Source organism: Budorcas taxicolor, chromosome 20 (genome assembly GCF_023091745.1).
Source record: "Budorcas taxicolor isolate Tak-1 chromosome 20, Takin1.1, whole genome shotgun sequence".
Lineage (NCBI taxonomy): Eukaryota > Metazoa > Chordata > Mammalia > Artiodactyla > Bovidae > Budorcas > Budorcas taxicolor.
The window spans coordinates 44,760,247-45,305,013 of NC_068929.1; the positions used below are offsets into that span (position 1 = coordinate 44,760,247).

The 544,767-nt window shown below is 44.0% G+C and overlaps 3 protein-coding genes across 3 annotated transcripts; 1 reads left to right on the plus strand and 2 right to left on the minus strand.

The window, feature by feature from the left end:
* The first annotated feature begins 4,100 nt into the window (after positions 1–4,100).
* On the plus strand, positions 4,101–49,801 carry GOLPH3 (golgi phosphoprotein 3). The gene is made up of 4 exons (XM_052659094.1): positions 4,101–4,621; positions 33,597–33,728; positions 36,689–36,803; positions 47,899–49,801. Exons 1-4 carry the CDS (start codon positions 4,397–4,399, stop codon positions 48,321–48,323), a joined length of 897 nt encoding a protein of 298 aa, XP_052515054.1. The 5' UTR covers positions 4,101–4,396; the 3' UTR covers positions 48,324–49,801.
* A 15,419-nt stretch (positions 49,802–65,220) lies between these two features.
* PDZD2 (PDZ domain containing 2) lies at positions 65,221–331,342 on the minus strand. Its single transcript, XM_052659129.1, has 24 exons — positions 330,867–331,342; positions 167,920–168,418; positions 157,368–157,510; positions 154,376–154,508; positions 148,896–149,045; positions 121,014–121,125; positions 112,150–112,295; positions 108,339–108,458; positions 107,256–107,370; positions 104,252–104,325; positions 103,886–104,108; positions 102,978–103,095; positions 101,213–101,345; positions 96,081–96,162; positions 94,579–94,613; positions 93,251–93,401; positions 91,195–92,000; positions 86,421–86,565; positions 79,364–83,330; positions 78,427–78,544; positions 75,098–75,199; positions 73,796–74,066; positions 71,939–72,073; positions 65,221–65,753 (listed from the first exon to the last, which is right to left on the minus strand). The coding sequence occupies exons 1-24, from the start codon at positions 331,340–331,342 to the stop codon at positions 65,572–65,574; spliced, it is 8,436 nt and encodes a 2,811-aa protein (XP_052515089.1). The 3' UTR covers positions 65,221–65,571.
* Positions 331,343–512,153: 180,811 nt separating this feature from the next.
* LOC128066023 (Golgi phosphoprotein 3-like) lies at positions 512,154–513,053 on the minus strand. The gene is made up of 2 exons (XM_052659103.1): positions 513,040–513,053; positions 512,154–512,577 (listed from the first exon to the last, which is right to left on the minus strand). The coding sequence occupies exons 1-2, from the start codon at positions 513,051–513,053 to the stop codon at positions 512,154–512,156; spliced, it is 438 nt and encodes a 145-aa protein (XP_052515063.1).
* Between the last annotated feature and the right edge of the window lie 31,714 nt (positions 513,054–544,767).

Below are 544,767 nucleotides of genomic sequence, written 5' to 3' on the forward strand. Positions count from 1 at the left end.
GGGCCATGTTACAATTGTGCCTTTGATAGATGGGAGCATGGGAAGGAGCACAAATTCTCCATGTATGTTCCTTTTATCCATTTTTAGTTTTGAAATATGTGAGTTTATTATCACTTATGTGAGTTTATTATCACTTACTCAAAAATAAAATTCTAGGAGACTTCTCTGGTGGTCCAGTGGTTAAGGATCTGCTCTGCAGTGAAGGGGACACAGGTTCAATCCCTTGTTGGGGAACTAAGACCCCAGTGCCGAGGAGCAACTACACCCAAGCACCTCAACTACTGAGCCCACTCGCCTAAACTAGAGTCCATGTGCCGCAACAAAGCATTCTGTGTGACACAAAGAAGATCCCATGTAAATAATTTAAAAAAATTTTGTATCTTTGAAACTTTGCATATGTGTCTTTGGACCTGCTTGTCTCTTATGAAAAGACCACTTCCTGTACTGTAAAATCATTGCATCATTCTGAGGTTTTGGTTAAGAACATGGACTCTGGAGGCAGGCTGTGGATTTTGGGTAAGATACTTTATCTCTTTGTGCCTTTTCTGTAAAATAAGGCTAATTATAGCACATAGGATGTTGTGAGAACTGGGTTAACATATTAGTATCACTCAGATACTGCTGCTTGATAACACAAAATCTTAGTCACAATAACAAGCATTTATTTCACCAAGCATCAGGCTTGCAATTTGCCAGATGTGCTTGGTTGGGCTGATTACTTAACTTCTCCAAGCTTCAGTTTCTTTGCAAAAAAGATGGGTTTGTTACTTTGGGATTCCCAGAAGACAGGACCCAAGACAAAGGCTTTTGTGCTGCTGTTTTGTTACGGAGTCCATCTTCCAGGAATGGGGTACACAGGACAGAGGCATTGAGGCTTAAAGTTGGGGAGCCATATGTAGAATGTGTTGTTGAGCTTGCTGTAGCTTAATATCACTGAGAAGTTGTATAAACGATCTAAAAACAATCCATTAGGGAAGAGAAAGGACAGCATTTATCCACCAGCTTGAACTGCTAACTCCTGAACATTTGGAGGTGACCCACGTGCACATTAAGTGTGGGACCAACAAGCTGCACTGCAGGAAGCAGTTGAAGTCCATGCCTAACAGCAGCAGGACCTAATCTTCACCATTCTGGTGCGGGGTTTCAGGAAAGCATGCCTGGCACATTTCCAGCAGTCAATAAATAAATGGTCCTTGTTATTAGGAATATATATTTTGGTCCCCAAATATAATTTATTCCTCTTCCTTCATTTTTTCTTTCTTTCCTTTCCTCCCTTTTTCTTTGTATAGAGACAAGGTGATTTTGAAGTCTACTTTGTAGAAAATAAATAAGGGAAAAATGCTAGGAAAACTCTTTAAAAAAAAAAGAGCAATGATGTTATTACGTAAAGTCTGAATAATTTCAGAAGTATGATACTGTTGCATGAATAGACAATGAGCATATATTTTTGTGGACAAAATACATGTAGCTATTCACTGTATTTAGTATAGTATTGTTTCCAATAGCAAAGGACTGGAAACAGCCTAAATGTCCATCAATAGGGGTGTGACCAAAAAAATTATGGTATGTTTATACAATAGAATATGAAGCAACTGAAAGTAATCACAAACAATCTCTTAAGTACTGACGTATTTGTGTGTATATGCCCAAGAATTGTAGTACCTGTGTGTGTGTAAGTTGCTCAGTTGTTTCTGACTCTTTGAGACCCCATAGACTAGTCCACCAGGCTCCTCTGTCCATGGAATTCTCCAGCAAGAATATTGGAGTGGGCTGCCATTCCCTTCTCCAGGGGATCTTCCTGACCGAGGACTTAAACCTTGATCTCCTGCATTGCAGGCAGATTCTTTATCATCTGAGCCACCAGGGAAGCTCTTAGTACCTATACTGCATAACAAATTATTCCAAACTTGGTAGCTGAAAACAACAAATATTTATTATTTCACTGTCTTTGAAGCCACCAGGAATGGCTTCAAATGGAGAAGGAAATGGCAACCCACTCCAGTGTTCTTGCCTGGAGAATCCCAGGGATTGGGGAGCCTGGTGGGCTGCCGTCTCTGGGGTCGCACAGAGTCGGACACAACTGAAGTGACTTAGCAGGAATGGCTTAGCCTGGTGATAGAGGTTCAGAATCTTTAATGAGGTTGCAATTAACACATTGGTCTTCCCTGATGGCTCAGCGGTAAAGAATCTGCCTGTAACGCAGGAGCTACAGGAGACTTGGGTTCAATTCCTGGGTAGGAAAGATACCCTGGAGAAGGGAATGGCAACCCACTCCAGTATTCTTGTCTGGAGACTCCTTGGCAGCTATAGTCCATAGTGCCACAGAGTCAGCCACTACTGAAGCGATTTAGCACACATTCAGGGGATTCACTTCCAAGACGACTCACTCACACGGCTGTTGGGCAGGAGGCCTCAGTTCCTTCGCAACTAGGCCTCTTCATAAGGCTGCTTGAATGTCTTCATGACAGGGCAGCTGGCCTCCCTCAGATTTGAGAGAGAGGAAAGAACAAGGGAGAAGTTGCAAACACTATTGTGCTAATCTAAGAAGTCACACAAAGTCCTCCCTGCCACATTCAATTCCTTTGAAGAGAGTCACTAAGTCTGGCCCACACTCAAGGGGTGGGGAATTAGGTTTCCCCTAATCTGCTAAGGTATTTGAAAATCACCAAGGGAAGAGGGGAACAACTGGGTGAACAGGGTCAGGGCTAGAAGGAAGATTTTTACTGTATCTATCTTTATACTCTTTAAACTATGTATTTGACTATATTAATCAACTATATTTCTTTTAAAAAGCAACATTTTAAACTATTTGTGAAAGAACTGGGGGGGGGGGGGGGAAGGGGGAGGGAAAAAAACAGTTGAACAGGATGCCAATGAAAGAAATTGGTTGAACTGAAATCGACCTTTGCCCAAAAAGAGAGGAAAAAGGAAGCGAACATTGTGCTCATCCTGCCTTCTCCCCACCCTAGATTTAGTTTCCCATTTTCCGAGGCAGGGGGTGGTAGTGGTGGTGAAGGCCAGCATGAGTTCTGGATAAAGGGTTTGTGGAAGGAAAATAACTCTGTAGCCAAAATGTTCCATGCTACGGTTTTGCCGTGGGCGTTTATGTCTTATTACAGCTTCAGTCCAGTTACATTCCTCCTATCTAAATCATTCTGAAGCCACAGCCTGTGGTCACTCCTGACTTTAAATAATATCAGATGGCATACAATGCCAATTCTGGATAATGTTTTATGTGTGAGTTCCACTCGTCTGGCCTTCCAACGCCCTCCCTTCAGGTTTGACATCTGTTCTTTAACAGAACGTGCACAGTCAAGCACGCCAAGAGGATTTAACCTAGTAATTAAACTGAAAGATTTAATGTGTACAAAGACGTGGCGTGAAACGCAACAGGTTTATTGTCTCTATAAAAAGCTCGTTAAGGTTGACTGTACTGACCTGTGCAGTGCTAACTGTACTCACTGCGCCCTGATCGGCAGGAGGGACAAAGTTTTACAAACCAAACTATTCAATTTGTTCTAACCTCTCTCTTCGTACCGTAATACACCCAGAAAAACTAAAAGTCCGTTTTCAGGCTATTTAAACGCAGCTGCTCCTTCTGAAGGGTCTGGGAATGTGGGCAGAGAGCGCGTTCTCTCCACGCTCCATCGGTAGTGAGCAAAGTCCTTCCAGTGTTTCACCGGGACACCGGACTCCAAGCCCAGCCTCGCCCGAGGCCTACTCCGAGGACAGTGCTGTGGGCGCAGCTCCAGACGGATCAGGGTTCGCCCTCGCGAGGCCAAAGCTGCCCCGATTCGTTGAGGCCTTTCCAATGTCTACTTTCAGCCCCGGCTCCTTAGGGGACACAGGGGAAGGCGGGCGGAGGAAGGACACGTCACGGGAAGGGGGGCGCGGGCCGGGCGATGAAGGCACTCCAAGGAAACGGCGAGGGCCGGGGGAGTCCCAGGGGCCGGGGAAGGGGGTTCCCAGACCGCAGACCCTTGCCCCCGCCCACTCCCCGGCCCCCCGGTCCTGCCCGCCGCTTCCGGCGCCCTCCGGGCCCGCCCCGCGCCGTCCGTGCCACATCCTCCAGTGACGTCAGCCGGCGCCGCCATATTGGAAAGGCGCCGCCGCCGCCGCTTCTTCCTCAGCGGCTTCCTCCTTTACCGCCTCCGTCTTGCTGCAGCTGCCTCACGCCGCGGCCACAGAAAGGATAGAGCCCCTCGTCCGCCCCACCGACGCCGGGCCCACCTGCTCCCGCTCCGCCCGTCTCCTCATGACTGCATCCGGCCCCGCTGCCGACGGACGTCTCCCCAGTGCCCGGTCCTAACACGGAAGCGCGGGTCGGGGGCCGCGGAGGGAGGAAGAGGGAGACCCGGCCGGTCCTGCGTCCCTCTCGGCCCGGCGCGGCGGAGCCATGACCTCGCTGACCCAGCGCAGCTCCGGGCTGGTGCAGCGGCGTACCGAGGCCTCCCGCAACGCCGCCGACAAGGAGCGGGCGGCGGGCGGCGGCGGCGGCAACGACGAGGACGACGCGCAGAGCCGTCGCGACGAGCAGGACGACGACGACAAGGGCGACTCCAAGGAAACGCGGCTGACCCTGATGGAGGAAGTGCTCCTGCTGGGCCTCAAGGACCGAGAGGTGCGGGCAGGGCGGGGGCGGCCGGTGCAGGGTCTGGGCGCCACGCGGGAGCCCGGCTACTGGCTCCGCGCGTCTGCTCTCCGAGCTCCCGAGCTCCGCGCGCGGGAGCGCCCAGCTCACCCTCTCGCACTGATTGTTTGGATTTCCCTTTCTGGTTTCTCAATCACTCCTTTCATTTTGACTCCGCGGCGGGTCTGTTGCGTTCTCGCTTTACCTCCCGCCTGTTTAACTCGGGTAAACCTCAGGGTACAATTCCCGCGGAGTGCACGTTAGCGTGAAACAACTGGAACCACCAGCGCCCTGAACCCATAGGTTCTGCAGGTTTTAGGACCTGGGAGGGGTCCACTGATCTGCTTTCTGGGGACTAACAAAAAAGAACAGCAACTTAAGGTGTATTGTTTGGAAATTTTGAAAAATTTCCGTGAAATGGTAGTGGAAGCAAAAGTTTTATTTTTACTGTTAAAGTCCAAGAAAATTCTCATGAAACCTCCTGCAAATTGACTTTCTAGGTAAACATGCTTTGGGTGAGACATTGTTTTTATAATTTTATCATTTCCTCAGTTTTACTGTTCTCAAAAAAAAGTCTTGCAGTCTCAAAGGAGGGACTTCTTCGTGGGGGTGCTTGAAATGCTAGGTTTGTGACTTGATGAGAGGCCTCAGCGTTTCGATAGGTATGTGTGTTCTCACTTTGAAACAATTATTTTCACGCTTATACCTTGTGAAAATATTCACACATAGAGGAGTTGGGAAAAATGCTACGGTGGACACCTACATACTCACCTAGGTTCTGTAATTAACATTTTGCTGTATTTGCTTTATCATGTGTGTATCTGCAAAGCTGATTATTTTTAGAGACCTGCCGAGGGTCAGACGAGTGGATATTGTATAAATCATTTATAGCGAAGGGTCCCAGAAGCTTGTTATATATGGAAACTACAGACAGCACATTTTGAGAGTCAGATACAAGAATATCTAAGTTTTTTTGTTTTTCAGTAGTTTTCCCAATTCAGAGATGGGCAAAAAAATAAAATTCATGTTAAGACAACTTCGTCATCTTTCTCCACAACTTATCAGATTTAGGTGAGTTTTATATGGATTGTTTGTGGACTCCTGATATTTAGTAATCTAATGAGTTAAAGTTTATCTTGATGGAAATGTCTGGAGTATTTGTGTTATCTAGATTTCCAGTTTGCTCAGGTCTTTCTGATGATCACTTGATGTTCCTCTGGCCATTTAAGGGACTCAATATCTCTTTTAGTTCCTGAGTTATGATGCAACCAGGCTGTATATGAAATTTACTTTTTCTTTTTGGAAAAACAAACTAGAGGTATAGTGTCCTAGACCTGTGATTTTAGAAAGTATTCTTACAAAAGGTTTTTTCAGCTTTAAAGTTCAGAATCTTGGTAATAAATGTTTTATTTTTTTCCTCTGGGACAAAAGTAACATTGTATCTTTTTCCTCTGTGACAAAAGTAACTGTAAAAAATACTGAAAAGCAAAATGAAGAAAACAAGTCTCATCCATATTCCTCAGTGAATATCTAGTTTGTAAGTTTTGAGACTTCTCTATGTGGATATATTCTTTGTGTAAAACTAAAACTTAACAGCTAAACCAAAACTTGCTTTTGGACTTCTGAGTCACTGTAAATGAGAAATTAGAGTGAGAAAGTACCTTTTTAGTTTTTTTAAGTATGTGTTACTCTGAATGAGGCAGCCCACTCCAGTATTCTTGTCTGGGGAATTCCATGGACAGAGAAGCCTGGCGGGTTACAGTACATGAGGGCCTAGGAGTCCGACACTACTGAGAGATGTTTAAGCTGAAGCATGTTAACATGCTGTTTTCCCTTGATTGGTTTTCATGAAGATAATCTAAAGAATTTATTTGTTGCAACTTAATAGTGCTTAGAAAATTTGAAATTCTTCGGTGACAGGTAATTGAGGCCATATGTTGTGTTTGTGTCAGGAGTCACTATATGCTGCCATGTCATGGCCAAGGTCCAGATGCTAATTCTGATCATTTCAACCACAGAGGCAAGGAAACTTTCTTCCCTTTAGCAGGCAAGTTCATGGAATTGTGGTGGTGGGCGAGGTTGGGACTTTGCATTGCTTTAGAGTTAGGTTTTGGGGATTAACCTGTGTTTCCCGCTAGCCCTGGCAACTTGTGCATTTGTATCTTTGTCTTTAGGAGATTCCCCCCCTCCCTTTCTCCCCTTCACCCCTCCTGTCTTCTGCTTGTGCCATTCTTTTTAGGGACAGGAGTTACTCTCAAGTAGGCTCTAGGCATTTATGGTTATTAATACTAGGTTTTAATTTATTAAATTTAATATTAACAAATTCTAAATTTTAGCTGTAACATAGAGCTCACTGCTTTAACTTTATTATTTCAGTCGCTCAGTCGTGTCCGACTCTTTGCGACCCCATGAATCGCAGCACGCCAGGCCTCCCTGTCCATCACCAACTCCTGGAGTTCACTCAGACTCGTGTCCATCTAGTTGGTGATGCCATCCAGCCATCTCTTCCTCTGTCAGCCCCTTTTCCTCCTGCCCCCAGTCCCTCCCAGCATCAGAGTCTTTTCCAGTGAGTCAACTCTTCACATGAGGTGGCCAGAGTACTGCAGTTTCAGCTTTAGCATCATTCCTTCCAAAGAAATCCCAGGGCTGATCTCCTTCAGAATGGACTGGTTGGATCTCCCTGCAGTCCAAGGGACTCTCAAGAGTCTTCTCCAACACCACAGTTCAGAAGCATCAATTCTTCGGCACTCAGACTTCTTCACAGTCCAACTCTCACATCCATACATGACCACAGGAAAAACCATAGCCTTGACTTAGCCTGGGTACTTTTAAGATACTCAAAAGCTAAATTCAGAGGTTATGTTTGTCATTAATAATGGATACACTTTATATATTTGTGAACTAACCTTAGATAGATAATAGTTGTTCAGTCCTTTCTGACTCATTGTGACCCCATGGACTGTAACCTCTGTCCAGGATTCTCTGGGCAAAAATACTGGAGTGAGTAGCCATTCCCTTCTCCAGGGGATCTTCCCAACCCAGTAATCAAACTTGGGTCTTCCGCATTGCAGGCAGATTCTTTACCATCTGAGGCACCAGGGAAGCCCTAGAGCTAACCTTACTTGAAATCAAAACAAGGAAAATTTTAAAGAAATTGTGAGAGGTAAAATTAGCTTGATTTTAGTTTTTTTAAATAATGCTGAGACTAATGGCTTGTGAAAAATACTTTTTGTTGAATAATAAACCTACAGAAAAGTGCATGTGAGTGTGAAGAATTTTCGCAAACTGAACACACCTGTTGAACCAACGCCTTAATCAAGAAACAACCTGAGCAGCTCTCCAGAAGCCCCACTTGATTTCCTTTCCAGTCACTGCCTGGTCCTCAAGGTTGCTTGAGTGGTCCCACCACTTGCTTGACTTGAGAACTCAGCATAGAGTTTCCCCCTTTTTTGTACTTTCATCTGTATCTTTTGTAAAGCAAGTTTGTGACTTGCTTGTTTGAGGTTGTCATTTGTTCATTCTCATTTTATTATCAATTTAACTTTTAGCACATTTACAATCTACAGTATTAAAAAAAAATTGTTTAACTCATATCCTGAATCTAGTATTCTCCTCGCCTGTTTACTGAACAGAAGGCTCAGCGTGCCTGCCAGTGAGCAGATGGTCTGGCTTCAGATTGTCTATTAGGGATAACTCTGAAGTTATTGTGAATTTCATTTCAGATTTTTTTCACCAATGATTTTCCTTTCTGTCTTATTAAAATACAGATGCCTGGGCCCCTCTGCGGGTTCGATGCTTAAAGTAGGCAGAGGACATAGGTATTGAAGTAAATAATGAGGAGCCCACAACAAAGATGGCAGATATGTTTAAACTTAAATTCAGGTTCCAAATAATCAGCAGGATTTCTGCCATCTCTCCTGTGTTTAAGAGGAAGAGACAGCAAACAAGCTAGGTGTGTCCCCCTCCCAACTATTTGATTTTTCCGTAGATGCCTCCTATAGTCATTGTTTTCTGAATGCCTCATTGAGAATTAAGTGAAATGACTGGTGTCATATGCTTTTTAAATATCTTCATTCATGGAACATCTTAGTGCCCTAAAGTTGGATTTGATTATGTTAAATGACCAGGTATAATTTAGAGTGGAATGTGGAATAGCAGAGTGGAAAGATGTGGTGTAGTCTTGATCTGAGGTATATCCTTAGCTTTCCATGTTATTCAAATGCTCTGAGCCTCAGAACTCTCTAAAATGGAGACACAGACCTCTCCTGTAGTTTTAATGACTGTTGTGAACATTTCTTGTTTTACCCTTCACGTTGTCTCTCAAGGTTTTATTTTGCCTGTAGGGTATTTCCCATTGTATACATCTCCAGGATGCCCTATTGAAGCATGCATCCCTTCCCTTTTGTAGTGTAGTCTGACCTAGACTTGTCCAACCAGATGTTTTCTCCTTGGACTTTGGATCTTGAGAGCAGAACCTGAGGCTATGGGGATTTTTGAGGACCTGTCAGTTGATGCATTGGAGAAGGAATGGCAACCCACTCCAGTGTTCTTGCCTGGAGAATCCCAGGGACGGGGGAGCCTGGAGGGCTGCCGTCTCTGGGGCGCACAGAATCGGACGCGACTGAAGCGACTTAGCAGTCGCAGTGGAGCGTCAGTGTGTGGGTCATATTGTTCTCTGACTTGGTTGTTTTACATTCCTCTCCCTAGCCCTGTGGTGCTTGTCTTTTCCATCCTGATTTCCCAGGCGTCTTTCAAGTTTGTAAGCTTTAAGAACTTTCCAGTCAAGTCCCTCTTTAAAGATTGCCAGAGTCAGTTTTTGTTGTTTTGAATGCTTGCAGGTAAGAACTTTAATGTGCTAATTTAACTCTGTATCTTGAAAAATAAGTAGGTGCTTGAACTGGATAATACACACTTAGGGTAAAATAGTTAAGTTTAACTAAAATGATAGAACTGACTTTTGTGTGACTTTTAAATTAGCTCTAAAGAATGATCTAAAAGTGTTCCATTTTTGGAGTTTCCCAAGGTTTCTACTTTGAAGTACAGTACTTACTATGATGGATAACTTAAAAAAAAATTCTCCTTCCTGTACATGCAGTAATACACATATCTGCATATCAAATCTGTTAATGAGAAATTCAGTACTCAGTATTAAAAGATGTGTTAAGATTTTAGTAATTTAAAGTATAATAAAGACTTCTAGGTTTTCGGATTTTGTTAGTCCTTTAATAAAAATAATGTGCTGTTCATATTTTTGTATGATTTGAGGGGTCTTTTTTTTTTTCAGGTGCATTTAAGAGTACACACGTATGAAATAAAAGAGTACACACTAGATATAAAGTTAGTTTTTGGAGTTCATTGAACCACTTGATTGTATCTTTTACATAAGATTTTGTATTAGTGAAATTACTTTTCTTCAGGGTTCTCTCACAGTGTGGCCAAAATATTCACTGATTCATTTTATATGTCATACTGACATTTGATATTTATTCATTTTAAACCATCTGAGCATTCCTGTATGGATCATTTGCGATTATCTTTTAGAATTACACCTTGAAGTTATTTTGATCAAATATTTAGGCATACTTTTTGACATTTAAAGAGATAACCTATTACAGTCATTGTCCGCTTATATGTAAATCTCAAAAGATTGTAAAATGCATTGAACTTGTCCAGTTATGTTGTGTTAAACTTGGCCCAACACTGCTTTATGTCCAAGCAAACTTTCTGCTTTGTATCGGCATAATTTTTCTATTAATCAGAGTAAATTGTGTCACACAGAGTTGCTGTAGTCTTTGTTTAGGGGGTTTTATTTTCATGGGAGTGTGCTTTTGAAGCCGCTCAAAGAGATGGCTTGTCCTCCCCGTTTCTTCCATTTAATAAGAGTTGTGACAAGTAACAAAGGCGAGAACCCGACTTCATTTTGAAATTGATGCCATAGCTTTAGGTTTCTCTGATCAAAGCTTGAAAGACTGCAGCCTGTTTCAGTAGTAGTGTACAGTATTATAACCTAGTGAATCTTGAGGTTTTAAATTAGATATTGAAGATATATATATATAGGTAGTAGGGCATTATTTTATTCATATTATCTTGTCTTACTAGTTATTTGGTAAACCTCTGATCTGCAAGAAGACAATTAATATTAAAGTACATTATTGCCAGAAAGAATACTTCAGGTAAATATAGTCTTAAGCTAAAAAAGTTAAATTTTAAATGAAAAAAAAAAAACCTTTATTTTTATTTAAACAATAAATTGTATTATGTTTACATACTTTTTTAATAGAGAAATTCTTAAATTGGAGTCAAAGGATGGAGTTTAGAAATTCTGTGAATATTCTGTAGTTGTATGTATTGTGTGTGTATATTTTTCTAGAGAAAGGAAACATAGCTTTTGTGAGGTACTCAAAACATTTAGTGAAGCAGAAGCTTAAAAATTATCAAATAGAGAAACTGTTTCTTTGTTTTAAATTTTTGGTTTGGCTGTGTTTTGTCGTCTTTTTTTCCTCTTGAAAATTGACTACAGAACATTTCAGGTTTCAGGGTTGTGGTCAGTTGGATTTTCAGTTGAAATAGGAAGCCAGCATTTCTGTAGCTTGGTCATCTTGCTAGATGACATTTGCAAATTGTGTAACTAGCGCATACAGAGTTCTAATACCTTCCGTGTGTTCATCAGATGTTTATTGAGCTAAGCCTTTGATGAGGTGCAAATATTAGGAAGAAGGTCTCTGTCTTCAAGCCCTTTTCATTTCAGTTCTCTGAGTCAAAACTCTTACAGTAAACTAAAAAACAAAATTGTGTTTCTGTCACAGAATTTTTCCATGGTGAATATCTCAGCCTGGCATATAGCTCCCACACAGTAAATATTTACTATACTTAGTAAAGCATGTATTTTCATTGAGGGTCATGTCACCCTAAGGGAGAGAAAATTGGTTCTGGGGATGGTGATGAAAAATTCTTGCTCCTTTTATGTATAAAGCATAGATACACATACAGTATATAAACCGATCAGGTGGTGCTAGTGGTAAAGAATCCGCCTGTCAGGGCAGGAGACTCAGGAGATGTGGATTTGATCCCTGGGTCCGGAAGATTCCCTGGAGAAGGAAATGGTAACCTACTCTAGTAATCTTGCCTGGAAAATTCTGTGGACAGAGCCGCCTGTCTACGGTCTGTGGGCCTGAAAGAATTGGACGTGACTGAGTACATACAGTGTGCCATCTTACCCAGATTTTATGGGAGAGGATGTGGTTAGAGGAAACAGTCTTGGAGAAAGCTCCTTTAGGGAGCAGAAATGGGAAAAAGAAGTTGAGAAATACCGAAATAAATTATTATTGAAAATACTGAGTTCGTGCTTAGCTGAGGTTTATATCTTTTCCTCTGATACGAATTTTTATTGTAATAGAATTTGACTAGTAGTTTGCTAGTAGGAGGAATAATTTTAGTATATTGAACTGCAGGGAGTTGTAAGTTAAATTTTAAGAACAAAATTATCCTTGTTGGTTGATAATTTGTAGGTAGTCTTTGTTCGCCACTCTCTACCCTCTGCCCTTTGGAGAAACTCGAATTAAAGGACTGCATTTAAATTGCTGACGGTTATTTTTACTCTGGTTTCATTTTCTAGTTCTGGTTTTTTAAATGCAACTGTTAAACAGTTTTATATCATGTTAACAAAATAAACTCAGAAATAGCATTTTAAGAATTTAGCTTAAATTTCAGTTCAGTCACTGAATTGAGCTGCTCATTTAATTTTTTTGTCTGTACACTGTTATAATGGAAACAGATTTAGTTCAGTCCAACTATTGAACATCTATGTGCCAGTGTCTTTGCTGGTGGTGAAGTTCCAAGGAAAATTCTCTTACCTTAAGGAGCATCCAGTCTATATAGAAGACTAATTTGTAAGTGGTTCCAATAAAATAAGTTATTGACTTAAATAGAAATATGTGTTAAGGGCAATAGTGGATTCCTTGGATCAGGAATCAGAAGATTGCCATATTTCTTGACTTCTAGCCTTGCTCTTGACTAGTTAGAAGGGTTAAGGTAACTGCTTGGAATTCTTATACCTCAGTTTTACCCCCTGAGCACAGTGAGCCTGCCTTTGTGGGCTGTCCCATAACTTGTGAATTGTAGGGCTCCAGTGCAAGTGCTTTTGAAAACTGCAAGGTGTTGAACAAATGCAAATGGGTCTTGCCTTGAGAAGTGAATTAAGAGTTATAGTGATCTTGACAAGTACTTAATACTTAAACTGTTTTTGTTATTTCTTAACCTTTTTGTGCTTTGCTGGGCTTAAGTGAGCCTTTCCATCAAGTGCGATTACTTATCTGTGCTTGCTTATCTATGTGTTTGTCCTGAACCTACAATCTGGTTTATTTTTTTGATAATCGCTGGCATGCTGTGCTGGAAAATCTGGACACCTGAACTACCATTTCTTACTTTCAGGCCAAGTCCAGAGTCTTTCTTGAACAATTCTCATAAGAAATGGCTGACTCTTCAGAGGCATCAGAAGCCTCCAAACCTCTAAAATGATAATATGACTCTAGTGACAAGTGAAGTGGGCTGATCCTTCTCTCACCCCTGAATGCCCTCTGCTTCTTTGGGGCTCTTGCTCTTTTAACTCTTGTTTCTTTTTCCTGCGTCCATCCGTCTCCTCCAGTAACAACCACGCACTGGCATTTCAAGCTTTGTCATAGTTATTTTACCCATGCCTTTGTGGGTGGTTTCTGATTATAAACTTTGTTATTAGAAACTCTGCCTTCAGTAGAATTGGTATTGGAGGCCTAGGATTGGTGGTTTGGTTTTATTTTTAAATTTATTTTTCATTGGAAGATAATTGCTTTACAATACTGTGTTGGTTTCTGTCATACATGAGCATGAATCAGCCATAGGTATATACATGAGCCGACTCTTTGGAAAAGACCCTGATGCTGGGAAAGGTTGAGCACGGAAGAGGAAGGGGGTGATAGAGGATGAGATGGTTGGATGGCATCATCAACTCAATGGACACGAGTTTGAGCAAGCTCCAGGAGATAGTGAAGGACAAGGAAGCCTGGTACGCTGCAAGTTGTAGCTCCTACTCCATCCCACCTCCTTAGGCTGTCACTGGGTTTGTGTTTTTTAATATAGTTTCTTTAATTGTTTGGTGGGGGAGTGGCTTTTCTCTTACCTCCAGATTGCTTCACTCACATTTTGGAGGATGCCTTTGCCTCGTCCGTGGAACAGTGGCAGCCTTTGTCTGTTCCTCCTATGATGATTTCTTTAAAAATCATCTCAATGGCTGGTAAGAAAGGGGCATTCTTTTGAAGAGAGGAGGTCGTCATGTTGGGTTCTTGTCTCGATTTAATGAGGAAAGGAAAAGGAACTCTGTTATCACTGGTGGAATGGGAAGCAGTCCTCAGTGTTGTTGGGACTAGGGTAAGTGAAGAAGACCCGAATTGGGTATGTCACCAAAGAGGAGTGTTGGAGATGGAAGGGAGCATTTTAGGAAGATAAGTTTTGAGCAGAATTTTAAATGAGATGTGGCATGTAATTTCATAGGAAACCAGCATTCTAGACAGAATGTTATGACAGGATATATATGTGAAAGTAAATAAATGGGATATTACTCAGCTATTAAAAAGAATGCATTTGAGTCAGTTCTAATGAGGTGGATTAAGCTGGAGCCTATTATACTGAGTGAAGTAAGTCAGAAAGGAAAACACCAATACAGCATATTAATGCATATATATGGAATTTAGAAAGATGGTAACGATGACCCTATATGTGAGACAGCAAAAGAGACACAGGTGTAAAGAACAGACTTTTGGACTCTGTGGGAGAAGGTGAGGATTTGAGAGAATAGCACTGAAACATGTATATTATCATATGTGAAACGGATCGCCAATCCAGGTTCAATGCATGAGACAGGGTGCTCAGGGCTGGTGCACTGGGATGACCCTGAGGAAGGGATGGGGAGGGAGGTGGGAAGGAGGTTCAGGATGGGGGACATGTACACCCATGGCTGTTTCATGTCAGTGTATGGCAAAACCACTACAATATTGTAAAGTAATTCAGTTCAGTTCAGTGGCTCAGTCATGTCCGACTCTTTGCGACCCCATGAATCGCAGCACGCCAGGCTTCCTTGTCCATCACCAACTCCCGGAGTTTATTCAAACTCATGTCCATCCAGTTGGTGATGCCATCCAGCCGTCTCATCCTCTGTCATCCCCTTCTCCTCCTGCCCCCAATCCCTCCCAGCATCAGAGTCTTTTCCAGTGAGTCAACTCTTCGCATGAGGTGGCCAAAGTATTGGAGTTTCAGCTTTAGCATCAGTCCTTCCAATGAACACCCAGGACTGATCTCCTGGGTGGAATGTAATTAGCCCCCAATTAAAATAAATAAATAAATTAAAAATAAATAAATGGGGAAGTTATCCTTCTAGAAATGTTATTTTAAAGCTGAAGAATAAAGTCTGCGTTGTCTAATAATAAAAGATAAGATATGAGGGAGATTATGTGTGGAATAGGGAAAATGAAAAAACTCTACCTTGAGGCCTTTAAACAGATGGTGGAGATGATAGTGGAGACAGTTGTTGCTTGTAAAGATAGCAGTAATGATGTAAACTGGATTTTTAGAAAGACATTTAAGTGAGGAAAGAATTGGTAGATGGAAAAGTTGGAGGCAGGAAGATTTGTAATAGGCTTGAAGTTACTAGAATTTGTGAAATTAGTTGCTTGGGTGTTGGATGAAGAGGGAATGAGACAGATCAGAAAGATAATTATTAAGGAAGAATTATTTGAATTTAATTACCATTAACGCTTTGAGAAAAGGTGATTGGTTCTTTTACAAGTCTGTGCTCATTGTTGAAAAAGATTGAGAAAATATAGATTACAAAAAAGAAAAATAAAATCCATAATTCAGCTTCTGTTCCTTCAACAGACGTTTGTGGAGTGTCGACTATACAGAAGGTATTGTGCTAAAGGAGGTCGATACATACACAGATGGGCATATACCTGTGTGTGAATGAACGTGTGCAAATTAAACACTGGTAGTTCCTGTGAAAAGACACTGTATGGGAATGGATGTTGAGGGGACAGCCTACGGAAGAACTTGACATGAGACTCAATGACATGAGACATGACATGAGACTCAATGAATAGCTGCCAAATCCAGTGAAGACAGACGAGTATGTTTCAAGGTCGTGAGGTGTTGAAGAGCTTGGTTTGGTTTGAGGAACTGAAAGGTGGTTGAAGGCAGGAGTGGAGTGATGGGGAGAAAGACCTGAGATGATGATAGAATGCTGCAACATAGAGGCCTTACAAATCAAATCAGGTTAAGGACTTGGTGTATTACACTGCGTGTGGTTGGGAAGCCACTGAAGGTATTGGGGAGTGGTATACCCAGTATTTGTGTTATCAGTAAAAAAATTCTGTATGGGGAAAGGACAGACACAGAACTTTTGGGGCTTCCTTGGTGGTTCAGACAGTAAAGAGTCTGCCTGCAATGTGGGGCACTCAGGTTTGATCCCTGGGTTCGGGAAGATTCCCTGGAGAAGGAAATGGCAACCCACTCCACTCTTCTTGCCTGGGAAATCCCATGAACAGAGATGACTGAACAACTAATACTTTCATACCCGCTCTTTATGTTATCAATAAAAAAAAAAAGTTCTGTGTGGACAAAGGATCGCACAGAGACAAGTAGTGGAAGTTGGGCAGTAATATTTTGGTGTTACATTATTTTTCCAGTCCTATTTGCAATGAGTTTGCCTATGTTTATTTAAAACTTAAAAAGAAAAAAAAAAAGAAAAAACCTTCCAGTACTGGATTGTAACCTCTTTTCTCTTTTTTAACCCCTGTTTTCTTAATAATGCACAGTGACCACCTTCCCATGTTAGTAAATAAGGACTTTTCCAATGAGAAATAAAATGCCCTATTATTTGCTGTGACTGCATGATAGAGCATACTATTTGATGTACCATATTTAATAGGAGTGTATTAGAAGTATGGTCGTGCTGTGGACCTTCATTCTTTAATTATTTTTCTCCAGTAGCCTGGACATCACATTATTACTTTTTTAGGCCTTTGTGTTTGTGGCAGATTCTTCTGTATAGAATCTCCTCCTTTTCTTTACCTGGCAGCCGTTTCTCACCCATCTCTTGACGCCCAGCCAAAGCTCTTTACCTGATTTCCAGGGCACGTTCGTTGCGCTCGTATCCCTTTTTCCTATCGTTGTGTACGCCTAGCAGAGCGTCTAGGGTGTTGTAGGTATATATGCACGTGTGATAGTCTGCTGGGGCTGCCATAACAAAATACCACAGAATTGGTTTAAACAATAAAAATTCCTTTTCTCACCATCCGAAAGGTTGGATGCTTGTGTGATTGGGTTCTGGTGAGGCTCCTCTCGCTGTGTTTCAGGACAGAGAGAGACAGCAAAATCTCTACTGTCTTCTCCTAAGAGCACTAATCTCATCACGGGGCCCCACCCCCATGATCTCTTCTCAACCTAATTATCTCCCAGAGGCTTTGTTTCCAAATACTGTCACATGAGTTAGGCTTTCATTTTATTCATATCAGTATTACAATATTTATCATATTGAATTATGATTTTTTTTCATTTTGTGCCTTATAAATATCTTGGTCATCTCTGTTACCTCTGCTTAGCAATGTCTTGGTACTCAATAGGTGTTTATTTAATTAAATTGTATTTTTCTTATTTTAAGAAAATAGAATTGTGCAGAGGCCAGCATCTAATAAGTAGTGTTATGGTGACTTGATAGAAAACTTAAATGCTTTTATTATTCTATATGCTTTCCAAAATTTCAACTTAAAATACTGACAGTGTAACATGGTGGTCAAAGAACAGTATCTAGCCAGAGCACTGTAGCTGGAGGTTTAACTGCTGCTAACCAGATTATACATCTCAATTTACCTAAACTTCAAATTTTTCAATGTAAAATAATGCTTTATTCAGTCATTGTAAGACAAAGTGATAATTTACATATATGAAAACAGCTTTGCAAAACTGTTTACTATCCAAAACCTTCATGATTCCTAGAAAAGATTATGGAATTATGGTTAAATCTTATTAATAAGATGCTGTTAAATATACTTTTTAAAACATTGCTAGGGAATTTCCTGGCAGTCCATCGGTTAGCAGTCCACACTCTCATGGCTAAGGGCCCAGGTTCAGTCTAGTCAGAGAACTAAAATCTCACAAGTTGCATGGCATGGCCAAAAAAGAAAAACACCTTTGCTAGTCAAAAGTATGTACATTTTTGCCAGAAATCGTTTACAAAATTCATTTTCTTGAGAGAAGGTCAGTTTCTGCTTACACTTTGTGTTCTCTGAAGTGAAATAAATGATGGCATCCATGGAAAGAAAAGTGAGTACTTCAACATCTCATTTTCATGGAAGCTGAAAGCAAACACTTGTAGATTACACATTAGACAGATAGGACTTGGAAGACAAGACAGAATGATGGAGCTAGGAGAACAGTTTCAGTTCCAACTTTGCCACTCAATAACTGGCAAGTCCCTTAATTCTCTTGAGCCTCAGTTTCATTGTCTTATGAAAATGGAGGAATAAATCCTACATAATTTGGTCTTGTAAGGACTAGACATGGTGCACATTGGGCTTTCCTGATGGCTCAAACTGTAAAGAATCTGTCTGCAATGCAGGAGACCTGCGTTCGATCCCTGGGTGGAGAAGGTCCCCTGGAGTAGGAAATGGCAACCCACTCCAGTGTTCTTGCCTGGAGAGTCCCATGGACAGAGGAGCCTGGTGGACCAAAGTCTATGGTGTCACAAAGAGTTGAACACGACTGAGTGACTAAATAGCAGCAGGAGCATGCTGCTACTGCTGCTAAGTCGCTTCAGTCTTGTCCGACCTTGTCAGACCCCAGAGACGGCAGCCCACCAGGCTCCGCTATCCCTGGGATTCTCCAGGCAAGAACACTGGAGTGGGTTGCCATTTCCTTCTCCAGTGCAGGAAAGTGAAAAGTAAAAGAAGTCTCTCAGTCGTGTCTGACTCTTTGCAACTCCATGGACTGCAGCCTACCAGGCTCCTCCGTCCATGGGATTTTCCAGGCAAGAGTACTGGAGTGGGGTGCCATTGCCTTCTCCAGGCAGCACCACGGTGCATTGCAAATGCTTAGCCCAATTTTAAACTACAACTGTCTGCGCGTTGGAAGAATAAAGGATTTGGGGAGGCTATGTTCCAAATGTTAATAGAAGTTACCTGTGAGGGTGTGGGTGATGGATGGAAGGGAAGGGAAGAGGTAGGGACTTTCCCCTCATGTACTGCTGTTTGAAAATTTTTTTCAAGCAAGTGAGAAGGGCTGAGATGTCTCAAGAACAGTGTGTAAATCACAAATGAAAAGACCACTTAGCAAGACAGTACACTTAAGAGATAGGTAGAAGAGTAACCTTTGAAAGCTTAGGCTAAACAGGAGCTGCAGAGGAAAACAGGAGAGTGGAAATCAGGGGAGGAGGAGGGAGTGTCAACAATATTAGCTTTTGTGGGCTGTTTCTCAAGAGAACTGTATTTCATTACATGGGTTGGGAAGTGGTAGGGACTTTTTTTTTTTTTTCCCATTATCAAGGGGTTTGGGGTGAATGGGAAGAAGATAGGGCCATTTTGGTGCTTGACTGTCTCTCTTGATGGACAAACCTGAGGACATTTGAGTGTCACTTAGGAAGGTGCTGCCACATAAGGCAGAGCTTTAAGCTGTTTTAGGAGGGCAGGAGTTGTGAGCAAATACACTTCTTGAGGTGGGAGAGAATGGGTAGAAGGGTTAGCCTTAGGCAGTTTTGCTATCATAACCAGAAAAAAGGAGTGTGGACTATGAAGTTGAGTTTGTTGATTATGGTTCATTGCTGGAAGGTGAGGTTGTTCCTGTCTGATGGTATTTACTTCCTATGGTGTTATCTGCTGAAAATGAGCTGGGTTGAGATTTGAGGGAAATGGCAACCCAGTCCAGTGCTCTGGTCTGGAAAATCCCATGGATGGAGAAGCCTGGCAGGCCACAGTCCATGGTGTTGTAAAGAGTCGGACACGACTGAGCCACTTCACATTCTTTCACATTTTGAGATTTGAGGGGAATGTAGGTTTGAAGCAGCTGCTCTGTGTAAGAGCTGTGACCAGGGAAACATAGAAAGATTTGCCAGGATGGGTTTAATTTAAATCGAGATGGCAAGTTTTCTTTCTTGCAGTTCAGAAGCACAGGCACAGAAGAAGAAAGCGGACAGTTGGATCATTCCATTGGAGTTTTGGTAGGTGAATGCAATGGAAGAAAAATAGTTGTGAATGGAACTATCAGTTTAGAAATTACCAGGAGTGTATTTGAAGTGGTATGCTTGGGACTTAATTTCCTTATACATAGAACAGTACTTGGTACAGAATAGTGCCCAGTAAATGACTGTTGGAATGGCTAGAGATGAGCATAAGAATGGAGAGGACTGATGTGAAGAACGGAGGAAAGCCCAGAATTGGGATCTGCACAAAACTGACGATGAATCATACATAGATAGAATTCATTACTTGGATTGGGTTCTTTTTTTTTTTTTTTTAATATTTATTTATTTATTTGGCTGCACTGGGTCTTAATCGTGGCACATGGGATCTTTAGCTATGGCATGTGGGTTCTAGTTCCCTGACCAGGGATTGAACTCAGGTCCCCTGCATTAGGAACACAGAGTCTTAGCCACTGGACCACCAGGGTAGTTCCTGGATTGGGTTCTAACAGAGTGGTTCTTGGGTTGAGACTGGTGTCCCCATTCCTAGGGAATTGATTGGTCTGTAGCCTGGAGGTAGTGGTAGAATTCAGAGTACAACGCTTGGGTGGGAAAAGTATTTTTAATGACCTTTAAATGAAACTCACCCACTACAGTTACAAACATGAGGCAAGCTGAAGTAGTACTAGTGACATCTGTGAGTTTGTCACCAGTAGAAACCGGAGATACTTTCATATCTTACTACTTTCATTTAGACACATTCCATTATTGTCTGCTCATCGCTGTGTTGAAATTACACTTGGACTACGGTTTGTTGTTTGATGTACTAATAAAGAAGTACATATATTATCACAAATTTGTTTATTTTTAATACTTTCAGTTTTATCTCCTTTGTAATCCTGTGCATTTTATTTTATGCACTTAAAAGGCAGGATAGGGACTTCCCTGGTGGTCCAGTAGTTAAGAAGCTGCCGGCCTGTGTAGAGGACACAGGTTCAGTCTCTGGACTGGGACTCTGGGAAGATCCCTCACGCACAGGGCGACCAAGCCCCTGCATCTCAGGGCCTGTGCTCCACAAAAGAGAACCCGCCACAGGGAAAACCCCATGCGCGACAACGAAGAGTAGCCCATTTGCCCAACCAGAAAAAGGCTGTGCACAGCAGCGAAGACCCAGCACAGCCCCAAGTAAGTACATACATCATTGTTGTTGTTTTTTAATGCCAGGATAAATAACAATAGTCCCTCAGTGTCCAAGGGACATTGGTTCCAGGACCCTACATCGCAGGGGTTACCAAAATGCTCGGATGATCTAGTCCCTTATTTAAAATGCTATAGTTTTTGCATTTAACCTACACACATCCTCCTGTATCATCTGAGTCATCTCTGTTACTTATAATACTTGGTGCAATGTAAATGCTATATAAATAGTTGTAAATACAGTGTAAATAGGGGCAAATTCAAGTTTTGCTTTTTGGAGCTTTATTTTCTATCTGTGGTGTTTTGGATCCTTGGACACAGAGGGCTGACTAAATTTTCTCTTTTGAGGGTTAAGTTTTAGAATAAGGAGTTAGTATTTTAGTGACTTTCAGTGAGGTGTGGGCTTTCTGTTTTTTTAAACTGTGACTTGTGGGTTTTTTTTTAATCATTGTGTTTCAATCACTTATATTTGTTTTAAAGGGAGCATTTAGAAATTTGTATTTGTTTCTCTGCACTGAATCTGTTAGCTGCGGCACACATGGCTCTTTTAGTCTTCAAGCTCTTGGTTGAGTTATGTGGGATCTAGTTCCCTGACCAGGGGTCAGATCCTGAGCCCCTGCATTGGGAGTGTGGGGTTCTCGCCATTGGACTGATAAGGAAATCCGAGTCACCTGTATAAATTGGTCCTGAATATTCATTGGAAGGACTGATGTTGAAGCTGAAACTCCAATACTTTGGCCTCCTGATGCCAAGAGCTGACTCATTTGAAAAGACCCTGATGCTGGGGAAAGATTGAGGGCAGGAGGAGAAGGGGACAACAGAGCATGAGATGGTTGGATGGCATCACCAACTTGATGGACATGAGTTTGAGTGAACTCCAGGAGTTGGTGATGGACAGGGAGGCCTGGCGTGCTACAGTCCCTGGGATCACAAACAGTTGGAGACTACTGAGCGACTGAACTGAACTGTACTCTTTTTATGTTAGTTTTATGTTTAAAGTTGTCGCACCTTTGGCTAACGGGAATTCATTTCCTTTGGCTGTGGTGTTCTTTTGGTATCACTTATTAACCTTTGATAACTTCTTGCTTTCTGGTCAACATCAAAATGCCTGAGACTCGTCTTCTAAGTACATATCCTGTTTCAGACTTGAGATAGTCTTCAAGGAATCCTTGTTTTTTTTAAGTGGGGAATGAACCACAGTCTGGGTACTGGGTGTCCTCAGTGTTATTGGGATGGCCTTGCCTCTAAGACTTTTCAGTACACAGACATAGATTGTATTTTCTTTAGGGGATAGAGCTAGCATTTGGGGGGAGGGAAGAATCACTTCACATGGTTTTTTATTCAAACTTAACATGGATTTTTATTTCACTTATTGAATTTTATACCTATGTCTTTTCTCTTAATTAAAGTTCTTGGTTCCCCAAAATATTATTTTTATTAGATAAATAAAATAATAATTTATTGGATAAATAAAATAATAATGTCAGTATTACTACAAATTGTTGAATTCAGCCTCAAATTTCTTTGCAATACTTTACTAGGATGTACAGTTAAAATACTGTATTCTAAAGGCAGTTGAAATAGTTAATATTTCTTTGTGGTTGCATCACTAATTTTTGTGCAGTTAGATTAGCTCATTTGTTTTCCTTCTTTAAAAATGTTTTTTCTGTTTTGAATATGTATAACTGTATCACAAGTTAGGAGTCTTTACTTCCATCATCCTTTCTACTTCATTCCTTCTTCCTCCTGTTGGTCATTTTGAAAACTTAGTTTGGAGTTTGTTTTTCCAGTGTTTTTATAGCAAAATTAAACATACTAGTTCTTGCCCCTCTCCCCCATATACAAAAGATAGCCTACTAGAGTGAAAAAGTTGGCTTAAAGCTCAACATTCAGAAAACTGAGATCATGGCAACCGGTCCCATCACTTCGTGGCAAATAGACGGGGAAACAGTGGAAACTGTGTCAGACTTTATTTTTTTGGGCTTCAAAATCACTGCAGATGGTGATTGCAGCCATGAAATTAAAAGACGCTTACTCCTTGGAGGGAAAGTTATGGCCAACCTAGATAGCGTATTAAAAAGCAGAGACATTACTTTGCCAACAAAGGTCCGTCTGGTCAAGGCTATGGTTTTTCCAGTGGTCGTGTATGGATGTGAAAGTTGGACTGTGAAGAAAGCTGAGCACCAAAGAATTGATGCTTTTGAACTGTGGTGCTGGAGAAGACTGTTGTGAGTCCCTTGGACTTTAGGGAGATCCAACCAGTCCATTCTAAAGGAGATCAATCCTGGGTGTTCATTGGAAGGACTGATGCTAAGGCTGAAACTCCAATACTTTGGCCACCTGATGCGAAGAGTTGACGCATTGGAAAAGACTCTGATGCTGGGAGGGATTGGGGGCAGGATGAGAAGGGCCAACAGAAGATGAGATGGCTGGATGGCATCACGGACTCGATGGACGTGAGTCTGAGTGAACTACTTTTGCATTCCAGTCCCCTATAATGAAAAGGACATCTTTTTTGGGTGTTAGTTCTAAAAGGTCTTATAGGTCTTAATAGAACCATTCAGCTTCTTCAGCGTTACTGGTTGGGGCATAGACTTGGATTACTGTGATATTTAGTGGTTTGCCTTGGAAACAACAGAGATCTTTCTGTCGTTTTTGAGATTGCATCCAAGTACTGCATTTCGGACTCTTTTGTTGACCAGGATGGCTACTCCATTTCTTCATTTTTTCCTTAGTCTTCTTTAAAGTAATACTCATTTAGTTCCAGCAAAATACAAAAACTTTGTTCCAGTATATCTTCATTTACCCCTTTCCTTTGTTCATTATTGTCAGAAATATTACAAGTTCACATAACTCAGTACTGTTTTATACTTACTATTTTATGCAATCTTTTGCTTTTAAGTGAGTTTTTAAAGGCAAAAATAGAAAATACATAGTCTTTCATGTTCATTTACCTTTGTATCTATCTTTTCTTTATATGGATTTGAAACTGCCTGATATTAATTTACTTAAAATCAGCAGGAGTTCTTTTAGTATTGCTTATAAGGCATATCTGCTAGCAACAAATCCAGCCTTTGTTTACCTGTAAATGTCTCTTTCATCTTCAGCTTTGAAGGGTGTTTTGCTGGGTATAGATTCTTGGTTGATAGTGTGTTTCTTTCAGTACTTTGAATATGTTATCCTAATGCCTTTTGGTTTCCAGTATTTCTAGTGAGAGGTTATCTGGTAATTGTTCCCTTAAATGGGATAAGTTGTTTTTTTCTTGTTGCTTTCCCAGTATATAATATCTACTCTTTGTTTAATGTCAGCAGTTTGACTGTGATATATCTGGGTATGATGCTCTGGATCTTCGATGAATATTTTTCACCATATTTGGGGACGTTTTTCAGTTGTTTTTTCTACTTTCTCCTGTTTTTGAGATTCTTGTCACCACTGGGAGGCTTGCTTGAACACTGCTCTCTGAAGTGAAAGTGAAGTGCAAGTCACTCAGTCATGTCTGACTCTTTGCGACCCCATGGACTATACAGTCCATGGAATTCTCCAGGCCAGAATACTGGAGTGGGTAGCCTTTCCCTTCTTAAAGAGATCCTCCCAACCCAGGTCTCCTGCATTACAGGCAAATTCTTTACCAGCTGAGCCACAAGGGAAGCCCACTGAGGCTTTTCCTGTTTTCTACATTACTTTCCGTCTTGTTCTTTAAATTCAAATTCAAGTTCATTGACTCTTTCTCATCTCGTCTCTACTGTTGAGCTCCTCCAGTAAACTTTTCACTATAGTCATAGTGTGTGTGTGTGTGTGTGTGTGTGTGTGTGTGTGTGTGTGAGACATATACACACTGCTACATTTACTTGTTTTTGGCTATGCTGGGTCTTCATTGCTGCCTGCCGGCTTTGTCTAGTTGCAGAGACTGAGGGCTGCTCTCTAGTTGTGGTGTGTAGGTTTCTCACTGTGCATGTGGTGGCTTCCCTTGCTGTGGAGCTTGGGCTCTAGGCACACAGCTTCTTTAACTGCAGCACTTGGGCTTAGTTGCGAGTCGCTGGCCCTAGGGCACGTGGGCTTCAGTAGTTGTGCCACAGGAGCTCATTAGCTGTGGCTCGCAGGCTATGGAATCTTCCTGGACCAAAGGATCAAACCTGTGTCCCCTGCACTGGCAGGTGGATTCTTATCCGCCATGCCACCAGAGAAGTCCCAGTCATACTTTTTTCCTTTGGACAGGAAAAAAAAAAGACCTTTATTCCCCTGTTTTCAAACAGTTGGTTGCTAGTATAACGTTTATGAGTTTTGGCAGATATATCATAGTTTCCCAATTACTTTCAGATAGCAACACAACTTGTATTATGCATTAACCAGGAAAACAAGACATTTTAACCTTTTCCCAAGTACATCAATGAATCCATCCATACTTCTTTCTTTCCAGCAATTTCTACACATGTTGATTAATTTTTCTTCCTCTTTTCACCTCTCCAGTTATTTTTGGATCTACCGTCCATATAGGAATTTATTTAGTAATAGAGAAGGATGACAGTGATCTCTTTTATTCCTGGACTTCAGTTAGATCATTTCCTTAGGAGATCCTTCACTTTAGAACTAGCTGAACATGTTTTACTTCAAGAATACAAAAGAAACCTAAAATAAACTTTTTTCAGTGAAGTATATAAAATAGGCATTAGCTCTTTTTTTTTTAATTTAAAGAATTCCTGGAAATAAAAGGTTGAAAAAGAAAACAGTGGAAAAAATAAGAGTAATTATATTTTATGGTTCATTCAGTGATACTTTTTAACTAAAGAATTTCATTCTCTTAACTGAGGTCAGTATTTGATGAATCATTATTTTTATTAATGAGTCATTGTCATTTTTCCCACTAATTCTTTAAATATGGTTTCCTTTAGTTCTTTACTCATTATTTGATAGAGTGTCCTTCAGTTTGGATTTGATGTATAAGTAAATTACTAATGTGTCTCTGTGTGTTTGTGTATTTTCTATCTTTTAAGGTTAATGATGTTAGGATTTCATTTGCTTCTAGTTGGAATGTGGCACTTGATAATCACAAGCCCTAATTTGCCGTCTGACAGATAGGTTCGTTTTGTTGATGGGAGTGCTGTTTGTTTCCAGTAAGCCGCTACCCTTGCCACAATCACACTTACTGGTGTTCAACTAAAGGTTGACAACTAAAGGTTACATTTATGTAAATTGCTACCCTTGCCACAATCACACTTACTGGTGTTCAGCTAAAGGTTGACAACTAAAGGTTACATTTATGTAAATTTGAATTCCTTGGCCATGCATAATATTTTTTTAGCCTGTGATGAATCTTTTAGTTATAGTTTCTATACACAAACTTTTTCAGATACCACCGATTTACTATTTCATTAAATTCCTTTTGGCATTACTGAAAGTTAGCTGCTTGCAAGAACAGAAATCTCTGCAAGTAACCTAAGGAAAGGAGATACAGGTCAGTCTCATGGAAATAAGGTTTAGAGATACAACCCGAAGATATACTTCTGTTGTTAGGATGCTTTTCTCTGTGTGTCTGTGTGTATGTCTGGGTCTGCCTTACATTGCATGTTCTCTCATTTCTGCATCTCTCTCTTCTGTTCCTTTCTGTTTATCGTCATTCTCTGGTTGCATTTGTGAAGAAGGGCCAGTGACTTCTGAATCCACATAACCGGTTACATCTCTGTTGTCCATGCTCACCTAAATGGTGCAGCCTCTGTGTGCCAAGTTCAGATTCCCGGGAGGAGAACTTTAATGTACCCATCCTGGTCCAGTTAGATTTGGCAGAATAGTCATCCCTTTCTGTAAAATCTGTAGAGGGCACGTTTTCTAAAAGGTGGATGTGAGCCAAGAGTGGTCTCAATAGTACAACCTTCGGAGTGAGTTTGGTGCGTGCATGCTCAGTCGCTTCAGTCATGTCTGACTTTGTGACGCTGTGGCCTGTAGCCCACCAGGCTCCTACGTCCATGCGTTTCTTCAGGCAGGAATACTGGAGTGGGTTGCCTTGCCCTCCAAGGGATCCTTCCGATGCAGGGATTGAACCGTTGTCTCTTGTCTCCTGCATTGGCAGGCAGGTCTTTACTGCTAGTGCCACCTATAGTAAATCCCAAATGTTTTTGGAAACCTGATATTGTCTTTTGCTGAGGAAAGTCTGTGTAGAAAGCCATTTCTGAAACAGTGATCACAACAGAATTAAACATTATATACAGGTATGTTGTTATTAGTCATTTCATTTGGAAATAACTTTGTGCATAAAAACAGAAACATGCTCATAAAATATGAAAACTGTTGTGTGTACCTTGTCCATATATTAACAATGGCCAGTCTTAAACAATAAAAGGCTCCTGGTTAAATATTCTGGAACTCAAAAGTTGAATGATGAGAATTCAGTGTTAGCATATTTAGGGGCCCAGTGAACATTTCCTTTTGAAATCCTCCCAAGTGGAGCCACTTGAGAAGAAAAAGGGAATCAGGCAAATAAAGATCCAAGTTAATTTTATCTCATCGCTGAGAAAAAGTTGTGTTGGAGGTTGTTACTTAGCTCTGCAGTAATGTCAGATTACTGCATGTATTCTCTGTATATATTCTCTGTCCCCTACGTTTAGATCTTGGAACTGCCCACTGAAGGAAGGATTGTGTCTGCAGAGCTTGTCCCTGGTGTTATTGCCTCATTCGTTCCTGCGCCTTCATTCTTTCTGTTCTGCTCCTTGCTTCTGAGTGGCATACCATATGATAAAGGTCATATATCCCACTTAAAGTTACAAGGTTCTCGTGAGGTCTGCCTAAAGATTGGCCATTTGTCTGAGTCCTGGATACTGAGTGATACCAAAAACGTAAGATTGACGGGAGCACTCTGTAGTCAATTTAGCTGGCATTCTATTGGGAACGTCTCCACCTACCTGGTTATCATTAGTTGTTATTATTAAATTTTGGTAAAAGGCAAGTAGAGGTGCTTTGAATTAGCCTCCAGGGTCTTCTGATTGTCTGCATCTTGTATTCTAGTCTTGATTTTGTTGAAGACTTAGGCTTCCCTGTCTGCCTTCAGTGCAGGAGACCCGGGTTCGATCCTTGAGTTGGAAAGATCCCCTGGAGGAGAAAATGGCAACCCACACCAGTATTCTTGCCTGGAGAATTCCATGGACAGAGGAGCCTGGCAGGCTACAGTCCATGGGGTTGCAAAGAGTTGGACATGACTGAGCGACTAACACACTTGTGAGCTGCACATGGTATGACTTTCAAATGTGCCTGATTTGATTTTCTAGCATTTTAGCTCCCCAGGACAGCCATATTAGGGTCGTTCTGGGACCATCTGTTCTTGAATGTTTCACCTTGTTTTGGCCCTGTGCCTAATGAAATCCTGTTTCTCTGGATTCTTGTGGGGGTAGTGTATGATCCACTGCTACTTGGCATATCTCTGCCTCTTCCATTCTTATATTTTAGAAATAGCTGATTCTGATCCTAATCTTAAACTTCTGGGCCCCAAATAGTTGTGTTTTTTTTTGTGGTTCTCTAACCTCCGCTAGGACCCAGAAGTTGTCTTCTGCAGTGAGTAGGGGACATCCGCAAGATCCTGTGGCTGCTGGTATTCCTCATGGAGTGCTGCTGCTTTGTCACTAAGCTGATTGCCTGGCCAGTGGTTCTCCCTTCATGTGGCCCTGAACTTTGAGTGCTAGTACCCTATTTTTGGATTAAGCTAGGGTAGTCAAAGCTGTGGTTTTTTCAGGAGTCATGTATGGATGTGAGAGTTGGACTATAAAGAAAGCTGAGTGCTGAAAAATTGATGCTTTAGAATTGTGTTGGAGAAGACTCTCGCGAGTCCTTTGGACTGCAAGGAGATCCAGCCAGTCCATCCTAAAGGAAATCAGTCCTGAATATTCATTGGAAGGACTGATGCTGAAGCTGAAACTCCACAATCTTTTGGCCACCTGATGTGAAGAACTGACTCATTTGAAAAGATCCTGTGCTGGGAAAGACTGAAGGCAGGAGGAGAAGGGGACGACAGAGGATGACATGGTTGGATGGCATCACTGACTCAGTGGACATGGGTTTGAGTGGACTCCGGCAGTTGATGATGGACAGGGAGGCCTGGAGTGCTGCGGTTCATGGGGTTGCAAAGAGTTGGACATGACTGAGCAACTGAACTGAACTGCCCTTTTGACAGATATGGTATAAGATTTTTACTAGGGCAAAAACACATTCATGCCCTGAATATATAACCATCCTGTTTAGACCACAGGTCCTTGTAATTGTTTCAGGAGTAGTGTTTTCTCTGAGGACAAATCCCCGGGGTGGTGTGGTGTTACCTGCTCTGATGAAGTCTTTCGCGCTGAGAAATCAGGTAGATTGGTGGTCTGCCTAGATTTGGATGTTCAGTCAGCCAGTCTTGTACCAAGTTTTAAGGCTCCCAGTAACTGACAAGTTAGACACTGGTTCTTCATCCCACTGCTGTGCACCTGTGAGGCCTGTGCCCCATGTCTGTCCTCTCTTCCATGGGTTTAGGTTAACTCGGTAGCTGTAATACTGTATTTCTTTCAAGATACCATCTATTTTAAAATGCATCCCAATACCAGAGATACACCTTCTCCCCCCTCAGTTTTATTGAGAAATAATTGACATACATCACTGTATAAATTTAAGGTGTACAGCGTCGTGGTTTAATTTACATATGCAGGCATACCTTATTTTATTGTGCTTTGCTTTACTGTGCTTCACAGATACCATATGTTTTACAAATTAAAGGTGTTTTAAAATTAGCAATAAGGAATTTTAAAACTAAGGTATATACATTTTCTTTTCTTTTTCTTTTGGTTATAACTATAGTGTAGTGTATATATTAACTTTCATGTGCACTGGGAAACCATAGCATTTGTGTGACTCACTTCTTGTGATAACTGGCTTTGTTCCTGTGGTCTGGAAACAATTCTGTGATATCTCTGATATTTACCAAACCGAGGTAGGCCTGTATGGTGAAATGATTACCACAGTAAGTTTAGTTAGCTTCCATCATCATATAGAGATACTAAACTTATGTTTGGAGATCAGTAAAATGTAGTTGTATGGTTAGCACTAGAGATTAAAAGATGGAAGTGCTCTTTAGCACTTGGCAGGGTCTAAGCTGGTGCCCCAGCTTCAGTAGTTTTGCTTGTATGTGTAAAAGTGACATGGATTCACTCCAGAATCTTGCTGGCCTAGGTCATGACCAAATTCACTTGGCTCTTTCCAGTGTACTGCTTTCCTTCTAAAATACTTAATTCTCAAGGATGGCATTGCCACCATCTTATCCAGTAATATCATAAAATATTTTTGTTCAGCTCTGGGCTTCCCTCATGGCTCAGCAGTAAAAAATCTGCCTGCCAACGCAGGAGACGCGGGTTCGATCCCTGGGTCAAGAAGATCCCCTGAAGGAGGGAATGGCTGCCCACTTTGGTATTCTTGCCTGGAGAATCCCATGAACAGAGCCTGGCGGGGCTAGAGTCCGTAGGGTTGCAGAAGAGTTACACGTGACTTGGCGACTAAACGACGACTCCCCTCTTCTCTCCTGCTTCCAGCAACTTGCTTGATTCCTGATCGTACTTTTATGACGTGGATTTTGCCAGGCGTCGTCAGCCTGCTTGGTATGGTTTGGTGGCTTCACTGATCTTTGGAATATTGTATGTGAGTCCTGGAAGCTTCGCTGCAGAACTGTCCATGTGCATTTGTCTGTTTTCCCACGTGAAGTCAATTCTTTTTAAGTATGTGTCTTTAATGTTAATGCCCCAAAGCCATTCACTACATGTAAATCTTCAAAGTCTTGTTAAATACTCCATGTTGCTAACTTCTCTGGGTATACCTTTATTCTCAGGGCAGTTGAGGTTGAGGTGTATTTTGTTGTCTGCTAGAGAAGGCAGTGGCAACCCACTCCAGTACTCTTGCCTGGAAAATCCCATGGACAGAAGAGCCTGCTAGGCTGCAGTCCATGGGGTCGCTAAGAGTAGGGCAGAGCGACTTCACTTTCACTTTTCACTTTCATGCATTGGAGAAGGAAATGGCAACCCACTCTAGTGGAGAATCCTAGGGAAGGCGGAACCTGGTGGGCTGCCATCTATGAGGTCTCACGGAGTCGGGCATGACTGAAGCGACTTAGCAGCAGCAGCAGCAGGAAATGTAAGATTCTCCCCTCTCCCTCTTTTCTGAGGTGAAATTGATCATTCTTTTAATTTTTATTGTTTATTGTTTTTAGCTGCATTGGGTCTTCGTTGGCTTCCTGCAGGCTTAGTTGCCCTGGAGGCATGGGATCTTAGTTCCCGACCAGCCATTGAATGCACACCCTCTGCATTGGAAGGCAGACTCTTAAACACTGGACTGCCAGGGAAGTCCCCAAGTTTCTAATAAGTACTGTTCATCAGAAATTTCCAGGCTGCAGAGACAGGGCATGGTCCTGTATTTCATCCATCACTGTCTTATGAGGTGTACTCTATTGTTTATAGTTTGTAGAGGCTCACCTGGGAACTCCCATCTGTATGTCCAGGCCAGTTGAAGCCAGATAGCTACAACTTTGATTTCATGTGAATCCATTTCTGGGCTTCCTAGAGCTTTAATTGTATTGGATGGATACACAAGCCATGGATTTTACCTGACATCTGTAAGTTATTGGTCTTATTAACTACTTAGCTAATCTCTGCTGCTGCTGCTGCTAAGTCTCTTCAGTTGTGTCCGACGCTGTGCGACCCCATAGACGGAAGCCCACCAGGCTCCCCCATCCCTGGGATTCTTCAGGCAAGAAGACTGGAGTGGGTTGCCGTTTCCTTCTCCAATGCATGAAAGTGAAAAGTGAAAGCTAATCTCTAGTGATCTTAATTTAACCAGACCCCTAAAACTAAGTTTAAAAGAATCCCCTCAAATCTAAACAGTATCTGCTTTCCCTGCCTCACATTTAAATCTGCTTCTTTATTTTTTAATATAAATTTAAAAAATATTATTTTATTTATAAAGTACTTGGTAGTTTTGGGTCTTCATTGCTGCATGGGCTTTCTCTAGTTGTGATGAGCTGGGGCTACTCATCTTTGTGGTGTGTGGGCCTCTTACTGTGGCTTTTCTTGTGGCCCACAGGCTCTTGGCATGTGGGCTTTAGTTGCCTGTGGCATGTGAAATCTTCCTGGACCAGGGATCAAACCTGTGTCCCCTGCATTGGAAGGCAGATTCTTACCCACTATACCACCAGGGAAGTCCGGCTTCTTTATTTTTAAACAAATTGAAAAAAAAAAAAAATCACACACACACTTATTTGGCTGCATTGGGTCTTAGTTTTGGCATGTATGCTTTAGTTCCCTGACCAAGGATTGAATCTGGGCTTCTGCCTTGGGAGTGTGGCGTGTTATCCACTGGACCACCAGCAAAGTCCCATAAACCTGCTTCTTAATGTTGATCTCCTTGTGGCTCCCTTAGTCTAAACTCTAATTTTCTCAAAGCCTTCATTCTCAGAAGGGTAGCTTCATCATTTAAGTTCCTGTGTCAAAAGTGAAGTCCTGTGGACCATGGTAGTCAGTCATCGTCTTAAATACAAGCTGCCCACTGTGGCCTGGCAGAGCACCAAGACTGACCCCAAGAGAGCACCAGAGCCCTGAGTCTAGGCCCTCCTTTCTTTAGAGGATGCTTTGACCTGTTTTCCCGCCCACCAAAATCGTATGTTACCTTATCCTGAGTCTTAAACAGGACTAGTGACAGCTGCTGATTTCTCTTCAGAGTTGAGTACTCACTGAAGCCTGCCAGGCTCCTCTCTGTCCTTGGAATTCTCCAGGCAAGAATGCTGGAGTGGGTTACCATTTCCTCCTCCAGGGAATCTTCCCAACACAGATCGAACCCACATCTCTTGGGTCTCCTGCATTGGCAGGCGATTCTTTATCACTAGCGCCACGTGGGAAGTCGAGTAACTTTAGTAGTTGGCAACTCTTCATGGCTTTGTAATTTGGACAGACCCAGTTGTTAGCTCTCAGAGTGCCTGTTTTCACTTGAGTGTTCCCAAATCCCTAGATATCTATCAGTCTCATTTTGTCCAGCCTTTTTATCCACCTCGGTTATTGCCCTTAAATTTCACCTGGGGTTGTGTGTTGGGAGGTGCTGGAATCTGATTGCTTTGCAGTTTGTTATTCAGAGTACTAGGCATGGCCCCATGCCTAAGTTTTCTGATATATTCATCCAAATTTAACCTTGTGTTTTTATCCTAAACAGCATTGAACGATGTTCTAATTCTGCATGAGGCCGCATTGGACTAGATTATTTTTCCTGAGCTTCTTCATTTGCCCATGTTATAAACCACTGTGATCTCAGGTTAACTGAATGGGTGAACCCTGAAGTCTGAAAGGGCCTAATTAGCACATAACTTAGTGACTTCCAAAGTTACGTGTAAGAAAGTGGTGAAAAGACAGTAAGTTCTTGAAAATCCTAGTTTAATAATGTATAGCACTTGTATTTTTTCAGTATTTTGATTTTAATTAGAGAAAGATATGAAAGGTAAAAGGCACGAGAAATAGCTTTGGCTAAAAAATACTTATTTTCTTGAAATAAGTAAATTAACTCCTTTGTTTTCTCTTTTTAAAATAGGGTTACACATCGTTTTGGAATGACTGTATATCATCTGGATTACGTGGCTGTATGTTGATTGAATTAGCGTTGAGAGGAAGGTTACAGCTAGAGGCTTGTGGAATGAGACGTAAAAGTCTATTAACAAGGAAGGTAAGAGGGGACCTATATAACATAGCCTTTTTGAAGAGTTTGTGCTGCCTAAAGATGAAGAATGTTTCTACTAACAGTTTTCTATTTTATTGAAGTATAGTTGATTTACACTATGCTGATTCTTGCTATATAATGAAGTAATTAGTTATGTGTATACATACATTCTTTTTTTTTTAAGTTTCAAGTTAAGTTTCATTGAGGACCTTACTGTAGCTCAGGAGACAGCCTCTTGGATAGGTCTGAGGAACTGGTCCTGTGCATTCTTTTTTATATTCTTTTCCATTGTGGCTTATCACAGGATATTGAATAAGTTTGCTGTATTATACAGTAGAACCATGTTGTTTTACTAAGAGCTTTCAGAAGTTGAAGTTGATTTTAAAGTTAAATCTTTATTGAATCATGATTCCATATCTTTTTTTTGCATCTTTGATTTTTTGGTTCTTTGTACATAATGACTAATGTGATTCATTGTTAGGATCATCAGCCGTTGCATCCTGCATATTCAGTAAGACTCCCAAACTCTATTTGCTATTCCTGAAAACCATGATTTGGAAGACTTGACAGAAGTGATACTGTGCAAATTAACTATCCGTAGGCTATTGATCTTTTTGCCAGAATACAAATACTTTTCAGATCTCCTCTCCATTGTTAAAGTCTGTGTTAATACAGGTGTTGACTAGTTTCTAGAATTTTTAACTTTCATTTCAGTCTAAAATATTTAAGGCCATTTCTCTTCGTCTGTCATTGATTCTTGGGGGATGTAGGGTGTTTCAAAACTGTTTTTTTCATAATGCATTGTATGATGTGAATCCAAAATGCTTTAGGGTGAAAACTGAACATTTTTTGATTGATGTACTAGATAGAATAATAATGCTATGGGAAAGAATATATTTTTGAAAATTATATACACAGTAGACATGGTATAGCAGAAAATATTCCTCATGGAATATTAAATTTAGTCATTTAAAGTAGAGTCAAATGAACTGGCATGAGATTAGTTTTGAAATTACTGTTTTAGATATTTGTCATAAAGCAGAATATAATTTTTATTTCCGTTTTGCTGTGCAACCATATATTTATGGGGAACAAAAACCTTAGGAATTTTTAATTATCAGTGAAATATATACATTAAGTACTAGTAGTAATAGAAAGTACAAGTAATGTTACATTAATATTATGGATCCCTGACCTAAGAAAAAATAGCCAGCTATACCCGGTTTATTATAATCCTGACACTTGTCTCAAAATGATGGGCATGCGGTGTGTTGAGGCCAGATGGCAGTCGATTTTGGGAGTTAATGGAAAGTAAGAAGTGGTGGCATGACCACAGCATATAGACATACAACTTTTTATCCCAGGGCTTTTTATTTTTTCTTATTCTGACACCCTACTATAAGCATGGCCCAGAATAGCACTTTCCAGTCAAACCCTCTATGATAATGAAAGTGTTCTATATCTGCTTTGTCCAGTATGGTGGCCACCAGCCACATGTCTGTGAACTAGACACTTGGAATGTGGATCATGCAAATAGACATGCTGTAAATAAAAACACAATGGCTGTTTGAAGACTTACTATGGAGAAATAAGAATGTGAAATATCTCAATTACATGTCAATATTTTGGCTATGGTGGGTTAATTCAAATATATTAAAATTAATTGTACTTATTTTTCTTCTTAAATAGAACAACTAAAAAATTTAAAAATAGATTTGTGGCTTGTATTTCTAATGATATTTCCATTGGGTCATGTTGTCTCCGAAGTAGATACTGTATTTTCTTTAACCTTTTATAGTTCATTATTGACCAGAGACATATTAATACATTAGTCTTTTGTACATGAATGTTATTGATGAGAAATGTTTCAGTATTCACTTACACAACAAATTGCTTGCCACAGGGATCAGTTTCTGCCGAAATCCCCGTCAGTAATGTGCTAAGATTGATCAAAGAGGAAGGGACATGGTGCCAACGACAAGTATTCAGAAAGACTCCCATTTTAAAAATAATATTGTTAAATTTCATAATATTTTAATAGCTAACAAAGTATCAATGATATAAAAGTTAAGCTTTGATATTACAGAATTTCAGCTAGAGATTTGTTTAGCCAAGAGTGTTATGGAAGGCTTTAAAAACTCTAAAGCAGTGTAGTGTTTTCTTCTGTCATCCCCTACTTCTGGATTTTTCTACTCTTTTGCACCACACGGCACGTGGGGTCTTAGTTTCCTGACCACGGGCGGAACCCACATCCCCTGCATTGGAAGCACAGAGTCTTAACTGCTGGACCACTAGGGAAGTCCCTTGGATTGTTCTGTTCTTCAAGTGGATTCTATATCCATCTTAACTTAATGTTTTGTAGTATTTAAAATTTTTATGTAATCAAACCTATTGGTATTTTCAGGGTTTCTGCTGGTTGTCACAGTTTTGAGAAAACTTGCTCATTCTCTCAATTATATTTCATATTTAAATCTATCTTTTATTACAGTGTAAACTCTGAGGAGCCAAGTCTTCCTTTTTACCTCTAATTTGTTAGCCACTTGTTTTAGTAATGTCTGTTGGAAAATTAATTGCTCCAGTAATGTGAAATGTCACCTTTATTATATACCGAATTCTGATATGTAATTGAGTCTGTTTCTGTAATTAATAAATGTTTGAAAAATAAATTTCTGTATCAGATAGCCCAAGGTTTAGCAGTGAAGGGAATTGCAATGAGTATAACCTCTTCTACCATTTTGCTTTACTCATTAAGGCACATTTTTGTTTATGTTATATTTTCATTTATGATTGTGGCTAATCTGGTTAGGTTAAATATAGGATTTCCTTAATATGGAATTAATTGAAAATCTGAACTTTGATAACTGCATGAACACTTGGAGATTTAAGCATGGTGAAATGTTTACATAATTTTTTTTTAATCTAAAGAGATCAAATAGATCATGTGATTCTTACTCATTACATTGTAGGTGATTTGTAAGTCAGATGCTCCAACAGGGGATGTTCTTCTTGATGAAGCTCTGAAGCACGTTAAGGAGACTCAGCCTCCAGAAACGGTCCAGAACTGGATTGAATTACTTAGCGGTAAGCTTCTGTGTATAAGCTGAAAACTGAATTCTTGGAAAGATTTTTGTAAAAATTTAAATACTTTTGAAAGGAACTTGGACAAAATAGCCACAAATTTGTTTAGTGGTAGACAAATCCCATGGACGGAGGAGCCTGGTAGGCTACAGTCCATAGGGTCGCTAAGAGTTGAACACGACTGAGCAACTTCACTTTCACTTTTCACTTTGATGCATTGGAGAAGGAAATGGCAACCCACTCCAGTGTTCTTGCCTGAAGAATCCTAGGGACAGAGGAGCCTGTTGGGCTGCCATCTATGGGCTCGCACAGAGTTGGACACGACTGAAGTGACTTAGCAGCAGCAGCAGCAGACAAACTTGAAAGCAAATTAGTCACTAAATGAGGAATACTGTGGTTTTTAAGATTTCGTCACCTTTAATGAGATAGCAGGTGTGACTGAGATTATGTATACTTCCTTAGAGCTCCTGTCATTCTTTGTCAAAATTATTTCATGCTACCTTATTCTGGATAGGCTAGGTTAAGCTGTGGAAACAAACAACCCTAAAACCTCAGTGGCTTAAAACAGAAGCTCATTTCTCACTCATGCTGTACATCAGTCGCAGACAACTTCATTCTCACTTTGGCAGCCAGGCAGATGGAGCTGCCACCATCTGGAGTATTGTCAGTCACTAGTGTAAAGAGAAGAAAAGTATCAGGATCACCTGGGCTCTTAAATTTCTGCTCAGAAAAGATGTGTGGGTCACGCTGCATTGGTCAGAGCAAGTCACATGGCCTCCCCTAACTTTAAGGAGACAGGACGTACAGCCATATGAAGGAACAGCTACCTGTTGATAGCACTGATGACTACATTTACTTTAAAGTTGCTTGTTTATTTGTCTAACCTACTAGATAGTGAACTCCTTGACTATAGGACCTGAGTTATCTTGCTCTTCCTCTCTACTGTTATATAAAACATAGTTTCTGTATATATTTATGCTCATTTCATGTCCAAATATATTACTATTTAGAGTACCTTTCAAAAACATTTGGATGTTATCAGAGATTAGTAATTAACATCATGTTATTTTTCTCACTTATCAATGGAATTTCTACAGTAATAGTTGTATTATGAAGATGTTCTTGTATCAGTAAAAGATTGAGTTTTGCATGTTTTTTGAAACATAAATATACATATTCCAAACCTAGCAAATAGAGCAATAAATGAGTACTTTATACTTATGGCAGAGTTCATTCTTCCTTTATGGTAAAGAACATAAATTTTCACAAGGTTGTCTTGGTAATTTTGAGAGGTTATTTTGGCCCACACTCTGGTAGATCTGTTGATAAATTTTCTTTTTACCTCATTGAGTAAGAGAAACTTTAATGTGACCCTTTTTCCTTCTTTGTGCTTGTGATGTTGGTGTTGTGTTCAATTCCAATTTTTTTTATTGTAGGAAATCTTAAATTAAAATTACTTTACCCATTTGATCAAAGTTTGTTAAAACTAGGTGCTTACTCAGCACGTACCAGGACTGTGTCACAGTGCTCAGAACACTGTCAGCCCTCTTTGCGTGAGCCTTCCACCTGTTTGGCAAACTGTAGCCATTGACAGAGGCTCAGTGAGGGTATGAATATTAACTCTACCTGTTAAAAATCAGCAAATGTGATTTTTTAGATGGAAATAGAAGTGTTAATAACTTCTAACTGTCCCCTGACAGATTATTTCTGCGTTCTCTGGAGATCACTGGCCTAAGCAGTCTTTGTGTCCTGCTTATATTGTACTGCCATTGCTGGACCATTACTATGTATAGTGTGCAAATTAGAATTTGTAATTAGATTCTCAACTGACCAAAAAGAGCGTTTCTTAAAGTTGTCATTAGCTTTTTTGGGAAGTAAGAGTGCTAAAGTTCTTTTTATGGTATATAGTGGGTCTTGCCTTAAATCAGTGTTTTTGATATTCACTTTGGTGCAACTTAACCCTGTGAAGGTGTTTCCAGACTCTCCCTCCATCAACGAGCTCTTTATCTTACACTGTATGTGCTAACATCACATGGGGATATGGTTTGATAGTATATCTTAGATCACCAGATTTCCTTTGATAGTTTATATGCTTGTTATGTGCACATGCTATGTAGGGAGTATGACTTGCAAAGAGTTGAATCTTACCATTTAAGGTGACTATATACTTCTTAAACTTTATATGTGAATGTAATGTTTTATGCATGTAGCTTATCCAGTACTCAATTTATATGATAATTGAACATGGTTTTCAACTTGAGCTGGTATACATTGTTCTTATCTGATTAAGGAGTGAAAGGAGGGCAGAAGTCTATAACTTTTTCTCAAAAGTAGTAGATATAATTATGACTTTATGAAACAGTGCCCATTTAAGTCAGGAACTGGTGTAAACCAGAAGGCTGATACTTAGAAAGTGCCTTTAAAAATTTTTTTTGAACAGCATCCTGTGAAGTTTAGTATGGCTGTTAATGCCAAAATACTATTACCTGTAGTACTTTGGTTGCATATTCCTGATGTAAATAAGAATGATTAGTAATTTTAGCATAAAAGAAAGAAATCTGCAGTGGGAGAAAGGGAAAAAGCACATTTCTTTTAAATTAAGAAAATACCTTCTTCCCACCTAGTTAAAGTACTGATAGTGATTGCTAATTTTTTAAAATAAAAAATTGTATCCAACCTAACAACATTTTAACCATTTTTAAGTGTTCAGTTCTGTGGGTTAGCTTGTTGATGTAAAACTTTTTAGTAGCTTCAAGATAATAAGTGGTATCAAATACCAGTTATTGCAGCAGTACTGACGTAAGTACTATAAAACATAAAATGAAGTGCTACTATACTAAGTCTTAAAATCCATTTGGGCAACAATTGTATATTTCTAATAACAGATTAGAGTTTAACGGTATGATGTTCTTTGAATGCATTCAGTGCAGTTCAGTCACTCAGTCATGTCCAACTCTTTGTGACCCAATGAACTGCAGCACACCAGGCCTCCCTGTCCATCACCAACTCCCAGAGTTTACTCAGACTCATTTCCATTAGGTCAGTGATGCCATCCAACCATCTTATCCTCTGTTGTCCCCTTGTCCTCCTGCCCTCAATCTTTCCCAGTATCAGGGTCTTTTCAGGTGAGTCAGCTCTTCGCATCAGGTGGCCAAAGTATTGGAGTTTCAGCTTCAACATTAGTCCTTCCAATGAACACTCAGGACTGGTCTCCTTTAGGATGGACTGGTTGGATCTCCTTGCAGTCCAAGGGACTCTCGAGTCTTCTCCAACACCACAGTTCAAAAGCATCAATTCTTCGGCGCTCAGCTTGCTTTATAGTCCAGCTCTCACATCCGTACATGACCACTGGAAAAACCATAGCCTAGACTAGATGGACCTTTGTTGGCAAAGAAATGTCTCTGCTTTTGAATATTCTGTCTAGGTTGGTCATAACTTTACATCCAAAGAGTGAGCGTCTTTTAATTTCATGGCTGCAATCACCATCTGCAGTGATTTTGGAGCCCCCCAAAATAAAGTCTGACATTGTTTCCATTGTTTCCCCATCTATTTGCCATGAAGTGACGGGACCACATGCTGATCTTAGTTTTTTTAATGTTGAGCTTTAAGCCAGCTTTTTCACTGTCCTCTTTCACTTTCATCAAGAGACTGTTTAGTTCTTCTTCACTTCCTGCCATAAGTGCATTACCCCCAGAGAAAACAAATCATTGGGAGCTTCAGTAGCTGGAGAAAGTGGGACTTGATTTGGGCCTTTGAAGGTCAAAAATGAGACAGAAGAAAGTGTTCCTGTTCAGAAGGATAAGAAGAGGGCCTGGTAAAAATTGGTGGGCCTGTCCTTGCACAGCTAAGTCTGTTCTTGTTTCTGGGTTTTCAGAACCATGTATTGTACTGTATTGTTGAGTGATACGTATGCCTAGAGAGTCAGATTGTGTGTAAAGAAAAAAGAATGATTAACCTATGTTGGTCTGATGGTTTACCTCTGAGATGGAGAAGATAAAAGAAAAGCATGTAAAGTCCTGATGTATAATAGGAATGACTTGTAATTTCAGCATAAAGAAAGGAGTCTGGAGTAAAGCTTTCTTCTTTACCTGGGGTGGGAGGCTGAACATCCAGTGATTCATCTTACTATTATTTGTGGTGTGTGTACTGTTGTTCATTCATTCAGTTGTGTCTGAGTCTTTGAAGCCCCATGAACTGTAGCACACCAGGCTTTCCTGTCCTTTACTATATTCTGGAGTTTGCTCAAACTCATGTGCATTGATTCAGTGATGCCATCCAACCATCTCATCCTCTGTTGTCCCCTTCTCCTCTTGCCCTCAATCTTTCCTAGCATCAGGGTCTTTTCAAATGAAATGGCTTTTTGCATCAGGTGGCCAAAGTATTGGAGCTTCAGCATCAGTCCTTCCAATGAATATTCAGGACTGATTTCCTTTAGAATTGACTGGTTTGATCTCCTGGCAGTCCAAGGGACTCTTCAAGAGTCTTCCCCAGCACCACAGTTCAAAATCATCAATTCTTTGGTGCTCAGCAGTGTATATATGTATGCCTGTTAAAACTACCAATTTTCATATATTACTTATTACTTGTTAATAAAAAAATTAATGTATATATTGGAGGCAAAGACTAAGAAGTTTATTTAAAGACTACCATTTTGAGAATAGTTTGTTTGCTTTCTGAAGTCTTAAACATGTAATTGATCATTTTGGTCACAAGATGTCACTGGAGTGCCAAATTTATGAACACAGCTGCTTTTTTTGATAATATGATGTCAAGAAAGATGGAAGTTTTTTATAGTGAAATTATTTAGGTGCCTGCCAGTGTGTCTTTTTCACTGAAGTAATTGTTGGGCAGTGGGATATAAGTAACGTTAAGAACTGAGTAAACTTCTCAGTTTCCTTCTTTTAAAAAAAATGAGCTATAAATGTATACGTTTAAAATATGGTTATATAACTTAAAGTCTTTTCACATAGTAAATAATTTAGGGTGAATGACAATACAAATCATAGTAACATCTTTTAATCTAGAATTTTGAATAGTATTCATTCATTGGGGGTTTGTTGCAGTGTATTTAAAAGACATTGAACATCTGCCTAAAATGAAGCAGCTAAATCTTTAGTAGATAGTGTAGGTTAAACCTTTGGGCTTCCCTGGTGGCTCAGACTGTAAAGAATCCACTTGCAATGCGGGAGACCTGGGTTCAATCCCAGAGTTGGGAAGATCCCCTAGGAGGAGGGCATGGCAACCCACTCCAGTATTCTTGCTTGGAGAACTCCCACGGACAGAGGAGCCTGGTGGGCCACAGCCCGTGGGGTCACACGACTGAGCACACACAGCGTACTAAACCTCTGCTGTATCTTCTCTTCACTATCCAGCTCGCCTCCTCTCATGCCAGTTTGTACTGTTGTCTTAAATATGCTAATGTCAGAGGTAACTTCATTCTTTGTATTTAGCTTAATTTAGTTATTTGAAAATAAAAGGCAGAATTGTAAATCAACTAAAACAAAAATTAAAAAATAAAGTTGAACAAAAGGCCCAGTAGAATAAAAGATAGCAATGTCAGGGTGCCAAGACACTTTGACCACTCAGTTGTTTTATTGTACCTTTTTTGGAGTACTCAAAGTAGTGTTAAGCAACATTTACATGTTACCTATACTCGTTCAGCTTTGTGCTTATGGAATTTCATTTAAAAAATATATCTGAGGAGATCTGAACAACATTTTTGTTGGAGTGAACACACAAGATTTGCTCTTTTCTTGGGAATTGCTTCAAAAGATGATGTCTGAGTCTTTTTTTTTTTTTTTTTTTTGGTCACTTCCTCTGAGGCAGAAATGATTGCCGGTGAGAAGGTTCAGTCATAAATGGAACACATTATTTTGGGCTCTTCTCTTTTTTAGTAGCAACACTAAACTAAGCTAACATATTTTAGATTTGAGAAACCTGTCACATGAACTTTGTAAGCACTACTTGTTCTGTTGGTTGCAATGTGAGAGTTAATTGTGGATATGATGTGGATAAACTTTTTTAGCATGACTTCTGTACCATAGACAGTATGTTATAAACAGCTAATACCCATTTATTTCCAAAGAGAGGGAAAAAGTCACTGTATACTAGCATTGGAGGGATTCTTTTTTTTAGGTCTGCAAAGAAAAAATCTGTGAGAGTCTCAGAATAATCTTAAAAATCTCCCCCATCCCCCATTATTTGAGAATAGATGGCCAAGATGTTATCTGAGACCTCGACTACCCTCCTGATTGACTAGTGAGTTGCCAGGGAATAGTACTTCTTTGATAACTGACAGATTATTATTATAAGTATAGTTAATTAACCTTAGATTTGAACTATAATTTTTTATGGGCTTTTGTAAATTTGGCTGTTGATTATTTTATGTTTATTAAATTTCCAAAAGTCATGTAAGAGTGTCAGAAGACACAGCCTAGCCAAGTCTTGTCTAGTGTCTTAGGCTGCCTGCCGCCTGCCAGTGACATTAGGAAAAAAAATGAAACACAAACTCTGATGAAAGGTAGAGCAGGCAAGCATTTATTGGGGAGATAGTGGGTTGGTACAACAGTGGGAAAAAAATGAATGCCATGACTAGCCTTGAAAGGTTGTGTGCCCTTTAACATCAAACTCAGGATATTTCTTATTCCTTTGGGCTCTTGGTTCATATTGTTTTTATGGCCTTATTTACATCTTATTCTAGCCAGTACTGTTATGTTATGAATCTTTTTCCCTTCACTTGATTTAAAATTTCTAGAGTTAGAAGTATGTCTTACTAATACTGCATTCTCAGTACCTCATATGATTTTTTAGACCATTATTAATAGGATAAATTCTTGCTGCCAAAGTGCTGATTCTTGCACACGGGTAAATAATAGCTAACGTTTATTGAGAACACACCTTGTACCAGTCTCTATTCTAAGAACTCGATATATCTTTAACTTAATCTTCATAATAACCCTTATGAGCTGGAAAGAGTTGTTTTTGTTGCTTTACATAGCGGATACAGAGGAATAGAGAAGTTTTGCCCAGGGTTGCACAGTGAGGAAATGACCAAACTGGAATTTAGACCCAAGTAGTCTGGCTCCAGAACTTGCTCTTACACCCTTTTTACTGTGCTATAGTGCTTTCTCAAGTTGCTGTTCATGGTTTCTCTTTTTTGTTTTTGTTAATGATTTTTTAACATTAAATGTAGGTGTGGGCTAATTTAATACCAAAAATTGAAAACAAGTAGAATTTCATTTATTACTGAGTTATATTTTTCTTTTGCACTAAGTTTTAAGATCTAATAAGGCCTCAGATATATTTCAGCTCCTTTCATTTTTTGAAGTTATCAAGAAAATTGAATGCAGTGATTATTTTATTTTTTGTGGAAGCTGATTTGCCATGGTTTTTTATTTGAAAAGTTTGTTTTCTCTCTGTATATATTTCTGTGTGGCCAAGCTTTGTGATCCTAGTTTCCCAATCAGAGACTGAATCTGCATCCCTTGCAGTGGAAGTATGGAGTGTTAACCACTGGTCCACCAGGGAACTAACTCCCTGGTTTACTGTTTCTATTGATTCCCCCCCACCCCTTAGTTTTGGGTCACAAAACTGCTTCTTTACAAGACTAGTAATTTTTATTAGGTGCTGGACACTGTGACTGCCATGTTGTTGTGTGCTGAATTTTGTTTGTCTTTAAAGACCGTTGAAATTTGTTTTGCTAGGCAGTTACTTGTGGATCAGTTTGTTGTAAGCTTTGTTAGGCTGGGTCTGGAATAGCCTTTACTGAAGGCCTAGTTTAGCCGTAATAGGAAGATGTGAGCCTTTTGTAATTCTTTCTAAATGTCCTGGTATTCAGTGAGACCTTCCCACTTAAGCCAGTTGGGACTCAGATTTTTTCTAGCCCTCTGTGAACTCTTGGTATTGTTCACACTACAGCTTTATGGTAGTGCCCCTGGCCCCCCCAACACCCCCACCTTATTTTTACCCTCTGTGGACTTTGTCATCTTAACCCATGTGCCGCCTTTTTTCATCATACCTAAGTGAAAATACCATGTGGATTTCCAGAGCTCTTACTTTGCATAGTCTTCTCTTTCCTAGGACTTCTTTGCATATTGCAGTTGCCTAGCTTCCTCCAACTGGGATCTCTGCCTTTTTAACAGTGTTACTCCTTTGCTCTGCTTGAGATCTTCTGCTCTACTTCCTGAGATGTGCCTTTAGGTGATAGGCTTGGGCAGTAGTAGGCTCAGTTAGGTTTCTCTCAAAAGGTAAAAAGGTAAGTCCGAGACTGATTACTTAGTCATAGCTCCATTTTCTTTAGTGTTAAGTATGGCAAAATGACTTTGAACACTAGTATGGAGCTTTCTGTGATGATGGAAATGTTCTCTTTCTGTGCTTTCCATTCAGTAGCCTCTTGCCCCACTTGGCTAATGAGTACTTGAAGCTGGCTAATAGCACTTGAAAGTGGCTAGGGCAGATGAGGAACAGTTGTTTTCCCTCCTTATTTATTTGGCTGTATGGCTTGCAGGATATTAGCTCTCCAATCAGGGATCAAACCTGGGCCCCCTGCAGTGGAAGCATGGAGTCCTAACCTTTGGACCACAAGGGAATTCTGAATTTTTAAATTAAATATAATAGCTGTGTATACTGGGGTGGCCAAAAGATTCATTCTTTTTTTTCTCTATAAGCTGGCTCTAGTAGCTCTTAGTTGCCTTTAACTTCATTTGAAACAGTTTTGTTAGATTGTATTATGACAGCTGTCATATCAGTGAACACTTAAAAACTTATCAAAATTGAATTTTTGTCTAGCCATTTAATAGTGAAGATGAAAGAAAAAAGCAACATTTTTGGCATGTTATGTTTTATTATTTCAAGAAAGGGTAAAAACTGAAATGCAAAAAAAAAAAGGTTTGTGCGGTGTTTGGAGAAGATGCTGAGACTGAATGTGTCAGAAGTGGTTTGCAAAGGTCCGTCCTAGAAATTTTTGCTGGGTGATGCTCCATGGTCAGGTGGCCAGTTGAAGTTGATAGAGATCAAATCAAGACATCAATTGAGAACAGTCAGTGTTATTCCACATGGCACATAGCCAACATACCCAGAGTATCCAAATCAATTTGTACCTGCTTGGTTATGTTAATTGTTTTGATGTTTGGGTTCCACATAAGTTAAGTGAAAAAAACTTCTTGACCGTTTCCTTGCATGCAATTCTCTACTGAAATGTAAGGAAAACATTCTGCTTTTAAAATAAATTGTCGTGGGTCATGAGAGGTAGATGTGGTACAGTAATGTGAAGCAGAAGATCAAGGGCAAGTGACATGAACTACCACTAACCACACCAAGGCTGGTCTTCTCCAAAGAAAGTGATGTTGTGTGTATGGTGGAGTTGGAAGGGAGGTCTCTGTTATGAGCTCCTTCTGGAAAACCAAAGGATTCATTCCAACAAGTACTGTTCCCAGTTAGACCAGTAACTGAAAGCAGCACTCGACGAAAAGCACCTGGAATTAGTCAACAGAAAACGTGTAGTCTTCCGTCAGGATAACAGCGTGTTTCTTTGATGACCAGCCAGAAACTGTCACAGCTTGGCCGACAAGTTCTGACTTGTCCGCCATATTCCCCAGACAGTGCACCTTCAGATTTCCATTTATTTCGGTCTTTACAGAATTTTTTTAATGGAAAAAATTTCATTTCCCTGGAAGACTGTAAGAGGGACCTGGAACAGTTCTTTGCTCTAAAAGATAAATTTGGAAAGATGCAATTATGACGTTGCCTGAAAAATGGCAAACAGTAGTGGAACAAAATGGTGAATATGTTGTTCAGTAAAGTTCTTAGTAAAAATGAAAATGTGAAAAACATGTCCTTTATTTTCACTTAAACCAAAGGAACTTTTTGGGCAACCCGGTAGTTAATGACTGCTGTAGTAGACAGTAATACAGTGTTTTTTCTCAATATTACGAAATTTCAGTCTTACAGCTTTTGTATATAATAGTAAGTGCCTATGGTTGATCTCTACCGTGTCCCAATTTAGAAGCTTACTATAGTATTTTTTTCAAATTACCCAAATAGTTAAATGTTCATTGGAGATTCATTTGAAAACTACAGAAAATACAAGAAAGAAAATTTGTTACATATAATCCCAAAGATAATCAAGATTATCTTATTGTATTTCCTTCTGGTCTTCTATACAGAAAAAAAATTGTTTCAGTGAAAAATATTTGATTTTTAGTGTTTCTGTCTTGAAAGGGAATGTGCATAGATAGCAAGATTGAAATGATAAAAATGATTTGTCCATCTGTAATTAGTTGTATATTATTTGTCATCAAAGAATAACATTTGCCTAACAAGCTTTCATGGAAGAAGGCAATGGCAGACACACACACCCCCCAACCCCCCACCCCTCCCCCGCCCCGCTTCAGTACTCTTGCCTGGAAAATCCCATGGATGGAGGAGCCTGGTAGGCTGCAGTCCAGGGGGTCGCTGAGAGTCAGACACGACTGATCGACTTCACTTTCACTTTCAGTTTCATGCATTGGAGAAGGAAATGGCAACCCACTCCAGTGTTCTTGCCTGGAGAATCCCAGGGACGGGGCAGCCTAATGGGCTGCCGTCTATGGGGTCGCAGAGTCAGACAGGACTGAAGCGACTTAGCAGCAGCAGCAACAAGCTTTCATAGCTTTATAGGGCAGGTATATGTAGCAGCTTCAGGGATGACATATTCATCAGGAAACTTTTTAACTCTTGTCTCTGTTTGTTGCAGATTGATGTTTAATAGGAAAGAAAGTTCATAGTTTGCTATTGGCTGCGTTTTGACAATAGCTAGAGAGAAGGCAAACCTAATGTAATATTTGGCTTATTTCCACATTAGGGGAACTGGTTAGGAGACTGCTTTCAGTTCGGTCTTTTGAGTAACTGTTTTACCTGAAAATCATTTGCCAGGTGCTTAGAAACCAAAGGCCTTGGCCCTCAAGGGTTCATGGTTTAGTTAACAAGAAAACAACTGGATTTTCTACTGTTTCTCTGGAGGAAAAAATGTCAGATGTTACTGTGCATTTTAATAATACAGAATTTAATAAAATTAGCAACTAATACCTATCCTTTCTAACTTCTGGAATTTTTTGTTTAGGTGAGACATGGAATCCATTAAAATTGCATTATCAGTTAAGAAACGTGCGGGAACGATTAGCTAAAAACCTGGTAGAAAAGGGCGTACTGACAACAGAGAAACAGAACTTCCTCCTCTTTGACATGACGACGCACCCCCTCACCAACAACAGCATTAAGCAGCGCCTCATCAAGAAGGTGCAGGAAGCCGTTCTCGACAAGTGGGTGAACGACCCTCACCGCATGGACAAGCGCCTGCTGGCCCTCCTCTACCTGGCCCACGCCTCAGACGTCCTGGAGAACGCGTTTGCGCCCCTGCTGGACGAGCAGTATGATGTAGCCACCAAGCGGGTGCGGCAGCTCCTGGACTTGGACCCGGAGGTGGAGTGTCTGAAGGCCGGGACCAACGAGGTGCTGTGGGCGGTGGTGGCCGCCTTCACCAAGTGACCCTGCCCAGAACCACGGGTCCCCCTGCTCTCGCGGGAACCAGTCCTTTTTCGTCTATGGACTTCTGGGTTTCTGCAGTTTGTACTTCCACACTGTAATTGGCTTTTGTTTCCTGAAATGGTGGGTGGCTTATTCTTTTGTGTATGTATGCAGGATTCTGCTGGTACGAGAGGCCTTCCTCTTTCTGTTTTGAAAAAAGTTTGACTGCCATATTGGCATTCCATTCCTTGTTGCCATCCTCACTGTTCCCTGTTGCGGGTTTCTGGTGTGCTTTGACTTTCAAAGTACCACCGGTCTCCTCGCCTGCACATCTTTTGGATTACCTCAGGCTGAGTTTTTCCCGTATGTGCGTGTCCATCTAATGTTCTGCCTGCAATTCAGACAGAAGTCACAAAATGGCCTTTAACTCACCAAAGGTAAATATCTGTATCTATTGGGACATTTTATACATAGACCTCAGTTGAGATGTATACTTAGCAAATTATTTTTAAATTGAAATACACAGTAAGTAATATAAAGTGCCCCTTGATTTTGCCTCCCATGTAAATCTATTGTATTATTACACTTGTTATAATTTTAACTATTAAGTCATAAAGGTCCAGTTGTCTCACACAGCCAGTTTGGGATGAGCTGCATTCCAGTTATGCTGTATATAGTTTGAAGTATATATAAATTGTTCCTTCTTCTGGCCACCCCTGCCCATCTTAGTATTTTGCAGGATTTAATTGGTTGTACACCTGGTGCCCCTTACTTGCTACAGTCATTATAATTTGGTGGCAAAATAGACCTCTCATCATTAAGGAGAGAAAAGATGTATGGCTCAGTTGGTCCCAACATTTTTTGAGCTGTGCCATTCATGGTACTCTTTGCCTATGTATCTCCTTTTTGGATTTTTTTTTTTTTGGTCTTCTTTTTATCATTTCTATAGAGAAGAGGCTTGTGACCAGTACTAATCTCGAGTACAGTTTTATCTTTTTCTGTCCACAGGTAAATTAATGTCTGCTCTTCAATATCTACTCACACTTTCTTGGGGGAAAACAATCAAATGTCAGTACTAGCAGATGTTGCATGTAAATTGTTAGCAAGTAATGACTACAACTCAGATGATTAAGAATTTTGTAACAGAAAGCTCTGCTGCGTTTTAATTTTTATATACAATTATGATAATTAGCACATTCTAAGATTATAAACCTTTGCTTTTTAAAGTTTATTTTTACTATTTCTTTATCACTGTTTATTGGATCACCATTGGTTTCATAATGTAAATAGTATATATTGAACAAATTAAATGTCAAATTTTTTATTACCATAGTTCATGTTACTAGTGGGGCTTTCAGGTGTTTAGAGGTTTTTTTGGTTAACCTTCAATGCAAAAGTACTAGATGGTGTATAACTCTAGAGTTGAGTTTTAAGGGATTCCCTAATATGTATACTATCTTTTTATCTGAAGTAATAAATAAACTATGATCTTGAAAGTGCCTGAATCAGAGCAAGCATGTTATTTGTATTTTTGTATTCTGATTTTAGTGGTCTTAGTGTTCTTTCTGATGAAGTTTTACTTAGCCTTAGTGTAGCGTGGCAGTATTTCTACAAAGGGGTTGGAAAACTTTTTCTCATTGGTTCAGATAGTAAATATTGATATTTTAGGCTTTGTGAGCTATACACAGTGTTGCAGCTACTCAACTCTGTTTGAGTGAAAGTTGCTGTTGACAGTACAGATAAATGGGTGAGGGTGTAGTCCGGTAAAACTTCATTTACAAAAACAGGCAGCTGGCCATGAGCAATGGTTTACCAATCCCTATTTTAATTCATGAAAAAAGTCAGATTTTTCTGTCCATTAAAATAACCTCTTTTACCTCCAAATGATATTGGTGGTGATTAAGTATAGAAAGTATTTATTGTTTCTTCCCATAAAATGGAAACTTACACCATGTCCTAGAATTTCTTTTTAGGTGAACATTTACTGCTTTTCTCCTGAAAAGATTTTAGAAGTGAGGTACTGGATGTTTCTGAGATATTCTTGACTTCCACAGCAGCATCTGTATTCTCAAGCAAGGAGGAAAGGGCCTCACCCGTACTTCCATCAGTGTTTGTTTCAGAGCAGAGTGCCCCTCAGCTCTGCCTGTGTGTGACCACAACTTCAGTATTTGTGTCTCCAGAGGAGAGGGTGTCATCTAGAACTCAGTTCTTCTACAGAAGGCTGCTGCTTCCAGCTCTCTGTAAGCAGGATCGGTGCGACTCCAGGGATGACGTTCTGTGTGGAAGGTGCAGTGTGTCCACAAGTTTACGCCACTTGTTAAAAAGCCTTCAGATCCAAGAATCAGGCAGAGAGTTTTAATATAATAAAACTTAAATACAGACCTATTGTGCAAAGAATGCTGCGTTTTGACTTCTTCACATTATTTATTTACTGAGTGTTCCGTATAATAACCTGGTCTAGAACAGTGCTGTAACAAAAAGGAGAAAGGAAACTTAATGCATGCTCTATGCCTACTGAGGGATTTTATATCTTGTTTTGACCTCCCCAAACTGTAGTAACTGTCTTCATTTAATGAAGAGCAGGCTTGGAGAGGAGGGGTTGCCCAGTCTCACATTATCTGGTAAGTGTTTGAGCTTTTTAATCCTGAAATAATTGAAAACATAATTGCATTCAACTATAATTTTTCCTTTCTTGTTTTGGGACTGGAAGGGGGCTTCTTTCTCTAACAGAAACAAAATGAGAATAGTGGGCATGTAGGAAGATCTCATGGTGGCACAAAAGACAGTGATAAATGGATATCCCTACTTTATTCTGATATCCTGGTATAACTTACATAGGTTAATCTTTTGGGGATGAAAAAGTTGACTGTATATTCTCAGAAGAAAGCATCATCATCAATGTCAGTTGGCCTAGAAAGCCCTGGCCTGCTGAATGAACCAGGATTGGCTTGTGACCTCTGATGCATTCTGCTACTCAGTTCTTCCCATTATTTGTGAACAGTAGGACAAACCTTTGAATTTGGCCACCACCTGAAGGAAAGCGAGAGCGGCTGGTGTGCAGTTCATTGGCAACATAGGACCAGTGAGTGATGACGTCCAGCCTGATGATGACAAGGACCCATGACTGCCATGCACGGCTACTCTTGGCCCAGGAACGTGGAAGCTACCATTCATAAGTCTATGTGAGATATTTACTTTTACGAAGTTTAATCCCAATTCAGTGGCCTCCATCTTAAATATGAACATGTAGGCTGTCAGATAACATTGTTCCATTTTGTTTTCATCTAGAACAAGATGACTGAAAGCTGCAGGTAATTTCCAATTCATCGCAGCCCACTGGGTCCCAGAGTGATATCACTGGCTCTTGTAAGTTCTGTGCAAATGTCACATAGTCTTTAATAGCATCAAGTAGGGGTAATAATGTTTATCACCTTGCAGGCTACTCTTGTAAAGTTAAATTGATATCCACGCTTCCTCAGCCCAGTGTTAGAATTAGGTAGGCATTCACTCCTGTAGAGCAGCTGCGTGCTATGATTCCCACTAGCATCATATACTGGTGTGCAATTTACTTTTTGCACTTACATTATAGAGAACTTTAAGAATAAGCACACATCTTTCTTTTTAGTCATTTTTGGCTTCATGTATAACTTCTCCCATTAATGGATATTTGGATTATTCTCATATTTACTGTTATAAGCAGTATTGTAAACATATATTTTTGTACATATTTTTATATTTTATTTCCATGGGAGGAATTAACAGACGTGAGTTTGCTCGAAAATGTAAAAGATAAAGTTAAATTTTCTAAGATCTTTGTTAATTCCCACTTGAAGTAATGTGAATGCTGGTTTCCCTACACCCTAGCTAATGCTGTAGAGGGTATCATCAATCCTGGTCTTTGCCAAGGTAATAGTAGAGGAGAATGATCAAATTATTTTTAATTGTTGAAGGGTTGATTATTATTTACAACCTTTATTGGTAATTTGTGTTCTTTTCCTGTGAGTTACCTGTTCATGTTGTTTGTTTTTATAATTTAGGATATTGATCTTTTTACATATTGGTTCAGCAGATTCACAGGATTTTCCATGTATTATGGATATTAACCCCCTGTTTCTGTGATGTATTATTTTCCCCAGTGTTTGGAGTTGCTATATATGGTAAGTTTTTTTTTTTTCTTAACCATTTAGTAAAGTGTAAGGTGCAGTGCTCAAGTATGGAATCTGTGGAGACTTTAATTATCATTCTAAAGAGATTAGCATGGTATTAGGTTTGGGGATATATATACATATATGACTTCCCTTGTGGCTCAGATAGTAAAGCATCTGCCTGCAGTGCAGGAGACACGGGTTCAATTCTGGGTCGAGAGATCCCCTGGAGAAGGAAGTGGCAACCCACTCCAGTATTCTGGCCTGGAAGATTCCATGGACTGAGAAGACTGGTAGGCTACAGTCCATGGGGTCACAAAGAGTCAGACGTGACTGAGTGACTTCACTTCATCTCACTTCATGTATATATATTTCAGGAAAATTTGGACTGTGTGCTAAGTTGCTTCAGTTGTGTCCAGCTTTTTGTGACCCCATGCTTCAGTTGTGTCCAGCTTTTTGTGACCCCATAGACTGCAGCCCGTTAGGCTCCTCTGTGCATGGGATCCTCCAGACGAGAATACTGGAGTGGGCTTCCATGCCCTCCTCCAGGGGACCTTCCTGATGCAGGGGTTGAACCTGTGTCTCTTGTGTCTCCTGCATTGGCAGGCGGCTTCCTTAGCACTAGTGCCACCTGGGAGGTATTAAATGAAACCAATATAAAAATTACAGAAATACGTAATGTATGAGTATATGTATAGGTAAACATTTAATTTCATGATTAAGTTATATATGAAAAATGTCATAAACAAATGTATAGGCTAATGGATTATTTTAAGGCAGTGTGTTTGCAACCATCCCTGTAGCCAGGAGATAGAACCTTGCCAGCTCTCCAGAAGCTGTTCAAGGCTTCCTCTCAATTACAGCCTCCCTGACCCCTAGCACTTCATAGAACCATTCACCTTCAGCTTCTTCAGCGTTACTGGTTGGGACATAGACTTGGATTACTGTGATACTGAATGGTTTGCCTTGGAAATGAACATAGATCATTCTGTCATTTTTGAGATTGCACCCAGGTACTACATTTTGGACTCTTGTTGACTATGAGGGCTACTCCATTTCTTCTAAGGAATTCTTGCCCACAGTAGTGATATAGTGAAGTTGCTCAGCTGTGTCTGACTCTTTGCGACCTCATGGACTGTAGCCTACCAGGCTCCTCTGTCCATGGGATTTTCCAGGCAATAGTCCTGGAGTGGATTGCCATTTCCTTCTCCAGGGGATCTTCCCAACCCAGGGATCAAACCCAGGTCTCCCACATTATAGACAGACGCTTTACCGTCTGAGCCACCAGATATAATGGTCATCTGAATTAAATTCACCCATTCCAGGCAATTTTAGTTCACTGATTCCTAAAATGTCAATGTTCACTCTTGCCATCTCCTATTTGACCACTTCTAATTTACTCTTTTACTCTCGCAAAGAGTTGGACGTGACTGAGCGACTAAACTGAACTGAACTGAATTTACCTTGATTCATGGACCTAACATTCCAGGTTCCTATCCAGTGTTGTTCTTTATACATTGGACTTTACTCCCATCACCAGTCACATCCACAACTGGGCATTTTCGTTTTGGCTCCGCCTCTGCATTCTTTCTGGAGTTATTTTTCCAGTCTTCTCCAGTAGCATGTTGAGCACCTCCTGACCTGGGGAGTTCACCTTTCAGTGTCCTTTCTTTTTGCCTTTTCATACTATTGATGGGGTTCTCAAGGCAAGAATACTGAAGGGGTTGGCCATTCCCTTTTGCAGTGGACCACGTTTTGATAGCAAATTTGGAAACGGTCAGTTTTCATTCCAATCCCAAAGAAGGGCAATGCCAAAGAATATTCAGACTACCACACAATTGCACTCATCTCACACACTAGCAAAGTAATGCTGAAAATTCTCCAAGTGAGGCTTCACAGTATGTGACCCGTGAACTTCTGTATGTTCAGGCTGGTTTTAGAAAACACAGAGGAACCAGAGATCAAATTGCCAACATCTGTTGGATCGTTGAAAATGCAAGACAGTTCCAAAAAAACATCTACTTCTGCCTTATTAATTATGCCAAAACCTTTGACTGTGTAGATAACAACAAACTGTGGGAAATTCTTCAAGAGATGGGAATACCAGACCACCTTAGAAATCTGTATGCAGGTCAAGAAGCAACAGATCTAGACATGGAACAATAGACTGATTTCGAATCGGGAAAGGAGTACGTCAAGGATGTGTATTGTCACCCTGTTTATTTAACTTAAATGCAGAGTACAACATGAGGAATGCTGGGCTGGATGAAGTACAGGCTGGATTCAAGATTGCGGGAGAAATATCAATAACAGATATGCAGATGACACCACATTTACGGCAGAAAGTGAAGAGGAACTAAAGAGCCTCTTGATGAAAGAGGACAGTGAAAAAGCTGGCTTAAAACTCAACATTCAAAAAACAAAGATCATGGCATCTGGTCCCATCACTTCATGGCAAATAGATGGGGAAACAATGGAAACAGTGAGACCTTCCTTATTTACTTGGGCTCCAAAATCACTGCAGAGGGTGACTGCAGCCATGAAATTAAAAGATGCTTACTCCTTGGAAGGAAAGTTATGACCAACCTAGACAGCATATTAAAAAGCAGAGACATTACTTTGCCAACAAAGGTCCATCTAGTCAAGGCTATGGTTTTTTCAATGGTCATGTATGGATGTGAGAGTTGGACTATATAAAGCAAGCTGAGTGCCGAAGAATTGATGCTTTTGAACTGTGGTGTTGGAGAAGACTCTTGTGATGGCATCACCGACACAATGGACATGGGTTTGGGTGGACTCTGGGAGTTGGTGATGGACAGGGAGGCCTGGCGTGCTGTGGTTCATGGGGTCGCAAAGAGTCGGACATGACTGAGCAACTGAACTGAACTCCTTGGAAGGAAAGTTACGACCAACCTAGGGAGCATATTAAAAAGCAGAGACACTACTTTGCTGACAAAGGTCCGTCTAGTCAAAGATACGGTTTTTCCAGTAGTCATGTATGGATGTGAGAGTTGGACTATAAAGAAAACTGAGCGCCGAAGAATTGATGCCTTTGAGCTGTGGTCTTGGAAAAGACTCTTGAGAGTCCCTTGGACTTCAAGGAGATCAAACTAGTCAATCATAAAGGAAATTAGTCCTGAACATTCATTGGAAGGACTGGTGCTGAAGCTGAAAGTCCAGTACTTTGGCCACCTGATGGGAAGAACTGACTAATTGGAAAAGACCCTGATGCTGGGAAAGACTGAAGGCAGGAGGAGAAGGGGATGACAGGATGAGATGGTTGGATGGCATGACCAACTCAATGGATATGAGTTTGAGGGATCTCTGGGAGTTGGTAATGGACAGGGAGGCCTGGCTTGCTGCAGTCCATGGGGTCGCAAAGAGTTGGACACGACTGAGCAACTAAACTAACTCCAAGAGTATTCTCTACCCCAGACCAGCATGCATCATCTAATAATTTTGTCCTGTTTCAGTTTTCATTTTATGTGTCCTTTTTAGTTTCTCTCAATTCTATAGGTTCTTTCCTCTCTTATTTTTTCCTTTGTGGAATATTTGTTGATGAAATTGGATCCCTTGTTCTTGTGTTTGGATTTTGCTGATTGTATCCATAGTGTATAATTTGATGTGTTATATTGACTTCTGTACTTCCCTAGGATTAGGCCTTATGTCTGAGGCTCTATCGGATTCCGGCTGTTTTGTGTAGGCACCTGTTTCAGTGGTGGTGGTGTGTCCTTTTCAACAGGAAGCACATGATACCTCTCTCTGTGGAAAGCAACCTTGCTGTTCAGTTCTTAGACCCTGTGATTTATGCAACCATGGGGTTACATATGGAAGTACTTTAATTGTTATCGTTCGTTTATTAGCTAGAATAATATTTCTATAAAGAGAAACTTCATCTTTCCTAGAGTAGTGTTTAGTACAGTTCATGAAGGAAAAGTAAGAGAATTTCTACATTTTATTTACCAATTTTCAGAATAATTTGTTCCAAAGCAATCTCCAAAAGGTTTTCTTGAAGAATTAGTTTTAAGTATCCCAAATATGGAGATAAACAAGCTTTTATCATCATCATTTTCCTTGATGAGAAGTATTGTAGGATTCTTGATATGGAAAAGTAGAGCTGTAGCTTTAGGATGGAAGATAGAAAACCCTTGTAGCTCTAAATTCATCAAATGATGCTTTTGAACTGTGGTATTGGAGAAGACTCTTGAGAGTCCCTTAGACTGCAGGGAGATCCAACCAGTCCATTCTAAAGATCAATCCTGGGTGTTCACTGGAATGACTGATGTTGAAGCTGATACTCCAATACTTTTGCCAGCTGATGCAAAGAGCTGACTCACTTGAAAAGACCCTGATCCTGGGAAAGATTGAGGGCAAGAGGAGAAGGGGATGACAGAGGATGAGATGGTTGGATGGCATCACCGACTCAATGGACATGGGTTTGGGTGGACTCTGGGATTTGGTGATGGACAGGGAGGCCTGGCGTACTTCAGTTCATGGGGTCGCAAAGAGACAGACTGAGCAACTGAACTGAACTGAATTTTCAATCACAAAATACCAGTGTAAACTTGCGGGCAACTTTACGTTTTCCTTTTTTATTGTGGTAAAATACCCGTAGCATAAAATGTACCATTTCAGTCATACTTAAGTGTACAGTTCAGTGCCTCCACGTTTTGTAGTTATGCTGTATCTGTTTTGTAAGAACAGTGTCATTATATACACTAATCCCTCCCTTTTAACTCTAAAGTCTTCAAGTAAATACATACTTAATGCTCACCACCATTCCTTATATCGTCTATCCAGTCATCTTGCTTGTCTTGCCCATTTGTTAGTAGTTTCTTCTGGAAGGGCTTGTGAGAATAGTATACTCTGGGTTTTTGTATGCTAATGACAGTTTTTCTGTAGCCTTTTATTTGAAAGTCACTTTGTTTGGATAAAATGGTTGAGTCACATTTTTTTTTTTTTAGTATCGTAAGTATGTTCTTTTTGGCACAAAGCATCATTGTCAGTGTCTGGTTATAACATGATTTTCTTTTTCTCTCATGAATGCCTTGTTCTTTTTGCCTAGAGCCCACAGGATTTTTTCCCCTTGATATTTTGCTGGTAATATTAGTACAGTATGTTTTAGTGTTGGTTATTCTGGATCAGTATTTGCAAGTACATGGCGTGTTCTTTCAATACATAGTGTCAAATCTTGTTTTAATCTCAATTTCAGGAAACTTAAAGTTTTAGTAATTGTTTTATTCCCTTGTTTAGGCTTTCTTCTTTGGAGATTGCTACTTTTTTCTGGGTCCTTTTGCTGGTTTTTTTTTTTTCTAATTTCTATTTTTATTTTTTGGCTGAGTAACACATGGGATCTTAGTTCCCTGATGAGGGATCAAACCTGCGCTCCCTGCGTTGGAAGCACAGAGTCTTAACCACCAGACCACCAGGGAAATCCCTGCTTGGGTTCTTTATTACTTAACCTTTAAATGTTTCACCCTTTTAATCTTCTGTTTCTCTTAAGACATCTTATTTATTCACTGTGAATGATTGTTCTGATCTTTTCTGAAATTAATTTTTTCCCGTTTTAATAACCAGTTTCTGAATTTTTCTAATTTCTGTTGATATCTTTCATTCATGTTTTGTGTCATTTCCGTGATGTATTAACTCATTTTGAGATATTTTTCATTGGTTCCCTAGGTATGTCTTTCTGGTGTGCCTTTGTTTAGCTGTAGGGATTATATTTGCTCCTAATGCTTTTTCTTTTCTTATGATAACTTTTTATGGGATTTGACCTAGATTATTTTCTATTACCCATTTTTATATGATTTTACTGTCCCTATTTTAAAGGGGAGATGCAGGACAGCACAGCTTTTCTGTGTTTTGTCTAGACTTCCTTCTGTTTTCAACTTAAACACAGCAGCTTGCTTTCTGAGATCTGGTTCTGCTACTCTACCCTCCTTTGCCTGGACCTTCTTTTTCCTCTATATTCTTTTTCTATTCAATTTTGATTCTGTTCCCAGTAGTTTCTCCTCAGTGTGGGGCATTGGCTAATCATTTTTTTAAATTGTAGTTTAATTAACTTATTTGCATAGCACATGGGATCTTTAGTTGCATCATACAAACTGTTAGTTGCCATATGTGGGGTCTAGTTTCCTTGCCGGGGTTCAAAACGAGGCTCCCTGTGTTGGGAGTGTGGAGTCTTAGCCACTGGACCACCAGGGACATCCCAGGCTGATCAGTTTTGAAAGTGAAAAAACTAGTCAAGTTTCAGGGGCCATTATCCAACTGGTCCTCTGAGGGTAAGGGTGCGGGGCTGGGGTGTGTAGCTTGGGACTATCACATGTCCTGTTCTTTCTTTGCACATGGTCTTTATTCCAGTGGTTTGGCTGTCTTTGGAAGAGGAGACTATTTTAATTATAGTAGCTTTCTGATGGTGATGTAATAGGGCTAGTGCCCAAGTTATTATGCTTTTTTATTTTTAAATTAAAAGATAACTGCTTTACATAATTTTGTTTTCTGTCAAACCCCAGCATGAATCAGCCATAGGTATACGTTTGTCTCCTCCCTCTTGAACCTCCCTCTCATCTCTCCCTGTCCCACTCCCTAGGTTGGTACAGAGCCCCTGTTTGAGTTCCCTGAGACACACAGCAAATTCCCATTGGCTGTCTATTTTACATATGGTAATTTAAGTTTCCATGTTGCTCTCTCCATACATCCCACCCTCTCCTCCTCCCTCCCACCCCCATGTCCATAAGGCTGTTCTCTATGTCTGTTTCTCCATTGCTGCCCTGCAAATAGTTCCTTGGTAACACCTTTCTAGATTTCATGTATATGTGTTAACAATATTTATCTTTCTCTTTCTGACTGACTTCATTCTGTATAATAGGCTCTAGGCTCATCCACCTCATTAGAGCTGACTCACATGTGTTCCTTTTTATGACTGATATTCCACTGTGTGTATATACCACTGCTGCTTTATCCATTCATCTGTTGATGGACATCTAGGTTGCTTCCATGTTCTAGCTATTGTAAATAGTGCTGCAGTGAACATTGGAATACATGTGTCATTTTCAATTTTGGTTTCCTCAGGGTATATGCCTCGGGGTGGGGTTGCTAGGTCATATGGTGGTTTTATTCCTAGTTTTTTAAGGAATCTCCATACCGTCTTCTATAGTGGCTGTATCAGTTTAAATTTCCACCAAAAGTGCAATCCACACCCTCTCCAGCATTTATTGTTTGTAGACTTTTTGATGGCCATTCTGACTGGTGTGAGGTGATATCTCGTTAGTTTTGATTTGCATTTTTCTAGTAATGAGCGATACTGAGCATCTTTTCATGTTTGTTAGCCATCTGTATGTTTTCTTTGGAGAAATGTCTGTTTAGGTCTTTCCCCACTTTTTGATTGGGTTGTTTGTTTTTCTGGTATTGAGTTGTATGAGCTGCTTGTATATTTTGAATATTAATCCTTTGTCAATTGTTTCATTTGCTATTTGTCATGTTTTGTTGGATGATTTTTGTAGCCAATTTTGCTGAATTCTAATAGTTTTTAAATTGATGTGTTTGTGCTGACATGTACTGAGATATATCTATGCAAACTGTGTATTTTTGTTCCTACTATTTATACCTCTTAAAAAACTGTCTAATTGTATTGGCTTGTATCTCTAGAATGTTGTTAGTAGTATAGTGTTAGTTGCTCAGTCGTGTTCAACTCTTTGTGACTCCATGGACAGTAGCCCACCAGGTTCCTCTGACCTTGGAATTTTCCAGGCAAGAATACTGAAGTGCGTTGGCATGCCCTTCTCCAGGGGATCTTCCCAACCCAGGGATTGAACCCAGGTCTCCCACATTGCAGGCAAATTCTCTACCATTTGAGCTACTTGGGGAGCCCTAGAATGTTGTTATTCAATAATAACAACAGTGAACATCTTTTTGTGTGTATTCCTGACTCTAATGGGAATGATTCTGGAGTTTTCCATTAAGAGTTTGAAGCAGACTTTAAAAAAAAATGTCTTTCAAAAGATTTGTGTGTGTCCTACTGATATAAGAACTGTTTATGTGTATTAATTTCTTAATTTTAAATCATTCATGCATTCCTGAATTAACATCACTAAAATTTGGTATTTATTATATTACTATATAACTAGATTCTATTGGCTAACATTTATAAATTTTTTGGTCCATTTTCATTGTATTCTAAGCATTTTTCAAGTTAAATTCACCTTTAGTGTCACTGACTTATATTTCTATAAGTTGATTTGATGCTTCTTGTATGACTCTGGGTTTGTGAAGGTGCTCTGAGTTTGGTGCTTAGTTCTGCCGGATCCCATTTGATCTTCTTCTCTTTTTTGGTCTTGTGCTTCTTAGTAGCCTCATTCTCTTTGAGTGAATTGAGAATATAAAACAGTTTGTGTTTATAATTTTCTTCTGACTCCCAAGGTAATCCTCCAGATTACATTCTTTAATCTGCCTATTGCATACTGTTTTAACACCCTCCCTCCAACTTTCCTGGTTCTTTCATAAGAGGCTGTTTAATGGAGGAGGCAGGGTTCTATTGAAGCCTGACATTTGGTCAGTAGTTGGGTATTTCAGCGCTCTGTGTTTAAGCATCATTCAGTTCCTCCCTTAGGATGAGAAAGTTGGACACCAGCTGATTTTAATCTTCATTCAGATCTACCTCAGCTGCTTTGAGGGGATCAAGAGGAAGGGTGTGGCCTTTATGGGCTTGGGTTGAGCAGAGGCTGAGTGGATCAGTTGAGCCCTTTCCTTGCAGGAACCTGTGTGGTAGGGGCTCCCCTGAGAGCAGACCATTCCTCCCGTTACTCCTGTGACCCGCTGAGGCTCACGGGGTGCCTGGGAAAATCAAAATGAGACTCAACGTCTTCAACCTCTCCTTCCCTGCCATTCTGCAGAGTGGAAATGGCTTCAATTCTGGGTGCTTCCTGACCTTTCTGGGGCTCACCATCTATCCCCTTTCTTCAAGTTAAAGGCTTTGTTGACATTCTTTACATTCTTCAGAACTCTCATTTCATACCTTCTCTCTCCTCTTCAGAGAGTTGTACCCCGTTTCATTGTCATTTTGGTCTCCCTTTATTGTGCATGGTATGTAGCCTTCGACTTTCATAGAATGGGTTTGTGGCTATTTCTATATTTTATTAAAACTCTCCCCCAGGAAAAAGCTCTAACCAAGTGTAGCAGTGGACTGAGCCAATCAGAATCTTTCTTTTGGAGGATCTATGGAAAATTGGACAGGCAGCAGGGAGCCTGTACCTCCACAGTTCTGTGATACAGAGTGGGGCCAAAATGATTACAAAATAGCATTCATCCGTTTCTAAATGAATGGTGTGAAGACTTGAGGATACAGCTGCCAGCTGGTGGGGGAAGGAGAAGTCGGTCTGCACCCAGCAGTGGAGCCCGACCAGTGGGGGCACTGCGTGAGGACCCATGACCCCCGAGTTCGTCCCATCGCTGAGTCCAGGTCATATGCTGAGGCCAGGTCATATGCTGAGTCCTATTCTGGGATTTCCATGAGATACCATCTTGCCTGCTTCCTTGGGCTACTCTAATTTGGTGTCTGCATCTGAAAACCAAAAGAGCCTAAAATAAAGTAGATGCTTTTAATTTCACTCTATAAAGATCCTAGATCACCCAAGTATTTCCAGGGAGCAGGTAGAAAATGGGTAGGGTTTTTAGGAAAAATGAATAATGTAGTCATTATGAAGGAGAGAAAACACTGACAAGGAAAAACAACTGCAAATAGCATCCAGTTGAGGCTGGAAACCCTGAATTTGCAGCATCATCATACTGTTGAGTTGTGAGATTTTTCTCTAGGAATTGACATGTAGGCACCAAGAAGCTGGCTGGTTGAAAGGATCCTGGATCAACCTGAGTGAAGGCGCTGTGTGCCTAATGAGCTGGATGGAGACTGTTGTGTTCTACCATAGGGTCTAGTCCAAACAGAGAAGGAATGCAGGGCAGAGTGGTTTCTGAAGGTGAAAAAATTTACAGTTGTTTAGGGATTAGGGGCCTCCCAGGTGGCGCTTCCCTGCCTGGTGGCTCACTGATAAAGAATGTCTGCAATGCAGGAGACCTGGGTTTGATCCCTGGGTTAGGAAGATCCCCTGGAGGAGGGCGTGGCAATGCACTCCAGTATTCTTACCTGGAGAATCCCATGGACAGAGGAGCCTGGCGGGCTACAGTCCATAGGGTCACAAAGAGTTGGTCACAACTGAAGTGACTTAGCATGCATGCTAGGGAATAGAGACCTGTTGAAATTGAAGCAGCAGTACGCTCCAGGAGGTTGTAAAGGTGTGAGCTGTGTGATTTATAAATTTCAGAGGTGGAATGGATTTGAGTTTGTGTCATATCCTAGGTGTGACCATGGAAGAAGAGGGATTTGACTTCTTTTGCCTGTTCCTCTTACCCATTCAGGTCATCAGTATTTATCTTCATGTGGTAAAATGTTATTCTATAGATGCAGAACTAAAAACACAAACAAGTAGTAAACAGTGTTTATTTTCTTAAAATTACTTTAAAAAGGTTGTTTATAGAGATGTGGATTTACATAACTTGGCGACAACATTTTAAAAATGTACAGGCTATTTTGTTTTATTGCACTTACTCTTTCATAATATATAAGGCATTTTATTTTACATAAATAAAGGATAATGTATAATATCATACAACAGGTATGGTGCCAATTAAGTCAACCCTAAAATTAAATGAACTGTGTGTGGGAGGATAGAAATGAAACCCAACTTACTTCAACCTTCACGGTATATCCTTGCAACTACGATATACACATTATAACAAAATTACCATCATAGCTTATTGGATGACTGACTGACCAGCTAAAAAAACCAAAACAATGGAAGTTTTAGTAGGACAATACCATTAGTGTTCACGTCAGGAAGTGTGGGAATTTATTAGACTAATTAGAAATACAAGTCATGCCTTGGACACTGACAACAAGTAAATATCTTTCTATCTTAGGGTCAAAGTTTAGCTTTTGCTTCCTCAAATTCTAATTGTCGAATTCCAAGGGAAGCCTTCTGGCGAGGTCCACTAGAAATAGCTGATGACTTGAATATGGTTCAGTGAACCAGAGGGCTACCCTCACACTTTTTAGTTATAAGGGTTAGGAACTCTTCGAAGGAGAGACTGTATTGTTGCTTCAGAAGCTCCTGTCTCATGGACTGTGCATTTCTATGTAGGCACAGCTAGAAGAGTAGAGACAAAAAATTTTCAGCGTGTACTTCAAATCATCTCTCATTTAGGCAAGAAAGCAGAAGCCACAAAACTGACCCCAGAGACTTAAAAACAATCTAGCATGCACCTTGCACTGACTTCCTATAGTATCCTACCTGGAACTGCAGTAGTGAAAAGTAGAAGCTAAATTAATCAGGTCTTTAGCAAACTCGTGAACTACATGCCCTTTTGTATAACCTGTTTAAAAATGAGGAATCCGGGCTCACACCAGCCACATAACTCAATCCCATCTGAGAACCTCCCTGGGCCAGCGCCACAGAGGTTTACTGGGATCAGTCACTCAGAAATAGGTTAATTAAAGAACTCACCCACAGAAAACCTTTGCATCACCATGGATGCAGGTATGCAGCTTCACCCGTATTCTCAGCACTCAGCTGGTTTGTGCCACCTGAGCATGTGGCCTGTGACCACTCAATTCTGCTCCTTTACCTTGAAAGACTGACTCACCCTCGTTCTCCATCTTCTGATTACATTTTAGTAAACGAAGCTGATGAGGGTCTGGATCGTTAAGAAAACGTACAGTAGGAGGAGAGGCCGGCCCTTTTGGTGACCAGGAACAGCAACATTGAATGGAAACAGTTACTACAAAGAAGCTGGTGCTTCAGAAGGAAGAGCAGCTGGAATGAGTGTCACAAGCAAGCGTGAGTCACAACTGTGTTCTGCTGAGAAACATTTTTGGCGAAAGAGAATTTGCAAAACAGGAAAACAAAAAGAGCAAAAACTTCAGTCACTGCAGAGCTATGTCATTACACTCAGGTCAAGGTCAGGAAAATTGATCCAATGGTTAGAAATGTTACATTTCTTAAGCTTATTGAGAAAGGGGGAAAAAAGTAAAAAAAAAAAAAGTCCTCTAAAAGGATTATTTTAAGCTCCTCTACTTGGATTACAATCCAAGGATACTAAAAAGATAATTGATTTCTAAAAATTTAACTTAAATTAGTGGTTGGAGAGTACATAAAATATAAAAATGGAAACTCAGTGACAATGGTATTTTTGCCTGTTCTTTCATTGACCAGTCTTGAATTTCAGCATTTATTCAAGACAAGTTGCAAACTGGATGTAAGGTGCTTTCAGAGCTGGAACTTTCTGCTCATTCTAAGCAGCTAAGTTCATGGCTATTTAGTACAGTTTATCCAAACTGCATTCCTGTAAAATTGCCTTATGACGTACACTTTAGATCATGATCAATACTTCATGGTGATCAGTAACCACCGATTAAACTATGCAGCCATACGTTGCACATTATACTCACTAAAAATACCACTTTCTGTATTTTGCTTTTTCATTTTTGGATAATTCCTGAGCCAACCTAGCCATTAGGTCATAACTGATTCTGTTTGTTCAAGGGTCATGTTTTTCTTTTCAGGATAACAGACCCTTAGCTCCTTCCACTGAATGTGCCTAAAAGCATTCTGTCATTTACTTACAAAATTATATAAAACTAGTCCTTTTAGTTGTGACAGTTGTGTTGCCCTCAGACTTTGTTAGTTAGGTCACTAATTGCCAGGACTGATTATGTTGGGAGAGGTGGGAGGAAGGATTTGGAGGTCTCACTGAATGTTTCAAGTAAAGAAGGGCATGCCACATCTTGTGTCCCCATCAGGAAACATGGCAGACAGGAGGGGACAGGCACTGGGACGAAGTGGGCCCTCCCAGCCTAAGTGATCCAGGCAGAAGGCTTAGGAGCTCAGCTCCATGGCTGCTGCTTCATGCGTGAGCAAAAGCGCTGGGGAGTTTGGCAGTCTTGCCCGCACCAGTGCTTCTCTGTTGTTTCAGGAACCCACTGTTTAGAGAAGTCATTCTGATTTGCCGAAGAAAGAAATTGAGAAAAGGAGATTCCAGGTTAAAAAAAAAAGTAACAAGCACTGTTAGTGTCACTACCAGTGCTTGCTGCATGACGAATTCCTGTGCTTTCTAATTACTAACTGCACAGGTCCCTCTGGGACAGCCTTCATGATATTCCAGGCATCGAAATGCATCAGCCCCACTAGAGATTTCCCGTTAATGGCAAGAATTTCATCTCCAGCTTCTATTGTTCCTGCTTGCTCAGCTGCACCACCTGTGAGAATAAATACAGAATGATAGCTGGGAACTTTCATAATATCTAGAATAATTTCCAAGTAAACTAAAAACTTTAGCGAGAAAAATCTCTAAACCATGTGCTGCCTTTAATCTTAGGAGAAGGAAATTTTTCTTAAGACACACAAAGCATATACTCAGAAAAAGAAATGTGACCACATAAATTCAAGTCTGTAACCCCTCTTCCCCTAAACATAATCAACTGACTAGGGGAAGATATTTTCATTGTATTTAGTCAACAAATAGAATGGGGGTTACTCTTCAGCTGGGCTAAAGATCTCCAGATCAATAATCAACCCATCAAAAATCCAAATGACCAATAAAAAACAAGTTCAGCTTTTACTTGTTAATAGATATTGGCTGATATATCCAACATGCTGAGAATTAATGAGAATTATATACTCATCAGTGACCCACAAAGATACATTTTACTTAACAAAGCTTAACATATTTCTCCATGAAGCTCTGTGTATGTTATGGCAAGTTGATGAACTTTGGAAAAGACAGGGCTGGCATCCCCTTCTATATACTCTTGCACATTAACATTTGAAACAATCATATTAAAGAAGAAATGCACAGAAGAAAGGACATTGAAAGAGAAAAATACCTAAGTTTGAAAAGAATTTTCTCAAATGTTTAATTGGATCTCAAAATACTGAGCAGATCTTTTTGTCAATCATTGTTATTATCTGAGATAGTTGATTATAAAGACTGACAAAATAATAAAAATATAGCTGGAAGAAAGGAAGTTCAAACGCAACCCACTCGAGAACAAAACACTTTATGTTGTTAATGACAGACAGATACTGTTATCAGAAAAGAGTTGAGTCCTCACCGATGCCAGGCCTACAAAGAACAAGGAGACTGAGTTAGTCCTAATCATTGCTTTCTCAAGATACACATTTTTGGAAGTCTTAAAGCACTGATGTCTAACAGACCTAATTAACACGGTGTTAGCATATTTCCTGTTCTAGGAATATTAACTAAAGGCCCCAGGCAGGTTCTGGGTGTTCATCTGAGTCTAAGGATATGGGGATTCCAACCAATCAAAACAGGAGTCTGTGAGTTAGGGGCTGTAGGCAGTCACACTGGTTTGGTCTCAAGTCTGTGACTTCAAGCAGGTTAAGGTTTCTTAAAATTTCATTTTTCTCATCTGCAAAATGGTGTTTACCTATCTTGTTCCCTCACTAGGTTTTTACACAGATCTAATGAGACGAAGCAGATGAAGTCCTTGAACCACTCAGTGCTGTGCACACCAGAGGTTGTGCCAGCTTCTGGACTTCTTATACACGAGACAGAAGTAAACCTTCTTGTTTAAACCATTGTTGTCTTGGGTTTTATGCTTTTTTCCCAAAAACGTCTTGCATAGTTTTTGTGTAGCACACTTTGAGGTTCCTTTCAGTTGTTCCTGCACATCGGTGGCTTACAGTACTGAACGCACATCTAGCTGTTTCTCTCGTTCAGCGCGGCTTTTGAGCTGGTCTCCGTTAATGGATGTAGATCCTACTTGCTTCTTGAATCGCTGCATAGTTTTCCTTTTTAATGGATGTAATGTATTTTACTCATCATTTTGCTACAGATAGAAATTTAAACTGTTTCATAGCTTCCAATTTAGCAAGCACTGCCAAATTCTTCCCCAGAGAGAGGTACCATTATATATACTTTTGCAAGAAAGTATGAGTATTCTCCTTTCCCTACATCTTGCCAACACATCATATTATGAGATTTCTTATTTATGGCCAACCTGATTTTAAAAAGATGATTCCTAGTAGTTATAATTTTCACCCAATAACTAATATTAGTTTGAGTATCCTTCCCTCTTATTTGTTGACCATTTAGATTTTAACTTTTGTCTATTTTCTGTTCATTTCATTTACCCAGATTTTCCCTTTATTTTTTATGTCTCATTGAATTATAGTTATATATTCTGGAATTAGCCTTTTGTTGATGTAAATACATTGCAAATATCTTCTAGTTGCTTAGATTTTTATGAAACTTTTTGCCATTTAGAAGTTAAACATTTTATATATGTATATAATATATATATGTGTAATATAAATTATACACTTTTATGGTGTGTTTTTGTATGATATTTATGTAATCCTCTCTATTAGGATTTTAAAACAATGGTTATTGTTGATATACAGGAAATTCTGTTGCTTTTTTGTATGTTGATTGTGAATTCTGCAATCTTGGTGAACTGTTTATATTGGCTTGACATTTGATTCTCTTAGCTTTTTTCCAGTGAGGAAGGAAGAACATATAATTTGCCAATAATGACAAACTACATTCCTGTATTTCCAGTCTTCATGCCTCTGATCCTGTCTTATTGTGTTACTGATATTCTTAGTAAAATGATGAAAAGAGAAACATTTTCAAAGCAGCCCAAATATAGCAAAAAAATTTTTTTGCCAAGTGCTAAAAAATTTTTTTGTAAAGCAGCCCAGACGGTAATAGTGATGATGTTCTACTTTGATGGCTGCTGCTTCACACAAGAGATTACAAGTAATTATTTACTGATGTTTTTCATCAATAAAATCCCTGACCTTCAAGAGAGCTTTTGGGAAATGTAATATTTAATTCATTTATTATTCAAAGAATTTTTTTGTATTAGATTGATATAAGAAATTGAATATTGCTGTATTGCTTTTAGTGTCTGGGCTGAAAGGCATAGGAAACCCAGATAAACAGAAAATCTGTATCCATTAAATTTTTTATTTTTATTTTTTATTTTACAAGTTCATAAAATTTTAATTTTGAAAGGTTAAATTGGAAATTTTCTTTTTCTTTTTTTTTTTAAATTTTAAAATGTTTAATTCTTACATGTGTTCCCAAACATGAACCCCTCTCCCACCTCCCGCCCCATAACATCTCTGTGGGTCATCCCCATGCACCAGCCCCAAGCATGCTGTATCCTGCATCAGACATAGACTGGCGATTCAATTCTTACATGATAGTATACATGATAGAATGCCATTCTCCCAAATCATCCCACCCTCTCCCTCTCCCTCTGAGTCCAAAAGTCCATTATACACAGCTGTGTCTTTTTTCCTGTCTTGCATACAGGGTCGTCATTGCCATCTTTCTAAATTCCATATATATGTGTTAGTATACTGTATTGGTGTTTTTCTTTCTGGCTTACTTCACTCTGTATAATCGGCTCCAGTTTCATCCATCTCATCAGAACTGAATCAAATGAATTCTTTTTAACGGCTGAGTAATACTCCATTGTGTATATGTACCACAGCTTTCTTATCCATTCATCTGCTGATGGACATCTAGGTTGTTTCCATGTCCTGGCTATTATAAACAGTGCTGCGATGAACATTGGGGTACATGTGTCTCTTTCAATTCTGGTTTCCTCGGTGTGTATGCCCAGCAGTGGGATTGCTGGGTCATAAGGTAGTTCTATTTGCAATTTTTTAAGGAATCTCCACACTGTTCTCCATAGTGGCTGTACTAGTTTGCATTCCCACCAACAGTGTAGGAGGGTTCCCTTTTCTCCACACCCTCTCCAGCATTTATTGCTTGCAGATTTTTGGATTGCAGCCATTCTGACTGGTGTGAAGTGGTACCTCATTGTGGTTTTGATTTGCATTTCTCTAATAATGAGTGATGTTGAGCATCTTTTCATGTGTTTGTTAGCCATCCGTATGTCTTCTTTGGAGAAACGTCTATTTAGTTCTTTGGCCCATTTTTTGATTGGGTCGTTTATTTTTCTGGAACATTAAATTTTTAAGTAAAATAAAGGTAAGAAAAAATCTTTGGGTAGAGTGCTAAGCCTGAACAAAGAAACTAGCTTTACCGGTCTCCAGAAAGATTCAAGAGGAGGGAGCAATATAATATTCAGAAATCTTTGACTGCCTTTTCCCAGGAATAAATCTACAGGCTTGTACACAAGAGCACTGGCAAGGCTTGTCTGTGGAACAGGTGCATCTTTCCCTTTTTCTCTGTCCACTTACAGAGTGTTCATGGATTTCTAGCCTGATGCTAGACAGAGGCCAGGAAGATACCGGGACATCGTCTTTGCTCTGCGAGGAGATCTCAGGGGCACTCATCTTTCCCGGGGCTGCTTTTCCACTCTGGTGCTGCAGATGCTGTGAAATTCCTGGGCCTGGCCTCCCGGTCTCCACCTGGGTGCTGCTTTATCTGGCCCCTGGTCTTTTGGCTCACAGGCCAAAAACACCTTATTGAGGGGTGAGCTTCTTGGCTGGCAGAAGCTTCATGTCCTGTGACTGATCACAGTTACTCTTCACTGTGCGTGTCCTAAACATCCCCATCTTGCTGTTTTAGGCTCAGTCCATTCATTATTCCATCATCTTCCTCTTCATTGGTGCTGCCTGTCTGATTGTAGTGAGCCAGCTGCAAATTTGCTGTGTGCTTTTTTTAGGTTTTCTTATGCCTGAATACTCCTATTGTTTTTCAACAGTCATGACTTCTCTGAATATTTCTTTTGCTTTATCTGGCATTCCTCATTCTCCCTTATCGCTCAATACCCTTTTGTAATTTTTATCTCTTTATTCCATTGTGCTGCAGTTTTTAAGGTTTCTTCCTTGATTTTCATAAATTCTCTCCTTAAGGATTTAGTATATTTTTAATTCTGTTCATTAATTTAAATACTTTCTTTGAATACTTAAATACTTTCAGACTTTGTTTCTGCTAATGGGTTTTTGTGGGTGTTTTAATGTATCTGCCTGCTTCTTTTGAATACCCTCCTGTCTTTTCATGGATAATATTTTTCTCCCTCAGTTTTTTTATGGACTTTGCTGTTCATCGTGTCTGTTGATGATTTCCTCATGTACTCTGTATCCTTTTGTTTACAGCTCTTGCTTAGGAGCGCTCTTGAGAGTCAAACTCACGTTTTCCTGAACTTGGCTCTCTGTGACCCACTGCTGCCAAGTTAACAGGTGCAGTGTTGCCCCTTTTCCTGGTGCTGAGCGTCTAGACACCACACGGCAGAGGCTCGGCTCCTGGTCTGTGCCTGTCCTCTGCTTGCCCCAGGGACCGTGAGCAAACAGCCTGTTTCCGGCCACCACTGTTTACAGTTGGACTTCCCTGGTGGCTCAGATGGTAAAAGCGTCTGTCTACAGTGCGGGAGACCTGGGTTCAATCCCTGGGTCGGGAAGATCTGCTGGAGAAGGAAATGGCAATCCACTCCAGTGCTACTGCCTGGAAAATCCCCATGGACAGAGGAGCCTGATTGATAGGTTACAGTCCATGGGGTAGCAAAGAGTTGAACACGACTGAGCAACTTCACTTCAGACTTCAAGAAAGTAAGATGGGAGCAGTAGATATTGTCAGAATCACTGGTAAAGATGAAATTTCTTCATGACTTGAATAATTCATTTTGTGATCATGGGCAGTCCCAAGAATCTCTTTTGATTCCTGAGCTGAATAAGTATATTAACAATATCAATATAAATATATATTATATATATGAAATCAGTATTGTAATATAAAATATTTCATATATAAATAGCATATGTGGGTATATATAAACAAATCATTAGTATAATTATATTATTAATATAACTGCTCAGCTCTGGGACCTAGAGAGAGAATTTTGAGAACTGTCCAAGATCATAAAATACACTGAGTTCATGAAGAGACCTCCTGGCCCCAACTATTTCAGTGATATCTACTGGCTCACATATTACCTTCTTGAAATCCAGCATTTGCAATTTTAAATGAATATGACCTTGACGAATGTTAAGTACCCCTGACCGGCAATTCTGATGGCATCACTTAGCTTGCTGTATTCACGTCCATACAGCTAATGGTAAGTAAGAACACGGAGACAGGAACATGGAGTCAGGGATACAGCCTTGAGGCTGGAGGCACAGACACTGGAGCAGACAGCCTGGGTTCAAGCTGGGTTTGGCCACTTATATCGGTGTGACCTTAGGTGTCTGTGTAACTCCCTGGTGACTCAGTTTCTTCTTTTGTAAAACAGGGATGATAACAGTACCCATGCTATATAACTGTCATGTGGATGAGCAACACGTGTGAAATGCTTGCGACAGAGCTGATGCAGTAAACCCTGGATGTCAGCATTAAAAACATGGTAAAATTTTTAAAACAAACTTGATTTCCAGATGGAAAGCACTGACATGCACATAGAGAAAATAGGCACTGGGCCGAGGACTGGGGTTTCTGGGAGATTACCTTTGTACACTCTTTTAACAAGCAGGGGCCCATCTCCAGACATGGATGACTTCCCTCCATCCAGACTCAGGCCCAGCCCAGCCGAGGTCTTCAGCACTTCAACACACAGAGCCTCGTGCACAGCCGTGCTTCTCCCTGTAGCAAAAGCATGTGTCTGCAAAGCTGATGACAGTGATCTGAGGGCCTGCCTGTCCAGGGCCCCCCAGCGTGTTCCCCGAGCACTCTCAAGTCCTGTCCACCAATGTTAAGGTTGGTCTCCCCACACCTGGAGCTGTGTTCCTGCCAACCCCACCCCTCTGCTCGCCTAAGCACCTTCTGCAAGCACAGACAAGGCACTGCTGCCCAGGCAGAAATCCCTACACTCAGTGCACATCTCAGGGTAGACTGAAGTCACGCTTCGGGAATCAGATTTGATTTCCTGCCAGCCTTGGCGGCTGAACATCACAGTCTGGTTCTGACAACCTGTGATACCCAAATGCCAGGCCTCAAGTGAGACGTGGCGCTTCCGTCCTCCTCCTGTGAGGGGTACCCCTGCTTCTGGTTGTCTATATCACACACTAGCTGTCTTCATTGCTATCTCCTGGCTCCACTATGGGGAGAGTGTTTCCGTGGTGATGCCTACTCCATAGCAAAAGCCTGTGCCTACTTTGTGTGCTAGTTTGGAGAGGCCTGGCTGAACTCTATCTTGGGGGTCTGAATACAGATTGTAAATTTGCCTTTTATTTCCCTTCAGTACTGTACCAGTGAAGGATATCTTGAGTTGAGTGGAAAGGGCACTTAATAGCTTGGGGGGCAGGGGAAGGACCACAGACAGATTAAACTGTCCACTTGGGGTTGAGACCAGCAGCATCGCCACCTTTGAATATAACGGCCATTCCTGTGGTTTAAAGGCCACTCCACATGGTCTGAAAGAAACTTCCTCACAGTGGGAGGGGCACCGTTTTCAATAGGTCATTTTGCTTTCAGTTAAACAGGAAAATGAGCCCATACTGGAATCACCTGGGAACCTTGAAAAGATACTGAGCCCCCATCCCTCACCCCACCCTTACTCTCAGAGTTTGACTTAATTGACCTGGGGATTTCCTGGGCATCAGGATTTTTAAAAGCTTCCTTGGCACCTCTAACATTAAGTCCAAGTGGGCTGTAGTCAGTGCTTGATAAGGCATAATCACCTTATCATGGGTAAAGCATATCAGATCTGGTAGAGCCCTGGGCAGGGGGATCTTGAAGAATAGGAATACAAAGAAATAAATTTATGCCTTGAACGTGTGTGTAGTTTGGTAACTCTGTTAAAGCTGGTTCAAGGCCAGATGCCCTGAAGCTGCTATAGGAATACTTAATGATTACAAATTTCAGGACAGCCTTCTGTATCTGAGTTCCTGAGTCTTACAAACTCTGAAAGCTGTTAGGACTGAGTGCCCGGTGGTTTCCTTTGACAGCTTAAGTTTCCAGAATTCCACTGAAAATACACCAAATAAGGAATTCCCTGGTGGTCCAGTAGTTAAGTGAGTGCTTTCACTGCCAGAGCCGGGGTTCAATCCCTGGTCAGAGAACTAAGATCTCACAAGCCATGTGGCCAGAAAGAGAAAAAGGACACCAAACAGCTGAGACAGTGCAAGGGCAAAGGTTAAGCATGACAAGATCTGCTAAGTAAGGTATTTGCTTGTACTGGGAAGGGCTTCGGTTTTCTAGAATAAGAGCAAGACAATGGAGCAGAGGGAAGACTACGAACGCGCCCGCACTGTGGAGGCATCTGGACAGGAAGAGTTTCTTTCTTGTTCAGAGGAATCAGTGCCGTTCTCACCAAAACCATCACAAATAGCTCAGGCCACCGCAGTTGCTGAACTTGTTTCTTACCTGTTCCAGGCTCCAGGGGGCTGGTCTTTCTGGACACCAAGCCCTTCCCGTTGGCTGTGGGAGGCTCCTGCCGGCTGGAGGGCCTGGGCTGATCACTCCCTTTCTTGATGACCAGGAGGACCTCTTTGTGCAGCTGTGCCTGGTGCAGAGCCTTCAGCACGTCCCCGTGGGCTAAGCCAGCCAGTGAGGCACCGTTGAGGGACAGCAGGAAATCCCCTCGGCTCACAGTCCCTACCTGAGAAGCCGCCCCCTGAGAAAACACCCTGTGGACCTGCGACAAGGGGAGGACAGAGCCAAATTCACTTATGACGTCCAGAAAAAGCAAAAGCACCAAGCTGTAGTAAAATAAGTTTCTGATGGCAAGTTTTCCATGCGATACCAACACTCGGTTTACCAAAAACGTTCCATGTGAGAAACAGGATTAATAAGAGCAGCAGCAGCACCTCAGTGCAGTTTCATTCTTGCTAGCGTCTAAAATCGGAGAAGGCAATGGCAACCCACTCCAGTACTCTTGCCTGAAAAATCCCATGGATGAAGGAGCCTGGTAGGCTGCAGTCCATGTCCGTGGGGTCGCTAAGAGTCGGGCACAACTGAGCGACTTCACTTTCACTTTTCACTTTCATGCATTGGAGAAGGAAATGGCGACCCACTCCAGTGTTCTTGCCTGGAGAATCCCAGGGACGGCGGAGCCTGGTGGGCTGCCGTCTGTGGGGTTGCACAGAGTCGGACACAACTGAAGCGACTCAGCAGTAGCATCTAAAATGGGCCTTGGTGCTCCATGTGTGTGCCCAATCACTTTAGTCATGTCCAACTCTTTGCAACCCTATGGACTGGCTCCTCTGTCCATGGGATTCTCAAGGCAAGAATACTGGTGCTCCATGGGGCAATAAAAGATGAACAGGACTGGGTCTCGCCCAAGGAAGCTGACCTCCCTAATGGTTTCAGAGGCTTCTTGAGTGATGTAAAATTTTAATCTTGAGAAAACAGATTTAAAAGCAAATGCAAGTTTTGGTTCATTAGTTCTAAGGTCCATCTTAAACCAATAAAAGGTTTAAGTGAATATGAGGATGTAGACAACTGTTTATATGCAGCAGCGTCTTAGGTCACTCGCTGTTAAAAGTGCCTGTGTTTGTCAACGAGAACATTACATACCACTTTCCCCACTTTGTTTTGAAGGGGGGTGGGCGGGGGGGGGCGGTGTCCTGTCACCATTCTTTGAATCGACTGCCATGAATTCTGTGCTGATTAAGTTCTCAGGCTGCTGCAGGACTGACCCGACAGCATCTCGACACTGTCACTTACCACAATTGCTTTTGGCTGCACATCTGTCCCTCCTGCCACACTGAATCCCAGACCTGAGCCTTCTTTTTTATTCAAGACTATGAAGCAAATATCTTCTTTGTTCTGGTGAAAAGAAACAGAAACCAATATATTTCCTGTGCCGGAGTAAGGAAGTTTTGAACACATCCTCCCCACAGTACTGCGGAGCTTGTCGCTGCCAACGCTGGTGGTTACGTGTTTCCACACAGTATTGGGAGTGGAGGGCCCGTTTCAAATACCCTGCATTCTTCCTGGGTGGTGCTTATGCAGAGTTTCAAGGGTCCATCTTATAGCTCTAGGACCACTGGGAAGGTCATATGAACCAGGATGGGCGCAGGGACACGGGACACTTAGAAGCCATTCTCAACACCAGATGGTGTGTTCCCAAATCTGATCATAGCACATAATTCAATCATGCAAGGATTTCTTTAGTTTTCTCAGTCTACAATTGAGCAAAGCCCATGTTGTCAGTAGCAGAAGTATAGGTGCCAAGACAGGATAAGAGCACATTGAGGATAAGAGCACATTGAAGCCATAAGTTTTACACCCCCTCAACCCCACCATATTCAGCTCATTGGATTTTAGGTAGAATGAATGAATTGGCAGTTAAAAAACACAAAGTATTTTGAAAAAAATGGAAAAAAAAAACCAAAGTATTTTATATATAAAACTGTCAACTCACTGGGACTAGAACATTCTTAGTAACTGAGTCCTCGGGTTAAATAGCAGAAGACATTCCTGTGTTTTAAGCATCAATTGAAAGGTACCTTGCAATAAAGATTTTAAAATTATCTGGGCTAATTATTCTGAATTTTGACTTCCTTCGACTTTCTTTGCCCCCATGCTAGATATGATTCAGCATCATTTTAAAGAGCTGCGTTGCTAGGTTTCCCTTGAAGTAATTGATTTATAATCCATCAATTCAAGGTGTTCTCAAGCTCAGCAACAGAAAAAGAATCTAACCAGGCTGGCTGCAACAGAGAAAGTGAAAATGTTGAAAGAGAAGACCACCTCTTTGTTTTGCTGGGCAAAGAAACCAATGTTTAAAAACACAGGGTTTAGTATGAGTTCTAAAGAGTAATCCCAAGCATTTTTACACCACTCTAAAGAGGTTCATTCAAACCTAAGCTGACACTAGAATATCCAGCAGAACTTTGGGGGGCTGGGATGTCTACTTCATGGTCAAGTTTCAAGCGTATATACACTCAGATGCTGGTCAGTGGAGAGGAGTGATGATCAGGGTTTCTCACAAAAACAGGAACATGTGGTCTGGGAAATGATCTCTGTGCTGCTTCTGGGAAATGGGATGGTGAACTAGAAATACTGCTCAGATATTTAAATACCTTATTGGAGCAAAGATTTAAGAATGAGACTCTTCTGCATTCTGGGATATATCACCAAAATTTTAATTTATTCTAATTTTTTCTTGCTCTAGTTGTGTTTGTACAAGTGTGCTAGAGACCGACTGCTAGGCTAAGTGTTGCCTCTCCAAAAAGGTTAGCACAGCATCAGCGAAGCTAGATGGTCCTCAAGAGCTCTCCAAGATCTGCACGTGTTGAAGTGTCAAGATCAGAGCTGTTTCCTGACTCAGTCTCTCACAGCGCACAACACCTGCGGATCATACTCATTGGGAAAAAAGCAAGGTAGTAAACTTCTGAAGATGGCAGAGAAAGCACGTTTCTACTCAAAGCTCCTCTCCAAAATTAACTGAAGACAATAAGAAAAAAGGCAAAAGAAAGCCGCATTCTGATCAAAGTCGGAATAATCTTCAACAGCTGCTGGTGGTGAATATGGAACCAGGGTGAGGAGGTGAGGGAGGCTGGGAGATGACCACAGGGTGGCGTTCAGCACGCTGTCCACACCAGAGTCGCTGCTGTGTTTGTGGTCCCTGACAATGTGCCTCTCAAGTGTGTGAGCTTGGTTGAGGCTTTTTGGTTTTCCCCTCGTATCTAACATGTCTGGAGCAAAAAGCCTGGCAAAGTATGAACCCACTGAGCCACCTTGATGCAAAATCCAAGAGTAAGGCTTTCATCATTTGTAACAAGTTGACGAAAGAAGGGAGCAGATGGAACAGTCCCTCTTCCTGAAAGTAAAAAATGCCCTGTGTCTCAAGATGTTTCCTAACCGCACAGACCAAACCAGGGACAGAGAAGCCAAAGGGAGTAGAAGCTGAAAGGGACTGATCTCTATTCCTCCCCATCTCCTCTCCATTCTGGTTCATTCCATGTTAGATGCCAACGTCACATCTGGGTACCCTTTTGGGTAATGTTAGAATTTCTGGAATGGTGCTCTCAGGTGGTATCAGTGACCAGGTATATTACCACTCAAGAAAAATTGTTCATATTTGCTTTTCCTCTGGATAAAAAATATTCATTTATTTGGGTTCAAATCTTAGTGAATCCTTCTGAGAAATTAACATGCTTCAGAGAAGTATTCTAAATATGAACCCATGGTTTCTTTTGTTATTGTTTACTGTCACATCCAATTTATTGACGGACTTGACTTGTAATGACTAATCCTTTTCTTTGTTTGGGGCCAGGGTGGGAGTGTGTTAGTCACTAAGTTGGGTCCAACTCTTCGTGACGCTATGGACTGTAGCCCACCAGGCTTCTGTGTCCATGGAATTCTCTGGGCAAGAATACTGCAGTAAGTTGCCATTCCCTTCTCCAGAGGATCTTCCAGACCCAGGGATCAAACCCAGGTCTCCCGCACTGCAGGCAAATTCTTTACCATCTGAGCCACCAGGGAAGCCCCAGCGTAGGGCTACACAGCTGTTAACTCTCGTTTCCCCAGCAGGTGGCTCCCTTGACAGGCAGTTATATCCACTTAGGTGGACAGAGGTACTCATGGACATTCCCCCACCGTTCCAACGTGCCTAGTCCTGTTGGAAGTGCTTGCTGCAGACAAACTCCAGGTGTGGGGGTGGGTGGGGAAGATGGTAACTAGTTGCTCCTGGGAGATTAAAACACCAATCTGGCACTGAAAAATTAAACACAAGTGAGCTTCTGAAACAAGCTGCAGGCTATGGAGACAGATCAGACTGAGCTGCTGAACTTGCCACACGGGACTTGGGAGAAGGGCTCTCCCGGGTCCTCTAAAGCCTGTGGCACACGCCTGAGCACCGAGGTGGCAGCAGTCCCATCTTCCTGTGTTTTCTGTAGTGTTTTTTTTTTCTTACCCCCAGACTCTAAACTTTTTATTTTGTACTGAGGGATCGTCGATTAGTAATGTTGTGGTTTCAAGTGAATAGCAAAGGGACTCAGTCCTGCGCACACAGGGATGCACCTCCCCATTTTCTCTCTTTCACTCACCTCTGATTGTGCTTTCGCTTCCTGAATGAGAGAGAGGACCGTAGACCTGGACCCCACTGACGACAGAATGGACTGCAGTCTTTGCTGGTCCCCTGCTGAGACCAGGAGCTGCTGCAGACTAAAGAACACAGACGTATTGGAAGAATGTTCAAGGAAAAAACCTCGCCACTGTGCTGGGGTGCATTAAGAATGATCTCTTTTCTACCGCATTGCAGGTTATTTTCTGGTTTTCATGCTCTCTTTTGGTCAGAACTCCATTTGAACCTGAAGAAGCTCAAACGCTCAACAGGAATTTCATTCACTGCCAACAGCAGTGGGAATTCCTATGGATTCTAGGATCCCTCCAAGATGTTAGGGGACCAGTGCTGACCTTGAACAGAAACTTTCAGACATATTAAATATTCTGTAGGCTCCAGTGAAATATTTTTAACCAGAAGTTTCCTGTTTGACTTCAGTCACTTTCAAAGGTTCTAATCCTCCCCCGATGGTCCCGTTTCCTTATCCTACCATCTCTCTCTCTCGCTCTCTCTCTCTCTCTCTCTCTCTCGCTCTCTCTCTCTCTCGCTCGCTCTCTCTCGCTCTGTGTTTTTGCAAAGTGCCCTGTCCTACAAAAGCCTCTCTTTAGAGCAACATTTTGGGAAACACTTTTCCCTGCAGGCACTTTGTTTTTCCAGTATTTAAAAAAAATTGGCTGGAATAGAAAAAGGATGTTAGTGGGATTTATTCAGTGTAATCTGAATAAAGTCTGTCATTGAGCAATTGTGTGTTGTTTCAATGTTAACTTCTGACAAATGCACCGTGGTTATGAAAGATGTTAACTTGAGCAGCTAGGTGAGATGTAGATGGGAAGTTTGCACTATTTTTGCAACTTTTCCAAAAGTCTAGAACTAATCCATTAAAAAAAAAATTACATAAAAGGGGAAGAGTGGACACTTACTTAACTGACCAACTTCTTCCGGAAGGCAGATCCTGGGTGGTCTCACCCACATCATGGGTTAAACTGGATGCTCTGGGGTCAGTGGCTTTGGGATAGGCCCTTTCTGCCCCATCCCTGGGGCATGAAAGGGCAGTGGACCCAGTGAGGCCCCCAGCAGGGGAGCCAAGTGACCTCCGGGGGACGATTTCCAGCTCGGTTTTGAAGAGCACAGCGGGTGGCCCCGCCGAGAAGTCCTCGCTGCAGAGCTTGTCCAAGTCGGGCATGCTCAGGGCTCTCAGCTCCTGGAGCTTCGAGCGGGACAGAGGTGAGGCCTGCGTGTGACGCACCGAGGACTTGTTCCTCTTGGCGGGAGAGGCGGGGGTTGCAGTTGGGGCAGGGATGCCCGAAGGACCAGGTGGTCTCTTGGGGTCTGAGTCAGTGCCCTTGCTACGGGCATCTGCTGGGGTCTGCCGGGAGATGGCCAGTGTCATGCTGGACGGGGACTTGGTCATCGGGGGGACGACGGTGGCGGCTTCACCTTGGCTTTCGCTGCAGGAACTCAGGCTGCGTCTCAGTGACCTCACCGTTGGGTCACTGAAGTGGCCAAGGGTCCCAGAAACCACGCTGCCGGACGACCGCCTCCCAATGGGAGGCTTGGAGCTCACTGACAAGGAGGAGGAGGCCCCGGCCTTGGCTGCGGGCCGGTCAGAGTGGGCTAGGTTCTCGAAAGACTTGATCCTCTGCTTCACAGAAAAAAAGGAGGTGGATTCATGGGGCCAGTTCTGTGGGGAGTAGTGATGTCTCCTGGTGACTGTGACTCTGTCTGTGAGCTGGCAGCTGGTTTCCTGGGTGGACAGGACATCTGCTTCGTCTGTTGTTGGAAGGTTCCCTGAAGTCTCCAGCAGGGGCTTTACACTGTATACACCCTGCCCGTTAGCCAGGCTGAGAATGGCGCCTCTGGACACCTTGGCCTCGAGGAGGCCCCCGCTGGTGCCAGGGATCTGGGCGTCCCGAGGGGCACGCCCTGGGCTCTGTGGGGCATGGCCCTCCCTGCCGAAAAGACTGGAGAACTGGGCTGGCATGGAGTAGGTCCTGGTCGCTGGCCTTGGCGTGAAGTAGGGATGATCGTCCAGCACTGGGCCCACTGGTGGGCCGTTCCTGGGCACCCCCAGGGCGTCGGCCATCTGGCCGGGATCGGCCTTTCTAGCCAGCAGCTGTGGGGAGGAAGAGGAGGAGAGTCTTGCCAGGCTGATGGATCGCTGCTGCGCTTCCAGCTCCACCTGGGAGACCCGGGTTGGGAGTGAGGACGGGTGGTTTGGGGAGGACTCCCCTGGCTGGAGACAGAGCCCAACCTCACTCTCCTCCTGATGGCTACTCTGGGACAAGAGCCCACCCTGTGTGTCCCCTTCAGCTGGCATGTCACCACATGTGCTCTTTGGCATCCTTTCAGAAGGGATCTCAATGATTTTCAGCTGCTTGGTTCTTTCAGGAGGCCCACCAGCAATTATTTTGCTTCTTTTGTCACCAGTCACCCCGGGCAGGGCTGCTTCTGCTGCGGAGTCTGTTTGGCTGGACGCAGACCGCTCACCCTGCCCAGGAGTGGGGACCTCCCGCTTGCTGGCCACCATGGATGTGCCACTCCTCGGTGCTGTGGGACTTGCTGGCCCCGGGGATGCCAGGGGAACCCTGCTCTCTGGACCACACTTGGGAGGGCTGGGGGCAGCCAGGCAGCCTCGGTTGGGTTCTGCAGGCACTGCCGGGTGGAGCCTACCGCACGCACCTTGCTCAGGAAGGGTCTTGGGGGTGGTCACGGGCGAAACAAACATCCTGATGCTCGAGTCGGATGCTGAGGGCTTCAGGGAGCCCGGGGTCCCAGGGGGCACCTTGCCTTCCACACTCTGGGGAGGCTGGGGGGCAGCTGCGGCAGTCGTGTCTGGTTCCTCGTGGCCGGCTGTGTGGCACCGGTGCGAGGCCACCTTGGAAAGCATCTTGTGGGAGGCCTGGGGCGAGACGAGGGCTTTCTTGTGCTCTGAGCTACCTGACTTCCCCGCGTGAACAGCCGGGGCCTCGGAGCTGACTTTGCCTTTGCTTCTGATGCTCAATCTCTTCAGCTTAGGACCAGCTTTGGGTTTCTGACAGTTACTCAAAAGGGTTTCCACAGAATTCTTCCCAGGCAAGTCTTTATTCTCCAGGTCCAGCCGAGGAGGGGGGCTATCTGGCACAGGCACCCGCTTCTTGTGGCTGAAGCTCGGCACCTGGGCCTTGGGGTCGGGGCTTCCGGCCAGCAGCGTGGACTGTTCCGTTTCAGTTTTGCTCTGTGGATGTGTCCCGTGGTTGTTCTTATTTATCTCTTTAAACCAGGCCATGAGGGGCCGCCGGGAGATGGCTTTTGGCTTTGGCAGCAAGTCCTCTGGGCCTTGACCTCTGGAGATGTGCAGGTTTCCCAGAGCTGAGTCTCCGTTCTTGGGGACACACGCCCTGAAGGAGGCTTGGTTTTCAGCAGTGTGAACATCTGTTTCTTGTTTCTCAGCTGGCGTCTTGTCATCCAAACGGTTACACTCCAAACCATTCACCATGTTAGGAGAACCGAGGGTGCCTGGGGAGCTGGGGACAGGCCTGGTACCCGGAGGAGGCTGGGTGGCTTCCCCAGAGTCCTCTTCACTCGGGGACTTGTGGTCTTGGGAGACCCTTGCATCCTCAGGTGGCTCTGCCTCCTGAGAGCTCACGTCTGACAGAGGAGGAGGTGGCTGCGGAGGGGTGGAGGTGCCTGGCACAAAGCGGGCTGTGTGGCTCGCTTCTGCCCCCACCTGGCTCAGGGCTCCGTCCTTTGGTGGCAGGGCTGTGGAGAGGGCAGGGCAGGCAGCCACCCGGGCAGGAGCAAGGGCAGTGGCTAAGGGTCGATCGGGGGAGCCATCCGTGGAACAGATTTCCACTTGCTCCTCCTCGGACTCCGTCGTGTCTCCCTTGTGAGAAGGCTCAGGAGGACGAGGACGAGGAGGGGACCAGCTGTCCCGGGTGGGAGCTCGCGGGGCTTCAGTGAGCGACTCGGGGTCCGAGGACGAGTCCTCCACGTCCCCGTACATGGACGAGAGGGACACAGATGGCTCGGTGCTGTCGCCCAGGCCCGACAGTGAGGTGCTGTCTTCATGGAGACTGCTGAGATTCCTAGAGTAGTTGCTCAGAAAGCTTTTGTTCACAGTAAAATGTCTGTCGGGATTGATGGAATCCAAAACCGAAGGCTGGCCGGCCCACTGAGGGGGAGGGGCTGGACCAGCCGCCCCGGGCCTCCTTGGGGCAGGGCTCGGACTCCCTGAGGCTGGCTGTGGCCCCTGGGCAGCCTGCTCTCTGCTCAGCTGGTCCCCTTTCCCGAGGGAGGGAAGTCTTGCTCCGGAGGCATCTGGTTCCACCAGGAGCCTGTCGATGTCCGTCACCGGGCAGCGCCCGTTCCCTCCGAGACAGCCGGGCCCCAAGGGACCCCCACATGCCTCCTGGGCCTTGTCACTTGGCAATGGCAGGGCCGGGCCAGCCTGCAGGGGACTGGCAGACCCCGAGTCTGTTCCCTGGGGCAGAGCCGACCCCCGGCAGTTTCCAGGGACAAGGACCACTGAGGTTTGCAGAGCCTTGGCATGGTGACCCGGAACCCCCTCTTGGCTCTCCTCCCCGGACGTGAGGTCTCGTGGCAGCCCAGCACCAGTCAGAGGTGCCCCCTCAGCCGTGGGTCCTGCTCCCCTGGGGGTCGTTGCCTTCCAGGCGGCGCAGGGCAAGCTGGCGTTGGGAGCTGCTCTCATCTCATGGAGGTCAGGACAAACCGTTGCCATTGTCCCTGGGGATGTGCTGTCCTCAGACTTGGGGATCCTGGGAGACTCTGGCCCTCCAGGGTCCTCAGGTCGCCTCGCTGGTCCTGTGTCCATTGAGGTCTGGTTGGGGTCAGGGTGAGCTGCCCCCTTCTGCCCTGGGGAAGGGAGAGGGTCTGGGGAGCCATCTGGTCCTGGGTGGAGAATTAAAAAAAAAAAGTTGGAGTGGTGGGGGAGACACAGGGTGAAAGGTAAGAAAACAGAAAACTTCAATGAAAACAAGAGAAAACTGTAAACAGTCTCAATTTTTTGGTCTGTTTTAGAAAGACATCCCACAGCTTAAACGTAGGCCTGTTTTTGTCTCTAAAATTATAGAGTGCTCACATCGAATAAATACCACCGTGCTTTAGAGGCTCTAAAATAACTCAGCATGGACGGCAGGAGGACCTCTGCCTCTGCCCTTTCTGGTTATTTATAAGGACAAGGGGACACCAGAAATCGTGCACTTGGGTTTCTGTACACCATCCACCCTCTGATGGCAAAAGCCACAGGAGTCAGTGGGCTGTTCTATTTGATTCCTTAGCTTGGGTTGATTCTGCAGTCAACTCAGTCCCCCGCAGATTACATGGGGGTTTAGCCTTGTGCCTTGGATTAGGAGTCACAGAGTAAAGTGAAAGAGTCCCAGCAGGGAACTTGAGGGACTGACTGCTCAGTGCAGGAGAGGAGGCTGATTCAGGCAGACACATGGAATGCTCCAGACATATGGAAGCCTGCCCTGTCCTCCAGCGTGTCCTGACCAGGGTCAGGGGTGTGGGAGACTGAGGAGGTCAGATTATCCCAGGAATCGGAGACAGAGGGCTGTTGGACTTGAGTGGGATTCTGGGGGCACATCTGGAACAGAAGCCAAGGAAGAGGAGAAAGGCAAGGAAGAAAAGGGAATCAAAGCAGAGAAGCCAGAGAGAGCATGAACTCTCCGAGGCACAGGGACAGATGCCGCCTGCCTGGAAGTGAAGTCCCTCCACGTGCTGGGTCTGGAGAGCCACTCTGTCCTGGAGGCGGCTCCTCAAAAAGCCTGCACATGCGTGGGTTAGTCTGTCCACTTCTGGCACATGGCATCTTACAATAGGTGGGGGAATAGGCAGAAAAAAGAACATTAGATTTGCATTTCCTTATGAACCCTGGGTCTGAGGGTAGAGCAAAAACCTCAGTCACAATGAAAGTTTTTGCCTTGAGAGAGGTTATAGTCACTCTGCATTGCCCATGCAAGTCACCTTAACTGCATACGCCTTTCCCCGTGAAGTTCCTAGATCAGTAATTAAGAAGTAGCACTTGGCGCCGGAGAAGGCAATGGCACCCCACTCCAGTACTCTTGCCTGGAGAATCCCATGGACAGAGGAGACTGATGGGCTGCAGTCCCTGGGGTCGCTAAGAGTCAGACACGACTGAGCGACTTCACTTTGACTTTTCACTTTCATGCATTGAAGAAGGAAATGGCAACCCAGTCCAGTGTTCTTGCCTGGAGAATCCCAGGGACAGGGGAGCCTGGTGGGCTGCCATCTCTGGGGTCGCACAGAGTCGGACATGACTGAAGTGACTTAGCAGCAGCACCTGGCGCTGTGCTAAGAGCTTCTTGTGCACTTCATTTCCTTCCTAACACTGTGACCGTCTGCACTGGAATGGTGGGGAAGTGAGGCACAGAGTGGTAAGCAGCATATGCAGGGTCAGAGAGTTCATGGCCAGGGGTCCCCCCCAGGATGTGGACTCCACAGCTCACGCAGTTACCTAAACCCTGACCACATGGCCTCTGCAGAGACCACTTGACAATAAGACCGGTTCATCAGGATACCCACGGAGACCCGATATAACCTCCTTTCCTCTGCTCAATTTTCTTTTTTTAAACTTTTTATTTTGAATTGGAGTACAGCCAATTAACAATGTTGTAATGGTTTCAGGTGGACAGCAAAGGGACTCAGCCATACACATACATGGATCCATTCTCCCCCAAACTCCCCTCCCATCCAGGTTGCCACATAACATTGGGCACAGTTCCCTGTGCTATACAGTAGGACTGTGTTGCTTATCCATTTTAAATATGGCAGTCAGTGTGTACCTGTCCATCCCATACTCCCTAACTATCTCTTTTCCCTGTCCTTCCCTCCAGCAACCGTAATCTGCTGAATCTTTTGAACTCCCTTCAGTATGACTTTCCCATTTCTGCTGGTGCCAACTAGGAGGCTTCCCTGGTGGCTCAGATGATAAAGAATCTGTCTGCAATACAGGAGACCCGAGTTTGATTCCTAGGTCAGGATGATCCCCTAGAGAAGGGAATGGCAACCCACTCCAGTATTTTCGCTTGGGAAATCCCATGGAGAGGAGCCTGGCGGGCTACGGTCCGTGGGTTCGCAGAGCTGGACACGACTGAGTGACTAAGCACGCACAGATGCTGGTGCCAGCTACAGGGAAAAGCAACAATGACACAAAAGGAAGGGATGTGTGCCTGTTTTTCAGATTGATTCATTCGCTGAGCAAACCCTAAAATTTTGTTAGCGATTTGGCTTTTGTGCAAAGTGTGTAATGCAAAAAGGTTTTACTGATGGAGATTAAATTACATGGAAGCAGTCCATGATGTCACCTTTCAAAATATTCCTTCACTTGGAAAGCCCCCAAACGCCCAACAATGGAGAGCATACCAGCTCAATTATGGTGCCTTATGGGGGAGAAGGACCAGCAGCCTTTACAACTGATGTCATGGGTGTAGACGAACATGGAGGGCCTGGTGCAGCTTCCTAACCAGGGTAGGTTACAGGTGCGCTGATAACCTGACTTAGGGTTAGTGCTGAGGACGGCCTACCGGGGCCAGCACCAGTCAAACAGGCCTGGAATCATTTTGCTGACCTCTCCAGGCTCCTCAGCTATTCTATAGATGCAATACATAAGAATTATTAATTCTTTACTTCCCAGTGGAGGTTTTTCCTGCCATTTTTCAGTACATTTGGTTTCACATAAACAGAGTGTTGAGTTTCTGAAGGGCAGGATATTCTTGTTTCATATTGTTCCTCATTCACTAAGGTACATGTCACAAAATGAGCAAAGGCTGGAGACTGGCTGAAGACAGAAACCCATGAACTCAGCCCCAGTGATCTAGTGAAGTTGTTAAATGCAGGTAGCTTTTATCACTAGCCTATGAAGATCTCTCTCCCTCGAAATTTTCCCCATATAACATTTTTATTAGTTAACTTCTACTCTCCCACCCTAAAGCTTAGTAAGTGATAGAATAATCTTACCTGTCCCGGGTTGCTGCCCCTGCTTGGATGTCACTTCAGGTGGGTTCTCTGTAGGGTGGCTGGCATCCAGGTGGGGCAGGGCACCACCTGGTCCACAGTCAGTGGGGACTTGTCCATCTCCGACGGACAGCTTGTCCAGAGATTCCTGGCACAAGGACAACTGTGAGTCACTGTTAAAGGCTTTCAGGGTTTTCTGCATCCTAATACATCACATACAGAGGAGAGCTGGTTTGGGAAAATTCAAGGAGCCCTGGACCAGAAGCCACAAGACCCAGATTCTGGATTTAAGGTCCAACTAGAAATTTCATGGCCTTGTCACTCTTCCTAAGCTTTAAATTTAAGATGTGGGTGATTAGTAGTAGTGGTGCTGTTAGTCGCTCAGCTGTGTCTGACTCTTCGCGACCCCATGGACTGCAGCCCACCAGGCTCCTCCGTCCATGGGATTCTCCAGGCAAGAACACTGGAGTGGGGTGCCATTTCCTTCTCCAATGCATGAACGTGAAAAGTGAAAGTGAAGTCGCTCAGTCCTGTCCGACTCTTCGCAACCCCACGGACTGCAGCCTTCCAGGCTCCTCCATCCATGGGATTTTCCAGGCAAGAGTACTCGAGTGGGGTGCCATTGCCTTCTCTCCCGGGGTGATTAGGAAAAGGCAAATGAAAACCACAATGAGAGAGCATCTCAACCCCCTCAGGATGGCTTCAATCAAGAAGACTGAAATAACAGAAATAACGAGTGTTGCGGGGCTTGCGTGGTGGCTCAGTGGTAAAGAATCCACTTACCAACACAGAAGACATGGGTATGACCCCTGGTCCGGGAAGATCCCACAGGCCACACAGCAACTGAGCCCACGTGCCACAACTACTGAGCCTGCGCTCCAGAGCCCGTGAGCACTAACTACTGAGCCTGCGCTCCAGAGCCCGCGAGCGCTAACTAACTACTGAGCCTGTGCTCCAGAGCCCGCGAGCGCTAACTACTGAGCCTACACGCTGCAGCTACTGAGCCTGCCTGCCCTGGAGCCCACGCTCCTCAAGAAGAGGAGACACCACAAGGAGAAGCCTGCACACTGCAACCAGAGAAAGCCAGGTGCAGCAAAAGACCCACCATAGCCAAAAAGTGAAATAAATGAACAAATCTTAAAAAAAAAAAAAAAAAAAAAAACCAGCATGCAGCATACAAAAGGCTATACAGAGGTAAGGCATTATTGTTACACTATGCATTGATGTTCCAGAACAAAACCAGCTCATTTTGGCAGCCATGGAGAGGATGACTCTGAATAAATAAAGTTAGCATTTAACATTTTAAAAGTGTACTTTAGCCACCCGTCAATTACTTCCTTTCTTCTAATACCTACTATGAAAGTTTTCTCTAAAATAGCCTTGCTAAAATGTTAAATCAGATTTATTTGATATTTACCCTCTGAGTGAAGGAGTCATAAAGTGGCCGAAAGGTGGCAGCAGAGGAAAGAGGTGAAACAGACTGTCAACAACAAAAAAATCATTTAGTAAAATGTCAGTTATCTGCTGAGCGAACTCAACAGTGTTCAACTCAGTGAAGTTACTAATAAGGCATAAGTGTGATATGAAAACAGTAGAAGAATCTGAGACTCAACAGAGGTAGTGACTGTCCAGCACTGTGAATGCAGCAAGTGCCACTCGACTGCACACTGTAAAACGCTTCGTTGTTCAGTCGCTAAGTCATGTCCAGCTCTTCGCGACCCCATGGACTGCAGCATGCCAGACTTCCACCAGGAGCCTGTCGATGTCCGTCACTGGACACGTTAGTATAGGAAAGCTATACTAACTTTATGTGAAGTGCATTTCATCTCAATTTCAAAAAGTACTAATTAAAAATTAAAAGACAATCGATTTTCCAAAATAAAAAGTCTCATTTTTTAAAGTTTCCAATTTAAAGGGTAAATACATTATAGGCAATGCATTCAATTTTCCTTCCCACATAGTATAAATAAAATTTGGGAATGAGAAATTTTACAAGGAAAACTGAACTTCCTTACAAAAATTTTAAAAGGTGCTCAAAGTTCTTACTGAGAATACTAATTCACAATTATAAGACATTTTATTTTAATAGATATAAATTATTATAAAAAAGATACTTGAGTAAAATCCATGATTTGGCTTTATATACTTATTTAACTTGTATGCAGAGTGCATCATGAGAAATGCTGGGCTGGAAGAAGCACAAGCTGGAATCAAGATTGCTGGGAGAAATATCAATAACCTCAGATATGCAGATGACACCACCCTTATGGCAGAAAGTGAAGAGGAACTCAAAAGCCTCTTGATGAAAGTGAAAGAGGAGAGTGAAAAAGTTGGCTTAAAGCTCAACATTCAGAAAACGAAGATCATGGCATCTGGTCCCATCACTCCATGGGAAATAGATGGGGAAACAGTGGAAACAGTGTCAGACTTTATTTTTTTGGGCTCCAAAATCACTGCAGATGGTGATTGCAGCCATGAAATTAAAAGACGTGTACTCCTTGGAAGAAAAGTTATGACCAACCAAGACAGCATATTCAAAAGCAGAGACATTACCTTGCCAACAAAGGTCCGTCTAGTCAAGGCTATGGTTTTTCCAGTGGTCATGTATGGATGTGAGAGTTGGACTGTGAAGAAAGCTGAGTGCCGAAGAATTGATGCTTTTGAACTGTGGTGTTGGAGAAGACTCTTGAGAGTCCCTTGGACTGCAAGGAGATCCAACGAGTCCATCCTAAAGGAGACCAGTCCTGGGTGTTCATTGGAAGGACTGATGCTAAGGCTGAAACTCTAATACTTTCGCCACCTGATGTGAAGAGCTGACTCATTGGAAAAGACTCTGATGCTGGGAGGGATTGGGGGCAGGAGGAAGAGGGGACGACAGAGGATGAGATGGCTGGATGGCATCACCGACTCGATGGACATGAGTTTGAGTGAACTCCAGGAGTTGGTGATGGACAGGGAGGCCTGGCGTGCTGCGATTCATGGGGTTGCAAAGAGTCGGACAATACTGAGTGACTGAACTGAACTGCGTTATTCAAAATTTGTAATACCCTTAAAAGGAAGAGGTTTACCCTTTAGCTGAACATGACATTTTAAACTACATTTACTAGTTGGAGGTAATAATAATTTTTAGAAGGAAAAAAAAAGGCGTATGTTTCTACTTTTTCTATAAGCTTAAAAACAAACCCTTCTGCCGAGATTAGTTTTTATGACTTTGTATGTTCTGCTTCTCTTTACATGTATTATACGTTTTACAAATCACTTGAAAACACATCTTTATAAATACAGGCATAAAAATTGCACTTCACAGATACTGCACGTTTTACAGGTTGACGGTCTGTGACAACCCTGCACTGAACGGGTATGTTGGTGCCATTTTTCGAACAGCATTTGTTCACTTCCATCATATTTTGTGTCTCTCATATTTTGCTGTTTCTCACAATATCTTACATTTTTTCACTGTTACATTTGTTATGGTGATCTGTGATCTTTGATGTTACTGTTGCAAAAAGATTTATATTTCAACTGAAGGCTCAGATAGTTAACAATTTTTAATAATAAAATATTTTTGAATTAAGGTATGTACATTATTTTTAGAGGCATAATGCTATTGCACAATTAATAGACTCCAGTATCGTGTAAACGTAACTTTTATATGCACTGGGAAGCCAAACACTTGACTGACGTTATTGCGACATCCGCTTGATTGCAGTGCTCTGGAACCGAACCTGCATTATCTCAGAGGCATGCCTGGACAGCCTTATAAGGCATCTCAGATTCTCCGCTCTGAGTGAAAGTATTTATGCTGAAGAGACTAAATAATGTTTGTTTCTCTTACCCTCTCCTTGCTAAAGTGGAGGTATATTAAATTTTTTTTTAAAAATGGGCAGTTTGATATTCTGGTCCATTCTAACATACTGGTAAACAAGTAGAAACATCAACAATATTAACTTGCATTTACTGTGGTACATTATACATTTCTCAGTGAATTCATGTCCATTACTTCATGTGATACAACAAGGGTAGGAGTAGCTATACATCATCACTGTGGAAAGTCTGAAAAAATAAGGATCAAGCAGAACCTTGACTGCCAGACATAAGCACTGTTAACCTGTATTTGATGGTCACCCTGACTGTGAGATGATCAGGGAAGACGGCAACATCCCTATTTTACAGTCCAGACAACTGTTGTTCAGAAAGATCAGTAACTTGGCAAGTTACTGCCTAAGTGACCACCAACTAGTCAGTGGAGAAGCTGGTCCCAGACCCAGGGGTTTCCTGCATCTGCCTCGCACTGCCTTTCCATCATCAACCAGAGGCCCCATGTATGGGAAGAGAGGGATTATATCTTTCGGCCGCATGATCTCATGACTCAACACTGAGGCACCTCCCCCCACCAATCTGGTGATATATTACTAGGCTCCCAAGCACTTAGTATGTCGAAATGAATGACTCTATTGAAAGATGATTCTCCAATCGTTATCCTTTATTTCAGGCAGATTTCCTTATGCTTTAGAGCAGTGGTCCCCAACTTTTTTGGCACCGGGGACCAGTTTTGTGGAAGATAAGTTTTCCACAGACTGGTATGGGGGTGGGTGTGGTTTCAGGATGATTCAAAAGGATGACATTTATTGTGTACTTTATTGCTGTTATTATTACATCAGATTATCAGGCACATCAGGCATTGGATCCTGGAGGTTGGGGACCCCTGCTTTATAGCATGCTCCGTACTCATTCATACAAGACTCACTGGATCCCAAGTAACTAAGAAATCAGTTACCTTCTCCACAGTTCCTCCTGGCCGATAACCAGTCACGGTCACTTGGTTGGAACTATCCTGGACTTTCAAGTCCGCACCGCATGGGTCACTGGCTCCATCGGTCAGCTGTGCTGCCTCTGTGCTGCTAGGCCTGGCCTCAGCCTCAGGCCTCTTGCGGTGTGGGCTGACCCTGGTCACGGGCTTGTGCCTGGACCCCAGGCTGTCAATCTGCTGGAGGGAACTGGAGCTGTCTGTGCTTGCTGGACCCTGGGTGCCTGTCCCAGCTCTGCACTCCAGTTTGGGCGAGCTCCTCGATCCTGACAGTTCCTTCCTCCCTGAGCAGCCAGGGCTACCCTTGGGGGCCTCTGATGGGACCAGCAGGCTGGGTGCATGGGAAAGGGGGTCCCGCACGCCTCCTGGGAGGCTCTCCTGGAAGTCCAGCGAGCTGCCGAGGAGAGGCACCGAGGAGGCCTTGCTGACCAGTGTTTTCTTGGGGTGTTCCTCTCGGTTGATACCTGTGACCTTGGAAGAGGCTGTTGAAACACGTGTAGAGTCGTCCTCTGTCAGCGGCCTGCTGGGACCTGAGAGGGTCCCTGGGAGGGAAATACAGTCGCCTTCGCCATCAAACTCTTCCTCATCGCTGGCGTCGTCATCAGAGCAGCCCACCCTCCTCTGGCGGAGGAGGGGGTTCCGGAGGACCTCTGGGCTCCCAGGAAGACTGGCTTGCCTGGCAATTGTCACCTGCTTGTGGAAGAGCCCAGAGGCCCGTTGGCTTCCGAGAGACACAAGGCTGTTGGCCCTGGCTTTTCCTGGCTCCTTGTGAGCTGCTGGAGTTGGAAGAAGAAAAGACAAGTGAAACAGCTTTCGATCTGGTGTGGTCTTTTAATCTAACCCCCCCGAGCATTTCCACGTTCACAGATGCCAGGTACACCTTCCGGCCACTGGTCACTAGGCATAAACGACAGTTTCTTGGGATCTGCTTACAGTGAGAGCCAACTTTCTTCTCTCCTCTGCCTACTGTTTTTTCATTTTTTTTTTTTAAACTTAACCTCTGGATTGTTCAACTTACACATGTGTGCTGCCTAGAGACAGAAGTGTGTAACTTGTCAACATCCATGATATCTAACACGTTACTGGGTTCAACCTAAATGCTGCTCCAAATACTCCCCAGGGAAGGATGCCCTGGGATCAACAAGTCCCGCACACCTGGGCCTTCTTATCACCTGAGGTCCTTCCTTCACAGGCAGGAGGGAGGCGGGCTTGATTAATGGGTGCGTGAGCTCCGAGAGCGTGGTGAGCTGAAGCCTAAGACTACATATCATTTATAAACTGCAACCTGGGAAGGGAAGGAAGGCGTGGGAGCTCTGCAAACTCTTCGCATCTCGTTAAACATAGTGAAAAATTACACGTGCTTCCGCCTTAGAGCGTTTCTATCAGAGCCTGGAGGAAGCACGTGGTCTGCTCCAAACGAGCTAGACAGGTTCTTGTCTGCCTCGTCTGAGACAGGGGATTTTCTTATTCAGACATTAGAAATGAGCAAAAGGAAACCACACTGGTGGGAGTGAGGAGTCAATGCAGTTCACATCAGGTCATTATTTCAGATTATGCTGAGAAAATAATCAATGAGGTCTTTTTCTTAAAAAAAGTAAAACCCATATGGTAACATCTGTCTCATACATTCTAAATCATTCACTCGCTGCCTTCTAAAAAGAATTAAGTTTAGGGTCTAGTGAAGAATTTGGTTAGGATTCCCCTGAAACATAAGGCCATCAGGTTATCAGCCACAATTCAATGCCACAAATTCCAAGACTACACTGTGTAAATAGCATCCCAACATGGGGACAGTTTAGCTTTCCACACTTGGGGTACAGACTGTGCACCCAGCCTGTTGACTGCAGGAGTGGGGAGGCCGGTCACTAGGAGTGCATTGCCTTTCCCAAGTTCAAACTCTGCCCTTTGTCAGGGTAGAAAGGTGGCTCCTACTCAACCATGGGTGTGGGCTCCAGTTCTCTTTCTGTACCCCAGCACCGTGATGTGTAAACCAACGCATCATGGAGTCAGAAGAGTCAGGGCTTACGGGATGTGCCAGGGGGCTCCGCGGAGCTGCTGCTGCCGCCGCTCCCTGGAGGGTCCTCGTCTTCAGAGCCGGCCACCATGAAGTCAGACAGTGGGCCTGGGGCATCGTGAGCAAAGTACTGGGAGAGTTCAGATTCAGAAATCAGGGAGTCCTGTTGAAGAAGGCAGTGCTAGATGAGGAAGATGCTCCAGCGTGGTTTATTTTAAATAGTAATTGTGTCCCATCTTCCCGAAAGCACTTTGTTCTCATCTGCGGTCACTCAAAACAGCTGTGATAGTAAACGCCCACCTCCATTTACTTTAGGATCACTAAATTAAACAATGAATGAATTAAAAGGCAACTGCTGCCAGACAATGTTTTTAAGAAATACGTTTTTGGCTGCGATCAGAAAAACCACAGCAGCAATGCATCAGCTATCCCAGGAAGAAGACTGGGGGAGGAGATAGGAGGAGGAATGGAATTCCAAGCCACTGGTTCAGCCTACTGATGAAACAACAAAACAGGCGAGTTTGACTCTTGTTCTCTAATCTACTGGGTTTTCGAAACAGCCAGCTAAGAAAGATTCCTTAAAGTTGCAGATGCCCTCCCCAAACTGGCCCAGACCCCTTTATTTAAAAAAAGGGGGGGGGGCAGTTATTTTTCAAACTGTAGCTCAGTTCTTTTATTTTGTTGTTCTGTTCTTTTCCTGGATGAATATTTAATAAAAGAAACTGACATTTATACACTTGTTCTCAAATGGACATTTTTGCTGTTTGCTGTGTAAAATGGCCAAGATGACTCATGGGCAGAAGTACAGGTTGGACGCTATGGTTTGATTTATGAGCTCCAGAACAAAGGTCTGTCTAGTCAAAGCTCTGGTTTTTCCAGTAGTCATGTACAGATGTGAGAGCTGGACTATAAAGAAAACTGAGTGCCAAAGAATTGGCTTTTGAATTGTAGTGTTGGAGAAGACTCTTGAGAGTCCTTTGGACAGCAAGGAGATCCAATCAGTCCATCCTAAAGGAGATCAGTCCTGGGTGTTCACTGGAAGGACTGATGCTGAAGCTTAAACTCCAATACTCTGGCCACCTGATGCGAAGAACTGACTTATTTGAAAAGACCCTGATGCTGGGAAAGATTGAAGGAGAAGGGGATGACAGAGGATGAGATGGTTGGATGGCATCACTGACTCAATGGACATGAGTTTGAGTAGGCTCCAGGAGTTGGTGATAGACAGGGAAGCCTGGCATGCTGCAGTCTATGGGGCTGCAAAGAGTTGGACACAACTGAGCGACTGAACTGAACTGAACCAGTACAGCAAGGCAGCAAAGTGCCTTTTCTTGACTCACCTTTTTTGCAAAAGAAGGACTCTTCAAGGGGGTACCTGTTGGGGAAAAGTTTACCATACTGTAAAAACAATGAAGCTCAAATCCTTACAAATAGGCTCACCTTCTTAACAGGAAAAGAAGGAGCCAGACATATTAAACAAAACCCTCTCTGCTCAATAGGCACGGAGGGACCACATGTGTGGGAATGGACGTGCATGCAGTCTATTGGGTACCCATCCCACCTCCCAAGATTCTTCTCAAGCTTCAAGCCCTCATATGCTACTGACTCCATGGTGATCCTATTAATAGTTGGAAGTAACTTCCTCTGCATTTCAGAAGTATTTTATACTGCCCATATACCAATTTCCATATGCATAATATAATTTAATTACAAGTGGATGCCTGTTCTCTTCTTCTTCGACTATTTACCTATCACTGATCGGGCCCTGCAGGGCTTAGCACTAGGATCTAGGAAGTGTTCAGTGACATTTGATAAATGGATTGAAGGATGAATGAAGAAAGGAACAGCACTCAAAAAACTCATGAAAGAAAGAGGGAGAGGGCTGAATATCTATCTTAGTTTTTAGTTGAAGGACAAAAAGACTCAGCATGGAGATTTTAAATTATATTCCATGAGCAAAAAGATTTTGAGTTTAAGGATCATAGCTTAGTAAAATCTTTTATAAATGACTGAGTGAATATATTGGGATTATGAGAGGACAGCCTTCAGGCAGTTCAGGAGAATGAGTGAGTTGAATAAAGAGTCCATTATGGCTGTGCCCACTTTCAATATATTAATTATGGATGCAAATAATTAGGGTACTTCTTGGTTGCCAAAAAACCGTATGCCTTCCTTTTCCTTTGACAACCAGTAACTCATGTCTCAGTTTCCTCCTGACATCAGTCTTAATATCAGTAATATCTCGAGTTCAGACACATCAGCAGAGTCCCTTGAGGTTCCCACTCTACAGGAAACATTACTTTTCCAACTTGGTGCTAAGTTTCATGTTTTAAATTCATGCGAAATTCTTACTAGGGCAATCCTCCTATGACTGAACTTTCCACTTAAGAAGGAGGAAAATCATGATTTTTGTAGCCTGTTACCTTTCAGTTGAAACTTTTAATTCATATAAAGAAACTCCAGGTTTTTGGCTGGATTGTACCTGGTGCCTACCAAAACAACTGGTAATTTAGTAGCGTTTCATTTCTACTTGGAATGAAGTAGAATTCATGTTCTACTTAACATGAATTGTACATAAACACCTGAAATGCTAACTCATTTTTGCAAATTATCTTAAAGCAGTAGAAAAAGCGTGCATGGCTGGAACTTTAATACAGCACGTTAAATAACTGTAGAAATCAAAAGCAGCCGCTATGGGAAAGCATGGAATCTCTTTGACAGCTACTTCTGCCAAACCCGGTAATTACCAAGACTCCAATAATACTGCGCAGGGGAGTGCCCCCGGGGGGAACGTAATGAGAGACTCTTCTGAATGTTGAATGAAGATGTGCAGTTACAGTACCTAAGCCAGGAGAGGAACTGGCCTCTTTGCTCTCCTGATAAGTGCTGCGTGCTATCACTTCATCCATTTCCTGCTCGGAAACCTGATTGTCAGCAGAAAGCACAAATTAGATGGTTTTATTTATTTATTTTTCCCCAATAAAAGTAGCTAGGACCAGAGTCAGAGGCTGGAGCTCAGATAAAGAGGAAAATTGCAAGACCAAAGACTATGACCACCCTTTGAAGCAATAAACCAGGGCATATGCGTAGTTATTATATCCATTAACAGCTGGGTTAATGGACTGCTTCAAACACTGGATTCAAACCCAGACCTTCAGCTGATACCCAAGCTCATAAAGCAAACATTCATTGCTGGTTACCAACAACATGGCTGACTTGTGCCTCTCTCTAGAACACTCACGTCTCATTCTCTTTTTTCCTAAGCTTAAACAATTTCAAACTTACATAAAATTTGCAAGAATAGCACCAGGATAGTATACTCTTCAACTATACTCACTTTTTTTTTTTTCAACATTCCACATTCACACTTGTACTTTATCTTCTCACACACACACAACTTTTTACTAAACCATTTGGGAGTTAGTTCCAGACATCATGACCCTTCACCTGTAAATAATTTAGTAAGTATCTCCCGAAAACAAGGACATTCTCTTAAATAATCTTGGTACTATTATCAAGTTCAGCAAATTTAACATTGATAAAAATGATGGTCGAATTTCACATCCCTAGGACTATTCTTCAGAAATGCTTCTCAAAGTGTGTCTTGAGGCTGGAAATAATTCACAGAAAGTTTGATGCCAGCCTGGGATGAGATAAGCGTTTTCCCTGAGAATGCAAATCAGTACTCAGCTGCTTTCATCAACATCTCGCGAGGTTTAAATGTCAAATGAAGTAAATAGTGTGCACAGTGATGTGACCGATTTATATTCCGGAGCAAGCTCCTTATCTGCGATGGGCCTTAGCGGCCCGTCACCAACTTCTCTGCCCAGTCATGCTTTAGAGAAAAGGTTTTTTGGGGGGAGGGGTGTGTATCAGGCAACCTAGAATTCAAAATCCTGTACTCATGTCTATTTATTCTCCTTTATATGTCTATTTATAATCCAAAATAATTCTGAGCCTTTGATAGTCTGAAAGACACTAGGCCAATCCAAACCATCAGTTACAAGCTGTCCAATAGTTCCTTCATGCTTAGATTTAGGTGATGCCTTTGGGGGCAGAAAAACTACAGAATTATAAAAACTGTTTCTTTTTCGGTATATCACAGGATCAGCGTATTTCGTAACTGATGATAACTCTGACCACTTGTTTAGGGTTTCACCAGATTTCTCCACAGGATTTGTTGTGTTGTTGCCATTAATGAGTAATCTGGCAGGAGACAGTTTGAGACTGTTTTATCCTGCTTCCCAATATATTTCCACTCAATGGTTTTAGCATCATTCATATTCTTGCTGAATCAGTTATTATAATGAAGTTTTCAAAAATAGTGAATTTATAATTCTCTTTTCCTGCCATATTTTTTGGTGGCATGGTAAACTCATGGATTCCTCCATGCCCCCCTCCCACTCCACCAACAGTTGTTATCCATAACTGTAATTATTCATGGAAGATTTTTATTTTTTTAATTTTTCTTAATTTTTTTTTTTGACTGTGCCACATGGCATGTGGGATCTTAGTTCCCCAACCAGGGACTGAACCTATACCTTCTGCAGTGGAAGCACGGAGTCTTAACCAATGGACCGCCAGCGAAGTCCTTCATGGGAAGGTTTTTAAAAAGCCTGATACGTGATAAACTATGAGATATTTAAAAAGCAACTACAGGACTTGTATAGTTTTTTTTAAAAGGTAAGAATATTTTAAATGTAGGACAGTAATTATGTGTATTAAAATAACATTTATAAAAAATAATATTTGGATAAGCACAGCAATCTGCCTTAAGTAAATGAACATTTCTATACAGGATTCAGCATTATACTTTAACCTAACACATCAACCATCAACACGTCAGGGACTTTGTGTAATAATTTCTAATCGTCTTCACAGGAAATAAAACGTGTACACACTTGCATGCAGACAAACATGCATGCTCCCACACATATCTTCATAAACCAAAAAGTAATTCTGTATAAATGAGCCATTAAAAATGGCTGCAGACTTTTCTTGACCTTAGACTTTGAATATTTGCAATTATTTTTGAGTGGGAGAAAAATGGTTGGGGTTTAAAACAAGTGAAAGATTTCCTGGATAACTCTAATCATGCTGAAAGCCCCAGTATCAATTAATAATGGACATCTATTACTTTCTTCTACTTAACGTCAGCTAGAATCTGCCACACGGGCAGGTCCAAATCTTAGCTTGTCTAAACCTGGAGGGTTTGAATATTCCAATTGGGCGGCCACTGCTTCAGTCATTATGAGAAACAGAAGAGAAGAAAATCCTCGTGGTATTTCTCTTGGAACAGCATGAAAACTAAGAAGCACATACATTTAGTATCAAAATGTACCATTGGCATGAGATGTTGGGATAAGTGGTGCAAAAATACATTAAACGTAAAATGGAATCTTGACCAAAAGGAAAATATAGTATGATGTTACAACTAAGAACACGATGTTTACCTAGGAGGAAACATGAAATCCAGTCAAACAAATACCGAAATTTGGTTTCTTCTCTATCTCCAGCACCATCCTGACGACCATTTTACCACGGCTAGAAACATGAGTCAACTCATATATTCCACGGAATCATAGACCACCAGTAGACCAGGACTGTTTTGCTTTGCGCTGGAATGCCATTTCGATGTTTGATTGTATTGGCAAATTAGGCAGATGCTTTGGGGTAAGATTAGGCTGACCAACAAATCATGACTTGTGTGAGGTTGGAATGGATTTTGAAGTCAGAGATGCCTTGAAGCCAACAGACTGCAAACCATGGAGAACTTAATTTTCTCTAATGTTGCTGAGGGATGGGCTGGGTCAGCAGCCACGGCTTGCTGGACTGCTTCCTAAGGTGAGAGCAGTGTGGCCACGAGGGTGGTGGAATCCAAGGGAGAACCCTGGAGGGAGGAGTTGAGACTGTGAGTCAAAGCAGGGTTAAAAGTGTCCCAGAGAGGTGCATGGGGATGACCCACAGAGATGTTATGGGGAGGGAGGTGGGAGGGGGGTTCATGTTTGGGAACACATGTAAGAATTAAAGATTTTAAAATGAAAAAAAAAAAAAATGAAAAAAAAAAAAAAGTGTCCCAGAGAGAGCTCAGGGGACGGCAGGGGGACACAGTAGAGCAGATTGCCAGGCAAAGGCAGGACTACAGAACAGAAGGGAGAAACGGAGAAAAAATAGGAAAAGGTGGAAGCGGGACTTGATTTTCTATAAATGATATTTATTCAAGTAGCTTTTATGTAAGACAATTTTAAGAATGCTTGTAGGAGTTTCCTGGGTGGTCCAGTGGTTGGGACCTCACCTTCTGGTGTTGGGGAAGGGGTGTGTGTGTAGGTTGGATCCCTGGTCGGGGTGCTAAGATTCCACATGCCTCTGGGCCGAGAAAACAGAAGCAATATTGTAACTACTTCAGTAAGACTTAAAAAAAAAAAAATGCTTGAAAACAGGAGAAAACAACCAGGGAGTGGGGGTGGGGGAAGTAGCGGGGCTGAGTTTGAATCAGCAATCAAGGTCCAAGGAGCTTGACTGACAGCTCTGTCCCAAATCAAGGCACAGAGTCACACCTTTGCAGTGGTTATTTGTATAGGGGAAACCGGACGGTCAGGGCTTCCCAGGTGGCGCTAGTGGTAAAGGACCTGCCGCCAACGCAAGAGATCAAAGAGACATGGGTTTGATCCTTGGGTTGGGAAGGTCCCCTGAAGGAGTGCACAGCAACCCACTCTAATGTTCTTGCATGGAGAATCTCATGGACAGAGGAGCCTGGTGGGCTACAATCCATGGGGTTGCAAAGAGTCAGACATGGCTCAAGTGACTCAGCATGCACAGCATGCAACTGGACGAATAACAAGCGAACACTGCTGAGACAGTGAAAATGACCCCCTAAAATTACCGCACTGAAGAAATCTCAGAAGCGCCACATGGGAGAACCTGCCAGGTCTCCTGGTACAAACTTCTTACTTGTAAACTAGCATAAGAGTCCATCCAGTATAGCAGCCTGGGACCATTCAGGACGTAAGCAAATAACTCTACAAATAATACAAAGTGGACAGTAGCCACATGTCAGGCATGGGAAGAGTTGATGGTCTAAATGGGCATTCTGAGTTGTTGAAAGGTCAGATTTTAAAGGGGTGAGAAAAACAGATTACCATGTTGGAGACAAGCTGATTTTAAGAATTTTACCTGGAGTACTCAAAAACAACTAAAAACAGCTTTCAAAATGGGTTGAGTTGAACTTGCCAAAGTGTCCTGTGGTTAGCTTAAAAAATTAAAAGCAGTCGTCTAAGTAGAAGAGATACAACCAAGTAAACAGCATGCATGCATGCTAAGTCACTTTAGTCATGTCCAACTCTGCAACTCCACAGACTGAAGCCCACCAGGCTCCTCTGTCCTTGAGATTTCCCAGGCAAGGATACTGGGGTTGGTTGCCATTACCTTCTCCAAAGTAAACAGCAGAGGTCCCCAATACACGGGCTATGATTATCTGCAAGTTAGTGTGGCGGAACAGTGTGATACTGATGCTGGAAGAAAATTAGTGGGCTCTTAAGCATTAATCACACAAGTATTTGGCTCAGGTCAAGGATGGCCTAGACAGAGCATCAACTTCAATACTTTCTGATTTTCTGGATGCAGAAACCTGAAAAGGCTAAGTATCTCACCAGAGATCGAACAGCCAGCGGGGGTTACTCAGAACTCTACCTTCCATACTTAGCACTCCCACCTTCCACTAACTTTAAATTCACCAATAATACCGTCAACATTTTCTAATAAAATGTTCTGAGTGTGAAGATGAAGTCCAGATCAATAATTCATTTCCCAAGTGTTATCAGTTACCTTGGTCACTGGGTGGCCACAGGCTGATTCCCATCCCCAGCTGGGTGAATGGTCTTATCAAAGCCTCTGCATGGTCATAGGAACACGTGTGCCATTGCTACTGGACAAACAGCTGTCTTCCCATACTTAGGACAGTGTGAGATACTTCACCTTTGGATTAGGGTGCCGGCCGATGACCAGGCGAACGGGTCCTGGGGGGCATTTGCTCAAGATGGAGTGGACTTTGCTTAAAGCAGCATGGCGGACATTGACAGAGTTCACTTCCAGGATTTGATCTCCGCGGCTAGGGAGGACAACATGATCAACTCTCTGCGGTAACAGTTTTTCACAAGACTTCCTTCTGGGAGTGGTTTATATAATACGAAATCTTTTCTGAATACTTTTAAGAAGCAAATGATATCCTTGCATCTTTGCATATGTATAAAAAGGCAAAACCCTCATAAACACATTAGGTTTTAAACTGACAAAGACCATTATGGGTATCTACCTGCATTTTCAGAAGTAGTAAAGTTGATAATAAGTAAATTGATAATAAAGACAACAATGAAGGTTACTATTACTCCAACATGTATTGTAGGCCAAGGACTATAAAAAGAAATTTATGCAACAATGCTTTGACTAGGTATTATTATTCCTGTTATGTAGATAAGGCCACGGGCTCAGAGAGGTCACCCAGATGTCACACACTGCTGAACTCAGGTTTGCCTACCTTTTGCTCATCAAGTGATAGTCCCTCGACCACCACCAGTTTCTTTTTCCCTACCATATTGAAATGATTATTGTAATATAATTTAAGAAGGAAATATCTGAAGCTCAAAGGTTACCCAATAATTTGTAAAAACGTTTCAGATTTGAACAAATGAGAAATTGGGGACAAGATGCCCATTTTGACTTGAAATTATAGAGAGAGAACTCAGTATGAGAAAACAAAGAGTCTTTATGTGGGGTTTGAAGAATGGTCATTTGGCAGGCTCCAGACATATGGAACCATTCAAGAAAGAAACATCATCTTGGGATGTCATTAAAGGATTTTTTTCCTTGGGTTCTAAAAGTATATTTTCTTTAATGTACTTTGGATGATTTGCTCAATTTTTTTTGATATGGAAATTCACTCTGATGATTAACTAAAAACATAATATAATCTATTAACAGGGCCTCAAAATGGCAACCTCAAGGAATGTCATTTTGATAATTCCTCAACTGCTCAAGGACTTAAAAACTTAGAGGGGAGAAAGATGATACTGTTTGCACAGAGTGCTTCATAAAATACGTGTACATTCTTGTGAAGTTTAGGTGGGCACAGACCCACTGCAATTACTATATAATAGGACACCGAAACCTCTCTTGTATAAACAGAATACCCAAGCTACAACTCAACTAGCCGAACTGAGAAATCAGACACGCAGTGATTTCAGACAGTAAGCATCTAGACATCACGTCTCAAAAAGGAATGGAACAACAGGAAAGGTTCAGGAGATTGTACTTAATAATAAAGGCCTCCTGTTCAAGGGCATGATCTTAGGACTCTCTTGTATCCAGTGATTCTGAACCATTTTGAATAGTTCCCAGCAGCTTATACAAATCCTATATAAATGCATATGAAAGTGAAAGAAAATATTTGGCTAATTATAGGTATCTACATAGACTTGTATTGTGTCAAGTTTCTGAAACTGAACTTCTGAGTCCAAACAGAACAGAACTGGTAGGGAAAGCCAAGATCTGGAATTCTTGAACCAAATTTCATTTATCTTTTCATCTTTGGAGATGCTTTTGATTGTAATTCTAGCTACATGACCGCAAAATAATATAAACATTTAGAATTTCACAAGGGAATGTAACAGGGCAGGTATCTTATGTATGTATTCATATATTCACAAACCCACCAGAACTCTAAACTCTCAGGTTTACAACCAACCTCAGATTGCTCTCCATCTTGGCCACTGATCCTGGGGCAAGGCTGTGAATGTAGATGCCTGGAGGGCTGTTTTCTAAGGCCAAGCAGCAGGCACCGATGCCTAAGCCAACTCTGGGCTCTGTGGGAGGCATCATCGAAAGAAAACAAAATCAAAAGAAAGAAAGAAAAGGAGTATCAATAATTTGAAACTGCATTAATGCATACTTTGACCAATAACCACTTATTTTTAGACAAGACTTAGGATATAAATTTTACTTTTCTTTGTCAATGTGAGCCACGTTCTTTTAATGAAATGAGTCTATAGCAGAACCAGGGGCTAACTATGGACTGTGAATTATTTGATGCTCCATTCTCTTCTTAGTCTGAAGGATCTCCTTGAATCTGTTTTTGGAAATAGGCAGAGTCCCAATAACATTTTCTATTCTGGATATACAACTTCAGGCTTTCTTTTGCCTTCCATTGATTTCTAGGTTGTTCAGTTGTTCATCATATTTCTACCACTGGAGGCAAAGATTAAAAGAAGTAGGATTTGGTGTTACCAAGGAGTTTTAGTTACTGGTGTTAGCTATATTCTTAACTATATTGTTTCTTCTTGAAAATGTTATCTTAGCCTTAGATTTCAGCTAGTCAGTGATGTTTTTAACATGAGTCTCTGACACACAGTGATTCATCCAGAGAGAGCTTTAAAAAACTGTGCTACGGGGAACTTTTCTTCACTTTAGTGAAGTGACTAAGATCTCTCCTTTTGATCCTACTGCCCATTTAGAGAATGCCATATGTTGTTGGTAGCAGAATGTTCCAAAGAAGCAATTCATGGAAAAAGACATATAAAAAAAAAATGAACCTAAGAACAGATTACAAATTATGATTTGAGAGAATGTAACGAAATGAGGACAAGCTGGTATCACCTTTGTTGAGGGTTACTTCCATGACGATTCTGTCCTTGGGTCCGGGGGCCTTCCGACCCAGGGATGAACTGCCTTCATCACTGCCCACCGCTGAGGTTCCCCCGCTGGCATTGAAGTTTGGGGAGCTTGATCTGCTCATGTGTGTGGGTGTGGAGCAGGGTGTGAGACTTGGGCTCAGTAACTTGGTGCGTACCGTTAAGACAAACAATCCACTCCGGATTTGCTGAGAAAACAGGAAGAAGGGCTAAAACATTCAGGGTGTCCTTTTATCAAATGATGGGAAAAAAAAAATCACCAAACCCAAACCAGAATGAAATAAAGAACAACAAAGATTATGATAAAGGAGGTCCATAAGAATGTTCTTACCTTAAAGGTATGAATGGCTTCTTGAAATGTCAAGCCCTTGATTGGTATTCCATTTACATCTAGGATTTCATCCCCTAGTGACCAAATTTGAGAATTACATTAACATCAAGCTTTAGTTTACTGGAATCTAACTGCTTGCTGCTGCTGCTGCTACTGCTAAGTCACTTCAGTCGTGTCCGACTCTGTGTGACCCCATAGACGGCAGCCCACCAGGCTCCCCCGTCCCTGGGATTCTCCAGGCAAGAACACTGGAGTGGGTTGCCATTTCCTTCTCCAAAGCATGAAAGTGAAAAGTGAAAGTGAAGTCGCTCAGTCGTGTCTGACTCTTGGCCACCCCATGGACTGCAGCCCACCAGGCTCCTCCATCCATGGGATTTTCCAGGCAAGAGTACTGGAGTGGGGTGCCATCACCTTCTCCAATCTAACTGCTTGGTCAGTATTAAATAAAATACCACAAAGTCCCTGATTTACAACTCTTTAAGATGAATTTTATTGTTCCAATCTACTCTCATTAGCTTAGCTCCAAGGAATGTCACAAAATGGGGCAATAAATGGCATTGCATGTTGTTCTGCAGTAATTCTTTATTTTCACCTTTAATTAAAACAACTGTGGGAAGCATCAAGATCTTACTCCCCTGCCACTACCAAGTCTGATAATACATGTTTTACATTTAGAAATCAAACTACAAAGACTGAATTCCTACCATTTTCTTACAGTCTTTGGTTTACAACTTAAACCCACTGGTGGTGAAGCACAGACACCCATAACATGTGCGAAGCCAAGCCTATATTTTCAGAAAGACATGGTGTGTGAAAAGTGGCTTCAATGATTGAGACAAGGAAACACATGAGATATTCTTCAGGAATGGCAGCCTCACATCTACGTGCAGCCCCACAGTCGAGATGCTTGGTTTTAATGCTGTTCAAGGTTCTCAGTCAGTAAGCTGGCAAGTTATTATACACTTCTATCTAAGAGATTGTTGTAAAGTAATATCAAATTTCTTTCTCTCTCTCTTGCTCTCATTCTCTTTCTCTCTCAAACTATCCTGAACTCATCTTCAACTCCAAGAAGGCACAGTCAGGTCATTTTTCAAGTTGTTGATAGTGTCTGCTGGGAACCTAATAGAGCTTGGACATTCTCCTGACTTAAAGCTGGTTTCTGTCTTTGGACTCCTGTGTCATGGTCCATTTTTTGGAGTAACAGTTCATCAGAAACACCACAAAGGTGCACAAGCTGAACCTTGCACAGCAGTATGGTGCAGGAGCAGACCTCCCTTATAACAAAGTGCAAAGCAGCCTATGACCACAGCTTTTCACCTCTCACGGACAGCTGATCCCAGGAGCGCATGGGGTATTCCATTAAAGGAACCCCGTACACAGGTTTAAAAAGGCAAGCAGTACTGAACCCATGTGTTATGTGCCTTTTCTGTAAATGCAATTACAGATGTTGCAAAACAAGTGAGATAATCTGTTTAAAAATCACCTGGCATAACCAAGACTCAACTAGGTGAGGTTTTTGGTTTGTTTTCGCCTGGGAAAAAGGCAGAAACATTAAAATGATCGCTCATACTCTTGAAAATCTTTAAAGATTACTTAAAAGACAGATCAATTCAACAGGTTGAAAATCCATTCTGATGACCTCTATTTATTGTAAGTGAATACATACAAAAATACAGTATTTAGGAGAAGCAAGTGCTATTAACCTCTCCTATCGATTTTTTTCCTGCCATTTTGCCCCATTCTACTAGCACTGCAGGATGAATTTCAATCAAGTGAACACATGGCATATCCATTATAAAAATGCTCCGCTAGAATTGTACATTGTTGGGAAATGAGACACAAACACCACCTGGGAGTTAACCCTTCCTCTGAGAAAGAAAGAAATATTCTGCCATTAAAATATGAAGCCTGGTCATGGCTTATCATTAGGACACAGACTTCTGGGATTGCTCTGCCTACAAAAAAGGAGATTCCAATTTATTCTTATCAGTTTAAAAGAAATAAGCTGGTTAAACACAATATAATTGGACCAACTAAACTGAACGGTCACAGCATTTTTGAAGGTAACTAGTAATAGTATGATTCAATCATTCCATGCAGGAAGTATATTAATAAGAAGGAGAAAAAAATCAGGATTCACAAACAAGTTCTGGGGATCTAAGGTACAGATTGGTGCATATAGTTAATGAGACTGGATTATATACTTGAAAATTGCTAAGAAAGATGCTAAATGTTCTCATCACATGCACACATACTAGGTCAATACGTGAGGTGATGGAGGTATAAAATATCAGGATTCACCAACAAGTTCTGGGGATCTATGGTATAACAGCATGGTGCCTATAGTTAACGAGACTGTGTTATATACTTGAAAATAGTTAAGAAGATGTTAAATGTTTTCAGCACATGCACACACACTAGGTCAATATGTGAGGTGATGGAGGTATTCATTAACATTGTTTGGCAATCATTTTGCAATACATAAGTGTATAAAATTATCATGTTGTACACCTTCAATGCACACAGTTATCAATTATATCTCAATAAACCTAGGAGCAAAAAGTGTTTGTCTAGTATGTTTAGGTGTGTCAAAAATGGCAGGTGCTATGGGGTTGGTGGCAGATGTTTATGTACTCTAGCCCCAAGCAAGAATGGACTGTAAACGCTCAGGAATTTTCAAGGCAATTTCAAAGATCAAGGGGATAAGACAGACATTTAAAAATCCAAACAAAGATATCAAGCCACTTCTCACATAATGTCTCATGTAATCCTCACAACAGTTCTTCAAGGTAGGTATTCATATCCCAAGTTTACAACAGAAGAAAGTGAAGCTTAGGTTATTCGAATTGTCCAAGGTCCTGAGTAAGTACTGGATTCAGCCCAAGTCTATCCAACTACCAAGCCCAGAGCCACACCCACTCAGGCATTTGCTTCACATCTTGCCAGGGGGCAGACTCTCCTAGGATCAGAGCTCACCGAGGACCACCAGAAGGTTCCCTCCTACCTTCTTTAAGTCTTCCATCCTCTGCAGCCGATCCATTTGGGAAAATGGTCTTGACAAAAATCCCCATCTGTCCTCGAATGCAGTCTCGACCTCCAGCAATGCTAAAGCCAAGGCCCTGGACGCAGAGAATATGGGGGTCCAGGTTGTCAGCGCACTTCTTCACTGAGGGCACCCCCAATGTAGTATTTAACTCAGAGTTGAGCTAAAGTGAAAGTGTTAGACCCTCAGTTGTGTCTGACTCTTTGCAACCCCATGGACTGTAGCCCGGAATTCTGTCCATGGAATTCTCCAGGCAAGAATACTGGAGTGGGTTGCCATGCCCTTCAGAGGGTCTTTCTGACTCAAGGATCAAACCTGGGTCTCCTGCATTGCAGTTGGATTCTCTACCATCTGAGCCATGACGGAAGCCCGTGGAGCTGAGTTAGTAGCTGCAAATTTATATGTTCCCCTCACTATGACCCTCCTCAGACCCACTTGCATTATGCCAGCCATGCATTTTATTAAAGGGTGAAAAGTTTCAGGTAAACATATGAAATTGCTGACATTTGACAATCTTTTGATCTCTAAAGATGTCAGTTTCACATAGATCAATTAATAGTTCATAGCTGTGAAGGTGCCATATCTGTTTTATTCTTTTACTTTTGTATAATATCAAATGGATATCAAAATGGCTATTTTGATATTTGTGTAACAAATTACTTGTCATTATTCCTCTTATGATAATGGAAATGCCATGAAATTCATTCAAAAGGATAACAAGGGGGTATTCCTTGAAGCGGCAGGATCTGATTTTCTTTCTGTAGTGGTACAAGCTGGGGCATTTACCCCACCCTTGATGGTGCCCTAGCTGCCGGGTGATGATGCCTGAAATCAAAAGGGCAAAATGGGTTTGATGATGTCGCCTGCAGGCCATGGGAAAGGATGCCAGGGTATCCACTCAAATCTACCCAAAAGCCACTCACTTGATTCTTCTTTATACCTTTACCCTTATTTTATGTAAAAACAACACTAAAAAGGAATCATTTACAAAATATATACTAGCATTTCCCTAGAGAGCAAAACAATGCACACGAAGGAGCTCACCTTGCCCTTTTCTTTGTACAGCCCAATGATGGAGATGACTGACGGCCGAATGAGTCTCCAGGGAGATTCCACCTGAGTTGTGCTTAGTGAGCGAGTGGACTTCTTCACAATGTGGTATTCCTAAAAGTCAGCACATGAGGTCAGAGATCATCTCACTTATCCTGCTGTGGTCCCTGGTATAAAAACATACTCAGATTTGGGAAACCTCAGTTGTCTTTTACGTTAGATGGCCATTGGCCTGTGGTCCATACCTGGCCCAGTGGGTTAAATAAAGCTAATTATAAAGCGCATTGGAGGAATAGCCCCAACTGTGATGGACTGCCACGTCTTCTTTTCCCCACATAAGCAGCCTAGGCTGCACCTTCCTCGAGCCTACTCCACACATCCTACTGTTTGCTTCCTGGAGTGGAGTTAGGGACTGGAAAGCAAGTGGCCTTGGAGATGGAGAATGAGCGTCCTCCGGTCAGGTACTCCACTGGAAGTCACCCCTGCCCCCATTCCAAGTTCACAATCATGGTTAGCAAGTAGCTCATCATTTCAAGCTCAATTCACTCACTCAGAACTCAGCAAGCTTTTGTTTCTTATAAAACCCAAACCACAAACCCAGACAACTGTTATTCCGTATAAAAAATTCCCTCTGAGAGACTGCAGCAGCTTCAGCTCTGATCCCTCACATTTGGAAAATAAAATACTTTTCCACAAGCCACACTTTCCCTTTCTGGCACGCAGCAGCTCAAAATCTTGATCTCGTTTCCCTTTCCATCACCCACCAAGTCCACGTGTGTAAGCAGTGTGGATCATTCATAATAAGAACAAGAGAGTAAATGAATCTATTGCTAAAGCACTGTGACAACCTAGCTCCTTGGTGTTCTTTTTAGAATAATACATTTCTTAAATGACATAGATATTCTAGCATAAACAACAAAATCATTTCATGTTTAATATGAGAAAAAAGACACTAGAAAATAGTTTTTATCCTTAATCAGCATATTCTACATTCAAAGGTAGAAATGAGATCTGCTAATGATATTTTCGTAGTCCTGGCAGCTTAGAACAACTATATCTTGCAGTTTTACATAATATCTGTCAGCTATGTTGGCCTCCCAGCCTCTGATTCATTAAAAAAAAAAAAATGATGTTGGCTTGGCAAGGTTACCACCCTTTTACTGAAACTATTATGGATATACTTTGGGCACCTGATGTGAAGAGGCGACTCATTGTAAAGACCCTGTTGCTGGGAAAGACTGAGGGCAGGAGGAGAAGGGGACGACAGAGGATGAGATGGTTGGATAGCATTGCTGACTTGATGGACATGAGTCTGAGCAAACTCTGGGAGTTGGTGATGGACAGGAAAGCCTGGAGTGATGCAGTCTGTGGGGTCACAAAAAGCTGGACACGACCGAGCAACTGAACTACAACAATTACGGAAATAGCCAGGCGTAGCCCTCGAATACAGAGGTTCATGTGCAGACTCACAAGGGAACTCTTTCTCTGATCAACAACCTCCAGCAGGGCCTTATTCCATCTGCCCTTCAGGGATCAGAGGCCAGCAGGCTTCACTCTTCTCCTGAAGAGTTTTAGGGGTCTCACTGCACTTTTAGACTTCTGTCATCCCATTTGGCAGCCATGAGCCACCTGTGGCCATCTATATTTAAATTAAGATATATGAAAATTAAAAACGTATTCCTCAGTCTCTCTAGCCACTTTTCCTGTGCTTAAAAGGCACATGTGGCTACCATATTGGGTAGTATAGACATAAAACATTTCCATCACTGCAGAAAGCTTTACTGGATAGCTCTAATCTAGACAATACTTTTTAGTGGAGGGATGGTAGGAGAGAGAAAGAGAAAGAGAGGAGGAGAGAGGAAGGGGCTTCCCTATGGCTCAGCAGTAAAGAATCCACTGCCCATGCAGGAGATGTGGGTCTGATCCCTAGGTCAGAAGATCCCCTGGAGCAGGGAATGGCAACCACTTCAATATTCTTGCCTGGGAAATCCCATGGACAGAGGAACAGGGTGGGCTACAGTCTGTGAGGTCATAAAAGAGTAGGATGTAACTTAACGACTAAACGACAACAACACACCTTAAAAACTAATCAACAAAAGTGGAAGGCAGGAAGGAAAGAAAGAAAGGCAAATCCTGGGAGAAAAAGAAAAAGGCAGAAAAAAAGAGGACAGAAGAGAAAGAACAACTTGAAGAGGGAAAAATAGCTTCTTCTTTAAAATCTTGCATTAGCTTGTGTTTCTTGGTTCCTAGAAGTCTGTTCTTTTGTTGTTGTTCAGTTGCCAGGTCGTGTTCAACTCTTCACGACCCAGTGGGCTGCAGCACACCAAGCTTCCCTGTCCCTCCCTATCTCCTGGAGTTTGGAAATAGATAGTTTCCGGCTATAAGTACAGTCAGGTTTCCTCATGAGTCAGTTAAGAAATCAGCACCTTAATGCTGGACATCCTTGGCCAGGACAACGGTAGACCTGCTCTCATTTTCCGCACTAACCAAAACAGTCTGACAGCGTGGCTCTCCGACGGCTTCTTGATCTCCCCGTTGATCCAACTGGATCATGCTGCCCAGGACACACACTTGTCTCCAGACATGGGTTTTAACCAGGCCTCTGGCAACCCACTCCAATATTCTTGCCTGGAGAATCCCATGGATGGAGGAGCCTGGTGGGCTACAGTCTACGGGGTTGCAAAGAGTCGGACACGACTGAGCGACTTCACATGCAAGTTTTCTGCTCTGCTTTTTCTCATTGCCCCAACTCCAGTTGCCCTTGGTAGATTCAGCACAAGACAGCCTAATCAGCAGTGGCCTCTGAAACATGGGCACTTTCTAATTGTATTCAGGTCAGGCCAAACTCCCTGCACAGTGATTCTGGTGTATCGCTTGGAACTGCTCAACCTCTTTGGGATTTAGCTACCCTATCCGTAAAAATGTGAGACACCCAAAGCAAGAGCCCAACCCAGATGACCTGAGCTAGGTCTTCTAGAACTCTAATACCTGAGTCTCCATGCACTTAAGGGTATCACAGCTGTCACTCCCTCCTCCCATCTCTGCTTCACTGAGGCCCGGGGACCGGATGCCAGTGACTCCTCTGTGCTCTGGCTGATGGTGCCAGGACTGGAAGAACACTCCACAAGTTCCCAGAGACTGAGCCTGCTTCTGACTTGGTTATGAGATGTCTACAAGGTGTTGGCTGGGTTGAGGATGACGAAGTTGAGGGGAGCCCCTGTGCAGGGTTGCAGAGTCCCGCGCTCTGATGGAATATGAACATCCCCACCCACCTCAGCCCCCTCTGCAGTCTCTTCTGACCTTGGCTGTTGGAGCCGTTACTGTATGAGAGGTAGGATCCAGGCACACACCACAGCCACCCCCCGCCACGTGTCCACACCCACCTACCCACCAGGCTCTGCCGACACACCCACTGAACAAGAGACGGTGGCTCACCACAGACCGTGAGGCGCCATTGTCTCCTGGCAACAGAAGTGGCTCTCGGCTCCAAAACACACAGTGGAAGAGAATTGAGATTTTGAGATCCAACAAGGGATTTTTTTTCCCCCCTTCTCTTCTATTTCCAAATATTAAGCTGACTTCTCTCTAGCCTCCCTAGATAGACCTTACTGACTATACTATATCTCTTGTCCTAAATACTTCTGGCCCTCATACACAAACAGGTCTTTAGACCATGAAGCTCCTGCTGGCCTCTGAGAGAATTACAGAAAACCTGGAGACACAGGGTTTAAAACATGCTCTTCTGCCCCTAGCCAAGTAGCTGTGACTGGATAAGAAAGTCAGGGGCTCCACAGTGCCGTACTACCTGTGATGTGCCCGTCGAGTCCAGGAGCTGGGGAAGGGAATGCTTCCGGCCATCTCGGGAGACCTCTAACATCCTGGCCCGGGGGTCACCATGTCGCACCATCAGTTCATTATATTCTTCAACAGACTCTAGACGGTGTACACCACCTTGAAAAAACAGGGAAAACATGACGAGATATAGAATGAAGAGAATCTTATGAGCATGTATAGGTATAAACTTGTTGCATTTACACCCACGTTCATGGTTGCTCAGATGGCCTGGTGGCCAATACTTTCAAAGCATCTGGCTCATCATGTTCTCTTGTCAAGTTCTGCATGAGCTTGGTGAGTGTTGAGGTCATAATGCCAGACCCTGAAGAAAGTGCTAGTTTTTGAAGTGACCAGTTTGGATATATGGTCAGTTTGTATATATTTAATCCAACTAAGACGTAGCTGTGGTTGATAAGGCAATAAACAATGGTGAGAATGCTATCAGTGGATGGCTTTTTAGTGATGGAGGAATATCACTTTGTGATTGGTAGTAGACGCTTGGGGTAGATGCTTTTTTTCATGTATAGCAATGGACATTTAAACAAACTTTTAGTTAAAGGATAACTTACAGAAAAGTGCACGAATCATTAAGTGTACATACCATTCCATGAAATTTCACAAAAGAAACCTATCAGTAACCAACATCCAGACTAAGACATAGACTATCACCAGGTCTCCAAATCCCCTTTTGTGCCACTAAACACTGCTCACTTCAAACATCATAGATTGTTGTTGTTTAGCTGCTAAGTAATGTCCGACTCTTGGCTACCCCATGAACTATAGCCCACCAGGCTCCTCTGTCTATGGGATTTCCCAGGCAAGAATACTGGAGTGGGTTGCCATTTCCTTCTCCAGGGGGTCTTTCTGACCCAGGATCAGACCTGCGAGCTCCTGCTTGGCAGGTGGATTCTTCATCACTGAGCCACCTGGGAGGTCCAACATCACAGATTATTTTTGCTTATTTGATATAAATGAACACATACAACATGTTCATTTTGAATCTGGCTCCTTATTCTCAGTATGTGTGAAATTCCATCGTGTTGTTGCATGCCAATAGATTGTTCACCCCACTTTTGCACACTATTTCATCATATAAACATACCATGATTTATCTATCCATTCTATTGCTAATGGACATTTGATTTGTTTCCAGTTTCAGACCTAGAATAAGGGTCAGAAAACATTTTTCTGTAAAGGCCAGATAGTAAATGTTTTAGGGTCCCAGCACACATTCTTTCACTTTTTTTAGATGCACTGAAAATGTAGAAAGCATTTCTATCTGTGGGCCATACTAATACAGTGGTGGGTGGTAGTCTGGTGACCCTGATCTAGAATATACTGTTGGACATTATGTGCATGCTGTATCTGTTGGATCTATCTAGAACGCATGTGGCTGGGTTACAGGCATGCATTCCCTTTCACCAAGTGGGATCACCAGGGTGCATTATGGCTTCTTCCTCCACACACTTGTTACACTTATTAGTGTCAGTCTTTCTAATTTTAGCCACTCTGCTGGAGTGGATAATAATGGTATTTCACTGTGGTTTCTAATTCATGTTTCACTAAGGACTAATGGAGATCAAACTAAAGGAGATGAAACCAGTCAATCCTAAAAGAAATCAGTCCTAAATATTCATCAGAAGGACTGATGTTGAAGCTGAAGCTCCAATACTTTGGCCACCTGATGTGAAGAGCCAACTCATTAGAAAAGACCCTGATGCTGGGAAAGATCAAAGGCAGGAGAAGGGGACAACAGAAGATTAGATGGTTGGGTGGCATCACTGACTCAATGGATGTAAGTTTGAGCAAGCTCTGGGAGATGGTGATGGACAGGAAAGCCTGGTGTGCTGCAGTCTTTGGGATCACAAAGAGTTGGACACGACTGAGTGATTGAACAACAAAGGACTAATGAGACTGAGCTTTTTTTCAAATATTCATTGATAGTTTTTCTTTTTTAAGGTTGTAAACTGTAAGGCTGTTCAAGTCTTTTGCTCTTTTATCCCCTTTTCCTTTTTCAACTGGACTACTAGAAAACTTTATGTTTTTTTTCTTTGCTCATTCTTTTATTGGGTTTTTCTCTGTTCATTTACAGGACTTTTATTTTTTATTAGTAATATATTTTGGATATGAGTCCTCTGTGGAATCTATGTATTACAAATATCTTTTCTGACTTTCATTCTTTCGATGGTATTTTTTGATAAACAAATGTTCATAATTTTAATGTAGAACAACATATCATATTTTCCCTTTATGGTTGGCACTCCTGTATCTTTTTTAAGGGACTTCCTTGGTAGCTCCTGCAATGCAGGAGACCCCAGGTCGATCAATGAATTGGTAACACTCCCTGGAGAAGGGAACAGCTACCCACTTCAGTATTCTGGCCTGGAGAATTCCAGGGACTGTATAGTCCATGGGGTCACAAAGAGTCAAACACGACAGAACAACTGTCACATCCTGTTTAAGAAATCATTAATGATTTTTAAAGACATCTTTATAATACATAGTTTAGTCACTAAGTCGTGCCATCTCTTTGTGACCCTGTGGACTGCAATACATCAGGCTTCCCTGTCCTTCACTATCTCTTGGAGTTTGCTCAAATTTATGTCCACTGAGTCACTGGCTGAGTCATGACTATCTATCCATCTCATCCTCTGCTGCTCTCTTTTCCTTCTGCTTTCAATCTTTCCTAACACCAGGGTCTTTTCCAGTGAGTTGGCTCTTCACATCAGGTGGCCAAAGTGTTGGAGCTTCAGCATCAGTCCTTCCAATGAATACTTTGGGTTGATTTCCTTTAGGATTGGTTTGATCTCCTTGCAGTCCAAGGGACTCTCAAGAGTCTTCTCCAACACAACAGTTCAAAAGCATCAATTCTTCAGCACTCAAGCCTTCTTCACGGTCCAGCTCTCACATCCATACATGACCACTGGAAAAACCATAGCTTTGACTAGACGGACCTTTGTCAGCAAAGTGATGTCTTTGCTTTTTAATATGCTGTCAGAAGGCAATGGCACCCCACTCCAGTACTCTTGCCTGGAAACCCCTGTGGACGGAGGAGCCTGGTCCAGGGCTGCAGTCCATGGGGTCGTGAAGAGTCAGAGACAACGGAGCGACTTCACTTTCACTTTTCACTTTCATGCATTGGGGAAGGAAATGGCAACCCACTCCAGTGTTCTTGCCTGGAGAATCCCAGGGACGGGGGAGCCTGGTGGGCTGCCGTCTATGGGGTCGCACAGAGTCGGACACGACTGAAGTGACTTAGCAGCAGCAGATTTGTCACAGCTTTCCTTCCAGGGAGCAAGTATCTTTCAATTTCATGGCTGTAGTCACCATCAGCAGTGATTTTGGAGCCCAAGAGAATAAATAAAATCTGTTAACTGCTTCTACTTTTTCCCCACCTATTTGCCATGAAGTGATGGGATGGGATGCCATGATCTTTGTTTTTTGAATGTTGAGTTTTAAGCCAGCTTTTCTAGTCTCCTCTTTCACCCTCACAAAGGACTCTTTAGTTCCTCTTCACTTTCTACCATTAGAGTGGTGTCATCTGCATATTTGAGGTTGTTGATATTTCTCCTGGCAATCTTGACTCCAGCTTGTGATTCATCCAGCCCAGCATTTCTCATGATGTACTCTGCATAGGAGTTAAATAAGCAGGGTGACAATACACAGGCTTGTTGTACTCCTTTCCCAATTTGGAACCAGTCAGTTGTTCCATGTCTGGTTCTAACTGCAGCTTCTTGATCCTGTACACAGGTGTCTCAGGAGGCAGGTAAGTTCATCTGGTATTCCCATCTCTTTGAGAATTTTTCCACAATTTGTTGTGATCCACACAGTCAAAGGCTTTAGCATAGTCAGTAAAGCAGAAGTTTATATTGTATACTATTTTAAAACAGGAAAGCTTAAGGGACTTTAGGAGAAGGCAATGGCACCCCACTCCAGTACTCTTGCCTGGAAAATCCCACGGACGGAGGAGCCTGGTTGGCTCAGTCCATGGGGTCGCTGAGGGTCGGACACGACTAAGCGACTTCACTTTCATGCATTGGAGAAGGAAATGGCAACCTACTCCAGTGTTCTTGCCTGGAGAATCCCAGGGACGGGGGAGCCTGGTGGGCTGCCGTCTATGGGGTCGCACAGAGTCGGACACGACTGAAGTGACTTAGCAGCAAGGGACTTTATCTAAAAATTTTTATTCATTTTAAATTGAAGTATATTTTTATGTATGATATGAATTATACATGTATAATACAGTGTTTAACAATCATTAAAGATTATATTCCATTCATAGTTATTATAAAATATAGACTACATCCCCTGTATTATATAATATATCCTACATATAAAACTATGTAGCTTACTTTGTACATAATAGCTTGTACCTCTTAATCCCCTACTCCCCCTCTCCCCTTCCCTCATCCTTCTCCCCAATGGTAATCACTAGTTTGTTTTCTATATCTCTGAGTCTGCTTCTTTTTTTGCTATATTCATTAGTTTGTTGTATTTTTTTAGCGTCTACATATAAGTGGTATCATATAGTACTTTCTTTGTCTGTCTGACTGCCTTTACTTAGCTTACTACCCTCCAAGTCCCTCCATGCTGCTGCAAATGGCATCATTTCACACCTTTTTTATGGTGGAGTAATATTCCATATATACACACACAAACACACCACAGCTTCCTTATCCATTCAGCTGTTGATGAACATGCAAGTTGCTCCCATATCTTGCAATTGTAAGTAATGCTGTTGTGAATACTGGGGTGCATGTATCTTTTTGAATTAGTGTATTTAGTGTTTGTTTTGATACTACTTTTCCAGAAATGGAACTGGTGGGTCATATGATAGTTCTATTTTTAGTTTTTTGAGAAACAGCCATACTGTTTCCATTGTGGCTTTCCATTGTGTGTTTTCCATTGTGGCTATGTCAGTTGACATTCCTACCAACAGTGTATCAGAGTTTAAAGACTTTAATCTTAAATGATGGATCAATTATATTGAATATAGTTATAATCACATTACAATGTTTACATTATGCACCAATATATGTGTATATCCATGTATATGTATGTATATAACTTTATACACATATAGATTCTTTGAAATGTCAAATTCTTCTATTCAATATTTTAGTTGATGACTTAAAATTTTAATTTACCTAAAAATTTCTCAGAAGTTTATCATGAAATAAAATGATTCTGTACTCTTTTAAAAATAATATATTGATGAGTTTTTAACAATGATGAAAAGTTAGAATGGTGCTGATACAGTTATATTATAATAGACATCACTAAAGGCCTGGTTTTTCAAAAGCTACATATTAACTTTGTGATACAAATTTCAGGTTTTCAAACATCTGAAATTCCTTTGCAATCAAAAGAAAAATTTTCATTTAAAAAGATCACAGACCTAAGGCATTAACATGGATAAATCAAAAAATACCAAAGTTAAAAGGGAACCCTACTGGCAAAAAAAGGAGGTATGAAGTAAAGAAAACTCTGGTTAGAATATCAGGAAAAATGTTCCATGAAATCACTTCAGTCATTTTGGAGCCAGACGGGCCAAAATCTTAGTGGAAATGGTTGGAACCTCTTTAGAGAACCTCCTTAATAATTCATGACTTAATAACTCATGGCCAGATTAATCTATCTTGGCATGCTTACTCATATGAACAAGATTTATTAGAAGAAAATTCCTTTTGAGCTGACAGGGAAGCACTTGCCATCAACAGAAGAGAAACCACATACGGTAGTGTCTGTAGATAATATACCGATATGTGAATACCAGAGTGACTCGCTTACGAAAATATGAAATAAATATCCAAGTTTACAGGACCCAGAAATTAGGAAGTGATCACATTAAAATCTCCTGTATTCAAATGTCTTTAGACTGAACATATTTCAAAGCACTGAATGAAGAACCAATTCCTTAAGCCTCTTTAACGTGCCTCCAAATTACTTTTCCAGTCTTATCTCCCACTACCCTGCTCGGTGAATTCATTGCTCCAGCCTGCGAATTCTCAGAGGAGAGCATGTGCCCTCCGCCCACATCCGTCCCCAAACTGGGGAGCATATAAATATCACTGAAGTTTCCCCCAAGTTTGCCTGCACCATCACCTCCCATGCCAAGAATCTCCTCCCCCCTAATCTTTCTGCTGCACTGAATCATGGTTGTGGCGGGATTATTGTATCTTTCAGACAGCTGAGGCAGAAAAACAGTTGCCAAAAACTTCTCTAACCCATTTTTTTCCCTCATTGTCCCAAAATACTTCTCCTGCATTTTGTCCCAAGTCTAGACCCTGGTTTTCCTCCTCTTGTGTTCTGCCCAGTTCTGCCAGTATACCGGCTTTCCTTCATCCTGCCCACCCTGGATGCCTCCCCCGGGCACCACAACTCAGAGAGACCTCAGTCTTCACAATGTTCGTGCATACTTCATCATGACCTGCAACTTGAGAATCTTCCTGTCTGAACCCATTCAAGCATCTCCCCCCCTTGAGATGGAATGAGAACAATGATGTGAAAATGACAACGATGAATGTGATATTAACCATGTCAGTGAGGACAGAGGCAGCTACCACGTGGTGACGGCCTACCGCAGCCACATTTTGGAACGGCAGTGCCATATGCCTTCTCTCTACTGGATCTCTCAACAAGGCTGACTTAGAAGGCACTCACATCGACGTGCACAATACATGTAGATTATAACCCTCATCTTATTGGTGAAAAAGTTGAGACCCAGAGAAATCACCTGTTCCAGGTCACACAGCCAGCAATGGCAGAGCTGGGAACTGAACACAGCTCTTCCTGACTCCACACATGTGCTCCTTCTACTCTATTTCCTTGTTATGGCCTTGTGAGTCTGGGGAAAATACAGGAAGAGAAGGCAGCATGCCTTTGTGGCAAACAATAGCCAGTTCTGGATTTAGTACTCAGTTCAGTGTCATGCATGGTTTAAATCAATAGTACGAACGTGGAAAGTCATGGATCTGAAAGGTCATCAGCTAGGATCCCCTCCCCACACCATAAACCCCCAGTCTGGGGAATAGGATTCTCTCCATGATCCTCAGGAAGCTGAGAGGTGGTAGAAGAACTCTGGAGGGCAGACCGAATGAGCAACCTTTGGGATCCCCTTAATTTCTCTGGTCACATCCATAAAATGAGGAATGTGACTACACTGGTTTCAAAGGTCACTGTATTTCCCTAGAACTCTGTGAGCCTTCCCTGGGAACTGTTTATAAGGCACTGATCAGAGAGCTGACCTAAAGACCTTCTCCCCTGCCCAAATGCACAGGATTTGAATGTATTCCTCTCAGGTGATCCTCGGGGCTGAAGGGGAGCTGAAAGGGGGCTGAAGACCATCAGCCTAACCTTTCTCTTTGGTCTTATTAGCCTCTGGTCCTTACACTTTTTGTTGCAAACCAATACCCTAACAGTCATATATGACATTACCTAATTATTCTGACTTATAAATACAAAGCTACTCATTTTTTTACTCAGGTTTTCTTGTTTTTAAATGGATGTGTATTATCCTAAATTTGCCACCTTACCTGAGAATAACAGAGGCGGAGGCAATGTGGGCTGGAGATGCTCTTGGTTGGCAGTCATAGACACCACCCTGTCCCTCCACTGATGTGGGCAACAGAAAGATGACACTGACTTACTGGGGGGATGGTAACACACCAGGCTTTGTGCGAGGTGCCTTTATATGTGCTTTTGTTTTGTTTTTATCTGTTCAACCTTTTAAAGTCGGGACTATCTTCTCCTGTCTTAGGTGAGAGAGGAAGTTTACAGAGGTTCAATAACCAGCCTAAGGTCACAAGGTAACTCAAGAGCTGATGGGTAAACTTGATTCTGCCAAGCTTCCAAACTCTTGCTTTTCCTGTTAGATCGGATGTCCTTCACAGGTGGGTAGCCAAGGGGTGATTTCTCCATCAGACCAGCAGACACAGTGCTGAGGGCCCAAGATAATCATAGGGGCCCACAAAAATGTTTTAATTTCTTTTAAATTCAGGAGGAAAAAAGAATGAACATAAGAGTAACTAATAGATGATAATGAATCGAGCTTGTACCTTTATATCAATGCATCCATAAAATATAATTTTTTTTCCTCTTGTTTTGTAGAAAAAGCTTGTCAAGGTGAAAGTGCCTCAGACATTGTCTCAAAAGTCACAATGTATCCCCATATACAGCCTCTGACTTTCTCTTTCAGGGCCTAGGCCAGCTGCTAGGAAGATGTGCCCAGGAAACATCAGATCTCTTTGTTACAAAAGCTACAACTACGTCCCACTGGCCCCTCCATTTAGTTGAGATGCACATTTGATACTTTAAAAAAAAAAAAAACCAGTTCTTTGCCCCAGGTTCTGGTGGACCAGCGGTTTGGGGAATAGGTATGTTGGCTGGAAAGACAGGCCATCAGGAATATTCCACAGAGAAAGGGTCACCTGAAGTAAACGAACCAAACACAACAGGAAATTTACATTTAAGCAGAGACAGAGATGTTGACATTCCCTTCATTATGACTCAAATGAAAATACTCATGTGGGCAGCCAGGCTGAAGGCAGTTACGCCTGGGGCACGCACCATCAAACACAAAACAATCTGGAAGTTTTATGGAAAAAAGATGGTTAGATAGCATCACCGCCTCAATGGACATGAATTTGAGCAAACTCCAGGAGATGGTGGAGGACAGAGGAGCCTGGTGGGCTCCAGTCCATGGGGTTGCAAAGAGTCAGACATGATTTAGTGACTGAACAACAAAAGAAAAAAAGGGCTCAGCATGCTAATAACCTTATCTTCCCACTCCTGAGGCCAGAAGCTCCCAATCAGGCAGGCAAAGAATCCACTTACCTGACAGGCGACTCTTGAGCTTCATCTTACTGCTGCCTTGTTTGGGACTTTCCAAGTTCCCCTTGGATTCCTCGGGGCCGCATGCATCGTGGGGCTCCTCTGTTCCAGGCATCTGAAATGCAGAGAGCGCAGAGTTGACGGGAGAGGCCAGCCCATGGTCACTTATGCCATTTCCTTCAAGATCTTCACCTCAAGGCTCAAAGAGCAGCAGTACAGGTGTCACATGAGAAAAAAAGTTCATGGGATCAAAGCACAGACCTTCAGATAATCTGGAACCACAAAGCCTCATGCTGACAAGTTCCTCCTGAGCACGAATCTCACCACACAGGATAGAACCAGTTCAGTTCAGTTGCTCAGCCATGTCTGACTCTTTGTGACCCCATGGACTGCAGCACACCAGGCTTCCTTGTCCATCACCAACTCCTGGAGCTTGCCCAAACTCACGTCCATTGAGTCAGTGATGCCATCCAACCATCTCATCCTCTGTCGTCCCCTTCTCCTCCTGCCTTCAATCTTTCCCAGCATCAGGGTCTTTTCTAAAGAGTCAGTTCTTCTCATCAGGTGGCCAAAGTATTGGAGTTTCAGCTTTAGCATCAGTCCTTCCAATGACTATTCAGGACTGATTTTCTTTAGGATGGACTGGCTGGATCTCCTTGCAGTCCAAGGGACTCTCAAGAGTCTTCTCCAAGACCACAATTCAAAAGCATCAGTTCTCCGGCGCTCAGCCTTCTTTATGGTCCAACTCTCACATCCATACATGACTACTGGAAAAACCATAGTTTTGGCTAGACGAAACTTTGTTGACGATGTTTCAAACTGGAAAGGGTCCCTGGGGTCATTTTGTTTCTTGAGAAGGAACATGAGTTTGAATGGACTCAGGGAGATAGTGAAGGACAGGGAAGCCTGGGGCACTGCAGTCTATGGGGTCACAAAGAGTCAAACGTGACTTAGCGACAATAACAACAGGTCAACAGGATACTCCATGCACCATATTCCTGTTAGAAACAAACGACAAGCCCAAAGGGCTGTGGCTTCTGCTAAGCCCCACCAAGACTTCATACCTAAAGGACCTTCTTTTCTGCCTATAAAACCTTCCATTTCGTACAGAGGGTCTTTCTACTTTCTAGACAGGATGCTGCCTGATAAAAGAATTGCTGAATAAAGCCAATTAGATCTTCAAATTTACTCAGTTGAATTTTTTTTTAACACTCCTTAGTACTGATTAAATACCTTCCAGAATCAAGCAGCACTTAGGATACATAGAAATCTCTTCATAATCAGCCCACATGTCTGTAAATTGTAAATCCACATTACCAGACACCCAGAGGTGAAGAAGAAAGGATGGCACTAAGACCCCTTAGCCAGGCATCCGAGAAAAGCCCAGCATGCTATGAAAAGCTATACTTATTAGAGAGGAAAAGCAGAGTTGAGAGTATTTATAAAAACATCTGGAGGGTAAATTTACATGTACAAAACTTAGGAGACACACCAAACAAATGAGGCTTGTCATTTGAAATTGTATTTTCCTTTAAGGTTCTGGAGAAAAAAAGTCAAATTAATTCAAAGAGATAAGATTTACACTAAGAAACATATATGTACTTAAAAAAAAAATAGATGATATCCTTTACCACTCAGCAGTCATTGGAAAGCCATGTAATTATAAGGTTAAAAAAAAACCCTGAATTGTAACAGGTAATAAAAAATATACAGAGTATATAAAATTCAGCTTATGAAAATATATAAAGTAAGCAGTAAGGCAACTGTTTATATCTAAATCTAACCTGTTATATTAAAAATTTGGACGACTCCCCCCTCCCCCACAAATTCAAGTATCTTTTGGGATTAGAAAGAAGAAAAGAAAGATTCTGAGAAATGAGGAGATGTAGGCAAATTGGGGAAGAGGCGTTGGGAAAACAAATTAATCTTGATACATAAAACAAAGATAAATTTGGTGAATTCCTATTACAGTGTCAGAGACTGGCAGGTCTCCAGGTTTAAATTATGAAGTCAAGGCAGGAAAAGAGTCCTGAGGGTGAGTTTAGAGATTCTCTAGAGGGACACCTTTCCTAACACCAAATTGGGATATTAATCCCCACACAGTGCAGAAGAAGCCTTGTGGAGACATGCCAGGGTCTGGTAGGGGTGGTGGTGGGGGGGTGCGGTGGGGGAGAGGAGACATGCAAATAGGAATAATCCAGAGAGAAGCCTCAGGGCCTCTCCTTTGCCTGGCCTAAGAACTTTATGTAAACAATCTGTCTGCAGACTGTTAACAGCAGTTACTGGAGAGAGAGTAAAATTCCCAGTTCATTCTGCTTATACCACATGACCTAGGCTCCCAGCTATAGGACCTCCTCAATTAGCTGGGTATTACCTCCTCTGGTGCCCATTACATGGGTGGCTTATGACACAGTGGCCAAGTCTCAGACCATCAGAAAGGCTGACAGAGAGGCTCACGCCAAGGGAGGAACACAATCCCAGCCTACAGTTCCTAGACCTACGGGGTTCCCTCCTTCCATCCTCCCCTCCTGTTTTCTGGCGCAGCCCCAGGTGTGCACACAGTCAGAGACATTCTGGAGATGACAGATGCACTCCCAGAAGGAAAGCAGCCTGCTCGAGGCGCCCCAGCTCCTTACAGACAGGGCTGCACAGTCACTCTCTCTCTGGATTTCCAGCTTCGCGTACTACCAGGGTACTTCCCGCCTCCAACTGGAGATGCTTTTCCGCTAAGTTAGGACTTTGAATGATCAATATCATATCATATAGTTCATTCGCCTCAGTTTTTTTTTCCATTTAATGTTCACAGCGAATGTGTCTCAAGGTAGATAATATTATCTCCATTCGACAGATGAGAAAATAAACTGAGACCCGCCCCCCCCAACAAAGGAACACCCTTTTGTTTACAACATATACTTGGGATCTGAGCTTTTCCCTGGTGGCTCCGTGGTAAACAATCTGCCTGCCAATGCAGGAGACATGGGTTCGATCCCTGGATCGGGAAGATCCTCTGGAGAAGGAGATGGCAACCCACTCTGGTATTCTTGCCTGGGAAATCCCATGGACAGAGAAGCCTGGTGTCAAAAAGAGTTCATGGTGTCAGAAAAGAGTCAGATGCAACTTAGTGACTAAACAACAACAAGACTTGGACTCTAGGACAGATTACATGTGAAGAGTATACAAAATGAATAGTGTGGAGTTTTATAAGAGCTTTTTTTTAACATGTACCATGCCGAGTCTGAAGTCTTTATGATGCACACACGCACACTGTAAACTCTTCTTGATTTCTAGAACCTGATGAAGGTGGTTTAGCAGAAAGAACCACAGCCTTAAGAAACAGTATTTCTTTTTTTCAATCCTGAAATGCACCAAAGAATGAAATAAGATTTGGTTTCTATGATCTATAAAATATCAAAAGACTGTACTAGAGATATCTTACACTTAAGATGGTATATGTTACATAATTACCGAAAGTCTAGAGCTAAAAGTCAAAATCAATTAGGATGGACCCAGAGATATCGCAAAAGGTGGCAAAGGGCACAGTGATGAGCTCAAGGCAGAAGTGAAATCTTATTTCAGAACCCCTGGACTGTGTAAGAAAAATATTCCGAATTTAAATGGAACCATTTCCTCTTGTAACAAAAAACTGGTCTGCCATGGTTTTAGGAGGCTTGTAACTCAATGAACAGGAAGTAGGTTGCTTAGATACATTAGTTCCAGGTTATTTCAGGAAGTAGCAACATACAAAGTGCAGTTGGGCTACAATGAGCTTCTCTCCAGTCTTATGACTATTGTCTGAAAATGTCCACACTCTAAGGTTTGCTGTACTCTCTTTTTCCCTCAGACACGCAGAACAAATCAAACTGTTCCAGAAATGATGTCATCTTAGTTGTTCTAAAATGAAATGTGCAAAAAGTTCTCCTGGAAGGCCTGTGATTCAGAGAAACAGTTGATATAATCTATTATTCATTAGCCATTTCTAATTCATGTGTCATATAACAATGCCATTATATTAATGGAATGTAGTATAATTTGCCAATTTCCAGGTTACAGCCTCTCTGCTGGCACAGTTTCCCACACCTATAATCTATGAGATTCTGTCTCAGTGACGAAGACTCTCTAGCGCCTGGTTTTAAAAGCAAGGTGATAGGGTAGCATGTTTAAGAATCTAGCTGCCTGGGCTTATGTCTTGGTTGCACCATTTAGCAGCAACCTAGGTACATTAGTCAACCTCTTTGAGCTCTAATGCTGTCATTTGAAAAATAGGACTTGATATAAGACTTAAATGATACTAGCCTTCTGATTGGAGAAGGAAATGGCCACCACTGTAGTATTCTTGCCCGGAGAATCCCATGGACAGAGGATCCTGGCGGGCTACAGTCCATGGGGTCCCAAAGAGTCGGACACGATTGAAATAAGTGAGCATGCACGCATGCAGGCTTCTGATTAAAGATGGTAGATTTCCCTCATACAGCCACACTAAAATGGTGATGAAGACTTTTTTAAAATGAAAGATATTTCTCTGGGGCTGGAGAAAGCCCCAGAACAGCTCAGTTTGTACACAGACCATTCACGAAGGTTCAGGAGACAGACGAGCTCTGGAAGTGGAAATGAAAGCAAGGCTGAAGTTCTGGTGTAAGAAACATGCCAAAGAGTTGGAAGTGATAACACAGGTAAGGAGTGGCTCTGATTTTGAGGGTGAGTCCCAGGGGTCTAGAAAAACTTTAGCGAATTCATAAAAGCCCAGGTTATGGAAGTGGAATAGAATATGGGCCTCTCTAATTCACCACTGCCCTGGTCCAAACAGAACCAACTTCCAAAGGAGGCACAGGACGAAGCTAGAATCTCCCCATGCCTCCCAGCTCCCAGGCTTACTCCAGAGATGCAGAAGGGAGGCTCCCAGCTACACCCAAGTCGCCCATCCCTCAAAGAATGTGGGAGAGCTGTTATCATCAGGTTGCTCTCTGTTCAGGATATTTGTTATTGTTCAGTCCTGTCCGACTCTTTGTGACCCCATGGACTGCAGCTCACCAGGCTTCCCTGTCCTTCACTACCTCCTGGAGTTTGCTCGAAGTCATGTCTGTTGAGTTGGTGACGATATCTAACCATCTCATCCTCTGTCTCCCCTTCTCCTGACCTCAATCTCTCCCAGCATCAGGGTCTTTTCCAATGAGTCGTCTCCTTACATCAGATGGTCAAAGTACTAGAGCTTCAGCATTCAGAATATAGGTATTTTAATTAGCAATTGTATAAACCTTTGTTCTACTCTCCATATGAACTACAGGCACAGGAAATGTGTATAAAGTATAAGGAGGTTTACATGTACCGTAGGTAGTGACACATATCATGCCCGTATTAAGCAAGCACTGATGTTGGAGACAGTTCTCTGATTCTGTAAAGTAGCAGCGATATTATTTATTTCTAAAGGGTTAAAATTACCTCGTTAATTATCTTACAAAGTTACTACCAGGATTAAATAAGAATGTGCTTGAGGATACTAGCAGAGTACCTAATTGTCTATCATAGGGGTATAGTGAAAGTTTAGTTGAAATAAACAAACAAACAAACAAAAACCAACCCTCAAGCTTTCTCCCCACCAGATCTCAGGATGCTCCTGGCTTTGATGATTACATTGACAGGTGGTAACCAGAGATCAAACTGCCAACATCCACTGGATCATGGAAAAAGCAAGAGTGTTTCAGAAAAACATCTATTTCTGCTTTATTGACTATGCCAAAGCCTTTGACTGTGTGGATCACAATAAACTGTGGACAATTCTGAAAGAGATGGGAATACCAGACCACCTGACCTGCCTCTTGAGAAACCTATATGCAGGTCAGGAAGCAACAGTTAGAACTGGACATGGAACAACAGACTGGTTCCAAATAGGAAAAGGAGTACGTCAAAGCTGTATATTGTCACCCTCCTTATTTAACTTCTGTGCAGAGTACATCATGAGAAACGCTGGGCTGGAAGAAGCACAAGCTGGAATCAAGATTGCTGGGAGAAATATCAATAACCTCAGATATGCAGATGACACTACCCTTATGGCAGAAAGTGAAGAGGAACTCAAAAGCCTCTTGATGAAAGTGAAAGAGGAGAGTGAAAAAGTTGGCTTAAAGCTCAACATTCAGAAAACGAAGATCATGGCATCTGGTCCCATCACTTCATGGCAAATAGATGGGGAAACAGTGGAAACAGTGTCAGACTTTATTTTGGGGGGCTCCAAAATCACTGCAGATGGTGATTGCAGCCATGAAATTAAAAGACGCTTACTCCTTGGAAGGAAAGTTATGACCAACCTAGATAGCATATTCAAAAGCAAAGACATTACTTTGCCAACAAAGGTCCGTCTAGTCAAGGCTATGGTTTTTCTAGTGGTCATGTATGGATGTGAGAGCTGGACTGTGAAGAAAGCTGAGCACCGAAGAATTGATGCTTTTGAACTGTGGTGTTGGAGAAGACTCTTGAGAGTCCCTTGGACTGCAAGGAGATCCAACCAGTCCATTCTAAAGGAGATCAGTCCTCGGTGTTCATTGGAAGGACTGATGTTGAAGCTGAAACTCCAATACTTTGGCCACCTGATGCGAAGAACTGACTCATTGGAAAAGACCCTGATGCTGGGAGGGACTGGGGGCAGAAGGAGAAGGGGACGACAGAGGATAAGATGGCTGGATGGTATCACTGACTCGATGGACATGAGTTTGAGTGAACTCCAGGAGTTGGTGATGGACAGGGAGGCCTGGCATGCTGCAATTCATGGGGTCGTAAAGAGTCGGACATGATTGAGGGACTGAACTGAACTAAACCTGTTAGTGGTAACCACCTACCAATGCAGGGGACATAAGAGATGAGTATTTGATCCCTGGGTTGGGAAGATCCCCTTGAGAAGGAAATGGCCACCCACTGCAGTATTCTTGCTTGGAGAATCTCATGGACAGAGGAGCCTGGTGGGCTATGGTCCACAGCGTTGCAAAGAGTCAGACATGACTGAAGAGACTGAGCACGCACATAGCAAGATTATACCACTAGAGTGCGGAGATACACATTTCAACTTCATGTCTACAGGAAGGTAAGGACTTCCCTGGTGGTCCAGTGGTTAAGACTCTGAGCTGCCAATGCAGGGGGTATGGGTTTGATCCCTGGTCAGGGAACTAAGACCCCACAGGCCATGTGGTATGACCAAAAAGTGAAAAAAGAAAAGAAAGGTAGCAGATTTAATTGGTGAATAAAAAAAAAAAAAAAAAGGAGCACCAAAAGGGAACATGCCACCTTACTCATCTCAAGATGAAAGAAAATTTCCATAAAGTGACTGCAAACCTAACAGTTGAGGAGGTAGTTTTCAAGGCATGTGCCTGGAGCACTTAGTTTTAAAAAAATCAGGTTTGCAAAGGACACCATGGAGGATTTGAAAACACACTCTGGTCTAACAATCAGAATAAGAGCGGTGGAAGAGAGAATAAAGGGTACAAAACGATTAACAAAAGGAAGAGAGCTAACTCAAAGAAAAAGAGAGATCTTAGTGACAGACTGGACAGAGGGAAGGGGAGAGGAGACTGTGAAGTCAAGGGCAGCAGATGAATAAGGAAGAGAGAATGCCAGCTCCTGACCACTAGGCTGCAAGTGGGCATCACAAGAGTGAGAGACACTGGTACTTCTTAGTGTAGAGGGGATGCCTGGGACCTAAGGAAACCCAACCAAGGGAGGGAGGCAAAACCACAGAGAACAGGATGCAACGACTCCCTTTGGGGATCCCAGGCCCGGAAAACAGTGAGAGATGTGATTTATGACCTGCAGATGAAGCGCTAGAGCAATACGACTTGAACAGCTATTCCAAGAGAGATCAGAGTATGTCTGGACAGATTCAAAGGTGAGGGGTGAAGAAGACCAGGAATAGTTAAAAAAAAAAAAAAAAAAAAAAAAAAACCCTGGGTAAATTTTAAAGGGACAAAGATTTTGTTTTTGGACCCCGACAATAGTGGCCTGGAAAATAAATGAAATCAGGACAATAAACAAGCAAACAGGCATGCCAAAGGGGAGGCAGGCAGGATGGTAGTAAGCCAGAACTTGACGTTGGTCATTTCCTGGGTGGGATTAGCCACCTCAGAGGTGGTGGTGGTCAGGATGCACTAGAACAATGCATACTTTAGTCAACGGAAGCCTCACTGATTCCATCGCTTTCACAATGATGGGCCGCGTACGACAGAACCTACAATAGTATTTTAGAAAAAAATCCAAGTCAGAAGGCAAAGGAGAGGTTAAAAAGGCACACAGATCAGCAAGCAGGGCCATGAAAGAAGAAAGGCGTCTTTGATAGAAAGAAGAAAGGTTAAACAGAAACTTAAGTGAGTCCTTCCTAAAGGAGGGGAATGTGACCCACTGGAGGCGTATCTAATTACTGCCTGGCCCCCAAACAGAGTAGAAGGCACTGTTGCTCGACCCCTGGAATATTCAAAACTTGAGGAAACAGAAATCTCAAGCAGCAGGTGGAAGAGGTATTAGCCTTTATCAGCTCACGAGGACAGAAGCCTCAGGATCACTGATAGCAGGTCTGGTTCATGCATCTGCAGAGTTTTTCCAGCTGAGTAAGTTGGGGAGAAGAGATACACTTTCTGCAGGCTAAGCACTTTGATGCCAAAAGGCAGTGGAGATGGAAAAGGGAACCCAGGACTGAAAATACTGGCTCCTGAGAACTGGGAGCTCTGCCAGAGACACAGTTCACATACCCAGTGCACTATATTAGGGAGACCTACGCGTTCATCTCAAGGTGTAAATGCAGATCAAGAAGCTTTGGAATTTAAAAGAAAGGCACTTTAAATAGGACCAGGTTGATTTTTCCCCACTCAGATTGAGAGGTAGATTCCTGCCTGTGGGTTTAAGTTCATGGTCAAAGACTCCAAACAGCTGCTATAGACTGATTGGCATCTTTTTAAGAAAAGCCAAGAATATTTTACTTGCTATTACTGAGTCTGTGCTATAGCCCTGGGAGACAGTTCTCCATGGTCTCTCCCATTTCTCTGTGGCTCGTGAACAGATTACCTGCCTCCTGAGAAATCTGTATGCTAGTCAAGAAGCAACAGTCAGAACCGGTCATGGAAGTACAGACTGGTTCCAAATTGGAAAGGAGTACAACAAGGCTGTATGTTGACACCCTGCTTATTTAACTTATATACAGAGTACATGATGTGAAATGCCAGGCTGAATGAAGCACAAACTGGAATCAAGATTGCTGGGAGAAATATCAATAACCTCAGATATGCAGATGACGCCATCCTTATGGCAGAAAGTGAAGAGGAACTAAAGAGCCTCTTGATGAAAGTGAAAGAGAAGGACAGTGAAAAAGTTGGCTTCAAACTCAACATTCAAAAAATGAAGATCATGGCATGCGGTCCCACCACTTCATGGCAAATAGATGGGGAAACAACGAAAACCTTGACAGACTTTATTTTCTTGGGCTCCAAAATCACTGCAGATGGTGACTGCCACCATGAAATTAAAAGATGCTTGCTCCTTGGAAAACAAGCTATGATCAACCTAGACAGCATATTAAAAAGCAGAGACATTACTCTGCCAAGAAAGGTCTGTCTAGTCAAAGCTATGGTTTTTTCAGTAGTCATGTATGGATGTGGGAGTTAGACCATAAAGAAAGCTGAGTGCCAAAGAATTGATGCTTTTGAACTGTGGTGTTGGAGAAGACTCTTGAGAGTCCCTTGAACTGCAAGGAGATCAAGCCAGTCAATCCTCAAGGAAATCAACCCTGAATATTCATTGGAAGGACTGATGCTAAAGCTGCAATACTTTGGCCACCTGATGCGAAGAACTGACTCATTGGAAAAGACCCTGATGCTGGGTAAGACTGAAGGCAGGAGGAGAAGGGGACGATAGAGGATGAGACAGTCGGATGGCATCACCAACGCAATGGACATGAGTATAAGCAAGCTCCGGGGATTGGTGGTGCACTGGGAAGCCTGGTGTGCTGCAGTCCATGGGGTCACAAAGAGTCGGATACGACTTAGCCAATGAATAGCAACAACAACTGGTCCATTTACTCTTTGTTCATTTACATTTCACTAAAAAATAGAGTACACAAGAGACATGCTGTTGAACATATTCAACTTTCTTGGAGCTGACAGAGCCATATTTGTTCCAGTGGAAAACAGCCCAGTCTGCACATGCTGAACAGAACCATCTCTGTCCTCACCACACAAGCTTCAAGAATCTCATTTTTGGGGACTTTCCAGGTGGTCCAGTGGTTAAAACTCCATGCTGCAATGCAGGAGGCACAGGTTCAATCCCTGGATGGGGAACAAAGATCCCATATGCCATTCCGTATGGCCAAAAAAAAAAAAAAAAAGACTCATTTTTTTAAGGTGGAACAAAATGAGAAACTGGAGTGATCAAAGGGGGTCATTAAGTACTTTGTTTTTTTAACTCAAAAGGTCAAGTAAGTTTAAGTTTGGATGTTAATTATTTTAGATTTTAACAACTTTGGATTATGACTTGCAAGAGCTCTTAATTTATTGGTATTTTAATTATTTGAATATCATTATTATGTTGACATTTTATCTCATTGTAGAACCTCTGAAAAGTGGCACTGGATGACGTGGCTAGAAATAATTTTGGATGAGAAAGAGCGTCAAGAATGAGTTTTATCTTCTGGCAAATTTTAGTCTTCTGGAGGTGGGGGGCGAACCATCACTACCCATGAGACTGGCCCCCTGGGTCCAAACTAAAAGTCGAGGACTTCAGAAATGTCCTATAACTGCTGTCCAAAGCATTTACAAGGTCTCCTGAACACACTGTGACTAACACAATGCTTAACTTCTAAGTGTCATTTGTGTTTCTCAGCTAACTCTTGAAGCCTTACAAACAAAGCATGAAAAGTACAGCTTTCATCTCCAACTATTTACACTGAGCAAGTACATGTGATTCCAGGGAAAACTGCAGGAGGAACTGGTTGCACCCAGTTCATGCCATGTTTTTACTGTCCCCAACACTTGAAAAAAAATAATAATCTGCAGATGTGACAGAAGACGCCCAAGCTCCAAATCCCTGGGAGGCTGTATTGGCTCATCTCCTGGGTCAGTATCTACAGACAGGGAATCGTGGTGATTTCTCTTTCATGCCTCAGTCACACTAAGCTTATTTTTAGGCTGCCAGAGGAAGCTCATTTTCCAAATCTCTGGGGCAGATGTTTGAGTGACCAAAGGAGAACCAGATGGCCGTCAGAGAGGCCAGTGCTGGGAATGAATAACCATTCAGAAAAAAAAAAGGAATCGGAACAACAATAAATCAGCCAAAAGGAGCAAGGAGCCTGCGAGCTGACTGCCGAAATTAAAACACAAATCTCCCGCTTCACTAGGCTCGCTGCTTTCCAACAAAGAGACTGACTCAGGACTGAAGAGGAAAACAGTAAAATTGGAATACAGAGCTGCCCCCCCACTCCCACCCCCATGCTCTGGTCTATGCGGAGGAGTGTCAGATGCAGCTGGGGGAGAAACAGCAGCTGATGTAAACCGAGGCGTTCAGGCTGCGGCTCCGCAAATGAAATAATATTGTCCTTGTTCTATCTGAGTCCATTTCCCGTTTCCTCCCATTTATCATCCTCAAACAATGTGAACGGGCTTAACATGCTTCATTGGTGATTACTTGGGTGATTCTTATGCACATAAATTAAGTCGATCTCGAGGTCCTTTTAGAAAGGTGAGGCAAAGAAATCACCCTTAAGGGCACAGAAATGTCATCAGTCATTGGCCCCTCCCGTGGTGGGTTTGTCTGTGTCACTTTCCCAAGGAGAGGACAGTGTCTTCCAGGAACTCTCAGTTCATCAGAAATAGACGCGGATGCAAGAAGGAGAATCTGCACATGTCCCTCCTTGGTATCGGTTTCAAATTGGGCAAGGCGGATCCAGACATTCTCTACAAAGCAGGGAGCCCTCACTCTCTCCGTGTCCCCATGACCTACTGAGAATACTGGGGTCTGCAGCTCTTCTTTGGGTTTGTGGGCTGGAGAATGAGGGCAGACCCCTGGATCATTTCTCACCAGGAGCTGCCCTCAGACACATCTCTAGGAGCTGCAGAATACCTTATCCTCAATCCCACAATACTAAAATTGAAGTTGTGTGTGTGTATGTAGGAAAACCTCAAGAGACACAAAAAGTAGATGGGGAAGAGCTATCAAAAAAGAAAGGCCTAAGAAGTAAACAGGAAGACTGGCAGGAAAGAAAATCAGAGATGAACTGTCCGAAGTGCCCTAATGCAACTGCTGAGTCAAATCCAATTCAGCAGTAACAGTAAACACGCCAGAGTTCTCCAACGCCTTGTTTCTGTGCACACATTTTAGAGGAAGTCTTACATGATCCTATGGCTTATTGTCATAGAAAAAGCCTGTTTTAACTGGACATGCCCTTTAGGCAAGTTTTAGATAAACAGTAACTGGTCGTGCTGGGGACACTGCGCTGAGGTTTTGGTCTGCTGTCAAGGTCCAGGCAGCATCCTAAGGTCTTCTGCTGCGTCTTCCAGTTGAATGCGAGCTGTACTCCGAGGTTCTTATCCTCCAGAAGTGGCACTGAGTTTATGCTGATTCGATGAGGTATGTTTCTAAGGGCATGTATTTCTTGAAGAATGGGACTGGCAAGCTGAGACAGATTCTATGGAGCCCACATGGGGAGCAGTAACAGGAGAGGCGGTCCTGAGCTCACACACCATCTCCCATAGCTGGGGTCGGCTCCCATAGCTGTGGTCGGCGAGCTGCTGCTCGGGGGCCAGATCTGACCCCACACCTGTTTTTGTAAAGTTTTATTGGAACACAGTCATACCCATTAGTTTGCTTATTGCCTACTGTGGCTTTTGTACCACAAAGGCCGAGGTGAATGGCTGCAATGGGAATGGTTTGGCCAGCAAAGCCTCAGATATTTATGATGTGGTTTTTACAACTGCTGATCGCTCATCTATAGGAATAACTCATACCCTACCCCTATCCACTGCCCCACTTTCATCCCTATCTGAAGTCACTGGGAACAAATTGGAGAATTTTTTGAAAACAACTTTATGAGCTGAAGAGAGAGTACTGACAAGCAGAGGCATTTTAAGGAAGCTGCTACTGGAGCCTAGGCTAACTGGTCTACTATGGTATTTTCTAAAACATCTTTGTCATCCATGCTTTTATGGTTTTATCTTTAAATTTTGTTTTAGGACTTCCCTGGTAGTTCAGCGGTTAAGAATTCGCCTGCCAATTCAGGGGACATATGTTCGATCCTTGGTCTGGGATGATTTCACATACTGCAGAGCAACTAAGCTTGTGAGCTGCAGCTACTGAGCCTGTGTGCCCTAGGGCCTGTGATCCGCAACAAGAGAGGCCACCACGATGAGAAGCCCATGTACTGCAGCTAGAGAGTCGCCCCTGCTTGCCGCACCTAGAGAAAGCCTGCACGCGGCAGTGCGGGCCCGGCACAGCCAAAGATAAATGAATGAAATACATTTTCCACGAATTTCACTTTAAAATTATTCTGATAAGAAACTTTATCTGAAGTAACAAAAATTCTCTTTTCAAAATGCACATACTTTGCAAGTGTCACTGGGCCACAAATTGAACTGGTTTGATCATATTACATTGTTAACATTTTTGATATCATTTTGGGTAAGAGCACGTATCACTCCTTGGGAACTAGATGGAGAAACAGTGGAAACAGTGTCAGACTTTATTTTTTTGGGGCTCCAAAATCACTGCAGATTGGGACTGCAGCCATGAAATGAAAAGACGCTTACTCCTTGGAAGGAAAGTTATGACCAACCTAGATAGCATATTCAAAACCAGAGACATTACTTTGCCGACTAAGGTCCGCCTAGTCAAGGCTATGGTTTTCCCAGTGGTCATGTATGGATGTGAGAGTTGGACTGTGAAGAAGGCTGAGCGCCGAAGAATTGATGCTTTTGAACTGTGGTGTTGGAGAAGACTCTTGAGAGTCCCTTGGACGGCAAGGAGATCCAACCAGTCCATTCTGAAGGAGATCAGCTCTGGGATTTCTTTGGAAGGAATGATGCTAAAGCTGAAACTCCAGTACTTTGGCCACCTCATGCGAAGAGTTGACTCATTGGAAAAGACTCTGATGCTGGGAGGGATTGGGGCCAGGAGGAGAAGGGGACGACAGAGGATGAGATGGCTGGATGGCATCACTGACTCGATGGACATGAATCTGAGTGAACTCCGGGAGATGGTGATGGACAGGGAGGCCTGGCGTGCTGCGATTCATGGGGTCGCAAAGAATCAGACACGACTGAGTGACTAAACTGAACTGAACTGAACTGAAGAGCACGTATTGCTTACTTACTGATTTACAAGAAATGGGAAGGGTTTTGTTCTTGTTTTGGTCTCTGTTGGTGATGGCGGTGGGAAAAGGGGTGAAAATGGCCTGGAGAAGAAAAGAGGAGAGGCTTCTTGGAAGGGTGCAACCTGTTAGGGGACAGAGAAAACAGTGGGTACCTCAGTGTGGGGTTTAGAATAGAAATGGGGACACTGGGCTCCAGGAAACCTGGCAAGACAGGGTCCGGCCAGGGAGGACAAGCAGATGACAAAAGGCTGGGAAGTTCAAAGGCAAACAAAATCAGGACTTCCCTCCTCGTGGTCCAGTGGTTAAGAATCTGCCTTCCAATGCAGGGAATGTGGGTTCAATCCCTGGTTGGGGAACTAAGATCCTACATGCCAAGGGGAAACTAAGCCCACACACCTCAACTAGAGAAGCCCTTGTGTGCTACAATTGGAGAAAGCCTGCACGCCTTAACTACTGAGATCAGGTGCTCTAGAGTCTGTACTCCGCGACAAGAGAGGCCACATGCTGCAATAAGGAGCCTGTGCACCGCAGCGACACTGCAGTGAAAACCCAGCACAACCAAAACAACAACAACAATCTGAAAGGTAAACAAAATCTCACTCCAAATACTGTTTAGGACCACTCCTGCTTTCAGGGAAAGGAAAAAAAAAAGGAGAGGGGGAAGGAAACTCCCTTCTTGTTGGTAACCAAGGAGCTTTGCCTGCAGAGCCCAGCGCTGTCTGCTGGCTGGCCTTGCTACCTTCCTCCACTGACCAGTCACTGCTTCCTGCCTTTCATCGTCGTGGCCACGACCCCTTCAGTCCAGGCTCTGCTGATGTCTCTGTGGAGCTATAGCAAAGACCTCTGCCTCCATCTGCCTTGCTTCAGACCAACTCCTCCTCTATCTCACTGCCCGAGAACCCCAAAACAAAAACTCTAACCCTAGCACTCAACTTTAAAACCATCAATGAGAATATAACTTGTAAAATGAGTCATAGCTTTTTAGTGTGGAACTAAAAGCATGGGCTGAACATTTGCACTTAACTGATGAACTGTTGATCCCTGAACAAGCTTTAAAATCTCCTATTTATGGACCACTGTACATGTCATTTTTCCACTCCAGGATGTCACCCACGCCTGTGGGTGTTCCTGTGAAAATCCTATGGAGTTTGCCAAATATCACCCCATCCACTGAGCCTTCCCCAACCTCTGGATGGAATGGGACATTCTTCTTCTAGGTCAGTATTGCATATGGCTCCTAAAGATTTATTACACAGAGGTGGTGAATATAAATAGAAATAGAAATAACTAAAATACATTATGGGATATATGTAACAAATACTGGGAGAGAGGAAGACTGACGGCTACCTCTTGGTATTCCCCAAAACACCCAGCACAGCACTCAGCATGTAGGTGGTAATGTCAAGCTGGCTACAGGCCAGTGCTGGCTGGTCCTATGACAGGGATGCCTGTGAGCCCACATTATCAACTTCTGAGGTTGTGTGTGGTGTCAGTGGGAAGACTCTTAGGAAGAATTAGTGATGTCTGCTCTAGGAGCTGAAGAGGGGGTTTGTGGAACCAGGCAGGCTATGTATCTGCCACAGCTAGTTTAAAAGATAATTCCACCAATATTTATTATTTGTGTTTCTGGGGGAAATAAATTTGAATATCAGCTTTACCAACACATTTTAGAAAACACCTCCCCCTTTATAAAGCAGGAGGTGTTTTCTGATTTTTAAGTTCCAGAATGTGAGAAACAGACAAATGAACTGGCAATCAGAGAAAGCACAGATGACAGGACACTAGAGGGATTAGGAAAGTCTCTGAGGAAGGAGGGCTGCAGAATCTCAATGGTCAAGAGTAAAAGGAAGCATATCTCAAGGGAAGGAGTAGAGGAAGAAGCAGAAAGGAGGGGCTTTTTTTTTTTTTTTTTTTCCTGCAAACACCATTCATGGAGCTACATCAGTACTTACATAAAAAGCTAGGCAAGCAAAAGCAAGCAAACAGCAAACAAAAAGCCAGGCAAGCAAACATGGTAACAATAGGGGGTGGGTGGGGAGAATTCTATTCATTTTAAATAGCTCTGCTTCTTTGAGAAATTTCTGCCCTGGATTCCAGAGAAGAACTTCTGATCTCTCATATTTTGCTTTGTATTTATTTCCAGGCTTTGTACTATCATGTTTCATACGATGTGATGAAAAAATGGGAAAAAAAAAAAAACCAGTTCTAAATCTTCCACTTCTCATAAAGTCTTTAAGTCAGATGTGTTTTCTTTCTAGCATACAATGCATATTTGTCCAATTTATCTATGTCAAAGCGATTTTCCTGCAAAAGACCCAGCACGGTAACTGGAATTGAAACTAAGTAGAGATATTTCGCTTCTCTTAAGAGAGTGAGAATCTGTGTATCAGCAGCATTTCCATGTAAAATCTCAAAAGGCACATACATCTCACAGATTTCTGTTACCTTAAAGGCTCAGCAAAGCTCATAAACAAGTAAGATGTATTATCTAAGATATATGGTACACAAATAGGTCACATCATCCTGTTTTTCCCCCCCGTGTAATTGCCATCATTTTGTCTATTTCAGTTTCATTTCTCAACTGCCACTTTCCTTCAATCTTAATATGTTCTACTTTACATTTTAATGTGCAGACCACAGATTTAAACTCCCAGTGGACATACAAAACTAAATTACTAAGAATGATATTTCTAAGAGGAAAATTCATAATGAGGGACAGTGCTAAAGTACCATTTTGGAATACCTTAACAAGTACCCAAAAACTGGAACCAACTTACCCAAAATGATAAAGTCACTTCCTGACCCCTACAGTGTTATTTTCATAAAAGAAATTAGTTTTAGGGCAAAGAAACTTTATTACATGCTCTAGTAATCCATATTTTATTTCCACTGAAATTTGAAGGAATTTTTCAAATCCAAAGACAATAATAAAGTGGACTGCATACTAAGGGGATTTCGTTAATGTATATTTCATACGGCTCCACGCTGTGATGTCAACCTTTATATACAGATTGTGTAGCCATCAGGCCCTCCCAACATAGATTCATAAATTATAACTCTATGCTACTATACTAATGTATACATACACTTTAAAACACATAACAATCTAAAAAGAGATAAAACCTATACAACTTCTTCCCACACTCCAGTGGGACCATCTGGCTCCTCCCTCCAGCTCCTGCCAACCCTGCCCTTCAACTACTCTGGAGACCCTTTCACTATGAAGCTGCAGAGAAATAGATAGGTAGAGCGAAATCGTGTCTGACTCTTGCGATCCTAACAACTGTAGCCCGCCAGGCTCCTCTGTCCATGGGATTCTCCAGGCAAGAATACTGGAGTAGGTTGCCATTTCCTTTTCTAGGGGAACTTCCCAACCCAGGAACTGAACCCAGGTCTCCTGCATTGCAGGTAGATGCTTAACCGACTGAGCTACGTGGGAAGCCCCAAAGCTAGTCAAAGTCAATCAGTTGTGTCTGACTCTTTGTGACACCATGGACTATACAGTCCATGGAATTCTCTAGGCCAGAATACTAGAGTGGGTAGCCTTTCCCTTCTCCAGGGGATCTTCCCAACCCAGGGGTTGAACCCATGTCTCCTGCATTGCAGGTGGATTCTTTACCTGCCGAGCCACAAGGGAAGCCAGGTTGAGGCTGTGGACTACACTATTTGCTTGCTTTTTTTTTTTTTTTTGGCTGCATCTTGAGATATGCGGAATTTCCCTGATCGGGGATCAAACCCACGCCCCCTGCATTGGAAGCATGGAGTCTTAACCACTAGATTACTGGGGAAGTCCAATATTTGCTTTTCTATACAGATCACTTGGGCTGTTTACTTCCTTGAGAACTGCAAATTGCTTAGATGAAAATACAGCACAAAGCCAGGTAACAAGTTGGAACAGGCCCCAGAAAATGTGCCATGGGAATAAGCCTAACTCAAACTTCAGCAGTTTTCTGGGTAATGCATCCAGGCCAAGCAATTATTCTTATTTCCACTCCCCCCACCTATTCAGATAATCACTTCATCTCTTTAAGTAGGAAACCAAACCAAACAAAAACCACCCCTGAATTAAAATCTTATTTTCTTAGACCAGCGATCCTTGCAGCCTTGTCTGTCTCATGTTGCTCTGGAGATTCCAAAGACCACAGTGAGCTTCACACTGCCTTTTGAACATGGAGTGGCCTAAGCCACCTAAAGTGTTGCTTAAGGGAGATCTAGGTGCACTGAGATCTGCTCCTTAGGGAAGTCTAGGGCTCTGAGGGGAAGGAGAGGGTCTGTTTACAGCTTGGGACAGTGGAGAGAAAAATACACAACTCGGGGGAATTATGGATCAGAAGGAGTTCCTGCCTGCTTGGGGCTGGTCATGGGAACAATCCAGCTCCTGCAATAACCACACCAGTCTACATCCCAGGAACCGGTGTCTGCAAAGGCGCCAAGAGCCAAGATGCACAGGCCAAGGCTCTGTTCACAAAGGATCCAGTGTGCGCTCAGGGATCTGTGCTTCCAAGTCTTCCACAAGCAGCACAACCACCACAGCTTCTTTCTCTGCATCTCAAACTGCAGGAAGGACGGAGGCAGCAGGGAACCTCAAAGCTCCTCTTATCTCAAGGCCAGGCACAGATCGGTACCTGGGCCTCATCCAGCCCCCAGCCAGGAGCTTCTTAGGAGCCCTGCCACGTTGGGGCATGCCTGAAAATTGCTATATGCCCAACAAAGGTGCTGAAGTTCCATATCAGTTTGGCCACCTGATATGAAGAGCCAACTCACTTGAAAAGACCCTGATTCCGGGAAAGACTGAGGGCAGGAGAAAAGGGGGCAACAGAAGATAAGATGGTTGGATGGCCATCACTGACTCAATGGACATGAGTTTGAGGAAACTCTGGGAAATACTGAAGGACAGGGAAGCCTGGTGTGCTGCAGTCTATGAGGTCATAAAGAGCAGACACGACTGAGCAACTGAACAGTAATAACAACAAAGGTGTGCAGCCACACTGGCTGCTTTCTACAAAGGTTTGCTTTTCAAAATCTGGGTAAGCATCAGAATCACCTGGGAAGCTTCTGAAAACAGACCCCACTCAGATCTGCCAAACAGGCTTTCCACGGTGGGACCTGGGGACAGATCAGCCTAAACTGCACCCTCCCTGTGCATTTTAACATCCACTCGAGCACGGAGATCCCTGAGTACATTTATGCTACACACAGCTCTTCCCTTCCTGCATTTGTGAAGTGCGTTCACCTTTTTGGGCCTTTCTGCTTTTCCCTCGTTGCTGCCTTGGCTGTAACATGACGTGTCCAGTGGGACAGCTTCGCTCCCAGCAGAGCTCAGCGGTCTTCTCTCTCACCATGAATTTCTAGCCTATAAAACACCAAGTACGGAGCAGCCACCCCCAAGGATCCTGGCGGCTCTGACACTTTACATGACTGTGTTCCAGAAGCTGCATTTTTGAGTTCCGTGCTTTCTTCCCTGGGGCCTTTCTGGCTAGTCTTTCCACTGGCATTCCACCACTTTACCCACTCCCTGGGGACAGGCGATCTTTTATGGTGGTTGGTTTGTTTAAAGTTCCCTTTTCTAAATTCTCTTGCTAGCTGCTAGCAGCCTTCCAAGCTTAACCAAACAGAAAATGAGAAATCTACTCAGTTGTTAGGGCTTCCCTGGTGGATCAGCTGGTAAAGAATCTGCCTGCAAAGCGGGAGACATGGGTTCAACCCCTGAGTTGGGAAGATTCCCTGGAGAAGGGAATGGCTACCCACTCCAGCATTCTGGCCTGGAGAATTCCGTGGACTCTATAGTCCATGGGCTCGCAAAGAGTCGGACATGACTGAGTGACTTTCACATACACTCTCAGTTGTTAATGAGGTGGTTCCAGAGATATCCTACTTTAAGGAAAGGGACATTGTTCTCCCAATGCTATACGTGGAAAAAAACAATTTCTGTATCACTGATATTTGTGTCCCAGATGGAAACTCCCATAAGGGAGAGAGGCAGACACAAACAGTAAATGCCTACTAGGTACCAAGTCTATTTAAAATTCACGGTGTGCTGGGCAGGACGGGCAAGCCAACAGAAGGTAACCAAGTCTTATGGTGAGGAGTATGTAGCAGCATTAAGGAAGGAGAGAGGGGAACAACCACCCACCAGTCTGCCCACCTGTCCAAATACCCATCCGTAATACGAACTGAGTCAACTGTGAATAAACCTGACATGAGCCCTATTCCGTGGATCCTCCACTCATGGGAGAGAATGGTATTAAACGAGCAGTCTCATGCATACATACGTCTTTCCATCTGCGATAAGGGTCATGAAGGAAAATATAGCATGTATTACAGGCATGAAGGACATGTGCATCCAGGAAAACTTCCTGGAGGAGGCGAGTCCTGAAGTTAGATAAGTAGACAGTGGCAGCCTAAGGAGAAGGCGAGAAGGAGACGTTCCTGACCCAGGGGCACACAGAGGACTTCTCTGAGCAGTGGCTGCTACTGCTCTGTGCTCAAGGGACGTGAGACTCAGCACCAGAGCCCACTGCTGACCATCTGAGCAGCCTGTCTAAAAACCCTTCATCTCAAGGCTTTAGCAAAAAACAGTTGCTCCCCTTACAAAAAGCTCAGGGACATGGCTGATTCCTATTGGTGTGTGGCAGAAGTCAACACAGTATAGCAATTATCCTTCAATTAAAAGTAAATAAATTTTAGAAAAAGGTACCCTCCCCCCCCCAAAAAAAAGCTCAAGGAGCCCTGAGCCAGTGTCTCTTGGCATTAATAGTTTCACTCTGTGAAGACCTGTATTTTCAGGCAGACCCTGGCTCCTCCCTGCTGTAATACTAATCGCAAGCTTACACACACTGCTCACTGTCCCTTGCATTAGCCTCCAAGTTTGATTCCCCAGAATGGTCTAGCTCAGGCCCCAAACATCAGGCAGCCCCACTTTCTGACTCCAACAGGAGTGGCACTCTCACACACTTCAGTGAGAGCCCTCAGCGCCCAGGGAAACACTCAAGAGCCAATTTATCAATCACTCAATGCAAATAAAACCCAACAGCGCCTCTCCTTTTTCTCCATATATAGATTAATATATTAATTATTATATTTATATATATATATAGCCCCCCCTCCTCCCCAAGGATGCTGCTTTTTCCAAAAGGCTGTGATTCAGTTTTTCACACCTCAGGGCTAAGCCATCAACAAACAAAGAATTAAACACCCACATCAGACTTACAGAACGGTAAGATCCACTTTGGTTCGTCTTTCCTTTTGAGAGACGAACTCCTTTATTCCTTCTTCAACCTTAATAAACCCAAAGGTTCTCCAAGATTTTCCAAACCGGGGATTCCAAAAATGTTAGAACTGATTCCCATCATGCCAAAGGAAGCCGGATACAGGTCTGCTGATTGATGTGCTAAACAAATCTTCCTAGCAGAGCTCTGACAATTGCAGATTTGGCAGCAACAATCATTACTTCCATTTTCATTTTTGTTTGTTTTTGTTAAAAATATAAAAAGGGTATGACAGGTTCCTAATCACTTAAAAGGAGGTATCACTCATTCCACACACTGTTATGTTAAAACCCTTTTTCTACTCTTCATTTTAAAAATAGCCACTCTCTCAGAAGGCCAGATACATATTTTTCCTTAAAAATCTTATTTTAAAAAAGATGAACTGGATGCAAACTATTATATATAGAATGGACAAAAAACAAATTTCTACTGTAAAGCACAAGAAACTATATTCAATATCCTGTGATAAACCATAATGGAAAAGAATATGAAAAATATATGTATAACTGACTTTTGCTGTAAAGCAGAAATTAATACAACATTGTAAATCAACTATGTGAAAGTGTTAGTCACTCAGTCATGTCTGACTCTTTGCGATCCCATGGACTGTAGCGCTCCAGGTTCCTCTGTGCATGGGATTCCCCAGGCAAGAATATTGGAGTGGGTTGCCATGCCCTCCTCTAGGAATGAGGTATACCTGACTTCGAAAGTTTATAAATTTAAATATTTTCTTCCTCCTCTCAAAGAGACTGGGCTTCCCTGGTCGCTCAGAAGGTAAAGAATCTGCCCACAATGTGGGAGACCTGGGTTCGACCCCTGGGATGGGAAGATCCCCTGGGATGGGAAGACCCCCAAAGACACATATAGCAACAAATAATTAGAAAACAGCAGATGCTAAATGGCAGGGGAATGGAGAGTAGCAGGTTTGGGAGTGTGCCAGGGAGGGTTGTATGTGTGCACATGTGTTGTGTTGTGTGTGTGTGTGTGTTGAGGTCTGCCAGGAGCACAGACAGAAGGAAAGGAAGCACAGGCGGGCTGGATCTGATGGCTTCACGTTAAGCAGTTGTGATTTTTAAGTCAGCGTGACTGAGACACCTTGAAGGACTTTAAAGAGAGTGACATGGTCAGCCTCTCATTTAAAAATTGCCATTGTCAGGCAGAAGACAAAGTGGAGAAGGCAGACTTGAGAACGAATGACCGACTGGGTGGATCAGGACCACAGTTAGTACCGGGGAGGGGACTAAACTTGGCTATCTCTGAGATCAACCTGGCGGTTTTTAAGATCAGATGTGGTGGAGGGAGGGGAGGGAGAACCCCCTCAATAAAGTCAGACCCCACTGAGATGGTGACAAGTATGCAAATGACTGTGGGATTTCACTGTCCCATCCCAGTTCTCTTTTTGCTGCCTTTACTCCTCACACTTGATACTCACCATATGGTTCTATTCTAAGCATGCATATGGCTCTATTCTAAGCATGGCTAGAGCTTTTTGAAGGGAAAATCTCATGGCTGTTTATTGCAGCCATGAAAAATAGATCACACGGGTGCTCAGGGCAGACCCTGAGCGTTTGTATTACATTTGCTCCATTTAAGTGCTTGGGGCATCCATGACTTAGAGGTGCAGGAAGATTCAAAGTCAGAGTCGAACTTGGCAGCAGGTTTCATCATTATCATCAGGGAAGTAAAAGGCTTTGTGACTTAGTTGATTAAAACAGTACCAAGTTTCTTTCATCTAAGTGGTTCACCTGGTGTTTAAAGATCATAAAACAAAGAGTCTTGGATTATAAACATAAAACTAAAAAATAGTTATTTCCTCCCCCTTCCCCGCCCCTCAGGAGCTCAGCACCTTGAGAAAGCCCAGCAGGAGATTCTGGGCAGACTGTGAAGTTGGGAAAATGTCATGTGCTTGCTTCCTGGCCCTGCAGGAGGCTGTCTCATACCCAGGTCATCTGGCTTGAAACCAGAGCTCAAGGGAGTGGCTGACAGATGGTGGGCGTTCAGGCAAGGATGACAAGCCAGGGAAGAAGGCTGGTGTCGCTTCTCTGTGATGTTTTGTGAGGGGTGTGGATGGAAGGTGAGGTGAGGTGAGGGTTGTCTGGAGCACAGAGAAGGCAGAACTAACAGTCAAGGAAGGTCAGTGCCGGTTTCTCCACCGACGATAAGGGGTTTGAGATTTGCATGTGCAAGTTGGAGGTGACATGATGGAGAAAGCTGCACCCAGAAGTACAGCTCTGAAATACGTGTACTTGCGGGGGACTACTTCTCAGTCATCTGTTTCTTCTTAAAAAGCAGCCTAAAGTTTCCCAAATAAAGTGTGTTAAGAGAGAACACATTGAAAGTCCTTTGGCAAAACTGCAGTAACAAGCATACACAACAAATATATACAACAAGATGTGATTAATTTGTAAACTTTTAAGATAATGTTATTGGCAATGACAGGCCCCAGGCACTGCTAGAAATGTAAACTAGCATAACCTCTCTGGAGAAAACTTTTAACTACGCAATTCTGCTGCTACAAGCCATTGCAGCAAGTAAGAAAATGAGAAATGTGCAGAGGGCTACATGGACAATCATGTTCCATGAAGAATTCTTTATGATTTTAAAAATAAAATACACATGTGATAGATGTAAATGGAATTTTTGGTAGAAAATTAGTAAAATAAATTATGGCATATCCATGTTATAAAATATTAGCCATTATAAATCATGTTTTAGGGGAGATGTTTATGATTATATCATTAAGACCATAGCAAGCTTCATAAGTTGTTAATATAACGTCAATTAAAAATATATATGTGTTTGAGAAAAAAATCAACTTGAAAAGCATAGCAAAATGTTAAATCCTACTATCTTTCACTAGTACGATTGTGGGTGATTTGTATTTTATTTGTGAGGTTTTCTTGGGGACGGGGGGACCAAAAACCACTTATATAGCAGAAACATTACACTTGAAATTAGAACAACTCATTTAACTCATAATTTAAATTATGAGTTATATTTATACATATATATTACATAAATTGTTATTTAGTTGCTAAGTCGTGACTCTTTTGTAACCCCGTGGACTGTAGCCCATCAGGCTCCTCTGTCCAAAGGATTATTTCAGCAAGAATACTGGAGTGGGTTGCCATTTCCATGTCCAGGGGATCTTCCTGACCCAGAGATCGAACCTGCATCTCTTGCTTGGCAGGCAGATTCTTTACTACTGAGCCACCAGGGAAGTCTATATTACATAAATACATTTATAAAAAGCACTATAATTTATAAAGCTACAATAAGTCTAAGTTATAATTTAAATAAATGTATATAACATGTAATACATTTAATACATGTCATGGCTAATGTTTAGAGCAGTATTTAGTGTAAAAAAATTTTTAGACAAATAATGCCTTGGATTTTTCGGCAAGAGATTATGAATTATGAAATTTTAAAACGTGATTATAACCTCTCCGCAGACTGCTGGGCCACATACTTGCCCTGGCCCTTGTCAGAGGAGGTGTGGGTGTGCAGCAGACTTTTCCTCTCTTTACATCCTGAGCTTACTCGACTCTCCACTGAGAGCTGGCTGAGTTGAGCAGGGCGGTGGGATCGAGCCCTCCAGACTGTGGGCACGTGAGGGGGAAAGCCGTGGGCTGGAGAGCCATGCCTGGTTAGGAAGGTGGGACTGGCAGAGTCAGGCTGGAGTTGAACAGTTTACTGGCTGGACTGCCACACACTCTATCCCTTCTGTGTGGAGGGTGACTGCTGTGCCAGCAGGGAATGGACAGTGCTGGGGGCGTGGGGAGGAGGTCACAAGGAGGATGGGCAGGCTCAGAAAGATCTTGGCCTTGAAGGGTGGGCAGACAATAGCGGGAGAAGAGACACAAGATAGTCAGACAGTTCCAGGCTTATCCAGAGAGCCATCTGTCTCTGTAAGTCACCCCTGTAGGGGCTGAAATGTTGATATCAGCCCTTTGAGGCTGCTAGGATATGGTCAGCTACGAACCAGGGGCATAACCATAATGTCTGTGGTGGATAAACCTAGTTAGATTTTGTTGTCATTTTTTCATTAGTTTTAAATGAATGCTTGTCCTGTTGTTTGTTTTTAAATGTATTAAGTTATTTATAACCCAGCACCAGATGTACTGGCTAAATTCTAGGGATTCACTGGGAACCCAAACCAGACATCATGTTCCCACATTGCATGGAGTTCACAGTTAGATGGGAGAAACAGATTTTAATCAAATAAGCACAAATCTAAATGTGACAAGTAGTTCACGGGAAAGCCACATGGTCCTGGTGTGAGAGCTAAGAGATTTAATATAGATAGGATATATTCTGGAGGGTTTCCCAGGTGGTGCAGTGGTAAAGAAATCTACCTGCCAATGCATAAGAAGTAAGAGATATGGGTTTGATCCCTGGGTCAGGGAGGAGAGAAGGAAATGGCAGCCCACTCCAGTATTCTTCCTTGGAGAATCCCAGGGACAGAGGAGCCTGGCGGGCTATAGTCCACGGGGTCACAAAGAGTTGGACATGACTGAGCGACTCACTCTCTCTCACACACACACACATACACACACACCCCTTCTTCAAGATGTTTTCCTTTGTTTACTGGAAAGTTGTCTTAAAGTACTGATTTTGTTAGAACAAAATTTACTGCCATCTTCCAGAAAACTGTGCTCATAAACACAAAAGCCTGTGATATTTATGATGTAGGTGGCGTTCCTTTAGATGTGGTTACCTTTGTGCAGTCCACAATCTGCACAACCAGCGTTTAGTGGCCCTGGAACTCTAGTGATAAAAAGGAAAAGGAAAAAGTAACTTTTTCTTTCTTAAATTATCATATTATAAATAGTTGTATAGATGTGAGAGTTGAACCATAAAAAAGGCTGAGTGCTGAAGAACTGATGCTTTCAAACTGTGGTGCTGGGGAAGACTCTTGAGAGTCCCTTGGACTGCAAGGAGATCCAACCAGTCAATCCTAAAGAAAATCAATTCTGAATATTGATTGGAAAGACTGATAATAAACTGAAGCTCCAATACTTTGGCCACCTGATGTGAAGAGCCAACTCCCTGGAAAAGACTCTGATGCCGGGAAAGACAAGAGTCAGGAGAAGAAGGGGACAACCGAGGATGAGATGGTTGAATGGCATCACTGACTCAATGGACATGAAGTGAAGTGAAAGTTGCTCAGTTGTGTCCAACCCTTGGTGACTGTATAGTCCATGGAATTCCCTAGGCCAGAATACTAGAATACTGGAGTGGGTGGCCATTCCCTTCTCCAGGGATTTTCCCAACCCAGGGATCAAACCCAGGTCTCCTGCACTGCAAGCAGACTATCAGCTGAGCCACCAGGGAAGCCCAATGGACATGCGGCTGAGCAAACTCCGGGAGATGGCGAAGGACAGGGAAACCTGGTGTTCTGTAGTCCATGGGGTTGCAGAGAGTCAGACACAACTGAGTTACTAAGCAACAACAACAATTATATAAATGAGAGAAGAGATACATTTTGTGTTGCTGTCTTCTAAGGCTTAATTACAGACGAGACTAACTTCCCAACACTTACCATGCTGCCTAGGCTCAGTGCTACTGGGAAGGAGTAAGAGATCCAAATGGCAGAAAGGCGGGACCCTCCCTGGGCCTGGATGGATGGGGAACAACTAAGAAGGTTTTCTATTAAATATGAGCTATCTGTAAGATGTGGGGAACAAAGAGGAGACCACAGAGCTGCGCTGCAACCACAGTTAACCACAGCCCTCCCGCCTCTGCCAGACCACATGGCGGGGGCGGGGGCAGCACACGAGGGCATGAAGGGCCACAGGCTGTGTGAGGAAGAGCCACGAGCCAAGCGCAAAGCCCTCATTTCATTAAAACTGGGAGATACATCCATGCAAGTTTGCCTGAATGGGTTCTGTGTTGCTTTAACATTCCACTTGCAGCCAGACATCGCTCCGTCTAAGCTCAACTTCACAAGCAATAATTTTCAAACACTGTATCAAGAAATAACGATAAAATCCTTGGTATATTATTAGACACCCGGAAGTTGGTACATGCACTGAACTCAGCACCAATCGCTCTCTTATTTCCAGGGGTATGGCGCCGATTGTTTTTTCTTAAACGAAAAGTATTACCTTCATAGATTTTTCTGGATGATTCTAACAAGAAAAAAATAAAAAGATGCACTGTGGTTCTCTCCCATCCTGGTCTGGACCATAATGTCTATCTCAAGCTTTTATCTCTGGCCCTGGTACCCATGTCTTCTGCAGAACATCATCCCAGCAGAGCATCCTGGCAGAGCGCAGGCGCACTTACTGCTCTCTGGATGGAAGATGAGCCGGTGCCTTCGTCCTCGTCTGGCTCCTGATCTTCGTTGTCAGTCCAAGAGGAAACGTCCTCTGTGGAGCTGGTCAGGTCAGGCAGACTCTTAGACGTCAGCCTCAGGAGGTCCTCGGCAGAGTTCTCCTGCGGGGAAACAATGAGAGGCCCGCGAATTACTCTGTGATATCAAGGTCAAGGAAACAGAGCAGAGTCAACGGTGGGTGGCCACGTGTTCCCAGTCCAAGGACTACATGGAGTATATGTTCGCATTTCCAGGTGTGCGCAGTGAATGTACATGTCAGGGGTACAGAGCCAATTTAAACCTTGAGGTTTTTTTTCCCCTTGATGAATCAGTGTTTCTTAGGTGAATGTTTCTATGAGTAATCTAAGCTCCCTGAACTTAGGATCCTTTGATTCCCCCCCACCCCACCCCTCATTGTCGTATTACTTTCAGGATGTAGTTTAAACTCCCTCATTGGCAGGCCAACGTCAGAGATTTGGCCTCTGTCCAGCTCTCCAAACTCATCTGCCTCCATTCTCCCCTCTAAGCCTCCTTTCCATTCAAGGCACCCTGACTTTCAAACATGCCAGGCTCTCTCCAGCCATGCTTCCTCTTTCACCAGCAGCTCCCCTGCCTAGACCACTCTTCTTCCCAAGGCTAAGACCTCTTTGGGCAAAGCTTGAGCATCCTCCTTTGCCTTCCTGGAGTCCCACATTTCTCCTCTCCTCTACCATTTACTGCCTCACTTTGGGTATGTACCTTATTCATCTATCTCCCTTTTTGTCTGAGAGTTCCCCAAACCATGTCTACTCAGCGCTGTGTCGCCAGGTCGAGCTCAGAGCTCGAACATCCACTATATTCTCCTCTCGCTCACTGCTCATCTCACAAGCCCCTGTTGGTTAGAAAGATTAGATCATTTACTGAATCGCAATGAGAGTGGAGACTGATAATGTCTGCCATGAAAGCAGTCCTTGAACAACTTTTAAAGGACAACAGAAATATATGGAATCACATTCTATTAAGATTAGACTCCAAAGGGGGCTTCATCAACACAGCCCTTCCTTCCTAGACACAGATAAAGTCAGAATGGGTGTGCGGTGCAGGCGAGATCCATGAGGCCACGTGACAATCCCAAGGACAAATGAGGCATGCACGGGAGCTGAGAGCTCTCCTGGGGAAGGACATGGCACGCGAGGCCAGGGGCCATGGCTGCAGGGCTGATCTGAGGCCAGAATGAAACAGCAACGTGCCCTCTCCTCTTGCTGCCCCACCAGCAATTTCTACCAGGAAGGAAACATGTGGAAAGTTTTGATCATCATATTCCTTGGGGGATGACAGAAGATAGAACAACAAAGAATACCCAGCTTATATAAGGGACACTACAAACTACCAGTGAGTTGGCCCCTGGTGACAGTGACGTTTGTCCCTAGTTTGATGCGGATTCCACTCCTTCAGGGTACCTGAACCTCATTCATCTTAGATCAGTAATTTGTGACTACCATACTTTCAGACCTTGCCCAAGGAAAGGAAAGAGTTATTTGTGAGAAAGTGAGCTGAATCCTCTTCTGTGATGTCAATTCTGCTCAACTACTAATAGCAGGAAGCTTAAAAGAGTGAAAGTTCCAACTATTGAGTAAATTTCACAACAGCCACAAGATAGAATAGGCACTGTCATTAAAAATGCTGATCTAGAAATACATTTCCTGATGTGGAAAGCGCTCTTTTAGTGGGTTACTTAGTGAAAAAGCAGGTTAAAAATAATATGTAAGAACCGTATTAATAACAGACGTAACAATAATCTGGATACAATATGAAAACCATAAAGACACATTTTTGCAACTGCTCACTGTGACCAACTACATTGTTTAGAGATCTTTATTGTTCATTTAATCTTCCTAACATCCCATGAAGCAGTTATTGATTCTCACTGCACAAGTGAGATTTTGAAAGAAGCACCAACTTGCTCAAGATACACAGTTTTTAAAGGGCTGTGCTGGCCCCTGAATCCTGGTAGGACTGCCTCCAGGTACACCCTGTCTCCTTGTGTTTGATTCCATTTGAAAGGAAACATGTTCTGTCTGGAAGGAAACACCGGTTAGTGGATGGTACCATTGGCGATATTAGACATTTTACCATGTTTTTCTTCTCTATACATTTTTTCTGGGTTTTCTACATTAGATACAATGAATACATATTTGTTGTTAATAAAACCCAAGAGTGAAACAAAAAAGAGACAGTGCACAAGAGAAATTCGTGTTGCTATGCATGTACTTCCAGGAATATCAAGATGAACTAGGACATTCTGAGTTTATTCATTCACCAAAAACTTTCTAAGCTCCTCTCTTATACGCAAACGACATACTGTGCATAAACACGAGACATCCTTTCCAGAAGACAGTAACTGTTATATTTCTAAAACAATGCCTGTTAAGTTTTGTGACAAGGTGATGCTTATCGGCATAAGCATATAATTTAGATTTTTAAATTATTCCTTATATGTGACAAGTCAAAAGTTTTTTATTCTTTTCTCTCTGAATATAAAGGCAGAACTGAAGTCTATAGATGACTTGTTTTTTGGGATAAAGAAGAGGAACAGAAGTCAAGCAGCGCCTAATGATCAGGTGCTTTTTCTCCATGGATGAGCACCTTGGATGGAGCAGAGTAAGTTCAGGAGCAAACAGCTGGCAGCTGTGCAGCAGTGTATATTGCTTAGTTGTAGGTGAAGCAAATGGGGAGGAGGAGAAAGCTCTGAGGACTGGTCAGCTTTAGGGCCGTAGCTCTGGATAGATGGCCAAGAACCAACAGACTGAAAACCAGAATGGACTCCTGTTCCTCAGCTCTGGACGCTGCTCAGCTCTACAAAAGCCTCAGCAAGCATCCCAAAGTGTCACAGCCTCTGGTAGGAACATATGACCTTGTTCTAACACCACGGGCTCTGGATTCCTTTATATCTTATGCGACTAAGGGGCAGCATGAAACTCTGACGGCCAGCGGACCCAGGATGAAAGCTGCTTCTGCCACCCACCGCCTGTATGATCCCTGGACAGATTACCTTATCGCTTAGATTCTAATCTCATCTGAATAAAAAGAACTAATAGCTCTCTCATGGGATTCACTTTAAGAATTAAACGAGATAGTAGGTATAAAGCACCTGGCACCCAGTGGTACCAAGTACATGTTAGTGTCTTTCTTCCTTTAAGTTGATGAGTGATGTCTGTTTTCAAAAATCTCACGTGTGCCCCTTAATTACCAGTTTTACCCATGAGGGGTCGTTTTTTGTTTTTGTATTTTGTGTCGTTTATGTAATAATGACTGGCATAGAAGAGATTTCTTTCCCACTTTCCAAACTAGCAGGAGAAAGAAGTCAGTCCAGAAATAAAGGTTTGGTGCACGTGCTTTAATGCCTGTGCAGAGACCTCTGCATGGTTAAGCTGTAAGCTTGGGGAGGTGGGGTGCGTGTGTGTAAGAACCAATAATGCTTTTCAAATTCCCACCACATCTGGTCAAATGAGGAATTTGTTTCAGCCCTTCCCTCCTTGTGGGATCCCCCAGGCTGACCGAGAGCATCCCTGGCTTTGCTCCTGCCCCATCCCTAGGGAGAGGATGCCCACGGCATCTCTGGGAGGTGAAGATGGGGTGTATGAATGGAGGTCTCAATTCCTGCCTCCAGGGCTTCAGCATCAGCTCTTCCTGCCAAGTCTTTGCCAAGCTCAGAATTCTAGTTGGAAGCAGGATTGGGGGTACATGGTATAAAGGAGAAAGTGAAAGTTGCTCAGTCGTGTCTGACTCTTTGTGACTCCATGGACTATACAGTTCATGGAATTCTCCAGGCTAGAATAGTGGAGGGGGTAGCTGTTCCCTTCCCCAGGGGATCTTCCTAACCCAGGAATCAAACCCAGGTCTCCTGCGTTGCAGGTGGATTCTTTACCAGTTGAGCCACCAGCGAAGCATAAAGGGGGAAAGTAGATTTTTCAGATGACTCAAAATACTCACCTATTTATTAAACCCAGGAGGTGCTAGTGGTAAGGAACCTGCCTGCCAACGCAGGAGACACAAGAGACACAGTTGGAAAGATCCCCTGGAGGAGCAAACGGCAACCCACTTCAGTATTCTTGCCTGAGAAATCTCATAGACAGGGGAGCCTGGCAGGCTACAGTCCATGGGGTCGTAGAGTCAGACATGATTGAGCACACAAAATCTAAGAAGGAAAATAAATAAAAACCTGTGCATGCAGGGTTCAAAAGTAACATCAAGGATAATTGGGGGAAATCAGCCATCCTGGTGAGAGCTATTGCTGGGAAGGGTTAAGGACGGAGTGGCTCACACCAGTGCTCCCCTGAATTGGATCCAGGATGAACTGGAACGAAGCCCCGTGGCTCCGCTGCACTAGCCCCCAAGTCCTGAGGGCTCTCCCCTGGGCTCATGGATGTCACTATCTCATCAGACAATGGAGCAGAACCCAGACAGCCCTGTTCGTCCCCTTGTCCCGCAGCCGCGGTATCCCACTGCCTCTCTGCGGTGCTTTAAGGCTGGTGAGACCTGGGGAGAGAGCAGATGGGGGTCCCAGACCTCAGCATTAGTTTCACATGCTCTGACGGGTGGGGATGAAAGGAGCCCCAGCCTGAGGCCTCATGAAGAAGAGGTGGCATCCAGACAGAGGGCATGGCCAGACTTGGCGCCATAGCAAGAGTCAGGGTCCCGGCACTCTCAGCTGCATCAAGGTCCCCTTGAAAGCTCTGTCTCGCTGGGTCATTTGTAAAACTGAGGAGGATGGGAGGAGACGTAGCTGGAAGCAAGGTTCACAAGGCTTCCTCCAGCACGGATGTTCTGTGCTGCCAGGGGTCAGAGCCCGGGCCTGCAGCCTGCCCGTGCTGCCCCAACCTCCTTCCTGCAGGTCCTGGAAGATGCGCATCTCCAGAGGCACGTCACCTCCCTCTCGCTCCTGCTTCCACATCTCCTCCTTGGTTTCCCCTTGGGCCAGTTGCTACTCTCTCTATCCTGTCTTTTCTCCCATTCATCCCTTTTCCTTAGTCCTTTTGTTGCTTTTTAGTCCCCTAGATAAACCTATCGTGAAAGTTGCTCAGTCGTGTCCAACTCTTTGCATCCTAGTCCATGGAATTCTCCAGGCCAGAGTGCTCGAGTGGGTAGCTGTTCCCTTCTCCAGGGGATCTTCCCAACCCAGGGATCGAACCCAGGTCTCCTGCATTGCAGGTCGATTCTTTACCAGCTGAACTACCAGAGAAGCCCAGATATACCTATAAAGACTCTTAAAGGATGGCAAGATGATTAAAAGCCCTTAAGCTCAGGGCCCCTTGTGGGCTTGCACTGCAGAATCATGGCTATTTGCCTGGCCCAAGCAAAGGCGAGTACGCATGTGTTAGGGGGCGGGGGTGAGGGGGTTCACGGGGAGGGCTCCCGACCAAATCTACCACTGCCATTCAAAATATTTTAAAAAACAAACAAATCCACCTACCTTGCTGGCCACCACCAGCTGAACCACACCAGTGGCTGAGCGAAGAATGGCCACAGCTTCCTCGTGGGACAGCCCGACTAGTAAGTGACCATTGATTACCAGCAGCTCATCTCCTAAGGACAGTCTGCCATCCCTGAGGAAATGGAGACGGGAAAAAAAAAAAATCCCTCATCAAGATGTTCTAGGCTCGAGAAGGGCCATCTTCCTGGAGCTGGGGAGGGTTGTCAGAAGGGGACAGTCCAAAATGCGCTATAGAGGGGTACGGAAGATGGGGATGGCTGGGGTGGGACTGTTTATCCTTCCGTCAGGGTCTAGATGCCCAGTGAGCAGAGCTAGGAGCTTCACGATTTCAGATGGTCCCTTAGTTACAGGCACGATCATAAGTTACCACCATATCCTACATCAATGTCAGTGAACCTCCCATCCAGGTGGAGACATGATGGAGAGGAACTGAGACCCCAAAGCTTTAGGATACTTAAGTCTTTCTTTTCTCCGTCCTACCTGCCATCCTGCCCTTGTGACTGAGTCATCAGCTGAGTCTCTGAGCTGAGCCCCAGAAGAACGAAGGTATCCGAAGCTCACCGGGAATCCTTCCCTAACACACGCCCCTCTCTCCCCCCAGGTGACACACTGTTGCCCGGATTTCCTCTGTGGCACCTGAGACCCTGCACCTCATGTGTCTGTAACCCCCCCGCCCAAGAGTCACAGGGCCTCGAGGGTCAAGTCTCAAACTGCCTCCTTCCTCCTTGTGTCTCTGCCGCCAAGCTCCATAAGCAGACGGATGAACAGAAAAATGAACAAAGAAACTGCCCAAGTTACTGCTATTGCAGGGAACAGACCTGGTGTACATCACAGGCATGCAAGAGTGTTCTCTTTGTTTCCTTTAAATTAAGGGAAGGACTTGGAGCTTCCTTCCTACTGGGCTGGAAGGAGGTCCAGACACCATGGGGTCTGCCTGCCATAGGGGGTCAACAGTTCTCTGGGTGCCAACTGAGCCTCCAATGGACTGGTCTCCCATGATCCCAAAGCAGCCAGAGGCTCTTCATCCCCACTGCTAAATATGAGATGGGAAATTGGGTGAAGTTGAGAGTCCCAGAGCCCAGGTCCTACCATCCCCTCTGGAGGCTTTGCATCAACATCCAGGATTCAAGGGTGGCACTCACGCTTGTCTCTCACACAGATTCACCCCAGTGTTTTTGTCTCCAGTCTATAGACTCTCTCCTCCTTGCTTTCTGTCACTGAATTAACCAACTTCCCTCTCCTCCTCTCCCTCATCATTTTCTCTGTCTTCTAGGGCATGTATCGTTATCTTTTCTATGAATTTAGGCTTTAACAGAAGACAGGAGGCATGAGAGATTGCTGACAATCTCTGCTTTCTGTCCTACAAAAATCCCTAAAGCAGAGAAATGCTAAGAATCCCAGTAGATGCTTGGGATGGAAAGAGAAGAGAAAGAGGGAAACCATGGTGAATAAGCACACCGGAACCTCAAGGAGGCATGAGGGCAAGCTCTCTGAAGGAGAGGCATTCAGGAATACTGGGGAACACAGTGGCTGAACCAGTGTCCTTGGGTTTACTTATCCACACCACCATCAAGCCATCCACGTCTCTGTTCCTCTTATTTTCCTCTTTGATCCCATCTTTCTCCGCTCCAGTTATTAACTAGAATGCCCCACACGTGAACTAAACACCCAGACACATACACACATACAGGCTAGGGGTGTAAGAAAATGGTGAGACCCATTAAAAAATGGCTCACTTGAAAAATAGATAAGAACAGTTCTACTTAAGCTCAGCTCTGGGCACAGGAATTTCCTAATTGCCAACTTTCCAAAGACCTAGGAGTAATGGGGATTATGGCTATCTGATGAGAATTCTTTAAAGCATCTATACTTTGGGAAGTGTGATGATGCTCGTATGGATATGAACTACCTAAGGTCTTAAACCTTCAGTAATTACCGCCACCCAGGTAAGTGACACCTGCAGTTAAACTCTTCTCTACTCAGGCTAACAGGATCATACTTTCTAGTTATGGGACCGATGAGCATTGAACACCTTGATAATCTGTGCACTGGTCTTCTCCTTGGTATTCTATTCTTCAGACCAAATACTTCAAGCTCCTTCAACTTCGCCTAATAAGATATGTTTTTGAGAGCCCCCAAGGTCTTGGGCAGGGCATTATTGCTCTGGTTTGCCATTTCCCTCTTAGCATCAGGGTACCTGGGCTGAATACTAATTCCAGACTGGAATCACCTCCCTCATTAGTGAAATTCCACCTTTACCCACTTATTCTATACGGATGGGCATCCAACACCCTATGGTGCTTTGCAAATAGTAGATGCCCTATGTATACAGGAGCACACCTTCCATCTGGGGATGGCTACCTCCCTCTGACTCAATATGGACTTCTTCTTGACGTGCTCTGCCTAAGCACCACCCATCTCCCTACTTCAGATGACTGTTTAGGTTAAAAGAGTAGCTTTGGAGTGTGAATGGTTTTCAGGTCACAAGGAGAAAACTCACATTTATTTTTTTCCCTCCACATCTGCACGACCAAGACACACGTGTTTACACGTGTATCAGATCTTGACAGCCATGACGTGGCAGGTGAACTGTGGTCATGTTTGAACCCCATCACTTCTCCGAGTTGTCAGCCACAGTGACGATGTGAAGGGTGCGGTGTTCCACCACGTGGTGCGCTCTGGATAAGGAACCACGTGTCACCGGCATCCCCAGACTCAGGATAACATCCACTTGACACTCAAACTGGACTAGAAAGGAATCTAATCCCTCCTTCGTGCAGTGGCCCCACCCAGTAGCCACTTCCTGTGCTCAGAAGGGTGTTTAATTAGAACCGCTTGTGCCTGATCTCCTGCCGTGCTCCAGCACCTTCCTTGTAAGCTGTAATCACCAGGCCTTTGACTATCCCCCTAGCACCCAGGGGCAGGGGAGGGGAGGACCAGAAGCAGAGAAAGGGGAGAGTTGTCCAGTCACCTGTGAGCGGCACCGCCTTCCTTCACTTGGGTGACAACGATAGCGTGAGGTGAGCGCTTTGATCCTCGGCCTCCACTAACCTGAATTCCCAGCCCATCCGATTCTTTAAGTAGCTCCATCTTCCATATCCGGCCAACTTCCTCCTTGGAAGAAAAAGTGAGTACACTGTGAAGCATCTGGACAGACATGCACCATTGTCACAGGAGGGGCAGCTGGAGGTCTGGCCGAGTCCCATCACTTGTTGACAGACACTGCAGAGGACCACCGGTGGGAAAATGCTACGGGTTGGACCAAAGTCTCGAGCAGTCAGCGCTGCCCGATCCAGTGCGCTATGACGGCAGGAGTGTCCTGTGTCTGCATCATCTAACGGGGAGCCGCCAGCCACAGGTGGCTGTCAAATGCCTGAAATGAGGCTGCTGGCAACGGAGACACTGAATGTTTCATTTCAATTAAATTGAATGAGCCACCTGGGGCCAGTGGAGATGACTTCGGACAGCACGGCCAAGGTGATGTGTGAATTCCCTGACCAGGATCCTGTTAAGTAAAGCTCTTCCGCCTGAAACCCAGATACCACTGTGTGAGTTAACACTGGCTGTATCTGGGTTCCGTTTATTTACGACACCTACTAATGAATAAAGGGAGATGAAAGGAAGACAGAGCCAGGAGCCATCAACTAGTGTGAGCCAAGCTCTATCACTTAGTATTTATGAAAATCAATTGAGGCCTCAAAGCCTCAGTTTCCCTGCCTTTAAAGTGGGGATGATTATTAAAAGTTCCAAGTCTGGTGTTAGGACTAAATGAGACAGGAAGCAGGCAGCAATGCTCCTGACATCTAGTAGATACATAATAAATGTTAATCGGTAACCATATGTGACTCACACACGCATAAATGTTAAAAACATCATATTGAATTGAATCTTAAAACTTCCTGACAACATGTGAATGAGATCTTGGAGAAATCAAAATAGGAAATTCCTCGGTGAATTTGTTATCAACTTCTACACACATTAGTCAATACGCTCTTTAAAAACATTAAAAAATGCTACAGCGATAAAAATCTATCCTTTTTATTTTACTTATTTTTTGGCTGTGTGAGGTCTTAGTTCCCCAACCAGGGACTGAACCCACACCCCCAGCATTGGATGCATGGAGTCTTAACCACGGGACTGCCAGGAATTTCCCAAAATCAATCATTTTTTAAAACTAACTGAGGTCCGTAGGGCTTCCCTGGTGGCTCAGTGGTAAAGAATCTGCCTGCCATGCAGGAGACTTGCAGGAGATGTGGGTTCGATCCCTGGGTCAGGAAGATCCCCTGGAGAAGGAAATGGCAACCCACTCCAGTATTCTTGCCTGGAGAACCCCACGGACAGAGGAGCCTGGCGGGCTACAGTCCACGGGGTCACAAAAGTGTTGGACGTGACTGAATGACTAGACAACAAAGAAAAGGTCTCTAAGTCCTCTGAACCGCTTGGGTTCATTCTCCTTTTGACTCTGTATTCCATTCCACAGACACAAACGTACATCCACTGCAAAACACTGGAGTTTCCTCAGACACTTGGCTATTCAGAGAAATGAAAGCAAAAGCTTTCAAAGTGGTTTATCTGGGAGTTTGACTTTAGGCTCATCCCAAAGTCCTTTTTAGCTCTAGGTATATAGGTAGGGGTCCCAATGCATTCCTCAATTTATAAAGTAAAAATCATCTGCTTTCTCCATTCACCACGAAAGTCCAATGGAACTGCTAAGGCCCAATACAAACCCATCACCTCCCTCAAAATAGGCAACCTGCCCACTCAAGCTGTTTGCAAAAGAGAAAAAATGTGAGGCATTTAGAAAATCTGAAGTGCATACTGTCAGAAACTAAACCGAAGCTTTATGCAACAGTAAAAAGAAAAAAACAACAACAAAAAAAACAGATGTGGAATGGTCACTGATGTGCAGCAACAGGAATGTCTAGGGAAAATTATTAGCAAACAGAGACTTGTTGGGTCCTATTCTTTTCCAAGCCCAGGGCTGCTCATGGGGTCCCCACAATTCCAGCAACACGCGGTGATGCCAGCTGTCTCCTCCATCCACTGACCACAGGCCCATGAAGCCTGTCTGGCCAAACGTAACTTCAGAAGTCACTGGCTTACCACAGTAGTTCATGAACTTGTCAACAAGCCCTACATCATCCCATCATCTCACTCTGGACTCCCTGGGTTTTGGTTTGTTGCCTCTGACCTCTGGAACACCTTTCCTTCCCATTCAGGAACAGCCTTCCTGCCTTCAGAGTCTCTTATAGCTTCACTGCTTCCAAGAAGCCATCCTTCAGAATTGCCACGAGACAGCAACTTTCAGTAAGTGCGACCGTATGCCCGGTGGAGAACCAAAGAGAACACATGCAGGGCTGTGCTGATTAGCTGTTGTTTTGGTGAGCTGAGCATCCGGCATTCACGCACAGGCCAGTGCTGTGGCTGCCTCCCTGGGCCTCACAGAGCAGGTAGGAAATAAGCACAGGTGGTGGCCTGACTTTTTTTTTCCCCCTTGGAAGATATCCCATGGCTCCTGGTGTCCTGAAGATGTGGGGTAGTGTTCCTCTCTCCCCCAGTACAGAAAAGCTGTGGAACTCTTTCTCAAGAACAACAGGGACCATTATTAGAGCCCAGATACAAGAAAATCCCTTTAGTTTTAGCCCAGATTAGTAGAAACCTATCCATCCCTATGACTAATTGCACCATCATGTTCTCCCATCCTACTCTCCTTTGGCTAAACAGAAATGTTAGGTATGGTTCACAGAGGACGTGGCAATACTAGATACAGTTCTAATTCTTAAATGCTTTTAGAAATAGGACTTGTGACAAGAAACATGCAGAACTATGATCAGGGGGAAAGGATGGCCTAAATGTTTACCCTGACAGAGGAGTTAAACACAGTGTTCATGGAGAACACCCACAAACCCACTCCAAACCCCTGGCCCAAGCTGCACACAACTAGTTAAAAACAAAATAAACCCACATATCTAATGTAAATGGCTTAAGAGGGGGACTTCCCTGAAGGTCCAGTGGTTATGGTTTCATCTTCAAATGAGGGAGATGTGGGTTTGATTCCTGGTCAGGGAGCTAAGATCCAAGATGCCTCTTGGCCAAAACACCAAAGCATAAAACTGAAGCAATATTGTAACAAATTCAATAAAGATTTTAAGAATGGTCCACAGCCACAGGAGGCAGGAATATACAGTGGAGAAAAGATAGCCTCTTCAATAAGTGGTGCTGGGAAAACTGAGCAGCTACATATAAAAGAATGAAAATAGAACACCTCCTAACACCATACACAAAAATGAACTCAGATGGATTAAAGACATAAATGTAAGGCCAGAAAACTCTTAAAGGAAAACATAGGCAGTATACTCCTTGACATAAATCACAGCAAGATTCTCTATGACCCACCTCTTGGAGCAATGGAAATAAAAACAAAAATAAACAAGTGGGACCTAATTAAACTTAAAAGCTTTTGCACAGCAAAGGAAACTATAAACAAGATGAAAAGACAGTCCCTCGAATGGGGGAAAATAACTGCAAATGAAACAATCGACAAAGGCTTAATCTCCAGAACACACAAGCAGCTCAGGTAGCTCAATACTAGAAAAACAAACAACCCAATCAAAAAGTGGGAGGAAGACCTAAACAGACTTTTCTCCAAAGAGACATACAGTTGGCCAACAACAACGAGAAAAGATACTCAACATCACTCGTTATTAGAGAAATGCAAATCAAAACTACAATGAGTTAGCCATTCACACCAGTTAGAACGGCCATCATCAAAAAATCTATAAACAATGTGTTGGAGAGGGTGGGGAGAAAAAGGGAATCTTCTTGCACAGTTGGTGGGAATGCAAATTGATACAGCCACTGTGGAGAACAGTATGGAGATTCCTTGAAAAAAACTAGGAATAATAAAACTACCATATGACCCAGTAATCCTGCTACTGGGCATATACTCTCAGAAAACCACAAATGAAAAAGACACATGTACTCCAATGTTAACAGCAGCACTATTTACAACAGCTAGGACATAGAAGCAACCCACATGTCTACTGGCAGACAAATGGAAAAAGAAGTTGTGGTACATATATACAATGGAGTATTACTCAGTCATAAAAAGAAACACATTTGAGTCAGCTCTAGTGAGGTGAATGAACCTAGAGCCTGTTATACAGAGTGAAGAAAGTCAGAAAGAGAAAAACAAATTTCATATATTAACGCATATATACGGAATCTAGAAAAATGGTACTGATGAACCTATTTGCAGGGCAGGAATAGAGATGCAGACATAAACACAGACTTTGGCCACATGGAGGAGGGGGCGGGTGGGACGAGTAGAGGGAGTAGCCACGTATGTACTGTCATGTGTAAACTAGCAGCCAGTGGGAAGCTGCTGCACGGGCAGAGAGCTCAACCTAGTGCTCTGTGGCAACCAAGGGGGCTGGGAAGGCGGGGGCATGGGGAGGAGGTTCAGGAGGGAGGGGACATATGTGTACTTGTGGCTCATTTGCATTGTTCTATGATGGAGGCCAACACAATATTGTAAAGCAATTACAATAAATTAATTAAAAATTTAAAATAAAAAGAATGGTCCCCATCAAAAAAATCTGAAGAAGCTTCAGAGGGCAGAGAGAAACAGATCTCCTTTTATCCAATAAAGATCTTCTCACTTTTATCCAATAAGAGGATTCCCCTGCTATAACAGACAGTAGGAACTAAAAGGGGAGAATTCAAAGAAAATGATGCACGTTTCCTCACCATGGAATTCCTTGATCATCCAATGAAGGGGTTCCGAGGAACACAAAGGAAGTCAGAAGCAGGAAGCGGCAGATGCTATCAGTCTTAACTGTGCAACTGTCGCATTAAATCTAGCTGCCTACAGATGAAAGCAGTGTTCAGTTAAAAATAAAATCAGTGTCTAAAGTTTATTAGTCTAAAGCTGGAACTAGCCAAAACCCAACAGGCCAACTTAAATACAATAATATCAAGTGTATTTCCAGCGGTCTTCTTACAGTTCCACTTAGGTATCTTCTACACACACCAGTGGAGTCTCTTCTCTTCCTGACTTTGTCATCTCAACGGGAACAGCAATATCATCGACTCAAGCTTCAGAGGATATGCAAACCAAAAACCCAAGGACTGTCTTTGATTTATCCTTCTATTCCCTATACTTAAACCATAAGTGAGATCCGAAGGCTCTGTTTGCAAAACAGATCCATATCCATCTCACCTCTGTTCCTCTTCTCTGCCACCACCCTCATCAGTCACCAGCGTTTTTAGCTTGGGTTACCATAGTCTCCGATCTGGTCTCCATTTTTAAGTTTTACCTCTCACAAGCCACTATTCTCCATTACACATTTAGGATAAACTTTAAAGAAAAACATCATGATGCATTTAACTTAAACCTTCTGACAGCTCCCCACCAGATATAAAATAAGGTCCACACTCTTTGCAATGGTAAACATGAACTTTTGTAATCTCGTCTCTTTCACATCACCTCCTAGTACTCTCCCTGTTACTCACTATGCTACGGTCTCTGCTACCAGAATATTCTATCATTCCTGTCTTATGGCACCTTCAGATGTTAGTTTCTCACCAGAAACATTCTGCCCCCAGATTCTGCAGGGCTGCTCTCCTCCTGACACTCAGTCTTCAGCTGAAACATGACCTCTTTAATAAGGTCTTCGCTGACATCCAATATCAACTGGCCTCCCGCCCATGTCACTGCTGGGACATCTTTTACTTGACTCTGTTTTATTTCATTTATTGTACTTGTGGTCAGCATCTAACACTCTGGTTTTATCTATTTATTGCTTGTGGCCCCTTATATGTGATAAAGGCCACAAGATAGGAACCTTGTCTCTCGTTTACCAGTGGATTTTCCAGCAGCTAGAAAAGTGCCTAGCACATCACAATACTGCATAAATGTCACTGAATGAACAAACAGAGAATGTTTGGGGAATCTTAGGGGTCTTCAAAGTTATCGAGACTGACATTAAGAAGTTCGCCAAGATGGGAGACCTGCACGTTTGCCAATGTTCAGAGTGTGAACACAGACCCAGCTGTAGAGATGACGGAGTTCTGAAGCAGACCCTGTCTAGACAGATGGCTTGGGCTTTTGCTTCCTTCTACGCTGGCTGAAAGGGCAGTGAGACTTTGTCAGTCTGTTGAGAAAAAGCCAAACCACGCAAAATTGGATGCTATGGACGTCTGTATTAATGTTGGAGTGCTACCCTTTCCTATAAACCACCAATTACTGTGTGAGCTCACACATGCGTCTCTCCACGAAGGCAAACAGAGGGATTTATTTACCAAAAACAGGGGTAGTATATTAAAGGGAATTGCCGCAGCAGCATTTAAATGACCTCATCTGCTGGAACCCAAAATAAAATGTTACAACAGCATCTTTGCCCCAAATGTGAGAAGACACATCATCCAACCAGAATTTCACTGCAGCAAATGCTCTGGCTTCAACTGAAAACTTATTTTTGAGATTGTTTGCTTATCCCTTCTTACTTAGAATGATTAGTAAGAAATGAAGAAACGTGATCATGTCAGAGTTGAAATTCCACCGTCAACAGACCAAAAATCTCAGCTTGGAGGTAAGAAAACAAGCTCAGAGAAAGGACATGGCAGCCTGAAGGCCACAGAGCTGGGGATGGAAGAACCAGGGCTGGAACTTGGTGTCCCATCAAGGCTCTCCTGTGCCTTCATTATAAGTGTCTCCGAAGCACCTACAGGTGCAATGCACTGAACTGGGGCAGAGATGGCAAAGGCTCAGAGGCAAGAGCGAGCATGGCATTTTGAAAACACGAATTCAGCCCAAATCAGGGAGAAAGAGAGCAGTGAGAATCAGGTGATGAAGGGCCTTCCTTATGTGCTATGTCAGGCTGAGGTGTTCAGGGATTACCCTCAAGGCAAGTGGACCACCAAATGGTTTCAGCCACAGTGTGCATGGAAAGATGTGCTCTCTAGAAAAGTCCCTCTGATGCAACGGGACAGTTGACGATGGGATGAAAGCGGGAGCAGTGTAGACTACTGTGACCACAGGTGGGAAATGACAGCAGCCTGGCCCTGAAGTAAAGCTGCAGGATGGGGCACGCAGCAGTGGAGAGCGCGGACATCCCCAAGGGAGCAGGAGCAGCCCGGATTCAGGGACTGACTGGACTTGCTGTAAGGGAGACGGCAGTTGTTGTCACTAAGTCGTGTCCAACTCTTTGTGACCCTATGGACAATGGCCCACCAGGCTCCTCTGTCTAAGGGATTTCCCAGGCAAGAAACTGGAGTGGGTTCCATTTTCTTCTTTGAGAGAAGGCAGCATTCCAGCTAACTCCACAATGCCAACTGTCCCAATCTGGCTGGGTGACGGCATTTCCCAGAATATGGAATTGCCAGTGAAAAACCAGGAAAGTTCTGCATAATCCAGGGCAAGTGGTCACTAGCTGAATCTCAGGTTTCTGGCTCAGGCAGCTCTGTGGATGCTAAGACCTGAAATGTCAGAATGGGCTTGGTGGTGCGGGAAAGCCATTCATCCAGTTTCCAGCATGATGTGAAATATCAGAGATGGAGACATCCTGAGGATGGCTGTTAAAAAGCTGAGGGCTCCAAAGAGAGGTGAAGGTGGATGTGAACTTAGAGACATTGCCATGTGAAGTATGTATGTTCACCCCATGACGGTGGGGTCCTCCTAGAAGAGGACCATTCTCCCGCTGCCTCTGCCAGATGCAAACGTCAGGGACCACCCAGGAGATGTCCTCCGTGTTGACTCTCCTCCTGAGTTTCACACACTTTCCTGCAGATTTGGAGCTCTGGCAGCCTTTTTGAGGTCTCTGCTGAACCACTTACAGGAAAGAGGTCTGGCACGGCACAGGGTGGATTTTTGGGTACCAGGCTAAGACTGCAAACGGATGCACAGACACACAAGCCAGCTGTGAATAAGCTCTCCTGACTGACAAATGGTAGAATTTTTTTCATTGTTATGTGACCAAGTTTGGTTGCATTCATTCTTACCATGCAGCATTACAAAAATGCACACTGTGTACATGTCACCTTGGGTGAGTAATGAGCTTCACTAGACAAGAGAGTAAGGAAGTCTGAATTCATTTCTAAAATTGCTTAGCTATATCCTAAGAGATTCCTGGGCTTTCGAAGCTGGGCCCAACTTTTGTATTTTTAAAAATTCATCTGGTTGCAGGTGTATCATTCTGTGTTAATATTTTATAGAAACAAGCCATACTTTAAAAGGAGATATTTGTGGAAATATTTCCTATAGGTCCATTAAGGGAGAATAGAAATGTAAAAACAAAGTCTGAGGATTTATTTTCCTGTAAGAAATAACAGTCTATGAAAAAGAAGTAGCTGACAAATAAAAATGGTCTGAATGATCATGAGCCTTGTCTGTAATTTATTAAGTCTCTGTAGATATATTAAATCATTAATAAAGCAGAAACGGAACAACGCCGACATGTCTAATTTCCCATTATTCAAATAGAGTGGAATTTTCCCCCAAAGGTGAGGTAAATAGCTAATTTTTTTTCTGGAAATTCCATTTTAGCATGACCTTGGGCTCATCCTGAAATAAAAATACACATCTAGCCATCCCAAGAACCTAAGCAGTCTTCTGTTAAGGTCTACTGGTCCCAGTTTGGGTGCCACCAAAATGAGGAGGGAAGCTGTGAAGATCCACTTCTTGTCAACACGATCAATCCCAGGCAAACACATCTAATGAAGATACTTCTGGGGTTGCAAAAGGTACTGAAATATTCATGCCTGAGAAGATGTGGGGCCAATTCTGACTTTTTCAAGACCAAATGTACAACCCGAGGTCAATAATCAGTCTGCAGATTTAGAACAGTTATGGAGAATTCCAGACAGCAAGTTTCTTCTTTTAATATAGGCATGGGGCTTCAAAAAAAAAAAAAAAAAAAGTTCCAAGACAATAGATGAAGATTTGCTTTTTTTCACCTTTCATTTGTATTTTCTGGAACATTTGATGTTGAGTGCAAAAACCAGGCAAAGGAATTCTGGTATGTGCAGTCTTAAGAGAGTCTAATCCAGAAATCTAATTTTAGGTTACTGCTTTTAATTAGGATGAGCAAAGGATGGTACTCTCTTAAAAGTTTGGTGTGGTACTTTTTTCTTTGAAAATCATTCCATTATCCCCACTTTGTCCTAGGCCAAAGGACTTCTTTGGACTGTATATGAGATTCCACCCTAAACTTCTGGTACCTTAAACCTTCAAACTGAACCAATATTGCCCAACTTGTTTTTTTCACTTTAGGCTTTCTGCATATTCACAATCTGATCATCAGAAGAAAAAAATCATATCAAGATATAGTATTCATTGATAAGGAACATACTATAACATTTCTAGTGCCCTTAATTTGGGAGAGAGGTGTACATTATAATCTTTTTATTGTTTTTAATCCTTCTGGGGGAGAGGGGCATAAAATTGGTAGAAAATCATTATTAGAAACTTTTTTTTTCTTCTGGTTTGTACATTTCATCTACAAATACACCTTCTCTGTGTAAGGTTTTATGAAGGTCACCCAGATCTCCAAATGAAGGAACACGGTTAGTCCCTTAAGACAGGTGTTATTTTGATTCTTCTCAACTTATTATGCAGGCAGGCTACAGCTGCAGAAATATTCATGAGCTAGCCTTACTAGAAATTACATTCCCTCCTACGGCACCATTTTCCAGACTGCAAAGCCGAACTTGATACTTCCTTTGTGCCCATTCTCCATCTTTCTAACTTCCTTTCATCCTTAGAGGGCATCTCCTGAGTCAGAAAAGAAACCAATCAGGGACCATCTCACTAGTTACTGCTTTGTTTAGGAACCAAGAGGCACACCTGGCTGAGAGGGTTCTTGGAATGAGCACATTGACCCTACAGAAGGTAACTTAGCAAGAGGGTATTCGTTGTAACAGGGGAGACCATTTGAGGCTAGAAGTGTGTCTACTACCATTCAGAACAGACCACACCATTCAGAACGACCATCACAGCTGGATACCACAGTTTCAGAGATTTCTATGAAGTTTCCAGACTTCACTGGAATTTAGCAATATAGTAGCACAATCCCCTGAAAATGTCACTTGTTTTGATGTGTTAAAAATAAAAGCAGACGCTTCCCTGCAGGTTGGACATCCTTCCTGTGTAATACTGAGGCTTGGATATTTATGCTATCAGCAGCCACCAGGAATTCTTGGCCCTGCAGTGGCAATTCCACTGGTGACAACAGTGATAAATAATGATACAGTTCAAGTACTTTATCTAGGCCTCATATGACTCAAATTATACCACAGAAGGCTTGAATTTTCCACTGAGGATCACTTGACTAGCTCTTTATTTAAGTGGGATAAAATAACTTGGATTTTTTTGTTGTTATTATCATGTCCTCTGATCATTCATCTTAATATATCTTTCGGTATCCAAATGCAAGGTCATCTCAGGTGTATTTTCTAAAGCGTAAACACAACTGCAAACAATATTTCATGGAAAATTCAGCTTCTACCATCAAAGCAAACCTTACCCGTGCCAGGCAGTCGCTGGATTGGAAGTCCGTCTTCCCAGATTTTGAGAAGCGGCGTTTGTCATTGCTTGTGGGCAGAGGGGCGTCTGTCTTTGGAATTCTAGGCTCTGTCCCTCTGTCCAATTCTGACCTATCTAGATGGGATCCAGCCACCTCCTTGAGCAAATCCGGGCCATTTTCTAGCTCAAAAGCATGACCGTTTCCCAGTTGAGGGTCTAGGCCATTGTCCAGCTCCGACACGGGGTTGTGGTCCAACTCACAGCCAGTAATGCTCTTGGATTCTTCAGCAGCTTTGTGGGTAGAAGGCCTGACAATGACCCCAAACTTTCTTGCTCTCTTCCCCTTTTTCACTGTTTGGTCCCCCAGCTCCAAGGTAGGCGTCTCTCCTGGTTCGGAGCTGTTGCTACCGTTGCCGTTGTAAGAATGGACTTGGTGCTTGAAGCGGCGTAGCATGATCAGGTAGATGAAGCCGCCATTCCAGCACTGCTCAGCCAAGTAACTGCAAGGGAAAGAGAGGGGCCGGTTAGAACCCTCCAAACATCCTCCGCGAACAAGGCAGTGGGTCCACGCATCCATGGCCCACACGGAACCCATGTGACTCAAAGCCTGGCAGTGATCGAGGCACTAAGCTTCTTAAACAGGCTCCACGCTCCATTCAATCTATTGAATTGCTGATGCTAGAAATAACCCCCAAAGAAACCAAGAAACCATCATGAACTGAACATGTTTCATGGAAGTCCCCTATGAAGATACTCAGAGAAGGATTTTTCTATTAACAGGGCCAATCCTAATGTACTGTTGTTGTTTTTTTTAATTATTCTTCATTTTGCTCAACAAATTGTTGAATCAGAATGATGTCAGCCTCCCATTCATATTGTTCTGATGGGACAACACTGCCAGTGTCGAGGGAAATGTAAAAATCAGACTGGGGGGAATGTATAGTTCTGCCCTTGGGATCAAAAAATCAACTGCATGACACAAACTATTATATACAGAACATAAAAGCAACAAGGTCCTACCGTATAGCATAGGGAATGATAGTGAATATCCTATGATAAACCATAATGGAAAAGAGTGTGAAGAATATATATATAATAACCGAGTCACTTTGATGTATAGCAGAAATCAACACAATATTGTAAATCAACTATACTCCAATAAAATAAAAAAAGCCAGACTGGAGAGTCAAACTGAGGAAAAAAAAAAAAAAACCCAGCACAAGAGGAACTCTGCCTCACATGAGTTAAGGTGAAAAAAAAGATCCTGAGTTGGGCAGGGTGGAGGGACTGTATTAAGATTCAGCCAACAGAGCAGCACCAGCCAATGTGTGTGGCATGAAATGAGGACCAGGTTCATTTCTTGGTACTGGTTCCAGTTTGGCTGTTCATAGAACATGCGAAGTCTCACTTTCAGTCTGGGCATCACATGAAGAGGAATACTAATAAAGTGGAAAGCACGCAGACACAGGGCAACCAGGATGAACATGGCTGCTGGAAACCATGGCAACCAGGAATGGTGGGAGGAAGGAGGGGTGTTAAGCTTGAGGAAGACAAGGCTCAATGGTTTTCACATGTATCTGAGGACCGTCAAACATTTACGAGCAGGAAATCATATGAGCTAATGCATGTGAAGCCTGATATACGATGACTCTTCCAAATCTTAGAGAATAACAGTAAAACATCAAGTGAGATGAGTACTTAGCAGCATCCAGGACCAGATCATTGAAGTTTCACTAAAGAAAACACTTGCTCAAAGTCAGGAAGCCAGGCTGGGCTGGATCCCCCACTCATGCCACCAAAGATAAGGCAGCACAAACCCTAGATGAACCCAGGGAATGCCTTCAACCACTGGAATCTTGCCACATTCTACACATCACTGGCTCCCAAGCAAAGAATGTCAACAACCAAATCCTTAACGAGTCAGACCGGCTTCCCTTCTTCATGCCCCACAAAGAGAATGCCTGGGGCTATGGTGCCTACATTTTCAATTAGTAGAAAACAGAGAAATTTTCCAGTATACCAAACCAGCCTCTCTCCTTCTGTGTCTAAATACCAGACCTGAAAGCTGTGGCAGTCAGTGTGTGAGAAAAGGACCAGGTCATAAGGAGAGATGACCAGCCATGTTTGAAATGTAGTTAAGTTCTGAGCCAAAGGCATATACTGCCCGTACATAAAGGTCAGGGTATTGCAACGACAGTGACTGTCTAACCAAAGAAGAGAACAATTCTGAATTTTTGCCTTGAAGTAAAATGAACAAGAGAGAAGAGTCCTCAAGTATGAGCCAAAGCGAGTAAAACACTTTCTTTGATTCTGGGCTGTAAACCATGGCAATGAACTTACACATAAAAATGAGGTAGATATAAGATCCTATACAGACCCCAAGTTGTTCCATGAAACACAGTGAGATGAAAGGTATTTCTAGGCATTTCTAGATGAAACACGTTTCTAGACCTTTCTAGGGTCTAGAAAATGAACCCTGGTTCCAGTACCATTTTTCTACAATGTTTAGATTTCATTTTTTGAATTGTATACTTTTTTTCATACTGGATAAAATCTCTGAAGGGTATAAAATCATAAGAGTAATTAGCAGGCTATAAGGGTTTCCTTTGAGCAAACCACTACTGTTAATCCAATATATATGTTCAGATATTATGAAAAAACCAGATGGGGTAGTAAAAACAGGACCAGGTTGAGAGTTAGACACCCAAGTTTTCATTATAGCTTTGGCCCAACCATGTAAAACAATGCTAATTATGCCAAATTTTCATTGACAGATGAATGGAGAGACAAAATATGGTAACTCTGTACAGTGGAATACTGTTCAGAAATCAAAAGGAATGAAGTTCATGCTACAACATGGGGAAAGCTTGAAGCATTATGCTAACTGAAAGATGCCAGGTCACAAAGGGATATGTATCATTCCATTATTGGACATTTCCAGAATAGGGAGATCCCATTGAGATAGAAAGCAGATCGGTGGTTCCCAGGAGCTGGGGGTTAGGAAAGAAAGAATTGAGACTGACCACTAATAGGTACAGGTTTTTTGTAGGGAGGTGATGAAAATGTTCTAGAATTAGACAGTGGTGATAACTGCACAATATGGTGAATATAACCACTAAATTGTACATTTTAAAATGCTGAATTTTATGTCGTGTGAATTACATCTCAATTTTTAAAAAAAACTAATAGCAAATATAATATCAGCCAAGTTTTGAATTTTTTCTTTGAGTGAACACTCTTTAAGAACTCTCAGAAGAAGAAATCAAGGCTCAAAAATATTAACTAACTTGCCCAAGTTCGCACAACTGCCAACTGGTAGACCCAGGTCTGTCTGCTTCCCAACCATGCACATCCTCTGTGTAGTTCTGCTTCTTAAATCAGTACCATTCCTGGGCTTCAGCTCCCTCATCTGCAAAGTGAAGGTGTTAAAATGGATCATCTCTAAGTTGCTTTCATGTTCTAACTGTGACTGCTGGATTCCTGGGAAGAGTTCCAGGAGTAGGAGAGCAAGCTAGCCCAGTGTCAAGTATAAAACAAAAATCTAGAAAAACAGAAAACAGTCCCTTTACATCCAAGTCCTAGGCCTCCAGGACATTTACCCTCAACGTGAAAAAGATTTCACTGGGAGAGGCAATTTCTATCAAATTGCTTTTGAGACTCTACTTTTTGTATTACAACTCTGAACAACTTGATGGATTATCCACAGAGACCTTCTACTCAGTACCAAGGCTGGTCCACTGATTCAGAGTATAAGATTTTGAATATCTTTCCTATCCCTGCTCTCATAGGCACTCCAGGAACCATAGACTTTTCCAAGGCTGATACTTTATCCCTTGTGCAGGATCCACATTTGGCAGAATTTCAAAGCAAGAGGAGTTTATCCTTAGTTTGGCACCATCTCCCAGTCCTTTCGTGGCTTCCTAACAATAAATAAGACCCTGACACCTTCAGGGAACTATGTGACAGGTTACTTTATTCCTTCCTGGACACTGCATCTTCTAAGGTCATCCTGAAGGCGAACTGTAATGCATGAATTATGGACACTGTAGCAAGTTAGTGAAAAAAGAGACTCTTAGGCAGTGGGCAATTTTCTTACAATTCTCTGAATCACCTTAAAGGTAATGCCACCGCATCCCCTCTCCATCAAGTATTCAAATGACTTGCCTAACTTTTCTGGCACCTGCCTGGCTAATTCATACTTCCAAATCCCCTTCTGTTCCGCAGAATTTTTACCCACCATTAGAATCTGTAAACTTCAAAGTCAACATTAGAGGAACCAGACACAAAATACAATCACATGACTTAGGAAAATAGAAGGTCTCCTCGTCATTAACAACAGGTAAAATTAGTCTTCTACCATATGGTAGCTTCTCCATACCATATGATTATTTTTTGACTTATTCCAAAAATCTGTCCTCTGGTATGTAAAATTATTCATTCAATTCACTTAAAATTTATTTTCTTTTGACCATCCCAGGCTGGCCTTAGGACAAAGAGAAAAGGCCAGAAATGAGGGACTGAGTTCTAGCCTAGAACTTGTCTGACTAGATCCCTTCCTCTCCCTTCCCCTCAAAAAGTGCTTTATCCAAATGAAACTTTGAGTACCTCTTTTGTTTCTTAATGCTGTCGTAATTTTAAAGTCTGGGCTCTGCAGGACTGGGAGCCTGAGAAGTGGCTGGCAGGTGAGACTAGATGCTTGGAGGAGCTCAAGAGATAAAGCTTCCTGGAGTTTGAAGATCAAGATGGATATGGGGCAGGAGATAAGAGGGGCAAAGACAGGTGAGATGCTGGAAGGCCAAAGACACCCATCGTTAACTCATGCCCTGATTCTATCAAAAGAAGGCCAGAGGAAGCTGTACAGTTTTGATATTTGAAACTGTTTTGCCAAAGCTCTTGGAATCTACGATCTCCAGGTGCCCCTGGAAATCATCTTGGGCCTCCAGCCACTGATCACTGATGTCTGGTACATAGTGTAAGACTATAGAAGTCTGACGCCAGGCTGAACTGAGGGTGCACATGTGCGTGGAACTCAGAGGAACTTGGATCTTCATCGCAGGGCCCTGGCCTGTACTACAATGGTCTGTATAACTCAAAGAACACATAAAAGGATTCTGGAACTTTTCACCAAACCACATATTCTTGCTTCATCTGAGTATGTCAGGTCTGCAGTACAGAAAGCAGGAGACTAAACACTGACTACAAGGAGATGTTTATAGACAAGTTATTAGGGTCTGAGATTTCTACAGTGAAAATAGCTGCAAAGATCACCCTGTCTAACACACAGGACCAACCTCTTACCTCTCACCTAAGGAGTAACAGGAGGCTGGAAAGCTGGCTGTGGTCCTTTGAAAACCTGCTAAGCCTAATTATTCCAAAGGGCTGTCTGAGGTTATAAATCTGCAGGTTCCCAGAGAACAATGGGCTGAGAGGAAGTGTTAAATACAGAGATTGATTTCCCAGTGAAGTCTTGGCTAGGAAGCAGAGGGAGGCAAGTTTGGACAGCTCTCCAAGAGGGGAAGGGAAGATGAGAAACATCACTTCCTGGAGTCAGTTAGGAACCAGGGTCCCTATGGGCATTCTTTCTCGGGTGTAGCCCTCCAACTACCTTGAGTTTGGGGCACGCTTTTCCCAGATTCCACAGCCCTTCCTAGAAAGAGCTGAACTTTCTTTGGGGGACCCTGAAGGCAGAATTTGGGGTCTGAATATCACGCTGAGAAAAGATACGGATCCCTTTGATGCACTCCCAAGGCCCTTTCTGGAAAGAACTCAACGTGCTTCCTTGCTAGTTCACGGAGGGGAAAGGGAGCTCTGAGCAGATGGAGGAAGATGGGATTGGGCACCAAAACAGAGCTGAAAATAGAACAGGGTCTGGGCTTAGCGTAAAAGTAACCAGAACACTGTATTCCAACTGCTGGGTGGCGGAGCTAACTGGGGAAGCCAAGTTTTACTCATTCTCACCTTCTCTCTTCAGCACAAATGCCTGGCTTCAGTGCCTCTCCCCTTCTCTCTCTTATCTGAAGAATATGCATAAATGAACATGTTTTCTTCATGATAAAATGTGTGATTATTATTATTAATTTAAATTATTAATTACATTTTTTATTTATTTATGCCTCTCTGCACAGCATGTGGGATCCTGGTTCCCCGACCAGGGATCAAACCTGTGCCCCCTGATTTGGAATTGCAGTGTCTTAACCACTGGACCACCTGAGAAGTCCTTGTTTATAAGTTTTTTTTATCATAAAACTTGGATTGGCAAACACAGGTTGAAAGTGAAGAATCAGAATAGATACTTCACAATAATTTTTTTTTCTGACCTATGTACAATATTAGTCATTCAAACCCAAACCAAATTATCAGTTGCCAAACCTGTAACCACCACAGCAGAGGAGCGAAATTTAAGCCATAGCATCTACCTATGAGGGCAGAGGTCCACGGTGCTCTAGGGGAACCAGGATGTGGGGAAGAGGGGCAAGTATGCTGATCCTCTGGCTACTGCCCTTTCTGTGAAGGATAAACTGTCTTTCATTCCTGATCCAGGACTCTCCTATCTTCTGCCGGCAGCACCCAGGAAACTGTGGCAGGCTAACTGGTCAGATAAAATCATAATTCTTGACGTGTAGCAGAAGAATATGCCGACTCAGTTCATAATTGATCTTGTTCCCCAATCTTATCCAAGGAGCTCAGTGATATGAGTCGTCACACCAGTGACTAAGAAATTAAAATCAATATGCACCTCACATCAAAACAATATTGAGAATAAGTCTTTCAGGTAGAATCAAACAGAGGTGGTATTATGCTAAGAGGAGTCATAAAGAAAGCGGGTGTTCGAGCCTTCGAGTTCACAAATACTGATTAAAGTCAGTGTATCAAGGATTTCCTCCTCGGTCTAGTGGTTAAGACTTTGCTTTCCAGTGAGGAGGGGTAGGGGTTCAATCCCTGGTTAGGGAACTAAGATTCCATATTCCTTGCAACTAAAATGCCAAAACATAAAACAGAAGCAATATTGTAACAAATTCAATAAGGACTTTAAAAATGGTCCACATAAAAAAAAAAAAAACACCTTGAATACTCAATTAAAAAGCAGCTAAATCATATGATCCCTGAAAAAAAATTTTTTTCAATTCCCACGGAAGAAGGTATCATTGATTTTTCGTATTTATTTTGAAAATTCACATCTCAAACTAACAAGACTGATTTAAATTCACCACCGTCACAGCAGAGTGTCTCTACACCAGGACACACCCCACACTTTCTACACCAATACAGCTTCCACAGGAAAGACCTAGAAGCGTGGTCTTTGCATTCATGTTGTAGTAAGTTTACATGAAGTTTCAGCTTTCCTCCAAGGTTTTCTTATACTTCATTTTCTGCATGAATCAATAAAAGCAATTTTGAAAGCATTCATACACTTTTGGGAACCAGGAATTCAGAAGCTAAGTAGAAAACATGTGATCAACAATAAGAACTGACCTTATAAAACATACTGCAGAGAAACTGCCCCACAAAACAGACCCTCCAGGCTTCTATTTGCAAATGACTGCATTTCTTTATTCAATTACTATGAGTGAATCAGAGTTTCTTATGACTATATGAGATCAACGTGCAGTCTATACAAAATCAAATTAGAAATCCAGCCACACAGCTTTGCTAACTCATCCTGATGATGTTGGTCACATTTTCCCTGGTGGGGGCGGGGCAGGGAGGGCATGCAGGTGAAGTCAGACTTTGCTGTACATGAATGAGTCAATTTCACCTCATGAGGGAACTGATGAGCTCAGACAGCACACATGGGAACTCCTTTCACTTCTTTTTCCCTCATGACATACACTACTTTTGTGCATTACTACTTGCGCATTACAAATCTATTCATTCATTCACTCATTTAACCAACAGTTATTGAACACCTACTGTATGCCAGGCACTGGTTTAGGCACTTGGTGGGGGTATAGCAGTGAAAAAACTGACGTCCATCTTTGTGGAGCTCACAGTTTAGCAGAGGCAAAGACAAACAACAGACCTATTTAAATAATCATCCAAATAAATATTGAGTAGTATGTTAGAAGGTGATTCATGCTATGGAAAACAGAACATATTGAACAGGATAAAGAGGACTGAGCATGCCAGGAGCTGAATGAGGTGGACTGAAATTTTAAATGCACTGAGCAAACACTTGAAGAAGATGAAAGAGTTGGCCCTGCAGCTGCCTGGGAGAAGAACGTTCCAGACAGAGGGAAGAGCCAGTGTAAAAGGGGTAAACTGGAAATGTGCCTGGTGCATGTGAGAACAGTGAGGAGTGGGCAAGGAGGAGAGCAACGGGGGACTAGGTCGGGGAGATACCAGGGGAGATACCAGTTTCTGCAACACTTGTTGTAAAGACTTTTGTACAGAATGGGGAGTGGGGGCTTCCCAAATGGCTCAGTGGTAAAGAATCCGCCTGCCAATGCAGGAGACACGGGTTCGATCCCATATCTGGGACGATCTGGAGCAACTAAGCCTGTGTGCCACAACTACTGAGCTTGTGCCATAGAGCCCAGGAACCACAAGGAATGAAGCCAAGGGCCCTAGAGCCCGTGCTCTACAGCAAGAGAAGCCCCAGCAATAGGAAGCCTGTGCACTCAACTGGAGAAAAGCACCACACAGTAACAGAGACCCGGCCAAGCCAAAAACAAAAAAATAAATTACATTTAAAAACAACAAAAAAGAAAGAGCTAGTTCTTAAAAAAATGAGAAGCAGTTCAGCTCTGAGCAGAGGAATCATGTGATATGTACTCTGTTTTAAAACGAAGGCTTTGTTCCTGTGTTGAGAATAGACTACCGGCAGAGCAAGGGTAGGAGACCAGATATTCAGAGAAGCTGGCTCAGTGCGGAGTAACAGTAGGAGTGGTTCGAAGTGGTCAAAATCAAGATCAGTTTTGAAGGTAGAGTCAGCAGTCTTTGCTTTTGGATCTGATACAGGGTGTGAGAGGAAGACAGAAGTCAAGGATGGTGTCTAACTGTTTGGCTTGAGCAACCAGAGGCATGGAGCTGTCACCACCTGAGGCTGGTAGAGTAGCTTTCTGTGGGTTGGGGCCATCTGACCTATTCTGATGCCCAGGTCTATTCTGGAGTTACATTCTGAATATGTTGTTTGAGAGGCTGTGTGGCTGCTGGGTGGGTGGCTGGACATCTGAATCTTGATACTGGAGCAGAGGACTGAATTGGAAACAAAAAAATTGGGAGGCACAAAGTACCAATGATATTTAAAGTCTCCTGAAGATAAACTCCTTTAGGTGGACTTTCTGAGGCCAGAGTTCTTACTGAATCAAAAGCACACTGCAATGTTTTGTATGTACTTCCAATCTTGCCTCTGGCAAGGGGTATAACAAGTTAATCCCTTAATTTAAGACACTAGAAGCTCTCAGAAAACCATCTGTCACTCTTTGTATTCTCTACCAGTCTGCCAGTCAAGAGCTACCTCATGTCCTAATTTGCAAATCAGTAATGGCAAGGGAATTCATTGGAAGGACTGATGCTGAAGCTCCAGTACTTTGGTCACCTGATGCAAAGAGTTGACTCTTATTGGAAATTAGACCCTGATGCTGGGCAAGATTGAAGGCAAAAGCAGAAGAGGGCAGCAGAGGATGAGATGGTTAGACAGCATCACTGACTCAAAAGACATGAGTTTGAGCAAACTCCAGGAGACAGTGAAGGACAGGGAAGCCTTGTGCTGCAGTCCATGGGGTTGCAGAGTCGGACATGACTTAGGGACTGAACAACAATAACAAAAATGACTAGTGAGGTCAAAATCCTTAGTAATCCTCCAATTTCTTTGAAAATTGTCTATTGGCTGGATGACATCACCGACTCGATGGACATGAGTTTGGGTGAACTCCAGGAGTTGGTGATGGACAGGAGGGCCTGGCGTGCTGCAATTCATGGCGTCGCAAAGAGTTGGACACGACTGAAGCGACTTAGCAGCAGCAGCAGCAACACACACAAATGACTGGTCAATGAAAAAAACCCCTTCTATTAAAAAAAAAAAAGACTTCTTTTGGATAAATAACTTCATTGAGGCATATTTTATATCTCCTACAATTCATCCATTTCAAATGTACAATTCAATGATTTTTAGGAAATTTATCAAGCTATGCAACCACCAACATAAATCAGTTTCAGAACATTTTCATCACCCTAGTAAGATTCCTTATGCCCTTTCACAGTTAATGCCATTCCCAGCCCAGCCAGCACTTTTTCTATCTGTAGATCTGCCCCTTCTGCATGTTTCATATAAATGGAATCATACATGGTCTCTTGTGTCTTGCTTCTTAAAAGCAACTCCTTTTCGATCGATCCTCAGTCATCAGAACGTATCCCCTTCTGCGACTTCTGCATTTACACCCTACAAAGTCTTGACTCACGCAAACATGCTCTTTTGAGAACATCTTTCTCACTTTCCTTCGGATCATGCCCAGTTATCCAATTATTTCAGCATCTCACCCGTCCTTTCCCTTCACATTATTCTGGGGAATAACCACCTTTCCTTCCAGTTTGGGCTATAACGCGTCTGGTAGCCTCTCCTCCCTTCAGAGTTCCTCCCACGACTGCACTGAAGTGAAGGCGGCATTCTTTCCCATTTGGTCTCCTAGATTTTCCTTACTTTTCCAACATCATAAACTATGTTTTGAAAGGAAATAATTTCTCATTAACACTAACTAGGCGTAGAGTCCAAACACCATGCTAATGTAATACGTATCATATGCTAATATAGTCATGTTACTCTGCATTTCATTCTTTTCATTTTTATTTCGAAACTTCATTGCATTTTTAATTTTCTCCATGTTATTGTTTTTCCAGGACAGATTACCAGGGACTAATGAACCCAAAGTCTCTTTGGTACTTCTTTTGCCTGTATTGATGCTAAGGTCTTTCTTCTGCCCTGCTCCCTGGCCAGTCAGAGACACACACTTTATATCAAAGAGCTCTCTGCTATGACTTGCCCCTGAGAGCTGAAGATAGATCAGCTCTGAGAAACAGAAAATCCAAAGTGGCTCACTCCCTGTGACTCAGGTCTTAACCAGAGATCCAGCTCCCCAGCCCTGCCCATGGCAATTCCTGCGCTTCCGCACAGAACAGAGTTGCCCTTGGCCTTGCATTCGAAGAGGCTGCTATTAATGCTCAAGGGTAACTGAAGCCAGACTCACATCCCAAAGATGATGCTCATTTATCTTCTAGACTCAGAACCACCAAGTCCTGAAAAAATGCGCCAACGATGACCCAGGGATTGACTTCTGTACTGACGCTGCCACATCTCCGTGTCCCTCCAGAGTGAAAGGTGCTGGAGGCTAAGAGAATTAGTGACACACACTCTCCCTTTCTGTCCCTCTTCCCACGAACCAGCCACGACTGAGTTCACAAGCAGCCAGTAATCCTCAAGCCCGCACAGTGCACCATTCAAAAGACACCACCCTCTTCGCTTCCCCAGAGGTGGCGGTAAAAAAAGGGAGACTCTTGTGGGTCCCTGCATTTCCTGAAAGCACCCGCCACTGCTCACACACCAGTTCAAACACTGATGAAATGTCTGTGCCCTCCACTTCCCTCCCCTTTCAGGCGGATCCAGCTGCATCTTGAAACAATTTCCCCAGTTTGTCTCAATCCTTCCAGGGTCCGTTCCATTGGCTTGGCCAGAGCCTGCCCCCACCTCATGCCAAGCCTGGTTTCACTTATGTCAAAACAACTTCCATCAAAATCGTGGGCTTCTTTTTTCAAATTTCTTTCACTGTTTTGAAGTCAGCAGAGAAAAGATACTTAAATTGCAAAATAACTACCTCGATTAATGTGTTCTGGCTAATGCTAGGCGCCGTTCTTTTCTCGAATCTCTCCTGCATAGTTTGCTGAAGGTTTTTTAAAATTGGATTTTGGGGTTTTCTTTCTTCTCTAAGGATCTCTGGCAGGCATGGTAGGGCTGAACAGGTTTCATAATTTACAAAGGTTTGCATAGACTGACTTTCTAAGTTTGGCAACATTCTTTTCCAAGCAAAGGGTGCTCCTTAAAAGCTGGATTTGTTGGATATTTTCCCTGTAATTCATCCATCTGCATGATCCTCTAGGCCTCTTCTTAGTCTAGAGGATTTCAATTACAAGAAAGCCAAATCAATAAAGTTCTGTCCTAGAAAAAGAGATAAGCCAAGTCCTTAGAGATGTGGACAGAACAATTTTAACATCTGGGCTTCCAATCAGTATAACTCTTCATGTGTCTGCTGACCAGTTCTGACTGTGGCATCACTGACATTTGTGGCCTCTGGCTAATTATGCTCAAAAAAAATGCATAGGCATTTTGTATTATCTATGGAGATTTTTAAAATAACTGCAAACTAAGCATTAAAGAAACCATATATTATTGGATACACGAGCATAAACATTGATATGAAAATGCAAAGCTTGCTTATAATGGTATGTTTCTATTAGAAGTGCCAGAAACTAATACAAATTATAATAGACAAGGGGGATGGGTACCAGTAGTGATTAAGTGTAGCTATATGCTGTGTATTGAGTTAATTGTACACACACGTCACCTTGATCTGTCTTTTAGAGATGAGAAAATAGGCTCAGAGAGATTAACTTGCCCAAGGTCACCAAACTGATATAGGTGGAACTAGGATTTAAATCTAGAGCCAGACATCCTGGAATGTGAAGTCAGGTGGGCCTTAGAAAGCATCACTATGAACAAAGCTAGTGGAGGTGATGGAATTCCAGTTGAGCTGTTTCAAATCCTAAAAGATGATGCTGTGAAAGTGCTGCACTCAATATGCCAGCAAATTTGGAAAACTCAGCAGTGGCCACAAGACTGGAAAAGGTCAATTTTCATTCCAATCCCAAAGAAAGGCAATGCCAAAGAATGCTCAAACTATCGCACAATTGCACTCATCTCACATGCTAGCAAAGTAATGCTCAAAATTCTCCAAGCCAGGCTTTAGTAATATGTGAACCGTGAACTTCCTGATGTTTAAGCTGGTTTTAGAAAAGGCAGAGGAACCAGAGATCAAATTGCCAACATCCGCTGGATCATCGAAAAAGCAAGAGAGTTCCAGAAAAACATCTATTTCTGCTTTATTGACTATGCCAAAGCCTTTGACTGTGTGGATCACAATAAACTGTGGACAATTCTGAAAGAGATGGGAATACCAGACCACCTGATCTGCCTCTTGAGAAACCTACATGCAGGTCAGGAAGCAACAGTTAGAACTGGACATGGAACAACAGACTGGTTCCAAATAGGGAAAGGAGTATGTCAAGCCTGTATATTGTCACCCTGCTTATTTAACTTCTATGCAGAGTACATCATGAGAAACGCTGGGCTGGAAGAAGCACAAGCTGGAATCAAGAATGCCGGGAGAAATATCAATCACCTCAGATATGCAGATGACACCACCCTTATGGCAGAAAGTGAAGAGGAACTCAAAAGCCTCTTGATGAAAGTGAAAGAGGAGAGTGAAAAAGTTGGCTTAAAACTCAACATTCAGAAAACGAAGATCATGGCATCCAGTCCCATCCCTTCATGGGAAAAAAATGGGGAAACAGTGCAAACAGTGTCAGACTTTATTTTTTTGGGGCTCAAAAATCACTGCAGATGGTGATTGCAGCCATGAAATTAAAAGACGCTTACTCCTTGGAAGAAAAGTTATGACCAACCTAGACAGCATATTCAAAAGCAGAGACATTACTTTGCCGACTAAGTCCGTCTAGTCAAGGCTATGGTTTTTCCAGTGGTCATGTATGGATGTGAGAGTTGGACTGTGAAGAAAGCTGAGCACTGAAGAATTGATGCGTTTGAACTGTGGTGTTGGAGAAGACTCTTGAGAGTCCTTTGGACTGCAAGGAGATCCAACCAGTCCATTCTGAAGGAGATCAACCCTGGGATTTCTTTGGAAGGAATGATGCTAAAGCTGAAACTCCAGTACTTTGGCCACCTCATGCAAAGAGTTGATTCATTGGAAAAGGCTCTGATGCTGGGAGGGATTGGGGGCAGGAGGAAGAGGGGCTGACAGAGGAAGATGGCTGGATGGCATCACTGACTCGATGGACGTGAATCTGAGTGAACTCTGGGAGATGGTGATGGACAGGGAGGCCTAGCGTTCTGCTATTCATGGGGTCGCAAAGAGTCGGACATGACTGAGTGACTGAACTGAATTGGAGGATTTAAATTTCAATTTGATTGCAAACAAATCCAGGCCATGACCTTGGGATTTACCATGTGCCCCATCCTAATGTTGTTCATTATGACCAGCTTTGTTGTTGGTGTTGTTCAGTCATGTTAGACTCTTCACAACCACATGAACTGCAGCATTCCAGGCTTCCATGTCCTTCACTCTCTCCCAGAGTTTGCTCAAACTCATGTCCATCGAGTCGATGATGCTATCCAACCATCTCATCCTCTGTCATACCCTTCTCTTCCTGCTTTCAATCTTTCCCAGCATCAGGGTCTTTTCCATGAGTCGGCTCTTCCCATCAGGTGGCCAAAGTATTGGAGTTTCAGCTTCAGCATCAGTCCTTGCAATGAATATTCAGGACTGATTTCCTTTAGGATGAATTGGTTTGATCTCCTTGCAGTCCAAGGGACTCTCAAGAGTCTTCTCCAACACCACACTTCAAAAGCATCAATTCTTCGGTGCTCAACCTTCTTTATGGTCCAACTCTCACATCCATACATGACTACTGGAAAAAACCACAGCTTTGACTAGATGGACCTTTGTCGGCAAAGTAATGTTTCTGCTTTTTAATAGGGTTTCCAGGTTGGTCATAACTTTTCTTTCAAGGAGCAAGCATCTTTTAATTTCATGGCTGCAGTCACTGTCCACAGTGATTCTGGAGCCCAGGAAATAATCTGTGACTATTTCCACTTTTTCTCCATCTATTTGCCACAAAGTGATGGGACCAGATGCCATGATCTTTGTTTTTTGAATGTTAGGCTTTAAGCCAGATTTTTCACTGTCCTCTTTTACCATCACAACCAGGTTTAGAAAAAGAAAAAAGGGCAGCAACCTCTATCTGCCAAAGAGGCTTCTCCCCATGTAAATATCATAAGGGATTCCACTTCAGTGGTCTGTTCACACCCAAAATAAGTCCCAGGCCCAGAAGAAAAGGGCCTTGGGGAAAACAAGAGGTATTTTCAGACAGGCTCAGAAGGCAAGTGAGTGCTTGGGAGGGATGAGGTGCTTTCTCCAGGTGAGTGGAAGAGGCCAACTGCCCTCACCTATCTCTCCACCATGATCTTGAGACAGTCCCCGAGAAAGTTCTGGAGAAGCAGAGGCAACATTTCCTTAGCTTGCCCAGAAGCAGAGGCCTGGGTGTCCAGCATAGCCAAGGTCCAAAATAATGGCTAGCATAGGCTATGCCTCCAAGGTTGGCCCCTGGCTCGGGGCATCCTGGACCACAGCCACCTCGCCTGGTTCCTGGCACCTGCTATGGCACCTCCACTCCAGACCAGTGCCTCTCAAGCAGACTGTACCCTGGATACCTCTCTCTTAACGATGAGCCGCCCCTCCGATGGCAGGCAGTCTGCACCCACCTTCTGGCTGTAAACAAGAGGGGTTTTAATACCACATGCATTGTTCCTGTGGATTTTTGTGGAAGATAATGTGCTGTAAGGTGAGGCTGGGAGGGAAGGGGAAGGGCAGGCAAATCCCTGAGCTGAAAGGCTGCTCGGATGTCTCTTCAAGGAAGGACTCGCTGTCCAGAGGGTTAGGAGTGCCTTATTAGCTCATGACCTCCAGCTGTGAGCTTCATCAAGGTCATGCTCAACTCTCGGGTCAAGATCATGCTCTTCTCGGGGTGGTTTGTGGCCAACAGCAAGCCAGATGGGGAGACATGGCCTGGCTGTTTCCACCTCCTGTGTCTCCTCTGATGAGCAAGCTTGACTCCAGAGCTCCCTGTGGGGCTGCCCGCCTCTGTCAGGACAGCAGCACGGTTGGTCCATGCCAGCTCCCCCTGCCCACACCTGCTCCCTCCCTATTCCTTCCACAGATGTTTCCCCAACAGACATCTTACACTCTTAGCTCCAACTCAGCATCTGCTTCCTAGAGAACCCATGTGAGGGAGGGTGATATGATGAGAAGAACAATATGATATGATGAGAAGAACAAAATATTTCCCCAAAAGGAGAGGATGGGAAATGAGCGTAGCCGAAAAAGGCCTGTCACGAATGGGGAGAACTCGGCTCATCTGAGCAGAGGAACAGCCAGCAGAGCATTCTTGAGAAGTCAAGTTGGATGAACGGCATTCACAAAGATTCCCTTTAAATCTGTTGGCTGGTAAAAGGAAAAGCCAACAGCAAAGAGCTCGTTTGGGGTGAGGCTCTCTTTACTCATCTCTAAACAGCGTCACCAGAATTCACCCCAATATCGGAGTCAGATCACACTTGGTTCAGGTGTCAGCACTGCCGTGTGGGCCCTTGGGCAGGACACTGGGCCTCACAGGTGAATCCCTCGGACTCATTGAGCTATGGGGTGGTTGGGAGGATTAAATGGGAGCCAGCCGGTTTCTGGCCTGGCACAAAGTACACGTCAATAAATGTCAGTTCATCACGCTCTCAGAAATTCGCTAGGTAATCACAGGTCAACCAGTTCAGCCTGTCAGTGGCCAGTGTCCTGGAGAGAATCCCCAGAAGGTGAACTCACAGAGGGGAGCTGTCAGAGCCGATTCTAGAGTCAGAATGGGGCAAAGAGAACCACAGTCAACTTGGGGTGAAAAGGAGTCCTTGGAAAAACCAAATTCACAAAGACAGACAGAGAGAAAGGGACTCCAAACTAAAGATCTGAAAGAGGGCACTTCCCTGGTGGTGTAGTGGTTAAGAATCCGCTTTCCAATGCAGGGGACATGGGTGTGATATCGGGTCAGGGAACCAAGACCCCACATGCTGTGGGGCAACTAAACCCATACGCTAGACCTACAGAGCCCACACACTCTGGAGCCCTTGAGACACAGCTAGAGAGAAGCCCTTGCCCCACAGTGAAAGAGCCCGTATGTCGCAACAGAGAACCAACGCAGCCAAAAAATTACTCAATTAAAAAAAAGACAGATCTGAGAGAGTAGGGCAAATATGCTTTAGATGCCAAGCCTCACTGACCCCTGACACAGAGGCGCTTTGAGGGTCTCGGGGATCTAAGTCATCCCAGCGAGAAGGATGCGTACGTATGTGTGGGTGCGTGCATGTGTGGCTGTGGGAGAAATCAGGCTCTGTAGACCATCAGCACAGCAGGCCATACTGTCTGCCAGGAGAGGAGACAGATGCCTTTCAAAACGCGGACAGTGGTGGCCTCTTGTTTTGCTTTCTTGTCCATCTGGCCAGGGTCAGGCTCCCAACTCCCAGAGCAGTTGCAAGCCTTCTGGCCTGAACTGAACCCTGAGGGTGTTTCCAAAGGTCCTGGAATTGCCTCAGGATTCAGGGTGGAGTCTGGGAGGCTGCCCATCCCAACCAAGCTGTGAGCTGACCCCTGAATATTTTGTAAACTGCGCGGGCGGCTCTCAGTGATACCAACAACTGCCACAAATAGTCAGATGCACGTGCGAGGAGTGACCTCCTCTTCCAGCACCTCATCCCCCTAACCCACCTTTCCAACATCTGTCACAGGTATCTAGACAACACCCTTCCCTCTGGTTCAGAGGCCTCCTATAAAAGGGCCTGCTTCATTCTTCTGAGTCAGGAGTTTCAAAAGCCCAGCTATTTTAATATTAAATAGTTCAACACACGCCAGTGCCATGAGACAGTCAACATTATGTTTTTTTAAATGTCAAGAGAGGGACTCTCTGCAGACACACGATTTCAACTCTAGGGGCAAAACAGCCCAGCATGAACAGCCAGCTCTGCCTTAGTATGAGGTGAAGCAGGTGTGGGCATTTGAGTCACACGCATGTTTTAGAATCTTAGGAACTCACTTCGTTACCAAGTGTTCTCAACAGGAAAGAGCTGGCAGACCGCAGGCACCAGACTTGGAGCCCGCCTACTTAGAACAAAGGGAAAACATCCAAAAACAAAATCAGAGCCATGGACTTGCCTGGAAAAATCAACACCCCCCAAAGGTATTTCTCGACTTGCACACCAAGAAAAGCACGATTCGGAAGAATCTGGAAGGGAGGAGAAACAAAGCATTGACCAGAGCACCTTCTTGAACTTTTGCGGGGGGTGGGGAAACAAATGAGAGTTTTCCACTGCGACACTGTTCCCTTTAGACTCCCAAACATTTCTCAAAGACAAAGAGGCATCCTAAGTGTCCTAGTTCCCCACGTGCTATGCTTAGTCGCTTAGTAGCAACCGACTATTTGCAGCCCCGTGGACTGTAGCCTGCCAGGCTCCTCTGTCCACGGGGATTCTCCAGGCAAGAATACTGGAGTGGGTTGCCATGTCCTCCTCCAGGGGATGTTCCTGACCCAGGGACTGAACCCAGGTCTCCCAAACTGCAGGTGGATTCTTTAGCTAGGAAGCCCATGAAACACTGGAGTGGGTAGCCTATCCCTTCTCCAGGGGATCTTCCTAACTGAGGAATCGAACCAGGGTCTTCTGCATGGCAGGAGGATTCTTTACCAGATGATCTACCAGGGAGGCCCCCTAGCTCCCCCCATGCTGGGGAGCAAATAGACAGGAGCTTTTATGAGGGCGGCAGCAGCCCCAGGTGAGAGGGCAGGGCACCCAATTCACCAGACACTTAGAGGGCTTCACGCGGGTTCTGGGAAAGACCCAGGAGGACATGGGGCCGACAAGGACAATGGATCACTCCTTAACTAGGGGGTTTTTCTGCTCCAGTTAACACTTTGCATCCTGAGTTCTCTTCAAAAATTTCCTCCTAAAAGACTTACTTCAGTCTTTTAAAATTAGTTGTTATGGCCTCAAGAGCATCAAGATGAGATTTATTTAATTACCTTCCCTGCTCAACTTCCTCCAAGGGCTTACATATTGGCACCACCTGTTCTCAAAAGAGCCACCCTTCAAGCAAAAGGAGGTGATTCCAGGTCGGACTTAAAGAAAAGTTAACTTTGACAAAGGAGATCTGTGGAAAATAGGAATATTGTTGTTTCTTAAACAACTGAGGGCTTCCCAGGCGCTCAGTGGTAAAGACTACTCCTGCCAATGCAGGAGACCTGGGTTTGGTCTCTGGGTCAAAAGATCCTCTGGAGTAGGAAGTGGCAACCCACTCCAGTATTCATACCTGGAGAATTCCATGGACAGAGGAGCCTGGCGGGCTCCAGTTCACGGGGTTACAAAGAGTCGGACACAACTGAGCACAGACGCACAGAACTAAGAAGCAAGGTTCTCTAAATTACCATGCACGAAGTTTACAGGGTCCAGTTTCATTTGAAACATCTTCAAAGTATATAAATGTGTGACTAAATCCAAAAGGACCTCTTCTCGGGCTCTTTTAAACGGCTGGAGTTCCAGATTGAAGAGTCTACAAAGAAGAAAAGATTTTTTTTTTCCCCTAAAGTTTAGATGTCCTAATTCTCACTCTTCCTCAGGTGGAGGCGAAGGATAGAAGGAAAAAGAGAAAAAGAGCAACTGAAAGGAGGAACAAATAAGAAAAGTGAGTTTTCAGTTTTCATTCTTTTCTTAAATCCCAATAGGATCGATGAATGGAGCTGTATTTTAAAGGCCCTGCCCCAGATTTCACAACACAAAGACTCTCTCAGACAAATCCCAATCCAGCTTCTTGGGAGGCTGTGGGGGCTCAAGAGAGAAAACACACAACTCCTCCCCAGCCCCTACCCCAAAGGGGAGGTCCCTGGGAGGCACTCCACAGCAGAACCAGAAGGGAGTCAGTCTGGTGCCAAGAACAGATTTTCTATGAAAATTAAGGAAATGATAGATGAGAATCTGGTTCAAGAACTGAGGACAGGCATCAGGCTCAGGGCTGACAAAGCAGGGAATAAGCAGTTGATTCCTGCCCTCAGCTTTCACAGTCCATCTGTAACTAATATTTTTCATCATTAATTATTTTGGTAATTAATTTTAAAAATTAATGCATCAATTATATAGTTAATGACAAATTATATTATTGAAACCATTTTATAGAACATGAAATAGTAATATATAAAATATTGAATTTATTCAATGTGAAAGTAAATGTTTAATAAAAACAATGTTAATAAATAAAATCATAAAAGTTATGTTTATGTCCTACACATTTAAATATAATCTTAAGTATATGAAGACTCTTCCACCAGAAGCACAGGTTACTTCAGAAGCTTCTGCAAGAGAGACTGACCTGCTCTGGGGGTGGGTGTCCACAGGCAAGTTTCCTCAGGAAGTACCAAGGGTCTAAGGTCCAGCAAAAGTTAGCTACACTGGGAGTTGGCCACAGCATGAGGCCTGGAGGGATGGGAGAGGGCAAGACACTCCAGGCAGAGAGGTTAAGACCGTGTTTAGGGTCCTGGGCCAGGAATCTGACTGTGAACTCCAGTTGTGCCTCAAGCTGGACATGAAGTCACAGCAAGGCTCTGGGTTGAACAGCGTCCCCCCCCCCCCCCCCCCCCCGCCCCAACCCCCGCCCAAAATTCAAGTCTACGTACTTTCAGAGTGTGGCCTTATTTGGTAACAGGTTTTTGCAGATAAAATCAGTTAAGTTTCCAGATAAGAAACTTTGCTGCTGAAGGTGGAGGAGATCTATACAGCCAGCAAAAATAAGACTGGGAGCTGACTGTGGCTCAGATCATGAACTCCTTATTGCAAAATTCAGACTGAAATTGAAAGCAGGGAAAACCATTAGGCCATTCCAGTATGACCTAAATCAAATCCCTTGCAATTACACAGTGGAAGTGACAAACAGATTCAAGGGATTAGATCTAATACCTGAAGAACTATGGACAGAGGTTTGTAACACTGTACAGGAGGCAGTGATCAAAACCATCCCCAAGAAAGAGAGATGCAAAAAGGCAAAATGGTTATCTGAGGAGGTTTTACAAACAGCTGAGAAAAGAAGAGGATCTAAAGATATAAGCATCTGAATGCAGAGTTCCAAAGAATAGCAAGGAGAGATAAGAAAGCCTTCCTAAGTGAACAATGCAAAGAAATAGAGGAAACCAATAGAAAGGGAAAGACTAGAGATCTCTTCAAGAAAATTAGAGATACCAAGGGAACATTTCATACAAAGGGCACAATAAAGGACAGAAATGGTATGGACCTATCAGAAGCAGAAGATATTCAGAAGAGGTGGCAAGAATACACAGAATTATACAGAAAAGATCTTAATGACATGGATAACCACGATGGTGTGATCACTTACCTAGAGCCAGACATCCCGGAATGCAAAGTCAAGGAGGCCTTAGGAAGCATCACTATGAACAAAGCTAGTGGGAGGTGATGGAATTCCAGCTCAGCTATTTCAAATCCTAAAAGATGATGCTGTGAAAGTGCTGTACTCAATATGCCAGCAAATGTTGAAAATTCAGCAGTGGCCATAGGACTGGAAAAGGTCAGTTTTTATTCCAATCCCAAAGAAGGGCAATGCCAAAGAATGTTCAAACTACTGCAGAATTGCAGTCATTCCACATGTTAACAAGGTAATGTTCAGAATTCATCAAGCTCAGCTTCAACAGTATGTGAATCAAAAACTTTCAGATGTACAAGCTGGATTTAGAAAAGGCAGAGGAACCAGAGATTAAATTGCCAATATCCGTTGGATCATAGAAAGAGCAAGAGAATTCCAGAAACACATCTACTTCTGCTTCATTGACTATGCAGAAGTCTTTAAATGTGTGGATCACAGAAAACTGTGAAAAATTCTTCAAGAGATGGGAATTCCAGACCACCTTACCTGCCTCCTGACTGAATGCAGGTCAAGAAGCAACAGTTAGAACCGGTCATGGAACAACAGACCTGCTCCAAATTGGAAAAGGAGTACGTCAAGGCTGTATATTGTTACCCTGCTTACTTAATTTATAAGCAGACTACATCATGTGAATTGCTGGGCTGGATGAAGCTCAAGCTGGAATCAAGAATGCCAGAAGAAATATCAATAACCTCAGATATGCAGATGACATCACCCTTCTGGCAGAAAGTGAAGAGGAACTGAAGAGCCTCTTGATGAAGGTGAAGGAGGACAGTGAAAAAGCTGGCTTAAAATAACATTCAAAAAACAAAGATCACGGCATCCAATCCCATCACTTCGTGGCAAGCAGGTGGGGAAACAAGGACAGACTTTATTTTCTTGGGTTCCAAAATCACTGTGGATGGTGACTGCAGCCATGAAATTAAAAGACACTTGTTTCTTATAAGAAAAGCTATGACAAACCTGGACAGTGTATTAAAAAGCAGAGCCGACAAAGGTCCGTCTAGTCAAAGCTATGGTTTTTCCAGTAGTCATGTATGGATGTGAGAGTTGACCATAAAGAAGGCTGAGCGCTGAAGAACTGATGCTTTCGAATTGCGGTGCTAGAGAAGACTCTTGAGAGTCCCTTGGACTTCAAGGAAATCAAACCAGTCCATCCTAAAGGAATTCAATTCTCAATATTCATTGGAAGGACTGATGCTGAAGCTGAAGCTCCAATACTTTGGCCACCTGATGCAAAGAGCTGATTCATTGGAATAGACCCTGATGCTGGGTAAGATTGAAGGCAGGAGAAGGGGACAACAGAGGATGAGATGGTTGGACGGCATCACCCACTCAGTGGACATGAGTTTCAGCAAACTCCAGGAGCTGGTGATGGACAGGGAAACCTGGCATGCTGCACGCAGTCCATGGGGTTGCAAAGAGTCGAACATGACTGAGCGACTGAACCACCACCAGATACGAACATACTGATTTAGAATGAATCCTAAATTCAGTAAGAGTGTCCTTATAAGAGTCAGAAAGGAACCAGGAGAGACCCAGAGAAGGGGATGTGAGGGTGGAGCCTGGAGGGAGGGGTCTGCAAGGCAAGAGATGCTGGGGTTAGCTGGTAGCTGAGGGAGAGGCAGGGGATACTTTCCCCCTCAGAGCCCCCGGAAGTAACCAGCTATGCTGACCACTTGATTTCAAACTGCTAGCCTTCACAACTGTGAGAAAACAGATTCCTGCTTGAAGTCTTGGAATCTGTGGTGCTTTGTTATGTAGTCCTGAGAACAAATGTAGCCTCCTCCCCTCCTTTTAGCTTTGCCAAGAGGTTCTGACTTGGACTTCTTTTGTAATGAGAGGCAATCTTGTAAAACCTCTAAAATCTGCTTAAGATAGTTTTTATCATGATTTGCACAGCATGACAAAAGAAATGTTCACATATTGAAGTATGGGGAAGTCATTCATTCTGGCTCACATGTGAGTTGACCTGAATTTTATGCTAACAGCCTTCCTGTTTGTGGCCTATCAAGTATACATTATACATTGGCTTTAATTATTGAAGAAAAGTGAGCACTGGCCAGAAGGAAACAATGTCTGTGCAAAAATAAAGGTTAAATGCCTCCCTTCCTGAGACACCAATGCTGGTACTCTTCAATGATAAGACTCTCTTCCCAGGTGCCAAGGCCATACCAGCTCACTCTGTATGTGTCATTTCTTTGAATTCATAAGAACAAAGATGATTTACTGATTCAAATTTAAATAATATACATCATTTTAAAATATTTAAATATAGAGAGGAATTACCTCTGTGATAACTATGACATCAAGAATAGAAAACAAGACAAAGCAAAACAAAACCAAGTCCTGCCATTTAAGTCCTTGGATGTTTAGAATTTTTGCATTTGAACTGTATTAAATATTTTGGGTTTTTTTTTTCAAGTTATGATGTTTGGCATCTAGATGACAGCAAGAAAGAAATTTCCAGCTGCAACTGTAATCACATCTCTTCAAACAACACGTCACAGGGGTGAATAGTCTTTAATAAACAGCAGCTACCTCGGATAGAACAAGAGACAGCTCTTATGCAGGAATTTTGACCATATGAAATGTAACCTAAAGATCCAGCGAACATCTTCTTAAAGAGAATCATTACTATTACATTCCTTGTGAATTTGACTCACCATTGTCCCCTTATCCTTGCCATTCATGATTCATTAAAGGCACAAAGACAAAATAATTTAGGACCATACAGTGGAAAAAAACACTATGGTGGCTAGAGCAAGTCATTTGTGAGATGAACTGGTTATCTCAGTCATAAGAACAACTGATTATTTTCCTATTCAGTACCTGCTTTGAGATTCTGAAACCATCTTAGAGAGAGGAATGATTAAATGATTTTTTAAAAATTTTCTGATTTTCAATCATGCATTTCAAATTGACTCCAGGACCACCTTTAATAGCATCAACTTCAGGAACGCCTCTGCAAACTCCAGGTAGATTCCCTGTCACAGGTTTGTGACGTTCGACCCCCTTGCCTAAGGGTGGGATCTTGTGGCACAGTGAGCATCAGAGAGCTTGAACCACAGGTTGTTGATCTGCCTCTGGGTCAGAGCCAACAGGAATTACCTGCGTTGTCATTTCAGCCTCTCTCCTCACTCGACACAATTCAGAGTCTTTAGAAACAAACCAACCCAATAAAGATGTCAATGTGTATTATCACGCTTCACTCAGATTTCTAAAGGACCCCAAACTTTGGAATGGGCTCATTTCCTCTTTGTCCTTTCTCCTACGGCATCTGACAGGTGATCAGAGCAGACGTTTTAAGTTGCTAGCCACTCCTCCATTTTCCTAAAGCACAGAAGGGACTGCCATCTTGTTAGCGAAGCATGGACAGACGTGTTACACAACAGAATCAAAGACTGCAGTCATTTGCATGGCTCAGGCCTCACCCAAAAGTTCTTGTGAAGGGCGGAGTCTCTGTTCATACTTGCTTTAAGACATGCCTACATTTCTAATGGGTGCCTTCATCTAACAAGGCCGTTTTCTCTTCCATATACAAACAAAGTTTGGATTTGCCGCTCACAGCTATATATTTAGTAGAGAATAGGGGGAAAGATCCAGAGAACAGTGTTAAGCAGTGCATCAAGGGAAGGATAAAAGACCCCTCCCAACTGCTGTGTTGCACATTAGACAGGAAAGTTCAGCACCCTCACTGCTCCTATTAATACCACCTTATTTTGGTGTAAGTCTTTCCATCTTAGGAAAGTCACTATTAGCAGTAGTATCATCTTCTCTATCTGCCCATTCCAGACTTGTGAGGTGGGTAATGAAAGGGAGGTGGCCACCAGTCTATAAGCTCAGGGACAGAGATGATGGAGCTGCACAGAGCCCATTTGGTCTCCTGGTGCAGAGCTCCTTCCTTGCCCTGTGCAGAGTGACCAGAGAGGGTAATGCTGTTTTAGGAGCTAGCTAGACCCTGGCCAGAAGATCTGCCAGAATTCTCCCTGAGCGGCAGAAAGGGTGTGATGTTCTCAGGGGAGTGGGCTGGGTTAGCCCCAGCAGCCTATTGGTCAGAAAGGAGGTTTTGGAGCCTGGAAAACCTAGGTTCTGTCACTTATAGTTGTGTGACTTGAGAGCAAATTGTTTTCATTTTTGCCTCAACTTCATCTGAAATGGGTTGCAATGATAAGTAAGTGACATTTAGAGGCAAAGCATGAGCCCACAATCCCAGTACTTGAAAAATGTTCACAGTGATGACATTCAGTCTACTGGGCCACCTATGGAGAGACGTCAATTAATGACACGTGTAAGTCCCCACTGGTGAAGGGAAGGCATGAAAAACCTACACACACGTGTTTTCAGTTGTGTCCGATTCTTTACAACCCCATGGACTGTAGCCTGCCACGTTCCTCTGACCATGGGATACTCCAGGCAAGAATACTGAAATGGGCTGCCAAGCCCTCCTCCAGGGGATCTTCCTGACTCAGGGATCAAACCTGTGTCTCTTATGTCTCCTGCACTGGCAGGTGGGTTCTTTACCACAGGTGCCACCTGGGAAGTCCAGAAACCCACATGGCAAAGATGAAAATGCTGGGCAACTGGACACCAGTCTCAGGGCCCTGGCCCATGTGATCGGGGAAAGTTGATTCCACTGTCACCTCAGGAGAAGCTGTCTACCTCCCAAGTAAATCAACTTTCTAACCTGGCATTCTACAGCATCACATGTGAGTCACCCCAATCTCAGAGCCTGGCCCCAGCAAGGAGGAGGTCTGTTTCCAGTGTGGACGGGAGAGAAGTTTGGGGGAGAATGGATACATGTGTACATGTGGCTGAGTCCTTCTTCTGTCCACGTGAGAGGATCACAACACCGTTAATCAACTAGACTCTGACATAAAAAGTATAAGATAAAAAACAAAAAGAGGACTGTTTCAACAGAGCAAGAGGGCAGGGGAAGTTTTCAGAAACATCTAACACTGTTGGGCTCCTTGTTCCATCTCTTTCAAACCCCTAAAGAGGCATGTCCTCTCTGGAAGTTCCACAGGGCACAGATCCTGGCTATCCGCCAATGTCCGGCCCTGGGCTGATTACACTCAAATTGGCACTTGATGATAAAATGTTTTATGAGTGCTCCAGGGGTTTTTACTTGTGTGTCTTGTCAGTCATATCAATTACCTCTGAAACATCAATAACCTCAGATATGCGGACGACACCACCCTTATAGCAGGAAGCGAAGAGGAACTAAAGAGCCTCTTGATGAAAGTGCAAGAGGAGAGTGAAAAAGCTGGCTTAAAACTCAACATTCAGAAAACTAAGATCATGGCATCCGGTCCCATCACTTTATGGCAAATAGATGGGGAAACAATGGAAACAATGACAGACTTTATTTTCTTGGTCTCCAAAATCACTGCAGATGGTGACTGTAGCCATGAAATTAAAAGACACTTGCTCCTTGGAAGAAAAGCTATGATCAACCTAGACAGCATATTAAAAAAGCTGAGACATTACCTTGCTGACAAAGTTCCATCTAGTCAAAGCTATGGTTTTTCCAGTGGTCATGTATGCATGTGAGAGTTGGACCATGAAGAAGGCTGAGAGCTGAAGAACTGATACTTTTGAACTGTGGTGTTGGAGAAGACTCTTGAGAATCCTTTGGACTGCAAGATCAACCCAGTCTATTCTGAAGGAAATCAACCCTGAGTATTCATTGGAAGAACTGATGCTGAAGCTCCAATACTTCAGCCACCTGATGTGAAGAGCTGATTCACTGGAAAAGACCCTGATGCTGGGAAAGATTGAAGGCAGGAGGAGAAAGGGACAACATAGGACAAGATGATTGGAAGGTGTCACTGACTCAATGGATGTGAGTTTGAGCAAGCTCTGGGAGATGGTTAAGTACAGGGAAGCCAGGTGTGCTATAGTCCATGGGATTGCAAAGAGTCAGACATGACTGAGTGACTGAACAACCTGTCAATCAGAAAGACTGTATACCTTGAAGTGGGTGAATGGCCCTTTTGCAACCTCTTGTCCCTGCCTCCCCAAGCCCTCCTCCAGAATATTCCTAGGCACCCTCTAAGTCAACAGTCACAGTGCATTTAAGAGAACTGAATCCTTTATCCTTTGCATTAAGCAGTAATGAGGAATGGTAGAGAAATGCATTCAGAATATCATCAACAACAACAAGGCAATAATTTTCAAGACATTGGGAATTTTACAAAAATACATCTAGACATGGTGCTACATTTTCTGAATGTGAATCACTGTTAAGTGAAGAAAGGGGTTTAAAAATAGTAATGAGTGAGTGAGTGAGTGAAGTCGCTCAGTCGTGTCCAACTCTTTGCGGCCCCGTGGACTGTAGCCCACCAGGCTCCTCCGTCCATGGGATTCTCCAGGCAAGAATACTGGAATGAGTTGCCATTTCCTTCTCCAGGGGAATCTTCCCGACCCAGGGATCGAACCCAGGTCTCCTGCATTGCAGGCAGACGCTTTAACCTCTGAGCCACCAGGGAAGCCCAAAAATAGTAATAGCTGCTATAATTTATATGCATATTTGCTGTGGTCCACAGACTATGGTGAGTACACTGAGAAAATTACACAACTCATGAATACATTCATGAAAGAAAAAACTCATATGGTGAAGTATACAGAATAAAACGTGAAAATCACTCCTTCGTATCACCCCAAACACCATTCCTGTAACTTTCAACTTTTATCTTACAGTCATTCTCATCCATAAGTGTTATGGATTGTAACCCATAAGACTTTGAACTCTAGAGTTTCTAAGTCTTACTTAGGGGGCTTCAACACCTTAGCTAATATTCTCCTATTTTCTTCTAATACCATTTAAAGATTGCATTTTTATGTTTATCTCTAGCTCATTTGGAATTTATTTCAAGTGGGACTCTTCTCTAAAAAGTTTTGGCTTTCAATGAAATTCACCAAACAGATTGCCTTTTATCCTCCAGTTTTGAAATGTCTCCTTTTCATGCACCAACTTCCCTGACACAGATGGGTGTATTTGGGATTCTCTGCCCTGCTCCACTGGTCCGTCCGTCAGAGCCTGTGCCATTCTGTTTGAATTACCAGAGCTTCGAAGTATAGCTCGCTGTCTGATGAGAAAGAACACACCTCTTCTTATTGTTCTTATTTTCCCCAAAATTTCTTACCTTTCCACTCACTTGCTCCCTTTTCAGATGAATTTTAGTTCATCAGCTTAGGTTCCCCAAAATCATCATTTTCAGATTTTGATGGAAACTACATGTATTTACAGATAAGATAGGAAGACTGTATCCTTAAAAGACTGTCTGTAGAGCCCATTCACCAGGTACAAGAACTGTGGTTATAAATACATAACCCAAACAACTGTTCTTTCGTTGAAGATATGACGAGTTAAGGTCACCCCCATTACAAAGCAAATGGCTAATTCACGCAGTCAGCCCTAGCGGTCAGCTCGGAATCTTTAGAGCAAATCTCCAGGCTGTAATCAACATCCCACAAGTTTTCAATTGAGGTTATGAAATCCAAGAAGGTTTTATTTAAAAGTTATTTTTACCAAATCATAACTCAAAGGTAGACAGAGGTTACAAATTCAGACATTCCCATCACATAATTACATCAAATCACCCTCTCTCTTCTCCTTTCTAACCTGAATTTCAGACTGCAGTGTTTATGATACAACTATATATCTCTTGGCATAGATATCTCAGAATTATTACCATAGATATTTAGTGGAACAAGTCCAATTTTAAACTGAAAACAGTACTTTAAAAGATTTAAAAATTCTGGCATCCCTGTTTATGTAATAATTACAATTCAATAAAAAGGCTATGATATTAAAACAGTGACAGATTTCCTTTAGAGATGCCTGACCAGATTTTTTTCCTTAAAAAGAAAAAACAATAAACAGAAGGGTTTAAACTTGTTTTAAAGTGTAATAAGAGATAGAAACAAGATCTGTATTCAAAATAGACAAAAATCTAGTGCTGATGCTTGCGGGCAAAGAAAAAGAAAACATACATACTCTGTCTAAATACTCTTCATATTTTTTCAACATTTCAGGAAATACTATAAAGAGAATGATCTAGCGTGACTGAAGTGTAGAGATCACACGTGAGAGTAACAGTTTCTCCAACTGATAGACGGTGTTTGGCTGAGAAGAGAGAAGAAATCTCTTTTTCATAAGAAGTGGCACAGACCTCCATCTGATGTAACAGCAGATTCAAAGAATGAGTGGGTAAACGAACCACGGCTCATCTGTATAATGGAATACTACTCAGCAAGGAAAAAGAAGGGACTGTGGATACATGTAACAACATGGATGAATCTCAAAGGTATTATGCCAACTGAAAGAAGCAAGACTTAAGTAACTACGTACTATATGATTCCACTTATATGAAATTCTGGAAAAGACACAACAACAGAATGTATCAGTGGTTTCCAAAAGCTGGGGTAAGGAGAGGATTTTACTACAAAGGGGTGCTTTTTAGCATGATGGAGTGGTTCTCCATCTTAAGTATGGAAGTAATTCATATGAACAACTAGAAATATCTTCCTTTAGTTCCTTTCTTGTTAGCATTATGTCTCAATTTTATTCTTTAAATAGAGTCCATTTAATCCTTTCTTTTGAGATTGGGGAAATTTTCTTACTCTAAAGAGTGCTAGCAAATTATACTTCAGTAAACTTATTATCAAGAGTATTTTTGCAAACCAAACCCTGTCTTCCCACATCATCTTCCATTTATCAAAGCACATCAGCTATTTATTTGCTTATAAAGAAAGGACTGACTTAATGGAAGTGTACAAAACTCCATCTTCCTTCCTTGTTTATGCTCTTCATTTTTCCAGTCATCTGGACATTCTCTATAGTGAATCAAGTTAACCACAGTAAATGCTGGATCTAGGCTCTTGGGTTGCAATCTGATCCCATGAGACATTTGAAACAAGTCTCACATAGTTTCAGCCCAAACCAATGTGTTTTCAGAAACAGTCAACTGAATTTCAGGACACAACCAACTAAAGGGCACTGCAGCAGCTGACTGCGTTAAGAGTAGCATACCGCCCACATCAAAGGAAGGGATAATCCTGTTCTGGATAAGACTGCAGGTAGAAAGATTGATTCAGTTCAGCCATAAAAAATTTTAGTGGCAATATGATAAGCAGCTAAAGAGACTAAGGGTATTACCCTGGAGAAGACGATAAGGGTGGGGGGCAGTGGTTAGGAGGGAAATAATGGCTTTACACACAAATACATAAATGTCATACAAAGGGGTAGACATCTTCAGGGTGGCCCACTTCTAGGATAAGTACTAATGAAAAGAAGATAAGAAGTGGAAGATATTTGACTCTATGAGACAAAGAATTTTCAAACACTCCAGGCTAACCCTTGATGCGGCAGTGCTTTCTGAAGGAGGAAGATCACTAAGGATATGGCAGGCGAGGTTTCAGGTTTGGTGGGAGGCTGGGTGGAAGGTTTACACAAACAGAAGTGACCAACAATGAGTCCATCACACTGAACTTGGTGGTCAATAAGCTATGTCACACCCAAGGGAGGATGGGGCATCTGGGAAAGATGTCAAAGGGGAGCAAAGGCAGGAAAACGGAAGATGTGGACATGTGAAAAGACGGTGGAAAAAGAGGAGACCAGCGGAAACGCATTCCCCACTGGTGGTGGGGAAGATGAACCTTTGCCTGGCTATCGAGCATCCAATCATTCTTTGGATTCCGGACAATTTCCTATTACACGGGAGGTGGTGGAGGAGGGACATTTACTGTCTGTCTTCACTCCCAGACACCAGTTCACCAGTCTTCGTACTGGAGGCTCTTGCCTGACTCTGGAACAGATGAGATGGTTGGATGGCATCACCAACTCTATGGACATGAATCTGAGTAAGCTCCAGGAGTTGGTGATGGACAGGGAAGCCTGGTGCGCTGCAGTCCATGGGGTCGCAGAGTCAGACACAACCGAGTGACTGAACTGACCGATTGACTGATGAAGACACAGGGATAGATAAAGGCTAGTCGTGGGAGGCTAGTGATGGTGGTGGCGGCAGTGTGAGGCCCTAAACATTCTATTCCTGTGCCATGACCTTGGATCTGTCTGTTCTTGCTCCTCTTTTGAGCCCAGACCTTAATTAGCACTTCCCTCGGTTCCTATGTTACCCAGTATTTTCTCACTAAATTTCACTTCCATTTAAGTGAGACAGAATTGGTTTCTATCTCTTACAACTTCAAAACCCTAACCAATAGGATCACATGGACTGGGTGGGGAAGGGGGGTTCTAAGAGCTCGTTTATATTATCTTTATGCCATACATGAAACTACACAGCTCCTAATATTGCTTGCGTTTGGAGAACTTAAAAAAAAAAAAGAAAAAAAATCAGGTTCCCTAACTCTACCTTGACCCTCTACCCCTAACTGCCTCCAAGATTCTGAAATACTAAATCAGGGCCAAGGGGTAGGAGGAGGAGGAGGAGGGGATGGAAGAAGGCAGGAGCACATTTTTCCCCCCTCAGGTTTTCTGGACAGTTCTAATGCAGACTCTTAGCAAGCTGGCATTTGGGTTTCCAAGCAAATGAGAATGACTTGAACCATTTAACACAATTTGTCTGTATTACTAAAGACTTCTAAAATCCTCTTTTCAGACCAGATCTGAGCAGCTTATATGTATGTACAGGCTGAATCTCACCTCTGGCTCTTCTCATTCGCACACAGCTCCCACACTCCAGTATTCTGGCCTGGAGGACTCCATGGACTGTATGGTCCATCGGGTCGCAAAGAGTGGGACACGACTGAGCGACTTGCACTTTCACTTTGCTCACACTAACCCTCCTGCGCATCTACAGTGTACGCATGCCTCAGGGAGTGCATTTCTCATTCTCCCTGCCTACAGAGATCCTATTTAAGGTGCTATTTAAGGTCCTCTCCCATGAACTCTTTCCCAGACACTCCAACCTAGGACTTTTCCATAGAATCTTACTATCTCAGAGCTACAAGGGTCCCCCGGGGAGCACAGGCCAGCTATGTCATGCCATTACAGCAATACTCTTTGCCTCGGAAGTCGTTTCTTACACTTTACTTCAATTTTCATTGTACTTCCACCATGTCCACAGTCCATAAGTTTCCTTTAAGCAACTCCTATAGAGACATATTTGGTGCTTAATATCATTGAGGTTGACTACCACAGACTGATTCCCTCATTCTCAAGCAGTGCTTGCTATTTCTTAGGGAGAAAAAAATGAAGCTTTATCCATTTTAAGCTTATCTCTCTGTTGGAACAGTTGCAGAAACTTTTCACAGATATTAGAATCTGTCTGGTTCTGCATCTAGTCTGGAACGCAAGGTTGAAAACTCTGCCATTCTCAAGATGAAAAATCTTGAGGCATTTTCACCACCCAGAGCAGCAGGAGAAGCATGAAAGACAGTCCCTGCCTTCAAGCAGATGGAAAAACATCCTGTGACATGCACCCACTCGCTCACCTAAACGGTTCCTGGCTCTGAAGCACAGCTGGAAAGTGGCCATTAAAAGGCAGAGGGTGTGAAATGATTCACTAATGGGTCATTAGAGCAGCTTTAATCAGGAAGTTCAGAAGTGATGTATTTCTGTGAGAGTCTTGATTGTCCTCCCCTCTCCTCCAAGCAACCCTTCCATTGGGTTATAATAGAATCAAGTATTTCTTCCATCTATAGTGATTCTATTTGGGCCACTCAGCAGAAACAAAGTCTTTGGGGGTAGTATAATAATATCGGTAATGATGAGATGTTATGGTTACATAGTGCTTCGTACCTTTCTTCCCCAAAGCCCTTCAAATACATCGTTTTGTTTGACTTCACAATAGCTGTGTAAGGGAGGCAGTTAGAATGATATGATACTCATTTTATAGATGGGGAAGTTGAGGCATTGAAGGATGAAGTGTCCCAACAAAGAGCTGGGGTTCCTGGCATTCCGGGGGCCTCAATCTGTCAGCTGAGGACACTCACATTTTAGTGCTGGGACTAGGGGACAAGGTTTGGGTTCAATGTGGTCCTCACCCTGTGTACATGGGCATTTGCTTATTGTTGCTCTACTCTGACAAACCCAGAAACAAGGCCCCCAAGGCTGAGAAGAATGGGTCTTGTCAGGAAGCACGGAGCTTGTACTGGGCATGGTCTTCAGACATTAAGCTAGATGAGACTCCTGATGCAGTCAGCCAGTTCATCCACGAAGCCTCAGTTTCCTCTCCTTGAAAATGAGGGCTCCGGGTCTGAGATAATGGGTCAACAGCAGGGGTTTTCAAATTTGGCTGACTATAAGAATAAGCCTTTTATCTGAAGAAGAGGGGGGGAAAAAAGAGACCATTTTATATGATGACAAATGTTTACTAGGTGGATGATTTGAGCGAAAAAGAAAAGTATAAACAAGAAGGGAAAAAGCTTTTCAATCACCATGGCCCACTGGTGACAGGATCACAAAGACACAGAAGCATCCTGAAACAGGTGGCCGCCCATCTGAGGGATTCTCTGTTCCTACGGGATGTTTTACAAGGATAACTCTAGACGCTCATCCAGAACTGGGGGTTGGGGCCTGGCAATCTGTAATTTATGAAAATACCTCTTGGTTTGGGAATCAGGGGCATCCATGCTCTCTGTCCCCGAGAGCACAAATAGCAAGAAAGAGTTAAAAGAAAACAAAAAGTAAGGAAGAGCAGTAATATGACGAGTCCCCCTCTGATGGCCATGCACCTGCAGAAGTCCTACCTGCTCCCTCCATGCACACCTCCCCCTCAGAGAAGATCTGCACATGGGTGGGTGGGAAGGGAAGGACACCCAGGAAACATCTCGATCTGGTCCAGGAGGGCAGAGGGGTCACGGCCGAAGCAGAGCGCCTGCTGGGTCACCACAGAGCGGGGGCAAAAGCTGGGAACAGGGACAGGGCCGGGGAGGGGAGGTCTTCAGGGAATCTGGTCAAGGTGAGCCCAAAGACTGGGGGAATCAGAGTGTGAATATCTGGTCTTATACGTGAGAGACACCAAGGAGTCAAGGTCCCTAGAACACCCCTCGAGACATATTTCATATGAAGTCCTCATTTTCAACTACTTGTCTCAGAGGAAGATAGTACTAAGATGGCAGAAAGAAGCAAACAAGTGGCAACATATTCGGTCACTGGAAGGATCCTTCCTTCACTAGGAATTAACTTGGTTTTTGGATGCCAGTCCCCTGAGAGTTTGATTAGCAGGAGTCAGTCCCCAGGTATCTGATAGCCTCTGGTATATGAACAAAATTGGATTTCTGCACCTCTGCAGCCGCCCTGGGCTTCGCGGGTAGCTGAGCTTGTAAAGAATCTGCCTGCAATGCAGGGGACCCTGGTTCGATTCCTGGGTTGGGAAGTTCCCCTGGAGATGTGATAGGCTACCCACTCCAGTATTCTTGGGCTTCCTTGGTGGCTCAGATGGCAAAGAATCCACCTGAAATGTAGGAGACCAGGGTTTGATCCTGGGTTGGGAAGATTCCCTGGAGGAGGGCATGGCAACCCACTCTTAACATTCTTGCCTGGAGAATTCCCATGGACAGAGGAGCCTGGTGGGATACAGTCCATGGAGTTGCGAAGAGTCAGACACGACTGAGCAACTAAGCACAACACAGCAGCTGCCCGGTGAAGCCACCACCCGGACGCAACACATAAGTGGCTTGAGGGAGGCTGGCAGCAAATCTTCAGGAGGTGATGGGTCAGAACAGGCCTGGGGCGGGGGTGGGGTTCTGGGGTTAAAGACAGCCGCTCAGGCCGCGAAGGCTCAATGACACTCCCCCCTCAAACTCTCCACCAAAGGACCTTTCTCCAATTCGCGAATGTCTTACAAGCATCTCACAAAGATATACAACTTGCATCATCTAATTACACAGTTAATAAATCACCCTTGGGGAGAGAAGAAAGCCATACAGTGTTCCTTGGAACACAGCACACAGCCACCATGCACGCACGGGGATGGATGGTAATCTGCCCCCTGCCCTCTCCATGCCAAGCGGGGCCCAGGCCACAGGCAGGCATCACCTGGTGTGCATGGGACCTAGGAGACCCACAGATGACCCCTCATAGGGCCACAGCTTCTGCAGCGCCCCGCTTCCCAGAGACACAGATCTCCCCTATACCCCTCCCCTGAGCTGTCTCCGCTTCACTTCACAGCCTGGCAGTTACTCTGGGCTCCCAGAAGACCCAATATAGGACACTTGGAAGCTGAAGTTTGTCCTTTGAGATTCTCCCCCTTTTCCTCTCCTGGGGCACCTCCTCCCACAACCAAGTGTTAAATAGTTAAGCTACTGCCTGCGACTAAGATGGAGTGAAATAATTAAAGGTGAGTTTGGAAAATGCAGGTTTTTCTTTGGATTACTGTGGGCCTCTGCCTTGCTACCCAGGTGGCACAGTGGTAAAGAATCCCCCTGCCAATGCAGGAGATGCAGTAGACACAGATTTGATCCCTGGGTTGGGAAGATCCCCTGGAGTAGGAAATGGCAACCCACTTCAGTATTCATGCCTGGAAAATTCCATGGACAGAGGAGCCTGGCAGGCTACAGTCTGTTGGGTCACAGAGTCAGACATTACCAAGCACACATGTGCATGCGCACACACACTCTCTCTCTCTCTGAATTTGAGAAATGCAGACATCACAGGCCCCAACCCAGGCTACTGCATGTGTGCATGCATGCTCAGTTGCTTCAGTCGTGTCTGACTCTTTCCAACACTATGAACTGTAGCCCACCCGGCGCCTTTGTCCATGGGATTCTCCAGGCAAGAATACTGGAGTGGGTTGCCATGCTCTTCTCCATGGAATCTTTGACACCCAGGGATCAAACCCGCATCTCCTGAATTTCAGGACCTACTGCATAAAAATCTGCATTTCATCAAGACCCCAGGTGAGTTATAGGTTAGAACATACCCTACAGTCCTGGGTTAATATTTTTTTCCTGGTAAATGAAGATCTAAATAAAGATCAAATGGTTACTTTAAGACAGCTTTTTTCCCTTTTCTTTCTTTCTTTCTTTCTTTTTAAAAAATATTTTTGAACCATGGGCCTCTGTCTGGTGAAGTCTCAAAATGATATTTTTAAATACATAAAATACCTAGGGTTACAAAGAAAACCAACTATGTTGAAATACAACAGCCTAAATATTTTAAAATGTATACTATCAAACTCATGTGCTTTTTTATTAAGAGGTTAGGGGTATCTATTAACAAATTAATTAACTGATTTTCAAAGTAGTAGTGAGTGAGTGATATCAAAAGATACCCACCCACAAATAATGTGTACCATTTCTACCGGTGACAAAGACATGAGGACTGCAAATACTACTGTGCTTTACTGCCTGCATCCTTTATTGAGGGAAAACACGACGTCTGAACTAGAGTTTAATGACAACAAGCATTTAACTTTCTTCCCTTCCAGGCTTACTGTCCCCTGCTCCCCCTGAAATCTATTCATAGAATCTAGGTTACTGAGGAAAGGACCTTACACAAAAGCAGTATAGAGAGATGTGCCCCGTGTCTGTGTTTCTGTTTGTCTGATCTTAGCTGGAGCACACACAGGTCAATCACTTCCTTCTCTCATAGCTACTGCATTTGCCTTCTGCCTTCTGTGAGCTGGCTTCCCCACAAGTTCCCACCGCAGAGCGAAACACTTCAATGTTTAATAAGTACTTCTGATCAAATCCCTTAAGTTGGGATCTAAATATTTCTGAAAGAGACATGCCGGGCTCCACTGTGAATACCATTACACAGAGCCCCTAAAATAATCCCATTTTGTAGGAAGCTGCCTTCTTCATCTGCGTAGATACTTCCATACAAATGTGGATTTAATATAGGTTACAGATACTGAGTTCTGAAACATCTCCCCTGCTCTGCCAGGGAGCCCAGGGCAGCTCCCCGTCTTCTGGATCACGAGCACCTTTTCAGAGGAGTTTTCTTGCCAAGAATAAGCAACACTTCCCACAGCCATGTCAACTGTGGTTCTCAAAATAAGATCCATTTTCAGAAAAAGCCAACATCGATTTGTCTCTGAATTTCGAAATTGTGCATCTAAGTTGGCCACACCGCTCCATGGGCTATTTTCCCCTCATGCTAACCAAAATGCCGTGAAAGCAAAACGGGACCTCATGCAGCAGCCTTGGGGAGATCATTTGACACTTGGTTTGAACTCTCACAGAAAAGCTGCCACTATACAACGAGGCATTTCTCTAACAAAAATAGCTCGTGTGAGTGTCTGAACCACAATGCTTACAAAAGAGAAGACAGACCTACACATTTGAGACACAGTCTTACATAAAGATTTATGCTCAGAAACAGCTGTGTTTCCAGGTTCATGTGATCACCATGAATTAACTTTTAACTCTGACTTGCAACCCTTCACACACACACAGTCACTCATACTTAGCCTTTCTTTAATAGGTTTGCTCAGGGCTTCCCTGGTGGTAAAGAATCTGCCTGCCAAGCAGGAGACGTGCGTTTGATCCCCAGGTCAGGAAGATCTCCTGGAAAAGGAAATGGCAACCTACACCAGTATCCTTGCCTGGGAAATCCCATGGACAGAGGAGTCTGGCGAGCTAGGCTCCACGGGGTCACGAAGAGTTGGGCACGACTGAGTGACTACACAACAGGTTTGCTCATCTGAAAAAAGATGGCTAAGCCTTGCATTTTGAATGTCCCAATATGAGTTAGTTGCATCATCCTAATCTAGTTTCCCACCCATCCTGATTCAGGAGCTCATAATCAAAAATAAGTAATGGAAGAAAAGAAAATAGTACAGAAGCAGAGGAAACCTCACAGATTAGAGTCAATCTGTGGATAGTAAGAGTCTATCATTGTAAATCATATCAGGATAAAATTGATTAAAAAAAATCAGTACTGTATCATTCACTGTCACGTAGCTTAGAAAGGTTCGACATCTCAGCTTGGAGACTGCTTAGGTTTGGGAGTAACCTGGAGGCTGCTGCTGGAGTAGATGAACTCATAGTTAAAAAAGATTAAAACTGATAATAGATCCTCTCTCCATTCTGAAATCCCAATGACAACAAATGTAATTAATTAAGCCACAGAAATGACTCATGTTTCTCCCAGTGAGAGTTTAAAATGACTCCACTCACTTTTAAGATGAGGTTGTTAAATTGTTGTTACCATAAGAAACTCATTAAGAATGTGTAGTTAGCCACAGGCACAGAACACCTAATGCCTCAGCATTTTGCAAACGGCAAGATTTCTGCCACACAAAATTTGGCCGGGCCACCAGGACCCCAGCGAAATCCTCACGCACTGAGACGTCCCCAGGTCCATTTCTCAGTTTCAGGTTTCCATTCTCTTTTTAACATTCTTTGACTCACTTGAGGGAGAAACCGAAGCCAAGCAAGTTCGAGCCTGTAAAAAGGATTGTGCAAAAGACTCAGCTTTACAAACCCAAACTGCACCCTTTATTTCTGCCACCTTCTTCCCTGCAGTGCTCAGAAGTAATTTTCTGTTTCCCCCTCCAGGTCTTTATTGCACCCCTGCCAAAACTGTCTTGCATCTGCTACAATAAAATACCTGTGATGCTTTTCAAAGCCAGCAGCTTCCTGCCAACAGTCAACCCTCTACCCCACAGGCAGCTGTCTGAGAACTTCAGGCAAAGTGTTGCAAGCTGAAGGTGACGGAATTTGGCAAGTCCAAGGTGGGATTCCTTGGAAGACAGACCTTCCTCTTACTGATTGAACTGGCCAGCAGGAGAAAATAGGATTCTTTTGCCACAGGGGCAGCAACGGGAGTAGAAGGCAAGACGAAAGGGTTGCTGCGCCATCCAGAGCACCATGATAAATCCTGAGATTCATAACATTTATAAGGTCAAGTATGGTGCCTGTGAATTCCTTCCCTTTTCCCCCGGCATGGGTGCTTCCATTCATGTTCTGCTTTAGGTACGATTCTAAATTGTTCCTTGTAGGACTACTATATATATGTGTGTGTGTGTGTATATATATATATATATATATATTTTTTTTTTTTTTTTTTTGGTAGGGGGAGAGAAGACAGCTGGTAAGAATGTTTAAGTTTTTGTTAAACGGGGAAGGCTTGACATAACAAACTGTATAAAACAGGAGGCGATCTATCTACCATTCAATCCTGCACTTGCTGGATTAAGGAGTCTCACTGAAACAGGGGGGCGGGGGGTGCTTTGCACCAAACTTATTCCCAAGGGCCACTATCACCTTTCCTTAGACTTGCTCTATTCTGTCAATTTTTAACATGGTTTCCATCTTTAAATTTGGGAAGAAAAACTGCAGAAGCTAGAAAGGCAAAGACAGTCCAAGAATGTCTTGTATTAAGACTGCATGATAGGTCCCAAACCTCAAAACTACCAAAAATCTAAACAAGCGGGTGAGCTCTTTTACCAAAGGTGTTACTTTGGATCCTTCTAAGTGCAGAGTTCTTCTGGTGCATGTAAGAGAGAGCTGTATTGCTTCTTCTGGAGAAGGAAATGGCAACTCACTCCAGAATTCTTGCCTGTAAAATCCCATGGACAGAAGAGCCGGGTGGGCTACAGTCCATGGTGTCAGAAGAGTCAGACACAACTAAGCAACTAAACCACCACCACTGCTTCTTCAGAAAGAGATTAAAAAAATGGGGAGAATCTAGCATCCAGGGTCACTGATGGGGCCTGACTCACTGCACAGGGACCTCATATCTGGAGTGAGACTGAGCCCAGGCCCTGCCCCACTTGAGGCCATCTGTAGAGCCGTGGTGTGGCTGCACACCCATGCACACCTGGATGGAACAAATCGAGGGCCCTGGGTCAGACACGCCCACAGGGAGAGGCACACTCAGCCCGCTCCTCTGCTGAACGGGGCCATGGAGAAGAGGCAGAGAGGCTGTCGGGACCTTCAGGGTGGAAGACAGTTTATGCTACACTTCCTAGACATCACTGCAGGGAACGTATAGAAATCAGGTTTGGAACTGAGAGGGTGCCTTGCCTACAGAAGTTCTTAAGGAGTTCTTCAAGTGTTGTTTAGTCACTAAGTTGTGTCTGGTTTTTTTTGTGACTCCACGGACTGTAGCCCTCCAGGCTCCTCTGTCCATGGGATTTCTCAGGCAAGAATACTGGAGTGGGTTGCCCTTTCCTACTCCAGGGGCTCTTTCCGATCTAGGGATCGAACCTGGAACTCTTGCACTGGAGGTAGACTCTTTACCACTAAGCCACCAGGGAAGCCCTTTTAACTTGTATGTGAATGCAAAGCCACACAAAGCGATCCCTGACAGCCACTGAGATGTGAATTTGACTCCCTCCCACTGACATGATCATTAGTTCTCTAACTCAGAATCATAACTTCTATTTGCTTAGCTGTTCCTCCCCGTTAGGTCTACACACTTTTGCACACATATGTACACATCTAGCTTGGTCTTTTATTCCATTCACCATCAGGACAAAGCTTATGAGCTGAGGTCAGATTCTGGCTCTGTCCAGAGAGCCAAAGGGAGCAGTCAATGGGCCAAGGTTGAGCCAAAGCACTTTGTCCTCCCAACATGCTATAAAAGAGGGGGCTAACTAAGGGCTGCTCATAGCTTGTGCTACACTTCAGCTTCTGATCAGACTTTGTCTGTCTCTTGAGGGGCCAGTTTGCTGCTGGGGTCGGAAGTGAAAAGGTCCCTCTTACTGCCTCTAGTCTCTGAGCTGCATACCATTAACTCATGCAGATGCCTTCTGAGAAACCAAAGCTGACCCTTCACCCTCAGAGCCTGCTTCACTGAGTCTGGCCACACAGACCATGCCGTCAAGGGCCAATGTGATCAATTCCCTCAGGTGTTGTGATTCCTGATTAACTGCCCTTCGCTTGGAGAGCCCAGGCCTCCGTTTGGTTGGCTTCCAGTTGAGTTTCAGCAGTTACGCAAATCAGATTTCTGACTGTGTCTGAAATTCTGGTGCATACAGGAATAGCAGGTTGCTTAATCTCTAAATTCAGAGCCAACCCCCTTTCTAAATACAGACAAAGGTACAGCCTGGCTCCCGTGGTAGGTTAAAGGACCCACCCTCACCCGCTCTGACAACCTGACTTATCAAGTGTATTGCCGCCATCTTGGTTTCTAGGTTTCAACTCCCATGAGGCACCGTATGTACACATTTTCATCCTTCTCTACTTGTTTTCATTCTGTAAAACTCAGCCCTACCCCTATTCTTCTCTACTGACAGCATCAAATTTCCAAATACAGGAGGCTAGATGACTGCAATGTCCTGGAGGAAAAAAAAAAATTATACCAGCCTTTGTGTTTTTCTTCTTAAACTACAATCTTCTTGTGAAAAACTTTCCTTTGTTCCTGCAATCCACAGTAAGCTACTTACAAAAGTCAGCTACACATCCAGGCCTGCACTTTTGACACAAGTTAAAACATGAGCAAGGTCACTAGATTTTCCTCTTATTAGAAATGACATTAATAATGAAATCCCATGCTGGGTCAATGAGAATCTCATGTTCAGGGGTCAGCTTAGCTGGCTGAAAGTAAGCGTTTTTATAGCCAATAAGGAAACACTTCTAAATATGAGAAAACATGATATTCACTTATTTATTTTACATAAAACATCTTTTTCTTCCCCTCAAAGTGACACCACCAAACAACTCAGATTGTACCTGTCTGGCCCAGCAATCAAGTCTGCAAAAGCGGGGAAAGGAAATGAATCATTTTTGAGTGAGATAGCAGGGTTCTGGTTCCCGCCTCAGGTTCTTTCAGTGGCATGTCTGCCCACGTGGTGGGTCTCGTGGGTACCTACATCAGCGGGTTCCCCAGTGAGGGGAGAGGGTGGAAATCCAACTGCAGACATAGTTTGCCTGACATTTCTTTCCTAATGTTTGGATCCTGCAGAAAATCTTCAACTTCCTGGCTCCTGAATCTCCCCTTTTGGAGGCAGTCATACCATCTAACACAGACTGAGACAGTAAAATCAGTTTCCAAAATGAACAGCTCATCTGAACTGCCAAAGATGTAATAAGCTGATCAACCCACTGGTCACACTGATCCTGAGTGATGCCAACTGAGGTTGGCAAACATCTCCCTCGTTGGAAAAGACCCTGATGCTGGGAAAGATTGAGGGCAGGAGGAGAAGGGGACAACAGAGGATGAAATGGATGGAGGGCATCACAGACTCAATGGACATGAGTTTGAGCAAGCTGTGGGAGATGGTGAAGGACAGGGAAGCCTGGAGTGCTGCAGTCCATGGGGTCGCGAAGAGCCAGTTGACTCAGCAACTGAACAACAGTCAACAGTCCATATTTTAGGCTTTGAAGGCCATATCTGTCTCAGTCCTGTATTTTTTATCTCTTGTATTTTTACTTCATCCTGTATTTTTTATGTTCTGTTTCCTTGAAAATAGAAACCACATTCTTAGCTCTGGAGCCATTCAAAAGCAGGCTGGAGAAGGCTGGATTTGGCCCACAGGCCACAGTGTACTGCTCTGATTGCTTCCAGAATGGACCCTGGGAAGGAGTCTGCCTGCTTGCCTGACTTGTCTTCAGTTCACTTGCTCAGTCGTGCCCAACTCTTTGTGAACCCATGAATCCCAGCACGCCAGGCTTCCCTCTCCATCACCAACTCCAAGAGTTCACTCAGACTCACGTCCATCGAGTCCATGATGCCATCCAGCCATCTCATCCTCTGTCGTCCCTTTCTCCTCCTGCCCCCAATCCCTCCTAGCATCAGAGTCTTTTCCAATGAGTCAACTCTTCGCATGAGGCGGCCGAAGTACTGTAGTTTCAGCTTTAGCATCATTCCTTCCAAAGAAATCCCAGGGCTGATCTCCTTCAGAATGGACTGGTTGGATCTCCTTGCAGTCCAAGGGACTCTCAAGAGTCTTCTCCAACATCACAGTTCAAAAGCATCAATTCTTTGGCGCTCAGCCTTCTTCACAGTCCAACTCTCACATCCATACATGACCACAGGAAAAATCATAGCCTTGACTAGACGGACCTTAGTCGGCAAAGTAATGTCTCTGCTTTTGAATGTGCTATCTAGGTTGGTCATAACTTTCCTTCCAAGGAGTAAGCGTCTTTTAATTTCATGGCTGCAGTCACCATCTGCAGTGATTTTGGAGCCCAAAAAAATAAAGTCTGACACTGGTTCCACTGTTTCCCCATCTATTTGCCATGAAATGATGGGACTAGATGCCATGATCTTCGTTTTCTGAATGTTGAGTTTTAAGCCAACTTTTAAACTCTCTTCTTTCACTTTCATCAAGAGACTCTTTAGTTCTTCTCTTTCTGCTGTAAGTGTGGTGTCATCTGCATATCTGAGGTTATTGATATTTCTCCCAGCAATCTTGATTCCAGCTTGTGCTTCTTCCAGCCCAGTGTTTCTCATGATGTACTCTGCATATAAGTTAAATAAGCAGGGTGACAATATACAGCCTTGATGTACTCCTTTCCCTATTTGGAACCAGTCTGTTGTTCCATGTCCAGTTCTTAACCTGCATATAGATTTGCTTCCTTGTTGCTTCTTGACCTGCATACAGATTTCTCAAGAGGCAGGTCAGGTGGTCTGGTATTCCTATCTCTCTCAGAATTTTCCACAGTTTATTGTGATCCACACAGTCAAAGGCTTTGGCATAGTCAATAAAGCAGAAATAGATGTTTTTCTGGAACTCTCTTGCTTTTTCCATGATCCAGAGGATGTTGGCAATTTGATCTCTGGTTCCTCTGCCTTTTCTAAAACCAGTTTGAACATCAGGAAGTTCACGGTTCACGTATTGCTGAAGTCTGGCTTGGAGAATTTTGAGCATTACTTTACTAGCGTGTGAGATGAGTTCAATTGTGCAGTAGTTTGAGCGTTCCTTGGCATTGCCTTTCTTTGGGATTGGAATGAAAACTGACCTTTTCCAGTCCTGTGGCCACTGCTGACTTTTCCAAATTTGCTGGCAAATAGCACCTGGGACAGACTGGTGTGAAGGACGGGGAACTAATGGGACTCATCCAAAGGTAGATGGTAGCAAGAGTAGGTGGAGGTGGAGAGGTCCTCTGGTCCTAAAGACCACAGGAGTGCCACTCCCCCACCCATAAATAGGTCTAGTTATGGAAGGCTGAAAAGTCAGAGATAAGGTTTGGGCTTGCCTTGACTAAGCACAGCCATCTCCCAGCCCTCCAGGCCTAAAATGCAAAGCCACAAGGCTTGGCCACCACAGCTTGAAGACAACAGTCAGCCAGTGAGTGGTTACCAAAGCAGCGCTCACATTTGCCTTCCCAGTCACGCCCCTGCAGCTAGCAGGGCATTCTCGAAAACTCTGAGGGTGTTGAACTTATTTGGCTGGAGTACAGTTCTCTGCCTAATTCTGACACTCCTGTCATGCTGACCACACATGCCACTTCCGACCTACCCCAGCTCAATTTCATGACACTCTGACCACTTTATTGTGGGGAAAATCTAGGTCCAATTATCCAGGCACCAACCAGAAGCAAAGCCTGGAAACGGTTCAGAAGCCCAGGCTTGTGATGGCCTTTTTTTTCTGTTCTACTTCCTTATCACAAGCCCCAATGATGGAAAGGATGCTCTGAGATTCAGCTACAACCGCAGGAGCCACAAATCAGTGCTTAAATTATCCCTGCATGTGGCTGCCACCCTTGGCCCTCCCTGTTTATTTTCTGCTCCCGAGTATGAACACGGCACAGTGATAATTTCCAGCCCTCTCCCCGATCACATCACCCCCTCCCCCATCACTGCTGTCCCCATACAAATATTCAGGATCCACAGTTTCCTCTCACCATTCTTTCCAATTCCCTGATTGAGAAGCAGAAGCAGCCCGCCTTAATGGAGAAAACATTAGTGCATTCAGGCTTCGCTCTGGACCCCAGTCAATTTCTGGACATTTCACAGCTGTTATACATCCACCTCCTTTCTTACAAAAGCTAGTAAAAACTAGCAAGCACCTTGTTAGTGCTGAAATATGAAAACACAGCAACCATCAAGCCGGCAAATCAGTTTCTGGTTGGCTATCTTTAAAGTATTTGATCTAAAACAGTGTCTGTGGCTCGTTGATTCTCCGTCAATTTTTAAATCACTTTTAACTTAAATGCTATATGATTTAGGGGGGTGATTTTTTTTTAGGCAGCCCCTACAACATAGCTGTCACTTGTTCATCAAACTAGTAACTGAGGAAATCTCTGGCTTGGGCATCATTCAGGCTCCAAGCCTGTTTCTTATGTCAATATTATCTTCTCATTTCTCATACACTTAAAAAAAAACAACAACAAAGAAACCTTGGAAGATATGTAAGTTGTGTTCAGGGAGAAAATGAGACTCTCTTGGCCGCTCAGGTCTCACTCGCCGCCTACCTGCTTCAGGAACTATCAGGTGAGCGTTCTCCGCTGTCTTTCACAGCCGTTGACACAGGACAGACTCCAAAGTGTGGTTCGCTTCATTTCCCTCTTCCATTCAGTTCTTTAAAGTCCTGGGTTATTAACTATCAACGAACATGAGAACCCTGCCAGTGCATGCTCCGACTTCCTGCCAAGTCCCCATACTCTGCGGAGCTCAGGAGTATGAGCTTGCTCTTTCTGTGTCTCTCTCCCCTCCCTCCTCCTCTCAGCTTCACCTCCTGAGTGCGACGGCCCCACCCACAGCACTCAGATCATTTTTCATTTATGAGTGCATCCTGCTAAACTGCGTTTGCAAGAGGACAAACCAACCCTTGCCCTGCCAGCATCATGGAACCAGGATGCTGGAACCAGGCTTTGGTTTTCTGGGACTATGGGGGCATTCAATCCTGGTGGAGGTTACCCGCGCCTTCCTTCTGGAGGTTGTCTGCGGATCAGTTCTTCCACCAGCAAAGGACGCACATCTTGGTGATGGAGTTAAAATGGCTTTGTTCAATGTACACCACCGCCACTCACTGAGGAGGGTATACAATTTCAGGCCTAAGACAACCAGAAATACACCGAGATGTGTATTTCACGTGCTCCCCAAGTGTGAAGCCACCATAAGGGGTCAAGAAGCTTTCCACTCAGTCACCTAAGGGTTCACAACAAACAACGTATTTTACTTTGCATTTTCTTTCTTTGTTAAAAATTATTTATTTTTAATTGGAGAATAAGGGCTTTACAATATTGCGTTGGTTTCTGCCATATATCAACACGAATCGGCTATAGGTATACGCATGCCCCTCCCTCATGAACCTCCCTCCCACCTCCCACCCCATCTCACCCCTCTAGGTTGTCATGGAGCATCAGATGTAAGCTCCCTGCATCATACAGAAAATTTCCACCAGCTCTCTAATTTTCAGTGCTACTCTCTCAATTCTTCCCACCTTCTCCTTCCCTCCCTGTGTCTACAAGTCTACTTTGCATGGGCTTCCCTTATAGCTCAGCTGGTAAAGAATCTGCCTGCAATGCAGGAGACCTGGGTTCGATCCCTGGGTTGGGAAGATCCCCTGGAGAAGGGAAAGGCTAGCCACTCCAGTATTCTGGCCTAGAGAATTCCATGGACTCTATAGTCGGACACAACTGAGAGACTTTCATTTTCACTTGCTCCTTCCCTCCCTGTGTCTACAAGTCTACTTTGCATTTTCTATCAAAGGGCCAGTTCTTATGTATTCAAATGGGAATAAAAATCAAAACTTTAAATAATTTTCCCATCATGACCTCAAGACTACAATTTTCCTAACCCAACAGTACTTCCTTCTTCTACCCCAGGACACCACCAGCAAAACCAGAGATTATCAACCAGCCCTAGAGATTGAATTTTATAGAAACAATTGGATTTTACTAAGGAAACAGAATTAAAAGAAACCAGGTTTCCATGCATAAATCAGGACTTCCACTATGTGTAAAATTCACCTTATTCTGCAACTAGAGCAAAAGAGTCTTTCATGATCCATCAACCAAAGACAGAGTTCTCTAAAACCCTACAGTCATCATGGCAGGTATGAAAATTCACAAACTGTTTAAATGGGAATAATGTTACCAAAATGCCGACCATTCTTTAGAAGCCAGGCTTGTCGGCAATAAAAGAGCAAATGTTGTCTGCTTGTTGCAATCCCTGTCCGGTCATGTGTCTAGAAAACCCAGGAGGACTGCTGAGTTTTAGGATAATTTGATTTTAATCTATTCATTCTTTTTAGAGTTTTATCCACTATGGATTTCCCGCACAAGGAACCCCAGACTGTCATGCTGCTGCTTCTGCTGCTGCTAAGTCGCTTCAGTCGTGTCCGACTCTGTGTGACCCCATAGACGGCAGCCCACCAGGCTCCCCCGTCCCTGGGATTCTCCAGGCAAGAACACTGGAGTGGGTTGCCATTTCCTTCTCCAGCGCATGAAAGTGAAAAGTGAAAGTGAAGTCGCTCAGTTGTGCCCAACTCTTAGCAACCCCATGGACTGCAGCCTACCAGGCTCCTTCATCCATGGGATTTTCTAGGCAAGAGTACTGGGGTGGGGTGCCACTGACTGTCATGAGCTTGTCCCAAATACCATAGGAGGAAGTTCTTCATTCTTCAAAATTGTTTTTTAAGTGTTTCATATATTTTAAAAAATGATGACTGACTGTCCCAGACAGTCTGGTTTTGTTTGTTGCTTTGTTTTGTTGTTTTTTTATAATAAGATGGTTAAAAATGTCTCCTAGAAAGAAAATGCTATATATTTCTGCACACACTCCAGTCAGCTTCCAGTCTTCCGAACACCTTAATACCACATCCACGGGGAAAAAAATAAGCCATCTGCCTTTTACAGGTGAGAAAAAGAAAAGTAAGATAAAAAGTCACGGATGTATACATGATGTTTCACTGGCGGGGCAGAGAAAACTGACAGGAGGATTAGTGCCATGTCTCCAAACCCAAACAGGGAATCTAGGACCAGTCTGAATTTTCACATGCAGTCCAGGGGCCAGAGAGTTGACCATCCAGGTGACCACTTGGGACTTACCTTCCTCGTTCAAGGCAAGTAGACATGCTCTGAGTTTAGCTGAGGAGAATAAAATCTGTTCTTTAAAAAAATGTTTTTAAAGAAGTGGGGGGAAGAAAGGACATTAAAATTTTCTTGGCCTGTGACCAAGCTACAGTCTTAACAAAAGGTAAATTTTGCTCATAGAGTATTCTCTTCAGTATTAGTTTGTGACATGTGCCAAAAATCTATGGTGGAACCAGTCATTCCACCTTTCTTTTGTCCTATTTTCTCAGCAAGTATGGATAATATACCATGCAATTTTGCTTTACAGGGAAATGCTACTACATTTACTCATAAAATGAGCCATGTAGCATGTACTAGAATGCAGCAAGTACACAAGCCATTAGAAACATCCAGCCATCCAAAATTTCAGGGCAGATGAGTTTTTGGTCAAACTGTCCATGTTAAGAGTCTGGAGCTCAGGAATTCTCTGGTGGGCCAGTGGTTAGGTCCACTGCTGAGGACCTGTGTTCAATCTCTGATTGGGGATCTAAGATTCCACAAGCCTCAAAGCATAGCCAAATGAAATAAAACAATCAACTTCTGATGTCTATTAAAGAAAAAAAAAGCATTAAAAAAAGAAGAATCCGGAGCCCTGCTTCCATCTCACCCACCATGGTTCCTGGGCTTAGAAGACCACTATGCCCTCCCCTTTTATGACCGGGGAGGAGCCCCATCGATTATTTAGTTGTACTTTCTCATTGGTGGGGATGTGGAGAAAGAGGACCCGAGAGTCAAGGGAACTAGCCAAGGTCAGGGCACATTAGCGGAAATACTCAGACTAAACACAGATCTTTTGGATTCAAACTCTAGGACAGAGCTGGCTGGACAAAAACGACAGACATGGGCTCAGCGATGGCTGTCCAGCTGGTAACAAAGTCCATCATGACGGGACACACTCTCCCATGAGCCAAAGCAGAAGAGTCACAAATGAAGTATCAGAAGTGATCCCCCAGCAGAGAAAAGGATCCACAGTACCACAAAAGCCTGTGGACACTTCTGGGTACATACCCCACAGAATCGGAAGCAAGACACAGAGGGCTATTTGGACAATCACATTCATAGCAAACGCGCCTAAAAGGTGGAAGCAGCCCAAGGGTTCAATGATGAATGAACAGGGAAAAAAAAAAGTGTTACATACATAGAACAGAATATTATCGAGCTTTAAAAAGGATGGAAACTCCGATATACAACAGAGATGAACGAGGAGGACACTATGCTCAGTGAAATAGACCAGTCACAAAAAGACAGATATTATGAAATACCGAGAGAAGTCAGATTCACCCAGACAGAAGGCAAAATGGTGGCCCAGGGATGGCGGAGAGGGGAGAATGGGCAGTTACTGTTTAATGGGCAGTTTCAGTTGCAAAATGAAAGATGTTCTGGAGATGACGGGGATTTACACAACAATATGAATATACCTTATACCACAGAACTATACACTGAAAAATGGCTAACACTTTTCCATTAAAACTTTATAATTTAGCCCAGATTTATATCACATAAATTTTATGTCCCTTGGCATCTGCAGGTGACCAGTTCCAGGACTCACCATAGATACCAAAATCCACATACACTCAGGTTGGCCACACTTACCCAGGTTGGCCCTCATATCCATGGATTTTGCATCCACAGATTCAACCAACCTCTGATCATAAACCTAAGTAGTGTATGTATCAAAAGAACCTCACATAACTGGACCCACGTGGTTCAAACCCACATTGTTCAAGTATCAACTGTATTTTGAAAAAGCCGGCGGAATTTGAATTTTCTTTACAATTTCCCATTGGTCAGTCCTAAGGCTATCAGGCCTCATATTATTGAAGCCACAGAGTAAAAGGCTACCACTTGCCAAAATTCATAAATGACTTGCAAACACAGAAAGCCCTGAAGTTTCCTTCTCTTTTTCCCATCCCCCAGTCAAAAATAGTTCACAGAGAATTATGAAAGCCAACAGGTACTCAGTTTGTCTCCATGACCTGTGATGGGAGATGATAAGTGATGCTGATGGGAACACCCTGCCACTTGTGCAAGCAGGGACAGCTGTGACCTGGCAACTCAGAGAAGCAGTTCCCTTCCAACTTCCATCATCAACGCGGAGGTTTCACAAACACCCTTGAGAAAGTCAAGCTCTGTGCAGCCATAACCCTTTCGTCTCCTCCACAAAGCCCTCTTAAGAGCTCACATACCCTTTCACCTCACTCCACTTCGGCAGCATATACAGATGCCATCATGCTTTTTTTTCAGTCCTTAATTATATACAGAACTAATTTTAAGCTGTTAAATGTGTCTAACGAGACCCTACATTGCTGGTGGACAGAGCTTCCGAGCCCTCTGACTTCTCAGCCTTCATCCTTGACCTCTCTCCTCCCTCCTGGAGGGCCAGGGTAGCTGAAGAAGCACCAGCATTTCTCTCTTTTCCTCTTCCCTGGGCTTATCCCTTCTACACCTATGACAATAACAACCAAGGAAGAGCTGCCTACTCCTCAACCTCCATCTCTGTTCAGAGTTTCAGACCCAGATCTCTGCCTGCCTCCTGCCCAGCTCCAACGAGATGTCTTTCAGGCATCTCAAACTCAGCAGGGCCTGAAATAAAACCCATCATGTTCTCTGTCACCTGGTTCCTTCTCGTATACTTCCTCTTTTCATTAATGTCAATCCCCACTCACTCAAGAACTCTTGAGAGGGTCTTGAACAGCAAGGAGATCAAGCCAGTCAATCTGTTAGGGGAAACACCCTGATTGAAACCACCCAACCTGGCCAGGCATCATAGTAACTATTTGCAAGAGTTGTTTCAGGACAGGAGGTCCTGGTAAGGAACAGGGAACTAATAAGCCTCCACCAACCAGAAGAGTTCGGGAAAGGTGGAAGGGAGACACCACCTGTCCGACCACCTCCCAGAATCCTTCTCTCTGGCATCCATCTTGGCTGAACAAGGCGTGCACCACCAGGAAGGACTCTGAGTCAGAACGATTGGCTAAGGACAACCCAGAAACTAATCCTATCACTATAAAACCTGAGACTGCAAGCCACGTGACAGAGCTGTTCTCCTGGGTTCCCTTACCCTACTGCTCTCCACCTGGGGTGCCCTTTCCCAATAAAATCTCTTGCTTTGTCAGCAAATGTGTCTCCTCGGACAATTCATTTCCAATTATTAGACAAGAGCCCAGTTTCGGGCTCTGGAAGGGGTTCCCCTTCCTGCCACAAATCCTCAAGGAAATCAACCCTGTATATTCATTAGAAGGAGTAACGCTGAAGCTCCAATACTCTGGCCACCTGATTCAAAGAGCTGACTCACTGGAAAAGACTCTGATGCTGGGCAAGATTGCAGGCAAAAGGAAAAGGGGGTGGCAGATGATGAGATGGTTAGATAACATCATTGACTCAGTGGATATGAGTCTCAGCAAACTTTGGAAGATGGTGAAGGACACGGAAGTCTGGCGTGCTGCAGTCCATGGGGTTGCAAAGAGTCGGATACGACTTAGTGACTGAACATCTGCAAAAGTCACTCAAGCACAGATGAATCACTGTCAACTCCTCTCACATTTGGTGGTGAGATCCTCTACCTCTTAAATCTTTTCCCTGTGCCTGGCTTTTACCTGGCTTTGACTCCAACTACTCTCCCTTCTTCAGTTGTTGATCCCTTCAATCTAATGTAATCTTATGTATTTACCATTGGATGCGCACTGAGACATCCAATGATAAACATATAAGAGCGGCTTGATAATTCCTCATTGTTCTAATAAATTCTCATCCCAAAGAATAAAGCCATTCTTGATCTCCCTCCAATGACTACATCAGGAAACATGTTAGCTGCTGCTCTTTTTCGTGTATCTATGTTTGCACATAAACCAGTGCCTTTCCCATACAGGGAGGAGGAGGGGTTGTTACTGGCATCTAGTGGGTAGAGGCCAGAGTTGCTGCCAAACACCCAACGATGCATTAGACACTCCTCTTCAACAAACAACAAATCATACAGGTTCTTAAAGCCTTATATTATACTGTTCATTGTTATGATGATGGCTTCCCATTCTAGGGACTGCAAGCACAAAAGTTGTCAGGGTGCATTAAACTGAAAGAGAAAAGCAGGTTAGGCAAAAGGTGTGTCCTTCCTAAAGCATTCAGATTCAAAATTCCAAAAACTCTGAGCTGAATCCTGCAGCAAAGGGGTGGGTTCACAGCTTCTCAGAAGCTTCTGAGCAGGGGTGGGGGATGTTCACCTTGCTGGCACTAGTTTCCTTATAACTACTGGATCAATGTTTATTGAAAAGTTCCCTCTTATATTTCCCTTCAAAACCTGGCATGCTCCCAGGTTCCAGTAAACAAATGGAAAAACAGGACAAAACTCTCAACTCATATCCTTAACACAGTTTCACTGTCCTTTTGAATTTTCCCCTCAAGGATTCTTTCTTCATAATCTTTCTAATAACTTTAGCTTAAAAAAAAAACTACTCTAGAAAGTATCAGTTTGAGGAGATATCCTATGAAGGAGGACTCCATTGTCAAATAAGTTATAGAAATTTATATACCAGCTCTCCTTCTAACTGGTGTGTCCAAATCTTATGTTATCTACCAGTTCTCATTCTTGTCTTTTTATAACATAGCTTACTCATCAATAACAGGTGCTTTAAGGACTTTTTGAAAAACTTTCAGACCTTCTCCTTGGCCCTCCTTCGGTATAGGACATTTTTTTGGTTTAATCTTTCCTTTGTGTGCAGAAAAGTGGTAACTCCCCCTAACTCAGTCCCCATCCTTCAGGGGCTGGGACCCTTTTCTCTTTCTCAGAGCTGGTCTCGACATCTAAGTGAACATGGGTACGCTGAAATTGCCCAGTGTTCTTTAGGAGTGAACTGCCCTGTGTAAGGATGGATCAATGCCAAGGGAGTTCACATTGGGATAAGAAACTGTAATGGAACAGGAAGTGCACAGGTGGGGAACAGGAAGTGCAAGGTGGGGAACAGGAAGTGCAAGGTGGGGAACAGGAAGTACACGGATGAGTCCCAGGACCTGGTTCCTGGACAAGGACAGCTGTCTCTTAGGGCTACTGGTCATCTCAGGTCAACTTTTCAGAATCAAGGCCCATTAATGAGGATTAGGTCAGTCCATGAAAAAAAATAGGCATGTTTCTTCTGGACATAGATGGAGAAAAGGACCAATCACTTCAGGGCAAAGAAAACCTAACTTCAGAGGAGCAGAAAGCCTTTATGACTTACATAAATGACCAATTCCCCCAGAGAAACAGAGAAGGTGATGGCATCCCACTCCAGTACTCTTGCCTGGAAAATCCCATGGATGGAGGAGCCTGGTAGGCTCCAGTCCATGGGGTTGTGAAGAGTCGGACACGACTGAGTGACGTCACTTTCACTTTTCACTTTTATGCATTGGAGAAGGAAATGGCAACCCACTCCAGTGTTCTTGCCTGGAGAATCCCAGGGATGGAGGAGCCTGGTGGGCTGCCGTCTATGGGGTCGCACAGAGTCGGACATGACTGAAGCGACTTAGCAGCAGCAGGAGAAGCCCAGAGAAATCTGGAACAGTACATGCGCTCACATCAAGGCATTTACACCTTCCTGGACTCTAGTGACCTGCCAGCCAGAGGTCTTGGTTACCAGTTGAATCCAGCCCCATCACAACTTGAACGCACTCCTGTGAATCCTGCCCCAACTTGAGGACTCCCTGGACCAGATCATGGAAGTCTGTGGTTACTCACACTCAGAGGGGCAGAGGGAACAACGTACTTCTTAGCCAATGTCACGGCCACCTGCAGCTGGAGATCTCTAACTCTTCTCCAGGCCCTGGCATCTCTAAGAAATCAATTTCAGGAGCATCCCTGCAGACAGTTCCCCAAAGCTTCAGTATATGGTCTTATTAGTGTCTATGAGATTAACTCTTAAAACCAGAATCAAACAGTAATTAAGAAGAGCCTACTGGAACTTCCCTGGTGGTCCTGTGGTTAAGAATCCGCTTGCCAAAGCAGGGGACGTGGGTTTGATCCCTGCTCCAGTAAGATCTCACAAATCATGGGTCAACTAAGCCCACGTACTACAATTACTGAGGCCCTAGAGACCAAGCTTCACAAGAGAAGCCACCATAGTAAGAAGCCCATGCACTACTACAGAGTAGCCCCCCACTCAAAAGCCCGAGCACAGCAACAAAGACCCAGTACAGTCAAATGTAAGTAAATAGATAAAACAAATGAATAAAGGGCCTCCTCTAAGCATTTGGGGCAGAAGAGACTCTGTCTAGATGAAAAGGTTCCCATCGGGGTGAGCAAGCATGCTAAATGGGAAATGATGGATAAAGGTAATGAGGATCAGGAATTCCAAGGGAGGAGTCATCATGGACTGGCACAAGCAGGACAAACTTTCCTGAGGATGTGGGTCTTAAGTAAAGGCTGCTTCTTGGTTTTGATGTTTTTCCCACCATTTCACACTCCCCCCTTCACAGAGGAGAAGAAAGTGGGCTATTCCTCATGCTTGCCGCACCTGGAGGCAATTGTGTTCCAGCCCAACCCACCTAACCTGGCACCATCACAGGGAACACAGCATGCCAGATGCCAGGCTTATTAAACAGGCCCGCTGGAATGGACTGCTGCCAGCCGGGTTCAGGATCACACTGCTGCCCACATCGGCTTGGAGCCCATGACAAAGTCAACAGTCACAACTTCATTAAGACTCTACACAAGGAAACAAATATGGTGGGCTTGGAATCTCCCACTCTTGATATTTTATTTTGACTACACTGCTATTGTCCAGTAGTCGAAGTAGCCACTCATTTGGTTCTCAGAAACTGAAGGCGGGGTGGATGTTGTTGTTTAGTCGCATTGCTGTATCAGACTCTTCTGTGACTCCATAGACTGTAGCCCACCAGACTCCTCTGTTTATAGGATTTCCCAGGCAAGAATACCAGAGTGGGTTGTCGTTTCCTTCTCCAGAGGATCTTCCTGACCCAGGGATCAAATCCAAGTCTCCTGCATTGGCAGGAGGATTCTTCACCACTGAGCTACCAGGAGAGCCTGTGTCATAGATGGTTAGATACTCCATAATGACTCTGCTGAGCGAGTTCAGTTCAGTTCAGTCACTCAGTCATGTCCGACTCTTTGCGACCCCATGAATCGCAGCACGCCAGGCCTCTCTGTCCATCACCATCTCCCGGAGTTCACTCAGACTCATGTCCATCGAGTCCCTGATGCCATCCAGCCATCTCATCCTTGGTCGTCCCCTTCTCCTCCTGCCCACAATCTCTCCCAGCATCAGAGTCTTTTCCAATGAGTCAACTCTTCGCATGAGGTGGCCAAAGTACTGGAGCTTCAGCATCATTCCTTCCAAAGAAATCCCAGGACTGATCTCCTTCAGAATGGACTGGTTGGATCTCCTTGCAGTCCAGGGGACTCTCAAGAGTCTTCTCCAACATCACAGTTCAAAAGCATCAATTCTTCGGCGCTCAGCCCTCTTCACAGTCCAACTCTCACATCCATACATGACCACAGGAAAAACCATAGACTTGACTAGGCGGACCTTAGTCGGCAAAGTAATGTCTCTGCTTTTGAATATACTATCTAGGTTGGTCATAACTTTCCTTCCAAGGAGTAAGCGTCTTTTAATTTCATGGCTGCAGTCACCATCTGCAGTGATTCTGGAGCCCCAAAAAAATAAAGTCTGACACTGTTTCCACTGTTTCCCCATCTATTTCCCATGAAGTGATGGGACCAGATGCCATGATCTTCGTTTTCTAAATGTTGAGCTTTAAGCCAACTTTTTCACTCTCCTCTTTCACTTTCATCACATCCTAAATGCACACAGACTGCAGGAGTATATATATACACATTCTAGAAGGCTCAGAAGCAGGAGGCTGAGTTCTGGGTGGTTCCCAACATCTGGAGAATAAGCTTAGCATCTTGCCAAGGTGCTAAGCAGTCAAGGGAAGCTGCTGAGCTATGCTTCTTCAGAGTGTACACCCAATGCACGCCCCACACCTGCGACCAGGCTGCAAGTGCATTTCAGAAGGGCTGGTGTAATCTGTGTGAGCTGGAAATCCGTTTTTTTAAAAGTAGTTTCTGTGACAGCCAATTCCTTCCCTCCCTGTCTATCTTTTCTTCTGTAAGCTTGTAAGCTTAACAGCGGCAATGGAATTCCCCAAATTCCCCACAGTGCTCAGAGTTCTAAAGGTTTACTGCACCCTTCTGTTATTTCTAGATCTCAAAATAATTCCTCTTCACAAAAATACACAGTCCCCTAAGCTTACCAAGTCTACGTTAGGATGAAAAATTATTAACTTTCCTACTCAAGTGGGAAGGGTGGAGTGAAAGCCTTGGAGGAAGAAATCTATCAAAACCCACTAAATGCTCAATGACATGTTTGGGCTCAGCTGTATTTTGAAAGTATTTCTCATCTTTACCAGGAAGACTCTTTCTTTTAGAATCACGTCTGGTTCTGAGGCAGTAGGAACTTGACTTCCCCAATCTCAGCTTTCAGAGCGCTAGTGAGGAAGCTGGGTCACGTATGGAAATTTCTTTCTATGAGCCTGCAAACAATCACTTATTTGTTTCCCCCCCACAAGAAGAATTTCTCTAAATAATTGGAGGAGATTTCCCATGGGAATCAAGCAATGGTGACTTCCAGGTCTCAAACTTATCTAAAAGAGTTTAAAAACAAAAGACACAAGAATGTGCCTTGCAAGCCTATAACAATGCAAATTCTGGCAATCAGAACAGCGGCCAAAGCATGTAACTTCTAGTACCTCTGTGGAGGGTGGCCACGGGGTAAAGTCTCTTTAGTTTGTATTTGCTCCACTAGGAATGTGTGGGCCTCCTAGTATGGACCAACTGAAATTTAATTGTAAGACCTATGAAAAAAGTTTGCATAGGGCCTTCATAATCTAGGGTTTCTCTGGTGGCTCAGATGGTAAAGAATCTGCCTGCAATGTGGGAGACCCAGGTTTGATCCCTGGGTCAGAAAGATCCCCTGGAGAAGGGAATGGCTACCCATGCCAGTATTCTTGCCTGGAAAATCCCATGGACAGAGGAGCCTGGCATGCTACAGTCCATAGGGTCGCAAAGAGTCAGACACAACTGAGTGACTCACACTTTCATAATCTAAACAGCAAAGATAATACCAGACTCCAAAAGATACCAACTCAGTTTAAAAGCATAAAATATTACTTTAGCTACAACTGTTTATGCAGTTAGCACTGATTTCAGAATGCCATCGACAGAGAACCATGCAAAGAAATAGAGGGAAACAATAGAATGGGAAAGACTAGAGATCTCTTCAAGAAAATTAGAGATACCAAGGGAACATTTCATGCAAAGATGGGCTTGATAAAGGACAGAAATAGTATGGACCTAACAGAAGCAGAAGATATTAAGAAGAGGTGGCAAGAATACACAGAAGAACTATACAAAAAAGATCTTAATGACCCGGATAACCATGACGGTGTGATCACTCACCTAGAAGTCGACAGTTAGGGCCTTAGGAAGCATCACTACGAACAAAGCTAGTGGAGATAATGGAATTCCAGTTGAGCTATTTCAAATCCTGAAAGATGATGCTGTGAAAGTGCTGCACTCAATATGCCAGCAAACTTTGAAACTCAGCAGTGACCACAGGACTGGAAAATGTCAGTTATCATTCCAACGCTAAAGAAGTGTAATGCCAAAGAATGTTCAAACTACAACACAATTGCACTCATTTCACATGCTAGCAAAGTAATGCTTAAAATCCTTCAAGCTAGGCTTCAACAGTACGTGAACTGAGAACTTCCAGATGTTCAAGCTGGATTTAGAAAGGGCAGAGGAACCAGAGATCAAATTGCCAACATCCGTTGGAGCACAGAAAAAGCTATAGCATTCTAGGAAAACATCTACTTCTGGTTCACTGACTATGCTGATGCCTTTGACTGTATGGATCACAACAAACTGTGAAAAACTCTTCAAGAGATGGGAATACCAGACCACCTTACCTCACTCCTAAGAAACCTGTATGCAGGTAGAGAAATAACAGTTAGAACCAGACATGGAACGGACTTGCTCCAAATTGGGAAAGGAGTACATCAAGGCTGTATATTGTCACCCTGCTTGTTTAACTTATATGTAGAGTACATCATGTGAAATCCTGGGCTGGATGAAGCACAACCTGGAATCAAGATTGCCAGAAGAAATATTAATAACCTCAGATATGCAGATGACACCACCCTTATAGAAGAAAGCTAAGAGGAACTAAAGAGCCTCTCAATGAAAGTGAAAGTAGAGAGTGAAAAAGTTGGCTTAAAATCAACATTCAAAAAATGATGATCAGGGCATCCGGTCCCATCACTTCATGGCAAATAGATGGGGAAACTTTGGAAATAGTGACACACTTTATCTTCTTGGGCTCCAAAATCACTGTGGATGGTGACTGCAGCCATGAAGTTAAAAGACACTTGCTCCTTGGAAGAAAAGCTATAACAAACCTAGACAACATATTAAAAAGCAGAACACTACTTTTTTGACAAAGGTCTATCTAGTCAAAGCTATGGTTTTTCCAGTAGTCATGGATGGATATGAGAGTTGACCATAAAGAAGACTGAACACCGAAGAATTGATGCTTTTGAACTGTGGTGTTGCAGAAGACTCTTCAGAATCGCTTGGATTGAAAAAAGATCAAACCAGTCAATCCTAAAGGAAACCAACCCTGAATATTCACTGGATGGACTGATACTGAAGCACAATACTTTGGCCACCTGATGCAAAAGCCAACTCATTAGAAAAGACCCTGAAGCTGGGAAAGACTGAAGGAAGGAGGAGAAAGGGACGACAGAGGACAAGATGGTTGGATGGCATCACTGACTCAGTGGAGATGAGTTTGAGCAAACTCTGGGAGGAGGACAGGGAAGCCTGGTGTGCTGCAGTCCATGGGGTCTCAAGAGTCAGACACGACTTAGCGACTGAACAACGACAGAGAGCTAGATGCTTAACGGAGCAGGCTGATAGCCCAGAGTACAGAATGGAATATGCAAGAGTTTAAGAACTTCCCTAAATCACTGATTGGGGGAGAGTGAGGATTCAAATTTCCACCTAAATCAGGTCTATTTACACATTAATTGTTCTTTCCTCTCAGGCATCAGGCTCTTGTTATTCAGCTGCTAAGGGGTGTCCAACTCTTTGTGACCCCATGAACTGCAGCATGCCAGGCTTCGCTGTCCTTCACCATCTCCTGGAATTTGCTCAAATTCATGCTTAAAGAGAGAGATGGTAACGTTTTAGATCACCCAGCATTCAAGAAACCGTGGTTATAGTAATGCTTGTATAAAACCTATTCACTCCACTCCTATTTCTTCATATTTACGTTTCTGGCTTATTTAGATCACTAACCAAATTATACATGGCTTGTCCTCATTCCACAAGTTCCTGGCTTAATTGAAAGTGACAAAGGGGACTCCGGGAAGGAAAGCAGAGTGCTCAGGGAAGGGCGGTGTTAAAAGACCCAGAAGTCAGAGCTGTGCATCCCCCAGAGGGGCTGCCAGCTCCAATCAGGCCACTGCTGACGTGATAAGAGGAGGAAAGAGGGAACCACATGCTGCCCGAGGTTTTCCCTAAAAAGCCACACAGAAACACCGACACGGAATTCTATTGAAAACCATCCTGGGCGTTCTCTGGGTAGCTCCTCATGTCACCAATGAGATCAGGGCTCCCCCTTGGAAGGGAATTATACTTTCCTTCTCAGAAGCACTTTTATTTTCCAAATTATTTCCTATCAGGTTAAGGATGAGCCAGGTCTTAATCCGTTTTTTACTGATGAAGAAATGGAAGAAAAAACAAATGTAAAGACCAAGGTGACCCCAGAAATCAAAGGAGAAGCCTGAAGCGGCACTGTTAGGTATGCTGTTCAAAGTGACAGGTTATGTCTGAGAGACTCAAGAACCCGCGGGGAGCATGGTGCATCTTTGTCCTTTCCAGGGCTTACTATCAGAAGTCCTTGGGGAGACTTCTGAAACATCCAGAATGATGCCCCTGAATGGTTTCCAGATGACTCCATGACTGAACTTTTCAGTTCCAGAAGCTCTGTGTCCTCACCCTAGCTGCTTCCACCTAGAGAGGCGACACTGGCTGCTGAATATGCCAGTAACCAGTTACCCAGCTCCAAACCTCTCCCTTCAGCCTCATGGGCACCTCCACTCTGAGCTCCTAGAAATTCCTTTCAGAACTTCTCTTTTCTCTCCATGAATCCTCCAGTAGAAAAGAACCCCAATTTTTTTTTTTGGCTGCACCACTCAGCACACATTAGTTCCTAATTCCCCAATCAACCACTGAACCCGTGCCCCTGCAGCGGAAGCATGGCATCCCAACCACTGGACTCCAGGGAAGGCCCAGGGTGATCCTGTTCTTGATTTCCTTCCTGGTTCTCTTTGGCCATTGGTTTATAATAGTCTGTACCTGGCAGGTGTCAAATGACATAAACGTTCTAATCCTATGACTCCCCGTTTCTCTGGATCCAGTGCAAACTCCTGACTAATGGCCACTGAGCCCTTCTGCTGGCTGACCCCATCTTCCCTCTAGAATCCCTGGTTTCTTTTATCCTTCCCAGCAGGGGGCTGTGTCCCCACCCTCAGCCAACGGGTAGTGTCTGTCTTTGCCAAGCTTTTACTTCGATCTCTCCCATGTTGGCGAACATTGCTATTGAGTTTATAAAGAGTTCTGCACAAAGTGGACCTCCCATTGTGACCATCAGCACAAGGACCCTCCATAAACACTGACTGATATTGATCGGAGGCACATACCTCTGTCCTGTTTCACACTCAGCTAAACCGCCCCTTCCCTCCTGGGGCTCCTGCCCTTCTCCAGGCATCCAGACATTGAGTTGTATCTCCAGCCAAACAAAATCTTCTCACCCAAGGACAGCTGGGTGGGTGGCTTCTGCACCTGCAGCACTCTGCAGACGACAAAGCCTCCAAAGAATTGGCATCAACGAACACCTGGGGATCCTTGAAGAAAACAGCTGAACACGTGCCGGTCACAGCCTAGCAAAAGTGACACTCAAATCAGGACAAGCTCGTTCTAAAAACAGATGCACCTGAATGAGAAAGGGGGAAGGTGTCAGAAGGCGCAGGAACCCACACTTAGCTCACAGGGCTCACTTGCTGGGCTGGGACAGCCAGTGCCTGGGGTGTGAAGCAGCACAAAGGTGGCCCAGGTGTGTTTGTTCACCTCTTGCTCAAAGGCAATCAGGAACCGGTGGGAGTTGAAATCAGGCCTCTGTACCTGACTGAGGGCTCAGAGAGGCGCCCTCCCATCCCACACAACTGCAACGGGGTGGAGAGGCCAACCCCTGGGTCCAGCCAACAGTCTCTGAATGACGCCAGGGAGATGTGCCCACTTCAGGCAGGGTAACCACAGCTGCCAACACAGACACCAAGGTCCCAGAATGGACTGAAGGTTTTTTACTTTGCACATACACGCAGAAAATGTCCGGGAAAACACATGGAGTAAAAAAGCCAGTCTCCAAAAACCCAAAGAGTTGTTTTCCTTCCAAGGATAACTCTTTAGATGTCATGAGCACTTTTGTGAACAACAGGAGCATATGGTGGTCCATACCTTCTCCCTACAAGCCCCTCAACACGTGCACGTGGAGATGTCTCCAGCCCTCGCCACGTGGTGGTTTAGCCACTAAGTCGTGTCCGACTCTTGCGACCCCATGGACTGTAGCCCGCCAGGCTCCTCTGTCCATGAGATTCTCCAGGCAAGAATACTGGAGTGGGTTGCCATGCTCTCCCTCCAGGGGATCTTCCTGACCCAGGGATCCCCAGGTCTCCTGCATTGCAGGCAGATTCTTTACTGTCTGAGCCACCAGGGACCAATCTCCAATCAACTCTTCCTCAAAACAAGAGGTTCTGAATAAAGGATTACTGAACAAAGCCCTGGTTCAAAGGTGCACTATAAAAAGGAAAATTTCTCTGCTGACTGAGTAGAAAACAGGACCGTGCTCAGAGAAGGCCAAGTGTTCCTGAACCTGTCTGCATACTGCTGGTCCTTTGATTTGTTTTTTCAAAACCATGTCTGAGAATAATATTTGTTTCTACTGAAGATGAGTGTTGAAACAAAGAAAAATGAAAAATCAGTTAACACACACACACCCCAGCACACGCACATGCACACACACACACACACACAGATACCTCAGTACACAGAGAGATCAGAACTCTCACATCCTCAGCTGCCAGTCTGTGACACTCGGGCCTGTACAGGGATCAAATGATGTGCTCATAAGCCTTCAGGGTGTTTCTGTCAAACCCAGCAATGCCATCTCTTGGGGAAAGATTTGAGTAAGTTCGCCTGCCTTTAGGCTGAAATGTCTGAATACAAGACTCAGAGGATGATGGTTCACTTGGCTGAGAGCCCAGAGTATGAGCAGCAAGGAACAGAGGAGACCCTCAGCCTCAGGGTTCCCTGCCTCTGCGGGGAACACCAGCTGACACAGCTCTGTGGCTGGTGACCTGGCTAACTAGGTGGGGGGCGAGCAACAAGCAAAATCTAAGGAGACACGAGGCTGAAGCTGGTCTAGAAAGGGCCCAATAGAGTAGGCTCATGGTTATCCTTTCTCATGGCATGAACTCGACAGCTGCAATCTAAGAAAATCTGGCAATTTCAAAGGGAAAGAAATTTTTCCAGGGGCTTTGCTGGTAGCTCCATGGAAGAGGATCTGCCTGCCAATGCAGGGGACGTGGGTTCGATCCCTGGTCTGAGAAGATGCCACATGCTGTGGAACAACAAGGCCCGTGCACCAGAACTACTGAGCCCACGTGCCCTGCAACAAGAGAAGCCACCGCAATGAGAAGCCCGTGCACTGCAACTACAGAGCAGCCCCCATTTGCTGCAACTAGGGAAAAGCTGAGCAGCAGCAAAGACCCACATAGCCCCAGATAAAAATAAATCAAATTATCAAGAGAAAATCTTCCAACTAGAGCGTAAGCAATAGGCGGGTAGGTGCCGTCTCTTCCCAATATTCCTTTCCATCTCTTCACAGTTCTGGAAACATCCAACTTACTTTGTTGAGAAAGTAAAGGTATCCAGCAAAGGCCCCCCTAGCGCTTTTCAAAAAACTTTGCCTCTCTCCCAACAACCAAGCACATTTTCACCACTTGAGGCTTTCTGTGTGCCCTACATTTTGCTCCAGTCAACCTCTGTATATGCTAATCCCCACCAGGCTCCCTGTAAATATTTTATGCTGCCCCCACCTCCCTTACAAGCACTTGTCAGAATTACTGAGGCTGCTAGACTGGATTCGGGTTTGCTTCACCAGCTTTCTATGTCAAGAAGGGGCACTGTACACAGTGCAGGGCTTGATGTCAACTGAGCTTCCAGCTGGAACAAAACCAACCTCTGATTTACTGCCTCAGTTTCTTCCTCTAAGGAAATGGGGTTAGCCATGGCACCAGGTGCCATCGAGTTACACTCACGTTGACCTCCATCCTCCAAAAGCTTCAGTTTCCCCTGAGACAATAGCATCCATTTATAAAATCTTCCTTTTCAAAATGAGATCAAACCAGCCAATCCTAAAGGAGATCGACCCTAAATAATTCATCGAAGGACTGATGAAGCTGAAGCTCCAATACTCTGGCCACCTGATGCGAAGAGCCAACTCTCTGGAAAAGACCCTGATGCTGGGGAAGACTGAAGGCAGGAGGAGAAGGGGACGACAGAGGATGAGATGGTTGGATGGCATCACCGACTCAATGGACGTGAGTCTGAGAAAACTCCGGGATATAGTGAAGGACAGGAAAACCTGCTGTGTGTAGTCCATGCAGTTGCAAAGCGACTGAACAACAACACAACAATGGTGATCATTTTTAAAAGATCAAATCACTATGTGGTGTACCAGGAACTAACACAGTGTTGTGGGTTAATTATACTTCAAACAAACAAACTCATGGAGAAAGAGAAGAGATTTGCGGTTATCAGAAGTGGGGACTAGGTGGAAGGCGAAGGTGATAAAGGTACAAAGGTACAAAGGTGGAAGGATGAAGGTGATAAAAAGGTACAAACTTCTATCTATAAGATAAATAAGTCCTAGGGGTGTAATGCTGGAGAAGGCAATGGCACCCCACTCCAGTACTCTCGCCTGGAAAATCCCACGGGCAGAGGAGCCTGGTGGGCTGCAGTCCATGGGGTCGCTAAGATTTGGGCACGACTGAGAGACTTCACTTTCACTTTTCACTTTCCTGCACTGGAGAAGGAAATGGCAACCCACTCCAGTGTTCTTGCCTAGAGAATCCCAGGGACGGGGGAGCCTAGTGGGCTGCCATCTATGGGGTTGCATAGAGTCGGACACGACTGAAGTGACTTAGCAGCAGGGGTGTAATGTACAAGATGACTAAAATAATCAACACTGCTGTATGTTAAAAATGAAAGTTGTTATGTGAATAAATCACAGGGAAAAGAATTCTTGATTGGAAAAAAATAAAATTCAAAGAAACACACACATGCCCCCCAAATAGGATTCCTGTGTTAGGAACAGAATTTTTAGTGTCAATCACTGGGAATTAGTGAATTTTTGTCATTCAGTTCAGTTCAGTTCAGTCTCTCAGTCGTGTCCAACTCTTTACGACTCCATGAATCACAGCACGCCAGGCCTCCCTGTCCAACACCAACTCCCGGAGTTCACTCAGACTCACGTCCATCGAGTCAGTGATGCCATCCAGCCATCTCATCCTCTGTCGTCCCCTTCTCCTCCTGCCCCCGTCCCTCCCAGCATCAAAGTCTTTTCCAATGAGTCAACTCCTCGCATGAGGTGGCCAGAGTACTGGAGTTTCAGCTTTAGCATCATTCCTTCCAAAGAAATCCCAGGGCTGATCTCCTTCAGAATGGACTGGTTGGATCTCCCTGAAGTCCAAGGGACTCTCAAGAGTCTTCTCCAACACCACAGTTCAAAAGCATCAATTCTTCAGCGCTCAGCCTTCTTCACAGTCCAACTCTCACATCCATACGTGACTACTGGAAAAACCATAGCCTTGACTAGATGGACCTTAGTCGGCAAAGTAATGTCTCTGCTTTTGAATATGCTATCTAGGTTGGTCATAACTTTTCTTCCAAGGAGTAAGCGTCTTTTAATTTCATGGCTGCAGTCACCATCTGCAGTGATTCTAGAGCCCCAAAAATAAAGTCTGACACTGTTTCCACTGTTTCCCCATCTATTTCCCATGAAGTGATGGGACCAGATGCCATGATCTTCGTTTTCTGAATGTTGAGCTTTAAGCCAACTTTTTCGCTCTCTTCTTTCACTTTCATCAAGAGGCTTTTGAGTTCCTCTTCACTTTCTGCCATAAGGGTGGTGTCATCTGCAAATCTGAGGTTACTGATATTTCTCCCAGCAATCTTGATTCCAGCTTGTGTTTCTTCCAGTCCAGCGTTTCCCATGATGTACCCTGCATATAAGTTAAATAAGCAGGGTGACAATATACAGCCTTGACGTACTCCTTTTCCTATTTGGAACCAGTCTGTTGTTCCATGTCCAGTTCTAACTGTTGCTTCCTGACCTGCCTATAGGTTTCTCAAGTGGCAGGTCAGGTGGTCTGGTATTGCCATCTCTTTCAGAATTTTCCACAGTTGATTGTGATCCACACAGTCAAAGGCTTTGGCATAGTCAATAAAGCAGAAATAGATGTTTTTCTGGAACTCTTTTGCTTTTTCCATGATCCAGTGGATGTTGGCAATTTGATCTCTGGTTCCTCTACCTTTTCTAAAACCAGCTTGAACGTCAGGGAGTTCACGGTTCATGTATTGCTGAAGCCTGGCTTGGAGAATTTTGAGCATTACTTTACTAGCATGTGAGATGAGTGCAATTGTGTGGTAGTTTAAACATTCTTTGGCTTTGCCTTTCTTTGGGATTGGAATGAAAACTGACCTTTTCCAGTCCTGTGGCCACTGCTGAGTTTTCCAAATTTGCTGGCATATTGAGTGCAGCACTTTCACAGCATCATCTTTCAGGATTTCAAACAGCTCAATTGGAATTCCATCACCTTCACTAGCTTTGTTCATAGTGATGCTTTCTAAGGCCCACCTGACTTCACATTCCAGGATGTCTGGCTCTAGGTGAGTGATCACACCATCGTGATTTTCCGGGTCGTGAACATCTTTTTTGTACAGTTCTTCTTTAGTGATTCTAATTTGGTTTAAGAAAAAAATTTTTTTTTGATGTGGCCCCTTTTTAAACTCTTCATTGAATTTATTACAATACTGCTTCTGTTTTTTGTGTTTGGTTGTTTGGCTGCAAGGCATGGGGTGGGATCTTCACTCCCTCACCAGGGATCGAACCTGTACTCCCTGCACTGGAAGGTGAAGTCTTAATCACTGGACTGCAGGGGTTAACAGTCAGCCAGCCACCTGTTGCTCTGGCTTAGCCATGAGAAAGTCACCATGGGAAAAGAATAAAAGCAAAATATAGCAATACAGAGTAACCCAAATAAGTAAAAGTACATCGGGTTGATCAGTTGGGGTTGTCATGCCCTGCTAAGCTAAGGAAAAACATAGTGTGGACTTTGGAACACTGGATCAGTGCAAGTTTACAATACTGCTTGTGCACACACTAAGATGTTTTCCAAAGGCATATGCGGGTCTATGACCTCCAGCTAGGTGATAGCCCTTGTACAAAAAAAATAACAAAGATAGTTTAAAGTAATCAATAAAATGGGAGACGTGACTGGGGACACAGGAGGCTGACTTCACCATAGCACAACAGATACCTTCTGCTTGCCAAGACACTAAATAAAATTGATGCGGCTCCAAGGAACAGGGTTCTTGACCCAAGAAAGATGCTGACACTTCTCTCACTTGTTCCTTCTGTCATCACAGTGGGACCCAAAGACGAGAGCCCTGGCTGAAGAGAGGGCCTCTGGGCGCAGAAGCACCCCTTCGCTAGCCCACCCTCCGTGCCGTCTCCACCTAGCACACCCGACACCCGAGGAAAGGCTTCTGTTATTAAAACATAACTTGGGAAAATACAGCTGTGCTGGATGGTGGAGTTGAATAGTTTACCCAACTCACTGTTGGCTGTACCAGCTACAGCTGGAGGAGAGCAAGGCAAGCAGGACCCAGCACTCAGGGAGCAAAGAAGTGTTGCTCTGTACCCACAGAGGCACCAGGTACTAAGGACAAATGCTCCCGATCTGGTCCTGGTAGAGTGCAGTCAAGACTGGAGCTTAGGAAAAGGAGAGGTCATGTGTGGCAGACATGGAAACTGGCTCACCAACCCCCACTGAGCAGAAAATTGGAAAAACCATATTTCTCAGAATCCCCTGCAGCCAGAGTGCAGGTATGGGAACTCATTCTCACCAACTGGACCTGGAGGCAGAAGTGGGCAGGGCTCACCTATTGCAAACCAGCCTGGCAGTGACAGCTGGGGAAGACAGCATGGTGCTTGAGGTCTCTCCTGAAGCCCTGGGCCCAAGCAGGGAGCCGTGCTTTTCCTGCTAGAACAGTCCTGCCATGTGGTCTGGCTCTCTTCCTGGTTCCACAACATCCAAGCTTGACACTTGGTCCCTCCCAGAAATTCTGTGAACCACCTAACTGCTGCTGCTGCTGCTAAGTTGCTTCAGTCGTGTCCGACTCTGTGTGACCCCACAGACGGCAGCCCACCAGGCTCCCCCATCCCTGGGATTCTACCTAACTAACATCCTTTAATTCATCCCCTTCTGCTTAAACTAGCTACAGGAATTTTTGTTGTTTGCAGCCAAAAGCCCTGCCAGGCTCAGAAAGGGAGAAAGCGGAGAACCCAGAGGAAGCTGCAAGGATGGTGGAAGCTGGCTGGCACGGGCCCGTGGTGCCCACCTGTGCCAAGTCTCAGGCCTCAAAGCCCAGTGCTATGCACCCAGCGACACCATGGGAGCCATCCACAGCACGTGAGCCACATAGCTGGCTGGATACCGGGTGAAATATCCAGCCCACTGGTAAGAATGGCCATCATCAAAAGGTCGACAAATAACAAAACATTGGAGGGGGTGTGGAGAAAAGGAAGCCCTCCTACACTGTTGTGAGAATGTAAACTGGCAAAGTCAATATGGGGAAAACAGTATGGTGGTTCCTCAGAAAACCAAAAATAGAGTTGCCAATATATGGTCCAGCACCCCACCTCTGGGAATACCCGGATATAACTATAATTCAAAAAGATACATGCACCCCCATAGGGGAAGGAGTACATCAAGGCTGTATATTGTCACCCTGCTTGTTTAAGTTATATGCGGAGTACATCATGCGAAATGCTGGGCTTGATAAAGCACAACCTGGAATCAAGACTGCCCGGAGAAAAATCAATATCCTCAGATATGCAGATGACACCACCCTTATGGCAGAAAGTGAAGAAGAACTAAAGAGCCTCTTGATGAAGGTGAAACAGAAGAGTGAAAAAGCTGGTTTTAAAACTCAGCATTCAAAAAACTAAGATCATAGCATCAGGTCCCATCACTTCGTGGCAAATAGATGGGGAAGTAATGGAAACTGTGACAGACTTTATTTTGGGGGGCTCCCAAATCACTGCAGATGGTGATTGCAGCCATGAAATCAAAAGATGCTTGCTCCTTGAAAGAAAAGCTATGACCAACCAAGACAGCATATTAAAAAGCAGAGACATTACTTTGCCGACAAAGGTCTGTCTAGTCAAAGCTATGGTTTTTCCACTTGTCATGTATGGATGTCAGAGCTGACCATAAAGAAGTCTGAGTGCCAAAGAATTGATGCTTTTGAACTGTAGTGTTGCAGAAGACTCTTGAGAATCCCTTGGACTGCAAGGAGATCAACCCAGTCAATCCTAAAGGAAATCAATCCTGAATATTCATCAGAAGGACTGATGTTGAAGCTCCAACACTTTGGCCACATGATGCAAAGAGCCAACTCATTAGAAAAGGCCCTGATGCTGGCTTGGAAAGATTGAAGGCAGGAGGAGAAGGGGACAACAGAGGTCAAGATATTGGATGGCATCACAGACTCAATGAGTTTGAGCATACTCCAGAAAAAGGTAAAGGACAGGGAAGCCTGGCATCCTGCAGTCCACAGGGTTGCAAAGAGTCGGACATGACCAAGTGGCTGAACATTTTGTTCACGTGTATACAATGGAATACTACTCAGCCATAAAAATGAAATAATGCCATTTGCGGCAATATAGATGTAACTAGAGATAAGCATACTAAGTGAAGTCAGTCAAAAAGAGAAAGACAAATACTGTATGATATCACTTATATGTGGAATCTAAAATATGGCACAAATGAACCTACCTACAAAACAGAAACAGATCCATAGATATGGAGAACAGACTTGCGGTTGACAAAGGGGAGGGGAGGGGGAGAGGGATGGACTGGGAGCTTGGGGTTGGTAAATGCAAACTATTATATACAGAATGGATACACAGCAAGGTCCTACTATACAGCTCAAGGAAGTCTATTCAGTTTACTGTGATAAACCATAATGGAAAAGAATATTTTTTAAAAATGTGTGATATATGTGTGTATAACCAAGTCATTTTGCTGTACAGCAGAAATTGACACAACACTACAAATCAACTATATCACAATAAAAAATAAATAGTAAAAAAAAAATCCCTCTCTCTCAAGTAATGAAGATGGAAGTGAAGGTGATGAACTCTGAAAAACTGACTTAGATAACATAAAACGTGGCTCTGCTTTATAAACTATATGAGTAAGAAAAGGAATGTTCAAAATTAGAATATCATTTAAGCTTTAAGTGGGATTTTACATGTGTGAATTAATAAGTAGATATTAGAGATAAATGACTATTACATGTATCTTGCTATATTATTAGTATACTGAATGGTACTAAAGATATACTATTTCATTTGTATTTAAGATTATGTATATTTATGTTAGCCAAAACCTTTTTTTTTTTTTTTCACAGATCTATCGAGATTATATTCTACTATATACAGTAAGAGCTTCCCTGGTAGCTCAGCTGGCAAAGAATTTGCCTGCAATGCCAGAGACCCTGGTTTGATCCGAGTCGGGAAGATGTCCTGGAGAAGGGTTAGGCTACCCCTCCAGTATTCATGGGCTTCCTTGCTGGCTCAGATGGTAAAGAATCGGCCAGCAATGCAAGAGACCTGGGTTCAGTCCCTAGACTGGGAAGATCCCCTGGAGGAGGGCATGGCAACCCACTCCAGTTTTCTTGGCTGGAGAATCCCCATGACAGGAGCCTGGTGGGCCACAGTCATAACTGAGTGACTGAGCACAGCACAGCATAGACAGTAAAAGAAAATGTGCTCGTTTCCCTTCCAATCAGCACAGAAAATATGAGCAAATATTAAGAGTATCTTAACCGTATGTCCCTGCTCCCTTAAGTTAGTGCTCTTATCATCCCATTCTTGCTTTTTGCTTAGTTTCAAACAGCAATAAGCAGCATCAAAGCATCATTAAAGCTGGACGAAGATGTAGAATATTTTCAGGATTCTTAAATGTATACAATCTTCAAGACAAATAAGGATGTTATACAATTGTTTATTTTACCTGATATCTTCATTCTGCCTTATTTTCTTGGGTGTGGGGTGGGTCTAATAGAACCCAACAAAAATAAGATCTACGTTCATAAAACATGGAGCGTGAAACACAGAACATACAGTATTTCACAAGGTCTTCGCTCACCTCTACTTTAGGGGAACTGGAGGATGAATCCAGCTCGATATTTCATACCATGCAGCTTCAGTGGTCCGCCTGAAGGAAATGCACACTAACCTTGGCAGGCCTGTCAGCTGCAGCTGTGTCACGTCCATAGCATACAACGCAGAACCCAGCACCAAGAAGCAAGGCTTGAAACGCTAAGACGTGACCATCATTGAACAGTCAAACAAAGACTGCCGTCTATTCCAACAAAATAAACCCTTTCTGCTGATCCTTATCCCACTTCTCTTTGTATCTGATTATCAAATCGTGCTAACCAACTATTCTACCCATAATTGGGTAATTTGTACAGCGGTCCAAGTTCGGACATCATTTAAATACGATTCTTATTGGATATCTGACTATCCAAATATTGAAAACTGTAACCATTCTGTTTAAGATAATTGGAAGCAGCTTCTTAATGAATAGATTTCTCAAGTTGCTGATAAAAACCAAACTATTTAGACATGAGTAACACATAGGAGTAACAAATAGCTCTGAAGAGAAGAGAGGCGAAAAGCAAAGGAGAAAAGGAAAGATATAGGCATCTAAATGCAGAGTTCCAAAGAATAGCAAGAAGAGATAAGAAAGCCTTCTTCAGTGATCAATACAAAGAACTAGAGGAAAACAACAGAATGGGAAAGACTAGAGATCTCTTCAAGAAAATCAGAGATACCAAGGGAACATTTCATGCAAAGATGGGCTTGATAAAGGACAGAAATGGTATGGACCTAACAGAAGCAGAAGATATTAAGAAGAGGTGGCAAGAATACATGGAAGAACTGTACAAAAAAGATCTTCACGACCCAGATAATCATGATGATGTGATCACTAATCTAGAACCAGACATCTTGGAATGTGAAGTGAAGTGGGCCTTAGAAAGCATCACTATGAACAAAGCTAGTGGAGGTGATGGAATTCCAGTTGAGCTGTTTCAAATCCTGAAAGATGATGCTGTGAAAGTGCTGCACTCAATATGCCAGCAATTTGGAAAACTCAGCAGTGGCCACAGGACTGGAAAAGATCAGTTTTCATTCCAATCCCAAAGAAAGGCAATGGCAAAGAATGTTCAAACTACCACACAATTGCACTCATCTCACATGCTAGTAAAGTAATGCTCAAAATTCTCCAAGCCAGGCTTCAGCAATACATGAACCGTGAACTCCCTGACGTTCAAGCTGGTTTTAGAAAAGGCAGAGGAAACAGAGATCAAATTGCCAACATCCACTGGATCATCGAAAAAGCAAGAGAGTTCCAGAAAAACATCTATTTCTGCTTTATTGACTATGCCAAAGCCTTTGACTGTGTGGATCACAATAAACTGTGGAAAATTCTGAAAGAGATGGGAATACCAGACCACCTAACCTGCCTCTTGAGAAATCTGTATGCAGGTCAGGAAGCAACAGTTAGAACTGGACATGGAACAACAGACTGGTTCCAAATAGGAAAAGGAGTATGTCAAGGCTGTATATTGTCACCCTGCTTATTCACCTTATATGCAGAGTACATCATGAGAAACGCTGGACTGGAAGAAACACAAGCTGGAATCAAGATTGCTGGGAGAAATATCAGTAACCTCAGATTTGCAGATGACACCACCCTTATGGCAGAAAGTGAAGAGGAACTAAAAAGCCTCTTGATGAAAGTGAAAGAAGAGAGCGAAAAAGTTGGCTTAAAGCTCAACATTCAGAAAATGAAGATCATGGCATCTGGTCCCATCACTTCCTGGGAAATAGATGGGGAAACAGTGGAAACAGTGTCAGACTTTATTTTTGGGGGCTCCAAAATCACTGCAGATGGTGATTGGAGCCATGAAATTAAAAGACGCTTACTCCTTGGAAGAAAAGTTATGACCAACCTAGACAGCATATTCAAAAGCAGAGACATTACTTTGCCGACTAAGGTCCGTCTAGTCAAGGCTATGGTTTTTCCAGTAGTCACGTATGGATGTGAGAGTTGGACTGTGAAGAAGGCTGAGCGCCGAAGAATTGATGCTTTTGAACTGTGGTGTTGGAGAAGACTCTTGAGAGTCCCTTGGACGGCAAGGAGATCCAACCAGTCCATTCTGAAGGAGATCAGCCCTGGGATTTCTTAGGAAGGAATGATGTTAAAGCTGAAACTCCAGTACTCTGGCCACCTCATGAGAAGAGTTGACTCACTGGAAAAGACTCTGAAGCTGGGAGGGATTGGGGGCAGGAGGAGAAGGGGCTGACAGAGGATGAGATGGCTGGATGGCATCACGGACTCGATGGACGTGAGTCTGAGTGAACTCCGGGAGATGGTGATGAACTGGGAGGCCTGGTGTGCTGCGATTCATGGGGTCGCAAAGAGTCGGATACGACTGAGTGACTGAACTGAACTGAACACACAGGATATTTTTCTTGTGTGGAATTTAAGTTAAAATTACCTCAATTTCACTCTTAGCAACATACACACTTAAAATCCAAGAACAGTCACTGAAGTTAGCTCAAGAATTGAGGAAGGGGGGAAAGCTGATACAGTGCAGTGGTATATCACAGCACCATACAGAGAAAAGAGGATGACAGCAGATAACAAGAGCAAAACCTCCCCTCCACTTCCAAACTCCAATGCTGCTGCTAAGTTGCTTCAGTCGTGTCAGACTCTGTGTGACCCCATAGACGGCAGCCCACCGGGCTCCCCCGTCCCTGGGATTCTCCAGGGAAGAACACTGGAGTAGGGTGCCACTTCCTTCTCCAATGCATGAAAGTGAAAAGTGAAAGTGAAGTCGCTTGGTTGAGCCCGACTCTTAGCGACCCCATGGACTGCAGCCCACCAGGCTCCTCCATCCATGGGATTTTCCAGGCAAGAGTGCTGGAGTGGGTTGCCATTGCGTTCTCCCAGTAACAAAAGCTAACTTCTCGCAGATGGCCCACACCCTCCAGACTCTGAATGGGCTGTTCCAAGCCTTTCAAGTCATCTGAGATGTTCTGAAACAGAGCTGCCCCAAACCAGCATCACCAGAAGGCACTCGATAGTTGAATAAAGCTGTTCTTCCTCTGGGAAGTTCTCACAAGGGGGTATAAGTCTGTCTTACAAAGACATGTGTCTGAGAATAATATGCAGGGTGCCAGCATGGGTTATATTTAAATGGTACTTAACAGGGAGAACTATTTGGTTGGAAAATGCAAACATCTTCAGTTGTAGGATTAACCGAACTCAATCCCAAAGGAGAAAAATATAAGCCACAAGCATAGAGGAAGATTCCATTATCCGTCTTAGTTAGAAGAGGAAGGAAAGCAATCTCAGCATCTTTGGGGTTTAGGTAGAGAAGGCAAGATACTATCAAACCTCAAACTTAAGCTAGAACACCTGCAAGGCAGTAGCGAGGTCTGTTTTGCATTCCTTCATCCATTAAGAAAGAAGAGACGGTGATGGGACATAGTCCCTCAGGTAAAAGCAGATCACCTGTATAATTTCATAGGCTAATTTAAAAGACAAGCAGCAACATTTAGTATGTGCTGCTTCTTTTCTGATATTTATTCTAACCTCAGCTTTACCCAGGGTAATTCAGTGTAATTACAACCAGAATCCTTTATCTGTATCTTTTTGATAACACTCATCATCTACTACCTGGAGTTAAAACCCTTTAGGCTCAAGTTCCGTGTCTGGGCTACTAGGTAGTGACAACAGCAGTATTTATTGCTTTCTTCAAACAATATATTGGCACATTTACAAATACTGATTCATTTAAAAGGCCCGAGTTACAAGGATCTATTGATACTACATTTCCTTGATGTTGACTAGTTTTGCCCACAGTAAGCACTCAATAAATGTCTGTCAACTGAATGACTGGTGACTAAATCAACTTTTCCTTGATTTTTAACATTAGCATTAATAGCTGATGTCATTAAGTTAACCTTCACCAACTTGCGACATGTAGAAAGTTAAAATGTAGTAAGCTCTTATTAATATCTAAGAAATGGGATAACAATGTTGAATAAGTATCTCATATACAAAAATAAACTCAAAATGGATTAAAGACCTAAATGTAAGACTGGAAACCACAAAACCCCTGGAGGAAAACAGGCAGAAAACTCTTTGACATAAATTGTAGCAACATGTTTTTTGGATCTATCTTCTAAAGCAAAGGAAATAAAAGCAAAAATTAACAAATGGAACTTAACAAAACTTAAAAGCATCGGCACAGCAAAGGAGACCACCAACAAAATGAAAAGATAACCTACAGAATGGGAGAAAATATTTGCAAATCATGTGACTAATAAGGGGTTAACATCCAAAATATATGAACAGCTCATACAACTCAACATCAAAAAGACAGAAAACCTGATTTTGAAGTGGACAGAAACAATTTAAAAAGACACATGTACCCCAGTGTTCACTACAACACAATTTACAGTACCCAGGACCTGGAAGCAACTTAGATGTCCATCGACAGATGAATGGGTAAAGAAGATACGGTACATATATACAATGTAATGAAGTAAAGTGAAGTCGCTCAGTCGTGTCCGACTCTTTGCGACCCCGTGGACTGTAGCCTATCAGGCTCCTCCGTCCATGGGATTTTCCAGGCAACAGTGCTGGAGTGGATTGCCATTTCCTTCTCCAGGGGACTTTCCCGACCCAGGAATCGAACCCGGGTCTCCAGCATTGCGGGCAGACGCTTTACTGTGGGAGCCATCGGAAGCCCATATAATATCAGCCATAAAAATGAATGAGTTAGTTGCAGTGAGGTGGATACACGTAGAGCCTGTTAAACAAAGGGAAGTCAGAAGGAGATAAACAAATATCATATATTAATGCAAATGTATGGAATCTAGAAAAATAGTGCTGATGAACCTATTTACAGAGAAGAAATAGAGACACAGACATAGAGAACGCACTTGTGAACACAGCAGGGGATGGAGAGGCCAGGACACATTGAGAAACTGCCATGTGTAAAACAGGTAAGTAGCAGGAAGCCCATCCGGGCACTCGGTGATGACCTGGAAGGGTGGGGTGGGGGGTGGGAAGGAGGCCTCAAGAAGGAGGGGATACATAAATATCATTATGACTGATTCCACTGAGGTATGACAGCCAACCACAACACTGTAAAGTAATTATCCTCCAATAAAAGAACAAATAAAAATGGGTAGAAGATCTGAACAGACATTTTTCTGCAGAGGACATTCAGGTGGCCAACAGGCCCATGAAACAATGCTCAACATTGCTAGTCATCAGGGAAAAGCAAATCAACACCACAGTAAGAGCACAGCACACCTATCAGAACGGCTATTATCAAAAAGAACACGAACAACAAATGTCAGCAAGGATGTAGGTTAAAAAGAACCCTTGTACACTGTTGGTGGGTATGTAAATTGGTGCAGTCACTGTGGAAAACAGGATGGAGGATTTCCAAAAACTAAAAATACAACCTGGAAAATCCCATGAGCAGAGGAGCCTGGTAGGCTGATGTCCATGGGGTTGCTGAGAGTTGGACATGACTGAGCGACTTCACTTTCACGCACTGGAGAAGGAAATGGCAACCCACTCCAGTGTTCTTGCCTGGAGAATCTCAGGGACAGGGGAGCCTGGTGGGCTGCCGTCTATGGGGTCACATAGAGTCGGACAACTACCATTCAGTATAGTTCAGATGATCAGTCGTGTCCGACTCTCCGCGACCCCATGAATTGCAGCACGCCAGGCCTCTCTGTCCATCACCATCTCCCGGAGTTCACTCAGACTCACGTCCATCGAGTCAGTGATGCCATCCAGCCATCTCATCCTCTGTCGGCCCCTTCTCCTCCTGCCCTCAATCCCTCCCAGCTTCAGAGTCTTTTTCAATGAGTCAACTCTTCTCATGAGGTGGCCAAAGTACTGCAGTTTCAGCTTTAGCATCATTCCTTCCTAAGAAATCCCAGGGCTGATCCCCTTCAGAATGGACTGGTTGGATCTCCTTGCAGTCCAAGGGACTCTCAAGAGTCTTCTCCAACACCACAGTTCAAAAGCATCAATTCTTCGGCACTCAGCTTTCTTCACAGTCCAACTCTCACATCCATACATGACCACAAGAAAAACCATAGCCTTGACTAGACAGCCCTTAGTCGGCAAAGTAATGTCTCTGCTTTTGAATATGCTATCTAGGTTGGTCATAACTTTTCTTCCAAGGAGTAAGCGTCTTTTAATTTCATGGCTGCAGTCACCATCTGCAGTGATTCTAGAGCCCCCCAAAATAAAGTCTGACACTGTTTGCACTGTTTCCCCATCTATTTCCCATGAAGTGATGGGACCAGATGCCATGATCTTCGTTTTCTGAATGTTGAGCTTTAAGCCAACTTTTTCGCTCTCTTCTTTCACTTTCATCAAAAGGCTTTTTAGCTCCTCTGCACTTTCTGCCATAAGGGTGGTGTCATCTGCATATCTGAGGTTATTGATATTTCTCCCAGTAATCTTGATTCCAGCTTGTGTTTCTTCCAGTCCAACGTTTCTCATGATGTACTCTGCATAGAAGTTAAATAAGCAGGGTGACAATATACAGCCTTGATGCACTTCTTTTCCTATTTGGAACCAGTCTGTTGTTCCATGTCCAGTTCTAACTGTTGCTTCCTGACCTGCATACAGATTTGTCAGGAGGCAGGTCAGGTGGTCTGGTATTCTCATCTCTTTCAGAATTTTCCACAGTTTATTGTGATCCACACAGTCAAAGGCTTTGGCATAGTCAATAAAGCAGAAATAGATGTTTTTCTGGAACTCTCTTGCTTTTTCGATGATCCAGCGGATGTTGGCAATTTGATCAACTACCATATGATCCCTCAATCCCACTAGTGGGATTCCACACCAATTCAAAAGGATACACGAACCTTAATGTTCACAGCCACATTATAACTGCCAAGACACAGAAACAACTTAAGCGTCCATCAACAGATGAGTGGATAAAGAAGATATGGTGTGTGCTGCTGCTGCTCCTAAGTCACCTCAGTCGTGTCCGACTCTGTGCGACCCCATAGACTGCAGCCCACAAGGCTCCTCCATCCCTGGGCTTCTCCAGGCAAGAACACTACTCAGTCATAAAACGACGGAAAATTTGCTATTTGCAACAACATGGATGAACCTGGAGGGAGGGTATTATGCTAAGTGAAGTAAGTCAGACATAGACAAAGACTATCTCACTTATATGTGGAATGTAAAATACAACAAATTACTGAACACAACAAAAGAAACAGACTCACAGATATACAGAACAAATTAGTGGTTACCAGTGGACAGAGGTGGGGGAAGGGGCAATACGGAGTAGAGGACTGAGGCACAAACTATTATGTATCAAATAATCTACAAGGACACATTGTACGACATAGGGAATGCAGTCAGTATTTTATAGCAACTATAAATGGATATAACCTTTAAAAGAATGTTCAAACTACCGCACATTTGCACTCATCTCACATGCTAGTAAAGTAATGCTCAAAATTCTCCAAGCCAGGCTTCAGCAATACATGAACCGTGAACTCCCTGACGTTCAAGCTGGTTTTAGAAAAGGCAGAGGAAACAGAGATCAAATTGCCAACATCCACTGGATCATCGAAAAAGCAAGAGAGTTCCAGAAAAACATTTATTTCTACTTTATTGACTATGCCAAAGCCTTTGACTGTGTGGATCACAATAAACTGTGGAAAATTCTGAAAGAGATGAGAATACCAGACCACCTGACCTGCCTCCTGACAAATCTGTATGAGGTCAGGAAGCAACAGTTAGAACTGGACATGGAACAACAGACTGGTTCCAAATAGGGAAAGGAGTACGTCAAGACTGTATATTGTCACCCTGCCTATTTAACTTCTATGCAGAGTACATCATGAGAAACGTTGGACTGGAAGAAACACAAGCTGGAATCAAGATTGCTGGGAGAAATATCAATAACCTCAGATATGCAGATGATACCACCCTTATGGCAGAAAGTGAAGAGGAACTCAAAAGCCTCTTGATGAAAGTGAAAGAAGAGAGCGAAAAAGTTGGCCTAAAGCTCAACATTCAGAAAACGAAGATCATGGCATCTGGTCCCATCACTTCATGGGAAATAGATGGGGAAACAGTGCAAACAGTGTCAGACTTTAGTTTTTTGGGCTCTAGAATCACTGCAGATGGTGACTGCAGCCATGAAATTAAAAGACGCTTACTCCTTGGAAGAAAGTTATGACCAACCTAGACAGCATATTCAAAAGCAGAGACATTACTTTGCCGACTAAGGTCCGTCTAGTCAAGGCTATGATTTTTCCTGTGGTCATGTATGGATGTGAGAGTTGGACTGTGAAGAAGGATGAGGCTGAAGAATTGATGCTTTTGAACTGTGGTGTTGGAGAAGACTCTTGAGAGTCCCTTGGACTTCAGGGAGATCCAACCAGTCCATTCTGAAGGAGATCAAACCTGGGATTTCTTTGGCGGGAATGATGCTAAAGCTGAAACTGCAGTACTTTGGCCACGTCATGCGAAGAGTTGACTCATTGGAAAAGACTCTGATGCTGGGAGGGATTGGGGGCAGGAGGAGAAGGGGCCGACAGAGGATGAGATGGCTGGATGGTATCACTGACTCGATGGACGTGAGTGTGAGTGAACTCCAGGAGATGGTGATGGACAGGGAGGCCTGGTGTGCTGTGATTCATGGGGTCGCAAAGAGTCGGACATGACTGAGCGACTGAACTGAACTGAGCTGAACCTTTAAAACTATGAATCACTATAATGTTAACCTGTAACATATACTTGTACCTCAACGATATCCAATTTTAAAAAATCTTATGATAAAGACTTATCAGTTATTATTTTGTTGCATTTTTCCAACTTGTTTTTAATTTGTATTTTCACTCATTAAAGCAGACACTCATTAAACAGACACAATGAAATAAATACATTGCTTTGAAATATTCAAAAACATATTCTTCACTAATTTGGAAGATTTTGCCTTTCTGAGTTATTCTCTTTTTATCCCTAATTTACATAATAATACTTTTGTTTTTGAATTGTAAGTGTTTTTCTGAAGACAAGTCCCCCTATCAGATACATGATTTGCAAATATTTCCTCCTATCCTTTTGAACAAACGATGCTAGAGTAACTGGAAATTCACACACAAGGGAATGAAGCTGGACCCCCTCCTTACACCATACACAAAAATTCACAAAGATGGATCACAGACCTAAATATAAGAGCTAAAAATACATTATAACCCCCCCTAACAACTCAATAATAAACAGATAACCCAAATGAAAAATAGGCTAAGGATTTGAGAAAATATACAAATGGACATGAAAAGATGCTCATCATTAGTCATGAGGGAAAAGCAAACCAAAACCATAATGAGATACAACTTCACACCCACTAGGATGGTGGTAGTTAAAAAAAAGAAAAGACAGAAAATAACAAATGTTGGTGAGGATGTGAAGAAACTGGGACCCTTCTGTATTGCTGGTGGGAAAGTAAAATAGTATAGCCACTTTGGAAAAGTTTAGCAGTCATTCAAAATGTTAAACATGGAATTATATGACCATAAGACCCAGCAATTCTACTCCTAAGTATATACCCAAGAGAAATGAAAACATATGTCCACACAATGACTTATGAATGTTCACAGCAGCATTATTCAAATAGCCCCAGAGTGGAAACCACCCAATTATCCATCAACAGATAAACAGATAAAAGGTGGTGTATATCCACAAGCTGGACTATTAGTTACAAAAAGAGATGATGCACTGATGAACGCAACAGCACAGACCAGTCTTGAAAACATTATCCTAAGTGAAGGCAGCCAGTCCTAAGAGGCCACATATTGTATGATTCCATTTACATGAAATAGCCAGAATAGAAAATTTATAAGAATAGAAAGGAAATTAGTGGTTGCCAGTGGCCAGGGAGACGGGGCAAATGGGGAGTGAGTGCTAATGGGTACAGGGTTTCTCTGGGGGACAAGAATGTTCTAAATTAGATAGTGGTGATGCTCACACAACTCTGAGTACACTAAAGACCATTTAATTGCACACTTTGAATGGGTGAACAGTATGTGTATTTAAAAAACAAACCCCCTTGGGAGGACAGATGTGGGCATGCAGATTCCCTACCACTCTGTCCCTCACTAAGGCAGGAGGAGAAGGGGACAACAGAGGATGAGATGGCTGGATGGCATCACTGACTCGATGGACGTGAGTCTGAACTCCGGGAGTTGGTGATGGACAGGGAGGCCTGGCGTGCTGCGATTCATGGGGTCGCAAAGCGTCGGACATGACTGAGTGACTGAACTGAACTGAAGGCACTTTAGATAGACTGAGATAAGTGTTAACTTCTCAAATTTTAAACGGGCCAAATTAATAGCACCTAAAACTACTCTAGTTAACAAAGTCACCCATTCTTTATCTTCTCTATGGTTTTATAAACTTTTAAAAGATTGAAAGAGTTAATTTATCGATACAATGTTGTATTAGTTTCAGTGGACAGCAAAGTGATTGTTACACATACATATACATAAGTATTCTTTTTCAGATCCTTTTTTCACTATAGGTTGTTATAAGATATTGGGTATAGTTTCCTGTGCTATACAATAGGTCCTATTTTATACACAGTAGTGTGTATCACAGAGTCGGACACGACTGAAGTGACTTAGCAGCAGCAGCAGCAGCAGCAGCAGTGTGTATCTGTTAATGCCACACTCCTAATTTATCTCTCTCCCTCCCTGCTCCATTATCCCCTTTGGTAACCATAAGTTTGTTTACTCTCTCTGAGAGTCTATTTCTGTTTTGTAAATAAGTGCATCTGAATCATTTTTTTAGATTCCCCATGTAAGTGATATCATAAGATATCTGTCTTTCTCTGTCTGAAAGTCACCTGTTCTTACAGCAGTTAACCTAAATCCACATTTAATTACTCGGCAACAGAAAGTTCTTAGTAAGGTCAGCTCTTGCCTCCAACTCCCCAACCCCTCTTCTAAACTGGCTTGTGCTTGGGCAAAAAAAAAAAAAAAGAACATTATCAAACTATTTTAAAAACAAGAATGGTGGGCATTTGTCCAGGAAAATTTATGAAGACATGTATCAGTAGAAAATTAATTAGTAAGTTTTCTAAGCATGCTTGCTGGTTTTTTTCCTCCTCCTCAACCCCACATCCCCACACAAACCTTGGGGCCCAGCAAAAACAAGGACATTCAGTTTATTCTCAGAGATAGGGGGTCCACATAAGTATGTTTATTGTGTAGATAAAGAAAGAAAACTTCAGGGCTGTAAAACTAGCTGTTGCTCAATGTCATAAGAGAGATGGCTTCAGGGCTCCTGAAAGCTTACGTGTTCCTCTACCTAAGCAATAACTGAACAGCATTTTGAACATGAAACACCTGTTAGAATTATGGTCTCCAGTCTCCCTGTTTCTTCCTCTTGCTTCCTCAGGCCAAGGCAGACAGATGCCCCACAACGGGAACAAAGTGGAGAGTGTTAAAGGCTGGCTGGGCTTGTAGCGTTCATAACCACTACCTCATCTCCCCTTCCCTGAGAGAACAGACCCGACCTCAGCCAGCCTGGAACTGACCCTCCTTCCAGGCCCCAAGCCCTTTGCCAGTCGCCTCCAGGTAAGGGAGGAAACTTGACTTCCATCAGCAACAACCGGTGAGCTCTTTACAGTTCTATTCACCTGTAGATGTCTTTCTATAATATGAAGTGAATTCATAAATCAGTCAGCATCACATGTGAGCAGGAGTATTTCCTGACTGCTCAGTGTCAACAAGGATCTCAGAAGGCTGGTACACCAGTGGAGTCTATCCTTGTTCCCACCCTACCCCACCCCAGAATCTTAGCTGAGCGGGGCCACCAGAGGGGAAAATGGGAGGACACACAGCCGTCCTTCCCACTCACTCACTCTCTGCCATTCTGGAACTACTGGCAAACCATGGTTCATTACATCACTTACTGTGTGCTTCATGCCAATGGCTATACCTGCATCCTTTCATTTAAACCCAGCAACAAATCTGAGTGGGAGGCTTAAGTTATTACTCTCAGTTTATATATTAACCCACTTGGTGGAGCTAAATAACTCACCCAAGGCTACCCAGCCAGGATGTGGTAGAACATGATGAGATTCAGGACCTTGAAGCCAGTGTTAATCACAGAAGATGGGAGGTGCTGATCTTGACAATGGGCGGTCAGTAGAAACTGGCTTACCAGGACAATTCTAGAAGTCTGTAGAAAAGCTCCATCTATCTAAGTGCATGTGTGCATACATGCTAAGTTACTCCAGTCATGTCCGACCCTTTGTGACCCTATGGACATGGGCTGCCATGCCCTCCTCCAGGGGATCTTCCCAACCCACAGATTGAACCCGCGTCTCTTCCATCTCCTGCATTGGTACATGGGTTTTTGACCACTAGCACCACCTGGGAAGCTCTGCCTGTCTCTAGGACTGACCCCAAAAAGCCATCCCACATGAGCTGGTTAGAGAGTTCCCACACATTGGAAGGGAACTTCAACATGGAGTGAGGAAGGTCTTGGCTGGGAGAGAGCTGGCTCAGCAAGTCTCAATGTCCACGTAGCATGGAAGATGAGGCCTCAGCTTGAAGGGACCCCGGGGTAGAGCAGCCCCTCTGGAAGACTTTTTGCATCAAAGCAGTGAAGCCCCTGCCTTCACTGAACAGCTTTGACAGGAGTGGCCTGGAGGTGTCAGCATTTTATTGGCTCCATTAGTTGAACTTTGTTCTTAGAAACTGGCTGGAGGAGCCTTTTCTGCTCCTCTTATCCTAGGGCTTCACTGCCAAGGATTTGCAGTCCTAAACCCTTACTTTATACCTGTATCTCCACACTTTTATCTTGGATCATGTACTATGTGCAATTACCTACTGAACTGATAGAAACAGGTAGTCTATGCAAGCAGCCAAAGGAAAAACAACAGGATCTGAAGTTAACCAATTTCAAGTTCTATCAGACTATACTTGGGGGGGACAGGGAGGGTACAATTTTAGTTCTTCACTAAATAAAATGCCTGTAACGCAGTCAACTCCAGGGAGGGAACAAAAGTCTCCACCCTCTGAGAGTTAAGACAAAAGACAGACACGTGAAATTATCATGATGCAAAATGAAAGATGACAGCATTAGAACGTTTTATATGCTTCTCTTGATACTTAACTAGACTGTGATCTGTCCATAGTTGGGGGCTTCATGCATATTCCTTCCTCATCTGCCCTAACCCCACAAAAAAGAAACCTCTTTCACACCAACAGAAGGCTGCTCCATAATGCTGTGGGGAGATGAGGAGTCCTGAGGTCAGCGATAATTGGGATCTCCCAGGCAACTTCAGTCGATGCTTCTTCTGAACACACACCAGTCTTGCTGACATCTGAACATCAGACAGCGCATAGGAGCCAACAGTGGTGCGAACCACACTTCGAAGGCTGAGAAGTAAAAGTGACCATACTGAGAGCCTGGGCACATACCATGGAGCCGCCCACAGATTCTTTAAAGGCAGGAACCTGGCTTTTAAGTTGTGATAAGCAACCCTGAGGCTCACTTTCCCAGAAGTATCTTCCGGGGCCCTCATGTATGCCAAAAAATCACAATATTATAAAGCAAGAATCCTCCACTTAAAATAAATTAATTAATTAAAAAATTTCAGTGGGAGCTATTCCACTGGTTTAGGTGTTATTTTAAAAAAAAAAAAGAAGGTGGGGGAGAGGGGCTTCCCAGGTGGCATTAGCGGTAAAGAACCCACCTGCCAATGCAGGAGACTTAAGGGATGCAGGTTCAATCCCCAGATCGGGAAGATCCCCTGGAGAAGCAGAATGGCAACCCATTCCAGTATTCTTGCCTGAAGAATTCCATGGACAAAGAAGCCTGGCAGACTACAGTCCATAGGGTCGCCCAGAGTCAGACATGACTGAAGAGACTTAGCACATTTAAAAATATACGTATGTTTCTGCAGGAGAGAAAATACTTAATTCTTCTGTCTTTACACACGGTAATGTATACGTTGATTTTAAAGAAATTCAGCCTAAGGAAAAAAATCTTACTGGACGTCTCACCATACATCCATATGACATTCTTCTGAGTATTACTAACTTACAAACATGAAATCTTAATTGCTAAATCTTTCCGGTTGTAAACGTTATCGCAAAAGAGCTTTTTTCTTAGTCATTGGCAAAATACTTTTTAAAAGGTTATTGTAATGAACAATTTGGAAAATTCTCATGCATCTCTAAAGATTCAAAAATCTCTGTTTGAAAATCATGGCTTGAATCCATTATATCTGGCCCTCAGAAAAGGTCTTGACATGTAGCAGGTGTTCGATAAACTTTCTCTGAGTAGATAGGTTTTATATGAGTAGAGACAGGAGTTGGACAAAGTCTGCTGCTGGAGTGAGCAAGTCTAGGCGAGCACCAAGCTGGGACTGTGGGCAGCTGGGTTTAAGAAAGAACCACAGAGAACATCAAACAGGAATCCGATGAGGTATTAAGTCACCTCGGATGGGCTACCTGCTCATGGTTACCACCAGGCAACTGGCTGATGTGGACAACAAACCCCTGCCTTGGCCCATGGATGCCACAGCGTGCACATATGCACTGTGCCCAGCAGCGCAGGTGCTTTTTTACCATCCAGTCACCGCACAGAGAGAGAGCTAGAGGCAAACCTTGCCGCATGGGAAACAGCAGGATTTGAAGCTTGGCAGTTCTGGATGCTGTCATTTACTGGGTCTGTGTCCTTGGGCGCATCTCTTAAATTTCAACTTAGAGTCTCCTCATTAGTAAAATGGAGCAAATAGCTACATCACAGCATCGCACGATGAATTACACGGGAGCATGTCTGTAAAAGGCCCTGGCACAGGGTTGGTGGATAATAAAGCTAGTTGCCTGACAGGGGCAGGAGGCCACAGTCTGTTATCCATGGTGATGAAGAAAGGAAAATCTCAGAATGGGAAAGAGGCCTAAGGCAGGAACACAGGTCCCTTGGGAGGGGCTGCAGCAGCCAGGAAGTGAGGTGAGGAAAGGCAGCGCTGCCTTCTCAAGGGAGCTGTGTTTGTTTTGTGGTTGATTGAAAAAAAAGAGGAAGGGGATTTATCACACATTCATGTCAGTTTCCAGGCAGCATTTAAAGTCATTCCGCTGGCTCAAGTTGAGAAGATTCTCTCTCCAACAAATCCCAACATCCCTGCAGAAGACACATACATTGCTGAGCCAAAAGTGACCTGGCAACAGATGAGAAGAGAATGCAAGGTACAAGCATCTGTGCTACCAGTGAAGTGGACCAAGAACGAGGAGGTGATGACGTAAGAAGCTCCCGAAAGCCTCTCCAGCTTTTGAGTTACCCTTTGGTTTGCCTTCTGGAATATTTTCCTCATCTGTCATCAAGGATTCATTGAACCGAGGATAGAGCCATACTCAGAACATTGTCTCTCAATCCTTCAGGTCATACCAGCTCATCCCAAACTTAATTTCATGCTAGGATAAAACCAGAATAAAACGAAATCAGGATACACTACAATTATAACTATGCTATTATAAGGATGCATGTAGACAGGGGTCTGGAAGAGCTGAGAAAAGCGAAAGAGTCGACATGTATTGAGTGGTACAATTAAGAAGGACCTTCCTTTTTAACAATTATTTTTAAATTATTATGGTCTTATTAATGCAATATGTAAAAGCTGAGAAGGAAAAAACATTAAGTCAGGAACAACCTAACTTCATCCATGCCACTTAGCCTATGGCAGCAGGTTTGACTGACATCACCGTTGAGGTCACACACCTCGTCACACACCCCATGGTGCCTGGCTTTCCACCCACTCAAGAGCAGGTTGGATGCGGCTGCAGCCTGCCAAGTCCTGACCTCTGGGGACTGAAAGGCACAAGACTCAATTTCTTTTGGTCAAAACTTTCCTGCAAATTTCACCCACATGCAGCACCCTTATAATGCTCCATGCTGATCTCAAACTAGACCTAGGACTTTTGGGGTCTATATAACTTCGTGCTAACAAACACCTAAACAAGTCTGGAATTTTTAGTAGCTCTGCGGTACACAGACACACCCATATCCCTACTGAGGAACTTTAGCAGTCCCCAGTATAGGGCTAATAGGATGAGAACCTGCACACAGCCTGACTTATACCTTCAGACATAACTGATCACTTTACATTTACTCCACTGGAAAATCACCTGCATCCATTAAAATTCACTACCCAGGACTTCCCCAGTGGTCCAGTGGTTGGGAATTCACTTGCCAATGCAGGGGACATGCGTTTGATCCCTGGTCCGGGAAGATTCCATATGCTGAGAAGCAACAGAGCCTGCGCACCACAGCTACTGAGCCTGCACTTTAGCCCCGAGAGCCACAGCTATCAAAGCCCACGTGCCTAGAGCCTGTGCTCTACAACAAGAGAAGCCATCACGATGAGCAACCCACGTGCTGCAACTCAAGAAAGCCTGTGCACAGCAACGAAGACTCAGCACGGCCAAAAAGAAATAAATTACAAAAATTCATTACCCACGTATTTCACTTAAGAGTTTTTTTTTTTTTTTTTAAACACAAAGCACAGTCAATGTTGGACCAGATGGTAATCTGGGTATAAGATGATCTCAGAGATGACTCTTGGAATCTACTGTCTTTACCCATATGTGACTCAGCCAAAGCCTATACAAATAACCCCAAAAAGGACAAGTCACAAGGGTCCTCCTGCTCAACAGATGCAGATTCAATAGTCCCAAGGCTCATTTGCCTCTGCTCCATTCTAGAAAATTCCCTAGCCTCTCCATTGCTTTCTCCCACTCCCATGCTTTGCTCACACCCATTTCGGTACTCATGGCGTAGTATTACATTTGTTTATACGTTTTTCTCCCTGCCAGACTGTGAGTTCCTTGTAAGGAGTAACTAGGTCTTTACTGTGAGACCAAACTCAAGCCCACGCCTGGAACACAGCGGATGCTCCATCTGCCCTGTTCTCCTTGTTTACACACCCTGGTTTACACGATTCCAGCATGATTATCAGTGCCCCATCACAGAAGTGCACTGGTGTGTATGATAAATCCTATGACGACCCTGTCAATAAACAGTAGATGAATGCTAGCTGTTGGTTTCATGCAATGTGTGTGCCTGTTTTCAGAGTCATCTCCCCACCATCTATGCAGTTATTACAAGTAGCTGGGCAGGCAGGTGGGTGAGTGCGTCAAGGGGGAGGAAATGAGTAGACTGACTCTGAGAAGCAGGTAATCCAGAAATTCATTTTATTAAGGATATGAAAGCATGATGTGCAGCTTTGTCACAGCCAATTTCCTTTCTAAGTATCTAGACAGACCCTTGGCAATACTTAAAGGGTTTTGTTTATCTGAGCACACTGGCACAGTGTGAGCCGGGGTGAGGCTGGTTATGGCTCAAATAGGCTGGTGGCGGTAGGGAAAGTCACACTGTCATTGAATCCACACCATGATTACTGAGAGTCAGTGGTATTGGCAAGTGTTCACTGTTCCAACCCAGACGTCACTGCGCTGTGGCCCAGCCTCCCGCCTGTGAAGACGACCCCTGTCGACAGGTGCCTTCTTAGAAACAGGAGAATCCCCAAGCTTTTCTTTCAGTCCTCAAGGATGAGGTGAAGTAGCAAGAACCAGGGAAGGCGAAGATGAGGCTGGAGCCAATTAACGGACTCCGAGTTGAGGGTCCTGGTTTACACAGCAGCATGGGGTATGTTAGTTAATCAGGCTGCCAGAAGCCCTGATAAAATCAGGATTATCCAAGTGTGTGCCGTTTGTCCTGGGGTCTGGCCTCTTTACAGCGCATTAGGAGCAGGAAACTAGAACCACAGGTCTCCATGGGTCCCTCCCCATTTGTAATCACTACGGGCAGGTCCATGCAAAGGAGGTCAGAAGAGAGCAGAGCCACCCGACCTGTCTGGCCCATTTCCTCTGGTTCCAGAGAAACCCCTCCTCGGGTTTAAGGGCCCAGAGGGGCTTCCCAACTCTCCCTGTTCATTAAGCCAGTTTGATTTTAAAGGAGAAGATTAAGTACACATCCCACAGCCAAGATTCCAGATGTTAAGCAAGCCTTCCTTTTGTGGTTGGGGTCCCCTGCTAAGAAGTGCTTCTAATTAACATCTAACGCTGGGCTCCCAGGGGCTGTCAGAGGTGGGAGTCCAGGCACAAGGGCCCTGGCTCTAGTCCCAGTTTAGTTGTTTTTATTAGTCCAAGATCTGAGCCCCCTCATTTGGCTCGTCTGAGTCTCAATTTCTTCATTTCTTTCCTATGGGAGTAGACTATGTACCAAATGTCTGCCCTGTGCAAGCAGGCTCTGAAGGTCAAAGGCGATCACCTTAAGAGTTCTTCAGAAGAAAAGCAGGAAAGCCCCCTCAGAACTGCCCTGTTTAGCGTGATACATATGCAAACTTCAATTAGGGACTTCCCTGGTGAGCCAGCGGTTAAGAATCAGCCTCACGTTGCAGGGGGATATGGGTTCAATCCCTGGTCAGAGAACTAAGATCCCACATGCTGTGGGACAGCTAAGCCCACAAACTGAAACAAAGGAGGCCCACGAGCCACAACGAAGACCCCAAATAATTAAAAAACAGATAAACAAACGTGAGCTAGTTAAAATGCAAAATTCAATTCATGGGTCACACTACCCACATTCCAAGGGCTCAAGAGCCACACGTGGCTGGTGGCTACCCTATGGGCCATCTCAGATGGAGAACACTGCCATTGCCTGGACGGTTCCATGGGATAGCCCTGCTCTCAAGCCTCTTGGAGTTCTCACCATAAAACTGTTAAGATCACTGCAGCCCTGTCAAACGCTCAGAAAGACACAAGTCCACGTGTATTTGAATGCCTACAAAGAGAGAAGCCCTTTATTCCGACACAGTAGGGCCACAACTGGGCTCTTTTCCAAGTTCTTCAAAGAAAGCTGTGGAGTTTTTCTTCCCAACACATAAAACAGGCGCTGGCCAAAGGAGGGGCTTTTCTCCCACAGCTTCCCTGCCGGTTCCAGTCAGATCACCCTTTCAGACCTCATCTATTCTTTACACTCCTACTTTTTCAGAAAACACATTTTTTTCAAACATCCTCTTGACAGGACCGTTAGCTCTGTGCAAATCCAGGGACCGTGGGGACCCAGCCCCTTCATTCCCACCTGCTGGACCGGCCCTTCCACTGGCACCAGAAGATGGCCAACTTGAACTGCATAACAAAACAAAGGATACAATACTCCCTGGGGCCAAGTGTTAAAAGCATTCCAAAGGAAAATGGCCCCAAACAGAAGCTCCTCCCCTCCAATCTGTTCCTCATCAGCCAAGGATTTATTGGCTCTTGCAGTAAATTAATCAATTGCCAAGAGAAAGTAAAACCGTGGCTCCAATGTAAATACTTGTTGGTAACAATCCTTCAACATGACACTTTGGATTTCAAGTGGCTGGGTGGCCTTCCAAACGCCTCATTAAATGGCAACTTTATAGCATTAAGAGGAAAAAGCTCTGGGATTTTCCTTACAAATGTATAAATCAATCTCTTCAAAGACAAACAAAAGAACAATTCACAAAATGTGTGTGATTGGGAGACACAAGGAGGAGGGCCCAGTGGACTGAGGAAGGACAAACTGAGAAACAGAGGTTGGCTGAGCGTTTTGCCCTGTCTTGGAGTGTGAGGGCACCTTGACTCTGGACATTTCTGCTCTGCCCAACATTTGTTCAGCCATTGTCAAAGGAGACCCCCCTCTCAAACAGTAAGCTCCTAGGCCTGTGTGCCAGCGTCTGTGTGTGTGTTCCATACTTACCGTGTCTTTGTTCATCTTCCTATCCTTCATAGTATTTACCATCAAGATTTTCAAGTTGCTGGCAATTAAAATCAGCCAAGCTAATTGATTTCACTCAAGAAATGACTCAGTGTTAAGAAAAGATATATCATCAACAATTGACAACTGACAACCCTGTGTACGAGCTACCATGGTAGTGCTTGGAAAAAATACTGACCTTTTGCCCCTAAAATAATTTAACATGTTTTATAGAGTGTAAACCAGCAAATTAAGTTTAACCCACAAGGAGACTGCAACCTTGAAAACCCAGCTCTCTTGCTGAGAAAAGTTGCATGGGCATCATCTGTTCATCCAAGTCCCACTGCTCTAAATGGACCGGAGCAGCTTCACCCCTGAACCCAGGCTTGGAAAACAGATTTGTTACCCTGGGTGGTGCCCCAAACCCCAGTATGTGTGCGAGGTTCACCCCACTCCCTCTGCCTTCCAGCTAAGTGGTCCTTCAACGCTATGGCCTGAGAAGGCCAGTGCATTATATTTTTCCTTTACATAAAGCCCTTAAAAAAAAATAAAACTGATGGCTGAAACCCAAAGAAGAGAAAGCCCTGAAACCGATCACATGTGGCAATCTTGACTGTGTCCTCCTAACTGGCAGCTCTCTGTATAACTGTACTCAACACTGCCAGATTCCTATGGAAAATCAGCCCCACGAGAACAATGGACAACTGGTAATAGGCGCAGTGAGACAAGGGAAGCCAACTCTGCAGAACTCAGGAACGGTTCTTTTCAGCTATTAATGTGGCTCCGATCGGAAAAGCTGCCATATCAGTGGTCTTCCTACAACCTCAAGACTAGTCCTCCATCTCAAAAAGCAACATGAAGCAAAATCAAGTGTGCAGATTAGCAATAAATGTTGGAAGAGTCCCAACGTGGTCCTTCTACCAACACCCCAGGTCCCTCTGCTGGGGAGAAATGTTTCCAGATTCAAATCTGTCCCAAGCATTTCTGAGAGTCGTTCATTCTCCTAATACAATTCCTATTCTGTCATTGCCTTGTGCCCAGCACATACATCACTGTGCATGTGATCTGCTTCAGACTACTTAGAATCTAGCAAGTCCATTCTCAAAACATCTGCCATTCTGGACTTGCCCTGGCGGTTCCAGGTTCAATCCCTGGTGAATGAACTAGATCCTGCATACTGCAACTAAGAGTTTGCATAGTGCAACTAAGACTTGGCACAGCCAAATAATAATAAAAAACAAACAGAAAATTGCAACAAAAAATTCACCCTTCAATGAACACACAGGATTTCCAGAATGTATCAGAGTGGTCTGTATACAGAAATTCAAAGTAAGAATGGGTCCCACGTGTGTGCGCCCACGTATGTTAGTCACTCAGTCGTGTCTGACTCTTTGCAACTCCACGGACTGTAGCCCGCCAGGCTCCTCTGTCCATCGACATTCTCCAGGCAAGAATCCTGAAGTGGGTAGCCATTCCCTTCTCCAGGGGATCTTCTCAAGCCAGGGATTGAATCAGAATCTTTTGCATTGCAGGCAGATTCTTTACTGTCTGAGACACCAGGGAAGCCCTAAGAATGAGTCCAGCACAAATCAAAAGGACTAGACACAGAAGAGACGTGCCCGTGAAAGCACTCACAGGGTGACAGCCAGGTCTGAAGTCTGTCTTATGCCAGCAGGCACGCACGAGGCCTTGACAGACTCTACTTGACGCATTAGTCCCTCTGGGCTTGGTGCGTGGGCGCCCCTCGGTCCTAACACAAGAACTGAATTACACCCTAGGCTCGAAGGGCCAGGGACGCAGCAGAGGTCCCGGGACACGGCCCAGGGCCGACACTTCACAGCGTGGTTCACAGAAGCGGCTTCCTGCAGTGAGTGTGCTGGTCTCTGGCCAACCCACAGTTCTCAGAAGGGTGGAAGGGCAGAGGGAGGAATTCCTCCAGCTGGCAGATTCTCAAGGCGGGAGGAGAGAGGAAGGGAGTGGGGGCAAGGAGAGGAAGAAGGAGTGGCGGGGAAGGAAGAGGCCCTCGAGAGGCATATCCACAGCTCCATCTGCGATGGCAGATCAAACCAAGCCCAACTCCGAGCCCCCGCTGCCCTCTTAAGAGTCCCCTGAGCACAATGACACGCCCTCAACACTCCTGTTGTTAGCTGCTTGAAGTGTGCATTCCTTCTGTATGTTACTCTGACTGTAGAGATAAGCCTTAATCGCCTCCTTAATTCCACTCTTCCCCTGCAAAATAAACATTGTTTTCCGTTTTTCATCTTGACCTTCTAGATGCTGCATTCACATACTGCTATATTCATATAGAGGGAAAAATATCACTTTATACTGTCCTTTTCTCTCTACTGAGCAATACATCTTAGAGATCATTCCATCCACAGGAACAGACCTACTTCATTCTCTGAAATTGCCACACAGTATTCTACGAAGTGGACTTACCATATTTTATTCATTCATTCTTCCACCGATGTTTCATTTTTCCAACAGTTCTGGAGTGGATATACAATCAGATGCAAGTGTTTCACTGGAACACAATTCTAGAAATAATGTCACTGGGTCGAAGGACTTGTGTGACTTTTAATGGACGCTGACAAGATCCCGCCACAGGTCTCCCAGTATCCGCCTTCACTCACAGGATGTGGATACTCCTTTCCCTAACTCCACCCTCATTTGATTCTATCATCCTTTTCACTTTTGCCTGAGAAGGAAATGGCAACCCACTCCAGTACTCTTGCCTGGAAAAATCCCATGGACACAGTCCACAGGGTTGCAAAGAGTTGGACACAACTGAGCAAGAACTTACTAAACTTAACCTTAACCCTTGTTTTGTCCAGACTGGATGGTGGGCAGTATTGGGGTGGGAGTGGGGGGGCGGAAATCCCACCGCTTTAATTTGCATTTCTTTGAGAGATCAAACATTTTGTCTTATGTTTATTGGTCGTTTGCATTTTCTTTTTTGTGAGTTACCATTTCATAAACTCTGCCCATTTTTCTTTTGGGTCATTTGCTTCTTTTTCTTCATGAATTTATAGATTTTTAAATATTCTATTAATCCATTGACTGTTCTGTTTTGTACAACTCTCTCAGTCTTTTAAAAACTTTGCTCATGGCATTTTCCCACAAATAAGGTGGTTTTCCATAAACAAAACAATGGCTTCCACCTGGATGACAGGGAGTTTGGGGGAGAATGGATACATGCATATGAATGGCTTGAGTCCCTTTATCGTCCACCTGAAACTATCAGAACATTGTTAATCGGCTATATGCCAACACAAAATAAAAAGCTTAATTAAAAATGCACACAAAAATCATATTTTTAAAAGAAACAATGGCTTCTAAACTGTTTACACTGCAATAGAATCCTTGCTCCAGTCCAGGGGAATCCCCGAAAGCAGACAGGCAACAGAACTGCTCTGGCTGTGGCTGAACTGGACTCCTATGGTCCCGCCAGCTCCTCCATCCTGATTCCGAGGTTCTGAGGGATGCTTCCGAGAACAGAGTTGGAAACTACAAGTTCAGTCCAATTCCCTCATGCAACAGATGAAGAAATCCAGGATAAGAGGCACTGGAGGGACAAGTGCAAGGCTTCCTAACCAAAACAGGACCAGAACTGAGGTCTTCATTCTGTTTCTCTGAACCCAGCACAGTCTTTTAAATTATAGAAGGTAAGTTAATTCCAATGTGACCTGACAACAAAACTAGCTCTTTGGTATCTGATTCATGTACTTTTCTCCCAGCCCAGAAAAAGAGTGTCAAATGCCAATAAAATAAACAGATATTTCTACTCAAAAACAGATTAAAAAAAAAACTTACCACTGCTTTCTAGTTACGTATTTTTATGTTCACTTCCTGTCTCTATCCACAAGAACAAAAGCTAAATGAAAACAGGGAATCCTTGTCTGTCTGTCTCAAAGATCCAGAACTGGGCCTGTCAAATTATAAGCCTCAACAAACATTTACCTCCCAAACTATTCTCTAAGATAAAAACAAGCAGAAAATGATCCAATTTTTAAAATTTCAACTGCATTTATCAATGCAAACCTCTAAGAGAATAGTTACCCATTAGCAGGTGGCCTACAGAGTGGGATGCAGGAAGGAACCTCAAGGTCTCAATAATCAAATGGAATAATTGAGAGCAGTGCCATTGGAAACACACGCCCACCCTTTTCCTCCTTCCCCTTAATTCTTTGGACTTCTGGTTGGTATGTTTGTGTTTTCTAAATGTCAGGCACTTGAAGGTCCCTTTGTAAAAATTTCTCCAGAGATGAAGGCATTTTGAGTCAGCTGAGTTCCACTCTGAAGTCTTTTTTCTCACCTGCTAAGTGCTAACTACCAACTGTGGGAACTCAGGGAGATTCAGCATCTGTGGGACCCAAGTCAGGTCTCTGCTCTGTAAAGTGGATGCAACTATAGGCCCTGCGTGTTGCAGGTTTTCAGCGGCTTGGTGTTGGTGCACCTCTGTTGCTTAGCTTAATGCCACACACATGCAGTCACTGGAGTTTATCAGCTAAGGTGTTCTGCAGAGGAGTCAACTTTTAGGATGGGTGTTTGTATGCCCAGATGAGTAGACAGGGTTTGACTAGCTGTTCGGTCACTAAGGCCTGTCCAACTGTTTGCAACCCCACTGAGTTCAGCATGCCAGGCTCCTCTGTCCTCCCAGAGGAGGAGTATCTCCCAGAGTTTGCTCAAATTCATGTCCCTTGAGTAGGTGATGCTCTCTAACCATTTCGTCCTGTGCCGCCCTCTTCTCCTTTTGCCTTCCCTCTTTCTCAGAATTTGGACTAAACACTTTTAAATACGAGGACATGAGATGAGATGAGCCAGCGTTATTAAAAATTCATTCCTAAGAGAACAGCACATTTACAGAGCAAGTCGAATCCAGTCATCATGGTGAATATCAGACGGAGGTCGTAGAACTCCGAGACCAACTGCAGAGGGAAAGGATGATGGAGAGTCTTCAGTTAAATGCTAGCCTGCTGGTTAGAGATCCCAGTCCCAAACCACAGCCAGCAGGCCACCTCCCACCTCTGTGTCTGTGGTTGTAGGAGCTCGTGTTTACTCGGATTGGCTGCAGGGGCATTCACAGCTTCCATTTGCTCCCCTGCAATCACCAAGAATGTGTTCTGGCCCAGGCCCACCCCTCCAGGGAACAATAACCATTTCATACATTGGCATTTAGTTACAGAGCTATGAATGCCCTATAGCCAATCAAAACAGGGTCCTAACAGATCAGACTTTGATCTTTGCAAATGAGGATATGGGCTAAAGCCACTCTGGAAAAGCTAAAAAGCGCTAATGTTCTGTTCATGGAATTTTTAAAATGCTTGCTTCCCATCCACTATTACAGATGGTTCCTGAAGCAGTGATGGTGGGTATCGTAGAACAGAATGTGGACACACAGGCAATTTGTGTGTCCCAGAATTCTGACACATTCGATAATATGTAAATAATAACAGAAATCATAATGAGCTGGTCGGATGGCATCATCAACTCAATGGACATGAGTCTGCACAAACTCTGGGAGGCAGTGAAGGACAGGGAGGCCTGGCGTGCTGTGGTCCATGCGGTCGTGAAGAGCTGGATACAACGGAGCAATTGAACAACAACAGTAACAGAAAAATCTGCATCTTCAGATTGCCCAAAGCACGACAAACCCTCACAGATTTAATACAAAATGCCCAGCATTACTCTGGTCTTTTAAAATCAGGCACTGCTGGAGGAAGTGTGAGCAGTCTCAGAAGCCCATTTTTAGCAGAATTGAAATCAGATCCAGGGCTTGAATCACACACAGAGCAGTCTGGCCACTAAAGGCACCTTTCTCTTCATCTCAGGAAAAAAAAAATTTTTTTTTTCTTCTTTATTTAACAAAGATACTGAAGATAAAGAGAAATGTTAAGCAGAAAAGCATTTAAAAATCTGCTTTGAAAAGAAAAGAATCCCCAATCCTTACAGCTCTCTGAGTATTTGCCTAGGCTAGAAGAAAAGGGGAAGAGATGACAATTGAAATGGGGTATGAAACACTCACAGGTCAACAAAACAAGCCTGCCTCTCATAGAAATCAATCTGACTTTTCTTAAGAACACTGGAAGGTCTTCCTCTCCTGCTAAGAAGAGACCCAGAAAAAAGCTTTCAGAACAACTGGAGTTGCTCTCAATTCCAGCCTCATTCTCTAAAGACACACAGCGTTAAGAACAATGCGCTAGGTCACACATGAGGAGAAACTTCAATTTTTAACACCAACCTGAGCACTTTGCAACAGGGCTTAGAGTACAAATGTGTGGTCACCCTCAGTGCATGACTGCATGGACCTCGTGGTCCAACTACCACCTGCCTTCCTCAATGCATCGTGCCCCATCTATGCAGTCACAGGCAGCCAAGGGTGGGGTGTGCCAGGGTAGATACTTGAACACAGGATCCAGTCATTTTCTACCAAAATCCAGCATAAGCTAAGGTTACTTAAGAGGTCCAGAAACCTTAGAACAAGATGTGCCATTCAAAGTCTTGAAATTATCTTGTGTTCTTCTGAGGGCCAGAAAAAAAGAACAAGGCTTCAAAGCAACATTCTAGCAAGCCAGGACAGGCTTCCCTGGTGGCTCAGACAGTAAAGAATCCACCTGTAAGGCACGAGACCCAGGTTTGATCCCTGGGTCGGGAAGATTCCCTGGAGAAGGGAATGGCAACCCACTTCAATATTCTTGCCTACAGAATTCCATGGACAGAGGTGCCTGGTGGGCTCTAATACCTACCCCATGGGGTTGCAAAGAGTTGGACATGACTGCATGACTAACACTTTCACTTTCAGGATGGTTGATGGAGACCCTGAGAAAGTATGGAGCTCTTTGTTCAGGACCAAGGCATGGGCCAGAGAGCACCTCCAGCGACTAGAGAAGGTGTCCAGAGATGCTTGCCCAGGCACCCGGACTCATTACCACCTGAGCAGTCTGAACACGTGAGGTTCTGGGGTCTTGTAGATCTTATGAATCACAGTGATGGTATTTTCTCCTGTATCTCAAAAATTAAAACCACTTCCAATCTCTGGATTCCAGTCTAGCCTGCTATCAGGACAGGAGCGCTAGAGCCCTAGATGACATCCTCATTAACAAAAACAGACCTTTCAGCATGGTGTGTAAAGCAAATTTCATGAAGCCACGTGCCTTTTGATCTGCATTATCATCCTAGGCATCATCTTACTAGAAGCGATATGATTATAAAGCACATAGCACTTCAAAACACACGATGAAAGAGAAAAGGTCAACTTTCTGATAAAGTACTTAGTAAGTCTGAACTAATAACAACCCTATGCTACATATCAGATTCCAAAACACCTAAAGTCAGAAAACCAGTAAGGGGACATCCCCCCGTGGCCCAGTGACTGGGAGGGACTCCACGCTCCCAGCTGAGGGGGCCCAGGTTCGAGCCCTGGTCAGGGAACTTAAGCCCACATGCCGCAATTAAGAGTTCAAATGCTGTAACTAAAAGAACCAGCATGCCTCAACAAAGATCAAAGATCCTGTGTGCCGCAACTAAGACCCGGCACAGCCAAATAAATAAAAATAAATACGTTTTAAAAACCATAGTAAGGATATCTCATAGTAATAGTTAACAGTTATTGAAAGCTTAAACTGGGTCAGCAACACGTCATAATTCACTGAAACCTCATAACCTCCATGACTATATATTACTACTACCTCCATTAATTATTTATTTACTCATTGCTGTTACATCCATTTTAAAGAAATCTGAGGCACAGATAACATCCAAGGATGTTCAGATGTGATCAAAACAGCTTTAAATAACTGTTGGAAGTCTGGTATCAGAATTCAATGGTCTGAAAAGCTGCATACACTGTACATTGAAGTATTGTAAGAACTGAATTTGAAGCCATACCTGAAAAACTGTTTTTCACCTTTATGTCCCCTGGCTCATAGCCCAAACCCAGAGTCAAGGCTCTCTGCACTACATTATACTCAGGGAGCTCTGTGTCATTGTAATTATAACAGTAGTAAGGACCTGCAGTCAGTTTTTCTTTTTTTTTTTAAGAGTTATCAAGACCAACCTTCAAACAATCAAAATTGATAGGAGGATGCTGCAAGATTGCTGGAAACAAAAATCCACATCCAAAGATCAATAGCATTCCTTTATACCAGCAGTAACCAGGATATAAAAAGAGGAAAAAATTGGCTTCCATGGCAAGCCAAACTATAAAGCAGATAGGCATAAATCTGAAAAGCAACCTTAGTAAGAATTTTTAAAACTTCATTAAAAGATACAAAGGAAGATTTAGATTAACAGAGGAACTAAACTTTTACTTGAGAGAAAGACAACATTTTCAAGATGTCAATATTACCCAATTAATTTCATTGAAATTCCAAAATTATCTCAACAAGAATTTTAAGAAACTTGAAAAACAGTTTAATAATTATATGGGAAAGTATAGGAGTAAGAGCTTCTCAGGTGGTGCTAATGGTGAAGAACGCATCTGCCAATACAGGAGACATAAGAGACATGGGTTCGATCCCTGGGTGGGGAAGATCCCCTGGAGGAGAGCATGGCTACCCACTCCAGTATTCTTACCTGGAGAATCCCTATGGACAGAAGAGCCTGGCAGGCTACAGTCCATGAGGTCGCACAGAGTCAGATACAACTCAAGGGACTTAGCACACATGCATAAGAATAAGAATTTCAAAAAATACAAAGTGGGTAAACTATATTATCAGATATTTAACACATTAGAAAACTACAGTAATTAAGACAGTGTGGTATTGATGCAGGAATACACAAATGATCAGAATGGAATAAAGAGTCCTGAGACCAGGGTACATATTTTTAAGGACTGTATGATATACATGGGGTAAGAGCAAGCTAATCACTGTACTCCATCTGCAATCCAGTTGAAATTTATTTTTAACCCATCTTCAATTTGTTTTTCTCTTTAGAGTGAGGTAAAGATCCAAGTATATATTTTCCACATGAAAGCCAAAAAAATTAAAAAAAAAAACACCTAGATATGGAAATTACTGGAAAGAAATATAGGAGAGGCAGAGAATTGTCTCAAAAGAGGAAAGTCAGTTGAAAGATATGACTCCATCAACACAGACTGAACTCCCGCACTGCAGGTGGATTCTTTACCAGCTGAGCCACAAAAGAAGCCCAAGAATACTGGAGTGGGTAGCCTATCCCTTCTCCAGTGGATCTTCCCGACCCAGGAATTTCAACGGGGTCTCCTGCATTGCAGGGAGATACTTTACCAACTGAGCTATCAGGGAAGCATTAACACAGCCAGATCTCAAAAAAGAAAAAAAAGAGTACAGAAAGCAAGACGCAATATGATACCACTTATGGAAATTAAAATACAGATAAGGATGCATGGGTGTATCTATAAATATAGTTATTTAAAAATCTAAAAGCTAGCCTGGAAGGAGAGGCACCGAAACACAAGGTTGGGGGGGTGGGATTTAAGTTACAACTAATTTTTTGTCTAAGAAAAATCGTTAAAAGTAAATCAGTTCAGTTCAGTCGCTCAGTCGTGTCTGACTCTTTGCGACCCCATGAATCGCAGCACGCCAGGCCTCCCTGTCCATCACCAACTCCCGGAGTTCACTCAGACTCACGTCCATTGAGTCAGTGATGCCATCCAGCCATCTCATCCTCAGTCGTCCCCTTCTCCTCCTGCCCCCAATCCCTCCCAGCATCAGAGTCTTTTCCAATGAGTCAACTCTTCGCATGACGTGGCCAAAGTACTGGAGTTTCAATTTAGCATCATTCCTTCCAAAGAAATCCCAGGGTTGATCTCCTTGCAGTCCAAGGGACTCTCAAGAGTCTTCTCCAACACCACAGTTCAAAAGCATCAATTCTTCAGCGCTCAGCCTTCTTCACAGTACAACTCTCACATGCATACATGACTACTGGAAAAACCATAGCCTTGACTAGATGGACCTTAGTGGGCAAAGTAATGTCTCTTCTTTTGAATATACTATCTAGGTTGGTCATAACTTTTCTTCCAAGGAGTAAGCGTCTTTTAATTTCATGGCTGCAGTCAACACCTGCAGTGATTTTGGAGCCCAAAAAAATAAAGTCTGACACTGTTTCCACTGTTTCCCCATCTATTTCCCATGAAGTGATGGGACCAGATGCCATGATCTTCGTTTTCTGAATGTTGAGCTTTAAGCCAACTTTTTCACTCTCCTCTTCCACTTTCATCAAGAGGCTTTTTAGTTCCTCTTCACTTTCTGCCATAAGGGTGGTGTCATCTGCATATCTGAGGTTATTGATATTTCACCTGGCAATCTTGATTCCAGCTTGTGTTTCTTCCAGTCCAGCGTTTCTCATGATGTACTCTGCATATAAGTTAAATAGGCAGGGTGACAATATACAGCCTTGACGTACTCCTTTTCCTATTTGGAACCAGTCTGTTGTTCCATGTCCAGTTCTAACTGTTGCTTCCTGACCTGCATATAGGTTTCTCAAGAGGCAGGTCAGGTGGTCTGGTATTCCCATCTCTTTCAGAATTTTCCACAGTTTATTGTGATCCACACAGTCAAAGGCTTTGGCATAGTCAAGAAAGCAGAAATAGATATGTTTCTGGAACTCTCTTGCTTTTTTGATGATCCAGTGGATGTTGGCAATTTGATCTCTGGTTCCTCTGTTTCTAAAACCAGCTTGAACATCAGGGAGTTCATGGTTTATGTATTGCTGAAGCCTGGCTTGGAGAATTTTGAGCATTACTTTACTAGCATGTGAGATGAGTGCAATTGTGTGGTAGTTTGAGCATTCTTTGGCATTGCCTTTCTTTGGAATTGGAATGAAAACTGATCTTTTCCAGTCCTGTGGCCGCTGCTGAGTTTTCCAAATTTGCTGGCACATTGAGTGCAGCACTTTCACAGCATCATCTTTCAGGATTTGAAACAGCTCAACTGGAATTCTATCACCTCCACTAGTTTTGTTCGTAGTGATGCTTTCTAAGGCCCACTTGACTTCACATTCCAAGATGTCTGGCTCTAGATTAGTGATCACATCATCATGATTATCTGGGTCGTGAAGATCTTTTTTGTACAGTTCTTCCATGTATTCTTGCCACCTCTTCTTAATATCTTCTGCTTCTGTTAGGTCCATACCATTTCTGTCCTTTATCGAGCCCATCTTTGCATGAAATGTTCTCTTGGTATCTCTAATTTTCTTGAAGAGATCTCTAGTCTTTCCCATTCTGTTCTTATCCTCTATTTCTTTGCACTGATCACTGTAGAAGGCTTTCTTATTTCTTCTTGCTATTCTTTGGAACTCTGCATTCAGATGCTTATATCTTTCCTTTTCTCCTTTGCTTTTCGCCTCTCTTCTTTTCACAGCTATTTGTAAGGCCTCCCCAGACAGCCATTTTGCTTTTTTGCATTTCTTTTCCGTGGGGATGGTCTTGATCCCTGTCTCCTATACAATGTCATGAACCTCATTCCATAGTTCATCAGGCACTCTATCTATCAGATCTAGGCCCTTAAATCTATTTCTCACTTCCACTGTATAATCATAAGGGATTTGATTTAGGCGATACCTGAATGGTCTAGCGGTTTTCCCTACTTTCTTCAATTTGAGTCTGAATTTGGTAATAAGGAGTTCGTGATCTAAGCCACAGTCAGCTCCTGGTCTTCTTTTTGTTGACTGTATAGAGCTTCTCCATCTTTGCCTGCATAGAATATAATCAATCTGATTTCAGTGTGGACCATCTGGTGATGTCCATGCGTGGAGTCTTCTCTTGTGTTGTTGGAAGAGGGTGTTTGCTATGACCAGTGTGTTCTCTTGGCAAAACTCTATTAGTCTTTGCCCTGCTTCATTCCACATTCCAAGGCCAAATTTGCCTGTTACTCCAGGTGTTTCCTGACTTCCTACTTTTGCATTCCAGTCCCCTATAATGAAGAGGACATCTTTTTTGGGTGTTAGTTCTAAAGGTCTTGTAGGTCTTCATAAAACTGTTCAACTTCAGTTTCTTCAGCGTTACTGGTTGGGGCATAGACTTGGATTACTGTGATATTGAATGGTTTGCCTTGGAAACGAACAGAGATCATTCTGTCATTTTTGAGATTGCATCCAAGTACTGCATTTTGGACTCTTTTGTTGACCATGATGGCTACTCCATTTCTTCTGAGGGATTCCTGCCCGCAGTAGTAGATATAATGGTCATCTGAGTTAAATTCACCCATTCCAGTCCCTTTTAGTTCGCTGATTCCTAGAATGTCGACGTTCACCCTTGCTATCTCGTTTGACCCAATTTGCCTTGATTCATGGACCTGACATTCCAGGTTCCTATGCAATATTGCTCTTTACAGCATCGGATCTTGCTTCTATCACCAGTCACACCCACAACTGGGTATTGTTTTTGTTTTGGCTCCATCCCTTCATTCTTTCTGGAGTTATTTTTCCACTGATCTCCAGTAGCATATTGGGCACCTAATGACCTGGGGAGTTCCTCTTTTGGTATCCTATCATTTTGCCTTTTCATACTGTTCATGGGGTTCTCAAGGCAAGAATACTGAAGTGGCTTGCCATTCCCTTCTCCAGTGGACCACATTCTGTCAGACCTCTCCACCATGACCTGCCCGTCTTGGGTGGCCCCACAGGCAAGGCTAAAAGTAAAGTATGTCAGGGGCTTCCCAGTGCTTCCCTGGTGGTCCAGTGGTTAAGAATCTGCCTTGCAGTGTAGGGGACACTGGTTCAATTCCTGGTCTGGGAGGATCCCATGTCATGAAGTGGCCGGGCCCATGTACCAGAATTACTGAAGCCCGAATGCCCCACAGCCTGAGCTCCACAGCAAGAGAAACCACTTATATGGGAAGCCCATGCACCACAACTAGAGAATGACCCCTCTCTCTCCAACTAGAGAAAGCCCGAGTGCAACGGCAAAGACCCAGCACAGCCAATAAATAAATAAGCATTAAAAAAAAAAAAAGCAAATATGGCAAAACACTATGGCAATTAAATCTGAGCAGTGGGAATATGGATGTTTTTGCCAGATTAAAGATACAGAAAATGACAAGATAAGTTCTTCAAGGAAGAATTCTCAAATGTTAAATCTAGACCTTTGTTAACATATCAACACGAAGTAGTTTCTTGATTATCTATAGTCTTATTCTTCAAAACACAGAATAAAAATAGGGCAGACAAATAAATCCACTTATCAATCCCAACTGTGATGCTTAATTTTATGTGTCGACTTGGCTGGGCTATGTTGACCAGATGTTTGGTCAAACACTAGATGTTGCTGCGAGGGTATTTTTTTGTGTGTGATTAAATACTAAATCATACCTAAAATTTGAATTACATTTAAATATTTAAATCAGTGGACTTCTCATGAAGATTACTCATACTGGGGTGGAGACTGGCCATCCAGTCAGTTGAAGACAGTAAGAGGCTGAGGTTTCCCAGAAAAGGACTGTCCTCAAGACTGAGACACAAACTCTGCCTAAACTTGCACCCTGCTGGCTCATCTTCCAGTGTTTTGACTTGCCAACCCCCACATGTGCATGCACCAAATCCTTCTCTTCCTCTCTCTGAACATGTGTATTTCCTCTGTACTCTGTTTCTCTGGAGAATGCTGACTAATACCAACACTGCAAGTTTTGGGGGCAGCCATGGTTTCTCATGACATGTCTTATACAGAATGAGAGTTGGACCAGAAAGAAGGCTGAGTGCCAAAGAATTGATGCTTTTGAACTGTGGTGTTGGAGAAGACTATTGAGAGTCCCTTGGACTGCAAGGAGATCAAACCAGTCAGTCCTAAAGGAAATCAACCCTGAATATTCATTGGAAGGACAGGTGCTAAAGCTGAAGCTCCAGTACTGTGGCCACCTGATGCGAAGAGCTGGCTAACTGGAAAAGACCCTGATGCTGGGAATAATTGAAGGCAGGAGAAGGGGATGACAGAGGATGAGATGGTTGGATGGCATCACTGACTCAATGGACATGAGTTTGAGCAAACTCTAGGAGTTGATGATGGACATGGAAGCTGGGCGTGCTGTAGTCCATGGGGTCACAAAGAGTCAGACATGACTGAGCGACTAATAACAACAAAATGGTTTCTGAACTGAAATGGTCCACAGTTTCTATAATATTCAAAAGGGTAGAAAGTCATGCTTTAGGGGTGACAGGGAATAATGACAGGCCAGTTCAGATGGCCATCTTGGGATTAAATACATCTTGGGTATGTTTTCTAGAAACATAGATCTCACAAGAAGATAAAGGTCTTCAGTAAGATGGCTTGTTGCTGGAGCTGTGGTTTTCCGAAACATCCCCATTGGCCTGTGATTACTTGTTGGCCAGGCACTCCTGGGGAGGACACGTGTCCATACTCTTACATGAAGGAAGAAGAGGGGTCAGAGGAGTGAGGTCTGGCCTTCCTGTACCTGTGATATTTCCTGAGAATTCTCCTTGTTTGTTTCACCAAAAACACAGGTTGACAGACTGCCCAAGACTGACCGTTCTCTGCAGACTTCTTCTCCATGGACGGACCTCTGCTCACACCATGATTAATAGGGTCAAGGGCTCTAGCTTCATACACAGTCCACACTCCTCATAATCTTCTCAGACACCATGTATGCCTGGATGTAAGGGTACGTTGCTATTGTTTAGTTGCTAAGTTTTGTCCGACTCTTTTGAGACCCCATAGTCTATAGTCCACGAGGCTCCTCAGTCCATGGGACTTCCCATGCAAGAACACTGGAGTGGGTTGCCATTTCCTTCTCCAGGGGATCTTCCCAGCTTAGGGATCGAACCCACATCTCCTGCATTGGCAGGCAGATTCTCTACTGCTGACCCACCAGCATAGTCCGGATATAAGGCTATAAGAAGCCCTAAATATACCCTTTTGCTCAGTTTAGATCTCTTACTGATTTTAGATAAAATACATTTGAGCCATTTAGTGTTCTGGGTTTTTGATCCTTTTATTTATTTTGGTTTGGCACCTGCAAACCAAGAAAGTTCAAGTAAGAAACAAGAATGGACTTACTGAAGCAATAATTCAAGGTGACAACAATATATGTTATTAAAATGACTTCTTGACATCAATTTGCATATCCTATAGAGTTAGAGGAGAACAGAGCCATCTCAGTGGAATCATGAGGCGAGCCCAAATATAAGCAATCCCTTGCTGTCCCAGGTGGCGGAGTGGCAAAGAGCTCGCCTGGCAGTGCAGTAGATCTAAGACATGGGCTCCATCCCTAAGTTGGGAAGATCCCCTGGAGGAGGCTATGGCAACCCACTCCAGTGTTCTTGCCTGCAGAATTCCATGGACAGAAATGCCTGGTGGGCTACAGTCCGTAGTGTCGCAGAGTTGGACACGACTGAAGTGACTTAGCACACACACACCACTGTCCCAATCAGAAGATAGCTGAAAAAATTCAAGGGTTAGATAATGTTAGATTTTTGGTTAGATAAATGTAAATGATAGACTATCTCATTAGATGCAAAATTATATCTAAGATACTAAAAAGTAATGTTTAAAACATTTGTATAAACAATGTGAGATATTAATATAGCAATAAACATACTTATATGTGTAAAAATACCACACACACAAATACTATGTAAACAGAATAAGCTAACACTAATTTAGAAATATTTCTGGTTTCTTCCACTTCTGACTCTCACACATCACGAAAACATGTATTCAATCTTCAGTGGTCTTTTTACACCCAAGCCTGTGATTACAGCTACTTTTTTGAGTTCTCCAAACCATATCCCCTTCACTTTCATGTCAGTTATTTGGATAATGTTCTTGACTTGTTCCATATTTAAATGATCTTTAAAAGTCTTGTTTACAAAGAAATCCAACACTTGTCACTGTGAGGTCAGATGCCCAGGAATATTACTAGAGTTTTTTTTTAACCTTTCTTTATGATTTCCTTGGTTGACCTCTATAAAGCATCCAAAATCAGCACTGATGAAGGTTATTTGAGGCTAATGTGTATTCCCTAAATAACACTTTGATGTTCAAAATAAAATAATTGTGAGATCTTTCCATGAGCATGAGAGAAGCTGTAAAGACTTAAATATAAATCTCCTCATTTCTGATAAGCTTTTTTTTTGGGGGGGGGGGTAGATCCAGGGACCATGCTTTATATTTGACTTGGGCTCAATGAGGTAAATCCTATAGCTTCATTTCCCTCACTGCCCCCCATCTGCGTTTCTTCCTCCGCAGAGCACCCATGGTAGCAAGGTACAGAGTTACATCTGGACTTTTTCAGGTAGAGCTGGGGACTTCAGGGGGATCCAAAAGGCTGAGTCTAGAAGACCCAGAAACATGTATCTCTTCCACAGGACAGATGGGTCCTGCCGAGCCAGGCTGGGAGGCCACTGGTTTTCTGTTCTGTCTTCTTTTAAAAATAATTTTTGCAATTGCAGTGTGAAGCCTTTAAGAGTGGCAAGAGAGGGACTTCCCTGGTGGTCCAGTGGCTAAGACTCCATGCTCTATGCCCGGTTCCAATCCCTGGGCAGGGAATTAGATTCCACATGCCGCAAATAAGAGTTCGCATGCCTCTGTGGGCTCCCCTGATGGCTCAGCGAGTAAAGAATACACCTGCAATGCAGGAGACACAGGTTCAACCCCTGGGTCGGGAAGAGCTGCTGGAGGAGGAAATGGCAACCCACTCTAGTATTCTATCTGGGAAATCCCATGGACAGAGGAGCCTGGCAGGCTAAGTCCATGGGGTTGCAAAGAGTTGGACATGACTGACAGACTAAGCACGCATGTCACCACTAAAGATCCCTCGTACCACAGCTAAGATCCGGCTTAACAAATAAATAAAATAAACATTAAAAAAAAAAAGTGGCAGGAGAGTAATCTGCAACCGGGAGATGCCTGGGCAGCTCTGTGGTCCCGACTCCTCCCAGACACCCCTTGAAGCTTCTGAAGCAGGTGAGACCCTTAGAGGCCCCAGCAGCAAGACACTAAGCTCAGCTCTAGCACTGCCAGTGGAGAAGGCAATGGCACTCCACTCCAGAACTCCTGCCTGGAAAATCCCATAGACGGAGGAGCCTGGTGGGCTGCAGTCCATGGGGTCGCGAACAGTCAGACACAACTGAGCGACTTCTCTTTCACTTTTCACTTTCATGCACTGGAGAAGGAAATGGCAACCCACTGCAGTGTTCTTGCCTGGAGAATCCCAGGGACGGGGGAGCCTGCCGGGCTGCCGTCTACGGGGTCGCACAGAGTCAGACACGACTGAAGTGACGCAGCAGCACTGCCAAAGGCAAAGGGAGCCAGGGAAGTCTGCATGTAAGAGAATTCTCTGGAACATTCTGAAGAAAGGCCTAAATACCTTGGGAGCATAAGTGGGCCCCCACAGGTTACCTATTTTGGTGACTGGAGTGGAAGGAACAAGGGGCAATGCTGCAAGCTGTACAAGGTGTTGGTGCAGCCCTTGAATTTCAGTTCAAAGGGGATGCGTGAAGGAAGAGGGAAAAAAAAAAAGAGGATAACAATGATAAATCTATATCGACAGTGTGATACTGTGACTTAGAGTAAAAAGTATTTAGTCTTTGCCCACCGTTCCTGGCACAGCACTCCTAAAATCCTTGAAATTCAATACGTGAGAGTCATAGGGGAATCTTAAATATTCTATTCAGTCCTGGAAATAGTTCCACAGCAATCAAAGTAAAATGAATATCGTTTTAACGAGTCTCTTCCTTCTTTAAAAACTGGTTATTTATTCAGCTGCATCTTTGCGGCTGTGGGCTTTTGTCTAGCTGCAGCAAGCAGAGGCTACTCTCTGGTTGTGGTGCATGGGATCCTCATGGCAGTGGCTTCTCTTGTTGTCGAGCCCGGGCTCAGCAGTTGTGACCTACAGGCTTAGTGGCCCTGTAGCTTATGGGATCTTCCCAGATCAGTGATCAAACCCACGTCTCCTTTATTGACAGGAGGATTCTTAACCACTGAGCCAGCAGGGAAGCTCCCCGCAAGTCCCTTTCAATCATATCTGAGCTGATGATAATGTGGTGACTTCTGCAAAGTCCTTAAGGATGGATGCTGGTTGCAGGGGTGGGGGTGTGTGGCAGGCATGATTAGAAGGTTGGAACTGTTCATCCCACCCCACCCTCCCTTGACCTCTGCGGAAGGCAGAGGCATTGGAAACTGAGTTCAATCATCAATGGCCAATGAGTTCATCAATTGTGCCTATGTAATGAAGCCTCCCCCCAAAAAACCCAAATGGATGGGTTCACAGAGCTTCCAGGTTGAACACCGGGAGACGCCATGCCCTCTCCCCAAATCTTGCATGCGCACTATGCATCTCCCCACGTTGTGTCCTTTTTATAACAAACCAGTAATCCAGCAAGTAAACTGTTTCTTGAGCTCCATGAGATGCTCTAGCAAATTAATCAAACTTGATTAATTAACCCTATTAATTAATAGGAGTGGTTGTGGAAACCTATTTACAGTCAGTTGGTGAGAAATGCAGGTGAAACTTGGACTTCTGACTGCCCGCTGGAACGTGGGTAGTGGGGGGCGGGGGACAGTCTTAGTGGACTGAGCCCTTAGCTTGTGAGATCTGGTGCCACCTCCAGGGAGACAGCATCAGAAGGGCACTGAGCTGGAGGACACCCAGCTGGTGGTCCCCCACCACACACACACACACAGCTGGTGACCCAGAAGGGAAGAAGTGTTCAGAGACTACTCTGTATAACGTAGCTGAAAGCAGCAGAGCTTTTCTTCACAAGGAGGACAGAGTAACAAAGAGGAAACCCTGGAGGTAGGAACTCAGGGTTCGCTGGAGAGAGTGTTGCTGGAATTTGGCTGATTCAGAAAAGCTACCTCCAGGGCAGCTGACCAAGCCTAGATTCTCCCCAGTAGACTTGGACAGGTTTATCCCAAAGTAATACATTGGAAGGACTGAAGCTCCAATACTCTGGCCACCTGATGCGAAGAGCCAGCTCACTGGAAAAGACACTGATGCTGGGAAACGCTGGAGCAGAGGGTGACAGAGGACGAAATGGCTGGATGGTATAACTGACTCAATGGACATGAGTTTGAGCAAACTCTGGGAGATGATGAAAGACAGAGAAGCCTGGTGTGCTGCAGTCCCTGGGGTTGCAAAGAGTTGAAAATGAGTCAACCACAACAGCAATACATTGACCCAGCACTTTCAGAAGTTTGCAACAAGAACGATAGGGATTTGTCTCCTTCTCCTTGGTTTTTCTCAATTCAGAAAACTGACCTTTAACCCAAGCCTAGTTTTATAACTGAGGAAACAACTCAGGGAAGTTGAGAGATAACAGTTGACAAAGCACATCCTGAAAGGAGAAGCAACAAACCCAGCTCCAGGGGCCTGGGAGCTAACTGCATGAAGGGCTTTCACATGCCCGGCACGGAGATGAACTCTTTCTGTACATTACCTTGATCCTTATCACCAACCTAGGAGGGATCAACATACACTATCCCCACTTTAGTTTCTCTGAGAAAACCAAGGCAGAGAAACCAACGCTCCACAGAGTTATTTGGCAAGAATGCGGACCAGCTGGGTTTAGAACGGCATTCCTCCTCTGACAAGGTGTATCTGTAGAGTCAGAACTGAGAAGGTGATATAGCACCTCATCCTGCTTATGTACTTCTGGGGATGTCATGGAGCTGTGAGCCTCAGTTTTCACATCTACAAAATGGGCATGACGATGACACAGCTTTCTGGAAGTCAAATCTTTTGCGTTAAAGCTGCCAGGACAAAGCCTGACAAGCAGCAGGCACGATCCCCTGCATCTCTTTTCCTCGTCTCCCTGAACCTAAGTCTTACAGGGGAGGTATAGCAATTCATCAGCCTCCAGCTGATTAGCATATGGGAGAAAATGTAACACACAGGGAAAGAAACACTAACTACTGACATTCATCTTATCACATGCAGACCTAGACCAATCTACTTTGTTTCTGTTCATGAAAGAAAAGGGTTCTTCTTACCCATCTTAAACCGACTCTAAGTGTGATTTAGTGGAGCCAAAGATTTCTTATTTTATAGGGAACACCTTATCCTCTGGTCCTTGTGCTAGCCATCATCACAGGAGTAGCGCCCATCAGCAAACGCCCTCTGCAAGCAGTTGAGCCTGACTTGGAGATCTCATCTCCCACAGATGAGGCCTGGGACTCTGGCTCCAATAACCACAAAACTTATAACTCACTCGCCCAACCCAACCCCAGCACCTCGCACGCCCGCATAAAATGCTGCTCCCAAGCTTAAAGTTGGTGAAGGGAGATGGCCAAGAGTGGCTGTGGGTTGGCCCAAGTAAGTATTCCCCCAGCTGTCTACACGTGGGGCCAAGGTTGGAGCCTGGGTTAGAATCCACCGTCTGCATCCTATTAGGCCCTTTTATGAGCTCAGAGCGTGACTATCTGGTTTGCATTTGCAACACAGAGGGAAGCAATAAGGGACAGCAGAGAGGCTTTTTAAGGGGCACCTCGTGGAAGTTTTACCAAACAGCACCTACGAGTGACCAGGCAGACTGACCTGGAGAGGGCTGGTTGAATGAAACCCTGGGAAGAGAGTCAAGAGCACCAAGTTCTGGCATCGTCCATACCATCTGTGCCCCAGAACAAGGGGCACTGAACCACTCAGCCTGAGCGTCACCTATAAAGGATGAAATGAGTAAGATATACTCCGAGATTCCTTTTAGTTTGAAAATTCTGTAATTTCAGCTCTTGATGAACTCCCCTTTGAGAAACATTATGAACTCTGAAAATGCATTAATGCGAATGCCTAGCATAATGAGTTGCCTATTGGTCCCTGGTCATTGTTCACTTTATGAAAAAATGAGCCAGTGCTGATCAAGATAAACCTAAAGGGTATTTAACAACAACAACAGTCACAGATATATTATACCCATATACATACCATATGGGGCTTCCCAGGTGGCACTAGTGGTAAAGAACTTGACTGCCAATGCAGGAGTAAGAGACGAAGGTTTGATCCCTGGGTCAGAAAGATCCTCTGGACTGGGAAATGGCAACCCACTCCAGTATTCTTGCCTGGAAAATCTCATGGACAGAAGAGCCTAGGAGGCTATACAGTCTATAGGACTGCAGAGTCGAACACAAGTGAGCAAACAGATGCACACAAATATACTACGTACCTACATGCACACCTGTATGTACATTACCTTACTTCAAGAGTTGCCAACTGTTGTTACCACTCTATGTACTAGACATTATAGGGAGAAGGCAGGATAACAGTCCCCTGCTCCTCACCATCTAATAGAAAAGACAGAAGAGGCACAAGAAGAAGATGACAGCTCTTGGACAGGACAGGATGTGATTCAAATTCAGATGTGCTCAAGTAAATGCAACCGGTATTTCAGAGCCAGAAATGACAATCATGATTTTCTATGAGAAAGACGTGACCATATGGATGATGTCAGTCGGGGTTCCCAGCAGAAAACCGAAGAGACACTCAAAAGGGTTCAACTCGAGAAAGTTATATACAGGGGATATTTGCAGGAGGATGAAGCACCTAGAAGCTGGCAATAGCTGGGAAACTATTAGCACCTACAGGTCTGAGGGGCAAGGGGAGGAAATAGTGTGAGCTGGGGTCATGAGCCCGAGCTGTCCATAAGAGTTCAGAAGAAATAAGCCGTTGTTAGGACCTTGGCAAGGCTGAGGGGAGAGCCGTGAGGAGGATAAATACCCCAATACTCTTTCCTCCTGCCTTTTGATCCCCTGCCTGTACCTGTTGCCTGAACCCAACCAGAAACAGGATAATGGAGCCTCGATGTTGTCGTTCTGGACACTTGGTCCAAAGGAAGGGAGAAAATGACCTGAGGGTGGAGAGAGAACATGCGCACACACACACATATGCCCACATGCACAGATGCTGGAGATGTATTCAAAGTGAAAGTGAACATGTTAGTCGCTCAGTCGCGACCGACTCTCTGCGACCCCATGGACTGTAGCCTGCAGGCTCCTCTGTCTATGGGGAGTCTCCAGGCAAGAATACTGGAGTGGGTTGCCATGCCCTTCTGTAGAGGATCTTCCTGACCCAGGGATTAAACCTGAGTCTCCTGCACTGCAGTCGGATTCTTTACCAACTGAGCCACCACTTGTCCCAAATACATCTCTAACGTAAAAAAAGAAAAAAGTCCAGAAAAAAAAGATTTATCCTACCAAAAGATCTCACATAAGATTAATCTAATTTTTAAAATCTTTTTTAGCCATGCCACCGGACAAAGCAACGGCAACCCACTCCAGTACTCTTGCCTGGAAAATCCCATGGATGGAGGAGCCTGGTAGACTGCAGTCCATGGGGTTGCGAAGAGTCAGACACGACTGAGTGACTTCACTTTCACTTTTCACTTTCCTGCCCTGGAGAAGGAAATGGCAACCCACCCCAGTGTTCTGGCCTGGAGAATCCCAGGGATGACGGAGCCTGGTGGGCTGCCGTCTATGGGGTTGCACAGAGTCGGACACAACTGAAGCGACTTAGCAGCAGCAGCAGCAGCCGCCATGCCACATGGCATGTGGGACCTTAGTTCCCTGACCAGGGATCGAACCTGCACCCCTGCATTGGCAGTGCCAAGTCTCAACCACTAGACCCCCAGGGCAGTCCCCTAATCTAAATTTAAACAAAGTCTTCCAACAAACCTCAAGTAAATGTGTACAAACAGAAACTTTTTAAACTGCAAATAGTTTCTACAAAATGCTCATATTGACACGTGATTTGTTTACTTTTGTTTACAAGGAAGTTAAGGCATCCACTGGCCAGACAAAATTGTTTAAATTTTCCTTAACCCTCTACCCTCACCCACCCCCAATTTCCAAAGATAAAGTCCCAAGTTTGCACACGAACACATTTTTCCATTTATATTTTCTATCAGTTGGCAATTAAAACAAGAATCCCAGAGGTCAGCCAAAAGTCTTAAAAAACAAATGAAAGAGTCAGATACATTATCTCTGGATTCAAAAGCGCAAAACGACATGTTATGAGAAACCACCTGGAAAACGGCACTTGGCAGGCACCATTTCAGAGATCCGCAGTTCAAACGTCAACTCCCTGCCAACTAATACTTAACCTTTACCAGAGACCCTCGGAGAAAGTTCTGGAAGTGTGGAGTACTGAAGTCTCTGTAACGCCATCTGCTTTTGTACAGAGTTCCAGTGACGGTAACGGGAACCTGGCGCTGGGGTGAGGATCAGGATTGCTCCTCAGGGTGGCAGAGGGTGGGGAGAGTGATGTGCGCAGGGCTGGCAGAGGAAGAGAAGGGTTAAAAGATGTCTCATGGTCACTCCCCAATTAGGGACCACATGTCTGAGATTTCTCAGGACAAACTCAATCTCAGATACCCTAGACCATACTACTTACATGTCCAATCCTGGGGAAACAAGTCACACAAATCATGGTGCTTTAACTTGATGGGGAAATATGCTGCTATTAAAATTAATGAGTCAGTAATGACATGAAAAATCCTTGCATTTATTCACTCACAGTAACAGCTGAATCCCTATTGTATACTACAGATGGTGTAAGGGTGTTCCGGCTGTAATGATGAATTATATAGCATGAAGCATACATGTTATATAGCACAGAACTAGACTGCCAACGTCTGAATCTCTGCTTCACTCCTGAAAAGCTGGACAACCTCGAGCAGTTTCCCTAAAATACTGTGTGCCTCACGTCATCTCCACTGTAAAACAGGAATAATAATGGTACCCTCTCCATAGGATCATTGTGAGGTTAAGTTCATAGCGTAAAGCTTGTAATAGTGCCTGGCACAATATGAAGTGCCCATCCTTACAGTCTTGGTTTGGTGAGGGATGCAAACAGGAACACGATGGTATAATGCTAAGGGCAATCAAAGCCTTCCCTTCGGGCTAACATTGAACTGGGAATGGAAGAGATCAGGAGGGCCTCCCGTTCACAAAGACAGGAGAGTCACTGCACGAGTCAGACTGGAGAAAACTGGAACAGTCCGTCTGCTTTTTCCTGCATTCCACTGAGCACTTCCGGAGTTTATTTCATCTTACAAGCTTCCCCAAGACTGGGATGCACAAAAGACAAAGGGTGGAAGACAGAGGAAATGATACCAAGTGTGCAAACAGGCCTGCCAGTCCCAACCACTGCAGGGGTGAGTGGTAACAGGCGCTTGGCTTCTCACAGGCTCCAGTACGTGGGGTGTCCTCGTGACCTTGAGATTTTAAGAACAGTCTTCATCTCTGTGACAGCCCCCAAAAGTTCTCTGGCTGGGATTGGGTAGCAATCTCCAAAGCAAAGGAATCCTCTTTTCCCCTCCAACTGTCTCATTGGTTATTCTTTCCTTTGAAGTTGGAAGAGAGAATAAAATTACTTTCATCTGCCTGGAAATCACCAGAGTAGAGAAGAATCCTCCCTGGAATCAGAATGAGGAATCAGGCAGCTCAGATCTTCCGTAAGGTGAGCCCAGGGTGTGCTTAACTCCTTTTGGAAATGAGGCGGCGTGTAGATCAACATCCACCTGTGTTAGCTTGGCAGCAAATGATACCAAACCCCGATTCCAAATGGCCTGAACAAGGAGGAAATTCATCATCTCACAGGATGGGAAGTGTGGAGAAATACGGTGCTTCTTGAGGACACTCAGGGATCTGCTCTCTCCTAAGGCTGGTGGCAAGATGCCTACAGTAGTTCTAGGCAGCAATGTGCCAAGAAAGCAAAGGGTTCGATTGTTTTGTGTCTTTTTTTTTTTTTTTTTTTTGGTAATGAGCACACATCCTGCAAGAAGCTCCACAAGAGACATTCCTTCGCACCTCATTGCCCAAACCTGGATCACATACTCTTTCCTTTACGCATCTCTGGGGTGTGGGATGGGGGTACCATCCCACAGATGAAGTGAACGGATCATCTCACATAACGGATGCTACCAGGTCCATGTGACCACTGAGCCTGCAATAGGCTTCTGGCCAGGACCAAAGGAAGAAATGAACATGAATGTATTTCAGGAGTTAGCATGCTCTACGGTTATTCTCACAGATAGAATTCTGGTAAGCCACAGCATCCCATTCAGAAATGCTTCAGCCTTATGCTCCACACATAAGAAGAATCACTGACCTGATGGAGAAGATGCTAATATACCTGGTATAAATGCCCAAGAACCACTCTATCCAGGGTCTGGACATCTTTAATGATCACTGCTGAGCTGACAGTACATCGTGGCCTGTTAGTATTCTGTCCCAAGGGGGCACCCGCAGCAGAGGGGTGTAAAAACAGAACTGAGAGAAGGGAGAGTTACTTGCCAGTAAACCGTGATAGACTGAAATGAGAGAAAAGTTTAAACTGGGCGGGGCAGGACAGGTTTGCTAAACTCTTAAAGATAAAAAGAAGAAACAATGTAACAAAATTTTGGAAGCTGTAAAGTGGTCTAACCCATGGTAACTGACAGCAGACACCTAGCGCACCAGGATGGGAAGCCTGGAAGCAGAGCTCTAGCGTCTCTGGAATTTGGGGTACCAGGTACTGGGGCCCCAAAGCAGGAGAGCTGGCTGTGAGTCTGTGCCAGAAGCTGTCAGACCCTGGGTCTCCCCTCTCAGCCCTGGCTCCAAAGTGACTGCCTGCATTCTGCAACCTATTTGCTCTGCTGAATCAGAGCAACTGTGGACTCAGAGACACTTCAATGTAGCTGAGAGAAGGGGTGCGCTTAGAAACAGGGAAATGGGAGAAGGTTCCATACCAAATGCTGGTTTCCTGGTCTGCATCTGAGTCTGGCTCATAGAACGCAGCAGCCGCCAATTCCCCTCGGCATCGAGATTTCTCTTCAGTTTCCTTTGAGGGAAAGACCTTCCACCCACAAGTGGGAATCCTCCAATAAAATCCCTTGGCAGGATAATCCTACAGCTGGCTGCACATGTGACTCACCTGCAGCGCTCTTTGTAATCACTACTACCTGAGCCCTAGCAAGACCCAACATCATTCAAATACTTGGGCAACTTAAATGGAAAGTTTACTGTGTGCCAGGAATTGTTCCAGGTTCTAAAACACTGTTCTAGGTGTTCCTTCTTGGTAAGGTGGAACTGATCCTGGGTGTCAGCTCCATCCAAGCATGCAGACCTTCCAGTTAACTTCTCAGCAGTCAGTTCCAGGATCCTCAGACATCTGAGCAAAGCCTTTAACATGCAACAGATTCCAAAACAAAAACTAAGAGGAAAACAAAAAGCACAGGGAGCAGAGGGCCACTTCAAAGAAACTGCCACTGTGATCCTTGATAAGAGCTGAGGGTTGAAAACGCTTTTCATCTATGAAGCGAGAACAGGAGGTCACAAAAAGAAAATGTGAGATTTTTAAAGAGCTCTTGGAAATAAGAAATTTGATGACAGACATGGGAATTCAATACATTGGTTGGAAGATAAAATGAGGACATATCCCAGGAAATAGAACTTTAAAAAAGGAGAAAACATAGGGAAAAAGTAAGAAAATTAGAGATTCAGTGTATGAGGGCCCCATTTCAACTTAATATGTGTTCCAGAAGAGGACAGAAATCAGTTTTTTTAATATTCCATAAAACAGTTCAGAACTCAAGGACATGATTTTCAGATTGAGAAGGTCCACTGAAAGCCAAGTAAATTGATGGGAAAAAAAAAAAAAGACACAGCAAGGTGTACTGAATGAGATTTCATTACAGAGGGAAAGGACATTACAAAGACAAGAAAATCTTTCAGAGAAGGGGAAATGATTCTATCCAAAGCATCAGGAGTTAGAATGACAGACATCTCAATGGCAATACTGAACCTGGAAGAACAAAGCGTTCCAAATTCAGAACAGACTTCCAACACAGAGTTCATACCCCTAGTAAACTATTAATCTAACTTCGAAGATCTCAAAAAACTTATTTCCCAGGCAGTCTTTCTCAGAACTACTAGAAGATGTTATCAGCAAGAGAGCAAAAGCGAAGAAGGAAGACACCGGTCTAAAAAACAAGGGATGTCACATGAAGAGCAAATGAATCCCTGCTGTGATAAGGAATTCCAGGATGACAGCTGTGCCTCTGGCCCTCGGCGCAACTCCACAGTGAAGGAGACCAGAAGGCTGGGATGAACCAGGTGGAACGGGACACGCCTACTATTCAGAAACATGGGCAAAGTTGAAGCTCTTGTCTCTGGGGCACAGAAGCTGAGGTTGGTGAGGGATGGGTCAAATAACTGCTGTTTCTATGTATAATCCTTCTAGAAATATATGGCTTTACAATCATGTCTATGAATAGCTTTGATAAGGAAAGAAAGGAAGCTCAGGCAATGAATTAGATTCCAGAACGAAAACCTAGGCAGAGATCAGGAGAACCTGCTTCTCTAAGCAGCAAAGGTTATTTGGTGAAACCTGTGAGAGAGAGAGAAAGAAGAGTTGATGCTAAAGGCAGCAAAGGCTGAGCACCTGGCAAGCAAGTGTGACAAGAACTTGAGGGCCCAGCAAATAGGCAGGAAAGGGGTCCCTCTTCCCCTTCAAGGAAACATTTCCTGAGTGTGACCTGCCCGAGTTATTGAGATTAGTAGGAATATGGGATTAAAGGGAGCTGTGCAGGCCAAGCATGTGGTTGGGCAATGTACAGAATAAAGAAGGCAAGCAGAAAGGCGGTTTGGGGACACCCTGCTGCTCTTCAGACAGGCTGTCTTCCTTCTCCCATGGGTTATCTCCTCAGACAAGCAGGCTCAGCTGCACCAGCTCACAGAGCTCAAGGCTGAAAGGGCATGGGCAAGCCTGAAACCCTGGGTCCACACTGGTTTCCCCATCAGTTTACCTGGTACATCCTATTTCTGTTTCTTCTCTGTGTAGCAGTCTCTGAGGACTTTTTTTTAGAGTCTGGCACAGGCCTGGTTTCCTAAAGCCCACCTACCTATGGATCCCAGAGGCAGTACAGGAGGGACCATGGGTTTGACCAGCAGCCCTGAAAGCAATTAACTGTAGGTGGGCCTTGTTAACTTTGTTAACACCTCAGTAAAAGAAGAGTGCTGTGGCCTTCTACAGGTTAGTGAGATTAACCGCTAGATTAGCATATGGTGGTAGGGAAAATCCCTTGGGGGCTTTCCATGTGCCTCAGTGGTAAAAGAATCCGCCTGCCAGTGTAGACGCGGGTTCGATCCCTGGGCCAGGAAGATCCCCTGGAGTAGGAAATGGCAACCTGCTCCAGTATTCCTGCCTGGAAAATTCTATGGACAGAGGAGCCTGGTGGGCTACAGTCCATGGGGTCAAAAGAGTCAACACAACTGAGTGAAAAAGCACAAAGGCAGATCCCCTTGTGCCTTTTCAATTCATCTGCAAAGTTAATGTACAGTTGCAAAACAGTATAGGAATGCAAAGGTTAAAGGCTGAAAGTACTGTATTTTATGTGTATTTAAAGATACTTCTCCATGAGAGTTTATGCCATCCCCCTTATGATATAAAACTTAGCCTGACCTATTTTTATGAGAAGCATTTACTATTTACATTCACAGAAATCTTTTCTTCCCAGAAGTGGTTCCCAGAGTGACAGCTATAGTTCCCTCCTCTTTACCAGCCCCATCTCATCAGACAAAATTTGACTTAATTTTCACTCCTAGTGTTTACAAACTGCTTACAAGAGAGTTGCAACACGACAGAAAATGTCATTCTCTTTCCCCAAAGCCCTCATCTTTAAAACCTTTGATTTGTGAATGCGACAATCGAAACATTTTGTGAATTAGGGGTGGGGGAGCTGTCCAAGCAGGCTGTTTAGTAGTTCAGGGCGAAGATCTGTCCCCAAAGGCGATTATAAGCACTTGAGGGATCATAAACAGTTCCTGCTGGCAGGAGAGGCAGCTATGCTGTACCCAGACTGATTCCCTGCTGGCCGTAGCGAGAAGCACGGGGATGAGGGCAGCGTTAACACATGCCTGGTTGCTGGACACCCTCTCTCCCTTCCTGGACTTCAACAGCATTGCTTTTCCGCGGTGACTATCAGGACCTTGGCTCTGGAGACCCCCGGACTTGTCCCTCGTTCCCCACAACCCCGCCGCTCACACACACACACACATACACACACTCAGGGCGCCTCCTTCCGTCTAGTAATTGACAAACCAGTTCCTCGTCCGGTACTCCTCCCAAGGAGCACAAACCATCCGTAAACACGCAAATCCCCCAAATCAAAAACAAGACACCCAAGGGGTCTGCGAGATGAGCGCCGCGGGCGTTCGTCGGCGGCGGGTGTTTCTCGGAGGAGGCTGGGGCTCAATGTCCACACCCCCGCAGGCAGCCTCAGTCGGCACCCCAAAGCCGGATCGGATGGGGGACGCCTGAGGTTTTTGTCTGCTAAAGCAGATTCCTACCTGCAGTTCTGAAGTCACCTTCGGGGGGCGGGGGGTCTCCTCTCGACGTCTTCGGCGGAGGCTCGGTCGGGAGCAGCCGGCCCGGGGTAATCCTCGCTCCCGGGCGGGGCTCGCACGCCCCGGGGCCGAGCCGGAGCCTAATCACCTGCTGGGCGCGGGCGGGGCGGGGCGGGGCGGGGCCGCTCAGCGCGCGCCCCGCCCGGGAGGCCGGCCCCCTGCGCGCCCCCCGACGGCCCTTCCGGAGCACGGTTCCCGTGGGGAGCCCCGAGCGCCCCGCTCCGAGCGCGGCAGGTCTGCGGGAGGACGCCCCCTCCGCAAGCCCGGCTTGGGAGGTTTTGAAAAAGACTGTAATGGAATCCCGGCTCGCCGCGTCACTCCCCTGGCTCACTTGTCAAAACTCCACGGCATTCCAGAATCCCTTCCCCGGTCACTCCCCCCACCCCCACCCCCTTCGCAGTCGGAAAAGGAAACCGCACCGGGGAGATTTCGGGGAGTTTGGGGTTTCTGATGCAGACACCTTTTGTTTATGTCAACTTGCTCCGGAGCTTCCAGCGGTAACTGGGAGCAAGTCTGAGGAGAAAAACGCCCCACCCAGATAACCCTCGCCCGGTCAAAAGTTCTCCCTCCAGCCGCCGCGAGGAGCTCCAGCTCCCCGACATCAATTCATTTCATAACCGCTCCGTTTCATAATCGGCGGCAGCATGGGTCCTTACTGGGGGTGGGGTGGGGTGAGGGGGAGCCCCACACCAGAATCAACAACCATCGCACTGGGCAAGCTAGCAGGCAACTTTCCAGAAAGCTGCAGTGAGATTCTTTCTGCTGGAGAAACCAAATTTACCACCACTGAATTACAATCGCCGGCGACTGCACGACTGAAGCATTTCCTTTATACCTTCTCGGGCTCCCGCGCCCCTCCCGCCTTCTGCGGGGTTCAGTCAACGAGACATCCCCGAGAGAGGCATGAATGGGCTCGGGCCGTGCAGACGTCTCTCCAGCTGCAAACTGATGAGGAAGCCCGACCCACGAGGCTGAATTGTTTGCCTCACACCCACTGAGGGCTTCCTGTCTTAAATTAATAGGAATACAAATAAGACAGGAAAACAGTGTTTGCTTTTCTTAGAGCAAGGGTGAGGGCCTGCGGAAGGGGGTGGGGTCGCCCCACATTTCATTGCGTGAAGAGGTTGCTTTTCAAAACTTCAATTGTGTTCTATTCCTTTTCCCCACTTGGAACACTTGTTGAAAACGAAAAGCATCGCTGTGCCAAACCTCAAACCATCAAGGAACTTCTGCTCAAAATACGTTTTCACCTGGCTTGGGAAGGGATCCAGGCTGGAGCTCCCAGGAGGAACGACAGATCTGGGGACCTCCTGTGGTTGAAAGGCACAAATCTCCCTACAGCCTGAAGCTGCGTGCCACACAGGCACACACACTCGACCCCACCCCATGGGGTTCATGCCAGAATCTTGCCCCCAGTCCGGCTCCCCACCCCTGTGTCTCTAAGCTATGGTTCACTTCCTGGGTGTCCCGCAGTTCTTCAGTGGGCAAATCTGGTAGAATTCAAAGCAATTAATTAAAAAGGAGCAGGCAAAAGAAAGCTTCAGTTCTCAGTATCATTATTGCCACTGGAAAGGGTAATGAGAGCCTGGGAGGGGCCAACCCATGTCCAGGCTCTCCTGGACATCTGCCCACTCTTGGAAGCAGCCCACGGAGCACATGGTAAGTACTGATCATAATCATCAGCCCTGAAATCACCCCCAGTTGCTTCCTTCAGGTTGGCACAACAGCAAACCCAGAGACATGCCTCCTTTGGAAATACTGGAAAGAAACAAGACCCCAGGATAAAGGATATCTCAAGGAGGGATGGGCATTGCAACCAACAATGATAATGGACATTAAGAGAACAGTACATCTGCCCAGTAAGAACAAGCTTTCGCAAGGCAGTCCTCAAAATATTGCAATTCCTGGGTCAAAGCAAGTTAGGCTGATGATTTTAGGTAAAGCCAAGTGTATCAAAAGTCTCTAACAGAAAGTGACTGCCTTACAATATATTCTAAGGGTTCCAGTGAATGTTAGCTCCTCCCCACTGCCCTTTCCCTTTCTTCTGCCAGGAGGTGGTAGTCCTGGTGGATTCATTAGTATACTTGTATGTGGCATCTCCATATCTGATAAATTTTATGGGAATTAGGTTCAAATTGAATAATCTTCTAATAATAATTTCAGAAGGGCTCCCTTTCTTCCTTCTGATTGCTTTCTCCACTTCCAGTTTTCTTCTAACTCTCTCGACTCCTTCCATCTGGTATGTAATTTATGATGTGCAAATCAATGCTGTTTAAAGGAAATCCATGATTTTAAGCATAATGCAAATAAATATTCCCTCTTCCCCCACCAACTCTGTGCCTAAGCTCAGTTTAGGGTATGTATGTGCTGAGAATTAAAATTTGACCACATCTGTACAATATCTTAATTTCAGGAAAGCTTTTGAATGCATATGACATTCTCATCAGCAAGCCAGAAAGATAGGATCTGGTGTGTCTTTTCCTCACTGGGTTTCACGACAGACTGGAAAAGAGATCAATGGCTCAGTAAACAAAAGGGTGCTTAAAGCATGGCCTCCAATTTTACCCTAGCTCTGCTTTAAATAATACTTAAAATTGCTTTGAGCACACCCAGAGTCTACAAATAATATTAATTGCAGTGGGAATTACTGATATGCTAGGAGAATCCAAATTGGCTTCAACACATGAAGGAAATGTTTCATGAAAAAGTTTCAAGTGCAGCGTGACGGCTGATTACAAAAGTAGTATCCTGAGGGGTGATGATCAAATGACAGGCATAAAAGGGGCTTAATATCTAGATTGGAAAAAAACTGACAAAGATGTGAGGATCACAGCAGATCGTGTTATTTGAAAGGAATCTGTGTGTTGTACTGATAAGAAATAAGCAATACAACAGCGGGGTGAATTCGCTTGGTGGGAGTCTGACATGAAAGGAAAGTATATCCCCATGTCTCCCTCCCCCATGATAAAGAATTTGGCAGCAGACAGACCCTTAATAGGATGGTAGGTCCAGTCTGAGGCCCCTTATTTTAAGGGCAAAGTGGAGACACTGGAAAGGGTCCAGAGGAAAACCAAAATGATTAAAGAGAGAGAAAATAGAACCTATGAGGGAAGGTTAAAGGATTTGGAGTTGTTTAGTCTAGAGTGAAAAAGTGCCTAAAGGCAAACTTAACAGTCTTCCCCTCCCATTTGAAAGGTTATTATAGAGAGGACACCGACCAGCTGTTGTTCATCTCTACAGAAGACAGAAGAGGTAAGACTCAAAATGCAACATTCAAATGTGGGTCAGAGGCACAGAGGACATGCTTGATGCTAATGGTAACTGACTTGACATTGACCTCACTGTGCAGTCTTCACCCCTCAGACTCCATCCTAGAGATAGGCCTCCATGTTTCGGCAGAAGCCAGGCTGGAGAACTCCTTTCCTTTCCTTCTAGGGCTGCAGTAGTTCTCATCACCCCATTAATGTGGGGGGCAGTGGTCCTAAGATCCATGTTCCCTAAGTCAGAAACAGGGTGCTCTGAGAATTCAATTTTCTCTTCAAACATATTCGCACATCTCATCAGACCTTTGTTTATTGGGTCAGTTCAGTTCAGTCACTCAGTCGTGTCCGACTCTTTGCAACCCCAAGGACTGCAGCATGCCAGGCTTCCCTGTCAATCACCAACTCCCAGAGCCTACTCAAACTCATGTCCATTGAGTTGATGATGCCATCCAACCATCTCATCCTCTGTCGTCCCCTTCTCCTCCTGCTTTCAATCTTTCCCAGCATCAGGGTCTTTTCCAATGAGTCAGTTCGTCACATCAGGTGGCCAAAGTATTGGAGTTTCAGCTTCAGCATCAGTCCTTCTAATGAATATTCAGGACTGATTTCCTTTAGGATGGACTGGTTGGATCTCCTTGCTCTTCAAGGGACTCTCAATGAGTGTTCTCCAACACCACAGTTCAGAAGCATCAATTCTTTGGCACTCAGCTTTCTTTATAGTCCAACTCTCACATCCGTACATGACTACTGGAAAAACCATAGCCTTGACTAGACAGACCTTTGTTGACAAAGTAATGTCTCACTTTTTATAGGCTGTGTAGGTTGGTCATAACTTTTCTTCCAAGGAGCAAGTGTCTTTTTTAATTTCATGGTGGCAGCCACCATCTGCTGTGATTTTGGAGCCCCCAAAAAATCTGTCACTGTTTCCCTACCTATTTGCCATGAAGTGATGGGACCAGAAGCCATAATCTTAATTTCCTGAATGTTGAGGGGTGGCTCATTGGTCTAGGGGTATGATTCTCACTTTGGGTGCGAGAGGTCCTGGATTGAAAGCCCAGATGAGTCCAAGTTATCCTTTCTGGTTTATTGGGTGGGTATCTCTAAAAATACGCTCAACTTCTGACACTGGTAAGCATATTTTATAGATGCAGTCCTCTATATTGTTTCTCTATATAGGACATCATTGTTGTTTTTGTTTGGTCACTAAGCCATGTCTGACTCTTTGCAACCCCCATGGACTGTAACCCACCAGGCTCCTCTGTCCATGAGATTCTCTAGGCAAGAATACTGGAGCGGTTGCCATTTCCTTTTCCAGAGGATCTTCCCGACTGGAGGGATCAAACCCGAGTCTCCTGCATTAACAGGTGCATTCTTTACCACTGAATCACCAGAGAAGCCCCAGGACAGCATTCCTTTTTGTTTAATGAGCACGCAAATATTAGTTGATGATAATGATAATAATAGCTATGAATTAAACTCATCCTACAATTATGTTGGGCATTGTCCTAGCTACTTTATGTAGGTTGCCTATTTCCTTAATTTTTTCAGTATCCCTGTGAAGTAGATATAATTATGGGCTTTATTCTAACACAAGGAAACTGAGTTAAGTAACAGTTAAGTAACACAATGAAGTTAAGTAACACAGCTGGTAAATGTTGGAGTCCCAATTCAAGCCTATTTAATCTGACTCAAAAGGGTAAGCTTAACCACTACACTACTGCCTCTCGTTGATTAGTTTTAGCTCTTGGGAGGGAGGAAACATTGCAAAAGGAAGCATTTATTCTTGTTGGTGCAAACTGATTAAAAACTAAGTCTTCCACACGTTTACATAGCCTGGGAAACATAGCTGTTTTTTTCCCAGCATAGAGGAAGGACTGACTTTGCCTTCTGATCAGAAGCATGCTTTGTTGTCTTCCACAAAGCTAAAAATCTAATAAAAATCTATCTATATTTTATTAGTAAGAAACACCTAGCTATTCATCTATAGTCTAATTTTGCTCATAGTAGGTGTTTCATGACTGTTAAATGAACGAATACAAATGCATTATGACTTTAATGCTTTAAAGCAAATTGAGCTGAATTGTGTTTCTCCAGCATGCTGGTGATCAAAGCTCTGGTGGGTAATTTCTATGGGCCTCTTATCAGATGTTCCCTAAGAGTCTTAAAATCCAACTGTTTCCTTTAATTCAGTGTCCATGAGAAAGGCATATGTATGGGTTACATTTTCCCAGCATCAACTACTTTTAGATCAAGAATAGATTTTTAGTGGGGTTTACTGAGTGCTGTTGTATATCAGCAATAGATGATTCATAAGTGAAACAGACATCAAAATGATTTTTAGAAAAGCAAACGAACCACACACAAACAAAAAATTAAAAGCCTTGATTTAAACTACAGCAAAGGACAGATATTTTCCCATTAGGACAATTTATCCTGAATTTATAAACAGAGAGGGGCATAATTACCCAAGTGTTTGTGAACAGATCTAAACCTTATGTAGCTATAAAAAGCTGGAGAGGGGAAGAAAGAGGAAATTCCCAAGAGAAGATCCCCAACCACATCCAGGGCCATCAGATCTCCATAAAATACAAAGCCCAGCAGTGGTACCAAGTGGAACACAAGAAGAAACCTCAGGATTTTAACACAAGCCACAGAAATAACTTTGAATTGTCTTAAAACTAAACAGTGACAATTCTATCCAATAAACTTTCAGCCAACACATGGGCAGAGGGGTGACTTACTGGTGTTCCAGATGTAGTTAATAGAAACATGATGCCTAGAATAAAAAAGGTACTCAGTAAATGATGACTGAATGGATGGATGAGTGAATGAATGTCTGAACAGATGCCCAAGCTGCCTCTTTCTCCTCGTGAATGAAAGATGTTGGAAAGATGTCTTAGATGCTTCAAACCCAAAGCCCCCACAAAGATGTTGAGTCATTTGAACAGGTCCTTCAGGAACAGCTCTAGAGCCAGACACTGGTTTCTGGTCCAAAGATAACCAATTTATGATTTTGCGTGAACACTTGAAGGGGGATTGCAATACCTGTGGAACATCTTTGCAGCCCTTAATTCAAAATTCCTGTTATTTACCATGTAGATTCTAAATTATTTGAAGTCCAACAGAATCAAATATTAAGTAGTCAGCATCTATTGAGCACTTACTGGATGTTGGGTCTTGTTTCTAATCCCTTTACATATTAACTTGTTAAATTCTTGTTATAATCTTAAGAATGTGTGCTAAGTCACTTCAGTTGTGTCAGACTCTGCGACCCTATGAAATATAGCTCCCCAGATTCTTCTGTCCATGGGATTTTCCAAGCAAGAATACTGGAGTGGGTGCCATGCCCTCCCCCCAGGGGCTTAAGAATATGTACTATTATTATCAACCCATCCAAAACAAAACTGAGCCAAAAGATTACCTAATTAGTTCATGGGTCACACAATTAGTAAGCAGAAGAGCGGGAACTCAGATTCCAGCTGGAACCAGCACCTGCTCTTAATTGCTGTCTGATGCTACCTGTCCAAATCTTAACTCTTGTCACTGCTCAACAAAAAAAATCACTATCCAAATTGAAATATTTACCCATAAATATTCAAAGAGCATTCTAATCTCTGCAGGATGCGATCCTTGACTTTCCTAATGCACCTCTCTCTTGCGTGCTCACATCACTTATTCTGTGATGAATACTACTGTGACTTGACTCATAGCACATCTCTCCAACTATTGGGTTGGCCAAAAAGTTCGTTCAAATTTTTTTGTACCATCTTATGGAAATACCCAAGCAAATCCAATAGATCTTCAGTTTCTTGGAGTCAGGACTGTGTGTTGCATGGCAGTCTGGGGATATAGAAGAATAGGGGAGATCTAGAACTAAAGTCCAAATCTCATAGTTATTACCCATGGGACTCTAGGTAATCATGTAACTCTTCCTATTCTCATATTCAAAGTATAATCCTTAAGGGCTTGCTGAAAAGGGGAGATTAAATGAGACAACGTATATGAAGGATACAATATGGGATGATGCCTGATATTGTAAGATAGTGATTTTCAATCACCAGCTATTTTGACCCCCAAGGGACATTTGGCCATGTATGGAAATATTTTTGATAGTCACAAGTGTGTGTGTGTGGTGGTGGTGGGGGGGGGGGGTCGCTATGGGCATCTAGTGGATAGAGACTAGCAATACTGCTAAACATCCTAAAAGCAAGGGGCAGGCCCCCACAATAAAGGGTTATCCATCCAAAATATCAGTAGCAAGAGTGCCAAGGTTGAGACACTCTGCTGCAAGCTATTAAAAATGTATCAAAAATAAAGGTTTCCATTATCTTCCCTGTCCTTGTTTTTCATACTGTCCTTATTGGAGATATTCAGTAAATCTTTGTTGAGTAAACCTTTGGATAAATGGGTAAGTGAATATAGGATACTTCTAAGATACTTCACTGAAAACACTTGAGAGTGTGGTCTTTTCATGGCAGAGGTTTTGGTTGGAGAAGGAAATGGCAACCCACTCCTGTATTCTTGGCTGGAGAATCCCCATGGACAGAGGAGCCTGGCGGGCTACAGCTCATGGGGTCACAAGAGTTGGACACGACTTAGCAACTAAACCACCACAATTAACCTGGAACCAGAACCTTCAAATATCCATGCTCAAAGAAAGGAATTCTGAAATAGACTCAGTATAATACTGGAGTCTGAGCCCAATGAAAGTGATGTTAAATTTCATCCTAGGAGAGCTGGAGAACTAAGACAAAGGCCAGCTCCTTCTCACCGGTGGCTTCCCCAGTGACTTAGCTATTAATCTACAAATGCTCCTTCATCTAATTCTATTCTCCATCCTAAAGATACAGTATAACAGCCAGAAGACTGTGGAAGAATTTATTCAGCTCTCTACCCTAGTCAATCACCCACCCCTGCAACAATCATACACTACCTAGAGCCCAATCAAGTGAACTTTCATCCAGAACATGGATTGAAAAACACAATGGAAGCAAAAAGGACATGTGGTCATTACTTGAAACTTTCAGCAGGTTCAGTGAGATTGGTTGCAAGAACTGGAAACCCAAGAATAAAAGCCTACATTCTGGGATACAGCATAAATCACATTAACACAAACCGGAAATCCAAAAGATTCTTCTATCTCCCATCCTGCAGACTGAGTGGCAACATCTACTTCTTAAGTTTTTAAGAATTCTTCATCTTTTACAGTCAGAATCCATGAATGATTTTTTGTGTGGCTGTATATGAGACAATCTAAAACTTAACTTGCATTTCTAGTCATCTTTAAGCTCAAGTACCTGAACTAAATTACCTGCCTGGAACTATAAGAGCAAGATAGGTTCTTTCTTGCCTTGGGTGCCTGAACATATCTAAGCTGGGGTTGTCCTTTGCACTCTAACCACCTTCTGGATTCACCTTTAACCAATTCCTATTCACCTCTCCAGACATCACCTGCTGGGTTCCCACCCTGAGCCTCCCCTGGAATACACTGGACGCCATCTTTGCAGCTTCAATAGCATCTCACTGCCCATTCACTTGTCTGATTACCCTTATAGACTGTGGCCTTGTTTACTGTCTTATTCCCAGAGCCTAGCACTGTGTCTGGCACATATAGGTGCCCAACAAATAGTTGTTGAATGAATGAGTAGAAAATATTCATTCTTAAAATTACTTGTTGAGTGCCTACTATGAATCAGATATTGTTTTAGGCACTGGGAAAACCGCTATTACTATCTTAGTACTAACAACAACAACAGTAAAAATTATTGTAGCTAATGTTTATTGGGCATTTATTATATACCAGGGATCATGCCAAGATTTTCTCTGTATTCTCTTTTAATCCTCCCCCTCATACCCACATGCAGTCCATGGGGTCGCTAAGAGTCAGACACGACTGCGCGACTTCACTTTCACGTTTCACTTTCATGCACTGGCGAAGGAAATGGCAACCCACTCCAGTGTCCTGGCCTGGAGAATCCCAGGGATGGGGGAGCCTGGTGGGCTGCCATCTATGGGGTCGCACAGAGTCGGACACGACTGAAGCGACTTAGCAGCAGCATACCCACATGGCAGATACTATTATTATGCCCACTGTACAAATGAAAAAAGATGCCAAGCCACTCCTAGAGACCTTAATGTGAAAAAAATCTTTGACGTTTAAGTTCCTCCTGGTTTATTTACGTGGGCTTAATTCACATCAACTAAGAAAAGCTAACCTGTGAATTCACTCCGGAGTTTTGTTGATGTCTGTCCCTTGCCTGGAAAGTTCCATTCTTTATATCATCTGAGATTTATTTTAAAATATTTTGATATAGGCTATCAAGTGATGACAATAGTAATCTACACTCCAGAGGCCATGAGCTGACGTTTGAAGGGTACTTATCAGAGCTCACCCAGCAGCACGCATCTGAAATATCACTACCTAAATTTGCAGCGGAAGGTTCTGCAGTTTCTGAAATGGAGGTTAGAAATACGGTTTTCCATCTGTGGAATGAGATAAGTTGGTTAGAAAGGTTCGCACAGACACCTCTGTCCTTGCCTGCTGGGCTGGAAGAATGCAGGGGGTACTGCTTCATCGATGAGACTCCATGCGTGTGGGGTCCCCCCAGTTAATGGAGGATTCTGTCACTGGGTCTGATGATAAAGTCAGGTGATTCTAAAGTCAGAGGACTACTGCAGGCCCTTCAGAGTGAGCCTGCTACAAGGGGCCCATTGGAGCACCTACAGGGACAGCAGGACAGATGCTGCCAAACTTAATACAAGCAGGCAGTGGGACTACTTCCACACTTCCTTGCCAACACCCGCTCTACCTGCGGCAGGAGGCAAGGACTTGCTCCCATGGTAACCTGCCACCTGGCCCTGATGATCAGCCTTTCCTGATCATCAGAGGCTACTGATGTTTAACAAGAGAATCTGAAGATGCTGAGCAGCCAATTGCCTCAGGCAACACACACTTCCCTACCTTGGTCTCTTGGAGAAAACCAGTTGATCTTCCAACACTAATCTTCCAAAGCAAGGGACACAGATTTGATCCCTGGTCTGGGAGGATCCCACATGCCAAGGAACAATAAGCCCGGGTGCCACAACCACTGAGCCCGTGCGCCCTAGGGCCTGTGCGTGCATCAAGAGAAGCCACTGCGATCAGAAGCCTGCGCAGTGCTGTGAAGAGTAGACCCCACTCACCGCAACTAGAGAAAGCCTGAGTGCAGCAACAAAGACCTGGTCGGGCCAATAAATAAATCATTAAAAACAAACAAACAACTACTGCTGTCTTGATAACTGGCTGTCTTGATAACTCATCTCCCCTTAGGAATGCTGAGGAATCCCCAAGTTGCCTGCACGTGGCAGAGATCCTTTTGATAGACCCCCAATCACCTAAGATAATCTGGACAAGTCTCTTCCTAAACCTGAAAAAGTCTAATTCAGCAAACAACGTTACTTTAGGATGTGACTTATTGAGCAAAGGGCCACACTAGGTGCTGAGAGAACATGAGCAGCAGGGGCCATGGGCCCGGTGAGCTTAGAGATGGCCAGAGGACAAGTAAAGCAACAGGTGGGGACTTCCTGGTGGTCCAGTGGTTAAGAATCTGCCTTCCAATGCAGGGCACGCGGGTTCAATCCTGATTGAGGAACTAAGCCTGCATACTGCGATAAAGATACAGCGCAGCCAAAATTTTTTAAAAAAGAAAAGCAACAGGCATTAGTTACAGTGAAGTGTGGAGTAACTGCTAAGTCCATCAGGGACACCTAATTAGACCTGGAAGGTCAGGGAAAGCTTCCAGAAGACGTGACTGGAAGCTGAGCCCTGAGGATGAGCAGGCATTAGCACAATGAAGAAAAGACTCCAGAAGAGGAAGTGCCAAGTGCAGAAGTCCAGAGCGCAGACAGGGGCTCTTGTGCTCTGAGGACGCAAAGAGTTCAACATGGCTGCAAGTAGGGTTGGCTGGAGGCAGAGTGAAAGTGAAAGAGTTAGTAGCTCAGTCCTGTGGGACTCTTTGCAACACCATGGACTGTAGCCCCTCAGGCTCCTCTGTCTGTGGGATTTTCCAGGCAAGAATACTGGAGTGGGTAGCCATTCCCTTCACCAAGGGATCTTCCCAAAAAAACCTAGGTCTCCTGCATTGGCAGGCAGATTCTTTACCACTGAACCACCAGAGAAGTCCAGGGCAGGCAGAGTGAGGAGAAAGTGGGCTTTGTGAGGCAGTAGCTTGGGCTTCATTCTTAAAAGGCTTTTAGAGGAGGAATGCATGAACAGATTTCCATGTCAGAGTGATCACACTGGCTCCACGGAGGCCAGCGGATTGGAGGCATGGAGACGGGTGAGGAGTCCAGGCAAGACAAGATGGCGCTTGGCCTCTGGAGTCTCTGTAGGCCCACACTTCCCCTGTATCTCAGATAAAACTCCAGCCTGGCTCTGTTTACAGCTCTCTGCTGCTGCTAGATTGTCAGTCCCTTGAGGGCAGAAACTGGAATTTACTCATCTCTGGAGCCTTAGTGCTCCCAGGTGATAAAGCTCTCAGTAAAGGGTTGGTGGTGCTTGTTGAAGGACAGAATTCCTTAATTGCAAAAATGATTTCCCTGGATTCCTCATCACCAGACCCCTCCCACCACCCCCTCTCTTCCATGGCTGCCTGCACAAATCCCCTCAGCAACTACTGTACTTCTTTTACATTTGGTCACTCCAAGGTGTAGGCTGACACTCACTTTACTTCTTCAAGCATAGACTTTGATTTTTCCGTCTTCACAGCCTTCAGAACATCTTACGCTGCCCTCTTCTCTCACGACAGCCTAGCTCATCCCGCCACTCCATCCAGTCAAGACTTCACACAAGCTGGGCTTACAGTGCCCCTCCCCTACCATCTTGAAAATTTCCCAGGGGTAAGCTCACTTATGTGGAGCAGCTACTCCCTTCCATATGATTTCCTAAATCCATCTCATTATTTAAGTATAAAAATAAAACAGTCCCACCCTCTGCAAGAAGCATTCATGAACTTCGGCTAACCTGGTAGAGAATTCCACCCAGCCTTAATCCCATTGGAGAAGGCAATGGCACCCCACTCCAGTACTCTTGCCTGGAAAATCCCATGGGCGGAGGAGCCTGGTAGGCTGCAGTCCATGGGGTGGCGAAGAGTCGGACACGACTGAGCGACTTCACTTCACTTTAATCCCATTAATGTGTATTCCTGTCAACTGCATATGATTTGATGTTTTCCCTTCAAGGACATAACAGCAAGTCCTTGTGTCTACCTCCCTTGCCTGTACCGTCAAGCTCCTTCTCCGTGTTCCCCTTGCCCTGATCCCTGGACCAGCCAAAGTTCTCTGGACTTGTTCCAGGCCACAGGGGTCTTCTATTTTGACCTGTTTGCAAGAACTCGGGCTTGACCAGGACAGAGTCAGAAGCGGAACACCCACTGTAGCCACTGCCCACCTCCAGGCCTGGACCATACCTCACCCTGGCCCGTTGGCTTCCCAGCAGTGAGCACTGTGTTACCCAGAAGGGCTTCTTTAGACCCTCTGTGTGTGTGCTCAGTCCCTCAGGTGTGTTCAGCTCTTTACAACCCCATGGAATATAGCCCACCAGGTTACTTTGGCCATGAGATTTTCCAGGCAAGAATCCTAGAGTGGGTTGCCATTACCTACTCTGGGAGATATTCCCGCCCCATTGAACCTGAGTCTTCTGTGTCTCCTGCATTGGCAGGTGGGTTCTTTACCACTGTGCCACCTGGGAAGCCCATAGATGCTCTAGTGGAATCAAAATGGGTAGTATCCTAGAGATATTCCCTCTCCCTGGATGCCTTCATCTACTTGGGGCTGGTGCCCTTCCTTCTACAGGTTTGTGCTAATGTCACCAGACACAACACAGGAGACCCAGTAAAATTAGAATTTTAGGTGAAAAATGGGTACTTCTTTAGTAATTATTCCCAAATATTGTATGGAATTTTTAATTCCATAAATACAATTTTAATTTTAATTTGACAACTTAGTTTGTACTTGCTACTCAGTTTTTAGAAAAATCGTATCTACTCTTAACAGGCAAATAATTATGCAGAAAACAAAACACATATACATTATTAAAACTTGGAACTCTTGAAAATATCCTTTATGTTCTCTGTTTCTCATTCTCATGGATATCTCTAATAAGGACAGGTTTGCAAACATCTTTGTAGTTCACTTGAAGTCCCTTGTCTCTGCCCAACCTTCCTCGCTCAGTTTATAATTCTCTTCCCATGATCACTCTTTGCATCATTAAGTTCAGCCATTTTGACCCTTCTTCCGTTCCCAAGCAATTACCATTCAATCGAGGGCTTCACCTTGACTTGCTCTGTCTTATGATGACAAATCAAAACATCTCCTCTTTACAAGTCAGTGAACCACATTAAGGAAACACTGAAGGGCTAGTAAGTAGTTCCCTAAGTCTTACAAATTGACCTCAAGGATCAGATTCCTCTTCCTAACTGTCCCATGCTCTCTAACTCTGGGAAATCCATCCAGCAAAGCAACTCCAGGACCCCAATCCTAGTTCTGGTCTGGTCTACCATTGCTCTCCATTAGCCAGAGACATTCCTAGTTGGGAAAAGCAAGGTATCAGATGAACAAACTGGATTCCTCCCAGAGTCCCAGGGGACATCTTAATCGTGTTGTTTACGAAGCCATGATGTTTATTAAATGGTGCCGCAAAAAGGGCCCATTTAGCATTACTCCAGGAGTGGAGAGTTTAACCCATTCATAAATGTATGTCTAGGGGAAAGGACATGAAGAGGAGCTATACCTTTGCAATTAGTTTCCAGTTTGCACAGAGAGTAACTGGGATTGTGAAAGACTGTGGATAAAACTCAGAGAGGGAACCAGAGTAGTATTCAAGATCTGAGGAGAACATTGGGGTACATGTTTCTTTCTGAATTGTGGTTTTTCCCTGGGTAGATGTCCAGGGGTGGGATTGCTGGGTCATGTCATAGTTCTATTTTTAATTTTTTTAAAGGACTGTCCATACTGTTCTCCATAGTGGCAGTACCAATATACATTCCCATCAACAGTGCAAGAGGATTCCCTTTTCTCCACACCCTCTCCAGCATTTAACATTTGTAGATTTTTTTTTGTGATACACTAGTACATGTAAAATAGATAGATAGTGGGAAGCTGCTGTATAGCGCAGGGAGCTCAGCTCTGTGCTCTGTGCTGACCTAGAGGGATGGGAGGGAGGTTCAGGAGGGAGGGGATATATGTATGTATACAGCTGATTCACTTCATTGTACAGCAGAAATTAACACAAAGTTGTATAGGAATTATATGCCAATTAAAAAATAAAAATAAATCTTAAAAGAATATGATGAGACCTGGATGGTCCCCAGGTGGGCTGGTTAGGAAGGAAGGATATTAGTGAGATCAAGAAAGATTTATTAATATATCAAAGGGAAAAAACATTTTGAATTACCAGAAGATCATCACCAAAGAGAGCCATGTGAGAGAGGCAGATGATGTCATTGCTATTTACAATTTCCATCATATTACTAGGATTCTGATCAGTTTCCTCTATCACTTCATCCTCATGAGAAAGGCCAGATAGATAATTATTATACCCTCTTCAACTCCAAAGGAGAAGAAAGTGATGAAAAGGATTTAGGAACTTCAAGGGACACAGGTTTCCTGACTTCTGGTCCAGAGTGCCTTCCACGATGAGCAGATAGTTGTCACTATGTTAGAACCAGCTCGGCCCTGGCCAGGAAGTTGCTTTCAGACTTATTTCAGTACTTCTGGAAGGATGTGCTGGGATTTCAGAGGCTGTGTCATAGTGAGCAGCCTAGGAAGAGAAACGGACCTGGGTTTGGACCCCGTCTCTTCTTTGCCAGCCTGGACTCTCTCATCTATGTTTGGGTATAATGATAGTCATGGAGAAGAGGAGCTGTGAGCAATCACTGAGCTGACATGTGTGGAGTGCTGGCACAGAGCTGCAGCAAGCACAGACATTATTATTAACAGTGACTTTACCTGTCGGTTCAGGAATCTAACCCGTGTTCACATCTATGCAAATCTTCACTAAGGTAAAGAGGTAATTGATGAGAACTGGTAGCTTTTCAGAGCTACCGAAAGGCTGGTGGTGTTGCATGTTTTCTGAAGTGACAAGAGAAAGTTACAAGCTAACGATGGCTCCCATCTGTTGACTGCTCATGGTGTCAGACACTGTCATAAGCCCTCTACATGCACATCCTCATTTACTCTCCTATCACCCTAGAAACCAGGAATTGTTCTTTACCTCAGTTTGTAGTTAGGGAAACTTTGGCTTAGTGGGGTTAAAAAATTGTCCATTGTTATGCATTTCATAAGTGATAGGATCAGGAGTCATTAAGTTTATGCTCTTAAATAGACACAAGCAAACCAACCAAATCATTCTTTGTAGGGGTGTGTGCGTGCGTGCGTGCATGTGTGCATTGGTGCTCATGCTTTCAGAAGAAAACACCTCAAGTATTAGCAGTATATACCTCCAGGTAGTAGGATTACAGGTGGTCACTTTCTTCTTTTTGCCTTGATGAACTGTGTATGCACTGTTCTTATCATTTAAAATATTTCATTCTGTATAAAACAGGTGCACAGGGAACTCTGCTTAATGCACTGTGGTGACCTGAATGGGAAGGAAGTCCAAAAGGGATGGGATACAAGCCTATGTGTGGCTGATTCATTTTGCTGTACAGGGGAAACTAACACAACGTTATAAAGCAACTGTACTCCAATAAAAATTTTAAAAATAAATATTTTTCATTTGGACAAATATAAACTTTGCAAATCAAAACACGGCTTCAAAAATATAATGAAAATGACTACACTTTGGACATGTATTGGGGGAGGAAAGCTCTAAATAGGCACGGCATTTTCAGGAACCATTGTAATTAAACTTACAAGGTTTTTTTTTTTTTTCCAGTCAAAGAAAAGTATAAAGAAAGTGAAAGTTGCTCAGTCGTGTCTGACTCTCCAACCCCATGGACTATACAGTCCATGAATTCTCCAGGCCAGAATACTGGAGTGGGTAGCCTTTCCTTTCTCCAGGGGATCTTCGCAATCCAGGGATCCAACCTGGGTCTCCCGCATTGCAGATGGATTCTTTACCAGCTGAGCCATCAGGGAAGCCCAAGAATACTGGAGTAAGTAGCCTATCCCTTCTCCAGCACATCTTCCCAACCCAGGAATCGAACCAAGGTTTCCTGCATTGCAGGCAGATTCTTTACTAACTGAGCTATCAGTCAAAGAAGCCTTCAGAATAAAACAAACTTCTTGAAAATAAAAATTACGTTCCTCTTTGCCACCTAAAAGCTCAGATTCCATAAGTCCTGGCTTTTGGGCAGAAGATCTGAGTTCTAAATCTTAAATCTCTTTATGATCTGAGCATCAACAATAATCCAAAGATTTTTCAATTATTTACTCTAGAACACCATCAATGAGTTCTTAAGTCTGTTTTGCTTTACTACGTTTTCTCTTTGGATGACGATTTATAACTTATGAGCAAACCCCTTTTCTTCTCTAGTCATTACTAAGGATAAAATGATGAAAGATCCCCAAAGCAAACATTCATCTTTCTGTTTGCTCTGAACTCTGAAGTCTTCTTCCAGAGAACTGCAATGATAAATTAAGACTCTGTACCCCTTGAAAACAGAGCTAGTCCTCAAGGATGACCTCAGTGGGAGAGGAAAGGAATTAAAAGCAAATTGAAGGAACTCAAACATCATGACCTTTTCCTGTTTTCCTGCTGTTGGCAATAGTGCAGGAGATGTGAGAGCTGGTCCGCCAATCCTCTAGAGCTGGGGCCCAGGCCTGGGTGAGAGATCCTGGGGGGCGAGGGGGTCCCCCAGGTCATGTGATCGTGTGACCTGGAGGGAAATATTTCATCTAGTGGGCTTATGCTTTTCCATCTTCAAAAGGAGTGTTTCAGACCAATGCAGCATCGAGAATGCACAACAAAGACATGGTGAGAATGGATTTTGAGGGGAGGGTCCAGGGATATGAATTCTGTTTGAAAACTCATTAGAGATCGTTATTACAATATTTATTATATAGATTTTTATTGGGGGGAATTAACTAAAATATACCTTTTCTCTTCTTTCAAAAGTGAATTAATTTACATAATTTATTTTAATAATCCTGGATAGACTGGACATCTTTTTCTAAATGGAATTCCTAGAGGTGATCAGAAAATCCTTTGCCCATCCTTCTTTTGTCATTAGAGCACTATCATGGTGGGAGAGAGAAAGGAGGATTTTAGATTGAGTTGTGTAAATTTGCAAAAATCATGTTTGTTTTGTTTTTATAAAAACATTACTATTTGTTTATGGAGAAAAGACTGAAACAAGCTTCCACAAATACCACCAGGATGCTATTTTTTGTAAGGATACATTTCAGTCTATTCTAAAACATGTAAGTCAGATTGGTAAATTGGGAATACCAATATAGAACGCCTTTTTGCATGCACAGCAAATTAAAAAAGCACATAACATATAATGCTTCTATCTATTTTCAGGTGGACAATTATGGAAATTCCAAATCTGGGTCCCCTGGGGTTTAAGACTACATTCTCAATCACTGATGCTACTGCCACAAATAATGGGACTGATTCAGGTTACACAAACCTGAGACTTTCATTTTAAGAAGCAATATTTATCTTATTCAACAAACATATAGTGAGCTTTCATTATGTCTTAGGTGTTGAGCTAATCAGAGATACCTACCCAACCCAAACCATGAAGCTCTGGCTTTTTTTCAGTGCTGTTGATGAAACACTAAATATCAGATTTAAAAATCACTGAAGAAGATGAGCTGTCTGTAAGTTCCCTAGATGAACTTCACCCCTACGTCAGTAAGGCAAGATCCTTGGGCTAAAAGATAAACTTTTAAAACCATTAAATAGAGCAGCACAGAGAAGAAAAAAGAACTTGCAGTGGTCTCTTGCTATAACAACTAATTGCATCGGTGATGCCCACACAGCAATGTCCACCATCCTACTGTGCTTCCTCTGGCCTGTGTACACTGGACAGACTCCAGCCTAGAAACGATTTGAATTGTCTTGCTCTAAATCATAGCACGGAGAGTGTACTTTCTTTGTCTCAAAAGCAACTGAGACCTGACTGGGCTATCAGAGTTATGAAATACCCACAGATAGCTCTGAAGAGCAAAGATTCCTGGAGAGTTGAGGTATTTTTGTTTTTGTTTTTGTTTTAAATCACTGCTTACTTAAGACAACTAGTAACAGAATGAAGTAAATCTCATAAAGATCTACTTCCCAGTCACTGAACTATTATTTTTCTCCACAAGCTGAGGTCATCCATCAGTTTTTAGGCTTGAAATGTCAAAAAAAAAAAAAAAAAATCAGGAATGAGCAAAATGTTCTGAGGAGCCGCCATGCAGATATCACCAAGTCACAGCTTACAGTCATTTCTCTGCCTTCTATTGCAGGGTCGAAAAATTTTTAAAGGATGTCCATAAATTCAAGAAATTGTTCTGCCACTTCATCTTTGATGCCTTGTTGTTATGAAATCAGCCTTGTTAGACTCCAGGAACCCCTTTTAAGCTCAAGCTTTGACTCAAGAGGTGTATTAGTTAAAAACAGAGAATATAAGCATGTCCTATTCCACATCTTCAGACTTGGCAACCAGTGACTAGCAACAGAGGAGGGGATACAGTTGCTTGAACTCAGTGGCCCCCAACCTTTTTGGCACCAGAGACCAATTTCATGGAAAATAGTTTTTCCACAGATGAGGCAGGGTCACGGCGGGTGATGGTTTTGGGATGATTCAAACAGATTACATTTATTGTGCACTTTATTTCTATTATTATTAATACCATGAGCTCCCCCTCAGATCATCAGGCATTAGATTTCAGAGGTTGGGGACCCCTGCTCTAACTGGTCACATTCTTCTCCAGACCTGGAGACCCCAGAAGAGGAGTCAACAGATAGAAGGAGTTTTTTTCAGGCGTTTCCTCCTCCTAGAATCAAAATCTGGCTTAGCTTCTGGTGCTTTTTGTTCCCGAAGTTACTTCATATTAAAAGGAATTTATCATCCAGGAAAATGTCCTATAAATGTCCAACATGGCATCAAATTCTGCATCAGAGGCAGGGGAGGTAGACACCCCAAAAACCTTTCCTCCTTGGGGCAGCCCTCCTCTCTGGGCAAGGTTGCAGCCAGCCAGCTAACCTGGCTTCCTCTGCCCCATGGTGCTCAGCTGGCATCAGGCACCCACTGACAGGCTCAGGGGATGACTCATGCATCCCTGCCGTGGCCACAGCCCCCACCAGGTGAGGCTGTGTGCAGTCCAGCCTCATGGCTCTTCTGCCCGCTTCCACATCAGCTCTTCCTGGCTGCCATCCATTTGGAGGTTTGTTAAGCTTCTCAGGTGATGTTGGTGAAGCAACAACATTCTAGTTTGGTGCTACCCTCAAGGTCTAAGTTGAGGTGTTCATCAGATTGTCTTAGCACACACCGCAATGACACCCTTCAGGAGAAAAGAAAGCAAGCCCTGTCGCTACAGTCTTCGCAGGAGACTCTAGAGGGCCCAGGAAATTGGAACGAATCCACATTTCTCCGTGCACCTTTGTTTCTAGGGGTCACTTGCAAGTTATTGTCAACAAGGGTCTTAACCTTTCAACGAGTTCTGGGAGGAAACCAAGTCAGTTGACCCTTGAATGACACAGGTTTGAACTGCGAGGGTCCGTGTACACATGGGTGTTTTTCTATAGTAAGTACTGCAGGACTGGGGCTTCCCAGGTAGCGCCAGTGGTAAAGAGCCTGCCTGCCAATGCCAGTGCAGGAGATGTAAGAGGCACAGGTTTGATCCCTTGGTTGGGAAGATCCCCTAGAGAAGGGAATGGCAACCCACTCCAGTTTCTTGCCTGGAAAAGTCAATGGACAGGCTACAGTCCATAGGGTCACAAAGAGTCAGACATGACTGATGCAACTTAGTCCACACGCACTCCCGTACTAGCGGGTTGATCCCTGATTGGCTGAATCCATGGGATGCAGAACTGTGGATACAGGAGAACAGCGTACAGATTTCCTACTGCTCAGAGGGTTGATACCCCTAACTTCTGCACCGTTTAAGGGTCACCTGTACTCACCACACTTTGTTTATCCATTCATCTGTCAGTACGTGAGTTGTTTCCACCTTTTGGCTGTTATAAATAATGCTGTGACAAACAGTGACGTGCAAATATCTGTCAAATCCTCCTTTCAATTCTTTGGGTATATACCTAGAAATGGAGTTTGCCAGTTTATGTGCTAATTACGTTTACACTTTTTAACGAACCATCATACTGCTTTGCATTTTTTATTTTACTCACAACTCACAGTAAAGAGTTAAAGAGAAGATACGAAACAATATATAAGTATATATTAGTTTGGACTCTGGAAATTTTGGCCTTTGTTCTCTAAAGCACTCTTGTCTTCTGCTATGGTGAACAATTCCTTATAAAGACAGAATTGTATTTTAATCGTTTTTATTAGTTATCGCAAGTCCTTTATCTTCGTCCAACTTTTTCACTCAGTTTACAAGTTTTCCCAGCCTTGGTTATTCTTTGTATCAAGTTCAACCACCTTGACCCCTCTTCGCTTCCCAAGCAATTACTCTTAAACATCAAATCACTGTGATTTACTGCATCTTGTTTTATCCTTCATCAGAAACTCTCATTTTCTGCTGGCTAATGATCCATGATCAGGAAAAACACCTAAAGGGGGCTGGGTCCCCACCACCTCATAAATTGGTCAGGAAAAGAAAAAAAAAATCTGCATGGAAGGATAAATTTCCTAAAAGCCTCTGAGAAACTGCTCCTCTACTTTACAAATCAGAAAGTTTAAACATTGTGCAAAATTCCCAGGAAAACCCATCTAACTTTATCTGAAGTGATTCCAGCTTTCTATATTTATGTGGGTGATCAAGTGTGTCTATAAAGTCTTGGGAAAAGGGATAGAGGAGAATTACAACCAACACTCCAAGGGGAGGATGGTTGTGTTGATAGAAGAATTTTGGGAGGCAGAAGGAACTTGACAGAGATAAGTGGGTGTTCTAAGTAGACTAATTTTTAAAAATTGAAAAATCAAGTTTAACAAGTAAAATAAGGATGCCATTAGATGAAATGTGTTAAGGGAGTGGTTGAGGAATGCACAATTACAGTCAAACAGTTGGAAAAAACCATTATGGTGCTGGAGAGGAAAGTTATCCTATGGTGATTAATGGATTAACTTCCATTTTAGTTTGGTTAAGGAGGTGGCGAGGTGTTAGTAACTGGTTAAGGGTCTGAGAGGGCTCTGTAGTACTGGTAAAGTTCTGGTGCTTGATTTGGGTGATGACTAATATAAAAATTCACCAGCTGATCACTTAGGATTTGGGCCTTTCTCTTTATGTATATTATACTTAAAATTTTTTGGAGAAAGCATTTCTGGAATGATAGAATAAGGACCTCCAGAAATACATTTTTCCATAAAAATAAGACCACCAGAAAAAATTATGAAAAGCAACTTTTTCAGAACTCTGGAAATTAAAGGGTTGAAGCAGTCTGTTGTTGTTCAGCTACCAAGTCGTGGCTGACTCTTTGTGACCCCATGTACTGCAGCACACTTGGCTTCTCTGTCCTTCACCATCTCCTGGAGTTTGCTCAAATTCATGTCCATTGAGTTGGCAATGCTATCTAACCACTGAAGCAGTCTAAGAAGCACTTATTCAAGAAAAATGGCTGGATCTTGGAAAACACAGTGAGCTTTGTGACATTTTAACTTACACTTTTCCCTCTTTCTCCCCAGCCCCCAAAACCTTGAAAACCAACAGCCTCACAATTATGGTAGCTGTGCAAACAAACAGCCTGGTAGCCCTGGGTCAGGGCAAGTTTGGAGGTTTGCCAAAGCTCTGTCCCCAGAGAACTGTCAGTATTGAACAGTCTGATAGCTCTCTGAAAAGCTCCATTTCCAGAACTTAACTTTGATTTGATTCAGAGCTGACTCCCCAAGAAGTCAACTTAGCCCTACCCCTAGGTCATTTGTTGAAAAGAATCAGTGACAATTATTTAACATCTGTAGCTTCCTGAGAAAATATTTGCAAATCATATATTTGATGATAAAAGATTTATATCTAGAATATATAAAGAACTCTTACACTTTAACAACAACAAATAAAGGTAACTGATCCAATTTGAAAAACGAGCAAAGGATTTCAACAGACATTTCCCCAAAGATACACAAATGACCAAAAGCACATGAAAAGGTGCTCAACATCATTAAGTCATCAGGGAACGCAAATCAAACTCACAGTGAAATACCATTTCACACCCATGAGAATGGCTGTAATAATAAAGGTAGACAATAGCAAGTGTTGATGAGAATGTGGAGCAATTAGGACCTTCATGCGCTGCTGGTGGGCAAGTAAAATGGTATACCCTTTCGAAACACAGCATGGCAGTTCTTCCAAAAGTTACGCATACAGCTTCCATATGCCCGTCAATTCAATTTCTAGGCACACACCCAAAAGTACTGAAAACAAATGTCCAGACAAAAACTTGTACACCAGTGTTTGTGGTAGCATTATTTGTAATAGTCTAAAGTGGAAATGATCCAGGTGTCCATCAACTGATGGTCAAACAGATGTGGTACATGGAACACTATTTGGAACTATAAAGGAATGAAGTGCTGAAACATGCTACTACATAGACGAACATTAAAAGCATTATGCAAGTGAGAGAAGCCAGGCACAAAAGACCACATGCTGAAATATCCAGAAAAGGCAAATCCATGGAGACAACAAGTAGATTAGTGTCACCAGGGGCTAGGAGAAGGGAGAAATGGGGAATGACTGGTAATGGGTATGGAGCTTCTTTTTGGAAGGATAAAAATGTCTTAAAAGTAGATATTGGTGATATTCAACTCTGTGAACATATAAAACCACTCAATTATACACTTGAAAAGGATAAATTTTATATGTAAATTGTACTTTAATAAAACTGTTATAAAGCAACAAAGTTTACTTTAATAATTCCTTAATATCATTATAATCATATTATCCCTATACCAGGGGTAAAGCAGTTTTCTAAAGCATGGATGCGAGTTCCCATAAAATCAGGGACATGGATTGTATGGGGCTTCCCAGGTGCCACTAATGGTAAACAACCTGCCTACCAATGCAGGAAATGTAAGAAATGTGGGTTCGAACCCTGGGTTGGGAAGATCCTCTGGAGGAGGGCGTGGCAACCCACTCCGGTATTCTTGTCTGGAGGATCCTGGACAGAGGAGCCTGGCAGGCTATAGTCCATAGGGTTGCAGAGAGTCAACACAACTAAAGCAACTTAGCACGCACGCACGGATGTCTTGTACACCAATATTTCCTCAATACATATAACCAGGGCTAAAATATAGTAGGTGGTCAATAAATCTCCTTATATGAATAAAACAGTGGAGAGATTAAGAAACTGTTTAGAACCAGATTTCCCAACTTTTAATTCTTCCTTTCTGATTCTTCCTTCCACAGTATAGAGGTGTGGTAGACAGTGATATAATGAATAAGGAATTTGAGGTGACCTGGCCAGGATGTCAGGTACACTTCTTACTGGGAAATGGATATGCTGTTTATATAAGATGGAGGTGCTCTCTTTGGAGATAGAGATACTATCTGGGGGAGGGGCAGTGATTGGAAGAGCATCCCAGCCAAAAAAATCTCAGGTGTTGGAGGCAGGTAAACCTGGGCTCGGTTCCAGGCTTTGTTCCTTAGCAGGGATGTTTGCTCAATCTTTCTCAGCCTAAATTTCCTCATCTGTAAAATGCAGATGATAACACACTGTTGCGTTGTTGTAAGAATTAAGTGAGAAGAGTATGTGTAATGCGTATGGCTCATATGTAACATTTAATAAATATTTTCATTGACACTGTTAACATCTAATGACCAAGCAGGTTTTTTCAAATACCTTATTAAAAAATGGAGATGGACCAGTACTTGTTTTCATCTCTTTCAGAAGGGCCCTAACAAGGTGGAGAAAAAAAATGAACTCTTCACCACGGCTCTTGTTCCCCAGCAGCCATCAGCCTGGCTTGAAACCAACACAGTTATCTCGAGTTATCTGGGTTGGTGAGGGGTGTGTAGTCAAAGATATGAAATAGGGACTGTCTTACCCTTAAGAGAGAAAAGGTACACAGGCAATTTATACACATGTCAACCAGTTACTCCTCCCTCCCCCCATTTTATGATGGTATCATGTTTAATTTTTTTTATTAAAAAGAAATATTTAATACATGGCCATAAAAATGCAAACTATATCCAGGTACACAGAGGAGAGCCAACTGAATCTGAATTGGTTCCTATCAGAAGCTGTTACCTCATTAAAATAAAAAAGCTTCATTTTGCTTGATACAGGATAATAATATACCTGTAGAAATACTAGAGAATATTCTATAATGCTGGGAAGACTTGTGACTGCTTAAGGTTTACATTATGTAAAGCCAAAAGCACAATGGCTGGCACATGGGAGGTCCTCAGGAAATGGTCACTATTACTTCCAATGCCCTCTCCCAGACACTCTCGGTGTGGATGTGCTATGAAATAAACAATGGAATAGTGCCCTCCAGAGGCCACTGGGATTCAACTCTGCTGACAGCTGAAAGTCTGGAAGGACTCAGTCATGTCCGACTCTTCGCGACCCCATGGACTGCAGCCTACCAGGCTCCTCCGTCCATGGGATTTCCCAGGCAAGAGTACTGGAGTGGGGTGCCATTGCCTTCTCCAGGAAAGACCAAAGAGCAACTCAGTTTTGTGAGGACAAGGAAATCGAGTGCAAACAAGTCCAGTTAGGCGCCGTGGGAACTGGTGCATGGGAACCACAAGTCCCCAAGACCCGAGAAGCTCCTGTCGCATCCCTCTCTCCCTGGGGACACTCTCAGCCCTGCCCATTTCTGCATGTCCACTCCGTGTGGCTCTAAAGGGACCCACTTCCTCTTGATGTCTGCCCTTCTGTGACTTCAGGCATGTGGCTCTGGCTTTCCTTGAACAGGATTCTGGTCCCGACTCCTTTTGACCTTTCAGCTCATCTCAAAGAGTGAAGCAGCTTGGTCTCTCATTGGCTTGACTCCAAACTCCCAGGAGACCAAACTAATGACCAGTCTAGAGGCGGATTGTCAGTTGCTACTGGAAGTAGGGGTCTGTGTGTGTGTGTGTGTGTGTGTGTGTGTGTGTGTGTGTAGACAGAACCAGGGTCACTTGGTAGAAAATAGAATTAGCACATACCGAATATACACAATTCTGAGAGGCACTTTAAAGAGGCTACTTTTCTCATAACAATGAGCTAATATTTATAGTTTACCATGCACTATGTACCCTACAAGGAACTTTATAAGCATCATCTCATTTAGTCTCCAATTAAATAATTAAATCTCATTTGAGCTTCAATACTTTGGCTACCTGATGTGAAGAGCCAACTCATTGGAAAAGACCCTGATACTGGGAAAGATTGAGGGCAGGAGGAGAAGGGGGTGACAGAGGATGAGACGGTTGGATGGCATCACTGACTCAATGGACATGAGTTTGAGCAAACTCTCGGAGATGGTGAAGGACATGGAAGCCTGGTGTGCTGCAGTCCATATGGTCACAAAGGGTTAGACACGACTTAGTGACTTACCAACAGTAACATTTAATCGCATGACCTTGTTGTGAATTGTGATCGTGTTATCATCTCCCACCTTCAGAAGTAACTGCTGGTAACAATGGTTGTATATCTTTCAGTAATTTATTTGATGCATTTTATTCCCATTTTAAACATGAGGGAACTGAGGCTTAGAGAGAGAGTGTATTATCTGATTAGGAGTGTCAGCATTTTATACATGTGAAATTCGTAAATGACCTAGGAATGATTAAGTACTAAACTGTGTGTTGCCACTGTATTAGTTTTCATTGCTGTGTAACAAATGCCCCACAGATGTAGAGGCTTTGGAGCTACCCCCATAAGCTTGCAGTCCTGCAGGTCAAAGGTATAGTACCGCATGAAGGTGCTCTTTTCTTGCTGTTTCATGAGACTGACCTAGGTTCTAGCTGGCGCTGCCGACAATCTCACCTGGGGCTCAGGGACCTCTTCTGAGCTCATCGGTTGTTGGCAGAGTCTAGTTCTTTGCACTTTTAGGACAGAGGTCCCCACTGTCCTCCTAGTCATCAATCACGACTGCTCTCAGGTCCTAGAGGTTGCACCCTTCCACGGCCAGTTCACACCATGGATATCTGCTTTCCTTCAGGTCAGCTGGAGCATGTCTCCCTGGCTGCCCCTTCTGCCACCAGCCAGAGAACACTCTGCTTTTCAAGGGCTTGTATGATTGGGTCAGGCCCACCCAAATAATCTCCCCCTCTTAAGGTTGACTCTTTATGACATACCTTATCATGGGAGTAAAATTCATCCAGTTCACAGTCCTGGGGGATGTGAGGATGTGTATAAGGTGGGAGTGTGTGGAATCCTGGGGGCCATCTTAGAATCCTGCCTATTACCACCAGGAAAATAGATATTGGGTGTGCAGGTCAGAACTGTTCCCAGGACGGGGAGAAGGAAGTGGGAGGGGGATTGGCCTGGGCCTTGAAGGATGGGCCATACTAGAAAAGACAGTATTCTCCTGAGATGGCCTTAGAAACTCAAAACCATGACTCAAGAAAATTTGGGAAAATTAATGGGTAATAATTTCAAACAATATTAGGAAAAGCTTCAGCACTGAGATGGAGGAGGAAGCCAGTACTACTAGACATTACAACATGATCAAAATACTATGTGATAAGCATAAAAATAGACGTACGGATGAGAACAAAAATAGAATGTCCAGAAATAGAAATGTATGTATGTGTGTATGTGTGTCTATCACAATAAATCAAGCCTCACAACTTAAGAAAATTAATTCCTACTAAATGATGTTTGGATAATTACACAGCAATTTAGAAGAGAGACATAAAATTTCCACTATACATCAAAACAAATGTCAGCTAAATTAAATTTTAAATTATCAAGATAAATTTAAAATACAGTTGTGAAAACTGATAGAAGAGAGTTTCAGGTCTTTGAGAAGGCAGCAACATCCTAAGATTAAAGAAGTGAAAAGATGATTATAGGAGAAAAAACTCAAACTCATCCATAGAAACAGTTAAAATTTCTATATAGTAATAACAACTAAAAGATTTATTAAAAGATTAAGGGGAATTTTAACTGCAAAGGGATTAAGAAGATTAAGATCTTTATATCCAAATACATGTTCCAGTGCTGAAGTTTGGGACTCCAACAGATAGTAGACAAAAGATATGACTAAATGATTTACAAAACAGGTAAAATAAAATAGGAAAAAAAAAACCTAAGGGGAAACAGCCAAATTCTCTGGTCAAATAAATAAATGCAAATTAAAATTAAATAATACAATAAATAATAAAATAAAATAATAAAAATGATTTAATTAACTTCATTAATTTCTGTTAAGTATAATTAAATCATAATACCCAATCCTGAATGATCCTGGTACACTGCACTCACACATTTTTGGTGAGAGTATAATTTGGAAAAGCTATTTGTGAAAAGCAATTTGCCAGAATGTCCTTTGACATAGTACCTTCACTTCAGGGAATCTGTCCTGGGAGGAGGATTCAAAAGGAAAAGTCCTGGTCACAAGCATTTTAAATACAGTGTTACACATAAATATTGAAAAAATGGGAATGACAGAAAGAGCATGCTTACCTAAATTATCGCTAATGACTATGCTTATGAAGACTATTAATTTAGGTGGGTTGAGTCTGAAAATATTATGTGAAGAAAGATAATACAGACTTCTGTACATAGTATAATTCAATATTTTAAAAGTATTCCTATAGTATTGGTGAAACTGTGAAAAACTACACTTGTACATACTGTCAGTGGGGATACAATTTAGAGTAATATCTTGGGCAAAACAATTTGCAGTGATTAAAAAATTTTAATGAGATTTCTTTGAGGATTCCACATCTAGGAATTCATCCTTCACTTAACTGTACATTACAGTACACAGAGACTTGTGAATATAAGATTTACTGCAGAATTGTTGACATAGCAAAGACTGCACAATGAAAATGCCCATTAATTGGTGACCAATTAAACAAATCATATTAGAACCCTTTGGTAGAACATTATACAGCTGTTAAAAAGGAGAAAGAAACTATGTTCTTCCTATCTCTAAAATAGGTTTTCAAATTAAAAAAAAAAAAATTAAGATGCAGAACAGCAGGGATAGTGTGCCCCTGTTTGTGCAAAACAGAAATAACACAGAGAACTTGGAAATGTTTAGAGAAGTCTTGGAAAAATACTCCTAAACTGGTAACAGAGTAGGGCCCTGGGCTATAGCTAGAAACTAGAGAGAGGGGTCTGAATTGAGGATAAATTTCAGTCACTGTCCTTCTATTCTACTTGAATGTTTTGCCATGTACAAGCATGACTCACCAATGGGAAAATAAGGTAGTCTGAAAAATATATATTGCTGATGAACATAGATGAGATAGAAATAGACAAATCTGTTGAGTTAGGGTGGTAGGGCTACATTCGCATGGTCACAGATTAAATATTAACATAGAAAAATTAAATCAGTTGAGAATTATAGTAGAATTGCAAGTCATTCTTTTCTTTGAAAAGCCACTTCAATGTTATTTTAGTGTTGCCACTGAAATAAACAATGACTAATGTGGGGAGAGGGACTGGGAGCCTGAAACATTAACTAATAGCTTTATAAATATGCTGCTCTGGAATGAATAAAAGGAAAAATAATCAGACAAAGAGAGCTTGCAAAATGGTCCAGGGAGCAGGCAGTTAGCAAGAGGAGGGAGAGCAGCAGGGCCAGGGTATCTGTGCTTGGTGGGGCGGCTGAGCAGGACACCCCATGGTCGGAACTCAGGGGCCACCAGGACAGCAAGTGTGGAGGGACCGGAAAGGTTTAGGTTCATGCCTGCAGAGCCCAAGGAAGCCAGCTCTCTGGAGAGCCAGTCAAGGAGGACTGCTGGGCACTGGACTGATGGGAAACATTTAGATCCCACACATCTCAAATGAGACGTTTCTGTAGCGGCTAGGGCCAACCTTTATATTGTGAGATGACAACTCTAGAATTGTTAACTTTTATGCTCAGAAAAATGTAAAAAAGATACAAGCATGCACCCCGTGTGTGCGTGTGCAGGCACGTGTGTGTGCTCAGTCACTAAGTCATGTCTGACTCTTTGCAACGCCATGAACTGTATGGACAATAGCCCGCCAGTATCCTCTGTCCATACTCGAGTGGGTCGCCATTTCCTTTTCCAGGGGAATCTTCCTAACCCCAGGGATCAAATCCATGTTTCCCGAGTTGGCAGGCAGATTCTTTATCTCTGAGCCACTTTGAGAAGCCCATACATACATAGGGTTGGCCAAAAAGTATGGAAAACCCAAACACACTTTTCAGCCAACCCAATATATACATATACATATGTTTATTTATTAAACATGTACACATACTAGTACATATACACATTATAAAACATACATGTAAAAGCTAAAATTTTAAAATATATACTTAATATGAAGTGCTTAATACTTTAAAATCTTTTTCACCTTTACTAAAATAAATTATACACAGTGAATATTACTTTTAGTTAAAGCTATATAGTTAAATATACTCCAAGGGCTTCAAAAACTTGGCTTAACATTTTGGAATGTGATAATTCACAAGTACGACTTTAAGTTCAAAATAAATGGATGTTGGTTTTAAAGTCTGCCATAGCTGAAGCTACCTCTCAAGGACAGGGAGACCCAAATGGAAACAGCACATTAGCGGTAGCACGCAATAAAAAGTATTTTTCATTTTGCAGCCCTATCTACCACTTTTGCAAAGGTTTTAGTTAAAATTTTGTGTTAATTTTCAACTTGGAGTTTTCTCTGCCAAGTTATTGGGAGGTACTGTTTTTTTAAAATAATTTTTAACATAAGTTTTGTAAAACTCTATGGAAGATTTAAAAAATAGAAAATTTTGTTCTCAAGATTTCAAATATGTGCCTATGAAACTTTTTGTTGGCATATATAACATTTTGGCAAAAAAAGTAATAAGCATGGAAACATTTCCAAAAATCCATTTTGAAAATGCTCTTTCTATAGCATGAATTTCTTTCAAGTAGTAGTTAGTGCTTTGTTTTATTTTTAATTGGAGTATAATTGCTTTACAATGTTGTATTAGTTTCTGCTGTACAAGGAAGTGAATCAGCTGTAAGTATACATATATACCCTCCCTCTTGAACCTCCCTCCTACCCCACTCCCCATCCCACCCCCCTGCCCAGGTCAAGAAAGAACTGAGCTGAGCTCCCTCTGCTATACAGCAGCTTCCCACTAGCTCTCTATTTCACACATGGTAGTGACGCCCTCCAGGGTTCTTGCCTGGAGAATCCCAAGGACGTGGGAGCCTGGTGGGCTGCTGTCTTTGGGGTCGCACAGTGTCGGACACGACTGCAGCGACTTAGCAGCGGCAGCAGTGTATATATGTCAATCCTACTCTCCCAATTCATCTCATATTCCCCTTCCCCGCCGTGTCCCCATGCCAGTTTTCTATGTCTGTGTCTCTACTCCTGCCCTACAAACAGGTTCATTTGTACCATCTTTCTAGGTACCATACATATATGTTAATATACCATATTTGCTTTTCTCTTACTTCACTCACTATGACAGGCTCTAGGTCCATCCATATCACTACAAATGACCCAATTTCATTCCTTTTTATGGCTGAGTAATATTCCATTGTATATATATACCACACCTTCTCTGTCCATTCATCTGTCGATGGACATTTGGGTTGCTTCCAAATACTTCCTTGTTCATTCTTTCAATATCATCTTTACCTTGGAAAGACAGATTATGTGTGTGTGTACTTGCAGAAATAGCCTCCAGGAAGCATGCCATTGAAAACTACTTGTTCATAGATAAAGTGGGCAAATACGAAACAACTGTCTTTTTTGTAGAAGGAAAATACTGCACAGCCATCTTGAAAGCTGAAATACTCTAAATGCTTTGCCTCAAGATAAACATCAGACCTCTACAGAGTAAAACACTTCCACGGTCATTCCCCATCTTAGTACAGAGAAGAATAACAATTCCACTACTTTTAAAAGTCTTCTTTTTACAAAATTAACCAAACTGATGACATTCTTTAGCATTTTTGGCACTTCTGACTTTAGCTTCTTTGCTGTCTCAACTTTCCTAGGACCAATGCAGTGAATCACTTTCATGTTCTGGCCTATTTTTATAACCTTACCCTGAATTTAAAATTTGAATCAAAGCAGCTGTTACCTTATATAATTTCTCCACAAAGCATTATTTTAACTAAAGAAGTCATTGCCTTTTGAAAATATATCTTTTCTGGTACCTCTTTTCTTTAGTGACTCACGAATAAGTAGGTGTCCTATCACATTACGGAAGCAGAACTAAGCAAATACCCTTATTTGGAACATGTGAGAATCAGCGATGCTTTATTTCCAGCCGCACAGCGAACTGCCACAAGGCAAACTGTTTCTTTAAAACTTCAGCAAGGTTTCTGTGCACCTTCCAGCAAAATTTGCTGACAAAATTGGGCATTTTATGGTACAGCTATATTGTTTTCCATATATTATTTTAGCTGTTTAAAAAACTGCATCAGTAAGAATGAATGTTTTCCTCATGGTGTGTGACTTTTTGCCGTAAGCAATTAAGTAAAAAGAAATTTCAAAGAGGCTCTTAAAATATTCAGTTTAGTAAAATTCTGGACTAGATTTAGCACTGCATAGTTTTTAACATTGCTAAAACATTTAACATTATTTGTATTCATGTGGTTGATATTTAGATTTTAAATATCTTGCTAATTATCATGGCCTTATACCATCACTAGGGATTATCTCAAGACACAATCTATGCTTATGGTGAGGTTTTGCTTTAATAACAGAGCCTGGAAATTTGTATTTCACATAGCCTTTCAAAAGCTTCGACCTTTACTTTTTTTGTCTGATTTCTTGTCAATATGAATAGACTGTCATTGGTTTAACTTAAAATGTGGTTGAGCACATATCAGCAGTAAAGCAAGGGTCAACCCAGCCATTTTCTTATGGTTTGCTTGTACCTGCATTGATTATTTTTAATCTTCTTTTTTAGCCCCTCAAGAATTTTAGTTTATCTGTTCATTTGGTAAAGTTAATTTAAATCCAACAAAATACGTACTTTAATTCATAAGCCTACTTCTCTGAGTGAGCCTACATAAACTACAGATCCTTGAAATGAGTTAAAAGTGAATTAATCAATGAGCAGGCCTTTGTGGGTCACAATCTCTTCCCTCAGGATATGTCACATAACACACAGGACATGGGACCCTCCTAGAGTCTGACATACAGATTAAGGATACCAATGTCAACTCATATCTAAAATATTAGCCAAGCTCAATTTCTTATTTTTTTTTAAGATAAAAATATGTCCTGAGAGGTTAATATCTTTTCCCCTTCCCCCATGGATCTTCTCATCCCACCTGGATGACGAACTTTCTAGAGCAAGAACCAGTTCCAGTGACTACCACTGATGCCCTCTTTGCCTATTCTGCTAGGTCAGACAGGGACCTCCCAGCAATGCACATGCAGACTAAATAAAACCTTTGAGTCAGGGGAAACCCTCCAGACTTGCCGTGCAGTTTTACAGAGACCTGTACTTAATGGAGCTTGAGTTTTTAAAGACACTTACTTCCTCTTCCCCTGATAATAGTTCAGACCTCCTTCAGGGACATTTGTGAAAGTATATCTGTGTCCCCAAAGGTCAAAAGTTTCATAATAAATCCCAGCCCCATTTAAATGGACTAGCCTTCAAGTCCAGCTTAAGGGCACAGCAAACACACACTTCAGCTTGGGAAAAAGCCTAGCCCACCATCTCCCTCTGCCATCCCCCAGACCTGGAAAGGCTAAATTTAAGCCCAAGAGATGTTATAAATGATAGAATCATTCTTTTTCTGGTGGGATAAGCCAGCTAATTAGACTATCGCTGATACCCCAGCCTCCAGCTGTCTGTGACCCAGAGGTACAAAAGACCCAGATACTCACACCTTTGGGTGTTGCTCTGTCCATTTCAACATTGGAAAGCCCCATCATCCAAAATGCCACTGACAGTGACATCTCCACATCATTTATTTTAAATAGCATAACAACTCACACTCTCAAAATCTTTGGAGAAAGACAAAGAAGAATCTCACGAAGATATCTACGTAGCTTTTGAAAACCCATGTTTTGTGCTGTGGGCTTAGTCACTTGGTTGTGTCTGACTCTTTGCAACCTCATGGACAGTAGCTCACCAGGCTCCTCTGTCCTTGGGGCTTCTCCAGGCAACAATACTGGAGTGAGTTGCCATGCCCTCCTCCAGGGGATCTTCCCGATGCAGAGATCGAACCCAGGTCTCCTGCATTGCAGGCCGATTCTTTACTATCTGAGCCAGCAGGGAAGCCCAAGAATACTGGAGTCCTATCCCTTCTCCAGGGCATCTTTCCAACCCAGGAATTGAGCCAGGGTCTCCTGCATTGCAGGCAGATTCTTTACCAGCCAAATTACCAGGGGAGCCCCATGTTTTATCATAAATTGCAAAAAACATACACTGCACATACACACACATATGTGTCCTGATAATATCAGATTTTATTGTCCCCTACAAGCAGGCAGCAACCACTAGGTGGACCCCAAAACACAGGGATTCAAGTCTTTGAACCTCTGGGTTTGGCAAACAGGTTAATTAGGGACATCTAAGCCAGGCCATGTGGTCATCTGTCTCCATTCCAGAAGACTAAAGAGGGACAAGGACTGAAACAGGTGCTGAAGCTTGGACAATCACCTTTAGAAAAAAAAAAAAAAACCTCTTCAGGGCATCTGGTGCTCAAAATGAAAGAATAAAAATATTTATCACTCATTTAATATCTGGACCTAAAATGAAGTAGGAGTCAAAATTCTTGAAAATGGCCCCAGAGTGTCCAGAGAGAGAAGGATATGAAGTCAGGCTGGTAGCACTATGATCACACTGAGATGCTCCCAGCATTTCTTTCTCTTTCTGGTTTACAGTTACAACGATTCTCAAAAGTACAGCTAAGAGTTTCAAAGCGAGTGTCTCAAGTAGAATACTTGGGTTTTCCATCTCCCATGGTTGAAATCAGTCCCCCAGTAGCAGCTCTGATGGGCTACCAAGAGAAGCAGGTTACTGGGCTGAAGTTAAAGAGCATCTCTGAATGGAGCTCTGCAACCTCTTTAAATCATAGAAAGTGGCTGTTTTAATGTAATCTCTCCCCTCATAAGAACAGACCCAGGGAGGGGATATATATATATATATATAAAATTATGACTGATAGATATTAATCAGTATAATTATATAAATACATATTATTTTAATATATATTATATAACCATATAAATATTATATAATATACATATAAAATTATACATAAATATATAAATAACATATTTATATGCATATTATATATATATTTATTCACATTGTAGTGTGGCAGAGACCACTACAACATTGTAAAGCAATTACCCTTCAATTAAAAAAAAAAAAAGAACAAACCAACCTTGAAAATATGCTCTGTAAGTGGCCCTGGAGTTACCTACAGGCTGTGACTGAGGGTGCACAAGGACGCTAGGCTTCTGAAGGAATCCACCCCATTGGCTTTGCCTGCTACTCACCCTCCCCTGAGGCTTTCTGATTCCAGACTTGAGTTGGGCTGGGGACGGACAGCTTCCCCCCACCATCTGTCACCAAGAGCTAAGCACGAATAGGTTTATCAGGTCAGCTACTTGTCTACTTGTAGGGGACAAGGGCTCTGAGTGTAGTGGGGAGGGGTTGCCCCGGGGGGAGCCAGGATGGGGCACCCCTTGGGGGCATCACGAGGAGACCGGGCACCCGGAGGAGGGGAATGGTGCTTGAGTCACCTTCTACTTAGGGATGGCTCAGATGTTCCCATTCTAGCAGAGAGCTCTGTAGGCTGGAGACATCCTCACGGCGCAGCTGAGAAACCCTCACAGCCTAATAATAAGCTTGACTGAAGCTCCTTAGTGGCGTGCTTGATTTCGACCACAAGGTGGCAGGCAATGGCAGAGGACGGTCCACAGCCTTGCCCAGAAAGCGTGTGGAAGACCTGAGGGAAAGCTCAGTCCGATGGCCATCGCTTACACACAGATGAAGCTGCTAAGAGTTAAACTCTTGTTGAGAAGGAAGGTTCTAGATGTAACTACAATCCGTTTAGAGAATGGATGTAGAAATATGCAGGAAAATGTGATTTTCAATTTGTATCTTACAACCAACAGTAAAGTGCAAAAAAAAAAAAAAAAAAGAAATCTAATTTCCTTGGTTACTATAGTGTTGAATAAAAAGTTCTAGAATTTGAGTCAGAGGCCCTGAATTCTGGTCCTTGCTCTTGACCCCAGGAAACCTCCTCCCAGAACCTTAGTTTCCTGCTCGGTACAATGAGAAAATAGGACTTGGATGAGATCTGGGCTGCCTTCCAGAAAGTATGACATGAAATGAAACAGCACGTGGGGGAAGCAGGCAGAGAAGAATGAAGTGGGCATGGATGTAAGGCCCTTGCAACGCTCCATTGACGCCGCATCCTTGGGGAATGGGCTGTTCCACTTGATGAAGTTTCCAGATAATTGAATTTTAAATGCTGAAACTTGTTTTCCTTTTAACCTTCCGTAATGGAAATCTCTCAGAAGTGTATTACACGCTTCTCTGGCTCCTTAAATGGCAAGCTGAATGTAATGTAACCTTTCCTGAATGTTCTAGGTCATCAGGATGACTCCCTCTTCCTATAAATACAGTCTCCAATAGAGTACTGGGTGCCTATGGGCATATTCAGATAGGCAGGAGGACCCTTGTGTGTAATGGCCCCAGAGACTACATTATAAAGCTATAATTGGCAATTCTTCCTTCTTGCAGTCTCCTACATCACTACCTGCAGTCATTTCTCCAAGTAACACCTTCTAGCAGCCTCCTGACACTCTGTTTAAAATCTGCTATAACCTAGAGAGAACTCGGGGTTGCCATGGGTAACCAGAGTCTGAGCTTGTAACAACACTAAATTTAATTTTACACACAATTTAAAGGCAGTGGTACTGAGCTGAAGGTTACCTCTGGCCAGGGCTGACATCCAGCTAGTCAGCCCAGGAGTAATTCTCCTGTCTCAGTTGGCCAATGGCCCTAAGCTCCCTGGGTGCTCCTGCCAGCCCAGTACCCTGGCCCCTCTCCGTGGACCATGTATGTATCTCACACCTTAGTAGCGCAAAGGTGCAGTCTGGCCCTGAGGGGCTCCAGGACCCTCTCCTGCAGGCACCAGCATCGTTTCCTACAGGCTGATACCCACACCATTACAGGTCACTCAGAGTTTGAATATTACCCTGATTTCCGGGTTGAAGATTACTCTTTTTTCCTGCTGCGCAAACTCCTAGAGTTTTAGGCTCTTCTCTGCCCTTTAAGGGCTTCCCTGGTGACTGAGAGGGTAAAGAATCCATCTGCAATGCCAGAGACCTGGGTTCGATCCCTGGGTTGGGAAGATCCCCTGGAGGAGGGCATGCAACCCGCTCCAGTATTCTTGCCTGGAGAATCCCCATGGACAGAGGAGCCTGGGGGGCTACAGTCCATGGGGGCGTTGCACAGAGTCAGACACAACCGAGCAACTAAGCACGCACACGGATGCTGCCCTTCAAACTCAAAGGCCTTTTCTTAGTTCAGGCTGTGCCCTGGGTTCAGGTCGCCTGAGGCCAACCAGGAAGAATGTGAAAAGCTACCTTTGACTGGACATCGACATGTGCCAGAGGCCTATTCAGGACATCAAGTAAATCTTATCTCACCCACTAAACGACCCCGCTGGGGACAGCATCAGCCTTGCGTGGCTGAGGTCATTCGCCCACACGGCCAGCACGCGGGTCTAGAAGCCAGATCCGCCTCGCCCAGGCCCATGTGTTCTCTGCACTGTGCTGCCCTGCTCATATTCACTCATGTACCAAACAGTCCAGTTGAGTTTGATACCCTGAAAAAATACATTTTCAGTGGAACATGGGCCCTTCTACTTTTCAGAAAAGGCTACTTGTTTTTGTTTTGGTGTGTGGGTTGTATTTTAATTAATTCCACATCTTGTTACCAATTTGGAACAATCTGTCCTCAGGGAACAGATTTGGTTTACTTATAGAAAGCTAGGGGAGGGAGGGATGGTGGAGGGGAGGGACTGGGGTTACAAAGTATTCCTTGTAGGAAATAATGTAAAAAAATCTTCCCAGTTCTCCCTTCACCAAAAAGATATAAATAGAACATTCCAGAAAACCTCATCTTCCCCAGAGTAGGTATGATAGACTTGCAAACAAAAGCTTTCCTCCATGTGTTTAGCAGCCGTGCCTGCAAGACACGGCATGTGACAGCACCCACTACTGGTACCCCTCCCCACCTCAGAAAGTTCTCAAGAAGTTCACTCCACCGTGAATCAAAAGAATGAGGGGTTCCCAGAGCTACTCAGGGAGCCTGGAAGCAAACTGCAGACCTTGGGAGTGTCAGTCAGGGAGAGAGCAGAATGGGGTCTGAGGTTTGGGGATAAGTTTGGGATGCTCTCAGGTTGAGCTCTGAAAATGGTTCTAGGGGTGCAGATGGGTGTCAGACCCATGGCCGTGAATCCTCTGCTCTTCCTGCAGGGATGATCTTTCCAAACTAACCCTAAGCTAATTTTTAAAATAAGCCAACCGTGAGCTCATCTTCTACATTTCGCACCTGCTCCTCCCACACTTAACCCACACACGATTTTCAGAGTGTCCTCTTCCAAAAACAACCACAGTGCTCTAAAGTTTCCAGAGTGACCTTGTCAGGGAGGAAATTGTTTGAATAACTGACCAGCCATAGGTGACAGGGTCAAAATATCACGTGTGTTAGTTTGCTAGAGCTGTCACAGAAAAGCACCACAAACCAAGTAGCCGAAGCAACAGAAATTTGTCTTTTAGCTCTGGCACTAAAAGTCCAAGATCAAGGTGTTGGCAGAGCTACACTCCCTCTGAGTACGGGAGAAATATCTGTTCCAGATCCCTCTCTTGTTGTTGTTCAGTCGCTAAGTACTGTCCAACTCTTTATGACCCCACAGACCCTATAGAACTTCTTAACTTCTGGTAGATCCTTGTCTTGTGGCAGCCTGACCCCAGCCTTCACATGACATTCTCCTTGTGTGCATGTCTGTGTCCCCAGATCTGCCTTTTATATAAGGATGCTGGTCATACTGGACCAGGGGACCCTATTCCCATAGGGCCTCATCTTCACTAAATACATCTGCAGCAACCCTACTTCCAAATAAAGCCACATTCTCAGGTACTGGGTGGAGAGGAGGATAGGTGAACTCGCAAAAGGTGAATCCGGAGGGGCATGACACATAATTCAACCCATAACATCATCTAAGGGATTTTTGAATTCAACATCAAATTCAAGAGAAGGGGCAGAATGGCTTGCCCCCAAAGTGTGCCTCTTATTATAATTCCAAGTGATATTCCAACTTGTCATGTTGGTGGGGGGATAGGGAAATTAGCCTGTTGACACCTGAAATCTGTTGCTTACAAGTAATGGTGAATATACAGTCACTGAGGGGGCTGTCTGCAGAGGGGGAGAGAGGTACACTGGGGTTTCTGCAGAACCAAATTCCCACTCACCACTTTTTTAGGACAAAACCTACATAGGTATGTGGGGAAATCTGGTGCTGAAGCAAACAGTTAAGTTACAAAGAGTGAAAAAGGGTATCTTGAGAACATTCAAAACACTTTCAGCTCCTTGACACTTAATCTCAAAGTGCTTCTAGTCCTCAAGTTCAGGTTAGATGTAAGTTTGCCAAAGGAAGTTTATATGAAAATTGAGCTCCTTACATAAGAGATGGCAGGGGAGAACAGGGGGTGGCTTCTGTTTTCCTTGTCTATTTGGGTAAGTGAAAGCCTTAGCATTTGTTCTTGTCACTTACCACCCTTTTGTCTATGATTATGTCGAGGAGGTACTTTGTGAAGCTGTAAACCATCCATGAAATTGAGCACCAGACGGCATGACAAGGACCCGAGATTTGAGGTGGTATAGGACAGGGCTCAAGAGCACAGACTGTGCCAGCGGCTAGGCTGACGTTCAGGCTGTGGTGGCGGCTAGGCTCAAGTTCACAGTTGGTTCTGCCTCTTTCTCAGGTGACCTTGTGTAAGCTGAATGCCCTCTCTGTGGTAAAGGTTCTCATTTAAAGCTGTCCCTTACAGAGTTGGACTCCTGTTCATGCTCAGCCAATTCAGACCCTTTGCAAGCCTATGAACTGTAGCCCGCCAGGCTCCTCTGTCCATGGAATTCTCCAGGCAAGAATATTAGAGTGGGTTGCCATTTCCTTCTCCAAGTGATCTTCCTAACCCAGGGACCAAACCCTGGTCTCCTGCATTGCAGGCAGATTCTTTACCATCTGAGCCACCAGGTAAGCCCTTACATAGAGTTGTAGTAGATATTAAATGACAGTGGCAGTAGAGAGTCCCTAGAGCCATAACTCTTCAATAAATGGTTTTTGTTATAATTCATGCTAGTAAAGTAATGCTCAAAATTATCCAAACCAGGCTTCAGCAATACGTGAACCGTGAACTTACAGATGTTCAAGCTGGTTTTAGAAAAGGCAGAGGAACCAGAGATCAAATTGCCAACATCTGCTGGATCATAAAAAAAGCAAGAGAGTTTCAGAAAAACACCTATTTCTGCTTTATTGACTATGCCAAAGCCTTTGACTGTGTGGATCCCAATAAACTGTGGAAAATTCTGAAAGACATGGGAATACCAGACCACCTGACCTGCCTCTTGAGAAACCTATATATATGCAGGTCAGGAAGCAACAGTTAGAATTGGACATGGAACAACAGACTGGTTCCAAATAGGAAAAGGAGTACGTCAAGGCTGTATATTGTCACCCTGCTTATTTAACTTCTATGCGGAGTACATCATGAGAAACGCTGGGCTGGAAGAAACACAAGCTGGAATCAAGATTGCTGGGAGAAATATCAATAACCTCAGATATGCAGATGACACCACCCTTATGGCAGAAAGTGAAGAGGAACTCAAAAGCCTCTTGATGAAAGTGAAAGAGAAGAGTGAAAAAGTGGGCTTAAAGCTCAACATTCAGAAAACAAAGATCATGGCATCCGGTCCCATCACTTCATGGGAAATAAGGGAAACAGTGTCAGACTTTATTTTTTGGGGCTCCAAAATCACTGCAGATGTTGACTGCAGCCATGAAATTAAAAGACGCTAACTCCTTGGAAGAAAAGTTATGACCAACCTAGATAGCATATTCAAAAGCAGAGACATTACTTTGCCAACAAAGGTCCATCTAGTCAAGGCTATGGTTTTTCCAGTGGTCATGTATGGATGTGAGAGTTGGACTGTGAAGAAAGCTGAGCACCGAAGAATTGATGCTTTTGAACTGTGGTGTTGGAGAAGACTCCTGAGAGTCCCTTGGACTGCAAGGAGATCCAACCAGTCCATTCTAAAAGAGATCAGCCCTGGGTGTTCTTTGGAAGGAATGATGCTAAAGCTGAAGCACCAGTACTTTGGCCACCTCATGCAAAGAGTTGACTCATTGGAAAAGACTTTGATGCTGGGAGGGATTGGGGGCAGGAGGAGAAGGGGCCGACAGAGGATGAGATGGCTGGATGGCATCACTAACATGATAGACATGAGTCTGAGTGAACTCTTGGAGTTGGTGATGGACAGGGAGGCCTGGCGTGCTGTGATTCAAGGGGTCGCAAAGAGTCGGACACGACTGAGCGACTGAACTGAACGGAACTGATGCCAGAGAACAAAGGAGGCAATCCTGAAAAATCAACCCAGTCTTTTTCTCTCCTGTCTTGTGAATGTCCTGGTTGTTCTGGGCACTGGGAGGCCAGGACTCCAGGAACCCTTGTCTCATTGCCTGATTCCCTTTTATAATGTCTTGAAGACCAAGCAGAGGGTTTTGGCCTTCTCTTTCTTCCACGCCTATACTTGAGGACCATCTTTCACCTAGCCCTTCATCACCTGGCCTACACAAAACAGCCCCTTAGAGAAGGGAATTTCAGAGCCGTGACTATTGCCTAGTGAGAAAGTTTTGTTTGGAGGATTTACTCCCTTAGCCATGGAAAATATTCAGAGCCCAGTAGTACACTGGCTGTTCCCTTAGTTACTTTATTCTTGATGCTCTGGCATTTCGAGACTTGATCCTGGAGAGACTGCCCCTCCTATCCATCAGGGGCAGCTAATTCCTAGAGCTAGCAAACAACTCTCTTGAGGAGTGCGCCTGTGATATCAATAATACTAACCAACCAGTCCAGAGCCCAGATCCCAACTGTCTATTTTAACCAACTCTCACATATCATGCCTGGAGAAGAAATGGCAACCCACTCCAGTATTCTTTCCTAGAGAATCCCATGGACAGAAGAGCCAGGCAGGCTACAGTCCACGTGGTCGCAAGAGTCAGACGCAACTTAGCAACTAAACCACCATCAGCACCACCACATATCAAGTCTCTATTCCCCTGTCTAAATTAGCCGGGGTCAGGTACTGGACAACTGGAGACAGCTCAGAGCTGGCTGAAATTACTAAAGCTGTCCTCTCCTAAGGTTCCTCAGTGTGCCTACCGTGTCTCACCCAGCCTCTCCCTGGAAACCCCTAATAAAGGCTTTGGGCCCTGTTCTCCCCTCCCACCCTCAGCCTCCTACCAGGGCTGGTGCCTCCCCCTGTGGCTCTGCACACAGTGGTGCGCCTCCTGCCTCTAGGCACCTGGGGTATAAACTCCTTCCTTCGTGACAGTTGTTCCTCTGTCTGCATGTCTTACCATACTTGACTAAAAAAATACTGGGTGCATCTTAGAACACCCACAGGCCTGTTTCCTATTTCACGAGTCTGAGCAAACTCTGGGAGACAGTGGAGGACAGGGAAGCCTGGCGAGCTGCAGTCCATGGGGTTGCAAAGAGTCGGACATGACTGGGCGACTGAACAGCAACAAAGAGTGTCATTGTATACCTGAGGCGTCCGGCCACACCAGATAGTTTATGCTAATAATGTGATCTCTGGTGGGGGCCTCAGACCATGTACTATTAGTTTGATTTAGGAGAGGACAACTGGAAGCTTGCTCCTGGTCTCTCCTGGATTCTTTGTGCCTTTGTTGATTTTAATCTGATTGCTTTCATTGTAATAAAACTATAACCATGAGTATAATAGCTTTTCTGAGTTCTGTGAGTTCTCCTAGTGAATCACAGAAGCTGAAGGTGGTCTTGGGGACCATAATTCACTCAAGAAACAACAAAACTGTCCAACCATAACTTACTGCCATGGTAAGTGGCCACATGTGTAGAAAACAGAAACAAGTTCATTGAGATGAGATCCAAGGGGATCTTCCCAGGACAAGGAAACGGCAGGGTGGTAGTCTAAAGACATTTCTCAGCATCTCAAGAGCCTTCTGAATTGTGAGTTGGTGGCAAAGGTCATAGGGACAGGCAGATGGAAACATACCCAGGACCCAATCTATGGCCTTCCGGTTGGAAGTAAGATGCTGGGTTGAGTAGAAAAGAGGGTCTAACTCAATGTAACATTTCTCATCCTCTTATCATGTGCTATTTCTTTTCTTTCTTACCCCAAGTTTTGAAAAAAAAGGGAAAACTCTGAGCCTGAGTCTTCTAAGAGAGAATGAAGCAAAACAGACACATAAATACCACAAAATCTCAAGAGTGTGCAGTTTCCCTTCATAGGATAAATGCTGTTGGCTTCTCACCACAGGAGGACCCGCAGCCCTCAGCATCAGGAATAAGTGAGCCACAAGGGTCCCACATCCACCCCCCACTGCTGGCTGGTGCTCCCCCACTCACCTGGCCCCACTGACATCAACTCCGACCATCAGCTGCCCGTTCAGCGAGAGGATCTCGTCCCGCAGGCGCACCTTCCCACTCTTCCCGGCCGGGCTGTTCTTCCTCAGCTCCGTCACCCAGATGCAGCCCACATCGAGCACAGGACCCTGGTGGGTTTTTCTCTTCTTGCCCCCTCTGCGCTTTTCCCCATAGTCCCCAAACACAGGGATGTTCCCAAAACTGAGGCCCACAGTCTCCGCGTCCTCCAGCTCCTTGGTGAGGTACACCGTGCAGATCTCCATCCCAGGGGGGCTGCGGTCAGGGTGGATGGAGCTCTCATCCACAGCGAAGTTCAGCCTGATGTACTCCTGCAGTTTCTGGATGGCTGCCTGGCAGAGGCGCTGCTCTGGGCCATCCCCGCCCTCCCGTAGGCTGTTCTGCAGCCACTGGTAGAGGAGGGGCAGGTGCAGCCCGGCATTGTCCTGGGTGATGGGCATGGTGCTCACTCCCAGGTGCCAGCATCACGAAAGGACCTGCTCCTGAGGGCCAGGCCCCACGGGGCCCCAAGTCCCTCGGGAACGTGGGCTGTTGTCTGCTCGGCCTGCGTTCATGTTCAGGCTGGCAGACAAGCCTGAGGAACTCCTCCTCCAGTCCAGGCTGTTTGCTTTGGCAAGAGGAGGACGGTTCACAATCAGAGCAACAGGGAAACAATCACTGGGCCCGGAGCGTCAATGAGGAAAGGAAGGAAGTGTCCGACCAGTCCCTGCTTGGTTCATTTCACAGTCGGGCTCGTGCAGAGGACCTGGAAATGAGGTGTTCCTCCAGCGGTGACAGGGTGACCTCTCCTGGATTCGTTCACACCTGGGAGGGGAAAAAACAAAAACTCCTGTTACGACAGTGAGCCGTCTCAGATCAAACACATGGCAGGAGAGCATTGCAGAAGAAGGGTGCTTGCTTTTTGAGTCAGGGACCTAGTGCCCCTCCTCAACCCATTGCTGTGTTCCCTCCACCCTGTGTGAACATGCACACATACACTGATACAGAAATACATGCACACACTCTCATACAGAGATGCGCAGATGCACACGGATGCACAGATGCATGGTTGTGCACATGCACAAACGCACTCATGTAGAGATGCACACACAGAGACACACTCATACAGAGGTGCACAGACACACACAAATACACAGAGGCACACACAGAAACACAGGTACACACAGATGTACACACAGATGCACACACACACTGTCATTCAGAGGTGCAGAGACACATAGAGATACACGAGTGCACACAGAGGGACACATAGAAACAGATGCACACAGACAGACAGATGTACGCACAGATGCACACATGCAGACACACACAGATAGGCAGATGCATGGATGCGCACACACACCCTTCCCTCAGACAAGAACACTCTGAAACGCTGACCTTCCCTGGGACATGTCCCTGATCAGTAAGGAAATGAGATAACTTTTGCCAGGACAAGTCCCATCAAACTCACATCCACCCCAGAGGCTGTGTGACAAGACTCCCCGGAAGACTGTAGAGGGGTGCTGGACATATTGAAGAGCTCTCATTCCTAGGAATTTCAGATCTATGTTCATTTGCCTTGATGGGCCCAAGTGCATGCACAGGTGGTCTCTCCGTTCCAGAGCTCTGCTCGACAGTACGACCAAGAGGAAGAGCCAGTCAATACCACAGGGAGACGCGACTCTCCCCTAGACCACTGTGAGTCCTAGGCTTAGCTGGGGTCCTGGCTTCGTCATGTACAGTCAGACAGAATCGTGTCTCTTTACAGCCTCCAGCTTTTAGTCTCTTGTCTTCTTTTTCTTTGGCAAACTGTTGAAAGCAACCTATGTGAGGCCAACCCCAAAGCTGTCTCCTGCAGAGAGATGTTTCTCCAGGTTTCTGGGTGAGCAGCCCTGACCACTCCTTGGTTTGTCCTGGGTATGTGGCTCACTCAGTGACAGACTCCCCAGGTTGCACATGGCTACTGCAGGCTCCTGTGCGAGGGTGGGCAGTGATATCCCCTCTTCCCTCCCCTCCCCCTGCCCAAACATGCAGAGTGCCCAGCGCACAATCCATCCCTCCAAGTGGAAGGTTAATTGAACTCCCTGGCCAATTCTCCTTCTCCAAAGAGATTTTCACCTCCATCCTCTGTAAACACAGAAAAATGACCCCTTTCAGGCTCTTCTTAGAACTTCACTTTCAGCTAGAGAAAGTCAATATAAACTGTGCCATCTAAGATGGAAAACATTCTCAAGCCTTCTCAGGAAGTGATTTAACAAGGAATAATAACAAATGGGAGAGGTGTCAGAAGCCATGTCAAGAATAAATGACCTTATTCCTCAGGAACCGTAAAGAAATTTCTAGTAGAGTAGGCTGTGAGTTTCCAGAGAACTGGAGTGCCAGCTATTAACTGGTTCCTTATAAATCAAAGGCTTAGTAAATATCATCTACATAATCATGCACCTATTAAAAAGAAAGGCAAGATCAAAGAAAAGATAATCCATACACGGGCAAAAACCAATTTCTTTGGCCCAAATAAGTAACACCTCTCACTGAGCAGTAACTCCACACAGACATATTAAAGTCTTATGAATAAATCAAAACATTTTCCATCAGGCTGAACAACTCTTAGGAGTCTCTCTTTCCTCATCTGTAAAATGAGAAAGTTGAGTTAAATTGTTTCTAAGGCTTCTCATACTCCACAGAGAGGTTCTCAAGTACAGTGACAATGTCTGGTTCATCAATACACTCCCCACCTCAGCATAGTGTCTGTCACCTTGTAGACTCTCAATAATTTAAAATTTTTTTTAAAAGATTCTTTAAAATTAAAATTTTAAAGATTCAAGGTGTTAGTCACAGTTCAGATGGTTCCATACATGTGAAAACAAGAGTTAAACATATTGGGTTAGATGTTCATTTGGAAAATAAGTGATTGAAGAGACCCAAACTTAAGAGCAATAGAGAATTTTCCCCCTCAATGTCAGACCATATTTATGCAACATGCATTTACAGCTTCCTTTGTGGCTCAATTAGTAAAGAATCTACCTTCTCAGGAAGATAGCCTTGAGAAGAGAATGGCTACCCTCTCCAGGATTCTTGCTTGGGAAATCCCATTGACAGAGGAGCCTGGCAGGCTACAGTCTATGTGGTTGCAAAACGTTGGATGTGACTGAGCAATGAATACTTTCACTTCTTTTCCACTTTTTTCAACATGTATCTAACATATGAACATATACTGAGAAACAGACCTTGAACTTGGCACTGGGAATATATTGTCAAAAGGTAAATTCCCTGTCCTATAGGCATTCATAGTCTAGTGGGAGATGTATAAATAAATGAAAACTTGCCATGAAATTAAAAGACGCTTGCTCCTTGGAAGAAAAGCAAAATCTATACAGCATATTAGAAAGCAGAGACATCACTTTGCTGACAAAGGTCTTTATAGTCAAAGCTATGGTTTTTCCAGTAGTCATGTATGGATGTGAGAGTTGGACCATAAAAAAGGCTGAGTGCTGAAGAATTGATGCCTTCGAACTGTTTTGCTGGAGAAGACTCTTGAGAGTCCCTTGGACTGCAAGGACATCAAACCAGTTCATCCTAAAGGAGATCAGTCCTGGGTGTTCATTGGAAGGACTGATGTTGAACCTGAAACTCCAATACTTTGGCCACCTGATGTGAAGAGCTGACTCATTGGAAAAGACCCTGACGCTGGGAAAGATTGAAGGCGGGAGGAGAAGGGGCAACAGAGGATGAGATGGTTGGATGGCATCACCCATTCAATGGATGTGAGTTTAAGCAAACTCTGGGAGATAGTGAAGGACAAGGAAACCGGAAGTGCTGCAGTCCACGGGGTCGCGAAAAGTTGGACACAACTTAGCAACTGAACAACAACATTGATCTTTGTAATATATTATATTTGACCATTTTAACAACTTAAGAGAAAAAAACCTTTTTTTCCTGCTCTTTGTAACTCCTAAGTTGTTAATTAGTACATTGGCAGTAAATACAGTTGATTGGCTTGGATTGGATCATTTGTCCATCATGAGTCCATCCATCAGTTATGGCCAAGAAGGTGTGGTCACAAGGTATCAACATGGCTGCTGGGAGTCCACTCTCTGGACAGTGGAGTTTTCAGAAAAGGAAAAATGATTTCAAATGTACAGACACCGTCAAGAGACTTAGTTAATCTTATTGAAGTTATTCACAAACTATATAACCTTTCAATTCTGTACCTAAAACTTGGAATTTACCAGTAATCTTTCTAGCTCCCCATTTGATCAACTCCTTTTGTGGTTTTTCTACAAATAAAGGGCATAGAGGCATTCCCATCCAATGCAACAGTCTGAGAGGACTCAGGGCATATGCAAAGACACACGCTCTTACAACGCTACTGGGAGAAATGTGGGATGTTCACAATATCCCATGAAACAATCCAGCGAACAGAACGCTGACCCAGAGAAGACACAGAAGTCTGCCAATCATTACAAATACCAATATCCCTCCATGAGTGACATGTGTCAAGGTCTAAAAGCTCATCTTGAAGATGGACCCATTTTAAGAGGGAGTAGAGTTTGTGGACTTGGAGAGCCACTGCAACAGCGCAGTTCCCTTTTATCTACCGTGCTTAATTCTCCAATTAGTTTCCCATCTCAAGCAAATAGCTGTGATAATTTAAATTAATTTTGAGTAACTTGAAGCTGACAGCCTTAACGTTCCAAATAAATGCTTCTGTCCCTGAGTTAATTTATTGATATGGTGTTAGAATCGACCACTGTTCCTGGATCTCTGTTGAGCTGAGCCATGTATTCTCAGCAGGGTGATATCATCCACAAAATTTAGAGATTATAATGGTTAATGCCTCTTTCTGCTGCGATCCTCAATCCCACCTGACAGTTATTTCGTAGCATTTAATTGTGTGTATTAGAACTGAAATTAAATTAAAATTTTCTCCAGGGTGAGAGGAGGGGGCTAACAATGAAAAAAAAAAAAAAAAACCAACCCTGAACTGAGTGAAACCAATCATCTGCCCAAAGTCAAGGCTAAATCCTGAACCTAGGCGGGAATGTGAAGAGGTCTCCTGGCTTATCCAGATCTTGCCTCAAAATCTGATTCACACTGGGCTGTCCTGTACCAACACTCTCTTCCAACTGTCCTGGCTTCTAAACGTTCTCCTGTTCTGACCTCTGCTAAGTTCAAATTCCTCCACCTCCATCTAGTCTCCCTTCCTACCAGACTGGGTTCCTCTTTTGACTCTTAGAAAATACTCACATTTTAAAAGAAAACCAAAGTGGATTAAATATTGACTACTGGCTTATTCAACAGAGGTTCAGTGAGTGCCCATCATGTGCTGAGCCCAGAACAAAAGAGACGACATTCCCACCGAGCCTCAAGAAGCTCGTGTTCTGAGGAAGGCGCATCGGTAACCATGGAATGGGGTAAGGTCACACGGTGATTAGCACTGTGAAGAGAATTACAGCAGTGTCAGAGGGCCCGGAGGAATGGGTACGGGAGGGGACTAGGAAAGGACCCTGGGGAAGAGACCTGAATGAAGTGAGAGGTGGAGGCGCGAGAATATCTGTGGGAAGGCTGTTTCTGCTGAGGGAACCCCAAGTGCAAAGACCCTGAGGTCAGAGCGGGGAGAGAAAGGACTGTTGGCTACAAGGAAAGGGGGGAAAAGGGTCCTCGGTGCTGGCTGCTTCCTCCCTGTCTTGTTCATTCTCCCACAACCACCTTACAAAATAAGGGCATCCATTCTACCAACACGGGCTACTGACTAACATTTTCTGAGCATAACCATGTATCAGACACTGTTCTAAATGAGCCCTTTCCAGTGATTCTGTTATTTAATTTCCCCAACATTACTGCAGGGAGGTATTGTTAGTTTGCAGTTTTTAAAGGCTCAGAAAAAAGAACAGAAACAGAGAGGCTAATTAAATGCCTGAGCTCTCACATTAAGTAACAAAGCCAGGACTAGAACCCCGCCTTGTGGGCCAGGGCCTTGCTCCTCTCTACATCAGCACCTCCCTGCCTGCTCCTGACAACCTTGCCCTTTTGCACTTGCACCTTGCCCTTTTGCACTTGCACCGGACTTTTGCACTTGCACCCTGCCTGGGGATCTCTTCCCCGCCACCATCGCACCTCCTAAGATCCACAAGCAGGTAAAGTCAGAAGCTGTGGCTGTCTACCTGATGACCCTTCTCTCTTTCTTCCTGTATGTTCCTGGGTGTGGTGATGTATCCATCTACCCAGCCTCTCTTGGAGGAGATACAAAGAGCTCCACAACAGTGTTCTGGCCAATGAGATGAAAGTGGAAATCCTGGGTGGGGTTCACAGTGGCATTCCTTAAGAGCAGAAGTGGAAGGAAAAAATAACCCCCTATGCTGTTTAATCAGGGCTTCTCTGGTGGCTAAGTGGTAGAGAATCCACCTGCCAATGCAGGAGATGTGGGTTCGATCCCTGGGTTGGAAAGACGGGTTGGAGAAGGAAATGGTAACCCACCCCAGTATTTTTGCCTGGGAAATCCCACAGACAGAGAAGCCTGGCAAGCTATAGCCCACGGGCTCACAAAGAGTTGGATAGGACTTAGATACTTAACAACAACAACATGTTGTTTAATCACTATTATTTGGATTTTTCAAAATCCAACAAATTAACTGAATAAAACTCCAAACGAATGTACAGTGTGGTACCTAAAAGTGGGGAAACTGAAAGCAACAGAAGCTGGGACTTCCCTGGTGGGCCAGTGGTTAAGACTCTGGGCTTCCACTGCAAGAAGCGTGGGTTCAATCCTTGGTCGGGGAACTAAGATCCTGCATGCTGGGTGGTGTGGCCAAAAGATAGAGAGATAGATAAATAAGTAAAATTAAAGTAACAGAACCTAAAATGTGGAAGTAGATAAGTAAGCGAAGGAGGGAGGCAGACGCCAAGACTTGGATACTGTGGGCTGAAAAGGTGCCCCTCGCTGTTCTATGAAGTATTTGGTCCATCTGGCAGCTGCTATGCAGTGGAAAGTCACAGATTTGTTGACTAAAGCTGTGGTGTTAAGAAGTTGGTAGGAAAAATTTAAAATATTGGTGGTGCTTTTTCCATCCTAGCAAAGTCCTGAGTTCTTCAACTCAGCTGGCAAGTGAGATGGGAAGAAATACCGCTCTTTTAAGAAGGCATGCTCAACATTCAGCCTGCAATCTGCTGCCTGAGAGGCCTGCACTTGGACCCTGGCAGGGGGCAGACAGTCTGCTTGATTAGAAAGGGGTGGGTGGTACCCCATCAGACAGAGGTTGTAAGGCTGCTGCCAAGGGTGTGATCACCCACTGGAGGTCACTGTTTCAGCAATGACCAGCAGCATACATTATGTAGGAGACATTAAGTGTCACATGGGCAGAACTCATAAACGAGAAACTAAAGAAAACAAGTCATCAGGAGTTGGCCAGAAAAGCCTACTAATCTTGGAGGGAACTCTATTGTCAAAGGACCCCAATCTGATTTGCAGCCATTCTAATCCATAAGAAGTAGACTTGATGATGTGTATAGCCCTGGAGAAGGTGTCCTCCCTGTGCCCACCCCAGAAGTGGTCTTGGAAGACAATGAATGATGAATAACTCCTAGAGAGAGGCAAGGGTCATGGAGGGCAAGGAACAGGAGTTCTTGCCACTGGAACAAGGCATTGTCACTGCTAAGAACAGTGACTGCTCTGTTTTCCATACCTCCTTTTAGAAAGCAAATTTTTTATTGTAGCTATTTTATATCTCCCCAGTACTGTAGGTTAGATGTTTCACCACTCAGTTGCAAGGAGTTGTATCCAGAACTGATGGAGTGGACCCTGCTGCTGCTGCTGCTGCTAAGTCGCTTCAGTCGTGTCCGATTCTGTGTGACCCCATAGATGGCAGCCCACTAGGCTCCTCTCTCCCTGGGATTCTCCAGGCAAGAACACTGGAGTGGGTTGCCATTTCCTTCTCCAATGCATGAAAGTGAAAAGTGAAAGTACAGTCAGTCGTGCCCGACTCTTAGCAACCCCATGGACTGCAGCCTATACCCCCCCAGAAACCCAGGGTTCTAATCTTGCCAACTATATGAGGCTTCAGAGCTTTCTCTCTTGATAATAGAGACTCTATGTCACATACAGAAAGAAGGGTATATCTGAGGTGCCAAAGGAGAGGAGTGAGGCTATTTGCCTACACAATATTCTTTCTCTTCTCTTTCTCTGTAACAGAAATCCATCTGTGTTTGTAAGACAAGTACCCAACCAAAACACTGTAGTTTTTAGTGTTCCTTCAGAGAGGTGTAGCCATAACTATATAGTCCTGGCCCACGAAGTTGTTGAGTGCGTCTGTCAAAGAGGTTTACTTTTTTATGAGAGTTCTTTTCCCTTTTTCAAACTTAAAATGCACTTTTGATGACTGGAGCTTTAGCAGCCATCCTATGACCAACTATAAGACTTCCTTGAGCAGCTGGTACCAATCCTAGATTGAAAGAAAAATGGGCTGCTATCTTGTTTAAGCCCTATTAATTAGACATTCCATTATAGGTAAACAAAATCCCTAATGAATGAATTAATTCACTCTTCACTCTCAGATTCAATGACCAGAAATAATCCTGAGTGTTTAAACATCAGCCCTGCTACTTTGTCAACAGCAGCTGTGATTAAGTTCCTACCTTGATTTGGGGCACCTGTCACCACCATCAACAACAACAAACAGGGCGTGTTTCTGTCTGTTAAAGAGCTAAAAGCACATATGATCACCACTCTGCAGCCCAGGTGTTACACACAAGCCTATAGCTGATGAGAAACATTATAAACACAAATGACTGTGACACTTTTAGGTCGGCTTATGTTTTGGGAGACCAGGATATTGGCTAATTTTTAATTATCTACATGACTGACTCTTCAGTTCAGTTCAGTTCAGTTCAGTTGCTCAGTTGTGTCTGACTCTTTACGACCCCACGGACTGCAGCACGCCAGGCTTCCTGTCCATCACCAACTTCTGGAGTTTCTCAAACTCACATCCATTGAGTCGGTGATGCCATTCAACCATCTCATCCTCTGTCGTCCCCTTCTCCTCCCGCCCTCAATCTTTCCCAGCATCAGGGTCTTTTCAAATGAGTCAGTTCTTCACATCAGGTGGCCAAAGTATTGGAGTTTCAGCTTCAACATCAGTCCTTCCAGTGAACACTCAGGATTGATCGCCTTTAGGATGGACTGGTTAGATCTCCTTGTGGTCCAAGGGACTCTCAAAAGTCTTCTCCAACACCACAGTTCAAAAGCATCAATTCTTCAGCGCTCAGCTTTCTTTATACTCCAACTCTCACATCCATACATGACTACTAGAAAAACCATAGCCTTGACTAGACGGACCTTTGTTGGCAAATTAATGTCTCCGCTTTTTAATATGTTATCTAGGTTGGTTAAAACTTTCCTTCCAAGGAGTAAGCATCTTTTAATTTCATGGCTGCAGTCACCATCTGCAGTGATTTTGGAGCCCCCCAAAATAAAGTCTGACACTGTTTCCATTGTTTCCCCATCTATTTGCCATGAAGTGACGGGACCACATGCCATGATCATAGTTTTCTGAATGTTGAACTTTAAGCCCACTTTTTCACTCTCCTCTTTCACTTTCATCAAGAGGCTCTTTAGTTCTTCATTTTCTGCCATAAGGGTGGTATCATCTGCATATCTGAGGTTATTGACAATTTTCCTGGCAATCTTGATTCCAGCTTGTGCTTCATCCAGTCCAGCATTTCTCATGATTTACTCTGCATATAAGTTACATAAACAGGGTGACAATATACAGCCTTGATGTACTCCTTTTCCTATTTGGAACCAGTCTGTTGTTCCATGTCCAGTTCTAATTGTTGCTTCCTGACCTGCATACAGAGTCTCAAGAGGCAGGTCAGGTGGTCTGGTATTCCCATCTCTTTCAGAATTTTCCACAGTTTATTGGGATCCACACAGTCAAAGGCTTTGGCATAGGCAATAAAGCAGAAAAAGATGTTTTTCTGGAACTCTCTTGCTTTTTCGATGATCCAGCGGATGTTGGCAATTTGATCTCTGGTATCTCTGCCAGTTCTAAAACCAGCTTGAACATCTGCAAGTTCATTGTTCATGTATTGTTGAAGCCTGGCTTGGATAATTTTGAGCATTACTAGTGTGCAAGATGAGTGCAATTGTGCAGTAGTTTGAGCATTCTTTGGCATTGCCTTTCTTTGGAATTGGAATGAAAACTGACCTTTTCCAGTCCTGTGGCCACTGCTGAGTTCTCCAAATTTGCTGGCATATTGAGTGCAGCACTTTCACAGCATCATCTCTCAGGATTTGAAATAACTCAACTGGAATTCCATCATCTCCACTAGCTTTGTGTGTAGTGATGCCTCCTAAAGCCTACTTGATGTCTGGCTCTAGTGATCACACCATTATGATTATCTGGGTCATGAAGATCTTTTTTTGTACAGTTCTTCTGTGTATTCTTGCCACCCCTTCTTAATATCTTCTGCTTCTGTTAGGTCCATACCATTTCTGTCCTTTATTGAGCCCATCTTTGCATGAAATGTTCTCTTGGTATCTCTAATTTTCTTGAAGAGATCTCTAGTCTTTCCCATTCTATTGTTTTCCTCTATTTCTTTCCACTGATCACTGAGGAAGACTTTCTTATCTCTTCTTGCTATTCTTTGGAACTCTGCATTCAAATGGGTATATCTTTCCTTTTCTCCTTTGCTTTTCGCTTCTCTTCTTATCACAGCTATTTGTAAGGCCTCCTCAGACAGCCATTTTGCTTTTTTGCACTTCTTTTTCTTGGGGATGGTCTTGATCCTGTCTCCTGAGCAATGTCATGAACCTCCGTCCATAGTTCATCAGGCTCTCTGTCTATCAGATCTAGTCCCTTAAATCTATTTCTCACTTCCACTGTATAATCATTAGGGATTTGATTTAGGTCATACCTGAATAGTCTAGTGGTTTTCCCTAATTTCTTCAATTTAAGTCTGAATTTGGCAATAAGGAGTTCATGATCTGAGCCACAGTCAGCATCTGGTCTTGTTTTTGCTGACTCTATAGAGCTTCTCCATTTGGCTGCAAAGAATATAAACAATCTGATTTCAGTGTTGGCCATCTGGTGATGTCCATGTGTAGGGTCTTCTCTTGTGTTGTTGGAAGAGGGTGTTTGCTATGACCAGTGCGTCCTCTTGGCAAAACTCTATTAGCCTTTGCCCTGCTTCATTCTGTACTCCAAGGCCAAATCTCCCTGTTACTCCAGGTGTTTCTTGACTTCCTACTTTTGCATTCCAGTCCCTTATAATGAAAAGGACATCTTTTGGGGCCTTTAGACTGTAGACTAACTGAATGGCTGTGTATGAGACAGAACAAGAATCTGAGCCACTCTTTGTTTTCATGCAACAAGGGTTGATTATGCCATGCCAGGGAAGAGACGATGACCAGCCCTGTGGCAGCTGTGATCTGCTGGAGAAAGATCGCTGAAGACAGTGTGTGAAGGGCCATGAAGTAGCACATTAGGGGACACATAACGGATTCTGTGGAAAGTGGAGCTTTCCAAGGTCTATGCTACAGTTTTAGGGGATGAGAGAGGTGTTCTTGTTGCAGGTGAGAGCCAATTCTGACTCCATGAGAGATCGGTTTCTTTGACTTTAACCTTTGTTTTTCATTGCTTTTGTCATTATAATCACTCATAATGACCTGCCCCAGGGAATCCTGTCCCTCTGCCTAAAGAAGTTTAAAGTTAAGGCAACACTTCCTGAGGTTGGCCATTCCAGGAGATATTTGCAAGATAATATCTTTACTTGCTCAACTCCTCCCTCTCTCTGCCCTATAAAAGAACCTGGCTTCCAGACCCCTGACAAGATGGTTATTTTGAGACATCAGTCTGCCATCTTCTCTGTCATTGTATTCCATATTCCATGCCTCAACACTTTGCGAAAGTTGCTCAGTCATGTGTCTGACTCTTTGCGACCACAAGGACTATACAGTCCATGGAATTCTCCAGGCCAGAGTACTGGAGTGGGTAGCCATTCCCTTCTCCAAGGGATCTTCCCAAACCAGGGATCGAACCCAGGTCTCTCACATTGCAGGCAGATTCTTTACCAGCTGAGCCACCAGGGAAGCCCAAGCTTAACAACTTGTCTCTTGGTTAACTGGCCTGTTGTGTGGTGAGCAGACCAAGCTTGAACTGGGTAACATTCTCATATGATTATAGAATCATATAGAAGGGCTCTCATGTCCAGCCCTGTTAGACATGAGAGGAATGAACATCAAGACAGGACCACAATCCTTCAGTTTCTGGGTCTAATGACCTCCAAAGAGTAGGATAAAAGAAAAAAAGAATGAATGAAAAAGAATGACCTGGCAGCTAGTTTGAGAATCTAGTACTTGAAGATGTCGTATGTCCTAACTCATGGACTATTTGTCCAAACTTTTTAAAAATTCATGAAACGTAATGAATCTTGTCTCTTAAGATGAGTATAGAAAACAATAGACCAAAATGAATATTATAAATTATTTCTGCTTTCTACGTACTTCTAAAATGTATCTCTTGTGGCTTCGCGTAGTGAAACAAGTTTGTACATTTGCGGTTTAAGATTGTTTACTCAGAATGTCAGGATTTGGGCAGTTCTGGATTAATTATATATTTAGAATGTAGGCATCTAAATTCTGAAAGAGCACAATGATGGGGGAAAAGGGCATTTATTCGGCGAGGTACATATTTTTGAAATTGAATGCCAAAGTCTTGGTTCTCTGTGCACCACTGCCAAACAGAAATACAGGAACAGAATTATGGAGAAGGAAAGAGTGGCTTTATTTCTTTGCCAGGCAAAAGGGGAACACAGTAGGTGAGAACCTCAAGACCTGTGCCCACCACCCTCCTAGTAAATAGGGAGAGGTTATATAGTCAGGCTTCCCAGGTGGCAGAAGAGAAAAGAATCAGCCTGCCAGTGCAGGAGACGCAATAGACACAGGTTCGATTCCTGGGTCAGGAGGATCCCCTGGAGTATGAAATGGCACCTCACTCCAGTATTCTTGCCTGGATAATTCCATGGGCAGAGGAGCCTGCCAGGCTACAGTCCATGTGGCTGCAAAAAGTCAGACAGGACTGAACCACTGAGTCAGGGAGGGGAATGTGATAAGGATCAAGGCAGTAAAAGTCCTGCATTCTTTCTTCTGCAAAGTTTCAAAAAGGTAGGGTTCCTGACAAGATCAGGGTGTCTTCAGGGTCTCAGTGGGCTTCCCTAGTGGTTCAGCAGTAAGGAATCTGCCTGCCAGGCAGGAGATGTGGGTTTGATTCTTGGGCTGAGATCTCCTGGAGAAGGACATGGCAACCCTCTCCAGTATTCTTGCCTGGGAAATCCCATGGACAGAGGAGTCTGGAGGGCCACAGTCCATGGGGTGGAAAAAGAGTTGAACACAACTTAATGACTAAACAACAACAAAAACAGGACCTCGGGGGATCTGGTCTCCTAATCTTGATAAGCCTCTCTGGTCCCTTCAGTCTTGCCTCAGGTGGTTTCATGGCTGCTCCTCCCTTGATTAGTAACTGTTCTGCTCTTTGGAACTCAGAGAAGGTCATGGAGGCTGGAGTCTTACTACAAGAAATGGCAGACAAAACGGCCTTCATGCCCAGGAGTCCTACAGGCCCCTGCTTGGCATCAAAATGGCAATTCAATACTTTGAAACAGTTGCTATGTATCAAGTGTAATGAATGAACTGAGACCTTTGTGTTGGGAGCAAGACTATCCTGTGGTTACTGCTCATTTTAATATGCCTGTCCTGTCCTCTTTGCATGTATTGGGCAGCCATGATGCCACCAATATGCAGGTGACAGGCCTTTAGATCATGTCACTGTCATCTACAAATTGGCACTTACCAAGGGCATCGCCAAAGACTGAACAACAAAGGCATGTGCCATCTGCCTCTGGGAAACGGAACCCCCTGCTGCTGTAGCTGTTGACTTTCAACAACCTGGAGCGAGTTCAGGGTGCAGTGAGGCACTCTGTGCTCCAGGGAATTTGGTGGGACAGGGCTTTAAATAGTTGTATGTTTTTAGGAACAGATGTTATGATCTCAATCCTTGCATCTCCTCATATCTAGTTCAGTTCAGTCGCTCAGTTGTGTCCAACTCTTTTTGACCCCATGGACTGCAGCACACCAGGCCTCCCTGTCCATCACCCACTCCAAGAGTTTACTCACGTCCATTGAGTCAGTGATACCATCTAACCATCTCATCCTCTGTTGTCCCCTTCTCCTCTTGCCTTCAATCTTTCCCAGCATCAGGGTCTTTTCAAATGAGTCAGCTCTTCGTATCAGGTGGCCAAAGTATTGGAGTTTCAGCTTCAACATCAGTCCTTCCAATGAACACTCAGGATTGATTTCCTTTAGGATGGACTGGTTGGATCTCCTTGCAGTCCAAGGACTCTCAAGAGTCTTCTCCAACACCACCATTCAAAAGCATCAATTCTTCGGTGCTCAGCTTTGTTTATAGTCCAATTCTCACATCCATACATGACTACTGGAAAAACCATAGCCTTGACTAGATGGACCTTTGTTGGCAAAGTAATGCCTGTGCTTTTTAATATGCTGTCTAGTTTGGGCATAACTTTTCTTCCAAGGAGCAAGCGTCTTTTAATTTCATGGCTGCAAAAACCATCTGTAGTGATTTTGGAGCCCCTCAAAATAAAGTCTGCCACTGTTTCTACTGTTTCCCCATCTATTGCCATGAAGTTATAGGACCAGATGCCATGATTTTTGTTTTCTGAATGTTGAGCTTTAAGCCAACTTTTTCACTCTCCTCTTTCACTTTCATCAAGAGGCTCTTTAGTTCTTCTTCACTTTCTGCCATAAGGGTGGTGTCATCTGCATATCCGAGGTTATTGATATTTCTCCTGGCAATCTTGATTCCAGCTTGTGCTTTGTTAGGCAGGGTGGTCGGCTCAATGAGGTGCATAACAGCGCCAGGGACCTGAGTCATGTTTCCTGTTTTCTTGAAGAACATTCCTTAAGCAAATAAGGAAAATTTTCTATATGCGATAGCATAAGGAAGGCGTTGCATGAGCTCTTTCTGCCTGTCCAATCAGGTATCGCCAAGTACCCTGTAACTGAGACAAAGAACTGACTGTATATAAACCGCCATACTGCTTTGTTCGAGGCTCTCGTCTGATTCCGCTGCGTCGGATGAGGCTTGAGCCCTAGCGCGCTAGAAATAAAAATTCCCTTCTTGCCTTTGCATTACCACGGTGGACTTGTTCACTCTCTCGGTTGGTTTGGAGATACGGGCTCGGTGCATAACAGCTTCATCCAGTCCAGCTTTCTCATGATGTACTCTGCATATATCTAGAGAAGCACCAGATCCCTTCATGGTGACATCAGATCCTCATGACTAACAACCGACCTTTTGTAAAGTGAGTGCTTCACGGTATTGAACTCCCTCTTCACCAAAACCGTATATACTGACCTCCCCCTACTGCAGCTGGGGAGGAGCAGTCTCTCAGAGCTATCTGAGGTGCTGCCTCCTGGACTGCAGTTCTTATTTTTCCCCAAATAAAACTTAAGTTGCAACTCTCAAGTTGTACATCGTTTTTTAGTCGACACCACGAACATATAGCATGCATATAATTCCTCAAGTTCACTGGACTTATTCTTTTTTAATGAGTAGTTACTTTACAGTTGTTTCATTCAGAACAACTGTACTTTTTTAGATGTTTCTAGTGTTTAGACTTTTGGGTAAATAATCTTACTATATTTAAATGTTTAGCAACCAATTGCATAGAATCTGACCTCACTGTTAATTAAAAACAACTTAAGTATTTTCTAACAGCCAGTGATACACTCTCCCGTTGTTGTTCAATTGCCCAGTTGTGTCCGACTCTTTGCAACCCTGTGGACTGCCCACACACCAGGCCTCCTGTCCTTCACCATCTCCTGAAGTTTGCCCAAGTTCATGTCCATTGCATTGGTGATGCCATTCAGCCATCTCATCCTCTGATGCCTTCTTCTCCTTCTGCCCTCAGTCTTTCCCGTTGGCTAACTGTAGGTCCCCAGGAAAGTCTTTTAGCATCGTTGGGGCTCAGTTTCCTTATCTGTTAAATGAGGCAGTTCTATTAAGTTTCCTTCCAGTTCCAGCAGCTTGTTGGACATTGGAGCTGAGTTAGCAAGTTGGATGGAGTTGCTATTCTCATTAAGAAGCATGTATACAACACATGGAAGTTTTAAACTGCAGAAAAGATAGGCCAAATTGCTTTATCAGATTTTGAGTGTTTGCCAAGACAAAGGGAGGAGCGGGGTGGTGTTGGGGGGCTGGGTGGTTTACATTCACGTGCTTGTAACCACAGTTTAGTTCTTATGGAAGATAAGAAGAAATACAGCCTACTGAATAAAAGCTCCCTGGAGCAGCAGAAAGAACCAACAATCAGGAAGAGGAAGGAATTTGCCTGGGATGGGTGGGTGTGGGGCATGAGGGCCATGGAACAAGAGGAAATCCGGTGTTTCCATTGAGGACCCACAGACTTTCCAATTTGGCAAAAGCCTAAGTTGTGCACAGACTGGCCTCCACTCCCTCTCCTCCCAGACTGCTTGCAGGAGTCCAGGCTGGATGGCCTGGTGCAAGGACAGTATCCTCAGAGGAAACGAAGAGATCACAGAGCACAAAGGTTCATCCCCTGTGCCTCTCTGAGAAGCAGCCCCTTTTCCCAGGCTTCACTGTGGGAAAGGTTCAGACAATGGTCATGAGAAGGCAAGTCAACATCCATGGAGTGACAGGAAAGGAATCCTCATTTGACCTCTTGCAGGCAGAACACTAGAATTAAGGGAAGATTGTGAAGGCGTGTGATACACCAGTCCCTGGGCTCGCAATGAACCCCAAGGCTGCTTGTGCACCATCCTGGCCTTTAAAGGGCAGTGAAACCAAGCAGGACCCTGTGGGACCCTCCAGCATACAAAAGCTTTTCTGTGTCCCCAATTCTTCTTTGTAGGAAAAAGGCATCAGCCTCCTAGGCCTTCCCTGAGTTTCAGAGGGCAGATTCAAACAGTTAATAATTTGAACAATAGAGTCACAGGACTCAGAGTTCCTCCTGAAGGAACATCCATAGCAATCTGATATAAATCTCTGAGTTCTTCTACAGGAACTAGGGTCCCACCCAGAGGGAGGATGGGAACTTCAGGCTGAGCACAAGTCTGGACCCCAGACTGGTTGGAACCAGAAGGTTGATGATTTAGATTCCTAGAGCACCACCCAGTTACCTCCCCACCAACCAATCAGAGGAAGGTCATACGCCCCATAGCCTTTGAACTCTTTTGAGCATGAGTCACCTATTCTCCTTGCTTGGCCCTACAATAAACCTTTCCTGCTCCAAACTCTGTTCCTGTGTGTTAGGCACACGAACTTGGGTTCAACAACAGTGGATTTGTTTTTAGAATTGCCCCAGGTCTTTGCTCAAAACCAGTGAATCCCCATCTTTAGCAGGAGTTAACATAAATCTTTATAATCTTCTTGCCTGGAGAATCCCAGGGACGGTGGAGCCTGGTGGGCTGCCATCTACGGGGTCGCACAGAGTTGGACACGACTGGGGTGACTTAGCAGCAGCAGCAAGGGCTTCCCTGGTGGCTCAGATGGTAAAGACTCTGCCTGCAATGCGGGAAATCCAGGTTCGATCCCTGGGTTGGGAAGATCCCCTGGAGAAGGGAATGGCAACCCATCCTAGTATCCTTGCCTAGAGAATTCCATGGACAGAGGAGCCTGGCGAGTTACAGTTCATGGGGTCGCAAAGAGTCGGACATGACTGAATGCCTAGTACACACAACATAAATCTTTAAGTTAAAGGGCCCAGGGATAAGAAAGGAAGATACCAACCAAAAAACCAGATGGCACCAGCTGGGACAAAGATGGTGACCAATCTGACCTCCAACAGACCTTGAGTCTCATCATACATTAACCTTACTATATTAGCAAGTGAAATTGAGTGTTTCCTGTCATGTCAGTAAACAAGGATGTCAGAGCCATCAGTGAATTTCTGAGCCCTGAGAGTGCCCCAAAAGGAGAACAATGCCTGTGATCCAGCAGCTGTCCTTTGCAGCCACTCTAAAGATATGAAAAGCCAAGAAGCAGGATGCTGGCCCCAGATAGCTGAGATGCATATGAAAGGAATGATTTCAGTAAGCCCAGACACTTGCGTCTTCCCATATATAGAACAGTGCTAAATTCCTTAATTTGAGATATCTAGCTTTCCTTAATTAACAATAATCTTAGATGTGAACATCATCTGAAGACTACTTGCCTCCTTTACTGCAAACTTTTATCTAACCTGATCCTTCCCCAGCCCCAGAACCCACCCCTCACCATGGAACACCTCCCTCCAACAGTTCTCTCAGGATCACTTGAGAAGCTATCTTCGGGGCTTGAGGTCTTAAAAATTTCCACCAAACAAAAGACAACTTTCATTTTCTATGTTGTGACTCTCTTTTAAGTCAACAGGCATATTAAATGGTCATTAAGGATCAGAAAAAAATAGTAAGAGGGTGGCACTCCACTACCTTGAGAAAGCCCTACCCCTTCCCTGGTTAGACTAGTGTTTATGCCTCACCACCATCAGCCTCACTCCTCTGCCTTTTGTCTTCATTCTTTAAAATTAAATCTCTCTCACCACATGGATGAAAGGTTGATCTGTGAACTTAGTCCCCCTTCTCCATTCCTTAGCCGCTGAATAACACTTGTGCTGTGTGGATCTCAGCTTCAGTTTCGTTATTCGGCTGCTTGAACCAGGATGGGAAAAGAGCCCTCTACCGGGCAGGGAAGAGAGCCTCAGCCAGGCTAGGGCCTGAGCAGGGTCCAGAGGACTTAATTCCATAACAGGAGAAAAGTGAAGTAGAGAGAAAGTAAGACCAAAGTTTGTAGAAATGGAAAGGAAACAAGCCAGAAGTCAACAAATCATCAGACTCTACTCTGGGCATGATGGCCTTGGGGAGAAGCCTGGGGAAACGAAGAGGTGGGACCCACTGTCTAAGATCCTGCTGATGCTGTGTCTGTGCTAATGTCCAGGGGCATGTGCACAGTGAAGAGGTGTGGCTGGGGAAAGCCCCCTGTAGGCCAGGGAGACACCACAAGGTGAGCCTGATCTTGGTCAACCTCCCACCATCCATTTCTTTAGGCTCCAAGGCTCAGAAACATGAATTCTGTCAGCACATTGAAAGATACGGACATACAGTTCCCAGCAAGGATGCTCATCTATTAACTTTCAGTTGGAAATATAGTTATTAAGTAGGCAGGATGTTTGCAACAACCTGATCAATGCCTGTTTGAGGCAGAGAGGAAGGCAAACTTCAGAACAAGGGGAACTAGGTGAGCATAGGAAGGCTCTCCTGCCAAGGCACTCTTTCCTGCTCCCACCTGAGCTTAGACAAGGAAACTGCCCACAGAGCCAAGACTGTCCTCCCCAACATCTGAAAAGGTATCACCCACATCTGGCTCCTGGAGGGTGTTTCCCCTACTCTCTACACTAATTACAGCCCTTCGATTTACACTCTTTTCTCCCAACCACAGAGTGGCTTCCCAGGTGGCTCAGTGGTAAAAAATCAGCCTGCCAAGCAGGAGACATGCATTTCATTCCTGTGTTAGGAAGATTCCCTGGAGAAGAAAATGACAAACAACTCCAGTATTCTTGCCCAGGAAATCCCATGGACACAGGAGCCTGGCAGGCTACAGTCCATGGGGTTGCAAAAGAGTCAGATACGGCTTAGCAACTAAACTCCTAACCACCCACCACAATATCAGTATGGTATGATTTCTGTTTTTTTAATTATGAGCAAAATAATATTTTAGTCCATCCTCCCCAAGATTCCTGTGATTCTGTATGTTTTTATGGACAATTTCCTAACTTGGGTATTCCTGAGGCTGGCTATTCAACCGTGTATGATGCAATTTACTAGTTTAATTCTCAACATAGAAACTTGTCTTCTTTATTTCTAAGGTAAGGGTTGCAGGACAAGGGTCTCACTGTTGCCCCCAGGAACCAAGGAAACCTTCCAGATTTAACCAAACTACAGGGGGGTCATGAAGCAGGCCCTCCACAGCAGTTTTGATCTGCCCAGACTGGTGCATGGGAGAGCTTGGGCGAAGTGAGGGCAGGAGGGATGGAACCAAAATCACAAGGAAAAAACCAGGGGAATCAGTGTTCTCCTCATTGCCTTGACCCAGAGCCCTGCCGAGGAGCCTTATGCTGCTGAGATTCCAGACGGCTTGAGCATTTCCCAGAGCCTGAGGCTCAGTGGCAGCATCCCTGCTACACAGATGGGGGAGCAGCTTGAGAGGGGACCTGCGATTCAGTCAGCAGGCAGAGAGCTAGGTGTCCATGACGTCACCCAGCAGACTTTCACTTGGGATTGGAAGCAGGATTTCAGCCATCAGGCGGAGCCTCTCACCAGAAAAGTTGGAACCAAAAACTCCTTTGTGATTCTCTGCATTGGAGGAAATGTGGGCACTGGGGCACATCCATTTGGGAGACCTGTAGATGGCTGGGTCCATTACGGGTTTAATGTTTCAGGACAGTAATCTAGTCTCCCCACAGCTAAGCCTGCAGAGATACATGCTGTGGGAAAGATGCTCTGAGGTACCCTGCTGAAGTGGGGAATTATCAAGATTAGCAAAACGGCCATTACCTGCCACCCACCACGTTCCACTGAAGCACTTCTAACACGCCTTAAGCATCCTGGTCCTTCCCTCTGCAAAGCTGAGTATGTGCCAAGTCAGACTCTAAAGGAATCCTGTGAAAATTACTGAGGACCTGTTCTCAACTTGAAATCGCAAGTCTCTTTGCCTGAGGAGGTGATTAAAAACTCGGCCCACCTCCCCGTGCACACACTCTTGCCCCCTGCCTGGCCAGCCCCCTGCCGTGGGCTCCGCTCTCTCCTGCTCTATCTTGTCTCATTCCTGTTCTCTGCTCTCCAAGTCTCTCTCCAATTCGCCTCACCCCCAAGTTCTTTCCCAGGACTCTCACGATCAGAAAAGAAATGGAAAGAAAGATGCCTGTGCTCCTGAGGTTCTCAGGTTCTACAAGACAAACAAGATTAAGCCAGTGAGGATTCCTCAGGGATGAATCATTCATTCATTCACTTGTACTTTTAACAAATATTTATTGACTGTAATAAACAAAGGGACTCCTCACCTACAGAAACTTAAAATCTGAAGTAGTCTTCCATAGCTGGGTCCAGTGTCAGAATCACTGGAGGCCATGGTATTTTTCAGATATCTGCATTTTTAACAAGTGAAAGTCGCTCAGTCATGACCGACTCTTTGCAACCCCATGGACTATGCAGTCCATGGAATTCTCCAGGTCAGAATACTGGAGTGGGTAACTGTTTCCTTCTCCAGGGGATCTTCCCTGTCCAGGGATTGAACCAAGGTTTCCCACATTGTAGGCAGATTCTTCACCAGCTGAGCCATGAGAGAAGCCCACGAATACTGGAGTGGGTAGCCTATCCCTTCTCCAGGAGATCTTCCCGACCCAGAAATCGAACCAGGGTCTCCCGCGTTGCAGGCGGATTCTTTACCAACTGAGCTATCAGGGAGGCCTTTAACAAGCCTTTCATGGAAGCCCCCTCATTTCATTTTTAACAAGTGTTTCAGGTAATTCTGAGGTTACAGGGCTTTGAAACTATTTGTTGAGTAGAACAAGAGGTGCCACTACACTGTGACTCAGAATGGAGACCATGGGAAGAAAGTCAACCCCATCTAGATGTTTCAGGAGCCCCCTCATTTCTTATCTATGTAGGGCTGCTAGATTTAGCAAATAAGAATATATAGTATGCCCTGAAAGGATGCTAGCATTACTAGTTATTAGAGAAATGCAAATCAAAACTACAGTGAGGTATCGCCTCACACCAGTCAGAACGGCCATTATTAAAAAGTCTACAAATAACAAACACTGGAGATGGTGTGGAGAAAAGGGACTCCTCCTACATTGTTGGTGGGAATGTAAATTAGTGCAGCTACTACAGAGAACAGTATGGAAGTTTCTTAAAAAATGAAAAGTCTAGTCACCATATGATCCAACAATCCCACTTCTGGGATCTCCTTGCAGTCCAAGGGACTCTCAAGAGTCTTCTCCAACACCACAATTCAAAAGCATCAATTCTTTGGTACTCTGCTTTCTTTATAGTCCAACTCTCACATCCATACATGACTACTGGAAAAAAACATAGCTTTGACCATATGGACCTTTGTTGGCAAAGTAATATCTCTGCTTTTTCATATGCTGTCTAGGTTTGTCATAGCTTTTCTTCCAAGGAGTGAGTGTCTTTTAATGTCATGGCTGCAGTCACCATCTGCAGTGATTTTGGAGCCCAAGAAAATAAATTCTGTCACTGTTTCCATCGTTACCCCATATATTTGCCATGAAGTGATGGGACCAGATCTTAGTTCTTTGAATGTTGAGTTTGAAGCCAGCTTTTTCACTCTCCTCTTTTACTTTCATCAAGAGGCTGTTTAGTTCTTCTCTACTTTCTGCCATAAGGGTGGTGTCATCTGCACATCTGAGGTTACTGGTATTTCTCCAGGCAATCTTGATTCCAGCTTGTGCTTCATCCAGCCCAGCATTTCTCATGATGTACTCTGCATATAAGTTAAATAAGCAGGGTGACAATATACAGCCTTGACGCACTCCTTTCCCAATTTGGAACCAGTCTGTTGTTCCATGTCCAGTTCTAGTATTGCTTCTTAACCTGCACACAGATTTCTCAGGAGGCAGGTAAGGTGCTCTGGTACTCGATCTCTTGAAGAATTTTCCGCAGTTTGTGGTGATCCACACAGTCAAAGGCTTTGGCGTAGTCAATAAAGCAGAAGTAGGTGTTTTCTGGAATTCTCTTGCTTTTTCTATGATCCAACAGATGTTGGCAATTTGATCTCTGGTTCCTCTGCCTTTTCTAAATCCAGCTTGAACATCTGTAAGTTCTCAGGTCATGTACTGTTGAAGCCTGGCTTGGAGAATTTTGAGCATTACTTTACTAGCGTGTGAGATGAGTGCAATTGTGTGGTAGTGTGAACATTCTTTGGCATTGCCTTTCTTTGGTATTGGCCAAGTATGTAGTACATCTTAATATATGGTTAGATAGCATCACTGACTCGACAGGCATGAATTTCAGCGAACTCTGGGAGACAGTGAAGGGCAGGGAAGGCTGATGTGCTGCAGCCTGTGCGGTCTCAAAGAGTCGGACATGACTTAGTGACTCAACAAGAAAAATGCAATATTTGGGACATATTGATACTAAAATTTGTACTCATTGTTTATCTGATTTTCAGGTTTAACTAGACATTCTGTATTTTACATGGCAAACCTATACCTACCCCATCTCAAAGTGAAGATCTTAGAGCCTTTGACCTGCGTGCCTTCTCTGCCCTCTGTGAATCAGTCCTACCCAGCATCTCTGCTCCTGCCTCAACAGGCCTTTCACTTCCTTCTGGATGAAAACATCACCTATGGGCCAGGGCCACACACACTAGGCAGGCAGAATGAATGAATCAGCCCCGAACCACAATTCATTACCCTACTCAGGAAAACTTCTCTTCCCAGCTCCCTGTCACCTCACCCTCTGGTCTCATATGCCCAACCTGTTACTCCCAGCCCAGATGTCTTCCTTGAAAGCCCCTGCTTGCCTGGACTCTGTAAATACTGGTCCTGTCTAGCCAGCTGACCTCTTTTCCCATATAGTACAACTGTGCTGTAAGGATGAAAGAAGACAGGAAAAAAAAATTTTGATGTAAACACAAGAAATACTCAACTTGTGATTGTCAAACCATGGTCTTATGACCACAATCTTGGGTAGATTTACAAGCATGACTGCTCTGATTTTATCAGTTCATTTATTTTCCTAGGTTAGACTTTATTTGAATGCATTAACTAAAAAACTGAAAGTCACTAGACTATACAGTTGGCAACCAACCCTGTGGCTTGTTTTGACTTGGAGTCGACTGTCTACCCAGCATCCATTCCTTCTTTTTCACTCCCTAACAGAATTCTGATTTTGCTCCGGGATTCATCCATAAAGTAGGTACCTCAGCTCTAAAGACGGATGTAACTGATCACTGGTGACACCCTCTCCTGGCCAGCAATGGTTTCAGGACTGGGCAGGTGACCCAATACCGTCATTGAGTCATGAGGTGAAACCTTCCAGGGGTCTTCTAGAAAACGTCACCTAACTCCTAAGACAAAGTGCCAAGAAGTGCTGGTCCCTCTTCTTCCTCTGGATACCATCAGGACTGGGTTGGATGGCTAGACTGATGCTGCCATCTTGATATTAGCCTGAAATGAAGCTTGATGCTGAGGAAGGCAGAGTGAGAGCGACTACAGAGTTGGGACCTTGAAGACACTGTGGACACTAGAGAACCACTGAATATCCTTCCTCTTGAAGCTGGTTTGGATAGGATCTTTACTACTTGGGTATGCACTTGCAGTTTCTATTAAAAGGGAATGTCGAAGGCAGACATTTAAAATTCTGAGATTCACAGCAATAAATGCGGATCCACCTGTCCCGACTTCCATCCGAAGGGCAGACATTTGCTCATCCTTATTTCTCTATGGATATTGCCCACAGTAGGAGTGGAATTGATTAGTTTCCCCTTTTCTATGAGTTTGAATAAAAATAGCTCTAGTTTAATGTTTGTTGATGAACTGTTGAAAATAAGTTTACTTCTCCCTCAGGTGAAACCTCCATATTTAAGCATCTTCAGATACACAAGAAACAGCACGTGATGTCTGAACTAACATACATTTTTCTCTGGAGCACAGGCAGAGGCCAGAGTCCCTCAGGCATCTTTCAGGTACTGAATCCCACAGCTCATGGCCAGAGCTCTGGGCCAATTATATCACACTCTACGCTTAACGCCCTTGACGTTTCCTGCCCCCTTCACCTCCTCTGAGCGTTGAGTTAGCCCCCTGGCTTGGGGCTCCCACTTTGTAAACTCTATCCATGCTGCCTTCTCCTGTTTCAAGCATTTCCATAAACCTATACATCAGGTTTTCAGAAGAGGGCTGACTCTGGGCTGTTGACTCTGAAAATGTGAGTTTGCGTCTCAGGGATTCCAAAATAGTACAGTAAAGCCACTAGAAACTAATGATATCTTAAATCCGCCAGCAATGACACAGCTAAAGAAGTGACTGGCTCCAAACCAGGGGCTCTTATTTGAATATGGTTAAGACATAGACACAGTAAAGGAGGAAAAGAAAATACAATATTGGATTAATCATGGACACTAATAAAAACCAACACATGAAACTGGCAAGGGGATAAAAACAGACATACCAAAGCGAGGCCAATTCATTCCATAAATATTTACTGAGTGCCTACTACCCTGTGCCAGGCATGACCGTGAGTTGCTAAAAATACAAACTAAGTTCTGTTTCTGCCCTCAAGAGATTCCCAGTTTTCCTAGGGACAGACACATAAATAATTTAAGATAAAATCTTAAAGAATGAAAGAATTCACAAAGTGGGAAATAGGGGAGGCAGAAGTCATATACACAAGCCAATTCATATGGAATTCTCAGAGTAAACATGCAGGCTTTGTATTCAGGCAAAAAAATGGTGGCATAGAGAGAGTGGGGGCTGGTGGGTGAGGCTGATTATGTTTGACCTTCCCTCCTGTTCCAAGGAATTTGACCTTCCACACATAGCCAGTGGATTTTGGTTGTTTGGGGGGTGAGTGGGGGGCTATATATATAATTATTTAAGCAAGGAAAGGAGATCACCAAATTTGTGATTTCATTCTAGAGAAGTATCAATATGCAAAAATGTTCACTAAAATATGTGAAGAAGAAGTTACAAAGTAGTTTTGAATATTTTCATTCCCAAACAATCTCTTTGAGGGATATGCACAAAAATGATAACTGTTTTTACCTCAAGGAAGTTAAGTCCATGAGTGGTTTTTCACCTTTGACCATCTGCATTTTTTAAAATTCTTGTGAACATATATTACATTGATGATTTAAAAAATGTGTGTGTGTGTTTAGAGATCTGGATGGCATTTTTATAGACTGAGACTAGCCATCAGGAAGGCCTGTTACAAGACTGTCCTCATGGTTCAGGTGTGATAATATGAACATCTGGATCAAGGCAGTGGGGATCAGGTGTGGGTAGCTTCTTGGGCCAGAGGCAGAGTTGCCCAGTCTAGGTGACCACTTGGTATCAGGTTGGTGGGGAAAGGGGTAGAGGAGTCAGAGATGACCCAAGGAATTGGACAGACCTGGGGCTAGAAGAAGTCAGGGTTCGACCTCTTCCCTCATTGACTCAATGGACATGAGTTTGAGCAAACTCCAGGAGATAGTGAAGGACAGGGAAGCCTGGCGTGCTGCAGTCTGTGGGGTCATAAACTGTGCAACATGACTTAACAACTGAACAACAACAAATATTCACACTCCAGAGGTGGAGGCCAAGGCTATGCCTTCCCTTTGTAGAACTGCAGCAATGGACTCCTCCTGGCCCAGGGCCCACTTACAACACCCTACTGCCCACACCTATCCAGTCTTACCTGCAAACTCCCTGTCTGAACTCACCAGGCCTGCCTAGGAGAGCCAGGTTTATTGTCAGAAGCTCACAAAGCTCAGCCTCTTCGAAGGCAATTAAAACTCCAGTGTGGGAGAGGTTTGGCACCAACTACTTTTTCCACTTAGCTGACTTTTACCATAGATGTAATAGTCCACCAGCTCAATGTGCAGCCAAGTGGGAGATGGAAACACACTCACACTCTGCTGCTGTGTGAGTGCAGCCCTCCACTCCCTCTGCCCCTTGCAATTTCCCAAAGCTCCCATTCAACAAGAAAAACATGGACCCGATTAGTGGGTTTGATGTGGGCCAAACAGTTGCAGCCCATTTTCATCTGACAGACAGGAGGAGCACCAATTTCCATCCAAAAAAGAAAGAAAGAAAAAAAAAATGACTGACAAGTCTAGAGCTGAGCTGCTGGGCCGAGAAGGATTGCAAAGGAGAAAATTGCCTCCATTAAGTCAAATCCGTTCTGGGAGAATGGGCTGCAGAATCAGTTCCAGGTCACCATTTGGATGATCACATTAATCCTTTTTTTTTTTTTTTTCCCAACTACATTTCTATTCCTGCCACCTAATAAAGTTGGGGTCCACTCCCCACTCACATAAGGATCACCAGAACACGAGAAATAGGCAAATTCTAACTATAGGCACAATTTACAACTAGTGGCATAGAAAGTGATCCAGCTCTAAATTCCAAAAAGGAAACAGTACTGTTTCAAAAAATAGGTAATTTGATAAAGACAACTTTCGATTGTTTAAGCATAGGACTTTTGCCCTATATTGTGAGCGAGGCAAGACTAATTAGAAAACAAAATTTGGTCAGTGGTGTGCTCTTGCTGGTCCCCAAAAGCTGAATGGTAAATTATCAGGAATTTTGCAAGCTGGTTGACATCACATTGGTAGTTGGAAATCAGCTATGGTGGAAGCATTTACACTACGGAAATTGGCAAATGCCCCAGTTGTGATGACCTCTCCTCTAGGCACTCATAAAACATTTACCAGTACAGAACTATGATCCTCTTTTCATTTAAAGGTCTATTTATATACTCATTGGGGTGTGTGTGTGTATGTAAAAAGCCACAAAGTAAAATAGCTAAGATATTAACTGTATTAATCCCAGGTGATGTGACTAACAAGTTCTTTTATCTTCCTTTACTTTATATTTTTCCTACAGTGAACATGTATTCTTCATATAATAACCAACCTTCTGGCAAACGGAGCAGTTCCTTTCCCTTCAGAGCTCACTGACTCACCCCTTTCCTCTCCTTCCTTCTCTTTAAATTTCCTCCTTCTCCGACCTCCTAGGTTTTTATTGCCTGTGTAGGGTGCTGCTGAAATCCCAAACTACTCCCCTACTCCCAGGCAGGCAGAATGCCAAGTAAGGAGGCCAGGCAAGTGGGCGTTGGGCTCCAGGTGCTGGAGCCCAAACTCAGCCATGGTTGAGGGGGCGGGGGTACTGGCTTCTGCCCTGGGCACAAAGCTGGTACTGGTGATTCATTCAACAAGAGAGCAGTGACCAGCTGGGGAGATCAGCAGTGTCGGCCCAGGTGACCCCATGCTCTGTAGATGGGACCACACCACCACTCCAGATATTCATATCTCCTTGCTATGTTTGGGTGTTCTTTCAGTTTATCAGACATCAACCCAGGCACAGAAAGCCCAAGTGATTTGCCCAAAGTCACTCAGCCCGGAACAGAGCTGGGACAACAGTCCAGGTATTAATATTGAAGTTCGGGTTTTCTCCCTTGATTATATCAAGTACGTCAGAAGACTCTGAATTTCTGGCTGTATAGATTTTTGTTTTTTTAAGTAAAAGGAATTTTGTGAATATATAGTCTAAGGGATTTTATTTTTTACCAACTGTGTAGTTTGAATGAAACTTGAACTCCTGTTTCAGCAAAGAGTAAAGAAGTCTAAGACAGACTTTTTGGGTAAAGGAAAGGGGCTACTGACCCCTGACCCCAGCGAGACTTGGTTTTGGAACTTGAACTTGGTCTCTGTAGGAAGGTAAGATACTACCATATTTCGTCCTCCTTTCTAATATTCCTTGTTTGAGAGACTTTTGAGTGTGGGGTAAATGCTGGTATTATTGCTGGTGTTGCCTCTCCACCACTTTCACTTTCTAATCCCACAGACTGGGAATCTCAACATCCACCTGCTGCCTCCAAACCCCCCACCTCCAACAAGGTTAGAAGGTTTGGTGCACAGAGGGCTCCCTAACACTCCGTGGGGTCTCTTCAAGCAGACAGAGGACAATGTGTATGTCCACAGTGCCTTCCAGGTCTGGTCGAGGGCCTCTTGGCTCTGACTACCCAGCTGGCCTGCAGAAACTTCTGGTTGGCCTGTGATTGGCAGACAGACCAGGCCCTGTGAAGAGGACTCCTTCCAAAATCAGGAGGGGGCTGCCCTGCAGGCAAAAGTATCTAGAAACCCATGAGCAGCTTTAGAAGAAAGGCAGTGATGATTTCAGTCTTGTTGACCAACCTGTGGGCTAGAAAGGATTTAAAAAATTTATCCAGTACTTTTTAATGTGGTCCCTGGGAGGTGAAGGAATCACCATGATATTTAAGACAGGGGCCATGTAGTTAGGGCTCTGGTACCCAGTCCTGCTCCCCTCAGTGCCAACTGGAGCATACCCACTTTTTTTGATGTATATAGGGTTTTCACTTTCATGCATTGGAGAAGGAAATGGCAACCCACTCCAGTGTTCTTGCTTGGAGAATCCCAGGGACGGAAGAGCCTGGCGGGCTGCCGTCTCTGGGGTCGCACAGAGTCGGACATGACTGAAGTGACTTAGCAGTAGCAGCAGCAGGGTTTTCTTAAGGACTTCCCTATAGCTCAAGTGGTAAAGAATCTGCCTGCAATGTAGGAGACCAGGGTTCAATCCCTGGGTTGGGAAGATCCTCTGGAGAAGGGAATGGCAACCCACTCCAAGTGTTCTTGTCTAGAGAGTCCCATGGACAGAGAGCCTGGTGGGCTATAGGCCATGCGGTTGCAAAGAGTCAGACACAACTGAGCAACTAATACACACACACAGGGTCTTCTTATCAAAATTTTCTTTATAGAAAGGGTTACAGTGCATGAAACACAGTAAGTTTGAAAGTTAACTCCTCTAATACAACCACATTGTTAAAGAGGTTGAAGGAACTAAGGCCCAGTGAGACAAAGTTCAGGCAGAAATGAGTGGAAGAGTCAGGTCTTTCCATTCTACCCATAGCCACTCTTGCTTCAACCATCCTTTGATTTGGCAGGCTGTTGACCTTGGCTTCACGAAGCACTCATGTCTTTCTGGTTACCACAGCCCTCGCTCTTGCCGGTGAGGAAATGATCTAATCGTTTTCAGTTTTGGACCTGGCTCCACTACCTGCACTCGCCTCCTTGTTGACTTCGATTTCCTGTTGGTGGACCCTGGCCAATCCAACAGCAGACCTGCCAGACTCGGACCTCCACATCCTCTGCCTCTCCACACAGTGCAAATCTACATCAACTTTGGTGGTCCTGGGAACTGCCAAAACACCTCCATTGACCTGGAAGGGAATAGATGGTAATCAACTCGGGGCCCTATACCTAGTCTGCCCTGACTCAGTAAGCTTAGGGATGACACGATAGCTATACAGACATGATAAACATCAAAACATACTGCAGCATCCACCCACAGACTGAGACCCCCCACCAAGAATTCTGAAAGAGTTACATGAATAATAAAAAAGTCACAGATAATCCCTATATCACTCTCTGTTTCCTCTTTGTCAAATACACAGGAGCAGAACTTCATCTACCGTCACAGAGAGTCTCAATTTATGAACAACAAATACTTTAAACTCAAAGGTTATTCCCAAGCAGTCTCATTAAATCATGCCTGTTTGTCACAACCAAAGAATTCTTCCTTTGCAAATTGCATCACTGCAGTGTCTCCTTTAACAGCAAGCTCCTCTAATGATTCAACCATGCCCTCTTCTTTACACACACAAAAAGAAACCATGCCAAATTTTCAAGGCCACAACTCCTGCAAAAAATGAGGTACCAAAAATGAAAACAGTAGGCAAAAGAAAGTGAAAATACAGAAGACAAGACCCAGAACCGAGGCCACTGACAGCATATTTGCCTTTGTTTTCTAATCCTGAGAATCGAAGAAAGCTGCAGCTGCAGCAGAGAAACTGGCTGGGTTTGATACTTTGGACATAAAGCATTCCTCAGAATGCAAGTGTGTAGAGCTCTCTGACCCACTGAGTTTGGCTCACATCAGATGATTCTGGGGTGGCCACTGCTATGAGTGCCTCTCTCAAGGAATCTGACCCAGTCCAAGGAATTCCAGAGCCCTAAAGATCAGGGCAGTCTCTGCGCCTTTGGAGTAGCCAAGCCCCGTTTACAATTTCTAACCCCATTGACGGACAACTGCAGTCAGTGAACTAGAAATGGCGAGTGCCTCCTGGGTTGTCTGAGACTGAAATCACTCAGGATGAATCCCCCAGCCCCAGACAAGTCCCCCAAACACTGCCTTCCCATTCAAATGGCAGCTGCCAATGAATCTTTCCGAGGCACACACAAGGGATACACTAGTTGGCTCCATCCATTCCCCGTGGCTCACACATCTCACGGAGCCAGGTTTGGACATGCTTTCTTCCATTTTTGGGGAGACTCAAGCATGTGGGCATGGTGTCAGACCCCGGGGACTCTGACACCGTCGCTTGGTCTTAAGAAGCTGTGATAAAACTAAATGATCTGATACTTCTTCTTCATCCTCTTTTTCCTTCCACAAACAGAACAGGCTCCAAATGTGACCTACTTTTTCTTTCTTTGTGATTATGCAAAACTCACAAAGCTTTTCCTTGAGCCTGACTAATATTTTCAGTGACATGCTTTTCATCTTTTGGAAAAGAGGAGTCCACGTCAGCCTGCCAGAGCACAGAAGTCTTGGTGAAATGACTGAAGAGGTCAGATGTGTTACAAGGACTTCACTGGGGGACCCGTAAGAGACTTCACAGAGCACAAGGGCGGAAAAAAACACAACAAAATCCAGATCCAGTTTCCTGAAAGGCATTAGTATTTTGTCTGCAAGTTTTCATCAGCAGGAATCAGGAATATTGATGAGCTAAGTGACTCCAAAGTTCCTCACCACAGCCCGCGTCCTGTAACTGTGGACTCTGGCCCCACTGGAGCCTTGCCACACTCCCCAGACCCCTTAGGCACATCCCAAGCTCTGCATTTTGCATTAAAAATGGACCTCTCCCAACTTCTCAGGGAATCAGAACGCAACAGGGTTTTAAAATATCAGGAGGAACAATTAAAAAATAAAAGCCAAGCACCTAGCTTGGGTAGAAACCTGGCTCTATTAGTCAAAACTAACTTGATACTGATTTTTTGGCCCTATTTTTAAACTCCGAGGCTGTGCACTTCTTAATGTCTGATCAGCTATCCTTTTCTGATCTTGAAATTCGGAATTACAATGGCTAGTTGGAAAACATTTGCTTGGTGACTTTAGAAATGTCACCATTGGTCCAAAATCTGCCCCTAGGATTCTGATCCAAAGCTTCCCTTTTATCCTCAGTGAGGTGAAACAGAGCCTGATAAATGTTTACGGGACAAATTGCTTGAAATAGAAACAGATTTGCAGCCTCGGGAGTCAACTGTGTTTGCTTCCATCCAGGTTAGTTCAGCTTCATGCCACATCCAGGCTGCCTGGTCAGCACTGACTCAAACACAAGCCACTCAAGTCTGAGGGGTCTGGAAAATCACCGTGTCAGGGAGGGACTCACCAGCCACATCTGCCCTCAGCCATGTGAGGACCCAGATTTCAAACTCATTGAACATTGCATCCCGTGTAGATTTAAGTCCATCTCCACTACTGTGAAACAGTTCACATTCATTCATTCTGAAAGCATTTACTGAGCACCTCTGGGGCAGTGCTGTGCTCAGCCAATACAAAGATGAACAAAACAGGCACTGTCCCCCTCTTTAGGGAGTTTGTGACGTGAAGATCAGGATTGCAAGTGTTACATGAGGGAAAGAAGAGAGCGCTATTGGTTCTCAGCCTCTAGCTCTCCCTACCGGTGGTGCTGTTAATGGGTCAGTAGTGTCTGACTTTTTGCGGTCCCATGGACTGTAGCCCACCAGGCTTTTCCATCCATGGATTTCTCCAGGCAAGAATACTAGAATGGGGAACCATTCCTTTTTCCAGAGGATCTTCCGGACCCAGGGACTGAACCTGGGACTCCTGAATTGCAGGTAGATTCTTTACTGTCTGAGCCACCAAGGAAGCCCTCCCTACCTGTGGGCCCCTGTCCAGCCTACTATCTGTCCCTGCTCAGCACCATCAGTAATTCTCCATGCACCTGTTACATTTGGCAAGAAAGATTGGAGAGCAGCTCAGCAGCGTACCTGTAGACTCGGCATCCATTGACCCCCATCATTGCTTTCAGTTCTAACCACTGAGCCTTATCTATCTATTGCTAGTTCTCATTGTAGCATCTGAAAGGCCTCCCTGCCTCTTGCCATGATGGCTGGAGTGTGTTGCAAGCTGCCTGCCAGCCTGTCTTTCACTGCATTCCACCAGCCTTTGGAGACCCTGGTGCAGCTGTTTGCCTGAACCACAGCCAGCCATTACTAGATCCCTGTGATATGAAACCCTGCTCACCTCACCTAGTAAACAGAGACTAACTCCAGGACCTGGTTCCGTGCAGCTAGTACCAGCTATTCTCTTGCCGTTGGCTGAGTCAAGCCTCTAGGAGCAGTGAGAACTCAGAGGGAAGTGCTGATCATACAGGTAAAAAAAGCCAAGGCTGGTAAGGAAATCACTGTTCCAAAGGAGTGGATCTGGTTGCTCCCAGCATATTACTCTGCCTTCAAATATGTCACCAAAAAATATTTGGCAGGGGATTTCTCTACCCAAAATGGGACAAAGGGAAAAATGGCTGAATAACAGTTGGCATAAGGGACCTGGATAAATCCTCTCAAAAAGTATGGGTTAAGAACAAACCAGGGAACAAGATAGGAGCCATGACTTCAGGCTCAAAGGAGATCATGCATGGAAAAGCAAGTGCCCACAGGAGAACCCCGAACCTGCAGGCAGGCTCTACACAGCCACACTGCCCGGCTCTGCACTGACTGGCTGGCAGTGTGGCCACAGGCATTTATTTCATCTCTTTGGGCCTCTGTCCTCATCATTAAAACTGAAGATGATAAGGCCATTTGAAACCTTAAAGTAGTCATCCTCTGACTTCAAGCGGGTGGATGGACCTTTTATTAAAACATAGTCAAAATGGGTCAATATCTTGAAAAAAAAAAATCACATGGGAGAGAAACAAATACAAGACAGAGAGTCACCTAGTTTTGGAAAATCAGCTGAGACAAAGAAAGGTTTGAACTGAGGAACAGGTACAGAGCAGCCAGACATGTTCTACTTAATAACAGTTACAAGAGCCACCAGACTCAGGAGGGTTCCATTATCAGACACATTTGAGAGCTGCTGTCTGCTCCACGCTCTTCTTAGAGGCATCGTTCTTACTGAAGGCTCTGAGCAGTCTGGTACTATGGACTCCAGTTTAAGGCTTAAACCAGAGCTGTTAAAGCTTAGTTGACCGTGGGATTCTTTTTTATATTTATTTATTGGCATCATTCAGAAGGCATCCCACCGCCATCAAGTGATTTTTTTGGCTTCCCTGGTGGCTCAGATGGTAAAGAATCTGCCTATAATATGGGAGACTCAGGTTTGATCCCTCGGTTGGGACGACCCTTGGAGATGGGAATGGCAACCCACTCCAGTATTCCTTCCTGGAGAATCCCCTGGACAGAGGAGCCTGGCGGGCTACACAGTCCACAGAGTCATAAAGAGTCGGATACAATTGAAATGACTTAGCACACAGGCATTATTCCGAAGTGGACATCCAAGTTTCAGGTTGTGGAATATAGTACTATAAAGGTGTTTTTGTTTTTTTCCCCCCTCTAAACATAAAGAAGCAAAAACCAACCAGGCATAATCTTAATTTACCATTTGGAAGCCTGAGCAACAGCTCACAGCTGGATACACATTCAAGGTCATAGCTGGCCTCGGCCTTCTCTTCCTTACTCACTGACCCTTGGGTCACTGAAAAGATACAGTCCAGCTGGGCGAAGCGGTGACCTCAGTCTTCACCAGCCATTTCTTATGGGGCCTCAGGACACACAGGATGCTGTCAGCAAACCAACCAACACAGAACTAAATCATGGTGATGTCTTCCTGCCTCGGGGACGTGCCTCTGCCTGCTCGGAGACTGCTCAGGGACAGTTAATTGCTTTTCAGCTCAGGCTACACAGCTTTCTCACATCCAGTATTCCCCAGGGTCATATTTTCTCAGGCTGCATTTTTCAGAGAATAGGGCAGTAGGAAGAGGAAAAAGGAGTGAGGGTGAGCAGTGGTGGGCAGGAAGCTGCTTTTAACTTCATTGTGACTTAAATTACCATCTTCTAAATCCTTCACTTAAAACAATAATTAAAAAAAAACACCTCTTTTCTCAATTTTAGCTTTTGGGTGTAAGGTTGAAGTTTTAAGCTCCAAACAAGAGGGCAGTATGGCCACTAATTCTCTAGGCAGGAGAACAAGCATCTTCCATGGAGGGTAGGAGGAGCTTCCTCTCCGGGAGCTGATATGACGGTGGACAGAAGTGTTGAAGGGGTGGACAGCAGGTGGGCCACCTGGAACTCTGGGACGCGTCTCCTTAATGCTTCTGTCTTCCGTACTCCAGAGTCATACCGTCTCCCTTTCACATTTTGCTTTTCAGTTGCTAAATCATGTCCAACTCTTTGCAGTCCCATAGACTGCAGCACGCCAAGCTTCCCTGCTCTTCACTATCTTATGAAATTTGCTCAGACTCATGACCATTGAGTTGGTAATGCCATCCAAGCATCTCATCCTCTGTCACCTCCTTCTCCTCCTGCTCTCAATCTTTCCCAGCATCAAGATCTTTTTCTAAGGAGTCGGTTTTTCGCATCAGGTGGCCAAAGGAATAGAGCTTCAGCTTCAGCATCAGTCCTTCCAATGAATATTCAAGGTTGATTTCCTTTAGGATGGACTTTAGGATTTCCTTTAGGATGGTTTGATCTCCTTGCTGTCCAAGGGACTCTCAAGAGTCTTCTCCAACACCATAATTCAAAAGCATCACTTGTTCGGCGTTCAGCCTTCTTTAGGGTCCAACTCTCACATTCATACATGACTACTGGAAAAACCATAGCTTTGACTAGATGGACCTTTGTCGGCAAAGCAATGTCTCTGCTTTTTTAATATGCTGTCTAGGTTTGTCATAGCTTTTCTTCCAAGGAACAAGCATCTTTCAATTTCATGTGAGGCCTCTACTATGACCCATTATGCATTGATCTTTTATTTTATTATCAGAGGGATGCCTCTTTTCCTTTATTTTCAAATGCTTTGAAGATTTATTACGTCTAGTTGGCCACTTTCAACCTGCACTCACATGACCGGCCTCAATGCAGCTGGTTTTGTGCCTACCTACCTGAGTTGCAGGCACCTCTTGAACTGTTTTGTAGATTTTTTACAAAGGGAATTGGTCCATGTACAGTTCATGAGTGGGTATCTCCCTAGGGCAAAGAGAGTCTGAGGCTTCCTATTCTGCCATCTTGCTGACATCACTTCCTCTCATCGCTCAGTTTCCATGTTCCTAATTTCACATTATATCTAAGAGCACACATGTCATTAAAATTCATTTGACTTATTTTCCAGAGTAGTTCTTCCCCTCTAAGTTATTTCCCTCCAGTGTGGCTTGTGAACCTCACTCTCTCTTTGTAGAGGTGGTTATTGTTAAGAATCACGAGGTTCTTTTTTTTTTTTTTTGTCTGCCCTAAACAGCTGATAAGTGCAGAGCGCCATACCTGCAGTGAATGATAGACTGCATCCTGGGGACTGGCCAGGAAGACTAGGAACTGCTTTCCTTAGGAAGCAGTTCAGGTTGACAGTCCAGTACCACAGGGTCAGTGGGGGCTGTAACCCTTGCCATGAGGTGCTCTATGGGCAGGAGCTGATGCTGTTAAGTTTCCCCCTGGTACTAAGAAGTACTGAGGCCTATTCTCAGAGCCTCTCAGCTTCCCAGAACACAGATAATGACATCTCAGTCACTGCCTTCACAAACCAGTAACTCTTATTCAAACAAAAAAGATGTTTCTGATTTCTCATAACTCCCTAAGTGCTTAAAAAAAAAATCACATTCTTAATTACCCGCTCTACTGAGCTCCACCTTGATTTCACATCAAATTATTCCCAGTTTGCTCATTGCTGTGGGCAAGTGTGTGGCACAGGGGTGGGGGCAGGAGAGGAGGCTGAAAAATGCCTATAAATGTCAGGCCAAGTTTAAACACTCCAAATGGGAAAGACACTAGAGATAGCTGACTGGATTATCTCTCACATTCAGCCCTCCATTTACAGTCACCGCCCTCCCCAATCCTGATTTATTTAATGCTTCCATCTAATGAGCTTTGATTTGTGGCCAACCATTGTACTCAGCCAGCTGTCCTGAAAACAACCCTGACACATGGCTTCTATCAAAGTTGTTGTGTGACTGTGAACTGGTTCAAACGTGGAGTAGTCACCTTAAAGGGAGGGAAAGGCCAATGCTGGCACAGACATGCTGGTAGATTTGGAAGGTAAGTCAGGCATTAGAGGGAGTCGCTGAGCAGAAAGGTGGATACCATGAAGGTGCTGAAGTTGTGACTCAAGCTTGGGCAGCTGAACAGGTGGCATTTGGCCAAGGCTAGTTCTCTCCATTGATCACCACTGTGGTTGTAGTCAGACCAACATCACAGAGAGCTGGGTCTTGAAGACGACTGGAGGTTGCCTCACTGGGTCAGCCCCTAGCCCTCGAAGAAGCACCTGGCTGTGAAACTCTTACAACAAGAATTAGTCTTGGTCAAACACATGTGGGTGAGGATGTGGAGAAACCAGAACCCTCATACACTGCTGAGGGGCAAGTAAGCTGGTGCAGCTTCTGTATAAAAGTTTGGCAATTTCTTGAGAATATAAACATAGAATTACCATTTGTATTCTGAGGTATATACCCTCAAAGAACTGAAAATGGGCATTAAATAGAACTTGTACATGGATGTTGATGGCAGCACTGTTTACAATAGCCAGCAGGTGGAAACAGCTTAGATGTCCATCAACTGAAGACCGAACAAACAAAATGTGCTATGTCCATACAGTGGAATATTACTCAACAATTAAAAGGAATGATACATGTTACAACATGGATAAACCTTGAATACATTATGCTAAGTGAAAGAAGGTGGTTACAAAAGACCATGTCTTGTATAATATGATTTCATTGATATGAAATATCCGAAGAGACAAATCCATGGATACAGAGAGCAGATTAGTGGTTGCCAGGAGTTAGGGAGGGACTGCTTAATGGAAATGAGGTTTCCTTTTGGGATAATGAAAAAGCTCTGGCACTAGACAGCAGCGATGACCACACAACACTGTGAATGTACTTAATGTCAGTTTAAAATGGTTAAGCAGTCACTTTTATGCTTTGTGTATTTTACCAGATGCACACATAAAAGAACTACTCTTGGTCGATTATGCGCCTGCCCTACCCTCAGCTTTTGTTCTGTGCTTGCTGGCGCTCACCTCTGACTTTGCCCTTGGCCGATGCTTCTTGGACTCCCTGTGCATCTCAGTCTAGATATTGTGCCAGTGACTTCCTAGTGTCGGATCCTCGGTCTGGCCCCAACCTCCACTTGCTAACGCGGGGCCTTCAGCTCCTGTCTTACCCCAATATACAACCAAGAGAATGTGGTTACCGCTTCAGTCTGCTAAACAGTACTGCTGCTCAATCAGTCTGGTATTTACACAAAAATAGAAGTAGAGTCTATTCTATTATTCTGCTCAAAACATAATCCTCAAGCCCCATGACAGATATCCAGAAGCTCTGTCTGAATATTAATTGGCCATGGAGCCTCAATATATTGGCTCACAAATTCTCAGTAATTTTTTTGGTGTCACAAAAATTTCTGAATGAGTTGACTTTTCTCGACCATCTCCAGAAAGTGAGAAACTGCCTATTAAGCCAGTGTGTATGAATCGGTAGACTGTTAATATTCAAATGAACTTTCTCCTGTAACATTTAACCAATTGGCATGAGATGCAGGCAGCGAACACGTAGTCTTCAAGGCATTGTGTCTATGGAATCCCATTATACGCTTGTTTACAATCCAGATGTCCAGATGCCCAGAGATTCTGGCTCAGGAAATCTCCATAAGGTCTCTTTGGCTCTTACACCTGATCCTTGAACGTCTGCTTCAAACTCTCCCACAGTAAATATCAACTTGGCCACAAACTTACCCTCCATCTTTCCCAGAGCTATAGACTCCCTAGGTAGAGGTCAGATGGGAGAAGGTACCAGGCATAGCCCTGAGCCCTAAGCTCTCTTCTTTTCCTCTCTGAGACCTCTTGTGCAAACTTCAGCATCACATTTCCAGCCATCTTCTGGACATCTCTAATGGGATGCTCTGACGAATCTGGACTTAGACATGCCTCCCTCTCTTCCCCACAAGCATATCAACGTTCTAATTATTCAGATTCTGGGTGTTGTCTTCACTTTCGCCTTCTCTTTTACTTCCCCACACCTATTTCTTTCCTTTAGAACGTTTCTCAGACTCCTTTTTCTGGACTCTCACTGCTACCGCCCATTTGGAAGAATCTGACTTCCTCCTCTCCACCCTGCAGCCTGTCATCGGGCTAACAACCAGACTGCTAACATACTGCTGCTGTTGTCATTTCTCCATTTTGCTGGCTTCTCCTTGTGGTAGCTTCCCCATGTTATCTTCGTAAATTAAGAATCTACAACGTCACATTTAAATTTTCCATCCTGGCATTCAAGACTCCTGACAAGTTGGCCCCATCTTATCACCCGACAGCTCCTACACAGCACCACCCTGTCACCCCACCCCTCTGCTGCTCACACCACCAACAGAGTCAACACATTCCCAGCCCACAGCTTCTGCTCCACCGCTGGCTTCTGAAATGCCCTTCCTCCCTCCTCTGCTGGGTCATTTATTCAACAACTGTTATTGCAACCACTGTGTGCTGGAGACTAAGTGCTTAGGACACCTAGATGGACAAAAGAATGATCTCTTGGGATCCCTTGGGACATTCACATTCAGTTGCTCTATCCTTATCTTCCCCACCCTATTCTTTGACATCTAGTTCCGCTTTCTCCCAAATGTCTTCTTGATAAACCTGGGCATGTCCCATTTTTCCCCGATTTTTACTGTTCATACTACTTATTGTTGGCATCCTATGACTCAGTTCACCAGGATATATTGCCTTACATTGCTCTCTGATTATTCCTCTAAGCTTGTTTCATGGAAACTGCCGAAGTTGGTTCACACCTTCAACTGTGTTTGGTTCACTATTGTTCAAGCACTTAGCATGCTGCTTGCACATTCCCTAAGAATCACTCCCAGTGCATGATGGATGCTCAGTAAATATACGTTTTAATGCAACTGTGCCTGAGTTCAACATAAGAGCCACCGCTTCAGTGGCACTTCATCCATTAAGGGCAACCCTCCTCTACTTCAGCTCTGCTTTCTTAAGGAGATGAAATATTGGCCAAGAAATACCCTCTCGACTCTTCCCTCCTGCTTCACCTAGAGCAAGGCGCCCTCAAGCCTCTCCTGGCAGAAGCCCGAAAGTGCAGGGCCTTCCCAGGTGACTCAGTGGTAAAGAATCAGCCTGCCAATCAGGAGACCTGAGTCTGATTCCTGGGTTGGGAAGATCCCCTGGAGAAGGGAATGGCAACCCACTCCAGTATTCTTGCCAAGGGAAATCCATGGACAGAGAAGCCTGGTGGGCTACAGTCCATGGGGTCAAAAAGAGTCAGACACGACTGAGCAACTAAACAACGGGTTTGGACGAGGCTGTAAACCATATCTCCTCTTGGAAATTCAGGATGCATTTACTTATCTTTGATCATGTTTTTTGTTTTTAGGCATCAGAATGAATAACAAAGATGTGGCCCCTGCTGTCCCCCAACTTAACCTATTAATACTTCTGGGAAGCCCTTCAGTAAAGAGATTTTGGGTTTGTTCACTTGTGTTCTCCCAAACCTTATTCACTAGAAGCACCTACAACATCCTATGGACCACACGCTGGGGCTTCAGGTGAGAGGGCTAGCCAATCCGGCTAAACCAGATTTTGGGGTGAAAGAGCAAAGAACCGATTTTTAAATTTCATATTAGGAAGCTTTGCTCCCCAGGAAGCCTCCTCAAGGCGCCTGGTGAGTGTGCACCAACAGCTGTTCAAATGCATCCCTGTTAAAACACAGTGTGGTTGTTAGTAGGGTAGTCCCAGCGCACTTAGTAGCTAGTCACGCTGTTCCCTCCCAGGCACCCAGAAATAACAATGGGGATGACAGGGTAAGAAGGTGGGGGAGTGGGTGGGCACAGACAAAGGGAGGTGGGAGCTGGTGACTAGAAGTTCTGGCTGTGGGGGCTCGAGGATGGTGGGTTTTATGCCTTGCTAATGGGGTTAGAATTGGGGCTAAGCAAATGGCTCAGAGAGGGTGAGAACCTGCTGGAAACAGAGGAGGAGCGGGGAAGACAGTCACGCGGGACCAGGAACAGACTGTAATGGGGGAACCCATGGGGAGCGAGGGGAGGTGGAGCCTGCTTGGGAAGAGCAGAGTTCTTGCTCTGACACTTTATTACTCTAGCAGTTTTGTAAAGATTTCTTTTTTTTTTTTTTTTATATGGGTCATTTTATTTTTTTGTCTTTACTGGATTTGTTACAATATTGCTTCTGGTTTATCTTTTTGGGATTTTGGCCCTAAGGCACTTGGATCTTAGCTCCCCGACCAGGGATCAAATCCACACCCTTGGAAGGTGCAGTCTTAACCACTGGACCACAAGGGAAGTCCGTCAAGCATTTTGTTTTTAAGGCAGAGACCATACACTTTCCATATGTTAGGAGGAAATGGGTAAATGCTGAAATGGACACACTTATCTCCCTGGAATACCCTCTCTGCCCTTCTGCCTTAGGAGAGAGAAGATGGGTAAGAGGATGGGAGTGGAGGGAAGGAGGGAGGGAGGGAAGGAGAGAAGGGAGAAGGAGAGCAGGGAGGAAAACTTTACCAAAAAACATTTTTGGAAGACTCAAAATTAGAGATTTCCCAGTTGAAGATGACACATGACCATGGGATTGTATCACGCAGACCTGTCCAGGGCCCATGTATGAGAAGGCATAGCCTCCCAGTGGCCATCACCTTCCCATCATGTTCCCTGTCCCCAGCCCAGGCCACCCTTAGGCAAGTTGCACCTCCAGACCAGAGCCGGATCCCCAGCTCCACCATCCCCTACCTCTACTGTCTGAGCTCTGGGGCTCGAGGGGTTGCCCTACCCCGCCTCTGCCTCCCCCGGAAGCACCCCAAGTCTTGCCTTCCCCACTGTGGCCCACGCAGTTGAAGGCAGGTTGCCTTCCAAGGTGCTTTGAATTGTTCACTGACTGAACGAGATTTGTTGAGCTCGCTAAGTGTCACGCTCAGAGAAGATAATGAAATATAAGTACCTTCAGTTCCAGGCCCTCAGGAAGTTTAGACTCCACTGCAAGTGAGAACAGGTGAGGCAATGGCACCCCACTCCAGTATTCTTGCCTGGAAAATCCCATGGGCAGAGGAGCCTGGTGGGCTGCAGTCCATGGGGTCTCTGAGAGTTGGACACAACTCAGTGACTTCACTTTCACGCACTGGAGAAAGAAATGGCAACCCACTCCAATGTTCTTGCCTGGAGAATCCCAGGGACAGCGGAGCCTGGTGGGCTGCTGTCTATGGGGTCGCACAGGGTAGGACACGACTGACGCGACTTAGCAGCAGCAGCAGGTGAGAAAAGGAGGAGGCAACTCCCAGGTGAGATGCCTGAGAACCCAGGGGGGCTTGTGGACAGAGCTGCCACCAGACAGGCCAACAAGATGCACCAAACAGAGGAGCCCCCTGGGCTGGGCAGTGACCGCTGCAAGCAGAAGGGACCTGACATGTGGGATGAATTAGGGAGACAGGCAGGAGCTGGAATGAGCAATGCAATAAAAACAAGAGTTAATTCACCTTCAGAATCCAGAACACTCCACAGGGCATGAGGTTGGGCTGATGGGCCCTGGCTGACCCCTTCTGATGTAGGGCTCCCAGAAAAACCACGGGCCCGCATGACTGGTGCATCCTCAGGTTGGGGTGAGGAGGAAAGAGACAGAGTCAGGACTGATCTCGTGCACATTCAGGACACGGAAACTCTGATGCTTTGGTTGAACCGACAGCAACACCACCCTGACCATTCTGTTTCATGTTGAGACTTTTTCCTAAGAAGGTGCTGAGTGTCATGTCAGCCAATAGGCAGTCCTAGCCCCTGGGAACTGCTATTAGCATAGTCTTAATACACTGGAACCTGCTGACCCCTGTTGCCCCTGATTTGACATAAAAGTCTAGAAGGCATACAGTGCTGCTTTTATTTTGTTTTTTCATATTTGCTTAATTAACTGGGTTACTCATCACACTGAGGGTTCTTCCAAGGGACACTGTGTATTTTTTCCTTGGCCACCCAGCTCCATGGACTTGTACAGAGTCCCCACTCCCATCCATATTGTGTGTAAGGTCACCACAGGGACAGCCAGGACCCAAGCCCACGAGTGGGTGCAGAGCATGGCCCTCTCACTGTGGACTTGGGGTCTGGGAATCATTTACAAGGAGCTCTCTGCAGGGGGCAGCACTGAGCGGTCAGGAGCATCAGGACGGTGTCCAGGCAGAGACCAGCCCTGTGAGCCACCTGGCTGTCATCTCAAAGTCCACCTGGATTCCTCTCCTGTTCTGATCTTTAGGCCTTGTTGGCTCCGTGGGCTGCCCAACATCCTCTCAATAAATACTTTTCCTGCTTTAAGCATCTGGAGGAAACCCGTTCCTCCACCAAGCACTTGGATGTCCCACCGCTGACCTGGCGGCAGCCCCTTGGCGTGCCCAGGACCCCACGGGGGCCAATAGCATGGCCGGTCAGTGCTGGTATGAGGTTTTCTCCAGCTTTCTCCCTTCCTTTTATCTAATTGCCCACCAAATACTAAGGGGATATGATAATGGGTAAACGAAATGGCTGTTGCCTTCAGGGAGATTACAGCCTTTCCGTAGCTGGCCTTTAGAAAAACTCTGAAAGTTTCTCAACCCTCATCTTAACCTTGAGCCTCACTCCCAAAGGTCTCTGATGTCAACGGTAAGCATGTGACCTTGAGCTCCGCACGGGCACACGCAGACACACGCCAGGTCCCAGAGGCACCCTGCCGCCTCTCCCTACAGTGCTTCACCTGAACTCATCTTCTTTTACTGCTTTGCCTTTCCCCATCAGAACTAACCTTTTCCTGTCCCCTTCCCGAAGAGCCCTGGGGCCATCTGAAGGTCTAAATTACAGACATTAACACCTTAGTGGTCAGCAATTTAATAGTCATTTTAAGAAATCTAAAGTCAAGAGTCTTCTGTACCTAATCTGTAGACCTCAAAATATGGACCCTGTTTGTCAGAACTGGAATCAATGTGGGCAGCTGTTTACACCACATCCAGCTTTTCAGAGCAGTGAGCAAATGACCTTGTAGTCCAGCCTGCTATGCCCAACCGTCCCCTCCCTTCACTGCACAGCCAGCCAGGCTATCTTCACCAGCTGCTAAAATCTGCCACTCAGAAGCTGTTATTCCGTCTCACAGAGAGACTGGCAAATTGTTCCTGGAAACAGGGGGCGGGGGCGTGGTTTCCCTTCCACTGAATCTATTATTCATATTAGGTTTGGTCGTTTTTAAGAATGTTTACTTTGAAAGAACAAAGCCTGTTAACTTCGGTTGTCCATTTTCATCTATAAAAAATACAACACACCACCTAAAGATTAAGGAAAATAACAGAAAGTCATATAGACGGCTAAAGTCTACTGATGCATGAACTTGGAGCCTCCAGGAGCATTTGCTGTTGTTGTTCAGTTGCTGTTGTTTCCGACCCCATGGACTGCAGCACGCCAGGCTACTCTGTCTTTCACCGTCTTCCAGAGTTTGCTCAAACTCATGTCCATCAAGTCAGTGATGCCATCCAACCATCTCATTCTCTGTCACCCCTTCTCCTGCCCTCAATCTTTTCCAGCATCAGGGTCTTTTCCAAGGAGTCAGCTTTTCACATCAAGGGCCAAAGTACTGGCGCATAACGTGCTCAAAAGAGGGGAGAAGGTGGCAGAATATAGCTGTCTGATCAGCTTTTTGCAGGTGATATTTGGACAAAATAGGGTATTCTACATGTACTACCTTCAAATTCTGCTAGGACCACTTCCTCCAAAACGCTGGAGCAAACAGCCACCGCAGAGTCCCAAGCCCAGAGAAATTTCTTCAGGGCTCATGTTTCCATTTTTACCCCCTCCATTCTTCCCAGCTTATAATTTGCTCTTGTCTACAACAAAAAACTAGAAATAGTAGTGGACGCCAAGGCAGTTCAGACCCCCAAACAAATGAGGAGCTGCTTGTCATTGATGGTGAACTAGACCACAAGTTCTGAACGTCTGCGGTTTGTCCATAGGGTGGATCCTGGGAAACCTCCAAAGGGCGGTCATCAGCTGGCCACGGGGACTGCTACCCTGTCATTGACCGCGCTGCCTGTAATTTACAAGCAGGACGCTCCACATCACACAGCCCCAGCATCCTTCTCTGTGCTTTTTATAACACAAATGCCGAGTTTTCGCTGAACCAGCCCTTACTCATCCAAGCCTCAGTTAGTCTGTTGTATAACATATGTAGATTGGTATTTTTATCGACTTCTGAAATACACCAAATGTTGTTCAAGGAGGAGTTTGGCGTCATTTCACAGAAACGCTTAAGTCCTCCATTACAAGCACTGGAAAAGGACTTTGGTGGTCATGTAATTTAATCTACTCATCTGTCCGACGCTTCAGAAATGAGGCTAGGAGAGCTGAGTATTTGCAGATCACTCTAACAAGAGTCATAATCAGAGTCCTGGCTCTCTGATTTCTGAACCAGAGGTCTTTTCACTTGGAGAGACCAAAATATAACATTTAATCTTTTAAAGGCATGCTTCATCGGCCATGGCAAAAGAAAATGGAAAAAAGTTACTTAAAACACAGGAAGAAGCTAGAAGCCAGATGATAACCAATTAAGTTAATATACCTTCTCAATTAAACCCTCTGCACAGAAGCCAAACTGTGGAATTTGCATTCCTCTGCTCATCTTCCAAAAGAATTGCTAATGTGCTGTGGAGTGACCCAAAGGTGAAGAAAGAGAGGAAAAAGGCAACAAAGAGCCTTGAAAGTCCAGCCTCGGACCCCTATGCCCAGGGCACAGAGAAATGCCCGTCGACTTGCCTCTCCTCCAGTGACCCACAGCTATAGCAGGCATTGGGCCTCCTCACCCCTGTGGTCCACAGCAGGACGGGGTGGGGTACATAGCAGGACTCAGGTCCCTAACAGCTGTCTCCTTCTGAGGAAAGAGAGCAGAGCGATTGATGAGGGACTGGTTTCCAAGGGCTGCCAGCAGAAGCTGAAAGGCACTACATTAAGCCCGACATCATTATTATTAAACCTACAATTTAAAACCAATTATGCTTTGCAGAAGACTGCAGCCTCCATTTAAACCACTCCTGGAGGAAAATAAAAAGCCCGTTATACAGAGTTCAAGGCAAGCTATAGAAGCGCTTATGTCACACGAAGCTGGGACTTGGGCACAAATTAATAATTGTAACCCTGGGGTTCCCACTCAGATGGAGGCAGGACAATGGAAAGCAAATGCTAAGGAATAAAAATGAGATGCAAACATCCTCTTTTTTTAATGGAAAACAGCTAGATCTCTTTGCAATTTCAAGATAAATTTACCTATTTGCCTGAGTGGAGAAAAGTCTGACATAAAAGTCAGAGATCCTAAGCTGGTAGCCAGGCCCTCCCAATAGTGTTGGTTGGTTTAAAAAAAAAAAAGAAAGAAAGAAAACCCCAAGGCAGGGTGTGGGGGAATCATTTGCTAGACATCTAGGAATCAGGGTTTTCCATGCAAAAATTCTGAATTTGAAGCTTTGCTTGTGAATCAGGTTATCCAGGAACACTGTGGCAATGACTGTCTAGAGCCAAGGCTTGGTTGTTGTCAACTTGAGATGGATGGATGGATCAGCACACACCCTCTTGTTCATCCCAGTCTCCACCACTCCCTATTGCTTCCCAAGAGAGACCCTGTATCTATTGCCTCTTATCATCTTTTAAAGGGTGACAAAGAAAGTGAAATCTTCCTTACAATGACATCTTTATCAAAAATGTTCTTGTACTAGTCTCACTTCATTTATTTATAGTCTCCATATGACATATCTAAGACATTCTATTGCTTGATTCCTGACCCAGATCTTCTTTAGGAAATAAATATCCTGCAGTTGCTGAAAGTGAATCATAAAGGAAGTCGATTTCAATTTGAATAATATTTACCAAGTGCCGCTGGGTTCAGGAGACTGCACTGGGCCCTGGGGGAGGGATTCAAAGAGAATTAGGGCCCATCATTTCACTGTGGGCATTCCAGCTCAAAAACCCTGGAGAAGATGATGTCATAAGAAAGGTATAAACCACCGTGGGGTTCAGAGGCAGCAGAAACCACATCTGGCTGGGAAAAGCTACATGGAAGAAATAGCACTTGGAATGGGCTTTGAGGAAGGGATGGCGTTTTGACAAGTGAACAAGGAAAGCAAGAGAGAGAGCTGCTTAAGAGGGAACAAGGTGAGCATTTGCAAAGGCAGAGAAATACCCGCATATACCCAGAACAAGGAGGAACACTCCCCCAACAATGTATAAACTTGGAAAGAGAGGGGTTGGGCTGTTGAACTTCTGGGTTCTGTTCCCACCTCCTCCCCCAGCCCAGCTCCTGCAGAGGCGGCATCTTAACTCCCTGATGACAATTGAGTGATGCAGAGGGGCAACCCTCACAGAAGTCTTCAGTAGTGAGAACACCCAAACCAACCCCAGGGTGCTGAAGCCATGGAATGGGGTTAGGGCTCAAGGTCACCAATCAGCAGCTCCAACTGCTCCTGGATTCATATAATGCACCTGGGACACCGGTCCTGCCAAGGGGCTGCTCCACATGTAGCATGGTCCTCATCAAAGGAAAAATGGACAAACAGGAAATTAACATATTAATTTAGCATCATCCTTCCACCAAGCTGTTGATGTAAAAACTCTTGGAATTGAGGCTTGACTTCCCATCCTATCCCAGCTATGCTCAGAACCCAAAATCTCTACCTTTAAAATACCCTGAGTCCAAAGTCTTCTCATTATCTGTACTGATGTCACTTCAGTCCAAGTGCCCAAGCCCTAGACCTCTGCAAGAGTGTTCCACTGGTCTCCCTACTTCTGCCCTAACCCCACACACTCCATCCTCTATGCTGGAGGAAAGGCAGTTTGATCATGTTACTGTTCTATGCAACACACTGAACAACATCCAATCATACTCAGGATAAAATCTGAAGTCCTCACAGTGGCTTTCACAGAGCTGCATAACTTGATTCCTAACTATCTCTTCTCATCAGTCGTCCCACCCTCTTCACTCCAGCCACGATCATTCGGGCAGATACTGAGTCCCTAGTAAGTACCCAGCAACCCTCTAGGCGCTAGAAACACACCAGGAACAGTGACCCACTTGTTCTTTCTTGAATCCAGCAAAAATGCTCCTGCCCCAGGCCCTCAGCATTGCTGTTCTCTCTGAATCAGGCTATCCAGGAACCCTGTGGCGATGACTGTCTAGAGCCAAGGCTTGGTTGTTGCCAACTTGAGATGGATGGAAACAATCTCTGCCTTAGATCCACACGGATCCCCACCTCATACTTCTCACTCGGCCTTTCACAAATACCCTACCTAGAATGGCGCCCCTAATTATCTAGCCCCTCACCCTTCTTTCATTGCTTTCTAGCACCTGTCATTAGCAGAACTAACTTTATTTGTACATATATTTTGCACCATGCTTAGTGTGTCTACTCCACTAGAGTGAGGGCAAGGTCTTTATCTGTTTTGCCCACTGCAGCATCCCTCAGATCTAAAGAAATATTGTTACATCACAGCTGCTCATTAACTACTTACTGAGTGACTGAAATAAGGGCTAATCTGTAGGGCCCACAGCAGCCAGTGACAGTGAAAGTATTAGTCGCTCAGTCGTGGACGACTGTTTGTGACCCAACAGACTGGGGCCCACCACGCTCCTCTGTCCATGGAATTGTCCGGGCAAAAGTACTGGAGTGGGTTGCCAGTAGTAGTCAGAAAAGAAGGAAGCAAGGGTGAGCCCCAAAGTGAAGGCAAGGCTTGAAGGATGAGCTGGGCTCCAAAGGCCACCTGTTATGAAGAAGATAAAGGCAAACAGGAGCAAAGACTTTTTCAAGTGGGGAAAACCATGACCCAAAGTGTGGAAGTGGGATGCGGCATGGAAGAGGCTGGAGACGGCAAGCTGGCCCACGTGACCCTAAAAGTCAGCTCCTGGAGGACTCTTAGCTGATGATGGATAGGAAGGGCAGGATCAGTTGCTTTTAAAAGCACCTGCTTGGTCAGGTCTTCATCTCCAGAAATCCTGATTCAGCAGGCCTGGGAATGGCCCAGGAATCGGTATGTCTAGCAGGTTTGATAAACCTCTATGGAGAAGACTGTGATCCCAGAGATAAACACCATCAGAGCAGGATGCCATTTTTCTACAGAACACTCATCTCCTTATGCCCTCGATGAGTCTCTCCTGGAAGGGGGAGCCAGGGGCACCGCAGTGGGGAAAAAAGGAGTCTTGGGCCTGGGGACAGACTACAGGGAAACCAGGGACACTTAGTGGAGGGTGGGGAATGCGAGCACTGAGGAGATGAAGACACTGGACCCACACTTTCTCCTTCTTTACTCATGAATCAGCTGGGCTCGATGGAGACAGATGTCTACCCTAGATCTACAGCCAAGTTAATTACTTAACCTTTCTGAGCTTTGTTTGCTCATTCACTCACCTATCTGACACATGGAAAAAATAAAAAACTAACCAAAATTGAGTGCTGAAGAACTGTTGCTTTTGAACAGTGGTGTTGGATAAGACTCTTGAGAGTCCCTTGGACTGCAAGGAGATCCAACCAGTCCATTCTAAAGGAAATCAGTCCTGAATATTCACTGGAAGGACTGAGGCTGAAGCTGAAACCAATACTTTGGCCACCTGACATGAAGAACTGACTCGTTGCAAAAGACCCTGATGCTGGGAAACACAGCAGGAGGAGAAAGGGATGACAGAGGATGAGATGGTTGGATGGCATCACTGACTCAATGGACATGAGTTTGAGCAAGCTCCAGGAGCTGGTGATGGACAGGGAGGCCTGGTGTGCTGCAGTCTATGGGGTTGCAGAGTCAGACACGACTGAGTGACTAAACTGAACCAAAACCTGCAAGCCTACTATGTGCTTCTGATCTAAGCCAAGACATGTACAGCTCAAGCATCATTCCTGCCCTTGGTTCCATTAGGAGACAGATAAGCAAGGAAGTGACTTCAAAACAGTAAACCCTACCTCACAGAGTTGTTGTAAGTATTTAAGAGGTAAGTATAAATTAAGGGTCAACAAAATCACTTTGATCCACTTGCTTGCTTAGAGCTGCCTCTAATTTTAATAGGTTGACAAGGGACTGGTGCATTCCAAGACCAAGGTTGAAAGTGAAAGTGTTAGTCACTCGGTCGTGTCCAACTCTTTTCGACCCCATGGACTGTAGCTCACCAGGCTCCTCTGTCCATGGGATTCTCCAGGCAAGAATGCTGGAGTAGATTGCCATGCCCTCCTTCAGGGGATCTTCCCGACCCAGGGATTGAACCCAGGTATCCTACATTGCAGGTAGATTCTTTACTGTCTGAGCCACAAGGGAAGCCCAAGACCAAGGTTATCCTGTTATTCCAGGTCTGGGAACCACTGTCCCAGAGGCAGTGCTAGAGAGACATACAGACCAGGACAGTCAACCCACACCAGACGTTCCCAGGCGCAGTGAGCCCAGCCCCCTGGGACTGCAAGGCACAGATAACCTACCACCTTCTCTGAATCTTTGGTTTCAAGCTTCACCCCAACCAAGTGTGTGCTCAGAGCTGCTGATGAGCAGCAAAACGGAGAGATTCAAATTTCATCTTCTTTTAATTCTCCCACCCACCCCTTGCCAAAAATGCCTACATGCAGAGAACAGCCTACGAGGAAAGATGGCCAGAAGGCGGGTGGCAGGAGAGAAACATCACAGATTCCACTGCCAGGGGGAGTCAGGGAGACCCGCAGCCTCCGCAGACCAGGAGCGAGGGAAAGCTCCAGGAGCCCTGCTCCATCTGGGCCTCATTTGGCTTCTGAGCAGGTGTGGTGTTATATCTTACGATTATGTGTTATGTTTTGGAAAGGAGCGGGGGGACCATTTCTACAGCAGTGTGATGGGGACTTCCCTGGCAGTCTAGTGGTTAAGAATTCACCTGCCAATACAGGAGACGTGGGAGGAGAGGTGGGCTACAGTCCATGGGGTCGCAAAGAGTTGGACACGACCGAGCATAGCACAGCACAGGGCACTAAGATCCCACAAGCTGTGGGGAAACGAGAGAAGCCTCCGAGCTCTACAACCTGAGCACCACAACCACACAAGCCTGCACATGGCAATGAGAAGTCTTTGTGCTGCGGCGCAGAGCCTGCACAACAGCAGAGACCCAGTGTGATGGTCACTGATCTGACCCACCTGCCCACCTACAGGAAAAGGAGAGGAGTGCAGAGAGGAAGAGGGACATGCCCACAGTCACCCCAACCATTTGTGAGCAAGTCAGGTCTAGAATCCAAGTCTTCCGACTCCAACACTGTCATCTCACACTGGGAACTAAACTAACCACCACCTTCAATACCAAATATACTGGCTAAGCACATTATTTGCCCAATCAAAATATCTTCATGCTCAATCTGGGACATGAAGCTAACACTCCTAAGCAAGACCCATAACTTACCAGGAAAATGGCCAACCAGACATTTCCAGCAGGAAATCTCTGCAGTCAACTTCCCATTGTATCACTTCGGTGCCACATAGCCTGAGTTTATTCATGGTAACCTAAAGAATGGGGACCTTTCTTGGGAATAAATGTATATCCAGAGTTTTAACAAAGGAAAAAAAATATATAACGTCCCTAGGGAATTCCAGCTCTGTCACGCTCAGTACCCAGAGCTCCGCCGTCATTGCTGCTCAGCTTGCAGGCTACGGGGTGAGTGCAGTGCTCCATGGGAGAGCATGGTGGCCAGCCCAGCTCAGGTGTAGGCTTGTGGGATGGGGTTTCTGGAAAGCTAGGCCTCTGAGGTCAGGCTGTAGGGCTATTCATACCACAGGGAGTAGGAAGGCACAACCCTGCCATTTGGAGAAACATAGCGAGTAGATAGATTTGATGTCTCTGCCATTGGGAGAAGTGGATGCCATGACTTGAGACCCGCCAGTATTGGCAGAAAAGTCCCCAAGCCACAGAGCTCTCACTGGGAGCCCCTCTGCATAGTGTGTTGAGGACAAAAGGAGGTGGGTGCATGGGTCACTCTCTGTCAAGTCTTTGGGACTTGAGACAGACACACCCCAATCAGAGGGCTCCCTGGAAATAGGGCATAGAGCATAGCGGAAAGGGGGGGTGCTTCCCAGGTGGCACTAGTGGTAAGGAGTCCACCTGCCAATGCAGGAGACCTGGGTTCAGTCCCTGGGTCGGGAAGATCCCTTGGAGGAGGGCATGGCAACCCACCCCAGCATTCTTGCCTAGAGAATCCCATGGACAGAGGAGTCTAGTGGCCTACAGTCCACGGGGTAGCAAAGAACTGGGCATGACTTAGAGACTCAGCACAGTGGGAGATCCTGCCCAGGCAGCCCCTGAAATGCAGGCGGAGGATGTACAGGCAGGAACAGCTTTCATGAAGACGGCAATGGACAAAATGTCATAGGCTCATGTTTACTCTTGTTGTCTTGGGATAACAGCACCCCTTTTCACTTTTAGAAGTATCCTAATTTGATAAAAAAGCATATGGGCACCCTAGTCAAAGAGCCATTTATGACAGACAGACTTTTCCAAGGGTGATTATTTAAAATTCCATTTTTGAGCACCATCTCATAATCTATGCCAAGGATGACAGACAGCCGGCACACCAGACCCCTTCCCACACCCCTCCCCATGACAGACATTGCTAATGGATCCCAGCTCTTCTTCCTTCTGATGCTAGACATAGCCATAGAATCTTCTCAGAACAATCCTCCTGATGGCCAAGGAAATGAATTGACTCCTGAGTTGATCCTGCTTTGCCTTTGCTGATCCATACCTCATCGGTTCAGGAAGCCACTCATGAGGGCTTCTACTTCCTGAGGCCATGAAGACACAGCCGCAAAAGCCTTGCCCTCGCTGTACATAGGCATTTGTCTTGGCCAAAGCCAAGGCTATTCTTTGATTTTGCAGGGAGGGGAGGTGGATTGGCAGTGACTCTTGCCCAGGATGCCAGGAATCCAACCAATAAAGTCTGACTTCCAAGCAGATCAAACCCACTAGGGCCCCACAGCTCTATTTACAGCCCTATATGTGGTTGCTTATGTTGCTCTGAAGCACAGCCCCTGCAGCCTCCCGTGGCTTCATGGATTAAGTTTCCCTAGTTTTGTTTTGTTTTTTGTTTATCTTCCTAGAGTTGGGCTATGGTAAAAGGCACAATTCAGACAAATTCTGCTAAAATTTCCCATACTGTTTCCTAGTACAGACCATTTAGTTCTTGGTATTTGAAAAAAAAAATTCATTTGCATGGTTGAGGAAACACCTCACTAAAAAAGTATACAATGAGCATTACTCTGAAAGTGCAAACTTTTGCTAAGGACATGAGGACATAAGTATAGACCTTACAAATCTGACCTTACAAAGACCTCTTTTCCTCCTAACACAGGAAGGCTGAGAGGCTAATGGCACACTCTTCTAAGAACGGAGAAGACTCTAATGTGTGTGGAAGTGTGGCTAGGTGGGTCGTAAATGGCCACAGTGAAAGGGCCAGTGAAGGTGGTTTTGGCTGTAGGTCCAGAGAGGCCTGGAAAAAGATGTCTCAGGTGGTGTATGAGTGTTTCCTGGAGAAGGGGGACTTCTAAGATGCGCTTTAGTTTATATATATGTATAATTGCATTTATTTTGTTATGGCTGTGCGGGGGCTTTGCTGCTGGGCGGGCTGTCCTCTAGTTGCGGTGTGTGGACTTCTCGCTGCAGTGGCTTCTCTTGTTGGAGAGCGTGGGCTTTAGGCGCACAGGCTCAGTACTTGTGGTACACTGGCTTAGTTGTTCCACAGCATGTGGGATCTTCCCAGATCAAGGATCAAACCCACGTGTCCTGCATCGGCAGGCATTTCCTTCACCACTGAGCCAGCAGGGAAGCCCAGATCTGTTTCATTTTTTCAGCAAATATTTACTGAGTACCTACAGTGTATCTGATACTATTCTAGATACTGAGAATAAACCAAAAAATAAAACAGGCAGATAAAAGTCACTTTCTCCCTCTGTTGATCTCTAGCTCTTACTATACCACCCCCCAAAGTATTAATAGCACTTTTATTTGGATGGTGGGATAATTGGTGTATATTTCCATTTTTGGTCTATCTATATTTTCTGATTTTTCTATGACAAATATGAATTACTTTATAAGAAATTCTAATATAAGAAATACTACTTGAAAATTAAATAGGAACAAGAAAACACTGAGCATGAGCCCCAGAAAGATGCAAGACAAGGGGCATCCGAGAGACACTTGGGATCTGTTCACTCGAGTGATGAAGGTGGGGACAAGGGGAAACTGGGACCTCGCACAGCCTCAGCTTGCAGACTTGGGGCTGCACCAGCAGGGGATGGAGCCAGGAGCAGAAATGCTACACGCTAACGCAGGGTTTCTCATCCTACTAGGAACAGAATTTTTTAGCACTACTAAGGCTATGGTTTTTCCAGTGGTCATGTATGGATGTGAGAGTTGGTCTGTGAAGAAAGCTGAGCACCGAAGAATTGATGCTTTGAACTGTGGTGTTGGAGAAGACTCTTGAGAGTCCCTTGGACTGCAAGGAGATCCAACCAGTCCATTCTAAAGGAGATCAGCCCTGGGATTTCTTTGGAAGGAATGATGCTAAAGCTGAAACTCCAGTACTTTGGCCACCTCATGCGAAGAGTTGACTCATTGGAAAAGACTCTGATGCTGGGAGGGATTAGGGGCAGGAGGAGAAGGGGGCGACAGAGGATGAGATGGCTGGATGGCATCACGGACTCAGTGAACGTGAATCTGAGTGAACTCCGGGAGTTGGTGATGGACAGGGAGGCCTGGCGTGCTGCGATTCATGGGGTCGCAAAGAGTCAGACATGACTGAGCAACTGAACTGAACTGAAGCTTTTTAGTAAAGTTCCTTAAAGCCCCCGGAAATCATTTGAATAAAACCCGAGCCTCAATAATTATACATACACCAAAAGAGGACAAAAAGAACACTGTTTTTACAATACGTCTTTCCTGTCCAAAGTACAAAGCGGAAAAAATCTTTCTTTTCTTTTTATTTTTCCTTCAGAATTAGCATCAAGATACCAAACACTGGCAAAGAGAATAAATGTCAAAAGAAAAAGGATTTTATGACTCATTCAAATAATATCAATATCAAAGGTACTCTTGAAGTAAGTCATTTTCTTCCCTTTTTTTATTTTTAAGGTGAATGAAGACCTTCTCTTGGACACCAACTGTGACAGAAAGGACTTTTTTTTTTTTTGCCTAATAAGGGAGTGGCTGACCTTCTCCTGATCCCTTTCTGTTAGTGGCCAGTAAACATGAATGAGGCAAGCCCTGCCCTGGTTTTGAAAGAAACTGAACTAACAACTCTGCCCAAATCTCAAGGAATGGATATAATCTTCAGTACATGCATGTGATTTGGAAAAGGAAACCACTTTAGAGCAGGGTGAAGTGAACCAACAAGCCCTCAACAGGACCCCGCTTTACAGTTCAGTTGTGGCAAGAAAAATTCCACCTATGGATTCCTCAGGAAGGAACCACCTCAGAAAGCTCCAGACACGCCCAGTCCTACGGGCTTCGGAGGCCAGCCCTGTATTATATTAAATCTGTATAATGCTGCTACCATGTTAGTAAGAAGTTGCTTGTGCTTGGGGTTATAAAATAGGCAAAATTAAAGCAAAACAATTAAAAGACCAGGACAGAAAAACTACACACTTGATGTCACCTGAGCCACTTACTTGAGCTGGAAATACTGATTGCATGTCTCACCCTCCAGTCCCTCAGCATGCAGTCATCGGGACAGCAAACTACGTGTCAGGTCCACCCGGTTGTTCTGCTTCTTCCTTGGGAAGGAAGGAAGGATCAGAAAGAAAGGAAGCTTCCCCCATTGCTTCAGTACCCGAGACACCAGTCTCTGGCTGAGTCCAGCAGAGAATGTGCCTGTTAGGAGTGGTTGCTGGGGATGGATGAAGGGACAGGTAATGTCGCTATAATGAAAGACTCGTGCTGTAAAAACCTGTACGGATGCCACTGGGCCTGCCTTCAGAAGAGCCATTTACACCTCCTTCTAGCACCTACTTCAGCTGTTCATTCCATGAGTGATTTACTATCTGTAAAATGTTAGGTATTGTGCAGGATATTGGAACAGAAAAAAACGACAGAGTTCATACTCTAGTTGAAAAGAAAAGACAGACAGCAATGAGAAGAATATAATCAAGTATGAAAACATGTTATACAGACTCACAAGAGGTCAAGATCGATGGACCGAGGGCAAACTCACCAAGGGGAAAAGAATTCTCATGTTTTTCAAATAACATCCTCTGCAGGGGAAAACTGACTGGCTAGCCTGAAAGAATATTTGGAAGACTTTCTAAATTGGCTTCCCTCCAGGCTCAGCAGTAAAGAATTCTCCTGCGATACAAGAGCCCCAGGGTTGATTGCTGGGTCGGGAAGGTCCCCTGGAGGAGGGAATGGCAACCCACTCCAGTATTCTTGCCTGGAGAATCCCATGGACAGAGGAGCCTGGTGGGTTCTATAGTCCACAGGGCCACAAGAGTTGGACACAACTTAGCGACTAAACTGTGACCTCCACTAAATTTGTATATTAACATAAAGCAAAGAAATTACCAGACAGAGATGTAGGCAGATAGATAGATAACAATAAAGTAATAGAAAAAGTATCATTTGATTCACAGCTTCTAGCAGAAGCTGATAAGTCAAATGCCTTCAGAGGTCATACAGGTAAATCTGATCAAACACCTGTGTTCCGAGTATTTCACACCCATCTTTTCCCTTAGGCCTTGCTGCAATCCTCTTGGAAGAGACAAATATTATCCCACTTCAATTAAGAAACAGAGAGAGGGTCTGGCAAGTTACGGTTCTGCAAGTTTATGAGTTTGGCTAAATTTAGTCACACAATCTGCATATGGTAATGCAGACTCAGGGAGAAAGTTCTGTCTTCAAGGCGCCAGCCTCCATCACCACTCCCCTCTCTCACCATGGAGCTGTGGTGGCAAATGCTGGGCCTGGTGCATGCTGAGGCCTGGACCCCTGTGACAGTGAACAGCCGCTACTGAGCTCTAGCCGATGGGTGCCTGCCAGAAAGCCGGGACCCAGAGGAGTAAACAAACACAAACAAACTCACACAAAATTGTGAGATCTCTTGATTTTAAAATATTGACAATGAATTTGATCCTTAAAGGATGAAAAATAAGCACTCCGCAAACCCAACAAAACCATCTGCCACGAGGTTCAGCCCACATCCCTGCAGTGGGCAACCTCTGCTCTCCATTGTGCCCAGGCTCATCTCACGTACGTGGTGTCACTTTTCACATTAACCTTGTGAAGGAATTATTATTATCTCTGATGGGAAATCCCCGAAGGCTCAGGGAGGGTAGATGGCTTTCCTGCAGATGCACCTGTTCTCAAGCAGAAGGCCTGGAGACTCAACATCCAGACCCTTGGCAAGCAAAGCCGGGCCCCCCTGAGCTCTGTCACGCTGGTCAGAGCTGCCACCCTGCAGCCTGCTGGGGGGAGCTGTCTTTTGATTTACAGGCTGTTCCCTTTTCCCTATGAAAATGTAACTGTCACAGGCAAGGTCATGGATTGAAGTATTTACTGGTCAATGAACATTGCATTTAATACATACATATTTGAGGGCTTCCCTGGTGCTCTAGTGGTAAGAATTCGCCTGCCAATGGAGGGGACACGGGTTTGATCCCTGGTCTGAGGAGATCTCACGTGCCACAGAGCAACTAAGCTCACGCACCATAACTACTAAAGCCTGCTCGCCTGAGAAGCCACTGTAATGAGCAGTCCACTCACCACAACTAGAGAAAGCCCTAGTGAAGCAATGGAGACCCAGTGCAGGCAAAAATAAATAAACAAACAGATCTTTAAGACAGTAGGAGAATAGGCCTTGGGTGGTGGCATCCTGAGCAACAGCAAACGCCATGAAAGCACATGTACAGGCGTCTCTCTGCTTCGTAGTCCCAGCGAGAACTGGCACTGGGGCATCTCTTCTCTCCCAGGAGACTAGGCCATGACAGAAACCTGGAGTAGCTGATGGTTTTCCCCAGACTCTCAGCTAGCAAGGGGGGGATATCTGGGGGAGGACTCCAGTATTCTGACTGCAGGTTCAGCTTTCTCTTTTATTTTACCTGCGGCCACCCTCTTGTTTAGCACAACAGACTGAGCTCAGAGCTGTCCTGATTTTGCAGGTCTCCACTGGAAATCACTATTGAGCTATGGATGCCTACGTACAAGACCCCAAGAAAATTCTCAGAGTTTTCCTTAAAAAAATAAATTCTGCCTGTTAACTGAATCAATTTTCATTACAAACAAAATGGAGAAAATAAAGAAATACATAAAGAAGATAAAGTCCCCACGATCTCACCCATCAGAGACAAGTGCAATTTTGAATTTCTTCTTCAGTTGTTTTCCAAAGTATGCGCATGCCCATGCGTGCATACCTGTGCAGTATTTTGTGCTTAATTGAGGTCATACACTCTATTTCATTTTTAAGCTTGTGTTTTCACTTGTTATATCTTAAACATTTTACCATATCATTGTAATTCTTCAAAGACTGACGTTTTAATAACTGTGCAGTACTATACCAAATGGATCACCATAATTTATTTTACTAGCTTTATATTCCTGGGAATTTAGGTTATTTAGGCTGATTTTTTAATTTTGCACCATAAAAGATGCTCTGATGAATATAAAATTATCTCTAGCTCCAATTAGTCCTTCAAGATGTATTTATAAGAAAGGAGTCTGGGGTGACAGGGCATGTACCTTGCAGATCTGTATACATATCGTCAACCTGCTTTCCAAAAAACTGTAGCAATTTACATTAAAATTATGTAATAAACAAGATCCTTGTCCCTTGGTCTTCCTGCATTTCACAAACTGTTCTTCCGAAGAGATGGGGGTCCCTCCCCTTGTGTATCTCTGAACAATATGTAGGCAATAACTACAGTTGTGTTCCTCCCATGAAACTCTTATTTCATTTCACTTCATTTCTCACTAGTAAATGAACAGGCAATACTTGCTAAAGGAATCAAAAATGCACTTTATTGTTTTTCTCTGGTAAGGAGGCTCCAGTGAAGTTCTGTGAATCTATCCCAATCACATAAATCAAGACGAACAGGCCTGAAGGAAAAGCATTCCATTTGAAATGGCAGCGGTGGTTTAGAGCCGTGTGGCCAAAATGCCCATTAGCTGTTTGTCAGGAATATTTTTAGAAAGTGCAGAACAAGACTGTGATGAGAAGCAGGGCCACAGTGTCCTCGTCTCCCCAGGAATCTGCCTGCAGCCTTCAGAAGCTGGCCTGGGATCAGCTGTGCTCCCTGGGCTGACAAACCTGCACACACACCCCAGTGAGCATTAAAGGCACAGTGGACGGAGCCCAGACACACATCTGCTCAAAAGTCCCTCCCGGGAACCATCAAGATTTCCTCTTAGAGCAGGTGAAGACCTTCTGTTCTCAGTCTGTACGGACGTGAGAAAGTCAGAGGTGAAAGCTGAGGATCCCAGGATTTCCCTGGCAGCCTAATGGCTAAGACTCTGAGCTGCCCTGCAAGGAGCACGGGTTCGATCCTTCGGCAGTGAACTGAGACCCCCACACGCTGTGGGGCACAGCCAAAAACTAAATAAATAAAAATTTAAAAAATAATAATAAAAATACATTTAAAAATGAAAGTTGAAGACCCCACCTATGGTGATGTGGACTGTTATTTCTCAGCTCTCTGAAATGATTCTGGGGCAGGAGTGGGGGGAAGTTCCATGATCTAAATATATCACAGATATCAATCTCTCTAACATTCCTTTTCATTGGTCTTCTTCAGGTCTGCAGTTTTCCAGAGTGAATAAAACTTATGGCAGAACTGTGTGACCTAGAGCAAGTCACTTAATCTCTCTGAGCCTCAGTTTCATCATCAGAAAAGTGGGCCAATAGTAATGTCTGCCTCATGGGGGGGTCTTGTGAAATTAAACAAAATAAACCATATAAAGCACTCAGCAGAATATCAGTCCTGTAAGATGCCCTGGTGGCTCAGAGGTTAAAGCATCTGCCTGCAATGCAGGAGACCTGGGTTCGATCCCTGGGTAGGGAAGATCCCCTGGAGAAGGAAATGGCAACCCACTCCAATATTCTTGCCTGGAGAATCTGATGGACGGAGGAGCCTGGTGGGCTACAGTCCATGGGGTCGCAGAGTCGGACACAACTGAGCGACTTCACTAAGATGCTCTCAGAGAGTGTTACTTTTAATACTGAAGGTCATGCTATAGTTCAAAAGCAGCTTTATCCAGCTATAAATTATTGGCATATTTTACTTCTGGAAACCACAGTGTGCTGGCCTCCCCACCAGAGGAAGGGAAAGGAAAGAAATGAAGCCTGAAGAGTCACATTTGCATTACTTGAACCACTCCTGTAAGCCACATAATAGGAAGAGAAATTTGCAACAACTGCTAAAAATGAAATTATTAAATGACCTATGGCTATTTCTGTCCCCATTTAGCAGCTTTCAGAGGATATGAGGACATGCAAAGGATGCACGTTTGCATGAACTCTGCCCTTGCATCAGGACATTCCTCTGATTTTCTCCCCACCTCTTACAACAACTGCAGGCTGTCCTGAAGTTCCATGAAATGGCTTAGCTTCTCCCAGCCCCAAGAGGTGAATGCCCATCCTTGGGTAGGGCAGCATCAGAGACCTGGGTCTAGGCTTACCCTACCACTGACTACACAAGTCACTCCCCTTGAGATAAAGTAAAGTGATGGAACACGGGGTAATCTCTAAACTTCTTAGTGATGAGACAGTATGTGGCTGTCTCCTCATAAGCAATTTTAGGATGAAATTTTTTTTTTCCCCCCTGTGGACCTTGTGAAAATCTCTTATATTGCAGTTGCTCATATCAGGGTAAGCAAATGAGTCAGAGGGTTGAACGTGAAGTTGAAACAAGGTTACATGACTGCTGGGAGACTTGTGAGATTCAGGGCAAGAAAAATCTGCATCAAATTAGGTCAAGTCAGGTTTCACTGAAGGCTTCCCCACGGTCATGCTCTATAATAGGCCCCCATGAAATACCCAGGAGCCCACTAACCCTGGATGGACTGCCAGGCCGACACAAGCAGCGACAGGAAGATAAGCCCAAAGCAAGAAACCTGTTCACTATTTCAACGATAATCTTTTGTTTATGGGTGACTCTTGAACAACAGGTGGGTGCCAGCCACCTGTGCAGTTGAAAATCTGCCTGTAGCTTTTGACTCACCAAAAACTTGACCGGAAGCCTTACTGATAACATAGTCAACTGACATGCATTTTGTGTGTGATATGTATTATATACTGTAATCTATAAGCTAGAAAAAAGAAAATGTTATTAAAAGATCTTAAGGAGGAGAAATTACATTTACAGTAAGTACTGTACCGTATTTGTCAATATCATAAGTTCCTGTCATCTCATCTGTTTGCAAGATAAGTCATCTGTCAGTACCTACCTTAATATTGTCTTATATAAAGCACTATTGATGTTCCACATATTACTAATATTAGACATCAAAAATGGCAAGATGATGTGAAAATTCCTATTGATTTACAGGGATAATGATTCATGTATTGACAACCAAGAAATAGCAATGTGATTGCTTCACGGTAGCCTAGCCTATACGCTAATGAATAAATTGTTATAGAAATTTTATGGCATACAGTATTATATTCATAATACAATACTGGAAACACTGTTCCTTTTTTTTTTTAAACTGCTTATCTGTGATAATAGGCTGACATACAGTTCTTCAATTAGGAGAGACAGGCATATTGTATGGTAATGTAATTCTTTGAAAGCAAAGTTATAAAACAGTAGGAAAACGAATACATTGTTAATCTATATTAACTATCACTCACTTTGTGCCTTTGTAAGGAAAGACTAGTATCTACATATATTTTATGCATTCATAACATATCTAACTTTTTCTTAATATTTTTTGCTATTTCTAGGCTATGTGGTTCATAAGATTGTTTTGCTTTGCAAATCTCCAAACAATTTACCAATATATTTACTGAAAAAAATCCAGTAAGTGGACCCATGTAGTAGTTCAATCACACATTGTTCAGGGGTCAACTCTACTTATGATGCTATCATAAATCATCAAATGCTTTATTGAAGAATATTTTCCATCCAGTGGGTAGCTAGCTGTAAATCTATAGAAAAAAAAATACAGCTGAAAATGCAGAGCAAAACATAAGATATAGCACAACTGTTAGAATCACTTCCATTTTAGATGATTCTGATTTAATGCATTCCTCTGCCCCCCAGACAAGACCACCTTAAAAATTTTATTTCTAAAACTGCCACCTTAGAATTCCTTGTGTACTCTACAATTTGGGATATTTGAAAATACAGAGTTTACATAAAATGGGTAATGGGAGGTCGTTGTTGGGCCTTTCTTGGTCGTCTCCAGCAGGCTGGTAAGCCCCCGTCTGGCTATGTGTACTCATCTCTTCAACTTCTGTCTTCTCTACATAGAGAAGGTCACCAAGAGCCAGGAGAATGGAAGGAAGCAGTGACCAGTGACAGCATTAAGCGCCCCCCACACCGTCGGACACTGTGTCAGCTGCACCAACACAGCTTTGGAACGAATCCCCTTCAGCTCATCCCGCCATCCCACCAGCTATTTCTGAAGTCCCCCCACGTGTCTCCATCCCCAACCCTCACAATTTGGAGCTGCCATTACCCTCACAGGAGCTTATGGAGAGACCCAGTGCTACAGTAGACAAGTATATCTAATAGTCCTGAGTGCTCATGACACAAATCTGTTTCCATCAATAGAATCCTTGGAGGCAAGGGACAAAAACTCAACCTGAAGAATAGAAGGAAAAGGGAATTTATGAACACATACAAATGAGAAGTCCAAGGGGAATGGAGATAGCTCTCAACAAGACTGCATCCAAACACACGCTCACTAGGAGTCTTGACTTTTCTATCTTCTGGGCTGCCTTCATTTCCAGCAGGCACTCTGCACGTGGTGGCAAAGATGGTCACCAGCAGCCGAAGCTCATGTGCTACCAGCTCAGAACCTCCAGCTGAGAGCTCGTGCCTCTTGCCCAGTGGTTCTGGCAAAGGTCCTGGGATGGACTCGCATTGTCTGACTTCGATCATGTGCTCGTCACTTAACCAGCCTCTCAGTTACGCGCTGGCTCCTGAAGCCAGAGGGTGGGACAGGCCACCCGCAGCACATGGATTGAGTGAGGAGGGGCATCCTCCAAAGGGAGGGCTGGGGGGTGGGGAAGGATGCCAGAAAGACAGAAACCAAAATGGCCCCGAACAGGAGCTTCATTGGCTGGAGCCATATTCACCCCAGGCTTTGTCTGTTCTCAATGTGGTGCATACACGATACTACTTGAGGTTCTGTTAAATCACAGAGTTGCTTCTAGTCAAGAGTCAGAACACACTCAGTTCCCCGGGACAGCCCCCAGGCTCCCTTCCAGGCACTGCCTTCCTAAAGGCAACCACTCTCCTGCTTCTAACACCGCAGGTACAGTTTGCCTGCTGTTAACACTTCATGGAAACAGCATAGTGTGGAATGTGCTTTTGTGACTGTACACTTCCCCATCCATGTATTATACTGTAGTAAAGTTTGTTTTTTTAAAAGAGCTGATTAAGACATTTTCCCCACTCTACCAACATCAGAAACTGCAACTTTCAAGGACTTTCTCAGCTTTTTCAGAAATGGCCTTGTCTCCAAATGAAACAATCTGTTTGATAGCAAATTCTTTCAGCATCTGCACTTAACCACAGGTGGCCAAGGCCACCGGCAGTGGGGCCCATGTGAGGGGCTCACCGTGCTCTTCAGCCTCCCACTCCTGCAGTCTTCCAGCCTGGGCTCTGTCCTCTCATAGCTAGGCATTTGGGAAGACCCTTTGCTTAACTTTGCATCTGGCTGGCGGAGGTGAGCAGAGGGCAGCTGTCAACCAAGCAGCGGCCTGCCAGTAAACCTTGAAGGTTCGTGGGCAGAAGAGAGGCATGGCATTGCTGGGTGACTCCAGAGCAGTGACACAGGAAGCCCTTCTAGAATGACGACAGTTCCAAACTCTCCCCCCACCTCTCAATACTGAAGCTCATCTGTGGATAAACCCCAAGAGTTTATGGATTCCAGGTGAAAATCTCTCTATAGGCAGAACTACAGCAAGCCAACAGGCCACCCTTGAGAGGCCGAGTGCCCCTCGGCCCTAGAATTATGCCAGCAGGGGATGGAGGAGCTTCTATAAAGTTTGCTACACACAGACTTCCTGGAATGGTGAGAAGAGGGATTAAACAATCCTTCAAGCTCTTTCTAAGGCTCTGATTTCATGATTCTAATAAAGGCCGTTTGTGTGTGTGGTAGTCTCTCAGCTGTGTCTAACTCTTTGCGACCCCATGGACTGCAGCTCACCGGGCTCCTCTGTCCATGGGATTTCCCAGGCAAGAATATTGGAGTGAGTTGCCGTTTCCTTCTCCAAGAGATCTTCCTGACCCAGGGATTAAACTCAGGTCTCCTGCTTTGCAGGCAGACACTTAACTGTTTGAGCCATCTGGAAAGCCCAAATGCCCTTTAATGGTCCTAAGTGCAGACGTGGGGCTAGACCATCAAAACCAATGCTACTTTCTCAAAAAATTAAACATGGAATTACCATGTAGCTGCATAGTTCCACTCCTAAGTATTGATATATACCCCCAAAGAACTGGACCTAGATATTCAAACAAATACTTGTACATGAATGTTCAGAGCAGCACTATTCACCACAGTCAAGAGGCAGAGACAACCCAGATGTCCCACGACAGATGAACAGGTCAACAAAATGTGGTATATCCATGCAGTGGCATATTACTCAGCTTCAAATAGGACTGAAGCTCCAATACATGCTGCAATACGGATGAACCTCAAAAACATTATGCTACATGGAAGAAGCCAGATACGAAAAGCTACAAATTGTATGATTCCATTTACATGAAACACCCAGAAGAGATGAATCTATAGATAGTGAGCAGATTAGTGGTTTCCAGGGGATGCACGTGGGGGAGAGTGGGGTGAATGGGACCGATGGGTACAGAATCCCCTTTGGGGAGATGATGAAGATGTTTCTGAACTAGGAGGAGGTGACAGAGGCGCAACATTATGAATTTACCGAACGCCACTGAATTTTAATCTTACATGACTTTTACCTTAATAAAAAAATAAAGCCAATGCTGAGTGAGCAGGCTCCATGCTGCCCTGGGTCCCCAGCTTGTCTGGCAAATAGAGGGGGGCCCTATCATTCTAGGCCTCCTAACTGGCCATGCCCCCTCCCCCAGTCATTTCCTGAATTTGGAAATTTTAAAGTAAAAGACCAACATCGTGAACAAAAACACCAGCCACCCTGAGAAGGCTCTGTAGCCTCTAAAACCCAACCTCCAGGTAGAAACAGAAGAAGCAGGTGTAAATCAACCACTTGTGGATCAAAATGGCAAGCATTTTCAGCCTGAAATCACCCTGGGAGGGAGTGCAGAGGTTAGAGGAAGGATCTCCCCTAAATGCCAAATAAAGCAAAGGAATCCCTTCTAGTCTGATCATGGGTCACACAGCCTCGACAAGACACAACAGTGCTGAAGGCATCAAAACCAACTACCTCATTCAGCCAAGAAATGGCTGGGTCAGAAGACTCATCACCCAAACACCCACCCCACTGTCCCTTTACTCAAACCCTCTTTAGCCTTCTAGAACCAAGAATTCATCAAGATAACCCAGATAACCAATGGATCCATAAAGAATTTCATAGTCCTTCCCATGATAGAGTTGGTGACTTTCTCATCTTGAAACTCATTCCAAGATACTCCTGAAAACATTGGTCCCTGAGGTCTGTTGTATAGGATGACCACTCAGCCATTTATGAGGTAGCGATTTCTCCCCCAGCCTGACCCCAACTCCTATACGTACGTACACACACACACACACACACACACACACACACACACACACACACACACACACAGCTACACACCCACCTACCCATGCACCCTTATTAGTGGCTTGACTTCCTGGAGGAATTTCTTTCTTAGCTGGACTGTCCTCCTTATCATAGTAGGAGCAACCCTTGCCTGTGGTCCAGCTGAACAGAGATACACTTGCATTGGAATCACATGCCCACCCCCACCCCCCAACAGGTACCACAGTTAGGTCCTGCAGAAAGAGCAACTGACGTGAGTGGCAATACAATTCAAGTGTCTTGTCAAAACAGCTGCTCCTCATGGTGTCTAAAATTAGAGGGCGAACAAGAAGTCATTCATCCCCAGTGTTAACTTGTAAGAGAGAATTTCCATTCCTTAAGAGGAATGAAGAGTTTTTACTCCTCCTCGAGGAGATCTTGCCAGAGGTACCTAGGAATGAAGAAGACTCGCAGAGCAAATATTTATCAATGATTAACTCTGTGTATGACACTTGAGATAGAAAGAGTCACAAGATACACTCTGTCCTCTTAGAATGTATAATCACTTTGAAGGGAGATGCCACATATATTGAAAACAGATACAATCATTTTGTAAAAATAACTCTCAGGTGAAAAGAAATTATTCTTAAATTGACACATGGATTAAAAACAACTGGGGAGAGACCTTGAAACCTTAACCGGACAGTCCTTCCAGCGGAAAACACAGGCCTTAAAAGAGGAACGATTTGAATTTGAGTGACATCCCCATACTGCACATGCTGTATGACCCGGACAAGATACTAAACCTTTCCAAGCCTCACTTTTTCCATCTGTAATATGGGTATCCTGCTGCCTATTTTGCAGGGTGGTTGTAAGCATCCAACAAGAAATAAAGTGAATAGGACATGAAAGATATGCATTGTATGATAGCTATGATATAAATAGCACATGACAGAGAAAAAAGCCAATAATACATTAAAATAGCTATGAATCGGAGACTGAGTATGAAACATGCGCTATGTAACTTAATCTTCCCAACATTTTTATTAACCATGTCTGACTCTTTGTGACCCCATGGACTGGAGCCCACCAGGCACCTCTGTGGATGGGGATCCTCCAGGCAAGAATGCTGGAGTGGGTTGCCATGCGTTCCTTCAGGGGATCTTCCCAACCCAGAGACTGTATTCCTGCACTGCAGCCAGATTCTTTACCATCTGAGCCACCAGGGAAGCCCTAACCATCTTATAAATTATTTTATAAATTTGATTTCATAGACCTTGCATTTGTTAAGGCAAACTAATCTTTGCAATCAAGAAGAATGAAAAAAAATCTCTGAATTTTCCTAAGCTAGATAGAAGCTATAATACAAGCAGTATCGTACGAGGTGTGGTCAGCCAGCATCCTCTCCCCACCGCCGTTAGCACTTGCCAGGGAGCACCTGCAAACGAGGGCCCTTTAATGGCCAGTCAGGTGACACGTAAAAGCACATTTGTGTTCTGTGTTCAGCTTATAGTACGTTCCTCCTCGGGACTTCCCTGGTGGTCCAGTGGTTAAGAATCCACTTTCCAATGCAGGAGATGAGGGTTTGATCCCTGGTTGGGGAATTAAAATCCCATGCACCTTGAAGCAGCTAAGCCCATGCACTGCACCTACTGGGCCTGCGCCACTGCGAGAGAGTCCATGTGCCACAGCGAGAAATCCCACACGACACGATGGAGATCCACGTGACGCAACTAAGATCCAACGCAACCGAAGAAATATCCTTTTAAAAGTACACTCCTCCTCAAAACTCACTGTGTCTATCCCATCTATTGGACAATTACTTACCTCAGAGCAGTGGTTCCTAAATAAGGGGTAGGGTTTGGGGCCCTGGGGGCCTTTGGCAACATCTGGAGACATACTTGGTTGTTACGGTGTGTGTTTGTGTGTGTATTGCTACTGGCGTCAAATGAATAGAGGCCAGAGGATGCTGTTGAGAGTCCTACAAGGCCCAGCACAGTCCCCTCCCCCTATAAAGAATACTACTCCCCCCCCCACCAACCCCCCACCCCACCACACACACAGTAAGCCCCTGAGGTTGAGAAAACCCTGCCTTGGGGCAGAGAGGGAATCTTAGATTTCCCTGTAGCTGTGACACCTGCCCAGAGGTAGTCAGAAACCGTTTCCTGGTTGATCTTGGAGCAGGAGCCCAGCTTCATGGAGTGCAGCCTTGCATATTTACAGCAGGAGACAGTATTGGAGGAAAGAAGGATTTTAATCAATCTCACTTAAGAAGGGCCCAAATGACATCTCACCAAAATGAAGAAATATAGCCCCAGTCAAATCTATTGACTGTCAAAGTCAATGCCTATTCTTTGCAAGGAAGTACTCACTTGGTTCTTAAGTATCTGAATGGTGATATTTTTGCATTCTGGACCACAGTAGAAGGCACAGCGCAAAACCTTATACAGGATCATCACTCCCAGGTTCAGCCCCATGCCTGCCCTGTGCACTGTGAGTTAAGGGGTCCGCCTGATATACTGAAGGCACAGAAATTGTGTGCAGTCAACTTTTTTTGATCTGATTCTCCTTTCTCCAAGTCAACCCTTCTCATCCTTAATGACACCTACCATGCTATTCATTGAAAGGACTGATGCTGAAGCTCCAATACTTTGGCCACCTGATGTGAAGAGCCAACTCATTGGAAAATACTGAGATGCCGGGCAAGACTGAAGGCAGAAGGAGAAGGGGGCGACCGAGGATACGATGGTTGGATGGCATCACCAACTCAATGGACATGAGTTTGAACAAATTCCAGGAGATAATGAAGGACAGGGAAGCCTGACTTGCTACAGTCCATGGGGTGGCAAAGAGTCAGACGTGACTTAGTGACTGAACAATGCTGGGCAAACTCTACTCTTCCACACTGGTGGTGGCAAAGGAAGGCATAGACATCACCCTAATGGCCTGAAAGAGAGCCTAGAGCAAGGACCTCAGCTCTTATTCTGTAGCTGAGGATGGGGAAGTTTGAGAGAGAGTTTCACAGTTCTATGTGGATTGGGGGGTCTCCAAGCTGAACTTCTGTCTCCGAGTCCAATGCTCTTTCCCCCCCTGTACATACTGAGGGGAAGCCTGTGACTGCTTGATTTATTGCCTACCTACCACTCATCAGCAGGGAGCAGAGACCTGTGAGATGGGCTGTTCTCTAAGCAGAGGGAGGATGGAATGTGGGTCACCCTATTCGGCTGCCATAGCTGAGCACAGGGTCGGAGCACAAGCCAGTGAAGCCTCCAGCATCTGGTACAGGTCGGGGGGTCGGCGGGGAGGCTGGGCAGCCTATTAGAGGCCTGAGACTGTTGATAAACTCCCAGGAGGAGCGCACTCCTCAAAGACAGGGCAGGAAGCGTTCTGGCAGAGGGCATGAAAGCTCGGGATTGCTTATTCCTTCATGAAACATTGACTGAGCACATGGGGCCAGGTGCTATAGACATGGAGAGAACAAGGCAGATAAGAGCCCCAGGTCCTGAGAACATAGATTCTAGGAGGAGGGAGAGAGGATAAGTAAACCAAAAATAAGAATAATAACAAGAATCTATAATAAGAAAGCACCAAGTTAGGGGGAGCCACCATTTAGGCAAAAGATCAGGGAAATGCCCTTGGATGAAGTGCCATTTAAGTCGAGACCTAAAAGACTAGAAGAAACTAACTCCCTAGAGAGGAGAGAGCAGGAGGGTGTGGGGCAGAGGCAAGGGTCTGGAGTCAGAACCTGAGGGTGCCTGTGGGGCGACCACTGTGGCCGATGGCAGGAGGGGGGCATGGTATGCAGCCAGCCAGGGTCCACCATGGGCAAGCAGGAGAAGGAGGTACCTCGCTTAAGACTGGCGACAGGGCACAGGAGAAGCGGACAATCCGAGATGAATATGGAGGCAGAGGTGACAGGATGCGCTGATGGAAGGGTGTGGGGTGAGGGAAGCAGGAAGGAAGCCAGGTGCTAGGTTTCGGCACCAAGGCCATTAGTAAGTGATGCCATTTACCAAGATGGGAAAATGCAGAAGAGAAACAGATTTAGGGGAAAGAGGGCCTGTATTCCAACTCTCTAAAACGAACCGTAGTCTTAAAAATATCCTCATTCTTAGCCTCCTTATTATTATTAAATACTTACAACCAAATACAACATTAAGGCATTGCTACTGACTCACTTTTTAAGAAATCTAAGAAATAGAATGGAGAAGGTGATGGCACCTTGGAAAAGGAAATGGCAACCCACTCCAGTGTTCTTGCCTGGAGAATCCCAGGGACGGGGGAGCCTGGTGGGCTGCCGTCTATGGGGTCACACAGAGTCGGACACGACTGAAGTGACTTAGCAGCAGCAGCAGCAGCAGCAGCAGCAAGCAATGGAAAGTGGGAAAAAATTACAAAGCAGGTGTAATTTGACTGCATTGGAGATTTTCTGAAAGGTAATAAATAAATACAGTAATCAAGGGACTTGTACTGTCTACTTTAGACTTTATTACTTTTTATAGCAAAATTTTCCTTTTTTTTTTTTTCCTAGAAAGAACAAGCTACTCCTTTGATGTCAGGCTTTGCGTTTCCAAAATGCCTCTCTGAAAATCCATAGCATATTTCCTCCTGGAAGCCATAACCTATTAGGACATATGAAGGGAGCGGAGCTGGGAAGGGAAAGGACACAAGCCAAGTCAATTCGGCAGACAGCCCTATGCAGGATGCCCTGAGCACTTTCCAGCCAACTCTCACAAGAGACCGCCACTAATGCATTCAGATTCCAATCTGCCTTTTCTTCCTGCTTCATCAGTTCTCATGTTTGAAATGTGGCACACTCACTGCGGAGGTATGTCTAAAGTCAGAGAGGGAGCATCTTTTTCTTACTTGGCTCCAAGCTGACCCCCTTTTGCTTCATCTCATCAAGATAAGCTCAGTCATCAATCACCTTCTCCAGGAAGACTTCCATGACCATCCCAGGCTATTAACAACTTTTTTCTTGATCTCCGTCATACCATAAGGATGTCTTGACTATAGCTCTTATCCCACTAATTTTTGAACATATATCTGGTTCCTCCATTTGCGGGGATCTTAGAGTGGACACTTGTCATGCTTTCTGTCTGAAAGTGAAAAAAGTGAAAGTGTTAGTTGTTCAGTTTGTGACCCCATGGACTGTAGCCCACCAGGCTCCTCTGTCCATGGGATTCTCCAGGCAAGAATACTGGAGTGGGTTGCCATTCCCTTCTCCAGAGGATCTTCTCAATCCAGGGATCAAATTCAGGTCTCCTGCATTGCAGGCAGACTCTTTACCATCTGACCCACAGGGAAGCCTGCTTTTTGTCTACCTGGTACTTTTTGACATCTTTCCTATGTGTACAGAATTTCCCATTGCATGATTTTATAAATCTTTAAGGCAGAAGGAAGAAACCTGTTTTCCCAATTTCCCTTACCAGCGATGATACAGGCATGTGACCTGGGCTCTGCCAATTGGATGTAAGAGGCAAGAAGCATTGGCTGCCTTGCAGAAGCCACTTTGGCAAATGCGGCTGCAGACATCCAACTTTCAGAGACAGCAGTGGCAGAAAGTCCTAAAGCAGTGTCTTGTGCTCAGTGTCAGCCATCAGCGCCCATCCATCAACAGGGGCAGAAGGGCCTCCACTGCAGCACTGCATTGCCCAGGGCTGCTTTGCTTCCAAGCCAAGTCTGTCTCTGCTGGAGCTTCTTTAATAAATGACTTCTCTGCTTAAATCAGGTAGAGTGGCTTCTGCTGCTGGTTAATTGATAACTGAGGTCCTCAAGACAGAGCTGGAATAGATTCATTTCTCTATGACTCCTGTTTAGTAATGTGTTATTTATATCCCCCATCCACCTACCAGAATATTGATGTAAACATTACTGAAGGTTCCAGATCAATTGTGTTGAATAAATGAAGAAATGGATGGAGAAGTCAGACAGCAAATGATTATTTTCTCAAATTCCCATTCTTTCAGTGATCACTGAAGAGTGTTATGCATCCTGTAAGTTTTCTGTTAATTAGGGAAGACACACAGGAATGTTGCTTTCCATAGTGATTCTCAAACTAGGCTCTTCTGGCATATTGGTGGTTTCCATTGCTAACACTGAAAAATAGCAAGTTTTTCCAATTACATATAGGAAATTTATCTAGGACAGGGGATTTTGTCAGTTTCAAGTTTTCACTCAGAATGTTTTCAAACTCTGGCACCTGCTACTGTTTTGTCAGCAAGTACAGTGGATGAAAAAAATAATTGAGTAAGTAAGCAAATAATGCAGCAAGAACTCAACACTGCTGGTCTGCTTAGTTCAACAATTTTCCTCCTCCTCATGGCCAGTTTTTTCACTGGGACTTTAGATGGCATAATTAACACAGCATCCTCTTTCCTGCTAATAAAGGTATTCTGAGTTCACATAATGGAACCCACTGAGTCGTACTGAATGGACTGCACTGACTCACAAAGTCTTGGCCACCTGAACGTTTTTGAGAACTGCGGGTTGAAGAACTTGCCATGGCGCTCTCCTTCTGTTACAGACTGAATTGTGCCCTTCCCAGATTCGTATGATGAAGCCCTAACCCCCAGTACCTCAGAATGCCACTGAATGTGGAAACAAGGCCTTTAAAGAGAAGACTTAGTTAAAACGAGGCCATTAGAGTGCTTCGTGTCCTCATAAGAAGACACCTGGACACACCAGAAAGGGAGCCACCAGGGCCATGCAGAAAAAGACCATCTGAGGATTCAAAGAGAAGAGTCGCCTCAGGAGAGGCCAAACCCACCAAAGTGTTGATCTTGAACTACCAGCCTCCAGAAGTGTGAGCAAATACATTTCTGTTGTGGAAGCCCCCAGTCTGTGACATCTTGGTAAGACAGCCCTGGTGAACAGATAAAAACTGGAGTCACAGACGCCCAGTGGGAGCTGCCCTGGGCTCCCAGCCCAGGCCCTGCTCCTGCCTCAAAGGCTCTTTGCACCCCAACCGGGAAAGCGGAGGAACCATCGCCGCTGTGCTCTGGCATGCACACGCTGTCCCCGTGACTCACCAGACTCCTGACTCACAGCCCCATCAGAGAGCCACCCTCTCCTTGTACGCACCGTGCCCTCCTTTCTGTGCTCTTTCGTGGTGGCACAAATACCCTGGAGAGGAGTGACCTTTAAATTCCACGATCGTGACTGAGTTGCATGGTCAGTGGCATCAGGCCCCTCTGGGAGGCCCAGGCGGGAATGTGGACTCCGTACCAGGAGAGACACCCAAAGGGGAGGCGAGAGGGGCCTGGGACAAACCGTCTACCCCAAGATCGTGTCTCTGGCGTTGGGCTGGCTCCAGGCCTCTGCCAGAAACAGTGGTTTCTGGGGCAAACAGAACATTTTAAAAGGGAGCCTCTGGGCAGATAGGGCCCTGGTAGGGGAGAGGCCCCCACCTTACCAGCCAAACCTCCCTCCTCCACAGACTAGGCCTCTGGGATAGGTGGGTGGGGAGCAGTGGTTTTCTTTCAGTGAAGCCACACAGTGTCTCTTTGTAGAGACAGAGGAGAAGGGCTGGGCTGGACGATAGCTTTAGAGGGAAGAGTGGACAGAACCTGATGGCTGGGAGGTAAGGGGATGGGGAGGTGGGGACAGGGAGGAGGCCGGGTCACTCGGGTTTGGCCTTAAATGGCCAGGTGGACCACAAAGTCATTCTCTGGTATCAGGGACTCTAAGGAGAAGTTCTAGAGATGATGGTTACTTTTATTATGGCAAATATCATGTTATAATAAGCATGTGTCCCCTGCTCCAACTAAGCTGGATACTTCTTGAGGTTAGAGACAGCATTTCAGGCACAAGAAACTATAATGTCTATGGCACTGTAGAGACAGCATTTCAGGCACTTCTCCACCCTCCAGGCTGGAGTCTGGCACATCCACTCAGCATTTATGTAATAACATAAACGCATCCAGGACTGGACCAAGCACAGAGCTGGCTCTAGAACTGCCAAGGCCAGACATGCAGCTGGCACTCAATACGTGTTCATTGTCTCTTTGGGTGAATATTTTGAAGAATGGCATATTGATCATACTTTCTTATTTTCTGTATTCTTGAGGCTCTGGCATCTAGGGGCTTGATGGCTTGGGAGAGACCATCCCCTCCCCTCCCAAAACTGGCCAGTGCCTAGAGATAGCAAATCACCTGCCTTGGAGCACACTTTCCATATGCAAACCAACCAATCTAGAACCCATATCTCCTAATTACCTACTTTTTCAAGCTCACACATAACCCCGGCTCAAATCACCCAAGAACCTAATCACTCCAATTGTACCAAACAACTTTGAACATTCCCTAAAGCATAGTGCCCCCTGAAATGATTCAACTTAGCCAATCCTAAGCCTACTTGCACTGCCTCACACAATCCTTTTCACAAACAGCACAATAAAGGATTTACCTACACTTCCCCTTCACTCTCCTTCTGCCTCTTGACAAACCCTGGTGCTTCCTCTTGTGGCTCCTTGAGGAGTGGACTGCCTTCTGTTTCCAGGGATCTGTGCATTTACATTCCCACCACAACAGTCATTTCTGTGTCTGCATGTCTTACCATGCATGAGTAAAGCAAATCTCGGGTACATTTTTAAACAGATGGCTCAATGTGAATAAGCATTCAGTAACTGTAAATTAACAACTGATTCTTTCCAAGCAGGGCAAAGTACATCTTCTTCAAAAGAGAGAAAAGATGTGTTAGTTCTATGCATCATCATGTTAAAATTGTAGGGAAGTGAGAGGGGAAACTAGCTTTGGGACAGAGATGGGCCAGATCCAGGCAGTCTCCAATTGAATGTAAGGTTGGGATTTGGGACAAGAATGAAAAGCAAGGAAAGAAGAATGCTTTTTCACCAAAACCTCTGCAGAGCCTTGCACAAGCTGGGAGAACACAGAGAAATCCTATTAACACTTTCTGCATCAAATCCAAGACCCTTGCTCTCCAGGAATGACTTTATCCAAGCCATGGCAAACCAACAAAGCAAAGAGACAAAGCAAGCATCCCTTTCATGATGTTTATTTCTTAATGATGCTAGCAGAAGCTCCCATTAATCCAGGGAGATGACATGAGATCATGGGTCCATGAAGCATGTGGCAGAACATCTGGTATCAAGCAAACCCTCGGCAAATTACAGCCGTCACTGCTGATGTTCCCAGCAACCAGAAAATCACATTCTCTGGGTGGCTTTTCTAATAAACAATATTTATATGACCAGTTATCAAAAAGACAATAAAATGAAATTCATGCCACATGATGGCTGGGCTGCACATAATTTTGTCTTCCTTTGATGATTCCTTTGATGATTCAGAATATACTCGAAGACCTCACCCTCCTTTCAGTATATTATGAATAACATGAACTGCCTCTATATCTTAATCATCATGAGACCTGTCCTGATTATTTGTGGTTCCTGGATGTAAACAAGGTGACTCAGCGGGGATGCTGGGGACTACAGAATCACTGGACTGGGCAGAAGTCTGATTTATCCATGGGGGCCTCTGCAGACCTATGACCCTTCTCAGGGATGCCAGCGGGGCGTGAGTATCTCCAGGGAAGGACCAACCTCATTTCAGAGAAATGCTAACAAGTCCTCCCTACTTGAGACCTGAGAGGAGCACACAGGAAACAGGTGTCTAAGAGCCCTGCTTAAAATTGGATATTGACCTTTTCCTCCTCACTCTACCCACCCATGGATCAACCCAGGTTCTAAAGAATTAGATAATTTATTAGAAATAAAGTAACATAAATTATGACATCTGCTTCTTCATTAGGGATTTTTATGTGCGCAGATGAATCCAGACAGCAATACACAACTCAAAGGAATTCTGCCAAATCCACTGTCTCAGTTTTGAGCTCCAGATACAGAAGCATAAGCATCTGATAAGCACTAACCCTCCAGAGACAAGAAGGAACAAAGTCTTTTCTTGGGAGGCATGAGGTTGAAAAATGGGGAGGCTTAACCACCCCCTTCCATTTCCACAAGGCTTCCAAAAGCTCCTCTCACCACTGCCATCGCCCTACTCCCTTCTCTGCAGTCTTGACACCCTACCCCACTCCCCATTCACCTACCGGAATAAGGACTTAAGCATTTTCAGACTGATAATTCAAACAACAGGCAACAATAAGGCCCAAGGGAGCTGAGATACACGTGGAAGCTGTGGACATGTCATCAGGAATTACTTGTGCAGAAGCACAGCTGCCCAACAATCTCAGCCTGAACCGGCATATGACCAACAGCTCTGCTCTGGCCGCAGCTAAACAGCCTTGTTTCCAAGCCAGACAGACTCTCCTGGCAAAACCCAGAGCTGAGCCTGTGGGCATTAACCCATTTCCACCGTTGAAAGCCTGTTCACAAGGAAATATAGATGCAATATATTCAAATTATCTCCTGATGCTCATCTTCAGTCACTACCATCAGGAGAAATGCCAGCTTACTTCTTGGGAGCTATAAGAAAGGATACCAAGGCATAGCAGAACCAGACCTCGACTTCAGTTATCTAATAGCCTAATTAGGAATCATTAGTATGCAGATGAAAAAGTAATTAACAACACGCGGTGGTATCTAATGGTACTGCAAGGTCAGCTTAAGTTTATAGAAATCTAGGAACTAAGGAGGTCCAGCAAAGCTTGGGAGAGGCAGGCCTTTTAGGCCAGGAAAGTTGCAGGCAACCACTGAGAAGGAGGGCCTTCCCAGATGCCGCTAGTGGTAAAGAACACAGCTGCCAATGCAGGAGACATAAGAGATGCAGGTATGACCCCTGGGTCAGAAGATCCCCTGGAGGAGGGCATGGCAACCCACTCCAGTATTCTTGCATGGAGGATCCCATGCACAGAGGAGCCTGGAGGGCTATAGTCCAATGGGTCGCAAAGAGTCAGGCACTACTGAGGCAACCGAGCACGCACACACTGAGGAGACGAGCCCTGCAGATGCGGGGCATGTGGGAGAGCACATGGCAAGTTCAGAGGCCAGTGCAGACACCTGTCTCCTTGTGGTAAGAGCACAGCGCTGCCAGACCCACGGGGAGAGTAAATCTCCACGGCATAGGAGATGCCCTCCTCCGTCCACATCCAAGGTAGACGTGACCAGTGCACCACAGCACTGAGCCTTCACTGGTCTCAGAGCCCCTGTCGACCCTGTGTTCCAAGAAGCACCAGCAGTCAATCAGAGTCGGCATTCCTGATAAGAACCATTCCTCCTTTCCTGAGAGGGAATGGGGTGAACTCTGGCTGGACATGTCCAGATAACTGAGTCAAGACGGCCTGGACATCAGAGGAAAATCGCAGTCATTACATCAACTCCTGGAACCAGAAGGAGGCTTGATCTTCAGGGGCAGTCATGCTGACAACCACAGAGTCCCTCTGGGCATCATTACCCTTAATGTGACCCCAGGATCCAACTATTCCCAAATGTGCCAAACAGATCTTGTAGTAACTTCTCCCCAAGGACAACCAACCACCTTCAATTACGTCCCTTCCTGCACACACATGCTATTTCTCTATTGACAGGCAAATTCTACCCCTCCATCCCTTTGAATCTGAGCTGCTCTGGGACTGCTCAATGGAATATGGCAGAAATGGCACTGTGCCAGCTCTTCTTTTTTTTGAAAGGAAGACATAAATGTATATATAAATGTAAATAATTTTTTCCATAGGAAAATCCAAAATGACATATACGTATATAACATACTCTGAGAAATAAGAAAAATTTGCAAAATTCGTCAGATATAAAATCAATATAAAAAGAAACTACATATTAACATATCAGTAAGAAGTTAAAACATTCTCCAATAATACAGTTCCAATATAATCATCATATATTGATACTAAAGTTTAAAAATTTTTATTGGAGTGTAGTTGCTTTACAATGTAGTGTTATTTTCTGCTGTATACAGCAAAGTGAATCAGTTACATGTATAATTATATCCAATCTTTTGAGATTTCCTTCCCATGTAGGTCACCACCACTGGGTCAGTTTTGGTCCCAATCTTTAAGAGGATTAGAAATTTTCTCTTCCCCCCATCCCAACTCTTTCTCTCAGGAGCCCAGAGCTGTCACATCAGAAACCTGGTGAACTTGCTAAACAGACCACTTGGGGAGACCAGATGGAGAGGGAGAAGCCTGGAACTATCTATCACGGAGGAAGGGAGAGAAGACAGCACTCCAGGGCCCCAGCTGAGCCCAACCTTGCAGCTCTGCTCTGCCAAGGTCTTGACACCAGAGGGAACCCTTCCTAGACCAGCCCAGCCATGAAATGAACGTCTTACTGAAGGGTCCAAGTCAACGCCACGTGGAACAGAAAACTGCCCAGCTCAATTCTGCCCAAATTTCTGGCCTGAAGAATCATAAACAATAAAGTGATTGCTCTCTTAAGCCACTAAATGTGGAGTGGATTGTACCACAGCAAGAGATAACCGGGATTATGTTGCGCCTGGGCCCCACTCCACAGGCAGCTGAAGCACTTAGGGCTCTGGGCTCCGGTTCTGTTCCCTGCATGTCCCCTGGGCCTGACCACATCCAAGACAAGTCAGGGCCCTGCACTCCGGAGCAAGACGCCACACTTGGGATCACCCACAACCCTGGCCTCAGCTTCCCACCCACTTCTGCCCTTTAAGTCAACGCGTACGACTTCTAAAGAACCCAAGTTAATCACTGACTTCAAGTCTCCAAAGTTCAACTGTTGCCTGATCATTGTTCTTTCTAAAAAAATACAAAGGACAAACCTCTCCTCCTGAGCCTGGTGCCTTTGAGAGCTGCAGCTTCGGCTATGGACTGGAGAGCGTGTGAGTTCAGATCCACCAAGGAAAGCCTGCAGGTCGACTGTGGATGACTCTCACCTGCTCCAACCAGGCGGAGTCATCGAGCAGCGAGGAGGCACCTGACCTAGTGAAGCTCAGCACCGCCCCTGGTGCCTCTGTGGTAGCGAATCTGCCTGCCAGTGCAGGAGACAAGGGTTTGATCCCTGAGTTGGAAAGATCCCCTGGAGGAGGAAATGGCAACCCACTCCAGTATTCTTGCCTGGAGAATCCCATGGACAGAGGAGCCTGGCGGGCTTCAGTTCGTGGGGTCACAAAGAATTGGACATGACTTAACGACTAAACAACAATGGCTGTAGGTGACCTTCACCTGCTTGAGCCACGGGGTCATTACGCAGCCAGGGGTCACCCGGCCTAAGAAACTCCGTGCTGCCCGAAAGCTCACAGGGTCCAACCAGTTCACTGGGCAGAAGGCACAGAGGCCTGAAGAGGAAATGTGGCTTTTTCCAGGTCAGAGATGAAGTCAGCACAGGCAGCCAGACACCAGGCCTGGTCAGTCAGTCCAGGAGTGACCCATGACCTCTCTGTACAGACAGCCTTGGGGAAGAGGACTTCAGCCTCAGGAAAACACTTCCTTTGCACGCCCTCTAGTTTATGGTGGCCTCTGCACCATCCTTAAATCACTCTTGGTTTAAGGCACGTGTGCACAGTCAAGGACAGGCTTGTTTCCACTTTGAGGCCTGTCTCTAAGAGTGCTAGGAAAATTGCACCAGAAGTACGAACACAAAGATCCTCTTTTCCATATCTAACTCTTTTTCCCATCCCCTGACACACACTCACACGGGTTATCTCAGGTACAGAGCATTTTCTGGTTTAGTAGTGTTGCATGGACTCCCTGCCTTTCAACTAGGTTGAACTGCATACTCTCGCAAAGCCACAAGGGTCGACCCTTGCTAGTTCCTGTTCTAACATAAAGGGAAGGTAAATCTAGATCCCTCTAACCACATCCGTCTACTGGTGAACATCCTGCAAGAACCCTGAACCTGAAAATGATCTTTGCTGTTCTGACCCCAACTGAATACCAAGTCTTGGAGCCCTCCCGGAGAGACTCAGCAGGTTGGAAAGGCTCCTTCAGCAATAACTATTTTCACAAGGCATCGAAAGGGTTGCTTTGATGACTGATGATGATGCATGCCAGATGCTCTCTTAGGTGCTCTGCAAATGGGTTATCTCCTTTAATCCCCACAACAATCTGTTGAGGGAAGTTCTGCTATCTCTATTCTTTATAGATGATGAAACTGGCAGTCAAAGATGTTTAGAAACAAGCTCAACTGGAAAGTCAGCGACAGAGCTGGAATTTGGACAGAGGTTCAGCCAGCTCAAAAGTTCATATTCTGAATCACCATATTGCATTGCTTTATATGTATATAAATGTATCTCCATATGGTTCATTAGTGTAATTCATTCCAAACATATAAAACCATCACCCCATGACAGTCTCAGAGTGATACTGGGACCACAGAAATACAGTCCTGCAACTAAAGGCAAAGCCCAAATAGTTTGCATCCTTTTTTTAAAAAAATTAAGATATCACTCATATATAACATTATATTAGCTTCAGATATACAACACAATGATTTGGTATTTGCATATACTATGAAATGTACTTCATGATCTTTACATGCATTTTTTTCAAACATCATGGAGGAATTTCCTAGATCATTGCTATGTTTCCTAGAATCTCCCTCTTACCTCCAAGCCATTTTCTTCATATGCTGTTCCTGTACTTCTCCAAGATATCCCCCCAAATCTCCTTCCCCAGATACAAAGAGAACTAAAGACAGCAGCCGTTCCCTTGTGCACACTCTTCCCAAAGTGGCTCATATTTAACCAGCTTTTAAGGAAATGATGTGATGTAGTTAAAAGGGTTAAATTTTCCTAGGTCTTATTACTGCCTAAAATGTCATGATTTTAGAAGATGGAATCAAATTAGTTCAATCATTCCTATGGCTTTGTGGAAAAACACCATGGAATCCCTAATATCTTATTGCCATCATCACTTTACAATAATTGGAGAAAACTGCCCAGGCCATCAGGACCCACATTAGAAAATTAAGGTTGAAAGGAGAAGATCCATGCTGAGGGCTTTCCTTAATGTCTCATCAAGGAAGCACGAGGTTAGGCCTCAGCTGTAGGTGACCCTAATGTGACCTTGGCCTGATGCCAAGGGGACTCAGGCCCATCATGGGGCACAATTCTAGGGGAAGGACTCTCGCTCTTCGGAGTTGATCAGTGCACACCCTATACACGGCAGCACAGATTCACAAATAAATGATGATTTTTGGAGACACCTTTTCCTCTTATGACAAAACAGAGCCATCAACTTGCCTATAAAAATAGATTCGGGGCTACAGAAGTTAGCTGAGAAACAGTAAACATAATCCAAGCCCAGAAGAGCCGGAGAAAAACATACACCCAGGCTCCCGCCACATGGCTTCTCCCCCAGGACACCAGTCCCCCACGGCCACTTATGGCTGGGACCAGATGCTGTAAATGAGGGGTATGCAATGACTCCTGCTGTCCCCTACCATCTACCCCACGATGTGCAATCTTAATTTATAATTGTGGCTGAGTTATATCTGTGCTCAGAGTGAAGCAGGAAGGGGCCATAGTTGAGGGTGGGGAGAGTGGGGTGAAGGGACTTAGATAAATAGTTTGCAAAAGATATGGTGAAAAATGCCAGACCAAAATTGAAGAGACTGAACTGGGTTGGTTCAGACTATAGGAGCACGCCCTTCCCTGCCACCCAGCCCATATGGTCACATGCCCCTGAGGATGAGGGCCGCTGTGAGCCACTGTTGCTTCCACAGTGGAGGTGGGATAGCTCTCAGATATGTGGGGACACACTGACAATATTTCAATTCTCTTCTGAAAATGAAAACCTCCAGGATATTTTAGGTTTCTCAGAACTAAAACACCCAGCGTTCACCTTTTCAGTTGTGCAGTGTTCATCTTTTCCAGGTTGGTGTGAGTTGATCTTTCTATAGTGGATTGCTCCAGCTACCATAACAAAGTACCAGACTGGGTGGCTTAAACAACAGATGTTTGCTCACAGTTTCACAGGTTAGAAGGCTGAGATCGAGGGAGACACCTGCCTTGTACACGGCTGTCCTCTTACTGGGTCTTCACATGGTCTTTTCTCCATGCTCTCTCAGAGGGGAGAGGGAGCTCCCTAATGTCTCTTTTCTCTTGTAAAGGCTTCACCCCATGACTTCTTTTAAACTTAATTACCTCCCTAAGTGTTTAGGGGATCCCTAGCTCCAGGGATTTCCCTGGCTAAGACTCCATGCTCCCAATGCAGGGGGTCCCCGGTTTCCATCCCTGGTCAGGGGAATCAAGATTCTGACTACAGCAACTAAGGCCCAGTGCAGCCAAAGACATGAAAACACAGTAATAAACAAAACAAAAACACCCGATCTCCAAATAGTCACATTAGGGGTGAGGGCTTCAACATACAAACTTTGTAAGGACATTATTCAGTCCATAAAAGTGGGTTTAGGTATGGGAAAGAGGTCATGGGATTATTTTGCTTTTAGGTAAATCTGCCTTCTGCCCAGACTCCATCTCGTAGCTCTTCACAATGCTCTCTGCCCAAGTCAGGAGGTTCCTCTTCACTCACCCCATGCCTACATGTCAAATATGCTTCTCCCACTCACCAGCCATCCCTCTAAACCGCTGCCCAGGGCTGTCCTGCTCCTTGGAACAGAGCCCCCACTTTCCCCAAACATGGCCTGGTCAAAATCTGTCCCCACCACCTGCTAAACCTGTTCTTTATTTATAAATTGAAGTCATTTCTGAACATATATTACCTACCGTAAGTGGTTCATCAGCAAGGAAGCTCAGAGTCAAAACTATATCTGATCACTGGAAACATACACAGGGCAAATACCCTAGCCAACCCTTTCACTCATTCCTTAGGTCAGCAAATATTTAGTGAACAACTACTACACACAGTCATTCATCCAGTCCTGTGGGACCCGTCAGCAAACAAAACAGGCAAAGAATTATTCCTTTATAGAACTTACATTCTTCCTGTCCATTTTTCCCCTTTGCCCTGATTGCATATGTTTTTAAAATATTTACTGTTCTGTGTCTATGTCAGTCATATTCTATTTGCAAATATTCTCCACCTCATACTGTATAAATCTATAATCTTTTTATACAGTGTATTTTTGCTCAAATTGCTTTTCACAGTAGATAGGTAGGGCCATTGTAAGGAATAAATTAGATGGTATAGGAAAAGTCTCAAGCAGTTGTAGAGGTTCAATACAAGGTAGCTTTCTATCTTTTAAAATCCCAGGTATACTTAAGACCAACCTCAAATCTCTTCTCTCTCCAGGAGTCATTAATGACACCAGAAAATGTGAGGATTTTCCCTTCTTTTACTAATTTCCCTTAGTACATAGTCATTCATTGCGTAGTTTGACACCTTGTTATATTCTTTCATAGATTATTTTCTCATTCAATCCTATGTATATATCAGGCTTCTTTAACAGTAGATTGTTAACTCAATGTATGTTCTTAATCCACACAACTCAATCTAGGTTTACATAAGAGATGAAGTAATGAGCAAGAATTCTCTCTCCCATTTTCACTCTATTTTATTTTTAAAATCTGGCCCTCTTTACAAAACAACACCCAGTTCCTTAATTGGGGTAAGGGGAGTTTTTATGAACTTAAAAAGTAATTTGATTTACATTGCTACAACACATCCATCATTGAATGTGGAACAAAAGCAGTGATACTTCAAACAAAAGAAACATTTCAAGTAATTATGAATAAAGGACAAGTACATTACTGTGTTTTCTATAGAAGGAAAAATCTGCCAGTCAAAAGAGCTGAGACAAAGAGCACTGGTTAAGTCAGTTGTGATGTATTCATTGGATGGAGTTCTATGCATTCTTTTATAAAATGCACCTGAAGGAGGCTCCTTAATGACATGGGAAGACACACACCATGTGCCATTGGGTAGAGGGGAGGGGGACACAGGAGTAGTATTCAAAACTGTTGGCATATAGGCTCAGTTTTATAAATATTCTATTTACATATCTACAAAGACAGAGACAAAAGATAAAAAGAAATGTCTTAGAAAATGAGCAGTATCTATGGATGGTGAAATAACTGCTGAAAATTGACTTTTTTTTTTTTTTTTTTACAGATATCTCTTTACCATAAGGGAAACAAGAACACATGTTGTGTTGAAAACTGAAGTTAAAGAAGGACTTGAAGGCATCACTTTAGGGACCGGTGTTGTATTGAGGGTTTCCCAAGTAGTTCAGTGGTTAAAAAAAAAAAAAAAAAAACCCACCTGCCAATGAAGGAGACACAAGTTCAGTCCCTGGATCAGGAAGATTCCCTGGAGGAGGGCATGGCAACCCACTCCAGTATTTTTGCCTGGAGAATCCCGTGGACAGAGGAGCCTGGTAGGCTGCAGTCCTGGGGGATCACAACAGAGACATGATGACTACACAACTCGCAACGTGTTGTACTGGGGAACCTGAGGCTTGCCTGTCATCCTGTGTGTGGGTCAGCCCCTTGCCCCTGTTCCTGGCATTCAGAAAGCAATGCTTGAAGTAATAAGGGCTACATTTCTTTTGAAACACCCTGTAATTTTGGCCTTCCACAAAATCCAATGGATGTTCTTGACAATTAAAGCCAAAATTTCTCTGGAAGTAAACACGAGAACTCTGTCCTTCCATTCAGAAAGGATGAAGCCCATTGCTGTTTCACAGATGGGTGGAGCTGAGAAGGCCAGCTGGTAGCCAGTGGTCATTTCCAAAAGAGAATGAGAGGGGGAAGGGCAATCCATCTGAAATAGAGCAAAGGCAAGGGCACAGGCTGTCCTCCTGCAGACCCCCTCCCCTGGCCCAGTGGAAGAGAATTCGTAGCAGCCCTTCAACATCCCGCCTCATTCCTCCAGCCAACATCCATGTCAGTATTTTTAACAAGGCATAAAACTTGTGATTCTATTAAAAACACATGTCTCTTGTTTCAAAGCATGGTTAGCAACAGCCACCGACATTCAGTAAACACACCATCAACCAGGGGAACACACTCATTGAGCTCCAAGTCTCAGATTCTTATTATTATACTTTTACAAAGCAACACAGGATCTTCTGGCTGGAATAAATTTTGATATCATCTCTTGGGCCTGCTCTTTGGCTTCTTGAGAAGACTTCAATCTGCTGAAAGACAATAACTATTCCCAGTTTTACTGTTTCTCACAGAGAGGAGAGAAGATGAGTAGGGCAGAATTTTGAAAACTGAGAGAAAGGGAGGGAAGAAAAGGCTGATGAAATTAGGGTGGGCAAAAAATTGGGATGCTAAGTCAGCCTCTAGACACACACTTGTCAACAAGAAGTCCCCACTCAAGTAAGGGTTTTGTTTAGACATTTCACAGACTGGATGTTTGTGTCCCCTTGAAATCCATTTCTTGAGGCCCTTGCCCCCTAGGTAATAGTTTGGAGGTGAGGCCTTTGGGAGATAATGAGGGTTAGATTAGGTCATGAGGGTAGGGCACTCATGAAAGAATTAATACCCTTATAAAAGGAGGAAGAGACATGAGGTTTCTCTGTCCCCTCACGCACCAAAGGTCACATGAAGACACTAAGAAAAAGAAGGCCATCTGTGAACTACAAAGAGCCCTCACCAGGCACCAAAGCTGCTGGCACTTTGGTCTTGGTCTCTCCAGCCTGCAGAGTGAAGTGTTAGTCACTCATTGTGTCCAACTCTTTGCGACCCCATGAACTATAGCCTGCCAGGCTCCTCTGTCTATGGAATTCTCCAGGCAAGAATCCTGGAGTGGGTTGCCATTCCCTTCTTCACCCAGCCTCCGGAACTGTTAGAAATAAACATTGTTTAACCACCCAGTCTATGGTATTTTGTTATGGCAGCCCAAGCTGTCTAAGATAGATAACCTTTTAAAATAAAGGAAGATTCAAATATGCCGAACTCACTGGTGAAGAACTTGGGCCCTGCCATTAGAGAAACTTGGCTTTAAATGCGTTTGCCCACTTAACAGCTCTAGTAATTTAACTTATCTTAGTTTTATGAACTGTACCACAGGGATAACAAGGATGCCTCCTTCATGGGACTGCTTGAACAATAATATGAAACTAACAGAGGGCGCGGACATGTAGTGTTTCATAATCCTCTCCAATCTCGGCTCCAGAAAGGCTGCAATAAAGCTCATGAGAAAGTCAATAAGAACATATAAACTCATAAGAACATGTAAACCAAGGTTGGGACGGAGAGAGACAGGTAATCAGCCAGCAAATAATGGAGAACTGACTGTATATCTATGAGCTGGAGTTTCTGTAAGAACACAGGCCATATATCTGCTTAGCAGCCCGTTCCATGCACACAAATTACCAGGCTTTTAAATGCTTCCCCTCAAATCCTGGTGCTTGGGGCAGAGGGAGAAGAAGGGAGGGAACCTCCAGATCAGATATTTTAGACTCCAGGAAAGGAAACAGGAACCTTTATTTATCTGGGCTCCCCAGCTTGCTAATTAACTTAGGACTGGAAACTGTTCTCACGTGTCAATGCCTGCACATCTTCTCATTATTAGAAAAACATGTGCTCATTATCCCCACGGTTTCCAAACAGGAGAGAGGGTGAGAGTTACCATTCTGGATGCAAATGTGTGACATCAAAGCTGCCTTGGGCACGGTTGGTCTGAGCAGAGTGAGGGCTTCGGGGAGATTAGAACAGGTATCGGTTTTTCTAAATAAAGCAGGAAAAAGACTTTTATCTTGGAGGCTTCAGAGGGATTGTGAGCAGAAAGACACCTGTGTGTAGTCCTGAGGTCTGCTGTTTGATTGGTCAACAGAAAGCTCTTACCCTAAACTCTGCCTCTTTTCCACATAGAGCCCAGCCTTCAATCACTGGGTACTTATTTATAGAGGACCTATGTGTGCTGTGTTAAGGGCTTCCCTGGTAGCTCAGACAGTAAATAATCTGCCTGCAATGTCGGAAACCCGGGTTTGATCCTTGGGTCAGGAAGATCCCCCAGAGAAAGGAATGGCTACCCACTCCAGTATTCTTACTTGGGAGAATCCCATGGACAGAGGAGCCTGGCAGGCTACAGTTTATGGGATTGCTGAGTCAGACATGACTGCGAGACTGACGCTCCTGTGTGCTGAGTTCTGGGTCTGTACAATCAGGCTGGGGGACTCAGGGCTCAGAAGGCAGAGGAAGCACACGTGTCTCAGAGGCAGCCTGAGCGTGGCCTGGCTCCTGCGTCTCAGGGCCCTGGGGAGGGGACAGGAACCCCCACCGAGAGGATGCCTAGCTCCTAACATGACAGGAAGATTCCCTCCCTGCCTCCACCCAACTCCAGATGATCAACCCTCCAGGTGTACCCACATCTGAAAGGCTTCCTGGGATGTGGCAGGGAAGTGCTGGGGTGTGGGACAGTCATGGCAAACTAGGATGAGCTGGTGACCTCGCTCGAGTCCCCTGTCTCGCCCTTCTCCCCCTTGGCCAGACAATGACTTCACTCTTCCTTCACTGGGAGGCTAGTACAGAACAACTTACAAACACTGGAGGGGAGAAGGCTCACTTTGCTTATCTGTAAGATGGGGATGTTGGGGATACTGTCAGGGTCTTACAGGGAATGGAGCCACCCTGGCTTGAATAAAGCACACAGGCATGAGGCAGGGTCGGTCACAAACAAGGATTGACAGCTGGAGGCTGGGGTCAGGGGTATAAGGAGGCAGGAACACAGGAAGGGAACAAGAAGAGGTGACCAAAGCAAGGCCCTCAGATCCTACATTGCCAGGCTTTGGGGACTGTCTGGCTCATGCTCCTCCCAAACGCATCCTCCCCCTTCTGTCTCCCGAAAGGCCACGCCATCCACCTGGGTCCCAGACAATCAACTTTGCTTTCTTCATGCCCTTCTGTCTCTGGACCTCCTTGCACGGAGTCTTCCTCCCAGTCTCTCTCACATTTTGTCCCCCCAACCCAATCTCCTGTCCTGCTAGTATTTGGGTCAAATCATTTCCCTGCTGCACAGACTCCTGTGTCCAGCCTGTCCCCCACCAGCCAGCCTCCACCCCGAGGCCACAGTGTGGGCCTTCTAAAGCACAGAGCTGATCCTCAGAATCCGTGGGGATTACAGTCAGACTAGTCAGAATCACCCACCTTCCTTTCTGATCCAGCACTTCTGAGCCCCCAGATTATGTTCTTCACCCCCAACTCTCCACTCTCCATTTTGGCCACGATGGACCCAGTGTGGTTTCCTGGATCTCATGCTGATTCACACCTCTGTGCCTTCAGAATGCAGCTCAAGAACGACTTCCCGTGGGCAGCCACCCCCACCCCATCTTCATAAGGCTGTTTGGGGTTAAGATGCTTCTGATCCAAGCCCTCTCTCCCACTGTTCTTACCACAGTGAAAGGTATTCACTTGTCTTTCTCCCCTATCAGATATAAATCCACAGAAAGCAGGCACAGCCTATTATTCCTTTCTACCCTTGATGGCAGCTCAATGCTTCAGGCACACTGGGCACTTACAAATATCTGCTGAATGAGTAAATGAAAACCAGCAGCCTCATCCATGCAACACAAAACCAAAGCCCAAAGCAGGCTGGTGTTTGGAAGTCCCATCTTCTCCACTGAGAGAACAGAGAATATTCCAAGTGGAGACAGATCCTCTTTCCACCAGCCCAGCCCTGGCACAAAAGCGCAGTGGCGAGAGAGGCTGATGTGGCAAGCAGCTTGGGCTTGGGAGGCAGGTGACCTCAGGCTGCCATATGTCTCTTCAGGGAGTCCTGTGGAGTCCTTGGCACTTGCCTGACCTCCTGAAGCTTGGGTTTCTCTTTTTTCATACAGGGATAATGATAACCCCTGTGGCTTCCTAGGTGGCACTAGTGGTAAAGAACCTGTCTGCCAGTGCAGGAGTGTAAGAGATCTGGGTTTGATCCCTGGGTCGGGAAGATCCCCTGGAGGAGGGCATGGCAACCTACTCCAGTATTCTTGCCTGGAGAATCCCATGGACAGAGGAGCCTGGCGGGCTACAGTCCATGGGGTCACAAGGAGTCGGACATGACTGAAGCAACTTAGCACACACACACGCAAGGATAACCCCCATGGCTCTGTTGTGAGGAGTAAATGAAATTACGTATGCACAACTGTTAGCACTTGGCAGACACTTAGATCTGGTCTCACCCAGCTCCCTTCCCATCAACATTACCCAAGCGGAGTCAGAGCCTAACAGTATCTGTGCTCCTAACACACACAGGCAGCTCCTGCTGGTGAGACTCCATCTGAAAAAACTGGGAAGGAGGCAAAGACTTGATTCCTGGACTGAGAGCTTGGGAGGTGCTAGACACAACCCAGGGCACTCTGACCAAGTCCAAGGTCCTCCAGCTCCCAGATGGGTCTCAGAAATCACCTGAAGTGAGGCCTCCCCTCACTCCAGCACCTGGCAAGGTCTTCATGTCAACATCCCTTTGCCCTCCTCCTGCCAGAAGAGAAACCAAAGAAAGTCTGAAAGAACACAAGGAAATGTCAACAGTGGTAACCACTGGGGACAAGATTCCAGGTGACTTTAAATCATCTTAATAATCTTTTCTATAGTGAATTTCTTCTATTGTCTGAAAATATTAACAATGTCCTTGTTATACTTAAGTTTCCTGAGTCCTAGATGAGTTATGCCCCTGTGACCACAGTTAAGCTGTAACAGCCAGTCCTGTTCTGGAATCTCTGACAGAGGAATCCAGGATGACTCTGTGGCCTGGGGACGAAGGATGCTACAATGACTTTGGAAACTTGGGACCATCAGGCAGAATCGCTGTAGCCTTTGAGAGGTACCTGAATAAAACCTCACCCAGTGTAGGTTGAGGGTCATTTAGGGAACCACAGTTGTCTCTATGGCCGGTGCTCCTGGCTAAGAGGATCCCAGGGAGGACACAGGTAATGAAGAAGAGAGAGGGTAATGCTAAGACACTTCATAGAACAGATTTCCAGGGAAATTCACCTCTGTTGAAAGAAAGCAGTGAGAGAACCATTGTTGTTGTTGAGATGCCAAGTTGTGTCTGACTATTTTGTGACCCCATGGACTCTAGCCCACCAGGCTTCTCTGTCCGTGGGATTTCCCAGGCAAGAATACCGGAGTGGGTTGTCATTTCCTTCTCCAGGGAACCTTCCCAACTTGGGATCGAACTTTCATTTCCTGCATTGGCAAGCGGATTCTTTATCACTGAGCCACCTGGGAACCACCGCAACTTGCCAAATCTCGTAACGGGTCTTTGGGGCTTAATTAAGAAGTGGTGTGGAAGAACTCTTCCCCTGGTTTAAAACAAAACAAAACAAAACCCTTCACTGCACCTGGGCTTTGTTCATGCCTTAACTCACACATGCATTCATTCACTCACCCATCCATGCATCAGTCACTTGTTGAGTTCTTCTGGGTGCCAGGCATTGTGTCTGTGGGGCAGTATGATTAATAAGACCATCTTTCCATCTTTCATCATCACCACCACTCGAGGAAATTTTAAGGAATAATAGTGGTTGGGCAGGAGTTTTGCTCAGGAATATGGGAATGAAGAGAAGGACAAGCAGAGACAAGACAGCTGGCAGGAGAGAAGAACTCTGAAGAAGAGAATCAAAAGATGTCTAAGTAGGATTTTGAAGACATTCTGCCCCTCTGTCTTCCCCATGAAATCCTCAGTAAAATTCATACCCTTCACCAAATGCTTTCAAAGTGGCACTGGGCAGGATCTCAGCTGAAAACAAAGGAGCTGAAACAAACCAAGCAGCCCCAGTCAGGTCTTTCTCTTATACCCAAATAAAAAATGCTGTCCCTGCCCTGCAGTGGGAGGGACCCTGCAAAGACATGAGCCCCTTAGCTGTCGGGTGCTAAGAATTACCAGGGCAAACAGGTACAAAATTTAAGGGACTTCAAAAAACTCAGTAATCAAGACACAACCAATGCAGTAGTTTGCAAAATCAACATTAGTGCAAAAATGCCTGATGAGCAAAATGTCACAATTTTAAATAAAGACAGATACATGGAAAGGGGTGAGGTTAGGGAGAAATCAACAAGACTGAGTCAGGCAAGGCAGGATCAGATTCTTCCAAATGCTGACATTTAGTTCAAGGTAGACTTTTTTTGCATTACATTTATTTTTTTAAAAAAACAGTGATTAAGATATCATTCATCTTGATGACTGTGTTTTTTGGTGCTCTTATATATTTCTCACTCTGGGGAGGAGGGACCAATGGCCTGAGCGGCCAGAAAACGCTTGATTTTCTGAGGACCCAGCATTTGAGGTGGATTCTGAAGAATAAATGGAGTCTAACGTATGCAAAAAAATATAGGCAATCTAGCCTAAGGGCACAGCCCATGGGAGAGTGTGTGTGCTTGAGGAAAGGACTGCCAGCAGCATATACCTGGAGTGCCCTGTCTCGTTTCCCCTCTGGGCCTTGTGCTCCTCACAGGTGAAGCTGCAGGTCGAACCAGGTGAACACTGAGTCTGTCGGTCAACATGTACGGAGCAACTCCTACAAGCAGGGTGGCCAAGATTTGAAAATAAACAAAATGCAGAAGATGCGACCCTGTCCCCTGAGAGTTCATGTCCAGCCAAGACACTCGATGTCATTTCTGGATCTTCACAGTCTACAGGCGTTATTTTTGCTTTTGACATCTGAAAATGCTACCATCGTTACAATGGCATTATTTAGGAATTGCCCACATGGCATTACAAAAAAATATTCAGTTAGATGCAGGGACAGAGTGATGACCTACTTCAAAAAGGGCTTTCACAGGTGAGATCTCCTTTGCTCCTTTCAGTCACCTAAAGACTGGAGCGCTCTCATCTCTTACCTTCCAAGAATCGGATGCTCGGAGTGTTTAAGTGGCTCCCTCCAAGTTTTCCAACCGTTAAGAGCAGAATTGGGACTAGAACTCGGGCTCCTAACACCCGTCCCTTCACTAATCTGTGTAGGGGAATGAGCGAGCAGAGTGGAGAGCAGCTTTCCCTCAGTTGTACAGAAACTTTGCTGAGAGTTTCAAGCTCAATCCCGGCCACCCTGACCATACACGGGCCGCTCCAGTTCATTCTGAGCTCCCTGGGGTGAAATCGACCAGTCCCAAAGCTTCATCAGCGAAGGAGACAGAAAAGAATGTTTTCCTCACTCTTCACCACCCCTGCCAGCACCCACCTACAGATTCAGCCCCCCGGGAGCACCAGAGGGCCTGGAAACCTCACGTCCAACCACATTAACTGCACAGCAGGCCCCTGTCAGGCGCATCCTCTCCACCCGGGATTTCACTCTGCACAGCGAGGTTCCTGCCAGATCCGAAAGCTGCCTCTTCCCATCCTGAAATTAAAAAACAACACGCCACCAAACCTAAGCCAAGCAGGGCCCTGAGGACAGCAGCAGCCCGGCTGGAAGAAGTGCCATCCCATGCGGAGGATGGGGATGAAGCGGAGGAGACACTGCCTTCCCCAGCCGGGACCTGCGCGACTTGTCCTCCCAGAGGCCTGGGCAGTGGGTGTAGCCACCATCCATCCTGTACAGCTGCTCTTAGCAGATCAGGGCCCCGGCCAGGTCGAGATGCGGAAGATGAGGCAGGCAGCTGGCCTGAGGAACAAAAGGCACAAGGCCTCCGCGTCCGGCTCACGGGAGCTGGCCCAGAAGCCCAGCAAAGCTGGGGCAGAAGGACACAAGGGTTGTCAGAGCTCTGGACACAGAACAGTCTATGATGCAGTGACCAGGTCAAGCCAGAGCCCAGGCCCCTTGGGCGCCACCCTCGGCCACCCCCCTCAGGTCACCTAGACTTGTCAGCTCTTCTCTACCGCTCTGTCATTGTCTCCATCATCAGCACCACAAGTACGGAGTGTAGTGGGCTCTTCCACAGTGGCGCCCAAAATGCTATGTCCACATCCCAGTCCTGGGAACCTGTGATGGTTACCTTATTTGGAAAAAAAATTAGTGTTTTCACAGGTGATTGATTTAGTTAGGGATCTTAAGAGGAAGTTCTCAACCCCGACCAACTGAGTGGGACTTAAATGCAAACCACATGTATCCTTACAATTGAGAGGCAGAGGGAGATGAGACAGAGACGCACAGAGAAGGCACCGAGGGGAGGAGGAGGCCGGGTGACCGTGGAGGCCGAGGCTGGAGCGATGGGGCCACAGCCAAGGAACGGGGCAGGCACCAGAGCTTCCAGGAGCGAGGGAGGCCCCTCCCCGAGGGCCTTCTGAGGCGGCAGGGCCCCGCCCACACTTTGATTTGGGACATCTGGTCTCCAGAACCGGGAGAAAACAAGTGTTTGTGGTTTGAAGTTTCCCAGTGGACGGTCCTTTGTAACGACAGTTCCAGGAAACGAGAATGCCAACACCATGCCATCCTCACCGCCTCAGCGCCTCATGAGCACATCCCAGGCACGGGCTGGCCGCAGCTCCATGAGTTATTTCCATTTAGCAGATGAGCACACTGAAGCATCATGATACTAAGGATCGTGCCAGGGTCGTCTGGGGCCCAGCTGAAACACAGCCCTGCCGCCTGCTCTTTCCAGCTAGGAGACCACAACCGCTCTGACAGCACCTTCCTTGCAGCCGCCTCAGAAGCCGCACAAAGGAGCTGAACACAGTTTCAATTCCCGATGATATTTTTACCAGAGTTATCTCTGGGGCTTGGCCCGTTCCAGGAGTCGGGGGATGACTAACTCTGGGGCGGGGAGACATCGTTTCAAATGACCTGAGTGTCATCCCAATGAGTTTGCCAGCACCAACATAGCTCCAAGGGGCCTGTGGGAATTCCCCGTTCTCCCTCCTAAGGAAGGAGTTGGAAGGCAAGACCCCACCAAGAGACGCCTCAGCCTCGACTGTCAGAGCAGAGAAACAGCTCAGGACTCCTGCCCTCCTTGGGAACAGAGATGAAGGCAGGCAAGGAGAACGTCCTAACCTGCCAGCAGTCTCCCTGCCCCAGAGAGCAGAAACTCAGAGGAAACTCCTGAGTCCCTTCTCTTGGAACAGAGAGGAGAACCTCAGAGGTCAGGGTGAACTCCCTTTTCAGGAAGCTAAGGGTGCAATCAGCCGCGACAGGCTTTCAGAATCCAGTCCAAAGGGGCAGGAGTTGGAGGGCTCAATTGCATACCAATACCTTTAGCTTGTCTCCACAGACTCACCACATATATGGGAAGGGCTGGCCAGCGTGACCCATGGTTTTGCTTGAACAGCAGTATACCTTTCAGCTGAATATGGTTCCACCTGGAAATGGGTCCAGACAAGCCCATCCTGCAGCCTAGATGCCGGGCCATCTGGTTCCCAGGCCGTGTACAGAGCAGCGGCCCACCCCCCCAGGCTTTCAGTGCCGCTGCCCGGGTAACCAGAAATGCTAATTACCACAGACCCAGAAACTCAAAGAAACTGCTGTCAGGGAGCTCTGACTGGCTGAGACCTGGCTCCCTACTCCCAGCTTGCTCAGAGGAAATCCCACTTCCTCAAGAAGAGCAAATATTAAGTCTGGTTGACAGTACATCCATTCAACCTTCACGGAAACGAAAAGAAAGGGGTGGTGGTTGGAGGTAATTCCCACCTTAGAGTGCCTCTCCTCAGCTTCCAGGAGCAAGAAGACTACCTTCTGGTCTATATTTTGGTGCCCCAGCTTTCAGCGCTGGTGGCCTGCTCTGTACACCCAGCACCCAACCTAAGCCACCTGGTAGGGAAAGCGCGCCTGTGGCTCAAGATTCAATCCCTTGGGTTTTGCCACAGTGTATGTGGTGCAGGGTAAGGGGTGGAGGGGGAGGTCATAGGAAATTCCATAGGTTATGGAGTTGTAAGAAGCATGGATCATCAGCAAGTCCAGGGTTCTGGCATGTTCTATATGTAACTGGAGATTCTCAGAGCATGGGACCTTGGAGGTCAACTAATTCAATGGCAGCCAATCCAGTGGGAAAGAGGCCAGCCCTGCACATCCCTTTATTGCCTCCCCAGCGGACTTGTTTAGCCTCTCCAGGGCCTTTGCTCTCCAGGCACACAGCTCCTGTTTGCAGCTCCCAACCCCAAAGAGCTTTGAGTTTTTGTAAGGCTTTTGGCAGAGAAACGTTGCCTGATCTGAACTGTCTTGAGGTCATTTAGAGTCCTTCTCTATTCTCCTCCTGTAATAGTCGATATTTCACTGCCAAAATATCAATTCATTTGATTACGAGTGGGGTCTGCTTACTACAGAAGTATGTAACACTTCATGTGCATCGCTTGACTTTTCTAAAGATCAAAACAAACAAAAAGCTGAGTTCTGAATCACACCTGGCCCTGAGGATTCCCTAAGGAACTGAGGATGTGCAGTTCCAAGGTCGGATGTGTCTGTGTGCTTCCCTGCCAGACCCGGTCCACATCTCCTGGACCATATCCCGCTGTGAGCTCTCCTGTACTCAGAAGCCTTTCTTTCTTTCTGCATCAGGTCTTACTTGTGGAATGCGAGATCTTTTAGTTGCAGCATGCAAACTCTTAGTTGCAGCATGTGGGATCTAGTTCCCCAACCAGGGATCAAATTTGGGCCCCCTGCAACAAGAGCACGGAGTCTTAGCCACAGGACCACCAGGGAGGTCCCCACGAGCCTTTCTTGAAACTTGGTGACTTTGTTTGGACTTACTGATGCACTTCTTGTGCATTTGTGAGTGTGAGTGTACCATTTTGTCTATTTTTATGTCTCAAATGAATTCCCAAATGAATTAAATTCCCTCTGGGATTTAATACCTGGTTTGGGTCCCCATCAGCCTCATTGCACCAACTCCTCAACCCTGTGCATGGTAAATGAGCCAAGATCCTGAGTGTGTGTGCCTCACCACCTTGATTCCTCAATCCCAGACCCCTGCAACAGCAGGCCTGAGAAGACTAGAAAAGTCTAGAAACAGTACGAAAATCCAATAAAGTAGCAGATTACAAAATTAATATATGAAAATTGTTGGTGTTAGCATATACAAAAATAATAGTTTGGAAAATGCAGTGGAAATCAATATCTCCATTAAAAATTTTTTTATTTTATATTGGAGCATAGTTGTTTAACAACATTGTGTTAGTTTCAGGTGTCCAGTATCTTCACTTTTAATAGAAACTAAAAAAGATTTTTTTAGGGTCTTCCCTGGTGGTGCAGGGGCTTTCCTTGTGGCTCAGCTGGTAAAGAATCTGCCTGCAATGTGGGAGACCTGAGTTCGATCCCTGGGTTGGGAAGATCCTCTGGAGAAGGGAATGGCTACCCACTCCATTATTGTGGCCTGGAGAATTCCACGGATTGTATATTCCATGGGGTCACAAAGAGTCGGACATGATTGAGTGACTTTCATTTTCACTTTTACCAGTGGTCCAGTGGTTCAGAATCTGCCCTTCAAGATGGGGGATGAGGATTCCACCCCCTGTCAGGGAATTAAGATCCCAGATGCCACAGAGCAACTAAGCCTGTGCGCAACAACTACTGAGCCTGCACGCTCTAGACCCCACGGGTCACAAGGAAGTGCCTGCAAGCTGTAACAAAAGATCCTGAATTTGGAGACTAAGACCTCATACAGTCAAATAAATAAATAAAATTTTTAAAAGATTAAAAAATTTTTTGATATATTGATATTTGATAACATATACAGATATAGGTAAATATATAGGTATTCAATGGGCTTCTTAAGTAGTGCTGGTGGTAAAGAACCTGCCTGCCATTGCAGGAGACACAAGAGACTCGGGTTCTATCTCTGGGTTGGAGAGATCCCCTGGGGGAGGAGGGCATGGCAACCCACTTCAGCATTCTTGCCTGGAGAATCCCAAGCACAGAGGAGCCTGGCGGACTGCAGTCCCTGGGGTCGCAGAGTCAGACACATCTGCAGTGACTTAGCATAGGTATTCAATAAGAAACATGCTTGATCTATTAGAAGACAACTTTTAAACAATTGTTAGTTTTTAGTATAATAATGGTATTATGGCTACATCTTAAAATAGCATCTTCATCTTTTAGAAATACACATTGAAATAGACAATAATGATGTCACTGATTTGTTTGAAAACGAGACAGGGTAGGAGTGGGAGTGGAGAGGAGACAGGGCCACAGGCTGAATGGGACAGAGGCTGTTTGATGGGTACAGGAAGGCTCATTTTACTGTTCTCACTACTTCTGTGTATGATTTAAATTCTGCATATGAAAAAGTTAAAAAAATCTATTGAAGGACTGGAAGCAATTTTTAAGTTTATAAAAAAAGGCTTGCTTACTTTTAGATGAAAAGGTTTGATGATTTTCTCTGTATTAATCTATAAATTCAATGTGAATCCAATTAAAATAGCAATAAGGAGAACTTTTAGAAAATAAATATATAATAGCTGGGCAAATTATGGAAGATAAGGGTGGCTGAGGGGTTAGGGCAGAGCAAGCCTGGTCTTGCATGAGAGTGTGCTCAGTCACTTCGGGTGTGTCTGAGTCTATGTGACCCCATGGACTGTAGCCCACCAGGCTCCATGGGATTCTCCAGGCAAGAATACTGGAGTGGGTTGCCATGCCCTCCTCCAGGGGATCTTCCTTACCCAGAAATCAAACCTGTGTCTCCTGCATTGCAGGCAGATTCTTTACCCACTGAGCCACCTGGGAAGCCCAAGCCTGGTCTTAGAAGCACTCAAACTTATTATGAAGTCGCAATAATGAGCAGTTGAGCAATGGAGCACATATAGGCAGGACAATGGTGCAAAAGAAGACTCCAGAAATTGGCTCAGGTGCCTGCCTGCTGATTCAAGATGTTGAATAATTATTCAAGATGTTGAATAATTACAGAACAGACAAAAATTCTAAACTAAATTCTTTGAGACAACAAATAAGAAAATTCACATAGTGATAGTGCTGCAGAGAAAAATAAAGCAAGACAATGAGACGAAGAGCTGAGAGGGAGATATACTTGTGTTAAGATCCAAGGAATTGACCATGACAAAGATGCTTGAGAAAAGCCCATTCCAGGCAAAGAGGAGAGCAAAAGCATACACTGTCAGGTGGAAATGAGTTTCAAGTGTTCAAGAAACAGAAAGAAGATCACAGATGACAGGAAAAGAGGCCAGGAAGAGACTAGCAGGGGCCAGATTCCATCAATCTTGCAGGGGCTGGTGAGGAGGCTGGATTTTAGTCTAATTGAGATGCAAAGCCATTAGTCTGCAGATAAGATCTGATTAGCAATTTAAAAAAAATTACTCTGGCCACTGTGTAGAGAAGACTCTCTAAAGACAAGAATGGAAATGGAAATGCAATTTCAGTTTTCCCCAGCAATGATCTCCCCAAGAGGCGATGTTGGCATAAACTAAATCAAAGTGTTAGACATGTTAACAAGTGGTCTGATCTGGGACAAGATATTTACCTAGTGCCAGTCTGCAGATGGGTTAGAAATGAAGGAGGAGAAAAAGGAAAGGAACCAAGGATTATGCACGCTGGTTCTCTGGCCTGAGTCACCAGGTGCAGGATGTTGTCACTGCTGAGAAAGAGCAGATGAGCAGGAGCAGGTTTGGCAGTGATGGCAGTAAATCACAGACTCTATTATCATCTCTCTCCCTTGACACACCTATCAGACATCCAACAAGAGTTGGCAGTAGGCAGGTGGCTGGTACACAAGGAAGGAGCTCAATGGTGGAGATGTATATTTGCACATCATCAGCATAAGACACAGTGAGCACGGCATTTCAGATCTATGGGGGACACACAGTGTTTGATAACCAGTGTTATCGACCTTGCATTTGGGGACGCAAACCCCAAATGAATTCCAAATTCAAGCTCAGGACAAAACAATTTCCAAATGGGTGAAAAAAAATTTTTTTTAATATTGATGAGCCTACATGGAAAGTGGCCCCTCTGTACTCTTGTTGGGAGGGTAAATTTGTGCAACCTTCTTAGGGACAATATGGCACTATATTACCAGATTCAAAGTGCATGTTTTCAGACTTCCTTGGTGGTGCAGAGGTTAAGAATCCACCTACTAATACAGGGGACACAGATATAATCCCTGCTCCTGTTCCAGGAAGATTCTACATGCTAGGGGTCAACTGAGCTGGTGTGTCACAACTACTGAAGCCTGCACCCCTGGAACCTGGGCTCCGCAACAAGAAAAGCCACAACAATGAGAAGCCCACACACCACAACTAGAGAGTAGCCCCAGCTCAGGGCAGCTAGAGAAAGCCCGTGTGCAGCAAGGAAGGCCCAGAGCAGCCCAAAATACACAGATAATTTTTTCTTTTAAAGTTGAGGACCCAAAAACCTCTCTTCATTAAAAAAAAAAAAAAAAATGCATGTTTTCTTTGTTCCAGTAATCCTATCTTTATTAATCTATCCAACAGATACACATGGAAGAGATTGTGTGTATAAGGATTCTTCACTGCAGTACAAAATTAAAAACAAGCTGTGTCTCTCAACAAAGGACTGGTTAAATAAAAGATCCTAAGTCTATACAATGGACTATTTTGCAAGTGATACAAAAGGTGAAGGAAACCTTTGTATGCTGACCTCGAACCATCTCTGAGACACATTCAACCAAGTACAGAACCTCTGTGTTTTATTACCCTTCTGTGTAAATATGTGTATGTTTAAGTAGAAACGCTTTCAGTTTCAGTTTTTTATCATTCTGCAGTTTGAATTTTAAGCATGTACAGTTTTCCATTAAAAAACCACCAAAAGAGATGATCTGAACAGTGAAATTATCAGTCATCTTTTTGTTTTCTTTATACTTCTGTGTATATTTTTTAAAAAGCAACCTAACAATTAGAAAAAAAAACAAAAAAACTTCAAAGAATATGGTTCCACAGCCTACCCTCCAAAACTGTAGACAAATCTTATTTAAATTTCCATGAAACTCTTATGACCTTCTTTTCCGAGTCTTTTTTTTTAAGCATTCTGATCTAACAAGTTTTGTACCTTCAGGCTCTGTTGGAAGCAGCCTGTACCCAAAGCCAAGCTGTAAAAGTTGCAGGGGAGCTACAAAGCTGCCAAAGAGGGTGTTTAATGAGCAAAAACTTAAGGGTTGATGCAAATTGCTGGCAAACACCAGATGGCAGGGGTCAGGCAGGAGATCACCTCCAAGAGAGACAGTCAGAGCATAGGTCAGGTCCAAAGGAAGATAAAGGACTCCCATCTGATTGGAGAATGGGAGACTATCACGGGACTCCCGCAGCAAGCCGCACACTCACGCAAAATCAGGACAAGGGATCTCTCTTCTTCGGCTCACGGACGAGGGATGGGAGGTGGGGAAAGTCAGGAGCAGAGGATGCAAAGGAATCAGGCAGCTTGTGGTGGATATGGAGTGTCTTGGCCTGTGTGAAATTTACCTGTGGTGTCTTTGAGGCTTAGCTGCTCTGAAATCCCCAAATATCTGAACTGTGTACACACAGGGCCGTAAAATTGAGATTGCGCTAGTTCTATTTAACCATGGAGAAGAAAAAAAAAAAAACCAGAATTCAATTAAATGGTTATTGAAAATTTTGAAGGGAAAAGGAAGGCACCCAAATTAGTCCTTATTTTTACATTTCATTACCATCACACACCTTATTTAAGTACAAAGTTAGTAGTGTGTGTTAGTACTAGGCTTATTTGTTGAAACAAAGCCTTGCTTTCAACACAAAGTGAAAGTGTACCATTACACCTCTCCCAATTGAACACCTTCATAGGAAACTAAGATCACGGCATCCGGTCCCATCAGTTCATGTCAAATAGACGGGGAAACAATGGAAACAGTGAGAGACTTTATATTTGGGGGCTCCAAAATCACTGTAGATGGTAACTGCAGCCATGAAATTAAAAGACGCTTGGTCCTTGGAAGAAAAGCTATGACCAACCTAGATAGCACATTCAAAAGCAGAGACATTACTTTGCCAACAAAGGTCCGTCTAGTCAAGGCTATGGTTTTTCCAGTGGTCATGTATGGATGTGAAAGTTGGACTTTGAAGAAAGCTGGGTGCTGCAGAATTGATGCCTTTAAACTGTGGTGTTGGAGAAGACTCTTGAGAGTCTCTTGGACTGCAAGGAGATCCAACCAGTCCATTCTAAAGGAGATCAGTCCTGAGTGTTCATTGGAAGGACTGATGCTGAAGCCAAACTCCAATACTTTGGTCACCCGATGTAAAGAACTGACTCATTGGAAAAGACCCTGATGCTGGGAAAGACTGAAGGCGGGAGGAGAAGGGGATGACAGAGGATGAGATGGTTGGATGTCATTACCGACTCGATGGACATGAGTTTGAGTAAGCTCCGGGAGTTGGTGACGGACAGGGAAGCCTGGTGTGCTGCAGTCTATGGGGTCACAGAGAGTGGGACACGACTGAGTGACCGAACTGAAATTTCAGAATTGAACTGATAGGAAGTGGAGCTGCAGGAAAGCCAAGGCTATCACTAAGGCACCGAGACCTCCCAGGGCCCTGCCTATGAATTTAGTACTTTGGCAGAAACAAATGTATTTGCATTGGCCTTAAATACTCAAACTTAAGTGACCACAGTCATCAGAATATCCCATTCAAGCACTGACCTCTCTCATTGCCAAAGCTAACCTACACGCTGTGGCTAAGCCTGGCTAGCTCTCCCTGCCCTCCTCCTCCTCGGTCATACAGGAAATGTGGAACAGCTGCTTTAGCCCATCACTCCTACCTCTGACTCTTCCCTCCTCTGGTTTAACCAGTCCCGGTTCCTTTCAGCTTCCCTCTTGGGTCTAATTTTCCAATCATATAATTATCTCTGTGGGTCTTAGGGAGAAGAAGACATGTGGTGTTCCAAAAAGATTACATCCTTCTTTTAGTCCTATACTCTGCATTTTCTGCCCCTGGTGAAAGAATCTAAACTATGTCACTCCAATAGATTTAGTTGGAGTAAGCACCTCTCCAGCATTCTTTCTTGTAAATGTACCATTGCCTTCTTGGGACCTGAACTGCAGCTCAGGGGAGCTGGGTTTGTGAAATGGAGTTTCTGTATTCATCAAAAACATCGTATGCCTTGAGAGCAACAGGGAACAGCCACAAGCTGACATTATAGGAAGAGAGAGTTTTCCAAACACCAAATTACTCAAGACTGGCCACACTGTTCCATGGTAGGAAAACAAGGATTCAAAGTTTAATGAAGTCAAAATCATCCAGAAAGGAGAACTGAAAAAAAAATACACTCTTTGATTCAAATAGTTGTTTAAAAATTAGCTTCTAAATATTTCAAAATAATTTCTAATCAAACATTTCTTAAGGTAAACTTTTTATTATAAGGACTAATTTTTGAAAAGAGTTTTATAGTTTTAAAAACTTCCCACATAGCATTTTGTAATATGATATGGTGGGAAACCAGTCAATCCTAAAGGAGATCAGTCCTGGGTGTTCATTGGAAGGACTGATGTTGAAGCTGAAACTGCAATACTTTGGCCACCTGATGTGAAGAGCTGACTCATTTGAAAAGACCCTGATGCTGCGAAAGATTGAGGGCAGAAGGAGAAGGGGATGACAGAGAATGAGATGGTTGGATGGCATCACCAACTCAATGGACATGAGTTTAGGTGGACTCTGGGAGTTGGTGATGGACAGGGAGGCCTTGTGTGCTGCGGTTCATGGGGTTGCAAAGAGTAGGACAAAACTGAGCGACTGAACTGAACTGATGGTGGGAAAGGCAAGTTTTGATAGGCAGATAGACGCAGATATATGCTACATGTACATTATATAGCACGTTTTACATATTTTACAATAGAAGACTGCTGAAGAATTGATGCCTTCAAACTATGGTGATGGAGAAGACTCTTGAGAGTCTTTTGGACTTCAAGGAGATCAAATCAGCCAATCCTAAAGGAAATCAGTCCTGAATATTCATTGGAAGGACTGATGCTGAAACTCCAATACTTTGGCCACTTGATGTGAAGAGCTGACTCACTGGATAAGAACCTGATGCTGGGAAAGAGTGAAGACAGGAGGAGAAGGGGACGACAGAGGATGAAATGGTTGGATGGCATCACTAACTCAATGGACATGAGCCTGAGCAAACTCTGAAAGACAGTGAAGGACATGGAAGCCTGGCATGCTGCAGTCTATGGGGTTGCAGAGTTGAATGTGATTTAGGGACTGAAGAATGCTGGCCAGATTCTACTATTCCACACTATGGTGGCAAACGAAGGCACAGACATCACCTCGATGGCCATGACTGAGCAACTGAAAACAACAACATATATTATACATACATATAGAATATATGCATAATATATATATGATATGAGGAACACAAAGTTCAGTTTTAGTTTCTTGAGGTCATAAACCTAATAAAGTGAGATCCCTGTATACAGGTCCAAGCAGAACCATGATTCCTGTGGGAAATCTCTGATCACTACATGTGAAATAAGTCGATACCATCTGCTGTTCACAATTAAAGATGACACATGACAGTCAAGTTTTAGTTGTGATTAGAGAGGAACACTATGTTTCCTGTAAGAGAACCCCATAATCAATGCAATTCACTGTTTTGCTTTTTTAATGCCCTGACATACTGTGATGTTAAAGGTGTTACTAAACGTACTGGATAGGCTTCTGAAACAGATAAAGGACATTAGTGAAATGTGAATCAAGTGTGAGTTTTAGTTAACAGAAACATGCCATGCTGGCTTCTTGGTTCTGACTAATGGCCCACAGTCATGCAAGGCGTTAACAAACAGGGAACCAGGAGGAAGGGTATACAGGAACCCTTACTATCTGGGCAATGTTTCTGTTTGTCTAAAATTATTCCAGAATAAAAAGCTCATTAAAAATAAACAGATGTTATAGGTATCAATAAACTCACAGTCTTAAACCTGTAATGTTTATCACATGTTAAAGGAAGGAAATAAGTAATTTTCCAGGCAAGTGCCCCATATTCAGAAGCATTTAGTGATAATGTGGCAATCAGCTCCATTCATGGAAAAAGCAAAACCATTTACTTGTAGAGTGGTAATTATTTTGCAGGTGTTGACCTTGAGGGCAAGAAGACTGGGGAACTCCTGGGAAGGAGCTCAGAGGTGGCCAGTTCCCTCAACTGACATCAACTATAGCTAGAGAAGCTGAGGTTGGCTACAGAAGTGCAGGCCAGTCGCTATGGCAAATCTCTGTGAACTGCAGGAAGCAGACTGCCAGACAGGAACAGGCTGCTGCGCCACAACAGGAGGTATTTACAAACCAGCCGGGCTTGGCGCCTAGTCAGGGGCTTCAACGACAAGCCCACGGCGTTTCCAAAGAGCAGCCGAGACATTAAGCTTGCAGGTCCAGAAGAGAAGCCTGGCAGCCTCAGGCTGCAGAATGACAGGGTCACTCCTGCCCACCCACGTGTATTCACACCAGGGTCTGGTCCCAGAAATGGGACCAGCAGGGAGGTCAGTTCCAGGCAGCATGGGAATATGTGTCTTCCTGAGGCTGACACAAATGGGGAATAGTTAAAAAAAAAAAATTGGTTTTCAAGTGCACAGTTCCTCCCGATCCTCAGGAGGCTGAGTTCACAGCCAGCCCACTCTACCACCCACTTGCAGTCAGCCTCAGAGTTTGTATTTGGACCCAGCACTCTTCTGTTTAACTTCCCCAGTAGATGGATGGGTGGAAGCCTTTCTGCGGCATTGTCTACAAAGCCAAAGTTTGCCCATTTTCAACACCTGCTCTACTGCTTCCATCTGACAAGAGCCTTTGCTGTGAAGGGAAGCTAGAGTTACCATCAGACTTGTACCCAGGGTCCAGGCAAATGCTGATGTCAGGCAACCAGCAAAGGGTCTTTTCCTCTCCAGACGCATCCTCTGTTGAGCTCTGCCCTAATGCCACAGGTGCGAGCCTTCCGCCAAGACCACACAAGCAGAGCCCAGAATCAAGGAGACCTCTGAAGCTAATGGAGCTCCTTTGTAACCAAAAAGCCCCTGATTTTGTTGACAAATGCCCCTGATTCATCACTAACAAGCTTCCTGACTCCAAATTAGGCAAAGATGCCCACTTCAGTAAACACTGTAAGGCACCTTAACCAATCACCTAATGCTAACCTTCCAGCAGGAATTTTATCTTGAGGCTGTAACAATTGGCTATTAATCCAAAAAGACTGTCAGCTTTCCCTAGCCTGTCAGGCGTTGTTGGCCCTTTGTACTCACAGTGCCCACATTATCTCTGCTCTTTGTTTTTAATAAATTCATTCCCTTCTGAAATGCCTTGGGTCTGGAAATTCTTTTTCAATTCGAGTTTGGACTGCCTTAACACCCTCCACTCGGCTTTTCCATGACATCTACTTCATCAGTGAATGGATGAAAGAATGAATGAATGAATGGGGATTGGCAAGTTTTCACAATCATTTTGTGAATACAAAGCATGTCGTAAGTGTAAAGTACTCCCTGTCTGACCTCTAAGCAAAATGCTATGGAAGACACATTTAAAACCTGTAGAGCTGAACATTTGGGGGATGCTGATATTTGAGGATTTGATCAATTTCTACATAGCCTGTGCTTTTATATAAGTTTAGGTATTCTACAGAGCTCTTGAAGGTGGATTGACAATCCATGGTTGGTACAGTCTCAGTACTATGAGATCTGAGAGACTTAAAAAGAAGAAACTTCAAAAATCTAATATTTGTTCCTGAAAGGAAGTAGATTAAAAATGGATTGGGTGCATGCTAAGTTGCTTCAGTCATGTCCGACTCTCTGAGACCCTATGAACTGTAGCCTGCCAGGCTCCTCTGTCCAGGGAGTCTCCAGGTGAGAATACTGGTTGCCATGCCCTCCTCCAGGGGATCTTCCTGACCCAGGGATCGAGCCCACATCTCTCAAGTTTTCTGCATGGGCAGGCAAGTTCTTTACCACTAGTGCCACCTGGGAAGCCCTAAAAATGGATTAAGCAGCCATAAATACACAAAATTTCCAAAATTTCAGCCTATTAGTTGGTGGCCAGAAATAACTGCTTTCTCATTTGCTGCTGTTGTTTAGTCACTAAGTCATGTCTGATGCTTTTGCTATAGCCTACCAGGCTCCTCTGCCCATGGGACTTCCTAGGCAGGAATACTGGAGTGGGTTGCCAGTTCCTTCTCCAGGGGATCTTCCCAACCGAGGGACTGAACCTACGTCTTCTGCATTGGCAGGTAGGTTCTTTACCTCTGAGCCATCTGCAAAGCCTCTTTCTCAACTAGAAAAAGATTTTATTTCATAGGGATTTTTGTTTTCATGCACATGTGCTCAGTTGTGTTCAACTCGTTGCAACCCCATGGACTGTAATTCACACCAGGCTCCTCTGTCCATGGGATTTTCCAGGCAAGAATGCTGGAGTGAGTTGCCATTTCCTCCCCCAAGGGATCTTCCTGACTCAGAGATCAAACCCTAGTCTCATATCTCCTGCATTGGCAGGCAGGTTCTTTACCACTGAAACACCTGGGAAGCCCTATTTTATAGGGATGCAATAGAGTAAACTAAATAAGCTTATATTTACAAAGCATGGGGACAATGCCTGGCACATAGTAGGCACTGCCTAAGCACTAGCTACAAAAAATACTATCCAATCCAACACAGTGCTCTACCACGCGATACAGTGACGAGTATCTTATCAGATCACAATACCTCCCAAGGCACACGTGACGAATCTCAGTGTCCTTTTCAGAGACAGCATCTCTCAAGATGAAAGAGCAGCTGCCTAAAACCTACTTTTGAAAATCCTCCACTTTTGAGAGGGACACTTCTGAAAGCATAAGCTACTGGAAACGTCTTTAAGCATAAGCTGCTTTGCAAAAAATAATGTTTTGCTTTCCACAAGAAAACTTGGGAATCTGTGCCAATTTGGCATGGATACTTCAGTCAAGGGCAAGGGAAGTAAGAAGCACCTGTAAAGTCTGTTTCATAGGAAGACAACTTGGGTCATGATGACTCCCACACAAGACAGGAGAGCCCCTCTTGGTTAGTTTGATAGAGGGAGTTTCATCGCCAGAGACCACCATCTCACCCATTTCTCTGGCCCTTAAACAGTCTGGCAGGACTAAATTTTTTTGAACACCATCAATGCCTTAAAAAAAAAAAACAAAAACAAGAAGAATTACCTAATAAGGCAGGACCCTCTAGCTAAGTCTCCTTTTGACATAATTAAAAAGCAAAACCAAGATTAAGGCACCCAGACTGTAGGGAGCTCTGTGATGCAGGGTTGAAGCTCCAGCGGAGTGGGGGGTGTCACCAGCACACAGCTCTCAGGTACTTGCCCTCAGCAGCTGCTTCCAGTGTGGGACATCCGGGCCTGGCTCCTTGATCACAGCTCAGGACAACTTCTAAGGGCCCTGCTTGTCCAGAGCTTGCAGGAGCTGCCCATATACTTGCCTGAACCTGCATCGCAGCCCAGCTTCTCCCTCAGCCAGGCCCACTTCCTACCCTGCCATCAGAGTGTCCAATCATGCGAGATCCCCCACAGGAAATTCCTCCGTGCTTTTACCCTCCCAGGGAATCCAACCCGCAGACCAATACAATGGGCTTGGGGTGAATGCCTGTTCACCATCTTTCCCATGTGTTTTTATAAAGAGCTTCAAGGTATAACTGATACACAGCAAACGACATGTACTTAAAGCATATAATTTTTTAATGATTACTTTTAACTTACTCCAGTACCCTTGCCTGGAGAATCCCATGGACAGAGGAGTCTGGCAGGCTACAGTCCACGGGGTCACAAGAGTTGGACACGACTTAGTGACTAAAACCAACCACCATATATCCATGAAATCATCATCACAAATAAGGAGACTCTCACTGATAGGCCTCACACAGATGGAGGGTCTCACACAGACAGTGGTACAGCACAGGATGGTGATTCGGCGCCTTCTTGGACTTTAGACCCCGGAAGTCCCAACTTTGAATCCTCCACACCTCTCAGCTCTGATGGAAGAGAGTGTCACTTGACCTCTCTCTCCACCCTCCTTCATCATCCTGAGGCCACAACAGCACCAACCTCAAAGGACTGCTGCACTGATTAAATGAAATAATGGAAATAAAGCTCACAGTATGCGCCCTCAATGAATCGTAGCCATTAACGTTTTATGATGATGATTGCTCAATGTTTCATCCATCCCCCAGGCTCATTCCCCCTCCAACTTCCACATTTCTTTAAAAGGTCCCATCATCACCTTCTAAGTTGCCCTCGTTCAATGCATCCAGCCAGTCACAAAGTTCTTTGCATTCTTCCTCCATTCCCTCCCCCGCCCATAGACGCCACCCTTATCCAGACTGCTATCATCTCTTCCCTTTGCTTGTATGACTGCCTGATCCAGTGGCTTCTAGACATCTGGATTTCACAGGCCAATAAAAATTTTACAAATTATTTTTGGAACTAAAGTATTTCCAACTTTTTTTGGCCAACAAAGAAACTAAATATCATTGAGAAACAGCATAATTTAATTCATAGCACGACAGTTTAACCTCTTCTAAAGTAAATAGAATCTGGATATAAAATAGAATCTTACATCCAGTTGGCACTAGTGGTAAAGAACCCACTTGCCAATGCGGGAGATGGAAAAGGCTCAGGTTCAGTCCTTGGGTTGGGAAGATCCCCTGGAGAAGGGAATGGCAACCAACTCCAGTATTCTTGCCTGGAGTCTGTCCATTCCATGGACAGAGGAGCTTGGTGGGCTACAGTCCATGGAGTCACAAAGAGTCAGACACAACTGAAGCAACTTAGGACACACACAAAGTAAACAGAAGAGCAGAGAGCTCTATTTTTAAAATGAATACATTTAGCTTTAAGAAAAACTCACTGTTTTGATCTGTTTTTCCCATTTCTCACTAGACTGATAGAGGCTCCAGCACCGAGCAGCACTTGTCATTTCACAGAGAGAGACTGAAAGCGTGTTGGTCGAAGTTATCTTCTTGGCTGTTTTAGTCAGCTTGGGCTGCTGGAGCAGAATATCACAGACTGGGTGGCTTCAACAACAGAAATTTATTTCTCACAGTCTGAAGGCTGGGAATTTCAAGGTCAAGAGGCCAGCCCATTTGGGTCCTGGTGAGGATTCTTTTCCTGGTTATGTTTTCATGTAGTGGTGGGGGGAAGACAGCAAGCCAGCTCTCTCAGGTCTTTTAAGGGCACTAATCCCATCCTGAGGGCTGCACCCTGATGACCTAATTACCTTTTCAAGGCCCCATCTTGAATACCATCACAATAGGGACTAAAGCCTCAGTCTACAGCTCCAACTAATCTCCCTTCTCTCTATCCCACACAAGTCCTTCCACAATAAGCCTGATGCACACAGCCTTCCTGCTGGAAACCCAAGTGTCACAGCCTTCTGTCTGGGTAGGGATCATCTAACACAGGGCTTCTCCAGTGGCTCAGCCGGTAAAAAATCCGCTGTAATACAGGAGACTGCCTGTAATGCAGGAGATCCAGGTTCGATCCCCATGTTCGATCCGTGTTGGGAAGATCGCCTGGAGAAGGAAATGGCAGCCCACTCCAGTATTCTTGCCTGGGAAATCGCATGTACAGAGGAGACTGCCGGGCTACAGTCTATGGGCCTGCAAGAGTCAGACACGACAGAGACACTAAACCAACAACCAACCCGTCCAATATAACATGCCAAGCTCAGCTGGAGGGAGTCCCCAGCATAGCAACTTACACTTTTAAAGCTCGGGATGCATTCTCCCACAGATACAGGAACACATGTATTGGGGAGAACCCTCATTCCCAACCCCAAAACAGTCTGTACTGAAGGGAGCACAGTCCTGTCCTCACAGAGCCAGCCGCCACAGGTCAGGGAGCTGCTTTGGAGACTTGAGATGTCCCCGTAGGGATCTCAGTCATCCCTATGTGGAGACCAGCATGGCAGTTCCCAGCTTCCCTTCTCCTTCTCCCACCCTTGGGTGGCTTTTTTGGGTGACTTTGGGTGACTTTCCCGGTGCAACAGCCACTTTTCTTTCCCTACACTATCTCAACTTTCTCAGTAAAGCATGGAGAAAAGGTCTCCTAAGAATTCTTACTGCTACCAACAATAAGAAATAGACAATGGCTAAAAATAACAATGGGCAAGGTGACAGCATTTCTCGATGTCTATGAAGGGCTCATCACCAGGGTAATTCCTAGGTTCAGCGGTATGTGAAGGGCCAGCCCCCCCTCCTTCCAGCCCCATCTGCCTTAGGCCGTCCCTGCTCCGTGACTGCAGCTCCTTCTTTGGCTCTGAGAACCATGCTTTAAGCCCCAGTCCCCAGACACTATCTCCTCTGAACCTCCTAAAATTGCAGGTTGGCACACCAGGGCTTCCTGCCTTCCATAAAGCAGGCTCCCTCCTATTTTCCCCCTCTGAAACTCAAGTTAAAAAAATAAATAAATAAAACACTGGGGACTTCCCCATTGGTCCAACGGTTAAGAATCCACCTTCCAAGGGGTATGGGTTTGTTCTCTGGTCAGGGAACTAAGATCCCATATTCTGCAGGTCAATTAAGCCTATGCACTGCAATGAAGACCCCGCACAGCCAAAAAAAACCTCAAAAGGGCAAAGTGCCCTTTGAGGACTGAGAGGGCCTTAGCGAGACCCTTGTACGCAACAAAGGCAAACTCAGATCTGCTATCACGCCAAGAGGAAGGCTAACTCCTCCCAGACAAGGACAAGAGACCCCTGGGCTGGAGGAGGGATTGGTGGGGGAGGGGACGGCAGCAGCCACAGCTTTCATCAACCTGGGGAAGTAAAAGGGGCTGAGAGAGACTGGACAATCACAAGCAATTGCAGCAACACCTTTGAGCCCTTGGGTCTAACCAAAGCTCTTCCCTCACTTGAGTGTGGACTGCTGCTACTCAAAGTGTGGTTCCCCAACTAGAAGTATCAGCATTACCTAGGAGCTCAACAGAAATCCTGACTCTCAGGTTTCTCCCCAGACCTACTGAATTAGAATCTGCATTTTAATAAGATCCAGTAATTTATATGTACACTGAAGTGAGAGGCAGTATTTAAGAGCATTTTCATCAGTGGTTCTCCAGCTGGGGAGATTTTTGCCTTCAGGGGTCATTTGGTAATGTTTGAAGACATTTCTGGTTGTTACTACTGAGAAATGCTGGGCTTCCCTGGTGGCTCAGATGGTAAGGAATCCTCCTGCAATGCAGGATACCTGGGTTTGATCCCTGGTGGGGAAGATGCCCTGGAGTAGTAAGTAGCAACCCACCCCAGTATTCTTGCCTGGAGAATTCCATGGACAAAGAAGCCTGGTAGGCTACAGGCCATGGGATTGCAAAGGGTCAGACATGACTGAGAGACTAACACTCACTCACTGAGAAATGCTGCTGGTATCCAATGGCTAGAGGCCAGGGATGCTGCTAAACATCCTACAGTGCAAAAGGCAGACCCCCCACAACAAAGAATTATCTAGTCCTAAACATCAAATAAGAGTGCCGGCACTGAGAAGCCCTGATCTAGGTGAAATAGGCCAAGAGAAAGTTGGATGGGAGTTCTTAGAACTCGGCTACTCCAAGTATGGACTGCAGACTAGAAGCATCAGCAAAGGAGGAGGCTGTCAAATGTGAAATCTCTGACCCGACCCCATAACTGCGGAGTCAGAGCCTCCAGGGGTGGAGCCCAGGTATCCATGTTTTAACAAACTGTTCACGTGAACTGTATGCAAGCTTTTTCCTACTCAAATTCTGCATTGAGAAGTATTAGTGAAGGCCACAGATTCATGCCTTCTGGATGGCCATCAGGAAAGGTAGATTCAGCCAGGGTGGCAACTCGTCCAAGATTTCCCACCATTAACAACTGCCAAGAAGGGCCAGCCCTAGTGGATGTGGAGGGCAGTGGGGCTGGCCCCAGCTTCTTTGCTACACAAGACAATGGCTTATAGGCTCTAGCCACTGCTGGGCCAGGCCCATGGTCCTGATGCTGAGCACAAGAGCCTCCTGGAATGACAGGGTGCAGAAAGAATTCAAACAATAAAGGCCAGGCCACACTCAAATGGCGTTTCTGTGTTATGCCAGAGCTATGAGAATAAGGAAGATGCTGGGGATAGGGATCTATATTTAATATGCTCTCAGCCCTTCAATGTCACCTCCTCTGGGAAGCCTTCCCTGATTTCCCACAATGGAGTCATCATCTCTTTTTTGTCACCCTCCATTCATTGTGTCCATCTTCCCATTGTCCTGTTGTTCAGTGAATTCTAACTCCCCTACCAAGAGCAGGGTGAGTTCCTGAGGACAGGAATTATACTGGAGCAGATGTTGTGGTCACAGCCCCTGGCCCACCCTCCCTGGAGATCACCTGAAAGTGAAAGGGTTAGTTGCTCTGCCATGTCTGACTCTTTGAGACCCTATGGACTACAGCCCTCCAGGCTCCTCTGTCCATGAGATTTTCCAGGCAAAAATACTGGGGTGAGTAGCCATTCCCTTCTCCAGGGGATCTTCCAGACCCAGGGATTGAACCTGGGTATCCTGAATCACAGGCAGGAGGATTCTTTACCATCTGAACCAACAGGGAAGCCACCCACACATTTCCAAACTTGCCCTGGAGGTCTTCTGTATCCCTGCCTGAGGGAAGTGCCAGGGCATTTACAAAGGAGTAAGAGTGGAATGGAGGTCAGTGGATAAAGAACCCGGCATTTACTTGGCCATTCTGCAGGGTATTCTGCTCAACCTCTTAGAGACCCACGGAGGCACTGAGGCCTGATGTAACCACATTGCACACCCATTGTCGGCTTTCCTTCCTTCCTCTTGCATCTCCCCTTTCCCCACCCAAATAAACTTCCTGAACCCAAATCCTTGTCTCAGGGTTGGCTTTGGGGGGAACCCAAACTAAGACAAGTATTTTGATCACTGAATCCCCACTATTTAGCCACCTCCCTAACACAGTAAATGCTCACAAAAATAAGTATTGATGGAAGTTAAATGGAAGTACCCATATACCTGGAAAGTCCAAAGACAACAGCAAGCAAGGAATGATCAAGACCGCCACTGATGGCCTGGGTGATATAATCCAGCAGAATGTATCTACATTTCTTCTTCTAAAGTTTTAGTTAAAACTCTTAAAACAGTAGTTTAAAACAATAGTCTTCTGACTATGCATGTGTGCTATGTTGCTTCAGTTGTGTCTGACTGTTTGAGGTCCTATGGATTGTAGCCCTCCAGGCTCCTCGGTCCACAGGATTTTCCAGGCGAGAATACTGGAGTGGCCTGCCATGCCTTCCTCCAGGAGATATTCCTGACCCAGGACTGCACTGCAGATGGATTCTGTACCGCTGAGCCACTGGTAAGCAGAGGGAAGCCCTCCTGACTATAGCAACAACTTAATCTTTTATCACCATGTACAAAAAGAGGGGAGCTCAGAGGCTAGGAGTTCTAGTTCTGGAGTTCAATAGAACTAGGCTCAAATTCCTGGCCCTAAAACCTTCTAAGTGACCCCAGTTTCAGTTCATCACCTATGACAGGGGGATAATAATAGTACCTGCCTACAGGGTTGTGCGGGGAATTTAATGAGATAAAAAGTCTACTGAAGGATTTAGTATAGTCCTTGCCCAGCATAAACCCTCCAAGCATGGTTCTCAGGACTATAATCCTCTCATCAGGGTTGCATTGCCCATTTTAGGCAGGCTTCCTGTCACTCAGGTGACAGATGGTTGCAGAGTGCCAGGAACATAGCAGACACTCAGCAAACAGTTACTGTTAAGAATGAGAAAAGTGCTGATCCAAGAGGAGAATATTAAAAACCTGTAAAAACTCCTTCTGCAAAAACTCCTGGAGGAGGAATGGGAATTTTTCCTGTTCATTAATCCCACCTCTGTTACAAATTGTGTGAATTTAGGGAAGTCACTCAATCTGTCTGAAGTCCTCGAGGCACTACCTGTGAAGCTTAGATTCATATTAGGTCATTTCTAAGCCCCTTCCAGGCCTTCACTGGGAGACAAAGTAACTCCCGCGAAAGGGCGGCAGAGCCACTTCACAGCTGGGGGTTGAACAGGACAGAACGGGGAGCTGCAGGCAGAAAGACGTGTGTTCAGTCTCAGCACCTGGACATGTGAGCAGGATAATCCTTCTTTGTGGGCTGTCCTGAGCATCATTGGATATTTAGCAGCATCTCTGGTGGCTCAGATAGTAAAGAATCTGCCTGCAATGTGGGAGGCCCAGGTTCGATCCCTGGGTTGGTAAGATCCCCTGGATAAGGGAATGGCTACCCATTCCAGTATTCTTTCCTGGAGAATTCCATGGACAGAGGAGTCTGGCAGGCTACAGTCCATGGGGTAGCAAAGAGTCGGACACGACTGGGCGGCTAGCACACACACATACTGACAGCTACCTCCTGGATGCCTCCAGCACCACCAGTGACAACCAGAAATGTGTCCAGATATTGGAGAGTGTCCGCTGGGGCAAAATCTCCACTGAGGGAGAACCCCTGTCATAGAGGTTTGCTTTCCTCTGTGAACCACAGAGCTACAAGGCCCTGAGATCCAGCCCCAGCCCCACAAGGGGGAGGTGGGCCTCTAACATGACTCCCTTGCCTCAGATAACCTGTGTTTATTTTTATTTTTGAAAAGCCTCCTTAACCCCCAAGAAACTGCTGAAATGCTGTGACTACTTCTCCCCACTTGTCCTTCATTCTTTACTGCACTTCATTAAAAAGCAGGCCCTTTGGAAATAACCAAGCACTCACTGCAGATTTTGAATTATTTTGTTTTCCCCAGCCTGTCATTAGCCATATTTGCCCGCAAATAAGATGGATGTTTTTAAAGCTCATCTACTTGCAACCCTGGAACATAATCCCCTCCCGGGTTATTACCATCCGTTTATGACATTAGGAACAGCAGGAGACCGAGACTCCAAAGCCCAAATGATCTTGACATGCAAATGCGTCAGGAAAACCCAACCGCGGCAGAAGATTTCAAAGGGTTTATTAGCACCGGAGCCACCATTAACTAGACAGAGCCAAGGGGTTTTCCAGGCGGTGGTCAGAGGGGCCGTACAATAGGCCAATTAGACCCAAAGTCCTCTATTAACTCAGGGCAAGCGCATGCCAGGCAGTGGGCAGCACCAGGGTCCTGAGGACAGAAAGGAGCAGTTTTACTTCCAGCAGCTTCCAAACGGCTTTCTCCAAACAAAGTTGTCTGAGTTCAGTTCCTTCCTTTGCACCAGAAAGCAAATTCCTATAAAGACTAGAAGATACACCTAGACATCTGCCTGTATTTAGATTGCAGCAATCAAAAGGACCATGATGCTAGGAAAGACTGAGGGCAGGAGGAGAAGGGGAAGAGAGAGGATGAGATGGTTGGATGGCATCACCGACTCGATGGACACGAGTTGGAGCAAACTCCGGGAGATAGTGAGGGACAGGGAAGCCTGGTGTGCTGCAGCCCATGGGGTTGCAAAGAGTTGGATACGACTTAGCAATTGAACAACCACCAAAAAAAGGTAATTCATTGGAGAACTCTGCTCTCCCAACACACTTCCCTTCCCTTCCTGGGCAGAGAGGCGAAAGTCTCCTCTAGTAGCATCATCCGCACTGCCTCCTGCCTGCTGGTGATCTGCAGTGGCCCGTCCTGGCTACGGCCCCATTGCCACCAGCCCTCTTGGTTTTTCTCCCTCAGGGTCCATGGATGTCCCTGCCCTCGGGTCAAGACGTGGCTTTATTCATTTCTCAGGCCTCTGTGCAAACATCACTCTCAGAGCAGCCTTCCCCACCCACATGATCTAACCAAGCTCCCTCCATCACTCTCCAGCCACTTAACCTGCTCTATTTGTCTTCAAGAAGCATATAGTCCCTGAAGTTATACTACATATCCATTCATTTACTGGTTTTGCGCCTGGCCTCCCCCCTCCTAAACTGTGAGCACTCTGTGGGGCAGAGGTTTTGAAGGCCTTGCTCATCTCTGCATCCCTGGTGCCAAGAAGAGAGCCAAGCAGGTGCTTCTGTTAAGTATTCTGGGAATGAACGCAGGTCTGTACTCAGTTGACAAATCACAAGAAATAGAATGGACCACCTAGGAGGCGGAGAGCCTCAGAGTTGCTGAACAGCTGATAGTCATGCTCTGCTCCACCCCAACTCAAAGATTTACTCCAGACTATGGATTCTTCTGGAGAAGGCGATGGCACCTCACTCCAGTACTCTTGCCTGGCAAATCCCATGGATGGAGGAGCCTGGTGGGCTGCAGTCCATGGGGTCACTAGGAGTCGGACACGACTGAGCAACTTCACTTTCCCTTTTCCCTTTCATGCACTGGAGAAGGAAATGGCAACCCGCTCCAGTGTTTTTGCCTGGAGAATCCCAGGGACGGGGGAGCCTGGTGGGCTGCCATCTCTGGGGTCGCACAGAGTCGAACACGACTGAAGCGACTTAGCAGCAGCAGCAGCATGGACTCTTTGCCTTCGGTTTCTGTATCTAGGATTATTTTCCCACAATATATTGATCCAGCCCTGGGCTTCACAAAAGCGAGGCTTCTGACTGGAGCGGGGAAGTCCAGAGAAACAAACAACATTCTGGAAAAGCCCCATGGAGTTAATACAGTCTCCTTCCTAAACCATCCTGCCAAGATATTTTTCCTAAGCACCCAGCTCTCAGGTCTGTTTTAGGTCACTCTGATGGTAACCTCAACAATAAAAATAGCCTCACAAACGCAGGATCAGGAGGCTCCTTGCATGTATGAACCTGTCAAGTTAATCACAAGAGGCACTTTTCCTTGAGATCATTACAAATAATTAGGATGAAAATGTTTTTTGAACAAGGAGATAAGTCCAACTGCAGGAGAAATATGTTCATTTCTTACATCCAAAAATTAAAACCCCATGTTCCTTTATAAGATCCGGGGCCTGTTGGAACAGGAAGATGCATTCCATCATTGCTTCGACCCAGGAAGGTTCTCCACTCCCTCCGGCCTCTGCTCAGAGACTCAGGCTGGCGGCATAACCATCTCTTTGTGCTGCTACAAGGATGCTCCCCCAGGGAGGGTCTCTTCACTGACTTGGGTGTCCCACTTCTTAACCAGCACTTGGGAAATTTTCTCACCTGTTCTCTAGAAATCAGGCCTGAGAATCAACTCCTGAAACTTACCAGCAGCAGTGTAGTTTCCTGAACGGAGGTGGCCTGGAAGCCCCCTGCTGTCTCTGCACCTGCAAACAGCTGGAGCTCCCAGATCCAAGTGATGCGAAGGGTGTGAAGGTCCCTGACTCCCTCCCCACTCATTTCATGGTCCGCTTACCTCCTTTTCTCCCTCAGTGCTCCTTGATCTCCTGAAGTTTATACCACATAAAACAGCCAATCGATTAGCTGGAGTGCCTTCCTGGGGGCTCTCAAATCCCAACAAATAAAAATCTCCCAGCTTTGCCTTCACACAGAGCTTGATTTGATGGTCCACGAAAGGCTTCTTGGGAGAAAGGCCTTGCGAAGCTGATGGAATATTAAGTTAGTCAGGGGAAGGGGCAAGGTGAGGTGGGAGAAAAGTTCTAGAGAGAGGAAAGATTGTCACAGCGGCTAACATCACTCTAATATACATGTGCAGGGGTGTGAGAGACACAGAGAGTGGCACATTGAGAACCGAAGCCAGGCTCAGGAGGAAGAGAAGAGACAGAGGGAATAAGCGATGGCTCCTTCCCATACCCTGATCCCAGGTCAGGGGCTCCTCTTCTGTGCTGAAGCAGTAGTTCTAAACACTGCCCCCCAACAGAGTATATATCAGACAATAGCAGAGATACCACCCAAATGCTGAAATCCCACAGAGCTCCCTTCCACGGTGTAGACTTATCACGGCCACCTATCCCAACCCCCTCTGCGTCCACACAGGCCCTGTGGTTAGTTCTCACCCACGGGGTGTACCACTTTCAAACCAAGACATTTCAGAGGAATGGACCTTCTGCCTGTTTCCCCTCCCTGTGGGGGAAACTTCAGAGTGTCCACTTCAGCTCCAGGAAACTGCAGGACACCAGACGGAAAGAGCGCGGAGGCCTGACTCACCATGTAAAGGAGAGCTGCCTGCTGACCAAGAAGTCTTGCATGAGGACTGTTAAGTGATAGAGAAATAATTTTGTGTTATGTTTTAAGCACTAAAACTTGGGGGTTCAACTGTCACAGCAGCTAACATCACCCTAATACACAGATTAGGTAGCATTTACTTGTTTAATTGTATGTAATCTCCTCTTGATCAGTCAGTTCCGTCGCTCAGTCGTGTCCAACTCTCTGTGACCCCATGGACTGCAGCACACCAGGCTTCCCTGTCCATCACCAACTCCCGTATCGTGCTCAAACTCATGTCCATCAAGTTGGTGATGCCATCCAACCATCTCATCCTCTGTCTTCCCCTTTTCCTCCTGCTTTTAATCTTCCCCAGCATCAGGGTCTTTTCCAATGAGTCAGTTCTTTGCATCATCTGGTGCAAAGGTGGCCAAAGTACTGGAGCTTCAGTTTCAGCATCAGTCCTTCCAATGAATATTCAGGACTGAATTCCTTTAGGATGGACTGGTTGGATCTCCTTGCAGTCCAAGGGACTCTCAACAGTCTCCTCTAATACCACAATTCAAAAGCATCAATCACCTCTTGGTGATAGGAGCCCCTGTTATAAGCACCCAGCAAAAGGTGGATATTAAACAAACGTTCCTTCAGTGAAAAATGTTTATTTAATCATTCACTTGATTACAAGGAGGGCCTTCCCAGAATCCCTCAAGTCTCTGAAGACAGAGAACATCTTACTTTGCCATAGGGCCAGCACACGCTCGTGTACATACTCACACATACACATATCTGCATGCACACACCCCTAAACATCCATACCAAAACCACAGACAGCTCACGGCCAAACCTGCCCCAGCTGTCTTGTGATTCATACGACAGCAAGGACCATCCTAGGAACAACCCTTCTGAGATTCTGTTCCCCACCATGGATATCTTACACAGCCAAATACCGCAAAAGAAAATTAGACTTAGGAAAGAAAAAGTCATCATGAAAAATAGTCCAGATTTCTCATGATCTCACCCGTGAGTCAGATTTGCGTTTGGGATAACAACTAACCAAGTAGACCAGAACAGTCTGTCTGCACGATGTCAGCCTGCCAATTTCAACAGAGCAGAGAGGGCACACTCCTTCAGTTGGCTTAAAAGGACAAATCTAGGGCACTTGTTTATTATTTTTTTTCTTTCAACATTCCAAGGTGAAACAGCCTCCTGTTTAAAAATAACTCCCTTGGAAATCAAACTATAATTTTCTTTTAACTGCTGATTGCCAAGTACCTGCATCTTTCCATTTTGAGCAGTACAGAGAAATGTCCTACAGGAGGGTCTTTGCTGTGTGACACTCAGAAAGCTGCCTCACCTCTCTGGGCCTGGATTTGTCCATTTATAAAATCTGAGATTAAAATAGATGATCTGTAACAGTTCATGGAAGAAATAATTGTCAGTAGAAGGGAAACTGAAGTTTTCATGCCTTGGAAGCTTTGTAATATTCACGGAAATTATTCCTGACAGAAAAGGGTATTTTTGGCAGGTAGCTTGTTTTAGAGGAGTTTATTCGTTTAGGACAGAACGTGAGCTCAAGGCACTACAGACATGAGTGGGTCTTTAGTGATGAGAGACAGGAATGGATGATTGTTCTCAAGTAACAGGCAACATGTGGAGTACTGAGCTATGACTGCGTGTCAGGACATTTTCTTCTTTAAGAGATAAAAGAGACTTTAAGAATCATTAGATGCAATTGCTTCATTCCAAGTGTGAAGGATCTAGGATCTGGAACTAGACAGTGGCAGTATCTGAACTAGTGCGGAGTGTTGGCTGCTGGTCAATTACTCTTTTCACTCAACCTTCCCCATCCTGCTTTACACCTTTCACAATGACAGCAGCTATGATTTTGTCACTTGAAAAAATCTCTCTGAAAAAAAAAAAAAAGCATTGAGAGAGACATTGGTTATTATATCCATCTTTAGGCTTGGGAATTGTCGCTGGATTTTATTTCCTCAATCCTTGCCTAACCCTCCAGCCTATAGATGAAGAACTCTGAGTACTGAAACAATAAGATTGGGAATCAGGTGAAAGATGAAGAAGTAATCATCTACCTTAGAGCATCTAAGAGGATGAGTGGTCCTTAGAGCTCTGTGGAGGGCAGCTAGCAAGGCCCACAAAAATATCCATTCACAGGTTATCTGCAAGGCGAGTCTCTATAGCCTGGATTTTAGATCCTCATCTCAACCGTCACCTCTGATCCCAGGTCCTGCCCACGTACTGACCTAGACTGCCTGCCTCTCACTTTGATGTTTATCTGCTGTTTTTATCAGACTTCTGTTTCCCTCCAGGACATGGTATTAGAGGCAAAAATGAAAATGTAAATATTAGCTTGTAATCTTTCTCCACTTCAAGCCAGTCCCTCCCCTCCCCATATATGTGGCATCGCCTCCCTTTCTTTCAAGTTCCTAAAAGAAAACCCAGGATTTCTCTTCAGCACTGGTCACCCAGCAGGTCAGTACTATAGCAGCAACACAGACCCTCTGCATCTGGGACCTGCATGTCATTACAAGCCATTCTAAGTAAATGGAGGCATTAACCCTTGCTCATTTGCTCCTTCCCAAGACTCTGGGAAAAGGGCTTCTCTGGTGGCTCAGCAGTAAAGAATCTGCCTGCCAATGCAAGAGACTCAAAAGTGTGATCCCTGAGTCAGGAAGATCTTCTGGAGATGGGAATAGCACCCCACTCCAGTATTCTGGGCTGTAAAATCCCATGGACAGAGGAGCCTGGTGGACTACAGTCCATGGGGGTCACAAAAGAGCCGGACACAACTTAGCAACTAAACAAAAACAAAGCCTCTAAGAAATGGAGGTGGAGGCCTAGGAAGAAAATTGCATTTGTTTATTAGGATTGCTCATTATAATGATAAAGCATGTGGAGAAACAGAGGGGAAGGTTAATAGGCCAATAAACATGGGGACATATTTAAGAAAAATTTAAGTTTCAAATGTATTTAAGTTCTGAATCCAAGAACAGCTCCTTTCTATTAGCTTCAAAGGTCTACCTGCTCTGTGAGCTGACTACACTCTACTGAGTCTGTTTCCAATACCGAATAGGAGGAGGCAGCTTCACACAAACAGTCGGCGGTGGGGACATGAGTCAGCCCTGGAGGCCCGTCCCTAATACTGATCACTCAGCTGGATCACCTTGGGAAATAACCTGACCCTCGAGCTTCTGATTCCTCATCCATAAAATGGCCTAATAATCTACTAGGAAGCAGAAATGAGAAGATATCAGCTGCTGAATTAAACCTCAGAGCTGGTAGAGGCATTAGAAGTCCCCCAGCCCAGCCCTGCAACAGTCCTCCAGCCTTTGCGCACAGTGCCTACAGTGAAAGAAATTTACCACCTCTCAAGGCAGCCCATGCCACTTTGAGACTATAATAGTTTAAAAAAGATTTTCCCAACATGGAGCTGTCTCCCTTAAGATCCATGTCTGCCATGGATCTCTGTCCCTTAATTCAAATGTTTTGGCCTTTGTTCTGGCTTCTGGACCTGAAATGAGAATAAGTCTTAGCAGTCCTGCCCAGGAAAGCCATTAGAATTATTTGTTTGGGCACATTATGGATTATAGTTGCAAACCTCTCATGTGTAAGTATACAGAAACACAGAGAGGTAAGGGTGAGTCTGGATTTCTTGTCTGAGGGCTGGCTGAGGGGGTGCCATTGGCCAAGACAGGGAACGGGCAGGGGTTGGGGAGGCAGACTCATATGGGAGAGGTGACGAGCTCAGTCTGGGATGCGATGCTCTGGAGTGCCTCAGAGTCCCCAGATGGAGGTGGAAGTGAGGCAGGAGGTAGATGCCCCCACCCCCACCCCAGGGTAAAGCAATTGGAGATTCATTCCCTATGGACTGAAACTTCAAGATAAGAACAGCAGGCCAATTAAGGGATATGGTTAGGCCCTGTCCAGACCATTTATTTCTCATTTTCAAAGTCAGGAAACCTCCCTGATGACGCATGCACCATGCACAGAAAGGCTTCTTGGAGGTCAAAGGGGATGCTAAAGTACCCACAGGCCTTTGCGATACGATTCATCTTGGCTAAGAGATGCCTGTGCACACATAGAAGGATCCTGAGATATACCAAATATGGATGGTGAACCAAATCAAAATGATTGGCCAAAGGAAACCCAGAAAAAATGCCCCATACGCGTGATTTAAACTGCCATGAGGGGGTGACTAAGGGACTCGCCACTCCCTCCCTGCCCAGTCTGCCCATGTGTTTATCCACATAAGCTGTACTCTTTTTCCTCTGAATAAATACTTTCCATCTTTGTGGGAATTCTTTTCTGCAAAGCCGAAGGGCCAGGGCCCTTGTCACTGACCACTGGTCTAGTGGCTAGGCTCTGATGCTCACTCCCACGACTCAGCCTCCTTCTCTCATTGGGAATCCAAGCCCTGCTCCACACCATTGCTGGCCGAGGCCACCTGAGATCAGTAGTAGGCACTGGACATGGAGCTCAGGAGGAGGCTGGAGGCTGAAGGTACAGATTTTGGAGGGATGTGTAGATAGAGGGTGAAAGTGGATGTGTAGAAGTGGAAAATGCGGCTGAAACTGCCCAGAGAAGGAATGAGAACATCACTGCCTAAGAGGTGAAGTACAAACCAACCAAAAAGGAAGGGGGAATCAAAGTTGGCGCGAGAATAAGTGAAAGCACTCCGTGGAGAGCAGCTCAGCGAGAAGAGTAAGACCAGGCATCCGTTGAGGAGGCAGGAAGAATCCACGAAAGGAGTGGGAGCAGAGACGCTGGAGAACAGCGCTTCATAAAGGAGACACTGGACAAGCAGCTGAAGCACTGAAACCTCTCTACAGGATTTGGGTGTAGAGGCCCATCAGTTGTCACCAGGGACTTTCAACGGAGCATCGGGAATGGAAACCAGATTGCATGGTCCATTGAGGGATCAATGAGAGCTGAAAGAAGTAAAAACAGCCAACACAGACCAAATCTTCAGGTAATTTGGCTGTTAAGGATATAAAGGCAGAGAGGACTTAATTAAAGAGGGGTGAGTTTTGCGCATGGCAGAGAGGAAAGGCTTCTAGGCAGGGGGAGGGTAAAGACAGAGGGGAAAGAGTAGGCTGATTAAGCATGATCGTTAAGCTGAATCTGAGGGAAAGGTTCAATAAAAGGAGGGAAATTCTCTCAGACAAGAAGGAAAGCGCACAGGTTGGAGGTGGACAGATTGTAAGCGAGGGAGCCGGACTGAGGGAATTTTCATGGATTCTCTCTGTGAAGAAAACATTAAGGTCCCCATCTTGAAGGGAGGGAGAAGGTCTCTAGGTAGGAGTTTGAGGGGGAGGGGTAGTGCAGGCAGTGGGGGGAATGGCAGGGAAGGCTGATGGGGGTCCTGTGAGACTGTCCACCTGCCTGCCGGCCTAGGAGGACGATGAGTTCAGAGGCCCTTATCCTGCAGCTGCGCCAATCAAAACAGATAGTGGGTTTTTTTCTCTTTGACAGAAATCCTCAGCAATTAGGACACAGGGGCAGAAACTGACAGTAATCACTTGAGAGTCCCTTGGACTGCGAGGAGATCCAACCAGTCCATTCTGAAGGAGATCAGCCCTGGGATTCCTTTGGAGGGAATGATGCTGAAGCTGAAACTCCAGTACTTTGGCCACCTCATGCGAAGAGTTGACTCATTGGAAAAGACTGTGATGCTGGGAGGGATTGGGTGCAGGAGGAGAAGGGGACGACGGAGGATGAGATGGCTGGATGGCATCACTGACTCGATGGACGTGAGTCAGTGAACTCCGGGAGTTGGTGATGGACAGGGAGGCCTGGTGTGCTGCGATTCATGGGGTCGCAGAGTCAGACATGATTGAGCGACTGAACTGAACTGAACTTATTTGGTGTGAGGATTTTGGACGGTTAGGACAGCAAAAGGAAAGGAGATAGAGAGTTTAGAGTACCGGGAAAGGAGTGTGTGAAGCGATGGTCCACAGGGGTATGGGATGAAAGGGAAAGGACTTGGAAGGCACCGTCATCCTTCCTGAAAATCTCTCCTGCCAACTTTCAAATCTTGGACACTTGCTTCTGAATATGTCACTTTACACCAGGTGCTGCCCAGAACAGTGCACGATAGTCTAGATGTGTGGGACCAGAGCAGAGGGTCCACACTGTTTCTGGCCCCCTCACATGTGGGATTTACATACAGTCACATCAGAGTGTTGATGCACACTGACCATCCAGTCAAACGAACTGCCTAAGTCTTTTACAAAACAATCATTATTACAGCAGATTCCTGACTGTTCTGTAATAAATGCAGTTGGCTTTTCAGACAACAGTGAAGGACCTTCACTTGAGCCCTTGGCTGATCTTGCAAAATGTGGCCTATCCTGTATGTCAGTTTAGATTCTGATTCCGGTGTGAAACGAGGTCACTGTGCTTCCTGGATCTGGGTCATGAGCAAATGGGATAAATGTGTCATCTCCACCTTTATTCAAGTCATCGATAAAAACATTGAACAGCAGCAGGATAAATCCAATGGCAGAACTGTGTCAGACTCTCACTGCTAGAGCCCTCCCTCTGGATGGACATCAATCCATCAACCTCTTTGCACGGGCATTTAGCCAGTCAGCTACAAATCACCACATCACGCAGCTGTCCAGTCCATGTTCCTCCATCTTGCTCACAAAGATATCACAAGGGACCCTCCAAACACCTTGTTGAAAAGTCCAGATTTGTTATGTCAACACTTTTCCCATGATGTACCAATCTAGTAACCTTATCCCCACTGGATAAAAACACAATGCCCTTTTCTTTGCTGTGTCTTGTACACCTAATACCAGATGGAAATCGCTTTATGACATTTTACAGCTTTATAACATTTCCTGTCTCACCATGACATCACTTTTCTCCAATCCTAGGGCTTCAAAAGGCCACAAAGGTGTTAAGACCTTAGTTTCTAAACCTTCCTCCTACTCCCGTAGATCGGGTTCCCTGATCTCCCAGCCTGCTGAAATGAAGAATGTTAGCCTGAGAACGAGACTCTAATAGAAAAGCCACCATTTCAGATAGAGGGAGAAGGGCTCTACACGATGCCCTCCTCTGCCTTGTCTCAGAGCTGCCAGCCAGCAGTTCCCAAAAGCTAGCTTAAATTTATTTCCTTGAATCTGATTTTGAAAATAAAGGCAAATGTGATTATATCTGAGCTTTCTTGGGTATGTCATTTTCAACCAGGGTACTGCAATCCTAGATTCTAAATCTTACAAGCTTCGTATTTAGTTGTTTGTGAGATGAGAAAGATACAGACCAATACTATGTGCTGTGCTGTGCTAAGTCACTTCAGTCATGTCCAATTCTTTGCAACCCTATGGACCATAGCCCACCAGGCTCTTCTGTCCATGGGATTTCCCAGGTAAGAATACTGGAGTGGATCACCGCACCTGTGGCTCAGATGGTAAAGAATTTGCCTGCAATGCAGGAGACCCAGGTTCAATCCCTGGGTCAGGAAGATCCCCTGGAGAAGGAAATGGCAACTCACTCCAGTATTCTTGTCTGGAAAATCCCATGGACAGAGGAGCCTGGTGGGCTACAGTCCATGGGGTTCCAAGAGGCGGACACGACTTAGCAACTAACACTCCTCCAAGGGATCTTCCTGATCCAGGGATCGAACCCACGTCTCCTCTGTCTCTTGCATTGGCAGGGGCGTTCTTTACCACTAGTGCCACCTGGGAAGCCCACAGGTCAACATAACACAGAGTTAAAAAATGCCAGCGTGCTTATGAAGGGTACAGTCCCCAGTTACACCAAGAGTGACACACTATCCCCTTGGCAATGCTCCTTAAAGCTGCCAATACAGTTAAAAAGGATAGTGCTGGGGATACAAGGAGATGAGAGGTATGGCCAAGAGCCTGAGAGAGTTTACAGCCTATCCTGGAAGGGCTAAAACCAAAGAAAGACACTTTCACCTAAAGACTCACCAGCCAGGGCAGCATGTGCTAGATGCCAAGAGAACACGCCAGGCGGCCTGTGCACCAGACATTCTGGGAGAGACACTCTTCAGAGGGAAGGGGACTCAGCCTGCGTTTTACGTCATGGACAGAATTTAGGCAAGGGGTCGCGGGGCTTTTTGGGTGCGGGGGTGTGAAATAAATGCATAGTCCATGCAGACAAAAGGAATTAAGTGGGATCCAAATCCCCTCTCACTTTTCAAGTATATTCACGGGGCAGTGGTCCCAGGATTGCTGAGGATACCAGTATCAGCATTTACTCAAGTTCCTTCTATAAACTGGCATATGATTTGCACACGGCCCATGCACATTCTTCCTAATACTTTAAATCGTCTCTGTGTGCTGTGTACTTGGCTGCTCAGTCGTATCTGACTCTTTGTGACCCCATGGACTGTAGCCCACCAGGCTCCTCAGTCCATGGGGATTCTCCACGCAAGAATACTGGAGTGGGTAGCCATGCCTTCCTCCAGGGGATCCTCCCAACCCAGGGATCGAACCCAGGTCTCCCTCATTGCAGGCGGATTCTTTGCTGTCTGAGCCACCAGGGAAGCCCAAATCATCTCTAGACTACTTATAATACCTAATACGGTATAAATGGTTATAAGTACAATGTACATACTGGCAAATTCAAGTTTTGTTTTTTGGAGCTTTCTGGAATTTTCCATCAGCTATGGACTGAATCTGCAGACACAGAACCCACAGATACATGGATGGCAATAGCTGACAGTATAAAGAGAAAAGTCCAGTGGGGAAATTAACACAGAAAACACTTAATTCGGCGAGAGTGGGATTTGTGCCTCCAGGCAAAAGTCAGCAAGGTCACACAGGGATGAATGTCCATTACATTCCCTCTAAGAAGATGCTCTGATGAAATTTTTACACATAACACAAACTTCATTAAAATCATCCCTTGAAATTTAAGTCTGGAGACTAATGGACTTTCTAAGAATGAACAACTTATACCCAGCTCCACATCGGAATGACCCGGGGAGGGTTCAGAAAATATCGATGCTGGTGCCCATCCCACCAATTATATCACAATCCTCGGGGGCATCAATATTTAAATGAAAAATACCCATGGTTCTACCTCATTCTCTCAACAGATTGCTTCCTGAGTGCCTGCTGTATGCCAAGCCTTGTTCTCAGTGTTGAAGAGTGAATCACACAGGCTCCCCCCTTCAGAAAAATAGCCTCATAAATTTTTCATTGCAGTGGTGCAGAGCAGGCAGAAAAGCAAATTGAGTCAGTAAAATATATGTTTAAAAACTGACAAGGTGCGAAGGAGAAAATAAAGCTGAGAAGGGGGATATGAAATCTCAGGCTGGGGCAGGGTGGCACGAAGACTTCACTGAAGGCAACATTTGAATCGAGACCTGAAGGAAGCAGCAAGTTAGCAACATGAAAGGAGAACATGTCAGAAAGAGGGAACAGCAGGTGCGGTGGCCCTGAGGCAGAGGTGTGCCAGGGTGGTGCGGGGCTTGAGCAGAGAGGGAATCAGGGAGGAAGGGAAGGGCCTGGTAGGGTAAGTTATGAGTGTGGCTTTTACTCTGAGAAGTTTGAACAGAGCACTAATTTGATCTGATTTGTATTTTGAATCTGGAATCACTTGGCTGTTCCGCTGAGAATACGCCACATGGTGAAACGGAAGAGGTAAAAATTGAGCAGCACCTAACAGAGCCCACTTGCGAGATGAGGAACCAGGGGTGAAGAGAGGCGATGAGGCATGGTCAGACTCTGAGGATACGTTGAAGAACTAACTGAAGACAAAGTATCTGGAAGGGGAAGGGATGGGAATCAGAAACTTACTTTTAGACGTTAAAGTCTGAGATGACTATTATTGGAGGTGTCAAGTAGGTAATTCAATATGCAGGTGGCATAAGATGGAGATACAGTAGGGTGGATTCTTGGCTGATGGATGGTATTTAACACCATGAGAACGACTGACACCACAGATAGTGATCACAGAAAGAAAAGACAAGTGCAAGTAATGAGTGCTAGGCCCTTCAGCAGTGAGAGATCAGGGAGAAGAGAGAAGGCAGTCAAGAAGATGGGGAAGGAATGCTGGCTGGTGAGTGAGGAGGAAGGTCTGTACAGTATGATATGCAGAGAGCCAAGGGAAGGATGCCTTTCAAGGATAAAGCAGGGATGAACCGTATGTATCATCAAATGCTTTGAAGGAGGAAGGGGAAGGCTGAGAATTAGCCCTTAGATTTAGCAATGGAGATGTCACTAGCAACCTTGATAAAAGCACCTTGGGATGCACAGCAAGGAGGTGAATCACTTCTCTAGGAGGTCATGTTCTTGAACACAGCTTAAAACACACTGAATGCCTGCCTTCTCTAATAGAACGTAAGAGTTTAGCACATAGTAGGTCTGTATGTGATTTACTGAAGAAATGTCTCAGGGCTGTACAAGTGCAATGTTCACGAAATCACCTAAAATGATCAGTGTGTAAAGCGGAAATCTCTTTATTTGGAAAAATGTTGTGAAGGAAAGATAACTCTCAAGCACTTACATCAGAAGATTCATCTTCCCATACATCTTAAATCATAACTAGCATGCCTCAGACTTCCTAGCTCTGCTATTAGGTGATAAATTTCTGAAGGGCAGGGCTGTTTCAGGCTTCAGGGATCTTCACGGATTAGCTGCGGGTATGACCTGAAATATGTATTCCAGATTCTTCTCCCCACTCAGACATGCTGATCTGACACCAGTTTCATTCATTAAAAAAAAATCTTCATGAAGGATCTACAACAGGCCTGAGTCACAGCATCAAACAGGACGTGGCTTCTGCCTGGAAGAACTTTCCAGTCTAGTTTCTGACCCACTGCTGACATCAACTCAATAAGTTGGTTCTGGTTTCACTTTGGACTGTGGTTCATATTCCCAGCCACAGATGATAGGGCATAACATAACATCACCCAGATTTACACAGGCCTAGAAATATATCCAGGAGTAAATATGCCTAAGGGGTTCTTAGCCAGTTCCAAGTCTCCATCAAAAGCAGGGTTCAGGAAGCTCACCATGTTCCTGAAGCAATGCTGTCTCCATTGTTTCTCCTCCACCCCCAAAGTTAGTTAAATAATTTGATGGGATTGGTAATTCTAGCAACCTGAATTTTATTTATTTTTATCCCCCATGCATTGAATATGAAGTGTTTATATCTTTTCTGTATGTGTATTACTAAATAAATACTAGTTGTATGAAAAAGAGGGGGGAAAGTTGATTTGCAGCAGTGAGGACGAAGTACAAACTCTAGGAGAGAACAGAGCATCTCTGACCATATTACCTCCTTTAAATGTGTGCTGAGCTTTCATAGTTTTCAGTGGTTTTATGGGAAGCTACCTACATTCTCTCTGCACGACCACCGTTAGCAAAGTTTATGTGCTGGGTCAAGAGGATGATGGGGAGTAGCAGTTGAGAAAGAGGAAAAATAATAAGACCGACTATCCTAGAGGGCAGGTTCCAGCATGGATTTCAACCAATGGAAATCCAGGAACACTTCTTGATCCAGCAAATGAGAGCTGTGGTGGGCAGCGCTATTCCACCGCCAAAGAGCACACACAGTTGTACCTGGGCTCCATCATGACTACCCATCTGCCTGTTAGCACAGTGAGCAGCTCCTCTTCAGTTTATGGTTAAAATAAAGGAGACTGCTAATGAGTGACAGTTGACATGCACAACCCTCCGGGCGAAGTTCTGGTTACCATAACAAATCCCACTCATGACAGCAGTGGCAAAGCGCATGACGTATCAAATGGCTCGAGTTCTGCTTCCCTGCAGGAAGGCAGCTATATTTGCCCAACACACTCATCAGCCACTATAGTCCTTTCTACAAATAAAAGCCCAACCTACATCTGTGGGTCTTGGCCATTCTCACAATTACTATTTGCCTGAAAGAGTAGCTTTTTGTTTGATGTTTACTTATCGGGATGCTGATGTAATTCTCAAGATGGAACTTACTTTTAAAAGGAGGTCCAAGAGCAGGGAAGGAAATAAATAGCTGTTTTCTCATTTCTCCCAGTCTGCACGATTGGCAGAAGTTCCTCTGAGCCCCACATCCTGGCAAAAATATATCCTTTGGCCTCTTCCATGACTGGCCCAAAACTGGTGACAGAGAAATTGACCAGTGTTTTAGCAAGACCCAATGCAGAGGGTCTTGCTATCAAGCAATCTAAAACCAGGGTCCATGTTCTCATCCTAGGGTTTTATCTACTGGAGAAGACAGGGAGGCAGAAAAAAACAAACTACAGATAGGTATATGAAAGGAAGACCAGGAAGAGGATGATCTCAGGGCTTCTTGTGGAGGCAAACAAATTCCATCTTTGCATTCTCCTACAAATACGATCAGGATGTAACCTGGTCATCTCTGCCTTTCCTCTAAGCATTCAAGGAAGAGGGTTTAAACCATTAATTCTCCAGATGGATCTGAAAATGTCTTGAGCCTAAATTCCTAAGTGTAGAAAAAAAGAAATGAACTTCTTAACTGCTCAAGCTTAAGCCCCAGGGCCAACTTTTCAGGGAAATAGTATATTGAGAATCTAAGTAAGTATATTTCCTCCCTGTCTTTTAACAATCTGTGTCCTGGGTTTCTGAGCAGAAAAATGAATTAGAAAACTCAAGGGTTCTGTAGAGATCCTGGACAGTCCCTGCTTCTCAGAATAATGGGTAAGAACACAGGCTTAGGAGACAGAGAGATTTGGGTTCAAATTCTTGTTCCAGCTCTTAACAGATATGCAACTCCAGGCTGGAAGAAACACAAGCTGGAATCAAGATTGCCAGGAGAAATAGCAATAACCTCAGATATGCAAATGACACCACCCTTATGGCAGAAAGTGAAGAGGAACTAAAAAGCCTCTTGATGAAAGTAAAGAGGAAAGTGAAAAAGTTGGCTTAAAGCTCAACATTCAGAAAACGAAGGTCATGGCATCTGGTCCCATCACTTCATGGGAAATAGATGGGGAAACAGTGGAAACAGTGTCAGACTTTATGTTTTTGGGCTCCAAAATCACTGCAGATGGTGACTGCAGCCATGAAATTAAAAGACGCTTACTCCTTGGAAGAAAAGTTATGACCAACCTAGACAGCATATTCAAAAGCAGAGACATTACTTTATCGACTAAGGTCCGTCTAGTCAAGGCTATGGTTTTTCCAGTGGTCATGTATGGATGTGAGAGTTGGACTGTGAAGAAAGCTGAGCGCTGAAGAATTGATGCTTTTGAACTGTGGTGTTGGAGAAGACTCTTGAGAGTCCCTTGGACTGCAAGGAGATCCAACCAGTCCATTCTGAAGGAGATCAGCCCTGGGATTTCTTTGAAAGGAATGATGCTAAAGCTGAAACTCCAGTACTTTGGCCACCTCATGCAAAGAGTTGACTCATTGGAAAAGACTCTGATGCTGGGAGGGATTGGGGGCAGGAGGAGAAGGGGATGCCAGAGGATGAGATGGCTGGATGGCATCACGGACTCAATGGATGCGAGTCTGAGTGAACTCCGGGAGTTGGTGATGGACAGGGAGGCCTAGCATGCTGCGATTCATAGGGTCACAGAGAGTCAGACACGACTGAGCGACTGAACTGAACTGAACTGAAGCCTACTTTTCATCATCTGGAACATAAGGATAACTGGGATCAGTGTCTGGAATATAATAAGTGCTCCATTTGTACAACCAGCTATTTACTGAGGGCCTGCTGTATATCAGGCAATGTTGTCACCACTAGAGACACAGTGAAAAGCACAATGTCCCTGCTTTGATGGAATTTACATCCCAACAGGTGAGATAAGTAATAAGCAAATAGAAAAACTTTATCTCTAATGAAATAAGAGTAACATGATACAGCACCCCGGGGATAGGGCCATTTTAGATCATATGATTGCAGAGAAGAAGGCCTCTGAAGGTTCAGAGGAAGAAGCTTCCAGAAAGGGGTAAGGCCCTCCTCTGGGATAGAGCCTGGTATGTTCCAAAAAGGACAGTGTGCCTGGGCACAGACAGTGAGAGCACTGGGTGGGAAGACAGGAAGTCACCTGAGAGGCAGGTGGGAGAAAAGGATCTGAATTATATTCAAACGGCAATGAGAAACCCCCTGGCTGAAGCTGCAGAGTGACTTGACTTGATTTGTGTGTCAACAGGCCCTTCTGGCTGCTCTGAGGAGAAAGGACTGGGGGTCAAGAGTCCTCTTCTGGGGAGGCCCAGTTAGAGGACCACAGCAGCAGGGCTCCAGGGACAAGTTGGAGCCTGCCGTGGAAAGTGGGAGCAGGAGGTGGATTCTGGAGGAAGGCCCAGCAGGACTCACACACTGACCTGTTGAGCATGAGGCAGAGAGAAGAAAAAGGAGTGGCTTCTAGTCGAGGGAATGAGCCCGCAAGGGGACGGTGGTGCTGTTTACTGAGAGGTGGGGAGAAGGGAAGAACTAGCCTGAAGGGAAAATCTCAAGGCTTCCATTTCAGTCCTGTTAGGTCTGAAGCACCCATTCTCTACCCATGTGGGGATGTCAAGCTGGCAGTGAGCATGTGGGTCTGGAAGTCAGTGAGCTAGAGACATACATTTGGGAGGCAACATCACACAGATGCTAGATAAGATCTCCCCAGAAGGGAGAATAACTAGAGAAAAGGACCCAAGGTCAAGTCCTGAGGCAACAGCATAAAAAATGATTATTTGTTGATGTTGGTATAATTCTCATTATGCTGGGAAGTAGAGTGTTGATCAGTTACTATTATCAGTATCTTTTTACCCATCCACCCATCCTGCCATCCGTTCATACCATAAACAATCAGAGGAGCACATTTACTGAGAGACAGAGATGATAGATGGTCCCCCAACTTATGATGGTTCAACTCACAATTTTTCAACTTTCAGTTCAGTTCAGTCACTCAGTTCAGTTCAGTTCAGTCGCTCAGTCGTGTCCAACTCTTTGCGACCCCATGAACCGCAGCACACCAGACCTCCCTGTCCATCACCAACTCCCTGAATTTACTCAAACTCATGTCCATTGAGTCGGTGATGCCATCGAACCATCTCATCCTCTGTCGTCCCCTTCTCCTGCCTTCAATCTTTCCCAGCATCAGGGTCTTTTCAAATGAGTCAGCTCTTCGCATCAGGTGGCCAAAATATTGGAGTTTCAGCTTCAACATCAGTCCTTCCAATGAACACCCAGGACTGATCTCCTTTAGAATGGACTGGTTGGATCTCCTTGCAGCCCAAGAGACTCTTAAGAGTCTTTTCCAACACCACTGTTCAAAAGCATCAATTCTTCTGTGCTCAGCTTTCTTTATAGCCCAACTCTCACATCCATACATGACTACTGGAAAAACCATAGCCTTGACTAGATGGACCTTTGTTGACAAAGTAATGTCTTTGCTTTTTAATATGCTGTCTAGGTTGATCATTACTTTCCTTCCAAGGAGCAAGCGTCTTTTAATTTCATGGCTGCAATCACCATCTGCAGTGATTTTGGAGCCCCCCCAAATAAAGTCTGCAACTGTTTCCACTGTTTCCCCATCTATTTGCCATGAAATGATGGGATCGGATGCCATGATCTCAGATCTTAGTTTTCAACTTTACGGTGGTACAAAAGTGATACCCAGTCAGTGGAAACCACACTTTGAATTTTAATCTTTTCCTGGGCTAGCAATAAGCTGCTATGACACTCGCTGGAGATGCTGGGCGGTGGCAGTGAGCTGCAGCTCCCAGTCAGCCACGCCATCACCAAGGTAAACAACCGGTATACTTAGAACCGTTCTGCACCCTTGTAACCAGTCTACTTTCAGTGCAGTATTCAATAAATTACATGAGGTGTTCAATACTTCAAATAAAATAGGTTTTGCGTTAGATGATTTTGCCCAGCTTTAGGCTAATGCAAGTCTTCTGAGCACATTTAAGGTATGCTAGGCTAAGCTGTGATGTTTGGTAAGTTGGGTGCATTGAATACATTTTTGACTTATGATATTTACAATTTACAATATTACTATGATGAGTTTATTACAGTATGTAACCATATTGTATTACAGGGGCTTCCCTTGTAGCTCAGTGAGTAAAGAATCCACCTGCAATGCAGGAGACCTGGGTTCAATTCCTGGGTCGGGAAGATCCCTGGAGAAGGAAATGGCATGCCACTCCAGTATTCTTGCCTGGGAAATCCCACGGACAGAGGAGCCTGGTGGGCTACAGTCCATAGGGTCGCAAGAGTCAGACATGACTGAACCACCACTACCACACTGTAAGTCAAGGAAGATCTGCAGTTCAAGAACACAAGCTCTAGAGCCAGACTGCTCTACTCAAATCCTGGTTCCACAAACTCCTGTAACCTTGGAGAATGTGGCTCACCACAATACACCATCTGCAAAACCGCACATAGTGGGTTAAATGGTGACTTTGAAAAGAACATGTTCATGTCCTGGTACCTGGGAATATGACCTTATTTGCAGATATAATTAAATTAAGGATCTTGAGATGAGATCATCCTGAATTATCTGGGTGGCCCGAAACCCAGTGATAAGGGTCCTTACAGGAGACATGTGAGACGAAGACATGCAGACATAGGAGAAGACACGAGCGCACAGAGCAGAAGGTGATGTGGACAGAGACGGAGACAGGAGTGGGCCAGCCACAGGGGTGCTGGCAGCTCCCAGAAGCCCAAAGAGACCAGGAAGGCTCCGCCCAGAAGGTGACGTGGACAGAGATGGAGACGGGAGTGGGCCAGCCACAGGGGTGCTGACAGCTCCCAGAAGCCGGAAGAGACCAGGAAGTCTCCGCCCGGAGAGCCTCCAGGGGGAGCATGGCCCTGCTGACACCTGACTCCAGACTTCTGACCCCCAGAACTATGAGAGAATCAACTTCTGTTGTTCTAAGCCACCAAGTTTGTGGTCATTTCTCACAGCAGCCTTAGGAAACAAACATGGGGATGATAACAGCGTGAACCTCATTGGATGGTTATGAGAACGAAATGAATTAATACATTTAAAAGTGTCAAGAACTGTGCCTGCCAACTAGGGAACGTTCAAACAATGTTCATTTAGCCCCATGTATTGAATATCATGTGGGATCCTGAGGGCTTCCCTGCTGACTCAGTAAAGAATCCGCCTGCAGTGCAGGAGACCTGGGTTCCATCCCTGGGTTGGGAAGGTCCCCTGGAGGAGGGCATGGCAACCCACTCTGGTATTCTTGCCTGGAGAAATCCATAGACAGAGGAGCCTGGAGGACCACAGTCTATGGGGTCACAAAGAGTCAGACACCACTGAGCGACTAAGACATACACGCTGAGGAGTGTGGATTGAGAAGAGTATGAAGAAAAGGGCCGATCATCTTCCGAGACCCTCAAGAGATAGACTGTGTCCAGGATGCTGAGCAGGTGAGAGGCCAGAAGGTGAGAAGGGTGCTCAGGTACCGTGGGTGACTCCCGGGTGCCAGTGCCTGAACGCTGCTCCGCAGCCATCACCATAATGAAATCAGTAAGCCTCACATCTGCTCAGGTTTTGAAAGACGAGTAGCAGATCCAGAGAGGAGTTAATGCAATCCTTTCCCGCACCTTCCACTCCCCGAGCCGTCTCACTGTCTGCTCTCTCATGAGAATCCGTGCTGATGGGGACACTTGGAGCGTGTTTTCTGGGGGCAGCTGTCTCTTCTGTCAGCCTAATGATACTGGGAATAACGGTGACCAGGGTGGGGCTGGAGTGGGGAGTGGGCAGCAGACAAGTTGAGGAAAGCAATGCCAAAATGACAGGCTGAGTGATTTTGTGATCATCTTTGCACGGTGTGTGAGCTTTAGAAGTTAATTTTCTTCACCAAGAGACCCATATAGCACACCCTAGTTTTACCCCAATCTCTACAAAATACACTGTCAAAAAGAGGGGTTGGGGAATCCAAGTGAAACACAGCTGAAATCAGACCTTCTATGTGTCCATTGGCCAACATGTCAAAACATAAAGAGTTTGTTGACATCTGGCTTTATTAAAATTGGCTCCATCGTCATCTTCATGGGTGTAAAAAAAGAAATGCTCAAACACCAGAAGAGATTTTATAATTATATGTGATCACTTGCATTGCAAATATAAGCAGAGTCAGGAACCACTTAATATTCTTTAGAGGTAAGAGCATTACAGGGTGTTCAAACTTGTTTTCACCAACCCCAGACAGCATGGCTAACAGAGAAAGGGTCTTATGGAATACCGAAATTCCAACACCCCAAGATTCATAAACAGGACAAGCAAATTCACATTAGAAGGCATCTACAGGCCACTGGAGGGCTTCTCTGATAGCTCAGTTGGTAAAGAATCTGCCTGCAATGCAGGAGACCCCTGTTCTATTCCTGGGTTGGGAAGGTCCGCTGGAGAAGTGATATGCTACCCACTCCAGTATTCTTGGGTTTCTTTTGTGGCTCAGCTGATGAAGAATCTGCCTGCAATGAGGGAGACTTGGGTTCGATCCCTGGGTTGGGAAGATCCCCTGGGGAAGGAAAAGGCTACCCACCCACTCCAGTATTCTGGCCTGGAGAATTCCATGGACTGTATAATCCATGGGGTTGCAAAGAGTCGGACACGACTGAGTGACTTTCACTTTCACAGAGCACTGGGGGTTTCCCAGGTGGTGCTAGTGGTAAAGAACTCGCCCGCCAATGCAGGAGATGTAAAGAGACACGGGTTTGATCTCTGGGTTGGGCAGATCTCCTGGAGGAGGGCATGGCAACCCACTCCAGTATTCTTGACTGGAGAATCCCAAGCATAGAGGAGCCTGGCAGGCTCCATAGGGTTGCAAAGAGTCATGACTGAGTGACTTAGTATGCATCCATGCACACATGCAGAGCACTAGCCTTTGCTGAAAGGGACAAAAGAGCCGGTGTTTATTCCATCTTCCTCCCTAGGTATCCCAGCAGCTCATCAGGGATGACAGCAGCCACACAGGGTCCCCAGGGAGCCAGCCTCCCAGGCACTGTCTCTCTTCCCACTACCTTCCTCTAGATGCCCAGAGGCCTCCCCTGTCAGGCAGCCTAGTGCCCCCACCCTCTACTGAGAACATCCTGATCCAAAATTACCCTCCCTCCCAGCCTCCTCCCGGCAGAGCTTGTATTCCTGCAGTGGGCAGGTCTCAGCCTGGGATAGGGCTTTGGATTTCACGGCTCTTAGGTATGGGAGGAATCTTGTCTGCACTGCATCTGTGCATCTTGATGTTTAGCAAAGCAGGATGATGAACCCTTGGAAGCCAGAGCGTATGTGTTTTAACTCAAACAATTGAGTTAAGGTGGCAGTGTTAGCTAAGGTCGAGTACAGACAAGGCCAACTGCTAGCGGTATCAGATGCTGATAAAAAGGGAGACCATGAGCAGCTCATCCAAATCTACTTCCACTCCTGCCAAAGTCCTCCAGGGCCCCAGTCTGGAGCTTCATTCTATTAAGGGCCACACACACACCATGAAAGCCCCTCTTCAGGAGGCTGCTCAAACGCCACGGGTCCATTCTGCAATGTGTTAAATTTACTTCCACCTGATGGCAAGGGATTAGATTAGGTTCCTTCAGGGATTTGCAAATCCTTCAGGGTATGTGTTTTTTTTAAAATCCTCATGTGGATAGCTAAGCATTTCAGGCTGCTTAAGGCAACAAAACTTTCCCTCTCTCTCTGCTATTATTTCATCTAAAGCCGCGACGTGGATGTGGGCAAAATGAGTCCTCTTTTTTTTTCCAAACCCTGCTTCTCCCAAACCCCTTTGCATGTTAGAGTATTCGATGAGCCACAGAAACACTTTAAAATCTACAAGCAAATAATCTAAGAATAACTCAATCAGCCAGATGTTCCATGCTTGCTGGTTTCATCAGACTGCTTCATAAAGAGAGTTAATTCTGAAGTTTCTGATTCTCTGCGAGTTAACAGACCAGTCACCATTCACTCAGTGTATTTGGGTAGGTAGTACATGCACCCCAGAGCCAGTGGTTCTCAAAATGGGGACCGTTTCCCAGCCCCAGTGAGAATGCGGGGTGGCGAAGACATTATTGGCATTGGAGTGAGGGCCCAGCCAGGGGCAGGCCTCTTCCCGGAGCTGGAAAGACTTAAAAGACAAATGTGTCTTCTTGCACACTTAGTGCCTCAACAAGCCAGCTCTCGACTCGGCTGCCTTATCAGACCACAAAGGGCCTCTTCAACTATTGAGTTCTCAAACCGTAAATGCTTCCAGTGTTTTCCTGAACACATTTGTAAATAGAATGCTGAGCTCTTTAAATCAGGGGCCATTCAAGTCTAAATCAGATGCCCTACCTGGTTCAAATCCTGTCTCTGCCCAGAGCTGCAAAACCCCGGGGGGAAATGTATTCTTTCCCAAGACCAGCCTTTTTTTCCATTTCTAGAAGATGGCTATTATAAAGATCAAGGATGGAGAAGTTTTAAATGCCATAAAAGGATCTATCATTTTATGTGGAACCTATGCATAAGTCTAATTGACAACATAATCTAGACACAAGACTATCCAGTTGGAAAAATATATCAAGGATAATCTGAGTACATATTTTTATACTTCTCTTTCCTTAAAAAGCATTCTGCACATTTTCTCCAAATATCATTTAATTTGGCACACATCTATTGAGTAATTCCTAAATCAAGTTAAGCGCTCCTTAGCCTCCCCTCCTTCTGAAGGAGTGAGAATATTTATCTAATCTTTCTAAGTATAATGACAGAGCCATTAATAAAACTAAGGGGGTACAGAGACTGTGACTTCCTCCTCACTCACCTGCATCTTGCCATTGAAAGATGACTGTTCCCAGACTGAGCAACTTGGACTGTGATTCTAGCCCTGTGTAGTCTGCTAGTGGCTAAGTCGTGTGTAAAGCTTTGCGACCCTACGGACTGCAGCCCACCAGGCTCCTGCCCCTGGAGTTCTCCAGGCAAGAATACGGGAGTGGGCTGCCATTCCCTTCTCCAGGGCATCTTCCCCACCCATGCATCGAACCCTGGTCTACTGCATTGCAGGCAGACTCTTTAACGTCTGAGCCACCAGGGAAGCCCCCATGTGATTCTAGCTCTGGTTGTACTGAAACGAGGCGAGTTCTCTGCTTTTCTGGGCCTCAGCTTCCCGGAATGCAGGAATTCGCAAATCTGAAAGTACTGCCCCTTCCAGAAACCGCTGAGGAGAGGAGAGACCCTCCAGGAATCCCCTGCTTTGGGCCCTGCCAACTTGACCATCGCATCAGAGAGGGCGTGATAACATCTTTCACCCAGAAAGAAAGAAAGCTCCTGCTGGGTCTACTAAACAGTCCTGTCTCTGCATTCAACTGGGCTGTCATTGACTCTGGTGAGAGGCTTATCCGTTTCTCAACACACCCTCATCGGGACCCAAGACATCCCAGGCGTTATCACTGACACATGCATATCTCAGTATCTCTTTTTACTCCTCCTAAGAATAACACTGAAAAATAGCTCTTCTACCAACTTTGCACATGAAGAAACGGTGGCTCCAAAATTTCAAAACATCTGGCCAGTTAGAGGTTCCAGCCAGTTCTCTGACCCCAATTACACAATCCCGCCTTTCCCTCTGGGCTGCCTTTGCCAGTGCCAGGAGCCAGGTTCATCCCTGACCAAAGTGGCCTGTCCCCCAAGCTCCCAGCCTGACACAATGCCCTCCTGGCTCTCCGCAGGCACCCCTGCTCTTTTACTAAGGCTGACACTCCCCTTTGCTGCGGTGCAGGCGTCTCCAGAACCTCACCCCACCTCTGCTCCCCTCCTACCTTCCAGGGAAGGCAGATGCCAGCTCTCTTCTTACTCTGCACCTGCTCCTGACGCTTCTGGCCTCTTCCTTCCCAAAGACTCCATTTCTTGACTCCATTCTCTCCCACTTCTCTTTTGTTTACTAAACACGCCTCGGGACTCTCCTGAATAAAGCTTCCCTTAAACCTCAAACCTTAGCACCTCCTCCAACTACTCTCCTGTTATTTTCAACTGGCATGCTTCCGGATTCAGCGTCTACGCTCCCCACTTCCACTGTCCTGGCAACCACTCCCTCCTTCGTCCCTTGCAAGCTGGCTACCATGGGCACCCCTCACATATGCTGTTCTCAGTCTCTGTTGATGGCTGATTCCCATCACCCTCCTGAGACGCTGGCCTTCTCACACATTCCTGCCTGCACCTGTCCGCCCACTCTCCTCAGAAGACTGCCTGCCGAGCATCCTACTTGGTAGTTTGGACACATTTCTGAGGGCAGAGGAAAGAGGTTAAAAACTGTCAAGTCTCCAAGTCTGTCCTGTTAATGGGATTCAGCCTCTCCTCGGGCTTGCTCCTGACCTTTTGTGGGGTTGTCTTCTTTAGGATGTTTCTCCTTGTGGAAGATGCAGAAAGAGGAACCTGGGGCCACCTTCCAACAGGAACACCCCCCTTCCTTCCTCCATAGTCTGAGTCACTTGGGCCCACATGATCTAGGCCAGTGAGTATACACAGTCTGTGTTACCTTGTGCAGCCCACTAGTTCTGGAACTTTCAAGTCAGGCTTGGGACAACACCCTACAGTACAATTAGCTGGCGCAATGGAGTTGGCGGGGGGGGGGGGGGGGGGGGGGCAGTATCTGGAGTGTAGACTGTCTTTCTCCTTGTCCAACCTGAGCAAGTTGGGTGGGTGACTGACTGGTCGAGGCCTTTTCTGGGCATGAATAAGATAAGGTTCTAAAGAAACAGGTCCAGGACTTCCCTGATGGTCTGGTGGTTAGGACTGCATGCTTCCAAAGCAGGGGGCACAGTTTCACTCCCTGGTTGGGGAACTAAGACCCCACATGCCATGCAGTGTGGCCAAAAGGAAACAAAGAAACAGGCCCAGGCAGCATGATGAATACGCAAAGGGGGCTTGGTAGAGCGATGGACCAAAGGCAGGACTGCTTTACATCTCCTGGGATGGGGGAGGCAGAGAATTCGCACTTGGAGCTGGATCTTGAAAAATAAAAACTGTTCATCAGGAGGACCAGGGGAGAAAGGATATTCCAGGACCTCAGTTTCCCGGTACCACCTAAAAGGACAGGAGCACACAGGCTGAGAGGAGGACAGGTCAGGAGCACTAAAGCGTGTGTGTGTGGGGGTGAGGGGGACATGGCAGGAGAGAAATCTGAAGATGGGCAGAGGACTGGGACTTCGTCCCACGGGTCCTGGGAGCCATGGATGGGTTTTACAAGTAGAGGTCATGAGTAGACCTTTGAGACTGATTAAATGTGGGAGAAGTCAAGAAGGAAAAGTCTGAAAGGATTTCTCCAGGTTTCTGGTTTGCTGACTGTTAAACCTCTAAACCCCTCCACTTCAGCCAACTGTGTATTCTGCCCCTCACCTGCAGGTGACATTTGTTTCTTTTTCACTCACAGGCTAAGTGGTGCCCATACTTCAAGCCCATCTCTGATGAGCCTTTCCTTTCTTCCAAGCCCACTGCCACCCACCAGCTCAGACCTCCAATACATTCTGCCCCCCATCTTATTACCAGAAGCTCACCCAGCTCTTCATCTCTCGCTTCTCCCCAGTCCCAATTCTTCCTGCAAGAGAGCAGACTAATCATCCTAGAGCACATAGTTCCTCCATTAAGCCTGTCAGATCCCCTCAGTGAAAAATGGTTTATTTCTCCACCATCCTCCCAAAATGTTCCATCAGGATCATTCTTCAGGCATTTTGTTCATTAGATCATCCCTTCATCCCTTCACCCAATAAACATAGGTTGTCTATACATGACACATGGACACCGGTTTGCATAGAGCTCTCAGTGTACATCTCACATCTCCTGACAGATTGAAGCTCTGACAGCAAGGAGGGTACCTCTGTCACCTACGCACGTTCCCAGGAACCTCTAAGCCCCTGTGCACAGCAAACCACAGGTACTCCAAAAATGGCTGAACTGAATGGAGAAATTATTATGTTTCCTTAAATAGTAAACTGACTTAAGTGCATGCAAAATCAATTTCAGTGATAGAGATTTAAAGCAGAATTCAGTATTTTTCCAGGATCATATTAACTATGTTAGTTAATTCAGTTGCTTCATAACTATGTATATTAGTGTCAGACGTTTCAGTCATGTCCACCTCTTTGTGACCCCATGGACCACAGCCCACCAGGTTCCTCTGTCCATGGGGATTCTCCAGCCAAAAATACTAGAGTGGGTTGGCATGCCCTCCTCCAGGGGATCTTCTTGACCCGGGATCGAAGCCACACTCCTGTGTCTCCTGCCCTGCAGGCGGATTTTTTACCTCTGAGCCAGGGCAGCCGTAACTATGTTAAAGTACATTTATGCACTTTACATGGGGCTTCCCTGGTGGCTCAGAAGGTAAAGCATCTGCCCACAATGCAGGAGACCTGGGTTCGATCCCTGGTTCGGGAAGATCCCCTGGAGAAGGAAATGGCAACCCACTCCAGTATTCTTGCCTGGAAAATCCCATGTACGGAGGAACCTGGTAGGCTATAATCCATGGGGTTGCAAAGAGTCCAACACGACTAAGCGACTTCACTTTCATTTTATGTACTTTTCATGATTCAGATTCTTCCTTTCTCAGCACCTGCCACTCCCTTACTCCTACATCTAGCTCTGCACTCCGCCCCCGCCCCCCACTGTGGTTATTAGTGGAGCGGCAGGTTTGGGGCCCATTCTAGTGGAAGAAGGAATTGAGGAAGCTAAAACTACCACTTCCAGGCAACAGTATCTTCTGGGACACTCTATTCTGCCCCCACAAGCAGACGTCTTACACCACATCTGCCAGCCGGTTCCTACTCGACCCCCACTCAGAAGTCACAGACCAGAAAAGCTAACCCTAGTGTGGGTAGAAAACCAGGTGCCTAGAGCCCAAGTTCAGAGCAGACTGAGTTGGGGAGGCCTCACTGGCACGGAAGGTGCTGACCCAGAGTATGAGTTTCTGCAACCACCTCCATCATGACTTGTCAAGGAAAACACATCCATCCAATGCACTTGGCCTCTGTGAGAGGCTCAGCCGACTCTTTGCAACCCCATGGACTGTAGCCTGCCTGGCTCCTCTGTCCATGGAATTCTCCAGGCAAGAATACTGGAGTGGGATGCCATTCCCTTCTCCAGGGGATCTTCCAGACCCAGGGATCAAACCCAGGTCTCCCGCATTGCAGGCAGACTTTTTTTTTTTACCATCTGAGCCACCAGGGAATCCCATGGTGGCTCAGATGGTAATAGGCAAGAGGCTGCACAAGCTGCAAGAGGCTACTCCTTTCCCCAGTACTCCTCCACCTCCAGTCCCAGGGCACGTCTGCAGCTGTGGAATGCCCTCGTGCCTGCCATTCCAGCCTGGGCCAGACCTTGTCCTCTTCACACTCCAGTGTCCCCTTATCAAGGTCTTGGCACAGATCAGGGCTGCTGAGGACAAGCTTCTGTAAACTCTAGCCAGGGACACTAGACCCTCCTGCACCCAATTCAGCACTGCAGGAACACAACCAGCCCAAAGGTCTAAAACCTCAGCGCACATCGGAGAGCGAGGGAGAGAGAAAAGAGGAAGCAGGCCAGGTTTGTGGAGGACCTAGACTTCAAGGGGCGAGAGAGGGCCCAGCAGGATTTTCCCAACCGCAGTTCCCCATCTCTCTGGCAGACGCCAGTACCTCCCAAAGATGCCCTTGCTCTTGGCGCGCCCTGCCCTGGCGCCGCGCGTCTCTTCTCCAGGCAGGAAGGGGGCAAGAGATGAGTAGGCACGGGAGGTGCTCAGGTGCTGCCTTGATCCCCAAGGCAGCACCTGAGGCCAGAGCACCTGAGCACCTCCGCCGGAGAGGAGGGGACCTGGCGATGGCCGGGGGATGGGAATCCTGGGCGCGCGCTGGGGCAGGGGCTTCAGGCCCTGTCCTGAATGTGGCCGGCAGTGCGTCTCGGGTTGTCCCCGCTGTCCCCAGACCGTTCCGTCGGGCCCTCTTCTCGCAGCCGCGTCCTCCCTGCCCCTGGCCGGATGAACCCGGAGTTTGCACCGCCCAGTGTGGGACCGGGGTTCCGCGCCCCTACTCACCGCCTCCCTGGGGCTGGGATTCCGGCACCTGGAATTGTCACTAAACTTTCCTGGGCGCACGAGGTTTCGGGGGTGCCAAGCCTCACCCCCCCGCCCCCACCCACCCGAAGCCTCACGTCCCGGCCGCAGCGGGACGGTCGCCTCACCTGCACGCGGCTCGGCGGAGGCTGCTCCTCGCGCGTCCCGACCCAGGCGCCGCCCGATGGGTCCCCACGCCGCTGCCGCCGCCGCTGCCGCCGCCGCTGCCACCGCCGCGCCTGCCGAGAGCCGCCGCACCGCGGCTCGCCCGCGACCACGGGAGGCGCAATCCCGGGCGTCCCCGGCCCGGCGAGTCCCCGCCGCAGCCACCTCCCGCGCGCCGCTGCCCCGGGCCGCACGCACCGGCGCCGAGAGCCCGCTCCTAGCCCGGCTCTCCCAGCTGCGCGGCGCTGGGGCTCTGCCGAGCCTCTTGGATGTGGGCGGGGATTCCCTCCCTCTGGTAGATGCGAGGGGCGGGAACTCCCTTCCTGGAGTGACAGGGACGGGGGGCGGGGATTCCCCTGCAGGAATGACCAGGTGGGCGGGGATTCCCCAGAGCCCAGCACTCCAGCGGGCAGAGTCCCTGCGGGTGAATTCGGAGCCCCTCTGGGCGCTGGCTTCGGAAATCTGGGTATCCTGCGGAGGAAATGATGGAGCGAGATGGCAGCTCAGAATTTACAGATGGCGGGGCTTGGGGCGCCATCTAGGTGGAAGAGCGGGAGCTAGGGGACTGGAAGTAGCCTTTGCACAGCACTTCACGGGGCACTGAGAAAAATGCCAAGCGCTGTATAATATAAAAATGGGGCAGAGAGGCCAAAGGGAGAGGGGGGAAGGACTAAGCCACTCTAAGCCACCCTTGGCCTCTGGTCTTTGGGATACCAAAGTTAATTTAATACTCGTAATAAGAATTTCAAGAATTTCAGAGGAACCTCTTGGCACCTCAGAGCTGCTTAAACCCCCAGTTAAACCACTCAAAGAAATCCTCAAAGTCCCGTGGCCCCAGGATGGTAGTCTTGTTGAGGGCCAAGAGGCCCTGCTGAGTGAATTGTGATGGTTAATGCACGCCGCCCTCGGCCTTGTTCCAGGTCACTCCAGGAACAGAAGCCTCTGGCTTTTCGGATTCCTCATTCTCGTGGATTTCCAGGAAGGCCTTCAAATATTTTTTGGTTCTTTTTTTGTCATCCTTGTCATTCTGCCTACCACAGGGAGAGGGTGATAAGAACATAATAGGGAGACTGCATAGCTCTGCAAATTAAGCTCCCTTAAGAGGAAAAAGCTGGTCTTTTTCAAGTGCTAGCAGATAAGAGTAAAAACATATGAAAAATTACAAAACCTGGGATAATGAATAGTTGAGTAATGCTTTTGACATTTTCTGCAGAGCAGTAATTGGAAATCTTTGCTTTGGGGGGATACAGATGGGTGGGGCAGGGAGTCGCTGCCGCTTTGCCCAGCAAGGCAATAAGCTCTGGTCTCTTGGAAGAGCAGACAGACATAAATCACCTGCAAGGATTCTGCAGAGCTGTCCCGCAGCCTCAGAGGCCAGAGTGGTCCCAAGTCATTTTGAGATGGTATATTTGGCAGGGTGTAGGGTGGGGGAAGTACTTGAATTCAGCTGTTCTTCAGCATTTATAATTACCAGGTCATTGAGATCAATATCTGTACAAATCCAAGCATCATGGATTACAAGCAATGCAATCTTAGGCACCCAGAGTTTCTCTATCTGTACATAAAAAAACTACCCTTCATGCAGGGGTTTTGAAAGGATCAGCAGTAACATATTGATAGCTAGCAACTCAGCATAGCATTTGGGAGGTGCTCGATGAAATGGCAGCTATTACCTAGAAAGGTATCATTGGAACACACACACACACACACACACACACAAAATCCATCTAGAATCAAACAGGTTTCTGTCTGGTTTGCAGTCACCATCCTGTATTCCACTGCTCTCTTCCTATCTCATGAGCCATGACGGGGCAAGCCATGTCTCCTCTGACTCTGTACCCAGAGCCTATCTTCTTCAACACCATTGTGAGTTTGCTGAATAAGTCAATATGTACATGAACTTATTTAAACCATAAGCACTATTGTCCCTTACCCAACCCATTCCCAACCCCTGCATCCCAGCCATGCACTCCTCACCTATAAATTCTGTTTCTTCTGCCAGAAGGACACTCCCCACCTCCTATGTCTGCTGAACTCCTGCAGAGGTAAACATCTTAAGGAAGGCTTCTTTTCTGCAAGTGGCTAATATCACCTTTGTCAGGTTGTATAAAGTTGTACAAATCAGTGATCCTTCTCACACATTTCCAACTTGTGAGTCCCTGGAGGTAAGAGAATGTAGATCTCACTGTTCGTGTTCCCCAAACCTAGCACTACTTAGTGTCCAACTCAACAGCCATTCAACAAATATTGCTGAATTAAAGTGAATCATTCGATATATAGACTTATATGATATATTGTATGCATGATGTGTAGGCATAAGCATTATATATACATATGTAATATTTTATCATCTGTCTCATTCAGACATGGCTCCACTGACCAGCTGAAAATACATGCTTTTCGTTTCAATCACTTTTCGTCCGATATTTTCCAGATAGATTCTGGCAAGTTCTTGCTTGCTAATAATAGCTCACCTCTCAAGGGGTCAGTCAAACGGATGGAAATTTTGTTTTGCCCTTGCAGTCTTGCCAATTTGGAAAGCTCACAATTGAGGGCATTTATTTTCCAGTGTTTGAAGATCAAAATGTAAATTTTTCTGCCCCCTTGTTAAATATTTAGTCACAGATTAGCACATCTAACCAAGTTGCCGTTTTAATTTATTGCTCATAATATACATGATGGACAGGAGGAGGTTGGATCTAGAAAACCTAAGGTTTAGGGACAAACGAAGATTAAAATAATAACCTAAGGGGGGAAATGTAAGATCCTGGGCTACAGTTGTGTCAGAGATAAGGTAAAAGAATGCAGCATTCTCTGGGTGAGTCTGAGTGGATTCCTATGGGCTATCACGGGTTTGGTTTACCTCCGAGCTTTCCCCTCTATGAAGAAGAATCTACCCTCACCAGGCAGCTGGGATAAAATTGGATGTTTCATCACCAACTCATATGAAATCTTGAAGACTGCTTTCCATCTTTCCTCTTCAGTTGTTCTTCGTAGTACGTTTCCAGGGGGAAGGAGGAGGAGCCTTAGTTAACAACTGGCTTAATTCCCTGTTTCCTCCCAGCCTCTGTGGGTTCATTTGATCTCCAGAACAGATTCTAGCTTCCTGTTTACCTTTCTTCTGCAAATTCCTGGCTACTACATCTTTCATTTCTGAACTTACCTTGGAATGAGCCATCCCAAGGCCAAGGAAGGGCTTAAATTTAAAGAACCATGATAGTAAAACATTAATTCAGCAGATCTTAATCTGGAATGTGTTTAAGGCACCTCAAGAGATTTGAAAATTTGAATCTGGACTCGTCCTTGACCCCCCACCCCGGATACCGCCCCCACAAGACCATGTACGCTGAGTCTGTGAAGGGGCTCTGGGTACTGCATTTTAATGCATACGCCAGTGACTGTGACTCGGGTGGCTTCCAGAAGACACTTGTAGAAACACTGATATAGAGAGACTTTAAAAATGGAAAGGAGGCCAAATTAGATCACATTCTAGTATTTGGTCATAGTGGTGATTGATTTTATTTTAAACCTAGATGAAAAATTTGCAATGTTTATTCTGTCTCAGGCCAAATCTTTGGTTAGTCAATACACAGAATGGGCCTGTCGTTTGATGCATCCTATTTTAAAATACTTGTTTGGGGGAAAGGTTTAAGTATCTGTCATCCCATGCCATACATATTGAAAATCAGGTGTTTAACTGTATCCATGAACACGGCATTAGAACTTGTGCAATTGTGTTTTGTTGTTTCAGTGTTGTAATAATCATACCACATGGGTGAATTTATTATTTTCTCCTGGAGGAGAAAATATGGAATATGTTATCTCTCCTTCTATTTATTTGGGTGGTTAAATGATCCGTTATTTTATATCTTTGATTCAGGCTTCCATTTATACTAAGTAAGTGTTGGTTGCCAAGGTAATTTTTTACAGTTTTTGGCAGGAAAAAAATAATTTATACACTAGCAAGTATAGACCAGATATCCTTGTTCCTTTCACAATTTATACAGATGATTCAATAATTCTGTCCAGTGCTGAATTCTGTCATGTGTTTAGGGCACCAGGGAAACAAGGCTACTAAAAGAAAGAGAGGAAGGGAGAGAGGTAAAGCTTTGATGAACGTTACCAGTATTTTGCAATCAGCATATCTAAGGAGCAGCTATTTTAGTTTCATATATACATAGGTTTTGTTTTATAATGACTTTATTTTGATTAACACAAGAGACAAGATGTGAAGTTCTTCTTGGGCTTAGGGTGTCTACCACCTTGGCACAGATGTAAAAGATACTTTCCCCCCAGAAGTTGGGAGCTTGTGTTCCCCCTTCCCTGTTCCCACCTTGTTGCAATTCAGTCAAGTCACTCTGTATCTAAATTTGTAGACTATTTAGGTAAGATATTTCCCTGCTTCTCATTTTGTACACAACACATTCTCATTCCAAACTCCTAACTCCCCTGCTGATTGCCTCCCTTATTCTGTTCTGCTCTGCTTACTTATGAAAAGGCATAGTTCTAAGTCAATCAAATGCTATTTTTACTCCTTCCTCAGATACTTCAGCTTCCAGATATCTTCACTTAATAATCACCAAAAAAAGCAATTATAAAAATAAATATATTGCTGGTCTATCTCTTCTGTTTTCTTGTTTTATTTTTCTAATTTTACGTCTTTAGGCCTCACTATCTCTTTTGGTAATCTTAGCACCTGTCTTGACTGGAACAGCTAAAATGGACACGGAAATAAAAGGCAGGTGGCATGGCGACTCACTCCAGTATCCTTGCCTGGCAAATCCCTATGGACTGAGGAGCCTGGCGGGCTCCAGTTCATGGGGTCGCAAAGAGATGGACACAACTGAGCAACTAAGCACACACACACAATGATACCCAGCCTAAGAAAGCAACAGAGCCAGCCCCATGTTCTGTGACCAATCACAGTAACACAGTGAGGTGTGGAGTAACCTCCCACAAGCTTCTCTAAGATGGGAATAATAACACTTGCCTTTAAAGGTCTCATTAGGATCTTGAGTTCCCAGTGAGATCATAGATGCAAAAGTACTTTCAAAAAATTTAAAGATCTTTTCAAATAGGAGAAGGTGAGAGCAACAGCTCTTTGGATGGTGATTTTGGTCTGTAGTTGAATGTCCATGAATAACATGCTTTATGTTTCATCTCATTGTACAGCAAGGATCACCAAGGGTGGTTGATAAGGCTGTCAATAAATCATCATTAATGACTTATTTTCTTGATGTACGAATTAGTGGGTCAGACCTAAGAAATACATTTGGTGTGTCTGCTGTGTTCAAGAGCAATGAACCAGTCAGTGAAGTTCCCCAATAGTGGAGCCTTTGAAGATAGGATATAATGAACTTGAGAAAGCCAGATCCAGTGAAAACACCCCATATTCCAAACATGACCTTGTGCTAAGTCACTTGAGTCATGATCCACTCTTTGCAACCCCATGGACCATCACCCACCAGGTTCCTCTGTTCATGGAATTCCCCAGGCAAGAATACTGGAGGGGGATGCCACGCCCTTCTCTAGGGGATCTTCCCGACCCAGGGATTGAACCCGTGTCTCTTAAGTCTCTTGCATCAGCAGGGGGGTCCTTTACCACTAGTGCCATTGGAAAGTATGAAAAATATCTTCATTTTGTTTGGTTTTAGCAGATGTTGAGTGACTCTTTCCTTCGAATGGCCCATCTGAGCAGATTCCTCGGAGGGCTGTTGCTTCAAAAGAGCCCCAGGGATCACAGCCTTGGTTGGCTTCTATTTAAGTCATGGTGCCTTCTCATTTCTGATTAATAGAACATTGTTTAAAATAACATTAAATGCCCATTTTCTCAATTTGTTAAAATTTCTCATGAATCCAGGGAGAAGTGAATCATCTTTTCCACTTCACTGTGTACTTATCAGCAAAGCAAATAACCTTAATTTCGGTTAAATAATTTGCTTTGGTAACATAGACAATCAGACCATCTGGAAATAAAGAGAGGAAAAGAAAAAAGAAATCCATGAATGAGTGAAGGCCAAACACAAGACGACAAGATCTCAGAATTCTAGAGCCCAAAGGAGACTCGTAGGCATCAACTTGCCCACTTGACTCTCCTAGAAGTGCTTCCGATGAGGATGCACAGCGTGCTTTGGAAAGGCTGTGGAAAAAGATCTTGTAGGCTTGGTGGGGTGGCTGTTTTTCTGCCCATCATTTCAGAAATGCTAATTCTATCTATTGCATAATATAGAACACATGTTTTTCGCAATCAACACACTGTGTCACAGGACTGCGGGCTCTGAGGATAGGAAAACTGACTTTAGGACTTGAGTATCCATGGTTCCTTGTCATTGAAGAGAGCAAACATATCTTTGTCTCAGGCCAGAGCAGAGGAAATATTCTCCAATGAAGGCAGCAGACTTATAAATTAATTCCTTATGATAAATTCCAAATGCTCCTTAAAGAATGATGTTTTTCTTATTAAAGTCTTTTGAGGCATCTACCATCAGTCAGAATGTCATGGGGCTTATCAATATTGTATCTGCAGCATGAATCTGCAAGAAAGGGCTTTTCTTGAGATCAAAAAAGTTCACAGAAAGTAAAGTAATGCAAAGCGTCACATAGCCAAGTTGTCCAAAGTCTGCTTCTTTGCACAAGCTTTTTTTTTTCCTAACAAGGACTCAGAGTTTATTCCAAAACGAAGTTTTCTCCTTAGAATCGCCAATGGCAAACCTTTATCTAAAATCAAAATGAATGTTTCCATAGATCGCCTTTTATATGAGTTTTCTACTGGGCTAGGAACCAGGGTGAGGTTCAGAATTGTAGGAGGTGTGCACACGCAGCGTGGTGCCTGACACTGAGAGTGAAGAAAGGCTTCCTAATTTGTGCCCGAAGCACCTCTCTTGCCTCATCCTAGCCCTGGCACTGGTTCTCTGACAGCACACACAGAATGCAGAGGATACCAGAAAAATCTGGCCCCTGATTCAGCCAGAAGTAGAGCAATCCTAATTAATAGCACAAGTGCTGATGACCAGTTAGTCTTTGCCAATGCCCGCAGGGTGACCTTGGGTAAGCTGGCCCAGACGGCGTGCCCTGTGATGCAATCAATGCTGCTTGCCCTCCGCCTCCTAGATGACCACACACATGCCGCCAAGCACAACTGTCAGCACTTCACAGGCGATTAGTAGAAGCAAGCTTGGCACTACCACGGCCCCTTTCTATTTTCTACATCTCAGCTGAATCCTGGGCGGCTTGAGTGCTCCACAGCCTGCAAGAGACACTGGAGACCTGGAAAGTGCCGCGCCTTCTGCACTAAGCCGTCTTTGGTTTTCTGCTGTTTGCCGTGCTCTCATCCCCATGATATTCTGCCACAGGTTCAATGTAGTTTCCTTTCCCACCCTGTCCCCTGCACTACCAATTAGCACCCCCACTCCCTCGTCAACAAGTATCCCCATTTCCTCAACACTACCCCATTTCTTCTCTAGATGCTTTTCCCAACCCTAGACTCTCACTTTTGCTGAAGATACAACTTCCCCTCACAACTCTCTCTAGAAAAGTCTGTTTATTTGGTCATAACAAGCATCACCTATAACCCAAGATCAGGAACGAGGTGAGGGACCCCCATGCTTTTATTTTACAGCCTATCATTTCCATCATCCCCGTTTTTTAATATTTATTTATTTGGTTGTGCTGGATCTTAGTAGCAGCCCACAGGATCTTCAACCTTCTCTGTGGCATGTGGGATCTAGTTCCCTGACCAGGGATGGAACACTGGCCCCCTGGATTAGGAGCTTGGAGTCTTAGCCATTGGACCACCAAGGAAGTCCCCAATTCCATTACTTTCTAACCAAACTGTCTTATGCCTTGGTTGCACCTATCTGGAAAGCCCCAATCCAGGATGAAACTGGCCCTTTCCTAAGCCTATATGTTTAGTCACTCAGTTGTGTCTGACTCCTGGCGACCCCATGGACTACATACACCAGACTTGCCTATCCTTCACCATCTCCAGGAGCTTGCTCATGTCCATGGAGTCAGCGATGCTATCCAACCATCTCATCCTCAGCTGACCCCTTCTCCTCCTGCCTTCAATCTTTCCCAGCATCAGGGTCTTTCCCAATGAGTTGGCTCTTTTCATCAGGTGGCCAAAGTATTGGAGCTTCAGCTTTAGCATCAGTCCTTCACATGAATATTCAGGACTGGTTTTCTTTAGGATTGACTGGTTTGATCTCCTTGCTGTCCAAGGGACTCCCTGAGCCTACACCTTAGTATACCCAGTTAAATCATTGATGGGAAAAAAAAATATACCCAAGTAAATGGTAAGTTCCTGGTGGCCCATCTCAACTGGTTATAAACAGTGTTCCTTAACCATTTTACTAGTCAACTGACTCTCTCACCTACACAGTATTGCAAACCTTCTCCACTATGTTCAAATTTCTGATTCCTCTTGTCTTATCCTTGTCCTACTCTCTTTTTATTCGAGGTGATCTTGCTTTCTAATTCTCAGATAACATAAAAGTTATGAGACAGGAGCTCCCTTAACTTCCTACCTCCAGATTAATAGATCTTTCCTAAAATCAACACCCTCCTTTTCTTCCTTCTCGGCATTAGCATCTCTCCACTTGTGTATCTCATACAATGAGATACCTCAAACAATGTAAGTACAAAGTGAATATATGTTCTTTTCCTCCAGATTTCTCATGTGTTCTTTAGCTATCCCAGTAAACAAGTCTCTAGTATCAGAGCCTGCCCACTTGCCCAAACCAAAAGTCTCATCCCTCGTCTCCCAAAAGTACATCCTACCAATCTTTCTCAAGTACCTGTAGGCTCTACCTTCATCTTCATCATCAACCCCAACCACCAGGGGCTGGCAATCAAGTTTTACTGGAACACAACCACACTCAGCTTTTATGGATTACCTATCCATGTTTGTATTGTATTGCAAGAGTAGAGTTGAGTAGTTGCCACAAAAATCATATGGCCCACAAAGCAGAAAATATTTACTTTCTGGTCCTTCACAGAGAAAGTTTGTCAATTCAACCCTCAATTTAGGAGGTTCTCTATTGGAAAACCGCCTAAATGAACCCAGCACCAAGACTGGCTCCCTATTCTCAGGATCGTGCTCCACAGGAAAGCTGATCATGTTTCTGAAAGCTTATACCACCATGCTTATACCACCACCCTTCAGAGCATGAAGACCATGCTTGGGATAACAAGCCGCATCCTTGGCCTGCCTACTTGGCCCCTGTCTGCTCTTTCCCCTCACCTTGTGCCTTTCCACCCGTGCTCTTTCATTCCATGGAATTCAGAAAATTTTGCTTCCTTTGCCTTGGAGACTCTTTTTCTACCTCAATTTGCCCCTCATCCAATTCCTACTTATTCTTCATAACTCTGCTTAGACCGCACCTCCTCCAGGAAGCCTTTCCTTTCTCTCAGATTGGGTTAGGTGTCATTTCACAGTACTACTTACCTTTTTAAAAATTGGGGTATAGCTGCTTTGCAATGTTGTGTTAGTTTCTGCTGTACAACAGAGGGAATCAGCTAGGTGTATACATATATCCCCTCCCTCTTTGGACGTCCCTCCCACCACCTCCCCCACTTCCCACTCATCTAGGTCACAATAGAGCACCGAGCTGAGCTCCCTGTGCTCTAAAGCAGCTTCCCACCAGGTATCTGTTTTACACACGGCAGTGCACATCCATCCATCCCAGTCTCCACGTTTGCCCCACCCACTCTCTGCCACCCTCCGTGTCCACACACCCGTTCCCTGCATCTGCGTCTCTATTCCTGCCCTGCAAATACTTTCATCTGTCATGGTACCATATACTTTTAAAAGTACTTATCTCAGCTGCTTTTAATTCTTTCTGAAATTGTTTAATGTCTACTTTTTAAGATAGACTGCAAGCGTCATGGTGGAAAATCCATCTATCTTGTTTGGAAATGTAATCTTCAGTTACTGACACAGTGCCTGGCACAAGACAGGTACTCAGAAAATATTTGTTGAATAAATGAATGGGTAGCAATAGCACAGAAAGGTGGCACTGATGATATTGGGAGGTAATATACACAGGCCATTTAGAGAATTGCCTGATACTGGGCAATGTTAGGTAATATTTTAGTATTATTATGTTCTTACTTTGAATCGCTGCTGGATTTCTTGATTTGGCCAAGAAAGGTACCTAAAAAGCATATTGTTTTTGTAACATGTAGCATGAACCATTCTTCAATCATTCTTCTGTTTGGCTGTCTATAACAAGCATATCTGACTTTTCATAGTGCAAGACTTCTAAAAAACAAACACATCCAATCCTGGAAGCCAAAAGTGATACTAATGTGTGTTGTCCAGACCAGGTAGCCCTGCCTGCCTTCCAGATCTGCTTTCACTCCCTTCCTTCTTGCCTCAGGAAGCTGACCTCCTATTGTGCTCCTTGCCTCCTGCCTTCCTGTTGGGTTTGACAGCGGGTACTACCAGCCAGAGACCGGAGGCAGGACAACGTCGAGGAACCTTTAATCCCTCTAGCTTTTCCTTTGCGCTCTAGGCTGACAAGGACTCTGCTGCTCTATCTAAGGTCTTACTTCCTACCAGAGGATTTCTCTAGTCCATCATATAATCACATGCCCTCTCTCTGTAGATATAGCTTCCTTACGCTTACTCTGCCCTGGGATAGTTACAGCTCCCTGCTGTTGATGGCCTTGGCATGTTTCATTATGCCTTCTGGATCCCCTTAACTTGTCCGTGCCTTTGTCCATTAAAATCCCGGTTATTCTTGTTTGAGTGTGCTGCCTGTTTTCTGATAAGACCTCAACTCCTGTGATTCCACCACCTAAGTAAACGTAATGAAAACACATCAAAAGGCTCTTCTGTGCCTCTCTAGATCTCTCACCTACCTCTAAGCAGGTCTGCCAGCTTTGGTATGAGCTAAGGTGCCATTACCCTCATTTCTCAGGTAAGACAAAGGAGTATGAAAGCAATCAAGATTAGGAACGCATTCACCCTTCCAGAGCCTGGTGGTGGCTGAATCAAAGCTGCAGGTCAACTCTGAACCCTACACCCTGAATGCGGAGCTTTATCTCTGTCTCTCCCCTCCCAGAGGACCACCTGCCGGGATCTGGATAGCCGGGATCCCAGACGAATCATCCTTGGCGACAGAGCTCTTTGGGGCGAGTCTAATCCAGGTGAAGGCTGGAGCTGGTGGGTGTGTGCAGCTGGCTCGGGGCCCCAGTGTGGAGCAGGGCTGGGAAGCGTTCCCAGATGGTTCCTGGATGCCATGACTTCTTCTGGCTGCATTCCTGGGGGAGGTGGGAAAACACATATAGGTCTCCTAGCTGCAAACCCAAGCAAAGAGCACGCTGTCATATCTTTAGCAAATGATAGCACACAAAATGTAGAGAGCCAGAGGACTAGACACAGACATATCCACCCAGCTGAACTAATTCACTCTTTAAGGGACAACCAGTTAGAAGGCTTTCTCTCATCTTTGTGTATAATTGTCCTTAAAAACAACTGCCCCTGGCCTTGGGAAAAGCACAGACAACGCTTCATCCTATCCTTTCAATTTCCTCCTCTGGAAAATGGAGTCCTGCCAGTTTGTGAAAAGGGGAGCAATTACCCATTAAGGTGAGCAAACATCTCCATAGGCCTTAATTTTAAAACCTCAAATACAAAGCTACTATTGATTTTTTTTCCTTTTTGGGGCAGGAGGCAATATGAGTCATAGTTGAGAGCACAGACTCTGGAGCCAGACTACCTAGGTTAAAATCCCAGTTCTAGCCACTAACCAGCTGTGTGATCTTGGGAAAGTAACTTAACCTCTCTGAGCCTCTATTTCCTTATCTGTAAAGTAGGGATAATGACAGTATCTACCTCACAGGGTTGAAGATTAACTTATTATAAGGAAAGACTTTGAATCATCCCTAAGATGTGGTAAAGACTACTTACATAAGGTGGTTGAATAAAGTGGTTTCAGTAATTATCCATGTATCTTTACAGAGACATATGTGGAATACTCATCATCTTATGATTTTTCTTTTTTTTTTTTTTGCCTGTAGGCCAAATAACTTCTAGGCTGAAATAACAGATCCAGAGAATCTTTGCCAGCACTGCCAGTCATTAGATTAAGGGAATTTGGCTTGTGTCCTAACTGCCATCAGGAAGAGACTATACCTGGGAGGCTAATAAATGGAAAAGCATATTTTGGTGCACAGAGTCAGCCTGGCACCTTTGTCAGTTATGCCCCAAGAATAAGGGGGAGCACCAAGTGGCCTTACCTGCAGGACTGATGGAGAGTGGAGAATGAAGAGATGCCTTGTAAACAGACTATCCATCACTGATGACTAAAGCCCTAATATGAGTCCGTCATTCACCAAAGTCTCTTCATTTAGGCATCAGTCCCACGAGGCAGATACATCTCAGAGGCTGACTTAGTATGGTTTCTTCCCTCTCTCTCACCTTCTTTGACTTCCTATTAGAAATCAGAGACCAGCCCAGTTTTCCAAAAGCAAGCCTCGGTTTTCTCTACTGGCTCTCAACTAAAACACATACCCTCCAGGTCTGAGGAGAGCTCAATGCCTATAGCAAGCTATCCTCCTCTTAGGGAAGTCCTGAGTGAATGAAGTTCTTAAGCAAACATCTGTGTTTCCCTGAGAAGTCAAGAGTTCACAAGAGTGACCGTTCTTTCCTAACTCAGTAATAATAGCCAATTTTTATTGAGTTCTTACTTTATGCTCGGCACTATGCCAAACAGTTTGTATAACTAACATTCACATTTAATTCTCACAATCATCCTAGGAGACAGGCACAGCGTTTGCCATCTGAGTCCTGAGGGCAGTGCTGTCCTATAAAAAAAGTAATATGAACCACAGGTGTATCCACATATATCATTTTGAGTTTTTCTATTAATAGTAGCCACATCATAAAAAGTAAAAAGAGGTAATTAGGACTCTGAGCTTCCATTTCTGGGGGTTCAACTTCAATCCCTGGTCAGAACTAAGATCCTGCAAGCTATATCATGTGGTCAAAAAAAAGAAAAAGATAAGATAAAAAGAAACAAGGGAAGCTACTTTTAATACTATGTTTTGTTTAACTCAATATATCTTAAAATTGACATTTCAACATGTAATCATATAAAAGTTAATGAGATATTTTATATTCCTTTTTTGTACTAAGTCTTCAAAATCCAAATTCCAATTAATAAATGTAGAAGGAATGAGGGAAATAGGAAAATTACCACTTGCCAAGTAATAATCCAAGATACATCTATGGATGCTAAAATTAGAGAACGAACATTTGAAGAAAAATAGGAAAAGTCCAGGTTCTGCACATCTCTCTGTCTCTCAAGATTTTGGTTAATTAAGGAGTAACGTGACTCTACAGTGGAGAAACCCTGTAGCATCATCTTAACGAATAAACAGAGTTAACATCGTCAGTAAGAGAACACATCAATATTACGTAGCCCCAGGCAGGATGCATAGACTCCTGAGATCTCACCAAAAATCTATAACCTCAGCTGAATCCTGAGAAAACATCAGAAACACACCAAATGGAGAGACTGTATACAAAATAACGGGCTAGTACTATTCTGAAATGTCAAGGTCATGAATGACAAGGCAAGACTGAGGAAGCTCACAGATTGGGGGTACTGAGTAGGCATAACCATTAAATGCAGTGGGAGCTCCTGGACTGGATACTGACACAGAAAACAGAATAAGCGTGGAAAAACTGGTGTAATTTGAATAAGGGTTACAGTTTAGTTAACAGTCATGTGCCAATGTGATGTTCTGCCTTTGATTATTCATCCTAGCTTTGTAAGTTGCTAACATTAGGGGAAAACTGGGTAATGGGTACCCAGGAACTCTGTACTGTGTCTGCAATTTTTCTGTAAGCCTAAAATTCAAAATAAAAAAAGAAAGAAAGGATGCAGTGCAATGCAAGTAAGAATGCCAATTGAAAACAATTGCAAATATTTCAAAAGATACCAGAGTCTATAAAGTTGATGGAAGAACTGAAGTATTGATGAAAATGCATGAAGAATCACTGATAAACTAGGTAAACCAGTTAACATTTGGAGAAGAAAAATCATCAGGGATTGTAACAGGATGTGGGGTTCAAAAAACAATAATTTAACTGTCAAGAAATTACGAGAGAGCCTTGGAGAAATGAATGAAACTTTCTTAACATGTTTGCCAAAAAAAATTGCTATTAAATTACACATGAAGTGAAGGCTGTTGTATCATGCCACATATCATTTTAGTTTAAAATTATGCCAAAATGTTCACATGAGATTTATTTGCATTCATCCGAAGAATGAACATATAGCTGCAACTATAATCTATGTTCTATTGGATATGATAAAACTTTATTTTTATAACTTGTTTCTTCATTTTTTATATTAAAAAGAAGCCTTGCTTAAAACTTTAATTAATTTTAAATGGCTTGACTTTGGTCTATTCCAGTCTCAATTATCCTTGGATCATGCACACTTCCTACTGGTGAGAGATCCGGGACCTGAACCCAAGTCATTGGCCCTCTGGTCCATGCGCCATGGCCCATGCTCCAGTCTCAAGCAGTGAGCACATGCACGCTGCACTGTGCCCAGATCCCAAGGAGAAGGGCTTCTTTGTTTCCACTGAAAGTGTTTGAAGGGTTAGTTGCTCAGTAGTGTTTGACTCTTTGCAATCCCATGGACTAGAGCCTGCCAGGCTCCACTGTCCATGGAATTCTCCAGGCAAGAAAGAGTACTGGAGTGGGTTACCATTCCTTTCTCCAGGAGATCTTCCTGACCCAGGGATCAAACCCAGGTCTTCTGCACTGCAGGTAGATTCTTTACCATCTAAGCCACCCCATGACCTGATCAAATTTCCTCTAAGTCATTCAAAACCAGTTCCATGCTCTTTGTGAGGATAAGTCACTCTAGAATGTTTTCTACCACTCTTTGTGAATTTGTTGAGGATGAACAACTCTGTAAATCAATGGGAGAGGAGGAAGAAATGGACATGAATGAACACATGAACTTCATCAGCCATGTCTGTGTGGCATCAGTTCAGTTCAGTCTCTCAGTCGTGTCTGACTGTTTGCGACCCCATGAATCGCAGCACGCAAGGCCTCCCTGTCCATCACCAACTCCCAGAGTTCACTCAGACTCACGTCCATCAAGTCAGTGATGCCATCCAGCCATCTCATCTTCTGGCATCCCCTTCTCCTCCTGCCCCCAATCCCGCCCAGCATCAGAGTCTTTTCCAATGAGTCAACTCTTCGCATGAGGTGACCAAAGTACTGGAGTTTCAACTTCAGCATCATTCCTTCCAAAGAAACCCCAGGGGTGATCTCCTTCAGAATGGACTGGTTGGATCTCCTTGCAGTCCAAGGGACTCTCAAGAGTCTTCTCCAGCACCACAATTCAAAAGCATCAATTCCTGGCGCTCAGCTTTCTTCACAGTCCAACTCTCACATCCCTACATGACCACAGGAAAAACCGTAGCCTTGACTAGTTGGACCTTTGCTGGCAAAGTAATGTCTCTGCTTTTCAACATGCTATCTAAGTTGGTCATAACTTTTCTTCCAAGGAGTAAGAGTCTTTTAATTTCATGGCTGCAGTCACCATCTGCAGTGATTTTGGAGCCCCCCAAAATAAACTCTGACACTGTTTCCACTGTTTCCCCATCTATTTCCCATGAAGTGATGGGGCCAGATGCCATGATCTTCGTTTTCTGAATGTTGAGCTTTAAGCCAACTTTTTCACTCTCCACTTTCACTTTCATCAAGAGGCTTTTTAATTCCTCTTCACTTTCTGCCATAAAGGTGGTGTCATCTGTGTGGCATCAGGCCACCCTTAATCTCCAAGACTCATCAAACCTGTTAAAGATGACACTCACTTTAAATATGTTTACTGCACCCTAACTCAGAAATCAAACCTATAGGTAATAAGGTCATTCAGAATGCTTAGTGTTCAAAATGATGAACTGTGATGTTTAAAAATGAAGACTGAAGAAAGGAGATATGACCATCAGAAAGGAGCTTCCAACATTCAAAACTGTCAGTAACAAAAGATATGGACCTAAGACTAATACATTACAGTGAGCAGATGCAAGAGCAGAGTGGGTGGAAGAGATTGAGTAAGAAAACATTCTCGGAAGGGCTCCTCATATCCTGGAGCAAAGCATTGCTTTAGAGTGATACACACAGACACACACACACGACTGAAACTCTGATGATATTGATGGAGTCATTATTAAAATGCAATATGCTAAGTTACCAGTCCAACCCTGGCCCTGATGACAGCTGAGGATGGAAGGTTTGCTTAAGAGAGAAGCTTAAAACAGGGGCATTAAACAGGGCATCTGTGGGTACACAGATTCATCTTTTTAATTTTAGTTTTCTTATTTGGCTGCACAGGGGTCTTAGTTGCAGCATGCGGGGTCTTCAGTTGAGGCATGTGAACACTTAGTTGCTGCAGGTGGGATCTAGTTCCCTGACCAGGGATTGAACTCGGGCTCCCTGCATTGGCAGTGTGGAGCCTTTGCTACTGGACACCTTGAAACTCCCCGGATTCATCTTTATCCTGAAATAATCTTTAAAACAATTGAAAATTGGACAGTCTTCTAGAAACCTATTGTGACATCAGTGGGAAAGATGGCACAATGGGGCCAAGCCGAAGTCAGAAAGCTGGGCAGAGGGGAGTGGCTTCCTGTATCAGTGTATTTATTGTGAGGTCAAACACTTCTTTGTGGTCCAATCTCTTCTTTTTTTCTGCAAGAAGAGTTGTGTCACTTCCTGTTGGCCTCAAGTGGGCTAAAATCCAGGTCGGGCCACTCTCCTCCCAACCACAGGGATACTGCCACGAGAACAAGAAGGGAAGGTGGGACGGATGGGGGAGGGGCGACAATGGGCTTTTCTTGGTCTAGCCCCACCATCCTTGTAGCTCCTGCTAGTTGTTTACTGACCTTTCAGAGGCTTCCTTTTCCTGCGTGTCCTACTTGTGATTCCTCAGATTGCACAGTGCAGTGGACACTCCCATGCCCTGCTTGCTATAGCCACCCCCCTTCAGCGACAGCACTCAGCTGTCATCCCTCGTCAGCCGATGACCGTCCCTCTTGGAATCTGTTCTTGACATTGACTTCCCAGCCTTGCTGAGCCTGGGTCCTTGGTCACTTTGGTCCCCTATTTCCAGGGAGCAGTCCCCCATGCCTCTGTGCACAATTAGCCACCTCCTTCTGCCAAAAGGAAGAAAGATCTGGCCTGCTGTCACCACGCATATCCACCCCTCCTCCACCCAACCTGGGAACTGCCAGAACCAGGTGGAGGTGGGAAGGGGTAGTGCCAGTGTGAGCCTCCGTCCCTCTACTGGTTCAGCCCAGCCCGGGACTCCCAGCTACTGGAAGGCAGGCGATCCTGACATCAGTCTTCCCTGGGCCAAAGGTGACAGGCATTCTTAGGAAGCTTCCACTGTCTACTTTTGGCCAAGATGCTTTCCTGCCTACCTGGACAGCAGTGACAGGTGAGCACAGCAAACCAAGAGCCATGAGTCCCCTTTTCTGGCCTGCATGTGGCAGCTGCCAGCACCTGGGGAGGCATCAGAGTAGAATTGAGGGGCTGCCTTCGTGAGGATCGACTCTGATGGGAATACTAGAGCAAGTGGGCCCAGGGAGGGAGGTGTGTTCAGAGACTCTTCAGGTGTGAAAGCTCTGCAGTCAGAGGGTTAGAGGGAGCTTGGTGGGAGGAGAGCTGAGTTCAAAACCAGGAGACGCTGGACTGCCTCTGGGCAGAGAGGGCAGGCGAGGGCAGAGAAGCAGGGAAGAGAGTGCCTGAGGTGAATGGCCCAGAGGAGCAGGCACTAGAAGGTGGGAGCAAGATAAGACCCGGGCCAGGCCAGGTGGTTCAGCAAACCAAAACCACAAACCCTGGGCACACAACAGAGTTTCTTCTTCTTTGTTGGAGCCTCTGAGGAATTCTGCTAGGTGTGGGCAACTCCTCAGAGGCCCCCTCAAAACAAAGAACTCCACAGACCTTCCAAGCTCAGAACAAGGGCTTGTTATGAATAGCCTTGGCCAAGGTGCCAGCCAGCGCGGCACCCGACTGTGGGAGGTTTTGACTGTCCCAAACACGAGGCCCTTGCCCTGACACTTGATTCTGACTGCTGGAAACAGGGGCCTCTCATACTGCTCAGGGGACTGGGGAGCAGTATATCTTTCCTGTGAGGTAGACACACAAGGACGAAGGACTTAACTGGCAGGCCAGTAGCTAGGACTCTGCACTCCCAACGCAAGGGGCTCGGGTTCGATCCCAGGTCAGGGAGCTGGGTCCTTCATGCTGAAGCTGAGAGTTCTCATACCATGGCTAAAGATCCCACACACTGCAACTAGAACCTGGTTCAGCTAAATAAGTAAATAATTAAGTTAAAAAAAAAGATTTCCAAGGACGATTCTAGCACCTGGGGTGTCCGCATGCCTCCACAGAGCATGGCCCACTCTGCCATGGGAACCTTCCCCACAGCAACTCCTGTCAAGACCCAGCTGTGCAGCACTATGGCAGTTTACTCTCGGTCTCCTCAAGATAACCTTTGAGCTTCCATGCGCCTGAGTTTTAGGAGAGCTTCCTAGAGAAAGAGAGAGATGTTGGTCATCCCTAGGCTTGTGGCCTCCTAGAGCAGTTACACAAGTAGGCAAGAACAGCTGCTGGGGCTAACACTGTAGTGGCCACGTGCTAAAGCCGTGTCTCACTTGGCGACGTCACGATGCCCTGGGCGGTCTGTCTGTTCTTGGAGCTGTGGGCTTTGCAATGTGCAGTGACACTGCTTTTCATGAGCTATTCCCACGGTGCATCATACATGGGCCAAAGGTGTGGGCTGAGGCTTACGCTTTTTCTAGTAATTAAAAATCAAGGCTCCCTACAGGAAAACTGCTGACACAGAAATTACAATGAGCACAGTGAGAAAATTTTTTTAAGAAGCATAATTTCTTTCTCCATTTGTCCATTTCCTTACAGTCCTTCCAAGAGCTTTCCATGCAAGAGTTGTGTTGAGGAGAAAAAAAAAAAAAAAAAACATTTTAAAAAGGAAGGGAACCAGTGTGGAAATGCCCAAGTCAATTATGCCGGTAGTAACTGCTAAGACTTGTTGCAACCTGAAGATACAAGTTGGGATGCCTCAATAACTGAAATAATTTTTAAAATCTTTATTGAATTTATCACAGTATAGCTTCTGTTTTATATTCTCTGTGTGTGAGATCTTAGCTCCCTGACCAGGGATCAAACCCCTGCACTGGAAAGTGAAGTTCTAACCACTGGATTGGCAGGAAAGTCCCCTAAAATAATATTTAAAAAGGAGTATCTATACTGCACAATAGTGGGGAGGGAATATCGTCTTAAAGCTAGAGGAAGACTTGTCAGTGCTCTCCTGGCATCTTGGAATGTGGTCTGTGTTTCAACTTTTCTTCCACGGTTATTTCCTACTTTTACAGAGGGAAGCTGGGCATCGGTACAGGCATGTTGTATCAAGTTGACATGACAGTTACTGATCTAAGACTAGGTAACATGCAGAGCAGCAAGTCAAAGAGTGAAGTCCGGGGACTCCCTTGGGGGCGTCCAGTGGTTAAGACTCTGCACTTCACTGCAGGGGGCACGGGTTCGAACCCTGGTCAGGGAACTAAGATTCTGCATGCCGTGTGGCACAGCCGAAAATGAAAGAGAAATCTGGTGTGATGGAGGATGAGACAGTCTTTCTGCTGCCATGGTTCTTTTTCTGAAGGAGACGTTCCCTGATGGGCCAGGCTGGCTTAAATAGGTCCTATAGACACTGTCCCAGCCCCAGGGGCGAGTTCTCCCATAAGACAGGGTGAGGTCTAACTCCCAGGCCCTGTCTCTGTCTCTCCCAGGCCCTCTCTTTCTCTCTCTCTCTCTCTCACACACACACATACAGTCACTGTAAATCAAGTAACTTCTTGGCGAGGCTGAGCTCTCACATCTCATATTTGCAATGAGACCCTTGGGACTGACTAAACAAAGCCAAACTTCTGAATGAATAAAAACTTACTCAGTGGATGGCCTTCATTTTCCACATGGCTGGCAGTACTTGGGCTGTGATTAGAGAAGTTGAAATTACTCTCCAGTAAAATCGGAAAACAACTCTCTTTCCTGCCCATTTTTGTGAGAAATGAGCCTCCTGAGCTGGCAAAAGTAGGCCAATCAACAGAGTGTTACCAGCTGAAGATGGAAGTTGTCACCTGCGCCAGTAGATGAGCCGAGTACCTGGGCCAGTTCTCTCTTTTTTCCCCCGGTGACATTTCAGGGTCTTCAGCCAAATATCTGTGGGGTGCCTCATATGTGCCAGGCTCTAACTAGGGGGCATACTAAGAAGACCCTCAGTTCTGATTCTGCAGCAGGATAAGGAATAGCCTCATCTGCACAAGTGGGACTCTTCCTTACCAAAGGGTGGCCCTGTTGGTTGCCAAGGTGGCCACAGACCAAGTACAGAGCCAGTCATGCCACCTGACGTGCCCACCATGAAGTCTTTGCTCACAACTGTAGAACAAGGTAGAACTCCTGAGAGCTGAGGGATCTGGGCATGTCCTCAGCCCCTCACTGACTGTGTGGTCATGAGCAAACCCCTCAACCTCCCTGAGTCATGGGTTCTTCACTATAAAAAGAGGGTAAAAGCTATCCTGAGTCCCATACTGGGATAGTGTGTGGAAAAATATTTTTAAAATTGTAAGCTTTGTGGGTCAGGAAGATCCCCTGGAGGAAGAAATGGCAACCCACCCCAGTACTCAGCCTGAAGAATCCCATGGACAGAGGAGCCTGGCAGGCTACAGTCCATGGGGTCGCAAAGAGTTGGACATGACTGAAGCAACTGAGCAAGCACGTATGACTATACAGATTAAATAAATCTGGATTCATCACTTGAATAGATCCTGTCCTTTAATACATATCTGGTCCGTGACAAGGGCTTTTCATTATATTTCCAAAAAGAGAAACACCACGGACAGAGGGAGCCTCGTTATAAAGGATTTTTTAATTTATTTGCTTGTTTCTGTTTTTAAATGGGAGGATAATGGCTTTCGAATGCATTATTGGTTTCTGCTGTACAACAGTGTGAATCAGCTATAGATATACATATATCCCCTCCCCTTCAGTCTCCCTCCCACCCACTCCATCCCACCCCTCTAGCTCATCACAGAGCGCTGAGCTGAGCTCTTTATGCTATACAGCAGCTTCCCACTAGCTGTCTGGTTTACACATGGTGGTGTATTTATGTCAATGCTATTCTGTCGGTTCATCCCACCTGCTCCTTCCCCAACTGTGTCCACAAGCCTGTTCTCTGCATCTGCGTCTCTATTTCTGTCCCGCAAATAGGTACCATTTTTCTTGATTTCATATATATGTGTTAATATACAGTATTTGTTTTTCTCTTTCTGACTTACTTTACTCAGTATGACAATCTCTAAGTCCATCCACATCTATAAAAATGGCCCAATTTTGTTCTTTCCTATGGTGGCGTAATCGTCCTTCGTATGTATATATATACCACATCTTCTTTCTCTATTCATCTGTTGATAGACATCCAGATTGCTTCTATGTCCTGGCTATTTGTAAACAGTGCTGCAATGAATATTGGGGTGCATGTGTCTTTTTGAAGTATGGTTTTCTCAGGGTAGTTACAAAGATTTTGAATACTCTTTTACTTGCCCCTCTATTAACCTAAATGGGGTCACCCTGTCTGTCACAGATAGCAAGGTCAGTGCAGATCTTAGTGTTCATTTTTGCCTGACTGGCAGAGATCTGACATTATGGAATGAGTTAGTACAGCTTCTTACATTTCTTTTTATTAGCCACAAATATGGGGGGCCCAGCCCAAAGCCCTAAGATTACATGTTTTCAGCTCTTCCAGTATTTTATCTTGTTTGGTTTTACTTTTTGTATTTAGTTGCAACTTAACAGTGTTACATAATGGGACAAGGCAGGGAGGGGCATAGCTCAAAAGAAAGGTAATTTATTATTTAATAAAACAAACTGACCACAATCTTCTATGAGATCTAACATGCAAGCACAACTGCAGACACCATGAGTGATTTCTTAGCAATCAGGCCATCATTTATACATCCAAACAAATGTATGGATATTGAATGAATATTCTACAAATATCTGAAGGAAAAAATTTAATGTTGTTTTTATTATGTTCTGAAGAGGAATCATCCAAGAAGACTATTTCCAGTTTGAGTTGGCCAGTTTGAAAGTATAAATTTGAGTGTGGCTATTAAAATCCACTGCCTTATTTTATACTTCCACCTCAGGCACAGCTCTATCTTTTGGTAATGCAGCAAGGTAAATACCTCAAATATTCCAATTGGTATAGTTACTGCACCAGCCAATCAGAACAGACCGAGGTTAAAGGCAGTGCCAGAGCATGCTGGCTGACTACTAAGCAGTGAAATAGATCAAAGGACTCACACACCTTGAATAGTCTGGGATATTAATACCCTAGTACTACAGGTGGAGGACAGTTCTACCTGAGAACTCTTGATCTTAGGCAGGGTGTAAATCTAGATGAAATGGGAGCAGGGACAAGATCACAAACAGTTTCAGCAAGACTTCTTGCCTTCCATCCAGAGAAAAATTAATCCAAGGACTTACGGTCTTTTCAAATATTAAAGATTCGTGTAAGCTTATTACCCCCCTATAGTGATACTTCGCAGTTAGAGCTGATGGCCCCGCTTTTCGTAATGTCAATACAAAGATGTCTGTTCATTTATGACCAGGTCTGCCTAACATACAAAAGGTCACAAAGCAACGTAGCCAAAGCCGAGGTTTTGCTTCTATTTCTTGAAGTATTTGCGTAAATTTCATTTGATGGATCTATTGCATTTTGTGCTCTTCTAGATCACAGCTTCTCATGATTAACCAGTCAGCTCCACTCTTGCTATTTTGAAAGGCTAGTCTATGAACTATTCCCAACACTGAGCTGAGGTGCTACTTGGCCGTGTGCTACTCCACACAGCCTACTGCAACCAGTCTAAATAATAGACCCACCTCTTTAGTGTTTCATATTCAGACATATCTAGGTATTAAGATTGATTTCCCATCCACTACTTAGTTCTTTCTCAGCTTCATTTCAGGTCTTTTCCTCAGGTGGTTTCAGTCTGGGAGTAGGAAGTTTAGGGGCCTATTTCAACACAGGATGATGACCAAGATTAAAACAATAATATTACAGCCTTGGATCTAGCAACACACCGACATTTTCTTTATCCTTATTGTTCTTCATCTTTTTTATAAAGTCAACACCGAGTAAGAAAGGACTTATTATCCACAGTCCCTAAACAACCTCCTCTTATATGTGTATACGTCATTCCCCCAATTTTATATTTCTGTTATTGCATTCTAGGAATCAGTGAACTAAAATGGACCAGAATGGGCAAATTGAATTCAGATGACCATTATATCTACTACTGTGGGCAAGAATTCCTTAGAAGAAATGCAGTAGCCCTCATAGTCAATAATGCAGTACTTGGGTGCAATCTCAAAATGACAGAATGATCTCTGTTCATTTCCAAGGTCAACCATTCAATATCACAGTAATCTAAATCTATGTCCTAACCACTAATGCCAAAGAAGCTGAAGCTGAACAGTTCTATGAAGACCTACAAGACCTTTCAGAACTAAAACCCCCAAAGATGTCCTTTTCATTATAGGGGACTGGAATGCAAAAGCAGGAAGTCAAGAAACACCTGGAATAAAAGGTAAATTTGGCCTTGGAGTACAGAATGAAGCAGGGCAAAGACTAATAGAGTTTTGCCAAGAGAATGCACTGGTTAGCAAACACCCTCTTCTAACAACACAAGAGAAGACTCTACACATGGACATCACCAGATGGTCAACACCGAAATCAGATCTATTATATTCTTTGCAGCCAAAGATGGAGAAGCTCTATACAGTCAGCAAAAACAAGACTGGGAGCTGGCTGTGGCTCAGATCATGAACTCCTTATTGCCAAATTCAGACTTAAATTGAAGAAAGTGGGGAAAACTGCTAAGGTGAAGAAAGTAAGGAAAGTAGGAAAGCCTAGTGGTTTTCATTCATACCTGAATGGTATGACCTGAATCAAATCCCTTACGATTATATAGTGAAAGTGACAAACAGATTCAAGGGATTAGATCTGATACATAGAGTGTCTGAAGAACTGTGGATGGAGGTTTGTGACATTGCACAGGACTCAGTGATCAAGACCATCCCCAAGAAAATGAAATGCAAAAAGGCAAAATGGTTGTCTGAGGAGGCCTTACAAACAGCTGAGAAAAGAAGAGAAACTAAAGGCGAAGGAGAAAAGGAAAGATATACCCATTTGAATGCAGAGTTCCAAATAATAGTAAGGAGAGATAAGAAAGCCTTCCTCAGTGATCATTGGAAAGAAATAGCAGAAAATAATCGAATGGAAAAGACTAGAGATCTCTTCAAGAAAATTAGAGATACCAAGGCAAAATTTCATGCAAAGATGGGCACAATAAAGGAAAGAAATGGTATGGACCTAACAGAAGCAGAAGACATTAAGAAGAGGTGGCAAGAATACACAGAAGAACTATATAAAAAAGATTTTCATGGCCCAGATAACCATGCTGGTGTGATCGCTCACCTAGAGCCAGACATCCTGGAGTGCAAAGTCAAGTGGGCCTTAGAAAGCATCACTATGAACAAAGCTAGTGGAGGTGATGGAATTCCAGTTGAGCTATTTCAAATCCTAAAAGATGATGCTGTTAAAGTGCTGCACTCAATATGCCAACAAATTTGGAAAAGTCAGCAGTGGCCACAGGACTGGAAAAGGTGAGTTTTCATTCCAATCCTAAAGGAGGGCAATGCCAGAAAATGTTCAAACTATCACATAATTGCACTCATTTCACATGCTAGCAAAGTGATGCTCAGAATTCTCCAAGCTAGTCTTCAACATACGTGAACCAAGAACCTTCAGATGTTCAAGCTGGGTTTAGAAAAGGCAGAGGAACCAGAAATCAAATTTCCAACATCCGATGGATCATAGAAAAATCAAGAGAATTCCAGAAAAACATCTACTTCTGCTTCATTGACCATGTTAAAGCCTTTGACTGTGTGGATCACAACAAACTGTGGAAAATTCTTCAAGAGATGAGAATACCATACCACCTTGCCTGCCTCCTGAGAAACCAGTATGCAGGTTAAGAAGCAACCATTAGAACTGTACATGGAACAACAGACTGATTCCAAATTGGGAAAGGAGTACATCAAGGATGTATACTGTCACCTTGTTTATTTAACTTATATGCAGAGTATATCATGCAAAATTCCAGGCTGGATGAAGCACAAGCTGGAATCAAGATTGTCAGGAGAAATGTCAATCACCTCAGATACGCAGATGATACCATCCTTATGGCAGAAAGCGAAGAGGAACTAAAGAGCCACTTGACGAAATTGAAAAAGGAGAGTGAAAAAGCTGGCTTAAAACTCAACATTCAAAAAACTAAGATTATGGCATCTGATCCCATTCAGTTCAGTTCAGTTCAGTTCAGTTCAGTTCAGTCGCTTAGTCGTGTCCAACTCTCTGCGATCCCATGAATCACAGCACGCCAGTCCTCTCTGTCCATCACCAACTCCCGGAGTCCACTCAGACTCACGTCCATCAAGTCCGTGATGCCATCCAGCCATCTCATCCTCTGTCGTCCCCTTCTCCTCCTGTCCCCAATCCCTCCCAGCATCACAGTCTTTTCCAATGAGTCAACTCTTCGCATGAGGTGGCCAAAGTACTGGAGTTTCAGCCTTAGCATCATTCCTTCCAAAGAAATCCCAGGACTGATGTCCTTCAGAATGGACTGGTTGGATCTCCTTGCAGTCCAAGGGACTCTCAGGAGTCTTCTCCAATACCACAATTCAAAAGCATCAATTCTTCGGCGCTCAGCTTTCTTCACAGTCCAACTCTCACATCCATACATGACCACAGGAAAAACCATAGGCTTGACTAGACGGACATTAGTCGGCAAAGTAATGTCTCTGCTTTTGAATATGCTGTCTAGTTGGTCATAACTTTTCTTCCAAGGAGTAAGCGTCTTTTAATTTCATGGCTGCAATCACCATCTGCAGTGATTTTGAAGCCCCCCAAAATAAAGTCTGACACTGTTTCTACTGTTTCCCCATCTATTTCCCATGAAGTGATGGGACCAGATGCCATGATCTTTGTTTTCTGAATGTTGAGCTTTAAGCCAACATTTTCGCTCTCCTCTTTCACTTTCATCAAGAGGATCCCATTGCTTCATGGCAAATAGATGGAGAAACAATGGAAACTGTGACAGACTTTATTTTCTTGGATTCCAAAATCACTTCAGATGGTAACTGCAGCCATGAAATTAAACAATGCTTGCTCCTTGGAAGAAAAGTTCTGACATACCTAGACAGCATATTAAAAAGCAGAGACTTTAATTTGCCAACAAAGGTCTGTATAGTCAAAGCTATGGTTTTTCCAGTAATTATGTATGGATGTGAGAGTTGGACCACAAAGAAGGCTTAGTGCCCAAGAATTCATGCTTTTATACTATGGTGTTGGAGAAGACTCTGGACTGCAAGGAGATCAAACCAGTCAATCCTAAAGAAAATCAATCCTGAATTTTCACTGGAAGGACTGATGTTGAAGCTGAAGCTCCAATACTTGGGCCACCTGATGAGAAGAGCTGACTCATTAGAAAAGATCCTGATGCTGGGAAAGATTGAAGGTGGGAGGAGAAGGGGACGACAGAGGACGAGATGGTTGGATGGCATCACTGAGTCAATGGATGTGAATTTGAGCAATCTCTGGGAGATGGTGAAGGATAGGGAAGCCTGGCATGCTGCAGTCCATGGGGTCGCAAAGAGTTGGACAACAGTGAGTGACTGAACACAACATCACATGATTATTTGTTCACTCATAGAATTTCCCTTCTAGAATATGAGTTCCTCAAGGGTAAGTTCTGTGTTTTATCGATATTTTGTCCCTACCACCTAGCCCAGCCTGGCCTGTCTTTCATATGGATTATAAATATAGACATGTGTGTGAGAGAGAGGGAGTAAGTGACTCAAGCCACTCATTGATGCTGAACCAATAGGCCTGGCTGCCATTTTCATAAAGGAGGTGGTTCATGCTATGAGGTAAGATTAGATAACCAGGGTTTGCAGTCTTGAAAGGAGGACCAGCAGCCAAATTCCCAGAATTAAGTCCCTTAGTCATGACTCCTTAACACTATCAGAGATATGTAACCATTACCAAGATAAGGGCTCAAGTATTTACTGCATTCCAGAAGCAGCTCTAGCCTTTATTATCATTATCCTAAGAGCCACACGGAGACTATAAAATACCCAATCAGATTTATGCTACAGACAAAAAATAAGTTAACATGTTGGACCATTTTAAAATCCAACCCATATGTCCCTGAGGAATTCATTAACTGTTCATGATTAGAGACTTCTGGGCACCAAGCCATTCCACCCTCTGAATGGCCACATTTACTCCCATCTTGCATCCAGTAATTATTTATCACCAAGCTCAGGCTTCCCTGGTGGCTTAGACAGTAAAGAGTCTGCCTGCAATACAGGAGACCTGGGCTCGATCCCTGGGTCAGGAAGATCCCCTGGAGAAGGGAATGGCAATCCATTCCAGTATTCTTACCTGGAGAATTCTGTGGACAGAGGATCCTGGCAAGCTACAGTCCATGGAGTGGCAAAGAATCGGACATGACAGAGCAACCAACACTTTTACTTTTCACTTTCAAGGTTGGTCATACCTTAACATTATCCAACAATGCTTTCTCTAGGTTATTTTATGATTTTTGTACCTAAACATATGCTTCTTTATTCAGGATGTTCTGATTCTCAAGAGTCCCAGTTTCTGTACAAATTTAAAAGTTTGTATTTAACTCCAAGGCCTGAAAGCCCTTGACTTTAGGGTTCTTTCTCTCTTGTCTGTCCCTCTGGATTTTTATCCTACTGCATGCCGTTTGAATAGGAGTGAGAAGCGTGCACTGACCGCGGTGGAGTGACTGTGTAGAATGTTGTTCTGATGTCACACCACTGGGCAGAGCGTCAGAGCAAAACCCATCACCAGACATCTACAATTTTCAGCAAAGAGAAACTGCTCTGCTGTTAGCCATCGCTGCCTTTATCTTCTTTTTAAATCATTAAGCTCCATTAAATATTCCAAAAAACATGTCTCAACCTAATGAAAGATATTGCATTCAAACATGGAGCACCCAAGAATTAAAAGGGGAAAATAGACTGAAAACTAAAGGTGATATTTATACCTGAGAATAGAGCTCTTGGAAGCTGCCCAAGCCAATTTTTTAACCTTACTCCATTCCATGAATAATTTAAAAACACAAAGAGTGCTTGGCAGGTAGAAGGCACTGAATAAATATTTGTCCAATGATTGCATTGAATACTTCTGCACTTAAAAATATCTCCAATATCCACTAATTAATTTGCGTTAGGTTAAGCATCACTCTTTTTCAGGGCATAGATCTATGTGGACAATTTAGAAAATTTTTTCTGTGCTAACAATTACTACCCCCTAGAAATATCAGAATTCCACATGAATGCCTTAAAAAGTCTACAAAGCTCTCTTGATTTTCATATATACTCTACTTGGGCTGTCCAATAGAAGTTCCTGCAACGTTGAGAATTTCCTCTATCTGTACTGTCCGAGGAGTCACAAGCCACATGTGCCTACTTAGCACTTGAAATGTGGTTAGTGTATCTAAGGATGACCTGAGTTTTACATTTTTCAAGATTTTACTTTGAATTTAAGTAGCTGCACATGGCTAGTGGTTACTGTATTTGAATGCAGAGCTCTCTAAAAAGATCAGGAAGACAAAAAATCTGAAACATGGGAGACTCGTTTAAAAAAAGTATTTCTGTAAGTCTTCACTATGTTTGCTCTCCATGGGGACAGTTTGTTCATTTCTCTTCTGACTCCCTTTATCGTGATAGATTTTTAATTTCTTAGTTTTAAAGATGGTAAACCATTCTTTGCTCTGGTGGTTCTTAAACTTGGCTGGACATCAGTGTCACCCCTAGAGATCTGTTTCAGCCAGTTTGGGGAGGAGACCGGGCATCTGTGTTTTTTAAGCTCCACAGATGATTCTGATCTGCAGCCAGGCTTGGGAACGACGATTTTACACCAGAGATCCCAAACCAGTACCCCTTGGGCCAAATACACCCTCGAAACATATGTTCATCCCACACAGTGTTTTAAAATGTTTTGAATTAGTTGCCAACTTCTACAAATCCTATTTTTTTTTTTCATCCAAAAAAAGTGGAGTTGACTAAAGACTGCCCCCTTTGGATAGAGAGCATAACTTCTTTGGTTCAGCATTATTTGCCCATCTCAACAGGCATTTGAGTTTGAGACCCCTTCCTTACCCCATATCTGTGTAACACTTGCCCAAACAGACAATAATTCCTTTATATCAACGTACCATTCCTAGCATGGACTACCTGTTATTTTATCCATGCCTGTAGTCATTTTGGCAGGTTCACAAACATTGTCCTACCATCTTGTATTTATTTGGAAATAAATAGGATGAAAGTTGCAAAAAGAGAAGGGATTCAGGATCATTAGACCAGTTCTGTTCAGGGACACATCATTAGAATCAGGGAAAGACTATCTTTTTATTTTTTACATCCCAAACTCTTCACCTAAAGCACCGTAAAACCAGCCAACAATACTGTCAGAGAGGGTGTCTTTGTTGTAAATCCTATCTTTTTGAAAAAAGATTTTTTTAGAGCTGTCTCATTTTTCACTCAGTCTCCCTTTTAGTAGATTTGTGTTCAGCCTTGGTTCTTAAAAGCAGCTGATCACACATGTGTATCTTTTCTCTCTCTTGAGAATCCTCTATCATGATAGTTAATAAATGAAAATTTGTAAACCCAAACGAGGAGATAAGCGGTAGATGGGCCATTAGTTAATGAAAACTAGATAAGGAATGCTAATTAATTTAAGAAGGCAAAGGGAGGCATAGCTTTGGAGAATCTGTGAAACCATAGATTTTTCTTCCTGGAAAAATGTATGTGTGCCAAACACTTTGCAATCAATTTGAAGGGTTTCACAGGCCCCTGAATCCTATCCACTGATTCCTAGTAGAAAAAGTCATCAACCTGAAATAAGACACATGACTTGATAAGTATTTATACGGACACAGAGCACCAAAATGTCAGGCACAGCTTTGCTGAGTGGGACATAATTTTGAATCATATACTAAGATCAGTCTTTATTATTAATAAAAGGGAAAGCTGCCTGGCATACCATTAGGTTTAAGTAAAAGACAAGGAATATATACTCTCACTCTGAGGATCATATTAAACTAAGTGTCATCTAGAGCTTATACCTGAAGGCACAGTGGATTTCCCAGCATAAAATAAATAAATCTGAAGCATTTGAATTTTTTAAACAAATCCTTAGAGACATCCGTGACAAGGCTGAGACATTTTCTGAAATTGCACTCTTGCACACATTGAAAACTGTCCTTGTTACTTTAGCCTGGTGGGTTCCACTAGTTCAGAGCTATTTTGCCACCTCTTTCCTCTGAGTGGCAGTTGGTTCCATCATCAAAGTGATAAACTAGGAGATACCTTAATAAGGCACAAAACATGCAATATGAAACAATCCTGCTTTCTAACTGGGAAGGCTTGCATTTCTATCCTCATCTATTTCTACATATGACAGGCATCAAATGTAAAGAAAAAAAATTTTTTTACAAGGTGGCTTGCAGTTTCCTGTTTTAGCCACTTATCATTGAGAATGTTTAGACTTTTCACACATATTGATTTTCCCCAAAGTAATACAACAAGCCAACTCATTGGAAAAGACCCTGGGAAAGACTGAAGGCAAAAGGAGAAGAGGGCGGCAGAGGATGAGATGGTTGGATAGCATCACCAACTCAATAGACATGAACTTGGGCAAACTCTGGGAAATAATGAGGGACAGGGAGGCCTGGCAATGGGGTTGCAAAGCATTGGGCATGACAGTGACTGAACAACAATAAATGCAACAAGTATTTCTTAAAATCATTCTCCTTTTGCTCTCTGGAGCTGCACTCTCCACCTTGCTCTGGGGCCCAGGAAGCCAAATCGTGTAGATGGCATGGCTCCGGCTCCCTTGACAACTGGCTTCCAGCAGCCAAGGGGGACTGAAGATGGGAGAAGAAAGGCGTGCCGGGTTATTCCTTCGTCTCTTCCTGCTTTGCTAAGCCGCAGACATTTGCTGCGTTCCTCCATTTGCTGGGACTCCCCCGGGGGTCCAGTCCTTCTATTCCTCCCCTTTGGCCCTCTTGTCCTTGATGTGGTAATGGCTCCCCAGTGTGACTGCCAGCCTCTGGGTGCCTCAATATCCTGTGCTTGTGTCCTGAAGGAGTCCCCTTGTTAAAGTCCCTTCTTTGGAACTATTTGAGGTGAAGTCAGCTTCCTGCTGGGCCATGGGTGACACATTTCATCCATCTTCTTTTCAAACAGGTAAGACTTATGAGACAGAAAGAGGAGATGGGGAAAATTCTTGAGGAAGAGATCAAGCAGTATGGTTTTTAAAGACAAGACTTAACTGGATAATAGACTAAAACCCCTCAAAATGAAAATGTTCTTTTGTTTACAATAGTAAATAGCAAAAGGATCACTAACTTACTCTTCAAATTTGCTTGACCAGTCTTGATGTGCATTTCACTAATTTCTAATTTTATTTATTCATTTCAAAGCAAAAATGAAACAGATTTATTAAGCACATTGTATGTGCTTATAATGCTTAAAAATAATTAAGGTATTATTAATCCCATTTAGAGAAGAGGAAATTGAGATTCTGAGAGATCCAATAATTTGCCCTAGATAATATGACTAGTAGGTGGTAAAGCCAGCATTAATAACAGCATATATGATTTGATAGAGAATCTTGCTTTCTTATATTATTGCAAAGTATTTCTCTTTAATTTGATCATAATCTTAAGATGCTTTTGACTCTCTGCAAAAAGATCTAATTGTGCCTACATATTTTTCATTAAAGAGTTGATCACACTTGTTTATTTTTAATCTCTTGAGACTTCTCTACAGTTACAATTAATGAATGAAAAAATATATTAACCCAAATAATGAAATAAAAGGTAAATAGTCCATCAGTTGATGAAAACAATATAGATGCAATTTCAAAAGGCAGAGAAAGGCATATCTTTAAAGGGCTCCAAAGGAAGATGGTTTTTCCAGTAGTTATGTATGGATGTGAGAGTTGGACTATAAAGAAAGCTGAGCGCCTAAGAATTGATGCTTTTTAATTGTGGTGTTGGAGAAGACTCCTGAGAGTCCCTTGGACTGCAAGGAGATCCAACCAGTCAATCCTGAAGGAAATCAGTACTGAATATTTATTGGAAGGACTAACGCTGAAGCTGAAACTCCAGTACTTTTCCCACTTGATGTGAAGAACTGACTCACTGGAAAAGGCCCTGATGCTGGGAAAGATTGAAGGTGGGAGGAGAAGGGGATGACAGAGGATGAAATGGTTGGATGGCATCACCGACTTGATGGACATGAGTTTGAGCAAGCTCCAGGAGTTGGTGATGGACAAGGAAGCCTGGAGTGCTGTAGTCCATGGGGTTGCAAAGAGTCAGACATGACTGAGTGACTGAACTGACTGAAAGGAAAGACTGGGGCAAGAAGGAAGATTTGACTGCTAGAACCCTAAAGAACTTTGAGACCAAAGATCGGACATATGTTGGTAGGCAAAAATGAGATGTAGGACTGAAAACAGAATTGATGGAAAAACAGATGTCTGGGGATCCTTGTTGTGTTTATATTTTCCAGTAAGGTACTGAAAAGATAATTGGGAAATCTGAGTCTGTTATCAGGATTTATCATTTTGTCTTCTTTGTGCAGGATGAGCCAGAAGAAGGATGATCATCATTCCTTCTGTCTCCACCACCAGTCAGTCTCTCTGAGAATACCTGCAGCAAGATAGCTACCATGTGGCTGAGAAACTAGAAGTCTCTCCCTGGAGAAACTGAACAGTCCTAGAGAAAAGATCACCACATTTTGGCCTTTGTGGCTTCCCTGATGTGATCTTATTGTTCCCACCTGGTCACTCTACAGCCAAGTTGATAAACTTGTTCACAAATAAAGCCTTTCTGTGTCCCATTCTAAAATATATAATTTCTGAGGGGATACAATTCAGTTCAAGACAACCAGATTCACGAGTTTATCCTTCAACTATTTATTGTATAAACTACCCCCAAATTTATTGTCTTAACGAAACAATAATTCAATATTTCTCATGATTCTACAGGTTGACCAGGTGGTTCTTCTGCTTTATGTGGTGTTTGTTGGTGATAATCTTGCCAATTTTTCACTAGCACAAGACATGGTTTACCATCCTTCCAGACTTCAATAGTAGTTTCCTGGACTTCCCTGGTGGCCCAGTGGTTAAGAATCCGCCTGCCAACACAGGGGACACGAGTTCGATCCCTGGTCCAGGAAGATCCCACAGACCACAGGGCAACTAAGCCCAAGTGCCACAACTACTGAAGCCTGCGTGCACCTGGAGCCCGTGCTCCACAACAAGAGAAGCCGCTGCAGTAAGAAGCCCCTGCACTGCGACTAGAGGGTAGGCCCACTCGCCGCAACTTGAGAAAGCCCGAGTGCAGCAACCAAGATCCAGCACAGCCAGTAAATAAATTAACATAAAATACAAAACACTAGCGTCCTCACTGATTTTCCAGCTTCTACTAATAGTCTGCTTGCTACCCTTCCAGCTTCTATCTACTACCCAGTGTTAAGACCATGACATGTGTCAGGTTTTTATTATAACTGCACCTCATTTTTAGGTACCAGTTCCTCTTTCAACTAGCCTTTGCATGTGTGTGTGCCAAGTCATGTCCAACTCTTTGCAACCCTATGGATCATAGACTGTAAGGCTCCTCTGTCCATGGGATTCTCCAGATAAGAATACTGGAGTGAGTTGCCACACCCTCCTCTAGGGGATCTTCACGACTCAGGGATTGAACTGGCATCTCTTATGTCTCCTGGATTGGCAGGTGGGTTGTTTACCACTAGTGCCACCTGGGAAGCCCTGACTAGTCTTTGTTGTTGAATAAAACACCCCCAAACTTAACAGCTTAAATCAATGCCATCTCATGTAGTTCTCTCGGTTGGCTGAGCAGTTCTCTGCTGCTTTCATTGAGGCTCATATGCACAGTTGCCTTCAGCTGGCAGGTCAGCTGGTGGGCTGTTGAACTTAGCTGGGACACTGAGGTTCTCTTCCATAGGCCCTTTTGTCCCAGGCTTCTTTATGGTATGGTGGTCTCAAGGCAGCATTCCAAGAAGATGAAGGCAGACACCATATCACTTTATTTGTCCCAAGCTCTGAAACTTGCAAGATGTCACTTCTACATTCTATTGGATAAGAGTAGAGAGCAAATTTAGCCAGTTTCAAGAGGTGGCAGAATAGACTCTACCTCTTAATAGAAGGAGCTGCAAATAATGTGGAGTCATATTTAATTTACCACAGAAAGTTATGCTATGTCCCTAGACAGACTCAATGTCATAAAGATGTCAGTTCCTTCTAATAAATCTGTACAGTCAATGTCATACCAATCAAAATCCCAATAGGATGGCTCGAGAAACTTGATAAGATGTTCCTAAAATTATATGGAAGAGCAAAGGGCTCAGAATCACCAATGCAATTTTGTGGAAGGACAGGTCCTCCCAGATATTGGGATTTATTATAAAGCTATGGTAACAGCTGTGTATTGATACAGCAATTCTAGGAGTGATTCAGGTGAAGACCACACTATATACAGCATCAATAGATGTACATAATCCAGTTAACTTTGTGGAGCAATTCACTTTTATGATTTAATAGTGAAAATATACAAACATAAGATAAGATTATAGAAAGCAAAAATTTTCTCGCTTCGTTGAAACATGATCGACATACAACAGTATGGAGGTTTAAGGTGTGCAACCTATTGATCTGATACACTTAAGTACTGCAAAGTGATGACTATCACGCGTGTGTGCTAAGTTGCTTCCGTCTTGTCTGACTTTTCGTGACCCTGTGGACTGTAGCCCACCAGGCTCCTCTATCCCTGGGGTTTCTCCAGGCAAGAATACTGGAGTGTGTTGCCATCCCCTTCTCCAGGGGATCTTCCTGAGCCAGGGATCGAACCTGGATCTCTAATATCTCCTGCATTGGCAAGCGGGTTCTTTACCACTAGCACCACCTGGGAAGCCCTGATGACCTCCATAGCCATAGATAACACCTCCATCACATGGTTACCCAATTTCTGTTTTGTGGTGAGAACATTTAAGGTCTCCTCTCTTAGAAACTTTCAAGTAAATAATACAATATTATTAACTATAATCACCAAGCTGTACATTAGATCTCCAGAACTCACTCATCTTATAGCTGGTAGTTTGTGATCTTTGACCAACATCTCCCCATCTCCCCTACTCTCAGCCCCTGGTAACCTGTTCACTGTTCCCATGAGTTTGGCTTTTTTAGATTCTATATATAAGTGATATCATACAATATGTGTCTTCCTTTGATTCATTTCACTCAGCTTAATACCAACAAAAAATTGTTAAGGTATGTATCTTGACTGAACTTTACCAAAATATACCCCAATACATACAGCTTTTTACGTTTGGTGAGTTGAGAATATAGAAGAACTTGTAGCTGTGGACAAACAAACTCAAGAGATGCTAATGATGTGCTTTTGAAGCTGGAGGTAGTTTAAAGAAAAGATATATGCACCCCAGTGTTCATATCAGTGCTGTTTACAATAGCCAAGACGTGGAAGCAACCTTAAAGGTCCACTGACAGAGGATTGGGTAAAGACGATGTGGTACCTATGTACAGTGGGATATTACTTAGTCATAAAAAAGAATGAAAAAAGCCATTTCAACAACATGGGTGGACCTTGAGATTATCATACTAAGTGAAGTAAGTCAGACAGAGAAAGACAAATATCATATTGCTTATTGTGGAATCTGAAAAAAAATGATCCAAATGAACTTGCTTTACAAAACAGACCCGCAAACACAGAAGACAAGCTTATGGTTACCAAAGGGGTAGTGAGAGGTAAATTAGGAGGGTGGTATTATCACATGGGGACTTCTCTGGTAGCTTGGTGAAGAATCCACCTGCAATGCAGGAGACCCTGGTTTGATTCCTGGGTCGGGAAGATCCGCTGGAGAAAGGATAGGCTAGCCACTCCTGCATTCTGGGGCTTCCTGGATGGCTCAGCTGGTAAAGAATCTGCCTCCAATGCAGGAGACTGGGGTTCAATCCCTGGGAAGAGATAGGCTACCCACTCCAGTATTCTGGCCTGGAGAATTCCATGGACTGTCCATGGAGGTCACAAAAAGTTGGACACTACTGAGCGACTTTCACTTTCAGTTTCACTTTATTAACATATCTGTTCAGCTCAGTTCAGTCACTCAGTCGTGTCCGACTCTTTGCGACCCCATGAATCGCAGCACGCCAGGCCTCTCTGTCCATCACCAACTCCCAGAGTTCACTCAGATTCGTGAACATCGAGTCAGTGATGCCATCCAGCCATCTCATCCTCAGTCGTCCCCTTCTCCTCCTGCCTTCAATCCCTCCCAGCATCACAGTCTTTGCCAATGAGTCAACTCTTCGCATGAGGTGGCCAAAGTACTGGAGCTTCAGCTTTAGCATCATTCCTTCCAAAGAAATCCCAGGGTTGATGTCCTTCAGAATGGACTGGTTGGATCTCCTTGCCGTCCAAGGGACTCTCAAGAGTCTTCTCCAACACCACAGTTCAAAAGCATCAATTCTTCGGCGCTCAGCCTTCTTCACAGACCAGCTGTCACATCCATAAATGACTACTGGAAAAACCATAGCCTTGACTAGACGGACCTTAGTCGGCAAAGTAATGTCTCTGCTTTTGAATATGCTATCTAGGTTGGTCATAACTTTTCTTCCAAGGAGTAAGCATCTTTTAATTTCATGGCTGCAGTCACCATCTGCAGTGATTTTGGAGTTCAAAAAAATAAAGTCTGACACTGTTTCCACTGTTTCCTCATCTATTTCCCATGTTACTATATACAAAACAATCAACCAGGACCTACTGTATAGCACTGGGAACTATACTTAACATTTTGTAATAATGTATAAGGAAAAAGAATCTGAAAATAATAGATGGATATGCACAACTGAATCACTTTGCTATACACCTGAAACTAACACATCACTGTAAATCGACTATACTTTAATTTTTAAAAATTTGGAAAAAACCCCACCAAAATCCAAAAAGCAACAAAAAATTGGAGGTAGTTTGAAAGTAAACACAACAAAAATCCAAAACTTGTTACAGTAGGAATGGCAACTCTCTTGAACTCAAGAAAGAATGAAATGCCAAAAGGCAGTCAAACTTTCTGTTTTCTAAACCTAACGGAAAGGTCTGTCATACCGGCAGCTTCTTGCATACACACACCCACAACAGGAAAAGCCACCTCCCCATTTCAGGAAACAAAAGCCAGTTACAGTGTGGGAAGTACAAACTGCAGAAACCCAGAAGTCCATAGAAGAAAAAGGACTGGTTCCCGCGAGAGCAGGGGGACCCGTGGTTCTGGGCAGGGTCACTTGGTGAAGGCGGCCACCACCGCCCACAGCACCTCGTTGGCCCCAGCCTTCAGACACTCCACCTCCGGGTCCAAGTCCAGGAGCTGCCGCACCCGCTTGGTGGCTACATCATACTGCTCGTCCAGCAGGGGCGCAAACGCGTTCTCCAGGACGTCTGAGGCGTGGGCCAGGTAGAGGAGGGCCAGCAGGCGCTTGTCCATGCGGTGAGGGTCGTTCACCCACTTGTCGAGAACGGCTTCCTGCACCTTCTTGATGAGGCGCTGCTTAATGCTGTTGTTGGTGAGGGGGTGCGTCGTCATGTCAAAGAGGAGGAAGCTCTGTTTCTCCGTTGTCAGCAGGCCCTTTTTCACCAGGTTTTTAGCTAATCGTTCCCACACGTTTCTTAACTGATAATGCAATTTTAATGGATTCCATGTCTCACTTAAACAAGAGTTCAAAAGCTAGAGAAGAATTTCAGCTATTATTTTCTTTGTACTTGTAAGGCGTGCGTGTGCTCAGTCGTGTCCAATTCTTCGTGAGCCCGTGGACTGTAGCCCACCAAGCTCCTCTGTCCATGGGATTATCCCAGCAAGAATGCTAGAGTGGGTTGCCATAGGGATAGCAAAATGTGTTCATTGTAGCTGGTTTGCTTTCAGAGAAGTAGAAGATAAGAAGTGTTCTAGGACAGTCTGTGTTTCCAGAAAGCAAATTTCTTGTGGGATAGGAATCATATTTTATTAAATCTCTGTGGCTTGGCACCAGGTTTATTTCCTGGAACACAGTACTTGCTCAAGAAATATTTGAAAAAGAGAATGAATGAAGTATTCGAATACATGAATTGGAACAGATTGCTAGTACTTTCAGTCGATATGAGTCAAATTGTAAAATGATAATTTCTGGTACCGTTCTGTCAGCATAAAGGTGTCAACAAATACCCAAAGTATAAATGAGAGATTCATTTATTTTTAATTTAAAAGAATTTCGGCTGTTGTGTGTCTTCACTGTGGCCCATGGGCTTCTCCAGTGCAATGCTCCAGCTTCTTTATAGTTGTGCCATGCAGGCTCAGTAGTTGTAGCATGAAGGCTTAGTTGCCTCGTAGTGTGTGGGATCTTAGTTCCCTGACCAGGGATCAAACCCATGTCCCCTGCATTGGAAGGCAGATTCTTAACCAATGGACCACCAGGGAAGTCCCCTAATAAATTTAATAAATTTTTTAAAGGAATACTTTTAACATCTATAGAAAAGTTGCAAAGATAGTAAAGAATTTCCATATGTCCTGCTGCTGTTTCCCCATTAATATAGTTAGTACATTTGTCACAATTAATGAACATTGCTACATAAATATTGAGCAACTAACACTTTCTACTTTTTTCTATATTACCTAAAGTGGGTTCTCTGGTGGCTCAGATGGTAAAGAATCCACCTGCAATGCAGGACACCCAGGTTTGATCCCTGGTTCAGGAAGATTCTCTGGAGAAGGAAATGGCAACCCACTCCAGTATTTCTGCTTGGAGAATTCTATGGACAGAAGAGCCTGGTGGGCTACAGTCCATGGAGTCTCAAAGAGTCAGACACGATGGATTGACTAACACACACAAAGTCCGTACACTATTCAGATTTCCTTGGATTTTGCCTGATGCTCTTTTTGTGTTTGTTGTTCCAGGATCCTACCCAAGTTACTATATTACCTTTATTTGTCATATTTTCTTAGGTTCCGCCTAGTAATGACAGTTCTCCAGTCTTCCCGTGCTTTTGATGACTTTGACAGTTTTGAAAAGTAGTGCATGCATGCTCAATCGTGTCAGTCCAACTTTTTATGACCCTACAGATCATAGCCCACCAGGCTTCTCTGTCCATGGGATTCTCCAGGCAAGAACACTATAGTGGGTTGCCATGCCCTCCTCCAGGGGATCTTTTCGATCCAGGGATCAAACCTTCGGCTCCTGCAGCTCCTGCATTGCAGGCTGATTCTTTACCTCTGAGCCACTGGGGAAGCCCCTTGAGAAGTAGTGGTCAGATACTTTGTAGATTGTCCCTTGATTGGGATTTGTCTGGTGTTCTCATGATTAGACTGAGGTTACAGATTTAGGGGAGTGGGACCACGAAGGGTACATACTATCTGCATGACTCATCATTGTGGATGTAGACCTGATCACCTTGCTGTGGGAGGGTTCATCAGGTGTCTCCACTATAAAGCCCTTCCTCCCTCACCACTCCTTCCTGCTCTGTGCTGTTGGACAGAAGTTGCTGTGTGCAGCGCACAGTTAAGGAGTGGAAGCTTGTGCAGCACTTCCTAGAGGGTGAGGTATTTTCATAAATTATTTGGAATTGGAAGTTGCATTTTTCATTAAAGAATTAAATTGTGATTCTCATTTAAGATGGCTGGTTGAATAAATACTCTCTTCCCAATGAAAATGCTATGAAAATGAGAGTAAAAGGATTTTTATAGAAGCACAAACCCATAATGAAAGCAGGAAAGAACACAATAGCAGTAAAATGCTGGATACTGCAAAGAAGATGGAAAAGTGGTAGATGGATTAGCGGGTCCAAGAAAGTTAATCCTAAACTTGCAGTGGGTGAAGCTGGGAGGTAGCTTGCTTTATACAGCAGAACCCTGGAGGCTCAGAAACTGGCACCAGATCGCTGTGGGAATGGGGGGGGGGGGGGCAGATAATGGTAGGGCTAAAAATAGACTATTTGAAAGTCTATTTAAAAAGCATCTCCAGATCTCCTCCTTTACTCTGGGAGCTGCCCCAGTAAAAGATACTAAAACAGAGGGTCTCTGGACTCAGGGACACAAGGCACAATTTGAAAGAGGCAGGAATCTCCCACTGATAATAGAGGGATCGAGTAAGAGTTATGTCCTAGAATTTGGGACATCTCAGCCTTCTCCCTCCTTTCAACTCTCAGAATAGTGGAAGCTAGAATTATACCCTCCAGCCAAGACATTGGCAGAGCCTTTTCTGGAAAATTCCACCAGCCCAAGAGAAAAGGATGAAAACCACTGATATGAGGATTTCCCCAAAGAATTACAACAAAGCCCTTTACCACCCCACACCATGTACACATACAGCTTCCAAGTAACTTTTTTGGCCTTCCTTTCTAAGTATGAGCAGACTGCTAGAGAATGTCATACTTTTGGGGGAAAAAAATCCTCTAATGTGAAATGCAGAGTTCAAAATCAAACATTAAAATGACAAAAAGATGTTTCTAATTCCTCCAAAGTGGAAACAACCCAAATGTCTAGTCAACTGCTGATTGTCCAAACAAAATGTGATCCGTCTGCAACAAGAAAGAGGAATGAACTCCTGATGCTGCAGCAAGATGGCCTTCAAAAACAGCACGTAACATGAAAAAGCGGACACAGAAGGGCATACACTGTGGTTCTATTTATACGGAAGGCCTAGAAAAGGGAAAAGTATGGAGACAGAAACCAGAGTATTGGTTGACTGAGACTAGGGTTAGGAATGGAGATGCAAGCAGGCACAGAGACCTTTGTGGGGTGATGGAAATGTTCTTAAATTAGATTGAAGTGATGGTTGACTGACTCAAGAAATATGCTAAACATCAGTGAATTAGACACAGTGGGTGAATTTTATGGCATACAAATTACACCTCTGATAAACCTGTATAGTAAAAAAAAGAAAAAGGACACTGAAACTATGGAGGAAGAACAAAAATGGGGCGGGGTGTGGGGGGGGGGAGGCATTACAGTTCTCAGAGAAATAAGGGAAAATACTGCATTCATAAGACAGGAACAAAATGGTAATTTTGATAAGAATAATATTTAGAGAATGACAACAACAAAAATACTAGGAAAATAAAAATTGGATGGCTCAAATGTAAAATCTATTAGAAAAGCAGAGGATGTAGCTAGGGAATCCAAAACTTAGGGCCAAGTGGCAAATAATTGGACAGTAAGAGAGAAAAACTTAAGAAATTAGTTGACCAATCCAGGAGGCACCACAACTAAATAATAGGAGCTCCAGAAAGAGAGAACAGAAAAGAATGATGAAAAGTGTTAATAAAATAAGAGAATTTTCCAAAGCTGAAGAATATGAGCCCCCCCTTTTTTTTTCATAAAAGGTCCTTTGAATATTTGAGCCCACTGAATAAAAGACAAAAAACAAATTAAAAACCACTGAAAAATTAACAACAAAAAAAAAACCTAAAAGACTCATCATCATAAAAATTTCAAACACTAGTGAAAACCAGAAGATTCTAAAAGTCCTGTTGGGGGTGGAGGTGGAGGTTAGGGGAGGTGGTAATGAGCAGAAAAGTGTGAGCAAGAATGCCATCAAACTGGGACTTCCCTGGTGGTCCAGCGGTTAAGACTCTGTGCTTCCACTTCAGGGGGCGAGGGTTCCATCTGTGGTCAGGGAACTAAGGTCCTGCATGCTCTGTGTTGCAGCCAAAACTTAAACAAACAAAAACCAAGAATGGCATCATATTTCTCAAATGGAAGGAAGAAGATAATGAAGCTAGATCTTCACATTTCCAAGGGAAAATTTTACTCTCCATCAAGTGAGAGGGTAGCAAAGAGACAGCTTAGACAGGGAGGACCTGCAGACATGTCCTTTCCAGCCAGCTTTCTGAGGAAGCTGTTTGTGGATATTTCAGACTATAAAGAATCTGCCTGCAATGCCAGAGACCTGGATTTGATCCCTGGGTTGGGAAAATCACCTGAAGGAGGGCATGGCAACCCGTTCCAGTATTTTTGCCTAGAGAATCCCCATGGACAGAGGAGGCCGGCAGGCTATGTCTATAAGGTTGTAAAGCTTCAGACATGACTGAGCGACTAAGTACGTACATTATACACACAACACACTCACATGAAAGGACTCACTTTAGAAGGAGGACACCGGGACACAAGAGATTGAGGAAACAAGATCTGAGAGAGGCAGACGGAATCTGCAGGGTGATGGTGAAAGGAAATTCCAACAAAAGAGAAGAGCAACAGGCCCATGTTGGAGGCATCCAGATTGTAACAGGAGGGTGGAGACACAAGGACTATCTTGGACTGAAAGGGGCTGAGGGCCTGGGATGTAGTTCTTCAGTTGTTTAACATGTTTAAATAGTTATTTAAAATGTTTAATAGTTATTTAAAATCCAATGACAGACATTTTACAGGGCTATTGAGGATGTGGGAATATTTAGTCAGGTATTCAAAGAAAATTAAGAAAATTTTTTTAAATGAGGCAATTACTAATTACAGGAAAAAAACAAGTTATACAAGAAAGGATATATTTTTATGCTACTTGATGCAAAAATACACTACATGCTATACATATGTAGTCAAAATTATGAAAACACTGAACATCAACTTAACAGGTATTTAAGACATAATTTTATTGAGAAGATGGTGGAAAAGAAAGAGGGGCTATAAATAAGCTGAAAGCCTTGTCATCTATAATAGGAAATCAATGAGTGAGTAAGTGAAGTCGCTCAGTCGTGTCCAACTCTTTGCGACCCCATGGATTGTAGCCTACCAGGCTTCTCCGTCCATTGGATTTTCCAGCCAAGGGTACTGGAATGGGTTGCCATTTCCTTCTCCAGGAGATCTTCCCGACCCAGGGATTGAACCCAAGTCTCCCACTTTGTAGGCAGACACTTTTACCATCTGAGCCATCAAGGACGATCAATAGGTGAGTCTATTCAAATAATCAAGGAAATACATATTATTATATGTAGATATGTATATTATATGTATACATGTATATTATATGTATATTATATGTATATATGCAATAGTATATACATATTATTTAGAAATAAGAGAACTTCCCTGGTGGTACAGTAGATAAGAATCTGCCTGCTAAAGTAGGGGACTCGGTTTCAATCTCTGCTCTGAGAATATTCCACATGCCAAGGAGCAACTAAGCCCATGCACCGCAACTACTGAGCCCACACTCTTAAACCCGGGAGTCACAACTACTGAGCCCGTTCACTGCAGCTGCTGAAGTCTGCATGCCTGCAGCCTGTGCTCTGCAACAAGAGCAGCTGCCGCAGTGAGAAGCCGTGACCCATGGACCCCCCGCACAACCCAAAATAAATAAATAATTTAAAAAATGAAATAAGAAAGTAAAATTAGAGAAAATAGCTTAAAAAGTTGAAATTGATTACTTGGCGGATGATTGGGATAGAAAGGTAAAGAAAAGAGACTGCTGTTTTATAAAAGTTACTTTTAGAAATATTTGAGCTTTTATACTATGCAAACAGCACTTTGATAAAAATGAAAGTTGATTAAAAATGATACTTATAGTTAAAATTATTCAATAACAAGAAACAGGAAACTTTTAGTTATGGTGTTAATACTCAATTTAATATACATAAAATTTTATTTGATCATATGAATTATACCAAAAAGAATACCCTACTTGGAAAAGCCATTTTGCACTTTCTGATTTGCTTTATAAAATTAGAGTTTTAAAATTGTGATAATTAATTCATGAAAAGTTGAGGATTTGATTCCTGCTTTCGGAAGTTATTAATATTTAAAGCCTGAGCCTGTATTTGAAGTATAAACAGCTTTATCAGATTAAAGAATGGCAAATCATTCCTCTTTGAAGAAAAACATTACAATCTGCATTCAAATTCCGTATCTTTTTAAAAGAGGAAAACCAGCATTTATTTTGGGCCTCACGATATTTATTATCTTAAGATTTTGTAAATGGAAATTATACTCAAATGATGAATGTAATCCTGACTATTTCTTTCTTCTGGGTTAAACATAAGTTCACACACCCATACTTAAATATTAAGGAATCCTAAAATAGATAACTAATAAGGACCTATTGTATAGCACAGGAAACTCTCCTCAGTACTCTGTAATGGACTATATGGGAAAAGAATCTAAAACGTAGTGGATATATGTATATATATACCTGGTTCACTTTGCTATGAAGCAGAAACTAACACAACATTATAAATCAACTAGAGGCCAATTAAAATTAATTTTAACATATTAATTAGTAAAAATATTAAGAAATCAGCAGCAGTTATTTTGCTCATCTGCAGTGTGAGTCCAGTGATGAGACAGTCTTCTGCCTCCCCACCTTTTGGAAACATTTACTTTGTTCCTAGTATTGGCTGGGGGTTGAGGATACAAAAAAAGAATAAAATATGATCTTTCCACAGGGAAGTTACAAGCCAGTGCCACTTTATACAACTGACCATAAAACAAGATGAAAAGGGTGAGAGGAACAAAGCTCTACAAGCATAGAGAGGAATCAGAATTTACAGGGTGTCTGGGGACAGAGTGTACTGGAAGAAACTCTCCAAAAAAGGACACTTTCTCTCTTTGACTTGGAGAACTGGACAAGCCAAGGGAGAGACCCAATGCCCTGGGGCAGAAGGAGCAGCCAACACAAAGCATTCAGGGCCACCAAGTGCAGAGAAACAGACTCCCTGGAAAACCTGCCTCCCAGGTCTGCCTGTGGTCCGCAGTTACCCACGTGCATACTCAGGCGCTTCAGTCGTGTCTGACTCTTTGCTATCCTTGGACTGTAACCCGCCAGGCTCTTCTGTCCATGGGATTCTCCAGGCAAGAATACTGGAGTGGCTTGCATTTCCTTCTCCAGGGGATCTTTCCTACCCAGGGCTTGAACCAACATCTCTTGCATCTCCTGCATTGCAGGCAGATTCTGTGCTGCTGAGCCATCCGGGAAGCCTGTACCCAGACCATGCACTCCCCTAAAGTCACCCACACACCCTGGAAGGAGGCGAGGCACCTGGAGTGTTTCGTTAGAACTGGATCCACCTGGGTGGAGGGCAGGGCAGGCTCCATAGAACAAGCCGTGGCTGTTCCATTTCTCACACGAAGAATGTCTGGTCAGTGTATTTGAATAAATGGGGACTCTATGAATAGTGCTAAATTTAAAATCCTCAGACAAAAGGATTTTCTTCAAGTTCCAGATGATTCAGGTTAATGTGAGAAAACACTTGACAAACAATTTATATATGCAAATTGGACATGAGATATTCTTTCGTTTAACAAATAACTATTGGGCACCTGCTATGGGCTGCTGTCAGTGTTCAAGGCACCAAGAACAAAAAAGTCCTCACACTTGTGACACACTATAGTCACTTAAATTCATTCATAGTTTATACTTCTGGATTTAAAAAAATCATTACCAGAAATCAAATTAAAAATTAATCAAAAACAGCAGCTGCTGTTTAGTTGCTAACTTGTGTTAGCAACTTTTTGACCCCATGGACTGTAGCCCACCAGGCTCCTCTGTCCATGGGATTTCCAGGCAAGAACACTGGAGTGGGTTGCCATGCCTTTCTCCAGGGGATCTTTCCAATCCAGGGATCAAACCCATGTCTCTTGCTTGGCAGGTGGATTCTTTAACACTGAGCCATCTGGGAAGTCCACATACATACGTGCCGCTGCTGCTGCTGCTAAGTCACTTCAGTAGTGTCCGACTCTGTGCGACCCCATAGACGGAAGTCCACCAGGCTCCCCCATCCCTGGGATTCTCCAGGCAAGAACACTGGAGTGGGTTGCCATTTCCTTCTCCAATGCATGAAAGTGAAAAGTGAAAATGAAGTCGCTCAGTCGTGTCCGACTCTTAGTGACCCCGTGGACTGCAGCCTACCAGGCTCCTCCATCCATGGGATTTTCCAGGCAAGAGTACTGGAGTGGGGTGCCATTGCCTTCTCCGACATGTATACATACATATGACCAAATCACTTTGCAGTACACCTGAAACTAATACAATGTTGTAAATCAACTACACATTAAATAAAAAAAAAAAAAATCATGAAGGCCAATTTAAGGGACTTGCCAACAATACTGAAGAAGACTTAGGTGCAAATATGACGAGATGATTTAAAAACCTGTATCAGAATAAAATTGTGTCACTGTCTTTGTGGGTGTTAATTTCTCAGTTATGTCCAACTCATTGCGACCCCATGGACTTGGAATTCTTCAGGTGAGAATATTGGAGTGGGTTGCCATGTCCTTCTCCAGGAGATCTTCCTGACTCAGGGATCAAACCCGGGTCTCCTGTATTTCAGGCAGATTCTTTATTGTTCAAGCCACCAGGAAAGTCATCATTGCACTTCAGTTCAGTTCAGTTGAGTTGCTCAGTTGTGTCCGACTCTTTGCGACCCCATGAATTGCAGCACGCCAGGCATCCCTGTCCGTCACCATCTCCCGGAGTTCACTCAAACACGTCCATCGAGTCGGTGATGCCATCCAGCCATCTCATCCTCTGTCGTCCCCTTCTTCTCCTGCCCCCAATCCCTCCCAGAATCAGAGTCTTTTCCAATGAGTCAACTCTTCGCATCATTGCCTTAGTACCACAAAAATGAGAGGACCGCTTTGATAAATCTGGTACTCTAGTGCCACCTTGTGTTCAAACTACTCAATTACAATGTAAATCAATAGCGAAGAGTGTATTCATTTCCTATTTCTTCCTATTGCAGCTGTAACAAATTGCCACAAATTTAGGGGCTTTAAAGCAACACAAATTTATCATTTTATAATCCTATAGGTCATAAGTGTATGGATCTCAATGGCTAACATCAAGGGGTCAGCAGGACTGCATTTCTTTAACATCCTAGAGAAGAATCTGTTTTCTTACCTTTTCACCTCCCAGAGGCTGTCTGAATTCCTTAGCTGCTGGTGTCCTCACAGTCAGTAATGTCTAGCTGAGCCTTCTCTTGGTAAATCACTCTGACATTGCCTCTGCTCTTTCACTTATAAGAACCTTTGTTACTACACAGGCCTCTGAATAATCCAGGCTAATCGCCCCATCTCAAAATCAGTTAATTAGCAAACTTAATTCCATCTGCTACCTTACTTCTCCCTTGCCACAAATATTCACAAATTCTAGGGATTATGATGAGCACCTCTTTGGGAGGGGGGTATTATTCCACCTACCACAGAGTCTGTTTGTTTCTGTGGGCAAATAGGCTACTTTTCATGTTTCAATAGAATGGTAAAGACATTCAATTAAACTGTTCTTTTCCCCTTATTAATAACTTGGAATTGATGAATAGAAAAAAACCTTTTGCTAACTTCTATAATATAAACCAAGTGTTTAGAAACCACCCTGCCCCACCCCCGGTGAATTTTTTACTTATTAGCTTTACTAATTTAAAGCTAGGAAAACCCAAACTAAATATAAAAAGTTCTTAAATTAACTTAAAATAATTTTGAGTTGACAAAGACAAGTCCAAATATTGCTTAATACTACACAAAGTATTCAAGTACAGTTTCTTTTGTTTGTTAACAGGGTAAATGGTTTTGTTTGAAGACTGGTCAGAATTAAGCTCACAAAAACTCAAAAATGGAAACCAGAGGTAGATTGTAGTTCTTTGCATGTACTCACCTCTGTTACAGGAGCAGGTGAGCACCCTGCTTTTTATGGTTCGTTTTCCAGCAAGGGCTAGAGAGACTGCTCTGCACCCACCAGGTTTCAATGGGCTGCTCCTGGAGTGGCTTTCAGAGTTGCTGGATGATGGAGAGTTGAGGTTGATATAGGCAGGGTATACTAATGAAACACTGAAGGAAAAGCAACAAGATACAATGTTTGGGTTTCCAGTAGTGCTTCGCCTGGAATGCCTTGTATAGTGTGCTGTGAGAAGGGCACGTAATATTATTCAGGTGGGAAGAGGAAAAAACATATTAATTGCAGACTTTTTTATTCTGTTATAAAAATTTTAACCAACAATTAGTTGGACTGAGTAATAGTAATGCGAATCTTTCCAGGGATATTGCTTTTTGTCCAGCTTGAGGAAGACTTCCTCAAAACATTAAAATGCCTGGAACAGAATCTCCTTACAAAGCATTTTAATAGATAGCAGTCATTAAATTGCAGCTCAAGTCTTGGCAATAATGTGTTATAGTTTTCACTGCAGAGGTTTTACGTATCTTTTGTTAAATTTGTTTCTAAGTATTTTGTGAATTATAATGCTTGTTTCAATGGTAATGATTTTATTTCTTCCTTTGTAATATGGATGACTTTTATATCTTTTTCTTACCGTTTTACGTTGACTAGGGCCTCCAGTATAATACTGATAAACAAGTGGTGAGAGTAAACATCTTAACTTTGGTCATAATCTTGAGGGAAGAATATTTAATGTGTCATCTTGAAGTATGATTTCATCTTTAGACTTTTCCTAGATGCCTCTTAAATTCAACAAAAATTTCTCTTTTATGTCCTACTTTGCAAAGAGGTTTTTAATCTTAAAATCATGATGACTACTGAATTTTATGAGGCAGCTTTGCATTTATTGGTATGATCTTTTCAGTTTTTCTCCTTATTTCTATTAAGTTGTCAGATAACACCAATTGATTTTCAAATGTTAAGGCCACCTTGCATTCCTAGAATACACCTACTTAATCGTTGCTGCTTTGACTTGCTAATATCTTCCAGAAAGATTTTTGCAACTTAAGAGATTGGTCTCCAATTTTCTTATAGCGTTTCTGTCAAGTTTTTGGCAGTGTTATCTTGGCTTCATAAAATGAGTTGGGAACACTTTCTATTTTCTAAAGGAGTTTGTGTAAGATTAGTATAATTTCTTCCTTAAATGTTTGATAGAATTCCCGAAGAAAACCATCTGGACCTGTAGTTTTCTTTGCAGGATGGCAAAGATCATCAATTCAACTTTAAAAATAGTTACACAAAATTTCTGTTTCTTTTTGTATTACTTTGGTAAATTGTCTTTTTCAAAGAACTCTTTCTTTTAACCAACTTTGTCAAGTTTATTGGCATACAGTTATTCACTTCATTCCTTTATTTGCCTTTCAATGTATATAGACTCTGTGGTGATAGCCCTTCCTTCATTTTTAATGTTGGTAACACGTGATTTCCCTTTTCTTCTTGATCATCTGCTGCATCCCCAAAAGTATGTCATATCAATTTCCTTTTTCCCCAGGACAAGCAAAAAGGATGATCCTTCCTCCAAATGAAGAGGTAGCACCCTCTTCTTTTTCTATACTCATCATACAACACACATACATACACGAACATAGATACTTATTGATAAGGCAGACTATATCTATGAGGTCCTCTTTATCCTAATAAGTTCCTCAAAATGTTCTTTGGATAACTAGAATATATAAACTCTGGGGGATGTAAACAAAATTTTTAAATGTCTCTAATGGTTAATTACTATGATTATATGTCCGTATTTCAAATCAAATGCTTTATTGAGTTTTTTGGGATATAATTTAATTTTTTAAAATTGAGTATATTTGACATACAATATCGTATGAATTTCATGTACAGTATTGAGCTTTTGTGTTAAAATGTATGTATCATATAAAAACTGAAAATTTAAATATGTGCCATTTATTATATGTGCATTATATCTCAATAAAGCTTAAAGGAAAAATACATATGTATCATAAAATTTTCCATTTTAGCCATTTTGTGAATGCATTAAGTGCATTCACAATGTTGTACGACCAACACTACTATCCATTTCCAGAACTTTTAAAATCATCCTAAACAGCAACTCTATGCCCGTTAAACAACAGCTCCACATTGCCCCCTCCCCCCAGGCCCTGGTAATCTCTACTCTACTTGCTGTCTCTGAATTTGACTTTTCTAGGTATCCCATGGGCTTCCCTGGTGGCTGAGATAGTAAAGAATCTGCCTGCAGTGCAGGAGACCCAGGTTCAGTCCCAAGCACCTCATATAAGTAGAATCACACAATAGCTGTCCTTTTGTGTTTGGCTTACTTCTCTTAGCAGAGTGTTTTCAAGGTTCATCCGTGTCATAGCATGCAGCAGAATTTCATTCCTTTTTATGGTTGAATAATATCCCATTGTATGTATATACCACATCTTGTTTATGCATTTGCCTGTTGATGGACATTTGGGTTGTATCCACCTTTTGACTACTGTAAATAATGCTGGCATGAATATTCGTGTACAAGTGTCTGAGTCCCTACTTTCAGTTTTTTTGGGTATATAGATTGGAGTGAAATTGTGGGTCATATGGCAAGTCTATATTTAACTTTCTGAGGAACTACTAAACTATTTTCTACAGTGGCTGAACCATTTTACATTTTTACAGCAATACATGGAAATTCCAGTTTCTCCAAAGCCTTGCCAACACTTGTTATTTTCCTTTTTTGTTTGTTTATCTTTTGAATCATAGCCATCCTAATGGGCATACAGTGGTATCTCATTGTGGTTTTCATTTGCGTTTTCCTAATGATTAATGATGTTGAGCATCTTTTCATGTGCTTATTTTCTAGTTATATATCTTCTCTGGAGAAATGTCTATCAAGACCTTTTCCTATTTTCGAATTGAGGGTTGGCTATTTTTTTTTTTTTCTGTTGCATTGTTGGAGTTATTTATATATTCTGGATTAACATCTTTTATAAGATAGATGCTTTGCAAATATTTTCTCCTATTCTGTAAGCTGTCTTTTTACTTTCTTGCTAATATTCTTTAGTGTACAGATGCCTTTGATTTCGGGTTTTTGGTTTGTTTTTTCCCTGTGCTTCACAGCTTGTGGGATCTAAGTTCCCTGACCAGGGACTGAACCCATGTCCCTGCACTGGAAGCCTGGAGTCTTAACCACTAGACCACCAGGGAGGTCCCAAATGTCTCTGATCCTAATGAAGTCCTTTGTTGCCTATGCTTTTGGTGTCATAGCCAAAAGAGATTTTCCTCTATGTTTTCATTTCAGAGTTCTATGGTTTCAGCTCTTAAGCCTATGCCTTTGACCTATTTGGGGCTAGTTTTTGTGTATGGTATAAGGTAAAGATCCTGCTTCACTCTTTTGCCTATAAATATTCAGTTTTCTCTGGAGAAGGCAATGGCACCCCACTCCAGTACTCTTGCCTGAAAAATCCCATGGACGGAGGAGCCTGGTGGGCTGCAGCCCATCGGGTCGCTAGGAGTCGGACACGACTGAGTGACTTCACTTTCACTTTTCACTTTCATGCATTGGAGAAGGAAATGGCAACCCACTCCAGTGTTCTTGCCTGGAGAATCCCAGGGACGGGGCTGCTGTCTATAGGGTCGCAGAGTCAGACACGGCTAAAGCGACACAGCAGCAGCAGCAGCATTCAGTTTTCTCAGTATCACTTGTTAAAAGTGTGTTCCTTCCCCATGGTCTTGGCACTCCTATTGAAAAATCAATTGACTAGATGTGCTTTGGTTTATTTGAAAATGAAAGTGAAGTTGCTCAGTCGTGTCCAGCTGCGTTTATTTGGGGGTTCTCTAATCTGTTCCTTTGATCGATATGCCTGTCCTTATGCCAGTATCACACTGTTGAGATAACTGAAGGCATATAATAAGTTTTGAAATCAGAAACATTGTTTTGGCTATTGCAAGCTTGTATTGATTTTTAAATACTGATTTTCACCCCCCCTTATACTTCATGTTTCCACTGTAATCAAAGATTTCACATACAACTTCAGTATAGTCTGGGACTTCCCTAGTAGCTCAGATGGTAAAGAACCTGTCTGGAATGCAGGAGACCTGGGTTCATTCTTTGGGTCCGGAAGATCCCCTGGAGAAGGAGATGGCAACCCACTCCAGTATTTTTGCTGGAGAATTCCATGGACTGAGGAGTCTGGTGAGCTACACAGTTCAAGGAATAGCAGAGTCAACACAGTCTATTCTGCTATAATTCTTTAAAGTGAATTGACTCGTATGAGATTGGAGAGTAGGGAAATGAGGGCAGTATGCCATGGAAACTATACCGGCTCATCTGCAGAACTCCCCAGCGTGTAATATTTTGTGCCATCAAGTAGAGCAGGGAGATGCGAGAGCACTGGCAGGGCTGAATGCGGCAGCTACAAAGGAGTAGAGTGTCGAGCACAGTGCTCTTTATACTCGCTTTTTCTTTTGAAATGATTTTCCACTTGGAGGAAAGTTGTAAAAATAGCACAAATGGTTTACATATGCTTCTCTCCCAGCTTCCCATAATTTTTACAATTCCATAACCATTACACAATTATTAATACCAAACCAGAAAAATGGCACTGGTAAATACTGCTAACCAAACACAGATTTTATTTAAATTTCACTCATTTTCCCACTAATGTTCTTTTTCTGCTTCAGGATCCAATCCAGGATCCAAATTGCACTCCCGTTGGTTTCCTGCAATCTGCGATGGTTTCTCAGCCTTTCCTTGTCTTTCATGGCCTTGATAATTTGCAGACTGTCTTTTAACTTGGGTTTGTCTGATGTTTTCTTGTGATTAGATTAGGTGTTGTATTTTCAAGATTGCCGGGAGAAATATCAATAATGCAGATGACACTCCACTTATGGCAGAAAGCAAAGAAGAACTAAAAAGCCCCTTGATGAAAGTGAAAGAAGAGAGTGAAAAAGCTGGCTTAAAACTCAACATTCAGGAAACTAAGATCATGGCATCTGGTCCCATCACTTCATGGGAAATAGATGGGGAAACAACGGAAACAGTGAGAAACTTTATTTTGGGGGGCTCCAAAATCACTGCAGATGGTGACTGCAGCTATGAAATCAAAAGACACTTGCTCCTTCGAAGAAAAGCTATGACCAACCTAGACAGCATATTAAAAAGCAGAGACATTACTTTGCCAACAAAGGTCTGTCTAGCCAAAGCTATGGTTTTTCCAGTAGTCATGTATGGATGTGAAAGTTGGACTATAAAGAAAGCTGAGTGCCAACGAATTGATGCTTTTGAACTGTGGCATTGGAGAAGACTCTTGAGAGTCCCTTGGACTGCAAAGAGATCCAAGTAGTCCATCCTAAAGGAAATCAGTCCTGAATATTCACTGATGCTGGGAAAGATTGAGGGCAGGGGGAGAAGGGGACAACAGAGGACGAGATGTTTGGATGGCATCACCAACTCAATGGACATGAGTCTGAGTAAGCTCCAGGAGTTGGTGACGGACAGGGAGGCTTGGCGTGCTGCAGTCCATGGGGTCGCAAAGAGTGGGACATGACTGAGTGACTGAACTGAACTGAACTGAACTTCCAGATGTGATATTGTGTCCCTCTCATTCATAATGAGACATTCATTTCTATGTGATTTATTGCTGATGATCACTTAGCTAAGGTGTCTACAGAGCTTCTCCACAGTAAAGTTAGTGTTTTCCCTATGTAATTGACAAATAGCTTAGAGAAATAATTTGACACTATGTAATATCTTATTTCTTCCCAAACACTCATAGCTGATTTTAACATCCATCAAATTGACCAGGCCTGCAATACTTATTATGGTGGTATCTGCCTGGTGATAATTTTTTAATTTCTCTCATTTCTTCTATGTCTATTAGAACATTTTTGTAAGAAGAGATATAGTTTCCCCCATTCATGTATTTATTCAATTCCTTTTTTTATATTGGTATGGATTCATAAAAATTTATTTTATTCTGAGCTCAAATCCAACACTATTATTTTTAATTTTGTTGCTCAAACTGTTCCAACTTTGTCCATTGGGAACCTCTTCACATTGGTTCCTGTGTCTTTGTGACATGTTCCCATCTTTTTTTCAAGTACCCTAAGCACCTCCTTATTTTCTGGTACAACAGGCCATTCCATGCTTATCTTGTGCTTTCCAAAGGTCTCATTCCTTTCATTGAGGAATGGTGTTTTGAATCCAAGATCTAGGTAGCAGGTATGCTTATTGTCATGAGAGTACCATTGCTTCTTGGCCTTCATAGCAGATGGAGCTAGGAGATATATGTATGTGTACTAACCCACACATTGTTGTGTTTTAGTTGCTAAGTCGTGTCCAAGTCTTTGAGAACCCATGGACTGTAGCCATCCAGGCTCCTCTGTCCATGGAATTCTGCAGTAAATAACGTTGGAGTGGATTTCCATTTCCTTCTCCAGGGGATCTTCCCGACCCAAGGATCGAACCCACACATAATACACACTCATCTAAATGTATGGATGGGTGTGTGTTCTTTGTGTATAGGGCTTCCCTGGTGGCTCAGATGGTAAAGCGTCTGCCTGCAATGCGAGAGAGCCGGGTTCGATCCCTGGGTCGGGAAGATCCTCTGGAGAAGGAAATGGCAACCCACTCCAGCATTCTTGCCTGGAAAATCCCATGGACGGAGCCTGGTGCTACAGTCCATGGGGTCGCAAAGAGTCGAACACGACGTGCATATTAGATATGTATTAAAAATAATGATTTCAATGCTGATACCTCTGATTCCAGGGTTTCTTCCAGCCATGCCTTCCTCCATTCTTACTTGTAACATTTCTCTGAGACTAAGAATCCTGGCCCTCATGTACAATGTATTTACTTACTTGTTCAGTACTAGTATAGACACAACATAGATACTGAATTGCCAATCTACACTCCTATGAAAAACAAACTTACTAGCTAATGTATAGTAATTATAAACTACTCTTTTTCTCTAGCCTTTCACTATCCAGTTAATATACTGTTTTCCAAAGTTAGTTTGGTTAGTTTTTTTCTTCCTCATCTCCTTCAGTATGGTTATGTTAGTCATTTGCAATGTATTTAACTTGCTAATTTGTAACTATTTATATTCTATTTGCCAGTTCTCCCATCCTGGTTGATTTTAATAATTCATTTTTTTGGTTATATGAGACATTAGTAAGGTTTTCAAAGTACATAAGCTGTACTTAGAAAAGCATCATTCCCTCCTCACCCCTGCCACTCACTTCTAGTTTCCTCATCTTTTCACCCCTTTGTTATCCATATCCTGTAGGTAACCCACCTCTTTAGTTTCTCGTTTATCTTTCCTGTATAGATGATCCCTGCTTTAAGATTTTTTGACTTATGACTTCCTGACATTATGATGGTATAAACGTTATACACATTCGTACTTCAAGGTTTGATCTTTTCCAGGCTAGCAGTATGCGGTAGATACTCTTGGGATGCTGGGTGGGAACAGCAAGCTGCCACTCCATCAGGTACGTGATCCCAAGGGTAAACAACCAATAGACTCACAACTATTCTGTACCCAGTCTTTCACTTTTATTATAGAATAGAATTCAATACTCCGTGAGATACTCAACACTGTCTTATAAAGTTGGGTTTGTATTAGATGATTTTGTTCAGCTGTAGGCTAATGTTAGTATTCTGAATACATTTAAGGTAGGCTAGGCTAAGCTATGATATTCAGTAATTTAGGTGTGTTAAATGCATTTTCAACTTTAAGATAGGTTTATTGGGATGTGTTCTTGCCTGGAGAATCCCAGGGACGGGGAAGCCTGGTGGGCTGCCGTCTATGGGGTCGCACAGAGTCGGACACGACTGAAGTGACTTAGCAGCTGCTGGAGTGGGTTGCCATTTCCTTCTCCAATGCATGAAAGTGAAAAGTGAAAAGTGAAAGTGAAATTGCTCAGTCGTGTCCAACCCTCAGCGACCCCATGGACTGCAGCCTACCAGGCTCCTCCGTCCATGGAATTTTCCAGCTAAGAGTACTGGAGTGGGGTGCCATTGCCTTCTCCACAGCAGCCATTATAAATCACAGGAAATCTGTGTATCTTTCACAAAGAAGATACATATGTATCTTCTTGTATCTCCTTGCTATGTGAAGAGTACATACCATAGACTCTTTAGATACTCTTCTGTACTTTGTTTCTCCTCCACCCATCCCCATCTCCCCCACTTCCCACTCCTTTTGGCTCAGTTTGGTTACATGTTTTGTCTTGGAAGGGCAGAGTACTTCGTTTTCACCATCTTTGTGCATTTTGATTGTTGCCGTACACCAAAAGCCCCCAATTTTTTTGTACCTCCTTTCATCAATCTACTTTCAGCTTTTTTTTTTTCCTTAAAGGGTAAGACTCTAATCTTACTGTAGTATTTCTTTATTAAGAGTTTAACTTAATTAGTCACTTGTTACTATATCAGCATTTCTCACTGGATACTTCTTTTAAGAAAAATTCTCTGACCACAATGCTATGAGACTAGAAATCAATGACAAGAAAATAAACTGCAAAAACCACACACATGTAGAGGCTAAACAATATGCTATTAAACAAGCAGTAGATCACTGAAGAAATCGAAGAGGAAATCAAAAAATACCTAGAGATAAAAGAAAATGAGAACATGACAATCCAAAGCCTACTGAACAGAGCACAGCAGCAAGTTTATAGCGATACAAGCTTACCTTAGAAAACAAGAAAAACTACAAATAAATAACCTAAACTTACACCTAATGCAACTAGAGAAAGAAAAACAAACAAAACTCAAAGTTACTGGAAGGAAAGAAATCATAAAGATCAGAGCAGAAACAAGTGAAACAGAGATTGAAATAAACAATAGAAAGGATCAATGAAACCAAAAGCTGGTTCCTTGAAAAGATAAACAAAACTGATAAACCTTTAACCAGACTCAACAAGATGAAAAGGGAAAGGACCCAAATCAATAAAGTCAGAAATGAAAAAGAAGTTATAAACTATGCCACAGAAATACAAAGGATCATAGGAACCGCTAAAACGGGTGAGCCAGAACAAATGGAGAATCACCCAAAACTGAACCTAGAAGAAACAGAAAATAGGAACAGATCAATTTCCAGTACTGATTAAATCAATAACCTAAAAACTCCCAACAAAGTCCAGAACAAGATGGCTTTATAGGTGAATTCTACCAAACATTTAAACAGTTAACATTCATTCTTCTGAAACTATTCCAAAACATTGCAGAGAAGGGAACACTTCTAAATGCATTCTAGCCACCATAATCCTGATGCAAAAAACAGACAAAGATATCACACACACAAAAAAGAAAATTACTAGCCAGTATCACTGATGGACATTCATGCAAAAAACCTCAACAAAATACTAGACAACCAACTCTAACACTACATTAGAAGGATCATGCATAATGATCAAGTGGGATTTATCCCTGGGATGAAAGGATTTTTCATTACCTGCAAATCAATCAATGTGATAAACCAATTAGCAAATTGGAGGATAAAAACCATATGATCATCTCAATAGATAAATAAAATATTTGCAAATGATGTGAATCACAAGGGATTAATTTCCAAAGTATACAAACAGCTCATACAGCTCAATTTAAAAAAAAAGAAAAAAATGGCAGAAGACCTAAATAGGCCTTTCTCCAAAGAAGACATACAGGTGGCCAACAGGTACATGAAGACAGCCTCAGCATCACTAATTATTAGAGAAATGCAAATCAAAATTACAATGAGGTCTCCTCACACTAGTCAGAATGGCTATCATCAAGAAGTCTAGAAATAATAAATGCTGGAGAGGGTATGGAGAAAAGTGAACCCTCTTAAACAGTTGGTGGTACACAGTCACTATGGAGAACAGTATTGAGGTTCCTTAAAAAACTAAAAATAGAATACCTTATGATCCAGCAATCCCACTCTTGGGCATATACCCAGAGAAAACTCCAACTGGAAAAGATACATGCACCACAGTGTTCATAGCAGCACTATTTACAATAGCCAAGACATGGAAGCAACCTAAATCTCCATCAACAGATGAAGGGATAAAGAAGATGTGGTGCATATATATATATCTATATATATATATATATATGTATATATGTTCAAGCTGGTTTTAGAAAAGGCAGAGGAACCAGAGATCAAATTGCCAACATCCGCTGGATCATGGAAAAAGCAAGAGAGTTCCAGAAAAAACATCTATTTCTGCTTTATTGACTATGCCAAACCCTTTGACTGTGTGGATCACCACAAACTGTGGAAAATTCTGAAAGAGATGGGAATACCAGACCACCTGACCTGCCACTTGAGAAACCTATATGCAGGTCAGGAAGCAACAGTTAGAACTGGACATGGAACAACAGACTGGGTCCAAATAGGAAAAGGAGTATGTCAAGGCTGTATATTGTCACCCTGCTTATTTAACTTATATGCAGAGTACATCATAAGAAATGCTGGGCTGGAAGAAGCACAAGCTGGAATCAAGATTGCCAGGAGAAATATCAATAACCTCAGATATGCAGATGACACCACCCTTATGGCAGAAAGTGAAGAGGAACTAAAAAGCCTCTTGACGAAAGTGAAAGAGGAGAGTGAAAAAGTTGGCTTAAAGCTCAATATTCAGAAAACTAAGATTATGGCATCTGGTCCCATCACTTCCTGGGAAATAGATGGGGAAACAGTGGAAACAGTGTCAGACTTTATTTTTTTGGGCTCCAAAATCACTGCAGATGGTGACTGCAGCCATGAAATTAAAAGACGCTTACTCCTTGGAAGAAAAGTTATGACCAACCTAGATAGCATATTCAAAAGCAGAGACATTACTTTGCCGACTAAGGTCCGTCTAGTCAAGGCTATGGTTTTTCCAGTGGTCATGTATGGACGTGAGAGTTGGACTGTGAAGAGGGCTGAGCACCAAAGAATTGATGCTTTTGAGCTGTGGTGTTGGAAAAGACTCTTGAGAGTCCCTTGGACTGCAGGGAGATCCAACCAGTCCTTTCTGAAGGAGATCAGCCCTGGGATTTCTTCGGAAGGAATGATGCTAAAGCTGAAACTCCAGTACTCTGGCCACCTCATGCAAAGAGTTGACTCATTGGAAAAGACTGCGATACTGGGAGGGATTGGGGGCAGGAGGAGAAGGGGATGACAGAGGATGAGATGCCTGGATGGCATCACTGACTCGATGGACATGAGTCTGAGTGAACTCCGGGAGTTGGTGATGGACAGGGAGGACTGGCGTGCTGCAATACATGGGGTCGCAAAGAGTCGGATACGACTGAGTGACTGAACTGACTAACTGACTGACACACAATGGAATATTACTCAGCTATAAAAAGAATGAAATAATGCCATTTGCAGCAACATGGATGGATCTAGAGATAACCATATAAGTAAAGCATGTTGGACAGAGAAAGACAAATATATGATATCACTTATATTTGGAATTTAAAAAGTGATACAAATGAACTTACATGCAAAACAGAAATAGGCTCACAGACATCGATAATGAACTTATGGTTACTAAAGGGGAAAGTAGGGGGAGGGATAAATTTGGAATTTGGGATTATCAGATCAGTCAGTCAGTTCAGTTGCTCAGTTGTGTCTTACTCTTTCCAACCCCATGGACTGCAGCATGCCAGGCTTCCCTGTCCTTCACTATCTCCTGGAGCTTACTCAAACTCATGTTCATAGAGTCGGTGATGCCATCCAACCATCTCATCCTCTGTCGTCTCCTTCTCCTGCCTTCAATCTTTCCCAGTATCAGGGTCTTTTCCAATGAATCAGTTCTTCGCATCAGGTGGCCAAAGTATTGGAGTTATAGGCTACTATATAAAATAAACAACAATAACATACTACTCTATAGCACAAGGAACTATATTCAATATCTTAAAATAACCTATAATGAAAAAGAATCTGAAAAAGAATCTATCTGTGCATTCATATATATGAAACACTTTGCTGTACTCCTGAAACATCATAAATCAACTAGACTTTAATAAAAACAAAGAATTTTTTAAGTTCTCTTGTTACATAATGCATTTGCTTTGGGTGGTCTGCTTCAACACTCCCCTCCAAACCAACCTCCTGGTCTGTAAGTGCTGTTATTTTAAGTGTGCGAGTTTTCAGAAGAAAATATGGCTTTTTCAAAAAAATTGTTCAGTAGCAGAAATGCCTGTATCAATGGATTCATCATTGCTTTTTGAGTTTGAAGAGGACATCATCTTCAATTCTATCTATATTCTCAAGAAAGTGCAATTTTGATTTTGTAAGTGATGCTGTTACAGCAAATTTTATTCTGAGCCAAGCACCCATATATTGTTTGTTATCTGCAGAACCACTTACCGTATTTCTTTTCAAATCTCTTGTTGATAATGATATCTTGCAACTGTGAAGCATCCTTTAGGAATAATTAGTAAATGTGTTGGAGAAGGCAATGGCACCCCACTCCAGTACTCTTGCCTGGAAAATCCCATGGACGGAGGAGCCTGGTTGGCTGCAGTCCATGGGGTCGCTAAGAGTCGGACACGACTGAGCGACTTCCCTTTCACTTTTCACTTCCATGCATTGGAGAAGGAAATGGCAACCCACTCCAGTGTTCTTGCCTGGAGAATCCCAGGGACGGGGGAGCCTGGTGGGCTGCCGTCTATGGGGTCACACAGAGTCGGACACGACTGAAGTGACTTAGCAGTAGCAGCAGTAAATGTGTATATTTCTTTACCTCCTTAAAAAAATAGGCTCCATCCTATAAGCACCCCAAAATTTAAAAACTCATTTAACTAAGGAAATTCAAATCAGAATGCTACTGCTTGATAACTAGTGGGTAATGGCCCAGCTTTTATGAATGGAAAGTCTTTTACCAGGCACTGAGGGAAGAACAGCTGAAGTGACTTCTCCATGTTGGTGATGATGGTGCTAATATCACTGCAGACTGGAGCAGAGCTTTTAAATCTTACTGATCATACAACTATCCAAGGACTTTGTTGAAATGTACATTTTGGTTTGGGAAGTCATGGGGGGCAGAAACCCAGGATTCTGCCTTTTTCACAAGCTCCTAGCTGCAGATGCTGGTTTAGGGACCCCTCCTTGAAAAGGACCATTGTGTAACAGATATTAAGACTCTCGGCAGTGTTTGGTAGAGTCCTCTGCAATAACGGAGGTGCTCTGTACCTGCATCCACAGTTCAGTAGCCACAGGCTACATATGGCTACTGAGCACTTGAATTGTGGTTGATGAGACCGAAAAACTGAATTTTAAAATTAATTTTACATTAACTTAAGTGTAACTTTACATAGTCCCATGTGGCTTGTGATGACTCTCCTGGGCAGTGAATATCTTTTAAAAATTCATGTATAACCACACATTTGTACCTGTACAAGTGTTTAACATTGTTTTGTGGTTCATATTTTTCATAAGTGGGGGGATGCTATTGGATTCAGTATTCTAAACCTTGCTTTTTATTCTTTTCATGTCAGTAGATATTGATTTACATCATTCTTTTAAATTACTACATAATATTTCACAGTAGGGATTTACCATGGCTTGTGTAGCCACTCATGAATGTATTGATGGGTATTTAGGTTGTTGTCCTTTCTTTCTTTTCTTTGCAACTGTGAACTATAGATAAGAATATCTTTGTGCATGCCACTTAAAATGTATGATTGATGCATATAGGATAGATATTGAAAATGGAATTGCTGGCCCATTGGGAATGAATAATTACCATTTTCAGTTACTTCAAAGTTGCTTTTCAGAGAAACTTAAATAGAAATAAATGATTTCTATCAGCCAAGTGAGAGAATACCATTTCCTCACACTCTTGATTGGTAGTGTCAACATTTTTTATTTTTATTTTTTGCCAGTTAAGTGAAAAGTTACATCTTATTTAATTTATATGTCTGTAATAACTAGGAAGAATAATATTGACTTTTATGTTTACTAATCATTTAATTTCCCCTCCTCCATAATTGTCTAAGCTACTTATAGCCTTCCTTATGAATTCTTGAATAAGCTTGTTAAACCATATACTAAATGGTATTAGGATTTTAGGGGATTACATTGTCTTTATGGAACGATTTGGAGAGCACTGGCATCATAAAATATTGAGACCATTAATATTCTCTATTTTTTTAGGTCTTTGTCTATGTCCTATAGTTTACTTTTTCCCTTGTAAAGATCTTAGATATTTATTGTTATGCTTATTCTCAGGGGTTTTATACTTAGATTTCTGCTGGAAATTCCTTTCGATTACATTTTTTATTTATTACTAGTGAATAGGGAAACTACCGATTGTGAATGACTACTTGCTATCTAGTCACTTTGCTGTACTCTGTTATTATTTGTCAGTTTTCATCATACATGTTTTCACAGTCTATCATTTGGTAGACTAACATTACCCTGGAGCCACCACCTCTTATCCCGAATCCCTAAGTATAACAGAGAAGTTACAAGAAGAATAAGATACATAGCATGTAGAAATCTCCTAGAGATAGCTTGTAGATATTCACTTTCTTTTACCATAGTATATTGAATACACTGTTAATAATTTTATATTTTCTGCTACCTCCCAGTAAGTGTTCAATGTCAGTCCACAGAGGGGATCCCATTCTGTTTAAGGGTGCCACTTAATGTATGAATGTACAATAATTTACCCAGTGTCCTGTGGAGGACCCCTCTGCCCAATCCTCTACAAGTACAATGAAAATACTTGTATGAAAGACTTTGCACCAATATCTGCAGGATCAGTTCCTAGCAGTGAAAGTTCTAAACCTGGATGAAAAATTATACATATCTTCAATATGGATAGCTACCATCCAATTGCCCTTCATAGAAGCTGTATCAACACACATTCTGAACAACTGTACATCAATGTGCTGTTTCCCTACACCTTCAGCAATACAGCAGATGCTGTTTAAAATTGCTTGAAAGGAATATAGACAGAATGGGTACCTTATTCTTGCTATAGCAGATGCTGTTGGTGTCTAACCAGTAACTTTGCCTGCAGTCATAAGAAACACTTCCTGTGCATTCTGACAGCATCCAACTATGTCTAGATCTTTCTGCTTCTCCTCCTGAGTCATCCAGTGGTCATCTATGGCACATGCTCCACTCTGCAAGGGTGGGCTTCCAAGGGTGGCTGGGAGGAAGCAGCATGTCAGGCTCTCAGAGGCAACCTCCAGCCAATAAAGAAGAGGAAATCAGTGGAGAAATATGTAAGCCTCTCCATCTCTCAGTGGGCAGTACTTGGCAGCACCTCAGAGTGAATTCAGCTCGTTGATTGTAGTAGTAATCCTCTCTTTGATGTATTTTTTACTGACTTTTCTTCTTTCTCTATCTCATTTTCCCCATGCCCTCTCTTCCTGACATCACCTCCCCAATAAACTACATGCCCTGTAATCCTTGCTTCCAGGTCTGCTTTTGTGGGAACATGAACTGAAAGAGATGGCTATGGAATGTTGACCCTTGAGAATGGGACTAGAGAATTTGCTCCCTCTCGATGCCAGGAGGCCTCGAGAGCCTCACTGCTGGCCTGAGGAGTTCAGCTCAGTTCAGTTCAGTTCAGTCGCTCAGTCGTGTCCAACTCTGCAACCCCATGAACCGCAGCACTCCAGGCCTCCTTGTCCATCACCAACTGCCGGAGTCTACCCAAACTCATGTCCATTGAGTTGGTGATGCCGTCCAACCATCTCATCCTCTGTCATCCCCTTCTCCTCCTGCCCTCAATCTCTGCCAGCATCAGGGTCTTTTAAAATGCGTCAGCCTTTCGCATCAGGTGGCCAAAGTACTGGAATTTCAGCTTCAGCATCAGTCCTTCCAATGAATATTCAGGACTGATTTCCTTTAGGATGGACTGGTTGGATCTCCTTGCAGTCCAAGGGACTCTCAAGTCTTCTCCAGCACCACAGTTCAAAAGCATCAATTCTTCGGCGCTCAGCTTTCTTTATAGTCCAACTCTCACATCCATACATGACTACTGGAAAAACCATAGATAGCCTTGACTAGACGGACCTTTGTTGACAAAGTAATGTCTCTGCTTTTTAATATGCTGTCTAGGTTGGTCATAACTTTCCTTCCAGGCCTGAGGAGGGGCAGTGATAACCCACAGCATGCTGAAGCCATGAAGCATGCTAACACCTCTGATTGTTTAGGAAAGAGGAAACGGTTAGAAGGGACCAGGCTCGAGAGTACTGAGTAGCTCTTGAAAGGTATGGGGCAATGGTTTTATAAGGATTGTAGAGGTGGCTGACTGTCGTTAACTCTCTTGGAAGCTCTGAAGACAGACCTTGACACACCAGGGCAGCCAGCTCTCAACTCGGGGCATGTCATGAGAGCCAGAAGGCTTTCATAGTGGATTTTAATTAGATGCTTACCTCTTGCAGCAGGAGGGCAGGCTCTGCTAAATATTAGCCTGAGAGTTTGATAATAAAATCCCAGAGCTACAATGCTGAATGCTAGCCAAAGCAGATGTTCCTTGTTAACGTAAGGGCCCTGAAAAGCAAGAAATACAATTGTGAAACTTGGGATAGTCGTGTTTGGGTGAATGCACTACAGTCTTAACCCCACACTTCCTGAGTCTTCTACACAGGCATTTTGTTGTTCAGTCGCTAAGTTGTGTCTGACTCTTTTTGTGATCCCATGGACTGCAGCATGCCAGGCTCCTCTGTCCTCCACTGTCTCCCAGAGTTTGCTCAGATTTATGTCCATTAAGTCGGTGATGCTATAACCATCTCATCCTCCGCTGCCCTCTTCTTTTGCCCTCAATCTTTCCCAGCATCAGGGTCTTTTCCTATGAGTTGGCTCTTGGCATCAAGTGGCCAAATTATTGGAGCTTCAGCTTCAGCATCAGTCCACACATGCATGTTTCTCTTATAAAAAAAAAAGCCTTCCCCTTTCTCCTGTGTTTTCTAATAGTCTCCTTCCTTTTTTTCCCTCAAATTTGATTTAACTGTAATTTGTTATAAGGAATGAATTGGAAATCCAACACTTTTTGAGATAGCTATCCAGTTCTTCAGCATCATCAATCGCATAATTCATATTTCACCATTGATACTGAACACCACCCTGGTGATATATTAAATTTCATGTGTATTGGGGTCATGTGGAGAGAATGCTACATATTCATTAAAGCTCTTCCTTCATCTCTCTGGGTGCAAACGGTAATTTCCGTTTCAGTTGCAGGTGGGAAGTGACGGGCCTGGCCTGTTACAGCCTCCCATACACTGTCTTCCATCCTCTTTGCCTTCTGCCAGGTGGAGTAAAGATATCCTCTAGAAAAACCTGGGACGCCACATGTTGAGGGTGGCAGAACTAAACATGGAAAGAGCGTGAGCTCCAGAGTCCTCGTCTGGAGGAGAGCCTGCCAAGTAGAAGCACCTGCCAAGTAGGAGCGCCTGTTTTTGGACGTAATGAAAATGAGAGATAATATTTCATTTTATATGAGTCATTCATATACTTTATCTAGTATAGGTCTACCTCTGGACTCTATTCTATCCCATTCACCTGTCTGCCTGCTCACATGCAAGTAATGCACTGTTTTCATTCACGTAATTTTATAATGTGCTTTGGTACATTGTGCTAAGTCACTCCATCATGTCTGACTGTTTGGACTGTAGCTCCCCAGGTTCCTCTGTCCACAGGATTCTCTAGGCAAGAATACTGGCATGGGTTGCCATTTCCTCCTCCAGGGGATTGTCCCGACCAAGGGATCAAACTTAAGTCTCCTGTATTTCCTGCACTGCAGGCAAATTCTTGAGCCAATCCCTTCATTAAGTTGTACTTTACGTTTTTTCCCCTGGTTTCCCTCATTTTTCTATATGAACTTTAGAACTAATGCTACTAGTTAAATCTCCTTGGTATGCTTATTGAAATTGCATTATAGGTAGAGTTTGATATGGGAAGCATTGATATCTTTATAATGTTGACTCTTCTTAAACATTCAGTTCAGTTCAGTTGCTCCGTCGTGTCTGAGTCTTTGCAACCCCATGGACTGCAGCATGCCAGGCTTCCCTGTCCATCACCAACACCCGGAGTTTACTCAAACTCATGTCCATCGCATTGGTGATGCCACCCAACCATCTCATCCTGTTGTCCCTTTCTCCTCCCGCCTTCAATCTTTCCTAGCATCAGGGTCTTTTCAAATGAGTCCTTCGCATCAGGTGGTCAAAGTATTGGAGTTTCAGCTTCACCATCAGTCCCTCCAATGAATATTCAGGACTGATTTTCTTTAGAATGGATTGGTTGGATCTCCTTGCAGTCCAAGGGACTCTCAAGAGTCTTCTCCAACACCAGAGTTCAAAAGCATCAGGTCTTTGGTGCTAAGCTTTCTTTTTAGTCCAACTCTCACATCCATACATGACTACTGGAAAAACCATAGCCTTGACTAGACGGACCTTTGTTGGCAAAGTAATGTCTTTGCTTTTTAATATGCTGTCTAGGTTGGTCATAGCTTCCTTCCAAGGAGCAAGCATCTTTTAATTTCATGGCTAAACATATTATAGATAAACATGGCTAAACATTTCAGATAAACATATCTTTCCATAAATATTCAGGCCTTCATTTATATTCAACACTTTTGTAAAATTTTTGTTTACTTGGTAATTTTTCATGTAGTTTATTCATAGGTATCTTTTTCTGGTGAAGTTATTATAAGTAAGATCTTTTCTTCTGTTATATTTTATAACTGGTCGTTGCTTATGTAGGAAGTCTACTAGGATGCTCTGCTGTTGGTCTTAGCATGATGTCAAATAAAAATAAAACACCAGTCTGCCATCCAAGAAAAGCACTTAAAAGCAAAATAAGCCTTTAAAAGTTTTTATGTAAAATACATCTTAAAAGAAATTTCAAATGTCTATACTGCATAGCAGAAAAACAGACTGTTTAAAGGGAAGGTATGTTGTGGGTTTATTCAGAATGGTCAGAGAATGTCCCTTCTTTTGGATTGGAATTCCAAGAGCTACCTGCATTTATTAATGTTCCACGGTATATAACAAGTAAGCATTGTCAAGCTGGGGTTTGAGGAAGGTCAATATCATCACCATTCTCCACTAAGCTCCTAAACAACTTAGAAACAGGTAGACATTCAGGCAGATTGGAGATAAAAATGTCATCATTACTGATAAAACTGATATAGGAGAACATGGCTTAAATCTGTAGTAACAACTTGTCTCCTACACCACACCCCAGAAATACAGAGACTACCATTAACTGGCACGACTGGACCACTGTGCCTGTTCTTACAAATGCCTGGCATGGAAGGGCAAGGCACAACAACCTGTAAAAAGGCATCCTGTGATTCCCTCCTTTCACTCTTCCTAACCTGGGAAGGAGTGAACGAAAGGGCAGAGCAAGGCCAGAACTGTATTGGATGGTGACTCCATGTAGAAAGAAAATCAGAAGTAAAGGACAGTGCTGCTACTCCAAGAGTCAGCAAAGATATGCTCTGAGAGTAATATTCTTTTTAGAGACCAAAAGTTCATATCCACAGCTTCTGAAGAGTAATGTTAAATGTTAGATTTCAATTTTAGGCAGAAAATCAAACTACATGGATTTTTAAAAACAATTTTTAATTGAAGGATAATTGCTTTACAGAAACTTTGTGGTTTTCGGTCATACATCAACAAGATTCAGGCATAGGTATACTGTGTCCCCTCCTTCCCATCTCCCTTCCCATTCCACTCTTCAGCCTGTCACAGAGCCCGTTTGAGTTCCCTGAGTCATACAGAAAATTCTCATTGGCTATCTATTTTACATACGGTATTATAAATTTCCATGTTACTCTCTCTATACATCTATCCTTCTCCCTCCTCCCCTCCCCGTATACCCATAGGTCTATTCTGTTTATCCATTGCTGACCTCAAAATAATCAGTGCCATCTTTTTAGATTCCATATATATGCATCAGTATATGATACTTATATTTCTTTCTCTGACTTACTTCACTGTATAATAGGCTCTAGGTTCATCCACCTCATTAGAACTGACTCAAATGTGTTCCTTTTTATGGTTGAGTAGTATTCCATTGTATATATGTACCACAGCTTCCTTATCCATTCATCTGTCAATGGACATCTAGGTTGCTTCCATGTTCTATTGTAAATAGTGCTGCAATGAACATTGGGGGACATGTGTCTTTTTCAATTTTGGTTTCCTCAGGGTATATGCCTAGGAGTGGGATTGCTGGGTCACATGGTGGTTTTATTCCTAGCTTTTTAAGGAATCTCCATACCATCTTCCATAGTGGCTGTATCAGTTTACATTCCCAGCAGCAATGCAAGCAGGTTCCCTTTTCTCCACACCCTTTCCAGCATTTTTTGTTTGTAGACTTTTTGATGATGACCATTCTGACTGGTGTGAGGTGGTATCTCATTGTAGTTTTGATTTGTATTTCTCTAGTAATGAGTGATGTTGAGCATCTTTTCACGTGCTTGTTAGCCATCTGTGTGTCTTCTTTGAAGAAATATATCTTCAGGTCCCTTTCCCACTTTTTGATTGGATTGTTTGCTTTTTCGGTATTGAGTTGTATGAGCTGCTTGTATATTTTGGAAAATAATTGTCAGTTTTTCCCTTTGCTATTTTCTCCCATTCTGAGAGTTGTCTTTTCTTCTTGTTTGTAGTTTCCTCTGCTGTGCAAAGGCTTTTAAGTTTAATTAGGTCCCACTTGTTTATTTTTGATTTCCATTACTCTAGAAGGTGGGTCATAAAAGATCTTGCTTTATGTCAAGTGTTCTGCCTATGTTTTCTTCTAAGAGTTTTATAGCTTCTGGTCTTACATTTAGATCTTTAATCCATTTTGAGTTAATCTTTGTGCATGACATTAGGTAGTGTTCTAATTTCATTCTTTTGCATGTAGCTGTCCAGTTTTCCCAGCACCACTTATTGAAGAGGCCATCTTTGCCCCATTGTATATTCTTGCCTCTTTTTGTCAAAAATAAGGTACCCATAGGTGCATGGGTTCATCTCTGGTTTCTCTGTCTTGTTCCACTGGTCTATATTTCTGTTTTTGTGCCAGTACTAAACTGTCTTGATGACTGTAGCTTTGCAGTGTAGTCTGAAGTTAGGAAGGTTGATTTTTTCAGCTCCATTCTTTTTCAAAGAATGCGTTGGTTATTCAGGGTCTTTTGTATTTGCATATGAGTTATGAATTTTTTTGTTCTAGTTCTGTGAAAAATGCCATTGCTAATTTGATAGGGATCACATTGAATCTGGTAATATAATCATTTTCACATTACTGATTCTTCCTACCCAGGAACATGGAATATCTCTCCATCTGTTTATGTCATCTTTGATTTCTTATAATCAGTGTCTTATAATTTTCTGTATACAGGTCTTTTGTCTCTTTAGGTAGGCTTATTCCTATTTTATTCTTTTTGTTGCAATGGTGAATGGGATCGATTCCTTAATTTTTCTGATTTTTCATTGTTAATATATAGGAATGCAAGTGATTTCTGTGTGTTGACCATGTATCCTGTGACTGCTGAATTCACTGATTAGCTCTAGTAATTTTGTTAGTTTCTTTTGGGTTTTCTATGTATAGTATCATGTCATCTGTAAATAGTGAGAGTTTTACATTTTTTCCGATCTGGATTCCTTTTATTTTTCTTCTCTAATGGCTGTAGCTAGGACTTCCAAAACTATGTTAAATAATAGTGGTGAGAGCAGATACCCTTGTCTTGTTCCTGATTTTCGAGGGAATTCTTTCAGTTTTTTCACCATTGAGAATAATGTTTGCTGTGGGTTTTTCATATATGGCCTTTACTAGTTGAGGTAGATTCCTTCTATGCCCATTTTGAAGCATTTTTATCATAAATGGATGCTGAACTTTGTTGAAGGCTTTTTCTGCATCTATTGAGATGATCACATGGTTTTTATCTTTCAACTTATTAATATGGTTTATCATGCTGATTGATTTGTGTATATTGAAGAATCCTTGCATCCCTGGAATAAACCTGACGAATATGGTGTATGAGCTTTTTAATGTGTTGTTCATTCTGTTTGCTAGAATTTTGTTGAGGATTTTTGCATCTATGTTCATCAGTGATATTGATTGATATTGACCTGTAACAAACTACATGGATTTTTATGTCATCTTGACACCAGCATTGTGGAACATAGTTAACAGGTTTATCTATAAGAGAACAGATCACAAAGAAGCTGGAAAACTGACATGACTGCCTTTCCTTTGTTTATAACTAAGTTATTCTATGGACACAATCATTATAGACTACAGGTATTAACTTGTGGTTCTTTTGGGCTCAGGTGTTTTTAACACACCTAATCCT

Coding starts and splice junctions, on each gene's coding strand:
- GOLPH3 (XM_052659094.1), top strand. CDS start 4,397: ATGACCTCGCTGACCCAGCGCAGCTCCGGGCTGGTGCAGCGGCGTACC. Junction 4,622..33,596: donor TGGGCCTCAAGGACCGAGAG/GTGCGGGCAGGG, acceptor TTTTTAAAATAG/GGTTACACATCGTTTTGGAA. Junction 33,729..36,688: donor AAAGTCTATTAACAAGGAAG/GTAAGAGGGGAC, acceptor ATTACATTGTAG/GTGATTTGTAAGTCAGATGC.
- PDZD2 (XM_052659129.1), bottom strand. CDS start 331,342: ATGCCCATCACCCAGGACAATGCCGGGCTGCACCTGCCCCTCCTCTAC. Junction 168,419..330,866: donor GTTGATGTCAGTGGGGCCAG/GTGAGTGGGGGA, acceptor TTTCCCTTGCAG/TTACTTGGCTGAGCAGTGCT. Junction 65,754..71,938: donor TGTTAAAAGAGTGTACAAAG/GTAATCTCCCAG, acceptor TTATTCTCACAG/GTGGTGCAGCTGAGCAAGCA.